Genomic DNA, 439,644 nt, shown 5'->3' with positions numbered 1-439,644 from the left:
GTAAGGGTCAGGGTTAGGGTCAGGGTAAGGGTTAGGGTCAAGGTCAGGGTTAGGGTCAGGGTTAAGGTTAGGGTCAGGGTCAGGGTTAAGGTTAGGGTTAGGGTCAGGGTCAGGGTTAGGGTCAAGGTCAGGGTTAAGGTTAGGGTCAGGGTAAGGGTCAGGGTTAGGGTCAGGGTAAGGGTTAGGGTCAAGGTCAAGGTCAGGGTCAGGGTTAGGGTCAGGGTTAGGGTTAGGGTCAGGGTCAAGGTCAGGGTTAGGGTCAGGGTCAGGGTCAGGGTTAAGGTTAAGGTTAGGGTTAGGGTCAGGGTCAGGGTTAAGGTTAAGGTTAGGGTTAGCCATGAGGCTATATGGCCGTGCTGCGGCTCCTGAAACTGCTGGGCTATTTGACCATTTGATTGATAAATGACACAAAATGGTGTTTTAGACCAGGAAACGTTTGAATTAAGATGAAAAGGTTTAAAGTCCTTCAGTGGAACATATTTTAATCTCTTTGGTTTTAGCGTCTCCAGCTTCACCAACAGAGAAATACAGGAACATTTTCTCTGTGAGTCTTTCTTCATGAGAGCAGATCAGAGACATGTCCTCAGTGTTAGAGAAAGACAGTTTCCCTTTGTCATAATCCAGTCGGACTCTGATCTTCTGAGGGCTTCGCTTTAGCTTCAGAGTTTTACAAACAACATCAATGTATTTTCCACTGTAAAGAGCTAAACACCAGAGTCCATTTTCTGGAGTAGCTTTTCTCTCTCTCTTCCTGTCGAAAGACTCTTTGGTCACACCAATGGTCCATCCCGGATGGTCCCCGACCTCCACGTCCCACTGGTGTGAGCTGGAGCTGAAGCCCTCACAGCCCAGGACATCTGCATATTTAGTGAATCTCTCTGAATTTAAAGGGACCTGTTGATGTTCAGTTTCTCCATGTCTCACTCCCCTCAGATCCTCAGACAGATAGAACCATCTGTCTGCAGTGTTTGGGTCCAGAAGGACCGGACTGTAGTGGACCAGGGCCCTCATCTTGTCCCAGGCCTTGAAGCCCATGTTGCCCAGGACTTTGGCCTGGTTTATCAGGAGTCCTGGTCCCAGCTCTGGGCCGGGCTGTGAGAGCAGAGTCTGGGTGGTTTTGTGAGTGTGTCTTTACTCTCTGATAAAGTCCATGCTCTGTCTCTTCAGCTGCTCCTCCACAGTGAGGATGTTCTGCTCCAGAGTGGACAGTTTCTCCCTGATCTTCTGCAGCTGTGGTTCTATGGTCTGGGCCTGTCTGCTCTGCTCCTCTCTCAGCGCTCTGAGCACAGACTCCTCCTCCTGCTGGAGGAACCGGTGCAGCCGCTCAAACTTCGCCCTGATCTGTCGCTCACATTCCTTCACCTGTGTCTGTGCGTGAAGGTTTATTTCCTCATACTGTCGCTGTAAGGCTGAGGCCTGCTCTCTCCTCTGGGCCAAAGGCTGGAGCTGTGAGTGGAGCTGCTCCTTCAGTTCACTCACGGCTGAGTCCACAGACACCACCTTATGTCCAGAGTGAAGAGAGAACTCACACACAGGACACAGAGGGCGACACTCGTCCAGGCAGAACAGAGGGCTCTGCTCTGGGTGTGAGCTGCAGAACTTCTCCCTCTCTCCTGCTGGAGCCGGCTCCTTCTTTGAAAAGGAAAGACTCAGTTGTTTCAGAGCAAAGTTCACTAATGGAAACTCTCACACACACGGGGCAGTTCTTGGTCTTGTTCTTGTCCCAGTAGTGGTGCAGACAGCTGGAGCAGAAGCTGTGGTTACAGCCCAGAGACACTGGTTCTTTAAAGGTCCAGACACACAGGACAGGTCAGGAAGTCCTCCACTGCAGAGATCTGCTCCATTTCAACAAAAGTCACAAGACTCACAGGTCTGTGTCCTCTGTGTGCGACGCCCTGCTGCAGACTGACTCAACTCTTTCACTTTCCTCTGAAAGAGTCGTTCACACCTGAGTGAGAGTCTGAGCAGCAGCAGCAGCAGCAGCAGCAGCAGCAGCAGCAGCAGCAGCAGCAGCAGCAGCAGGGGGCGCTGTTGTGACGTTCATTGGCTGTAACATCTGTTAATTATCCATTTTACACAGATAATTTAATAAATTATGAATTTATTACATCCTGAACAAATTTTCTGCCACTAGATGTCACCAAGAACACCTCCTCCAGTTTAGAAACATGTGAAGAGAGTTTTCCTGAGTTTGAGATCAGAGATAATCCACAGTTTACCTGAACACCAGATTTAGATCCAGATTTAGGAGGTTCTTACTGTGTTCTCACTCGCACCACATTAATTTACCTGGGACTACACCGGGAACTAAAACTGGATCACACTATGACTAAGCATGAGGAAAGACTTTGTTAAGGCTGTAAACGGTGTAGTTATTATAAAGCTCTATCCCTTATGCTTCTAGCTCTAAGTAGCACCTCCAAACGTCTCAGATCTAAAGCTGCACTTTATTGACCCGTTTGTTCAGCTTCTTCCTTTTCCCCCCAGTTTTTTCCCGTTCCTTTCACAAATTTTCAGAACTTCTTGAGCATACGTTGCATTATACAGGTCATCGTTCCCGCGCTGCAATCTTCTGATTCCATCTTTTCGGCCACAGACCATTTGACAAGCTCCGTTCTGTCAACCCCGTCCAGATCCCAGGTTTCCTTCTTCAGGCCGCTGTTTCTAAGTCTTGTCCTCACTTTTAAGCCCCTTCAAATGCACTTTCAGCAGTTCTTTTTTTGAACCATATTCAGGAACCATTGGCACATCCTCAAATCTGATCCGGAACTTCCTTCAAATATCCATCCTTGTTTGTCAACAGAAGGGGCAAAAATCTGAGAGATCACCTCGTTCGTACCAATGTCACCCCTGCAGCGACACCCACTCAAACACTTCTGTCTCCCCTCCAAAATGGAAACTATAGATGTGGAAACTGTGCACAGTGCAACACTGTAAAAACTTCCAACATCCTCACTCCGGGAAAAAGTTCTTCATTAAGAGCATTATAACATGTGCATCCACACATGTTGTGTATCTTTTACAATGTCCCTGCGGCCTGGACTATGTCGGCAAAACCAAAAGGAAACTAAAACAGTGAATCAGCGAACACAAAAACGCCATCAGGTGCAATGACAGGGATTATCCCGTGGCGGTTCATTTTAACGACCGTCAACACAACGTTTGCACACTTTGCGGTATTGAACATGTTCCTCTGTCCCCAAGAGGAGGGGACATGACCTACTATTAAAACAACGGGAAGCGTATTGGATTCATACCCTGCAGACACTTGGTCCTAAGGAGTTGAATGATGAGTTCAATCTCAACATTTTCCTGTAACGGCTCTGAAGATGATATACAATACACATATATTTTTTAATTCAACTCACAGGGTTATTTCCATAGACCTGTTTGCTTTATTCAATACATCTATGTATACTTTTATTCTGCTTTTAATTTTGTACTGTATTAGTCACTATTCTTAACGTATGTGGAATTCATTATTAGGTGTCACTATTTGTCCTTTTTTGGGTACTGACAATGTCTTTTACGGTATATTTGATGATGCTTGCGCTTGCTCTGATGCGTTCTAAACATCTGCTTTGGTGTCTGTAAGTGGCCACTCCTATTTAAACCTCTGCCCCAGCCTCAGTCACCCATTTGCCTGACGAAGGCCCAGTTCCTGAAACGTTGCCTCTCTATCTGTAAATACATTTCACCTTGCAAGTAAGACAGTGTGCAGGATTTATTTCTAGCAGCTTCTTTTTTAAAATATGATCCTTCAATGTCAAAGTGTGTTTGTACAAGCTGCAATTCTCTAGTTTGAGATTTCACACTTTCTGAATCTCTTCCTCAGGCTTTTTAAGTATTTGTAATTCTTTCTCAAGTTACAGTAGTTGCTTATTTACAGCCTCAGTATCTGCTCCTTCTTTATTGACTCTCACACGTGGCTTTGAGTTTGAACATTTCCCGCTGCAGCTCGTCAATTCCCTGTCATTCGCAGTCTTCATAAACTCAATCCTTCTGATCTTTTCCTCGTGTTTAGAGCCTTTAACCTTTAGATCGTTGTACTCTTTGGTCATTTCCCTAAAATGATCATTCAGTGCCGTGTGTTCTGTTTCTATAAGTGTTTGGTGACATGCGGTGGCTTTACTGCCTCTAATTTCTTCTTCCAATGAGACTCTTTGGCGAGTTTCTGGATCATGTTGGACCTTTTGTCTCTCTTGGACTGCAGTTGAACAAAGCGCTCATCCGTGTCTTCTCGAGGCAGTTCTGATTTTAGAGGTGCAAAATCCTCTTTCTTGTTCTGGGCTCTCACTGTTTTTATCTCGTCTTCCAGTCTTCTGTTTTCTTCAGCGTCTCTGGATTTCCAGTTTTCCTCCATAACTCAATAAACCCTCTAGAATCGCAAAATTTTCACACATTTTTCATTAGAATGTCGTCAATATAGTAAAACAACAGTTTAGAACATGCTTTGAGCCACGATTGGTTCATGCCCACGTACGTCACGTGTCAAGAAGAGTTCGATTGCGGCGGGTCGGAGACTGTTTCTACGGGAAACATCACAAATGTTGGGTGAAAACTGTCGGTTTTAGCTACTGAACGTCTCTTGGGGCAGTCAGCAAAAATATGGCAAAGACATTCATCAAAGTGAGCACTAAAAGCTCAAAATCAAACTAAAACTTGATTGATATTTACTACAACACTATTACCACACGGGGAACGTTTCACACACGTGTTTCAGGTGTTAGAAGATTTCTTAGAGTCCATTATGTTTGGCCTCTTTCACCAAAGCTAATCATTTATTAGCATTTTCTACATAACTCAAGAAAACAAAGCCACGTTTGTGTTTTAAAAATGCAGCTGGACTTTTGTACCGAGTCAAGGTCAGAACCACAGTAAAGGTCAGGGATGTTGATATTTGAGCCGTTTGTGCTCATTTCTTTTGGCGTCTTACGTTTGTTTACGTTAGGCATCAGAACCAAAATGGCCGCCGGTGGCACAGGTCACATGTCTGTCAGAAACCAATACCAATGTGTATTATTTACACTTGAGAAATTGGTTAAAAATGTCTTCTGTTTTGTGAGTTATTTTATACCTTTTTTCAACACTTGTTTTATTAAAGTTATTTCTAATCCATGGGTTTCAACTTCCTGTTATAACCAACATTTTGAGTATTTTTTTTTATATAATTCTCTGTATTTTTCCATGATTAAGACTTTTATAAACAGACAGAAACCGTGTGACTCAATGTTCTTTTTATTGTTTAAAGTGCGAACACAAAACCATGTCCTGAAGTCTCTAAAGCAATTTTTCACAACAAAGATTTTCACAAACAGAAAAGTCTGTGTCGTTTCTCAGATATGATTTGTGACGGAGCAAAAACCAGGGCTGGACCTTTTCACCGGCCGTGGCGGGCGGACGGGACATTCAGCGCTTCTGCCTGACGCAAAGTGACGTGTTTGTGCCTCGTTTTTGTTCAGTTTGAGAGGGAAATATTTAAAAAAAACGGATCGAATTGAAACTGTCGCTTTGGACATGAGCGAAACAGAACATGGAGATTATCGTCTTTAACTAAAATCTGTGAAAGAGTTTGTGTTAAGAGCTGATTAAGAACAGAAACGAGACAAACGTGAGCTCTTTCAAACCAGGACGGAAGTCATATTTTGTCACGTTTCGTTTCGCGGCTCGTTCCAAAGACAAAACTGAGACCTTCCCTCGTTGGCGCCGTCGCTAACGCCGAGCCCTGGACTTGCCCCGCCCCCCCAAAGACACACGCATAATTTGCATATTGTTACGGTGAATAACGCCACATTAACAGTATCGACCGCTTGGACGGACGGCGCACGACGAACTGAGACGGGTCAAAGCAGAACCGCTCCACACGACGGAGGACGAGATGGAGAGAGGTATTTATTCAATCCATGAGTGAAAGGAAAGCGCCGCACGCTCCCACCGTCGCCACCCGGTGTCGGCCAAAGGGAATCCACGTTTTATTCGTCCATGTGCGTGCGGCGTGTGTGGCTCCGGCCCTCGTTCGCAGCGGACTCTTCACCGCCGGGTGTTTTGTCGCCGCGATATTCCTGCAGGTTCTCCTCGAACGTTTTTAAGCTGCGAATAAAAAGCATCCGCTGTTTAAGGGACGTCGAGATCGTCGGGTTCATCGATAATCGTGATTATTCAGGTCTCAACATCATCGAACGGACTAAAAAAAAGCAATAATCGGGACCGTTTTAGAAGCGTTTTTGAACAAATAGAGGCCAAACAAAATGCCTTAAATGTAAAGTACTTTTTTTATCTGGCAGTTTTTGTCACATTTTGTACGTTTTGTCAGAAAAAGTGACATTTGGTAAAACCGGTCACAGCTCTCATTTGGTCTCAGAAATCGTGAATAATCGATAAATCGTGATGATTTTCAGTGATGCAATAATCGTGAGACTAAAATGTGACATTGTGACATCACTAATACTTTTACTTTGCGGTTGTTTTTGTTTCAGGATTCTGTTTCCAGCTGTTTATCGGCGTAAGATAAATGATCTGCCAGTGACGTAAGACTTTTTAAAGTATTTCTGCTTTGTTTTGTTCTAGTTTTTTACTCGACTGCCGGAGGATTCGCCGCAAATAAGACGAAAAAAAAAGAAATGGAGCTTGTTCTAGAAAAGACGACCGTGAGTGAGATGGACTTATATGACCTCTGACCTCTACGGAGACGATCCAGGAATTCCACTTTGACCCTGTGAGTGCGGAAGCGTCTGACAATCGGTCCCGTTTCACAGCGAAGCGACTTAAAGGCCCAGATGCCCGTGCGCTCGCGCCTTGTCTCGCCGACGCCAGGCGAACATGCTCCTCGTCTACCGCTTTACTCGTCCTTTTTCTCGTCCTTTCGCTTCACGACTGACCACTAGGGTTTTTAAAGGTCTGGTCAGTTCGCTCGGCGCTCACAGCGATCTTTCCTCATCCTTTTCACTTTCGGTTCTCTCCCAGATGAACTATTCCCGACTTCTCACACAAACTAACGCTCAGCCGGACGATTGAGCCACTGACGTCATGGTAAAGTGGGGATGGATTCATTTGACTGATTTGTTGTAAAAAAAAAGAATAAAATCATACAAATAATACACTTTTGACATAGTATTCACAAGCATCGTTTTCTCTAAATAATACACGACAGTGACAGTAATTAGAGAAAGTTTAAGGTGGAAACGTGGCTCTGGTGCTCGGGTTTGTCGTCTCTTTCATCTCGGACGCAACAGTTGCACCTGCACCGGTCCACCAGCAGGCGGACGCTCACGAGCCGCATCTGCGCAGAGACGCATCTCCATGGAGACGCTGTGCAAATACTACGCTCTCGGCTTGAGACGTCGCTCGACCGTCGCACACACGTAAAAAGGACTGGAATATTCAAGTTTAGTGCAAAAATTCAGATTGATCAGTTTTGGTTTGACTCTTGTAACGTGCGTTGCCTAGCGACACTTTTGACAGGTTGTAATTTGTACAAGATTAAAAGTCAATGCAATTTGGGAGTTTTGAAGCAACACCACAAAACTTGCTCATGTTTTGTACGGCACAAAAAGCCGACGATATCAAAGGGAAAAGTCTAGAAAAGAAAGTTTAGATTGTGCAGTGTAATAACCAGGATGGACACGCCCCCTGGTGCTTCTGGGGCTAACGCTAACTCTGAGGCTAATGGAAGATAGCTAACATATGGTGTTGCTTCAAACATGGATGATTAAATGACATTTTCACAATAAAAGCTTCACTGGGAGAATGAGTTGCTTCTGCAGGAAACAGCCATGAGTGCTTAGCACCAGCGACACACACACACACACACACACCCATACAGACACACACAGAACACACACTCACACGCACACACACACACAAACACACTCACGCACACACACACACAGGCTCACCTACGCACACACACACACACACACACACACTCATACAGACACACACAGGACACACACACACACACAGGACACACACACACACACACACAGCATACAGGACCTGAACTTAAAGTGCTCCACATGTTTCTTATGAAAATAGATTTAGTTGTTACCCGCACAAGCTCCGCCTCCATGTCCAGTCATAAAGTGCAGGATGGGCCTGTGCTGACCAGGCTCACATGTAAACACAGCTCAAAGGGACATGTCTTTCAATGTCAATATTGATATATATATATATATATATATATATATATATATATATATATATATATATATCTTTTTTTATTGTGGTTTTATTTACGATGCATATTTTAGATAGAAATCTTTGTCTTGTACTTCAGAACTCATCAGAGCCCAGTTTAGAGTTTAGAAGAATACGAGCTCCATTAGAGCTGAAATCATGATTTCAATTTGATCTCAATTCATGTAACATCCCTCATTCCTCCATTAAAGGGGTTGGTGTAATCCCCCATTCCTCCATTAAAGGGGTTGGTGTAATCCCCCATTCCTCCATTAAAGGGGTTGGTGTAATCCCCCATTCCTCCATTAAAGGGGTTGGTGTAATCCCCCATTCCTCCATTAAAGGGGTTGGTGTAATCCCCCATTCCTCCATTAAAGGGGTTGGTGTAATCCCCCATTCCTCCATTAAAGGGGTTGGTGTAATCCCCATTCCTCCATTAAAGGGGTGGGTGTAATCCCCCACTCCTCCATTAAAGGGGTCAGTGTAATCCCCCATTCCTCCATTAAAGGGGTGGGTGTAATCACCCACTCCTCCATTAAAGGGTGACTAAAGCCGCCTTCAGAGAGCTCCAAACAAACTCTGAGGTGGACTTCTGGGCTCTGATGTTTCTCCGTGTGAATAGTTTGTTTATGACTGGAACAGAAGCACTAAAAGGCACTTTATGACCTCATGTTTGACTCCAAACGTAACACAGCCTCTTGTTCTCCAACAAAAACGTCACTCGTACAAATTCTATATCTTTTTTTTACCTTTGAAAGTAAAACTAAATATGATTCACAACATCAACATTGAAATAAAACTGTCCAAACGAGTACTAAATGCTACTATTGAAAACCATTTTGGGAAAAAACTTGTTGAAACCGTTCCTCGTCCACGATGAGTTTGTGAGGATAAAGTGCTGGTCGATCACAGGTGTAGCTCCACATGCGGGCGGGGTCCGGGTGGGGTCCGGGTGGGGGTCCGGGTGGGGGTCCGTCCTGAGCGGAGGTTCCCTGAAGAGGCCACTCTGCACTCCAAAAAACACATTTACCCTTTAGTTTGTGCTGGGGTTGAATCTGTTTGGGTGCTGATGGTCCGGGCGGTTTAAGGGATCAAAGTGGGATGGAGACCCCAAAACAGGCTTTTTGTACAGGCCAATTCTTTTCTTTTTCATCAGCTTTAGAACATTTAAACAAATAGCTTTAAAACTCCCTGAACAGACTGAACTTTTATGCAACTATAAGTATATTTGCAAAAGTTCTCAACCCAGCATCAAGTATTTAAGTTGTGCTTCCACTTGACGAGGGATCGATTAACGACGTTCGAAAGGTCGAAAGGTTAAACGGCTGCACTGTATGTTATGTAAAGCAATATTACAATATTGGCTATTTTTTGTTATTAAAATGGAAAAATACATATTCTATTCTTGCGTTTCCTTGTTTTGGTCGAGTCTTCTTAAGCTTTTATTTTGAAGTCATTTTCGTTCTAATTTAACTGACTTTTTGTGTCAAAAGTACTTAAATGTCACAATAATAATAAATATTGGATATTGCTGTTTTTCTCTTTTGTGCTACTTTAGGAAAACACGGCGTTTGGTTCATGTTGTGCTGGTGGAACTGGTGGTCTTTTTTGTGTTGACGGGGCTGGGGCCTTGGTTGGGGTCTTGGTTGGGGTCTTGGTTGGGGTCTTGGTTGGGGCATTGGTTGGGGTCTTGGTGGTTGGGGCCTTGGTTGGGATCTTGGCTGGGGTCTTGGTTGGGGTCTTAGCAGGGGTCTTGGTTGGGGTCTTGGTTGGGGTCTTGGCTGGGGTCTTGGGATCTTGGCTGGGATCTTGGATGGGGTCTTGGCTGGAGCCTAAGCTGGGGTCTTAGTTAGGGTCTTGTTTGGGGTCTTGATTGGGATCTTGGCTGGGGTCTCGGCTGGGGTCTTGGTTGGGGTCTTGCCTTGGGTCTTGGTTGGGGTCTTAGCTGGGCTGTGGGCTGGACCGGGAGTCTTGGCTGGGTTGCAGGCTGGACCGGGGGTCTTAATTGGGGGTCTTAGCTGGGTTGCGGGCTGAGGGCGGGCCAGGCCAGGGTCACATTCAGCTGCTGGTTGTGCTGGATGAGCGAGGTGTGCCGGTAGTGCAGGACCAGCTCTTTGAGGGTGGGATACATGTTGAAGGGCTCAGCGAAGCCGAAGCCGCTGGACGTCTGGTAGATCACACAGTGCTTTACGTCGCCGTCCGCTCTGCAGGAGATGAGTAACATTAACATCATATACGTATTTACCATACAGATTTTTCACTTAAACCACTAATTTACTTACAGCCCAGGTTTAATGACAACAGAGTGGAACAAAAAAACTTTAATCCCTGTAATTTTATTGTTTCTAACGATTTTTGATCTTTTCCCCGCCTTCCTTTCTTGTGTTTTCTCTGCACATCATATTTTCTGCCTAGTGTTAAAGTTCTTAAAATGGGCTTGCTTTGTGCTCTTTGGTACAATTTTTAGTATGTTTAAAAGAGCGATGGACAGATACGTCGAGCTGCTCACACTGTACGATGGACAAGAGCGCATGGAGGGCTGTGAACCACCGCCTTTCAACCGTGTTTCAACTCGCATAAATCAGTGCGGCTCTTTTAACTGAAGCACTGCAGAGGAAGGAACTGCCAGATGAACTTGTCCCAGTCCTAGTTCACTTCTTCAGCCCCTCACACCCGTGTTTACTGCCGTCTGCAGCTGTATTTTACTTATATGACAGATAACATGTCTGAAATCCCTGTGACCCCACGATCAGAAGTCTTGAGCAGCCCAAAGCTTCAGATGTTAACAAGGATAAATAACAAATACAAATCCATAAAACCCTTCAAACGACAGCGGTGAGGAAGCGTGGCACTCACACCACAGAGCAGGCGAAGGAGCCCTTTTGACTCTGGCTGTCCCGGATCAGGAAGGTGCCGTCTCGTTTCCCTCTGAGCAGCTCCTCGGCCTCTTTCCTCCTCATGCCGCCCACGTACCAGCTGCTCTCCTCTGGGTCGGGCTCGTCTGCCAGCGTGTACGGGCTGCAAAAGAGCAAAGGGGTTCATGCAAGGACAATTTAAGACAATCTCAGAAACATGCTATAGAAACCTCGGTCAACCATGAAAGAACGGAACAAATACTCCCAGATTTAATTCACAAGCGTCAAACAGGATTTATTAACGAACGACAAAACCCAGGACAATATGAAACGGTATTTACGTGCAATTCATCATCATCCATCTTCATCATCATCATCCATCATCATCATTCATCATCATTCATCATCATCATCATCATCCATCATCTTCCATCATCATCATCCATCATCATCATCCATCATCCTCATCCATCATCATCTCCATCATCATCATCCATCATCATCTCCATCATCCTCCATTATCATCCATCATCATCATCTTCTTCCATCATCATCATCATCATCTCCATCATTCATCATCATCATCCATCATCTATCATCATCATCTTCCATCATCATCATCATCATCATCCATCATCTATCATCATCATCATTCATCTTCTTCCATCATCCATCATCATCATTCATCATCTTCTTCCATCATCATCATCTTCCATCATCATCATCATCATCATCATCATCATCTCCATCATTCAGCATCATCATCCATCATCATCCATCATCTCCATCATCTATCATCATCATCATCCTCCATTATCATCCATCATCATCATCATCATCATCATCATCCATCATCATCATCCATCATCATCCATCATCATCGTTCATCATCATCATCATCCATGATCGTTCATCATCCATCATCCATCATCATCGTTCATCATCCATCATCCATCATCATCGTTCATCATCCATCATCATTGTTCATCATCATCATCGTTTATCATCATCATCATCGTTCATCATCCATCATCATCGTTCATCATCCATCATCATTGTTCATCATCATCGTTTATCATCATCATCATCGTTCATCATCCATCATCATCGTTCATCATCCATCATCATTGTTTATCATCATCATCATCATCCATCGAACATATTCAAAAAGACAACGTAATCATAAAAATACTGGGGCTCTAACAGACACTGGAAAGAGGGGTGATACAAGGATGTGCTTGGTCCCCCCTCCTTTTTGCTTTTTACTTTCTGTTTGCTTTGTGACAATTGGCCAAATATATTAGACAACCAAAAACAACTCACGGTGTTACAGTTGATGGGATGGGACTTAACGAAGGCGATGAGGCAGGTGGACATTGGAAGTACTCAAAAGTAATACTTACTCCTCTTCATCGCTCTGGACGCCGAGCCACTCGTTGATCTGACTTTGTTTGGTGCCTTGTTGGGTCAGCCATCTGTAACGTGAACACAACGGCTTTTAGAGTTGCGAAAAATGCTTCCTTTACAATGCAAATCTATTCTATCTCCATTATGTTAGTCTATACATGTATTTGTTACGTATGTTCTACAGCTGCCGGTTCATCTCAGGTTAAACCACCACCTGTCACTCTAATGGTTTTTAAATGGTACAAAGAAATGTGCACTATAAATACAACAAGCTCATAAGCTGTCGGTCTAATCTACTGTAGATACCTGTTAGCATTACAATATGTCATCATTTTAGCTCCCTTATTTAATCTTTATCCCACATTTTTCTTTTCTTTCGTTGCCCGTAGTTTTACAGCTCGTTCAACTTAGTGACGCTCTAAATATTTAACTAACTTTACTGAAGCTGTTGAAGACAATAAACACAGGATATTTTCTTCTTTTTTTTTAAACCCTGAGATGTTTATGTCTAAAGAGAAAATAATGTTTTTGATAAGAGTAAATGTGGGCGTGGCATGTGGTCACACGTTGAGTCAAGACAACTACTGAATCAATTTTTTATTATTATTGAGACTCTTTATATCAAGTATATACAATATCTCAATATTTTGGTTATTGTTCCATCCCTAATACCATATTTTCCGGACTATAAGTCGCAGCAGCCAAAAAATGCATAATAGAGAAGACAAAAAGTTCAATTTTTGGGGGTAAATCAATAGATCCATTGAATTCTTCTTCCTCTGTGTCACTTCTAAACAACTCCACAAACTCCAGAGGTAGAGGAAGTGCTGATTCTTCTCTGTAGCTTAGAGCCTAGAGCACCATCTTGTGGTTGCTAGTGTGAAAATAACAAATAATATCACACAAGTCGCTCTGGAATATAAGTCGCACCCCGGGCAAACTATGAAAAAAGGTGGGACTTATAGTCCGGATAATAAGATACTAAACAAAAGCATCATCCGTCTTCTTTGGAGGATACTCACAGCAGATACTGATCCCTGATTTTCCTGAGCTGGACCAAGTCCGGTCTGAGGCTGTTAATTTTCCGGTCGACCTCTGAATACGCCCGAGCCTTCGTCTGGAGCTCATCTTCCAGTCTCTTCTTACTGCTGTGGATCTCCTCCACCTTCAGCTGGAGTCCCTCCGAGTCGCTCTGGACTCTGGAAACACAAGTGCATCTGGAAGCGTCTCTCGGGCCGATTCTGAGCCGTTAACACAGACGCGACGGAGACTTACGGCTCGGAGCTGCTCAGCGACAGGAACATATCGATGTACTCTTTGCTGTAGCGCTCGTGAGTCTCGCACTCCTCCTCGAAGATCCGGATGATTTCTGTGAACGCCTCAATGGCCGTCCTCTTGCTCTGCAGCTCCTGGAACGTCCGGACAGAGCGCTCAATGAGACGACCCAGTATCAGACGCGTTTGCAATGGCTGTCTGGGACTTTGCTAAGTGCTAATGAAGACGTCACTACAATTTGAATAATCATGATCTGCAAAAAGCAAAGGCTGCAAATATCCTTGTGTCTCCATGGGGTCTAGTTCTGTTTAAAAGCTGCTAATCCTGTAGTTTAGACTCCTACAAACTGCATGGGATTATTTTTGTGTTAGTTTAACGGTTCATAATTGTGTCTTCTCTCAGATGTTTTCAAGCCAATCTTGTCCTTAATCATTTTTCCTTAAGACTTTACTGTTTTTTTGCCTTGGACGCCTCGGTAGAACTGTTACGATCCGTGCTGGTGGTGGTCCCGTGGTCTTACCTGAGATGTCTGGTTGAACTCCTTCAGCAGATTGTCGTACTCTTTGCTCTTCTGTTGATATCGATCCTGAAACATCCTCAGCTGTTCTCCGACTTCGTTTATGTCGACTTCCATCTGAACCTGCAGAGCAAACACACGACATGGTCTTCCAGCTCAGATCCTTCAGGACGGGACAGCTTCAAATGATTATGTTTGTTGTGGATCCAGAAGATTCCAGAAGTAAAATGTGTGGTTAAATTTTCAAGGCAAGGTGGTTTCTAATGTCCATGACACATTTATATGGCCCAACAAATATATATTTAAAACTTTAAACATGGAAATGTCCCTCAAGCCTCTGGCCCAGGACCCGAGTTTGGAACTGAATGTGAACGTTTTGAAAGAAAATGTCTATGAGAAAATGAATGAGAATATTACTTCTGGAACAAGGAAAGTGGGCGGGACTGTCAGATCTGACGATTGACCTTATTCCTCCCAATGGCACTTCCAGTCCAGAGGAAACACTGTTGGTCTAAATAGAGAACAATGGAAAACTGTCTGGCTAAAACATGCTCTAAAGTAGATCGATTTGCGTAAAATGACCCACAAGTCAACACTGCACCGATTCCCTGGACGGCCCGAAAACGGCTTTTTAGTTGGCGGCCCTGTGTTCACTAATACAACCGGAAGGAGGCGCCGCCCCGACGAGCTCCTGGAATAAGATGAATAGACACAACACAGGGGCCTTCCCAATCTCTGACCCTCTTCCCCTCCTGCCCTCTTCCCCTCCTGCCCTCTGACCCTCCTGTCCTCTGACCCTCCTGTCCTCTTACCCTCCTGCCCTCCTCCCCTCTTACCGTCCCCCCCTCCTCCCCTCCTGCCCTCTGACCCACCTGCTGGTATCTGGACACGGGGTAAAGCAGTCGAGTGTCCAGTTTGGAGTTGTACTGGGCCAGGGACTTGTGGTGGTAGTAGTGGATCAGGTTCATGACCGAGGAGAAGCCCAGAGGCTCAGAGAAGCCGTACTTTCCCTCATGTTGACAGATCTTTATCAGTCGGTTGGTGCCGTCTTTTCTGAAAGGCAAAGCACGTGATTTGTAGAGCGCAATGTGAAAAGTCACTTAAAAGTACTTCAGAACCAGAAAGAAGCCTTAAAACAATGTGCTCGTACTTCCTGGTTCAGACACAGATCTATACTTCTGCACGGGTCTGACAGGACACAGTAGTGTATTAACGTAACGTATGAACAAAAGGGTCCCAAGACTTCCAGAGAGCCCACCCAGTCATCTACTCTCTGTGCCCCATCAAAGTGCCACTAAACATTTCTATAGTGGATATATACACATCCCTGGCCTTAGTCGAAAGAGATTCATTTGTATCATCTGGACTTTTTTTTTTTTTTTTTAAACCATACGTTTCGACACTCGAATCAAGACCGGGAACTCAGATATTTACCCTACTCTGAGTAGGCCCTGCCCATCCGGACGGGACCCCCTGATAAAAAGGTGTTATTGGTTGCACCAGAAACTAAACCTCTTTGTTTACTATCAGTCCTTTAATGGGCCATAAGCATCCTATTGTCCCTGGCTCTCTCTCTCTCCTCCCTGTTTAACTGATTAGCATCAGAATGCTCTGGGCGTCGACCTCTCCAGGGATTCTGAATTCCATTATAAACAACAGGACGGTTACATCTTAACGTGTGGCATGAACGTGCTCATTCTTGACCTGAGCGTTAGCGTGTTGTGTGAACGTGCTCATTCTTTACCTGCGCGTTAGCGTGTTGTGTGAACTTGCTCATTCTTTACCTGAGCGTTAGCGTGTGGCGTGAACGTGCTCATTCTTTACCTGAGCGTTAGCGTGTGGCGTGAACGTACTCATTCTTTACCTGAGTGTTAGCGTGTGGCATGAACATGCTCATTCTTTACCTGAGCGTTAGCGTGTGAAAGTGCTCATTCTTTACCTGAGCGTTAGCGTGTTGTATGAACATGCTCATTCTTTACCTGAGCGTGTGGTGTGAACGTGCTCATTCTTTACCTGAGCGTTAGCGTGTTGTGTGAATGTGCTCATTCTTTACCTGAGCGTTAGCGTGTGGTGTTCATTCTTTACCTGAGCGTTAGCGTGTTGTGTGAACGTGCTCGTTCTTTACCTGAGCGTTAGCGTGTGACGTGAACGTGCTCATTCTTTACCTGAGCGTTAGCGTGTTGTGTGAACGTGCTCATTCTTTAACTGAGCGTTAGCGTGTTGTGTGAACGTGCTCATTCTTTACCTGAGCGTTAGCGCGTTGTGTGAACGTGCTCATTCTTTACCTGAGCGTTAGCGTGTTGTGTGAACGTGCTCATTCTTCACCTGAGCATTAGCATGTTGTGTGAACGTGCTCATTCTTTACCTGAGCGTGTGGCGTGAACGTGCTCATTCTTTACTTGACCGTTACCGTGTGGTGTGAACGTGCTCATTCTTTAGCAAAGCGTTAGCGTGCTGTGTGAACGTGCTCATTCTTTACCTGAGCATTAGCATGTTGTGTGAACGTGCTCATTCTTTACCTGAGCGTGTGGTGTGAACGTGCTCATTCTTTACCTTAGCGGTAGCGTGTTGTGTGAACGTGCTCATTCTTTACCTGAGCGTGTTGTGTGAACGTGCTCATTCTTTACCTGAGCGTTAGCGTGTTGTGTGAACGTGCTCATTCTTTACCTGAGCGTTAGCGTGTTGTGTGAACGTGCTCATTCTTTACCTGAGCCTTAGCGTGTGACGTGAACGTGCTCATTCTTTACCTGAGCGTTAGCGTGTTGTGTGAACGTGCTCATTCTTTACCTGAGGGTTAGCGTGTGCTGTGAACATGCTCATTCTTTACCTAAGCGTTAGCGTGTTGTGTGAACGTGCTCATTCTTTACCTGAGCCTTAGCGTGTGACGTGAACGTGCTCATTCTTTACCTGAGCGTTAGCGTGTTGTGTGAACGTGCTCATTCTTTACCTGAGGGTTAGCGTGTGCTGTGAACGTGCTCATTCTTTACCTGAGCGTTAGCGTGTTGTGTGAACGTGCTCATTCTTTACCCGAGCATTAGCTTGTTGTGTGAACGTGCTCATTCTTTACCTGAGCATTAGCGTGTTGTGTGAACGTGCTCATTCTTTACCTGAGAGTTAGCATGTTGTGTGAACGTGCTCATTCTTTACCTGAGCGTGTGACGTGAACGTGCTCATTCTTTAGCAAAGCGTTAGCGTGCTGTGTGAACGTGCTCATTCTTTACCTGAGCGGTAGCGTGTTGTGTGAACGTGCTCGTTCTTTACCTGAGCGTGTTGTGTGAACGTGCTCATTCTTTACCTGAGCGTTAGCGTGTTGTGTGAACGTGCTCATTCTTTACCTGAGCGTTAGCGTGTTGTGTGAACGTGCTCATTCTTTACCTGAGCGTTAGCTTGTTGTTTGAACGTGCTCATTCTTTACCTGAGCGTTAGCGTGTTGTGTGAACGTGCTCATTCTTTACCTGAGCGTTAGCGTGTTGTTTGAACGTGCTCATTCTTTACCTGAGGGTTAGCGTGTTGTGTGAACGTGCTCATTCTTTACCTGAGCAGTAGCGTGTTGTGTGAACGTGCTCATTCTTTACCTGAGCGTTAGCGTGTTGTGTGAACGTGCTCATTCTTTACCTGAGCGTTAGCGTGTTGTGTGAACGTGCTCATTCTTTACCTGAGCGTTAGTGTGTGGCGAGAACGTGCTCATTCTTTACCTGAGCGTTAGCGTGTTGTGTGAACGTGCTCATTCTTTACCTGAGCGTTAGCTTGTTGTTTGAACGTGCTCATTCTTTACCTGAGCGTTAGCTTGTTGTGTGAACGTGCTCATTCTTTACCTGAGCGTTAGCGTGTTGTGTGAACGTGCTCATTCTTTACCTGAGCGTTAGCGTGTTGTGTGAACGTGCTCATTCTTTACCTGAGTGTTAGCGTGTTGTTTGAACGTGCTCATTCTTTACCTGAGGGTTAGCGTGTTGTGTGAACGTGCTCATTCTTTACCTGAGCAGTAGCGTGTTGTGTGAACGTGCTCATTCTTTACCTGAGCGTTAGCGTGTTGTGTGAACGTGCTCATTCTTTACCTGAGCGTTAGCGTGTTGTGTGAACGTGCTCATTCTTTACCTGAGCGTTAGCGTGTTGCGTGAACGTGCTCATTCTTTACCTGAGCGTTAGCGTGTGGCGTGAACGTACTCATTCTTTACCTGAGTGTTAGCGTGTGGCATGAACATGCTCATTCTTTACCTGAGCGATAGCGTGTGACGTGAACGTGCTCATTCTTTACCTGAGCGTTAGCGTGTTGTGTGAACGTGCTCATTCTTTACCTGAGCGTTAGCGTGTTGTGTGAACGTGCTCATTCTTTACCTGAGTGTTAGTGTGTGGCGTGAACGTGCTCATTCTTTACTTGAGCGTTAGCGTGTTGTGTGAATGTGCTCATTCTTTACCTGAGCATTAGCGTGTGGTGTTCATTCTTTACCTGAGCGTTAGCGTGTTGTGTGAATGTGCTCATTCTTTACCTGGGCGTTAGCGTGTTGTGTGAACGTGCTCATTCTTTACCTGAGCGTTAGCATGTTGTGTGAACGTGCTCATTCTTTACCTGAGCGTGTGACGTGAACGTGCTCATTCTTTAGCAAAGCGTTAGCGTGCTGTGTGAACGTGCTCATTCTTTACCTAAGCGGTAGCGTGTTGTGTGAACGTGCTCATTCTTTACCTGAGCGTGTTGTGTGAACGTGCTCATTCTTTACCTGAGCGTTAGCGTGTTGTGTGAACGTGCTCATTCTTTACCCGAGCGTTAGCGTGTTGTGTGAACGTGCTCATTCTTTACCTGAGCCTTAGCGTGTTGTGTGAACGTGCTCATTCTTTACCTGAGCGTTAGCGTGTTGTGTGAACGTGCTCATTCTTTACCTGAGCGTTAGCTTGTTGTTTGAACGTGCTCATTCTTTACCTGAGCGTTAGCTTGTTGTGTGAACGTGCTCATTCTTTACCTGAGCGTTAGCGTGTTGTGTGAACGTGCTCATTCTTTACCTGAGCGTTAGCGTGTTGTGTGAACGTGCTCATTCTTTACCTGAGCCTTAGCGTGTGACGTGAACGTGCTCATTCTTTACCTGAGCATTAGCGTGTTGTGTGAACGTGCTCATTCTTTACCTGAGCAGTAGCGTGTTGTGTGAACGTGCTCATTCTTTACCTGAGCGTTAGCGTGTTGTGTGAACGTGCTCATTCTTTACCTGAGCGTTAGCGTGTTGTGTGAACGTGCTCATTCTTTACCTGAGCCTTAGCGTGTGACGTGAACGTGCTCATTCTTTACCTGAGCATTAGCGTGTTGTGTGAACGTGCTCATTCTTTACCTGAGCGTTAGTGTTGTGTGAACGTGCTCATTCTTTACCTGAGCGTTAGCGTGTTGTGTGAACGTGCTCATTCTTTACCTGAGCCTTAGCGTGTGACCTGAACGTGCTCATTCTTTACCTGAGCGTTAGCGTGTTGTGTGAACATGCTCATTCTTTACCTGAGCGTGTTGTGTGAACGTGCTCATTCTTTACCTGAGCGTTAGCGTGTTGTGTGAACGTGCTCATTCTTTACCTGAGCGTTAGCGTGTTGTGTGAACGTGCTCATTCTTTACCTGAGCCTTAGCGTGTTGTGTGAACGTGCTCATTCTTTACCTGAGCGTTAGCTTGTTGTGTGAACGTGCTCATTCTTTACCTGAGCGTTAGCGTGTTGTGTGAACGTGCTCATTCTTTACCTGAGCGTTAGCGTGTTGTGTGAACGTGCTCATTCTTTACCTGAGCGTTAGCGTGTTGTTTGAACGTGCTCATTCTTTACCTGAGGGTTAGCGTGTTGTGTGAACGTGCTCATTCTTTACCTGAGCAGTAGCGTGTTGTGTGAACGTGCTCATTCTTTACCTGAGCGTTAACGTGTTGTGTGAATGTGCTCATTCTTTACCTGAGCGTTAGCGTGTTGTGTGAACGTGCTCATTCTTTACCTGAGCGTTAGCGTGCTGTGTGAACGTGCTCATTCTTTACCTGAGCAGTAGCGTGTTGTGTGAACGTGCTCATTCTTTACCTGAGCGTTAGCGTGTTGTGTGAACGTGCTCATTCTTTACCTGAGCAGTAGCGTGTTGTGTGAACGTGCTCATTCTTTACCTGAGCGTTAGTGTTGTGTGAACGTGCTCATTCTTTACCTGAGCGTTAGCGTGTTGTGTGAACGTGCTCATTCTTTACCTGAGCCTTAGCGTGTGACGTGAACGTGCTCATTCTTTACCTGAGCGTTAGCGTGTTGTGTGAACATGCTCATTCTTTACCTGAGTGTGTGGTGTGAACGTGCTCATTCTTTACCAGAGCAGTAGCGTGTTGTGTGAATGTGCTCATTCTTTACCTGAGCGTTAGCGTGTTGTGTGAACGTGCTCATTCTTTACCTGAGCAGTAGCGTGTTGTGTGAACGTGCTCGTTCTTTACCTGAGCGTTAGCGTGTTGTGTGAACGTGCTCATTCTTTACCTAAGCGTTAGCGTGTTGTGTGAACGTGCTCATTCTTTACCTGAGCAGTAGCGTGTTGTGTGAACGTGCTCATTCTTTACCTGAGCGTTAGCGTGTTGTGTGAATGTGCTCATTCTTTACCTGAGCGTTAGCGTGTTGTGTGAACATGCTCGTTCTTTACCTGAGCGTTAGCGTGTTGTGTGAACGTGCTCATTCTTTACCTGAGCGTTAGCGTGTTGTTTGAACGTGCTCATTCTTTACCTGAGCGTTAGCGTGTTGTGTGAACGTTCTCATTCTTTACCTGAGCGTTAGCGTGTTGTGTGAACGTGCTCATTCTTTACCTGAGCGTTAGCGTGTTGTGTGAACGTGCTCATTCTTTACCTGAGCGTTAGCGTGTTGTGTGAACGGGCTCATTCTTTACCTGAGCGTTAGCGTGTCGTGTGAACGTGCTCATTCTTTACCTGAGCGTTAGCGTGTCGTGTGAACGTGCTCATTCTTTACCTGAGCGTTAGCGTGTCGTGTGAACGTGCTCATTCTTTACCTGAGCAGTAGCGTGTTGTGTGAACGTGCTCATTCTTTACCTGAGCAGTAGCTTGTTGTGTGAACGTGCTCATTCTTTACCTGAGCAGTAGCGTGTTGTGTGAACGTGCTCATTCTTTACCTGAGCGTTAGCGTGTTGTGTGAACGTGCTCGTTCTTTACCTGAGCAGTAGCGTGTTGTGTGAACGTGCTCATTCTTTACCTGAGCGTTAGCGTGTTGTGTGAATGTGCTCATTATTTACCTGAACGTTAGCGTGTTGTGTGAACGTGCTCATTCTTTACCTGAGCGTTAGCGTGTTGTGTGAACGTGCTCGTTCTTTAAATGAGCGTTAGCGTGTTGTGTGAACGTGCTCATTCTTTACCTGAGCGTTAGCGTGTTGTGTGAACGTGCTCATTCTTTACCCGAGCGTTAGCGTGTTGTGTGAACGTGCTCATTCTTTACCTGAGCGTTAGCGTGTTGTGTGAACGTGCTCATTCTTTACCTGAGCGTTAGCGTGTCGTGTGAACGTGCTCATTCTTTACCTGAGCAGTAGCGTGTTGTGTGAACGTGCTCATTCTTTACCTGAGCGTTAGCGTGTTGTGTGAACGTGCTCATTCTTTACCTGAGCGTTAGCGTGTTGTGTGAACGTGCTCGTTCTTTACCTGAGCAGTAGCGTGTTGTGTGAACGTGCTCATTCTTTACCTGAGCGTTAGCGTGTTGTGTGAACGTGCTCATTCTTTACCTGAGCAGTAGCGTGTTGTGTGAACGTGCTCATTCTTTACCTGAGCGTTAGCGTGTCGTGTGAACGTGCTCGTTCTTTACCTGAGCGTTAGCGTGTTGTGTGAACGTGCTCGTTCTTTACCTGAGCGTTAGCGTGTCGTGTGAACGTGCTCATTCTTTACCTGAGCGTTAGCGTGTCGTGTGAACGTGCTCATTCTTTACCTGAGCGTTAGCGTGTTGTGTGAACGTGCTCATTCTTTACCTGAGCGTTAGCGTGTTGTGTGAACGTGCTCATTCTTTACCTGAGCAGTAGCGTGTTGTGTGAACGTGCTCATTCTTTACCTGAGCGTTAGCGTGTCGTGTGAACGTGCTCGTTCTTTACCTGAGCGTTAGCGTGTTGTGTGAACGTGCTCGTTCTTTACCTGAGCGTTAGCGTGTCGTGTGAACGTGCTCATTCTTTACCTGAGCGTTAGCGTGTCGTGTGAACGTGCTCGTTCTTTACCTGAGCGTTAGCGTGTATTCCCCTCGAGCGCCACTCGAAGCGTCCCGGACAAGGAAGGTGCCGTCGGGCGTGTTCCGCATGATGTCGTTGACCTCCTCCCTGAAAGGACAGTGTCGGGGAAAGAGTTTTAACCGTCAGGACGCGTGGTTACTGTTGCTAGGCGATGATGTACCTGGAGACGTTGCCCCAGTACCAGTCCGCCTCCGACAGCTCAGAGCGGCACGTGCACAGGTTACACGCTTCCATCGCGTCTAGAGTCTCGCTCGGCTCGAGATCTGACGCCAAAAACAACCACAAACATCAGATTTAAGAGTGTAAAGGCCACAGTTATTTGTGTTATACAATGTTCTCTGCACAAAACTGAGACCGACGAGGAATTGTTGTATTAGTTTAGCAGTTTGGCCCCAATCCATTTTAAAATACATTCATGAACATTATGAAAAGTTTTTGTAAAGTTGAGTTATTTAGACAAAAAATCATCATGTTTAAAAAAAAATCAGTTTTATAGAGGAGTGACATTTTTCTGACTAAATTATTTTTTTTTCATAATTAAAAGAAATTAGACCATTTTGGAAGCAAAATGAAGTCCTTTTTGCTCCGCCTTAAATTATATAAAATAAACCTACATGTGAAGTGCTTTTTTATCTTGAAAGAACATTTAGTATTTTATTGTCGATTCTCACAATAATCGTCAGAGTTATGAATCGCTCTTACCTCCGTCTTTGGCGTCCAAGGCCGTCGTGGCACCGTTTAGATAAACTGAGGAGAGGTCGGCCGGAGCCCCACGGTCACTTTGGTCCATGCCACACTCCGACTCTGCAACAACAACCGCCACCAGTGAACACGCCTGCTCTGCCCTCTCCTCACACTGCCCTCTCCTCACACTGCCCTCTCCTCACACTGCCCTCTCCTCACACTGCCCGCTCCTCACACTGCCCTCTCCTCACACTGCCCTCTCCTCACACTGCCCTCTCCTCACACTGCCCTCTCCTCACACTGCCCGCTCCTCACACTGCCCTCTCCTCTCACTGCCCGCTCCTCACACTGCCCGCTCCTTACACTGCCCTCTCCTCACACTGCCCTCTCCTCACACTGCCCTGGGCTCCTTACACTGCCCTCCCCTTACACTGCCCTCTCCTTACACTGCCCTCTCCTCTCACTGCCCTCTCCTCTCACTGCCCTCTCCTCACACTGCCCGATCCTCACACTGCCCTCTCCTCTCACTGCCCTCTCCTCTCACTGCCCTCTCCTCACACTGCCCGATCCTCACACTGCCCTCTCCTCACACTGCCCTCTCCTCTCACTGCCCTCTCCTCACACTGCCCGCTCCTCGCACTGCCCTGGGCTCCTTACACTGCCTTCTCCTCACACTGCCCTCTCCTCACACTGCCCGATCCTCACACTGCCCGATCCTCACACTGCCCTCTCCTCACACTGCCCTCTCCTCACACTGCCCTCTCCTCGCACTGCCCGATCCTCACACTGCCCGATCCTCACACTGCCCGATCCTCACACTGCCCGATCCTCACACTGCCCGATCCTCACACTGCCCTCTCCTCACACTGCCCGCTCCTCACACTGCCCTCTCCTCACACTGCCCGCTCCTAACACTGCCCTCTCCTCACACTGCCCTCTCCTCGCACTGCCCTCTCCTCACACTGCCCTCTCCTCACACTGCCCTGGGCTCCTTACACTGCCCTCTCCTCACACTGCCCTCTCCTCGCACTGCCCTCTCCTCACACTGCCCTGGGCTCCTTACACTGCCCTCTCCTTACACTGCCCTCTCCTCACACTGCCCTCTCCTCACACTGCCCTCTCCTCTCACTGCCCTCTCCTCACACTGCCCTGGGCTCCTTACACTGCCTTCTCCTTACACTGCCCTCTCCTCACACTGCCCTCTCCTCTCACTGCCCTGGGCTCCTTACACTGCCCTCTCCTTACACTGCCCTCTCCTCACACTGCCCGCTCCTCACACTGCCCTCTCCTCTCACTGCCCTCTCCTCACACTGCCCTGGGCTCCTTACACTGCCCTCTCCTTACACTGCCCTCTCCTCACACTGCCCTCTCCTCTCACTGCCCGATCCTCACACTGCCCTCTCCTCACACTGCCCTGGGCTCCTTACACTGCCCTCTCCTTACACTGCCCTCTCCTCACACTGCCCTCTCCTCTCACTGCCCTCTCCTCACACTGCCCGCTCCTCGCACTGCCCTGGGCTCTTTACACTGCCCTCTCTTCTCACTGCCCGCTCCTTACATTGCCCTCTTCTCTCACTGCCCTCTCCTCGCTCTGCCGCTGTGGGCACCGATCTGGAGGAATATCTTACTGTGCCGAGTGTGGCCGTATGTGCCCAGACAGGCCTGCTGACAGGTGGCACAGTCTGGGTGCCTGAAATACCAGGAGGGGCTCTGGTCAGCACCCAGAGAACTGCTCCGACCTCGCCTTGCCTCGCCTCGCTTCGCCCACAGAACGACAGCTGCCCTGCCAAAGCCCGTGGCCCGCGAACCTGCCACGCTAACGAGGTGTGCCAGTGTACACACGGGATGGTCTTCACTTGAGGCAAAGGACACAAACATTCACAGATTTGTCTTCTCCTTCGAGACTCAAAATCAAACTTTTCTCATCCCAATTTAGCTGTTCAGTCCAATCCACCTGTCAATCACCCCTATCCACCTGTCAATCACTCGCATCTGAACTCTGAGATGAGATTATGACATGTCACACACGAGCTCTGGGTGCATTGAGTCGTTCAGTTTCAACATTCATCGGCCAAAAACATCAAGCTTATAACTTAACACCTATTCAACAAGGCCCTGTGTGGCTGCTCCGTGTGCCGGGCCCTGTGTGGCTGCCCTGTGTGCCAGGCCCTGTGTGGCTGCCCTGTGTGCCAGGCCCTGTGTGGCTGCTCCGTGTGCCGGGCCCTGTGTGGCTGCCCTGTGTGCCAGGCCCTGTGTGGCTGCTCCGTGTGCCGGGCCCTGTGTGGCTGCCCTGTGTGCCGGGCCCGGTGTGGCTGCTCTGAGAATGTGCCGGTGTAAACGATCCCTGGAGCTCTTGTAATGGCATGTTTGTAGATGCACTACATTCCTGCTGCGGACAGCGCTGCACGTCGCTGGAGCGAGGGTAACGGAGTGTAACGTTAGACGGCCTGCTGCCTCTGAACGCTCTGAACGCTAAAACTCTGTCTAAACCTGCCTCAGTTTTTAAATCTGATTAGATGATCCATAACAGCAGCTGTTTGTTCAGTCATTTCCACAGAACTTACGCGGGATCGCTCGTCACCGGGTCAGAATGTTGAATGAAGATTGGACTGTTTCCAATCAAAACACATGAAAATGTGCTAATTTTATGAAGAATGCTGCGGTTATTATGGCAAACATATTTAAATCCACTCTGTGGTTCTAAAACGTTCCTCACCAAGTACCATTTCTGGTCAAACCACATGACAACATCACAACTGCAGACGTCCAGAGGGACAACCTGAAGCGGGACAACCACGGGACAACCTGAAGCAAGACAACCTGAAGCGGGACAACCAAGGGACAACCTGAAGCAAGACAACCTGAAGCGGGACAACCAAGGGACAACCTGAAGCAAGACTACCTGAAGCGGGACAACCAATGGACAACCTGAAGCGGGACAACCTGAAGCGGGACAACCTGAAGCAGGACAACCAAGGGACAACCTGAAGTGGAACAACCTGAAGCTGGACAAGCAAGGGACAACCTGAAGCGGGACAACCAAGGGACAAACTGAAGCGGGACAACCTGAAGCAAGACAACCTGAAGCGGAGAGAAATGTGGATCAAATAGTCTCTAAGAAGCACCAAAACTACAGAGGGATCTCACCAGACGTTGGAGAATCACTGATGTTGCCATTTCAATTGTTCCAAATGCTGCAAATACTCACAATATACTTTCACAACTGTTTTACTAAGAGGACACGTTCAAGTTCTGTCCCACTCTTTGCTCTTTGCTGGGCCTGTTTATCTACGTCTGTAAAGTGACGTTAGCGCTGAAGCGAGCAGAAGCATCCTGAGCGAGAGCGACTTTTCTGTGAGAACGTCTGCCTCCAGTTTCAATGACAGGGTGCTAAACCAATCAGAATCGCACAAAACAGACGGTTTCGACGATGAGGATCTCTGCTTTTCATCGCTTTTCATCGTACCATGTTCCTTTGGCCACACACAAAGGTCTCACCTGGCTCTGCTGGTGAACTCTCAGGCCCGGCCCTCGTGCTGGCCCTCGTGCTGGCCCTCGAGCCGGCCCCCGTGCTGGCCTTCGTGTCCCTCTGCAAGTGCTGCGAGGACATCCCGACAGGCCCGGCTGGATTATCTGCCGTGTGCTCATCGGCCGCGTCCTGGTCCCTGAGATGGAGCGACGCTAGCTTCGACGTTAGGCCGTCCTCCAGACGCTCGGACTGGGATTCGGCCATTTTACAGAACTGAAATGTCTTGGTCCCCGGATGAGTTGAGGTGAAGAAGCGACAGAAGGCTCACTGTTTTGTAACGAGTCACATATTATCAACTTTGAGTCAGATTCATGTTCGAGGCGGAGCGGGTGCCGGTTCAGGGCTGCCCCGTGTTGTGGAGGTAGAGCATGTCCGTCACTGCGGTCGGCTGGTGGGGCAAGAGCGAGCGGTGCAAAGACATCTCCGGCGAGTCCGACCCTGATCAGTGAAGAGGCCCGCCCCTGGACCCGACTCGGACGGCCCGCGACGGCGAGGGGAGACGGGTCAAGCGCAGGGAAAGACCGGAGAAAAGGCTCGTGCCGATGACCCGTCGAGAGCAGGCCCGATGCATGACGGAGGGTTTATTCCTTAGAGAAACGCGCTTCTCTTCATTTTCAAGAACCTAAAGGACAAGGCGGAGTTTGTATTAATTCTACAATAAGACTAAATGTGTAGAAATTAGCGACGCAGATGATTTAAGCGGATTTTGTGTCGACATAAAACAGAATATTCATGAAAATCAACGAGTTACAAAGACTGTTGTGTCATCCGCATAATCAAATAAATATATGAATGGCTTAATTAACTGAAAAATTCAATAAAAAATACAATAAGAATCACAATAAAAATGGCATGAAGTCAAGGCTCGTGAAATGGCGTCTGTGAATGAAAATGAAAGTACGCAGCAAATAAAATCGTTCGTTTCAATCTATCGTCCGGCACCGCATACAATGTTTTATAAAACACTTAAAATGCGTATAAGATATGCATTTTAAATATATTATACAAATAAACACTTGCATTTTAAAAAAAAGTTTTAGAAAATTGGAAAAAGCATCTAACCTTATGACGTAAATATTTGCGTAATTTGTAAATTTTTTAGTCAAGTTAAATTTTATCGTTTAAAATTACACATTTTGAAACAAGTCACCTTTTCTACACTTTAAAAACACCCAAAACTTGTCCGGACAGTCGGTCGGTTTGCAGTTCGTGAACAGTAATTATCTGCTCGTGCTGGAAACTTCAAAAGCTTCGACTTTCCATAAACACGTCCATAATGGCTCGTTAATTGAGAATCGCGATTTTCCGATTTACAAAAAAATCCCAACAACTGACATTTAAGTCGCGTTCGTGTTCGCGAGTGTCAAGAGGAAACTGCGGCTCTCCAGAAGTCGGGAAATGGCGTCTGCGTCGAAAAAGGTAAGATTGTACGCAGCAATCAAATCTGCCCGAAACCTATCGGCCAACGAGTCATCGCGTTGAAGAAAGCCGAAGAGGCGTCGTATGTGAAGTCCACGTTTGATAAATATAAATATAAAGCCATTAGTCGACAGAAAACACAGATTGTGCTGCCAAAATAAAGCTGAAAAGTCGAATGTTTACTTCTAAAGCTCTACGCATCGTTTTTTCCATCGTCCAGAAGACCAACTCGTCCCAATCCTAGCATATCATCTGCTCGCCTCGGGAACTCAACCTAAAAGTATTTGGTTCTCCTCCAGCGGCAGACGGCCCCCACGAATCGGGCGGCTTTCGTACGCCATGTCGTCCCCCCCCCCGCCTTTCGAGCTCGCCATCGTCCAGACCCTAAGCCGAGTGAAGAAACCACGCCGAGGGTTTACACGACGCGCTGCAAACTTCTGGCGCAGCCCGTGCCCCCATAGTGACGCAGCTCGGATCCCCCCTTCCCTGAGAACCCGCTGCGGGACGGCCCGGGCACCTACCTGGGCCGCGGCGTGGCGGAGGAGCGTTCCCGTCGACCTCCGCGACGCTCGGCAGCGACGTCGGGGCAAAACGACACACGTGGCTCAGCGCAAACCAACCACCGTCCTGGGTCATCACGCCATCGCCCGTCCCTCCACCCCCCCCGCTCGCGTCCTATCATGGGCAGCGGCTCGTCAGACCGCCGTCGCCAGCTCCAAACGGCGCCCTCTCTCCCCTCATGTCCGTCCCATCACAGTCCCACGTTCAAGGCTCCGGATCATTCTCTTTATCCAGAACGATCAGCTCCGGGAACGACATACTTCCACCGACGCATTCCCCATGTGCATTGACTTCTTTTCCCTAGTGTTGTTTCTTTTTTTTAGTTCAAAAAAGAAAAAAAAAAACTCTTTCAACAATTAAGAAAAAGATCTGCTCGTAAATTAGCTCGGAAATCGTGCAGCGGCGTCTCCAAAAAAAGCCACAAATGAGTGAATGAGTCTGTGGAAAGTGCACTTGACAGTTTGAGAGCGATGCTGAGCGCGGACTGGAGCGAGTGGGTGGGAAAAAGCCCAGCCTAGATAAATAAATAAAGCAGGGATGCCACTGTTGCTATCCAGAGGAAGAGGGGCTCAGGGCTCTGCTGGGATCCGATTGGCCGGGCTGTTGCCATGTGCGCGGGACTCGGCGGGAGACGCGGCGAACAAATCAAGGAAAGCTTCTAATATTAGACTGTATGTATCCAGGCAGTGGGAGCCCGTGACCTCTCCACTCGCGCCGCGTCACGTCCCACTTCACACATCAGCGTGACGAGGTCGCTGGAGTGGAAGGAAGCACTTAAAAAAAAAAAAAAACAGGGAAGAAAGAGAGAGGTTACGCACGAGCGGTCAAAGAAGAGGCACGCGAGCCACCGACGCGAGCGAGCAGGCGGCCGAGCACAGGCTGCCCCCCCCGCACAGCTCAGAGCTCCTGGTTACCTCACAGCGAGAAGGTCCTGGTTCCCTCACAGCGAGAAGGTCCTGTTTCCCTCACAGCGAGTAGGTCTTGTTTCCCTTACAGCGAGAAGGTCCTGTTTCCCTCACAGCGAGAAGGTCCTGGTCCTGTTTCCCTTACAGCAAGTAGGTCTTGTTTCCCTCACAGCGAGTAGGTCTTGTTTCCCTCACAGCGAGAAGGTCTTGTTTCCCTCACAGCGAGAAGGTCTTGTTTCCCTCACAGCGAGTAGGTCTTGTTTCCCTCACAGCGAGTAGGTCTTGTTTCCCTCACAGCGAGAAGGTCCTGGTCCTGTTTCCCTCACAGCGAGAAGGTCCTGTTTCCCTCACAGCGAGAAGGTCCTGGTTCCCTCACAGTGAGAAGGTCTTGGTCCTGTTTCCCTCACAGTGAGAAGGTCCTGGTCCCCTCACAGCTAGTAGCGAGAAGCTCCTGGCCTCGGTATAGACACATTTATTTTATTTATTTTATTTATTTTATTTATTTTATTTATTTTATTTATTTTATTTATTTTATTTATTTTATTTATTTTATTTTATTATTCACAGAACACATTGTCTTAGATATAAACTGACTAAATGCAAAGTGTTTATTTTGTGTTTTCAGGGTAAACTTTATTTTCTCTTTTCCAGCACAAAAGATGAGAAAAATGCTCCGACGTTGCGTTTCATCTTCATAAAAAGCTAAATTTGTTGAAGTTTGTGACGTGTATTGAGTGGTAAAAGTCGTTAATAATCTATATTAAGTCAACATTTCTAAAAACAATTGTAAATGTCTTTAAATCGTGTGATGAAGTCACTTATTAATAAAAGCACCTGGACTTTTCATATTGTGTGATATTCTGAGGTTGATCCCAGTTCCACTTTTGCCTCAGGATTTGAGATGTTTTGTCCACAATCCATTAAAGGTGGTGAGTTGGATCCGCTGGCGGAGGAGGAAGCCGGACAGACTTGGCAGACCCAAGGGCATTGTGAGGGTCTGTTGGGAACGTCTTGTGGAGCCCTCTGTCAGTAGGGTATTCAACTCGCACCTCCGGGAGAGCTTCTCCCATGTCCCGGGGGAGGCTGGGGACATTGAGTCCGATTGGACCATGTTCTCCGCCTCCATTGTTGATGCGGCTGCTCGGAGCTGTGGTCGCAAGGTCTCCGGTGCCTGTCGTGGCGGCAACCCCCGAACCCGGTGGTGGACACCGGAAGTAAGGGATGCCGTCAGACTGAAGAAGGAGTCCTATCAGGCCACTCTGGCTTGTAGGTCTCTTGAGGTCATCGACAGGTATCGGCAGGCCAAGCGAGCCGCGGTGCTGTCGCAGAGGCAAAAACCCGGGCCTGGGAGGAGTTCGGGGAAACCATGGAGGAGGACTATCGGTCGGCACCAAAGAAATTCTGGCAAACCGTCCGGCGCCTCAGGAGGGGGAAGCAGTGCCTCACCAACACCGTTTACGGTGCGGGTGGAGGCCTGCTGACCTCGACTGGGGATGTCGTCGGACGGTGGAAGGAATACTTTGAGGATCTCCTTAATCCCTCAGTCACGTCTTCCGAAGAGGAAGTAGAGACCGGGGACTCAGAGGCTGACTCATCCATCACCTAAGCTGAAGTCACTGAGGTTGTTTGCAAACTCCTCGGTGGCAGGGCTCCGGGGGTGGATGAGATCCGCCCTGAGTACCTAAAGTCTCTGGATGTTGTAGGACTGTCCTGGCTGACACGTCACTGCAACATCACGTGGCGGTCGGGGATCGTGCCTCTGGACTGGCAGACCGGGGTGGTGGTCCCTCTGTTCAAGAAGGGGGACCGGAGGGTGTGTTCCAACTACAGAGGGATCACACTCCTCAGCCTCCCCGGTAAGGTCTATTCCAAGGTACTGGAGAGGAGAATCCGACCGATAGTCAAACCTCGGATTCAGGAGGAGCAGAGTGGTTTTCATCCCGGTCGTGGAACACTGGACCAGCTCTATACCCTCCATCGGGTGCTCGAGGGTTCATGGGAGTTTGCCCAACCAGTCCACATGTGCTTTGAGGATCTGGAGAAGGCTTTCAACCGTGTCCCTCGGGGTGTCCTTTGGGGGGTGCTCCGGGAGTACGGGGTCCGGGGCCCTTTGCATGAGCTGTGTTCGCCTCACCGGCAGTAAGTCAGACCTGTTCCCAGTGCATGTTGGACTCCACCAGGGCTGCCTTTTGTCACCGGTTCTGTACATAATTTTTATGGACAGAATTTCTAGGGGCAGTCAGGGGTCGGAGGGTGTCCGGTTTGGGGACCACAGGATCTCATCTCTGCTGTTTGCAGACGATGTTGTCTTGATGGCTCCATCAGACCTGCAACATGCACTGGGACGGTTTGCAGCCGAGTGTGAAGCGGCTGGGATGAGAATCTTGCACCTCCAAATCCGAGGCCATGGTTCTCGACCGGAAAAAGGTGCCTTGCCCTCTCCAGGTGGGTGGGGAGTCCTTGCCCCAAGTGGAGGAGTTCAAGTATCTCGGGGTCTTGTTCACGAGTGAGGGAAGGATGGAGCGTGAGATTGACAGGCGGATCGGTGCAGCGGCTGCAGTGATGCAGTCGCTGCATCGGACCGTTGTGGTAAAGAGGAAGCTGAGCCGAAAGGCAAAGCTCTCAATTTACCGGTCACTCTACGTTCTGACCTCACCTATGGTCATGAGCTTTGGGTAATGACCGAAAGAACAAGATTGCGGATACAAGCGGTCGAAATGAGTTTCCTCCGCCGTGTGGCTGGGCGCTCCCTTAGAGATAGGGTGAGGAACTCGGCCACACGGGGGGAGCTCGAAATAGAGCCGCTGCTCCTCCACGTCAAGAGGAGCCAGCTGAGGTGGCACGGGCATCTGTTCCGGAGCCTCCTGGGCGCCTCCCTTGGGAGGTGTTTCAGGCATGTCCCACCGGGAAGAGGCCCCGGGGAAGACCCAGGACACGCTCGAGACTATGTCTCTCGGCTGGCCTGGGAACGCCTCGGGATCCCCCCGGAGGAGTTGGAGGAAGTGTCTGGGGTGGAGGAAGTCTGGGAGTCCCTGCTCAGACTGCTGCCCTCGCGACCCGGCCCCGGATAAAGCGGCAGAAAATGGATGAATGGATGGATGGATCTATTAAAGGATCTGTATAGATTCATTTATTGTCACGACGTTTTTACCTGGTTTAACTCTAATATCTCTGGACTTACCTCTAGTTTGTATTTCATGAGGATAAAACATTAGATATGAAGTTTTCTCAAAATAAAAAAGTGAAATTTCTCGTTCTCAAAGTTGTGTCGACTCAAATATGACCTTTTGTGGAGCGTTTGTAAAACATTTTTTCTCGCACTAGTGTTGATGGTTCAAAGAAATATGACACAAACTGGACAAAATGAGACTAAACCTCTTGAACAGTTTTAAGATGAATGTAATTAATCACCATTGTAGTATTTATAAGAACACACTGACGATTGTAAGAATTTATTTTATTACACATTTAATTCCAGTAGCTCCAGGTGACCACAGCGCCCCCTGCTGACTGCAGGTGACCACAGCGCCCCCTGCTGACCCCAGGTGACCACATGTCATGGAATTAGACATACACCGATGCTATTCCGTAACACATCGAGAACACAATTCAACCTAGAATATGAAACGACACAGAAACATCAGACATTTGTGTGGCATGCATGGGAGAAAACGCGGGGACTGTGTCAGCCAGGCCGTTGTAAGGAGCCTGGCTGACCCTCCTGCGTCTCACCCTGTTTTTTCCCATGCTGGTTGGTTTTATTAGATATTCTGGAATAGGCGGGTCACATTTCTCATTGGTCAGCCTCACATCAAGGCACTTGGTATTTTTCCGTAGAGATCAAGCCTTGGGTAAACATTACCCAGACTCCTCTGGGTTATCACCCCCCCCTAGGGTAAACATCCTTTGGCCCATCTATACGACCCCTTCACAAACAAATGCTGTCACACACCCGTTCTTCTCTTAGACTAATGATGCAGATAAAATATCACTATTATGCAGATAAAATACATCACAGAAATATAATCATATATTCACATTTTATCACATTTCCCTCCTGTTTATCAAAGCATTAGTCTTCTGTCTCATAAGCCAAACACATTACTCTTTTCAGTTTTCAACATGTCTTTCATATTGGTGTTAAAATGACACTTTTACACTTAAAAAATTATGCACATTTCTCAAACATTGAACACACTTCTTTTCTCTCGGCCCACAACATTTCTACTGCATTACTGTCCTAAATTTTGAGTCAGATTGGTCAATCTCTGTAATTTGACAAACAGACAATTTATCTTGTCTATAATTTGTGCGGTGTGATGGGAAATATAGAAGTACAAGCGGAAAGCCCTTTAAACCCACTGCTCTCTGGTCAGTCACTTTGACTCGTCAGGGACCTCTCTGGACACCCCAATAGAATCAAATACGTAGTATCAGGTGCTACTGGGACCAGACTGTCCACTAACCTCTCGACCTTGACCCTGCGGTATGGTTCTGGGTGATGCTGATCTTTGTTATGACCATGGCTGGCCACAAAAGGGATACATAGGCACAACGTCCCACAAGTGTCCCCACATCACCATACGTCCTCTCTTGGTTTCTTAAGAGACCTCCTCCCGCTGCTCGCTTCGGTCACACCTATGACACATATGAACTGGTACATTTCCCATCTCAATTCATAATCTCATTAACATTACATGTAGTTATGTTGTAGCAGATAAAAAAGAACTCTCTTAGGTAGCGCAAACAACAGTGGCTGTATAATATGCCATTGTGTTTCTTCAGCTTCTGTCATGTCAATTATACATTGTACATTATTACACATCATGCATTTCATAACCTTTCAAGTTGATCACTTATTTTCTTCCCTCTATTCCAGGTCTGTGTATGTTGATCGATTGTCCCGATTGTCCCGATTGTCCTGATTGTCCCGATTGTCCCGATTGTCCCGTGCATAATACAGGTGTTCAGCACCCATATTACCGTCATCGCTGTGATGATGATAACTGTTGATTCTTTTTCCACAGAGTATGGTACTCTGCGCACCGTAGCCTCTGTCTCTCGTCCATTGTAGCAGAGTATCGTACTCTACCGTAGACTCTGGACAAAACTCATACAAACGAAGTCCTGCGTCTGCGATGTTATGGATCTGGTGCTGTGTTGTCCAGACTTTTCTCTCACTTTCCCATGAGAGCACCCATGTTCTCGTCCCTCCAATGGTGAGGACGACACGGTGTTGCTCCGTCCACTTGGCTCCATCCACTGTAAACACCACATCTCCAACACGTTCTGCTGTGGTGATAAACAAAGTCTTTTCGACAGTTCAGTGTATTTCAAACAGTTTTCTTGTTTACAATTTTTTTTTTTTTTTTTTGTAATTATTGATTCGGAATATTTGTTTACACGTACATCCCCCCTTTTGATAAATGGCCTTGCCCATTTGTCAAACTTCTACATTTAAACAAAATTCAATAATCCAGATAGTTTACAACGATGTAATCAAGGAAGAGATGGAATTGCGTCTGTCTCTCCACTCCGCAATGTCACCTCTTGACCTTTCACAGTTCAGTGGTCACATCCCTGGCTGAGCCCCCCCTTCCACGGCGCTGGGGTCCCACCCTGTGTGTCTGTAATCCGACACTGCCTCTGCGATCTGTAACTTGTAAATCTGTTTTACCACCATTTGTTTCAAACTCTAAATGTTTCAAACTCTAAATGTTTCAAACTCTAAATGTTTCAAACTCTAAATGTCTCAAACTCTAAATGTCTCAAACTCTAAATGTTTGGTCTCCACGTGTGCGCGCGTATGTATGTGTGTGTGTGTGTGTGTAATACAAATACATCAAACAATAATAATTGTCTCAATAATTCCCCGTTGAGCTGGCCATAAGGGTCAGTTCACAACTTAGAATATTAACATCAAATTTCACATCTCCTCTGTGGGTGTGGCCTGAATAAGGTCACACATCTAATGTAATATGTGCTAATCTTCTATATGTGCTTCAGGTGAGTTTCAAACTCAATCTCTCACACCTGCTCATGTTGTGCTTTACAACATTGTGTATTAGTTTGTTCTAACAAGTCTATATGTGTATTAAAAATCAAAATGATCCTAAACCTTCCCCTTGGTTATAAGGCACATCATTTTGTATCAACCCTTTTTTCCCCTTGTCTCTCTCTCTGTCTTCCTCTTGTAACGGAGGAAACACCCATTTCCAAATTTCTAAACCTGCTTTTTCTTTCTCTCTTTTCACTTACTCTTTACCCTCACTTGTAACCTGCTTTTACTTTCTAATTGCTTCTGATATAACTATCAGACACTGCATCCCCTGGGATTCCCCTGTTATCCTTCATAATGTCCCTGTCATTCTGCTTCTAAACTCATGTATTGATTACCCATCCCCCTGTTTAGTTTTCACTATCTTCAGGTAATCTGCGGGTCTCATAAAATGTATTCTTCTCCTGCATTACGCTGCTCTACACTCCTCCAGAGTCTTTGCCAGTCAATAGCCCCTTATCTCTGACTATCTTTATGACCCATATCCTCCCATGTCCCCCCACTTCTGCATCAATTGCCTTAGTTAATGACACACAGTCATGTCTTTCCTGGGAGGGCATTTGACGTCACTATTTAACTTATTCCCTCACTTACGTCTACATGCAATACGAGGTTTCCTCATGATAATACAAATAAATAAGTTACTGATATAACTTTTACTATCACTTTACTTACTACTCATTCTACTCCTATGTCCAAAAACATCAGTAGTCACTCATTTGCCCACATTATCACTTCCAGGCCTGTGCCTGCATTTGATTCTAAATTTAAAAACACTTCTGTCTTTTCGTCCTGTACTTTCATCTAGTCATGCATTAAGTCCAAAAAGATAATTTCCGTCAAGTCCAAAAATAAAACAAAACAAAACAAAACGTAGGTTTGTTCTGTGCACTCAAAAAACACGACTTTTGTCTTCTATGTCGGGGACAGGAAGTGTCCTGTCTGTGATCACATTCCCCAAAAAATTGGCCATCTATAAAAATCTGAATTCATCTTCATCTCTTATCAAGCTTAATACAATCTTTATAATGGATTGTTTTCAATCAAACAAAAACCCTTAAAATTTGTTGAAATACTAAAATTTAAAACCAGCTGAGTTTAGTTTTACTTATTTCATCAGTTCAGAGCGTCCTCTGAACTGCTTTCCCTTCTCCTGCCTTGTTGACCCCCTTATCTCCCCCTCTCTGCCACGTCATCTGAGCACACCGGAAGTCTCCCTCCAAAATCCTCTTATGACTTTTCCTTTGTCTTTTTACAGTTTGGGGTGATAATTCTGGCATTATGTGGTCTCGGTCGTCTGAGAGAAATGCCACTTGCTTTACAGTCACGGTCAATGTCAAGCTTCTAGAGAAAATTCCTTATTAGATTCCTCCGGACATAAACGTGGTGTTTAAGATTCACCCGTGACTGCAAATTTTAGATCTCTCAGAATAACGCCTTGTGACCCTTGTATGATTAATTGTGATTCTCACACTCGTTAGTTAATCACTATTAATCCTCATTCACACATTCACACTTCTCTCTTACTTACTTCGCTCGTGCACAGCGCTTACATTCACACATATTTCCTCAGTAATATTAAACTGGGTATTTCCTCAGTAATACCTAGACTGGGTATTTCCTCAGTAATACCTAAACTGCGTATTTCCTCAGTAATATGAAACTGGGTATTTCCTCAGTAATATGAAACTGGGTATTTCCTCAGTAATACCTAACTGCCTTGCTTTATGTGAGAAACTTATCTCGTCCATAAGCCTACAATATTTTTCCAGTAAATATCAAACTAATGCATAAAAACGTTTTATGGCTAACTCTTTTTCACACACAAAATTTTTGTCTGACCTTCTTCGTCGCCTGTGTTCTCCTGCTGCTTCGAAACGACGTGCTCTCCTCGCGGAGACTGAGGTGCGATGGGCGGCCACGGGAAAAGTGGACTTCCTTTAGCTGTGCACAGACTTCACCGATTCACCCGTCAATCTCCGCGAAGGGCAGCTGGTCGTCCGGCTCGATAGGACCAGAAAATGTCATGGAATTAGACATACACCAGATGCTATTCCGTAACACATCGAGAACACAATTCAACCTAGAATATGAAACGACACAGAAACATCAGACATTTGTGTGGCATGCATGAGAGAAAACGCGGGGACTGTGTCAGCCAGGCCGTTGTAAGGAGCCTGGCTGACTCTCCTGCGTCTCACCCTGTTTTTTCCCATGCTGGTTGGTTTTATTAGATATTCTGGAATAGGCGGGTCACATTTCTCATTGGTCAGCCTCACATCAAGGCACTTGGTATTTTTCCGTAGAGATCAAGCCTTGGGTAAACATTACCCAGACTCCTCTGGGTTATCACCCCCCCCTAGGGTAAACATCCTTTGGCCCATCTTTACAACCCCTTCACAAACAAATGCTGTCACACACTCGTTCTTCTCTTAGACTAATGATGCAGATAAAATATCACTATTATGCAGATAAAATACATCACAGAAATATAATCATATATTCACATTTTATCACACCACAGCGCCCCCTGCTGACTGCAGGTGACCACAGCGCCCCCTGCTGGCTCCAGGTGACCACAGCGCCCCCTGCTGACTGCAGGTGACCACAGCGCCCCCTGCTGACCCCAGGTGACCATAGCGCCCCCTGCTGGCTCCAGGTGACCACAGCGCCCCCTGCTGGCCTCAATTGACCGCGCCCCCTGCTGGCCCCAGGTGACCACAGCGCCCCCTGCTGACCCCAGGTGACCACAGCGCCCCCTGCTGGCCTCAGGTGACCGCGCCCCCTGCTGGCCCCAGGTGACCACAGCGCCCCCTGCTGACCCCAGGTGACCGCGCCCCCTGCTGGCCCCAAGTGACCACAGCGCCCCCTGCTGGCTCCAGGTGACCACAGCGCCCCCTGCTGGACTCAGGTGACCGCGCCCCCTGCTGGCCCCAGGTGACCACAGCGCCCCCTGCTGGCTCCAGGTGACCGCGCCCCCTGCTGGCCCCAAGTGACCACAGCGCCCCCTGCTGGCTCCAGGTGACCACAGCGCCCCCTGCTGGACTCAGGTGACCGCGCCCCCTGCTGGCCCCAGGTGACCACAGCGCCCCCTGCTGGCTCCAGGTGACCACAGCGCCCCCTGCTGGACTCAGGTGACCGCGCCCCCTGCTGACCCCAGGTGACCACAGCGCCCCCTGCTGGCTCCAGGTGACCACAGCGCCCCCTGCTGGCCCCAGGTGACCACAGCGCCCCCTGCTGGCTCCAGGTGACCACAGCGCCCCCTGCTGGACTCAGGTGACCGCGCCCCCTGCTGACCCCAGGTGACCACAGCGCCCCCTGCTGGCTCCAGGTGACCACAGCGCCCCCTGCTGGACTCAGGTGACCGCGCCCCCTGCTGGCCTCAGGTGACTGCGCCCCCTGCTGGCCCCAGGTGACCACAGCACCCCCTGCTGGCCCCAGGTGACCACAGCGCCCCCTGCTGGCCTCAGGTGACCGCGCCCCCTGCTGGCCCCAGGTGACCACAGCGCCCCCTGCTGGCCCCAGGTGACCACAGCGCCCCCTGTCGGCTCCTGGACTGTGGACACACTCTTTATCGGTCAAGTTCCTCGCTTTACGCAAACAAAAACACAAAATCACCAAACTCTGAAGAGCTAGACGATTTTAAAAAAAACTGTAAATGTGTTCATTTTGGAGTGTTATTTTTGAAGTGAATTAAGGAAGAACACAAAAGTAAAAGTACCGAGCCGGTTCACTGAGACTTTCTTACTGGTGAAGTTCACAATGTGGACCTGAAACAAACCAGAAGAAACATTTAGATACTTGGACGACTGCAGCTAAATGTGTCGCTAGTTCATCACGTTAAACTTCCACAGATCTGTGTCTGTTATTCAGTGACTTACTTTTCCAAAGAACGGCTCGGGATGATGAGAAAAGAGCAACATCTCCTCGTGGTTTTCATGAAATATGGTTTGAGATGTCTGTGAGGAAAGAAAACATCTGTCAAATTCAACACTTTAAGCTCCTCACACCTGTACTTATCTGTCCCAACCAATCACAGCCTGCTATCTTCATGCTTGGTATTGTGTCCTCGCCCGCCACCGTCTCCTTGTTCCCTTTGGTGAGGAACTGCATGGCTTTGGCCGCTCTCAGTGGCGTCTCTCTCCACATCTTCTCCCAGCTCCTTCAGGATGCTGCTGTAGGCCTCCTCTATGCAGCCGGTACTGTTGTTCTCCTGTTTGTGCTCGGATCAACTCATGTCTGCGACTGGAGACCGGAGCTGCTGCCGTCGCTTGATCTAAATCCACCTTGAATAATCGTGACGTGGACACGCCCCGAAGCGACGAGTAGTGGGTTCAGTAGTGATTTGTGTTCCGCCTCGGTCATCACACTAATCCATTCTCTGTACTCTGCAGCACACGGTCAGAGGAGCACCATTTGACTGGTCTTGTGACACTTAGGGGAAATATTTGAGATGCAATCAAGATGCCTGAGTTAAACTGATCACGTAAGAACCCAAATATATCTTCTGAGGACACAACACAACACAACCAAACAGAAACTTAGTCCAAAAATGAGGTCAAATATATTCTAATGAGGATCACCTGGTCTTTAGCCTTAGCATATTTCACTTTGAACAATACATAATGTAATCAGGACCATCCATCAACTTCTTCTGCTTATCCAGGACCGGGTCATGGGGGCAGCAGTCTAAGCAGGGGCGCCCACACTTCCCTCAGCCCAGACACCCTGGGGCGTTTCCAGGCAACACAGAGTCATAGTCCCTGCAGCCTGTCCTGGGTCTTCCCACTTCCCAGTGGGACATACCCAGAACACCTCCCCAGAGAGGTGCTCAGGAGGCACTGTCAGTCATGTCTGCATGAATGTGACGCAAACAAAGAATGGTCAAAAACGACAATGGAAATGTGCAGAGACTGGTCAACTCTGTGGTCAACTCTGTGGTCAACTCTGTGGTCAGAACTGAAGAGGAACGTCCGCGTAAAGTTGTGACTGCACGACGAGTTCAGCTTCACGCGTCACTCACAATCCATTCACAAAGCTTTCCAAACGGACGACAGACACTTGACTGACCTTGTGACTCCTCCAGGACAAAGAGACAAAGCTGTCATATGATACAATACAGTCGGGGCTAGCTCGGGGCTAGCTCGGGGCTAGCTCGGGTCAGTGCTTCTGTCTAATTCTATCGCTAAGTCAGTCTAAAGTTAATAGAAACAGTTTGATCAGGCAGTGAAGCTCTGACACGTTGAACAAATCCAGGACTTTTATTATAAGGTTTATAAGGAGTTATTATAACCAAGAACTCAAACAAAATACCGACCATTGTAACCCCAACAGTAAATCAGAGCTTTCAAAGGGAATAATATCCAAGTTATATAAATGCATTAATAATTTGCACAGCCAATCGACTAAATATAATATATTAAAGTTAAATGGGAAAGAGCAGATAATTTTGTTTTGACGGACAAAGAATTTCACAATGGTGGACCAGAATTCGGTTGGAAGTTGTCCTGTTTCTTATAACACCATCTCAAAGTGCCACTAAATGCTAAATGTTGTAGAAATGTGGGCCTCAGAACTCCTGCCATGGACACAATAAATGGATACCTTTGGCACATACGTCTGGCAGCAGGAAAAAGGCCATCGCAAGGAAATGGACGACAAAAACTCAAGAACTGGATAGAATAAATAACAGACATATTTGGATTTGATCTGAAAATGGACATTTGACCGACTAAATTGAACGTTTATTTTGAACTTCGTGCCGTAATATTCTTTGGATGTCTTATTTCTTACTTTATTTTCATTGATTTAATTTACAACAATATATCATCATCAAAGGAGACTTGTGTTTATAAAGGGGCGTGTTTTTGTCTCAATGCTAATAACGCTAACGCTAACTTTTCTGTTGAGCACGGATCCATTAAAATATCTGGATCTGCTGCTTAAACCTGTCGTGAGTTGGACTAAACGTGCGACATGCACCAACAAGCGCTGCCATTGGCTCAAAACGGTGGCCATGTTTGATGGGCGGGGCTTGCTGTTGACCCATATGATTTTTTTACAAACTGAGATATTCTTCACATAAAACAATCAGACAGCCTTTACTTTAAATGTAATTGGTTGTTTATTTTTTGCTTTGCGTTTTAATAAGTTAGCATTAGCTGTGAGAAACTGTTAGCTTAGCCCACCGCTGCCCATTGAAAGCCCATTGAATGCCACGCTCTCTAAACCTGGGAACTCTGCTGCTTTGGGCTCGGGAGGAGAGACTTTGGACTTCCTGACTTTACATGGAAACATATCCAAGAGGTGAACTGCCACTCATGAAACATATTGACCGTTATATTGCGTTTGTGTGAAATCACAACATTCTGGAACTAATACATTTTAAGTTGAGACAGGTCAGAATTGTCAGGTAGAATTTGCCGTTCGGCCTTCAGACGACGTGGTTTGTGGTTCATATCTGGAGCCGTTATGATCTGTTCCAGTGAGCAACAGTAAAGAATGTGTCATCTGCATCAAAATGACAACTGACATTTGACAGGTCAATGCAAAGATCATTCATTCATTCATTAATGCATTCATTTTCTAGCGCTTGTTCCCTTTCGGGTCACGGGTGACTGGAGCCTATCCCAGTGACTGTGGGCCTTAGGCGGGGTACACCCTGGACAGTGGCCAGCTCGTCGCAGGGAAAATCATTCATATAACTAGAAAATATAATAGGGCCTAAGATGGAGCCCTGAGGTACTCCTTTGGGCACATTCCTGTCCCTGCCAATTTGTGATAAATTTGATAGATTTGGAAAGTTGGTTTAAGGCTTAGTCCAATGAGCCAAAGGATTTCAATCAAAAGCTGAAAACGTTCTACAGCTTTCTACTGGAAAATGGAACGGTATCGAGCCCTAACTTCAACCTGTGACTGAGCAGTTTGTCTTTTGGCCCATTTACTTAGGATTACATGACCTCACAGTGTTCTATAAATAGGACAGCCAAGGATCTGATGCAGATTTCTGTCGTAGATTTCCTGATTTTGGGCCCAGGAGACGTCACAAGACCAGTCAAATGGTGCTCCTCCGACCGTGTGCTGCAGAGTACAGAGAATGGATTAGTGTGATGACCGAGGCGGAACACACATTACTACTGAACCCACTACTCGCCGCTTCGGGGCGTGTCCACGTCACGATTATTCAAGGTGGATTTAGTGGCGGATTAAAGGAGGCGAGATCAAGCGACAGCAGCAGCTCCGGTCTCCAGTCGCAGACATGAGTCGATCCGAGCACAAGTACTTGGACGTGTTCCCTGACGGCCCGAGCGCCGACAAACAGGAGAACAACAGTACCGGCTGCATAGAGGAGGCCTACAGCAGCATCCTGAAGGAGCTGGGAGAAGATGTGGAGAGAGACGGACTGCTGAAGACGCCACTGAGAGCGGCCAAAGCCATGCAGTTCCTCACCAAAGGGTACAAGGAGACGGTGGCGGGTGAGGCTTCTGTCTTGCTTCAGATTTGTCTTCATGGGGCGTTCATGCAGCAGCTTGACGGTCTGATCTTCTCGCAGACATCTTAAACAACGCCTTATTCGACGAAAACCACGAGGAGATGGTGCTGGTCAAAGACATCGAGCTCTTTTCCCTCTGTGAACATCACCTGGTGCCTTTCTTCGGAAAAGTAAGTTCTGCACAAACATTATTCGCGTACATGAGTGACGTGTTTGCTCTTTTTCTCAGGTGCACATCGCGTACCTCCCCAATAAAAAAGTGGTCGGCCTCAGTAAGCTCGCCAGGTTCGTGAAAGACGTTTTATCTTTAGCAAAAATCGCTTAACTCATGGAATGTCTCACTCTTTCAGAATCGTTGAAGTCTTCAGTCGGCGGCTTCAAGGTAAAATTCACAAGTCTCAGACCTTGATGAGGGCGTGAACAGTTTAACTCTGAACTCTGAACCCCACAGTCCAGGAGCGTCTCACCAGTCAGATCGCCGAGGCCATCACCGAGGCCCTGGAGCCAGCAGGGGTCGCTGTGGTCATCGAGGCAGCGTCAGTATTCACAGGTCTATGATGACGATGAGAAGAATGTTTGTATGTAATGATAAAGGGGCGGGGTCTGTCGCAGGCACATGTGCATGGTGATGAGGGGAGTGCAGAAGATCAACGCCAACACCATCACCAGCGTCATGTTGGGCAAGTTCCACGACGACCCCAAACTCAGGAGCGAGGTCCTCACCTTCACAAAGAAATAAAAGCATCGGCATCTCTTTGTTTTTGTGTGAAATATTGAACGCTCTGAACCTTCGTGTGACTCTGGATCATCAGCAGTTTGACATGTGTTTGTGTGGAAATAAAAATGTAAGAAATATACTGTGGAGTCCCATTTGATGTTCACACAGAGGAGAAACTAGGGCCACACTTTGGGAACCTTTTAGCTCCTATTTTGGGTCAGGAATGGGAACCTTTTAGCTTCTGCTTTGGGTCAGGACTGGGGACCTTTAACTCCTCCTTTGGGTCAGGACTGGGGACCTTTTAGCTCCTGCTTTGGGTCAGGACTGGGGACCTTTTAGCTCCTGCTTTGGGTCAGGACTGGGGACCTTTTAGCTCCTGCTTTGGGTCAGGACTGGGGACCTTTTAGCTCCTGCTTTGTGTCAGGACTGGGGACCCTTTAGCTCCTGCTTTGGGTCAGGACTGGGGACCTTTTAGCTCCTGCTTTGGGTCAGGACTGGGGACCTTTTAGCTCCTACTTTGGGTCAGGACTGGGGACCTTTTAGCTCCTACTTTGGGTCAGGACTGGGGACCTTTTAGCTCCTGCTTTGGGTCAGGACTGGGGACCTTTTAGCTCCTACTTTGGGTCAGGACTGGGGACCTTTTAGCTCCTGCTTTGGGTCAGGACTGGGGACCTTTTAGCTCCTACTTTGGGTCAGGACTGGGGACCTTTTAGCTCCTGCTTTGGGTCAGGACTGGGGACCTTTTAGCTTCTGCTTTGGCGCAGTTTGCTTCAGTTTGGCCTCTTTTCTTCATTTACACTTTATACTTTTTATTGTTTTATGTTGCGCGTTGTTTTTGTGTTTGATTTATTTGTAACGGGGCAACACACAAATGGAAAGACTGTAGTCGACGTGGCTGATCTCCATCTTCAGGGCATTCGGCAGGTTCATGTTGAAGTGTCTACAGGACAAAGGTCACACGAAGGTCGCAGAGGTCGCACAGAGGTCACACATCCAGTACACATCCCCTCAATACTAAAAAGTGACTAAACGTCGCAGCTTTGACAAAGACGATCACACTTCTGATTCTTTATGTGACTTTGGCCCATCATTAATTATACGTTTTAATTGTCTTATTGCAACATTAAACAGAGACACGTACAGTAAATAAGTTTATTATCGTATATACATTTCATATATTCATTAGAACACGTTGCATAGAGAGTTAGTGCAGACGTTCACAGACGTTAATGACGCGGTTGACATGTTTTTTTCTGGAGAAACGATGTGTTGTAATGGAAGTTACTGCCCCCTGTGGGCGGTTCAGCGACGCTGCACTAAATGTGACGTGATCTTGTTTTAGTGTCGACGTCGGGTCCAAAAACCCGTGACAGTGATAATAGAGTGCAAAGACAAAGAGCGTCTCGTTTCTGTCACAGACGAAACGAGACGTGAGATGAAAAGAACCGTAAACCCTTTCAAAATAAAAGTCAGACATAATAATAACAATAATAATACACAAGGCGCGTTAAGGCTTTCCATAAATACATGTGTTTAGTGAGATTCCAGTGGATCCAGTGGAGCTCAGTCAGATCCAAGACCTGCGAGCGCTGGACCGGGCCAGGACCTCTGAGCGCTGAACCGGGCCGGGCAAGGACCTGTGAGCGCTGGAGGTCATTCAGAACCGGGCCAGGACCTGTGAGCGCTGGACCGGGCCGGGCAAGGACCTGTGAGCGCTGGAGGTCATTCAGAACCGGGCCAGGACCTGTGAGCGCTGGACCGGGCCAGGACCTGTGAGCGCTGGAGGTCATTCAGAACCAGGCCAGGACCTGTGAGCGCTGGACCGGGCCGGGCAAGGACCTGTGAGCGCTGGAGGTCATTCAGAACCGGGCCAGGACCTGTGAGCGCTGGACCGGGCCAGGACCTGTGAGCGCTGGAGGTCAGTCAGAACCGGGCCAGGACCTGTGAGCGCTGTTCGGACTCCGCGGGGCCTTGGGACTTCCCTGAAACAGAAGCGTTTGAGTCAACGTCATTATGACACTTTTAAGAGTGTTTTTTTTTTTTTGGAACTTCCTATAATCTGTCCTTTCCTCCTGTTCCACTGCGTTGTAACAACAAAATTTCCCCTTGGATATTAAAGGATTATCTTATCTTATCTTTAAGGCGAAACAATCTGCTCCTGAAGGTGATTCTGAACACTTCAGCTATAGATGCTTTTATTTCACCCACAAAGAAATAAAAAAGAAACAAAAAGTATTTCGGATGCAATTTAAATGGAAACAAAAAGATAAAATAAAGAACTGCCTTTTTATTTCTCAGATCTAAGTGTGCAGTCAAATATGACCAACAGAGGGCAGCAGTGCAACATGATCCAGAGCACAACAACCTTGACTAGTGTTTGATTAGACCTGGTTTAGTTCTCTTTTAGAACTGGAAAAACAGTGAACAATGTGTGTGTGTGTTGTGTTGTGTACTCACTGCAGCTTGGCTCTTGGTGTAGTTCATGTGAGCGTAGAGCAGCACCGCCGTGTCGTTGTGACAGGCCTCAAGTGCAATGGACAAGGCGTTACTCCCGTCCCACACACACACACACACACACACACACACACACACACACACACACACACACACACACACACACACACACACACACACACACACACACACACACACACACACACACACACACACACACACACACACACACACACACACACACACACACACACACACACACACACACACACACACACACACACACACACACACACACACACACACACACACACACACACACACACACACACACACACACACACACACACACACACACACACACACACACACACACACACACACGAATGTCACATATGAACTGATAAAGTGCTAAAGGTCAGGTTGAGTTAAATAAAAAGCACAGACTTCAGAGCGGAGCTAAAGAAAACACTGGAACATTTCTCTTTTTGTTTCCACGAGTATTTCAGTATTTCAAGTACGACAATTTACAAAAAAACATACATTGCACGGATACATTTTACCGAAAGATTTTGAGTTCAAGTCCCAGGTTTGAACAAACAACACTAAGAACAAGAACAAAACGTAAAAAATGTATTCAATCGCTTCTGTCCGTGTTTTAACCGGACCACAAACATTTCCACTTTATTTTACCTGTTAATAATTCTAAAATATATTAAATACTTCACTTTTATAATCTAAAAGTATTTCGTATACTCTTACTCAAGTATATTTTGTGTCATACATTGACTTAAATAATCTTTTTACTTTTGTTTAAGGAAACTTATCACTGTTGATTTAGTTTTTCCTTCTTTCCTTCCTGCACCAGTGCAGAGGAGAAGTGAAGCTCTAACTGAGCATGTGCAGAGAAGTGAAGCTCTAACTGAGCATGTGCAGAGGAGAAGTGAAGCGCTAACTGAGCATGTGCAGAGGAGAAGAGAAGCTCTAACTGAGCATGTGCAGAGGAGAAGCTCTAACTTGCCTCCAGTTCTACTGTAAGAAACCTTGGAGTCTTATTTGACCAGGAGCTCTCATTTAAAGCTCATATAAATCAAGCTTGTAAAACAGCCTATTTCCATTTGCGCAACATCGCCAAAATCAGAAGAATCCTGCCTAAAAGTGATGCCGAAAAACTTATCCATGCATTTGTAACGACTAGATTAGACTACTGTAACTCCCTGCTTGCAGCGTGTCCTAAAAGCTCCATAAAAAGCTTTCAACTGGTTCAAAATGCAGCAGCAAGATTACTAACAGGAACAAAAAGAAGAGAGCACATTACGCCAGTGCTGAAGTCTCTTCACTGGCTCCCCGTCCAGTTTAGAATCAAATTCAAAATTCTACTCTTGACCTACAAAGCCATAAATGACATGGCCCCATCCTACCTCAAAGATGCTATAGAACCATATCATCCAAACAGAGCTCTTCGCTCTCAGAATGCCGGCCTTCTGGTGGTGCCAAGAGTCTCTAAAAGTACTGTAGGAGGTAGAGCGTTTAGCTACCAAGCTCCTGTCTTATGGAATCAGCTCCCGACCCATGTTAAATATGCTGACACAGTCTCTTCATTTAAGTCCAGGCTTAAAACGTTCCTCTTCGAAATCGCTTATGGTCAGAGTAGTTAGGAACAGAAAGATAAACCCACAGCTTTAGCTACGCTGCCCTACGAGTAACTATGCTGGGGGAAGTATGACAGCTTGAGCACTATCCTCTTCTTCTTCTGACTACTTATGCTATCAAACAATATTTATTTTTTGATTCCACTTGCAAACTGTTCACCGCCTTCTTTTCTTTCTCTCACTCCTGAGGACCTGTGGACCCAGATGCCCCTCCCCTGGTGAAGTGGTCCCTGCCCTGTGTGGACGGTCCCTCATCTGCCTGAAGAGTGGGTCCAGCTCGCCTCAGTTGGTCCCTCATCTGCCTGAAGAGTGGGTCCAGCTCCAGTCTCCTCGTGTCCGTCTGTCCGTCTGTGAGAGTCGGATCTCTCCTTCCATGGAACTCCGCCAGGTTTCTACGCTTTTTTCCCAAAGAGGTTTTTTTTGTAGTTTTTCCTGGCCGAGAAGGAGAGTCTAAGGACAGAGGACCCTGGGACATCGTCCCTCGCCACCACAGACATTGTTGATTCATTTCTCCCTGTGGCCCTCAGAGGCAACTGTTGTTGTGATTTTGGGCCTTACAAAAATAAATTGATTTGATTTGATAACTGAGCATGTGCAGAGGAGAAGCTCTAACTGAGCATGTGCAGAGGAGAAGCTATAACTGAGCATGTGCAGAGGAGAAGCTCTAACTGAGCATGTGCAGAGGAGAAGAGAAGCCCTAACTGAGCACGTGCAGAGAAGAGAAGCCCTAACTGAGCATGTGCAGAGAAGTGAAGCGCTAACTGAGCATGTGCAGAGGAGAAGAGAAGCCCTAACTGAGCATGTGCAGAGGAGAAGAGAAGCTCTAACTGAGCATGTGCAGAGAAGTGAAGCTCTAACTGAGCATGTGCAGAGGAGAATAGAAGCCCTAACTGAGCATGTGCAGAGAAGTGAAGCTCTAACTGAGCATGTGCAGAGGAGAAGAGAAGCTCCAACTGAGCATGTTCTTGCTTCCTGAGGATATTTGGGTCACACTGAGACTCTTAGACAGTTTAGAGCCCTCGTGTGTCAGAGCAGATGTAAAACTGCTCTGGAGGCGGGGCCAGAAGCCGGGGCCAGGCGGCAGATGTAAAACTGCTCTGGACCTCAGGCCGGAGCAGAGCGTCCTGAAACTGGATTAATGTAAAGTCCAGATAAACCAGGAGATGTCATTAGTGTAACATCCTGGAACGGGAAATGGGGCACAGGGCGGGGGACACAGGGCACGGGACACGGGACACAGGGCGGGGGACACGGGACACAGGGCGGGGGACACGGGGCACAGGGCAGTGGACACAGGGCACGGGACACAGGGCGGGGGGCACGGGACACAGGGCGGGGGGCACGGGACACAGGGCGGGGGGCACGGGACACAGGGCAGGGGACACGGGACAGAGGGCGGGGGGCACGGGACACAGGGCGGGGGGCACGGGACACAGGGCGGGGGGCATGGGACACAGGGCGGGGGGCACAGGGCACGGGACACAGGGCAGGGGACACGGGACAGAGGGCGGGGGACACGGGACAGAGGGCGGGGGGCACGGGACACAGGGCGGGGGGCACGGAACACAGGGCGGGGGGCACGGGACACAGGGCGGGGGGCACGGGACACAGGGCGGGGGGCATGGGACACAGGGCGGGGGGCATGGGACACAGGGTGGGGGGCACAGGGCACGGGGCATGGGACACAGGGCGGGGGGCACGGGACACAGGGCGGGGGGCACGGGACAGGGGACACTCAGATTAAGTATGTAATTTAGATAAAAGGAAAAACTATTGTGAACTCGAGTATTTGCAGAGTCAAACCTAAAAATCGTTTTCTCCTTTTTAAACAAACATAATTCACATTTCAGTGTTAAACGTGTTTAAAGGACGTTTGCACAAAAAAATTAAAATTAATCGAATTGAGTCGTATTTATCTTGATTTTAGTATATTTAGACTTTCTTAAAATGTGATTTGCCAATAGAAAAAGCATTATCTTTCTTATTATAAAGACATTTGGTGCTTGTTCCATTGACAACGTCACTTTAAGGTCGTCATAAAACGCCCCAAAACAAGATAAATACTTGTTTCGAGCCTTTTTGAGCACGTTCTCTTATGGGAGCCTCTCACATGGTCCACAAGGGCGACGTCGCAGCCGGGCGTGTCCAGCAGCAGCTTCACGATCTCCGAGCGGCCGTGTTCGCAGGCGCACATCAGGGCCGTGGAGCCCTCGTCGTCCTGGATGTTCACGTCGGCGCCGCACTCCAGCAGGGCGCGCACCATCTCCAGCCGCCCGTGACTCACCGCCAGCATCAGCGCCGTCTGCCCCGCCTGGACCCGGCCCAAACGCACAGAATCAGAACCCTAGAAAGTGCTCTGAGACAGGGGCGTTCAGACGACAAAACTGCACCAGACTTTTAACATGCAAGTCCAGAATTGTCTTTGTTTCGCATCTGATTCAGCTGCTGTTAAAAGTGGGACTGAATATGAACATGTGCAGTTTATTGTGGGCCTTTGCTGCGGTTTAATGTGGGCCAGAGACATATTGCTTAGTGGGCCAGATTTAGCCCGCGGGCCGCCAATTGCATAGCCCTGGTCTATTATTATGACTATTTTTTTCTATTGTTTTTTAATCAACTTAAAAAGAGGCAGAAACATCCAGTGCATCCAGTTTAGGCTTTTATTTGTTTAGCTTTTTATGTCTTAAACTGTTTTGCGATTTCTGTCATGTCTCAGTGATTCTATTGCATTTTTTCCTGTCGTGAAGCACTTTGAATCGTTCTCAAATAAACATAAATGCGCTGTTCATCGAAAGTACAACCGAAATTATATATATATATATATATATATATATATATATATATACACATATTTGTCCTCCTGAGTACCACCCGGTCTAAACCAGGACTACTCCAGGTCTAAACTGGGCTAACACTCCTCTCTTTACCCTCCTCAGGTTTAAGTGGTTCTTTGAGTCGCTTTATTGGGGTCTTGGGCCTTTTATTGCACTTCACAACGTCACATGTCGCATTGGAGTCTGAACACCACATAGCTGCGTACTAGCACCACAGGTTTGAGACAACCTTTCAAACCTGTTCCGTACATGAAACACAACGACTCTGACCTGGCTGGCTTTGGCGTTGACGTTGCCCTGGCTGAAGAGCTTCTGCACCACCTTTATGTCCTCGTCCTCCTTCACCGTGGACAGCGCAGCGAGCATGATGGCCGTGTAACCCGCTTTGTTCTGCTTGTCCACGCTGCACAGACCTGCAAAGAGCGACACAGAGCGGGTCAGGACCACCGCAGAGGGGGAACCACACCACGGCACCACAAGTCAAAGAAATGAAGCAAAACTGTTCCTGTTCACGCTAGCTTTAGCCACGCCCCTCACATGCAGAGAAGTCAAAGAAATGAAGCAAAACTGTTAGCTAGCTTTGAGCATGGAAACACACATTTAGCACGATTACCCGTGTCCAGCAGCAGCGCCACCACGTCGAAGTTGGAGTGCGACACGCTGTAGTGCAGCGCCGTGTTGCCGTTTCCGTCCGTCATGTTGACCACGTGCTCCAGCAGAGCGGACGACACCTCGGAGAAGGCCATGAGGTAATCGGACACTCGCGAGGGCGGAGACGTCTTCGCGCTGGACACGCGGAACCACTCGAGCTGCACGGTGTGGGCGCCGGCGAGCTGCAAATGGAATGGCAATGTGAGGCGGCAAAACTCGGACAAAAGTAACAGAATGTCACCACGTGTCTTCCCGTGCCGCCCCCGTGTCGCCCTGTGTCGCCCCCTTGTTGCCCTGTGTCGCCCGTGGTGTCACCCCCGTGTCGCCCTGTGCCGCCTCCGTGTCGCCCTGTGCCGCCCCCTTGTTGCCCTGTGTCGCCCGTGGTGTCACCCCCGTGTCGCCCTGTGCCGCCTCCGTGTCGCCCTGTGCCGCCCCCTTGTTGCCCTGTGTCGCCCGTGATGTCACCCCCGTGTCGCCCTGTGCCGCCCCCGTGTCGCCCTGTGTCACCCCCGTGTTGCCCCGTGCCGCCCCCGTGTCGCCTCTGTGTCGTCCGGTGCCGCCCCCGTGTTGCCCCGTGCCGCCCCCGTGTCGCCTCTGTGTCGTCCGGTGCCGCCCCCGTGTTGCCCCGTGTCACCTCCCTGTCGCCCGGTGCCGCCCCGTGTCGCCCCCCTTGTCGACCCTGTGTCGCCCCGTGTCCCCCCGTGCCGCCCGGTTCGGCCCCCGTGTTGCCCCGTGTCGCCTCCCTGCCGCCCGGTGCCGCACCGTGTCGCCCCCTTGTCGCCCCCTGTCGCTCAGTGTCACCCTGTGTCGCCCCGTGCCGCCCCCTTGTCACCCCGTGTCACCCCTTGCCGCCTCCGTGTCGCCTCCATGTCCCCCCGTGTTGCCCCCGTGTCGCCCGGTGCGGCCCCGTGTCGCCTCCCTGCCGCCCGGTGCCGCCCTGTGTCTCCCCCGTTGCCCTGTGTCGCCTCCGTGTCGCCCTGTGTCGCCCCGTGTCGCCCCCTTGTCGCCCCGTGTCACCCCTTGTCGCCCCGTGTCACCCCTTGTCGCCCCGTGTCGCCTCCGTGTCGCCCCGTGTCGCCTCCATGTCGTCCTGTGTCGCCTCCGTGTCGTCCTGTGTCGCCTCCGTGTCGTCCCGTGTCGCCTCCGTGTTGACCCGTGAAGCTCCAGCCGTGATCTCACCACGTCTTTGCTCTGCAGATCGCGGTCGTGGTCGTTCAGATGGTTCTTCAGGATGAGGCAGGCTTCAAGCATCTTTGAGCTCAGTTCAAACCTGACAGAAAGCACAGTTTGACTTTCCTCAACAACTCAACGCGATTTACTGAGTCTTTCTGCAGAATCTGTGGCTTAAAGTTCTGCTGTTTTTCTAATTATGTCTTAGTTTGGAGGTAAAGAACCTGTGGCAAATATTTATCACAGTTTTACTTCCGTCAATTTGCAGTTTGTAAAGTTAAATGTTAAAAAATAAGTGTTTAAAATGACAGTGATGTCATCAGTGTGCGACACAGAGTCAGTTTGAACTATGGTTGGACTAAATAAAAGGTGTTTTATGCTATTATTGTGTGTCAGATCAGAACTGTTGTGTCATTTATGTGGAGTTTGGCTCTTGTTTACAGTCTGGTTGCTATGGTAACAGCTGTGGAATCACCTCTATGTCATATCTGTGCTCACGTCCAACCAGGAAGTACAATTATAAACATGTTTTTTTCTCTAAATGGTTAAACTGGGACAAACGGGCAAAATGTTTAGTAAAATCTGAAATATAATCGTGTTCAGTGCGTTTTAGTGAAAAGTGTGTGTCATTTGGACTTTAATGTTCTTTAAATCAAACACTAGATTCACTTTTTTGGAATAAAGATTGAACTGAAATGATTACAGTGGCCTCTAAAACGTTCAGAGTGACCACGCACTTCTCCTTGACGTCCAGGCTGTGGGCGGCGGCTCGCAGCGCTTCCTCGTCGGTGTCGCTCTCGTCCAGGTTCACGTTTCGCTCGTCCTCCGACGTCTCCACCTCCAGCACAGCCTCGTCCTCCTCGCTGTCGCTGTCGTCGCCGCTCTCCTCGCTGTCCTCACTGTCGCCGGACGAGCTGCCGCCATCTTCCTCCAACTCCTCCTCGTCTTCACTCGACGTGGATTCATATCTGACACAGAACATTGACACGGTTTGTGGGGGGGGGGGGGGGGGGGGTTGGTGTTAAAGTGGAATGTAATGACTGATGTATTTCAGCTCTTTATTATATTACTGTCCCATAGACCTACTGGCGTTACACTACTTTGTGTTACTTTTGCTGTGGATAGTTGTATGTAGTATGTAGTTGTGTTCCAACTACAGAGGGATCACACTCCTCAGCCTCCTGGAAGGTCTATTCCAGGTACTGGAGAGGAGAATCCGACCAATAGTCGAACCTCGGATTCAGGAGGAGCAGAGTGGTTTTCGTCCCGGTCGTGGAACACTGGACCAGCTCTATACCCTCCATCGGGTGCTCGAGGGCTCATGGGAGTTTGCACAGTCCACATGTGCTTTGTGGATCGGGAGAAGGCTTTCGACCGTGTCCCTCGGGGTGTCCTTTGGAGGGTGATCCGGGAGTACGGGGTCCGGCGCTGTCAAGGGTCGGAGGTTGTGGTTAGGGGTCAGAAGTTGTGTTTAGGGGTCGGAGGGTGTCCGGTTTGGGGACCACAGGATCTCATCTCTGCTGTTTGCAGACGATGTTGTCCTGATGGCTCCATCAAACCCGGACCTGCAACATGCACTGGGACGGTTTGAGCAGAGTGTGAAGCGGCTGGGATGAGAATCAGCACCTCCAAATCTGAGGCCATGGTTCTCAACCGGAAAAAGGTGGCTTGCCCTCTCCAGGTGGGTGGGGTGTCCTTGCCCCAAGTGGAGGAGTTCAAGTATCTCGGGGTCTTGTTCACGAGTGAGGGAAGGATGGAGCGTGAGATTGACAGCTGGATCGGTGCAGCGGCTGCAGTGATGCAGTCGCTGCATCGGACCGTTGTGGTAAAGAGGGAGCTGAGCCGAAAGGCAAAGCTCTCTATTTACCGGTCACTCTACGTTCTACCCTCACCTATGGTCATGAGCTTTGGGTAATGACCTAAAGAACAAGATCGCGGATACAAGCGGTCGAAATGAGTTCCCTCCGCCGGGTGGCTGGGCGCTCCCTTAGAGATAGGGTGAGGAGCTCGGCCACACGGGGGGAGCACGGAGTAGAGCCGCTGCTCCTGCAGCTGAGGTGGCTCGGGCATCTGTTCCGGAGCCTCCTGGGCGTCTCCCTGGGGAGGTGTTTCGGGCATGTCCCACCGGGAAGAGGCCCCGGGGAAGACCCAGGACACGCTGGAGGGACTATGTCTCTCGGCTGGCCTGGGAACGCCTCGGGATCCCCCCGGAGGAGTTGCAGGAAGTGTCTGGGGAGGAGGAAGTCTGGTAGTCCCTGCTTAGACTGCTGCCCCAGCGACCTGGCCCCAGATAAAGCGGAAGAAAATGGATGGATGGATAGTTGTATTTCCAAGTTTTATTGTAATGTACATGCATTTTTCTTTCATTGTGGAACTGTTGCCTACTAGTACAAAACTGTCCATATTTCATCTGTTTAAAGGAATAAAGAAAGAGTTTAAGAAATTGAGGCTAGGCTCTTTATACGTATAGTTTGACCCTACAGCGCCCCCTCCTGCATCCTCACCCACAGTTTGAGAAACATTGCTCTTTTTATAGCGTTAACTTTGGCAGCTCCTCGTGACAAATGTAACTTATTCATGAAGAAACATCACACGGTCCTCACCCTCCGTTTAAGATCCCCACAAACTGCAGGCTCTTCTTTCCGGTGCTGCGACTTTCGGAGCTGTTCCCATCGTTCCTCTTCATGATGGACTTCAGCAAACCTGTGCAGCCAGAGCACATTGTGGACCCTCATCACTGTCAGAACCATCACTGTAGAAGTCGACTCAAGTGTTGTTTAACTCTAATGCTGTGATCGTAGAAAAAGATTCAGTCATTCTCAATCTGCGAATCAGGACCAGGAACTCTGAATGAAAAGGTGTTATTGGTTTCACCAGAAACTAAACCATACAAAAATAGCATCTTTAATGCTTTCAAACCATCTTTTTTTCCCTGCTTAGAATTTTCACCTCACTGTCTTGAAGACATTAAGAAGAACCCATCCCTGGAAAGGTCGACGCCCAGGGCATTTGGATGCTAATCAGTTAAACAGGGAGGAGAGAGAGAGTGTGCCAGGGACAATAGGAGGCTGATAGCCTCCTATTGCCCACTCAGAGTAGGATAAATATCTGAGTTCCCGGTGTTGATTCGCAGATTCAGAATGACTCCTGGAGTCATGGAACACTCCTGGACGAATGAGGTATTACACTGTGAGTTGTATTGCATGTGTGTGTATCATGTTGTTTCCTGATTACTCACCGGACTTGGGTGTTTTCTTCTCCTGCTCTCCTTTTTCACTCTCATCTGAGCTCACATCTTCTTCTGCGTTCACCTTCTCCTTTGCCTGCGTCTCCAGCTCCTCACACTGACAGCTCACGTTCACCACCTCCACCCTGACCTTCTCCATCTGCGTCTCCAGCTCCTCGCACTGACAGCTCGCGCTCACCACCTCCACCCTAGCCTTCTGCTCCACCTCCGTCTGCGTCTCCTGCTCGCTCTGACCCAAACGTTCTCCCACGTTCGCGTCCTTTACTTCCGTCACACACGACACCCCAGCCTCCTTCACCTCCGCCGCCGTGGTTCCCGTTTGAGCGCTCGTAGTCTCCGGTGTCGCTAAAACACCTTTATCGTATGTGACTTTCGACGTGCTTTCCTCAATCTTTGCCGTAAAGTGCTCCAGCTCTCTCCCAGCATCGATCAGTCTGTCTTCCAATGCCGAAATGGACTCCTGCTGGAATTTGATGGTGTCTTGTAGCGTGTCTATTTCTCGCTGGGCTTCGGACGTCACCCCGAGCATGCTCTCCATCACCCACGCGTCCTGGTCTTTCGTCTCCGCCGCGGCCTGGACTCCCCGCGCTTTCGTCGGACGCGCCTCTGTCTCTGTTCCGCGCTCGCTCACCGCCACCGCCGCGCTCACTGCTGCATCTTTGACGCCTTGACTGTAATAGAAAACCGCGACGTGCATTGGCTTTTCCTCGCCGACCCCCAACGATCTCGTCTCCACAGCTTTGACGTCTGCATCTTTGGCCGTTCGCCGCTGGTCCGTCATCTTCTGCAGCTCGTCAGCTCTCGATGCGTCTGCGTGCGGTTGGATGTTCTTTGGAGGTTCTTCTGAAGTTTGGGCGGAGGACTGAGTTAGCGCCTGATGTTGCTGCTGCTTGGTCACCTCCAAGGCTGTGCTTTTCTCTTGGAGCTGCAGCAGAAGCGTGTCCTTCTCAGCGCGGAGCCGGGCCACCTCCCTCTCCAGCGCCGGGACTCCCTTCACGCGCTCCTCCATCTCTTTTAGCTGTTTGAGGGCAGTGGCCATCTGCTCGCGGACGGTCTGCAGCTGGCTAGGAGGAACCGAAGCGCCTCCTGCGGGGACCAGGATCAGGATTAAAACATGATTCTGTTTAAGGGTTCTATCTTTAGTCTGACTCACAGGCTAATAATAGTTTGGATTTTAAGTTGATAAAATGGACAACAATTTGGTACTCGAAAGGTACTTTAAGGCAAGTAACTCAGAGCTTAACTTGGAGACTTAAGTTCCAATGGAACTTAAGTCCAAGACTTAAGTTTCCAATGAAAACTATATGGAATTGAAAGGTCTTGTGGCCTAATGACTTGGGGCTTGAGGCAAAAGGACTTTAAACTTCAATGAGACTTGTAAACCAAGGACTTGGTCCCATCTTTGCCAATAAACAATAAATCCTTGATAGTTAAAACTAGTTAATTTCCTTTAATAGGATCTAAATGAATATATTAAAAGCTACCGGTCTTAGGTCAAAAACATATAGTACAAGAGAGCTCAAACCGTGTGTCGTGAGTACCTGCAGGGGTGCTGCGTCCTGAGGTCTGAGGGCTGGGTTTGGTCCAGCTACTGGGTACAGCCTGAGGCCCCGTCTGAGACCCAGTCTGAGGCAGTGGAGGGACAGTGTGTTTGTGAGGAGCTCCATTGTGATGGCTCTGCTCCTGCTGCAGTCTCAGGCTCGTCTCCAGAAGAGTGCGCTCCACTCGAGGGTTCCTCTGGGGCGGCGGTGGAGGAACCTGGTCCAGGAGGGAAATGTGAGGTTAGTTTATACACATTAACATTACATGAGCCCTAGTCACACAATGCCAGATTTGCTGTATCTGTATTCTATCACCATAGCACGGGGCTGCATCATTTAAATATGAACACTGAAATATTGAATAAAAACAGAACTTAATCAACTGTTTTTAGAAAAATAAGACATTTCGACTCTCATCCAAGATTCATCTGTGAATTGAGTCCGGGAACTCAGGTTTTTTGTCCCACTCTGAGTAAGCCCCGTCCAATGGGTGGGACCTTCTGATAAAGGGAGTTTTTTGTTTCCTTGAGACTACCCTCTTTGTTTACCATCAGCCCTGTAATGGGCCATCTAAACTGACTGCCGCTCCCTCCTCACAGAGTACCTGATTAGCATCAGAATTCCCAGGGCGTCTCCCGTTCCAAGGTTTCAACACACTATTATATACGACTGGGAGGTTAAATATTAAACCTCCATGTCTGCTTAAGAAGTTTTCTCGTTTTTAACAAAGATTGCTTCTTTATCTCCTCTTGCAACGGCAATCTGTTAAAAAAGAGAATCCTTCCTTAAACCGTAATGAAGGTTTAAGATTTATCCACCCAGTGGTATATAATAGTCTCTTGAAACCCTGTAAGTAAGGGCTTAGTGGGGCTTACTCAGGGTAGGATATATAGCCGAGTTCCCTGACTCAATCAACAGAATGACCTTAGGATGAGAATCAAAACGTTTTGTTTGTCCAGATGATACAACTGTGGCCCTGGTGTACCTTGGTCCCTGCAGACAGCGGTGGGATGGTGATGAGTCCGATGGGCGACAGCGACAGAGTCTCACACGGGGCAGAGCCCAGTCGGTGTCGTGGAGGGGGAGGAGGAGGAACTCGCCCGTCCTCGCTGCTGGAGGTCAGGGACTCTGTGGAGGTCCAGCCGCTGGTCCGGCCGGCCCCGCTCGGACTCATCTGGGACAGACGAAGCCCTCGGCCCGAGCGTCGGCCCAACGCTGGAGCTCGCCGCGCGCCATGACCGCTCTCGATCTCCTCCACGTACTTGAGGAAGTCCAGGTCCAGCTGGAACCCGTACGGAGTCTGGACCGAGTACGAAGCCTGCTCCGGCTCATCCTGAGCAGGGAAGTGGAAAGCCGAACCCAGGTCTGGACAGAGCAGTGACCACATGAACAGAGCAGTGACCACATAACCAGAGCAGTGACCACATGACCAGAGCAGTGACCACATGACCAGAGCAGTGACCACATGAACAAACAGAGCAGTGACCACATGACCAGAGCAGTGACCACATGACCAGAGCAGTGACCACATGTACAGAGCAGTGACCACATGACCAGAGCAGTGACCACATGTACAGAGCAGTGACCACATGTACAGAGCAGTGACCACATGAACAGAGCGGTGACCACATGAACAGTGCAGTGACCACATGAACAGTGCAGTGACCACATGAATGAACAGAGCAGTGACCACATGTACAGAGCAGTGACCACATGTACAGAGCAGTGACCACATGAACAGAGCAGTGACCACATGAATGAACAGAGCAGTGACCACATGAACAAACAGAGCAGTGACCACATGAACAAACAGTGCAGTGACCACATGACCAGAGCAGTGACCACATGACCAGAGCAGTGACCACATGTACAGAGCAGTGACCACATGAATGAACAGAGCAGTGACCACATGAACAGAGCAGTGACCACCAGACCAGAGCAGTGACCACATGTACAGAGCAGTGACCACATGACCAGAGCAGTGACCACATGACCAGAGCAGTGACCACACGAATGAACAGTGCAGTGACCACATGAACAGTGCAGTGACCACATGAACAGTGCAGTGACCACATGAACAGAGCAGTGACCACATGGACAGAGCAGTGACCACATGGACAGAGCAGTGACCACATGAACAGTGCAGTGACCACATGAACAGAGCAGTGACCACATGAACAGTGCAGTGACCACATGAACAGTGCAGTGACCACATGAACAGTGCAGTGACCACATGAACAGAGCAGTGACCACATGAACAGTTCAGTGACCACATGTACAGAGCAGTGACCACATGAATGAACAGAGCAGTGACCACATGAACAGAGCAGTGACCACATGAACAGTGCAGTGACCACCAGACCAGAGCAGTGACCACATGTACAGAGCAGTGACCACATGACCAGAGCAGTGACCACACGAATGAACAGAGCAGTGACCACATGAACAAACAGTGCAGTGACCACATGACCAGAGCAGTGACCACATGGACAGAGCAGTGACCACATGGACAGAGCAGTGACCACATGAACAGAGCAGTGACCACATGAACAGTGCAGTGACCACATGAACAGAGCAGTGACCACATGAACTGTTCAGTGACCACATGAACAGTGCAGTGACCACATGAACAGAGCAGTGACCACATGAACAGAGCAGTGACCACATGAACAGTGCAGTGACCACATGAACAGTGCAGTGACCACATGAACAGTGCAGTGACCACATGAACAGAGCAGTGACCACATGAACAGTTCAGTGACCACATGAACAGTGCAGTGACCACATGAACAGAGCAGTGACCACATGAACAGTGCAGTGACCACATGAACAGAGCAGTGACCACATGAACAGTTCAGTGACCACATGAACAGTTCAGTGACCACATGAACAGTGCAGTGACCACATGAACAGAGCAGTGACCACATGAACAGTGCAGTGACCACATGAACAGAGCAGTGACCACATGGACAGAGCAGTGACCACATGGACAGTGCAGTGACCACATGAACAGAGATCACATTTAAACCCGTAGGGGGCGCTCTACCTGGCAGTTTGGGGTTGACCTGCACCGACTGCGTCATCTTCAGATTTCACCAACAAAGCTCCAGAGAAACACCTGAAACACACAACACTTCAGTTACCGGGGGTAACGCCTCGTTGAGAGCATTAGAACATGTGCCTTCGTTTCCCTTGGCAACACACAAACTCTGACTTTTCTTTTCCAGCCAATCCAAACTCACTCCTTTTATTAGAACATGACATTTAATCACATTTAACACTCTGAGCGCTCTGAGAAGACTCTGTTCATGCTCATGGTGTGTTACTGCTGTTGTGGGCGTCGACCCAAGTTTCTCGTGTTTCCTTTGTTTTCATTGGTCAAAAAGTGAAAAAAGCAAATCTCATTGACGAACTGGACACAGACTGACCGTGTTTAAAAGTGTCTGACCCTTGTGACTCTCACGGACACGTTCTCAAAGGTCAGACACGAATCACGAGGAACTCTTCATTTGAGCTAATTCTCTAAATCAGACTCACACTTGAGCCACAGATGAAGGCCACGCGACACCAAAGTTATTCTGCCCCGTCCAAGGGTCAACACTCAGAACTGACAAGGACTGAAGGGGCTATGGGGGGTAAAGGTTATGGGGGGTATGGGGGGCATGGAGGCACCACTGAGCATGTCTGCTTAGGGCACCCAAATGCCTAGCAACGGCCCTGAGCTAACGAGATATGAGAAACTGCAAAAGGACTACACAGTCTTTTCTCAGGTTGAGCCGGAGCTGGCGTCATGTTCTGAGTTTCACAGTTTCCTCTTGTGAAACTTTAGGCTCATGATGAGGCTCATGATGAGGCTCATGCTGAGGCTCATGATGAGGCTCATGCTGAGGCTCATGATGAGGCTCATGATGAGGCTCATGCTGAGGCTCATGCTGAGGCTCATGCTGAGGCTCATGATGAGGCTCATGATGAGGCTCATGATGAGGCTCATGCTGAGGCTCATGCTGAGGCTCATGTACGAGGCTCAGAGGCTCATGCTGAGGCTCATGCTGAGGCTCATGATGAGGCTCATGATGAGGCTCATGCTGAGGCTCATGATGAGGCTCATGATGAGGCTCATGATGAGGCTCATGATGAGGCTCATGATGAGGCTCATGCTGAGGCTCATGCTGAGGCTCATGATGAGGCTCATGATGAGGCTCATGATGAGGCTCATGATGAGGCTCATGCTGAGGCTCATGATTAGGCTCATGATGAGGCTCATGCTGAGGCTCATGTACGAGGCTCAGAGGCTCATGCTGAGGCTCATGTACGAGGCTCAGAGGCTCATGCTGAGGCTCATGTACGAGGCTCAGAGGCTCATGCTGAGGCTCCTGACGAGGCTCAGAGGCTCCTGACGAGGTTCATGACGAGGCTCATGATGAGGCTCATGATGAGGCTCATCACGAGGCTCATGATGAGGCTTATGCACAAAGCTCAGAGGCTCATGCTGAGGCTCATGCTGAGGCTCATGCTGAGGCTCATGCTGAGGCTCATGCTGAGGCTCATGCTGAGGCTCGTGCTGAGGCTCATGCTGAGGCTCGTGATGAGGCTCGTGATGAGGCTCATGCTGAGGCTCATGAGGCTCAGAGGCCCATGATGAGGCACATGCACAAGGCTCAGAGGCTCATGCTGAGGCTCGTGACGAGGCCCATGACGAGGCTCGTGATGAGTCTCGTGACGAGGCTCGTGACGAGTCTCGTGACGAGGCTCGTGCTGAGGCTCGTGACGAGGCTCGTGACGAGGCTCGTGCTGAGGCTTGTGATGAGTCTCGTGCTGAGGCTCGTGACAAGGCTGATGTACGACACTGATCATGAGCAGTGCATTGTTCCGCCTCCTGCACTCACACTGACCAAACGCATGCGTGTTGAACCAGGAAGTATCATTATAAATCCACCAACATGGGATAAAACATGTACAGCATGTTGGATGTCGTTTGTTCGTGTGTTGCCGTAGAGACCGGCGTTTGCACAGAAGCTTCTGGACATGGGAATCCTGTGTGTTTACACCTCCAGCCTGATGACCTCTGAGTGTTATTGTGTGCACTGCCTGAGGACGCCGCCCCCTTCAGGAAGCGTGCCCCTCCTGCACTTATCCCTCTTAAACCAGGGCACATAAAGTCCTCAGACAGGGCCATAAACCCGGGCACATAAAGTCCTCAGACAGGGCCATAAACCCGGGCACATAAAGTCCTCAGACAGGGCCATAAACCCGGGCACATAAAGTCCTCAGACAGGGCCATAAACCCGGGCACATAAAGTCCTCAGACAGGGCCATAAACCCGGGCACATAAAGTCCTCAGACAGGGCCATAAACCCGGGCATATAAACCCGGGGCAGACTTCCTGTTCCTCCAATAATACATTTTGGTCTTCAGTTTCCATATTTCAAACTTTATTTGGGTGATTTTTTATTTAAAACATGTACGATAGAAATAATTGTTTGAATATTCTAAATAATACTGTTTTGTCAGGATTTGATTCTTTATTTGGATTTGTTTGTGCCTCGAATAAAAACGTAATGTATCTTGTGTTATACTTTAGCCTCTGAGCCGTGTACTTCCTGTATTTGTCAGAGGGCGGCGTACTAAACCCAACTCTACAGTGTCAAAACACCAGATTTTGTGCTTTAATTTAGTTTTGTCCTTCAAATTAGATTATTACTGAATTATAACTCAGAAGTTAGTCAGTTTCCCCAAAGACTTTTTTACTCATGGATTATAGTTTTGTTCTTCAAACAGATTAAGATTATTTTGAAGTAACGTTTCTCTACCACGTCTGAAAGTGTCTGAAAGTGTGCCTTTAATGCCCTCACATGCCCTCTGGTGCCCTCTCATGCCCTCTAGTGCCCTCTCATGCCCTCTCATGCCCTCTAGTGCCCTCAGATGCCCTCTGATGCCCTGTCATGCCCTCTGGTGCCCTCTGGTGCCCTCTCATGACCTCTGGTGCCCTCTCATGACCTCCGGTGCCCTCTCATGACCTCCGGTGCCCTCTCATGACCTCCGGTGCCCTCTCATGACCTCCGGTGCCCCCTGCTGACCTGTGTGCGACGGTGAGAGGCTCATGCAGCTGTTCAGTTCTTGCTCCATGCGCCCCCCTGTGGAGCACAAACAAACAAACACTTAAAAGTCTTCACCTTATTGTTCCTCGCCCACTTTCCCTCCGGACCCGCCCACTTTCCCTCCGGACCCGCCCACTTTTCCTCCGGACCTGCTCACTTTTCCTCCGCACCTGCCCACCTTCCCTTCGGACCCGCCCACCAGAGGAGCCCGGGACAGACAGACAGAGAAACCCCGGTCAGAGGAGCCCGGGACAGACAGAGGAGCCCCGGGACAGACAGAGGAGTCCGGGACAGACGGACAGAGAAACCCGGGTCAGAGGAGCCCGGGACAGACAGAGGAGCCCCGGGACAGACAGAGGAGTCCGGGACAGACGGACAGAGAAACCCGGGTCAGAGGAGCCCGGGACAGACAGGGGAGCCCCGGGACAGACAGAGGAGCCCCGGGACAGACAGAGGAGCCCCGGGACAGACAGAGGAGTCCGGGACAGACGGACAGAAAAACCCGGGTCAGAGGAGCAGACAGGGGAGCCCCGGGACAGACAGAGGAGCCCGGCCCGGGACAGACAGAGGAGCCCGGCCCGGGACAGACAGAGGAGCCCGGGACAGACAGAGGAGCCCGGGACAGACAGAGGAGCCCGGGACAGACAGAGGAGGAAAGCCCCAGCTGAGCGCGGCGTGAGCCTGAAGGCCTCATTCCTCTAGCGTGTCCCAACATGGTCCCGAAAGGGCGCCCCCCGCCACGCGACCCACAAGCCCCTCCGCCCTCTCCGTCCCCTCCACCCCTCAGTCAGAGGAGCTGCAGTCAGTCCAAATGTTTCTTATTTTGTAACTCATCAAAAGAGACACAGTAATTATGATGGGCCGCCGAGATGGGCCCCCGAGATGGGCCGCCGAGATGGGCCCCCGAGATGGGCCCCCGAGATGGGCCCCCGAGATGGGCCCCCGAGATGGGCCCCCGAGATGGGCCCCCGAGATGGGCCCCCGAGATGGGCCAGCAAAAAGACGTTCAGACACAAGATTCATGTCCTGGAGCCGATCCCTCACACAATAACGTGATGCAGAAAAATATCTGCATCATAAAAGTTCTTCAGTGACGACAGTGTTTGAGCGGTAAAGGAGTCGCACACAAAGGCCCCGCCCAACGTCACAGAATAAAGGCCCCGCCCAACGTCACACAACATTAACTGTATTCATGACGTCTGAACTGCACTTGACCCAAGGATTTGTCACTTTCTCCAAACAGAACGTCCGTAACTACAACAACGACAAACTAAACCGGGTCAAAGCGGGACTAGGACAGGCCTGAACAGGTCCGGACCAGGTCTGGACCCGGAGCAAATCCACCAAACGGAAGCTTTTGTTTGTGCCGTTTAATCTTTAATGGAAACGTAAAGGCCCAGGAGCATCGGTTTTAAAATTAACTTTTCATCAAGAACCATTTCTTCCCCGTGGATGTTTTTTTGAGAAAAAGCTTGTTTAGAACATGAAAAGAACTGCAAACTTAAACGTTGTGTATTAGATCGAACATAGTTAACGGAAAAACGGACCCTTAAATTCAGTGAAATGGAGCAAACACATGCAATAACCTGACTATCGCCAGCAGAGGGAGCATGGAGCGAGGTGATTAAAGGGACGAAGCCGTAAAACGTGTCTTTACTGGTTTAAAAAGGTGACTTCAGACAAACTGGTGTTAGTCACGGGCTCTGGCATCCCAAAGTTCTACTCACAACATTTGGAATTTAAAAAACGCTCACAGCTCCTACCGAACGCACACAGCACCAAACGAACGCTCACAGCTCCAAAAGAACGCTCACAGCTCCAAACGAACGCTCACAGCTCCAACTGAACGCACACAGCTCCAAACGAACGCTCACAGCTCCAAACGAACGCTCACAGCTCCAAACGAATGCTCACAGCTCCAAACGAACGCTCACAGCTCCAACTGAACGCTCACGGCTCCAAACGAACGCTCACAGCTCCAACTGAACGCTCACGGCTCCAAACAAACGCTCACAGCTCCAACTGAACGCACACAGCTCCAAACGAACGCTCACAGCTCCAAACGAATGCTCACAGCTCCAAACGAACGCTCACAGCTCCAACTGAACGCTCACGGCTCCAAACGAACGCTCACAGCTCCAACTGAACGCTCACGGCTCCAAACGAACGCTCACAGCTCCAACCTAACGCTCACCACTCACGGCTCCAACCGAACACTCACGGCTCCAACTGAACGCTCACGGCTCCTACCGAACGCACACAGCTCCAAACGAACGCTCACAGCTCCAACTGAACGCTCACGGCTCCAAACGAACGCTCACAGCTCCAACTGAACGCTCACGGCTCCAAACGAACGCTCACAGCTCCAACTGAACGCTCACGGCTCCAAACGAACGCTCACAGCTCCAACTGAACGCACACAGCTCCAAACGAACGCTCACAGCTCCAACTGAACGCTCACGGCTCCAAACGAACGCTCACAGCTCCAACTGAACGCTCACGGCTCCAAACGAACGCTCACAGCTCCAACCTAACGCTCACCACTCACGGCTCCAACCGAACACTCACGGCTCCTACCGAACGCACCCAGCTCCAAACGAACGCTCACAGCTCCAACTGAACGCTCACGGCTCCAAACGAACGCTCACAGCTCCAACTGAACGCTCACGGCTCCAAACGAACGCTCACAGCTCCAACTGAACGCTCACGGCTCCAAACGAACGCTCACAGCTCCAACCTAACGCTCACCACTCATGGCTCCAACCGAACACTCACGGCTCCAACTGAACGCTCACGGCTCCTACCGAACGCACACAGCTCCAACTGAACGCTCACGGCTCCAACTGAACGCTCACGGCTCCAAACGAACGCTCACAGCTCCAACTGAACGCTCACGGCTCCAACCGAACACTCGGAGCTACAATCAAACGCTCACGGCTCCTACCGAACGCACACAGCTCCAACTGAACGCTCACGGCTCCAACCGAACACTCGGAGCTACAATCAAACGCTCACAGCTCCAACCGAACGCCTCTGGACGATCTGGAGTTGCTCAAACATGAATCTAGGACAAACATGTGATTTCAGCCGTAAACTGCAGTGACATCATTCATATTTTCATAATGACACAAAAAATGAACAACATGAAAATATAAATTTGATGCCGTCCTTATGACTTCCCCAGATGTTCCTGAGACACATTATGTGGCTCTGCGCCCGCTCTGGGTCAAACGCAGCGCTGCTTCAGTCATACATAAACTGTTCAGAGTTTCACACAGAAAAGCAAGTCAGAATTTACCCTTCAACTGTCAAAATGCAGATGTTTGACCTGGTTTATGGTCATTATCCACATGATTCAACAACAACAACAACAAATACAGCCGCAAGCGGCGATGATCGGCCCTCGCCACGTCGCCACCACACCACCGCTAACGCGCCCCAATTTTCCTTTTATTACATTTATTACCCATTGCTGAATCTGTGACGCTATCGCGTCTACTTCCCTTTGCTTTACATATAAAGGGAAAAGTTTGTAGCTCCGTCGCACAAAGTCCGTGGCTCTTAAAATGAAAAGGTGGATAACTTTCGACGGCCCATTCCTGAAGATGAGTCTCACCAAATTTTAGGTTAATTGGGCTAACGCCCTTGGCGGAGTTCGTAGAAGTATAAAATATTATTTACTTCTCTTGTCAAAATCTATCCCTGCGCCAAATTTCATGATTCTACAATCAGATTTCTTTTGGGTCATTTCCTATCTCTCAATGCATTTTTTGTACATTTGGGGGAGCTGACGCGCCAATTTTTAAAATTTTAGAAAAAGGAGAGCCAGAATGTAGAAAGGCACAACTTTCAGAGGTGTGCACATTTTCGTGACTTTTCATCAATGTTCACAAGGTGAAAAATAGGGGGGTTGGTCACGAGAAGAAGAAAGAATAATATTCCGATGTGAAAACAATGTTTCACATTTTTCTAATAATAAACTATACATTTTCGGAAAGCGCGAGAGCTTTCCCACCTCATGGTGTGGGTCCCTGGTCACTGACGGGTACTTCCGTTAATTTTGAGTGGGCTCCGCCCACTCTGTGTTTTCGGCCCTCTATACAGTAATAATGTTCAATTTTTGCATTACATGCTTATATGCATGGAACAATATGACGGAAAGTTTAGTGTGCACTTTTGCACAGGCTTTGCTCGTTTAAAAAATGGTAATGTTCCATTTTCCTACAACTAATGAGTATGCACGAGACGTGCATGAGTGGAGGAGTGTGTTAGTGAGTTTTTGGAAGTGGGCGAGCGCTTCGCGCGCGATTTCGCACGGGTTTACGGAACTAAAAGGCCTCTCGCTAGCTTGTGGCGCTCGGGCCTAATAAAAACTTTCAGCAATTAAATTAACTTTAGTGAAATATTTCACGATAATGTCAAAAACGCAGTGACATCAGAGGTGGGCGATTTCTTCTTCGTCTTCTCGTTTTTGAGAGATTTCACTGGGCGTTTCTGTCTGTTTTAGGAGGACCATTTATTTATTTTAATTTCAGACAATACATTGGACATTCTAATGCGGCAGATCTACAAAACCACGGATGTGATGTCGTACTGTTTTTCACAGCTCAAAAAACAATCCGAGTCAACTTTATCCGTAGAGCACCTTCGTAGAGCAGAAAACAACGTGCTTAACAAACAAACGCTCGTAAAACAACAGAATAAAGACACATTTCAATACTTAAGTCAACGTTACAAACTGTGTTCAGAAGAGAAAAGGGGCGAGTTTGAGGTCCATAGTTTTGACCCGACCCATGTTTTTCGCTCTTCGTTCATGGATCGGTGAGAGCGAGTGTCGGACAGAGATTGAGCGACATTTGAAAACATTTAAATGTTGACATTTTAAGATCCTAAAGCGAGAGCCAGTGCGAAGAGTTTAAAATCGTGACAAAATGCTCTGTGCCAGTTCTAAGTCGAGCAGCAGCGTTTTGGACGAGCTGCGGTCGGCAGATGTGGCATTATTGTCATTTCAAAGAACTTGAAGTCATAAGGAAAAAACGTTGCGGTTCCAATCCCTGACGTTTGCGATGTCTGGATTCGCCGCTTGGTCGTTCGAAAACCTGCCAATCTCCCATAGGGTCCTGAAAGCGTTATGACATAGCATCAGAATGTCGAGGGCCCATTGTGCAACAGAAGCTCCTCCCCCTTCCTCGTTTGTCAGCGCCGGCATTTCCAGAGAAAAGCCAAACATCCTGCGAGCGTTCCCGTCGCTCCCGGGACGTGTCGGCGCTGCCTTCCTGTCTGCGCCCGGGACGAACGGCACGCGCTAAATTACAGGGAAGACGCATTCCTCTGCCATCGCCCTGAGAGACGAGCGGCCCCGTAAACACAACACGTCATTACACGAAGTCGCAGCTGAGGGCCCCGGTTCAACAACGCAACAAACACAACACATCATTACACGGAGTCGCAGCTGAGGGCCCCGGTTCAACAACGCAACAAACACGAGAAGGAGATGAGGTGCATCTGAAACGCCCGCTCTAAACCTGTGCAGCGCTCAACACGACCAAAGGGTTTAGAGCCATCTTCGCCATCTTCGAGAGACAAGGTTTATCACGACCAAAGGGTTTAGAGCCATCTTCGAGAGACAAGGTTTCGACTGACTCTGGTCCCAGTGAAAACCATGAACCCAGAGAAAGTGAGGAAGTCAAACCTTCTTTTTAGAGCACTTTTCACGGAGCGATACAAAACAAGAACATTTACAATCGAGGGTCGAGACGTAGAGCCAGCGGTCACTAAACGCTCGTCCCCACAGAGTCCAGAGGGCCGTGGGCGGGGCATCCCAGCCTGAAAGGACAGGCCCCCCTGGGTTTTAAAGAGGGTCTTTTGGACCATCAAGAGGCCCTAACCCGAGGGCCCGGCTAGAAGTGTCACTGACGTCCGGAGCAGGCTGTTCGTTTAGAGCTCTCGACGTTCAAACTATTAGTTTGAAATCCATACAAAATCTAATATGAATCCAGTGAAATTAAGATCAGACTGCAGTGACGTGTGTTGCAGGAATTAAAGTGAGTATTTGTTTAAACAAGTAAAAAGAGGATGATAAAAGCCCAAACGAGACGAAACAAAAGAAGGACAATCATTTCAAGAACAGGATTTGATCTACTTAACGTTAAGTAATGTTCTGTAACTTTTAAAAACTGTTTTATCACATCCAAAGACAAAGGTTTGTTTAGAAAGACGATCACACAAGAACGTCAGTAACGACAGAAATATTCTCATCTGCTGCAAAAAGAGTTTCTGTTATTAATCTGCAAACACATTTTTAACAGGTTTTGCAAAAGAATTTTAAACTTCTCCCACTCTGTTTCTTCAAAAGAACAATTGATGACTTACAACTGTTTTTTTCAGCTTAAAAATGATACGAAACATGCTTAAAACTATTCACAATTCGACCAATAGGAAACATCCACATCAGCAAAAGAAGCGGCCCCAGAATTGACCCTTGAGGAAGACCACAGGACGAGATTGACATTTCTGACACAATGTTTTTGATAGAAACAAATCAAGTAATAAAATCAAATGTTCTAAAGGATTGTAGTCATTTGTAACACGCTTTAGTATTTCGGGTTTTACAGCTTAAATTATGTGTGAACAAACATTAATGTTAAAGTAATCAGTCCTGATTTAGTTTAGTTCTGTGCTTTTATAAGACTGTTTTTTGTGCTTTTATAAGACTGTTTTGCGCTTTTATAAGACTGTTTTGTGCTTTTATAACTGTTTTGCGCTTTTACAAGACTGTTTTGCGCTTTTACAAGACTGTTTTGTGCTTTTATAACTGTTTTGTGCTTTTATAAGACTGTTTTGTGCTTTTATAAGACTGTTTTGTGCTTTTATAACTGTTTTGTGCTTTTATAAGACTGTTTTGCGCTTTTATAACTGTTTTGTGCTTTTATAAGACTGTTTTGTGCTTTTATAACTGTTTTGTGCTTTTATAACTGTTTTGTGCTTTTATAACTGTTTTGCGCTTTTACAAGACTGTTTTGCGCTTTTACAAGACTGTTTTGCGCTTTTACAAGACTGTTTTGTGCTTTTATAACTGTTTTGTGCTTTTATAACTGTTTTGTGCTTTTATAACTGTTTTGCGCTTTTACAAGACTGTTTTGCGCTTTTACAAGACTGTTTTGCGCTTTTATAAGACTGTTTTGTGCTTTTATAACTGTTTTGCGCTTTTACAAGACTGTTTTGCGCTTTTATAAGACTGTTTTGTGCTTTTATAAGACTGTTTTGTGCTTTTATAAGACTGTTTTGTGCTTTTATAACTGTTTTGTGCTTTTATAACTGTTTTGCGCTTTTACAAGACTGTTTTGCGCTTTTACAAGACTGTTTTGCGCTTTTACAAGACTGTTTTGCGCTTTTATAAGACTGTTTTGCGCTTTTATAAGACTGTTTTGCGCTTTTATAACTGTTTTGCGCTTTTACAAGACTGTTTTGCGCTTTTACAAGACTGTTTTGCGCTTTTATAAGACTGTTTTGTGCTTTTATAACTGTTTTGCGCTTTTACAAGACTGTTTTGCGCTTTTACAAGACTGTTTTGCGCTTTTACAAGACTGTTTTGCGCTTTTATAAGACTGTTTTGTGCTTTTATAAGACTGTTTTGTGCTTTTATAAGACTGTTTTGTGCTTTTATAAGACTGTTTTGTGCTTTTATAACTGTTTTGTGCTTTTATAACTGTTTTGCGCTTTTACAAGACTGTTTTGCGCTTTTACAAGACTGTTTTGCGCTTTTATAAGACTGTTTTGTGCTTTTATAACTGTTTTGCGCTTTTACAAGACTGTTTTGCGCTTTTATAAGACTGTTTTGTGCTTTTATAAGACTGTTTTGTGCTTTTAAAACTGTTTTGTGCTTTTATAACTGTTTTGTGCTTTTATAACTGTTTTGCGCTTTTACAAGACTGTTTTGCGCTTTTACAAGACTGTTTTGCGCTTTTACAAGACTGTTTTGCGCTTTTATAAGACTGTTTTGCGCTTTTATAAGACTGTTTTGCGCTTTTATAACTGTTTTGCGCTTTTACAAGACTGTTTTGCGCTTTTACAAGACTGTTTTGCGCTTTTATAAGACTGTTTTGTGCTTTTATAACTGTTTTGCGCTTTTACAAGACTGTTTTGCGCTTTTACAAGACTGTTTTGCGCTTTTACAAGACTGTTTTGCGCTTTTATAAGACTGTTTTGTGCTTTTATAAGACTGTTTTGTGCTTTTATAAGACTGTTTTGTGCTTTTATAAGACTGTTTTGTGCTTTTATAACTGTTTTGTGCTTTTATAACTGTTTTGCGCTTTTACAAGACTGTTTTGCGCTTTTACAAGACTGTTTTGTGCTTTTACAAGACTGTTTTGTGCTTTTATAACTGTTTTGTGCTTTTATAAGACTGTTTTGCGCTTTTACAAGACTGTTTTGCGCTTTTACAAGACTGTTTTGCGCTTTTACAAGACTGTTTTGCGCTTTTATAAGACTGTTTTGTGCTTTTATAAGACTGTTTTGTGCTTTTATAAGACTGTTTTGCGCTTTTACAAGACTGTTTTGTGCTTTTATAAGACTGTTTTGTGCTTTTATAACTGTTTTGCGCTTTTACAAGACTGTTTTGCGCTTTTACAAGACTGTTTTGCGCTTTTACAAGACTGTTTTGTGCTTTTATAAGACTGTTTTGCGCTTTTATAAGACTGTTTTGCGCTTTTATAACTGTTTTGCGCTTTTACAAGACTGTTTTGCGCTTTTACAAGACTGTTTTGTGCTTTTATAACTGTTTTGTGCTTTTATAACTGTTTTGTGCTTTTATAACTGTTTTGCGCTTTTATAACTGTTTTGCGCTTTTACAAGACTGTTTTGCGCTTTTATAACTGTTTTGCGCTTTTATAAGACTGTTTTGTGCTTTTATAAGACTGTTTTGTGCTTTTATAAGACTGTTTTGTGCTTTTATAAGACTGTTTTGTGCTTTTATAAGACTGTTTTGTGCTTTTATAAGACTGTTTTGCGCTTTTACAAGACTGTTTTGTGCTTTTATAAGACTGTTTTGCGCTTTTACAAGACTGTTTTGCGCTTTTATAAGACTGTTTTGCGCTTTTATAAGACTGTTTTGCGCTTTTATAACTGTTTTGCGCTTTTACAAGACTGTTTTGCGCTTTTATAAGACTGTTTTGCGCTTTTACAAGACTGTTTTGCGCTTTTACAAGACTGTTTTGCGCTTTTACAAGACTGTTTTGCGCTTTTACAAGACTGTTTTGCGCTTTTACAAGACTGTTTTGCGCTTTTACAAGACTGTTTTGCGCTTTTACAAGACTGTTTTGCGCTTTTACAAGACTGTTTTGCGCTTTTATAAGACTGTTTTGCGCTTTTATAAGACTGTTTTGCGCTTTTATAAGACTGTTTTGCGCTTTTATAAGACTGTTTTGCGCTTTTATAAGACTGTTCTGCGCTTTTATAAGACTGTTTTGTGCTTTTATAAGACTGTTTTGTGCTTTTATAAGACTGTTTTGTGCTTTTATAAGACTGTTTTGTGCTTTTATAAGACTGTTTTGTGCTTTTATAAGACTGTTTTGTGCTTTTATAAGACTGTTTTGTGCTTTTATAAGACTGTTTTGTGCTTTTATAAGACTGTTTTGTGCTTTTATAAGACTGTTTTGTGCTTTTATAAGACTGTTTTGTGCTTTTATAAGACTGTTCTGTGCTTTTATAAGACTGTTCTGTGCTTTTATAAGACTGTTCTGTGCTTTTATAAGACTGTTCTGTGCTTTTATAAGACTGTTCTGTGCTTTTATAAGACTGTTCTGTGCAGTTCTGTTGGTTCTGTTCCGTGAGAAGTCGCTCAGTCTCAGCGCTTCTTCTGCCAGTGGGAAAACGGGCAACACGGGACACAACGGAGGCTTTGGACTGGAGCGTGACCAAAAACAACACTTTCATCATCACAACACTTTATACTGCATTATATATGATTATTCTCTTCACTTTATCATTGGTAATGTTGGATTTCATGAAGCCGAGCGCATACTAGAGGACTTGTGATCTATTTGAACATTTGATGAAGTGTTTTACTGTTGTTTGGTCGGTAATTGTGATGTTTCTTGCCACAAAAACATGATTATGTAACAAGAAGGCTGCATGTAGAGAGAAGAACGTAAGAAAAGAATAATTGAGGTAAAGTGGTACAAAAGTGTTGTAAAAGCACCGTGTGGATTTTTGAATTGGGTTTTTCGGCCCAAACTAAATGTGCTAATAGTGCAAATATTGGCCCGATCAAATTCACATAAAGAAGATCAAACGAAACTGTGGCACGTGATGTTCAAACCTAATAAGATGTTATTTTAAGTCTTGATACAATAAATGACCTTCAGGATGTGGCTCTGATGGAACACGTTTCATCTGTATCTGAACCATCACAGTTGTCTACCTTTACGTGTACCTTTAATGTGACCACATGTACTTTTGGTCACATGGGCCGGCAGAGTTTTGGGACAGATTCGAGCAGGGACAGAGTCTGAGCTGAGTTCGTTTATTAGCATCCAGCGTGTCCGAGGTGGAACCAAATGTGATTCATGTGAACCAACTACAGCGAGCGACTGTAAATCACAACATGGATCTGAAACGACTGTCCCACTGGACCATGGCTCTCGTCCGTCCCACTGGACCGGACTTGGCCCACCGGACCGGGCTTGGCCCTCGTCCGTGGCCCTCGTCCGTCCCTCCGGACCGGACTTGGCCCTCGTCCGTGGCCCTCGTCCGTCCCACCGGACCGGGCTTGGCCGTCCCACCGGACCGGGCTTGGCCCTGGTCCGTGGCCCTCGTCCGTCCCACCGGACCGGGCTTGGCCCTGGTCCGTGGCCCTCGTCCGTCCCACCGGACCGGGCTTGGCCCTGGTCCGTGGCCCTCGTCCGTCCCACCGGACCGGGCTTGGCCCTCGTCCGTGGCCCTCGTCCGTCCCACCGGACCGGGCTTGGCCCTCGTCCGTGGCCCTGGTCCGTCCCACCGGACCGGGCTTGGCCCTCGTCCGTGGCCCTCGTCCGTCCCACCGGACCGGGCTTGGCCCTCGTCCGTGGCCCTCGTCCGTCCCACCGGACCGGGCTTGGCCCTCGTCCGTGGCCCTCGTCCGTCCCACCGGACCGGGCTTGGCCCTCGTCCGTGGCCCTCGTCCGTCCCACCGGACCGGGCTTGGCCCTCGTCCGTGGCCCTCGTCCGTCCCACCGGACCGGGCTTGGCCCTCGTCCGTGGCCCTCGTCCGTCCCACCGGACCGGGCTTGGCCCTCGTCCGTGGCCCTCGTCCGTCCCACCGGACTTGGCCCTCGTCCGTCCCACCGGACTTGGCCCTCGTCCGTCCCACCGGACTTGGCCCTCGTCCGTCCCACCGGACTTGGCCCTCGTCCGTCCCACCGGACTTGGCCCTCGTCCGTCCCACCGGACTTGGCCCTCGTCCGTCCCACCGGACTTGGCCCTCGTCCGTCCCACCGGACTTGGCCCTCGTCCGTCCCACCGGACTTGGCCCTCGTTTGTCCCACCGGACTTGGCCCTCGTCCGTCCCACCGGACCATGGGACGTGGTGGGACAAACGAGGGCCAAAACAAATCGGGACACAACAAATCGTATATCAAGACAGTAAAAATATAGTAAAAACCCAGATAAATGACTTAATTCAAGCACATTTTAACACCAGATCTAACTTCACATACATGTTTCCATGGTAACTCCTTTCTCCTGATTCTGTTCCATAAAAATCTACTTGACTAAATAAATAGCCAAAATAATACAAATGTGGGTCGACTCAAACATGAACGGCTGAAAGTTCAACTCCGAGTCTGTGAAGAGGAAGAAGCTTTAATCCTGATGCCCCGAATTTAAACCTGTCGAGTGGAAAGTCCAGACGACGCACAAACATGTTTTTCTTCAAACACACGAGAAGTCGACTCATGGAACCAGAAACACACAGCTGACCTCATCCTCTGCTGCTGCTGCTGCCACCCTTTCCCCACCGACAGAGAGGAGGGGGAGAGAGGAGGAGGAGAGAGGAAGGAGGAGGAAAAAGGAGGAGGGAGGAGAGAGGAAAGAGGAGGAGGAGGAGAAGGGGAGAGGAGAGAGGAAAAGAGGAGGGGAGAAGAGGAGACACAGCTGACCTCATCCTCTGCTGCCGTCACACTTTCCAAGGCCAGAATCTCTTAAATATTAAATATTTCCATAAAGAGAAATCAACAATCTTGAGAACGACTAAACTCTTTTCTCCACGATATAAAAGATCTCAAAGAGAATCACAATCACAAAATCCTGACCCGACAAACTGGACAAGTTATTATAACAAGACATTAAACAGTCATGACCTTTAATACCTCTGACTGAGATGTTTATCAATGTCATGAGTCATGACCTTTAATACCTCTGACTGAGATGTTTATCAATGTCATGAGTCATGACCTTTATAACCTCTGAGATGTTTATCAAGGTTATGACCTTTATAACCTGACTGAGATGTTTATCAAGGTCATGACCTTTATAACCTCTGACTGAGATGTTTATCAAGGTCATGACCTTTATAACCTCTGACTGAGATGTTTATCAAGGTCATGACCTTTATAACCTCTGACTGAAATGTTTATCAAGGTCATGACCTTTATAACCTCTGACTGAGATGTTTATCAAGGTCATGACCTTTATAACCTCTGACTGAAATGTTTATCAAGGTCATGACCTTTATAACCTCTGACTGAGATGTTTATCAATGTCATGAGTCATGACCTTTATAACCTCTGAGATGTTTATCAAGGTTATGACCTTTATAACCTGACTGAGATGTTTATCAAGGTCATGACCTTTATAACCTCTGACTGAGATGTTTATCAAGGTCATGACCTTTATAACCTCTGACTGAGATGTTTATCAAGGTCATGACCTTTATAACCTCTGACTGAAATGTTTATCAAGGTCATGACCTTTATAACCTCTGACTGAGATGTTTATCAAGGTCATGACCTTTAATACCTTTGACTGAGATGTTTATCAAGGTCATGACCTTTAATACCTCTGACTGAGATGTTTATCAAGGATTATGAAGCAGAACTTTAAAGGAGAATAATATCTAAAATATATCAATGCAGTTCTAATCTGAACAAATACTAAATATATTAAAAACAAATGTGAAAGAGAAGCTCATCTTATTTTGACAAATGAAGAGTGGGAAAAATGTGTCCATCTCAGAGGAGTACCCCACATCCACATGTTGTTTTGGAGAAGTGTGTCCATCTCAGTGGAGTACCCCACATCCACATGTTGTTTTGGTGAAGTGCGTCCATCTCAGAGGAGTACCCCACATCCACATGTTGTTTTGGTGAAGTGCGTCCATCTCAGAGGAGTACCCCACATCCACATGTTGTTTTGGAGAAGTGTGTCCATCTCAGTGGAGTACCCCACATCCACATGTTGTTTTGGTGAAGTGCGTCCATCTCAGAGGAGTACCCCACATCCACATGTTTTTTTGGTGAAGTGCGTCCATCTCAGAGGAGTACCCCACATCCACATGTTGTTTTGGTGAAGTGCGTCCATCTCAGAGGAGTACCCCACATCCACATGTTTTTTTGGTGAAGTGCGTCCATCTCAGAGGAGTACCCCACATCCACATGTTTTTTTGGTGAAGTGCGTCCATCTCAGAGGAGCACCCCACATCCACATGTTGTTTTGGTGAAGTGCGTCCATCTCAGAGGAGCACCCCACATCCACATGTTGTTTTGGTGAAGTGCGTCCATCTCAGAGGAGTACCCCACATCCACATGTTTTTTTGGTGAAGTGCGTCCATCTCAGAGGAGTACCCCACATCCACATGTTGTTTTGGTGAAGTGCGTCCATCTCAGAGGAGTACCCCACATCCACATGTTTTTTTGGTGAAGTGCGTCCATCTCAGAGGAGTACCCCACATCCACATGTTGTTTTGGTGAAGTGCGTCCATCTCAGAGGAGCACCCCACATCCACATGTTGTTTTGGTGAAGTGCGTCCATCTCAGAGGAGTACCCCACATCCACATGTTGTTTTGGTGAAGTGCGTCCATCTCAGAGGAGTACCCCACATCCACATGTTGTTTTGGTGAAGTGCGTCCATCTCAGAGGAGTACCCCACATCCACATGTTGTTTTGGTGAAGTGCGTCCATCTCAGAGGAGTACCCCACATCCACATGTTGTTTTGGTGAAGTGCGTCCATCTCAGAGGAGTACCCCACATCCACATGTTGTTTTGGTGAAGTGCGTCCATCTCAGAGGAGTACCCCACATCCACATGTTGTTTTGGTGAAGTGCGTCCATCTCAGAGGAGGAGCTCAAAGTCACATGTTTTTATGGTGAAACGTGTCATATTTTTCTTAACTCAAAGGTCTCATTATTCACAGAGAAACAGCGCCACCAGGAGGCAAACCACTGTCACGTGTTCTGGGACTGTCCTGTCACTCAAACATGAAGTTCATAAAGCTCTGCGACTGTTACGGACATTTACCCCTGAACTTCAGAACTATGAACTTCAGAACTATGAACTTTAGAACTATGAACTTTAGAACTATGAACTTTAGAACTATGAACTTGGGCCTCAGAACTCCTGCCATGGACACAACACATGGATACTTTAGAATGTACTTTAGAACGTACTTTAGAACGTACTTTAGAACGTACTTTAGAACGTACTTTAGAATGTACTTTTGGAATTAACTGTTGACAGCGGGAAAAAAGGTACTGACAAGGAAGTGGACGCCCCAAATTCGTCTTGCTCTCTTCTTCTGTTTCTCAGTTTTCTTGTGATGGTATGTTTAAAAAAATCGAGGGAGAGAGAGAGAGGAGAGACAACTGGACGACAGAGAAGAGGAGAAAGAGGAGAAAGAGGAGAAAGAGGAGGAAGAGGAGGAAGAGAAAGCGGAGGAAGAGGAGAAAGAGGATAAAGCGGAGCAAGAGGAGAAAGAGGGGGAAGAGGAGAAAGAGGAGAAAGAGGAGAAAGAGGAGAAAGAGGAGGAAGAGGAGGAAGAGGAGGAAGAGGAGGAAGAGGGGAAAGAGGAGGAAGAGGGGAAAGAGGGGGAAGAGGAGAAAGAGGAGAAAGCGGAGGAAGAGGAGAAAGAGGGGGAAGAGGAGAAAGAGGAGGAAGAGGAGAGGAAGGAAAGGGTTGCAGGGGGAGAATGTGGAGGAGAGAGAGCGATGTGAATGAGTGATCTGCATGAGAAAAGACACAATCGGAAGCGTCTTTACAGGACGAGCTCGAGTGGCATTCCTGTGTCTCTGGAGGCCCTTGTATCGTCACGGCAACACACAAGCCTGATTTGTGATAAACTGTAAGTATTCATCATCATTTTAACATTTGGTTTATAGTTTCCCCCGATGTTGATCTAAAACGATCTAAAAGTAGAAACAGGTCCGCGACATTTTAAAACACGGTCAAAACATCGGCCAAAATCGTGTTCATTAATGTTTCACTCTCATTCAGCCCCGCCCACAACTTTCAGCTCCGCCCACCACCTTCAGCTCCGCCCACATGGACAGGCCACGCCTCATTATAGAGCCCAGAAACTATGGAAACAGTTGATTATTTTACAGTCCACACAATGATCAACACGCTAAATATGGAGTTAGCATGATTAGCATCTTTAGCCATAGCTAATGGAGTCTGGGCCAAAGTTCAGGGGTCACAAGGTCAAAGCCGAAGAATCACATCCTCAGACTGTGCTTGTTAATTGATATAGATATAAATTAATAATAATGTACTTTTTTTTTTATATCTTGGTAAAGCCGTACAAATGAACAGCATAAACATAAATGATAAAGGACCATGTGACACACACCATGTGACACGCTAATGAAGCTCCAATATCGACATCAGCTCCAAACGGTTAAACTAAAATGAGCCACTGCGACAAAACCACTCCAGCTTTGAGTTTCACATGATTCTGTTTTTACAACATTTGATAAGATTCTCTCGCATCAGAAAGAATCCAAACCAAACAGAGAAACTCCGGATCTGAAGTCACAGTGTGTGTTCAGTCTCACAGCTTTCACACAACACACACTCCAGAAAACACCACAGCTTTCACACAACCACACAGACTCGAGTATTTCTCTGTATTTCCCGCTCGTTCCTGGTGATCCGCCGCTGCAGCGTTTGGACTTGAACATGCCTTTATCCTCGGGGGGGCTTGACCCCGGCTTTGACCCCGGCGTCCTGTGCTTTGGCTGAGATAAATCTGCTGTTTCCTAAAGGGAAGTCCCTCCCCCTCGAGCGGCCCGGGCCCCGTCCTTGAGTGGCCCGGGCCCCCGTCCTGCCGCAGAACTCCCATTGTCCCGCCGTTTCCTGGAGCTCTAACAAACACAGCAAAGGAACATCACGAGAAGCATCACACGGTGAGCAGAGATAAGGGCTTATCTGTGCGGCGGGCGCTCAGGCGTGTGACCCGTGGGACTCACAGTTAAAGGGTCCTGTGCTTCTAAATGGAGGGGAACGATACAGAGGGAATTTACATTTACAAGGATCAGCAAACTTGAATTGTTTACTATGAAGAATAACTGCACTTTGCTCGTTGTAATTGTTCGCTGGACTCAACAGACTCTAAGACAAATAGAAAATAAAAAGCCGAAGGTCATAAAAGGGATAAAAATGTTTTTATTTTCCTCAATATTACACTCCGCCCTCTCCCTCCAGACTCCGCCCTCTCCCTCCAGACTCCGCCCTCTCCCGCCAGACTCCACCCTCTCCACCCTCTCGCTCCAGACTCCACCCTCTCGCTCCAGACTCCACCCTCTCGCTCCAGACTCCACCCTCTCGCTCCAGACTCCACCCTCTCCACCCTCTCTCGCTCCAGACTCCGCCCTCTCCCTCCAGACTCCGCCCTCTCCCTCCAGACTCCGCCCTCTTCCTCCAGACTCCGCCCTCTTCCTCCAGACTCCGCCCTCTTCCTCCAGACTCCGCCCTCTTCCTCCAGACTCCGCCCTCTCCCTCCAGACTCCGCCCTCTCCCTCCAGACTCCGCCCTCTCCACCCTCTCCCTCCAGACTCCACCCTCTCCACCCTCTCCCTCCTCTCCCTCCAGACTCCACCCTCTCCACCCTCTCGCTCCAGACTCCACCCTCTCGCTCCAGACTCCACCCTCTCCACCCTCTCGCTCCAGACTCCACCCTCTCGCTCCAGACTCCACCCTCTCTCGCTCCAGACTCCACCCTCTCGCTCCAGACTCCACCCTCTCGCTCCAGACTCCCCCCTCTCCACCCTCTCGCTCCAGACTCCCCCCTCTCCACCCTCTCGCTCCAGACTCCCCCCTCTCCACCCTCTCTCGCTCCAGACTCCACCCTCTCTCACTCCAGACTCCACCCTCTCGCTCCAGACTCCACCCTCTCCTTCCTTCTCCGCCCTCTCCTTCCAGGCTCCGCCCTCTTGCTCCGGCACATTCTTCACACTCCTTGAGGAGACAAAGCCGCTCTCTCTTCAGTGGCTCCATGTTTTCCATGTCGTGAGTCACTGAAGAGAGAGTTCTTTGTTCCTCATCCGACTTCTGCTGCTCGGGCCCAAAACACGCTCAAAACGCGTTCAAAACTCGCTCAAAACATGATCTAAACGTTCAAAATGTGACCAACAATTCAATCGAGTCCAGAAGGTCACAGTCCTTCAGTCGCATACAAATACGGACGCTTCAAATGTGGAAACTCGCTCAACTTCCCAGTCGGCTCTGTGGATGGCGGTCGCCGTTGAGCACCGAAGAAGAGTAAAACTACTACAACAACAGCAGCTACAGATGAAGAATGAGGTCTAAAACGTGGAACTACAGTCGGTGGCAGTAATGTAACACTTGGATACAACCGCCATAAAACACCAAAGAAGAAGAAATAATCCTGAAATAATAATCAACACTGAGATGAAATCAGGGCAGATTAATCAATGTGTCTGCAACAGCTTCAATATTAATATACCAGAGTTAGCACAAAAGCTACTTTCTGATGCTCTGTCCGTTTGTGCCGCCGTTTGGCTAAACTCTTTGTACGCCGCAGTCTCCTCTCGCGCGCCGCAGTCTCCTCTCGCGCGCCGCAGTCTCCTCTCGCGCGCCGCAGTCTCCTCTCGCGCGCCGCAGTCTCCTCTCGCGCGCCGCAGTCTCCTCTCGCGCGCCGCAGTCTCCTCTCGTGCTTCTTTCTTGTCTAGAGAGTTTTCAGTTTCCTTGGACTCAGACTGGAGGGGCTTCGAGGGACTTTCATTTGTCTGGGACCCTGGTAAGACATAAATCCCGCTAAACCCGAGGAGCTCATCTCTGACTTCAGACAAAGTCTCTGCAGAGAATTATCCACAATGAAAACGTTGAAGTTGCTGCTTAAAACAAATGTCTGGCAAAGTTTTTTTGACAAATATAACGTCTAATAAAATGCATTTGGTCATCGTTTTATGTCTTTTGAGGAAGTTGAACTCTTTCTTCTCTTTGTCTTTTCCATTATGTGTCATTTTTATAAATCCTTTTTGGACCGTTCTCCCGCTCTGTCTTAATTAACCGCCTTAGTCCCAAACAAAAATCACAGAAAAGCGACAGAGACTTGACGCCATTGTGCTTCTCGCGCTGGTGTTGTCGTCTCTCATCAGACGCTTTATCGATCTCAAAGCTCCTTCTGGGTCAGAACTGTTCCACTGTCGAATGTTTGGTTGTGTTTTTGCGTTTATCGCTCTCAAACTAATTGGCTCTGGAGGGATTAATAAAATCGCCTGAATCCGAATAATGAAATTACATAAATAGCACCAAATGTTGTTGTTTGGCTGCTAGGGCGCTTCCTTCACCTCGTTTGACACGGCTCTGAAATAGATTTTGCTTTTGAAACACAGAGAAGAACGCGAGATTGTGTTTTTGTAAAAGGAATCTTGAGTTGTACTTTTGAGCCTAATTTGAACACGTAATTCGATTGTTCGCTCTGTTCCTCTGAGGAGGAGGGGCTTAAAGTTGATCAGACACACGTTTCACGCTGGGGCAGCCGCTGGTTTCATCTCAAACAAACTCGACAAACTCAACAAACTCAAATTTACAAACGGATTTGACAGTTTTAGTCATCGCGTTCTGTTCAAAGTTCACATTTTGAGTGAGAATTGACCAAAAAATACTGAAAAATGTCTTTTAAACTACAGGATACAGCGCTCTACCGACACAAAACTCTGGCTTTTTGAGACTCTTACACTCGGCCCATCGACAAACGTACAATATTCCATCAAACAAATAAACGGTGAATAAATAAAGTATAAAACATGGCCACAAACTCCAGGAACGACCTCCAGACCTGACGTGAGCAACGCCAGAGCAGCGATCGCACATCAACACGTGTTTCGACGCCGTTAGCGATTAGCATACGCGCTAAACGGCGAGTAATAAGCGTTTCCCCCGCGGTGGCGGCTCTGCAGACGGTGAAACAGGAGCTGAGCAGCAGCTGTGGCCCACATCTGCCTCCTCCTCCTCCTCATCACACCTCAGCACCTCACAGCGTAATGACAGGACGCGCGCTACGCTAGCTTTGTGTAGCTAAGGCTCCACATAGTCGTTAGCATCAGTGGAAACACGGCCCTTTAGCACGAGATCAAGTCAGAGTTTGAACTGAGGAAGAGTTTCTGTCACTTTTAGTCACCTTTTGTTGCTACTGGTCACATTTTGTCGCTGTCAGTTGTGTTTTTGTCACTATAAGTCACTTTTTGTCATGTTTTTCCAGCCTTTTGATGAGTTTTTGATGCCTTTTATTCAATTTTTGTTGCTTTTGGTTCCATTTTTGTTGCTTTTTGATGCATTATTGTTATTTTTGTTGTTTGGTGATAAATTATTCTTTTGACTTTCTGCTTTTTGCCACTTGTTTTGGCCTGAGTCTGAGTTCTCTCTGGTCCAATCATCTGGCTGTGCTGTAGAGCTCCTCCCCCTGAGCACCTGGAGCCCAAGAGCCAGACGCTTTAGGAGCCAGAACCTCTCAGGGATCCACTTTGGATCAAAGAAACGGTCCAGACCAGAGACAAGACTGAGACACTTTAGGGCTGAATAAAACCAGAGTGAACCAGTGGAAACATGGCGATGGTGAACATCTAATTCACATTATTTCCCACGTTTTACTGAAGCTCAATCACACCGAGCGAGCAGACCTCCGACTCCTCCTCCGACTCCTCCTCCGACTCCGATAACAAGATAAACACCACAAACATCGACTCAAACAAAACATCTGCGACGCAAAAGCTGGAAATATGATTTTAATTCACGGCTTGTGACTTCAGCCAAAATCTCATTATCGTTTGTTTCTGGCTTTGGCAAAAGATAAGAGACGTCGTGAGAGAAACAGATTCAAATGTCATTATGGAACAGATCAAGAAACAGAAATGTGTGCGGAAGTCCAAGGTCGCACGTATAAAAGTTTACATCAACCTCAATATTGAGTTTGTATCTGCTTGTGTTGAGGCGTCCTTTATCTCCCCCTGTCATTAGCACACAAGCTAGCTTTAGCTGTCCAAAACGGAAATTGCAAAACAACAAAAATGAAACGCAAACGCACAAACACGGCACAGACCTGTAAACAACAACAGATCTACAAACAAACACAGACCTGTAAACAACAAACACAGGTATGTAAACAACAAACACACAAACACATAACTGTAAACAACAAACACACAAACACAGCTCTGTAAACAAAAAACAAACAAACACAGACTTAAACATGTGACTTGTGGTCGATCACTGCGTTTCAATTTAATACTGGTTCTCATGACATTAATCTGATTGGACGCTGCACGACCAATCAGACGACTCTATTGGATTGAACATGTTTGTGCTTCAAATGTCAGACTTGTTGTTTGGAGTGTATGAAATCATGAGGAGCTCGATCACAGGATTGAGACCCGCCTCCTACAGCGAGTCAACATTTATGACACTTATCGACCACTGAGCCTGAACGTGGATCGGAACACACCCTGAACCCGCCCTGAACGTGGCCTGAACACGGCCTGAACGTGGACCTGAACACCCCCTGAACCCGCCCTGAACGCGCCCTGAACGCGCCCTGAACGCGCCCTGAACGCGCCCTGAACGCGCCCTGAACGCGGCCTGGACGCGGGCCTGAACACGGCCTGAACACGGCCTGAACATGGACCTGAACACAGCCTGAACACAGCCTGAACACGGCCTGAACCCGCCCTGAACACGGCCTGAACCCGCCCTGAACGCGGGCCTGAACACGGCCTGAACACGGCCTGAACACGGCCTGAACACGGCCTGAACACGGCCTGAACACGGCCTGAACACGGCCTGAACACGGCCTGAACACGGCCTGAACATGGACCTGAACACAGCCTGAACATGGACCTGAACACAGCCTGAACATGGACCTGAACACAGCCTGAACATGGACCTGAACACAGCCTGAACATGGACCTGAACACAGCCTGAACATGGACCTGAACACAGCCTGAACATGGACCTGAACACAGCCTGAACATGGACCTGAACACAGCCTGAACATGGACCTGAACACGCCCTGAACACAGAGGCAGACACTCTAACCCGGTTTATGGAGGAAATAGCTCCACAAATAAACGTCTGGAGCTGCAACAAAAGCTGCTCAGAATAAAATTTGTCTGGAACATTTCCACATCTGAAGTCTCTGGACAAACAACATTCATTTTTTTAATGCCTTCTGTAACGTCATGATGTTCACTCTGCCTGGAATGTTCCATAGTCTAGCATTAAACTTGTCTGTCTAGGTAAGGTCTCCATGGCGACGAGCAGGTAAGGTCGAGCATGTAAGGTCTCCATGGCGACGAGCAGGTAAGGTCTCCATGGCGACGAGCAGGTAACACAGTGATATTTGCTCTCACAGGTCGATGATGTCACACTTTGACCTCGAGCCTTGAACTAAAATAAACCCTCGTCATCGAGCTAAAAGTGTCGCCCAGCAAACGCTGTCCTGAGACACCAGGTCACCCAGAGCACCCAGAGCACCCGACCAGGAGCACCCGACCCAGAGCACCCGGAGCACCCAGAGCACCCGACCAGGACCTCCAGAGCACCCGACCAGGAGTACCCGACCCAGAGCACCCGACCAGGAGCACCCGGAGCACACGGAGCACCCAGAGCACCCGACCAGGACCTCCAGAGCACCCGGAGCACCCAACCAGGAGTACCCGACCCAGAGCACCCAGAGCACCCGACCAGGAGCACCCGAGCGAGAGCACCCAGCGCACCCAAAGCACCCGACCCAGAGCACCTAGAGCACATAGAGCACCTAGAGCACCCAGAGCACCCAGAGGACCCGACCCAGAGCACCCAGAGCACCCGACCCGGAGCCCCCGACCAGGAGCACCCGACTCGGAGTCCAGACGAAAACTGTCAGAGGCTATTTTAGAGTGTGAAAGACACACCTCAGGGTTAAGTGTCAGAGAGAGAAACAAACAGAGCAGCTCCTCTGGAGAGAGAACACCAGAGAAAGAACACCAGAGAGAGAGAGAGAGAACACCAGAGTGAGAACACCAGAGTGAGAACACCAGAGTGAGAACACCAGAGTGAGAACACCAGAGTGAGAACATCAGAGTGAAAACAATAGAGAAACATTGACGTACATATTTTTGCTCGTATGACTTTATGTAAATACTGTTTATGTTGTTCAGCTTTGGTCAGTTTGAAACATGATGCATAAATAGTATAAATAAAGTTAATTTGACAAATACATTGACAGGGTGACGATTGCAACAGCTGGACAGCACGTCATTTTCTACGTCATACTGAGCGCGGCATAATGAGCTACGAATATTATAATTCTTTAGACGATGGCGGCAGAAAAAGGTACATGACAAAGCTGTCATTCCTTGGTCTGATACCAGCGGAATGTACCTACAGAATGCCGCAGGGTTTGTGGAAGGACAGCCCGACTGACTGGCCTGATGTGGATTGGCCCAGTATCTACGACTATTTGATTGAAAGCCCGGGAATTTTCACCCGGCAATCTAAGTTTCTGACTATCCAATACGCAAACATTGCATCCAAAAACAACGCAGTATTTTGGCATTTTGGTGAATATAGTAGCCGTGCGGTTGTAAAGTACTATGCCGCGCTCAGTATGATGTAGAAAATGACATGCTGTCCAGCTGTTGCAAGCGTCACCCGGTCAAAATAGCGGCGGGTACATGTTCCCGGATGTACTGGTAATTTGCCGGAAGTGAGAACGCATGTATTGCAAAACATCTGAGCAAAACAAACTTCTGCTTGAGAACAGACACGTCAGTGTTTGCAAATGAAACGCCTGAATGCCATTAGCCGTTAGCATTCCAGGAGCTAGCACTAATGCGTTTTCAATGGGGGAGGTAGCGTAGCGTTAGCCTCAGAGTTAGCCTCAGAGTTAGCCTCAGAGTTAGCCTCAGAGTTAGCCTCAGAGTTAGCCTCAGAGTTAGCCTCAGAGTTAGCCTCAGAGTTAGCCTCAGAGTTAGCCTCAGAGTTAGCCTCCAAACATCACAAATGATGAAACTGGGCTGTTTTAGCGACATTTGTGTTTTGAGTAGATCTTTGTAATCTGGACAGTGACGGGCAGCGTAGCGTGGTGGCTGAGTGGTTAGGTTGGACCACATTTTACATCAGCTCAGGACTAAACATCAATCTGTTTTCTTTATGTATTAGTTTATTTGAACTGGGAGAATGTGCATGAACACTTCTGTAAACGTGCCGGTGTTTGCTATAGTTTATCTGATCTGCATCACGTGAATTGCATGTAAATGACGAATAAAGAACTTAACAATGCACCATAAAAACGGACATAATGACAAGAATATTTTAGGTTTTTTAATAAGTGAGTCATAGAAAGTGGAGGTTGAAGTCAGATATTGATAGTTATTACTCATTAATGAACATATAAACAACAAACATGTCCGCAAACGACAGAATTATAGTTTTATGTATGTGGCGCCTTGTTAAATACATGCACTAGACTAGAGTGTTTCCATGAGTACCAGGCTGTTTTGTTTGTGTCTTGTTAAAAGAGCGCCTCACTTTTCCGGTCTGAGTACTGCTCGTCTCCACGGAGATTTTCTTAATTTGCCAGGAATGTTCCACAGCAAGGCATTCAAATCGAGTCCGTACGCGACTGAAACACTGAAAAGCTCAAAAAGGAACGTTGTGGCCTAAAGCACGGCTCCTTAATTATGGCAACAATTACAATCACTATTTATTTGATATATTTGATTTGATTTGATTTGTTTATTTGATTTATTTGATTTGATTTATTTATTTGATTTGATTTATTTGATTTATTTGATTCATTTGATTTGATTCATTTAATTCGATTGATTTGATTGATTTGATTGATTTATTTGATTTATTTATTTATTTATCTATTCTTTATTTTATTTCATTTATATATTTAGATGTTTGCTTGAACACAAAACAACAGCATAAACACAGACAACGCTCTTACAGACACAAGGTCACATGACTCACATCCTCCCCTTTTCACTAAACCACGAGGCTTGGTCCAGTTGCCTTAGAAACGCGGAGCTCCACTTCCTGCTCCGTTCATTCTTATGGTGAATTATCGGAGTGTAAAATAAACGAACAATGAAGTCACATGTTCAGAGCTTTACGTATGTGTTTATAAAAGTGCTAAGCTAATGCTAACATACAATTATGTCATAAATAATGTTTAAATAACTGCACAAACTTAACTATATTAACGAGCGTTTGGATTGGATCATTATAGAAATGATTGAAATGAAAATAACTGCACTTGAGGGTTCTCTCAGGGACAAACACTTTAAAGTCTTCAGAACTGTAAGACGACAGAGCAGACGACAGTCACGACACAGGGTCAAAGAGAGAGAAGGGGTCAGAGGTCACGTCACACCTCGTCCACAAGAACCACACAAGAAGAACCACAAAAGAAGAACTACACCAGAAACACACTAGAACAACCAGAACCACAGCACCTGAGGACACGCCCTCTGTTCTGACCCCTCTGACTAGAGGTTGAACTGAGGTACTGCTCCGTGCTTGACAGCTTCACTCAGACTGAGAGATTCTTCTTCTTTTCAAGATCGTTTGAAATGTTGAAACATAAACAAACAGAACAAATGACTTCAAACCCTAAATTCCATAAAACATCTCCATCTGCAAATGAAAAACTGTGTCATCTTCAGCCTCGGAGCCTGTGATTGGTCAGAACTGGACACGCGCTTTTGACACTGGGCCATTGAAACCAAAACCACAAATCGAAACGCTCAAGAGTTTGTCCTGATCCTGAGAGTCTAGAGTTCTGCTGCTGTAACCATGACGACTACAACAAACAGAACAAGTCACAAGCTCCTCTGCCATGTCATGTATGATCTAGTACACAGTAACAGTAAGAGTACTCCCTGCTTAAAATCTTCACCTCACCGTCTTCAAACGAGTGATTAGAGGCTTCAAGATGGAGATGCACGGCGCTCAGTAAGAGTACTAGTAGTTCATAGAGTAACAGAGTAACAGCGTCTTTGGGTCACTGAAAAGCGCTATATAAATAAAAGTTATTATTATTATTATTATTAGATACAACTATTACACGTTTATTAAAGACAGAACTGAGACTTTTAAACACAATATTAACCAAATAAAGAGTAAAATACAGAGACCGACGGGTTCTAGACAAAGAGTCACAAAAGAGTCACGAGCCACGAGAGAGCCACGGAGAGTCACAGAGAGTCACAGAGAGTCACAGAGAGCCACAGAGAGCCACAGAGAGCCATGAGAGAGCCATGAGAGAGCCACAGAGAGCCACAGAGAGCCACGAGAGAGCCACGGAGAGTCACAGAGAGTCACAGAGAGTCACAGAGAGTCACAGAGAGCCACAGAGAGTCACAGAGAGTCACAGAGAGCCACAGAGAGCCACAGAGAGCCACAGAGAGCCATGAGAGAGCCACAGAGAGCCACGAGAGAGCCACGAGAGAGCCACGAGAGAGCCACGAGAGTCACGAGAGTCACGAGAGAGCCATGAGAGAGCCACAGAGAGCCACGAGAGTCACGAGAGTCACGAGAGAGCCACGAGAGTCACGAGAGTCACGAGAGAGTCACCAGAGAGTCACGAGAGAGTCACGAGAGAGCCACGAGAGTCACGAGAGAGTCACCAGAGAGTCACGAGAGACACGAGAGAGTCACGAGAGAGCCACAGAGAGCCACGAGGAGACACGAGAGCGCCACGAGAGAGACACGGAGACACGAGAGTCACGAGAGAGCCACGCATAGCCACAAGAGTCACGAGAGCCACGGAGAGTCACGAGCCACAGAGAGTCACGAGAGAGCCATGGAGAGTTACAGAGAGCAACAAGAGTCACGAGAGCCACGGAGAGCAACGAGAGCCACTGAGAGTTACGAGAGCCACACAAGAGCCACAGAGAGCTACGGAGAGCCACGAGAGTCATGGAGAGCCACGGAGAGTCACGAGCCACAGAGAGTCACGAGAGAGCCATGGAGAGTTACAGAGAGCAACAAGAGTCACGAGAGCCACGGAGAGCAACGAGAGCCACTGAGAGTTACGAGAGCCACACAAGAGCCACGGAGAGCTACGGAGAGCCACGAGAGTCATGGAGAGTCACGAGAGCCACACAAGAGCCACGGAGAGCCACAAGAGTCACGAGAGCCACGCATAGCAACGAGAGTCACGGAGAGCCACAGAGAGTCACGTCAGCCGCGCTGCTCACAGAAAGCTCCCCGGTCACCGTTTACTTTCCCCTCAGAAGTCGTCACGCTCGCGTCGTTAATTTGCACGGTAAAAACGGCCACGCACGAGTCCACCCGTGTAAACACCGTGAGAACGCGTCACGGATCCACGCAAACGAGTGATCTGCGGGACGGGGGCGCGATCCGCGGGACGGGGGCGCAAGAGCTGACCAGAACCGCGGCTCGGAAAGTCCAGGACAAGACGTCACGCGCGAGTTCAGCAATGCGTGCAATGGGACCCCGGCGCGCGCGTGGAAAGAGCCCGTAGTGCGTAAAAGTTGTGCGTAAAGGTGGCGCAGGAGCACTTACCTCGTTCCTCCGCGTCCTCTCGCGCCGCTATGGACGTGACCCGCTCCAAGGCGCAGTTTGGGAAGTCTGGGAGGAAGAGGAAGAGGAAGAGGGTGGGAGAGGGAAAAGGGGAGGGAGAGAGGGGGGGGGGGGGAGTGAGGGAGAGGAAGAGGGTGGGAGAGGGAGGGGGGAGAGAGGGAGAGGAGGAGTAAAAGCACTTCCGGTGTGCTTTTCAGAACAAAGAGCGCAAAAGAAGGCGCATTAAAAGTGTTACTAAAGCATTATTCTACATTTACTTTCTCAGAACATTTGACTTCTTGGAGTATCGCTATAATTAAGTTATGATAGTTAAGATAAGTCTCTCCAAATCTGGTTTAGACACTTTTGATTTTGGCAATGTTTTTTAGATGGTAAAAAGCTGCTGATGTTATTGATTTGACGTGTTAAAGTTCAAGTCTGAGTCTATTATTACCCCCAGATTTCTAACTTGGTTTGTAGGCTTTAGAGCGAGACTCTGGAGGTGACCGCTAACACTTTCTCTTTGTTTCTGTGGAACAAAGACGATGATTTCAGTCTTGTCTGAGTTCAGCTGGAGAAAGTTGTTTTGCATCCACACACTGATCTGTTGGAGGCAGTGACAGAGTGAATCCACTGGTCCATATTCACCTGCCGACAGTGAAACATAGATCTGACTCGTCTGCATAATTGTGATAGGACACATTTTCACTGCGTATCAGCTGACCTAACGGCAGCATGTAGAGGTTGAACAGAAGGGGTCCCAGGACTGACCCTTGGGGCACACCACAGGTCAGGGGCATGTGGTCTGAGACACAAAGTACTTCCTGTCTTCCAGATAGGACCTTAACCAGTTTAGGGCGGGGCCACTGATGCCCACCCAGTCCTCCTAGTCTCCGTAAGAGGATCCCATGATCGACAGTGTCAAAAGCAGCACTCAGATCTAACAGAATTAAGACTGAGTCTTTGCCCGTGTCAGTGTTCAGGCGGATGTCATTTGTCACCTTGACAAGAACAGTCTCAGTGTGATGAGGTCTAAAACCTGACTGAAACACATCAAATTAGTTGTTTATTAAGAGGAAATCTGTGAGCTGTTGGTAAACAACCTTTTCAAAGACTTTGCCCCAAAATGGCAGATTAGAGATGGGCCGGTAATGACTCAGTACTGCAGCATCAAGACTGCTCTTCTTTAGGAGAGGCTTTATGACCACTCCCCCTGACCCCTGACCACTACTCTTCTTTAGGAGAGGCTTTATGACCACAAAATGGTGTGAGTCGTCACTGCTTCTGAATGTGAACGAGACTAAAGATGTGGTTGTTGATTTTAGGAAAAGCACACTCAGTTATGTAGCGGTCACAGCCAATGGTCAGACTGTGGAGCTGGTGACCCAGTATAAGTACCTGGACACAATCATTGACTCTAGTCTTTGATGAACTGTGATGCCGTGTGAAGAAGAGACACCAGCGCCTGCACCGTCCAAACTCATATGTCTTTATTTTATTCTGCTTTCCTTGAGTCCATCTCAGCCTTCTGCGTGTCATCTTGGTTTAGAAATGTGTCAGTGAAGAACAAAAATGCATTTTCTCAGATTGTGAAATGGGCTGGCAGCTGATTCGGACAGCCCCAACCAAGTATGGAGTCTATATATACCAGAGAAGCTCCAGTATAATGCAGGACCAGAGTTTTAAAACTCAAAGCCACATGTGAGAGTCAATACAGAAGGAGCAGATATTGAGGCTGTAAATAAGAAACTGCTGAAACTTGAGAAATAATTACAAATACTTCAAAAACCTGAGGAAGAGATTCAGAAGGTGACATCTCAAACTTGTACAAACACACTTTGACATTGAAGGATCATATTTGACATGCAGCTAGAAGCATAAGGGATAGAGCTTTATAATAACTACACCGTTTACAGCCTTAACAAAGTCTTTCCTCATTCTTAGTCATAGTGTGATCCAGTTTTAGTTCCCGGTGTAGTCCCAGGTAAATTAATGTGGTGCGAGTGAGAACACAGCAAGAACCTACTAAATCTGGACTTTACTATCTTCAAGAGCTATTTGGAGGTGTTCAGGTAAACTGTGGATTATCTCTGAACATCTCAAACTCAGGACAACTCTCTTCACACGTTTCTAAAATGGAGGAGGTGTTCTTGGTGACATCTAGTGGCAGAAAATGTGGATGCGACTTAATAGTTCAGCATGTAATAAATTCACCTTTTATTAAATGATCTGTGTAAAATGGATAAATGACAGATGTTACAGCCAGTGAACAGCACAACAGCGCCCCCTGCTGCTGCTGCTGCTGCTGCTGCTGCTGCTGCTGCTGCTGCTGCTGCTGCTGCTGCTGCTGCTCAGACTCTCACTCAGGTGTGAACGACTTTCAGAGGAAAGTGAAAGAGTTGAGTCAGTCTGCAGCAGGGCGTCGCACACAGAGGACACAGACCTGTGAGTCTTGTGACTTTTGTTGAAATGGAGCAGATCTCTGCAGTGGAGGACTTCCTGACCTGTCCTGTGTGTCTGGAGATCTTTAAAGAGCCAGTGTCTCTGGGCTGTAACCACAGCTTCTGCTCCAGCTGTCTGCACCACTAATGGGACGAGAACAAGACCAAGAACTGCCCCGTGTGTCGCAGAAAATCCTCTAAAGACTTTATAGATGTGAACTTTGCTCTAAAACAACTGATTCTTTCCTTTCAAAGAAGGCTCCAGCAGGAGAGAGTGAGAAGTTCTGCAGCTCACACCCAGAGCAGAGCCCTCTGTTCTGCCTGGACGAGTGTCGCCCTCTGTGTCCTGTGTGTGAGCCCTCTCTTCACTCTGGACATAAGGTGGTGTCTGTGGACTCAGCCGTGAGTGAACTGAAGGAGCAGCTCCACTCACAGCTCCAGCCTTTGGCCCAGAGGAGAGAGCAGGCCTCAGCCTTACAGCGACAGTATGAGGAAATAAACCTTCACGCACAGACACAGGTGAAGCAATGTGAGCGACAGATCAGGGCGGAGTTTGAGCGGCTGCACCGGTTCCTCCAGCAGGAGGAGGAGTCTGTGCTCAGAGCGCTGAGAGAGGAGCAGAGCAGACAGGCCCAGACCATAGAACCACAGCTGCAGAAGATCAGGGAGAAACTGTCCACTCTAGAACAGAACATCCTCACTGTGGAGGAGCAGCTGAAGAGACAGAGCATGGACTTTATCAGAGAGTACAGACACACTCACAAAACCACCCAGACTCTGCTCTCACAGCCCGGCCCAGAGCTGGGACCAGGACTCCTGATAAACCAGGCCAAAGTACAGTGGAAAATACATTCATGTTGTTTGTAAAACTCTGAATCTAAAGCGAAGCCCTCAGAAGATCGGAGTCCGACTGGATTATGACAAAGGGAAACTGTCTTTCTCTGACGCTGAGGACATGTCTCTGATCTGTTCTCATGAAGAAAGATTCACAGAGAAAATGTTCCCATTGTTCTCTGTTTATAAAGCTGGAGACGCTAAAACCAAAGAGATTAAAATATGTTCCACTGAAGAACTTTAAACCTTTTCATCTTAATTCAAACGTTTCCTGGTCTAAAACACCATTTTGTGTCATTTATCAATCACATATTTTACATAATGTCTTGTATCTTTTTAAATTGTCAATCATAAAATACCAATAAAATATGTCCCCAAAATTTCAACTGTTGTTAAGTGGATAACACCAAACAAGCTAAAGCTAAACTGCAAACAGTAAGAATCATAAAGTGATAAAACTGTTGCCAATAAAACAATAACTTTGGAGAATCTTTCAGACATTTTCAAAAAAGCGATTCCAGCAGCTTCGGTCATTTACAGGAGCTTCACTCACAGAAGCTTCGGTCACTCACAGAAGCTTCGGTCACTCACAGGAGCTTCACTCACAGAAGCTTCGGTCACTCACAGGAGCTTCACTCACAGAAGCTTCGGTCACTCACAGGAGTTTCACTCACAGAAGCTTCGGTCACTCACAGAAGCTTCGGTCACTCACAGGAGCTTCACTCGCAGAAGCTTCGGTCACTCACAGGAGCTTCACTCACAGAAGCTTCGGTCACTCACAGAAGCTTCGGTCACTCACAGGAGCTTCACTCACAGAAGCTTCGGTCACTCACAGGAGCTTCACTCACAGAAGCTTCGGTCACTCACAGAAGCTTCGGTCACTCACAGGAGCTTCACTCGCAGAAGCTTCGGTCACTCACAGGAGCTTCACTCACAGAAGCTTCGGTCACTCACAGAAGCTTCGGTCACTCACAGGAGCTTCACTCACAGAAGCTTCGGTCACTCACAGAAGCTTCGGTCACTCACAGGAGCTTCACTCACAGAAGCTTCGGTCACTCACAGGAGCTTCACTCGCAGAAGCTTCGGTCACTCACAGGAGCTTCACTCACAGAAGCTTCGGTCACTCACAGGAGCTTCACTCACAGAAGCTTCGGTCACTCACAGAAGCTTCGGTCACTCACAGGAGCTTCACTCACAGAAGCTTCGGTCACTCACAGAAGCTTCGGTCACTCACAGGAGCTTCACTCACAGAAGCTTCGGTCACTCACAGGAGCTTCACTCACAGAAGCTTCGGTCACTCACAGGAGGCTGGATGCTGTCCCCTGCTGCTCAAATCCAGGCAGCGCAGCTTTCTTTGTGTATTTCAAGCGTCGATGTAAAGTTTACACGACTGTTAGAGATTTCAAACTCCCCATTCGCCCCTGAAACTATAAATACTGGACATGTTTGAGCCGATGAAAGTCCAGCCCACAAAAAGACCCCAAGGGAGACGGTTCCGGCGTGAAACGAACTTGATTAAAGCTGGAGAAGCTCATTTTCAAACAGCGAAAGTCGTTTGTATTCACATCCTTCTCACGTGGAGCAGAGTGGACCGCCCCTGCTCAGCCAATCAGCTTTCACCTCGAAGAACCTCCTCAAACGTGACCAAGAACACAGGACTTTAAAGTTCCAGTTCACCGACCTCGTAAAAACATTGAATAAATAAAATTAATTGAAATCCAGAGGTGGAAAAACTGCGCTTAAGTTTGGCATGATCTTAAAAACACTGGTGCTTGTGTTTACTGTCAGTCTCAAAGCCATTTCCTGTTTTATTCTGCGCAAAAGAATAACAACCTATTTGTGGCGGAGAAACGGAGCAAACGTGGAGAAAAAACAGAAGAAAAACTCCAACCGACACAAATAAACTGTTGCCAGAGCGACAGGAAATGGAGAAGACGCATCACGAGAAGAGATCGTGTTTCGTTTTCTGCGAGTCGAGGTTCACGACAAAGCACGGGTTACGCCAGAGCGAGCCGGATCTGTGTTTCAGTTTGAACAACCTGCTTCGTCTGGACATTTCCTCCACCAGGACGTCCTCGAGTGACGGTGCTGGAGTCTCTTCACATGGCCCCTTCCTACCTCAAAGATGTTCACTCTCAAAATGCTGGCACTCTGGTGGTGCAAAGAGTCTCTAAAAGCACAGTAGGAGGTAGAGCCTTCTGGTGGTCCCAAGAGTCTCTAAAAGCACAGTAGGAGGTAGAGCCTTCTGGTGGTCCCAAGAGTCTCTAAAAGCACAGTAGGAGGTAGAGCCTTCTGGTGGTCCCAAGAGTCTCTAAAAGCACAGTAGGAGGTAGAGCCTTCTGGTGGTCCCAAGAGTCTCTAAAAGCACAGTAGGAGGTAGAGCCTTCTGGTGGTCCCAAGAGTCTCTAAAAGCACAGTAGGAGGTAGAGCCTGGAATCAGCTCCTGTCCATGTTAAAGAGGCCGACACAGTCTCTTCATTTAAGACCAGGCTTAAAACGTTCCTCTTTAAATGGTTTATGGTCAGGCCAGTTAGGAACAGAAATATAAAGCTACAGTTTCAGCTCCGCTGCCCTAGGAGCAACTCTGGGGGAAGTATGGCAGCTTGAGCTCTATCCCCTGATAAACACTTATTCTATCAAACTATATTTCATATTTAATTTCACTTGTGTCTGTTCATTGTCTTTTCTTCTTCTTCTTCTCTCACTTCCTGTCGGGAGTGAAACAGACACATCGATGACCTGTGGATCCAGATAATCCTCTCCTGGAGAAACAGTCTCTACTCCATATGAACGGTTCTTCATCTGCCTGAAGAACTGGTTCTCATCCTGAAGAGCTGGTTCTCCTCCTGAAGAACTGGTTCTCCTCCTGACAAACTGATTCTCCTCCTGAAGAACTGGTTCTCCTCCTAAATAACTGGTTCTCCTCCTGAAGAACTGATTCTCCTCCTGAAGAACTGGTTCTCCTCCTGAAGAACTGGTTCTCCTCCTGAAGAACTGGTTCTCCTCCTGAAAAGCTGGTTCTCCTCCTGAAGAGCTGGTTCTCCTCCTGAAGAACTGGTTCTCATCCTGAAGAGCTGGTTCTCCTCCTGAAGAACTGGTTCTCCTCCTGAAGAACTGGTTCTCCTCCTGAAGAACTGGTTCTCCTCCTAAATAACTGGTTCTCCTCCTGAAGAACTGATTCTCATCCTGAAGAACTGATTCTCCTCCTGAAGAACTGGTTCTCCTCCTGAAGAACTGGTTCTCCTCCTGAGTGGCTCCAGCTCCACTGTCTCTCTCTTGTCTGTGAGAGTCAGATCTTTTCTTCATGTGGAACTCCTCCAGGTTTATACTTTTGACTCTGAAGTGAATTGTATTATGATGATTACTTTTTAAGATGATTTTTTCAGGTTCATGATTATTTTCACTTTTCACAAAAACAAACTCGGTCAAATTGAAAAGAAGAATTCAGTTGAACATCTTTATTTAAGCCTCAGCTCAGAACAGAAATGATCCTTTGATACTTCATTAAACTTCAGCCGCTCGGGTTCTTTCGCCTGTCGTGTTCTTTAGACTTTGTTTGGTCCAAATCGTCCTCGTCGTGTATTTAAAGACGACATCGCAGCTGTGCACGTCTGACACTTCCTGTTTTCACCCTCGACGTTAACGGCCTTTTCTTTCCCAAAAACTCTGGAGACTTCGTTCTGCTTCGTCTGCTCCTTACAGAAGAGAGAAGAGAACAGAAGGAGAACAGAAGAAGAACAGCAGCAGAAGAAGAAGAAGAACAGCAGAAGAAGAAGAAGAAGATCAGAAAAAGAACAGAAGAAGAACAGCAGCAGAACAGAAGTGAACAGAAGTGAACAGAAGAGAACAGAGGAAGAACAGCAGCAGCAACAGAAGAAGCAGAAGAAGGAGGTAAGAGACAGACACACATAAACCTGGAGTAATCAGATAACACACAGATCAGATCATCAGCTTTACGTTTGTTCTGAGTTTAGAGCCGTGTTTTGTACTTTTCTCATCAACCGTTGGAAGCCTAAATTTCACTCGTTCATCTTTGTTTTGCAGAAGAATAATTCTGCGTCTACATTTCTCGCTCTGATATACTTTTACATCCATAAAGTCATAATGTCTTTAGAACATGAGCAGTTCTGAACTTTTCATCATGTGGTCTGATTTCTCCTGAAACAAAATTAATGTCTCAAAGAGGCTTAAGTTCTGCTCAGAGGAACATCAAAGTCCATGTCCATGCTCATGCTCATGTCCATGCTCATGCTCATGCTCATGCTCATGTCCATGCTCATGCTCATGCTCATGCTCATGCTCATGTCCATGCTCATGCTCATGCTCATGCTCATGCTCATGCTCATGCTCATGCTCATGCTCATGCTCATGTCCATGCTCATGCTCATGTCCATGCTCATGCTCATGCTCATGCTCATGTCCATGCTCATGCTCATGTCCATGCTCATGCTCATGCTCATGCTCATGTCCATGCTCATGCTCATGCTCATGCTCATGCTCATGCTCATGTCCATGCTCATGCCCATGCTCATGCTCATGCTCATGCTCATGTCCATGCTCATGCTCATGCTCATGTCCATGCTCATGCTCATGCTCATGCTCATGTCCATGCTCATGCTCATGTCCATGCTCATGTCCATGCTCATGCTCATGTCCATGCTCATGCTCATGCTCATGCTCATGTCCATGCTCATGCTCATGCTCATGCTCATGCTCATGTCCATGCTCATGCTCATGTCCATGCTCATGCTCATGCTCATGCTCATGTCCATGCTCATGCTCATGTCCATGCTCATGCTCATGTCCATGCTCATGCTCATGTCCATGCTCATGCTCATGTCCATGCTCATGCTCATGCTCATGCTCATGCTCATGCTCATGCTCAAGCTCATGCTCATGCTCATGCTCATGCTCATGCTCATGCTCATGCTCATGCTCATGTCCATGCTCATGCTCATGCTCATGCTCATGCTCATGCTCATGCTCATGCTCAAGCTCATGCTCATGCTCATGCTCATGCTCATGCTCATGTCCATGCTCATGCTCATGCTCATGCTCATGCTCATGCTCATGCTCATGCTCAAGCTCATGCATGTTTTGACTCTTCTTTTCTCGAAGCTGAAGTTATTTTAACTAAAAATGAGATTTAGGGATTTATGATAAAGTAAAAGACTTTTAAGACTTTTATAAGGTCTATTATATTTTAGGGTCATTTTATTTATTTGTGTGTGTTACTGACAAAATGGAACAAAAGGGAAAAACTAATAAATTTGATGACAAAAAGGGGGGGGGGGGAATGAAGGGAAAAAAATGAACAAAATGGGAATAAAATGTTTTAACAAAAAAGGAACGAACTGGAAAAAAAAAAAAAAAACATTTGGGGGGGGGAAATGGGGGAAATTGGGTAAAACTTTTTTGTTTTATTAAAATATGGAACAGAATGAAAAATAAAATAATAATAAAGAAAAGAAAAGTAAAAAGAAAAGAAATGGAACAAAATGGAATTAAAATATTAGATATTTGTCCAGATAAAGTGTGTTTTTAAAATTTTGCCACTTCAACTGAACTTGTAAAGACGCTCATCTTCTCCTTTCATGTCATATTTCCTCACTTTACTCTTTTAATAAGCAATAGTTGAGTTTGTATTTATCTAAAAGTCATGACGAAAATGATGAAAATTTGTCCAAAAAAATAGACACAAACGTCGAGATCTAAGTATGAATAACATAATTTTACCATTTATTTCACCACAAAATGGAGTGAGAAAAAGAAAAACTTCTCACATTCATCCTCATGTTTGGTTTGTTCCTCCAGAAGTTCGTGACCTTTACCCTTTCGGGCAGCGCCCCTGAAATGGACGCTACGCTGACCTCGTTCTATTTACTTTGGTGAGAATTCACTTTTATTTCTCTTTCATTTTAATGATTAAACGTGTTTTATTTGAACTCTTTCGTCTCAGGTGCGTTTGTTTGCGGATGGGCGGGTGTGTGGTGGTGTTCAGAGAAGAGGCGGAGCTGGTCGTCCAGGAGACGACGAGAAACAACACCAAAAGTGAGTTCTGCGTCTGTAGTGCCAGCGGCGGCCACAGGGGGCAGCACTTTGACCTTGTTTAAACTCACTGAAATATGTTAAATCATAAATGTGAGTTACAGCGATTGTGATTGATTCAAACTGTAAAAGCTGCTTAAGATTTAAAACTGACTGTTTTTAACGTAAACTAAAGTGAGTTCAACATGTTTTGGACTTATTGTTCCAGGGTTTTTAAGGCAGAAATTCACCTCAAAAATTTACTTTAAATCAGCCCAAAGTGTTTGAGTTTAGAGTTTTAGAGTCCTGGTTTAGTCCTGGTTTAGTCCTGGTTTAGACCTGGTTTAGACCTGGTTTAGTTCTGGTTTAGTCCTGGTTTAGTCCTGGTTTAGACCTGGTTTAGTCCTGGTTTAGTCCTGGTTTAGACCTGGTTTAGACCTGGTTTAGTCCTGGTTTAGTTCTGGTTTAGTCCTGGTTTAGTCCTGGTTTAGACCTGGTTTAGACCTGGTTTAGTCCTGGTTTAGTCCTGGTTTAGACCTGGTTTAGACCTGGTTTAGTCCTGGTTTAGTCCTGGTTTAGACCTGGTTTAGTCCTGGTTTAGTCCTGGTTTAGACCTGGTTTAGACCTGGTTTAGTCCTGGTTTAGTCCTGGTTTAGACCTGGTTTAGACCTGGTTTAGTCCTGGTTTAGTCCTGGTTTAGACCTGGTTTAGTCCTGGTTTAGTCCTGGTTTAGACCTGGTTTAGACCTGGTTCAGACCTTCTCTTCTTTCCTCAGCTCCTCAGGTCCAGATCTTCTCTCTGGACTGTCCGTCCTCTTCTTCTTGCCTCTGGCTCCTCTGCGTGCTGGACTTCCTCTCGTCTCCTCCAGGGGGCGTTCTCTGGTGGATAAACGAGACCTCGGTGGAGGCCTCGGGCTCCTGGACTTCCTGGACTCAGGACAGAGAAGGGCTCTACAGCGCCTCCTCTCTGTGGGAGGCGGCTCAGTGGACTCACGGCGCCTCCTACTGGTGTGGCATTGAACAGCACGGACAGATCTATAAAAGCAGACTGTGTCCACACTGACTGTGGCAGAGTGGTTAGCTTCACACTGACTCTGTGGCAGAGTGGTTAGCTTCACACTGACTCTGTGGCAGAGTGGTTAGCTTCACACTGAGTGTGGTAGAGTGGTTAGCTTCACACTGACTCTGTGGCAGAGTGGTTAACTTCACACTGAGTGTGGCAGAGTGGTTAGCTTCACACTGACTCTGGCAGAGTGGTTAGCTTCACACTGACTGTGGCAGAGTGGTTAGCTTCACACTGACTGTGGCAGAATGGTTAGCTTCACACTGACTCTGGCAGAGTGGTTAGCTTCACACTGAGTGTGGCAGAATGGTTAGCACATTTAAAGTCATGTTCCTTTGGCGTCTCATGTTTTAGAACCTAAAATAATGAATGAAACGGTCAAACGGGTTCTTTCATCATAATAAAGTGTGTTTTACTCTGAAGTTTGTAAACGTCTGACATCGTCCACTTTTACGACTTGTTTGGATTATGATGATGTTCTCGACATAAATACTGCAGAACCTGCAGAACATCTCTGAGCTTTGGACTTCACAACAGGATGTGTCAGGTTCTGGCTGGAGGTCTTCTTTGGTCCACCTGTTCGGAGCTGTAATTATTACATTCATTTTCAGTATTCGATTTATGGTTCATTTGCCTCGGCGCTGAGCTGGCCCGGCCCAGGGTGAACCCGCCTAAGGCCCATAGTCTGTCACGGGCTCCGGTCACCCGCGACCCCTAAACACAGGCAGAACATTTATGAATGTGTGATTTACGGTTTTCACCTTTTCTGGATGAAAAAGTTACATTTTAAAACTTGTGTATTATCATTGTCGGGACACGTTGCTTAAATGGCTGGCTTTTATTTCATTTTCCCCTGACGAGGGAACGACTTTAGGACAAAAACATTACAACCTTTACACGTTCCGAGATTTTCAAAATAAAATGCAGAGGATGAATTGTGTTTCTATGTCTTTATTAACCTCTATGACACGTTCAGTGCAGACAAACTGTACACTTTACACAAACTCCTCTTCCTCAGGTAAAACACTGTTAATGCTCCTTCAAAATAAAAGCACTGGACTCAAGGACGACATGTACGGAAGCCTGTTTATGACAAATAAAGCCTTTTTAGGTGATTGATAAATGTCTTTAAACTGGAGCGGGTCAAGCGCCTCGCCCAAGTACAGTGTAATGAAGAAGGGATTGAACCGACAACCTCATGGCCAGTGGGCAAATGCTCTACCGACTGAACTGCTGCTGCTGCAAAAACAAAATCATATCTATATTTTTACATGTTTTCTGTAGATTTTTTAATTGATGACAGTTTTAGTTATGCCAGATGCCCTCCCTGTCACACACACCTGGACGCTGGCTGAATGTCTTGCTCAACGACACAACCAAAATATGATTCACTCCTGACAATAATAACTAGATCAAACAGACAAATGCGATGAGAAGTCGCATTTGTCTGCTTTTTATTTTGGAAAGTCGGGATTTTGACGTAGTTAGCCTTTTTTAACCTTAGCATTATTTGTTTTAGCCATTTAAACCATTTCTACTCTCGCTAGCTAAAGTGGCATGTAATGAAATAAAATATATTTGTCTCGGCAAAAATGTCTTGAATCTGTGTTGTCTGCATCTGATTAGAACATGTTTTATTCTCAGCAGAGTGTGAAGTGCACTGTTAGCATGCTAATGTTTGTTAGCGTGCTAATGTTTGTTAGCTTCACTGTCACGGCGGAACTGGCGCCTCCAGAGAACGATGTAAAGCACTTATAAACGCATCGTGCTGCCCAGTGAGGAACGCGCGGAGCTGCAAAGACTTCAAAATAAACAGTTTTTCACATTTTTAAAACTTTAATCAGCGTCATTAAATCAACTCTAAAGCCCGAAATGTAACGTTTAGTCAAAGAACTCAAACGTTACACACAAACTGACGGATTTGTTGTGTTTTCCCGACTTCCTGTGCGTTTTTAAAGTGCAAATAACTCGTGAACGCAGCATGAATATGAATGACGTGTTGTTTTGTTTCATCATAAAACGCAACACATACTTTTATACATATTTGTGGCATGAACAGGCTTCCGTAGGGTCACATTTTCTTCCATAAACGTCGCTTCTGTTTCTGGTTTTAAACATAAATTAATGAAACTACACAAAGGCCTAAGACTAAACTATAAAACAGCATAAACAGAAAAAAATAAAATAAAACGTATTTAAGTGACATCTACGCATTTTTTTTACAGTTAATTTTACAAAAATATCGGATCAAAAACGTTTTCAAAACTCACACTTTCACTGTCGATCTAAGTGCATTTGATGTGGGAAGGAAAAGTCTAAAAGTTTAAAACGACATACAAACAATATCACGGGAAGTATGAACAGTAGATTTCAAAATAAGATGTAAAAGAACGTTCATTTCAAAATAAGACAAAGCGATGCATTTAAAGGGTCTGTGTCTATTACATCGACATTATATTTCCTACACATTTCAACAGAAGCAATAAGGAAGCGCGGGGGACAGTTTCATCCAATAGGAGGCATCGCTGCGTGAGAACTGCGTGGACTCAACACAAACGGTTGTTTCTCTTTCACGGTTCAACGTCAGGAGGAAAAACAAGTGGTTCGTGGTAGAAAAGGTTTCAAATGTTTCATCTGAGAATCTGAGGGAGGAGCAGCTTTTCTTCCCTCCTGAGCTCTGATTGGTCCTGCTTAAAGGGGCGGAGTTATAGCTGAAACTTTGGGTCGTGAAAAGATTATGTGGGACTTTATAACATCTAATTTTGTTCCCTGGGGTTGCATTTAGCTTCAGTCGCACTAGTTTGATGATGTTTAGTAAGTCCTCTCCCTTTAAGCCTCAAAAAACAATTGGTTACACATTTCCCACTTTTGTGACATCACAGGTGGAACTCCCAGATCTCCCGCAGTGTTTCTAACTCCGTAACTCGAATATCTTGACCTGGCTCGTTCGGACCATTTCTGCCACAGATCGCATTCATTACAACTGCGCGCCGACGTTAGCACGCTATCTCTATTTATCTCCCTGTTGTAATTCCCTCCGCAGCCACCAGACGGAGCTCTAACTCGATACCCGGCTGATGTGAAGTCACGAGCAAATATACTAACGATACTCAAACATGAGTAATATTTGCGCTTTAAGGCGTGTTGAGGTCTGGCCGCCTCCCCCTTCCCCTCCCCCTCAGCGCTGAACAGGAACTCCCAGAACACATCACTCCTCTGGTTCTGATCTAAATATAGAATTGATTTTAAACTTTGTGTTCTCACTTTTCGGACAGTATGTTTCTGATCTTCTGGGCCATGACTTCTCCTCCTGCCCCTCCTTCTGTCCTTCCTCCAGCTCCGCCTCCTGCTCCTCCTCCTGCTCCGCCTCCTGCTCCGCCTCCTCCGGACCTCAGACCTGTCCTTTCAGACTCTTTTAAGAAGCAGCTGAAGACACTTTTATTAACAAACGCTTTTAGTTGTTGCTTAGTTCATTTTGCCTGTTTAATTATTATGATCATGATCATGATCATGATTATGATTATGATTATGATTATTATTATCATTATCATTATCATTATCATTATCATTATCATTATCATTATTATATTTTCGTTTTTATAAAAGCGTTATACAGATCAAATATACTTACTACTGACTTGATAAAGTTTCTCATTTCCATTTGACTTGTTTGGGTTCTGCTGAGGTCTTACAAGCCTGTTGTAGACTGAGGGGAGGTTGTGTCTCCTCCTTTTCAAACCATCTCTTTCCTCTGCATAAAGTTGAGCCTCGCCATCTTCAAACGCGGCTTCTAGCTGACGATTCGCGCGTCTCGACTTCACAAACTGCCTTACGACATTTGAAACCTTCTCATCCATGGACCAAAATGTTATCTAGTCCACGTGTTTTTCTACGATAAAGAGTGTTCCTTCTTAAACATGTTCTTCGCTCGCTGTTCAAAACCAGGTTCAGGCCCTTCAAACATCGGAAGCGACGGTTTTAACGCCCGCCGAAGAACAGTCCGGCGCGTTTGTCCTTCACGTACAAAACACAGATCAATAATCGCACTCAGATCTTTCAAACAGGAAGCGGCGTAAAGTCTTAAACTCATGAATTATTCACGTCATAAAAACGTTAGGCATTCGCTAGTCTAGAAGGTCTTAAGAGTGAATAAATGTCCGAGCTTGAAAATGTCCAAACTGGTTCTCAAATCCGTTTGCAATCGTCCCGTAGACGTTAAGGTCGATGTGTTAAGAGCTTTTGTTCACAGAAGAATCAACGTTTTTAGGTTTTTGGAGAAATACTGAAGCGTTTTTCAGGGATTGCAGCTTGTCCAAACAGCCCAAGACGTTCCTACATTGTTAGATTTTTTTATAGGTAGTACATAGTAAATATTCAAATTCCAGAGTACATATTTTGTCCTTGAAAGCAGCAGTGACAATGGGTCCAGTGGAAGAATGTCATGTCCGTCAACACAATTCGTCCTCGAAATGTCTTGTTTTCCACAGAATTGTATCGAGACGTGACGCTGTGGGATCGTGTTAAAAAGCTCCAGAAAAAAAGAGAAATCAAAGTTACATCTACTGTCAGCATAGACGTCCAACTGTTCGAGACATTCTGTACGACACCGACGACGACACGACTCTGATCTGACCATTCCACGCGCAAAAAGTTCGACGTTCTCGGGTTTTACGCTTCTGAACCCTGGACAAAAAACGGTTGTATTCTGTTTGTAATGTATTCTTCCTCGGCAACGCCTCCAGGTTTGAACCGGTCGAACTTTAGCGGATTATTAAAGAATCTAAAACTTCATGGAGGTTTTTAACATAGAATCATGAAGTGGTCGGATGCCTGAAGGTGCACGGTGTAACTTTGAACCCAATAAAGGCATAACTATGGTGACGCAAGGCTTCTAGATACAGAATATATCCTGAAAGAGCTTATTCTTTTATGACATTTTGATTTGAAAACGCTAAGGCTAATGCTAATCTTTGTTTTAATACCTCTTCTCGTTTGTGTTTTAGAGTCCGTTTAGTCCAGACAACGATTACGACCATCGAAATACAACTGTTAAATTATTTGTCAAAGTCAACGAGTCACGATCGGCTGCTCAGATGTCGTCGCGTCGCCTCAAATGTTCCGCAATAAACGCCACTGAACTCTCCGTCCAGACGAGCAAGTTACACAAAAGAAAACGCCTGTGACGGAATAAAAGTACGACGGACGCGAAAAGTTACACGATGCACCTTAAAGTCAACCAATGTCCAGCGATCAAAACGCCAACGTCCAACTTGAAACAGAATGATGTTACGAGTTATTTCGCGTTCCCTGATTCCACCAGTTTAAGTGCTGCTAAAATGTGAAGTGTTTTCGTTTAGTTGTCCAAAAGTCCGCTTAAATCCCGAGCGGCGTTGACGTTTAAGACGAGGACGTGATGTTGGCGGACGCGCTTTCCTTCGGCGAGTACTCTCCATCGTCCTTGTTCGGGCGGGACGAGTTGTCCGACTTGCTGCGGCTGAACTCGGCGACGGGCCCGGACCGGAGGCGGGGCCTGATCCACGCCGTGCAGCAGAGGAGCGTCTTGAGGAAGGCGCGGCGCATCTCGTTGCTCGTCAGCGTGTAGATGAGCGGGTTCATGGCGGAGTTGAGCACGGCCAGTGCCAGGAACCACTCGGCCTTGTACAGGATCGGGCAGGTGAGCGTCTCGCACGCCACGTCGAGCAGGAGCAGGATGAACAGCGGCGCCCAGCACGCGATGAAGCCGCTCAGGACGATGATGACGGTCTTCAGGAGCGCCATGGACTTCTCCGAGCTCTTGCTGTTGGCGCCCGCGCTCCCCCGGGCGCCGTTCGTGACCTTCCGGAAGACGAGCTTGCGGCTTCGGGCGCGGACCAGGGCGTAGATCCGAGCGTACAGCACGACGATCGCCATCAGGATTATGCTGAACACCGTCGTGCAAAATAAGATGTAGGTTTTGTGGTAGAGCGGTAAAACGGTGGAGCAGTTGGCCATGCTCTCGATGCAGTTCCAGCCCATGATCGGTAGCCCGCCGAGAATGGCGGCGATCATCCACACCGTGCTGATCAGCAAGAAGACTCTGAACGTGTTACCGTTGTTGTGCAGCTTCATCTTGAGCATGGTCAGGTGGCGCTCAATGGCAATCGCCAGCAGACTAAAGACGGATGCGGCCAACGCCACGAACATGCTCCCCTCGCGGAAGAACCACTGCGTTGGCGTCAGCTTGTACGTGTTGGCGCCCGACAGCAGGATGTTGGCGGTGTAGACGACGCCGGCGAGCAGGTCGGACAGCGCCAGGTTCCCGATGAAGTAGTACATGGGCTTGTGGAACTTCTTCGTCCGCCAAATGGTGATGAGGACCAAGAGGTTCTCGAGGATGATGAAGCAGCAGACGATGATGAAGACCACGGAGTCCGCCTTGAGGCCGGAGTCCCGCTGCGTCTTGCGGAACTTGCCGGTGTAGTTGTAGTGGGTGGCGATAAGGTCAGCCATTTCGGAGCGTTACGGAAGCGGTTTCCAAAATTACAGCAGGTTAAAAAATGTATTCCATAGAACCAAGTGAGCTAACGATGATGCTACATTGCTTTTAACGTCCGTTTTCCAAGTCGTTAATGACGTGTAGTGGACAAAAAGCAATTGGCCAATCAATAGACGGTTCAAATTATATCGTAAGAGTAACGCAATCCATAATCTTTACATTTCCGTTGAAAAAAATGTTTTTTACCAGCGCTACAATGTCAAATCAACTATAAAAGTCATTCAAAACTGTTAATCCAATATGATAAATGGGTCAGAAAATGTGAATTCCATGTGCTGCAGAGATGTCAAATGTCCAATCCACAATAAATAGCCGCAAATATTCCAGAAAAATCCAAAATTATCCTCAGTTTGTCCAAAAAGTAGCTCCAGGCGTTCAGATTCTGCTCACGATGATGAGGAAGTATTCCAGGTCGATGAAGAGCTGAACGTGGTGAAAGAGTCTGAGAACGTAGCGAGCCATCTCCTGCAGCGGCGATAACATCCACCAGAGGGCGCCGTCTGCTGAGGCTGAACACAGAGTCTGGACTGAAACCAGGACTGGAGCCAGGGCGAGAGAGAGGGAGAGAGGGAGAGAGAGAGAGAGCAGGGGTCAGTGCGTCCGTCTGAAAGGACAGAGAGACGGACAATTAAAGGATTATCAAGTTACGACGAGCATAAAGTCCAACATGAAACATTCAGTTTACAATTTACAATTTACAATCTAGAGAGCTCTAAACGTTTCAGTTTAGTCCTGCTTTTGACCTGGTTTAGATCTGGTTTAGTCCCATTTAGTCCTGGTTTAGACCTGGTTTAGTCCTGGTTTAGTCATAGTTTGGACCTGGTTTAGTCCTGGTTTAGACCTGGTTTAGTCCTGGTTTAGTCATAGTTTAGACCTGGTTTAGTCCTGGTTTAGACCTGGTTTAGTCCTGTTTAGACCTGGTTTAGACCTGGTTTAGTCCTAGTTTAGACCTGATTTAGTCCTGGTTTAGACCTGGTTTAGTCCTAGTTTAGTCCTGGTTTAGTCCTAGTTTAGTCCTGGTTTAGTCCTGGTTTAGTCCTGGTTGAGTTCTGGTTTAGACCTGGTTTAGTCCTAGTTTAGTCCTGGTTTAGTCCTAGTTTAGTCCTGGTTTAGTCCTGGTTTAGTCCTGGTTTAGTCCTGGTTGAGTTCTGGTTTAGACCTGGTTTAGTCCTGGTTTAGACCTGGTTTAGTCATAGTTTAGTTTTAGTTGTAGTTTAGTCGTAGTTTACTCATAGTGTAGTCGTAGGTTAGTAGTGGTATAATAACCCGGGTTAGTCCTGCTGCTTAGACTATTGCCAATGCAGCTCACAGACCATCCTTTCTTTTTTTCTTTCATCCTTTTACCCTAAAACCACCAGGGCCCCAAAGCCACCAGGGGCCATAGAGTCACCATGGGCCCTAAACACATGTTGACAAATGTTTCATCGCAGTAGAAAGCATGAACATGAATCAGAACATGTAAAAATACAGACTCACAGTTCTGTTTCTGATGTTGGTAATACAAACACACTTGGTGGAGATTACACTGTGTGCCATGTCTAGGCTTAGGGCCCCTGAAGGACCAACAATGTCCATCCTCTGACCTGAAGGACCGGCACTGTCCACTCTCTGACCTCACTAAACTGTCCACTCAGCCCTCTATTGACTTTGTCTTTGGTTCGATTCACGGCCCCAAATGACAAACGTTTGGACACGTCTGAGGCCAACAGGGTTTAATGCTACTGAAATCCCTCTTAAGTCCTGTTTAGTCCTGGTTTAGTCCTGGTTTAGACCAGGTTTAGTCCTGGTTTAGTCCTGGTTTAGTCCTGGTTTAGACCAGGTTTAGACCAGGTTTAGTCCTGGTTTAGGATCTCTCAGTGCCTCTAGAGGTGAATCATGGTACTACATGTAACTGAAGTACTTCTTTCAAACAGAAGGTTGTTTTCTTGTGGCGACATCAAACGCAACAGTAAAAGTCTAAATGTTTTCAGTCTCTCTCTCTTTCTCCCCCTTTTCTCTCTCTGTGGTTTTTCTGTTAAAATGACTTCAAGCTTCACCTCAGGTTTGATCTGCCTCAAATTAAACGCACAACGAACATCATGAACACCTCTAATTAAACTCATTACAGCATTTTTCTCTTTAACAGTGTTTTTAGTCTCCGCCCTTCAGATCAAACCTTATTCTGCTCCGGGAATCGAACCCGGGACCTTCTGGCCGAGGCACAAACCTTAGACTCTGAACCGGGACAAAGGGGCCTCTTTTACTGCACATTTTAACTGCGATCAAGAACATTGCAGTTTTTTCAGTACTGCTCGGTTATTCGGGCCAATTTACAGGAAGTCTGAGGGCCACATTTAGCCCCCGGGCCATCGTTTGGACACTCCTGCTCCATCAACCAAACTAAAGCTCTGTCACAAAATAATATCATAAACTAGCACATAATGAAAATAATAGTCAGAGATATATTACATTTTGTTGCACCGCTAGGGGGCGCTGTCCTGGAGTGTTTACGTCACAAAGTCATAAACCTGAAGAAGACAAACAAATACAACTAAAGAAGTTAAAATACTCACGAATGAAACAAAAGTCCCGGATGATCTTTATCTTTTCTATGTAAATCCCGCTCACATTCCCGGTGAGCGGCGCGTGCGTCCCGTGGCCCCCCGTGGCCCCCGGTGGCCCCCGGTCCCAAACACTTCGGGACTAATTGGGATGCCGCTCGCCTCTGCGTTTGAGCGCGCGGTCCCGTTCCCACGGTACAAAGAAACAAAAAAAGAGAAAAACTATTCACAAGAACTTTCTCCCGCGGGTCAAACTCTCACGCGCGGGCCACGTCAAAGCGCGTCAAACGGAGCCGCTCCCGACGCGTAACGGCGCAAACACCGGGCACCCCAAAAATCCGTGTGAAAATGTGTTGTTTTTTTTTTTGGCAGTTTAGACGCGTGCGTGAAAAAGAGCGCGCGTCAAACTCAAACTGGACGCGTCAAAAGTCAAATGTTCCTTGCAAAAAAAATTAAATAAATGCATAAATTAACGAGTGAATGTTTGAAGTGGATGTGAAGCGGGAGAAGGTCCGATGAGCCTCAAAAATGTGTCCAAAAAACGTGAGCGCGACTCTAACAAAGTGCGCGCAGAGAAGAAGAACTGTAAAGAAAAGTGTTGAAGATGAAAGAAGAGAAAAATAAATGAGAATATGTGATGAGAGAGAGAGAGGGAGAGAGAGAGAGAGAGAGTGGGGAGAGAGAGAGAGAGAGAGAGAGAGAGAGTGGGGAGAGAGAGAGAGAGAGAGAGAGGGAGCGCGCGCCCCTGAGCCTTTCGGGATGCGACTCTTCTCAAACTGCACGAAAACACGACAAACCCGCAGAGATCTAAGGTCAGGAAAAGCTCTAATCTGTCCCCGACACGCGGACAGCGCCGCAGAGGGAGAGAACGTGACAGAGAACCACAGTTTGAATTAGTTTAAATGAGTAAAACGTGTTTTACCTTGAGCGAGAGCGGAGGAGCGACGGTCCCGCGGCGGAGTGAGGTGGATTGGCCCCAGCGCATGCGCACTGACAGGCGTCCCGTTACGTTCCATTGTCAGGATTCACTCAGGGCTTTAGCTGGGACCAGTTTAAGACCTGGACCTGGTCTAGTCCTGGTTTAGTCCCCGGTTTAGACCTGGTCTAGTCCTGGTTTAGTCCCCGGTTTAGACCTGGTCTAGTCCTGGTTTAGTCCCCGGTTTAGACCTGGTCTAGTCCTGGTTTAGTCCCCGGTTTAGACCTGGTTTAGTCTTGGTTTAGTCCTGGTCTAGTCCTGGTCTAGTCTTGGTCTAGTTCTGGTTTAGTCCTGGTCTAGACCTGGTCTAGTCCTGGTCTAGTCCTGGTCTTGTCCTGGTTTAGTCCTGGTCTAGTCCTGGTCTTGTCCTGGTTTAGTCTTGGTCCAGTCTTGGTCCAGTCCTGGTGCTAGTTACCATCATAAACATCACTTTACCTGATTAAACGTCCTGCGGTTTGACCCGTTTCCCACGAGAATCTTATCATTCACCCAGTTTGACGCTAGGCCGGCGTCCCACACTGCGTCTCACACTGCGAGCATGTCCTAAAAAGTGTCTTCAAAGTTTCAATGGCAGTTCAGGAGACCAGCAGGCGGCGCTGTGTGACGCTGCTCCACAAAAGTTACACAGTGCACTTTTGTTATTCCTCTTCATTATGTTCAGATTTGATTCATCGAAGCCCTGCGTTAAAGAGAGATTCTGCGCCAGGTCGAGGCTGCGACGCAAACGGCACATGTGCAGAGCCTCAAACCGCCGTGCTTTGTGTTTGTTTGTGCGTTTCCCGTGAGACCAGTGTGCACACAGGTTATGAGATGTGTAACGTCGCCGCCATAAAACCATCTCCGACGCAAACAAATGCAGCGCGGTGAGAGACAATCAGGTTTCACCGCCGCCCGCTCGCTTTATGACTCCTGTTTTTACTGTTTTATCACGACAAAACGAAACAAAGAGTCTACAAATGTTCAAACCCTGAACTACAACTGTGTGTGAGGTCATGACGAGGGAAGGTCGTTAGCACGCGGGGAACGTCTTTTATTGACGTCCTTCGTTTTTATTTAATTTTGAGAGAGATTTAAACAAACGTCGTCAAGAGAGATCTTTGTACCAGGAGCAGCGTAATAAAGTACATACAACGTTAACACACGGGGAACGTCGTTAGCACATGGGGAAAGTCGTTAGCACACGGGGGAACGTCATTAGCACACGAGGGAACAAAAACGGTTTCTAAACAATTTAGGCACTCAGGGAATTTTAAATTTTGCAGAATTAATTGTATTTCCTTAGTTGACATAAATAATCTTCAAATAATTAAGTTCAGTGTATTAATTAAATGAATTATTAATTGTATTATGTTCATTTCAAGAATTGTTTTAATCTGCAATGGTTATTTGTGAGCACATACTGCGATGTTTGAGCACGGGAGGGCATCTGACACAGCACATTAGGCCCGGATCACTCAGATAAAGGCCTTCTTTTGTCTGCGTGCCGCTCATTATTAGATAAATATTAGTTTCTTCCTGGTTTAATCCCAGTGGGAACCTGACAGCTGAAGCCCCGCCCCCGTGACCCCCCCCCCACCCATCCCGGGCCGTGACCTCTCACCCGGCGTTTGGACCAATCCGCAACGAGGTCAGAATGAGCAGGTGCGGCTCGTCCCATGAGCTTTGACGTGTTTGACTTTTATTTGTTTTCATTTAATTTCGAAATATTATTACTCAAGTAATTATAATATTACTTGAGTAATATTTGTATTACAGTAACTCTTACTTGAGTAAAGGCAAGTTTATTTGTACAGCACATTTCATACACAAGGCAATTCAAAGCACTTCTCACAGCAGGAAAAATGCAATAAAATCACAAAGAAATTACAGAAACAGAAATACAATAAAAATTAACTAATTAAAAACAATTTAAGTCATAAAAGAGAAGAGTGCAAAGAAAAATCCTTTCAGTCATATGCGCAGCTAAACAAAATTGTTTTTAGCTTAGATTTTAACATCGTCAGAGTAGAAGCCTGTCTCACATCTTCAGGAAGACTGTTCCAGATTTTAGCTGCATAAAACTGAAACGCAGATTCCCCATGTTTTGTCCTGACTCTGGCACCAGCAGGAGGCCGGTCCCTGAGGTCCTCAGAGTCCGAGATGGTTCATATGGCACTAACATGCCCAAGATGTACTTTGGTGCTAGGCCATGGAGAGACTTGTACACAAGCAGAGCTGCTTTAAAGTCTATTCTCTGAGCCACAGGGAGCCAGTGCAGAGACCTGAGAACAGGACTAATGTGATCATACTTCCTGGTTCTAGTCAGGACCCGAGCAGCAGCGTTCTGGATGTACTGCAGCTGTTTTACAACTCGTTTGGAGAGGCCAGTGAGCAGGCCGTTACAGTAGTCTAATCTACTGGAGACAAACGCATGGATAAGTCTCTCTAAATCTGGTTTTGACACTATATTTTAGATTTTGGCAATGTTTTTTAGATGGTAAAATGCTGCCGATGTTATTGATTTGACGTGGCTGTTAAAGTTCAAGTCTGAGTCCATTATTACCCCCAGATTTCTAACTTGGTTTGTAGGTTTTAGAGCGAGACTCTGGAGGTGACCGCTAACACTTTCTCTTTGTTTCTGTGGGACAAAAACGATGATTTCAGTCTTTTCTGAGTTCAGCGGGAGAAAGTTGTTTTGCATCCACACACTGATCTGTTGGAAGCAGTGACAGAGTGAATCCACTGGTCCATATTCACCTGCCGACAGTGAAACATAGATCTGACTCGTCTGCATAATTGTGATAGGACGTATCAACTGACCTAACGGCAACACGTAGCGGTTGAACAAAAGGGGACCCAGGTCTGACACCATGGGGCACTCCACAGGTCAGGGTCATGTGGTCTGAGACACAGCTACCAATTTCAACAAAGTACTTCCTGTCTTCCAGATTGGACCTTAACCAGTTTAGGTCGTGGCCAGTGATGCCCACCCAGTCCTCTAGTCTCTGTAAGAGGATCCCGTGATCGACAGTGTCAAAAGCAGCACTCAGATCTAACAGAATTAAGACTGAGTCTTTGCCCGTGTCAGTGTTCAGGCGGATGTCATTTGTCACCTTGACAAGAGCAGTCTCAGTGCTGTGATGAGGTCTAAAACCTGACTGAAACACATCAAATGAGTTGTTTATTAAGAGGAAATCTGTGAGCTGTTGGTAAACAACCTTTTGAAAGACTTTGCCCCTAAATGGCAGATTAGAGATGGGCCGGTAATGACTCAGTACTGCAGCATCAAGACTGCTCTTCTTTAGGAGAGGCTTTATGACCGCAGTTTTCAAAGACATTGGGAATGTTCCAGATTGAAGCGACATGTTAACTATGTGAGTGAGTGGTGCAACAAACTGTTCAGCACAGATTTTAGAAATCTGGAGGCTCACACATCGAGGCAGCATGTAGATAACTCAGACTGGTGATGATCTCCTGGACAGTTTTGTCAGTTACTGGTGCAAAGTGAGTCAGCTCTATGTGTCGAGGTGGTTTTAGGGTAATTTTTTGCATTGTGGGATTTATATCATTTTTAATGCCCTGAACTTTGTCAATAAAGAATAATGCAAACTTATTACACTTGGATGTGGAAATGAGTTCTAACGGCAGCTGAGCTGGAGGGTTTGTTCATCTGTTACTGTGGCAAACAGGATACGCCAGTTGTTACAGCAGCTTCAGATTATTTCAGAAAAACATCTTTCCCTAGTTCTACATAAAATTTGGTTGTACATGTTCAGCTTCTCTTTGTAAATCTCTTTTTGAATCTGGAGCTTTGACTTGCGCAATTTCTGTTCAGAGTAAAAGTGACACAAACATGTCATCTTCATAAAGCTCTGAACATTTGTGTTATCTTCTTCCTTCAGAGATTTACTTTTTGTCATTTTGTGTCTTTCCTTTGAAACACCAGATTTTTTTTGTTATAAACACGTAAACACGTTAAACATGTTATAAACACGCCATAAGCACGTCATAAACACGTTTAAAACATGTTAGAAACACGTTATAAACATGTCATAAACATGTTATAAACAAGCCATAAACACGTAAACACGTTAAACATGTTTTAAACATGTTACAAACACGTCAAAAACACTTCATAAACATGGTATTAACACGTCATAAACATGGTATAAATACGTTATAAACACGTCATAAACACACCATAAACACGTTATAAACACGTCATAAATACGTCATCAACACGTTAACGCGTTGAACATGTTATAAACACGTTAAACATCTTATAAACACGTCAAACACATCATAAACATCTTATAAACATGTCAAAAACATGTCATAAACACGTAAACACGTCATAAACATGATATAAACACGCCATGAACACGTAAACACGTTAAACATGTTATAAACATGTTATAAACATGTTGTAAACACCTCATAAACATGTTATAAACACCTCCTAAACACGTAAACATGTAAACACATTGTAAACACTTTAAACATAAACACGTTAAACATGTTATAAACATGTTGTAAACACCTCATAAACATGTTATAAACACGTCATAAACACCTAAACATGTAAACACATTGTAAACATTTTAAACATAAACACGTTAAACATGTTATAAACACGTTATAAACATGTTATAAACATGTTATAAACACGTTATAATCACGTTATAATCACGTTATAAACCTGATGTTTGGTCCAATCAGTTTCTCTTAAAGTGACATATTTGATCTTTCTCTACTTTACTTTTTAACTCTTACTTGAGTCGTTTCTTGGAATACTTTGTACTTTTACTTTAGTATTATTAGTTTGAAGTACCTTTACTCTTACTTCAGTACATTTTTGGCTTCTCTGCCTCTTCTGGGCCGTTGATTTGGGGCCCCGGGGGTCCCCGGCGCCGGGGTCTCTACAAGAGGTCCAGACTCGACCACTGGAGGATTATAAGTATTCTATTATTGTTAGTGATGTTTGACTAGACGGTGGCGCCACAGGCAGAAGAGAGACGTCTGAGTCGTCGGAACAAACGTTTCACCAAGATTTGAATTAAAAAAAAAAAAACACACTTTTCCCTCATTGGAGCGTTTGGTGAAGTTTATTATTTCACATCCTGGTTTTTGCAGATATTATTGGATTTCTGGAGTCAGATTACTGTCACGTAAACAGTCCCATCTGATGTGAGTAATCTGATTTCCGATGGTTCACGCCTGAGCAGCTTTTGGACTCAGACTGATTCAGATGGGAGTCTGGCGCGCGACCTCACGTTCTGTTTTTGGGGGCTGTTTCCACGATAACGCAGAGGTCGTGACCCCATCAGCTGATCACACGACACAAATGGAGGCACTCAAATTTAACGTGTCACAAACGTCTGAGCGATAAATTACCAGGTCACATGGTACAGCACCAGCAGGAGGCCGGTCCATGTTTAGTCCTGACTCTGGCACCAGTAGGAGGCCGGTCCATGTTTAGTCCTGACTCTGGCACCAGCAGGAGGCCGGTCCATGTTTAGTCCTGACTCTGGTACCAGCAGGAGGCCGGTGCATGTTTAGTCCTCACTCTGGCACCAGCAGGAGGCCGGTCCATGTTTAGTCCTGACTCTGGCACCAGCAGGAGGCCGATCCATGTTTAGTCCTGACTCTGGTACCAGCAGGAGGCCGGTGCATGTTTAGTCCTCACTCTGGCACCAGCAGGAGGCCGGTCCATGTTTAGTCCTGACTCTGGCACCAGCAGGAGGCCGATCCATGTTTAGTCCTGACTCTGGCACCAGCAGGACGCCGGTGGCACCAGCAGGAGGCCGGGCTCCTCTGTAACCTTCAGCTTCTGGTACAGTTTGTGTGTAAACAGAGCTCATATCTCTACGTTTGACTTTACTGTAAAGTCTGAGCCGATTATTCTCAGATTATGTTGTATTTATGAAAAACAGTGCATTCTTCACGAAACATGGACGAGCGTCACAAACAACGGCGTTCAAATGTTCTGCTCATCGTCATGACAACAGCACCATGACTGTTATGATCTGTCTCCCGCCACTGCGTTAGAGCTAAAGTCACGACAGAACCAATGACAGGGCAGCGTGGCGTTTAGAGGCTTTTTGTACAGAAATGTCTAAATTTAGATTAGGGCCTTTTTGTACAGAAATATCTAAGTTTAGAGCCTTTATGTACAGAAATGTCTAAGTTAAGAGCCTCCTTTTGTACAGAAATATCTATGTTAAGAGCCTTTTTGTACAGAAATATTTAAGTTTAGAGCCTATTGGTTTTTAGATTCTGGTGAAAGTTAGAGTCAGTGTTATGGATTTTAAACGTGACAAAAACAAGAGTGCGGGAACATAGAGCCCTAAACGAATAGAAATCTCTAAGAAACGCAGAAGGTGAAGTGGTGAAAGTCAAAGGTCGGACATTCATATGTTCATGTCTGTGTTTTGGACCAACTCAGCTCTAAAAAGCTCTAAACCTTAAGTCAAATGTGTGTAAGTCTGGCTGCTGAACACAAGAGTTTACAGGAAGTGAGGAGGAAGAGAGAGTAACCACTTCCTGTTGGTCACATTCTTCATCATTCACTAATATCCTGAAAACTGAATGTTCTTCTGAGGTCAAAATGGAATAAACGTCAACAGCAGAACGAGGAGGTCAATGTTTAATCCTTCTGTGGAGGGTCTGAGGACAGGGGACAGGGGGACATGGGGACATCAGCGTCCTGCACCAGGGCAATCAGAGCAAGCAGTGATTGACTGATACAATATAAAATGACCGTGTGTCACAAATATATTTACATTGTTCTGAAATATATCCACATAAGCCAGTTTTCCCCTCACTTCTGCTGCTGGAGCCTCTACAGGCCGCTCAGCAGTACTGCAGGAAGCTTGGCTCTTCTTCTCCTGCAGCTGCTCAGTCTGTGGGCGTGTTCAGAGGAGAAGCCCTCAACTGAGCATGTGCAGAGGAGAAGTGAAGATCTAACTGAGCATATGCAGAGGAGAAGATAAGGAAAATGCTGTGGTGATTTTAACTGATTTAAAGTTCATGGAGAGTAGGAACTAGGGACTGGGCTGGTACTTTGTTAGTTCCTGCAGGTGCTTCACCGTGAGACCAGTTCATTTATATTTTCTTTGTTGTTTTGATCATTTTCTGGCTTAAACAGTTTTGAAGCAAAAGATAAATCATTTGAACTAAAAAATACAATTCATAGTTAGTCATTTGTAACTGAATAATTGTGTTTTTATTGTTTATTGTTGTTATTGTGACGCATGACGCCTTATGACGTATTGTCATACGTCATAATGACGTGAAGCTTATGACGTATTGTCATACGTCATAAGGCGCTGGTACAGCTGGCAGCCCGGTGTAAACGCTCTCTCTTCTTTCTCACACTTATTGTGCTTTATCTCCTATATTTTGTAAATATAGTTAGTATATTTTTTCTATTTTACTGCACGATAGGGACATGCGCTGGAATAGTTTTTTTATTCAACTGTTTTTGACTTTTTTCGGCTGGATTTGAGCGTTTTTCGTTGTGTTGTTGTGACGTGAGCTAGCTCCGAGCGAGCCCACCAGCCCCCCCCCATGCCCTCCGCCCGCCGCTAAAGTACGGCGTGTCGTCGGTACACGTTTATATACACGTTTATATGAAAGAGTAACTTCACGAACGATCGGGACACGCACTGGAATCGCTTTAAATTAACTTGTTTTGACTTTATTCGGCTGGATTGAGTGTTTTCGTCGTGTCGTTGCGATGTGTCTTGGCTCTGAGTCCCCCGGCTCCGGCCCCGCCCCCCGGCCGGCGCCGTACCGCGTTTACACAAAGGAGGAACTAATGAAACTGTGGAGAACAGTCGTCTTACCCGGAGATTGTCACGTTATCCCGGCGGACATCCTAAGGAAAACGCAACGAAGCAGACGGGCTGGACGTAAACTCCGAGAGAAGAGAGGAGAAAACAGGAAGTCGGTTCCCGCCGTAGTCATGGGTAACGTGAGGTCCCTTCAAAATAAAATGACGGAAATAGCGAGCCTCATTCGGTCCCAGAGGATTTATAGGGACAGCAGCGTCTTGATTTTCACAGAGACCTGGTTAACAGCAGAAATGCCAGACTCTATTGTAGGTTTGGACAATTTTCATCTGCTGCGGGCGGACAGAACGAGAGAATGCGGAAAGAAAAGAGGAGGAGGTCTGGCTGTGTATGTGAACACGAGCTGGTCCAAACCCGAACACTGCACAGTGAGGGAGCAGCTATGTAACAAGGATATTGAACTATTGGCTATTGGCATGAGGCCATATTATCTGCCCCGGGAGTTCTCACATGTGATTTTGATCGCAGTATATGTGGCCCCGTCTGCCAATGCTGAAAATGCTTGTGAAGCACTGCTCTCCTGCACTTGTAGGCTGCAAACACAGCATCCACAGGCTCTCTTCCTCATCTCTGGTGACTTTAACCACGCTTCTCCCTCTTCTGTTCTACCAACATACACCCAGTATGTTACCTGCCCCACCAGAGAGAATAGAACATTGGACTTGTTTTTTGCCAACACCAAGGAGGCTTATTCCTCTTCCCCCCTCCCTCCCCTGGGCAGCTCGGACCACAACCTTGTACATCTGAGGCCTGTGTATGAACCCATCGTGCGCAGGCAGCCTGTGGTGTCCCGTGAGGTGAGGATGTGGTCTGCTGAGAGCGAGGAGGCTCTGAGGGACTGCTTCAGCACCACTGTCTGGACTGAGCTCTATGGCCCACATGGGAAGGACATCAACACCATCACAGAGTGCATCACGGACTACATCAACTTCTGTTTTGAAAACATTGTTCCCTCCCGGACGGTGCGGTGTTTTCCAAACAACAAGCCATGGATTAACCGTGAACTGACGGCTCTGTTGAAGGAGAAGAAGAGAGCCTTCAGGTCAGGGAACAAGGAGGAGCTGAGGACTGTGCAGAAGGAGCTGAGGAGGCAGGCTGAGGCCGGCTACAAGAGGAGGATGGAGGAGCAGCTGCAGCAAAAGAACATTCAGGGAGTGTGGAGGAGCCTGAAAACCATCTCGGGCTTCAAAATCCCCCCTGCCCAGACAGAGGGGGATCTACAGTGGGTGAATGATTTAAATGCTCACTTCTTGAGGTTTGATCGGTCACCCGCCCCTCCCCCTGCACAGCTGCATGCTCCCTCTTCCACAGCTGGACAATGCCCTGCATCTGTTCCTCTTCGCTTATCTGCCCCGGACCATCAGCTCCCCACTTCGCCTGGACTCACCCATCCCCCCAGCACACGGTCCCCCTGCCAACCACTGACTGTCACAGCAGCACAGGTGAGGAGTGAGCTGAAGAGGATTAAAGTGAGGAAGGTAGCAGGACCTGATGGCATCAGCCCCAGGCTCCTTAAGTCCTGCGCAGATGAACTGAGTGGAGTTATGGAGCATGTCTTCAACATGAGCCTGAAGCTGAGGGTGGTACCACAGGTCTGAAAGACCTCCTGTCTGGTACCTGTGCCTAAGACACCGCGCCCCAAAGACCTCAACAGCTTCAGCCCAGTGGCTCTCACGTCCCACCTGATGAAGACACTGGAGCGGCTGGTCCTGGACCACCTCCGCTCCACCGTGAGCTCAGCCATGGACCCGCTGCAGTTTGCATATCGGTCTGGCATCGGAGTGGAGGACGCTGTCATCTCCCTGCTGCACCGCTCTCTCTCTCATCTGGAAAAGCCTGGCAGCTCTGTGAGGATTCTGTTCTTCGATCTTTCCAGCGCCTTCAACACCATCCAGCCGCTGCTCCTGAGGGACAAGCTGGAGACGGCTGGTGTGGAGTATGACCTGGCAGAGTGGATCCTGGACTACCTCACAGACCGACCCCAGTTTGTGAGAGCCCGGAACTGTGTGTCTGACACTCGGACCTGCAGTGTGGGGGCGCCCCAGGGCACTGTCCTCGCGCCCTTTCTCTTCACCCTTTACACTGCAGACTTCAGACATGACACGGACAGCTGTGTCCTGCAGAAGTTCTCTGATGACTTTGCCATCATCGGACTCATCACGGACGACGATGATGCGGAGTACAGAGGACTGGCGCAGGACTTTGTGGACTGGTGTCAGCGGAACCACCTCCTCATCAACGCGGGGAAGACCAAGGAGATGGTGGTGGATTTCCGCAGACGCCACCCCACTGCCCCCTCGCCAGTGAACATCCAGGGACGGGACATTGAGAGAGTGGACTCATACAAGTACCTGGGTGTTCATCTGAACCACAAACTGGACTGGACTCATGACACAGACGCACTGTACAGGAAGAGCCATAGTCGGCTCTACCTCCTGAAGAGACTCAGGTCTTTTGGAGTGACAGGGCCACTCCTGAAGACCTTCTACAACTCTGTGGTGGCATCAGCTCCTGTACGGTGTGGCCTGCTGGAGCAGCAGCATCACAGAGAGGGAGAGGAAGAGGCTGGACAGAGTCATCAAGAAGTCCAGCTCCGTCCTGGGCTGTGCTCTGGACTCGGTGCAGGAGGTGGGGGACAGGAGGGTCCTGGCTAGATTCACATCTATGCTGGACCATGAGTGTCGCCCCCTGCAGGACACTCTGTCCGCTCTGGAGAGCAGCTTCAGTGAGAGACTGATCCACCCTCGCTGTGTGAAGGAAAGGTTCCGTAGGTCTTTCCTTCCTGCTGCTGTCAGACTTTATAACAAAAACTGTTAGTACTGAACACTCGCAATACTGACCTAACCTAATACTGATGTGCAATTCCGTCATATGTGCAATTACTGTGAAATTCATGTGCAATCTATGTGCCGTCGTGACACATATTCATGTGCAATTACTGTCGTGATCACATGCAATGGTATTTATGTATTTATTTATTTATTTGTCTATGTGAGTTTTTATTTATTTATAGGAGATCTTCTACTGAAAGTGTTTTTCAGACTTCCTATAAGTGATCTGTTCTTTTCTTCTGTATCTACTTCTGTATCTACCTGCGTCGCACCAATAAAATTTCCCCATGTGGGACAATAAAGGAATATCATATCTTATCTTATCTTATCTTATCTTATTGTTTAGACCTGGTTTAGTCCTGGTTTAGACCTGGTTTAGTCCTGGTTTAGACCTGGTTTAGTCCTGGTTTAGACCTGGTTTAGAGCTGGTTTAGTCCTGGTTTAGTCCTGGTTTAGACCTGGTTTAGTCCTGGTTTAGACCTGGTTTAGAACTGGTTTAGTCCTGGTTAAGTCCTGGTCTTTTCAGATGTTTGTGGCTCTGTTTCTCTCTGTGTCGTTGTCATGGAGACGCTCAGTTATGTGCAGCTCGAGCAAAGGGAGGGCTTTTGTTCAACTCTCTCTCTAACTCTCTCGCTCTCTCTAACTTTCTCTCTCTCTCTCTCCCTCTAACTCTCTCTCTCTCTAATTCTCTCTCCCTCTAACTCTCTCTCTCTCTCTCTCTCTCTCTCTCCTTCTAACTCTCTCTCTCTCCCTCTAACTCTCTCTCTCCCTCTAACTCTCTCTCTCTCTAATTCTCTCTCCCTCTAACTCTCTCTCTCTCTAACTCTCTCTCCCTCTAACTCTCTCTCTCTCTCTCTCTCTCTCTCTCTAACTCTCTCTCTAACTCTCTCTCCTTCTAACTCTCTCTCTCTCCCTCTAACTCTCTCTCTCCCTCTAACTCTCTCTCTCTCTAATTCTCTCTCCCTCTAACTCTCTCTCCCTCTAACTCTCTCTCTCCCTCTAACTCTCTCTCCCTCTAACTCTCTCTCTCTCTCCCTCTAACTCTCTCTCTCTCTAACTCTCTCTCTAACTCTCTCTCCCTCTAACTCTCTCTCTCTCTCCCTCTAACTCTCTCTCTCTCTCTCTCTAACTCTCTCTCTAACTCTCTCTCCCTCTAACTCTCTCTATCCCTCTAACTCTCTCTCTCTCTAACTCTCTCTCCCTCTAACTCTCTCTCTCCCTCTAACTCTCTCTCCCTCTAACTCTCTCTCCCTCTAACTCTCTCTCCCTCTAACTCTCTCTCTCTCTCCCTCTAACTCTCTCTCTCTCTCTAACTCTCTCTCTAACTCTCTCTCCCTCTAACTCTCTCTATCCCTCTAACTCTCTCTCTCTCTAACTCTCTCTCCCTCTAACTCTCTCTCTCCCTCTAACTCTCTCTCCCTCTAACTCTCTCTCTAACTCTCTCTCCCTCTAACTCTCTCTCTCTCTCCCTCTAACTCTCTCTCTCTCTCTAACTCTCTCTCTAACTCTCTCTCCCTCTAACTCTCTCTATCCCTCTAACTCTCTCTCTCTCTAACTCTCTCTCCCTCTAACTCTCTCTCTCCCTCTAACTCTCTCTCCCTCTAACTCTCTCTCCCTCTAACTCTCTCTCTCTCTCCCTCTAACTCTCACTCCCTCTCTCTCTCTCTAATACTCTCTCTCCCTCTAACTCTCTCTCTCTCTAACTGTCTCTCTTGCTAATGCTCTCTCTCCCTCTAACTTTCTCTCTCTCTCTTTAACTCTCTCTCTAACTCTCTCTCTCTCTCTAACACTCTCCCTCTAACTCTCTCTCTAACACTCTCCCTCTCTCCCTCTAACTCTCTCTCTAATGCTCTCTCTTCCTCTAACTCTTTCTCTCTCCCTCTAACTCTCTCTCTCTCTTTCTCTAACTCTCTCTTTCGCTCTGTGAAATGTAACTAATACTTGTACTTGTAATACTTTGTGTACTTCCATGTATACTCAGTACATGTGTAGGTCACGTGACTCTTACAGGCAGTGTCTGTGGAGAGTGGAGGTTCAGGACATTTGGGGTACAGTGAGGGGGGGTGAATGAGGGGCCTTTGTGCAGTAATTGGAGATGACCCCCCACCCCCCTCCCTCATCAGACAGTCACATGACACAAGGAGTTCAGCCAATCAAGAGACCTGGATCCGACCGCACATGTGCAGCAGCTTAACCACTGCACCACAGACTGTATTACAGTCAAAGGTCGGTTTCAATAAGAGGCACATTCTACACGTTTCAGCTAAACTAGGTCTAAACTAGGACTAAAATAGAACTAAACAAGGACTAAACCGGGACTAAACCGGGACTAAACTAGGACTAAACAAGGACTGAACCGGGACTAAACTAGGACTAAACTTGGACAGAACCGGGACTTAACCGGGACTAAACTGGGAATGAACCTGGACTAAACTAGGACTAAACTAGGACTGAACCGGGACTAAACTAAGACTAAACTAGGACTAAATTAGGGCTAAACTATGACTAAACCAGGACTAAACCAGGTCTAAACCAGGACTAAACTAGGACAAAACCGGGACTTAACTAGGACTGAACTGGGACTGAACCGGGACTAAACTAGGACTAAACTGGGACTGAACCGGGACTGAACCGGGACTAAACCGGGACTGAACCGGGACTAAACTGGGACTAAACCGGGACTAAATTAGGACTAAGCCGGGACTAAATTAGGACTAAACTAGGTCTAAACCAGGTCTAAACCAGGACTAAACTAGGACTAAACTAGGACTGAACCGGGACTGAACCGGGACTGAACCGGGACTAAACTAGGACTAAATTAGGAGTAAACTGGGACTAAACTAGGACTAAACTAGGACTAAACTAAGACTAAATCAGGATTAAACCAGGTCTAAACCAGGACTAAACCAGGTCTAAACCAGGAATAAAACCAGGTCTAAACCAGGCCTAAACCAGGTCTAAACCTGGACTAAACTAGTACTAAAACAGGTCTAAACAGGGTCTAAATCAGGTCTAAACCAGGACTAAACTAGGACTAAACCGGGACTAAACCAGGACTAAACTAGGACTGAACAGGGACTAAACTAGGACCAAACCAGGTCTAAACCAGGACTAAACCATGACTAAATAAGGACTAAACCAGGTCTAAACCAGGACTAAACAAGACTAAAGTAGGACTAAACCAGGTCTATACAGGATCTAAACCAGGTCGAAACTAGGACTAAACCAGGATTAAACCAGGATTAAACCAGGTCTAAACCAGGACTAAACTAGGACTAAAACAGGTCTAAACAGGGACTAAACCAGGACTAAACCAGGGCTAAACCAGGTCTAAACTAGGACTAAACTAGGACTAAAACAGGTCCAAACAGGGTCTAAATCAGGACTAAACCAGGGCTAAACCAGGTCTAAACTAGGACTAAACTAGGACTAAAACAGGTCCAAACAGGGTCTAAATCAGGACTAAACCAGGGCTAAACAAGGTCTAAACTAGGACTAAACCAGGTCTAAACAGGGTCTAAACCAGGACTAATCGGGCACTCTAAACCCCGTTCCTCCCCCAAACTCGCAGGTATTGTTCAGGATCGATGGTTTCAGGACCACCTCAAAGAAAAGACGCTTCTGCGCTTTTATCAATGACATCGATGATCCCCCTGACTCCGCCCACTTTTGCCCCTTAACACCCAAATTTGGTCGACATATTTAGAGGTCAAGATGAGGACCAGGAAGGTCAGAAGAAAGGAAAGACCAGGACTAGACCAGGACTAAACCAGGACTAAACCAGGTCTAAACCAGGTCTAAACCAGGACTAAACCATGACTAAACCAGGACTAAACCAGGTCTAAACCAGGACTACACCAGGACTAAACCAGGACTCAAAATTATCTCTGAAGTTGTGGTGAAACAGTTAAAGTTGACGGTGATTCTTTCTCTGGATGAATGAAGCTCAACAATTAAACAAAAGAGCGAGTCCCGCCCCCTTCTTCTGCCCCAAAGTGTCACCACAAAGTCCAGAGAGAGCGAGAGAGAGAGAGAGAGAGAGAGAGAAGAGGATTACGCAACAAGAAGAGAATCTGACAATTAACAATTCTGTATTCAACCAGCAACTTCCTATTCAGAGAGAGAGGAAGAGAGAGAGGGAGGAGAGAGAGGAGAGGGAGAGAGAGGAGAGGGAGAGAGAGGAGAGAGAGAGAGAGGAGAGAGAGTAGAGGGAGGGAGAGAGAGAGGAGAGAGAGTAGAGGGAGAGAGAGAGAGGAGAGAGAGGAGAGAGAGAGAGAGAGGGAGAGAGAGAGAGAGAGAGGAGAGAGAGAGGGAGGGAGAGAGAGGAGAGAGAGAGGGAGGGAGAGAAAGGGAGAGGAGAGGGAGAGAGGAGAGAGAGAGAGAGAGAGAGAGGAGAGAGAGTAGAGGGAGAGAGAGGAGAGAGAGAGAGGGAGAGGAGAGGGAGAGAGAGGAGAGAGAGTAGAGGGAGAGAGAGGGAGGGAGAGAGAGGGGAGAGAGGGAGGGAGAGAGGAGAGGGAGAGAGAGGAGAGGGAGAGAGAGGAGAGAGAGAGAGGGAGAGGAGAGAGAGGAGAGAGAGGGAGGGAGAGAGAGGGAGGGAGAGAGAGAGGGGAGAGAGCGGGAGAGAGAGAGAGGGGAGAGAGAGAGGGAGGGAGAGAGAGGGAGAGAGAGAGGGAGGGAGAGAGAGGAGAGAGAGAGAGGGAGGGAGAGAGAGGGGCGAGAGAGAGGGAGGGAGAGAGAGGGAGAGGAGAGGGAGAGGAGAGGGAGAGAGAGGAGAGAGAGAGAGGGAGGGAGAGAGAGGGAGAGAGAGGGGCGAGAGAGAGGGAGGGAGAGAGAGGGAGAGGAGAGGGAGAGGGAGCGAGAGGAGAGAGAGAGGGAGGGAGAGCGAGAGAGAGGAGAGAGAGAGGGAGGGAGAGAGAGAGAAAGAAAAGACAAAGAGAGAGATAAAAGAGAAGAGTGGGAAAGAAAGATGTGGACGTGGAGTAACAGAGTTGTTTCTGAGGGAAACAGACCAAACCTGCAGGAAGTTTAAAGCTTCACTGCGTCACTTTCCCTCACACTGTCCCAGAGCAGCGCTGCCCCCGGTGTAGACGCTGAGGACGACACGTGTTTCTAGTTTAGGAACGTGTAAAAATCATCAGAAACATGAAATGTAAAGTGTATTTTGACTTTAAAACTTATTATGTTCTCATCGTCTCCAGAAGCTTCACATTTACACCATAAAGGAGGCTGGGAGGGCATCTGACACACCTAACGCACCGTCTAATGACTTCCTGTTGAAATATTAATATCAGATATGAATATAAATATGTGAAATGCTCCAGTGAGTTTCCTGCTACATTCAAACAAGAGCCAATCTTTTGTATTGATTTGACAATAATGTTTAAATCCCAAAATGGCAGCACAACCTGAACCTGATCATCAACACAAAAACTGAACGTGATCAATAATGAGATAATAATAATACTTAGATTTGACATTAGGCCAGGACAATGTCGCGTCACATTTAAATAAAGCTTTAACATAAATATATCACAATGTTTCATGTTTTAAAACGTGTTATAGAGCTGAAATTAACAGTTATTTCATTGTTCAACAGTCAAACTCTTATTTCCATTGTGCACTGAGATGATTTTATACATTTCTAACCAAATAAAAGTTGTAACTATGGCGACTGAAGGCGTCTAGATGGAGAATATTTATGAATAAAGTGAATTATTACGTTTAATTTATTTAATAATGTCACTTTCTTTTTTATAAAAGGCATTTTTGATGTGTTTAGTCCACACAAACATTACTATTACCATTTTTTAAAGTCGACTAGTCACGATTAGTCGATTAATCGTTGCATTCCTGGTGAGTGAGCACGTTACAGGCATTTTTTTTGTTCAAAAGTTAAATAAAATCGTAAAGGTCTTTATTATAACTAAAAGGTCAAAGCCGAATTACATAAGACACATACAAATTTCGTGTAAATGAGAGTAAAACCGTAAGGCATGAAAAAGATGTCTGTAATTATGTACATTAATATTATATTTCTGATATTTTCAACGTAGTTCCATCTGCCTGACGTATCTCGGTCTATTCTGTTGCAAACATAAACACTTCACGACAGTCGTATTCCGTTCTGCACCGCAAACCGCGAACTACACGTGAGAATTTCCTCCGCTTTTCAAACTGTGGCAAGTCTGCTTTGATCTGGACGTGACCCGTTTCACTTTTACCGTGTGTTTCCGTGCGTAACCGTGCCGCTCTCCCCCGTCCCCGGCTCTCCCCGGTCCTCCCCGGCTCTCCCCGGTCGGACATGGTGCTGTACTTGATCGGTCTGGGGCTCGGGGACGCCCAGGACATCACGGTGAAAGGCCTCGCTGCGGTGAAGCGCTGCTCCCGGGTTTATCTGGAGGTTTATACGTCCATCCTGACGGTGGGAAAGGACAAGCTGGTGAGAACCGGGACTAAACCAGGACCAAACCAGGACCAAACCAGGTCTAAACCAGTACTAAACCAGGTCTAAACTAGGACTAAACTAGGACTAAACCAAGACTAAACCAGGTCTAACATACGTGACACTTTGTCTTTCTGGTTCAGGAGGAGTTTTATGGTAAAGAGCTGATCCTGGCTGACCGGGACCTGGTGGAGAACGGGTCAGAGGAGATCCTCAGGGACGCAGACTCCACAGATGTAGCCTTCTTAGTGGTGGGGGACCCTTTTGGGTGAGTCCACTGTATAATCAGTGATTTACGGGACTGGGACATGTACAGGGGCTGGGACTTAATGGTCAAAGACATTTTGTGTAAATGAGAATAAAATGTTGGACATAGTGTAAATATTCTGCTCTGTCCTCTCCGTCTTCTCTGTCCTCCGTCTTCTCTGTCCTCCGTCCTCTCTGTCTGCTCTGTCCTCTGTCTGCTCTCTGTCATCACGAGGGCTTTAGTGGAGTTCACCTCCGACTGTGAAGTTTAATGTTGAGGAAAAATGTAATACGATTTCTACCTCGACAGAGCAACGACTCACAGCGACCTTGCGCTGAGAGCAGTGCATGCTGGGATACCATACAGAGTCATTCACAACGCCTCCATCATGAACGCCATCGGCTCCTGTGGACTTCAGGTAAAAGACACCACCACTAGATCTTTCTGTAAACGTACGATATCATTCAAAAACACGAGGCGGGGCAGATTTGTGCTGCAGCTTTTAATGGAGTGTGAACTATGCTAAATGTGTAAGTTCCATCCCCACCAGCCAGTGTTCTCCCCAGGATTTTTTTAAGGGGATGGTAAATATGCCTCATACGGGGTTGCATTTTCCTCCAAGGATGGTTTAATGTACCTTCATAATTTCCAAAGGTACATGCATTGCGCCATAAACATACTATTACATGGTGTATAGACCTAAACATACTATAACATGGTGTATAGGCCTAAACATACTATTACAGGGTGTATAAGCTTAAACATACTATTACACGGTGTATAAGCCTAAACATACTATTACACGGTGTATAAGCCTAAACATACTATTACATGATGTATAAGCCTAAACATACTATTACATGATGTATAAGCCTAAACATGCTATTACGCGGTGTATAGGCCTAAACATACTATTACATGGTGTATAAGCCTAAACATACTATTACATGGTGTATAGGCCTAAACATACTATTACATGGTGTATAAGCCTAAACATACTATTACATGGTGTATAGGCCTAAACATACTATTACATGGTGTATAGACCTAAACATACTATAACATGGTGTATAGACCTAAACATACTATTACATGGTGTATAGGCCTAAACATACTATTACATGGTGTATAAGCTTAAACATACTATTACATGGTGTATAGGCTGGCCGCAGTGTCTTGAGTTCAAATCTCGGCACGGACAACTTGCTGCATGTCCTCCCTTCTCTTTCATTCCCATTTCATGATCAGCTTTCCTGTCTAATAAAGTCTACTGGCCAAAAAAGTGAAGAAAACAAAGCACGAGTTTTAACAAACGGCAGCAGATTGAGCCGGTCGTTAGCGCCTGTAATGAGTCGTGGTAGTTTATTTTTCCATTTTCAACCCAAATCTTATTGTATTACGAAATAATCACAAGTGCAAAGAAAATATACACATGATAAAGGTAAGTCAGTGTTCTCGCTGGGCTGAGGTTGGAGGATGGCGGTGGAAAGCGCCGTAGGCGGCACTCGCAAAAAGTACTTAAAAAATTTGCCCACGGCGCTCGATATGGAAAGCCAATATGATCACACTCCGCCACTTAGGAGCGGCATATCGCGGCATATTTTCCGGCGCTTTTACAAAATAAAGCGGTGCTTTTAGCCCCGTCTGACGTTACGCTGTGCGCAGTAATTTGCGCCAGACGGCGCTCCTAAGCAGCGGAGTGTGATCATATTGGCTTTCCATACGTGCGAGCGCCGTGGTGCTTTTCGCTCGCGGCGCCTGCGGTTATCTTAATACCTGGTGGTATCTTTTGAGCATGGCGGTGGCCAACCGCAGCATGGCGGCCCGCCATGCCAAAACCCTTCAGCGAGAACACTGTAATTTCTAAATTTTTGAACATTATAGTAATATTTTATGACCTTGTATCATTCCCCTCGTGAATATTCGGACGACGCAGAGGGTCAGAGGGGCTAGTTAGCATTATTAACATGTGTAGCTCCGGGACATTGACTGAATAATGGTTATGTTAAACATGCTGTGGACTCGGGCTGGAGTTCATCTGCCTCTGGGACGTTTCTCTTGCGCAGAGCGACACTGAACGCAGAGCGACACTGAACGCAGAGCGACACTGAACGCAGAGCGACACTGAACGCAGAGCGACACTGAACGCAGAGCGACACTGAACGCAGAGCGACACTGAACGCAGAGCGACACTGAACGCACCGCGACACTGAACGCACCGCGACACTGAACGCACCGCGACACTGAACGCACCGCGACACTGAACGCATCGCCGCACTCAGACCTCATCAATAACAGTGTCAGAGCACAGCCAATCACAGCACTCACAGCTCATTAGCATAAACACACAGAGATGCAGTTAATGTGCTAATGAGGGGGTGGGGCATGCAAATGAGACCCCATTGGGAGCTGTAAGACCAGCATGCACTGCTCCAGGCGACGCCCCTCCCCCAAAAAAAGCAAACATGTAATTAAAGCTAATTTTGGACTCAATTAAAATTTTTCGGACAAATATTGAGGTTTGATTTGTTATTTATTTTTAAAATACACATTTACTTCACATTTTTGGCTCTTTAACAGAAAAGGCTTTTTACTCGTCATTTATAATAACTTGCGTATAGTTATGTGGGTATATTCAGTACATATCATTTTAAAACGGTCGTGTCATAACTTTAATCATTATCATTAATCACAATTGAGGCAGGGCAGTATTGACAAAAATATATCTTTGCTTTTTCACAACTTTATTGAGATATTATGTCAATCCAACAGAAAAAATAAATAAATAAAACATGTCTTTAAATGTATTAGTTGAGTTTTAATTATTTAATTTGACAAATGTGAAATGTCTGTCAAATTATTACCAAAAATGCAGGAGCATCACCTTATACTCTTATTTGAATAACATAACTTTTTTTTTAACCCAAAAATGTTTGGCGCCAAATCTGAGTCTCATTTCCTGGTGTCGCGGACAGCTGAGTAGTTCTCCCACATGTTCCCTGCGTGCTACTGCACACCTGCAGCCTCGTTCCCATAGCAGCCCGTTTCCATGGCTGCACATGCGTGGTTGGTTCAGTGTACAGTACAAAAATGACCAGAGTAAGACTGGGTTCGAGCTCAGAAGAAACGGAAATCTGAGGGGGGGGCTGGTGCGTGCTTCTGCACGGGGGTGAGTGTGCGCATGCGCACTTTTTAAAAAGGGACTGACAGTCACTTGAGTTCTCAAATCGGTGAAAAATCCTCTTCCTTTTTAATATTCAAGTTTTCATATATTTGATTTCTTCCCCACTTGGCATGGGACGATATTGGAATGTTGTATTGTACTATCATGGCCGATTAACAATAATTTACCTGACGGTCTAAACATGTAATGGATATTAATAATTATAATTAAAATGTTATGAATTATATGTTCCTTGTGTAAACGACTATTATAGAACTGGACTTTGTTTTAAGTGAAAACCACAACGATCTAGAAGAGAACAACATGGATCAGGAGCTCTTGAACAATCTGCGGGTAAAATGAGGATTATCACAAATAATTATTGTCCACTCTTTTTATTTTGCCAGAAACAATATTTATGATCCCATCCTATTACCCACATCTAATCACAGTTAATTCTCCCATGCTAGTCAAAAGTAGAAATACAAAAGTATAAATAATGCTAAGCCGGGACTAAACCAGGACTAAATCACATCCATGACTAAAGTCGGTGTAATCCCTCATTCGTCCAGGAGAGTTCCATTGTAGAAAAGCTTCAGTTGTATCATCTGAAAAACTAGATGTTGCGAGTCTCATCCAAGAGTCATTCTCAATCTGTGGATCGAGTCTTGAGAACTCTATTTATCCTTTTATCATAATATTTACCCTACTCTGAGTAGGCCCCGCCCACCACAGCCTCCTCGAGGACACGGCCTCATATGAACGTCTGAAGACCCCTCAGTGGCTACAAGAAGAAGGTGATGAACTGTTTACAGAAGCTTGAAGAAGGAGGAGGTCCTCACTTTCACTGACTGTTTTGGTCCAGAGAATTTTCCACTTAGACCTGCATCGACTCATCACACAATGTGGCCAAGCATTTAACAACCGTCTTAGCATCATAGAACATCATGTGGAAAACGCACAGAAGATTGTGGACAAATGAAACACCCACTACAGCACCACCTGCAGGTGAACAGGACATTACAGCACAGAGCCCAAGAGATGCCACCAGCTCAGAGGGCAAGAGGCGCCCACCGGCTTAGAGGACAAGCCCACCGGCTCAGAGGGCAAGAGGCGCCCACCGGCTCAGAGGGCAAGAGGCGCCCACCGGCTCAGAGGGCAAGAGGCGCCCACCGGCTCAGAGGGCAAGAGGCGCCCACCGGCTCAGAGGGCAAGAGGCGCCCACCAGCTCTCTCCCTTATGTCTTGGGACTGTCACACAGGAAAATCACACCGAATTTTTAGACATGAAATCCCTGTTAATTTTAAACCAGGAAACAGTTTAAAAACCTGTCACCTATTTCGCCCTGTGCACAATGGTTGGACCCAAATGGCACTGCTTATTAAAAGAGGATCTTACAGCCCACATGTGAGTGTGATGCATCCTTAGAAAGCTTAGGCCTTCTAGTTTCTGCAGATGTGCACAACACTGTCAGGGCTTCAGAACTCACACTACAGAAGCCCAAACATAAACAAAACATCCTTTTTTTAGTCTTGCCTGAATGTTGTCAATTTGTAATGGTCCTAAGCAAGACATACCTCATTGTGTGCTTATGCTGTTCACTGCACATGCTGTTTATCTTGTTGACAACAACTGTGTAAAGTTTCAGATCTCTAGGAACAGGCATTTTGGTGCTGTTGACCTTTTTGTATCAAAAAGAATATTCAGTTATCCAAATATGTGCCAACTGTGCCAAACTGTTTTATTACAATTTTAGCTCCTCTATGATCATAAAACATACATTTTGATGTTTTGTAGGCCACTAATACCTATTATAAATGCTAAAAACAATGTATGTGAAAATGTGTAAATATGAGTTTACCCATGAATTTCCCATATCGAGGTGAAAAAAAAAAAAAAAAATTATTTTATTTTTGTATTGGTATAATAATACATATATCTAACAAAATGCGCATCCAAAAGGCTAATAAAATCAGAAAAAGTGGTGCGTAAAATCTAGTCGCCTCCTGCCGAAAAATCTAGGCTCTGACTGTCTTTACGCACGTGAATAGAGACGATTCTGTGTGAAGAAGCCCTAAGTCCCACCCACCATTCGAAAGGTATTTTTATTGGCTAGAATAATATGTCAATCAAATTCTTCTACGTCACCGTGAGCATGCGCATTCTCAACGTAAACAGAAGCCTCGTGCGTCGGAGGCGGCGTTTTTTTTTTGCGGAGGCTGTTAAAAACAAACCCGTGGATGGTCTCATTCTGTAGCCAACAGTAAGAAGAAAAGATCGATGCCAAACACCATCTTATAAGTCAAACAGGTCATTTGTTATGGATGGAGAAATGCGTGAATATTTTCAGAGAAGAAAACTTTGTTTACTTGACAATATCTCAAAATCGGATAACTTCAGGAAAAGTGGGATATTGTTTTTCTATGGTTCCTTAAGGACATACTGAGTTCAAGAATGTACAGATTGAAAGCCGATTCGTCCGTCAAACAGCAAACAGGTAGGACATGCGTTTGTAAAAGTTGAGACTTTCTCCCAAACTATTGGCAATTGCTTCTTGGGGCGTATTATTCAATGTAAATCAATGACATATTCGTTTTGTTGAGAAAATAACTTTTAAAATGATTTATAACTTGCTGGTATTGACCACGGAAATAAAAGTGATGATGTAAGAGAAATTTTCTAATTTGGAAACTGCGCCCCGGCGCACAGGTGGATGGTAACCGGTTAAGACACAAACTGGTTCATCCTAAGGACAAGATGCAACACAAAAACAGCGCAATGTATATCTTATCGAATGCAAGAACATTGAGAGCACCACATAGTGAGACTAAAGAGCCACTGCACAAGAGGCTTTATCAGCACATAAGACACTGGAGTTCAGGACCACAGAGCGCCGTGCATCTTCATCTTAAAGACACAAACCACTCTATCAAAGACAGTGAGGAGAAGATTCTGAGCAGGACAAAAGATGCTTTGAAAGAGTTAAAGAGGCCAATAAATGTCTCCTTACACAGTTCAGAGTAGGATTGATATCTTCTCAGGCTAGACCCGCAGATTGAGAATGACTCTTGGATGAAAGATACAACAGAATCTTTTTATACAGTGTCGAGGACTAACACTGTTTTATCAAGTTTATGGATTTGTTTGGCACAATTAAGCCTGGATTGAACACTTAAATTGTAACTTTGTGTTGGCAGAATGGATTCAGGCTCTAGAACTTCTTTTTTTGTGTGTTTCTTTCTGTCTCAGCTCTATAACTTCGGGGAGACGGTTTCCTTTGTGTTTTGGACCGAGACGTGGAAACCAGAAAGTTACTTCGACAAAATCTGCAAAAACCGAGCCATGGGTCTCCACACACTCTGTCTGCTGGGTGAGTCGGATGCCTTCACCTCCTCCTGCGTGTCAGATATCGATATTGTGATATATTTACTGTATGGTGACGGTTTCTTGGCAACACACATAAATACAGAGATGTGTATTCAGACAACATACAGTCATGGTGCATTTAGGGATGCGTACCGCTACGACGGACCGGATCTGGACTTTTAAAAACGTTTCGGTTCAGGTCCAAAAAAAAACAAACCCCGGTAATTCGGTTCTGGACTCATAAAAAATATATAGCACTCACATTCTATATCCTTTTCGTTCTAGAATCTAAACCATCTTAAACCTTCCATTGATCGCAAAATTTGCGCTGGAAAAGACGTAAACACTTCATGCATCGCTGTCAATGGCGCACCCGGACCCTAATTAGCGACGCACGCGTCTTCCCCGAAGTTGAAGCCGGCGAAATAAGTTTAAAGATGCGAGAGACAGCGCGGAACCGTGTGTCCACATATGAACATTGAAGTGACAGCTGTAAGATCGCTGGCTTTATTTGAACTGTTTTAAGCTGGGGCTGCCACGTGCGATGTTGTGATTGTTAATGTAGTGCGTGCGTCGCCGCGTGTTAAAGGGGCGGGGTCAGCGTGGTCTTTTCTGGGTCTTTGTTCTGGGTGTAAATATGAATGCAATAACTTAAGTGTTATGTTGTGGTGTGATGTATTTGGTAATAAGTAAATACTAAGTCAAAGTAATATTGCTTAATTGCTGCATTCATTAATTGGAGTTTATATTTTGTAATATTATTTTGTATTTGTATACAGTTGTTAAATATGGTCTGGTGTTTAATGCTGCTAAAATGATGTATTATTTTGATTTGTTGTGTAAAATATTTTCATATTCTATTTTTGATACTGCTAAGTTGATTGCTTTATAGTTGTTCTAGTTGACTTTTATGCTAGTTTTTGTAACTGTTATTTTACACTGTGACTTAATTATTGACACTGGTGTATTGTCTGTTTGAAGGTCTTTACCTGACTTTTGATGCTAATGGATCTGCAAAATTAAAGAGTGGAAATGTGTCTAAAGGCAAAACATTGTATCAGATGAAACAGCTGCTTTGACCCAGACTGACTCTGTCAACAATACTCAACATGCTCTTGTTCAAAAGTTGTTCCTCAAGTAAAACCCTAACCCTAACCCTAACCCAACATGAACGTGTGTTAACTGTTAAGCTATAGTTTAGCTGCTAGCTTGTAGCTTGTGATTTGTAAGTTGTAACTTCTGTTAATAAACAGTGAATAAACCACACAAGTTGAGTTCATTTCAATCTGCAGTTAAGCCTTGTGTTTGATAGTCGTCCTTGTTCATGTGTCTTCAACTTAATTTAGCCAAGTAGCTTGTGTTATGCTGTTATAACATTATCCAAATATGGCATGGTTTAGGTCCGGACTCATTAGGTCCGGACCTGAACCTAAACCTCTGGATTCGAATCCGGACTTGAACCTGAACCTGGGTTTAGGTATGCATCCCTAGGTGCATTTCTGAGGTAAATGAAACTGCTGAATCTGCTGAGCTGAAAGGACAATGTAGTAAACGTTATCACTGGTTTATCAGGATGTCGTGTTTGAGCTGGTCAGGGAGAATGGAGTTGAAACATCTGTAAATGTAATTAGTAACACGTTTCTTTATGTCAGAGGGAAGTGTGGATAAATGAGAGGTGTTACAAACAGTGAACATTGCTGCTGCTGCCGCCGCCGCCGCTGCTGCTGCTCAGACTCTCACTCAGATGTGAAGGACTCTTTCAGAGGAAAGTAAAAGAGTTGTCATTCTGCAGCAGGGCGTCGCATACATAGGTCTCTGCAGTGGAAGACTTCCTGACCTGTCCTGTGTGTCTGGAGACCTTTTAAAGAACCAGTGTCTCTGGGCTGTGGTGAACTTTGCTCTGAAAGAACTGATTCTTTCCTTTTCAAAGAAGGAGCCGGCTCCAGCAGGAGAGAGGGAGAAGTTCTGCAGCTCACACCCAGAGCAGAGCCCTCTGTTCTGCCTGGACGAGTGTCGCCCTCTGTGTCCTGTGTGTGAGTTCTCTCTTCACTCTGGACATAAGGTGGTGTCTGTGGACTCAGCCGTGAATGAACTGAAGGAGCAGCTCCACTCACAGCTCCAGCCTTTGGCCCAGAGGAGAGAGCAGGCCTCAGCCTTACAGCGACAGTATGAGGAAATAAACCTTCACGCACAGACACAGGTGAAGCAATGTGAGCGACAGATCCGGGTGGAGTTTGAGCGGCTGCACCGGTTCCTCCAGCAGGAGGAGGAGTCTGTGCTCAGAGCGCTGAGAGAGGAGCAGAGCAGACAGGCCCAGACCATAGAACCAGAGCTGCAGAAGATCAGGGAGAAACTGTCCACTCTGGAGCAGAACATCCTCACTGTGGAGGAGCAGCTGAAGAGACAGAGCATGGACTTTATCAGAGAGTACAGACACACTCACAAAACCACCCAGACTCTGCTCTCACAGCCCGGCCCAGAGCTGGGACCAGGACTCCTGATAAACCAGGCCAAAGTCCTGGGCAACATGGGCTTCAAGGCCTGGGGCAAGATGAGGGCCCTGGTCCACTACAGTCCGGTCCTTCTGGACCCAAACACTGCAAACAGATGGTTCTATCTGTCTGAGGATCTGAGGGGAGTGAGATGTGGAGAAACTGAACATCAACAGGTCCCTTTTAAATCTAGAGAGAATTACTTACTATGCAAATGTCCTGGGCTGTGAGGGCTTCAGCTCCGGCTCACACCAGTGGGACGTGGAGGTCGGGGACCATCCGGGATGGATCATTGGTGTGGCCAAAGAGTCTGTCGACAGGAAGGGAGAGAGAGGAGCTGATCCAAAATATGGACTCTGGTGTTTACAGCTCAAAGGTGGAAAATACACTGATCTTGTTTGTAAAACTCTGAAGCTAAAGCGAAGCCCTCAGAAGATCAGAGTCCGACTGGATTATGACAAAGGGAAACTGTCTTTCTCTGACGCTGAGGACATGTCTCTGATCTGCTCTCATGAAGAAAGATTCACAGAGAAAATGTTCCTGTATTTCTCTGTTGGTGAAGCTGGAGACGCTAAAACCAAAGAGATTAAAATATGTTCCACTGAAGGACTTTAAACTGACTCTTTAGTTTTTCTAACTTTTTTACAATGTTAAAATCAATTCTATTCAATTATTTTTATATCTATATAAACCTAGACTAAACCTAGACTAAACCGAAACTAAACCTGGACTAAAACATTATGATTAAATCTGTTCTGGGGTTTAATACTTTTCCTTTTCTGTACATTTTCTTCTTTTGAGACACTTTTCTGGATAAATGATAAATCTGAGCCAGAGCAGATGAAACACGTGTAAGAAAAAATAGTTAATGCACATGACACACCATGACCACGCCTCCACTCGAGCAGCTGAGTGGACCCACGGGACCATCACTGTACCCACGGGACCATCACTGGACCCTCGGGACCATCACTGGACTCACAGGACCATCACTGGACCTTCAGGATCATCACTGGACCCTCAGGATCATCACTGGACCCTCAGGACCATCACTGGACCCTCAGGACCATCACTGGACCTTCAGGATCATCACTGGACCCTCAGGATCATCACTGGACCCTCAGGACCATCACTGGACCTTCAGGACCATCACTGGACCCTCAGGACCATCACTGGACTCACAGGACCATCACTGGACCCTCAGGACCATCACTGGACCTTCAGGACCATCACTGGACTCACAGGACCATCACTGGACTCACAGGACCATCACTGGACCCTCGGGACCATCACTGGACTCACGGGACCATCACAGGACATTAGACTCGTTAGTGTCAGGGAGGAGCTTTGTGTCTTTATCACTTTTAGAAGAGTTATTTTAATCCATTAATTTAATCTATATTCTTCTGATCAATCTTTAGTAGTTATTATATAATTGAATCAATTCTATCTTATTCTTTTGATTAATCACTAGATCTTAACTTAAGACTGTGAAAGAGTTTTTAATTGCGTGACACAAAACAATGTATGATGTAATCGTCCAGATGAGTTATTTGAGCCTATTATACTATTATATATTATTATATATTATAATGATTATATGAAATCACTTGTTTTATCTCTAATATTTAATAAAGATTGATTCAACCATTGATTTATTGATTATTCACGATTATTGACACCAACAGAGAACTCATAAGTCACTTTCATTGAACTGCTTTAGTCCTGCTTTAGTCCTGGTTTAGTCCTGGTCCTGGTTTAGACCCGGTTTAGACACGGTTCAGACCCGGTTTAGACCTGGTTTGGACCTGGTTTAGTCCTGGATTTTTCCTGGATTTTTCCTGGTTTAGACCCGGTTTAGTCTTGGTTTAAAGCTTTGGTGACAGTGAAACTTAAAACAATGAATAATGATTGTAAATTATTTAAAACATAACTTATATAATATATTATTAACTAACTTTAACCTAATATAAACTGCTAAATTAAATGAAAAGGGGATTCTGAACCTGAGTGGGACTTTCCTGGTTAAATCTTATTAAAGATTCCTGTTCCTGAAGTCTGGTCCTTAATGTCCTTTACCCTGCACCGTTCTGTTCACTGCTGTCTCTTAAACATGAGGTCACTCAGTCCTTATCCTAACCCTGAAGACCACTTAGTCCTTATCCTAACCCTGAAGACCACTAAGTCCTTATCCTAACCCTGAAGACCACTAAGTCCTTATCCTAACCCTGAAGACCACTTAGTCCTTATCCTAACCCTGAAGACCACTAAGTCCTTATCCTAACCCTGAAGACCACTAAGTCCTTATCCTAACCCTGAAGACCACTAAGTCCTTATCCTAACCCTGAAGACCACTAAGTCCTTAACCCTGAAGACCACTAAGTCCTTAACCCTGAAGACCATTAAGTCCTTAACCCTGAAGACCATTAAGTCCTTAACCCTGAAGACCACTAAGTCCTTAACCCTGAAGACCATTAAGTCCTTAACCCTGAAGACCACTAAGTCCTTATCCTAACCCTGAAGACCACTAAGTCCTTATCCTGACCCTGGAGACCAATAAATCCTTTATCATCTCTTTATTCTGTTCAATAATACTGATATTTCCTTGGCAGACTCTGGGGATTTTACTGCTCTGAGACGTTTCACCGTAACATGCCAGAACACACAGCCGTCTTATTTAAGGACGGTTTAAATGACAGATCCAGTCCATGTGCTGGACCTTCTCATCTCAAAGTCCATGTGCTGGACCTTCTCATCTCCACTGGTTTCATTCCCTTTCTTTCTGGCATGAATGATATTGGAGTCAGACCATAAAACACTTTAGTTCACACTGCAGCCACTTTATACTATGTACATCACCTTTTACTCTTGTGCTCCAACGAGTGATTCTTCCGGAACATGTACTGAGCTCTTCATGTCACGATCCTTTCATGGTTTACATCCTGTAGAACCAGCTGTGAGATCAAACTTATTCTTCTATTGTCAACTTATCCTGGACCAAGTACGTGACCAAGTACGTTAAAAAAAGCAGAAGAACTAAAAGAGATCCGTGGTTGAGGAAAGAAACACGTGCCCAAAAGTGTATAAAAAGTCTGAACGTTTTTGGAATGCAAATGAATCTAAAATGCACTAAATGCTCTAAAATGGCACATGTTTTCAGCAGACAAAGAGCAATCATGACCCTAGAGTTCTGTTTCAGGTCGTCGACTCTGTTGTTAGGGGTCTGCCATCTTGTCCCCTCGATACTGACCCAGAACCTTTGCAGAATTGTCTTGACCATTTTGTAAATAAAATAGATTTGGTCAGATTTGCAAATATCACTCTCTACACTTTCCATCACCGACTCCCAGACAGACTCCTTTACTCCGTTACTTTCAGGACTGTCCTTTCCTGGAGCTTCACATGATTCTGCCAAAACTCCTAAAGGAAATATTTGCCATTGTTGGAAGAAGCCTATAACATATTTCCACTCTCTCATCTGGACATCTTCCTGACTGCTTTAAATTGGCCCCTCCTTAAACAATTGCTTCACAACTTATAGATTTTATGAATGTTAATTGTGTTTTTAATTGCTTTCAATCCGGGTTCAGAGCTAAACATAGTACAGAGACCGCCCTTGTTAAAGTTGCATGAAGATAAGTTTGTTATCTTTAAGTTCGGGAGTAGGACCACGCCCCTTCCTACACCCCTTCCCGCAGTTACACTACTTAATCATCCAGATCACATACGCCTGTGTTCGTGATTTTCATGCCCCTCCCTCCCACCCTCTTTTAAACCGTTCCAATTATTCTAATTTATCTCCTAGATGGGGGTATTGAGGCCCGGGAGCCTTCAGCCCTCGTCGCAAGTAGCCCCTAACCGGCATCAACTTCGTACATTCGTGCTGTTCATGTTTCTCCCCTGCCAATAAACACCTTGCATCGTATCTGGGGTTGTGGTCCTTGCTAGTGAATGATGCTTTAGTAATGTCGGCTGACTCTGGTGAATCATCTGTTTGAGTTCTTCTTGATCTTAGAGCTGCTTTTGATGCCGTTGACCATCACATTCTCCTTGATTGTCTTAAAAACGTGGTCGTTATCAAAGCTGCAGCTCTTTTACTTCTTAAATCACTCTTTTTATGTGACTTTTAATAATGGACACTCTTCACTTTCCAACCTTAAGTATGGGGACCCCCAAGGCCCAGTTTTAGGACCACGTTTATTTGTATTTATATGACTCCACTTGGTCAACTCATCCAATCCCATAATGTGTCTTATCAACACATCCCCCTCACTCTTAAGTCGCTGCACTACCTGTCATACTCACAAGCAATTAAGGCCATATTCATGTGCATATAACTGATGTAAATAAGAGTGTTTACTTACCATTAGTATTAGTATTATTTAGTCCTATGCTAGCTATTTTTACTTTATTTTATGTTATTATTATCTTTTTCTATCTTCAATTTTTTCCCCTCCATTCCCTATTAAGATAGGAGAGGAGTTTTGTTAAGAGTTTTTTGTTTTGTTCATAAGAGTTCTTCTGTTAAGAGTGTTTTTTGAAACTTTGTATAATCTGTCCTTTCCCCCTGTATCTACTGCGCTGTAACAACGAAATTTCCCCATGTGTGGACAATAAAGGATTATCTTATCTTATCTTATTTTACCTAGAACATCCCCTCACTCTTAAGTCGCTGCACTACCTAGAACAGGGGTGGGCAAACTACGGCCCGCGGGCCACATCCGGCCCGCCGGGCCTTTCAAGCTTGTCCAAGTAATAGTAAAAAAAAAAATCTTTATTTTTTGCCCTCAGGCATCTGTCTGCACTTGTATCCTTAATGAATATGACGTGAAATGAATTAAATAATAGATTCAATAGCCTATATTTGACAGAAAAGTTATATTTTATTTGATATTTAATTTTTGGGATTTTATTTTTTTTTCTCCACACCAATGATCGCTGGCCGGCCCTCCGCTACTTGCCTGAATTCGGATATGGCCCTTGGAGGAAAATAATTTCCCACCCCTGACCTTGAACATCACCCCCACGCTCAAGTCTCTGCACTACCTAGAACATCACCCTCACTCTTAAGTCTCTGCACTACCTAGAACATCACCCTCACTCTTAAGTCTCTGCACTACCTAGAACATCACCCTCACTCTTAAGTCTCTGCACTACCTAGAACATCACCCTCACTCTTAAGTCTCTGCACTACCTAGAACATCACCCTCACTCTTAAGTCTCTGCACTACCTAGAACATCACCCTCACTCTTAAGTCTCTGCACTACCTAGAACATCACCCTCACTCTTAAGTCTCTGCACTACCTAGAACATCACCCTCACTCTTAAGTCTCTGCACTACCTAGAACATCACCCTCACTCTTAAGTCTCTGCACTACCTAGAACATCACCCTCACTCTTAAGTCTCTGCACTACCTAGAACATCACCCTCACTCTTAAGTCTCTGCACTACCTAGAACATCACCCTCACTCTTAAGTCTCTGCACTACCTAGAACATCACCCTCACTCTTAAGTCTCTGCACTACCTAGAACATCACCCTCACTCTTAAGTCTCTGCACTACCTAGATCATCACCCTCACTCTTAAGTCTCTGCACTACCTAGAACATTTCAAGTTGATTTAAAATGTTGATACTCGCTTTTAAAGTTCTTCATGGGCCGGTACCATGTTGTTTATCTGACCTTCTCCCCTTATGTCCCCTCTTCACCCCTTATGTCCCCTCCTCACCCCTTATGTCCCCTCTTCACCCTTTTTGTCCCCTCCTCACCCCTTATGTCCCCATCTTCACCCCTTTTGTCCCACTCAACGGGTCACTAAAGGAGATCGCACCTTTTCTGTACGTGCCCCTCCCCCTTGAACTCCCTCCCCCTTGAACTCCCTCCCCCTTGAACCCCCTCCCCCTTGGCATTAGACAGATTAAACATTTGAAAACATCTCTATTTAAAAAATCTTTTATCATTGTACAATAGTTTAGAATTGTATTGAATTGAATTGAAAATAGTCCTGGTTTTGTCCTCTTTAGTCCCGGGTTGTGAGGGTCTGTTCTGGGGTCTCTGGGGACCTGGTTTATGGTCTGGGCTCGCCTGGGTCTCTGGGGACCTGGTTTACGGTCTGGTCTCGCCTGGGTCTCTGGGTCTATAGAGGCTCATTTTAAGTGACCAGGGAGTGATTGATGGAGGTCTGAGCGCTGCAGAAACAGACGCAGCAGGAGACAGTAAACGCACCACAGCGAGGCGTTCAGGGACAAAGGAAACGAGAGGAAAGAAGAGTCCAAACAATGAGTGGAGGAGATGTTCTGTTCTGGTTTAGTCCTGGTTTGGTCCTAGTTAATCCTGGTTTAGTCCTGGTTTAAATCTAGAACTGTATATTGGGGATGGACAATATATCGGTTCCAGTATTGTTACTTGTCTACATCTACCGATTTATTTGATTTTTTTGTGATATTGATTGGATTTGGAGGTGCTGATTCTCATCCCAGACGCTTCACACTCGGCTGCAAACCGTCCCAGTGCATGCTGCAGGTCCAGGTTTGATGGAGCCATCAGGACAACATCGACTGCAAACAGCAGAGATGAGATCCTGTGGTCCCCAAACCGGACACCCTCCGACCCCTGACCACACCCTCTGACCTCTGACTAGAAATTCTGTCCATAAAAACTATGAACAGAACCGGTGACAAAACGCAGCCCTGAGGAGTCCCTCATGCACTGGGAACAGGTCTGACTTACTGCAGTGAACACAGCTCCTGCTCCGGTCATACAGGGACCGGACAGGCCTGAGCAAAGGGCCCCGGACCCCGTACTCCCGGAGCACCCCCCAAAGGACACCCCGAGGGACACGGTCGAAAGCCTTCTCCAGAACGACAGACGTTTACATTGGAGTATCCATTGTAAACGTCTGTCGTTTTTGTCCTCCTGGTTTTTTACTTGGTTTGGTCCTGGTTTGGACTTGGTTTGTTCCTGGTTTAGACTTGGATTGGTCCTGGTTTAGACTTGGTTTAGTCCCTGGTTTAGACTTGGGTTGGTCCTGGTTTGGACTTGGGTTGGTCCTGGTTTAGACATGGGTTGGTCCTGGTTTAGACTTGGTGTAGTCCCTGGTTTAGACTTGGTTTAGTCCCTGGTTTAGACTTGGTTTAGTCCCTGGTTTAGACTTGGTTTAATCCTGGTTTAGACTTGGTTTAGTCCCTGGTTTAGACTTGGTTTGGTCCTGGTTTAAACTTGGGTTGGTCCTGGTTTGGAATTGGGTTGGTCCTGGTTTAGACTTGGTTTAGTCCTGGTTTAGACTTGGTTGAGTTCTGGATGGGCCATTTCGAAGAAGAAAAAAATAAATTAAAAAATAAAGAAAGACAAACAATAACTGCTCCATGGAGAAGAGAAGGTGGTGAAGAAAGGTTCCTCATTGCACCTTTTCTTCTGACGTGTTTCCTTGTGTTTTCAGACATAAAGGTGAAGGAGCAGACGGTGGAGAACATGATGAGGTGAGGCTCTTCCTGTCGGTGCGTGATGTCATCATGATGTCACTGTGAGGTCAGAGGTCAAACACATTTAAACTGGAGCCAAAATGACATCAAGAACCGAAGAAACATGAACCCTAAACCTCAGAAACATGAACCCTAAACCTCAGAAACATGAACCCTAAACATCAGAAACATGAACCCTAAACATCAGAAACATGAACCCTAAACCTCAGAAACATGAACCCTAAACATCAGAAACATGAACCCTAAACCTCAGAAACATGAACCCTAAACATCAGAAACATGAACCCTAAACATCAGAAACATGAACCCTAAACCTCAGAAACATGAACCCTAAACATCAGAAACATGAACCCTAAACCTCAGAAACATGAACCCTAAACCTCAGAAACATGAACCCTAAACTTAGAAACATGAACCCTAAACCTCAGAAACATGAACCCTAAACTTAGAAACATGAACCCTAAACCTCAGAAACATGAATCCTAAAAATCAGAAACATGAACCCTAAACATCAGAAACATGAACCCTAAACCTCAGAAACATGAACCCTAAACATCAGAAACATGAACCCTAAACCTGAGAAACATGAACCCTAAACATCAGAAACATGAATCCTAAACCTCAGAAACATGAACCCTAAACATCAGAAACATGAACCCAAAACCTCAGAAACATGAACCCTAAACATCAGAAACATGAACCCTAAACATCAGAAACATGAACCCTAAACCTGAGAAACATGAACCCTAAACCTCAGAAACATGAACCCTAAACCTCAGAAACATGAACCCTAAACATCAGAAACATGAACCCTAAACCTCAGAAACATGAACCCTAAACATCAGAAACATGAACCCTAAACATCAGAAACATGAACCCTAAACATCAGAAACATGAACCCTAAACCTCAGAAACATGAACCCTAAACCTCAGAAACATGAACCCTAAACATCAGAAACATGAACCCTAAACCTCAGAAACATGAACCCTAAACATCAGAAACATGAACCCTAAACATTAGAAACATGAACCCTAAACATCAGAAACATGAACCTCAAACATCAGAAACATGAACCCTAAACCTCAGAAACATGAACCCTAAACCTCAGAAACATGAACCCTAAACCTCAGAAACATGAACCCTAAACTTAGAAACATGAACCTCAAACATCAGAAACATGAACCCTAAACCTGAGAAACATGAACCCTAAACCTCAGAAACATGAACCCTAAACTTAGAAATATGAACCCTAAACCTGAGAAACATGAACCCTAAACCTGAGAAACATGAACCCTAAACATCAGAAACATGAACCCTAAACCTCAGAAACATGAACCCTAAACTTAGAAACATGAACCCTAAACCTCAGAAACATGAACCCTAAACTTAGAAACATGAACCCTAAACATCAGAAACATGAACCTCAAACATCAGAAACATGAACCCTAAACCTCAGAAACATGAACCCTAAACTTAGAAACATGAACCCTAAACCTCAGAAACATGAACCCTAAACTTAGAAACATGAACCCTAAACCTCAGAAACATGAATCCTAAAAATCAGAAACATGAACCCTAAACATCAGAAACATGAACCCTAAACCTCAGAAACATGAACCCTAAACATCAGAAACATGAACCCTAAACATCAGAAACATGAATCCTAAACCTCAGAAACATGAACCCTAAACATCAGAAACATGAACCCAAAACCTCAGAAACATGAACCCTAAACATCAGAAACATGAACCCTAAACATCAGAAACATGAACCCTAAACATCAGAAACATGAACCCTAAACCTCAGAAACATGAACCCTAAACTTAGAAACATGAACCCTAAACATCAGAAACATGAACCTCAAACATCAGAAACATGAACCCTAAACCTCAGAAACATGAACCCTAAACCTCAGAAACATGAACCCTAAACATCAGAAACATGAATCCTAAACATCAGAAACATGAACCCTAAACCTCAGAAACATGAACCCTAAACTTAGAAACATGAACCCTAAACATCAGAAACATGAATCCTAAACCTCAGAAACATGAACCCTAAACCTCAGAAACATGAACCCTAAACATCAGAAACATGAACCCTAAACATCAGAAACATGAACCCTAAACCTCAGAAACATGAACCCTAAACATCAGAAACATGAACCCTAAACATCAGAAACATGAACCCTAAACCTCAGAAACATGAACCCTAAACCTCAGAAACATGAACCCTAAACCTCAGAAACATGAACCCTAAACCTCAGAAACATGAACCCTAAACTTAGAAATATGAACCCTAAACCTGAGAAACATGAACCCTAAACCTGAGAAACATGAACCCTAAACATCAGAAACATGAACCCTAAACCTCAGAAACATGAACCCTAAACTTAGAAACATGAACCCTAAACCTCAGAAACATGAACCCTAAACCTCAGAAACATGAACCTCAAACATCAGAAACATGAACCCTAAACCTCAAACATGAACCCTAAACCTCAGAAACATGAACCCTAAACCTCAGAAACATGAACCCTAAACATCAGAAACATGAACCCTAAATCTCAGAAACATGAACCCTAAACATCAGAAACATGAACCCTAAACATTAGAAACATGAACCCTAAACATCAGAAACATGAACCTCAAACATCAGAAACATGAACCCTAAACCTCAGAAACATGAACCCTAAACCTCAGAAACATGAACCCTAAACTTAGAAACATGAACCTCAAACATCAGAAACATGAACCCTAAACCTGAGAAACATGAACCCTAAACCTCAGAAACATGAACCCTAAACTTAGAAATATGAACCCTAAACCTGAGAAACATGAACCCTAAACCTGAGAAACATGAACCCTAAACATCAGAAACATGAACCCTAAACCTCAGAAACATGAACCTCAAACATCAGAAACATGAACCCTAAACCTCAGAAACATGAACCCTAAACCTCAGAAACATGAACCCTAAACTTAGAAACATGAACCCTAAACATCAGAAACATGAACCTCAAACATCAGAAACATGAACCCTAAACCTCAGAAACATGAACCCTAAACTTAGAAACATGAACCCTAAACCTCAGAAACATGAACCCTAAACTTAGAAACATGAACCCTAAACCTCAGAAACATGAATCCTAAAAATCAGAAACATGAACCCTAAACATCAGAAACATGAACCCTAAACCTCAGAAACATGAACCCTAAACATCAGAAACATGAACCCTAAACCTGAGAAACATGAACCCTAAACATCAGAAACATGAATCCTAAACCTCAGAAACATGAACCCTAAACATCAGAAACATGAACCCAAAACCTCAGAAACATGAACCCTAAACATCAGAAACATGAACCCTAAACATCAGAAACATGAACCCTAAACCTGAGAAACATGAACCCTAAACCTCAGAAACATGAACCCTAAACCTCAGAAACATGAACCCTAAACATCAGAAACATGAACCCTAAACCTCAGAAACATGAACCCTAAACATCAGAAACATGAACCCTAAACATCAGAAACATGAACCCTAAACATCAGAAACATGAACCCTAAACCTCAGAAACATGAACCCTAAACCTCAGAAACATGAACCCTAAACATCAGAAACATGAACCCTAAACCTCAGAAACATGAACCCTAAACATCAGAAACATGAACCCTAAACATTAGAAACATGAACCCTAAACATCAGAAACATGAACCTCAAACATCAGAAACATGAACCCTAAACCTCAGAAACATGAACCCTAAACCTCAGAAACATGAACCCTAAACCTCAGAAACATGAACCCTAAACTTAGAAACATGAACCTCAAACATCAGAAACATGAACCCTAAACCTGAGAAACATGAACCCTAAACCTCAGAAACATGAACCCTAAACTTAGAAATATGAACCCTAAACCTGAGAAACATGAACCCTAAACCTGAGAAACATGAACCCTAAACATCAGAAACATGAACCCTAAACCTCAGAAACATGAACCCTAAACTTAGAAACATGAACCCTAAACCTCAGAAACATGAACCCTAAACCTCAGAAACATGAACCCTAAACTTAGAAACATGAACCCTAAACATCAGAAACATGAACCCTAAACCTCAGAAACATGAACCCTAAACTTAGAAACATGAACCCTAAACCTCAGAAACATGAACCCTAAACTTAGAAACATGAACCCTAAACCTCAGAAACATGAATCCTAAAAATAAGAAACATGAACCCTAAACATCAGAAACATGAACCCTAAACCTCAGAAACATGAACCCTAAACATCAGAAACATGAACCCTAAACATCAGAAACATGAATCCTAAACCTCAGAAACATGAACCCTAAACATCAGAAACATGAACCCAAAACCTCAGAAACATGAACCCTAAACATCAGAAACATGAACCCTAAACATCAGAAACATGAACCCTAAACATCAGAAACATGAACCCTAAACATCAGAAACATGAACCCTAAACATCAGAAACATGAACCCTAAACCTCAGAAACATGAACCCTAAACTTAGAAACATGAACCCTAAACATCAGAAACATGAACCCTAAACCTCAGAAACATGAACCCTAAACCTCAGAAACATGAACCCTAAACTTAGAAACATGAACCCTAAACCTCAGAAACATGAACCCTAAACATCAGAAACATGAATCCTAAACCTCAGAAACATGAACCCTAAACCTCAGAAACATGAACCCTAAACATCAGAAACATGAACCCTAAACCTCAGAAACATGAACCCTAAACCTCAGAAACATGAACCCTAAACATCAGAAACATGAACCCTAAACATCAGAAACATGAACCCTAAACCTCAGAAACACGAACCCTAAACATCAGAAACATGAACCCTAAACCTGAGAAACATGAACCCTAAACATCAGAAACATGAACCCTAAACCTCAGAAACATGAACCCTAAACTTAGAAACATGAACCCTAAACCTCAGAAACATGAACCCTAAACCTCAGAAACATGAACCCTAAACTTAGAAACATGAACCCTAAACATCAGAAACATGAACCTCAAACATCAGAAACATGAACCCTAAACCTCAGAAACATGAACCCTAAACTTAGAAACATGAACCCTAAACCTCAGAAACATGAACCCTAAACTTAGAAACATGAACCCTAAACCTCAGAAACATGAATCCTAAAAATCAGAAACATGAACCCTAAACATCAGAAACATGAACCCTAAACCTCAGAAACATGAACCCTAAACCTCAGAAACATGAACCCTAAACATCAGAAACATGAATCCTAAACCTCAGAAACATGAACCCTAAACATCAGAAACATGAACCCAAAACCTCAGAAACATGAACCCTAAACATCAGAAACATGAACCCTAAACATCAGAAACATGAACCCTAAACATCAGAAACATGAACCCTAAACCTCAGAAACATGAACCCTAAACTTAGAAACATGAACCCTAAACATCAGAAACATGAACCTCAAACATCAGAAACATGAACCCTAAACCTCAGAAACATGAACCCTAAACCTCAGAAACATGAACCCTAAACATCAGAAACATGAATCCTAAACATCAGAAACATGAACCCTAAACCTCAGAAACATGAACCCTAAACTTAGAAACATGAACCCTAAACATCAGAAACATGAATCCTAAACCTCAGAAACATGAACCCTAAACCTCAGAAACATGAACCCTAAACATCAGAAACATGAACCCTAAACATCAGAAACATGAACCCTAAACCTCAGAAACATGAACCCTAAACATCAGAAACATGAACCCTAAACATCAGAAACATGAACCCTAAACCTCAGAAACATGAACCCTAAACCTCAGAAACATGAACCCTAAACCTCAGAAACATGAACCCTAAACCTCAGAAACATGAACCCTAAACTTAGAAATATGAACCCTAAACCTGAGAAACATGAACCCTAAACCTGAGAAACATGAACCCTAAACATCAGAAACATGAACCCTAAACCTCAGAAACATGAACCCTAAACTTAGAAACATGAACCCTAAACCTCAGAAACATGAACCCTAAACCTCAGAAACATGAACCTCAAACATCAGAAACATGAACCCTAAACCTCAGAAACATGAACCCTAAACCTCAGAAACATGAACCCTAAACCTCAGAAACATGAACCCTAAACATCAGAAACATGAACCCTAAATCTCAGAAACATGAACCCTAAACATCAGAAACATGAACCCTAAACATTAGAAACATGAACCCTAAACATCAGAAACATGAACCTCAAACATCAGAAACATGAACCCTAAACCTCAGAAACATGAACCCTAAACCTCAGAAACATGAACCCTAAACTTAGAAACATGAACCTCAAACATCAGAAACATGAACCCTAAACCTGAGAAACATGAACCCTAAACCTCAGAAACATGAACCCTAAACTTAGAAATATGAACCCTAAACCTGAGAAACATGAACCCTAAACCTGAGAAACATGAACCCTAAACATCAGAAACATGAACCCTAAACCTCAGAAACATGAACCTCAAACATCAGAAACATGAACCCTAAACCTCAGAAACATGAACCCTAAACCTCAGAAACATGAACCCTAAACTTAGAAACATGAACCCTAAACATCAGAAACATGAACCTCAAACATCAGAAACATGAACCCTAAACCTCAGAAACATGAACCCTAAACTTAGAAACATGAACCCTAAACCTCAGAAACATGAATCCTAAAAATCAGAAACATGAACCCTAAACATCAGAAACATGAACCCTAAACCTCAGAAACATGAACCCTAAACATCAGAAACATGAACCCTAAACCTGAGAAACATGAACCCTAAACATCAGAAACATGAATCCTAAACCTCAGAAACATGAACCCTAAACATCAGAAACATGAACCCAAAACCTCAGAAACATGAACCCTAAACATCAGAAACATGAACCCTAAACATCAGAAACATGAACCCTAAACCTGAGAAACATGAACCCTAAACCTCAGAAACATGAACCCTAAACCTCAGAAACATGAACCCTAAACATCAGAAACATGAACCCTAAACCTCAGAAACATGAACCCTAAACATCAGAAACATGAACCCTAAACATCAGAAACATGAACCCTAAACATCAGAAACATGAACCCTAAACCTCAGAAACATGAACCCTAAACCTCAGAAACATGAACCCTAAACATCAGAAACATGAACCCTAAACCTCAGAAACATGAACCCTAAACATCAGAAACATGAACCCTAAACATTAGAAACATGAACCCTAAACATCAGAAACATGAACCTCAAACATCAGAAACATGAACCCTAAACCTCAGAAACATGAACCCTAAACCTCAGAAACATGAACCCTAAACCTCAGAAACATGAACCCTAAACTTAGAAACATGAACCTCAAACATCAGAAACATGAACCCTAAACCTGAGAAACATGAACCCTAAACCTCAGAAACATGAACCCTAAACTTAGAAATATGAACCCTAAACCTGAGAAACATGAACCCTAAACCTGAGAAACATGAACCCTAAACATCAGAAACATGAACCCTAAACCTCAGAAACATGAACCCTAAACTTAGAAACATGAACCCTAAACCTCAGAAACATGAACCCTAAACCTCAGAAACATGAACCCTAAACTTAGAAACATGAACCCTAAACATCAGAAACATGAACCCTAAACCTCAGAAACATGAACCCTAAACTTAGAAACATGAACCCTAAACCTCAGAAACATGAACCCTAAACTTAGAAACATGAACCCTAAACCTCAGAAACATGAATCCTAAAAATCAGAAACATGAACCCTAAACATCAGAAACATGAACCCTAAACCTCAGAAACATGAACCCTAAACATCAGAAACATGAACCCTAAACATCAGAAACATGAATCCTAAACCTCAGAAACATGAACCCTAAACATCAGAAACATGAACCCAAAACATCAGAAACATGAACCCTAAACATCAGAAACATGAACCCTAAACATCAGAAACATGAACCCTAAACATCAGAAACATGAACCCTAAACATCAGAAACATGAACCCTAAACCTCAGAAACATGAACCCTAAACTTAGAAACATGAACCCTAAACATCAGAAACATGAACCTCAAACATCAGAAACATGAACCCTAAACCTCAGAAACATGAACCCTAAACCTCAGAAACATGAACCCTAAACTTAGAAACATGAACCCTAAACATCAGAAACATGAACCCTAAACATCAGAAACATGAATCCTAAACCTAAGAAACATGAACCCTAAACCTCAGAAACATGAACCCTAAACATCAGAAACATGAACCCTAAACCTCAGAAACATGAACCCTAAACCTCAGAAACATGAACCCTAAACATTGGAAACATGAACCCTAAACATCAGAAACATGAACCCTAAACCTCAGAAACATGAACCCTAAACCTCAGAAACATGAACCCTAAACCTCAGAAATATGAACCCTAAACTTAGAAATATGAACCCTAAACCTGAGAAACATGAACCCTAAACCTGAGAAACATGAACCCTAAACATCAGAAACATGAACCCTAAACCTCAGAAACATGAACCCTAAACTTAGAAACATGAACCCTAAACCTCAGAAACATGAACCCTAAACCTCAGAAACATGAACCTCAAACATCAGAAACATGAACCCTAAACCTCAGAAACATGAACCCTAAACCTCAGAAACATGAACCCTAAACATCAGAAACATGAACCCTAAACATCAGAAACATGAACCCTAAACCTCAGAAACATGAACCCTAAACTTAGAAACATGAACCCTAAACCTGAGAAACATGAACCCTAAACATCAGAAACATGAACCCTAAACCTCAGAAACATGAACCCTAAACCTCAGAAACATGAACCCTAAACCTCAGAAACATGAACCCTAAACATCAGAAACATGAACCCTAAACCTCAGAAACATGAACCCTAAACATCAGAAACATGAACCCTAAACATCAGAAACATGAACCCTAAACATCAGAAACATGAACCCTAAACCTGAGAAACATGAACCCTAAACATCAGAAACATGAACCCTAAACCTCAGAAACATGAACCCTAAACCTCAGAAACATGAACCCTAAACATCAGAAACATGAACCCTAAACATCAGAAACATGAACCCTAAACCTCAGAAACATGAACCCTAAACCTCAGAAACATGAACCCTAAACCTCAGAAACATGAACCCTAAACATCAGAAACATGAACCCTAAACATCAGAAACATGAACCCTAAACCTCAGAAACATGAACCCTAAACCTCAGAAACATGAACCCTAAACATCAGAAACATGAACCCTAAACCTCAGAAACATGAACCCTAAACATCAGAAACATGAACCCTAAACCTCAGAAACATGAACCCTAAACTGAGAAACATGAACCCTAAACATCAGAAACATGAACCTCAAACATCAGAAACATGAACCCTAAACCTCAGAAACATGAACCCTAAACCTCAGAAACATGAACCCTAAACATCAGAAACATGAACCCTAAACCTCAGAAACATGAACCCTAAACTTAGAAACATGAACCCTAAACATCAGAAACATGAACCCTAAACATCAGAAACATGAATCCTAAACCTCAGAAACATGAACCCTAAACCTCAGAAACATGAACCCTAAACCTCGGAAACATGAACCCTAAACATTGGAAACATGAACCCTAAACATCAGAAACATGAACCCTAAACCTCAGAAACATGAACCCTAAACCTCAGAAACATGAACCCTAAACCTCAGAAATATGAACCCTAAACTTAGAAATATGAACCCTAAACCTGAGAAACATGAACCCTAAACCTGAGAAACATGAACCCTAAACATCAGAAACATGAACCCTAAACCTCAGAAACATGAACCCTAAACTTAGAAACATGAACCCTAAACCTCAGAAACATGAACCCTAAACCTCAGAAACATGAACCTCAAACATCAGAAACATGAACCCTAAACCTCAGAAACATGAACCCTAAACCTCAGAAACATGAACCCTAAACATCAGAAACATGAACCCTAAACATCAGAAACATGAACCCTAAACCTCAGAAACATGAACCCTAAACTTAGAAACATGAACCCTAAACCTGAGAAACATGAACCCTAAACATCAGAAACATGAACCCTAAACCTCAGAAACATGAACCCTAAACCTCAGAAACATGAACCCTAAACCTCAGAAACATGAACCCTAAACATCAGAAACATGAACCCTAAACCTCAGAAACATGAACCCTAAACATCAGAAACATGAACCCTAAACATCAGAAACATGAACCCTAAACATCAGAAACATGAACCCTAAACCTGAGAAACATGAACCCTAAACATCAGAAACATGAACCCTAAACCTCAGAAACATGAACCCTAAACCTCAGAAACATGAACCCTAAACATCAGAAACATGAACCCTAAACATCAGAAACATGAACCCTAAACCTCAGAAACATGAACCCTAAACCTCAGAAACATGAACCCTAAACCTCAGAAACATGAACCCTAAACATCAGAAACATGAACCCTAAACATCAGAAACATGAACCCTAAACCTCAGAAACATGAACCCTAAACCTCAGAAACATGAACCCTAAACATCAGAAACATGAACCCTAAACCTCAGAAACATGAACCCTAAACATCAGAAACATGAACCCTAAACCTCAGAAACATGAACCCTAAACTGAGAAACATGAACCCTAAACATCAGAAACATGAACCTCAAACATCAGAAACATGAACCCTAAACCTCAGAAACATGAACCCTAAACCTCAGAAACATGAACCCTAAACATCAGAAACATGAACCCTAAACCTCAGAAACATGAACCCTAAACTTAGAAACATGAACCCTAAACATCAGAAACATGAACCCTAAACATCAGAAACATGAATCCTAAACCTCAGAAACATGAACCCTAAACATCAGAAACATGAACCCTAAACATCAGAAACATGAACCCTAAACATCAGAAACATGAACCCTAAACCTCAGAAACATGAACCCTAAACATCAGAAACATGAACCCTAAACATCAGAAACATGAACCCTAAACCTCAGAAACATGAACCCTAAACCTCAGAAACATGAACCCTAAACCTCAGAAACATGAACCCTAAACATCAGAAACATGAACCCTAAACATCAGAAACATGAACCCTAAACCTCAGAAACATGAACCCTAAACATCAGAAACATGAACCCTAAACATCAGAAACATGAACCCAAAACCTCAGAAACATGAACCCTAAACATCAGAAACATGAACCCTAAACCTCAGAAACATGAACCCTAAACATCAGAAACATGAACCCTAAACCTCAGAAACATGAACCCTAAACTTAGAAACATGAACCCTAAACATCAGAAACATGAACCTCAAACATCAGAAACATGAACCCTAAACCTCAGAAACATGAACCCTAAACCTCAGAAACATGAACCCTAAACATCAGAAACATGAACCCTAAACCTCAGAAACATGAACCCTAAACTTAGAAACATGAACCCTAAACCTGAGAAGCATGAACCCTAAACATCAGAAACATGAACCCTAAACATCAGAAACATGAACCCTAAACCTCAGAAACATGAACCCTAAACATCAGAAACATGAACCCTAAACATCAGAAACATGAACCCTAAACCTGAGAAACATGAACCGTAAACCTCAGAAACATGAACCCTAAACCTCAGAAACATGAACCCTAAACCTCAGAAACATGAACCCTAAACATCAGAAACATGAACCCTAAACCTCAGAAACATGAACCCTAAACATCAGAAACATGAACCCTAAACATCAGAAACATGAACCCTAAACATCAGAAACATGAACCCTAAACCTCAGAAACATGAACCCTAAACATCAGAAACATGAACCCTAAACATTAGAAACATGAACCCTAAACATCAGAAACATGAACCTCAAACATCAGAAACATGAACCCTAAACCTCAGAAACATGAACCCTAAACCTCAGAAACATGAACCCTAAACCTCAGAAACATGAACCCTAAACTTAGAAACATGAACCCTAAACCTCAGAAACATGAACCCTAAACCTCAGAAACATGAACCCTAAACTTAGAAACATGAACCCTAAACATCAGAAACATGAACCCTAAACCTCAGAAACATGAACCCTAAACTTAGAAACATGAACCCTAAACCTCAGAAACATGAACCCTAAACTTAGAAACATGAACCCTAAACCTCAGAAACATGAATCCTAAAAATCAGAAACATGAACCCTAAACATCAGAAACATGAACCCTAAACCTCAGAAACATGAACCCTAAACATCAGAAACATGAACCCTAAACATCAGAAACATGAATCCTAAACCTCAGAAACATGAACCCTAAACATCAGAAACATGAACCCAAAACCTCAGAAACATGAACCCTAAACATCAGAAACATGAACCCTAAACATCAGAAACATGAACCCTAAACATCAGAAACATGAACCCTAAACATCAGAAACATGAACCCTAAACATCAGAAACATGAACCCTAAACCTCAGAAACATGAACCCTAAACTTAGAAACATGAACCCTAAACATCAGAAACATGAACCTCAAACATCAGAAACATGAACCCTAAACCTCAGAAACATGAACCCTAAACTTAGAAACATGAACCCTAAACATCAGAAACATGAACCTCAAACATCAGAAACATGAACCCTAAACCTCAGAAACATGAACCCTAAACCTCAGAAACATGAACCCTAAACTTAGAAACATGAACCCTAAACATCAGAAACATGAACCCTAAACATCAGAAACATGAATCCTAAACCTCAGAAACATGAACCCTAAACCTCAGAAACATGAACCCTAAACATCAGAAACATGAACCCTAAACCTCAGAAACATAAACCCTAAACCTCAGAAACATGAACCCTAAACATCAGAAACATGAACCCTAAACATCAGAAACATGAACCCTAAACCTCAGAAACATGAACCCTAAACCTCAGAAACATGAACCCTAAACCTCAGAAATATGAACCCTAAACTTAGAAATATGAACCCTAAACCTGAGAAACATGAACCCTAAACCTGAGAAACATGAACCCTAAACATCAGAAACATGAACCCTAAACCTCAGAAACATGAACCCTAAACTTAGAAACATGAACCCTAAACCTCAGAAACATGAACCCTAAACCTCAGAAACATGAACCTCAAACATCAGAAACATGAACCCTAAACCTCAGAAACATGAACCCTAAACCTCAGAAACATGAACCCTAAACATCAGAAACATGAACCCTAAACATCAGAAACATGAACCCTAAACCTCAGAAACATGAACCCTAAACTTAGAAACATGAACCCTAAACCTGAGAAACATGAACCCTAAACATCAGAAACATGAACCCTAAACCTCAGAAACATGAACCCTAAACCTCAGAAACATGAACCCTAAACCTCAGAAACATGAACCCTAAACATCAGAAACATGAACCCTAAACCTCAGAAACATGAACCCTAAACATCAGAAACATGAACCCTAAACATCAGAAACATGAACCCTAAACCTGAGAAACATGAACCCTAAACATCAGAAACATGAACCCTAAACCTCAGAAACATGAACCCTAAACCTCAGAAACATGAACCCTAAACATCAGAAACATGAACCCTAAACATCAGAAACATGAACCCTAAACCTCAGAAACATGAACCCTAAACATCAGAAACATGAACCCTAAACCTCAGAAACATGAACCCTAAACATCAGAAACATGAACCCTAAACATCAGAAACATGAACCCTAAACCTCAGAAACATGAACCCTAAACATCAGAAACATGAACCCTAAACATCAGAAACATGAATCCTAAACCTCAGAAACATGAACCCAAAACCTCAGAAACATGAACCCTAAACATCAGAAACATGAACCCTAAACATCAGAAACATGAACCCTAAACCTCAGAAACATGAACCCTAAACCTCAGAAACATGAACCCTAAACATCAGAAACATGAACCCTAAACCTCAGAAACATGAACCCTAAACTTAGAAACATGAACCCTAAACATCAGAAACATGAACCTCAAACATCAGAAACATGAACCCTAAACCTCAGAAACATGAACCCTAAACCTCAGAAACATGAACCCTAAACATCAGAAACATGAACCCTAAACCTCAGAAACATGAACCCTAAACATCAGAAACATGAACCCTAAACCTCAGAAACATGAACCCTAAACTGAGAAACATGAACCCTAAACATCAGAAACATGAACCTCAAACATCAGAAACATGAACCCTAAACCTCAGAAACATGAACCCTAAACCTCAGAAACATGAACCCTAAACATCAGAAACATGAACCCTAAACCTCAGAAACATGAACCCTAAACTTAGAAACATGAACCCTAAACATCAGAAACATGAACCCTAAACATCAGAAACATGAATCCTAAACCTCAGAAACATGAACCCTAAACATCAGAAACATGAACCCTAAACATCAGAAACATGAACCCTAAACATCAGAAACATGAACCCTAAACCTCAGAAACATGAACCCTAAACCTCAGAAACATGAACCCTAAACCTCAGAAACATGAACCCTAAACCTCAGAAACATGAACCCTAAACATCAGAAACATGAACCCTAAACCTCAGAAACATGAACCCTAAACATCAGAAACATGAACCCTAAACATCAGAAACATGAACCCTAAACCTCAGAAACATGAACCCTAAACATCAGAAACATGAACCCTAAACATCAGAAACATGAACCCTAAACCTCAGAAACATGAACCCTAAACATCAGAAACATGAACCCAAAACCTCAGAAACATGAACCCTAAACATCAGAAACATGAACCCTAAACCTCAGAAACATGAACCCTAAATATCAGAAACATGAACCCTAAACCTCAGAAACATGAACCCTAAACTTAGAAACATGAACCCTAAACATCAGAAACATGAACCTCAAACATCAGAAACATGAACCCTAAACCTCAGAAACATGAACCCTAAACCTCAGAAACATGAACCCTAAACATCAGAAACATGAACCCTAAACCTCAGAAACATGAACCCTAAACTTAGAAACATGAACCCTAAACCTGAGAAGCATGAACCCTAAACATCAGAAACATGAACCCTAAACATCAGAAACATGAACCCTAAACCTCAGAAACATGAACCCTAAACATCAGAAACATGAACCCTAAACATCAGAAACATGAACCCTAAACCTGAGAAACATGAACCGTAAACCTCAGAAACATGAACCCTAAACCTCAGAAACATGAACCCTAAACCTCAGAAACATGAACCCTAAACCTCAGAAACATGAACCCTAAACATCAGAAACATGAACCCTAAACATCAGAAACATGAACCCTAAACATCAGAAACATGAACCCTAAACCTCAGAAACATGAACCCTAAACATCAGAAACATGAACCCTAAACATTAGAAACATGAACCCTAAACATCAGAAACATGAACCTCAAACATCAGAAACATGAACCCTAAACCTCAGAAACATGAACCCTAAACCTCAGAAACATGAACCCTAAACCTCAGAAACATGAACCCTAAACTTAGAAACATGAACCTCAAACATCAGAAACATGAACCCTAAACCTGAGAAACATGAACCCTAAACCTCAGAAACATGAACCCTAAAATTAGAAATATGAACCCTAAACCTGAGAAACATGAACCCTAAACCTGAGAAACATGAACCCTAAACATCAGAAACATGAACCCTAAACCTCAGAAACATGAACCTCAAACATCAGAAACATGAACCCTAAACCTCAGAAACATGAACCCTAAACCTCAGAAACATGAACCCTAAACTTAGAAACATGAACCCTAAACATCAGAAACATGAACCTCAAACATCAGAAACATGAAACCTAAACCTCAGAAACATGAACCCTAAACTTAGAAACATGAACCCTAAACCTCAGAAACATGAACCCTAAACTTAGAAACATGAACCCTAAACCTCAGAAACATGAATCCTAAAAATCAGAAACATGAACCCTAAACATCAGAAACATGAACCCTAAACCTCAGAAACATGAACCCTAAACATCAGAAACATGAACCCTAAACCTGAGAAACATGAACCCTAAACATCAGAAACATGAATCCTAAACCTCAGAAACATGAACCCTAAACATCAGAAACATGAACCCAAAACCTCAGAAACATGAACCCTAAACATCAGAAACATGAACCCTAAACATCAGAAACATGAACCCTAAACCTCAGAAACATGAACCCTAAACCTCAGAAACATGAACCCTAAACCTCAGAAACATGAACCCTAAACCTCAGAAACATGAACCCTAAACATCAGAAACATGAACCCTAAACATCAGAAACATGAACCCTAAACATCAGAAACATGAACCCTAAACCTCAGAAACATGAACCCTAAACCTCAGAAACATGAACCCTAAACATCAGAAACATGAACCCTAAACCTCAGAAACATGAACCCTAAACATCAGAAACATGAACCCTAAACATTAGAAACATGAACCCTAAACATCAGAAACATGAACCTCAAACATCAGAAACATGAACCCTAAACCTCAGAAACATGAACCCTAAACCTCAGAAACATGAACCCTAAACCTCAGAAACATGAACCCTAAACTTAGAAACATGAACCTCAAACATCAGAAACATGAACCCTAAACCTGAGAAACATGAACCCTAAACCTCAGAAACATGAACCCTAAACTTAGAAATATGAACCCTAAACCTGAGAAACATGAACCCTAAACCTGAGAAACATGAACCCTAAACATCAGAAACATGAACCCTAAACCTCAGAAACATGAACCCTAAACTTAGAAACATGAACCCTAAACCTCAGAAACATGAACCCTAAACCTCAGAAACATGAACCCTAAACTTAGAAACATGAACCCTAAACATCAGAAACATGAACCTCAAACATCAGAAACATGAACCCTAAACATCAGAAACATGAACCCTAAACCTCAGAAACATGAACCCTAAACCTCAGAAACATGAACCCTAAACCTCAGAAACATGAACCCTAAACCTCAGAAACATGAACCCTAAACCTCAGAAACATGAACCCTAAACCTCAGAAACATGAACCCTAAACCTCAGAAACATGAACCCTAAACATCAGAAACATGAACCCTAAACATCAGAAACATGAACCCTAAACATCAGAAACATGAACCCTAAACCTCAGAAACATGAACCCTAAACCTCAGAAACATGAACCCTAAACATCAGAAACATGAACCTCAAACATCAGAAACATGAACCCTAAACCTCAGAAACATGAACCCTAAACCTCAGAAACATGAACCCTAAACCTCAGAAACATGAACCCTAAACTTAGAAACATGAACCTCAAACATCAGAAACATGAACCCTAAACCTGAGAAACATGAACCCTAAACCTCAGAAACATGAACCCTAAACTTAGAAATATGAACCCTAAACCTGAGAAACATGAACCCTAAACCTGAGAAACATGAACCCTAAACATCAGAAACATGAACCCTAAACCTCAGAAACATGAACCCTAAACTTAGAAACATGAACCCTAAACCTCAGAAACATGAACCCTAAACCTCAGAAACATGAACCCTAAACTTAGAAACATGAACCCTAAACATCAGAAACATGAACCTCAAACATCAGAAACATGAACCCTAAACCTCAGAAACATGAACCCTAAACTTAGAAACATGAACCCTAAACCTCAGAAACATGAACCCTAAACTTAGAAACATGAACCCTAAACCTCAGAAACATGAATCCTAAAAATCAGAAACATGAACCCTAAACATCAGAAACATGAACCCTAAACCTCAGAAACATGAACCCTAAACATCAGAAACATGAACCCTAAACATCAGAAACATGAATCCTAAACCTCAGAAACATGAACCCTAAACATCAGAAACATGAACCCAAAACCTCAGAAACATGAAGCCTAAACATCAGAAACATGAACCCTAAACATCAGAAACATGAACCCTAAACATCAGAAACATGAACCCTAAACCTCAGAAACATGAACCCTAAACATCAGAAACATGAACCCTAAACCTCAGAAACATGAACCCTAAACTTAGAAACATGAACCTCAAACCTCAGAAACATGAACCCTAAACCTCAGAAACATGAACCCTAAACATCAGAAACATGAACCCTAAACATCAGAAACATGAATCCTAAACATCAGAAACATGAACCCTAAACCTCAGAAACATGAACCCTAAACTTAGAAACATGAACCCTAAACATCAGAAACATGAACCCTAAACATCAGAAACATGAATCCTAAACCTCAGAAACATGAACCCTAAACCTCAGAAACATGAACCCTAAACATCAGAAACATGAACCCTAAACCTCAGAAACATGAACCCTAAACATCAGAAACATGAACCCTAAACATCAGAAACATGAACCCTAAACCTCAGAAACATGAACCCTAAACCTGAGAAACATGAACCCTAAACCTCAGAAACATGAACCCTAAACTTAGAAATATGAACCCTAAACCTGAGAAACATGAACCCTAAACCTGAGAAACATGAACCCTAAACATCAGAAACATGAACCCTAAACATCAGAAACATGAACCCTAAACTTAGAAACATGAACCCTAAACCTCAGAAACATGAACCCTAAACCTCAGAAACATGAACCCTAAACTTAGAAACATGAACCCTAAACATCAGAAACATGAACCCTAAACCTCAGAAACATGAACCCTAAACTTAGAAACATGAACCCTAAACCTCAGAAACATGAACCCTAAACTTAGAAACATGAACCCTAAACCTCTGAAACATGAACCCTAAAAATCAGAAACATGAACCCTAAACATCAGAAACATGAACCCTAAACCTCAGAAACATGAACCCTAAACATCAGAAACATGAACCCTAAACATCAGAAACATGAACCCTAAACATCAGAAACATGAATCCTAAACCTCAGAAACATGAACCCTAAACATCAGAAACATGAACCCAAAACCTCAGAAACATGAACCCTAAACATCAGAAACATGAACCCTAAACATCAGAAACATGAACCCTTAACCTCAGAAACATGAACCCTAAACATCAGAAACATGAACCCTAAACCTCAGAAACATGAACCCTAAACTTAGAAACATGAACCCTAAACATCAGAAACATGAACCTCAAACATCAGAAACATGAACCCTAAACCTCAGAAACATGAACCCTAAACATCAGAAACATGAACCCTAAACATCAGAAACATGAACCCTAAACTTAGAAACATGAACCCTAAACATCAGAAACATGAACCCTAAACATCAGAAACATGAACCCTAAACCTGAGAAACATGAACCCTAAACATCAGAAACATGAACCCTAAACATCATAAACATGAACCCTAAACATCAGAAACATGAATCCTAAACCTCAGAAACATGAACCCTAAACATCAGAAACATGAACCCTAAACATCAGAAACATGAACCCTAAACATCAGAAACATGAACCCTAAACATCAGAAACATGAACCCTAAACATCAGAAACATGAACCCTAAACCTCAGAAACATGAACCCTAAACATCAGAAACATGAACCCTAAACCTCAGAAACATGAACCCTAAACTTAGAAACATGAACCCTAAACCTGAGAAACATGAACCCTAAACATCAGAAACATGAACCCTAAACATCAGAAACATGAACCCTAAACCTCAGAAACATGAACCCTAAAAATCAGAAACATGAACCCTAAACATCAGAAACATGAACCCTAAACCTCAAAAACATGAACCCTAAACATCAGAAACATGAACCCTAAACATCAGAAACATGAACCCTAAACATCAGAAACATGAATCCTAAACCTCAGAAACATGAACCCTAAACATCAGAAACATGAACCCAAAACCTCAGAAACATGAACCCTAAACCTCAGAAACATGAACCCTAAACATCAGAAACATGAACCCTAAACCTCAGAAACATGAACCCTAAACTTAGAAACATGAACCTCAAACATCAGAAACATGAACCCTAAACCTCAGAAACATGAACCCTAAACCTCAGAAACATGAACCCTAAACATCAGAAACATGAATCCTAAACATCAGAAACATGAACCCTAAACCTCAGAAACATGAACCCTAAACTTAGAAACATGAACCCTAAACATCAGAAACATGAATCCTAAACCTCAGAAACATGAACCCTAAACCTCAGAAACATGAACCCTAAACATCAGAAACATGAACCCTAAACATCAGAAACATGAACCCTAAACATCAGAAACATGAACCCTAAACCTCAGAAACATGAACCCTAAACCTCAGAAACATGAACCCTAAACTTAGAAATATGAACCCTAAACCTGAGAAACATGAACCCTAAACCTGAGAAACATGAACCCTAAACATCAGAAACATGAACCCTAAACTTAGAAACATGAACCCTAAACCTCAGAAACATGAACCCTAAACTTAGAAACATGAACCCTAAACATCATAAACATGAACCCTAAACCTCAGAAACATGAACCCTAAACTTAGAAACATGAACCCTAAACCTCAGAAACATGAACCCTAAACTTAGAAACATGAACCCTAAACCTCAGAAACATGAACCCTAAACTTAGAAACATGAACCCTAAACCTCAGAAACATGAACCCTAAAAATCAGAAACATGAACCCTAAACATCAGAAACATGAACCCTAAACCTCAGAAACATGAACCCTAAACATCAGAAACATGAACCCTAAACATCAGAAACATGAATCCTAAACCTCAGAAACATGAACCCTAAACATCAGAAACATGAACCCTAAACATCAGAAACATGAACCCTAAACATCAGAAACATGAACCCTTAACCTCAGAAACATGAACCCTAAACATCAGAAACATGAACCCTAAACCTCAGAAACATGAACCCTAAACTTAGAAACATGAACCCTAAACATCAGAAACATGAACCTCAAACATCAGAAACATGAACCCTAAACCTCAGAAACATGAACCCTAAACCTCACAAACATGAACCCTAAACATCAGAAACATGAACCCTAAACATCAGAAACATGAACCCTAAACTTAGAAACATGAACCCTAAACATCAGAAACATGAACCCTAAACATCAGAAACATGAACCCTAAACCTGAGAAACATGAACCCTAAACATCAGAAACATGAACCCTAAACATCATAAACATGAACCCTAAACATCAGAAACATGAACCCTAAACCTCAGAAACATGAACCCTAAACATCAGAAACATGAACCCTAAACCTCAGAAACATGAACCCTAAACTTAGAAACATGAACCCTAAACCTGAGAAACATGAACCCTAAACATCAGAAACATGAACCCTAAACATCAGAAACATGAACCCTAAACATCAGAAACATGAACCCTAAACATCAGAAACATGAACCCTAAACCTGAGAAACATGAACCCTAAACATCAGAAACATGAACCCTAAACCTCAGAAACATGAACCCTAAACATCAGAAACATGAACCCTAAACATCAGAAACATGAACCCTAAACATCAGAAACATGAACCCTAAACCTCAGAAACATGAACCCTAAACCTCAGAAACATGAACCCTAAACTTAGAAATATGAACCCTAAACCTGAGAAACATGAACCCTAAACCTGAGAAACATGAACCCTAAACATCAGAAACATGAACCCTAAACTTAGAAACATGAACCCTAAACCTCAGAAACATGAACCCTAAACTTAGAAACATGAACCCTAAACATCATAAACATGAACCCTAAACCTCAGAAACATGAACCCTAAACTTAGAAACATGAACCCTAAACCTCAGAAACATGAACCCTAAACTTAGAAACATGAACCCTAAACCTCAGAAACATGAACCCTAAACTTAGAAACATGAACCCTAAACCTCAGAAACATGAACCCTAAAAATCAGAAACATGAACCCTAAACATCAGAAACATGAACCCTAAACCTCAGAAACATGAACCCTAAACATCAGAAACATGAACCCTAAACATCAGAAACATGAATCCTAAACCTCAGAAACATGAACCCTAAACATCAGAAACATGAACCCTAAACATCAGAAACATGAACCCTAAACATCAGAAACATGAACCCTTAACCTCAGAAACATGAACCCTAAACATCAGAAACATGAACCCTAAACCTCAGAAACATGAACCCTAAACTTAGAAACATGAACCCTAAACATCAGAAACATGAACCTCAAACATCAGAAACATGAACCCTAAACCTCAGAAACATGAACCCTAAACCTCACAAACATGAACCCTAAACATCAGAAACATGAACCCTAAACATCAGAAACATGAACCCTAAACTTAGAAACATGAACCCTAAACATCAGAAACATGAACCCTAAACATCAGAAACATGAACCCTAAACCTGAGAAACATGAACCCTAAACATCAGAAACATGAACCCTAAACATCATAAACATGAACCCTAAACATCAGAAACATGAACCCTAAACCTCAGAAACATGAACCCTAAACATCAGAAACATGAACCCTAAACCTCAGAAACATGAACCCTAAACTTAGAAACATGAACCCTAAACCTGAGAAACATGAACCCTAAACATCAGAAACATGAACCCTAAACATCAGAAACATGAACCCTAAACATCAGAAACATGAACCCTAAACATCAGAAACATGAACCCTAAACCTGAGAAACATGAACCCTAAACATCAGAAACATGAACCCTAAACCTCAGAAACATGAACCCTAAACCTCAGAAACATGAACCCTAAACCTCAGAAACATGAACCCTAAACATCAGAAACATGAACCCTAAACCTCAGAAACATGAACCCTAAACCTCAGAAACACGAACCCTAAACCTCAGAAACATGAACTCTAAACCTCAGAAACATGAACCCTAAACATCAGAAACATGAACCCTAAACATCAGAAACATGAACCCTAAACATCAGAAACATGAACCCTAAACATCAGAAACATGAACCCTAAACATCAGAAACATGAACCCTAAACCTCAGAAACATGAACCCTAAACCTCAGAAACATGAACCCTAAACATCAGAAACATGAACCCTAAACATCAGAAACATGAACCCAAAACCTCAGAAACATGAACCCTAAACATCAGAAACATGAACCCTAAACATCAGAAACATGAACCCTAAACCTCAGAAACATGAACCCTAAACATCAGAAACATGAACCCTAAACCTCAGAAACATGAACCCTAAACCTCAGAAACATGAACCCTAAACATCAGAAACATGAACCCTAAACATCAGAAACATGAACCCTAAACCTCAGAAACATGAACCCTAAACTTAGAAACATGAACCCTAAACCTGAGAAACATGAACCCTAAACATCAGAAACATGAACCCTAAACCTCAGAAACATGAACCCTAAACATCAGAAACATGAACCCTAAACATCAGAAACATGAACCCTAAACCTGAGAAACATGAACCGTAAACCTCAGAAACATGAACCCTAAACCTCAGAAACATGAACCCTAAACCTCAGAAACATGAACCCTAAACATCAGAAACATGAACCCTAAACCTCAGAAACATGAACCCTAAACATCAGAAACATGAACCCTAAACATCAGAAACATGAACCCTAAACATCAGAAACATGAACCCTAAACCTCAGAAACATGAACCCTAAACATCAGAAACATGAACCCTAAACATTAGAAACATGAACCCTAAACATCAGAAACATGAACCTCAAACATCAGAAACATGAACCCTAAACCTCAGAAACATGAACCCTAAACCTCAGAAACATGAACCCTAAACCTCAGAAACATGAACCCTAAACTTAGAAACATGAACCTCAAACATCAGAAACATGAACCCTAAACCTGAGAAACATGAACCCTAAACATCAGAAACATGAACCCTAAACCTGAGAAACATGAACCCTAAACCTGAGAAACATGAACCCTAAACATCAGAAACATGAACCCTAAACCTCAGAAACATGAACCTCAAACATCAGAAACATGAACCCTAAACCTCAGAAACATGAACCCTAAACCTCAGAAACATGAACTCTAAACTTAGAAACATGAACCCTAAACATCAGAAACATGAACCTCAAACATCAGAAACATGAACCCTAAACCTCAGAAACATGAACCCTAAACTTAGAAACATGAACCCTAAACCTCAGAAACATGAACCCTAAACTTAGAAACATGAACCCTAAACCTCAGAAACATGAATCCTAAAAATCAGAAACATGAACCCTAAACATCAGAAACATGAACCCTAAACCTCAGAAACATGAACCCTAAACCTCAGAAACATGAACCCTAAACCTGAGAAACATGAACCCTAAACATCAGAAACATGAATCCTAAACCTCAGAAACATGAACCCTAAACATCAGAAACATGAACCCAAAACCTCAGAAACATGAACCCTAAACATCAGAAACATGAACCGTAAACATCAGAAACATGAACCCTAAACCTCAGAAACATGAACCCTAAACCTCAGAAACATGAACCCTAAACCTCAGAAACATGAACCCTAAACCTCAGAAACATGAACCCTAAACATCAGAAACATGAACCCTAAACCTCAGAAACATGAACCCTAAACATCAGAAACATGAACCCTAAACATCAGAAACATGAACCCTAAACATCAGAAACGTGAACCCTAAACCTCAGAAACATGAACCCTAAACATCAGAAACATGAACCCTAAACCTCAGAAACATGAACCCTAAACCTCAGAAACATGAACCCTAAACATTAGAAACATGGACCCTAAACATCAGAAACATGAACCTCAAACATCAGAAACATGAACCCTAAACCTCAGAAACATGAACCCTAAACCTCAGAAACATGAACCCTAAACTTAGAAACATGAACCTCAAACATCAGAAACATGAACCCTAAACCTGAGAAACATGAACCCTAAACCTTAGAAATATGAACCCTAAACCTGAGAAACATGAACCCTAAACCTGAGAAACATGAACCCTAAACATCAGAAACATGAACCCTAAACCTCAGAAACATGAACCCTAAACTTAGAAACATGAACCCTAAACCTCAGAAACATGAACCCTAAACCTCAGAAACATGAACCCTAAACCTAGAAACATGAACCCTAAACATCAGAAACATGAACCTCAAACATCAGAAACATGAACCCTAAACCTCAGAAACATGAACCCTAAACTTAGAAACATGAACCCTAAACCTCAGAAACATGAACCCTAAACCTCAGAAACATGAATCCTAAAAATCAGAAACATGAACCCTAAACATCAGAAACATGAACCCTAAACCTCAGAAACATGAACCCTAAACATCAGAAACATGAACCCTAAACATCAGAAACATGAATCCTAAACCTCAGAAACATGAACCCTAAACCTCAGAAACATGAACCCTAAACCTCAGAAACATGAACCCTAAACCTCAGAAACATGAACCCTAAACCTAGAAACATGAACCCTAAACATCAGAAACATGAACCTCAAACATCAGAAACATGAACCCTAAACCTCAGAAACATGAACCCTAAACTTAGAAACATGAACCCTAAACCTCAGAAACATGAACCCTAAACCTCAGAAACATGAATCCTAAAAATCAGAAACATGAACCCTAAACATCAGAAACATGAACCCTAAACCTCAGAAACATGAACCCTAAACATCAGAAACATGAACCTCAGAAACATGAACCCTAAACCTCAGAAACATGAATCCTAAACATCAGAAACATGAACCCTAAACCTCAGAAACATGAACCCTAAACTTAGAAACATGAACCCTAAACATCAGAAACATGAACCCTAAACATCAGAAACATGAATCCTAAACCTCAGAAACATGAACCCTAAACCTCAGAAACATGAACCCTAAACATCAGAAACATGAACCCTAAACCTCAGAAACATGAACCCTAAACATCAGAAACATGAACCCTAAACATCAGAAACATGAACCCTAAACCTCAGAAACATGAACCCTAAACATCAGAAACATGAACCCTAAACATTAGAAACATGAACCCTAAACATCAGAAACATGAACCCTAAACCTCAGAAACATGAACCCTAAACATCAGAAACATGAACCCTAAACATCAGAAACATGAACCCTAAACCTCAGAAACATGAACCCTAAACATCAGAAACATGAACCCTAAACCTCAGAAACATGAACCCTAAACCTCAGAAACATGAACCCTAAACATCAGAAACATGAACCCTAAACATCAGAAACATGAACCCTAAACCTCAGAAACATGAACCCTAAACTTAGAAACATGAACCCTAAACCTGAGAAACATGAACCCTAAACATCAGAAACATGAACCCTAAACCTCAGAAACATGAACCCTAAACATCAGAAACATGAACCCTAAACATCAGAAACATGAACCCTAAACCTGAGAAACATGAACCGTAAACCTCAGAAACATGAACCCTAAACCTCAGAAACATGAACCCTAAACCTCAGAAACATGAACCCTAAACATCAGAAACATGAACCCTAAACCTCAGAAACATGAACCCTAAACATCAGAAACATGAACCCTAAACATCAGAAACATGAACCCTAAACATCAGAAACATGAACCCTAAACCTCAGAAACATGAACCCTAAACATCAGAAACATGAACCCTAAACATTAGAAACATGAACCCTAAACATCAGAAACATGAACCTCAAACATCAGAAACATGAACCCTAAACCTCAGAAACATGAACCCTAAACCTCAGAAACATGAACCCTAAACCTCAGAAACATGAACCCTAAACTTAGAAACATGAACCTCAAACATCAGAAACATGAACCCTAAACCTGAGAAACATGAACCCTAAACCTCAGAAACATGAACCCTAAACCTGAGAAACATGAACCCTAAACCTGAGAAACATGAACCCTAAACATCAGAAACATGAACCCTAAACCTCAGAAACATGAACCTCAAACATCAGAAACATGAACCCTAAACCTCAGAAACATGAACCCTAAACCTCAGAAACATGAACTCTAAACTTAGAAACATGAACCCTAAACATCAGAAACATGAACCTCAAACATCAGAAACATGAACCCTAAACCTCAGAAACATGAACCCTAAACTTAGAAACATGAACCCTAAACCTCAGAAACATGAACCCTAAACTTAGAAACATGAACCCTAAACCTCAGAAACATGAATCCTAAAAATCAGAAACATGAACCCTAAACATCAGAAACATGAACCCTAAACATCAGAAACATGAATCCTAAACCTCAGAAACATGAACCCTAAACATCAGAAACATGAACCCAAAACCTCAGAAACATGAACCCTAAACATCAGAAACATGAACCCTAAACCTGAGAAACATGAACCCTAAACCTCAGAAACATGAACCCTAAACCTCAGAAACATGAACCCTAAACCTCAGAAACATGAACCCTAAACATCAGAAACATGAACCCTAAACCTCAGAAACATGAACCCTAAACATCAGAAACATGAACCCTAAACATCAGAAACATGAACCCTAAACATCAGAAACATGAACCCTAAACCTCAGAAACATGAACCCTAAACATCAGAAACATGAACCCTAAACCTCAGAAACATGAACCCTAAACATCAGAAACATGAACCCTAAACATTAGAAACATGAACCCTAAACATCAGAAACATGAACCTCAAACATCAGAAACATGAACCCTAAACCTCAGAAACATGAACCCTAAACCTCAGAAACATGAACCCTAAACCTCAGAAACATGAACCCTAAACTTAGAAACATGAACCTCAAACATCAGAAGCATGAACCCTAAACCTGAGAAACATGAACCCTAAACCTCAGAAACATGAACCCTAAACTTAGAAATATGAACCCTAAACCTGAGAAACATGAACCCTAAACCTGAGAAACATGAACCCTAAACATCAGAAACATGAACCCTAAACCTCAGAAACATGAACCCTAAACCTCAGAAACATGAACCCTAAACCTCAGAAACATGAACCCTAAACCTAGAAACATGAACCCTAAACATCAGAAACATGAACCTCAAACATCAGAAACATGAACCCTAAACCTCAGAAACATGAACCCTAAACTTAGAAACATGAACCCTAAACCTCAGAAACATGAACCCTAAACCTCAGAAACATGAATCCTAAACATCAGAAACATGAACCCTAAACATCAGAAACATGAACCCTAAACCTCAGAAACATGAACCCTAAACATCAGAAACATGAACCCTAAACATCAGAAACATGAACCCTAAACATCAGAAACATGAATCCTAAACCTCAGAAACATGAACCCTAAACCTCAGAAACATGAACCCTAAACCTAGAAACATGAACCCTAAACATCAGAAACATGAACCTCAAACATCAGAAACATGAACCCTAAACCTCAGAAACATGAACCCTAAACTTAGAAACATGAACCCTAAACCTCAGAAACATGAACCCTAAACCTCAGAAACATGAATCCTAAAAATCAGAAACATGAACCCTAAACATCAGAAACATGAACCCTAAACCTCAGAAACATGAACCCTAAACCTCAGAAACATGAACCCTAAACATCAGAAACATGAACCCTAAACATCAGAAACATGAATCCTAAACCTCAGAAACATGAACCCTAAACATCAGAAACATGAACCCAAAACCTCAGAAACATGAACCCTAAACATCAGAAACATGAACCCTAAACATCAGAAACATGAACCCTAAACATCAGAAACATGAACCCTAAACATCAGAAACATGAACCCTAAACCTCAGAAACATGAACCCTAAACTTAGAAACATGAACCCTAAACATCAGAAACATGAACCTCAAACATCAGAAACATGAACCCTAAACCTCAGAAACATGAACCCTAAACCTCAGAAACATGAACCCTAAACATCAGAAACATGAACCCTAAACATCAGAAACATGAACCCTAAACCTCAGAAACATGAACCCTAAACTTAGAAACATGAACCCTAAACATCAGAAACATGAACCCTAAACATCAGAAACATGAATCCTAAACCTCAGAAACATGAACCCTAAACCTCAGAAACATGAACCCTAAACATCAGAAACATGAACCCTAAACCTCAGAAACATGAACCCTAAACATCAGAAACAGGAACCCTAAACATCAGAAACATGAACCCTAAACCTCAGAAACATGAACCCTAAACATCAGAAACATGAACCCTAAACATCAGAAACATGAACCCTAAACATCAGAAACATGAACCTCAAACATCAGAAACATGAACCCTAAACCTCAGAAACATGAACCCTAAACCTCAGAAACATGAACCCTAAACCTCAGAAACATGAACCCTAAACTTAGAAACATGAACCTCAAACATCAGAAACATGAACCCTAAACCTGAGAAACATGAACCCTAAACCTCAGAAACATGAACCCTAAACTTAGAAATATGAACCCTAAACCTGAGAAACATGAACCCTAAACCTGAGAAACATGAACCTTAAACATCAGAAACATGAACCCTAAACCTCAGAAACATGAACCTCAAACATCAGAAACATGAACCCTAAACCTCAGAAACATGAACCCTAAACCTCAGAAACATGAACCCTAAACTTAGAAACATGAACCCTAAACATCAGAAACATGAACCTCAAACATCAGAAACATGAACCCTAAACCTCAGAAACATGAACCCTAAACTTAGAAACATGAACCCTAAACCTCAGAAACATGAACCCTAAACTTAGAAACATGAACCCTAAACATCAGAAACATGAACCCTAAACATCAGAAACATGAACCCTAAACCTCAGAAACATGAACCCTAAACATCAGAAACATGAACCCTAAACCTGAGAAACATGAACCCTAAACATCAGAAACATGAACCCTAAACCTCAGAAACATGAACCCTAAACATCAGAAACATGAACCCAAAACCTCAGAAACATGAACCCTAAACATCAGAAACATGAACCCTAAACATCAGAAACATGAACCCTAAACCTCAGAAACATGAACCCTAAACCTCAGAAACATGAACCCTAAACATCAGAAACATGAACCCTAAACATCAGAAACATGAACCCTAAACATCAGAAACATGAACCCTAAACATCAGAAACATGAACCCTAAACCTCAGAAACATGAACCCTAAACCTCAGAAACATGAACCCTAAACATCAGAAACATGAACCCTAAACCTCAGAAACATGAACCCTAAACATCAGAAACATGAACCCTAAACATCAGAAACATGAACCCTAAACATCAGAAACATGAACCTCAAACCTCAGAAACATGAACCCTAAACCTCAGAAACATGAACCCTAAACCTCAGAAACATGAACCCTAAACTTAGAAACATGAACCTCAAACATCAGAAACATGAACCCTAAACCTGAGAAACATGAACCCTAAACCTCAGAAACATGAACCCTAAACTTAGAAATATGAACCCTAAACCTGAGAAACATGAACCCTAAACCTGAGAAACATGAACCCTAAACCTGAGAAACATGAACCCTAAACATCAGAAACATGAACCCTAAACCTCAGAAACATGAACCCTAAACTTAGAAACATGAACCCTAAACCTCAGAAACATGAACCCTAAACCTCAGAAACATGAACCCTAAACATCAGAAACATGAACCTCAAACATCAGAAACATGAACCCTAAACTTAGAAACATGAACCCTAAACCTCAGAAACATGAATCCTAAAAATCAGAAACATGAACCCTAAACCTCAGAAACATGAACCCTAAACATCAGAAACATGAACCCTAAACATCAGAAACATGAACCCTAAACATCAGAAACATGAATCCTAAACCTCAGAAACATGAATCCTAAAACCTCAGAAACATGAACCCTAAACATCAGAAACATGAACCCTAAACATCAGAAACATGAACCCTAAACCTCAGAAACATGAACCCTAAACCTCAGAAACATGAACCCTAAACCTCAGAAACATGAACCCTAAACCTCAGAAACATGAACCCTAAACCTCAGAAACATGAACCCTAAACCTCAGAAACATGAACCCTAAACATCAGAAACATGAACCCTAAACATCAGAAACATGAACCCTAAACATCAGAAACATGAATCCTAAACCTCAGAAACATGAACCCTAAACCTCAGAAACATGAACCCTAAACCTAGAAACATGAACCCTAAACATCAGAAACATGAACCTCAAACATCAGAAACATGAACCCTAAACCTCAGAAACATGAACCCTAAACTTAGAAACATGAACCCTAAACCTCAGAAACATGAACCCTAAACCTCAGAAACATGAATCCTAAAAATCAGAAACATGAACCCTAAACATCAGAAACATGAACCCTAAACCTCAGAAACATGAACCCTAAACCTCAGAAACATGAACCCTAAACATCAGAAACATGAACCCTAAACATCAGAAACATGAATCCTAAACCTCAGAAACATGAACCCTAAACATCAGAAACATGAACCCAAAACCTCAGAAACATGAACCCTAAACATCAGAAACATGAACCCTAAACATCAGAAACATGAACCCTAAACATCAGAAACATGAACCCTAAACATCAGAAACATGAACCCTAAACCTCAGAAACATGAACCCTAAACTTAGAAACATGAACCCTAAACATCAGAAACATGAACCTCAAACATCAGAAACATGAACCCTAAACCTCAGAAACATGAACCCTAAACCTCAGAAACATGAACCCTAAACATCAGAAACATGAACCCTAAACATCAGAAACATGAACCCTAAACCTCAGAAACATGAACCCTAAACTTAGAAACATGAACCCTAAACATCAGAAACATGAACCCTAAACATCAGAAACATGAATCCTAAACCTCAGAAACATGAACCCTAAACCTCAGAAACATGAACCCTAAACATCAGAAACATGAACCCTAAACCTCAGAAACATGAACCCTAAACATCAGAAACAGGAACCCTAAACATCAGAAACATGAACCCTAAACCTCAGAAACATGAACCCTAAACATCAGAAACATGAACCCTAAACATCAGAAACATGAACCCTAAACATCAGAAACATGAACCTCAAACATCAGAAACATGAACCCTAAACCTCAGAAACATGAACCCTAAACCTCAGAAACATGAACCCTAAACCTCAGAAACATGAACCCTAAACTTAGAAACATGAACCTCAAACATCAGAAACATGAACCCTAAACCTGAGAAACATGAACCCTAAACCTCAGAAACATGAACCCTAAACTTAGAAATATGAACCCTAAACCTGAGAAACATGAACCCTAAACCTGAGAAACATGAACCTTAAACATCAGAAACATGAACCCTAAACCTCAGAAACATGAACCTCAAACATCAGAAACATGAACCCTAAACCTCAGAAACATGAACCCTAAACCTCAGAAACATGAACCCTAAACTTAGAAACATGAACCCTAAACATCAGAAACATGAACCTCAAACATCAGAAACATGAACCCTAAACCTCAGAAACATGAACCCTAAACTTAGAAACATGAACCCTAAACCTCAGAAACATGAACCCTAAACTTAGAAACATGAACCCTAAACATCAGAAACATGAACCCTAAACATCAGAAACATGAACCCTAAACCTCAGAAACATGAACCCTAAACATCAGAAACATGAACCCTAAACCTGAGAAACATGAACCCTAAACATCAGAAACATGAACCCTAAACCTCAGAAACATGAACCCTAAACATCAGAAACATGAACCCAAAACCTCAGAAACATGAACCCTAAACATCAGAAACATGAACCCTAAACATCAGAAACATGAACCCTAAACCTCAGAAACATGAACCCTAAACCTCAGAAACATGAACCCTAAACATCAGAAACATGAACCCTAAACATCAGAAACATGAACCCTAAACATCAGAAACATGAACCCTAAACATCAGAAACATGAACCCTAAACCTCAGAAACATGAACCCTAAACCTCAGAAACATGAACCCTAAACATCAGAAACATGAACCCTAAACCTCAGAAACATGAACCCTAAACATCAGAAACATGAACCCTAAACATCAGAAACATGAACCCTAAACATCAGAAACATGAACCTCAAACCTCAGAAACATGAACCCTAAACCTCAGAAACATGAACCCTAAACCTCAGAAACATGAACCCTAAACTTAGAAACATGAACCTCAAACATCAGAAACATGAACCCTAAACCTGAGAAACATGAACCCTAAACCTCAGAAACATGAACCCTAAACTTAGAAATATGAACCCTAAACCTGAGAAACATGAACCCTAAACCTGAGAAACATGAACCCTAAACCTGAGAAACATGAACCCTAAACATCAGAAACATGAACCCTAAACCTCAGAAACATGAACCCTAAACTTAGAAACATGAACCCTAAACCTCAGAAACATGAACCCTAAACCTCAGAAACATGAACCCTAAACATCAGAAACATGAACCTCAAACATCAGAAACATGAACCCTAAACTTAGAAACATGAACCCTAAACCTCAGAAACATGAATCCTAAAAATTAGAAACATGAACCCTAAACCTCAGAAACATGAACCCTAAACATCAGAAACATGAACCCTAAACATCAGAAACATGAACCCTAAACATCAGAAACATGAATCCTAAACCTCAGAAACATGAATCCTAAAAATCAGAAACATGAACCCTAAACCTCAGAAACATGAACCCTAAACATCAGAAACATGAACCCTAAACATCAGAAACATGAACCCTAAACCTCAGAAACATGAACCCTAAACCTCAGAAACATGAACCCTAAACCTCAGAAACATGAACCCTAAACCTCAGAAACATGAACCCTAAACCTCAGAAACATGAACCCTAAACCTAGAAACATGAACCCTAAACATCAGAAACATGAACCTCAAACATCAGAAACATGAACCCTAAACCTCAGAAACATGAACCCTAAACTTAGAAACATGAACCCTAAACCTCAGAAACATGAACCCTAAACCTCAGAAACATGAATCCTAAAAATCAGAAACATGAACCCTAAACATCAGAAACATGAACCCTAAACCTCAGAAACATGAACCCTAAACATCAGAAACATGAACCCTAAACATCAGAAACATGAACCCTAAACATCAGAAACATGAATCCTAAACCTCAGAAACATGAACCCTAAACATCAGAAACATGAACCCAAAACCTCAGAAACATGAACCCTAAACATCAGAAACATGAACCCTAAACATCAGAAACATGAACCCTAAACATCAGAAACATGAACCCTAAACATCAGAAACATGAACCCTAAACCTCAGAAACATGAACCCTAAACTTAGAAACATGAACCCTAAACATCAGAAACATGAACCTCAAACATCAGAAACATGAACCCTAAACCTCAGAAACATGAACCCTAAACCTCAGAAACATGAACCCTAAACATCAGAAACATGAATCCTAAACATCAGAAACATGAACCCTAAACCTCAGAAACATGAACCCTAAACTTAGAAACATGAACCCTAAACATCAGAAACATGAACCCTAAACATCAGAAACATGAATCCTAAACCTCAGAAACATGAACCCTAAACCTCAGAAACATGAACCCTAAACATCAGAAACATGAACCCTAAACCTCAGAAACATGAACCCTAAACATCAGAAACAGGAACCCTAAACATCAGAAACATGAACCCTAAACCTCAGAAACATGAACCCTAAACATCAGAAACATGAACCCTAAACATCAGAAACATGAACCCTAAACATCAGAAACATGAACCTCAAACATCAGAAACATGAACCCTAAACCTCAGAAACATGAACCCTAAACCTCAGAAACATGAACCCTAAACCTCAGAAACATGAACCCTAAACTTAGAAACATGAACCTCAAACATCAGAAACATGAACCCTAAACCTGAGAAACATGAACCCTAAACCTCAGAAACATGAACCCTAAACTTAGAAATATGAACCCTAAACCTGAGAAACATGAACCCTAAACCTGAGAAACATGAACCTTAAACATCAGAAACATGAACCCTAAACCTCAGAAACATGAACCTCAAACATCAGAAACATGAACCCTAAACCTCAGAAACATGAACCCTAAACCTCAGAAACATGAACCCTAAACTTAGAAACATGAACCCTAAACATCAGAAACATGAACCTCAAACATCAGAAACATGAACCCTAAACCTCAGAAACATGAACCCTAAACTTAGAAACATGAACCCTAAACCTCAGAAACATGAACCCTAAACTTAGAAACATGAACCCTAAACCTCAGAAACATGAACCCTAAACATCAGAAACATGAACCCTAAACATCAGAAACATGAACCCTAAACCTCAGAAACATGAACCCTAAACATCAGAAACATGAACCCTAAACCTGAGAAACATGAACCCTAAACATCAGAAACATGAATCCTAAACCTCAGAAACATGAACCCTAAACATCAGAAACATGAACCCAAAACCTCAGAAACATGAACCCTAAACATCAGAAACATGAACCCTAAACATCAGAAACATGAACCCTAAACCTCAGAAACATGAACCCTAAACCTCAGAAACATGAACCCTAAACATCAGAAACATGAACCCTAAACATCAGAAACATGAACCCTAAACATCAGAAACATGAACCCTAAACATCAGAAACATGAACCCTAAACCTCAGAAACATGAACCCTAAACCTCAGAAACATGAACCCTAAACATCAGAAACATGAACCCTAAACCTCAGAAACATGAACCCTAAACATCAGAAACATGAACCCTAAACATCAGAAACATGAACCCTAAACATCAGAAACATGAACCTCAAACCTCAGAAACATGAACCCTAAACCTCAGAAACATGAACCCTAAACCTCAGAAACATGAACCCTAAACTTAGAAACATGAACCTCAAACATCAGAAACATGAACCCTAAACCTGAGAAACATGAACCCTAAACCTCAGAAACATGAACCCTAAACTTAGAAATATGAACCCTAAACCTGAGAAACATGAACCCTAAACCTGAGAAACATGAACCCTAAACCTGAGAAACATGAACCCTAAACATCAGAAACATGAACCCTAAACCTCAGAAACATGAACCCTAAACTTAGAAACATGAACCCTAAACCTCAGAAACATGAACCCTAAACCTCAGAAACATGAACCCTAAACATCAGAAACATGAACCTCAAACATCAGAAACATGAACCCTAAACTTAGAAACATGAACCCTAAACCTCAGAAACATGAATCCTAAAAATCAGAAACATGAACCCTAAACCTCAGAAACATGAACCCTAAACATCAGAAACATGAACCCTAAACATCAGAAACATGAACCCTAAACATCAGAAACATGAATCCTAAACCTCAGAAACATGAATCCTAAAAATCAGAAACATGAACCCTAAACCTCAGAAACATGAACCCTAAACATCAGAAACATGAACCCTAAACATCAGAAACATGAACCCTAAACCTCAGAAACATGAACCCTAAACCTCAGAAACATGAACCCTAAACCTCAGAAACATGAACCCTAAACCTCAGAAACATGAACCCTAAACCTCAGAAACATGAACCCTAAACCTAGAAACATGAACCCTAAACATCAGAAACATGAACCTCAAACATCAGAAACATGAACCCTAAACCTCAGAAACATGAACCCTAAACTTAGAAACATGAACCCTAAACCTCAGAAACATGAACCCTAAACCTCAGAAACATGAATCCTAAAAATCAGAAACATGAACCCTAAACATCAGAAACATGAACCCTAAACCTCAGAAACATGAACCCTAAACATCAGAAACATGAACCCTAAACATCAGAAACATGAACCCCTAAACATCAGAAACATGAATCCTAAACCTCAGAAACATGAACCCTAAACATCAGAAACATGAACCCAAAACCTCAGAAACATGAACCCTAAACATCAGAAACATGAACCCTAAACATCAGAAACATGAACCCTAAACATCAGAAACATGAACCCTAAACATCAGAAACATGAACCCTAAACCTCAGAAACATGAACCCTAAACTTAGAAACATGAACCCTAAACATCAGAAACATGAACCTCAAACATCAGAAACATGAACCCTAAACCTCAGAAACATGAACCCTAAACCTCAGAAACATGAACCCTAAACATCAGAAACATGAATCCTAAACATCAGAAACATGAACCCTAAACCTCAGAAACATGAACCCTAAACTTAGAAACATGAACCCTAAACATCAGAAACATGAACCCTAAACATCAGAAACATGAATCCTAAACCTCAGAAACATGAACCCTAAACCTCAGAAACATGAACCCTAAACATCAGAAACATGAACCCTAAACCTCAGAAACATGAACCCTAAACATCAGAAACAGGAACCCTAAACATCAGAAACATGAACCCTAAACCTCAGAAACATGAACCCTAAACATCAGAAACATGAACCCTAAACATTAGAAACATGAACCCTAAACATCAGAAACATGAACCTCAAACATCAGAAACATGAACCCTAAACCTCAGAAACATGAACCCTAAACCTCAGAAACATGAACCCTAAACCTCAGAAACATGAACCCTAAACCTCAGAAACATGAACCCTAAACCTCAGAAACATGAACCCTAAACCTCAGAAACATGAACCCTAAACCTCAGAAACATGAACCCTAAACCTAGAAACATGAACCCTAAACATCAGAAACATGAACCTCAAACATCAGAAACATGAACCCTAAACCTCAGAAACATGAACCCTAAACTTAGAAACATGAACCCTAAACCTCAGAAACATGAACCCTAAACCTCAGAAACATGAATCCTAAAAATCAGAAACATGAACCCTAAACATCAGAAACATGAACCCTAAACCTCAGAAACATGAACCCTAAACATCAGAAACATGAACCCTAAACATCAGAAACATGAACCCTAAACATCAGAAACATGAATCCTAAACCTCAGAAACATGAACCCTAAACATCAGAAACATGAACCCAAAACCTCAGAAACATGAACCCTAAACATCAGAAACATGAACCCTAAACATCAGAAACATGAACCCTAAACATCAGAAACATGAACCCTAAACATCAGAAACATGAACCCTAAACCTCAGAAACATGAACCCTAAACTTAGAAACATGAACCCTAAACATCAGAAACATGAACCTCAAACATCAGAAACATGAACCCTAAACCTCAGAAACATGAACCCTAAACCTCAGAAACATGAACCCTAAACATCAGAAACATGAATCCTAAACATCAGAAACATGAACCCTAAACCTCAGAAACATGAACCCTAAACTTAGAAACATGAACCCTAAACATCAGAAACATGAACCCTAAACATCAGAAACATGAATCCTAAACCTCAGAAACATGAACCCTAAACCTCAGAAACATGAACCCTAAACATCAGAAACATGAACCCTAAACCTCAGAAACATGAACCCTAAACATCAGAAACAGGAACCCTAAACATCAGAAACATGAACCCTAAACCTCAGAAACATGAACCCTAAACATCAGAAACATGAACCCTAAACATTAGAAACATGAACCCTAAACATCAGAAACTTGAACCTCAAACATCAGAAACATGAACCCTAAACCTCAGAAACATGAACCCTAAACCTCAGAAACATGAACCCTAAACCTCAGAAACATGAACCCTAAACTTAGAAACATGAACCTCAAACATCAGAAACATGAACCCTAAACCTGAGAAACATGAACCCTAAACCTCAGAAACATGAACCCTAAACTTAGAAATATGAACCCTAAACCTGAGAAACATGAACCCTAAACCTGAGAAACATGAACCTTAAACATCAGAAACATGAACCCTAAACCTCAGAAACATGAACCTCAAACATCAGAAACATGAACCCTAAACCTCAGAAACATGAACCCTAAACCTCAGAAACATGAACCCTAAACTTAGAAACATGAACCCTAAACATCAGAAACATGAACCTCAAACATCAGAAACATGAACCCTAAACTTAGAAACATGAACCCTAAACCTCAGAAACATGAATCCTAAAAATCAGAAACATGAACCCTAAACCTCAGAAACATGAACCCTAAACTTAGAAACATGAACCCTAAACCTCAGAAACATGAATCCTAAAAATCAGAAACATGAACCCTAAACATCAGAAACATGAACCCTAAACCTCAGAAACATGAACCCTAAACATCAGAAACATGAACCCTAAACCTGAGAAACATGAACCCTAAACATCAGAAACATGAACCCTAAACCTCAGAAACATGAACCCTAAACATCAGAAACATGAACCCAAAACCTCAGAAACATGAACCCTAAACATCAGAAACATGAACCCTAAACATCAGAAACATGAACCCTAAACCTCAGAAACATGAACCCTAAACCTCAGAAACATGAACCCTAAACATCAGAAACATGAACCCTAAACATCAGAAACATGAACCCTAAACCTCAGAAACATGAACCCTAAACATCAGAAACATGAACCCTAAACCTCAGAAACATGAACCCTAAACATCAGAAACATGAACCCTAAACATCAGAAACATGAACCCTAAACATCAGAAACATGAACCCCAAACCTCAGAAACATGAACCCTAAACCTCAGAAACATGAACCCTAAACCTCAGAAACATGAACCCTAAACTTAGAAACATGAACCTCAAACATCAGAAACATGAACCCTAAACCTGAGAAACATGAACCCTAAACCTCAGAAACATGAACCCTAAACTTAGAAATATGAACCCTAAACCTGAGAAACATGAACCCTAAACCTGAGAAACATGAACCCTAAACCTGAGAAACATGAACCCTAAACATCAGAAACATGAACCCTAAACCTCAGAAACATGAACCCTAAACTTAGAAACATGAACCCTAAACCTCAGAAACATGAACCCTAAACCTCAGAAACATGAACCCTAAACTTAGAAACATGAACCCTAAACATCAGAAACATGAACCTCAAACATCAGAAACATGAACCCTAAACTTAGAAACATGAACCCTAAACCTCAGAAACATGAATCCTAAAAATCAGAAACATGAACCCTAAACCTCAGAAACATGAACCCTAAACATCAGAAACATGAACCCTAAACATCAGAAACATGAACCCTAAACATCAGAAACATGAATCCTAAACCTCAGAAACATGAACCCTAAACATCAGAAACATGAACCCAAAACCTCAGAAACATGAACCCTAAACATCAGAAACATGAACCCTAAACATCAGAAACATGAACCCTAAACATCAGAAACATGAACCCTAAACCTCAGAAACATGAACCCTAAACTTAGAAACATGAACCCTAAACATCAGAAACATGAACCTCAAACATCAGAAACATGAACCCTAAACCTCAGAAACATGAACCCTAAACATCAGAAACATGAACCTCAAACATCAGAAACATGAACCCTAAACCTCAGAAACATGAACCCTAAACCTCAGAAACATGAACCCTAAACCTCAGAAACATGAACCCTAAACTTAGAAACATGAACCTCAAACATCAGAAACATGAACCCTAAACCTGAGAAACATGAACCCTAAACCTCAGAAACATGAACCCTAAACTTAGAAATATGAACCCTAAACCTGAGAAACATGAACCCTAAACATCAGAAACATGAACCCTAAACCTCAGAAACATGAACCCTAAACTTAGAAACATGAACTCTAAACCTCAGAAACATGAACCCTAAACCTCAGAAACATGAACCCTAAACCTAGAAACATGAACCCTAAACCTCAGAAACATGAACCCTAAACCTCAGAAACATGAATCCTAAAAATCAGAAACATGAACCCTAAACATCAGAAACATGAACCCTAAACATCAGAAACATGAACCCTAAACATCAGAAACATGAACCCTAAACATCAGAAACATGAACCCTAAACATCAGAAACATGAATCCTAAACCTCAGAAACATGAACCCTAAACATCAGAAACATGAACCCAAAACCTCAGAAACATGAACCCTAAACATCAGAAACATGAACCCTAAACATCAGAAACATGAACCCTAAACATCAGAAACATGAACCCTAAACCTCAGAAACATGAACCCTAAACATCAGAAACATGAACCCTAAACCTCAGAAACATGAACCCTAAACTTAGAAACATGAACCCTAAACATCAGAAACATGAACCTCAAACCTCAGAAACATGAACCCTAAACCTCAGAAACATGAACCCTAAACCTCAGAAACATGAACCCTAAACCTCAGAAACATGAACCCTAAACCTGAGAAACATGAACCCTAAACCTGAGAAACATGAACCCTAAACATCAGAAACATGAACCCTAAACCTCAGAAACATGAACCCTAAACTTAGAAACATGAACCCTAAACCTCAGAAACATGAACCCTAAACCTCAGAAACATGAACCCTAAACATCAGAAACATGAACCTCAAACATCAGAAACATGAACCCTAAACTTAGAAACATGAACCCTAAACCTCAGAAACATGAATCCTAAAAATCAGAAACATGAACCCTAAACCTCAGAAACATGAACCCTAAACATCAGAAACATGAACCCTAAACATCAGAAACATGAACCCTAAACATCAGAAACATGAATCCTAAACCTCAGAAACATGAATCCTAAAAATCAGAAACATGAACCCTAAACCTCAGAAACATGAACCCTAAACATCAGAAACATGAACCCTAAACATCAGAAACATGAACCCTAAACCTCAGAAACATGAACCCTAAACCTCAGAAACATGAACCCTAAACCTCAGAAACATGAACCCTAAACCTCAGAAACATGAACCCTAAACCTAGAAACATGAACCCTAAACATCAGAAACATGAACCTCAAACATCAGAAACATGAACCCTAAACCTCAGAAACATGAACCCTAAACTTAGAAACATGAACCCTAAACCTCAGAAACATGAACCCTAAACCTCAGAAACATGAATCCTAAAAATCAGAAACATGAACCCTAAACATCAGAAACATGAACCCTAAACCTCAGAAACATGAACCCTAAACATCAGAAACATGAACCCTAAACATCAGAAACATGAACCCCTAAACATCAGAAACATGAATCCTAAACCTCAGAAACATGAACCCTAAACATCAGAAACATGAACCCAAAACCTCAGAAACATGAACCCTAAACATCAGAAACATGAACCCTAAACATCAGAAACATGAACCCTAAACATCAGAAACATGAACCCTAAACATCAGAAACATGAACCCTAAACCTCAGAAACATGAACCCTAAACTTAGAAACATGAACCCTAAACATCAGAAACATGAACCTCAAACATCAGAAACATGAACCCTAAACCTCAGAAACATGAACCCTAAACCTCAGAAACATGAACCCTAAACATCAGAAACATGAATCCTAAACATCAGAAACATGAACCCTAAACCTCAGAAACATGAACCCTAAACTTAGAAACATGAACCCTAAACATCAGAAACATGAACCCTAAACATCAGAAACATGAATCCTAAACCTCAGAAACATGAACCCTAAACCTCAGAAACATGAACCCTAAACATCAGAAACATGAACCCTAAACCTCAGAAACATGAACCCTAAACATCAGAAACAGGAACCCTAAACATCAGAAACATGAACCCTAAACCTCAGAAACATGAACCCTAAACATCAGAAACATGAACCCTAAACATTAGAAACATGAACCCTAAACATCAGAAACATGAACCTCAAACATCAGAAACATGAACCCTAAACCTCAGAAACATGAACCCTAAACCTCAGAAACATGAACCCTAAACCTCAGAAACATGAACCCTAAACCTCAGAAACATGAACCCTAAACCTCAGAAACATGAACCCTAAACCTCAGAAACATGAACCCTAAACCTCAGAAACATGAACCCTAAACCTAGAAACATGAACCCTAAACATCAGAAACATGAACCTCAAACATCAGAAACATGAACCCTAAACCTCAGAAACATGAACCCTAAACTTAGAAACATGAACCCTAAACCTCAGAAACATGAACCCTAAACCTCAGAAACATGAATCCTAAAAATCAGAAACATGAACCCTAAACATCAGAAACATGAACCCTAAACCTCAGAAACATGAACCCTAAACATCAGAAACATGAACCCTAAACATCAGAAACATGAACCCTAAACATCAGAAACATGAATCCTAAACCTCAGAAACATGAACCCTAAACATCAGAAACATGAACCCAAAACCTCAGAAACATGAACCCTAAACATCAGAAACATGAACCCTAAACATCAGAAACATGAACCCTAAACATCAGAAACATGAACCCTAAACATCAGAAACATGAACCCTAAACCTCAGAAACATGAACCCTAAACTTAGAAACATGAACCCTAAACATCAGAAACATGAACCTCAAACATCAGAAACATGAACCCTAAACCTCAGAAACATGAACCCTAAACCTCAGAAACATGAACCCTAAACATCAGAAACATGAATCCTAAACATCAGAAACATGAACCCTAAACCTCAGAAACATGAACCCTAAACTTAGAAACATGAACCCTAAACATCAGAAACATGAACCCTAAACATCAGAAACATGAATCCTAAACCTCAGAAACATGAACCCTAAACCTCAGAAACATGAACCCTAAACATCAGAAACATGAACCCTAAACCTCAGAAACATGAACCCTAAACATCAGAAACAGGAACCCTAAACATCAGAAACATGAACCCTAAACCTCAGAAACATGAACCCTAAACATCAGAAACATGAACCCTAAACATTAGAAACATGAACCCTAAACATCAGAAACTTGAACCTCAAACATCAGAAACATGAACCCTAAACCTCAGAAACATGAACCCTAAACCTCAGAAACATGAACCCTAAACCTCAGAAACATGAACCCTAAACTTAGAAACATGAACCTCAAACATCAGAAACATGAACCCTAAACCTGAGAAACATGAACCCTAAACCTCAGAAACATGAACCCTAAACTTAGAAATATGAACCCTAAACCTGAGAAACATGAACCCTAAACCTGAGAAACATGAACCTTAAACATCAGAAACATGAACCCTAAACCTCAGAAACATGAACCTCAAACATCAGAAACATGAACCCTAAACCTCAGAAACATGAACCCTAAACCTCAGAAACATGAACCCTAAACTTAGAAACATGAACCCTAAACATCAGAAACATGAACCTCAAACATCAGAAACATGAACCCTAAACTTAGAAACATGAACCCTAAACCTCAGAAACATGAATCCTAAAAATCAGAAACATGAACCCTAAACCTCAGAAACATGAACCCTAAACTTAGAAACATGAACCCTAAACCTCAGAAACATGAATCCTAAAAATCAGAAACATGAACCCTAAACATCAGAAACATGAACCCTAAACCTCAGAAACATGAACCCTAAACATCAGAAACATGAACCCTAAACCTGAGAAACATGAACCCTAAACATCAGAAACATGAACCCTAAACCTCAGAAACATGAACCCTAAACATCAGAAACATGAACCCAAAACCTCAGAAACATGAACCCTAAACATCAGAAACATGAACCCTAAACATCAGAAACATGAACCCTAAACCTCAGAAACATGAACCCTAAACCTCAGAAACATGAACCCTAAACATCAGAAACATGAACCCTAAACATCAGAAACATGAACCCTAAACCTCAGAAACATGAACCCTAAACATCAGAAACATGAACCCTAAACCTCAGAAACATGAACCCTAAACATCAGAAACATGAACCCTAAACATCAGAAACATGAACCCTAAACATCAGAAACATGAACCCCAAACCTCAGAAACATGAACCCTAAACCTCAGAAACATGAACCCTAAACCTCAGAAACATGAACCCTAAACTTAGAAACATGAACCTCAAACATCAGAAACATGAACCCTAAACCTGAGAAACATGAACCCTAAACCTCAGAAACATGAACCCTAAACTTAGAAATATGAACCCTAAACCTGAGAAACATGAACCCTAAACCTGAGAAACATGAACCCTAAACCTGAGAAACATGAACCCTAAACATCAGAAACATGAACCCTAAACCTCAGAAACATGAACCCTAAACTTAGAAACATGAACCCTAAACCTCAGAAACATGAACCCTAAACCTCAGAAACATGAACCCTAAACTTAGAAACATGAACCCTAAACATCAGAAACATGAACCTCAAACATCAGAAACATGAACCCTAAACTTAGAAACATGAACCCTAAACCTCAGAAACATGAATCCTAAAAATCAGAAACATGAACCCTAAACCTCAGAAACATGAACCCTAAACATCAGAAACATGAACCCTAAACATCAGAAACATGAACCCTAAACATCAGAAACATGAATCCTAAACCTCAGAAACATGAACCCTAAACATCAGAAACATGAACCCAAAACCTCAGAAACATGAACCCTAAACATCAGAAACATGAACCCTAAACATCAGAAACATGAACCCTAAACATCAGAAACATGAACCCTAAACCTCAGAAACATGAACCCTAAACTTAGAAACATGAACCCTAAACATCAGAAACATGAACCTCAAACATCAGAAACATGAACCCTAAACCTCAGAAACATGAACCCTAAACATCAGAAACATGAACCTCAAACATCAGAAACATGAACCCTAAACCTCAGAAACATGAACCCTAAACCTCAGAAACATGAACCCTAAACTTAGAAACATGAACCTCAAACATCAGAAACATGAACCCTAAACCTGAGAAACATGAACCCTAAACCTCAGAAACATGAACCCTAAACTTAGAAATATGAACCCTAAACCTGAGAAACATGAACCCTAAACATCAGAAACATGAACCCTAAACCTCAGAAACATGAACCCTAAACTTAGAAACATGAACTCTAAACCTCAGAAACATGAACCCTAAACCTCAGAAACATGAACCCTAAACCTAGAAACATGAACCCTAAACATCAGAAACATGAACCCCAAACATCAGAAACATGAACCCTAAACCTCAGAAACATGAACCCTAAACTTAGAAACATGAACCCTAAACCTCAGAAACATGAACCCTAAACCTCAGAAACATGAATCCTAAAAATCAGAAACATGAACCCTAAACATCAGAAACATGAACCCTAAACATCAGAAACATGAACCCTAAACATCAGAAACATGAACCCTAAACATCAGAAACATGAACCCTAAACATCAGAAACATGAATCCTAAACCTCAGAAACATGAACCCTAAACATCAGAAACATGAACCCAAAACCTCAGAAACATGAACCCTAAACATCAGAAACATGAACCCTAAACATCAGAAACATGAACCCTAAACATCAGAAACATGAACCCTAAACCTCAGAAACATGAACCCTAAACATCAGAAACATGAACCCTAAACCTCAGAAACATGAACCCTAAACTTAGAAACATGAACCCTAAACATCAGAAACATGAACCTCAAACCTCAGAAACATGAACCCTAAACCTCAGAAACATGAACCCTAAACCTCAGAAACATGAACCCTAAACATCAGAAACATGAATCCTAAACATCAGAAACATGAACCCTAAACCTCAGAAACATGAACCCTAAACTTAGAAACATGAACCCTAAACATCAGAAACATGAACCCTAAACATCAGAAACATGAATCCTAAACCTCAGAAACATGAACCCTAAACCTCAGAAACATGAACCCTAAACATCAGAAACATGAACCCTAAACCTCAGAAACATGAACCCTAAACATCAGAAACATGAACCCTAAACATCAGAAACATGAACCCTAAACCTCAGAAACATGAACCCTAAACATCAGAAACATGAACCCTAAACATTAGAAACATGAACCCTAAACATCAGAAACATGAACCTCAAACATCAGAAACATGAACCCTAAACCTCAGAAACATGAACCCTAAACCTCAGAAACATGAACCCTAAACCTCAGAAACATGAACCCTAAACCTCAGAAACATGAACCTCAAACATCAGAAACATGAACCCTAAACCTGAGAAACATGAACCCTAAACCTCAGAAACATGAACCCTAAACTTAGAAATATGAACCCTAAACCTGAGAAACATGAACCTCAAACATCAGAAACATGAACCCTAAACCTCAGAAACATGAACCCTAAACCTCAGAAACATGAACCCTAAACATCAGAAACATGAACCTCAAACATCAGAAACATGAACCCTAAACCTCAGAAACATGAACCCTAAACCTCAGAAACATGAACCCTAAACTTAGAAACATGAACCCTAAACCTCAGAAACATGAATCCTAAAAATCAGAAACATGAACCCTAAACATCAGAAACATGAACCCTAAACCTCAGAAACATGAACCCTAAACATCAGAAACATGAACCCTAAACCTGAGAAACATGAACCCTAAACATCAGAAACATGAATCCTAAACCTCAGAAACATGAACCCTAAACATCAGAAACATGAACCCAAAACCTCAGAAACATGAACCCTAAACATCAGAAACATGAACCCTAAACCTGAGAAACATGAACCCTAAACCTCAGAAACATGAACCCTAAACATCAGAAACATGAACCCTAAACCTCAGAAACATGAACCCTAAACATCAGAAACATGAACCCTAAACATCAGAAACATGAACCCTAAACATCAGAAACATGAACCCTAAACATCAGAAACATGAACCCTAAACCTCAGAAACATGAACCCTAAACCTCAGAAACATGAACCCTAAACATCAGAAACATGAACCCTAAACATCAGAAACATGAACCCTAAACATCAGAAACATGAACCCTAAACATCAGAAACATGAACCCTAAACCTCAGAAACATGAACCCTAAACCTCAGAAACATGAACCCTAAACCTCAGAAACATGAACCCTAAACTTAGAAACATGAACCTCAAACATCAGAAACATGAACCCTAAACCTGAGAAACATGAACCCTAAACCTCAGAAACATGAACCCTAAACTTAGAAATATGAACCCTAAACCTGAGAAACATGAACCCTAAACCTGAGAAACATGAACCCTAAACCTGAGAAACATGAACCCTAAACATCAGAAACATGAACCCTAAACCTCAGAAACATGAACCCTAAACTTAGAAACATGAACCCTAAACCTCAGAAACATGAACCCTAAACCTCAGAAACATGAACCCTAAACTTAGAAACATGAACCCTAAACATCAGAAACATGAACCTCAAACATCAGAAACATGAACCCTAAACTTAGAAACATGAACCCTAAACCTCAGAAACATGAATCCTAAAAATCAGAAACATGAACCCTAAACCTCAGAAACATGAACCCTAAACATCAGAAACATGAACCCTAAACATCAGAAACATGAACCCTAAACATCAGAAACATGAATCCTAAACCTCAGAAACATGAACCCTAAACATCAGAAACATGAACCCAAAACCTCAGAAACATGAACCCTAAACCTCAGAAACATGAACCCTAAACATCAGAAACATGAACCCTAAACATCAGAAACATGAACCCTAAACCTCAGAAACATGAACCCTAAACTTAGAAACATGAACCCTAAACATCAGAAACATGAACCTCAAACATCAGAAACATGAACCCTAAACCTCAGAAACATGAACCCTAAACCTCAGAAACATGAACCCTAAACATCAGAAACATGAATCCTAAACATCAGAAACATGAACCCTAAACCTCAGAAACATGAACCCTAAACTTAGAAACATGAACCCTAAACATCAGAAACATGAACCCTAAACATCAGAAACATGAATCCTAAACCTCAGAAACATGAACCCTAAACCTCAGAAACATGAACCCTAAACCTCAGAAACATGAACCCTAAACATCAGAAACATGAACCCTAAACATCAGAAAAATGAACCCTAAACCTCAGAAACATGAACCCTAAACCTCAGAAACATGAACCCTAAACCTCAGAAACACGAACCCTAAACCTCAGAAACATGAACCCTAAACTTAGAAATATGAACCCTAAACCTCAGAAACATGAACCCTAAACCTGAGAAACATGAACCCTAAACATCAGAAACATGAACCCTAAACCTCAGAAACATGAACCCTAAACTTAGAAACATGAACCCTAAACCTCAGAAACATGAACCCTAAACTTAGAAACATGAACCCTAAACATCAGAAACATGAACCCTAAACCTCAGAAACATGAACCCTAAACTTAGAAACATGAACCCTAAACCTCAGAAACATGAACCCTAAACTTAGAAACATGAACCCTAAACCTCAGAAACATGAATCCTAAAAATCAGAAACATGAACCCTAAACATCAGAAACATGAACCCAAAACCTCAGAAACATGAACCCTAAACATCAGAAACATGAACCCTAAACATCAGAAACATGAACCCTTAACCTCAGAAACATGAACCCTAAACCTCAGAAACATGAACCCTAAACATCAGAAACATGAACCCTAAACATCAGAAACATGAACCCTAAACATCAGAAACATGAATCCTAAACCTCAGAAACATGAACCCTAAACATCAGAAACATGAACCCAAAACCTCAGAAACATGAACCCTAAACATCAGAAACATGAACCCTAAACATCAGAAACATGAACCCTAAACATCAGAAACATGAACCCTAAACATCAGAAACATGAACCCTAAACATCAGAAACATGAACCCTAAACCTCAGAAACATGAACCCTAAACATCAGAAACATGAACCCTAAACCTGAGAAACATGAACCCTAAACATCAGAAACATGAACCCTAAACCTCAGAAACATGAACCCTAAACCTCAGAAACATGAACCCTAAACCTCAGAAACATGAACCCTAAACATCAGAAACATGAACCCTAAACCTCAGAAACATGAACCCTAAACATCAGAAACATGAACCCTAAACCTCAGAAACATGAACCCTAAACATCAGAAACATGAACCCTAAACATCAGAAACATGAACCCTAAACATCAGAAACATGAACCCTAAACATCAGAAACATGAACCCTAAACCTCAGAAACATGAACCCTAAACATCAGAAACATGAACCCTAAACATCAGAAACATGAACCCTAAACATCAGAAACATGAACCCTAAACCTCAGAAACATGAACCCTAAACCTCAGAAACATGAACCCTAAACCTCAGAAACATGAACCCTAAACATTAGAAACATGAACCCTAAACATCAGAAACATGAACCTCAAACATCAGAAACATGAACCCTAAACCTGAGAAACATGAACCCTAAACATCAGAAACATGAACCCTAAACATCAGAAACATGAACCCTAAACCTCAGAAACATGAACCCTAAACTTAGAAACATGAACCCTAAACCTCAGAAACATGAACACTAAACCTCAGAAACATGAACCCTAAACTTAGAAACATGAACCCTAAACTTAGAAACATGAACCCTAAACCTCAGAAACATGAACACTAAACCTCAGAAACATGAACCCTAAACTTAGAAACATGAACCCTAAACATCAGAAACATGAACCTCAAACATCAGAAACATGAACCCTAAACCTCAGAAACATGAACCCTAAACTTAGAAACATGAACCCTAAACCTCAGAAACATGAATCCTAAAAATCAGAAACATGAACCCTAAACCTCAGAAACATGAACCCTAAACATCAGAAACATGAACCCTAAACCTCAGAAACATGAACCCTAAACATCAGAAACATGAACCCTAAACATCAGAAACATGAACCCTAAACCTCAGAAACATGAACCCTAAACATCAGAAACATGAATCCTAAACATCAGAAACATGAACCCTAAACATCAGAAACATGAACCCTAAACCTCATAAACATGAACCCTAAACCTCATAAACATGAACCCTAAACCTCAGAAACATGAACCCTAAACATCAGAAACATGAACCCTAAACTTAGAAACATGAACCCTAAACCTGAGAAACATGAACCCTAAACATCAGAAACATGAACCCTAAACATCAGAAACATGAACCCTAAACCTCAGAAACATGAACCCTAAACATCAGAAACATGAACCCTAAACCTCAGAAACATGAACCCTAAACATCAGAAACATGAACCCTAAACCTCAGAAACATGAACCCTAAACATCAGAAACATGAACCCTAAACATCAGAAACATGAACCCTAAACCTGAGAAACATGAACCCTAAACATCAGAAACATGAACCCTAAACCTCAGAAACATGAACCCTAAACATCAGAAACATGAACCCTAAACCTCAGAAACATGAACCCTAAACTTAGAAACATGAACCCTAAACCTCAGAAACATGAACACTAAACCTCAGAAACATGAACCCTAAACTTAGAAACATGAACCCTAAACATCAGAAACATGAACCCTAAACCTGAGAAACATGAACCCTAAACCTCAGAAACATGAACCCTAAACTTAGAAATATGAACCCTAAACCTGAGAAACATGAACCCTAAACCTGAGAAACATGAACCCTAAACATCAGAAACATGAACCCTAAACCTCAGAAACATGAACCCTAAACTTAGAAACATGAACCCTAAACCTCAGAAACATGAACACTAAACCTCAGAAACATGAACCCTAAACTTAGAAACATGAACCCTAAACATCAGAAACATGAACCTCAAACATCAGAAACATGAACCCTAAACCTCAGAAACATGAACCCTAAACTTAGAAACATGAACCCTAAACCTCAGAAACATGAATCCTAAAAATCAGAAACATGAACCCTAAACCTCAGAAACATGAACCCTAAACATCAGAAACATGAACCCTAAACCTCAGAAACATGAACCCTAAACATCAGAAACATGAACCCTAAACATCAGAAACATGAACCCTAAACCTCAGAAACATGAACCCTAAACATCAGAAACATGAACCCTAAACCTCAGAAACATGAACCCTAAACTTAGAAACATGAACCCTAAACCTCAGAAACATGAACACTAAACCTCAGAAACATGAACCCTAAACTTAGAAACATGAACCCTAAACATCAGAAACATGAACCTCAAACATCAGAAACATGAACCCTAAACCTGAGAAACATGAACCCTAAACCTCAGAAACATGAACCCTAAACTTAGAAATATGAACCCTAAACCTGAGAAACATGAACCCTAAACCTGAGAAACATGAACCCTAAACATCAGAAACATGAACCCTAAACCTCAGAAACATGAACCCTAAACTTAGAAACATGAACCCTAAACCTCAGAAACATGAACACTAAACCTCAGAAACATGAACCCTAAACTTAGAAACATGAACCTCAAACATCAGAAACATGAACCCTAAACCTCAGAAACATGAACCCTAAACTTAGAAACATGAACCCTAAACCTCAGAAACATGAATCCTAAAAATCAGAAACATGAACCCTAAACCTCAGAAACATGAACCCTAAACATCAGAAACATGAACCCTAAACCTCAGAAACATGAACCCTAAACATCAGAAACATGAACCCTAAACATCAGAAACATGAACCCTAAACCTCAGAAACATGAACCCTAAACATCAGAAACATGAATCCTAAACATCAGAAACATGAACCCTAAACATCAGAAACATGAACCCTAAACCTCATAAACATGAACCCTAAACCTCATAAACATGAACCCTAAACCTCAGAAACATGAACCCTAAACCTCAGAAACATGAACCCTAAACTTAGAAACATGAACCCTAAACCTGAGAAACATGAACCCTAAACATCAGAAACATGAACCCTAAACATCAGAAACATGAACCCTAAACCTCAGAAACATGAACCCTAAACATCAGAAACATGAACCCTAAACCTCAGAAACATGAACCCTAAACATCAGAAACATGAACCCTAAACCTCAGAAACATGAACCCTAAACCTCAGAAACATGAACCCTAAACATCAGAAACATGAACCCTAAACCTGAGAAACATGAACCCTAAACATCAGAAACATGAACCCTAAACCTCAGAAACATGAACCCTAAACCTCAGAAACATGAACCCTAAACCTGAGAAACATGAACCCTAAACATCAGAAACATGAACCCTAAACCTCAGAAACATGAACCCTAAACATCAGAAACATGAACCCTAAACATCAGAAACATGAACCCTAAACATCAGAAACATGAACCCTAAACATCAGAAACATGAACCCTAAACATCAGAAACATGAACCCTAAACATCAGAAACATGAACCCTAAACATCAGAAACATGAACCCTAAACCTCAGAAACATGAACCCTAAACATCAGAAACATGAACCCTAAACCTCAGAAACATGAACCCTAAACATCAGAAACATGAACCCTAAACATCAGAAACATGAACCCTAAACCTCAGAAACATGAACCCTAAACTTAGAAACATGAACCCTAAACATCAGAAACATGAATCCTAAACCTCAGAAACATGAACCCTAAACTTAGAAACATGAACCCTAAACATCAGAAACATGAACCTCAAACATCAGAAACATGAACCCTAAACCTCAGAAACATGAACCCTAAACCTCAGAAACATGAACCCTAAACATCAGAAACATGAACCCTAAACATCAGAAACATGAACCCTAAACCTCAGAAACATGAACCCTAAACTTAGAAACATGAACCCTAAACATCAGAAACATGAACCCTAAACATCAGAAACATGAATCCTAAACCTCAGAAACATGAACCCTAAACCTCAGAAACATGAACCCTAAACATCAGAAACATGAACCCTAAACATCAGAAACATGAACCCTAAACCTCAGAAACATGAACCCAAACATCAGAAACATGAACCCTAAACATCAGAAACATGAACCCTAAACATCAGAAACATGAACCCTAAACATCAGAAACATGAACCCTAAACCTCAGAAACATGAACCCTAAACCTCAGAAACATGAACCCTAAACATCAGAAACATGAACCCTAAACCTCAGAAACATGAACCCTAAACATCAGAAACATGAACCCTAAACCTCAGAAACATGAACCCTAAACATCAGAAACATGAACCCTAAACCTCAGAAACATGAACCCTAAACATCAGAAACATGAACCCTAAACATCAGAAACATGAACCCTAAACCTCAGAAACATGAACCCTAAACCTGAGAAACATGAACCCTAAACATCAGAAACATGAACCCTAAACATCAGAAACATGAACCCTAAACCTCAGAAACATGAACCCTAAACATCAGAAACATGAACCCTAAACATCAGAAACATGAATCCTAAACCTCAGAAACATGATCCCTAAACTTAGAAACATGAACCCTAAACATCAGAAACATGAACCTCAAACATCAGAAACATGAACCCTAAACCTCAGAAACATGAACCCTAAACATCAGAAACATGAACCCTAAACATCAGAAACATGAACCCTAAACCTCAGAAACATGAACCCTAAACTTAGAAACATGAACCCTAAACATCAGAAACATGAACCCTAAACATCAGAAACATGAATCCTAAACCTCAGAAACATGAACCCTAAACCTCAGAAACATGAACCCTAAACATCAGAAACATGAACCCTAAACCTCAGAAACATGAACCCTAAACATCAGAAACATGAACCCTAAACATCAGAAACATGAACCCTAAACCTCAGAAACATGAACCCTAAACCTCAGAAACATGAACCCTAAACCTCAGAAACATGAACCCTAAACATCAGAAACATGAACCCTAAACCTCAGAAACATGAACCCTAAACATCAGAAACATGAACCCTAAACATCAGAAACATGAACCCTAAACCTCAGAAACATGAACCCTAAACATCAGAAACATGAATCCTAAACCTCAGAAACATGAACCCTAAACATCAGAAACATGAACCCAAAACCTCAGAAACATGAACCCTAAACATCAGAAACATGAACCCTAAACATCAGAAACATGAACCCTAAACATCAGAAACATGAACCCTAAACCTCAGAAACATGAACCCTAAACCTCAGAAACATGAACCCTAAACATCAGAAACATGAACCCTAAACCTCAGAAACATGAACCCTAAACTTAGAAACATGAACCCTAAACTTAGAAACATGAACCCTAAACATCAGAAACATGAACCTCAAACATCAGAAACATGAACCCTAAACCTCAGAAACATGAACCCTAAACATCAGAAACATGAACCCTAAACATCAGAAACATGAACCCTAAACCTCAGAAACATGAACCCTAAACATCAGAAACATGAACCCTAAACCTGAGAAACATGAACCCTAAACCTCAGAAACATGAACCCTAAACCTCAGAAACATGAACCCTAAACATCAGAAACATGAACCCTAAACCTCAGAAACATGAACCCTAAACATCAGAAACATGAACCCTAAACATCAGAAACATGAACCCTAAACCTCAGAAACATGAACCCTAAACCTCAGAAACATGAACCCTAAACCTCAGAAACATGAACCCTAAACATCAGAAACATGAACCTCAAACATCAGAAACATGAACCCTAAACCTCAGAAACATGAACCCTAAACCTCAGAAACATGAACCCTAAACCTCAGAAACATGAACCCTAAACTTAGAAACATGAACCTCAAACATCAGAAACATGAACCCTAAACCTCAGAAACATGAACCCTAAACCTCAGAAACATGAACCCTAAACTTAGAAATATGAACCCTAAACCTGAGAAACATGAACCCTAAACCTGAGAAACATGAACCCTAAACATCAGAAACATGAACCCTAAACCTCAGAAACATGAACCCTAAACTTAGAAACATGAACCCTAAACATCAGAAACATGAACCTCAAACATCAGAAACATGAACCCTAAACCTCAGAAACATGAACCCTAAACTTAGAAACATGAACCCTAAATCTCAGAAACATGAACCCTAAACTTAGAAACATGAACCCTAAACCTCAGAAACATGAATCCTAAAAATCAGAAACATGAACCCTAAACATCAGAAACATGAACCCTAAACCTCAGAAACATGAACCCTAAACATCAGAAACATGAACCCTAAACATCAGAAACATGAACCCTAAACATCAGAAACATGAATCCTAAACCTCAGAAACATGAACCCTAAACATCAGAAACATGAACCCAAAACCTCAGAAACATGAACCCTAAACATCAGAAACATGAACCCTAAACATCAGAAACATGAACCCTAAACCTCAGAAACATGAACCCTAAACTTAGAAACATGAACCCTAAACATCAGAAACATGAATCCTAAACCTCAGAAACATGAACCCTAAACCTCAGAAACATGAACCCTAAACATCAGAAACATGAACCCTAAACATCAGAAACATGAACCCTAAACCTCAGAAACATGAACCCTAAACATCAGAAACATGAACCCTAAACCTCAGAAACATGAACCCTAAACATCAGAAACATGAACCCTAAACCTCAGAAACATGAACCCTAAACATCAGAAACATGAACCCTAAACATCAGAAACATGAACCCTAAACCTCAGAAACATGAACCCTAAACATCAGAAACATGAACCCTAAACATCAGAAACATGAATCCTAAACCTCAGAAACATGAACCCTAAACATCAGAAACATGAACCCAAAACCTCAGAAACATGAACCCTAAACATCAGAAACATGAACCCTAAACCTCAGAAACATGAACCCTAAACATCAGAAACATGAACCCTAAACCTCAGAAACATGAACCCTAAACTTAGAAACATGAACCCTAAACATCAGAAACATGAACCCTAAACCTCAGAAACATGAACCCTAAACATCAGAAACATGAACCCTAAACATCAGAAACATGAACCCTAAACCTCAGAAACATGAACCCTAAACCTCAGAAACATGAACCCTAAACCTGAGAAACATGAACCCTAAACCTGAGAAACATGAACCCTAAACCTCAGAAACATGAACCCTAAACATCAGAAACATGAACCCTAAACCTCAGAAACATGAACCCTAAACATCAGAAACATGAACCCTAAACCTCAGAAACATGAACCCTAAACATCAGAAACATGAACCCTAAACATCAGAAACATGAACCCTAAACATCAGAAACATGAACCCTAAACCTCAGAAACATGAACCCTAAACATCAGAAACATGAACCTCCAACATCAGAAACATGAACCCTAAACCTGAGAAACATGAACCCTAAACCTCAGAAACATGAACCCTAAACTTAGAAATATGAACCCTAAACCTGAGAAACATGAACCCTAAACCTCAGAAACATGAACCCTAAACCTCAGAAACATGAACCCTAAACATCAGAAACATGAACCCTAAACATCAGAAACATGAACCCTAAACATCAGAAACATGAACCCTAAACCTCAGAAACATGAACCCTAAACTTAGAAACATGAACCCTAAACATCAGAAACATGAACCCTAAACATCAGAAACATGAATCCTAAACCTCAGAAACATGAACCCTAAACTTAGAAACATGAACCCTAAACATCAGAAACATGAACCTCAAACATCAGAAACATGAACCCTAAACCTCAGAAACATGAACCCTAAACCTCAGAAACATGAACCCTAAACATCAGAAACATGAACCCTAAACATCAGAAACATGAACCCTAAACCTCAGAAACATGAACCCTAAACTTAGAAACATGAACCCTAAACATCAGAAACATGAACCCTAAACATCAGAAACATGAATCCTAAACCTCAGAAACATGAACCCTAAACCTCAGAAACATGAACCCTAAACATCAGAAACATGAACCCTAAACCTCAGAAACATGAACCCTAAACATCAGAAACATGAACCCTAAACATCAGAAACATGAACCCTAAACCTCAGAAACATGAACCCTAAACCTCAGAAACATGAACCCTAAACCTCAGAAACATGAACCCTAAACATCAGAAACATGAACCCTAAACCTCAGAAACATGAACCCTAAACATCAGAAACATGAACCCTAAACATCAGAAACATGAACCCTAAACCTCAGAAACATGAACCCTAAACATCAGAAACATGAATCCTAAACCTCAGAAACATGAACCCTAAACATCAGAAACATGAACCCAAAACCTCAGAAACACTAACCCTAAACATCAGAAACATGAACCCTAAACATCAGAAACATGAACCCTAAACATCAGAAACATGAACCCTAAACCTCAGAAACATGAACCCTAAACCTCAGAAACATGAACCCTAAACATCAGAAACATGAACCCTAAACCTCAGAAACATGAACCCTAAACTTAGAAACATGAACCCTAAACATCAGAAACATGAACCTCAAACATCAGAAACATGAACCCTAAACCTCAGAAACATGAACCCTAAACATCAGAAACATGAACCCTAAACATCAGAAACATGAACCCTAAACCTCAGAAACATGAACCCTAAACTTAGAAACATGAACCCTAAACCTCAGAAACATGAACCCTAAACATCAGAAACATGAACCCTAAACCTGAGAAACATGAACCCTAAACCTCAGAAACATGAACCCTAAACCTCAGAAACATGAACCCTAAACATCAGAAACATGAACCCTAAACCTCAGAAACATGAACCCTAAACATCAGAAACATGAACCCTAAACCTCAGAAACATGAACCCTAAACTTAGAAATATGAACCCTAAACCTGAGAAACATGAACGCTAAACCTCAGAAACATGAACCCTAAACATCAGAAACATGAACCCTAAACCTCAGAAACATGAACCCTAAACTTAGAAACATGAACCCTAAACCTCAGAAACATGAACCCTAAACTTAGAAACATGAACCCTAAACATCAGAAACATGAACCTCAAACATCAGAAACATGAACCCTAAACATCAGAAACATGAACCCTAAACTTAGAAACATGAACCCTAAATCTCAGAAACATGAACCCTAAACTTAGAAACATGAACCCTAAACCTCAGAAACATGAATCCTAAAAATCAGAAACATGAACCCTAAACATCAGAAACATGAACCCTAAACCTCAGAAACATGAACCCTAAACATCAGAAACATGAACCCTAAACATCAGAAACATGAACCCTAAACATCAGAAACATGAATCCTAAACCTCAGAAACATGAACCCTAAACATCAGAAACATGAACCCAAAACCTCAGAAACATGAACCCTAAACATCAGAAACATGAACCCTAAACATCAGAAACATGAACCCTAAACCTCAGAAACATGAACCCTAAACTTAGAAACATGAACCCTAAACATCAGAAACATGAATCCTAAACCTCAGAAACATGAACCCTAAACATCAGAAACATGAACCCTAAACATCAGAAACATGAACCCTAAACCTCAGAAACATGAACCCTAAACATCAGAAACATGAACCCTAAACATCAGAAACATGAACCCTAAACCTCAGAAACATGAACCCTAAACATCAGAAACATGAACCCTAAACCTCAGAAACATGAACCCTAAACATCAGAAACATGAACCCTAAACCTCAGAAACATGAACCCTAAACATCAGAAACATGAACCCTAAACATCAGAAACATGAACCCTAAACCTCAGAAACATGAACCCTAAACATCAGAAACATGAACCCTAAACATCAGAAACATGAACCCTAAACATCAGAAACATGAATCCTAAACCTCAGAAACATGAACCCTAAACATCAGAAACATGAACCCAACACCTCAGAAACATGAACCCTAAACATCAGAAACATGAACCCTAAACATCAGAAACATGAACCCTAAACCTCAGAAACATGAACCCTAAACATCAGAAACATGAACCCTAAACCTCAGAAACATGAACCCTAAACTTAGAAACATGAACCCTAAACATCAGAAACATGAACCTCAAACATCAGAAACATGAACCCTAAACCTCAGAAACATGAACCCTAAACATCAGAAACATGAACCCTAAACCTCAGAAACATGAACCCAACACCTCAGAAACATGAACCCTAAACATCAGAAACATGAACCCTAAACATCAGAAACATGAACCCTAAACCTCAGAAACATGAACCCTAAACATCAGAAACATGAACCCTAAACCTCAGAAACATGAACCCTAAACTTAGAAACATGAACCCTAAACATCAGAAACATGAACCTCAAACATCAGAAACATGAACCCTAAACCTCAGAAACATGAACCCTAAACATCAGAAACATGAACCCTAAACCTCAGAAACATGAACCCTAAACCTTAGAAACATGAACCCTAAACCTGAGAAACATGAACCCTAAACATCAGAAACATGAACCCTAAACCTCAGAAACATGAACCCTAAACATCAGAAACATGAACCCTAAACCTCAGAAACATGAACCCTAAACCTCAGAAACATGAACCCTAAACATCAGAAACATGAACCCTAAACCTCAGAAACATGAACCCTAAACATCAGAAACATGAACCCTAAACATCAGAAACATGAACCCTAAACATCAGAAACATGAACCCTAAACCTCAGAAACATGAACCCTAAACATCAGAAACATGAACCTCCAACATCAGAAACATGAACCCTAAACCTGAGAAACATGAACCCTAAACCTCAGAAACATGAACCCTAAACTTAGAAATATGAACCCTAAACCTGAGAAACATGAACCCTAAACCTGAGAAACATGAACCCTAAACATCAGAAACATGAACCCTAAACCTCAGAAACATGAACCCTAAACTTAGAAACTTGAACCCTAAACCTCAGAAACATGAACCCTAAACCTCAGAAACATGAACCCTAAACTTAGAAACATGAACCCTAAACATCAGAAACATGAACCTCAAACATCAGAAACATGAACCCTAAACCTCAGAAACATGAACCCTAAACTTAGAAACATGAACCCTAAATCTCAGAAACATGAACCCTAAACTTAGAAACATGAACCCTAAACCTCAGAAACATGAATCCTAAAAATCAGAAACATGAACCCTAAACATCAGAAACATGAACCCTAAACATCAGAAACATGAATCCTAAACCTCAGAAACATGAACCCTAAACATCAGAAACATGAACCCAAAACCTCAGAAACATGAACCCTAAACATCAGAAACATGAACCCTAAACATCAGAAACATGAACCCTAAACATCAGAAACATGAACCCTAAACATCAGAAACATGAACCCTAAACCTCAGAAACATGAACCCTAAACTTAGAAACATGAACCCTAAACATCAGAAACATGAACCTCAAACATCAGAAACATGAACCCTAAACATCAGAAACATGAACCCTAAACATCAGAAACATGAAACCTAAACCTCAGAAACATGAACCCTAAACTTAGAAACATGAACCCTAAACCTGAGAAACATGAACCCTAAACATCAGAAACATGAACCCTAAACCTCCGAAACATGAACCCTAAACATCAGAAACATGAACCTCCAACATCAGAAACATGAACCCTAAACCTCAGAAACATGAACCCTAAACTTAGAAACATGAACCCTAAACCTGAGAAACATGAACCCTAAACCTGAGAAACATGAACCCTAAACATCAGAAACATGAACCCTAAACCTCAGAAACATGAACCCTAAACTTAGAAACTTGAACCCTAAACCTCAGAAACATGAACCCTAAACCTCAGAAACATGAACCCTAAACTTAGAAACATGAACCCTAAACATCAGAAACATGAACCTCAAACATCAGAAACATGAACCCTAAACCTCAGAAACATGAACCCTAAACTTAGAAACATGAACCCTAAATCTCAGAAACATGAACCCTAAACTTAGAAACATGAACCCTAAACCTCAGAAACATGAATCCTAAAAATCAGAAACATGAACCCTAAACATCAGAAACATGAACCCTAAACATCAGAAACATGAATCCTAAACCTCAGAAACATGAACCCTAAACATCAGAAACATGAACCCAAAACCTCAGAAACATGAACCCTAAACATCAGAAACATGAACCCTAAACATCAGAAACATGAACCCTAAACATCAGAAACATGAACCCTAAACATCAGAAACATGAACCCTAAACATCAGAAACATGAACCCTAAACCTCAGAAACATGAACCCTAAACTTAGAAACATGAACCCTAAACATCAGAAACATGAACCTCAAACATCAGAAACATGAACCCTAAACCTCAGAAACATGAACCCTGAACATCAGAAACATGAACCCTAAACATCAGAAACATGAAACCTAAACCTCAGAAACATGAACCCTAAACTTAGAAACATGAACCCTAAACCTGAGAAACATGAACCCTAAACATCAAAAACATGAACCCTAAACATCAGAAACATGAACCCTAAACCTCCGAAACATGAACCCTAAACATCAGAAACATGAACCCTAAACATCAGAAACATGAACCCTAAACCTGAGAAACATGAACCCTAAACCTCAGAAACATGAACCCTAAACCTCAGAAACATGAACCCTAAACCTCAGAAACATGAACCCTAAACCTCAGAAACATGAACCCTAAACCTCAGAAACATGAACCCTAAACATCAGAAACATGAACCCTAAACATTAGAAACATGAACCCTAAACATCAGAAACATGAACCTCAAACATCAGAAACATGAACCCTAAACCTCAGAAACATGAACCCTAAACCTCAGAAACATGAACCCTAAACCTCAGAAACATGAACCCTAAACTTAGAAACATGAACCTCAAACATCAGAAACATGAACCCTAAACCTCAGAAACATGAACCCTAAACTTAGAAATATGAACCCTAAACCTGAGAAACATGAACCCTAAACATCAGAAACATGAACCCTAAACATCAGAAACATGAACCCTAAACATCAGAAACATGAACCCTAAACCTCAGAAACATGAACCCTAAACCTCAGAAACATGAACCCTAAACTTAGAAACATGAACCCTAAACATCAGAAACATGAACCCTAAACCTCAGAAACATGAACCCTAAACTTAGAAACATGAACCCTAAACCTCAGAAACATGAACCCTAAACTTAGAAACATGAACCCTAAACCTCAGAAACATGAATCCTAAAAATCAGAAACATGAACCCTAAACATCAGAAACATGAACCCTAAACCTCAGAAACATGAACCCTAAACATCAGAAACATGAACCCTAAACCTCAGAAACATGAACCCTAAACCTCAGAAACATGAACCCTAAACCTCAGAAACATGAACCCTAAACATCAGAAACATGAACCCAAAACCTCAGAAACATGAATCCTAAACATCAGAAACATGAACCCTAAACATCAGAAACATGAACCCTAAACCTCATAAACATGAACCCTAAACCTCAGAAACATGAACCCTAAACCTCAGAAACATGAACCCTAAACATCAGAAACATGAACCCTAAACCTCAGAAACATGAACCCTAAACATCAGAAACATGAACCTCAAACATCAGAAACATGAACCCTAAACCTCAGAAACATGAACCCTAAACATCAGAAACATGAACCCTAAACATCAGAAACATGAACCCTAAACCTCATAAACATGAACCCTAAACCTCAGAAACATGAACCCTAAACCTCAGAAACATGAACCCTAAACATCAGAAACATGAACCCTAAACCTCAGAAACATGAACCCTAAACATCAGAAACATGAACCTCAAACATCAGAAACATGAACCCTAAACCTCAGAAACATGAACCCTAAACCTCAGAAACATGAACCCTAAACTTAGAAACATGAACCTCAAACATCAGAAACATGAACCCTAAACCTGAGAAACATGAACCCTAAACTTAGAAATATGAACCCTAAACCTGAGAAACATGAACCCTAAACCTGAGAAACATGAACCCTAAACATCAGAAACATGAACCCTAAACTTAGAAACATGAACCCTAAACCTCAGAAACATGAACCCTAAACTTAGAAACATGAACCCTAAACATCAGAAACATGAACCTCAAACATCAGAAACATGAACCCTAAACATCAGAAACATGAAACCTAAACCTCAGAAACATGAACCCTAAACTTAGAAACATGAACCCTAAACCTGAGAAACATGAACCCTAAACATCAGAAACATGAACCCTAAACATCAGAAACATGAACCCTAAACCTCCGAAACATGAACCCTAAACATCAGAAACATGAACCCTAAACATCAGAAACATGAACCCTAAACCTGAGAAACATGAACCCTAAACCTCAGAAACATGAACCCTAAACCTCAGAAACATAACCCTAAACCTCAGAAACATGAACCCTAAACATCAGAAACATGAACCCTAAACCTCAGAAACATGAACCCTAAACATCAGAAACATGAACCCTAAACCTCAGAAACATGAACTCTAAACCTCAGAAACATGAACCCTAAACATCAGAAACATGAACCCTAAACCTCAGAAACATGAATCCTAAACCTCAGAAACATGAACCCTAAACATCAGAAACATGAACCCAAAACCTCAGAAACATGAACCCTAAACATCAGAAACATGAACCCTAAACATCAGAAACATGAACCCTAAACATCAGAAACATGAACCCTAAACATCAGAAACATGAACCCTAAACATCAGAAACATGAACCCTAAACTTAGAAACATGAACCCTAAACATCAGAAACATGAACCTCAAACATCAGAAACATGAACCCTAAACCTCAGAAACATGAACCCTAAACTTAGAAACATGAACCCTAAACCTGAGAAACATGAACCCTAAACATCAAAAACATGAACCCTAAACATCAGAAACATGAACCCTAAACCTCCGAAACATGAACCCTAAACATCAGAAACATGAACCCTAAACATCAGAAACATGAACCCTAAACCTGAGAAACATGAACCCTAAACCTCAGAAACATGAACCCTAAACCTCAGAAACATGAACCCTAAACCTCAGAAACATGAACCCTAAACCTCAGAAACATGAACCCTAAACATCAGAAACATGAACCCTAAACATTAGAAACATGAACCCTAAACATCAGAAACATGAACCTCAAACATCAGAAACATGAACCCTAAACCTCAGAAACATGAACCCTAAACCTCAGAAACATGAACCCTAAACCTCAGAAACATGAACCCTAAACCTCAGAAACATGAACCCTAAACCTCAGAAACATGAACCCTAAACCTCAGAAACATGAACCCTAAACTTAGAAACATGAACCCTAAACATCAGAAACATGAACCCTAAACCTCAGAAACATGAACCCTAAACCTCAGAAACATGAACCCTAAACCTCAGAAACATGAACCCTAAACTTAGAAACATGAACCTCAAACATCAGAAACATGAACCCTAAACCTCAGAAACATGAACCCTAAACTTAGAAATATGAACCCTAAACCTGAGAAACATGAACCCTAAACATCAGAAACATGAACCCTAAACATCAGAAACATGAACCCTAAACATCAGAAACATGAACCCTAAACCTCAGAAACATGAACCCTAAACCTCAGAAACATGAACCCTAAACTTAGAAACATGAACCCTAAACATCAGAAACATGAACCCTAAACCTCAGAAACATGAACCCTAAACTTAGAAACATGAACCCTAAACCTCAGAAACATGAACCCTAAACTTAGAAACATGAACCCTAAACCTCAGAAACATGAATCCTAAAAATCAGAAACATGAACCCTAAACATCAGAAACATGAACCCTAAACCTCAGAAACATGAACCCTAAACATCAGAAACATGAACCCTAAACCTCAGAAACATGAACCCTAAACCTCAGAAACATGAACCCTAAACCTCAGAAACATGAACCCTAAACATCAGAAACATGAACCCAAAACCTCAGAAACATGAATCCTAAACATCAGAAACATGAACCCTAAACATCAGAAACATGAACCCTAAACCTCATAAACATGAACCCTAAACCTCAGAAACATGAACCCTAAACCTCAGAAACATGAACCCTAAACATCAGAAACATGAACCCTAAACCTCAGAAACATGAACCCTAAACATCAGAAACATGAACCTCAAACATCAGAAACATGAACCCTAAACCTCAGAAACATGAACCCTAAACATCAGAAACATGAACCCTAAACATCAGAAACATGAACCCTAAACCTCATAAACATGAACCCTAAACCTCAGAAACATGAACCCTAAACCTCAGAAACATGAACCCTAAACATCAGAAACATGAACCCTAAACCTCAGAAACATGAACCCTAAACATCAGAAACATGAACCTCAAACATCAGAAACATGAACCCTAAACCTCAGAAACATGAACCCTAAACCTCAGAAACATGAACCCTAAACTTAGAAACATGAACCTCAAACATCAGAAACATGAACCCTAAACCTGAGAAACATGAACCCTAAACTTAGAAATATGAACCCTAAACCTGAGAAACATGAACCCTAAACCTGAGAAACATGAACCCTAAACATCAGAAACATGAACCCTAAACTTAGAAACATGAACCCTAAACCTCAGAAACATGAACCCTAAACTTAGAAACATGAACCCTAAACATCAGAAACATGAACCTCAAACATCAGAAACATGAACCCTAAACATCAGAAACATGAAACCTAAACCTCAGAAACATGAACCCTAAACTTAGAAACATGAACCCTAAACCTGAGAAACATGAACCCTAAACATCAGAAACATGAACCCTAAACATCAGAAACATGAACCCTAAACCTCCGAAACATGAACCCTAAATATCAGAAACATGAACCCTAAACATCAGAAACATGAACCCTAAACCTGAGAAACATGAACCCTAAACCTCAGAAACATGAACCCTAAACCTCAGAAACATAACCCTAAACCTCAGAAACATGAACCCTAAACATCAGAAACATGAACCCTAAACCTCAGAAACATGAACCCTAAACATCAGAAACATGAACCCTAAACCTCAGAAACATGAACTCTAAACCTCAGAAACATGAACCCTAAACATCAGAAACATGAACCCTAAACCTCAGAAACATGAATCCTAAACCTCAGAAACATGAACCCTAAACATCAGAAACATGAACCCAAAACCTCAGAAACATGAACCCTAAACATCAGAAACATGAACCCTAAACATCAGAAACATGAACCCTAAACATCAGAAACATGAACCCTAAACATCAGAAACATGAACCCTAAACATCAGAAACATGAACCCTAAACTTAGAAACATGAACCCTAAACATCAGAAACATGAACCTCAAACATCAGAAACATGAACCCTAAACCTCAGAAACATGAACCCTAAACTTAGAAACATGAACCCTAAACCTGAGAAACATGAACCCTAAACATCAAAAACATGAACCCTAAACATCAGAAACATGAACCCTAAACCTCCGAAACATGACCCTAAACATCAGAAACATGAACCCTAAACATCAGAAACATGAACCCTAAACCTGAGAAACATGAACCCTAAACCTCAGAAACATGAACCCTAAACCTCAGAAACATGAACCCTAAACCTCAGAAACATGAACCCTAAACCTCAGAAACATGAACCCTAAACCTCAGAAACATGAACCCTAAACATCAGAAACATGAACCCTAAACATTAGAAACATGAACCCTAAACATCAGAAACATGAACCTCAAACATCAGAAACATGAACCCTAAACCTCAGAAACATGAACCCTAAACCTCAGAAACATGAACCCTAAACTTAGAAACATGAACCTCAAACATCAGAAACATGAACCCTAAACCTCAGAAACATGAACCCTAAACTTAGAAATATGAACCCTAAACCTGAGAAACATGAACCCTAAACCTGAGAAACATGAACCCTAAACATCAGAAACATGAACCCTAAACATCAGAAACATGAACCCTAAACATCAGAAACATGAACCCTAAACCTCAGAAACATGAACCCTAAACCTCAGAAACATGAACCCTAAACTTAGAAACATGAACCCTAAACATCAGAAACATGAACCCTAAACCTCAGAAACATGAACCCTAAACTTAGAAACATGAACCCTAAACCTCAGAAACATGAACCCTAAACTTAGAAACATGAATCCTAAAAATCAGAAACATGAACCCTAAACATCAGAAACATGAACCCTAAACCTCAGAAACATGAACCCTAAACATCAGAAACATGAACCCTAAACCTCAGAAACATGAACCCTAAACCTCAGAAACATGAACCCTAAACCTCAGAAACATGAACCCTAAACATCAGAAACATGAACCCAAAACCTCAGAAACATGAATCCTAAACATCAGAAACATGAACCCTAAACATCAGAAACATGAACCCTAAACCTCATAAACATGAACCCTAAACCTCAGAAACATGAACCCTAAACCTCAGAAACATGAACCCTAAACATCAGAAACATGAACCCTAAACCTCAGAAACATGAACCCTAAACATCAGAAACATGAACCTCAAACATCAGAAACATGAACCCTAAACCTCAGAAACATGAACCCTAAACCTCATAAACATGAACCCTAAACCTCAGAAACATGAACCCTAAACCTCAGAAACATGAACCCTAAACATCAGAAACATGAACCCTAAACCTCAGAAACATGAACCCTAAACATCAGAAACATGAACCTCAAACATCAGAAACATGAACCCTAAACCTCAGAAACATGAACCCTAAACCTCAGAAACATGAACCCTAAACTTAGAAACATGAACCTCAAACATCAGAAACATGAACCCTAAACCTGAGAAACATGAACCCTAAACTTAGAAATATGAACCCTAAACCTGAGAAACATGAACCCTAAACCTGAGAAACATGAACCCTAAACATCAGAAACATGAACCCTAAACTTAGAAACATGAACCCTAAACCTCAGAAACATGAACCCTAAACTTAGAAACATGAACCCTAAACATCAGAAACATGAACCTCAAACATCAGAAACATGAACCCTAAACATCAGAAACATGAAACCTAAACCTCAGAAACATGAACCCTAAACTTAGAAACATGAACCCTAAACCTGAGAAACATGAACCCTAAACATCAGAAACATGAACCCTAAACATCAGAAACATGAACCCTAAACCTCCGAAACATGAACCCTAAACATCAGAAACATGAACCCTAAACATCAGAAACATGAACCCTAAACCTGAGAAACATGAACCCTAAACCTCAGAAACATGAACCCTAAACCTCAGAAACATAACCCTAAACCTCAGAAACATGAACCCTAAACATCAGAAACATGAACCCTAAACCTCAGAAACATGAACCCTAAACATCAGAAACATGAACCCTAAACCTCAGAAACATGAACTCTAAACCTCAGAAACATGAACCCTAAACATCAGAAACATGAACCCTAAACATCAGAAACATGAACCCTAAACCTCAGAAACATGAACCCTAAACATCAGAAACATGAACCCTAAACATCAGAAACATGAACCCTAAACATCAGAAACATGAACCCTAAACCTCAGAAACATGAACCCTAAACCTCAGAAACATGAACCCTAAACATCAGAAACATGAACCCTAAACATTAGAAACATGAACCCTAAACATCAGAAACATGAACCTCAAACATCAGAAACATGAACCCTAAACCTCAGAAACATGAACCCTAAACTTAGAAACATGAACCTCAAACATCAGAAACATGAACCCTAAACCTGAGAAACATGAACCCTAAACCTCAGAAACATGAACCCTAAACTTAGAAATATGAACCCTAAACCTGAGAAACATGAACCCTAAACATCAGAAACATGAACCCTAAACATCAGAAACATGAACCCTAAACCTCAGAAACATGAACCCTAAACCTCAGAAACATGAACCCTAAACTTAGAAACATGAACCCTAAACCTCAGAAACATGAACCCTAAATCTCAGAAACATGAACCCTAAACTTAGAAACATGAACCCTAAACATCAGAAACATGAACCTCAAACATCAGAAACATGAACCCTAAACTTGGAAACATGAACCCTAAACCTCAGAAACATGAACCCTAAACTTAGAAACATGAAATCTAAACCTCAGAAACATGAATCCTAAAAATCAGAAACATGAACCCTAAACATCAGAAACATGAACCCTAAACCTCAGAAACATGAACCCTAAACATCAGAAACATGAACCCTAAACCTCAGAAACATGAACCCTAAACATCAGAAACATGAACCCTAAACATCAGAAACATGAACCCTAAACCTCAGAAACATGAACCCTAAACATCAGAAACATGAACCCAAAACCTCAGAAACATGAATCCTAAACATCAGAAACATGAACCCTAAACATCAGAAACATGAACCCTAAACATCAGAAACATGAACCCTAAACATCAGAAACATGAACCCTAAACATCAGAAACATGAACCCTAAACCTGAGAAACATGAACCCTAAACATCAGAAACATGAACCCTAAACATCAGAAACATGAACCCTAAACATCAGAAACATGAACCCTAAACCTCAGAAACATGAACCCTAAACCTCAGAAACATGAACCCTAAACTTAGAAACATGAACCCTAAACATCAGAAACATGAACCCTAAACCTCAGAAACATGAACCCTAAACTTAGAAACATGAACCCTAAACCTCAGAAACATGAACCCTAAACTTAGAAACATGAACCCTAAACCTCAGAAACATGAATCCTAAAAATCAGAAACATGAACCCTAAACATCAGAAACATGAACCCTAAACCTCAGAAACATGAACCCTAAACATCAGAAACATGAACCCTAAACCTCAGAAACATGAACCCTAAACCTCAGAAACATGAACCCTAAACCTCAGAAACATGAACCCTAAACATCAGAAACATGAACCCAAAACCTCATAAACATGAACCCTAAACCTCAGAAACATGAACCCTAAACCTCAGAAACATGAACCCTAAACATCAGAAACATGAACCCTAAACCTCAGAAACATGAACCCTAAACATCAGAAACATGAACCTCAAACATCAGAAACATGAACCCTAAACCTCAGAAACATGAACCCTAAACATCAGAAACATGAACCCTAAACATCAGAAACATGAACCCTAAACCTCATAAACATGAACCCTAAACCTCAGAAACATGAACCCTAAACCTCAGAAACATGAACCCTAAACATCAGAAACATGAACCCTAAACATCAGAAACATGAACCTCAAACATCAGAAACATGAACCCTAAACCTCAGAAACATGAACCCTAAACCTCAGAAACATGAACCCTAAACTTAGAAACATGAACCTCAAACATCAGAAACATGAACCCTAAACCTGAGAAACATGAACCCTAAACTTAGAAATATGAACCCTAAACCTGAGAAACATGAACCCTAAACCTGAGAAACATGAACCCTAAACATCAGAAACATGAACCCTAAACTTAGAAACATGAACCCTAAACCTCAGAAACATGAACCCTAAACTTAGAAACATGAACCCTAAACATCAGAAACATGAACCTCAAACATCAGAAACATGAACCCTAAACATCAGAAACATGAACCCTAAACCTCAGAAACATGAACCCTAAACCTCAGAAACATAACCCTAAACCTCAGAAACATGAACCCTAAACCTCAGAAACATGAACCCTAAACCTCAGAAACATGAACCCTAAACTTAGAAACATGAACCCTAAACATCAGAAACATGAACCCTAAACCTCAGAAACATGAACCCTAAACTTAGAAACATGAACCCTAAACCTCAGAAACATGAACCCTAAACTTAGAAACATGAACCCTAAACCTCAGAAACATGAATCCTAAAAATCAGAAACATGAACCCTAAACATCAGAAACATGAACCCTAAACCTCAGAAACATGAACCCTAAACATCAGAAACATGAACCCTAAACCTCAGAAACATGAACCCTAAACCTCAGAAACATGAACCCTAAACCTCAGAAACATGAACCCTAAACATCAGAAACATGAACCCAAAACCTCAGAAACATGAATCCTAAACATCAGAAACATGAACCCTAAACATCAGAAACATGAACCCTAAACCTCATAAACATGAACCCTAAACCTCAGAAACATGAACCCTAAACCTCAGAAACATGAACCCTAAACATCAGAAACATGAACCCTAAACCTCAGAAACATGAACCCTAAACATCAGAAACATGAACCTCAAACATCAGAAACATGAACCCTAAACCTCAGAAACATGAACCCTAAACATCAGAAACATGAACCCTAAACATCAGAAACATGAACCCTAAACCTCATAAACATGAACCTAACCTCATAACATGAACCCTAACCTCAGAAACATGAACCCTAAACCTCAGAAACATGAACCCTAAACATCAGAAACATGAACCCTAAACCTCAGAAACATGAACCCTAAACATCAGAAACATGAACCTCAAACATCAGAAACATGAACCCTAAACCTCAGAAACATGAACCCTAAACCTCAGAAACATGAACCCTAAACTTAGAAACATGAACCTCAAACATCAGAAACATGAACCCTAAACCTGAGAAACATGAACCCTAAACTTAGAAATATGAACCCTAAACCTGAGAAACATGAACCCTAAACCTGAGAAACATGAACCCTAAACATCAGAAACATGAACCCTAAACTTAGAAACATGAACCCTAAACCTCAGAAACATGAACCCTAAACTTAGAAACATGAACCCTAAACATCAGAAACATGAACCTCAAACATCAGAAACATGAACCCTAAACATCAGAAACATGAAACCTAAACCTCAGAAACATGAACCCTAAACTTAGAAACATGAACCCTAAACCTGAGAAACATGAACCCTAAACATCAGAAACATGAACCCTAAACATCAGAAACATGAACCCTAAACCTCCGAAACATGAACCCTAAATATCAGAAACATGAACCCTAAACATCAGAAACATGAACCCTAAACCTGAGAAACATGAACCCTAAACCTCAGAAACATGAACCCTAAACCTCAGAAACATAACCCTAAACCTCAGAAACATGAACCCTAAACATCAGAAACATGAACCCTAAACCTCAGAAACATGAACCCTAAACATCAGAAACATGAACCCTAAACCTCAGAAACATGAACTCTAAACCTCAGAAACATGAACCCTAAACATCAGAAACATGAACCCTAAACCTCAGAAACATGAATCCTAAACCTCAGAAACATGAACCCTAAACATCAGAAACATGAACCCAAAACCTCAGAAACATGAACCCTAAACATCAGAAACATGAACCCTAAACATCAGAAACATGAACCCTAAACATCAGAAACATGAACCCTAAACATCAGAAACATGAACCCTAAACATCAGAAACATGAACCCTAAACTTAGAAACATGAACCCTAAACATCAGAAACATGAACCTCAAACATCAGAAACATGAACCCTAAACCTCAGAAACATGAACCCTAAACTTAGAAACATGAACCCTAAACCTGAGAAACATGAACCCTAAACATCAAAAACATGAACCCTAAACATCAGAAACATGAACCCTAAACCTCCGAAACATGAACCCTAAACATCAGAAACATGAACCCTAAACATCAGAAACATGAACCCTAAACCTGAGAAACATGAACCCTAAACCTCAGAAACATGAACCCTAAACCTCAGAAACATGAACCCTAAACCTCAGAAACATGAACCCTAAACCTCAGAAACATGAACCCTAAACCTCAGAAACATGAACCCTAAACATCAGAAACATGAACCCTAAACATTAGAAACATGAACCCTAAACATCAGAAACATGAACCTCAAACATCAGAAACATGAACCCTAAACCTCAGAAACATGAACCCTAAACCTCAGAAACATGAACCCTAAACTTAGAAACATGAACCTCAAACATCAGAAACATGAACCCTAAACCTCAGAAACATGAACCCTAAACTTAGAAATATGAACCCTAAACCTGAGAAACATGAACCCTAAACCTGAGAAACATGAACCCTAAACATCAGAAACATGAACCCTAAACATCAGAAACATGAACCCTAAACATCAGAAACATGAACCCTAAACCTCAGAAACATGAACCCTAAACCTCAGAAACATGAACCCTAAACTTAGAAACATGAACCCTAAACATCAGAAACATGAACCCTAAACCTCAGAAACATGAACCCTAAACTTAGAAACATGAACCCTAAACCTCAGAAACATGAACCCTAAACTTAGAAACATGAATCCTAAAAATCAGAAACATGAACCCTAAACATCAGAAACATGAACCCTAAACCTCAGAAACATGAACCCTAAACCTCAGAAACATGAACCCTAAACCTCAGAAACATGAACCCTAAACCTCAGAAACATGAACCCTAAACATCAGAAACATGAACCCAAAACCTCAGAAACATGAATCCTAAACATCAGAAACATGAACCCTAAACATCAGAAACATGAACCCTAAACCTCATAAACATGAACCCTAAACCTCAGAAACATGAACCCTAAACCTCAGAAACATGAACCCTAAACATCAGAAACATGAACCCTAAACCTCAGAAACATGAACCCTAAACATCAGAAACATGAACCTCAAACATCAGAAACATGAACCCTAAACCTCAGAAACATGAACCCTAAACCTCATAAACATGAACCCTAAACCTCAGAAACATGAACCCTAAACCTCAGAAACATGAACCCTAAACATCAGAAACATGAACCCTAAACCTCAGAAACATGAACCCTAAACATCAGAAACATGAACCTCAAACATCAGAAACATGAACCCTAAACCTCAGAAACATGAATGAACCCTAAACTTAGAAACATGAACCTCAAACATCAGAAACATGAACCCTAAACCTGAGAAACATGAACCCTAAACTTAGAAATATGAACCCTAAACCTGAGAAACATGAACCCTAAACCTGAGAAACATGAACCCTAAACATCAGAAACATGAACCCTAAACTTAGAAACATGAACCCTAAACCTCAGAAACATGAACCCTAAACTTAGAAACATGAACCCTAAACATCAGAAACATGAACCTCAAACATCAGAAACATGAACCCTAAACATCAGAAACATGAAACCTAAACCTCAGAAACATGAACCCTAAACTTAGAAACATGAACCCTAAACCTGAGAAACATGAACCCTAAACATCAGAAACATGAACCCTAAACATCAGAAACATGAACCCTAAACCTCCGAAACATGAACCCTAAACATCAGAAACATGAACCCTAAACATCAGAAACATGAACCCTAAACCTGAGAAACATGAACCCTAAACCTCAGAAACATGAACCCTAAACCTCAGAAACATAACCCTAAACCTCAGAAACATGAACCCTAAACATCAGAAACATGAACCCTAAACCTCAGAAACATGAACCCTAAACATCAGAAACATGAACCCTAAACCTCAGAAACATGAACTCTAAACCTCAGAAACATGAACCCTAAACATCAGAAACATGAACCCTAAACATCAGAAACATGAACCCTAAACCTCAGAAACATGAACCCTAAACATCAGAAACATGAACCCTAAACATCAGAAACATGAACCCTAAACATCAGAAACATGAACCCTAAACCTCAGAAACATGAACCCTAAACCTCAGAAACATGAACCCTAAACATCAGAAACATGAACCCTAAACATTAGAAACATGAACCCTAAACATCAGAAACATGAACCTCAAACATCAGAAACATGAACCCTAAACCTCAGAAACATGAACCCTAAACTTAGAAACATGAACCTCAAACATCAGAAACATGAACCCTAAACCTGAGAAACATGAACCCTAAACCTCAGAAACATGAACCCTAAACTTAGAAATATGAACCCTAAACCTGAGAAACATGAACCCTAAACATCAGAAACATGAACCCTAAACATCAGAAACATGAACCCTAAACCTCAGAAACATGAACCCTAAACCTCAGAAACATGAACCCTAAACTTAGAAACATGAACCCTAAACCTCAGAAACATGAACCCTAAATCTCAGAAACATGAACCCTAAACTTAGAAACATGAACCCTAAACATCAGAAACATGAACCTCAAACATCAGAAACATGAACCCTAAACTTGGAAACATGAACCCTAAACCTCAGAAACATGAACCCTAAACTTAGAAACATGAACCCTAAACCTCAGAAACATGAATCCTAAAAATCAGAAACATGAACCCTAAACATCAGAAACATGAACCCTAAACCTCAGAAACATGAACCCTAAACATCAGAAACATGAACCCTAAACCTCAGAAACATGAACCCTAAACATCAGAAACATGAACCCTAAACATCAGAAACATGAACCCTAAACCTCAGAAACATGAACCCTAAACATCAGAAACATGAACCCAAAACCTCAGAAACATGAATCCTAAACATCAGAAACATGAACCCTAAACATCAGAAACATGAACCCTAAACATCAGAAACATGAACCCTAAACATCAGAAACATGAACCCTAAACATCAGAAACATGAACCCTAAACCTGAGAAACATGAACCCTAAACATCAGAAACATGAACCCTAAACATCAGAAACATGAACCCTAAACATCAGAAACATGAACCCTAAACCTCAGAAACATGAACCCTAAACCTCAGAAACATGAACCCTAAACTTAGAAACATGAACCCTAAACCTCAGAAACATGAACCCTAAACTTAGAAACATGAACCCTAAACCTCAGAAACATGAACCCTAAACTTAGAAACATGAACCCTAAACCTCAGAAACATGAATCCTAAAAATCAGAAACATGAACCCTAAACCTCAGAAACATGAACCCTAAACATCAGAAACATGAACCCTAAACCTCAGAAACATGAACCCTAAACCTCAGAAACATGAACCCTAAACCTCAGAAACATGAACCCTAAACATCAGAAACATGAACCCAAAACCTCATAAACATGAACCCTAAACCTCAGAAACATGAACCCTAAACCTCAGAAACATGAACCCTAAACATCAGAAACATGAACCCTAAACCTCAGAAACATGAACCCTAAACATCAGAAACATGAACCTCAAACATCAGAAACATGAACCCTAAACCTCAGAAACATGAACCCTAAACATCAGAAACATGAACCCTAAACCTCATAAACATGAACCCTAAACCTCAGAAACATGAACCCTAAACCTCAGAAACATGAACCCTAAACATCAGAAACATGAACCCTAAACATCAGAAACATGAACCTCAAACATCAGAAACATGAACCCTAAACCTCAGAAACATGAACCCTAAACCTCAGAAACATGAACCCTAAACTTAGAAACATGAACCTCAAACATCAGAAACATGAACCCTAAACCTGAGAAACATGAACCCTAAACTTAGAAATATGAACCCTAAACCTGAGAAACATGAACCCTAAACCTGAGAAACATGAACCCTAAACATCAGAAACATGAACCCTAAACTTAGAAACATGAACCCTAAACCTCAGAAACATGAACCCTAAACTTAGAAACATGAACCCTAAACATCAGAAACATGAACCTCAAACATCAGAAACATGAACCCTAAACATCAGAAACATGAACCCTAAACCTCAGAAACATGAACCCTAAACCTCAGAAACATGAACCCTAAACCTCAGAAACATAACCCTAAACCTCAGAAACATGAACCCTAAACATCAGAAACATGAACCCTAAACCTCAGAAACATGAACCCTAAACATCAGAAACATGAACCCTAAACCTCAGAAACATGAACTCTAAACCTCAGAAACATGAACCCTAAACATCAGAAACATGAACCCTAAACATCAGAAACATGAATCCTAAACCTCAGAAACATGAACCCTAAACATCAGAAACATGAACCCAAAACCTCAGAAACATGAACCCTAAACCTCAGAAACATGAACCCTAAACATCAGAAACATGAACCCTAAACATCAGAAACATGAACCCTAAACATCAGAAACATGAACCCTAAACATCAGAAACATGAACCCTAAACCTCAGAAACATGAACCCTAAACTTAGAAACATGAACCCTAAACATCAGAAACATGAACCTCAAACATCAGAAACATGAACCCTAAACCTCAGAAACATGAACCCTAAACATCAGAAACATGAAACCTAAACCTCAGAAACATGAACCCTAAACTTAGAAACATGAACCCTAAACCTGAGAAACATGAACCCTAAACATCAAAAACATGAACCCTAAACATCAGAAACATGAACCCTAAACCTCCGAAACATGAACCCTAAACATCAGAAACATGAACCCTAAACATCAGAAACATGAACCCTAAACCTGAGAAACATGAACCCTAAACCTCAGAAACATGAACCCTAAACCTCAGAAACATGAACCCTAAACCTCAGAAACATGAACCCTAAACCTCAGAAACATGAACCCTAAACATCAGAAACATGAACCCTAAACATTAGAAACATGAACCCTAAACATCAGAAACATGAACCTCAAACATCAGAAACATGAACCCTAAACCTCAGAAACATGAACCCTAAACCTCAGAAACATGAACCCTAAACCTCAGAAACATGAACCCTAAACCTCAGAAACATGAACCCTAAACTTAGAAACATGAACCCTAAACCTCAGAAACATGAACCCTAAACCTCAGAAACATGAACCCTAAACTTAGAAATATGAACCCTAAACCTGAGAAACATGAACCCTAAACCTGAGAAACATGAACCCTAAACATCAGAAACATGAACCCTAAACATCAGAAACATGAACCCTAAACATCAGAAACATGAACCCTAAACCTCAGAAACATGAACCCTAAACCTCAGAAACATGAACCCTAAACTTAGAAACATGAACCCTAAACATCAGAAACATGAACCCTAAACCTCAGAAACATGAACCCTAAACTTAGAAACATGAACCCTAAACCTCAGAAACATGAACCCTAAACTTAGAAACATGAACCCTAAACCTCAGAAACATGAATCCTAAAAATCAGAAACATGAACCCTAAACATCAGAAACATGAACCCTAAACCTCAGAAACATGAACCCTAAACATCAGAAACATGAACCCTAAACCTCAGAAACATGAACCCTAAACCTCAGAAACATGAACCCTAAACCTCAGAAACATGAACCCTAAACATCAGAAACATGAACCCAAAACCTCAGAAACATGAATCCAAAACCTCAGAAACATGAATCCTAAACATCAGAAACATGAACCCTAAACATTAGAAACATGAACCCTAAACCTCATAAACATGAACCCTAAACCTCAGAAACATGAACCCTAAACCTCAGAAACATGAACCCTAAACATCAGAAACATGAACCCTAAACATCAGAAACATGAACCTCAAACATCAGAAACATGAACCCTAAACCTCAGAAACATGAACCCTAAACATCAGAAACATGAACCCTAAACATCAGAAACATGAACCCTAAACCTCATAAACATGAACCCTAAACCTCAGAAACATGAACCCTAAACCTCAGAAACATGAACCCTAAACATCAGAAACATGAACCCTAAACCTCAGAAACATGAACCCTAAACATCAGAAACATGAACCTCAAACATCAGAAACATGAACCCTAAACCTCAGAAACATGAACCCTAAACCTCAGAAACATGAACCCTAAACTTAGAAACATGAACCTCAAACATCAGAAACATGAACCCTAAACCTGAGAAACATGAACCCTAAACTTAGAAATATGAACCCTAAACCTGAGAAACATGAACCCTAAACCTGAGAAACATGAACCCTAAACATCAGAAACATGAACCCTAAACTTAGAAACATGAACCCTAAACCTCAGAAACATGAACCCTAAACTTAGAAACATGAACCCTAAACATCAGAAACATGAACCTCAAACATCAGAAACATGAACCCTAAACATCAGAAACATGAAACCTAAACCTCAGAAACATGAACCCTAAACTTAGAAACATGAACCCTAAACCTGAGAAACATGAACCCTAAACATCAGAAACATGAACCCTAAACATCAGAAACATGAACCCTAAACCTCCGAAACATGAACCCTAAACATCAGAAACATGAACCCTAAACATCAGAAACATGAACCCTAAACCTGAGAAACATGAACCCTAAACCTCAGAAACATGAACCCTAAACCTCAGAAACATAACCCTAAACCTCAGAAACATGAACCCTAAACATCAGAAACATGAACCCTAAACCTCAGAAACATGAACCCTAAACATCAGAAACATGAACCCTAAACCTCAGAAACATGAACTCTAAACCTCAGAAACATGAACCCTAAACATCAGAAACATGAACCCTAAACATCAGAAACATGAACCCTAAACCTCAGAAACATGAACCCTAAACATCAGAAACATGAACCCTAAACATCAGAAACATGAACCCTAAACATCAGAAACATGAACCCTAAACCTCAGAAACATGAACCCTAAACCTCAGAAACATGAACCCTAAACCTCAGAAACATGAACCCTAAACATTAGAAACATGAACCCTAAACATCAGAAACATGAACCTCAAACATCAGAAACATGAACCCTAAACCTCAGAAACATGAACCTCAAACATCAGAAACATGAACCCTAAACCTGAGAAACATGAACCCTAAACCTCAGAAACATGAACCCTAAACTTAGAAATATGAACCCTAAACCTGAGAAACATGAACCCTAAACATCAGAAACATGAACCCTAAACATCAGAAACATGAACCCTAAACCTCAGAAACATGAACCCTAAACCTCAGAAACATGAACCCTAAACTTAGAAACATGAACCCTAAACCTCAGAAACATGAACCCTAAATCTCAGAAACATGAACCCTAAACTTAGAAACATGAACCCTAAACATCAGAAACATGAACCTCAAACATCAGAAACATGAACCCTAAACTTGGAAACATGAACCCTAAACCTCAGAAACATGAACCCTAAACTTAGAAACATGAACCCTAAACCTCAGAAACATGAATCCTAAAAATCAGAAACATGAACCCTAAACATCAGAAACATGAACCCTAAACCTCAGAAACATGAACCCTAAACATCAGAAACATGAACCCTAAACCTCAGAAACATGAACCCTAAACATCAGAAACATGAACCCTAAACATCAGAAACATGAACCCTAAACCTCAGAAACATGAACCCTAAACATCAGAAACATGAACCCAAAACCTCAGAAACATGAATCCTAAACATCAGAAACATGAACCCTAAACATCAGAAACATGAACCCTAAACATCAGAAACATGAACCCTAAACATCAGAAACATGAACCCTAAACCTCAGAAACATGAACCCTAAACATCAGAAACATGAACCCTAAACCTGAGAAACATGAACCCTAAACCTGAGAAACATGAACCCTAAACATCAGAAACATGAACCCTAAACATCAGAAACATGAACCCTAAACATCAGAAACATGAACCCTAAACCTCAGAAACATGAACCCTAAACCTCAGAAACATGAACCCTAAACTTAGAAACATGAACCCTAAACATCAGAAACATGAACCCTAAACCTCAGAAACATGAACCCTAAACTTAGAAACATGAACCCTAAACCTCAGAAACATGAACCCTAAACTTAGAAACATGAACCCTAAACCTCAGAAACATGAATCCTAAAAATCAGAAACATGAACCCTAAACATCAGAAACATGAACCCTAAACCTCAGAAACATGAACCCTAAACATCAGAAACATGAACCCTAAACCTCAGAAACATGAACCCTAAACCTCAGAAACATGAACCCTAAACCTCAGAAACATGAACCCTAAACATCAGAAACATGAACCCAAAACCTCAGAAACATGAATCCTAAACATCAGAAACATGAACCCTAAACATCAGAAACATGAACCCTAAACCTCATAAACATGAACCCTAAACCTCAGAAACATGAACCCTAAACATCAGAAACATGAACCCTAAACCTCAGAAACATGAACCCTAAACATCAGAAACATGAACCTCAAACATCAGAAACATGAACCCTAAACCTCAGAAACATGAACCCTAAACATCAGAAACATGAACCCTAAACATCAGAAACATGAACCCTAAACCTCATAAACATGAACCCTAAACCTCAGAAACATGAACCCTAAACCTCAGAAACATGAACCCTAAACATCAGAAACATGAACCCTAAACCTCAGAAACATGAACCCTAAACATCAGAAACATGAACCTCAAACATCAGAAACATGAACCCTAAACCTCAGAAACATGAACCCTAAACCTCAGAAACATGAACCCTAAACCTCAGAAACATGAACCCTAAACTTAGAAACATGAACCTCAAACATCAGAAACATGAACCCTAAACCTGAGAAACATGAACCCTAAACTTAGAAACATGAACCCTAAACCTGAGAAACATGAACCCTAAACATCAGAAACATGAACCCTAAACCTCAGAAACATGAACCCTAAACTTAGAAACATGAACCCTAAACCTCAGAAACATGAACCCTAAACTTAGAAACATGAACCCTAAACATCAGAAACATGAACCTCAAACATCAGAAACATGAACCCTAAACATCAGAAACATGAAACCTAAACCTCAGAAACATGAACCCTAAACTTAGAAACATGAACCCTAAACCTGAGAAACATGAACCCTAAACATCAGAAACATGAACCCTAAACATCAGAAACATGAACCCTAAACCTCCGAAACATGAACCCTAAACATCAGAAACATGAACCCTAAACATCAGAAACATGAACCCTAAACCTGAGAAACATGAACCCTAAACCTCAGAAACATGAACCCTAAACCTCAGAAACATAACCCTAAACCTCAGAAACATGAACCCTAAACATCAGAAACATGAACCCTAAACCTCAGAAACATGAACCCTAAACATCAGAAACATGAACCCTAAACCTCAGAAACATGAACCCTAAACATCAGAAACATGAACCCTAAACCTCAGAAACATGAACTCTAAACCTCAGAAACATGAACCCTAAACATCAGAAACATGAACCCTAAACATCAGAAACATGAACCCTAAACCTCAGAAACATGAACCCTAAACATCAGAAACATGAACCCTAAACATCAGAAACATGAACCCTAAACATCAGAAACATGAACCCTAAACCTCAGAAACATGAACCCTAAACCTCAGAAACATGAACCCTAAACATCAGAAACATGAACCCTAAACATTAGAAACATGAACCCTAAACATCAGAAACATGAACCTCAAACATCAGAAACATGAACCCTAAACCTCAGAAACATGAACCTCAAACATCAGAAACATGAACCCTAAACCTGAGAAACATGAACCCTAAACCTCAGAAACATGAACCCTAAACTTAGAAATATGAACCCTAAACCTGAGAAACATGAACCCTAAACATCAGAAACATGAACCCTAAACATCAGAAACATGAACCCTAAACCTCAGAAACATGAACCCTAAACCTCAGAAACATGAACCCTAAACTTAGAAACATGAACCCTAAACCTCAGAAACATGAACCCTAAATCTCAGAAACATGAACCCTAAACTTAGAAACATGAACCCTAAACATCAGAAACATGAACCTCAAACATCAGAAACATGAACCCTAAACTTGGAAACATGAACCCTAAACCTCAGAAACATGAACCCTAAACTTAGAAACATGAACCCTAAACCTCAGAAACATGAATCCTAAAAATCAGAAACATGAACCCTAAACATCAGAAACATGAACCCTAAACCTCAGAAACATGAACCCTAAACATCAGAAACATGAACCCTAAACCTCAGAAACATGAACCCTAAACATCAGAAACATGAACCCTAAACATCAGAAACATGAACCCTAAACCTCAGAAACATGAACCCTAAACATCAGAAACATGAACCCAAAACCTCAGAAACATGAATCCTAAACATCAGAAACATGAACCCTAAACATCAGAAACATGAACCCTAAACATCAGAAACATGAACCCTAAACATCAGAAACATGAACCCTAAACCTCAGAAACATGAACCCTAAACATCAGAAACATGAACCCTAAACCTGAGAAACATGAACCCTAAACCTGAGAAACATGAACCCTAAACATCAGAAACATGAACCCTAAACATCAGAAACATGAACCCTAAACATCAGAAACATGAACCCTAAACCTCAGAAACATGAACCCTAAACCTCAGAAACATGAACCCTAAACTTAGAAACATGAACCCTAAACATCAGAAACATGAACCCTAAACCTCAGAAACATGAACCCTAAACTTAGAAACATGAACCCTAAACCTCAGAAACATGAACCCTAAACTTAGAAACATGAACCCTAAACCTCAGAAACATGAATCCTAAAAATCAGAAACATGAACCCTAAACATCAGAAACATGAACCCTAAACCTCAGAAACATGAACCCTAAACATCAGAAACATGAACCCTAAACCTCAGAAACATGAACCCTAAACCTCAGAAACATGAACCCTAAACCTCAGAAACATGAACCCTAAACATCAGAAACATGAACCCAAAACCTCAGAAACATGAATCCTAAACATCAGAAACATGAACCCTAAACATCAGAAACATGAACCCTAAACCTCATAAACATGAACCCTAAACCTCAGAAACATGAACCCTAAACATCAGAAACATGAACCCTAAACCTCAGAAACATGAACCCTAAACATCAGAAACATGAACCTCAAACATCAGAAACATGAACCCTAAACCTCAGAAACATGAACCCTAAACATCAGAAACATGAACCCTAAACATCAGAAACATGAACCCTAAACCTCATAAACATGAACCCTAAACCTCAGAAACATGAACCCTAAACCTCAGAAACATGAACCCTAAACATCAGAAACATGAACCCTAAACCTCAGAAACATGAACCCTAAACATCAGAAACATGAACCTCAAACATCAGAAACATGAACCCTAAACCTCAGAAACATGAACCCTAAACCTCAGAAACATGAACCCTAAACCTCAGAAACATGAACCCTAAACTTAGAAACATGAACCTCAAACATCAGAAACATGAACCCTAAACCTGAGAAACATGAACCCTAAACTTAGAAACATGAACCCTAAACCTGAGAAACATGAACCCTAAACATCAGAAACATGAACCCTAAACCTCAGAAACATGAACCCTAAACTTAGAAACATGAACCCTAAACCTCAGAAACATGAACCCTAAACTTAGAAACATGAACCCTAAACATCAGAAACATGAACCTCAAACATCAGAAACATGAACCCTAAACATCAGAAACATGAAACCTAAACCTCAGAAACATGAACCCTAAACTTAGAAACATGAACCCTAAACCTGAGAAACATGAACCCTAAACATCAGAAACATGAACCCTAAACATCAGAAACATGAACCCTAAACCTCCGAAACATGAACCCTAAACATCAGAAACATGAACCCTAAACATCAGAAACATGAACCCTAAACCTGAGAAACATGAACCCTAAACCTCAGAAACATGAACCCTAAACCTCAGAAACATAACCCTAAACCTCAGAAACATGAACCCTAAACATCAGAAACATGAACCCTAAACCTCAGAAACATGAACCCTAAACATCAGAAACATGAACCCTAAACCTCAGAAACATGAACTCTAAACCTCAGAAACATGAACCCTAAACATCAGAAACATGAACCCTAAACATCAGAAACATGAACCCTAAACCTCAGAAACATGAACCCTAAACATCAGAAACATGAACCCTAAACATCAGAAACATGAACCCTAAACATCAGAAACATGAACCCTAAACCTCAGAAACATGAACCCTAAACCTCAGAAACATGAACCCTAAACATCAGAAACATGAACCCTAAACATTAGAAACATGAACCCTAAACATCAGAAACATGAACCTCAAACATCAGAAACATGAACCCTAAACCTCAGAAACATGAACCTCAGAAACATGAACCCTAAACCTCAGAAACATGAATCCTAAACTTAGAAACATGAACCTCAAACATCAGAAACATGAACCCTAAACCTGAGAAACATGAACCCTAAACCTCAGAAACATGAATCCTAAAAATCAGAAACATGAACCCTAAACATCAGAAACATGAACCCTAAACCTCAGAAACATGAACCCTAAACATCAGAAACATGAACCCTAAACCTCAGAAACATGAACCCTAAACATCAGAAACATGAACCCTAAACATCAGAAACATGAACCCTAAACCTCAGAAACATGAACCCTAAACATCAGAAACATGAACCCAAAACCTCAGAAACATGAATCCTAAACATCAGAAACATGAACCCTAAACATCAGAAACATGAACCCTAAACATCAGAAACATGAACCCTAAACCTCAGAAACATGAACCCTAAACATCAGAAACATGAACCCTAAACCTCAGAAACATGAACCCTAAACCTCAGAAACATGAACCCTAAACATCAGAAACATGAACCCTAAACATCAGAAACATGAACCCTAAACATCAGAAACATGAACCCTAAACCTGAGAAACATGAACCCTAAACATCAGAAACATGAACCCTAAACATCAGAAACATGAACCCTAAACCTCAGAAACATGAACCCTAAACCTGAGAAACATGAACCCAAAACATCAGAAACATGAACCCTAAACCTCAGAAACATGAACCCTAAACCTCAGAAACATGAACCCTAAACATCAGAAACATGAACCCTAAACATCAGAAACATGAACCCTAAACATCAGAAACATGAACCCTAAACCTGAGAAACATGAACCCTAAACATCAGAAACATGAACCCTAAACATCAGAAACATGAACCCTAAACCTCAGAAACATGAACCCTAAACCTGAGAAACATGAACCCAAAACATCAGAAACATGAACCCTAAACCTCAGAAACATGAACCCTAAACATCAGAAACATGAACCCTAAACCTCAGAAACATGAACCCTAAACATCAGAAACATGAACCCTAAACATCAGAAACATGAACCCTAAACATCAGAAACATGAACCCTAAACATCAGAAACATGAACCCTAAACATCAGAAACATGAATCCTAAACCTCAGAAACATGAACCCTAAACATCAGAAACATGAACCCTAAACCTCAGAAACATGAACCCTAAACATCAGAAACATGAACCCTAAACATCAGAAACATGAACCCTAAACCTCAGAAACATGAACCCAAAACCTCAGAAACATGAATCCTAAACATCAGAAACATGAACCCTAAACATCAGAAACATGAACCCTAAACCTCATAAACATGAACCCTAAACCTCAGAAACATGAACCCTAAACATCAGAAACATGAACCCTAAACCTCAGAAACATGAACCCTAAACATCAGAAACATGAACCTCAAACATCAGAAACATGAACCCTAAACCTCAGAAACATGAACCCTAAACATCAGAAACATGAACCCTAAACATCAGAAACATGAACCCTAAACCTCATAAACATGAACCCTAAACCTCAGAAACATGAACCCTAAACCTCAGAAACATGAACCCTAAACATCAGAAACATGAACCCTAAACCTCAGAAACATGAACCCTAAACATCAGAAACATGAACCTCAAACATCAGAAACATGAACCCTAAACCTCAGAAACATGAACCCTAAACCTCAGAAACATGAACCCTAAACTTAGAAACATGAACCTCAAACATCAGAACCATGAACCCTAAACCTGAGAAACATGAACCCTAAACTTAGAAATATGAACCCTAAACCTGAGAAACATGAACCCTAAACATCAGAAACATGAACCCTAAACCTCAGAAACATGAACCCTAAACTTAGAAACATGAACCCTAAACCTCAGAAACATGAACCCTAAACTTAGAAACATGAACCCTAAACATCAGAAACATGAACCTCAAACATCAGAAACATGAACCCTAAACCTCAGAAACATGAACCCTAAACTTAGAAACATGAACCCTAAACCTGAGAAACATGAACCCTAAACATCAGAAACATGAACCCTAAACATCAGAAACATGAACCCTAAACATCAGAAACATGAACCCTAAACCTGAGAAACATGAACCCTAAACCTCAGAAACATGAACCCTAAACCTCAGAAACATAACCCTAAACCTCAGAAACATGAACCCTAAACCTCAGAAACATGAACCCTAAACATCAGAAACATGAACCCTAAACCTCAGAAACATGAACTCTAAACCTCAGAAACATGAACCCTAAACATCAGAAACATGAACCCTAAACATCAGAAACATGAACCCTAAACCTCAGAAACATGAACCCTAAACATCAGAAACATGAACCCTAAACATCAGAAACATGAACCCTAAACATCAGAAACATGAACCCTAAACCTCAGAAACATGAACCCTAAACCTCAGAAACATGAACCCTAAACATCAGAAACATGAACCCTAAACATTAGAAACATGAACCCTAAACATCAGAAACATGAACCTCAAACATCAGAAACATGAACCCTAAACCTCAGAAACATGAACCCTAAACCTCAGAAACATGAACCCTAAACCTCAGAAACATGAACCCTAAACTTAGAAACATGAACCTCAAACATCAGAAACATGAACCCTAAACCTGAGAAACATGAACCCTAAACCTCAGAAACATGAATCCTAAAAATCAGAAACATGAACCCTAAACATCAGAAACATGAACCCTAAACCTCAGAAACATGAACCCTAAACATCAGAAACATGAACCCTAAACCTCAGAAACATGAACCCTAAACATCAGAAACATGAACCCTAAACATCAGAAACATGAACCCTAAACCTCAGAAACATGAACCCTAAACATCAGAAACATGAACCCAAAACCTCAGAAACATGAATCCTAAACATCAGAAACATGAACCCTAAACATCAGAAACATGAACCCTAAAAATCAGAAACATGAACCCTAAACCTCAGAAACATGAACCCTAAAAATCAGAAACATGAACCCTAAACTTAGAAACATGAACCCTAAACCTGAGAAACATGAACCCTAAACATCAGAAACATGAACCCTAAACATCAGAAACATGAACCCTAAACCTCAGAAACATGAACCCTAAACCTCAGAAACATGAACCCTAAACCTGAGAAACATGAACCCTAAACATCAGAAACATGAACCCTAAACCTCAGAAACATGAACCCTAAACTTAGAAACATGAACCCTAAACCTCAGAAACATGAACCCTAAACTTAGAAACATGAACCCTAAACATCAGAAACATGAACCTCAAACATCAGAAACATGAAACCTAAACCTCAGAAACATGAACCCTAAACCTGAGAAACATGAACCCTAAACATCAGAAACATGAACCCTAAACATCAGAAACATGAACCCTAAACCTCCGAAACATGAACCCTAAACATCAGAAACATGAACCCTAAACATCAGAAACATGAACCCTAAACCTGAGAAACATGAACCCTAAACCTCAGAAACATGAACCCTAAACCTCAGAAACATAACCCTAAACATCAGAAACATGAACCCTAAACATCAGAAACATGAACCCTAAACCTCAGAAACATGAACCCTAAACATCAGAAACATGAACCCTAAACCTCAGAAACATGAACTCTAAACCTCAGAAACATGAACCCTAAACATCAGAAACATGAACCCTAAACATCAGAAACATGAACCCTAAACCTCAGAAACATGAACCCTAAACATCAGAAACATGAACCCTAAACATCAGAAACATGAACCCTAAACATCAGAAACATGAACCCTAAACCTCAGAAACATGAACCCTAAACCTCAGAAACATGAACCCTAAACATCAGAAACATGAACCCTAAACATTAGAAACATGAACCCTAAACATCAGAAACATGAACCTCAAACATCAGAAACATGAACCCTAAACCTCAGAAACATGAACCCTAAACCTCAGAAACATGAACCCTAAACCTCAGAAACATGAACCCTAAACTTAGAAACATGAACCTCAAACATCAGAAACATGAACCCTAAACCTGAGAAACATGAACCCTAAACCTCAGAAACATGAATCCTAAAAATCAGAAACATGAACCCTAAACATCAGAAACATGAACCCTAAACCTCAGAAACATGAACCCTAAACATCAGAAACATGAACCCTAAACCTCAGAAACATGAACCCTAAACATCAGAAACATGAACCCTAAACATCAGAAACATGAACCCTAAACCTCAGAAACATGAACCCTAAACATCAGAAACATGAACCCAAAACCTCAGAAACATGAATCCTAAACATCAGAAACATGAACCCTAAACATCAGAAACATGAACCCTAAACATCAGAAACATGAACCCTAAACATCAGAAACATGAACCCTAAACCTCAGAAACATGAACCCTAAACATCAGAAACATGAACCCTAAACTTAGAAACATGAACCCTAAACCTGAGAAACATGAACCCTAAACATCAGAAACATGAACCCTAAACATCAGAAACATGAACCCTAAACCTCAGAAACATGAACCCTAAACATCAGAAACATGAACCCTAAACCTGAGAAACATGAACCCTAAACATCAGAAACATGAACCCTAAACCTCAGAAACATGAACCCTAAACCTGAGAAACATGAACCCTAAACATCAGAAACATGAACCCTAAACCTCAGAAACATGAACCCTAAACATCAGAAACATGAACCCTAAACCTCAGAAACATGAACCCTAAACATCAGAAACATGAACCCTAAACATCAGAAACATGAACCCTAAACATCAGAAACATGAACCCTAAACATCAGAAACATGAACCCTAAACATCAGAAACATGAACCCTAAACCTCAGAAACATGAACCCTAAACATCAGAAACATGAACCCTAAACATCAGAAACATGAACCCTAAACCTCAGAAACATGAACCCAAAACCTCAGAAACATGAATCCTAAACATCAGAAACATGAACCCTAAACATCAGAAACATGAACCCTAAACCTCATAAACATGAACCCTAAACCTCAGAAACATGAACCCTAAACATCAGAAACATGAACCCTAAACCTCAGAAACATGAACCCTAAACATCAGAAACATGAACCTCAAACATCAGAAACATGAACCCTAAACCTCAGAAACATGAACCCTAAACATCAGAAACATGAACCCTAAACATCAGAAACATGAACCCTAAACCTCATAAACATGAACCCTAAACCTCAGAAACATGAACCCTAAACCTCAGAAACATGAACCCTAAACATCAGAAACATGAACCCTAAACCTCAGAAACATGAACCCTAAACATCAGAAACATGAACCTCAAACATCAGAAACATGAACCCTAAACCTCAGAAACATGAACCCTAAACCTCAGAAACATGAACCCTAAACCTCAGAAACATGAACCCTAAACTTAGAAACATGAACCTCAAACATCAGAAACATGAACCCTAAACCTGAGAAACATGAACCCTAAACTTAGAAATATGAACCCTAAACCTGAGAAACATGAACCCTAAACCTGAGAAACATGAACCCTAAACATCAGAAACATGAACCCTAAACCTCAGAAACATGAACCCTAAACTTAGAAACATGAACCCTAAACCTCAGAAACATGAACCCTAAACTTAGAAACATGAACCCTAAACATCAGAAACATGAACCTCAAACATCAGAAACATGAACCCTAAACCTCAGAAACATGAACCCTAAACTTAGAAACATGAACCCTAAACCTGAGAAACATGAACCCTAAACATCAGAAACATGAACCCTAAACATCAGAAACATGAACCCTAAACCTGAGAAACATGAACCCTAAACCTCAGAAACATGAACCCTAAACCTCAGAAACATAACCCTAAACCTCAGAAACATGAACCCTAAACCTCAGAAACATGAACCCTAAACATCAGAAACATGAACTCTAAACCTCAGAAACATGAACCCTAAACATCAGAAACATGAACCCTAAACCTCAGAAACATGAACCCTAAACATCAGAAACATGAACCCTAAACATCAGAAACATGAACCCTAAACATCAGAAACATGAACCCTAAACCTCAGAAACATGAACCCTAAACCTCAGAAACATGAACCCTAAACCTCAGAAACATGAACCCTAAACATCAGAAACATGAACCTCAAACATCAGAAACATGAACCCTAAACCTCAGAAACATGAACCCTAAACCTCAGAAACATGAACCCTAAACCTCAGAAACATGAACCCTAAACTTAGAAACATGAACCCTAAACCTGAGAAACATGAACCCTAAACCTCAGAAACATGAATCCTAAAAATCAGAAACATGAACCCTAAACATCAGAAACATGAACCCTAAACCTCAGAAACATGAACCCTAAACATCAGAAACATGAACCCTAAACCTCAGAAACATGAACCCTAAACATCAGAAACATGAACCCTAAACATCAGAAACATGAACCCTAAACCTCAGAAACATGAACCCTAAACATCAGAAACATGAACCCAAAACCTCAGAAACATGAATCCTAAACATCAGAAACATGAACCCTAAACATCAGAAACATGAACCCTAAACATCAGAAACATGAACCCTAAACCTCAGAAACATGAACCCTAAACATCAGAAACATGAACCCTAAACTTAGAAACATGAACCCTAAACCTGAGAAACATGAACCCTAAACATCAGAAACATGAACCCTAAACATCAGAAACATGAACCCTAAACCTCAGAAACATGAACCCTAAACCTCAGAAACATGAACCCTAAACATCAGAAACATGAACCCTAAACATCAGAAACATGAACCCTAAACCTGAGAAACATGAACCCTAAACATCAGAAACATGAACCCTAAACCTCAGAAACATGAACCCTAAACCTGAGAAACATGAACCCTAAACATCAGAAACATGAACCCTAAACCTCAGAAACATGAACCCTAAACATCAGAAACATGAACCCTAAACCTCAGAAACATGAACCCTAAACATCAGAAACATGAACCCTAAACATCAGAAACATGAACCCTAAACATCAGAAACATGAACCCTAAACATCAGAAACATGAATCCTAAACCTCAGAAACATGAACCCTAAACATCAGAAACATGAACCCTAAACCTCAGAAACATGAACCCTAAACATCAGAAACATGAACCCTAAACATCAGAAACATGAACCCTAAACCTCAGAAACATGAACCCTAAACTTAGAAACATGAACCCTGAACATCAGAAACATGAACCCTAAACATCAGAAACATGAATCCTAAACCTCAGAAACATGAACCCTAAACTTAGAAACATGAACCCTAAACATCAGAAACATGAACCTCAAACATCAGAAACATGAACCCTAAACCTCAGAAACATGAACCCTAAACCTCAGAAACATGAACCCTAAACATCAGAAACATGAACCCTAAACATCAGAAACATGAACCCTAAACTTAGAAACATGAACCCTAAACCTCAGAAACATGAACCCTAAACATCAGAAACATGAACCCTAAACCTCAGAAACATGAACCCTAAACATCAGAAACATGAACCCTAAACATCAGAAACATGAACCCTAAACCTCAGAAACATGAACCCTAAACCTCAGAAACATGAATCCTAAAAATCAGAAACATGAACCCAAAACCTCAGAAACATGAATCCTAAACATCAGAAACATGAACCCTAAACATCAGAAACATGAACCCTAAACCTCAGAAACATGAACCCTAAACATCAGAAACATGAACCCTAAACCTCAGAAACATGAACCCTAAACATCAGAAACATGAACCCTAAACATCAGAAACATGAACCCTAAACCTCAGAAACATGAACCCTAAACCTCAGAAACATGAATCCTAAAAATCAGAAACATGAACCCAAAACCTCAGAAACATGAATCCTAAACATCAGAAACATGAACCCTAAACATCAGAAACATGAACCCTAAACATCAGAAACATGAACCCTAAACCTCAGAAACATGAACCCTAAACATCAGAAACATGAACCCTAAACTTAGAAACATGAACCCTAAACATCAGAAACATGAACCCTAAACATCAGAAACATGAACCCTAAACCTCAGAAACATGAACCCTAAACCTCAGAAACATGAACCCTAAACATCAGAAACATGAACCCTAAACATCAGAAACATGAACCCTAAACCTGAGAAACATGAACCCTAAACATCAGAAACATGAACCCTAAACCTCAGAAACATGAACCCTAAACCTGAGAAACATGAACCCTAAACATCAGAAACATGAACCCTAAACCTCAGAAACATGAACCCTAAACATCAGAAACATGAACCCTAAACCTCAGAAACATGAACCCTAAACATCAGAAACATGAACCCTAAACATCAGAAACATGAACCCTAAACATCAGAAACATGAACCCTAAACATCAGAAACATGAATCCTAAACCTCAGAAACATGAACCCTAAACATCAGAAACATGAACCCTAAACCTCAGAAACATGAACCCTAAACATCAGAAACATGAACCCTAAACATCAGAAACATGAACCCTAAACCTCAGAAACATGAACCCTAAACTTAGAAACATGAACCCTGAACATCAGAAACATGAACCCTAAACATCAGAAACATGAATCCTAAACCTCAGAAACATGAACCCTAAACTTAGAAACATGAACCCTAAACATCAGAAACATGAACCTCAAACATCAGAAACATGAACCCTAAACCTCAGAAACATGAACCCTAAACCTCAGAAACATGAACCCTAAACATCAGAAACATGAACCCTAAACATCAGAAACATGAACCCTAAACTTAGAAACATGAACCCTAAACCTCAGAAACATGAACCCTAAACATCAGAAACATGAACCCTAAACCTCAGAAACATGAACCCTAAACATCAGAAACATGAACCCTAAACATCAGAAACATGAACCCTAAACCTCAGAAACATGAACCCTAAACCTCAGAAACATGAATCCTAAAAATCAGAAACATGAACCCTAAACATCAGAAACATGAACCCTAAACATCAGAAACATGAATCCTAAACCTCAGAAACATGAACCCTAAACATCAGAAACATGAACCCAAAACCTCAGAAACATGAACCCTAAACATCAGAAACATGAACCCTAAACATCAGAAACATGAACCCTAAACATCAGAAACATGAACCCTAAACATCAGAAACATGAACCCTAAACATCAGAAACATGAACCCTAAACCTCAGAAACATGAACCCTAAACTTAGAAACATGAACCCTAAACATCAGAAACATGAACCTCAAACATCAGAAACATGAACCCTAAACCTCAGAAACATGAACCCTAAACATCAGAAACATGAACCCTAAACATCAGAAACATGAAACCTAAACCTCAGAAACATGAACCCTAAACTTAGAAACATGAACCCTAAACCTGAGAAACATGAACCCTAAACATCAAAAACATGAACCCTAAACCTCCGAAACATGAACCCTAAACATCAGAAACATGAACCCTAAACATCAGAAACATGAACCCTAAACCTCAGAAACATGAACCCTAAACATCAGAAACATGAACCCTAAACCTCAGAAACATGAACTCTAAACCTCAGAAACATGAACCCTAAACATCAGAAACATGAACCCTAAACCTCAGAAACATGAACCCTAAACATCAGAAACATGAACCCTAAACATCAGAAACATGAACCCTAAACATCAGAAACATGAACCCTAAACCTCAGAAACATGAACCCTAAACTTAGAAACATGAACCTCAAACATCAGAAACATGAACCCTAAACCTGAGAAACATGAACCCTAAACCTCAGAAACATGAACCCTAAACTTAGAAATATGAACCCTAAACCTGAGAAACATGAACCCTAAACATCAGAAACATGAACCCTAAACATCAGAAACATGAACCCTAAACCTCAGAAACATGAACCCTAAACCTCAGAAACATGAACCCTAAACTTAGAAACATGAACCCTAAACCTCAGAAACATGAACCCTAAATCTCAGAAACATGAACCCTAAACTTAGAAACATGAACCCTAAACATCAGAAACATGAACCTCAAACATCAGAAACATGAACCCTAAACTTAGAAACATGAACCCTAAACCTCAGAAACATGAACCCTAAACTTAGAAACATGAACCCTAAACCTCAGAAACATGAATCCTAAAAATCAGAAACATGAACCCTAAACATCAGAAACATGAACCCTAAACATCAGAAACATGAACCCTAAACCTCAGAAACATGAACCCTAAACATCAGAAACATGAACCCTAAACATCAGAAACATGAACCCTAAACCTCAGAAACATGAACCCTAAACATCAGAAACATGAACCCAAAACCTCAGAAACATGAATCCTAAACATCAGAAACATGAACCCTAAACATCAGAAACATGAACCCTAAACATCAGAAACATGAACCCTAAACATCAGAAACATGAACCCTAAACCTCAGAAACATGAACCCTAACATCAGAAACATGAACCCTAAACTTAGAAACATGAACCCTAAACATCAGAAACATGAACCTCAAACATCAGAAACATGAACCCTAAACTTAGAAACATGAACCCTAAACCTCAGAAACATGAACCCTAAACTTAGAAACATGAACCCTAAACCTCAGAAACATGAATCCTAAAAATCAGAAACATGAACCCTAAACATCAGAAACATGAACCCTAAACCTCAGAAACATGAACCCTAAACATCAGAAACATGAACCCTAAACCTCAGAAACATGAACCCTAAACATCAGAAACATGAACCCTAAACATCAGAAACATGAACCCTAAACCTCAGAAACATGAACCCTAAACATCAGAAACATGAACCCTAAACCTCAGAAACATGAACCCTAAACATCAGAAACATGAACCCTAAACTTAGAAACATGAACCCTAAACCTGAGAAACATGAACCCTGAACATCAGAAACATGAACCCTAAACATCAGAAACATGAACCCTAAACATCAGAAACATGAACCCTAAACCTCAGAAACATGAACCCTAAACCTCAGAAACATGAACCCTAAACTTAGAAACATGAACCCTAAACATCAGAAACATGAACCCTAAACCTCAGAAACATGAACCCTAAACTTAGAAACATGAACCCTAAACCTCAGAAACATGAACCCTAAACTTAGAAACATGAACCCTAAACCTCAGAAACATGAATCCTAAAAATCAGAAACATGAACCCTAAACATCAGAAACATGAACCCTAAACCTCAGAAACATGAACCCTAAACATCAGAAACATGAACCCTAAACCTCAGAAACATGAACCCTAAACCTCAGAAACATGAACCCTAAACCTCAGAAACATGAACCCTAAACCTCAGAAACATAACCCTAAACCTCAGAAACATGAACCCTAAACCTCAGAAACATGAACCCTAAACATCAGAAACATGAACCCTAAACCTCAGAAACATGAACTCTAAACCTCAGAAACATGAACCCTAAACATCAGAAACATGAACCCTAAACATCAGAAACATGAACCCTAAACCTCAGAAACATGAACCCTAAACATCAGAAACATGAACCCTAAACATCAGAAACATGAACCCTAAACATCAGAAACATGAACCCTAAACCTCAGAAACATGAACCCTAAACCTCAGAAACATGAACCCTAAACATTAGAAACATGAACCCTAAACATCAGAAACATGAACCTCAAACATCAGAAACATGAACCCTAAACCTCAGAAACATGAACCCTAAACCTCAGAAACATGAACCCTAAACCTGAGAAACATGAACCCTAAACCTCAGAAACATGAATCCTAAAAATCAGAAACATGAACCCTAAACATCAGAAACATGAACCCTAAACCTCAGAAACATGAACCCTAAACATCAGAAACATGAACCCTAAACCTCAGAAACATGAACCCTAAACATCAGAAACATGAACCCTAAACATCAGAAACATGAACCCTAAACCTCAGAAACATGAACCCTAAACATCAGAAACATGAACCCAAAACCTCAGAAACATGAATCCTAAACATCAGAAACATGAACCCTAAACATCAGAAACATGAACCCTAAACATCAGAAACATGAACCCTAAACCTCAGAAACATGAACCCTAAACATCAGAAACATGAACCCTAAACTTAGAAACATGAACCCTAAACCTGAGAAACATGAACCCTAAACATCAGAAACATGAACCCTAAACATCAGAAACATGAACCCTAAACCTCAGAAACATGAACCCTAAACCTCAGAAACATGAACCCTAAACATCAGAAACATGAACCCTAAACCTGAGAAACATGAACCCTAAACATCAGAAACATGAACCCTAAACCTCAGAAACATGAACCCTAAACCTGAGAAACATGAACCCTAAACATCAGAAACATGAACCCTAAACCTCAGAAACATGAACCCTAAACATCAGAAACATGAACCCTAAACCTCAGAAACATGAACCCTAAACATCAGAAACATGAACCCTAAACATCAGAAACATGAACCCTAAACATCAGAAACATGAATCCTAAACCTCAGAAACATGAACCCTAAACATCAGAAACATGAACCCTAAACCTCAGAAACATGAACCCTAAACATCAGAAACATGAACCCTAAACATCAGAAACATGAACCCTAAACCTCAGAAACATGAACCCTAAACTTAGAAACATGAACCCTGAACATCAGAAACATGAACCCTAAACATCAGAAACATGAATCCTAAACCTCAGAAACATGAACCCTAAACTTAGAAACATGAACCCTAAACATCAGAAACATGAACCTCAAACATCAGAAACATGAACCCTAAACCTCAGAAACATGAACCCTAAACCTCAGAAACATGAACCCTAAACATCAGAAACATGAACCCTAAACTTAGAAACATGAACCCTAAACCTGAGAAACATGAACCCTAAACATCAGAAACATGAACCCTAAACATCAGAAACATGAACCCTAAACCTCAGAAACATGAACCCTAAACCTCAGAAACATGAACCCTAAACATCAGAAACATGAACCCTAAACCTGAGAAACATGAACCCTAAACATCAGAAACATGAACCCTAAACCTCAGAAACATGAACCCTAAACCTGAGAAACATGAACCCTAAACATCAGAAACATGAACCCTAAACATCAGAAACATGAACCCTAAACCTCAGAAACATGAACCCTAAACATCAGAAACATGAACCCTAAACATCAGAAACATGAACCCTAAACATCAGAAACATGAATCCTAAACCTCAGAAACATGAACCCTAAACATCAGAAACATGAACCCTAAACCTCAGAAACATGAACCCTAAACATCAGAAACATGAACCCTAAACATCAGAAACATGAACCCTAAACCTCAGAAACATGAACCCTAAACTTAGAAACATGAACCCTGAACATCAGAAACATGAATCCTAAACCTCAGAAACATGAACCCTAAACTTAGAAACATGAACCCTAAACATCAGAAACATGAACCTCAAACATCAGAAACATGAACCTCAAACCTCAGAAACATGAACCCTAAACCTCAGAAACATGAACCCTAAACTTAGAAACATGAACCCTAAACCTGAGAAACATGAACCCTAAACATCAAAAACATGAACCCTAAACCTCCGAAACATGAACCCTAAACATCAGAAACATGAACCCTAAACATCAGAAACATGAACCCTAAACCTCAGAAACATGAACCCTAAACATCAGAAACATGAACCCTAAACCTCAGAAACATGAACTCTAAACCTCAGAAACATGAACTCTAAACATCAGAAACATGAACCCTAAACCTCAGAAACATGAACCCTAAACATCAGAAACATGAACCCTAAACATCAGAAACATGAACCCTAAACATCAGAAACATGAACCCTAAACCTCAGAAACATGAACCCTAAACTTAGAAACATGAACCTCAAACATCAGAAACATGAACCCTAAACCTGAGAAACATGAACCCTAAACCTCAGAAACATGAACCCTAAACTTAGAAACATGAACCCTAAACCTGAGAAACATGAACCCTAAACATCAGAAACATGAACCCTAAACATCAGAAACATGAACCCTAAACCTCAGAAACATGAACCCTAAACTTAGAAACATGAACCCTAAACCTCAGAAACATGAACCCTAAATCTCAGAAACATGAACCCTAAACTTAGAAACATGAACCCTAAACATCAGAAACATGAACCTCAAACATCAGAAACATGAACCCTAAACTTAGAAACATGAACCCTAAACTTAGAAACATGAACCCTAAACCTCAGAAACATGAATCCTAAAAATCAGAAACATGAACCCTAAACATCAGAAACATGAACCCTAAACCTCAGAAACATGAACCCTAAACATCAGAAACATGAACCCTAAACCTCAGAAACATGAACCCTAAACATCAGAAACATGAACCCTAAACATCAGAAACATGAACCCTAAACCTCAGAAACATGAACCCTAAACATCAGAAACATGAACCCAAAACCTCAGAAACATGAATCCTAAACATCAGAAACATGAACCCTAAACATCAGAAACATGAACCCTAAACATCAGAAACATGAACCCTAAACATCAGAAACATGAACCCTAAACCTCAGAAACATGAACCCTAAACATCAGAAACATGAACCCTAAACTTAGAAACATGAACCCTAAACCTGAGAAACATGAACCCTGAACATCAGAAACATGAACCCTAAACATCAGAAACATGAACCCTAAACATCAGAAACATGAACCCTAAACCTCAGAAACATGAACCCTAAACCTCAGAAACATGAACCCTAAACTTAGAAACATGAACCCTAAACATCAGAAACATGAACCCTAAACCTCAGAAACATGAACCCTAAACTTAGAAACATGAACCCTAAACCTCAGAAACATGAACCCTAAACTTAGAAACATGAACCCTAAACCTCAGAAACATGAATCCTAAAAATCAGAAACATGAACCCTAAACATCAGAAACATGAACCCTAAACCTCAGAAACATGAACCCTAAACATCAGAAACATGAACCCTAAACCTCAGAAACATGAACCCTAAACCTCAGAAACATGAACCCTAAACCTCAGAAACATGAACCCTAAACATCAGAAACATGAACCCAAAACCTCAGAAACATGAACCCTAAACATCAGAAACATGAACCCTAAACCTCATAAACATGAACCCTAAACCTCAGAAACATGAACCCTAAACATCAGAAACATGAACCCTAAACCTCAGAAACATGAACCCTAAACATCAGAAACATGAACCTCAAACATCAGAAACATGAACCCTAAACCTCAGAAACATGAACCCTAAACATCAGAAACATGAACCCTAAACATCAGAAACATGAACCCTAAACCTCATAAACATGAACCCTAAACCTCAGAAACATGAACCCTAAACCTCAGAAACATGAACCCTAAACATCAGAAACATGAACCTCAAACATCAGAAACATGAACCCTAAACCTCAGAAACATGAACCCTAAACCTCAGAAACATGAACCCTAAACCTCAGAAACATGAACCCTAAACTTAGAAACATGAACCTCAAACATCAGAAACATGAACCCTAAACCTGAGAAACATGAACCCTAAACTTAGAAATATGAACCCTAAACCTGAGAAACATGAACCCTAAACCTGAGAAACATGAACCCTAAACATCAGAAACATGAACCCTAAACCTCAGAAACATGAACCCTAAACTTAGAAACATGAACCCTAAACCTCAGAAACATGAACCCTAAACTTAGAAACATGAACCCTAAACATCAGAAACATGAACCTCAAACATCAGAAACATGAACCCTAAACATCAGAAACATGAAACCTAAACCTCAGAAACATGAACCCTAAACTTAGAAACATGAACCCTAAACCTGAGAAACATGAACCCTAAACATCAGAAACATGAACCCTAAACATCAGAAACATGAACCCTAAACCTCCGAAACATGAACCCTAAACATCAGAAACATGAACCCTAAACATCAGAAACATGAACCCTAAACCTGAGAAACATGAACCCTAAACCTCAGAAACATAACCCTAAACCTCAGAAACATGAACCCTAAACCTCAGAAACATAACCCTAAACCTCAGAAACATGAACCCTAAACATCAGAAACATGAACCCTAAACCTCAGAAACATGAACCCTAAACATCAGAAACATGAACCCTAAACCTCAGAAACATGAACTCTAAACCTCAGAAACATGAACCCTAAACATCAGAAACATGAACCCTAAACATCAGAAACATGAACCCTAAACCTCAGAAACATGAACCCTAAACATCAGAAACATGAACCCTAAACATCAGAAACATGAACCCTAAACATCAGAAACATGAACCCTAAACCTCAGAAACATGAACCCTAAACCTCAGAAACATGAACCCTAAACATCAGAAACATGAACCCTAAACATTAGAAACATGAACCCTAAACATCAGAAACATGAACCTCAAACATCAGAAACATGAACCCTAAACATCAGAAACATGAACCCTAAACATCAGAAACATGAACCCTAAACATCAGAAACATGAACCCTAAACCTCAGAAACATGAACCCTAAACATCAGAAACATGAACCCAAAACCTCAGAAACATGAATCCTAAACATCAGAAACATGAACCCTAAACATCAGAAACATGAACCCTAAACATCAGAAACATGAACCCTAAACATCAGAAACATGAACCCTAAACCTCAGAAACATGAACCCTAAACATCAGAAACATGAACCCTAAACTTAGAAACGTGAACCCTAAACCTGAGAAACATGAACCCTGAACATCAGAAACATGAACCCTAAACATCAGAAACATGAACCCTAAACCTCAGAAACATGAACCCTAAACATCAGAAACATGAACCCTAAACATCAGAAACATGAACCCTAAACCTCAGAAACATGAACCCTAAACTTAGAAACATGAACCCTAAACCTCAGAAACATGAACCCTAAACTTAGAAACATGAACCCTAAACCTCAGAAACATGAATCCTAAAAATCAGAAACATGAACCCTAAACATCAGAAACATGAACCCTAAACCTCAGAAACATGAACCCTAAACATCAGAAACATGAACCCTAAACCTCAGAAACATGAACCCTAAACCTCAGAAACATGAACCCTAAACATCAGAAACATGAACCCAAAACCTCAGAAACATGAACCCTAAACATCAGAAACATGAACCCTAAACCTCATAAACATGAACCCTAAACCTCAGAAACATGAACCCTAAACATCAGAAACATGAACCTCAAACATCAGAAACATGAACCCTAAACCTCAGAAACATGAACCCTAAACATCAGAAACATGAACCCTAAACATCAGAAACATGAACCCTAAACCTCATAAACATGAACCCTAAACCTCAGAAACATGAACCCTAAACCTCAGAAACATGAACCCTAAACATCAGAAACATGAACCTCAAACATCAGAAACATGAACCCTAAACCTCAGAAACATGAACCCTAAACCTCAGAAACATGAACCCTAAACCTCAGAAACATGAACCCTAAACTTAGAAACATGAACCTCAAACATCAGAAACATGAACCCTAAACCTGAGAAACATGAACCCTAAACTTAGAAATATGAACCCTAAACCTGAGAAACATGAACCCTAAACCTGAGAAACATGAACCCTAAACATCAGAAACATGAACCCTAAACCTCAGAAACATGAACCCTAAACTTAGAAACATGAACCCTAAACCTCAGAAACATGAACCCTAAACTTAGAAACATGAACCCTAAACATCAGAAACATGAACCTCAAACATCAGAAACATGAACCCTAAACATCAGAAACATGAAACCTAAACCTCAGAAACATGAACCCTAAACTTAGAAACATGAACCCTAAACCTGAGAAACATGAACCCTAAACATCAGAAACATGAACCCTAAACATCAGAAACATGAACCCTAAACCTCCGAAACATGAACCCTAAACATCAGAAACATGAACCCTAAACATCAGAAACATGAACCCTAAACCTGAGAAACATGAACCCTAAACCTCAGAAACATGAACCCTAAACCTCAGAAACATAACCCTAAACCTCAGAAACATGAACCCTAAACCTCAGAAACATGAACCCTAAACATCAGAAACATGAACCCTAAACCTCAGAAACATGAACCCTAAACATCAGAAACATGAACCCTAAACCTCAGAAACATGAACTCTAAACCTCAGAAACATGAACCCTAAACATCAGAAACATGAACCCTAAACCTCAGAAACATGAACCCTAAACATCAGAAACATGAACCCTAAACATCAGAAACATGAACCCTAAACATCAGAAACATGAACCCTAAACCTCAGAAACATGAACCCTAAACCTCAGAAACATGAACCCTAAACATCAGAAACATGAACCCTAAACATTAGAAACATGAACCCTAAACATCAGAAACATGAACCTCAAACATCAGAAACATGAACCCTAAACCTCAGAAACATGAACCCTAAACCTCAGAAACATGAACCCTAAACCTCAGAAACATGAACCCTAAACTTAGAAACATGAACCTCAAACATCAGAAACATGAACCCTAAACCTGAGAAACATGAACCCTAAACCTCAGAAACATGAATCCTAAAAATCAGAAACATGAACCCTAAACATCAGAAACATGAACCCTAAACCTCAGAAACATGAACCCTAAACATCAGAAACATGAACCCTAAACCTCAGAAACATGAACCCTAAACATCAGAAACATGAACCCTAAACATCAGAAACATGAACCCTAAACCTCAGAAACATGAACCCTAAACATCAGAAACATGAACCCAAAACCTCAGAAACATGAATCCTAAACATCAGAAACATGAACCCTAAACATCAGAAACATGAACCCTAAACATCAGAAACATGAACCCTAAACCTCAGAAACATGAACCCTAAACATCAGAAACATGAACCCTAAACTTAGAAACATGAACCCTAAACCTGAGAAACATGAACCCTAAACATCAGAAACATGAACCCTAAACATCAGAAACATGAACCCTAAACCTCAGAAACATGAACCCTAAACCTCAGAAACATGAACCCTAAACATCAGAAACATGAACCCTAAACCTCAGAAACATGAACCCTAAACATCAGAAACATGAACCCTAAACATCAGAAACATGAACCCTAAACCTGAGAAACATGAACCCTAAACATCAGAAACATGAACCCTAAACCTCAGAAACATGAACCCTAAACCTGAGAAACATGAACCCTAAACATCAGAAACATGAACCCTAAACCTCAGAAACATGAACCCTAAACATCAGAAACATGAACCCTAAACATCAGAAACATGAACCCTAAACATCAGAAACATGAACCCTAAACATCAGAAACATGAATCCTAAACCTCAGAAACATGAACCCTAAACATCAGAAACATGAACCCTAAACCTCAGAAACATGAACCCTAAACATCAGAAACATGAACCCTAAACATCAGAAACATGAACCCTAAACCTCAGAAACATGAACCCTAAACTTAGAAACATGAACCCTAAACCTCAGAAACATGAACCCTAAACATCAGAAACATGAACCCAAAACCTCAGAAACATGAATCCTAAACATCAGAAACATGAACCCTAAACATCAGAAACATGAACCCTAAACATCAGAAACATGAACCCTAAACATCAGAAACATGAACCCTAAACCTCAGAAACATGAACCCTAAACATCAGAAACATGAACCCTAAACTTAGAAACATGAACCCTAAACCTGAGAAACATGAACCCTAAACATCAGAAACATGAACCCTAAACATCAGAAACATGAACCCTAAACCTCAGAAACATGAACCCTAAACCTCAGAAACATGAACCCTAAACATCAGAAACATGAACCCTAAACCTCAGAAACATGAACCCTAAACATCAGAAACATGAACCCTAAACATCAGAAACATGAACCCTAAACCTGAGAAACATGAACCCTAAACATCAGAAACATGAACCCTAAACCTCAGAAACATGAACCCTAAACCTGAGAAACATGAACCCTAAACCTGAGAAACATGAACCCTAAACATCAGAAACATGAACCCTAAACCTCAGAAACATGAACCCTAAACATCAGAAACATGAACCCTAAACATCAGAAACATGAACCCTAAACCTCAGAAACATGAACCCTAAACATCAGAAACATGAACCCTAAACCTCAGAAACATGAACCCTAAACATCAGAAACATGAACCCTAAACATCAGAAACATGAACCCTAAACCTCAGAAACATGAACCCTAAACTTAGAAACATGAACCCTAAACATCAGAAACATGAACCCTAAACATCAGAAACATGAACCCTAAACCTCAGAAACATGAACCCTAAACTTAGAAACATGAACCCTAAACATCAGAAACATGAACCTCAAACATCAGAAACATGAACCCTAAACCTCAGAAACATGAACCCTAAACCTCAGAAACATGAACCCTAAACATCAGAAACATGAACCCTAAACATCAGAAACATGAACCCTAAACTTAGAAACATGAACCCTAAACATCAGAAACATGAACCCTAAACCTCAGAAACATGAACCCTAAACATCAGAAACATGAACCCTAAACCTCAGAAACATGAACCCTAAACATCAGAAACATGAACCCTAAACATCAGAAACATGAACCCTAAACCTCAGAAACATGAACCCTAAACATCAGAAACATGAACCCTAAACATCAGAAACATGAACCCTAAACATCAGAAACATGAATCCTAAACCTCAGAAACATGAACCCTAAACATCAGAAACATGAACCCAAAACCTCAGAAACATGAACCCTAAACATCAGAAACATGAACCCTAAACATCAGAAACATGAACCCTAAACCTCAGAAACATGAACCCTAAACATCAGAAACATGAACCCTAAACCTCAGAAACATGAACCCTAAACTTAGAAACATGAACCCTAAACATCAGAAACATGAACCTCAAACATCAGAAACATGAACCCTAAACCTCAGAAACATGAACCCTAAACATCAGAAACATGAACCCTAAACATCAGAAACATGAACCCTAAACTTAGAAACATGAACCCTAAACCTGAGAAACATGAACCCTAAACATCAGAAACATGAACCCTAAACCTCAGAAACATGAACCCTAAACATCAGAAACATGAACCCTAAACATCAGAAACATGAACCCTAAACCTGAGAAACATGAACCCTAAACCTCAGAAACATGAACCCTAAACCTCAGAAACATGAACCCTAAACCTCAGAAACATGAACCCTAAACCTCAGAAACATGAACCCTAAACCTCAGAAACATGAACCCTAAACATCAGAAACATGAACCCTAAACATCAGAAACATGAACCCTAAACATCAGAAACATGAACCCTAAACCTCAGAAACATGAACCCTAAACCTCAGAAACATGAACCTCAAACATCAGAAACATGAACCTCAAACATCAGAAACATGAACCTCAAACATCAGAAACATGAACCCTAAACCTCAGAAACATGAACCCTAAACCTCAGAAACATGAACCCTAAACTTAGAAACATAAACCTCAAACATCAGAAACATGAACCCTAAACCTGAGAAACATGAACCCTAAACCTCAGAAACATGAACCCTAAACTTAGAAATATGAACCCTAAACCTGAGAAACATGAACCCTAAACCTGAGAAACATGAACCCTAAACCTCAGAAACATGAACCCTAAACCTCAGAAACATGAACCCTAAACATCAGAAACATGAACCCAAAACCTCAGAAACATGAATCCTAAACATCAGAAACATGAACCCTAAACATCAGAAACATGAACCCTAAACATCAGAAACATGAACCCTAAACATCAGAAACATGAACCCTAAACCTCAGAAACATGAACCCTAAACTTAGAAACATGAACCCTAAACATCAGAAACATGAACCCTAAACATCAGAAACATGAACCCTAAACCTCAGAAACATGAACCCTAAACCTCAGAAACATGAACCCTAAACATCAGAAACATGAACCCTAAACCTCAGAAACATGAACCCTAAACATCAGAAACATGAACCCTAAACATCAGAAACATGAACCCTAAACCTGAGAAACATGAACCCTAAACCTCAGAAACATGAACCCTAAACATCAGAAACATGAACCCTAAACATCAGAAACATGAACCCTAAACCTCAGAAACATGAACCCTAAACCTCAGAAACATGAACCCTAAACTTAGAAACATGAACCTCAAACATCAGAAACATGAACCCTAAACCTGAGAAACATGAACCCTAAACTTAGAAATATGAACCCTAAACCTGAGAAACATGAACCCTAAACCTGAGAAACATGAACCCTAAACATCAGAAACATGAACCCTAAACCTCAGAAACATGAACCCTAAACTTAGAAACATGAACCCTAAACCTCAGAAACATGAACCCTAAACTTAGAAACATGAACCCTAAACATCAGAAACATGAACCTCAAACATCAGAAACATGAACCCTAAACATCAGAAACATGAAACCTAAACCTCAGAAACATGAACCCTAAACTTAGAAACATGAACCCTAAACCTGAGAAACATGAACCCTAAACATCAGAAACATGAACCCTAAACATCAGAAACATGAACCCTAAACCTCCGAAACATGAACCCTAAACATCAGAAACATGAACCCTAAACATCAGAAACATGAACCCTAAACCTGAGAAACATGAACCCTAAACCTCAGAAACATAACCCTAAACCTCAGAAACATGAACCCTAAACCTCAGAAACATAACCCTAAACCTCAGAAACATGAACCCTAAACATCAGAAACATGAACCCTAAACCTCAGAAACATGAACCCTAAACATCAGAAACATGAACCCTAAACCTCAGAAACATGAACTCTAAACCTCAGAAACATGAACCCTAAACATCAGAAACATGAACCCTAAACATCAGAAACATGAACCCTAAACCTCAGAAACATGAACCCTAAACATCAGAAACATGAACCCTAAACATCAGAAACATGAACCCTAAACATCAGAAACATGAACCCTAAACCTCAGAAACATGAACCCTAAACCTCAGAAACATGAACCCTAAACATCAGAAACATGAACCCTAAACATTAGAAACATGAACCCTAAACATCAGAAACATGAACCTCAAACATCAGAAACATGAACCCTAAACATCAGAAACATGAACCCTAAACATCAGAAACATGAACCCTAAACATCAGAAACATGAACCCTAAACCTCAGAAACATGAACCCTAAACATCAGAAACATGAACCCAAAACCTCAGAAACATGAATCCTAAACATCAGAAACATGAACCCTAAACATCAGAAACATGAACCCTAAACATCAGAAACATGAACCCTAAACATCAGAAACATGAACCCTAAACCTCAGAAACATGAACCCTAAACATCAGAAACATGAACCCTAAACTTAGAAACATGAACCCTAAACCTGAGAAACATGAACCCTGAACATCAGAAACATGAACCCTAAACATCAGAAACATGAACCCTAAACCTCAGAAACATGAACCCTAAACATCAGAAACATGAACCCTAAACATCAGAAACATGAACCCTAAACCTCAGAAACATGAACCCTAAACTTAGAAACATGAACCCTAAACCTCAGAAACATGAACCCTAAACTTAGAAACATGAACCCTAAACCTCAGAAACATGAATCCTAAAAATCAGAAACATGAACCCTAAACATCAGAAACATGAACCCTAAACCTCAGAAACATGAACCCTAAACATCAGAAACATGAACCCTAAACCTCAGAAACATGAACCCTAAACCTCAGAAACATGAACCCTAAACATCAGAAACATGAACCCAAAACCTCAGAAACATGAACCCTAAACATCAGAAACATGAACCCTAAACCTCATAAACATGAACCCTAAACCTCAGAAACATGAACCCTAAACATCAGAAACATGAACCTCAAACATCAGAAACATGAACCCTAAACCTCAGAAACATGAACCCTAAACATCAGAAACATGAACCCTAAACATCAGAAACATGAACCCTAAACCTCATAAACATGAACCCTAAACCTCAGAAACATGAACCCTAAACCTCAGAAACATGAACCCTAAACATCAGAAACATGAACCTCAAACATCAGAAACATGAACCCTAAACCTCAGAAACATGAACCCTAAACCTCAGAAACATGAACCCTAAACCTCAGAAACATGAACCCTAAACTTAGAAACATGAACCTCAAACATCAGAAACATGAACCCTAAACCTGAGAAACATGAACCCTAAACTTAGAAATATGAACCCTAAACCTGAGAAACATGAACCCTAAACCTGAGAAACATGAACCCTAAACATCAGAAACATGAACCCTAAACCTCAGAAACATGAACCCTAAACTTAGAAACATGAACCCTAAACCTCAGAAACATGAACCCTAAACTTAGAAACATGAACCCTAAACATCAGAAACATGAACCTCAAACATCAGAAACATGAACCCTAAACATCAGAAACATGAAACCTAAACCTCAGAAACATGAACCCTAAACTTAGAAACATGAACCCTAAACCTGAGAAACATGAACCCTAAACATCAGAAACATGAACCCTAAACATCAGAAACATGAACCCTAAACCTCCGAAACATGAACCCTAAACATCAGAAACATGAACCCTAAACATCAGAAACATGAACCCTAAACCTGAGAAACATGAACCCTAAACCTCAGAAACATGAACCCTAAACCTCAGAAACATAACCCTAAACCTCAGAAACATGAACCCTAAACCTCAGAAACATGAACCCTAAACATCAGAAACATGAACCCTAAACCTCAGAAACATGAACCCTAAACATCAGAAACATGAACCCTAAACCTCAGAAACATGAACTCTAAACCTCAGAAACATGAACCCTAAACATCAGAAACATGAACCCTAAACCTCAGAAACATGAACCCTAAACATCAGAAACATGAACCCTAAACATCAGAAACATGAACCCTAAACATCAGAAACATGAACCCTAAACCTCAGAAACATGAACCCTAAACCTCAGAAACATGAACCCTAAACATCAGAAACATGAACCCTAAACATTAGAAACATGAACCCTAAACATCAGAAACATGAACCTCAAACATCAGAAACATGAACCCTAAACCTCAGAAACATGAACCCTAAACCTCAGAAACATGAACCCTAAACCTCAGAAACATGAACCCTAAACTTAGAAACATGAACCTCAAACATCAGAAACATGAACCCTAAACCTGAGAAACATGAACCCTAAACCTCAGAAACATGAATCCTAAAAATCAGAAACATGAACCCTAAACATCAGAAACATGAACCCTAAACCTCAGAAACATGAACCCTAAACATCAGAAACATGAACCCTAAACCTCAGAAACATGAACCCTAAACATCAGAAACATGAACCCTAAACATCAGAAACATGAACCCTAAACCTCAGAAACATGAACCCTAAACATCAGAAACATGAACCCAAAACCTCAGAAACATGAATCCTAAACATCAGAAACATGAACCCTAAACATCAGAAACATGAACCCTAAACATCAGAAACATGAACCCTAAACCTCAGAAACATGAACCCTAAACATCAGAAACATGAACCCTAAACTTAGAAACATGAACCCTAAACCTGAGAAACATGAACCCTAAACATCAGAAACATGAACCCTAAACATCAGAAACATGAACCCTAAACCTCAGAAACATGAACCCTAAACCTCAGAAACATGAACCCTAAACATCAGAAACATGAACCCTAAACCTCAGAAACATGAACCCTAAACATCAGAAACATGAACCCTAAACATCAGAAACATGAACCCTAAACCTGAGAAACATGAACCCTAAACATCAGAAACATGAACCCTAAACCTCAGAAACATGAACCCTAAACCTGAGAAACATGAACCCTAAACATCAGAAACATGAACCCTAAACCTCAGAAACATGAACCCTAAACATCAGAAACATGAACCCTAAACATCAGAAACATGAACCCTAAACATCAGAAACATGAACCCTAAACATCAGAAACATGAATCCTAAACCTCAGAAACATGAACCCTAAACATCAGAAACATGAACCCTAAACCTCAGAAACATGAACCCTAAACATCAGAAACATGAACCCTAAACATCAGAAACATGAACCCTAAACCTCAGAAACATGAACCCTAAACTTAGAAACATGAACCCTAAACCTCAGAAACATGAACCCTAAACATCAGAAACATGAACCCAAAACCTCAGAAACATGAATCCTAAACATCAGAAACATGAACCCTAAACATCAGAAACATGAACCCTAAACATCAGAAACATGAACCCTAAACATCAGAAACATGAACCCTAAACCTCAGAAACATGAACCCTAAACATCAGAAACATGAACCCTAAACTTAGAAACATGAACCCTAAACCTGAGAAACATGAACCCTAAACATCAGAAACATGAACCCTAAACATCAGAAACATGAACCCTAAACCTCAGAAACATGAACCCTAAACCTCAGAAACATGAACCCTAAACATCAGAAACATGAACCCTAAACCTCAGAAACATGAACCCTAAACATCAGAAACATGAACCCTAAACATCAGAAACATGAACCCTAAACCTGAGAAACATGAACCCTAAACATCAGAAACATGAACCCTAAACCTCAGAAACATGAACCCTAAACCTGAGAAACATGAACCCTAAACCTGAGAAACATGAACCCTAAACATCAGAAACATGAACCCTAAACCTCAGAAACATGAACCCTAAACATCAGAAACATGAACCCTAAACATCAGAAACATGAACCCTAAACCTCAGAAACATGAACCCTAAACATCAGAAACATGAACCCTAAACCTCAGAAACATGAACCCTAAACATCAGAAACATGAACCCTAAACATCAGAAACATGAACCCTAAACCTCAGAAACATGAACCCTAAACTTAGAAACATGAACCCTAAACATCAGAAACATGAACCCTAAACATCAGAAACATGAACCCTAAACCTCAGAAACATGAACCCTAAACTTAGAAACATGAACCCTAAACATCAGAAACATGAACCTCAAACATCAGAAACATGAACCCTAAACCTCAGAAACATGAACCCTAAACCTCAGAAACATGAACCCTAAACATCAGAAACATGAACCCTAAACATCAGAAACATGAACCCTAAACTTAGAAACATGAACCCTAAACATCAGAAACATGAACCCTAAACCTCAGAAACATGAACCCTAAACATCAGAAACATGAACCCTAAACCTCAGAAACATGAACCCTAAACATCAGAAACATGAACCCTAAACATCAGAAACATGAACCCTAAACCTCAGAAACATGAACCCTAAACATCAGAAACATGAACCCTAAACATCAGAAACATGAACCCTAAACATCAGAAACATGAATCCTAAACCTCAGAAACATGAACCCTAAACATCAGAAACATGAACCCAAAACCTCAGAAACATGAACCCTAAACATCAGAAACATGAACCCTAAACATCAGAAACATGAACCCTAAACCTCAGAAACATGAACCCTAAACATCAGAAACATGAACCCTAAACCTCAGAAACATGAACCCTAAACTTAGAAACATGAACCCTAAACATCAGAAACATGAACCTCAAACATCAGAAACATGAACCCTAAACCTCAGAAACATGAACCCTAAACATCAGAAACATGAACCCTAAACATCAGAAACATGAACCCTAAACTTAGAAACATGAACCCTAAACCTGAGAAACATGAACCCTAAACATCAGAAACATGAACCCTAAACCTCAGAAACATGAACCCTAAACATCAGAAACATGAACCCTAAACATCAGAAACATGAACCCTAAACCTGAGAAACATGAACCCTAAACCTCAGAAACATGAACCCTAAACCTCAGAAACATGAACCCTAAACCTCAGAAACATGAACCCTAAACCTCAGAAACATGAACCCTAAACCTCAGAAACATGAACCCTAAACATCAGAAACATGAACCCTAAACATCAGAAACATGAACCCTAAACATCAGAAACATGAACCCTAAACCTCAGAAACATGAACCCTAAACCTCAGAAACATGAACCTCAAACATCAGAAACATGAACCTCAAACATCAGAAACATGAACCTCAAACATCAGAAACATGAACCCTAAACCTCAGAAACATGAACCCTAAACCTCAGAAACATGAACCCTAAACTTAGAAACATAAACCTCAAACATCAGAAACATGAACCCTAAACCTGAGAAACATGAACCCTAAACCTCAGAAACATGAACCCTAAACTTAGAAATATGAACCCTAAACCTGAGAAACATGAACCCTAAACCTGAGAAACATGAACCCTAAACCTCAGAAACATGAACCCTAAACCTCAGAAACATGAACCCTAAACATCAGAAACATGAACCCAAAACCTCAGAAACATGAATCCTAAACATCAGAAACATGAACCCTAAACATCAGAAACATGAACCCTAAACATCAGAAACATGAACCCTAAACATCAGAAACATGAACCCTAAACCTCAGAAACATGAACCCTAAACTTAGAAACATGAACCCTAAACATCAGAAACATGAACCCTAAACATCAGAAACATGAACCCTAAACCTCAGAAACATGAACCCTAAACCTCAGAAACATGAACCCTAAACATCAGAAACATGAACCCTAAACCTCAGAAACATGAACCCTAAACATCAGAAACATGAACCCTAAACATCAGAAACATGAACCCTAAACCTGAGAAACATGAACCCTAAACCTCAGAAACATGAACCCTAAACCTGAGAAACATGAACCCTAAACATCAGAAACATGAACCCTAAACCTGAGAAACATGAACCCTAAACCTCAGAAACATGAACCCTAAACATCAGAAACATGAACCCTAAACATCAGAAACATGAACCCTAAACATCAGAAACATGAACCCTAAACCTCAGAAACATGAACCCTAAACATCAGAAACATGAACCCTAAACATCAGAAACATGAACCCTAAACCTCAGAAACATGAACCCTAAACTTAGAAACATGAACCCTAAACATCAGAAACATGAACCCTAAACATCAGAAACATGAATCCTAAACCTCAGAAACATGAACCCTAAACTTAGAAACATGAACCCTAAACATCAGAAACATGAACCTCAAACCTCAGAAACATGAACCCTAAACCTCAGAAACATGAACCCTAAACATCAGAAACATGAACCCTAAACATCAGAAACATGAACCCTAAACTTAGAAACATGAACCCTAAACATCAGAAACATGAACCCTAAACCTCAGAAACATGAACCCTAAACATCAGAAACATGAACCCTAAACCTCAGAAACATGAACCCTAAACATCAGAAACATGAACCCTAAACATCAGAAACATGAACCCTAAACCTCAGAAACATGAACCCTAAACATCAGAAACATGAACCCTAAACATCAGAAACATGAACCCTAAACATCAGAAACATGAATCCTAAACCTCAGAAACATGAACCCTAAACATCAGAAACATGAACCCAAAACCTCAGAAACATGAACCCTAAACATCAGAAACATGAACCCTAAACATCAGAAACATGAACCCTAAACCTCAGAAACATGAACCCTAAACATCAGAAACATGAACCCTAAACCTCAGAAACATGAACCCTAAACTTAGAAACATGAACCTCAAACATCAGAAACATGAACCCTAAACCTCAGAAACATGAACCCTAAACATCAGAAACATGAACCCTAAACCTCAGAAACATGAACCCTAAACTTAGAAACATGAACCCTAAACCTGAGAAACATGAACCCTAAACATCAGAAACATGAACCCTAAACCTCAGAAACATGAACCCTAAACATCAGAAACATGAACCCTAAACATCAGAAACATGAACCCTAAACCTGAGAAACATGAACCCTAAACCTCAGAAACATGAACCCTAAACCTCAGAAACATGAACCCTAAACCTCAGAAACATGAACCCTAAACCTCAGAAACATGAACCCTAAACCTCAGAAACATGAACCCTAAACCTCAGAAACATGAACCCTAAACATCAGAAACATGAACCCTAAACATCAGAAACATGAACCCTAAACCTCAGAAACATGAACCCTAAACATCAGAAACATGAACCCTAAACCTCAGAAACATGAACCTCAAACATCAGAAACATGAACCTCAAACATCAGAAACATGAACCCTAAACCTCAGAAACATGAACCCTAAACCTCAGAAACATGAACCCTAAACCTCAGAAACATGAACCCTAAACTTAGAAACATAAACCTCAAACATCAGAAACATGAACCCTAAACCTGAGAAACATGAACCCTAAACCTCAGAAACATGAACCCTAAACTTAGAAATATGAACCCTAAACCTGAGAAACATGAACCCTAAACCTGAGAAACATGAACCCTAAACCTCAGAAACATGAACCCTAAACTTAGAAACATGAACCCTAAACCTCAGAAACATGAACCCTAAACTTAGAAACATGAACCCTAAACATCAGAAACATGAACCCTAAACCTCAGAAACATGAACCCTAAACTTAGAAACATGAACCCTAAACCTCAGAAACATGAATCCTAAAAATCAGAAACATGAACCCTAAACATCAGAAACATGAACCCTAAACATCAGAAACATGAACCCTAAACATCAGAAACATGAACCCTAAACATCAGAAACATGAACCCTAAACATCAGAAACATGAATCCTAAACCTCAGAAACATGAACCCTAAACATCAAAAACATGAACCCTAAACATCAGAAACATGAACCCTAAACCTCAGAAACATGAACCCTAAACATCAGAAACATGAACCCTAAACATCAGAAACATGAACCCTAAACATCAGAAACATGAATCCTAAACCTCAGAAACATGAACCCTAAACATCAGAAACATGAACCCAAAACCTCAGAAACATGAACCCTAAACATCAGAAACATGAACCCTAAACATCAGAAACATGAACCCTAAACATCAGAAACATGAACCCTAAACCTCAGAAACATGAACCCTAAACATCAGAAACATGAACCCTAAACCTCAGAAACATGAACCCTAAACTTAGAAACATGAACCCTAAACATCAGAAACATGAACCTCAAACATCAGAAACATGAACCCTAAACATCAGAAACATGAACCCTAAACATCAGAAACATGAACCCTAAACCTCAGAAACATGAACCCTAAACTTAGAAACATGAACCCTAAACTGAGAAACATGAACCCTAAACATCAGAAACATGAACCCTAAACATCAGAAACATGAACCCTAAACATCAGAAACATGAACCCTAAACATCAGAAACATGAACCCTAAACCTGAGAAACATGAACCCTAAACCTCAGAAACATGAACCCTAAACATCAGAAACATGAACCCTAAACATCAGAAACATGAACCCTAAACCTCAGAAACATGAACCCTAAACATCAGAAACATGAACCCTAAACATCAGAAACATGAACCCTAAACCTCAGAAACATGAACCCTAAACATCAGAAACATGAACCTCAAACATCAGAAACATGAACCCTAAACCTCAGAAACATGAACCCTAAACCTCAGAAACATGAACCCTAAACCTAGAAACATGAACCTCAAACATCAGAAACATGAACCTAAAACCTGAGAAACATGAACCCTAAACCTGAGAAACATGAACCCTAAACTTAGAAATATGAACCCTAAACATCAGAAACATGAACCCTAAACCTCAGAAACATGAACCCTAAACATCAGAAACATGAACCCTAAACATCAGAAACATGAACCCTAAACATCAGAAACATGAATCCTAAACCTCAGAAACATGAACCCTAAACATCAGAAACATGAACCCAAAACCTCAGAAACATGAACCCTAAACATCAGAAACATGAACCCTAAACCTCAGAAACATGAACCCTAAACCTCAGAAACATGAACCCTAAACTTAGAAACATGAACCCTAAACATCAGAAACATGAACCCTAAACATCAGAAACATGAATCCTAAACCTCAGAAACATGAACCCTAAACCTCAGAAACATGAACCCTAAACATCAGAAACATGAACCCTAAACCTCAGAAACATGAACCCTAAACATCAGAAACATGAACCCTAAACATCAGAAACATGAACCCTAAACCTCAGAAACATGAACCCTAAACCTCAGAAACATGAACCCTAAACATCAGAAACATGAACCCTAAACCTCAGAAACATGAACCCTAAACATCAGAAACATGAACCCTAAACCTCAGAAACATGAACCCTAAACATCAGAAACATGAACCCTAAACCTCAGAAACATGAACCCTAAACATCAGAAACATGAACCCTAAACATCAGAAACATGAATCCTAAACCTCAGAAACATGAACCCTAAACATCAGAAACATGAACCCTAAACCTCAGAAACATGAACCCTAAACATCAGAAACATGAACCCTAAACATCAGAAACATGAACCCTAAACATCAGAAACATGAACCCTAAACCTCAGAAACATGAACCCTAAACATCAGAAACATGAACCCTAAACCTCAGAAACATGAACCCTAAACTTAGAAACATGAACCCTAAACATCAGAAACATGAACCTCAAACATCAGAAACATGAACCCTAAACATCAGAAACATGAACCCTAAACCTCAGAAACATGAACCCTAAACTTAGAAACATGAACCCTAAACCTGAGAAACATGAACCCTAAACATCAGAAACATGAACCCTAAACATCAGAAACATGAACCCTAAACCTCAGAAACATGAACCCTAAACATCAGAAACATGAACCCTAAACATCAGAAACATGAACCCTAAACCTGAGAAACATGAACCCTAAACATCAGAAACATGAACCTCAAACATCAGAAACATGAACCTCAAACATCAGAAACATGAACCCTAAACCTCAGAAACATGAACCCTAAACCTCAGAAACATGAACCCTAAACCTCAGAAACATGAACCCTAAACATCAGAAACATGAACCCTAAACCTGAGAAACATGAACCCTAAACCTCAGAAACATGAACCCTAAACCTCAGAAACATGAACCCTAAACCTGAGAAACATGAACCCTAAACCTGAGAAACATGAACCCTAAACATCAGAAACATGAACCCTAAACCTCAGAAACATGAACCCTAAACTTAGAAACATGAACCCTAAACCTCAGAAACATGAACTCTAAACCTCAGAAACATGAACCCTAAACCTCAGAAACATGAACCCTAAACTTAGAAACATGAACCCTAAACATCAAAAACATGAACCCTAAACATCAGAAACATGAACCCTAAATCTCAGAAACGTGAACCCTAAACTTAGAAACATGAACCCTAAACCTCAGAAACATGAATCCTAAAAATCAGAAACATGAACCCTAAACCTCAGAAACATGAACCCTAAACATCAGAAACATGAACCCTAAACATCAGAAACATGAATCCTAAACCTCAGAAACATGAACCCTAAACATCAGAAACATGAACCCAAAACCTCAGAAACATGAACCCTAAACATCAGAAACATGAACCCTAAACCTCAGAAACATGAACCCTAAACATCAGAAACATGAACCCTAAACATCAGAAACATGAACCCTAAACCTGAGAAACATGAACCCTAAACCTCAGAAACATGAACCCTAAACCTCAGAAACATGAACCCTAAACATCAGAAACATGAACCCTAAACATCAGAAACATGAACCCTAAACATCAGAAACATGAACCCTAAACCTCAGAAACATGAACCCTAAACATCAGAAACATGAACCCTAAACATCAGAAACATGAACCTCAAACATCAGAAACATGAACCCTAAACCTCAGAAACATGAACCCTAAACCTCAGAAACATGAACCCTAAACCTCAGAAACATGAACCCTAAACTTAGAAACATGAACCTCAAACATCAGAAACATGAACCCTAAACCTCAGAAACATGAACCCTAAACCTCAGAAACATGAACCCTAAACCTGAGAAACATGAACCCTAAACCTGAGAAACATGAACCCTAAACATCAGAAACATGAACCCTAAACCTCAGAAACATGAACCCTAAACTTAGAAACATGAACCCTAAACCTCAGAAACATGAACCCTAAACCTCAGAAACATGAACCCTAAACTTAGAAACATGAACCCTAAACATCAGAAACATGAACCCTAAACCTCAGAAACATGAACCCTAAACATCAGAAACATGAACCCTAAACCTCAAAAACATGAATCCTAAAAATCAGAAACATGAACCCTAAACATCAGAAACATGAACCCTAAACCTCAGAAACATGAACCCTAAACTTAGAAACATGAACCCTAAACATCAGAAACATGAACCTCAAACATCAGAAACATGAACCCTAAACCTCAGAAACATGAACCCTAAACATCAGAAACATGAACCCTAAACATCAGAAACATGAAACCTAAACCTCAGAAACATGAACCCTAAACTTAAAAACATGAACCCTAAACCTGAGAAACATGAACCCTAAACATCAGAAACATGAACCCTAAACATCAGAAACATGAACCTCAAACATCAGAAACATGAACCCTAAACCTCAGAAACATGAACCCTAAACTTAGAAACATGAACCCTAAATCTCAGAAACATGAACCGTAAACTTAGAAACATGAACCCTAAACCTCAGAAACATGAATCCTAAAAATCAGAAACATGAACCCTAAACATCAGAAACATGAACCCTAAACCTCAGAAACATGAACCCTAAACATCAGAAACATGAACCCTAAACCTCAGAAACATGAACCCTAAACATCAGAAACATGAACCCAAAACCTCAGAAACATGAACCCTAAACATCAGAAACATGAACCCTAAACATCAGAAACATGAACCCTAAACATCAGAAACATGAACCCTAAACCTCAGAAACATGAACCCTAAACATCAGAAACATGAACCCTAAACCTCAGAAACATGAACCCTAAACTTAGAAACATGAACCCTAAACATCAGAAACATGAACCTCAAACATCAGAAACATGAACCCTAAACCTCAGAAACATGAACCCTAAACCTCAGAAACATGAACCCTAAACATCAGAAACATGAACCCTAAACATCAGAAACATGAAACCTAAACCTCAGAAACATGAACCCTAAACTTAGAAACATGAACCCTAAACCTGAGAAACATGAACCCTAAACATCAGAAACATGAACCCTAAACATCAGAAACATGAACCCTAAACCTCCGAAACATGAACCCTAAACATCAGAAACATGAACCCTAAACCTGAGAAACATGAACCCTAAACCTCAGAAACATGAACCCTAAACCTCAGAAACATGAACCCTAAACCTCAGAAACATGAACCCTAAACCTCAGAAACATGAACCCTAAACATCAGAAACATGAACCCTAAACCTCAGAAACATGAACCCTAAACCTCAGAAACATGAACCCTAAACATCAGAAACATGAACCCTAAACCTCAGAAACATGAACCCTAAACTTAGAAACATGAACCCTAAATCTCAGAAACATGAACCCTAAACATCAGAAACATGAACCCTAAACATCAGAAACATGAACCCTAAACCTCAGAAACATGAACCCTAAACATCAGAAACATGAACCCTAAACATCAGAAACATGAACCCTAAACATCAGAAACATGAATCCTAAACCTCAGAAACATGAACCCTAAACATCAGAAACATGAACCCAAAACCTCAGAAACATGAACCCTAAACCTCAGAAACATGAACCCTAAACATCAGAAACATGAACCCTAAACATCAGAAACATGAACCCTAAACCTCAGAAACATGAACCCTAAACATCAGAAACATGAACCCTAAACCTCAGAAACATGAACCCTAAACTTAGAAACATGAACCCTAAACATCAGAAACATGAACCTCAAACATCAGAAACATGAACCCTAAACATCAGAAACATGAATCCTAAACCTCAGAAACATGAACCCTAAACATCAGAAACATGAACCCAAAACCTCAAAAACATGAACCCTAAACATCAGAAACATGAACCCTAAACATCAGAAACATGAACCCTAAACATCAGAAACATGAACCCTAAACCTCAGAAACATGAACCCTAAACATCAGAAACATGAACCCTAAACCTCAGAAACATGAACCCTAAACTTAGAAACATGAACCCTAAACATCAGAAACATGAACCTCAAACATCAGAAACATGAACCCTAAACCTCAGAAACATGAACCCTAAACCTCAGAAACATGAACCCTAAACATCAGAAACATGAACCCTAAACATCAGAAACATGAATCCTAAACCTCAGAAACATGAACCCTAAACATCAGAAACATGAACCCAAAACCTCAGAAACATGAACCCTAAACATCAGAAACATGAACCCTAAACATCAGAAACATGAACCCTAAACATCAGAAACATGAACCCTAAACCTCAGAAACATGAACCCTAAACATCAGAAACATGAACCCTAAACCTCAGAAACATGAACCCTAAACTTAGAAACATGAACCCTAAACATCAGAAACATGAACCTCAAACATCAGAAACATGAACCCTAAACCTCAGAAACATGAACCCTAAACCTCAGAAACATAAACCCTAAACATCAGAAACATGAACCCTAAACATCAGAAACATGAACCCTAAACATCAGAAACATGAACCCTAAACATCAGAAACATGAACCCTAAACATCAGAAACATGAACCCTAAACATCAGAAACATGAACCCTAAACCTCAGAAACATGAACCCTAAACATCAGAAACATGAACCCTAAACATCAGAAACATGAACCCTAAACCTGAGAAACATGAACCCTAAACATCAGAAACATGAACCCTAAACCTCAGAAACATGAACCCTAAACCTCAGAAACATGAACCCTAAACCTCAGAAACATGAACCCTAAACATCAGAAACATGAACCCTAAACATCAGAAACATGAACCCTAAACCTCAGAAACATGAACCCTAAACCTCAGAAACATGAACCCTAAACCTCAGAAACATGAACCCTAAACCTCAGAAACATGAACCCTAAACATCAGAAACATGAACCCTAAACCTCAGAAACATGAACCCTAAACCTCAGAAACATGAACCCTAAACCTCAGAAACATGAACCCTAAACATCAGAAACATGAACCCTAAACCTCAGAAACATGAACCCTAAACCTCAGAAACATGAACCTAAACATCAGAAACATGAACCCTAAACATCAGAAACATGAACCCTAAACCTCAGAAACATGAACCCTAAACATCAGAAACATGAACCCAAAACCTCAGAAACATGAACCCTAAACATCAGAAACATGAACCCTAAACATCAGAAACATGAACCCTAAACATCAGAAACATGAACCCTAAACATCAGAAACATGAACCCTAAACCTCAGAAACATGAACCCTAAACCTCAGAAACATGAACCCTAAACTTAGAAACATGAACCCTAAACATCAGAAACATGAACCCTAAACCTCAGAAACATGAACCCTAAACTTAGAAACATGAACCCTAAACATCAGAAACATGAACCTCAAACATCAGAAACATGAACCCTAAACCTCAGAAACATGAACCCTAAACCTCAGAAACATGAACCCTAAACATCAGAAACATGAACCCTAAACCTCAGAAACATGAACCCTAAACCTGAGAAACATGAACCCTAAACCTCAGAAACATGAACCCCAAACCTCAGAAACATGAACCCCAAACCTCAGAAACATGAACCCTAAACATCAGAAACATGAACCCTAAACCTGAGAAACATGAACCCTAAACCTCAGAAACATGAACCCTAAACCTCAGAAACATGAACCCTAAACCTCAGAAACATGAACCCTAAACCTCAGAAACATGAACCCTAAACTTAGAAACATGAACCCTAAACCTCAGAAACATGAACCCTAAACCTCAGAAACATGAACCCTAAACCTCAGAAACATGAACCCTAAACATCAGAAACATGAACCCTAAACATCAGAAACATGAGCCCTAAACATCAGAAACATGAACCCTAAACCTCAGAAACATGAACCCTAAACATGAGAAACATGAACCCTAAACATCAGAAAACATGAACCCTAAACATCAGAAACATGAACCCTAAACCTCAGAAACATGAACCCTAAACATCAGAAACATGAATCCTAAACCTCAGAAACATGAACCCTAAACATCAGAAACATGAATCCTAAACCTCAGAAACATGAACCCTAAACCTCAGAAACATGAACCCTAAACTTAGAAACATGAACCCTAAACCTCAGAAACATGAACCCTAAACCTCAGAAACATGAACCCTAAACTTAGAAACATGAACCCTAAACATCAGAAACATGAACCCTAAACATCAGAAACATGAACCCTAAACCTCAGAAACATGAACCCTAAACATCAGAAACATGAACCCTAAACCTCAGAAACATGAATCCTAAAAATCAGAAACATGAACCCTAAACATCAGAAACATGAACCCTAAACCTCAGAAACATGAACCCTAAACTTAGAAACATGAACCCTAAACATCAGAAATATGAACCTCAAACATCAGAAACATGAACCCTAAACCTCAGAAACATGAACCCTAAACCTCAGAAACATGAACCCTAAACATCAGAAACATGAACCCTAAACATCAGAAACATGAAACCTAAACCTCAGAAACATGAACCCTAAACTTAGAAACATGAACCCTAAACCTGAGAAACATGAACCCTAAACATCAGAAACATGAACCCTAAACATCAGAAACATGAACCCTAAACATCAGAAACATGAACCTCAAACATCAGAAACATGAACCCTAAACCTCAGAAACATGAACCCTAAACTTAGAAACATGAACCCTAAATCTCAGAAACATGAACCGTAAACTTAGAAACATGAACCCTAAACCTCAGAAACATGAATCCTAAAAATCAGAAACATGAACCCTAAACATCAGAAACATGAACCCTAAACCTCAGAAACATGAACCCTAAACATCAGAAACATGAATCCTAAACCTCAGAAACATGAACCCTAAACATCAGAAACATGAACCCAAAACCTCAGAAACATGAACCCTAAACATCAGAAACATGAACCCTAAACATCAGAAACATGAACCCTAAACATCAGAAACATGAACCCTAAACCTCAGAAACATGAACCCTAAACATCAGAAACATGAACCCTAAACCTCAGAAACATGAACCCTAAACTTAGAAACATGAACCCTAAACATCAGAAACATGAACCTCAAACATCAGAAACATGAACCCTAAACCTCAGAAACATGAACCCTAAACCTCAGAAACATGAACCCTAAACATCAGAAACATGAAACCTAAACCTCAGAAACATGAACCCTAAACTTAGAAACATGAACCCTAAACCTGAGAAACATGAACCCTAAACATCAGAAACATGAACCCTAAACATCAGAAACATGAACCCTAAACCTCCGAAACATGAACCCTAAACATCAGAAACATGAACCCTAAACCTCAGAAACATGAACCCTAAACCTCAGAAACATGAACCCTAAACATCAGAAACATGAACCCTAAACCTCAGAAACATGAACCCTAAACCTCAGAAACATGAACCCTAAACCTCAGAAACATGAACCCTAAACATCAGAAACATGAACCCTAAACCTCAGAAACATGAACCCTAAACCTCAGAAACATGAACCCTAAACATCAGAAACATGAACCCTAAACCTCAGAAACATGAACCCTAAACTTAGAAACATGAACCCTAAATCTCAGAAACATGAACCCTAAACTTAGAAACATGAACCCTAAACCTCAGAAACATGAACCCTAAACATCAGAAACATGAACCCTAAACCTCAGAAACATGAACCCTAAACATCAGAAACATGAACCCTAAACATCAGAAACATGAACCCTAAACATCAGAAACATGAATCCTAAACCTCAGAAACATGAACCCTAAACATCAGAAACATGAACCCAAAACCTCAGAAACATGAACCCTAAACATCAGAAACATGAACCCTAAAGATCAGAAACATGAACCCTAAACATCAGAAACATGAACCCTAAACCTCAGAAACATGAACCCTAAACATCAGAAACATGAACCCTAAACTTAGAAATATGAACCCTAAACCTGAGAAACATGAACCCTAAACCTGAGAAACATGAACCCTAAACCTCAGAAACATGAACCCTAAACCTCAGAAACATGAACCCTAAACATCAGAAACATGAACCCAAAACCTCAGAAACATGAATCCTAAACATCAGAAACATGAACCCTAAACATCAGAAACATGAACCCTAAACATCAGAAACATGAACCCTAAACATCAGAAACATGAACCCTAAACCTCAGAAACATGAACCCTAAACTTAGAAACATGAACCCTAAACATCAGAAACATGAACCCTAAACCTCAGAAACATGAACCCTAAACCTCAGAAACATGAACCCTAAACATCAGAAACATGAACCCTAAACCTCAGAAACATGAACCCTAAACATCAGAAACATGAACCCTAAACATCAGAAACATGAACCCTAAACCTGAGAAACATGAACCCTAAACCTCAGAAACATGAACCCTAAACCTGAGAAACATGAACCCTAAACATCAGAAACATGAACCCTAAACCTGAGAAACATGAACCCTAAACCTCAGAAACATGAACCCTAAACATCAGAAACATGAACCCTAAACATCAGAAACATGAACCCTAAACATCAGAAACATGAACCCTAAACCTCAGAAACATGAACCCTAAACATCAGAAACATGAACCCTAAACATCAGAAACATGAACCCTAAACCTCAGAAACATGAACCCTAAACTTAGAAACATGAACCCTAAACATCAGAAACATGAACCCTAAACATCAGAAACATGAATCCTAAACCTCAGAAACATGAACCCTAAACTTAGAAACATGAACCCTAAACATCAGAAACATGAACCTCAAACCTCAGAAACATGAACCCTAAACCTCAGAAACATGAACCCTAAACATCAGAAACATGAACCCTAAACATCAGAAACATGAACCCTAAACTTAGAAACATGAACCCTAAACATCAGAAACATGAACCCTAAACCTCAGAAACATGAACCCTAAACATCAGAAACATGAACCCTAAACCTCAGAAACATGAACCCTAAACATCAGAAACATGAACCCTAAACATCAGAAACATGAACCCTAAACATCAGAAACATGAACCCTAAACATCAGAAACATGAACCCTAAACCTCAGAAACATGAACCCTAAACTTAGAAACATGAACCCTAAACCTCAGAAACATGAATCCTAAAAATCAGAAACATGAACCCTAAACATCAGAAACATGAACCCTAAACATCAGAAACATGAACCCTAAACATCAGAAACATGAACCCTAAACATCAGAAACATGAACCCTAAACATCAGAAACATGAATCCTAAACCTCAGAAACATGAACCCTAAACATCAAAAACATGAACCCTAAACATCAGAAACATGAACCCTAAACCTCAGAAACATGAACCCTAAACATCAGAAACATGAACCCTAAACATCAGAAACATGAACCCTAAACATCAGAAACATGAATCCTAAACCTCAGAAACATGAACCCTAAACATCAGAAACATGAACCCAAAACCTCAGAAACATGAACCCTAAACATCAGAAACATGAACCCTAAACATCAGAAACATGAACCCTAAACATCAGAAACATGAACCCTAAACCTCAGAAACATGAACCCTAAACATCAGAAACATGAACCCTAAACCTCAGAAACATGAACCCTAAACTTAGAAACATGAACCCTAAACATCAGAAACATGAACCTCAAACATCAGAAACATGAACCCTAAACATCAGAAACATGAACCCTAAACATCAGAAACATGAACCCTAAACATCAGAAACATGAACCCTAAACCTCAGAAACATGAACCCTAAACTTAGAAACATGAACCCTAAACTGAGAAACATGAACCCTAAACATCAGAAACATGAACCCTAAACATCAGAAACATGAACCCTAAACATCAGAAACATGAACCCTAAACATCAGAAACATGAACCCTAAACCTGAGAAACATGAACCCTAAACCTCAGAAACATGAACCCTAAACATCAGAAACATGAACCCTAAACATCAGAAACATGAACCCTAAACCTCAGAAACATGAACCCTAAACATCAGAAACATGAACCCTAAACATCAGAAACATGAACCCTAAACATCAGAAACATGAACCCTAAACATCAGAAACATGAACCTCAAACATCAGAAACATGAACCCTAAACCTCAGAAACATGAACCCTAAACCTCAGAAACATGAACCCTAAACCTAGAAACATGAACCTCAAACATCAGAAACATGAACCTAAAACCTGAGAAACATGAACCCTAAACCTGAGAAACATGAACCCTAAACTTAGAAATATGAACCCTAAACATCAGAAACATGAACCCTAAACCTCAGAAACATGAACCCTAAACATCAGAAACATGAACCCTAAACATCAGAAACATGAACCCTAAACATCAGAAACATGAATCCTAAACCTCAGAAACATGAACCCTAAACATCAGAAACATGAACCCAAAACCTCAGAAACATGAACCCTAAACATCAGAAACATGAACCCTAAACCTCAGAAACATGAACCCTAAACCTCAGAAACATGAACCCTAAACTTAGAAACATGAACCCTAAACATCAGAAACATGAACCCTAAACATCAGAAACATGAATCCTAAACCTCAGAAACATGAACCCTAAACCTCAGAAACATGAACCCTAAACATCAGAAACATGAACCCTAAACCTCAGAAACATGAACCCTAAACATCAGAAACATGAACCCTAAACATCAGAAACATGAACCCTAAACCTCAGAAACATGAACCCTAAACCTCAGAAACATGAACCCTAAACATCAGAAACATGAACCCTAAACCTCAGAAACATGAACCCTAATCATCAGAAACATGAACCCTAAACCTCAGAAACATGAACCCTAAACATCAGAAACATGAACCCTAAACCTCAGAAACATGAACCCTAAACATCAGAAACATGAACCCTAAACATCAGAAACATGAATCCTAAACCTCAGAAACATGAACCCTAAACATCAGAAACATGAACCCTAAACCTCAGAAACATGAACCCTAAACATCAGAAACATGAACCCTAAACATCAGAAACATGAACCCTAAACATCAGAAACATGAACCCTAAACCTCAGAAACATGAACCCTAAACATCAGAAACATGAACCCTAAACCTCAGAAACATGAACCCTAAACTTAGAAACATGAACCCTAAACATCAGAAACATGAACCTCAAACATCAGAAACATGAACCCTAAACATCAGAAACATGAACCCTAAACCTCAGAAACATGAACCCTAAACTTAGAAACATGAACCCTAAACCTGAGAAACATGAACCCTAAACATCAGAAACATGAACCCTAAACATCAGAAACATGAACCCTAAACCTCAGAAACATGAACCCTAAACATCAGAAACATGAACCCTAAACATCAGAAACATGAACCCTAAACCTGAGAAACATGAACCCTAAACATCAGAAACATGAACCTCAAACATCAGAAACATGAACCTCAAACATCAGAAACATGAACCCTAAACCTCAGAAACATGAACCCTAAACCTCAGAAACATGAACCCTAAACCTCAGAAACATGAACCCTAAACATCAGAAACATGAACCCTAAACCTGAGAAACATGAACCCTAAACCTCAGAAACATGAACCCTAAACCTCAGAAACATGAACCCTAAACCTGAGAAACATGAACCCTAAACCTGAGAAACATGAACCCTAAACATCAGAAACATGAACCCTAAACCTCAGAAACATGAACCCTAAACTTAGAAACATGAACCCTAAACCTCAGAAACATGAACTCTAAACCTCAGAAACATGAACCCTAAACCTCAGAAACATGAACCCTAAACTTAGAAACATGAACCCTAAACATCAGAAACATGAACCCTAAACATCAGAAACATGAACCCTAAATCTCAGAAACGTGAACCCTAAACTTAGAAACGTGAACCCTAAACCTCAGAAACATGAATCCTAAAAATCAGAAACATGAACCCTAAACCTCAGAAACATGAACCCTAAACATCAGAAACATGAACCCTAAACATCAGAAACATGAATCCTAAACCTCAGAAACATGAACCCTAAACATCAGAAACATGAACCCAAAACCTCAGAAACATGAACCCTAAACATCAGAAACATGAACCCTAAACCTCAGAAACATGAACCCTAAACATCAGAAACATGAACCCTAAACATCAGAAACATGAACCCTAAACCTGAGAAACATGAACCCTAAACCTCAGAAACATGAACCCTAAACCTCAGAAACATGAACCCTAAACATCAGAAACATGAACCCTAAACATCAGAAACATGAACCCTAAACATCAGAAACATGAACCCTAAACCTCAGAAACATGAACCCTAAACATCAGAAACATGAACCCTAAACATCAGAAACATGAACCTCAAACATCAGAAACATGAACCCTAAACCTCAGAAACATGAACCCTAAACCTCAGAAACATGAACCCTAAACCTCAGAAACATGAACCCTAAACTTAGAAACATGAACCTCAAACATCAGAAACATGAACCCTAAACCTCAGAAACATGAACCCTAAACCTCAGAAACATGAACCCTAAACCTGAGAAACATGAACCCTAAACCTGAGAAACATGAACCCTAAACATCAGAAACATGAACCCTAAACCTCAGAAACATGAACCCTAAACTTAGAAACATGAACCCTAAACCTCAGAAACATGAACCCTAAACCTCAGAAACATGAACCCTAAACTTAGAAACATGAACCCTAAACATCAGAAACATGAACCCTAAACCTCAGAAACATGAACCCTAAACATCAGAAACATGAACCCTAAACCTCAAAAACATGAATCCTAAAAATCAGAAACATGAACCCTAAACATCAGAAACATGAACCCTAAACCTCAGAAACATGAACCCTAAACTTAGAAACATGAACCCTAAACATCAGAAACATGAACCTCAAACATCAGAAACATGAACCCTAAACCTCAGAAACATGAACCCTAAACCTCAGAAACATGAACCCTAAACATCAGAAACATGAACCCTAAACATCAGAAACATGAAACCTAAACCTCAGAAACATGAACCCTAAACTTAAAAACATGAACCCTAAACCTGAGAAACATGAACCCTAAACATCAGAAACATGAACCCTAAACATCAGAAACATGAACCTCAAACATCAGAAACATGAACCCTAAACCTCAGAAACATGAACCCTAAACTTAGAAACATGAACCCTAAATCTCAGAAACATGAACCGTAAACTTAGAAACATGAACCCTAAACCTCAGAAACATGAATCCTAAAAATCAGAAACATGAACCCTAAACATCAGAAACATGAACCCTAAACCTCAGAAACATGAACCCTAAACATCAGAAACATGAACCCTAAACCTCAGAAACATGAACCCTAAACATCAGAAACATGAACCCAAAACCTCAGAAACATGAACCCTAAACATCAGAAACATGAACCCTAAACATCAGAAACATGAACCCTAAACATCAGAAACATGAACCCTAAACCTCAGAAACATGAACCCTAAACATCAGAAACATGAACCCTAAACCTCAGAAACATGAACCCTAAACTTAGAAACATGAACCCTAAACATCAGAAACATGAACCTCAAACATCAGAAACATGAACCCTAAACCTCAGAAACATGAACCCTAAACCTCAGAAACATGAACCCTAAACATCAGAAACATGAACCCTAAACATCAGAAACATGAAACCTAAACCTCAGAAACATGAACCCTAAACTTAGAAACATGAACCCTAAACCTGAGAAACATGAACCCTAAACATCAGAAACATGAACCCTAAACATCAGAAACATGAACCCTAAACCTCCGAAACATGAACCCTAAACATCAGAAACATGAACCCTAAACCTGAGAAACATGAACCCTAAACCTCAGAAACATGAACCCTAAACCTCAGAAACATGAACCCTAAACATCAGAAACATGAACCCTAAACCTCAGAAACATGAACCCTAAACATCAGAAACATGAACCCTAAACCTCAGAAACATGAACCCTAAACCTCAGAAACATGAACCCTAAACATCAGAAACATGAACCCTAAACCTCAGAAACATGAACCCTAAACTTAGAAACATGAACCCTAAATCTCAGAAACATGAACCCTAAACATCAGAAACATGAACCCTAAACCTCAGAAACATGAACCCTAAACATCAGAAACATGAACCCTAAACCTCAGAAACATGAACCCTAAACATCAGAAACATGAACCCTAAACATCAGAAACATGAACCCTAAACATCAGAAACATGAATCCTAAACCTCAGAAACATGAACCCTAAACATCAGAAACATGAACCCAAAACCTCAGAAACATGAACCCTAAACCTCAGAAACATGAACCCTAAACATCAGAAACATGAACCCTAAACATCAGAAACATGAACCCTAAACCTCAGAAACATGAACCCTAAACATCAGAAACATGAACCCTAAACCTCAGAAACATGAACCCTAAACTTAGAAACATGAACCCTAAACATCAGAAACATGAACCTCAAACATCAGAAACATGAACCCTAAACATCAGAAACATGAATCCTAAACCTCAGAAACATGAACCCTAAACATCAGAAACATGAACCCAAAACCTCAGAAACATGAACCCTAAACATCAGAAACATGAACCCTAAACATCAGAAACATGAACCCTAAACATCAGAAACATGAACCCTAAACCTCAGAAACATGAACCCTAAACATCAGAAACATGAACCCTAAACCTCAGAAACATGAACCCTAAACTTAGAAACATGAACCCTAAACATCAGAAACATGAACCTCAAACATCAGAAACATGAACCCTAAACCTCAGAAACATGAACCCTAAACCTCAGAAACATGAACCCTAAACATCAGAAACATGAACCCTAAACATCAGAAACATGAATCCTAAACCTCAGAAACATGAACCCTAAACATCAGAAACATGAACCCAAAACCTCAGAAACATGAACCCTAAACATCAGAAACATGAACCCTAAACATCAGAAACATGAACCCTAAACATCAGAAACATGAACCCTAAACCTCAGAAACATGAACCCTAAACATCAGAAACATGAACCCTAAACCTCAGAAACATGAACCCTAAACTTAGAAACATGAACCCTAAACATCAGAAACATGAACCTCAAACATCAGAAACATGAACCCTAAACCTCAGAAACATGAACCCTAAACCTCAGAAACATAAACCCTAAACATCAGAAACATGAACCCTAAACATCAGAAACATGAACCCTAAACATCAGAAACATGAACCCTAAACCTCAGAAACATGAACCCTAAACATCAGAAACATGAACCCTAAACATCAGAAACATGAACCCTAAACATCAGAAACATGAACCCTAAACCTCAGAAACATGAACCCTAAACATCAGAAACATGAACCCTAAACATCAGAAACATGAACCCTAAACCTGAGAAACATGAACCCTAAACATCAGAAACATGAACCCTAAACCTCAGAAACATGAACCCTAAACCTCAGAAACATGAACCCTAAACCTCAGAAACATGAAGCCTAAACATCAGAAACATGAACCCTAAACATCAGAAACATGAACCCTAAACCTCAGAAACATGAACCCTAAACCTCAGAAACATGAACCCTAAACCTCAGAAACATGAACCCTAAACCTCAGAAACATGAACCCTAAACCTCAGAAACATGAACCCTAAACATCAGAAACATGAACCCTAAACCTCAGAAACATGAACCCTAAACCTCAGAAACATGAACCCTAAACCTCAGAAACATGAACCCTAAACATCAGAAACATGAACCCTAAACCTCAGAAACATGAACCCTAAACCTCAGAAACATGAACCTAAACATCAGAAACATGAACCCTAAACATCAGAAACATGAACCCTAAACCTCAGAAACATGAACCCTAAACATCAGAAACATGAACCCAAAACCTCAGAAACATGAACCCTAAACATCAGAAACATGAACCCTAAACATCAGAAACATGAACCCTAAACATCAGAAACATGAACCCTAAACCTCAGAAACATGAACCCTAAACCTCAGAAACATGAACCCTAAACTTAGAAACATGAACCCTAAACATCAGAAACATGAACCCTAAACATCAGAAACATGAACCCTAAACCTCAGAAACATGAACCCTAAACTTAGAAACATGAACCCTAAACATCAGAAACATGAACCTCAAACATCAGAAACATGAACCCTAAACCTCAGAAACATGAACCCTAAACCTCAGAAACATGAACCCTAAACATCAGAAACATGAACCCTAAACCTCAGAAACATGAACCCTAAACCTGAGAAACATGAACCCTAAACCTCAGAAACATGAACCCCAAACCTCAGAAACATGAACCCCAAACCTCAGAAACATGAACCCTAAACATCAGAAACATGAACCCTAAACCTGAGAAACATGAACCCTAAACCTCAGAAACATGAACCCTAAACCTCAGAAACATGAACCCTAAACCTCAGAAACATGAACCCTAAACCTCAGAAACATGAACCCTAAACTTAGAAACATGAACCCTAAACCTCAGAAACATGAACCCTAAACCTCAGAAACATGAACCCTAAACATCAGAAACATGAACCCTAAACATCAGAAACATGAGCCCTAAACATCAGAAACATGAACCCTAAACCTCAGAAACATGAACCCTAAACATGAGAAACATGAACCCTAAACATCAGAAAACATGAACCCTAAACATCAGAAACATGAACCCTAAACATCAGAAACATGAACCCTAAACCTGAGAAACATGAACCCTAAACCTCAGAAACATGAACCCTAAACCTCAGAAACATGAACCCTAAACATCAGAAACATGAACCCTAAACATCAGAAACATGAACCCTAAACATCAGAAACATGAACCCTAAACCTCAGAAACATGAACCCTAAACATCAGAAACATGAACCCTAAACATCAGAAACATGAACCTCAAACATCAGAAACATGAACCCTAAACCTCAGAAACATGAACCCTAAACCTCAGAAACATGAACCCTAAACCTCAGAAACATGAACCCTAAACTTAGAAACATGAACCTCAAACATCAGAAACATGAACCCTAAACCTCAGAAACATGAACCCTAAACCTCAGAAACATGAACCCTAAACCTGAGAAACATGAACCCTAAACATCAGAAACATGAACCCTAAACCTCAGAAACATGAACCCTAAACTTAGAAACATGAACCCTAAACCTCAGAAACATGAACCCTAAACCTCAGAAACATGAACCCTAAACTTAGAAACATGAACCCTAAACATCAGAAACATGAACCCTAAACCTCAGAAACATGAACCCTAAACATCAGAAACATGAACCCTAAACCTCAAAAACATGAATCCTAAAAATCAGAAACATGAACCCTAAACATCAGAAACATGAACCCTAAACCTCAGAAACATGAACCCTAAACTTAGAAACATGAACCCTAAACATCAGAAACATGAACCTCAAACATCAGAAACATGAACCCTAAACCTCAGAAACATGAACCCTAAACCTCAGAAACATGAACCCTAAACATCAGAAACATGAACCCTAAACATCAGAAACATGAAACCTAAACCTCAGAAACATGAACCCTAAACTTAAAAACATGAACCCTAAACCTGAGAAACATGAACCCTAAACATCAGAAACATGAACCCTAAACATCAGAAACATGAACCTCAAACATCAGAAACATGAACCCTAAACCTCAGAAACATGAACCCTAAACTTAGAAACATGAACCCTAAATCTCAGAAACATGAACCGTAAACTTAGAAACATGAACCCTAAACCTCAGAAACATGAATCCTAAAAATCAGAAACATGAACCCTAAACATCAGAAACATGAACCCTAAACCTCAGAAACATGAACCCTAAACATCAGAAACATGAACCCTAAACCTCAGAAACATGAACCCTAAACATCAGAAACATGAACCCAAAACCTCAGAAACATGAACCCTAAACATCAGAAACATGAACCCTAAACATCAGAAACATGAACCCTAAACATCAGAAACATGAACCCTAAACCTCAGAAACATGAACCCTAAACATCAGAAACATGAACCCTAAACCTCAGAAACATGAACCCTAAACTTAGAAACATGAACCCTAAACATCAGAAACATGAACCTCAAACATCAGAAACATGAACCCTAAACCTCAGAAACATGAACCCTAAACCTCAGAAACATGAACCCTAAACATCAGAAACATGAACCCTAAACATCAGAAACATGAAACCTAAACCTCAGAAACATGAACCCTAAACTTAGAAACATGAACCCTAAACCTGAGAAACATGAACCCTAAACATCAGAAACATGAACCCTAAACATCAGAAACATGAACCCTAAACCTCCGAAACATGAACCCTAAACATCAGAAACATGAACCCTAAACCTGAGAAACATGAACCCTAAACCTCAGAAACATGAACCCTAAACCTCAGAAACATGAACCCTAAACCTCAGAAACATGAACCCTAAACCTCAGAAACATGAACCCTAAACATCAGAAACATGAACCCTAAACCTCAGAAACATGAACCCTAAACCTCAGAAACATGAACCCTAAACATCAGAAACATGAACCCTAAACCTCAGAAACATGAACCCTAAACTTAGAAACATGAACCCTAAATCTCAGAAACATGAACCCTAAACATCAGAAACATGAACCCTAAACCTCAGAAACATGAACCCTAAACATCAGAAACATGAACCCTAAACCTCAGAAACATGAACCCTAAACATCAGAAACATGAACCCTAAACATCAGAAACATGAACCCTAAACATCAGAAACATGAATCCTAAACCTCAGAAACATGAACCCTAAACATCAGAAACATGAACCCAAAACCTCAGAAACATGAACCCTAAACCTCAGAAACATGAACCCTAAACATCAGAAACATGAACCCTAAACATCAGAAACATGAACCCTAAACCTCAGAAACATGAACCCTAAACATCAGAAACATGAACCCTAAACCTCAGAAACATGAACCCTAAACTTAGAAACATGAACCCTAAACATCAGAAACATGAACCTCAAACATCAGAAACATGAACCCTAAACATCAGAAACATGAATCCTAAACCTCAGAAACATGAACCCTAAACATCAGAAACATGAACCCAAAACCTCAGAAACATGAACCCTAAACATCAGAAACATGAACCCTAAACATCAGAAACATGAACCCTAAACATCAGAAACATGAACCCTAAACCTCAGAAACATGAACCCTAAACATCAGAAACATGAACCCTAAACCTCAGAAACATGAACCCTAAACTTAGAAACATGAACCCTAAACATCAGAAACATGAACCTCAAACATCAGAAACATGAACCCTAAACCTCAGAAACATGAACCCTAAACCTCAGAAACATGAACCCTAAACATCAGAAACATGAACCCTAAACATCAGAAACATGAATCCTAAACCTCAGAAACATGAACCCTAAACATCAGAAACATGAACCCAAAACCTCAGAAACATGAACCCTAAACATCAGAAACATGAACCCTAAACATCAGAAACATGAACCCTAAACATCAGAAACATGAACCCTAAACCTCAGAAACATGAACCCTAAACATCAGAAACATGAACCCTAAACCTCAGAAACATGAACCCTAAACTTAGAAACATGAACCCTAAACATCAGAAACATGAACCTCAAACATCAGAAACATGAACCCTAAACCTCAGAAACATGAACCCTAAACCTCAGAAACATAAACCCTAAACATCAGAAACATGAACCCTAAACATCAGAAACATGAACCCTAAACATCAGAAACATGAACCCTAAACCTCAGAAACATGAACCCTAAACATCAGAAACATGAACCCTAAACATCAGAAACATGAACCCTAAACATCAGAAACATGAACCCTAAACCTCAGAAACATGAACCCTAAACATCAGAAACATGAACCCTAAACATCAGAAACATGAACCCTAAACCTGAGAAACATGAACCCTAAACATCAGAAACATGAACCCTAAACCTCAGAAACATGAACCCTAAACCTCAGAAACATGAACCCTAAACCTCAGAAACATGAAGCCTAAACATCAGAAACATGAACCCTAAACATCAGAAACATGAACCCTAAACCTCAGAAACATGAACCCTAAACCTCAGAAACATGAACCCTAAACCTCAGAAACATGAACCCTAAACCTCAGAAACATGAACCCTAAACCTCAGAAACATGAACCCTAAACATCAGAAACATGAACCCTAAACCTCAGAAACATGAACCCTAAACCTCAGAAACATGAACCCTAAACCTCAGAAACATGAACCCTAAACATCAGAAACATGAACCCTAAACCTCAGAAACATGAACCCTAAACCTCAGAAACATGAACCTAAACATCAGAAACATGAACCCTAAACATCAGAAACATGAACCCTAAACCTCAGAAACATGAACCCTAAACATCAGAAACATGAACCCAAAACCTCAGAAACATGAACCCTAAACATCAGAAACATGAACCCTAAACATCAGAAACATGAACCCTAAACATCAGAAACATGAACCCTAAACATCAGAAACATGAACCCTAAACCTCAGAAACATGAACCCTAAACCTCAGAAACATGAACCCTAAACTTAGAAACATGAACCCTAAACATCAGAAACATGAACCCTAAACATCAGAAACATGAACCCTAAACCTCAGAAACATGAACCCTAAACTTAGAAACATGAACCCTAAACATCAGAAACATGAACCTCAAACATCAGAAACATGAACCCTAAACCTCAGAAACATGAACCCTAAACCTCAGAAACATGAACCCTAAACATCAGAAACATGAACCCTAAACCTCAGAAACATGAACCCTAAACCTGAGAAACATGAACCCTAAACCTCAGAAACATGAACCCCAAACCTCAGAAACATGAACCCCAAACCTCAGAAACATGAACCCTAAACATCAGAAACATGAACCCTAAACCTGAGAAACATGAACCCTAAACCTCAGAAACATGAACCCTAAACCTCAGAAACATGAACCCTAAACCTCAGAAACATGAACCCTAAACCTCAGAAACATGAACCCTAAACTTAGAAACATGAACCCTAAACCTCAGAAACATGAACCCTAAACCTCAGAAACATGAACCCTAAACATCAGAAACATGAACCCTAAACATCAGAAACATGAGCCCTAAACATCAGAAACATGAACCCTAAACCTCAGAAACATGAACCCTAAACATGAGAAACATGAACCCTAAACATCAGAAAACATGAACCCTAAACATCAGAAACATGAACCCTAAACCTCAGAAACATGAACCCTAAACATCAGAAACATGAATCCTAAACCTCAGAAACATGAACCCTAAACATCAGAAACATGAATCCTAAACCTCAGAAACATGAACCCTAAACCTCAGAAACATGAACCCTAAACTTAGAAACATGAACCCTAAACCTCAGAAACATGAACCCTAAACCTCAGAAACATGAACCCTAAACTTAGAAACATGAACCCTAAACATCAGAAACATGAACCCTAAACATCAGAAACATGAACCCTAAACCTCAGAAACATGAACCCTAAACATCAGAAACATGAACCCTAAACCTCAGAAACATGAATCCTAAAAATCAGAAACATGAACCCTAAACATCAGAAACATGAACCCTAAACCTCAGAAACATGAACCCTAAACTTAGAAACATGAACCCTAAACATCAGAAATATGAACCTCAAACATCAGAAACATGAACCCTAAACCTCAGAAACATGAACCCTAAACCTCAGAAACATGAACCCTAAACATCAGAAACATGAACCCTAAACATCAGAAACATGAAACCTAAACCTCAGAAACATGAACCCTAAACTTAGAAACATGAACCCTAAACCTGAGAAACATGAACCCTAAACATCAGAAACATGAACCCTAAACATCAGAAACATGAACCCTAAACATCAGAAACATGAACCTCAAACATCAGAAACATGAACCCTAAACCTCAGAAACATGAACCCTAAACTTAGAAACATGAACCCTAAATCTCAGAAACATGAACCGTAAACTTAGAAACATGAACCCTAAACCTCAGAAACATGAATCCTAAAAATCAGAAACATGAACCCTAAACATCAGAAACATGAACCCTAAACCTCAGAAACATGAACCCTAAACATCAGAAACATGAATCCTAAACCTCAGAAACATGAACCCTAAACATCAGAAACATGAACCCAAAACCTCAGAAACATGAACCCTAAACATCAGAAACATGAACCCTAAACATCAGAAACATGAACCCTAAACATCAGAAACATGAACCCTAAACCTCAGAAACATGAACCCTAAACATCAGAAACATGAACCCTAAACCTCAGAAACATGAACCCTAAACTTAGAAACATGAACCCTAAACATCAGAAACATGAACCTCAAACATCAGAAACATGAACCCTAAACCTCAGAAACATGAACCCTAAACCTCAGAAACATGAACCCTAAACATCAGAAACATGAAACCTAAACCTCAGAAACATGAACCCTAAACTTAGAAACATGAACCCTAAACCTGAGAAACATGAACCCTAAACATCAGAAACATGAACCCTAAACATCAGAAACATGAACCCTAAACCTCCGAAACATGAACCCTAAACATCAGAAACATGAACCCTAAACCTCAGAAACATGAACCCTAAACCTCAGAAACATGAACCCTAAACATCAGAAACATGAACCCTAAACCTCAGAAACATGAACCCTAAACCTCAGAAACATGAACCCTAAACCTCAGAAACATGAACCCTAAACATCAGAAACATGAACCCTAAACCTCAGAAACATGAACCCTAAACCTCAGAAACATGAACCCTAAACATCAGAAACATGAACCCTAAACCTCAGAAACATGAACCCTAAACTTAGAAACATGAACCCTAAATCTCAGAAACATGAACCCTAAACTTAGAAACATGAACCCTAAACCTCAGAAACATGAACCCTAAACATCAGAAACATGAACCCTAAACCTCAGAAACATGAACCCTAAACATCAGAAACATGAACCCTAAACATCAGAAACATGAATCCTAAACCTCAGAAACATGAACCCTAAACATCAGAAACATGAACCCAAAACCTCAGAAACATGAACCCTAAACATCAGAAACATGAACCCTAAACATCAGAAACATGAACCCTAAACCTCAGAAACATGAACCCTAAACATCAGAAACATGAACCCTAAACTTAGAAACATGAACCCTAAACATCAGAAACATGAACCTCAAACATCAGAAACATGAACCCTAAACATCAGAAACATGAACCCTAAACCTCAGAAACATGAACCCTAAACATCAGAAACATGAACCCAAAACCTCAGAAACATGAACCCTAAACATCAGAAACATGAACCCTAAACCTCAGAAACATGAACCCTAAACATCAGAAACATGAACCCTAAACCTCAGAAACATGAACCCTAAACTTAGAAACATGAACCCTAAACATCAGAAACATGAACCTCAAACATCAGAAACATGAACCCTAAACCTCAGAAACATGAACCCTAAACCTCAGAAACATGAACCCTAAACCTCAGAAACATGAACCCTAAACATCAGAAACATGAACCCTAAACATCAGAAACATGAATCCTAAACCTCAGAAACATGAACCCTAAACATCAGAAACATGAACCCAAAACCTCAGAAACATGAACCCTAAACATCAGAAACATGAACCCTAAACATCAGAAACATGAACCCTAAACATCAGAAACATGAACCCTAAACCTCAGAAACATGAACCCTAAACATCAGAAACATGAACCCTAAACCTCAGAAACATGAACCCTAAACTTAGAAACATGAACCCTAAACATCAGAAACATGAACCTCAAACATCAGAAACATGAACCCTAAACCTCAGAAACATGAACCCTAAACATCATAAACATGAACCCTAAACCTCAGAAACATGAACCCTAAACTTAGAAACATGAACCCTAAACATCAGAAACATGAACCTCAAACATCAGAAACATGAACCCTAAACCTCAGAAACATAAACCCTAAACATCAGAAACATGAACCCTAAACATCAGAAACATGAACCCTAAACATCAGAAACATGAACCCTAAACCTCAGAAACATGAACCCTAAACTTAGAAACATGAACCCTAAACATCAGAAACATGAACCCTAAACATCAGAAACATGAACCCTAAACCTCAGAAACATGAACCCTAAACATCAGAAACATGAACCCTAAACATCAGAAACATGAACCCTAAACCTCAGAAACATGAACCCTAAACCTCAGAAACATGAACCCTAAACCTCAGAAACATGAACCCTAAACATCAGAAACATGAACCCTAAACCTCAGAAACATGAACCCTAAACCTCAGAAACATGAGCCCTAAACCTCAGAAACATGAACCCTAAACCTCAGAAACATGAACCCTAAACATCAGAAACATGAACCCTAAACCTCAGAAACATGAACCCTAAACATCAGAAACATGAACCCTAAACCTCAGAAACATGAACCCTAAACATCAGAAACATGAACCCTAAACATCAGAAACATGAACCCTAAACCTCAGAAACATGAACCTAAACATCAGAAACATGAACCCTAAACATCAGAAACATGAACCCTAAACCTCAGAAACATGAACCCTAAACATCAGAAACATGAACCCAAAACCTCAGAAACATGAACCCTAAACATCAGAAACATGAACCCTAAACATCAGAAACATGAACCCTAAACATCAGAAACATGAACCCTAAACATCAGAAACATGAACCCTAAACCTCAGAAACATGAACCCTAAACCTCAGAAACATGAACCCTAAACTTAGAAACATGAACCCTAAACATCAGAAACATGAACCCTAAACATCAGAAACATGAACCCTAAACCTCAGAAACATGAACCCTAAACTTAGAAACATGAACCCTAAACATCAGAAACATGAACCTCAAACATCAGAAACATGAACCCTAAACCTCAGAAACATGAACCCTAAACCTCAGAAACATGAACCCTAAACATCAGAAACATGAACCCTAAACCTCAGAAACATGAACCCTAAACCTGAGAAACATGAACCCTAAACCTCAGAAACATGAACCCCAAACCTCAGAAACATGAACCCCAAACCTCAGAAACATGAACCCTAAACATCAGAAACATGAACCCTAAACCTGAGAAACATGAACCCTAAACCTCAGAAACATGAACCCTAAACCTCAGAAACATGAACCCTAAACCTCAGAAACATGAACCCTAAACCTCAGAAACATGAACCCTAAACTTAGAAACATGAACCCTAAACCTCAGAAACATGAACCCTAAACCTCAGAAACATGAACCCTAAACCTCAGAAACATGAACCCTAAACATCAGAAACATGAACCCTAAACATCAGAAACATGAGCCCTAAACATCAGAAACATGAACCCTAAACCTCAGAAACATGAACCCTAAACATGAGAAACATGAACCCTAAACATCAGAAAACATGAACCCTAAACATCAGAAACATGAACCCTAAACCTCAGAAACATGAACCCTAAACATCAGAAACATGAATCCTAAACCTCAGAAACATGAACCCTAAACATCAGAAACATGAATCCTAAACCTCAGAAACATGAACCCTAAACATCAGAAACATGAATCCTAAACCTCAGAAACATGAACCCTAAACATGAGAAACATGAACCCTAAACATCAGAAACATGAACCCTAAACATCAGAAACATGAACCCTAAACCTCAGAAACATGAACCCTAAACCTCAGAAACATGAACCCTAAACCTCAGAAACATGAACCCTAAACCTCAGAAACATGAACCCTAAACCTCAGAAACATGAACCCTAAACTTCAGAAACATGAACCCTAAACCTCAGAAACATGAACCCTAAACATCAGAAACATGAACCCTAAACATCAGAAACATGAACCCTAAACCTCAGAAACATGAACCCTAAACATCAGAAACATGAACCCTAAACATCAGAAACATGAACCCTAAACATGAGAAACATGAACCCTAAACCTAAGAAACATGAACCCTAAACATCAGAAACATGAACCCTAAACATCAGAAACATGAACCCTAAACCTCAGAAACATGAACCTCAAACCTCAGAAACATGAAACCTAAACATCAGAAACATGAACCCTAAACATCAGAAACATGAACCTCAAACCTCAGAAACATGAACCCTAAACATCAGAAACATGAACCCTAAACATCAGAAACATGAACCCTAAACATCAGAAACATGAACCCTAAACTTAGAAACATGAACCCTAAACATCAGAAACATGAACCTCAAACCTCAGAAACATGAACCCTAAACATCAGAAACATGAACCCTAAACATCAGAAACATGAAACATGAACCCTAAACATCAGAAACATGAACCCTAAACATCAGAAACATGAACCCTAAACATCAGAAACATGAACCCTAAACTTAGAAACATGAACCCTAAACATCAGAAACATGAACCCTAAACATCAGAAACATGAACCCTAAACTTAGAAACATGAACCCTAAACATCAGAAACATGAACCTCAAACCTCAGAAACATGAACCCTAAACATCAGAAACATGAACCCTAAACTTAGAAACATGAACCCTAAACTTAGAAACATGAACCTCAGAAACATGAACCTGGTGTTTGACAGAGGGAGACAGATCTACGAACCTCCTCGTTTCATGACGGTGTCTCAGGCGGCGGAGCAACTGCTGCAGATCATCAGGAGAAGAAGGGAGGCCGGAGAGGAACTGGGTGAGGAACGGAGGAAGAGGAGGAGCTGAACATTGAAACTCATAAATTTTTAATCAAATAAATATGAAATAATGAAACCCAAGACTTCTAGAGAATATTCATGAATAAAGTGTTTTATTCCTGAAGTCCAATTTTTTATCAAAGGTTTTTCTTTTTAGAGTTTGTTTAGTCCAGATAATTCCACTTTCTAAACATAAACATATTTTTTATCAAAAGTTTTTCTAAAATCTTTTTAGTTGTAATTTTCAATTTGAAAAAAAAAATTGATGAAGAGTTCAGAGTTTAGTCTGAATTTAGAGGTGAAATTGTTTGTTGTAAAAGTGGCTCTGGAGCTCTAATGTGGAGCAAGACTCCACCAAACATCTTTTAACTGGACTTTAACTGGACTTTCAGGACTTTTAACTGGACTCTCTGGACTGTCCTGCAGGTGTGACGGAGGACACGGTCTGTGTGGGCGTGGCTCGACTCGGATCAGACGACCAGGCCATTAGCTCCGCCCCTCTGCGCGAGCTGGCCTCATGTGATCTGGGCGCGCCGCTCCATTCGCTGGTGGTGACCGGGAGGCTCCACCCACTGGAGCTGGACATGCTCAAAGTGAACGCCCAGCAGGGGGCGCTGGACGGGGTCAAGATGGCCGACAGCTCCACCTTTATCTCATAAACCAAACCTGCTCTGACGTCACAAACACCATTTATTTATCTTTCACTTTGTCTCAACTGCGTGTCAGGATTTGTGTCAGCGCTCCATCTACTGGAGGCAGAGGGAATTACCACGGGAAATAAACAACATGCTAATGTGAGCTAACGGCTGAAATGAAGGTGATTTCTGGACTTAAAACACGTTTACAAAAAAAACGTTTTTTTATAACATTCGGTTTTGACGTCTTCACAAAACTCTGTCCTTGTCCAAATATATTCAGACGAGAAAGTCCAAGTCCTGACGAGAACGTGTCGTCCTCCTAACACTAGGTGGCGATATGCGTCGTTTCAGCGGACTAATACAACTCCCATTATAGTCACATTTAAACAACTGTCATTCACATTTTCGAACAACAGTAAGATGGAAAGTGGTACAGCTTGTTCATCTTGTATGTAATGTCCGTGTTAGTTATTGTGCAGATAAAGTGCACGCTAACCCTGGTGTTTTGTCCTTTCTTGTAAGCGACTGGCTTCATTGTATGGTTGTTCCGGGGTCATAGGTCAGCGGGGTCAGTGTGATTAAGGCATGCCACGAAATTGAACACAACCGCATAATCTGGGTGTCTCGATCTAAGATTTTGAATGCCGATTTTTATCTGAGTGAGGTGTTTACATGCACACAAAGATGTCTGATTGTATCGGATTAAAGCAACAATTTGGTTTTTTCGTTTGCATGTAAACGTACTGACTGAGGAGACGTCCAGATCTCCACCTCAGTGTTTGAAGTGTCAGATACAGCTCTCTGATTGGTCCGGGGAACAGAATGTTTTACAGCAGGTTTTCAGTGTAAAGACGTTTACTGTGAAGCAGAGGAAAGTACAAGCCTTTAGTTTTAATGATCAGGTTATACATTAAATGTATGCAAGTATGTATGTATATGTGTACATGTATATGGATCAATAAAATGATTCTTGATGATAATTAAATAATAACAGCTAAATGTTTATTTGTTATTTATTTGAAGTCTAAATTCCAAAAGACATTGATAAGAAATGTTTCTTGTCTATTGAGATGAGGATTAAAATTTTACCTCAAATACAGTAAAAGTGTGTTGCTCAAAAGCTCGCGGTGAAAAGAGCATGTCATTGTCTGCTGGATTCGAACCTGCGCGAGGAAAACCCCAATGAATTTCTAGTCCATTGCCTTAACCACTCGGCCACGACAACTGATGGAGAATGGGGGAGGGGCAGAGAAGCGGGAGACACAGGAAGTAGGTTTGTGATTGGACAAACAGAGTTTGACCTGAGCCACGTCAGAACAATTGCTCAAGGTTTGTGTTTCTGAAGTTTGAATCCTGCCGACAACGCCACTTTTCACCACTAGACCATCAGGAGTGACATCACAGCAAGTGTTACACAAGTCAAAGGGATGTTGCATCGCAAATATTAGTTGAAAAAAGTAACATCATATGAAACCATGAGGTCATCTGGGTCCAGTTGGAGATTTTTCACTTTATCCACAAAGTTGTGCGTGTTTTCCACATGATGTTCCGAATTCCCCACAAGTGGAGCCAATATAGTTGTTAAATGCTTGGCTGAGAGTCGAAACGTCTATTTTTTCTAACTGAGTCCAGATGACTGCAACTGAAGCTTTTTCTTCAATGGAACATGCCTTGACGAATGAGGGATTACACCGACACTTTTCATTATAACTTTATTAAATTGTCTGACAATAAAAGGTTTTGAGGGAAGACAATGATGTCACTAATCTCTATTCACTTTATTTACATTCTGAGTGAAACCATGCTGTCTAACAAGGCGCTGAAGGCATTACTGAGAGAGTTATCACTCACGTTCACATGGATATTAAAGTCTCCAGCTATTACTATTTTATCCCTGGCTAACTCTTAATTATGATATAAAGTCAGAAAACTCTGAATAGGGACCAGGAGGTCGGTAGATGACTATGAAAAAAACTTTTGGTTTCTCATATTTGGACACGTGATTAACACATGAGGCTTTAAATGAGTAAAATACATTGTTAGTTTTAGGACTTGTGAGTCGCTTGAGTGTGAGATCACTGCCACACCACCACCTCTGTGCTCCAGGAGGTCTGACAGTTAACATGGGTGGGTGGGATTAACATGGGTGGGTGGGGTGGACTCATTTAGTCTGACATAATCGTCTTGTTGAAGCCACGTTTCAGTTAGAGCTGAAGATCTATGTTATAATCACTAATTAATGAAAGCGATTTGGAGGACATTTTTTCTAATGTTTAGCAGTCCACATTTTATATGCTTATTTATTTGTGTAATTTGTAAGTGTAATTTTTCTTAAGTTATTTGGTCTGAGCCTGAAATAGTTTTTCTGAGATGTGACTTTTTGTCATTATTTGCGCAAGGGACACACACAGTCTCTATCTGCCTCAGAACATTTCACATGTGACAGAGGAGCGTCTTACACTGCTGCTCTGCGCCCAGGGCTCATCCCTGGGTGGTCACTTTAGGCAACTAAGATTCTGAACCAATACGGATGTAGCCTCCGAAGTCGGATGGATGTCATCCCTTCGTATGAGCCCAGGCTTTCCCCAAAACGCACTCCAGTTGTCAACAAAGACTACGTTGTTTTGAGGGCACCAACTAGATAACCAGCTGTTGAATGCTGAAAGACGGCTGTACAGTTCAGCATTGATGCGATTGGGCAGGGGACCAGAAAATATTACAGTATTTGACATCGACTTTGCCAAATCACACACCTCAACTACTTGTAATTTGAGTGCCTCTGATTGTCTCCGCCAGGCGTTGTTACCGCCTGCGTGAATCACGACTCGACGGAACCTCTGTCTACTCTGCTTTAAGAGCCTAAGGTTTCTTTCGATGTCACCCATTCAGGCCCCAGGTAACACCTAAAGCTAGCAGCAGCTGGTAGCACCTGACGCTAGCAGCAGCTTCACGTCTCTAACTATGGAACTTCTGATTACAAGAGTGTCATGAGTCCATTCAGCGGGCATGTGATCGCTGAGGGGAGAAAACCTATTGTAGACGTGAAGCACACGGTGCACTTCAGTTCAGCGTTTAGCGCCTCGTTCCCTCCAGACGGTCACAAATTGGTCCCTATTTTGTTCCTGGTCTAGTCCCGTCTGCACGGGAGACGCTGAGGGGCTAGTCTTAGCCTTGCTAGTGCTGCTAATGCTAATGCTGCGCTCTACAACCTGGCTGTAGCTAGACTTTAGCTCCTCTAAACAGCGGATCCACGCTTCTAACTCCGTAACCCTGGCAACCAAAGCTACCACTGCACTGCACTTCACACACCTGTTGTCAGATAAAGAGCCAGGGTTCTGACTCGACATATGCCAACTCGAGCAGGTAAAGGCAGAGGAAGCTACCCTAGGCTAGGCAAGCTCAGACTGAAGCTAGAGAGCGAGGGGGGTTTTAAGTTTACGAAATACTGAACAAAGTGAGCTGTATGAGGCTCCGGATTGTTTATGGAGCAATCAAACTTTCACTGTTGTGTATATGAGGCTAAAATAGTGTGTATAATTTGTGGATTAACGATAGAAAGTAGCGAACAAACAACTCTGAAAATGCGATACACTCACCGGAACTCTCTATTATGGAACTGGACTTTGTTATAAATGAAAACCACCATGATCTAGAAGAGAACCACGTGAATCTGGAGCTCATGAACAATCCGGGGGTAAAATGAGGATTATCACAATTATACAAAATGTACCACGAATAATTATTGTCCACTCTTTTCATTTTCCAGAAACAATATTATTTATATACTTATTTGATCAATTAATTTTTCCATGCTAGTTAAAAGTATGAATACAAAAGTATTAATACTAAACCTGGTCTGATTCAGGTCTAAACCGGGTCCAAACCAGGTCTAAACCAGGACTGAATCACGTCCATGACTAAAGTCGGTGTAATCCCTCATTCGTCCAGGAGAGTTCCATTGTAGAAAAGCTTCAGTTGTATCATCTGAAAAACTAGATGTTGCGAGTCTCATCCAAGAGTCATTCTCAATCTGTGGATCGAGTCTTGAGAACTCTATTTATCCTTTTATCATAATATTTACCCTACTCTGAGTAGGCCCCGCACACCACAGCCTCCTCGAGGACACGGCCTCATATGAACGTCTGAAGACCCCTCAGTGGCTACAAGAAGAAGGTGATGAACTGTTTACAGAAGCTTGAAGAAGGAGGAGGTCCTCACTTTCACTGACTGTTTTGGTCCAGAGAATGTTCCACTTAGACCTGCATCGACTCATCACACAATGTGGCCAAGCATTTAAAGGCGCAATGGACGATTTTTCAGCGATTTGAGAACGCAGGCGGAAGTGCGCATGCGCACTCCCCCGTGCGGACTGATACAACACACACGTCCGTTTGTTTATTAGCGCAACGGAGCTCATCGCATCTCTCGTCTCTCGTAGATTTCTGTCCACTTCTGCGTCAGCTCGAACTGTCTTTCTCCGTCTTCTATTTTGTCCCGTACACTGAGGGAACTATATTATGATAGATCCATGCGCTTAGGCACGCGGAAACGTGGGCACGAACCGCACGCGGCTGCACCTGAGCGGTAGGTGCGTTTTATGATTGATACGTGGCAGGACAAATGATTTATCCACGACACGAGGAAATATGATAAAAAAATTTGCTGAAAAAAATCGTCCATTCCACCTTTAACAACCGTCTTGGCAACATAGAACATCATGTGGAAAACGCACAGAAAATTGTGGACAAATGAAACGAGAGTTACGTATGTAACTAAGGTTCTATGAATTCCGGATGACCGCCAGAGGACGGTGCTTAGCACCTGGATATCTACATGTGCGCAGCACACAGGTCGAGATTAATACCAACAAAGTCACGTGGTGGACGTGACATGGGTGACGTCAGAACCAGCCCATATATATACCTGACGCACCCAGCGCTCTTTTCTTTCGAAATGCACTCACAAAAACTCTGAGTGACAGGAAACTCTGGCGGTCATCCGGAATTCATAGAACCTTAGTTACATACGTAACTCTCGTTCTATTTCATTCCTCCTGACCGCCAGAGGACGGTGCTTAGCACCTGGATGACTCATACCAACAAGGTCACGAAGAGTCTGCTCTTACCAGGATTAGTTGCCGATTGCAGAAGCGGACAACACCACTGGAGCCACTGGATGAGGAGCCGCCACATTCACTCTGTAGAAGCGGGCGAAGGTACAGGAGGAAGCCCACGTAGCTGCAGCACAGATGTCATTCAGTGGGACACCCTTCAGCGCAGCCCAAGAGGTGGACACTCCTCTGGTAGATTGGCAAGTAACTTTGGGAGGCTGAAGAGCCCTAGATCGATACGTCTGAAGGGTGGCGTCCACAACCCAATGTGAAAGCCTCTGTTTGGAGACAGCAGAGCCTTTTTTGCGACCCCCATAACAAACAAACAGGGCATCCGTCTTGCGAAGCCCAGCAGTCACATTAATATAATACCGCAGCATACGGACAGGACACAAAGGACTAACATCAGAGTCCCCAAGTTCAGACTCTGGAGCATAAACAGCCAGCGAAAGTGGCTGATTAACGTGAAAAGCAGAGACTCTCTTTGGTAAAAAAGATGGGTTAGGCCACAAGGTAACACCAGACATATCCGAATTCCAGCGAATGCAATTGTCAGCGATTGACAAAGCATGGAGCTCCCCAATACGCTTTGCAGAGGAGATTGCAAGCAGAAACGCTGCCTTCACTGACACACAAGGCTTCAAGGGGCGCAAGAACTGCCGCCACACACCTGGTGAATGTACGGGGCGCCAGAGAGAGACCGAAGGGGAGCACTCTGAACTGGTACGCTTGAACTTCGAAAGCAAAGAGACGGTCTGTGGTGTGGTGCCACAGGTACATGGAAATAAGCGTCTTTTAAGTCGACACTTGTGAACCAATCCCCTTCCCTGACCGACTGCAGGACATCCGTGGTACGGAGCATGTGAAAACGTAGCACCTTGACATAATGATTTAGGCGCCTAAGATCGAGAATCGGACGAAAACCTCCATCCTTTTTTGGAACTAGAAAATAAATTCAATAGAACCCCTTTAACTGTTCTGAACTCTGAACAACTTCTATGGCACCTTTCCGCAAAAGTTCCTGAATCTCCTGTCGGAGGGCCATGGACCTCACTGGGTCGGAAACAACGGTTCTTTTTACCCCCACGAACTTTGGGGGACACCGTCTGAACTGAATTTTGTAGCCCTCGAACAGGGTTGAAATCACCCACGGGTCTGTAACTAAGGCCTCCCAACGACCGCGGCGGCTTTCGGAAAAACTGCTGGGGGCCAGATGTAGAGTGTCAAACTCTACTGTTGTGGCCTGGGGGGGCGGTCCCGGCGAACCTGGCGGTCATTTCTTGGGGCCCTGCCCCTTGGTGGCCGAAACGTGGGCTGGAGTGAGGGTCGACTGGCCTCACCGTGGCCATCAAAAACACGTCCAGATCCTGGTAAGGTTGAGACTCTTGCCGCTGGGCGAAAAGAGCTGGCACCTCTGGGCTGGGGTCTGGGGCCACGATGCAGTTTAGCAAAGTGTCTGCGAGATTCATTTGCCTCAACAGCCCGCTCCAAGGTCTGCTGGGCAGCGGGTCCAAACACATGACCTGGCACAACAGGTGCGAAGTGTACCCCTGCAAGACTCTGACAGGGGGGACTGGGCTAGCCACACCTGGCGTCTAGCAATGGTCAGAGTGGACATCAGCCTTCCAAGCTCTCTCGACATGTAAGCAAACGCCTGAAGTGAAGCATCACTCAGGCTCTGCGTAGCATTGTCAACTACAGCCTCTTTCAGAGACTGAGAAAGGGCAATGGCTAGATGAGGAAGGGAGTTACCCAGGCGACCAATCCGAGCCGCCGCATCATAACTTTTAGTAATGAGGTCATCCGTAACTCTGCACTGAGGACGTGGGCAACGGGCTTCCGGTCGAGCAGCATCCGCAAGCGCTACAACCAGGCCCGCAATAGTGCCATCAACGGAGGGCATGCGATCCAATCCGTACTTAGCTGCATCTTGCATAGCACTCAAACTCCTGCATTCCCTTGGGAAATGAGTAAACGACTTGGGATCTGCCCAACATCGTTGAAGCTCCTCAAAGAGGCCGGAACGCTGAATACAGGCTTCTGGGAGACTTTGAAAAAGGCACTTGTAGGGACAGCCGTCACAGGTGTATCTACTCCAAGTCTCGATAAGGCCAACTGAATAGCCTCGTGAACAGAGGAAAACTCAGGCTCTGTCTCCAAGGGCTCCAGGTCTGAGGAGCGGGAGCTCACAACAGAGGGGTTAGGAGAGTGACAGCCTTCTACCCGATCCCCCAGAAAATCTGCACCATCTGCTCTGAACAAAGTATCTGAAGCAGCAATGGATATAGCGTCCTCCTGAGGGTGGTCAGCACTGGAGTCTGTCTGGTCTTCCTCATCATCCAGAATGGGGCTAGGCACAGTGGGAGGACCACTAGGTTTTAGACTGAGGAGCAAAGACTCAATCTGAGCAAATTCCGAAGCCAGAAGAAGTGTCCACTTTGGCAGACAACGCCTGATCAGGATGACTTCTCTTGGCCTCAGGGGCCTCCATGCGGGGACGCTTGCGGCGTTTATGGTCCATAACAGGACTAGAGGCAAGAGTCAGTTTGGGCATAGTACTCTCAACCGCTGCCACTCTAGCGGTCCTGTCTGCCAGTGGAATAGAGATACAATTGAAACAGGCATCTTCTGTGAGAGCCTGTTTCAGATGTCCAATCCCCAGACAATGTGGACATAGGGCATGGCCATCTTCTGGGCTTAGAGGAGCCAAGCAACTGTTGCAACTATGCAACAGGGATGACATCATGTTGTGAGCTTTCCGGAGCGAATAACACTCACAAGTCACTGGCTCATGTACCGCGCTTAATTAGAAGGCGCGGGTGAACACGCACAGGCTACCGTCGCCACAAACTGAGGCAGTAGCAACGGACTAGTGAGCGGGAGAAACACTCACGAGTCCCAGACTTGTCACAGGAGCGGAGAGCACTCACTGAACACCGGTTGAGATTGAGAATATTCAGTAACCACGGTGCCGTTGGAGCGAAAAAACGCTCACGAGGCACCGGGTCACGCAGGTGTAAAAAATACAATACAACCGAAGTATAGCTAGCAACAAGACAAGCTAATAAACGGTCAAGCCACAGGAGCGGAGTCACTCACGGGGCGCAGGTTATCACGAGCTCACACGCGGCTTTAAAAGTAAAAAAAAACAAAAAAACAAAAAAAACACTCACAAAATGGCGGTGCCGCAGGAGCGAAAAACACTCACGAGGCACTGGTGTACTAGCCTAGCAGGCTCTGAATAGATGCGCTAATGTATCAAAGTCCGCAGACTGTCGGATAATTAGCTGAGAAAAGCTGGCCGCCAAGCATATGAGGGCTAACCAGCCAGTAATAGTCGGTGTCAACACACAGCTTATCAATATTCAGACAGAAAACGGCAAAAAATACTCACTGCAGGTGATGATAACAGTCAACAAATGTGATACCCTCTCGCAGCCTCCGGAGGACGCAACGCGCAGCTCCAATATGTGAGGCTCCAAGCGAGAACGGGCTGAAAATCCAAAGCAATATTCCAAGAAGGAACTTCGACCTATCGCTGATGCGAGAAATGTAGAAAGAAAAGAGCGCTGGGTGCGTCAGGTATATATAAGGGCTGGTTCTGACGTCACCCATGTCACGTCCACCACGTGACTTTGTTGGTATTAATCTCGACCTGTGTGCTGCGCACATGTAGATATCCAGGTGCTAAGCACCGTCCTCCGGTGGTCAGGAGGAATGCAATAGAACACCCACTACAGCACCACCTGCAGGTGATCAGGACATTTCTGCCCAGAGCCCAAGAGGCGCCCACCGGCCCAGATATGTCCACCGGCCCAGAGGGCAAGAAAAATCACACAGGATTTTTAGACAACACAAAATCTCTGTTTTGAAAAGAGCGCCACATAGTGAGACTAAAGAGCCACTGCACAAGAGGCTTTATCAGCACATAAGACACTGGAGTTCAGGACCACAGAGCGCCGTGCATCTTCATCTTAAAGACACAAACCACTCGATCAAAGACAGTGAGGAGAAGATTCTGAGCAGGACAAAAGATGCTTTGAAAGAGTTAAAGAGGCCAGTAAATGTCTCCTTACACAGTTCAGAGTAGGATTGATATCTTCTCAGGCTAGACCCGCAGATTGAGAATGACTCTTGGATGAAAGATACAACAGAATCTTTTTATACAGTGTCGAGGACTAACACTGTTTTATCAAGTTTATGGATTTGTTTGGCACAATTAAGCCTGGATTGAACATCTTTTCTTTGAGTTTCTTTCTGTCTCAGCTCTATAACTTCGGGGAGCGATTTCCTTTGTGTTTTGGACCGAGACGTTACTTCGAAAAAATCTGCAAAAACCGAGCCATGGGTCTCCACACACTCTGCCTGCTGGGTGAGTCGGATGCCCTCACCTCCTCCTGCGTGTCAGATATCGATATTGTGATATATTTACTGTATGGTGACGGTTTCTTGGCAACACACATAAATACAGAGATGTGTATTCAGACAACATACAGTCATGGTGCATTTCTAAGGTAAATGAACCTGCTGAGCTGAAAGGACAATATGGTGAATGTTATCACTGGTTTATCAGGATGTGTGTTTGTGTCAGATGCCCTCCCGTCCTCCTGTCGTGTTTGAGCTGGTCAGGGAGAATGTTGAGCTGAAACATCTGTGTAAATATAATTAGTAACACATTTCTTTATGTCAGATTCAAGTGTGGATAAATGACAGGTGTTACAAATAATGAACAGCTCAACAGCGCCCCCTGCTGCTGCTGCTCAGACTCTCACTGAGAGAGGAGCAGAGCAGACAGGCCCAGACCATAGAACCACAGCTGCAGAAGATCAGGGAGAAACTGTCCACTCTGGAGCAGAACATCCTCACTGTGGAGGAGCAGCTGAAGAGACAGAGCATGGACTTTATCAGAGAGTACAGACACACTCACGAAACCACCCAGACTCTGCTCTCACAGCCCGGCCCAGAGCTGGGACCAGGACTCCTGATAAACCAGGCCAAAGTCCTGGGCAACATGGGCTTCAAGGCCTGGGACAAGATGAGGGCCCTGGTCCACTACAGTCCGGTCCTTCTGGACCCAAACACTGCAGAGAGATGGTTCTATCTGTCTGAGGATCTGAGGGGAGTGAGATATGGAGAAACTGAACATCAACAGGTCCCTTTAAAGCCAAAGAGATTCACTGAATATGCAAATGTCCTGGCCTGTGAGGGCTTCAGCTCCGGCTCACACCAGTGGGACGTGGAGGTTGGGGACCATCCAAGATGGACCATTGGTGTGACCAAAGAGTCTGTCGACAGGAAGAGAGAGAGAGGAGCTGATCCAGAAAATGGACTCTGGTGTTTAAAGCTCAAAGGTGGAAAATACTATGACGTTGTTTGTAAAACTCTGATACTAAAGCGAAGCCCTCAGAGGATCAGAGTCCGACTGGATTATGACAAAGGGAAACTGTCTTTCTCTGACGCTGAGGACATGTCTCTGATCTGCTCTCATGAAGAAAGATTCACAGAGAAAATGTTCCCGTATTTCTCTGTTGGTGAAGCTGGAGACGCTAAAACCAAAGAGATTAAAATATGTTCCACTGAAGGACATTAAAATACTATACTATCAAAATTGTTACCATTTTGGTATAAATTATATTCAATTATTTTTATATTTATATAAACCTGGTTCAAGGGTTTAATGCTTTTCCTTTTCTGGTACATTTTCTTCTTTTGAGACACTTTTCTGGATAAATGATAAATCTGAGCCAGAGCAGAAGAAACACGTGTAAGAATCTCATGTTCAGGTTAATGCACATGACACACCATGACGACGCCTCCACCCAAGAGCAGCTGAGGTCAGACTGGACCATGACCACGCCTCCACCCAAGAGCAGCTGAGGTCAGACTGGACCATGACCACGCCTCCACCCAAGAGCAGCTGAGGTCAGACTGGACCATGACCACGCCTCCACCCAAGAGCAGCTGAGGTCAGACTGGACCATGACCACGCCTCCACCCAAGAGCAGCTGAGGTCAGACTGGACCATGACCACGCCTCCACCCAAGAGCAGCTGAGGTCAGACTGGACCATGACCACGCCTCCACCCAAGAGCAGCTGAGGTCAGACTGGACCATGACCACGCCTCCACCCAAGAGCAGCTGAGGTCAGACTGGACCATGACCACGCCTCCACCCAAGAGCAGCTGAGGTCCGACTGGACCATGACCACGCCTCCACCCAAGAGCAGCTGAGGTCAGACTGGACCATGACCACGCCTCCACCCAAGAGCAGCTGAGGTCAGACTGGACCATGACCACGCCTCCACCCAAGAGCAGCTGAGGTCAGACTGGACCATGACCACGCCTCCACCCAAGAGCAGCTGAGGTCAGACTGGACCATGACCACGCCTCCACCCAAGAGCAGCTGAGGTCAGACTGGACCATGACCACGCCTCCACCCAAGAGCAGCTGAGGTCAGACTGGACCATGACCACGCCTCCACCCAAGAGCAGCTGAGGTCAGACTGGACCATGACCACGCCTCCACCCAAGAGCAGCTGAGGTCAGACTGGACCATGACCACGTCTCCACCCAAGAGCAGCTGAGGTCAGACTGGACCATGACCACGCCTCCACCCAAGAGCAGCTGAGGTCAGACTGGACCATGACCACGCCTCCACCCAAGAGCAGCTGAGGTCAGACTGGACCATGACCACGCCTCCACCCAAGAGCAGCTGAGGTCCGACTGGACCATGACCACGCCTCCACCCAAGAGCAGCTGAGGTCAGACTGGACCATGACCACGCCTCCACCCAAGAGCAGCTGAGGTCCGACTGGACCATGACCACGCCTCCACCCAAGAGCAGCTGAGGTCAGACTGGACCATGACCACGCCTCCACCCAAGAGCAGCTGAGGTCAGACTGGACCATGACCACGCCTCCACCCAAGAGCAGCTGAGGTCAGACTGGACCATGACCACGCCTCCACCCAAGAGCAGCTGAGGTCAGACTGGACCATGACCACGCCTCCACCCAAGAGCAGCTGAGGTCAGACTGGACCATGACCACGCCTCCACCCAAGAGCAGCTGAGGTCAGACTGGACCATGACCACGCCTCCACCCAAGAGCAGCTGAGGTCAGACTGGACCATGACCACGCCTCCACCCAAGAGCAGCTGAGGTCAGACTGGACCATGACCACGCCTCCACCCAAGAGCAGCTGAGGTCAGACTGGACCATGACCACGCCTCCACCCAAGAGCAGCTGAGGTCAGACTGGACCATGACCACGCCTCCACCCAAGAGCAGCTGAGGTCAGACTGGACCATGACCACGTCTCCACCCAAGAGCAGCTGAGGTCAGACTGGACCATGACCACGCCTCCACCCAAGAGCAGCTGAGGTCAGACTGGACCATGACCACGCCTCCACCCAAGAGCAGCTGAGGTCAGACTGGACCATGACCACGCCTCCACCCAAGAGCAGCTGAGGTCAGACTGGACCATGACCACGCCTCCACCCAAGAGCAGCTGAGGTCAGACTGGACCATGACCACGCCTCCACCCAAGAGCAGCTGAGGTCAGACTGGACCATGACCACGCCTCCACCCAAGAGCAGCTGAGGTCAGACTGGACCATGACCACGCCTCCACCCAAGAGCAGCTGAGGTCAGACTGGACCATGACCACGCCTCCACCCAAGAGCAGCTGAGGTCAGACTGGACCATGACCACGTCTCCACCCAAGAGCAGCTGAGGTCAGACTGGACCATGACCACGCCTCCACCCAAGAGCAGCTGAGGTCAGACTGGACCATGACCACGCCTCCACCCAAGAGCAGCTGAGGTCAGACTGGACCATGACCACGCCTCCACCCAAGAGCAGCTGAGGTCAGACTGGACCATGACCACGCCTCCACCCAAGAGCAGCTGAGGTCCGACTGGACCATGACCACGCCTCCACCCAAGAGCAGCTGAGGTCAGACTGGACCATGACCACGCCTCCACCCAAGAGCAGCTGAGGTCCGACTGGACCATGACCACGCCTCCACCCAAGAGCAGCTGAGGTCAGACTGGACCATGACCACGCCTCCACCCAAGAGCAGCTGAGGTCAGACTGGACCATGACCACGCCTCCACCCAAGAGCAGCTGAGGTCAGACTGGACCATGACCACGCCTCCACCCAAGAGCAGCTGAGGTCAGACTGGACCATGACCACGCCTCCACCCAAGAGCAGCTGAGGTCAGACTGGACCATGACCACGCCTCCACCCAAGAGCAGCTGAGGTCAGACTGGACCATGACCACGCCTCCACCCAAGAGCAGCTGAGGTCAGACTGGACCATGACCACGCCTCCACCCAAGAGCAGCTGAGGTCAGACTGGACCATGACCACGTCTCCACCCAAGAGCAGCTGAGGTCAGACTGGACCATGACCACGCCTCCACCCAAGAGCAGCTGAGGTCAGACTGGACCATGACCACGCCTCCACCCAAGAGCAGCTGAGGTCAGACTGGACCATGACCACGCCTCCACCCAAGAGCAGCTGAGGTCAGACTGGACCATGACCACGCCTCCACCCAAGAGCAGCTGAGGTCAGACTGGACCATGACCACGCCTCCACCCAAGAGCAGCTGAGGTCAGACTGGACCATGACCACGCCTCCACCCAAGAGCAGCTGAGGTCCGACTGGACCATGACCACGCCTCCACCCAAGAGCAGCTGAGGTCAGACTGGACCATGACCACGCCTCCACCCAAGAGCAGCTGAGGTCCGACTGGACCATGACCACGCCTCCACCCAAGAGCAGCTGAGGTCAGACTGGACCATGACCACGCCTCCACCCAAGAGCAGCTGAGGTCAGACTGGACCATGACCACGCCTCCACCCAAGAGCAGCTGAGGTCAGACTGGACCATGACCACGCCTCCACCCAAGAGCAGCTGAGGTCAGACTGGACCATGACCACGCCTCCACCCAAGAGCAGCTGAGGTCAGACTGGACCATGACCACGCCTCCACCCAAGAGCAGCTGAGGTCAGACTGGACCATGACCACGCCTCCACCCAAGAGCAGCTGAGGTCAGACTGGACCATGACCACGCCTCCACCCAAGAGCAGCTGAGGTCAGACTGGACCATGACCACGCCTCCACCCAAGAGCAGCTGAGGTCAGACTGGACCATGACCACGCCTCCACCCAAGAGCAGCTGAGGTCCGACTGGACCATGACCACGCCTCCACCCAAGAGCAGCTGAGGTCAGACTGGACCATGACCACGCCTCCACCCAAGAGCAGCTGAGGTCCGACTGGACCATGACCACGCCTCCACCCAAGAGCAGCTGAGGTCAGACTGGACCATGACCACGCCTCCACCCAAGAGCAGCTGAGGTCAGACTGGACCATGACCACGCCTCCACCCAAGATGACCCGGTTTAGCTTTTCACAAACCTACTTCCTGTGTCTCCCGCTTCTCTGCCCCTTCCAAGCCCCCGGAAGCCAAGATGGCCGCCATTGAAACCTATGGAGCTGCTCATTGGCGCATGGTTCCAAAAAAGTTTTTTAGTTCCGCATTACTTCCTAAATACTGGTATATCTCCTCCCACTTTTGTGACGTCATCGCCGTGAGGCTTTGGCGTCGGGAGCGCGCACGTCACAGCAGCGTGAAAGACTGAGAACAGTCAACATGGACTTTTGGAATAATTCGGCTTGAAATATTCTGTTTACGTAACGTATAATGATGAATTGTTATATCCATCTATAAATATACATGTATCATGTTGTAAAGGTCTGATATTTAAGAGAATTATAAAGAAGTGTTAAGATAAAAAGTCTGGTTTAATGACAATGAATTACATTTAGCGGTCGAATAACGTCCTCATCATTTTCTGTGGTTTTTGGTTTGAGTATTTATTTTGTTATTAACTTTTCAGTTATTTATTTACATAATATAATTTGGCCAATATGCATTTTTTTTAATCAGATGAGAAGAAATATAAAATATAATCATCGATTCTGTTACATAATTGAGTTAAGAAGTATTTAATTATATTCAGTTTCCTTTTGTGTCGTTTTTTTTATCATGTCAATCCTTAATAAATACAAAACACATTTGTTTATTAATGTATTTAATAAGAATAATGAACATGAATGAACTTGTTCAATAAATGCAAATCTGATTATATCTACAAATGATAAATTGATTTTAGCCAGTTTTAGTTGAGTTTTAAAGCTACAATGAGTTTTAAAGCTACAATGTGGGAGTCCCTTGTGTACTGTTCATTATTATTATCATCATTAATAGAATCAGAAAATGTATTGCCATTGTCAAAGAAAAGAATTCACAAACAGTGGAACTTGCTTTGGTGATTCAGTGCAACATAAAAATATTAACAATGATAAAACAACCTGTATAAGTCAAATAGAACAAACTGAATAAGATAAGATATTCCTTTATTGTCCACACATGGGGAAATGTCGTTGCAACGCAGTAGATACAGAGGAAAAGGACAGATAACTTATAGGAATTTTAAAAAACACTCTTAATAGATCGATCTTAATAGAAGAACTCTTATAAACAAACTCCTCTAGACAGAACCTCTCATTTCTTAATAAGGAATGGAGGGGGAAAATAAAGATAAAATAAAAACAGCGTAAGACAAAATAATACTAATAATAATGGTAAAATAAACACTCTTTTTACATCAGTTATATGCACATGAATGTGACATTATTGTGTTAAAATACTGAATATCTCAGTATTTAACAAGACTTTGTTTCCATGGCTACGCAGTCTTCTGTACTTCAGTAACTGCACCGTTCAGCTCCATCGTATGACAGAGACAAACAGAACATGTCACAGCTTTAGATTATACAAGTCATATAACACACACTTCATATGTATTAGATTTATACAAGTCATAGAACATACACTTCACATGTTTGTCCTGAAGCTGTTTTACAGACACATGTGACACATCAGTGGCTCTTTTGAAGAACAATTATCATTTAGTTTTTTTGGTCATAACAAAACAGACATTTTATAAATTCAAAGTACTGATTCTACACTGTTTACTTTTAGTCGAGGCAGAAGTTATTATTAAAATACCTTTTGCTTTGGAGTCGTCAGGAGTTTACTTGAGATGACTCTGTGTCTGCAGTGATTAGGTCTGCAGTGACCTGTAGTGACCTGTAGTGACCTGTAGTGACCTGTAGTGACCTGTAGTGACCTGTAGAGCTCTGGACAGCACAGACAGACTAAACTCACTGGTCAGCACTGAAGATGAGAAAGATACTCATTAGAACATTGATATATTCTGCACATTTAACAGAGAAAAGCTGGAATATGTTATTGACAGATTTACATTTCGCTCAACAAACAACAAAAGTTCCTCTTTTCACATTAATTTTTAAAGCTAGAACCAAAAGTAATTTATTTATGCATAAGTTTAAACCTTAGAAGTTAGAACATAACTGACATGTTTGCTAAATCTCTACATATTCCATGGAAGTAAATCCATGACATTCCTATAGAAAACAAGCGTGTGCTTTGCTGTTTAAACACAGCACACGTCATTATGAAATATGTAATAAAACCTCAAATGTCGTCTCAGCCCCTGTAAGTACAGCACTGTCACTTTTAAAAACCTTTACATTTATATATGTAAGATATGACCCATTTCAGCAGGTTATATTTGAATTATTGGTTGTTTTTTATAGTACATAATACAAACATCACTTTATTTCCCTTCTTTCTCTAGTTTTCCTTGATCTGTGCTTAACCTCTTGTCTAATAGAACATTTAGTAAGAGAAATAATGAGTTATTTATTTGCAGAAGCACGAGCCATCACGACGTGTTGTTGCATCTTTGTGTAGCTAAACTTTAGCTTACGTTAGCTCGTGTTAACTCGTGTTAGCTCGTGTTAGCTCGTGTTAACTCGTGTTAACTGTGTAATCGTTGTTTTACACTTCACATGGAACGATGTGTGAAACGTGAGGAATGACATACAAACACAACTTACGTGCATCGTGGTCTCGTCTTGTGTTTAGTTTCCGTCACGTGTTCTCCCAAGGCTCGTTCATGAGGGTTACGTGCGCGCTCGGTGCGCGTACACCGTTCACCGGAAGGTTAAAAATGTATTTTTTAAGTATTTTAGAAACAGTTGAAGAGTGAAATTCCTTCTATTTTATTATATTTTTAGACTAAAAACAATTTAGCATGTTTGGTAATTTTAGAGGCCGAACTCCTGAAATGGTCCGACCAAAAGGCTGCATTCTGCGAAGTGGCCACTACTCAATTTGGAGCCAGAGGCAGAGGGGGCGTACCCTATCCAGATATTATAATAGATCCATGGCCCCTTCCCATTCTCCATCAGTTGTCGTGGCCGAGTGGTTAAGGCGATGGACTAGAAATTCATTGGGGTTTTCCTCGCGCAGGTTCAAATCCAGCAGACAATGACATGCTCTTTTCACCGCGAGCTTTTGAGCAACACACTTTTACTGTATTTGAGGTAAAATTTTAATCCTCGTCTCAATAGACAAGAAACATTTCTTATCAATGTCTTTTGGAATTTAGACTTCAAATAAATAACAAATAAACATTTAGCTGTTATTATTTAATTATCATCAAGAATCATTTTATTGATCCATATACATGTACACATATACATACATACTTGCATACATTTAATGTATAACCTGATCATTAAAACTAAAGGCTTGTACTTTCCTCTGCTTCACAGTAAACGTCTTTACACTGAAAACCTGCTGTAAAACATTCTGTTCCCCGGACCAATCAGAGAGCTGTATCTGACACTTCAAACACTGAGGTGGAGATCTGGACGTCTCCTCTGTGTTTCTGAGTCCAGAAATCACCTTCATTTCAGCCGTTAGCTCACATTAGCATGTTGTTTATTTCCCGTGGTAATTCCCTCTGCCTCCAGTAGATGGAGCGCTGACACAAATCCTGACACGCAGTTGAGACAAAGTGAAAGATAAATAAATGGTGTTTGTGAAGAGCAGGTTTGGTTCATGAGATGAAGGTGCAGCTGTCGGCTATCTTGACCCCGTCCAGCGCCCCCTGCTGGGCGTTCACTTTGAGCATGTCCAGCTCCAGTGGGTGAAGCCTCACCACCAGCGAATGGAGCGGCGCGCCCAGGTCACATGAGCTAATGGCCTGGTCGTCTGATCAGTAGAGCCACGCCCACACAGACCGTGTCCTCCGTCACACCTGCAGGACAGTCCAGAAAGTCCAGTCAAAAGTCCAGAAAGTCCAGTTAAAAGTCCAGAAAGTCCAGAAGGCGGAAAATAATTCCATTTTGAAAAGAATTCAAAAACTTTACATGAAATAGTCTCATTTTCGTGACAGTTGAAGATGTAACGCGGTAAACAAACAAACAAACAAACAAAGTTTCATGATTGCTCTTTAATAACGGCTGAATGGACGATAACATAAGAACCCTGCTTGTCATTTGGTCACATGGTTTTGGCACAGTACAAATAAAATTAAAATTAAAACTGGTCCCGGAATAAAAAATAAACCGTTGAACTTGGATTGTCTCTGAATGAAAGGCACTTTTGGACCCAGAATGCACTGCACCGGGTCAGGCTGAAGGGGGCGGAGTCCAGAGGAAGCCACATCTCGCTCTGATGATGCGTATACTTCAGAATAAAACACTTTGAGATGAAGAGGAAAACGAGAATGGAAGTCAAAGAAACGAGCCCGAAACGACGGAAACACTTTAGAGACAAAGACAAAATAAACGGCACAAGAATCACAAAAGAAAATATAAATTAATTAAAATAATGCGATTTACATGAAAAGTGTTTTAATTTAAAAAAAAAAAAAAAAAAAAAAAAAAAAACTTACCCAGGCCTAAACCAGGTCTAAACCAGGACTAAACTAGGTCTGAACTAGATCTAAATTAGGCCTAAACCAGGCCTAAACCAGGACTAAACCAGGTCTAACCCAGGACTAAACCAGGACTAAACCAGGACTAAACCAGGACTAAACCAGGACTAAACCAGGACTAAACCAGGTCTAAACCAGGACTAAACCAGGACCAAACCAGGCAGTGAAGTTTGTGTTCTTGGGTACTTCACCGATTTCTTTTCTTTTTGCTCAAAAGCTCACGTTAAGGTGAAGAAAAATATGGGAATGTATATATATTTGATATATTTGAATAAAAATACACAATAAATCACAAATAATCTTAAAATAAAATACACTTTTGTCATCGACTTCCATTCCCATTTTCAGATTTTCCTACAAATGTAAAAAACCCAGTCTTGGTTCTTGCGTAAAACCGAGATATAACCGGGAGAAGGAGGAGGAGCCTCAGAGTTCACAGTTTAAGTCCCTCCCTCCCGATCACATGACCCCCCATGAGTTCGACCCCGCCCGAGGTCAAAGGTCAGGCTTTGGTCCAGCAGAAGGAGGAGGAGGCGGAGCATCACATGGCGGCGACGTCGATCTGAACGTAGAGCTGCCGGACGCCGGCCTGAAGACAGAGAGGGGGTTTTAACATTCATGTGCACGCCCGAGTATTTGACAGACTTTATAGAGAGCTCTCACCGACGTCACAAAACCACGCGATACGCATCTGTTGCCGCCCCCTTGTCATACGTTGCCGCCCCCTTGTCATCCGTTGCCGCCCCCTTGTCATCCGTTGCCACCCCTTGGCCGTCACTTGTTGCGTTCCTTTGCACTGATAGAGCGCGGAAAGTGATCTCAAACGAACATTATGGAGCCCCCAGAGCTTTCAGAGTCCACAAACTCCTTGGATGAGCTACACAGAGTTCAATATTTAGAAAAGCTGCGATCAATCAATTCTGATCCATATGTTATGCCTAGCCTCTCCTTGAACCGACACCTTAACGTGGTGGAGGGGTTTGAGTGCCCGAATGATCCCGGGAGCTATGTTGTCGGGGGCTTCATGCCCCTGGTAGGGTCTCCCAAGGCAAACAGGTCCTAGGTGACGGGTCAGACAAAGATCGGTTCAGAAGCCTCTTATGATGACTACAAGAACAAGGCAGTTTACGTCGCCCGGATCGGCGTCACCGGGGCCCCATCCTGGAGCCAGGCCTGGGATGGGAGCTCCATGGCGAGCGCCTGGTGGCCGGGTCTTACCCCACGGGGCCCGGCCGGGCACAGCCCGAAAGAGCGACGTGGGGCCGCCCTCCCGTGGGCCCACCACCCGCAGGAGGATCCATAGGGGGCCGGTGCAGAGAGATCTGGGCGGCAGTCGACGGCAGGGGCCTCGGCGACCAGATCTCCAGACGCAGAGACTAACTCTGGGGACATGGAATGTCACCTCGCTGGGGGGAAAGAGCCTGAGCTTGTGCGGGAGGTTGAGCGATACCGACTAGATATAGTCGGCCTCACCTCCACGCACAGTTTGGGCTCTGGAACCCATCTCCTCGAGAGGGGCTGGACGCTCCACTTCTCTGGTGTTGCCCGCGGGGAGAGGGGGCGGGCTGGTGTGGGCTTGCTTATAGCTCCTCAGCTCAGCCGCCACGTGTTGGAGTTTACCCTGGTGAACGAGAGGGTCGCGTCCCTCCGCCTTCGGGTGAGGGACAGGTCTCTCACTGTTGTGGCGGCCTACGGGCCGAACAGCAGTGCAGAGTACCCGGCCTTCTTGGAGTCCTTGGGAGGGGTACTGGACAGTGCACCGACCGGGGACTCCGTTGTTCTACTGGGGGACTTCAACGCCCACGTGGGCAATGACAGTGACACCTGGAGAGGGGTGATCGGGAAGAACGGCTTCCCCGATCTGAACCCGAGCGGTGTTCAGTTATTGGACTTCTGTGCTAGCCACGGATTGTCCATAACGAACACCATGTTCAAGCACAAGGGTGTTCATCAGTGCACATGGCACCAGGACACCCTAGGCCGTAGGTCAATGATCGACTTTGTTGTCGTGTCATCAGACCTCCGGCCACGTGTCTTGGACACTCGGGTGAAGAGAGGGGCAGAGTTGTCAACCGATCACCACCTGGTGGTGAGTTGGATCCGCTGGCGGAGGAGGAAGCCGGACAGACTTGGCAGACCCAAGCGCATTGTGAGGGTCTGTTGGGAACGTCTAGTGGAGCCCTCTGTCAGTAGGGTATTCAACTCGCACCTCCGGGAGAGCTTCTCCCATGTCCCGGGGGAGGCTGGGGACATTGAGTCCGAGTGGATCATGTTCTCCGCCTCCATTGTTGATGCGGCTGCTCGGAGCTGTGGTCGCAAGGTCTCCGGTGCCTGTCGTGGCGGCAACCCCCGAACCCGGTGGTGGACACGGGAAGTAAGGGATGAAGAAGGAGGCCTATCAGGCCACTCTGGCTTGTAGGTCTCCGGAGGTCATCGACGGGTATCGGCAGGCCAAGCGAGCCGCGGCTCGTGCTGTCGCAGAGGCAAAAACCCGGGCCTGGGAGGAGTTCGGGGAGGCCATGGAGGAGGACTATCGGTCGGCACCAAAGAAATTCTGGCAAACCGTCCGGCGCCTCAGGAGGGGGAAGCAGTGTCTCACCAACACCGTTTACGGTGCGGGTGGAGGCCTGCTGACCTCGACTGGGGATGTCGTCGGACGGTGGAAGGAATACTTTGAGGATCTCCTTAATCCCTCAGTCACGTCTTCCGAAGAGGAAGTAGAGACCGGGGACTCGGAGGCTGGCTCATCCATCACCCAAGCTGAAGTCACTGAGGTTGTTCGCAAACTCCTCGGTGGCAGGGCTCCGGGGGTGGATGAGATCCGCCCTGAGTACCTAAAGTATCTGGATGTTGTAGGACTGTCTTGGTTGACACGTCTCTGCAACATCGCGTGGCGTTCGGGGATCGTGCCTCTGGACTGGCAGACCGGGGTGGTGGTCCCTCTGTTCAAGAAGGGGGACCGGAGGGTGTGTTCCAACTACAGAGGGATCACACTCCTCAGCCTCCCAGGTAAGGTCTATTCCAAGTTACTGGAGAGGAGAATCCGACCGATAGTCAAACCTCGGATTCAGGAGGAGCAGAGTGGTTTTCGTCCCGGTCGTGGAACACTGGACCAGCTCTATACCCTCCATCGGGTGCTCGAGGGTTCATGGGAGTTTGCCCAACCAGTCCACATGTGCTTTGTGGATCTGGAGAAGGCTTTCGACCGTGTCCCTCTGGGTGTCCTTTGGGGGGGGGGCTCCGGGAGTACGGGGTCCGGGGCCCTTTGCTCAGGGCTGTCCGGTCCCTGTATGACCGGAGCAGGAGCTGTGTTCGCCTCACCGGCAGTAAGTCAGACCTGTTCCCAGTGCATGTTGGACTCCGCCAGGGCTGCCCTTTGTCACCGGTTCTGTTCATAATTTTTATGGACAGAATTTCTAGGCGCAGTCAGGGGTCGGAGGGTGTCCGGTTTGGGGACCACAGGATCTCATCTCTGCTGTTTGCAGACGATGTTGTCCTGATGGCTCCATCAAACCCGGACCTGCAACATGCACTGGGACGGTTTGCAGCCGAGTGTGAAGCGGCTGGGATGAGAATCAGCACCTCCAAATCTGAGGCCATGGTTCTCGACCGGAAAAAGGTGGCTTGCCCTCTCCAGGTGGGTGGGGTGTCTTTGCCCCAAGTGGAGGAGTTCAAGTATCTCGGGGTCTTGTTCACGAGTGAGGGAAGGATGGAGCGTGAGATCGACAGGCGGATCGGGGCAGCGGCTGCAGTGATGCAGTCGCTGCATCGGACCGTTGTGGTAAAGAGGGAGCTGAGCCGAAAGGCAAAGCTCTCTATTTACTGGTCGGTCTACGTTCTACCCTCACCTATGGTCATGAGCTTTGGGTAGTGACCGAAAGAACAAGATCGCGGATACAAGCGGTCGAAATGAGTTTCCTCCGCCGTGTGGCTGGGCGCTCCCTTAGAGATAAGGTGAGGAGCTCGGCCACACGGGGGGAGCTCGGAGTAGAGCCGCTGCTCCTCCACGTCGAGAGGAGCCAGCTGAGGTGGCTCGGGCATCTGTTCCGGATGCCTCCTGGGCGCCTCCCTCGGGAGGTGTTTCAGGCATGTCCCACCGGGAAGAGCCAGGACACGCTGGAGAGACTATGTCTCTCGGCTGGCCTGGGAACGCCTCGGGATCCCCCCGGAGGAGTTAGAGGAAGTGTCTGGGGAGTAGGAAGTCTAGGAGTCCCTGCTCAGACTGCTGCCCCCGCGACCCGGCCCCAGATAAAGCGGCAGAAGATGGATGGATGGATGGATGTTATGCCTAAATCACGACTCTTCCAGATTTCTCCAAGCACACTGGTCCCATGGTTCACAAGTCACAATTTTGATCAAACGCTTTACGGCTGAATAAAACTGAAGTTATTCTACAGCGTTTATGCTCCGGAGCTCCAGCGCAGGCTGCATGCCCGGGTTTCGGTCACCTGCCCCGGGCTGAACAGCTGTCAGCTCCGCTGTGTGAGTGACAACCGATAAAACTTCAGATTAACTTCAGATCTACTTTGAGCCTAAATAAAACTGTTAAGTTAATTCTACAGCGTGCGCAGAACAGATATGTCTATAGATCTATCCACACACACACACACACACACGGCGCGTGGGGGGCGGCCGTGTGAATGAAAAGGATATAGTACGTGAGTGCTAGATTTGGTATGAGTCCAGAACCGAATCACCAGGGTTTTGTTTTTTTTGGGGCCTGAACCGAAACGTTTTTTTTAGTCTGGTCCGGTCCGTCGTACCGGTACGCATCCCTACTTACGAGTCAAAAGACACATGTGCATCATTATTTGGACGATATTTCTGTGTAAATATCTCATGTCACAGTAACACTCCCTCGATGAGTACGAGCTCAGGAGCAGATGATCCTGATGTGAAGACGCAGGTAAATCCGCCACACAGAGTCATCAAGGACAGAGGGGACAGTAGAGACGGCTGTGATTTGTTCTAAAGCAGGTCTAAAACAGGACTAAAGCGGACCGCGGGTGCTCCGCGTGCACCACGAGACCCCCGGTTTAAAGATGAATCACTACTGCGTTTATGTATGTGTAAATATCTCATGTTACAATGTGGGCACCTGCGGTTTATGACAGGTGCGGCGCTGTTAGTTTATGAATAATATCATCCAGAAATGGTCTTGAAGTGGTACATTTTGGAGCAGTTGATGAGCATACAGTCACAGCAAGAAGCAAACAAAGCATCAACCTGAACAAAGTGTCCAACCACTGGAGAAGTGGAGGCGTGCAAAAACGTAACATTAAAGTCACAATGTTTGCATATTCTAGTGACATTTATTTAGATTTTTATTCATGGATATTAATCATTCCATGCTGTTACTACTAGATCATTTATGGGTAGAATAAATGCTAATAAGACACAGAAGATGCTGGTCTTGGTTGGCTCAACCTACATATGTGAGCAGACATTCAGTGTCATGAACATTAACAAAGCCCGTCACAGATACAACTTAAAGGTTGAATGGACGATCTTTTTTGGCCCAAATCTGAGTCTTATTTCCTCGTGGCGTGGAGTGCGGATTAGTCCTGCCACGTATCAATCATAAAACGCACCTACCGCTCACCTGCAGCCGCGTGAAGCTCGTCCCGTTTCCGCGTGTCTAAGCGCATGGATCTATCATAATATAGTTCCCTCAGTGTACGGGGCAAAATGAAGACGGAGAAAGACAGTTCGAGCTGACGCAGAAGTGGACGGAAATCTACGAGAGATGTGATGCGCTCCGTTGCGCTAATAAACAAACGCACGTGTGTGTTGTATCAGTCCACACGGGGGAGTGGCATGCACACTTCCGCCTGCTTTCTCAAATCGCCGAAAAATCGTCCATTGCGCCTTTAACTGATCAACACCAAAGGATCTATCCTGAGAATTGCCACAACAAAACTTTGTGACACAACAGACTTTGATGCACTGGCTAAACAGGGAGATCAACAACACTGTTCCCACTGAAATAGAAGGTCAGTTTTCCTGCTGTGTTTATTCAACTGAAATGTAATTAAATTAATCATTATTTAATGCATTTGGAAAACAATTTGTACATTAAGCCATGCATGTGTTTGCTTTGTTACAAGTTACAGGTCAAATCTTGCGTGTAATTTATAGTAATTCATTCGTTCACACAAACACCATATTTTCCTGGCCCGGCCCCTAGGTCAAATTTTAGAACCCAATGTGGCCCTCGAGTCAAAAAGTTTGCCCACCCCTGATCTAGAGGGTCTAAAGGGTCTAGGCCCTAGACCAGGCATGTCCAAACTAGGGGCCGGGGGCCAAATGCGGCCCTCAGACCAATTTTTGTTGGTCCTCTGGCTTCCTGCTATGATGTCCCAAACAACAAAAAGTAGTACTTTTTGTTGTGAAATTGGGAAAATTCAGGCATATTGATGTTATACCAACCTAATATTAATTTTCTATCCCTAATTAAAGGTTAGGAGGCTCATCGCAATTACGTCAAATGCAAAATTTCGAATGATTCACTTTGTCATTAAATAAATTCAACATAGTCAATTAGTTTGTGGCCCTCTGCCCCGTTTAAGTGTCAAAATGCGGCCCTTGGTGAAAAAAGTTTGGACACCACTACCTTAGACCCTCTAGACAAGGGGTGTCAAACATCATTTCTAATGTATATTTATAAAAAAATAAAAACATTGATAGATTAATAGAACCATGGTTACATCTGTAACTTCCGTTTTATCGCTAAAACTACACGTCCCACAATGCCGCTGGTGGCTGCCCCTCACCCGCGCGGCTCTGCACTGCCGTGTGTACTGCCGAGGGAGAAGTGCAAAGATAAGGACGCGTATGTGCACTTTACAGCACCTACGCACCTCAGAGCAGAAGTCTGAGCGAGGACTGAGACGTGTGGCTTTAGGAAACACGTGGAGGAAAGAAAGGAGACGGTTTTGTGAGTGTAATAAAGTATGAACATGACTGTGTCCACACTAATGTCACTGAACACAAACACAATGACCTCATTTAAGTCACTACATGAATCATTTGTCACTAAGATCAGCTTAAACTATGAAAACAGCTCATATTGAGTTTGAGCAGAAACATGTCTGTGATATGAACATTTCACATCAGAAATCACATCAAAAGTCCATGTTCCTGTTCCTGCTGCTGCTGCTGCTGCATGAATATGGACTCAGTCTTTCACCTGCTGCAAAACTAGTGCAAAAAGTCTCCACAACTATTACTAGGCTGTAAAAAAGCTATTTATTTCTTATATTTTTTATTGTTTTATTCTGTACATAATATTTAGCCCACGATTTGACAAAAGAGTTTGGATTGATGGAACACTGTGGCTCATAAGTTAACCTCCTTACTTAAACGCTCCACGTGTGTTTGTATTTAGTGGTGTGTCAGTTCAGGTGTTCAGTTCAACTACAGGTAACTACAGAGATGTGGAAATGTTAGTACATTTAAAAGGTTTTTTAGATCTTAAGTTTATTTTGTTATAAAGTCAAATACAATATTTTTCAGGTCCAAATACCTATGACTAAATGTTTATCTCTGTAGATCAACTCTGAAGTTGTAATGCACATAAACTGAAGCACAGTGTTGGTGAAATGACACTTGTTTTTCTTGATACATTTCAGTTAATGAGAACAAACCTTTTGTAATTTCTTTTAAATCGATTTAGTAATTGCTTCAAAAACAGCGCAGGCTATATAAAGCTATTTATTTTGTATATTTTTTATTGTTTTACGTTATGTTCGGCCCGCGACCCAAAATGAGTTTGACACCCCTGGTCTAGAGGGTCTAGAGCAGGGGTCCCCAACCACCGGGCCGAGGACCGGTACCGGTCCGCACAAAAAAAATATCTTTCAGCGACAGCATCTTCTCCGACGTAACTTTGGCCTGTTCCTCATGACACGCTAAGAAGCTTGTGTGTGGATGTATAATGAAAAGCCTTATAGGAAATTGCAAATGAAATCCATTAAATATAATGGCAAGTATATTATATCTATGCTCTTGTCCTGCGTGAGAACATTTCTCATACGTGCATTATACGCAATACGTCATCGCGAATGCGTCGCATTAAACGCGCTGCCCAAAAGTAGACCCACTCTGGATGAAAATCAAGCCAGAATATCCTGACATCTAAGAGCACTAAAACCCTTACTACCATTTCCAACATCCTCTGTGTGAAGAGGGCTTTTCTGCAGTTACGGCAACAAGACAAAACTAGAAACACACTGCGGGTGTCATTGTCTCCATCACTCCTAGATGGGACCATCTCATTGCACAGAAACAAGCGCAGAGCTCCCACTGATTCAGCCTGTGGTGAGTTGTAATTTCTATGCACTAATTTTTGCCATATTTATCTGATGAGCTTCCTCCAGTCAGAAGAACAGTGAGAACACGTGTAACTGTACGTTATGTTACTCCAATTTGGATCTTTTGGAATAGAACACTTAATAATGTACAAACGCGTGAGAACATTATGTTTGAGAACATTTCGTCTTCCGAGCTGAATCGAATGGAAGCCTAAGCCCCGCCCACTTCCGCGCAAGTTAACCTGACCAGACATAACCTGGCACACCGGTCCGTGAAAATAAAACCTACATTATTCCGGTTCGTGGTGCAAAAAAGGTTGGGGACCCCTGGTCTAGAGGGTCTAGAGGGTCTAGATTTCACTGAGACTTCATTAACTTCAAAGGTCTTTTCTGATGCTCAGACTTGGACAGACACTTTTCCATCTCAGAGTTTATGGCTGTGGCTCATTTGTGTTTCTAGGCGAGCTGCAGACGGTAGCCACGGCGACAAAAGCTCCAGTGATCACATTAAAAGGTCTTAAAAGCATCTTCAGACGTGGCATCAGTCAGACCAGAGCGGCGTGTGGAGGGGAAACATCACGGCTCAGACTGACCAATCCAGACGTGTCTCAGACGGATGGAACGTACTTCGTGCTGATTGGTCGAAGCGTCACAACAGCAGAAGTTCAGACAAGCCCAGCCCCTTTCTCCTCCACAAATGTACAAAGTCCTGTTCTGTGCACGCTTTCTCTGTCGACGCCGCCATGTTTGTTTTGACTTCCGCCCAAACCACAACGCTGCTCTGTGATTGGTTCCCACCTGTGAGCCCTAAATGCCATGTGATTGGCTCGTTAAACCAGGGGGGTCTCGCCTGCGCGTTTGCGCACGCCTCACCTGCGCTGTTGTGCGTTGGTTGTGTGCCGTGCGTCTCACCTGCGCATTGTGTGCCGTGCGTCTCACCTGCGCATTGTGTGCCGTGCGTCTCACCTGCGCATTGTGTGCCGTGCGTCTCACCTGCGCATTGTGTGTCGTGCGTCTCACGCGTCTCACACCTGTTGTGCGCCTCACACACCTGTTGTGCGCCTCACACACCTGTTGTGCGCCTCACACACCTGTTGTGCGCCTCACACACCTGTTGTGCGCCTCACACACCTGTTGTGCGCCTCACACACCTGTTGTGCGCCTCACACACCTGTTGTGCGCCTCACACACCTGTTGTGCGCCTCACACACCTGTTGTGCGCCTCACACACCTGTTGTGCGCCTCACACACCTGTTGTGCGCCTCACACACCTGTTGTGCGTCTCACCTGTTGTGCGTCTCACCTGTTGTGCGTCTCACCTGTTGTGCGTCTCACCTGTTGTGCGTCTCACCTGTTGTGCGTCTCACATGTTGTGCGTCTCACATGTTGTGCGTCTCACATGTTGTGCGTCTCACATGTTGTGCGTCTCACCTGTTGTGCGTCTCACACGTTGTGCGTCTCACACGTTGTGCGTCTCACACGTTGTGCGTCTCACCTGTGTGAATATGTTGTGTGCTTGGCTCTGTATCCATCTGGTGTCGGCGTCTGGGGCAACGAGCAGTTTGATGGTCCCGATGTAAACGTCTGTGCAGAGAGTCCAGAAGTGCGGGTCCTGGAGGTTGTACACGCCCTGGAGCTGCTGCACCTGGAGAGGAAGGGTCAGAGGTCAGAGCGAACAGGAACGGACATTTTTTGCCCTCTTTGTCCAGGTGGAATTAAGCAAAAAGATGACTCTTACTTATTCTCGTGCTAAAGCGTTGTGTTTCCACTGATGCCAACTTATATGTGAAGCCTTAGCGACACAAAGCTAGCGTAGCACGTTAGCAACAGCCGTTTCCTGTTTATGGCCGCTCGGCACTCGCTTTGTCAAGAGCCAAATTCTGATATTTCCAGGTCATAATGCGTCTGACATGATCCAAAGCCAAAGCATGACATAAAGAGGTTCAAATGCGACGTAGAGGCTTTATCAACGCCCCTCACATGCAGAGAAGTCAAAGAAATTAGGCAAAACTGTTCCTGTGCACGCTAGCTTTAGCCACGCCCCTCACACACACACTGGAATGACTAAACGTCTTTTTGTGACTCAGATCGACCTCAGGAGTAAAAAGTATGATTCTTATGATTAAGAAAACGTTATTTGGGCGACTTTGGGATCGTTCGTAGCAGATTCGTCTTAGAGCTTGAGCTTTCATGTGGTTGGAGAAGTATAAAGTGTATAAAGTATAAACGGAGTAGAACTGTACTCACTCTTTGATAACACTCTGGCAGGGCGTGGTCTAAAGAGGGAGGAGTTCTCTGCATCAGGATTCCAATGGACTCTCTCAGCAGCGGCACCACACTACGGGAAGAGGGAGGACAAAAGAGTTAAAAACATAACACACAGACGAGTGAGGGGACAGGCGAGGGGACGGGCGAGGGCACGGGCGAGGGCACGGGCGAGGGGACGGGCGAGGGGACGGGCGAGGGGACGGGCGAGGGGACGGGTGAGGGGACGGGCGAGTGTGATTAAAACTAGTTATTGCCCTTGACACAATGACACAGCTGTGTAATCGTAATAAAACCTTTTGAAAATGTAAAATATCATGAACAAAAACATGAGCCTGGTTCGGTTCAGTCCCGGTTTATATGTCTCATTTGTAAAGTCTAGTTGATTCTAAACTCTGTCTTTCGCTCCGCTTTACTCTCTTTTCTCAGTTCTTTGTCCTTTGGCTGATTCTGCACCAGAATTCCTCTGGTTTTGGCAGATCATGTGACCACTGACCGCTCTCTCCTCGTTCTTTACATCTTTTCCAGCTCGTATCGTGTGGTTCCTCTCCTCCCCCTCTCTTCTTTCACCCGTCTTTACAAACTCTTGTGGTTCTTCTTCTCACTAACCCACATCCCCTTTCCTTCACTTTCTCTCTCCCCTCTCCCTCTTTGTCCTCCTCCCTTTCTCTCCCTCCATTCTTCTCTTTCCATCCACTTCCCAGTCCTCTTCTCACTGACCGCACATCTGTCTTCCCTCGCCTTCTTTCTTTCCATCACCTCTTGTGGTCCCTCTCTCTCTCTCTTCTCTGACCACATCTCCTCTGCTTCTTTCGCTGACCGATACAAAACTCGGTCCATCACAGTGCATTAGCCCAAAGCATTCTGGGAAGCCTTGTGTTTGGTCTAAAGCGTTCCACGTCGAGCTGTGGTTTTCTCAAGAATCCAGTTTGAACTCGAGAGGAATTCAGACGTGAGAGAAGCTTCCAGAAAGAGGTCAGAATATTAGAGGAAACGCAGCGGTCATCAAACTGTGGTGACCGCTTCACCCAGACGTTTGAGCCTGTGAAGAGGAGGAGTCAAAGGTCTTCATCTGGACACCTTTAGTTCAGTTCAGTCTCTGGTCTTGGGTCCAATGTGGCCCCCCGAGAGGTTCTGGCTCCCAAAGTGGCCCCCGAGAGCTTGGCTCCCAAAGTTGCCCCCCCGAGAGATTCTGGCTCCCAAAGTGGCCCCCCGAGAGGTTCTGGCACCCAAAGCGGCCCGCAGAGAGGTTCTAGCTCCCAAAGTGGCCCCCCGAGAGGTTCTGGCACCCAAAGCGGCCCGCAGAGAGGTTCTAGCTCCCAAAGTGGCCCCAGAGAGGTTCTGGCACCCAAAGCGGCCCGCAGAGAGGTTGTGGCTCCCAAAGCGGCCCGCAGAGAGGTTCTAGCTCCCAAAGTGGCCCCAGAGAGGTTCTGGCTCCCAAAGTGGCCCCTGAGAGGTTTTGGCTCCCAAAGTGGTCCCCGAGAGGTTCTGGCTCCCAAAGTGGCCCCTGAGAGATTCTGGCACCCAAAGCGGCCCGTAGAGAGGTTCTGGCTCCCAAAGTGGCCCCTGAGAGGATCTAGCTCCCAAAGTGGCCCCTGAGAGGTTCTGGCTCCCAAAGTGGCCCCCGAGAGGTTCTGGCTCCCAAAGCGGCCCGCAGAGAGGTTCTAGCTCCCAAAGTGGCCCCTGAGAGGTTCTGGCTCCCAAAGTGGCCCCTGAGAGGTTCTGGCTCCCAAAGTGGCCCCTGAGAGGTTCTGGCTCCCAAAGTGGCCCCTGAGAGGTTCTGGCTCCCAAAGTGGCCCCTGAGAGGTACTAGCTCCCAAAGTGGCCCCTGAGAGGTACTAGCTCCCAAAGCGGTCTGGCTCTTGGGCTCCAGGTGGACATTAGCTCAGGGGGAGGAGCAGAGCGCAGCCAGATGATTGGACGAGAGAGAACGCAGACTCAGGCCAAAACAAGAGGCAAAAAGCAAACCAAAGAATCATGTGTCTCCCAACAACAACAAAAACGTGACAAAAAAGCATCAAAAGGCAACAAAAACATGACTAAGGGTGACTTAAAGTGACTAATCGTGACTACGAGCAACAAAAACTCATCTGACAGCAACAAACGCGACAATTAGCAACAAAGGGGATCAAAAGTTACAAAAAAGAACCTGAAACTCAACTAGAGGTAATAAAACGCAACTTAAAAGGCAGTATGGACGATTTTTAGGCGATTTGAGAACGCAGGCGGAAGTGTGCATGCGCACTCCCCCGTGCGGACTGATACAACACACAAGTGCGTTTGTTTATTAGCGCAACGGAGCGCATCGCATCGCTCGTCTCCCGTTGATTTCTGTCCACTTCTGCGTCAGCTCGAACTGTCTTTCTCCGTCTTCATTTTGCCCCGTACACTGAGGGAACTATATTATGATAGATCCATGCGCTTAGACACGCGGAAACGTGGGGACGAGCCACACGCGGCTGCAGGTGAGCGGTAGGTGCGTTTTATGATTGATACGTGGCAGGACAAATGATTTATCCACGCCACGAGGAAATATGATAAAAAAATTTGCTGAAATAAATCGTCCATACCACCTTTAAAGTAACAAAAACGTGACTAAAAGTGACAAACACTTCTTCAGTTCAAACTCTGTCTTGATGTCGTGCTAAAGCGCCGTGTTTCCACTGATGCTAACTTACATGTGGAGCCATAGCAACACAAAGCTAGCGTAGCGCGCAAGCAACAGTCGTTTCCCGTTTATGGCCGCACAGCACTCGCTTTGTCAAGAGCCACAATCTGATATTTCCAGGTCATAATGCGTCTGACATGATCCAAAGCATGACAAAGAGCGGTTCAAACGCGGCGTAGAGGCTTTAGCCACGCCCCTCACATGCAGAGAAGTCAAAGAAATGAGGCAAAACTGTTCCTGTTCACGGTAGCTTTAGCCACGCCCCTCACATTTAAATAAAGCAGGGTCTGAGGGCAGGGGGCGCTCTCTGCTCCTTTAGCGTCAGTGAGCGTTGGTTAATCAGCTTCTTTATATTGGAAACGTAGCAATGTTGAAATGAATTTTTGTCGCACAAAGCATCACCGTGACAACGCTTGGTCGTTTGGTTTAAGTGGGACGCTCCGGGTCAGATGGAGCTCTCCGACCAGAACATCTGCACAGACCACGGGCCAATGTCGTGGCGTTCACATGTGGCTCCGCTCCGGGTGATTGACAGCTGAAATGACAGCCTGTAGAAAAGCGGAGGGGGCAGGGCTTGGACCGCACGACCGCGGCGAGTCACGCAGCTGTGATTTCCAAAAAGCACGCGCATGATTCACTGCCGCCTGTGCCAAGAGTCCAGAATCCTAAACCAACACCGCTGCAGAGTCCTGGCGCCCTCTGCTGGCAACTTGTAACTCTCTACATTTATGACTTTAAAACGCACACAAGATTTTATATCAAAGATTGCGGATAAAAAAAACAAAAAAAAACACTTTAAACATAAATATTCTCGCTCAAGTCACAAAGTTTACCTTTATTTGGTTAAAATGTGTTTAAAAAGTCTCAATGTTCAACAGAATTAAGAGTCAAACAATAAAATAATTGTTAGTTGCAGCTGTTTGTGTTTATTCTTTTGTTTCGAGCGTGTCTTTAAATAAAGCTTTATTGACTGAAAAGGGGAAACGGACACGGGGAGAACATGCAAACGCCACACGCCCGTCTTTATCGTGTCAAACGCTCGGAGCACATCCTGTTAAACGGACACGGGGAGAACATGCCCCCTGTACCTGACGCCGATGAGCAGCGAGATGAGCATGGAGCAGATCGGGTCGGCGATCATCAGGTCATATTTCTGCATCAAGATGGCGGAGATGATGACGCCGACGCTGCCCAGAGTGTCAGCGATGATGTGAAGCAGGACGCCTGGACACAAGACACGAGAGAAGAGCTGAGACACGCCCTGATGAAGAGCTGAGACACGCCCAGATGAAGAGCTGAGACACGCCCTGATGAAGAGCTGAGACACCCCTGATGAAGAGCTGAGACACGCCCTTAATGTTGTCATTGTCCAGAGCTATATAACAAATATGTAGATCAAACTATAATAACTTTACTTTTATTGCCCACTAGAGGGCATCTGTCATTTGTTTCACAAACTCAAACTTTCCACTTTTACACTTTACAAGTGTAAAAAATAAAACCAGCATCACACATTAAATCAGAGCTTATTCATTATTAACATGATAGTTTTAATGAAATGTGGTTTTGTAATAATCTGTGTACTTGTACTTGAGCCAAAGATCGTGTGATTCTATTCAATAAAGTTATTTTTCTGCATAACCTTTATACGACCCTTTGTACACCTGCCAACATGCCGTCCTGACTTCTGCTTCACTGGTGAGGCTTGTGCACATGGAGCGTGAGCTCCCTCTAGTGGTCACGTGTGATAGTGTCTGTGAATGCTGTGCATGAGAGTTCTGAGGTTTGTTCTGACCTTGTAGAATCTGTTTACTGGAGCCTTTTCCCGGGGTCAGAGGTTCATCTGGAAAAGAAAAGGGAAAACTCAATCACAACGACAAATACATGTCTTTTATAACGAGATTCACAGAGAACATTTGAAACTAAAGAGTCACATGTTTGTCGAGGTTTAAGACCTCAGGAGTCACAGGAGGTTTAGAGCTCTTAGAGGAAACAAAGAGGTCCCGCCCAGTGGGCCACCTGGTTTACAGTAACTGTGGTTGTACACCTGGTTTACAGTAACTGTGGTTGGTCACCTGGTTTACAGTAACTGTGGTTGGCCACCTGGTTTACAGTAACTGTGGTTGGCCACCTGGTTTACAGTAACTGTGGTTGGCCACCTGGTTTACAGTAACTGTGGTTGGTCACCTGGTTTACAGTAACTGTGGTTGGTCACCTGGTTTACAGTAACTGTGGTTGGTCACCTGGTTTACAGTAACTGTGGTTGATCACCTGGTTTACAGTAACTGTGGTTGGTCACCTGGTTTACAGTAACTGGTTGGTCACCTGGTTTACAGTAACTGTGGTTGGTCACCTGGTTTATAGTAACTGTGGTTGGTCACCTGGTTTATAGTAACTGTGGTTGGCCACCTGGTTTATAGTAACTGTGGTTGGCCACCTGGTTTATAGTAACTGTGGTTGGCCACCTGGTTTATAGTAACTGTGGTTGGCCACCTGGTTTATAGTAACTGTGGTTGGCCACCTGGTTTATAGTAACTGTGGTTGGTCACCTGGTTTACAGTAACTGTGGTTGGTCACCTGGTTTACAGTAACTGTGGTTGGTCACCTGGTTTATAGTAACTGTGGTTGGTCACCTGGTTTATAGTAACTGTGGTTGGCCACCTGGTTTATAGTAAATGGTTGGTCACCTGGTTTATAGTAACTGTAGTTGGTCACCTGGTTTATAGTAAATGGTTGGTCACCTGGTTTATAGTAACTGTAGTTGGTCACCTGGTTTATAGTAACTGTGGTTGGCCACCTGGTTTATAGTAACTGGTTGGCCACCTGGTTTATAGTAACTGTGGTTGGCCACCTGGTTTATAGTAACTGTGGTTGGCCACCTGGTTTATAGTAACTGTGGTTGGTCACCTGGTTTATAGTAACTGTGGTTGGCCACCTGGTTTATAGTAACTGTGGTTGGCCACCTGGTTTATAGTAACTGTGGTTGGCCACCTGGTTTATAGTAACTGTGGTTGGCCACCTGGTTTATAGTAACTGTGGTTGGCGACGGGCCTAAAAGCGCCCCAGAGCCTTGGCACACAGACGTCTTGTTACCATGGCACTGGTGATCGTCATGGCTGTGTCCTCCGTGACTGTGCGAGTGCCCGGGCTTCTCGTGGTGGTCGTCGTGCGAGTGTCCGTGCCCGCCGTGCCCATCGTGCGAGTGTCCGTGCCCGCCATGCCCATCGTGCGAGTGTCCATGCCCGCCGTGCCCACCGTGTGAGTGCTTCTCTGAGCTCAGGCTGCCATTGAACAGAGAGTGACTGTGGCCGTGACCTGGAGACAGAGACAGGAGCGTGAGGGGAGGAGTCTTTGGCGAGCGCGGGCAGAACGTAAAACTCGATCTACGAGCTACGACGGACAAGAGTAACAGATGTTAGAGTCTCGATTCTTGTGAGAGCAAACATCACGATTCAACTATTCTTCACGATTCTTGAGACTGACTAAAACAACAGTGAAATCTTTAATGTTCTGTTGTTCTCGTGGTCCGACATGAGACTGTTCAAGTGTGTGAGCAGATTTGTGAAACTTTAATTCTCTGAAAGACAAAATGAAGTCAAATGTGACAAAAACAGCCAGATAAAAGTTCTGTGACACGTCGCCACTTTTCAACAAATTAAACGTGCTGATGCTTCTTGGCGCACGCAGGCAACACACGCGCGCCGGCGACCCACCTTCTTCTCCGTGCGAGTGGCCGTGCCCGCCGTGCTGGAACACAAACACGCCCACGAGGTTCACCAGGAGCCCGGCGATGGACACGGGCAGCAGCCGATCATGGTGGACGTCCGGCGGCTCCAGCGCTCGCTGAGGAAGAGGATCACGAGAGGCGTCAACGGGACCGAGCCACAGAGCGGGCTAGACATTCGAAAGGTTTGTGTTGAAAAAGTAAATTTAAAGATTCAATGTGAATCTCGTTTTGTCACATTAAAGTGTTTCATCATGTCGTGTTTTCAGACAGAAATTAGGCATTTTCTGTGTGAAAACAGCCAAAATGTCACGTAATTGGGACGTTTAACTGTGAAAAATGGACAGAGCGGATTTAAATTATATAAAATATTAGACAAAAAACATTTACAGAGGGAATTTTTGATTTATTATTTCGTTTTTGAGGAAGAGGAAGAAGAGAGGAAAAGGAGGAGGAAGACGAAGAAGAGAGGATGAGGAAGGAGGAAGAAGAAGAGAGGAAGAGGAGAAGACGAAGGAGAGGAAGAAGAGGAGAATGAGGAAGAAGAGAGGAAGAAGAGAGGAAGGAGGAAGAAGGAGGAAGAGGAAGAAGAAAAGAGGAAGAGGAGGAAGAGGAGAAAGAGGAGAAAGAGGAAGAAGAGGAGGAAGAGAAAGATAAGATAAGATAATCCTTTAAAGAAGAGATGTTTCAGGGTTAAACGTGGAAAGACACTGACCTCGACTCCTTCAGAGAAAATGAAGAAGGCGGTGAAGATGAGGAACAGTCCGTTTACAAATCCGGCCAGAACCTCGGCCCTCACGTAACTGCAACAGAAAGAGAACCAAACATGTCGCTTCAGTCTGCTAGAAACCTGCCAGAAACCTGCCGACCCACGTGTCCCGGAGCGTGCGGGACCCTTCTCTCGGACGTTATACGAAACGTGCAATTTAAACGACAAATATTCTGCATTAGTCGTGTCATTACTGTCCTTTAAACTTGCTCTTTAAAAACTTTAGTTTGGCGTGTTTTAAAAAAAGAGAAGACTGGACGTCGCTGGCTTTTCCCACACGAGGAACTGACACTACAGCTCCGCCTACTGGCAGCAGCGGGAATTACACTTTACACAAACGTGGACGAGGACAAGCAGTTGTTCTGATCGTGACGCGACGGGAGAAAGTCTCAGGACGAGTTTCGAGATGATTCGTGGAGTTAAAAACAGCAGAAGCTTCTCAGAGCCGTATCACAGGTAGAGTATGACATCACACATTGAGCGGATTCAGAACGGAGTGTTTGAATGAAGATAGATGTGGCTTTAGCAGAGTTTGTGACAAGGAACAGTGTGAGAACCGGGTCAGAAGAGAGACATTTAGCGTGATGAGAGTCGTTTAAAGCGTGACTCTCTCTCCTCCGGTCCCGGTTCTGCATGTTCTACCAGTGTCGGTGGCGTTACCCGTAGGAGAAGCTGTCGTTGGACCTCCAGCGCGAGATGACCGAAGCGGCGAGTCCGGCTAGCAGCGCCGTGCAGTCGAAGAACATGTGGAACGAGTCCGAGATCAGACCTAAACTGGAGCCGCCAAAGGAAAGAAACAGAGCGTGAAGAACGGGAAGAACATGCAAACAAACAAACAAGCAAGGAGACAAACTGAAAGAGGTATAGTATATAAGTTTCCAATACATTTTTTTGTACTTTCGCTTAAGTAACTTTGGGAATGTGGCTTACGCAGCACAGACAAAATGTCCCCGGGAAGAAGACAAAAAGAACGAAAAGAAGGGACGACACAAACTGCTCCGACGATTAAGAACCGACATTTGGCAATTGCTGGACTCATTTGAAAACAGGCAGATTCGATAACGGACAAAACAGGACTTTTTCTCTCAACGTTCCGGAACCCCCCTTTTCTTTGAGCTCACTGGCCCCGCCTTTACTCTGAGCTCACTGGCCCCGCCTTTACTCTGAGCTCACTGGCCCCGCCTTTACTCTGAGCTCACTGGCCCCGCCTTTACTCTGAGCTCACTGGCCCCGCCCAGCTCTGTGTTTTGGTTTGTTTTAGGTTTTAAAAAGATAAATAGTTAAAAAAACACACACAAAAAAGTCCCCTCAAAGACGCAGTTCCTTTGTTTTACTCCAAATACAAAGTCAAACAAGATGAAGACGCTGACTCTGTCGCCCTGGTAACAAGAACACACCAAATAAACAAAAACGGTGACAAACAGTCGATAAGGGCCAATGGTTCTCAACCTGGGGGTCGGGAAATGGTTTCAGGGGGCCCCCAGATTACGTGAGAGGAAAACTGATTATTTGCTGGCCAAACAAATAATTCATCCAGGTCCAGATCTTCAAAATAAAGTGTGATAACAACGAGTTCACTGCAGAAACACAACAAACGTGAAGTCTCATGTGATAAGGACGAGTTTACACTCGATAACGACGAGTTTACACGTGATAACGAGCTCACTGCACAGACACAACAAACGTGAAGCACAAAACACACGTTCGGTCGCGTCCTGGGAAACAACGTGATAAATCGAACACTAAAATACTCATAAACCTATTTTGAATGGTTGATTGTTCTGTGGAGAAGGACAGACTCTAAATCTCATGTCCAAAGACCTGAGACGGCAGCGTTACGGCAATAAAGACTAAAATCATAATACACTTTATTTCTAAATATTCTCCATTCAAACTACTATTTCTAGAGTTTTAAAACACTTTTTTAACCAAATAAATGTGTTAATCTGTGACTGAAACTTCTAGACAGAGAATATTATGTTTTATCGATGAAACCGAAATAGCTTTTTTCTTTTTGACATTTTGATTTAATAATGTCACTTTTTTTGTTATAAAAGTATTTCCGTGTGTGTTTTAGAGTCGGTTTAGTCCAGACAAACATAACATTTATCAAAATACAGCTCAGATTATTGGTCAGAATCAAAAACACCTTTTATGTAAATACGCTCCTTATTCTCCTTAATCTGGTACAAAAAACCTCACTAAATAGAAACAATCACATGACAAAGTCGATTAATAAAAGAGTTGTTAGCTGCAGCTCGAGAATATACACGTTTTAATCATAAAATCAGTGAAAATGTCAAAAGTTTCACTAAAACAACTTTCTTTTCTCTAAAATGAGCCACAAAATGTTTCGCTGGCACAAAACTTCATAAAAAAACATCCAAACCGTATAAACTACTTAAATATCACAATATGTTGGACACAGAACGCCAGTAAAACACTTTCTAAACATACAATATCTTTGTCTTTGGTCATGATTTTCAAACACTTAAGTATGTATAATTCACCATAAAAGTGATTTATTCGACTCTCTAACGCTCAGATCTCTCGTAAAGGTGACATCTCAATGACGATAAGGCGTTAAACCAACAGAAATGTGATAAAACACGTCTTTGAACGAGTCGGTCGAGCTTTAAACAAGCGACAAATGTTAAAAGTCTGTCAGATGAAGCACAAAACACCTCACGCTCCGGTTTGAACGTTTAATCTGCTCTTTTTGTAACACTTTCCACCATCAATGATAAACTCTGCCAAAAAACATTCACAAAATAATAGAAGAATCATTATATTTCACATGTTTGCCACTTGTACAACAAAAAAGTGCCTGTTCCAGCACTTACAGAAAGACACGTCGATATAAATATGTTGCAGTGTATAAATATAACAAACTGTACAATATTTCACAGCTAAAGACGGTTTTGGCCATTTCCTCTTTGTTAAATCCACACATTTATAGTTTATGCTGCGGGTTTGTGAATGAGCCGGAGTAAGACATACGTGGCACATCCTCCGCACACACCCCCGGCTCCACAGGCCCCGCTCCTCTCCCGGCTCCACACGCTCCTCTCCCGGCTCCACACGCTCCTCTCCCGGCTCCACACGCTCCTCTCCTGGCTCCACACGCTCCTCTCCCGGCTCCACACGCTCCTCTCCCGGCTCCACACGCCCGCTCTCCCCCGCTATTCCCCGGCTCCACACGCTCGCTCTCCCCAGGCTCTCCCCGTTCTTCCCACGGCTCTCCCCCGCTCTTCCCCCGGCTCTCCCCCGCTCTTCCCCCGGCTCTCCCTCGCTCTCTCCCCCGGCTCCACATGCCGGCTCTCCCCCGCTCTCTCCCCGAGGCTCACCTGTTGCTCCACAGCCCGTAAGCCAGCTCCACGAAGGCGAAGGACAGGTTCAGGCACAGGAAAAAGAACAGATTCCTGGAGGTTTTGTCCGCGAGGATGGACCTGTAGTAAATAAACACGAGAAAACGGCGTAAATAAGAGCACAAAGCACCGGCGTGACAGTATTCCACGTGACATCAACACAAAACACGTTCCGATATATTTATAAATTAATGTCAGCGCGATTTTTAGTGTTTAAGTCATGATTTTCGCCAGGTTTAGTGGAGTTTAGCCGGTTAGCTTCTGTTAGCATTCCATCATCCACTGTAAACAGCTGGCACTTAGCCGCGTTAGCATTTAGCATCACAGGTACCGCACTTTTTCGCGGTTAAAGTTGCGGGGTTTTCGTGCGGGTTTCACCTGAACCATCCCGACACCTTGAGCAGCGGGTTGAACTTGGTGGGTTTGTACTCGTCGTCTTTCACGGAGAGCGGTAACATCTTCTCGGACCGGCCCGGGACGCTGCGTTAGCTCCAGAGGCTAAAGCTAGCGGCAGGAGAGTGCGGGCGGCGCTTCCGGTCCGACGCCGTTTCACGTTAAAACCGGAATGAAAACCGGACGCGCGGGGACGGATGACGCGCGCGCGACACGGCTGCAGGGAAACGACCGAGTTTAAGGAAATATAAAAATAGATAATAAATAGTTTCAGTTACAGTTTGAATTCATTACAAAGAGTTTTGGTCTTCACAGTTTTGAGGTTAATGCAATAGTTTAAGGAGTTTATGTTTAAGAAGATAAAAGGATTTAAATACTTTATTCTTACACATTTAGGTTTCTGGTTTGAGATTTTTGAGTAATGAATATAGTGTTTTTACAGCATTAAGATCAGGTTTAACACATATATATTTTCCTCGAAAGCACAAAAGATGTCGTGCTTTGTATCAAGTTCATATCAAGTTTTCTCTTCACAAACAAAGATATGTCGTTCCAAAATATTAGTGTTTTGGAGATTTCCCGCCTCATGAAAGAAGACAGTGACGTCACACATTTCTCATGCTTCAGATGAACTCGTGAAAAAGTTCCACCAATTAAATGAACCATTTAGAACAATACAAATATTAATACTAATGATGTTGTTTCTTTTTGAGTTATTTTAAACAGGCACACTTCCTTCTTCTACTGCAGTTAAAATATGATTAATGATTAATCCAAAAAATCAACTAATAAAAATGTACTAATCATTTACTAATATAATTGTCATCGTTACTAAAACCATGATGTTTTTATTTTACTATGACAGCGGCACTATTAGAACATATCAAATAAAAACATATACAGTATTTACAGTTTTGTGTCAATTTTCATCAATAATGACACCAGTGGTTCCCAAAGTGATGTCCCACAGGTTGTCTTCATTGTAAAAGCACACAAAAAGTTAAAACTTTGTATCACTAATTGTAATCCGTGTAAAGTACATAGTTTTTTTTAATTATGTGTTTTATACAAATCTTAAAGGAAAAGTACATATTTTGGAGTCAGTGATCATGGTTTCAGGGCCTGAGACGTCAAAAATACAATGGGTGAAACTACATTTTATTTAGTTTCAGCATGTTTTTATCTGGTTATATGGTAATATTTAAGAAATAAATACTATAATTATTATGAATAAATATAAACACAAATAATCATTTGATTACAGTCACCTGATCGAAATGATAAACTGGTTGTAGTAATATTAATAGTTTGTTGCGTTTTAGTTTTGTTATAATGTCATGATAACAGTGCTTTAATGCTGTAAAGAGGGAAGTACAAAGTATGTCCAGCCCCTCGTGTCCAGCAGGTAGCGCTACAGTGCTGTCTCTCCTCTGTAGAACATGATGTCGTTCACCTCCAGGTCAAAGTCTGAGCTGCCCAAGTTTTGAACAGTTTTTATTGATTTATCTCCAAAAACACACATTCAACCCAAACTTTAACCCCAAAGAGCGTCTGAATCGTCCAATCACAGCCGAGCGACCAAAGGGCTCAGACGTCTGTGCAGTTTGCATGTTCTCCTGCGTCTGTCAGACAAGGACCAGGACCAGGACCAGACCAGCACCAGGACCAGACCAGGACCAGGACCAGGACCAGGACCAGGACCAGGACCAGGACCAGGACCAGGACTAGGACTAGGACTAGGACCAGACCAGACCAGGACTCAGAGCTGCTGGTGGAGCTGCTGGTGTTTTATGGGACGTTTAGTGAGAAACTACCATCTGTCACACTTTGTTACAAACGTTCATCTTAAAACAGCAGAAGTCAGACTTTGTTTCCCAAAATATTGACCCAAACTTGACTTTTTCACTTCTGAGGTTCACAGTTTTATATTTAACTGTTTGATTGACACTGCATAAATATGAACTGACCTGTAAGAGGCGCTGCACACACGAGCTTGACTGATTTTAATGTTTGAAGCGTCAGAAAAAAGTGTTTTCTATAAAGCAAAACCAAGTCTTTAGTGTGATGTTATTCATGTGTCAGAACTCTGCTCCACTTTTCTCATTTTACAAACATTTTACACACATTTTACACACATTTCACACACAATTTACACACATTTTACAGACACTTAACACACATTTTTCACACATTTTACACACATTTTACACACATTTCACACACATTTACCACACACTTTACACACACTCTCTACACATTTTCCACACATTTTCACACATTTTACACACATTTTACAGACACTTTATACACATTTTTCACCCATTTTACACATATTTTACACCCATTTTCATACATTTCACACACATTTTCCACACACTTTCCACACATTTTCCACACACTTTCCACACATTTTTCACAGATTTTACACACATTTTACACACATTTTACAAGTTTCACAATAAGAAAATCATAAAAACCTGTCATAGAAACCCTTCTGTTTTGATAAAGAAGATGAAACTGTGGTGTTTGCAGACATGTGTTTTTTTCTGTGTGTGGACTCAGCTAAAAGAGGAGATAACAGGAAGTGTGCGGGTCTTTAAACTCCAGCAGACCCGTGACCTCTGACCCCTGACCCGTGACCTCTGACCCCTGTGTGAGCGGAGGCATTTCCTGAAGACGTGTGGATGAAGATGGACTGTGCTTCACTGTGAGGGAACAAGGTCGTTTGTGGCGATGCCCAATTTGGTCGTGCGCTTCCCGCTTTCCCTGAGCTCTGAGTGGTTTGACCTTTGACCTTTCAGATGCTTAAAGGTTGAATGGACAATTTTTTGGGCCCAAATCTGAGTCTTATTTCCTCGTGGCGTGGACTGCCGATTATTCCTGCCACGTATAAATCATAAAACGCACCTATCGCTCACCTGCAGCCGCATGCGACTCGTCCCCATGAGAGCAGCACATTTCCGCGTGTCTAAGCGCATTGATCTATCATAATATAGTTCCCTCAGTGTACGGGACAAAATGAAGATGGAGAAAGACTGTTCGAGCTGACTCAGAAGAAGACAGAAATCTACGGGAGACGAGAGATGCGATGTGATTCGTCCGCACGGGGAAGTGGCATGCGCACTTCCGCCTGCGTTCTCAAATCGCAGAAAAATCGTCCATTGCGCCTTTAAAGCAACAAAAACGTGACTAAAAGTGACAGAAACACTTCCTCAGTTCAAACTCTGACTTGATCTCGTGCTAAAGCGCCGTGTTTCCACTGATGCTAACTTATATATGGAGCCTTAGCAACACAAAGCTACCGTAGCACGTTAGCAACAGCCGTTTCCTGTTCATGGCCGCACGGCACTTGCTTTGTCAAGAGCCACAAGCTGATATTTCCATGTCATAATGCGTCTGACATTAGCATTAGCATGACATAAAGAGAGGTTCAAACGCAGCATAGAGGCTTTAGCCACGCCCCTCACATGCAGAGAAGTAAAAGAAATGAGGCAAAAATTTTCCTGTGCACGCTTGCTTTAGCTACGCCCCTCACACACGCTAACTTTAGCCATGCCCCTCACACACTGGAATTACTAAACTAATTTTTGTGACTCGCACAGATCGACCTCGTGAGTAAAAGGTGTCATTCAGGTACAATTTATATTGTATTTATTAATAAAACATTTGTTGTGTTTGGGTTTAGATCGTGGAGTAGTTATTGTTTCACAATTGTATTGTTTTTTACTTTAATTGGATCATATTTGAACAGTTTTAAGTTGAAATGCACATTAGTTCATGCAAAAGGCTGTTACGTACCTTTAATAAATTTACTCTGTGATCTTTTCTCAAACTTAAGTGTAGTTGGAGATGTAATCGCTAACTTAGATTCGGGAGCAGGACCACGCCTCAACCTCTTACTTCCCCAGCAACCACACCTCCACTCTTTAACCACGCCTCTTATTACCCAGAAGGCCTATATATGCAAAGGCCAATCCCAGCATCTCTTGTTGTCTTTGCTCTCTCGACAGAGAGACACTCAGTACAGCGCGTTCATTCAAACCAACCATGAGCAATTTCCTCAGATTCTGATCCGTTCCCAATCCGAACAATTCAGTCTGAAACATTCAGTCGGTCAGTTCTCCAGAGGACTCACCCAGCGTGATTCCACAGCTCCAAACACCATCAGCTCCTCCGCACCTGCGTCTCTCACGGACCCCACCTCCGGGACACTCCATGTCACCTCCGGGCGTCCACACAGAACACCGACCTCCACTCCACAGAAACGGCCTGGACCCACGCGCTCTCCTTCTCGCTCTCTGCCCCTCATTTTAACTGGGCGCTATCCGAGCTTCCGGAGCGGGGCACGGCTCCCGCGCCGGTCGGCGCGCTCCGTGCGTCGCTCCGTGTGCTGCGCTCCGTGTGCTGCGCCCTAGCGCGCGTCTCCATTCAGGTGGACACCAGAGACCGTACCGCAGCGGGCGCACCGGGCCGAAGCCGGTGGACATTTCTTTCAGACGCTATGTCAATAAATATACATGTTTTTGTCAGCCTCACTTCCTGGTTCCACGTCCGTCCGGAGGCGCGCAGCCGATGACGTCACCATTGCTCCACGGGCCGCAGCTCGACCTCTCAGCTCCCCCTGGTGGTGGGAGCCAGGTTATACAACTCGATTTAAAGCAAGATTAAACAATGTTCATAGGGACTCGGCAATGTCCCAGCTTGTCTTAACAATGTCGAGTTCAAACGCTCCCTCTTTTCTCAATCTTTCATCAATTCTCATCACCTTTGCTGCAGCTCAACTGCCTCAACATTCTTTCCTCTATCCCTCCTCTGTACCTACATTCTACTGCATGTACCATCAACGTACCATCTTCTCTGCGCTGGCTCTTTACCATCCACTATCATTCTGGCTTAAGCTAATCTTTCTTTCGCCCTCTGTTCATGCTGTTCATCGTTCCTACTCTTCTCACGTGAACTTCTCAAGCTTCCTTTTCTTTTCTCATGCAACCTTCACACCTCGTAGGCTCACACTTTATGCTTCCACTAAATTACTTTCATGTCACATTCAGCTGTCTGGCTTCGCCGCCACGTGTTAGCCACAGGTATCTTCAAGATTCTGTTTCTAGCATTCCGACAGGTTCTCATCTTCTCATTCGCATATTACCTTAAGTCAAATTTTTCCCAGCTCTTGCTTTTCATGCTACCTCATCTTACCATGTTTGCCTTGCAGCTCAACTCGCATCTCTCATCTCTCAGCTCAACGCACAGCTCACAGCTCAATAGCTCAACTCACAGCTACAGCTCAATAGCTCAACTCACAGCTACAGCTCAATAGCTCAACTCACAGCTACAGCTCAATAGCTCAACTCACAGCTACAGCTCAATAGCTCAACTTACAGCTCACAGCTCAATAGCTCAACTTACAGCTACAGCTCAATAAGCTCAACTCACAGCTACAGCTCACAGCTCAATAAGCTCAACTCACAGCTACAGCTCAATAGCTCAACTCACAGCTACGGCTCAATAGCTCAACTTACAGCTACGGCTCACAGCTCAACTTACAGCTACGGCTCACAGCTCAACTTACAGCTACGGCTCACAGCTCAACTTACAGCTACGGCTCACAGCTCAACTTACAGCTACGGCTCACAGCTCAACTTACAGCTACAGCTCAACAACTCAGTTACAGCTCCGAGCTACTACTCTCAGCTACAGCCCTCAGCCAACCCACATGTCACAACTTACAGCTCACAGTTACAATTACAACTACAGCTCACTCAGAACCCGCCGGTAGCCACGCTCGCCCCAGAGCATCCACGCTCGCCCCAGAGCATCCACGCTCGCCCCAGAGCATCCACGCTCGCCCCAGAGCATCCTCGCTCGCCCCAGAGCAGCCATTCATCCCTCCCTTCATCACTCATCCCGCTCTATTCCCCCCCTCCCCTTCCCCATTCATCCAAACCATTCGACCCCTTCTCCATTCATCCCACATCCCACTCAAGCTTTTCCGCGTCCTCAGAGCCCCGCCCGCAGCCACACGCTCGCGCAGAGCCCCGCCCGCAGCCACACGCTCGCTCAGAGCCCCGCTGCAGCCACACGCTCGCTCAGAGCCCCGCCGGCAACATGTTCACTCCAAGCACGAATCTCACCAGCAGCCACGCTCGCCCCGACCCACGGCAGCGTCCTCATGCTCGCCCCAATCCACGTATTCATTTCCCAGAGCCGCTCTCTGAGCCACCGGGCACAGGGACGCCTACCACAGAGCCACCGGGATACGCCCCTCTGGCTCTCAACAGTCTCTCCTTCGACCCTCTTCTCGCACAGAGTCCGTTCTCCACTCGATCTTTCGACTCTTCATTCATCCCTCCCTTAATCACTCATCCCGCTCTATTCCCCCCCTCCCCTTCCCCATTCATCCAAACCATTCGACCCCTTCCCCATTCATCCCACATCCCACTCAAGCTTTTCTGCGTCCTCACCAGGGTCTCATCGGGCACCGGGATGCAGCCTCTCTCCGGAACAGTTTCTAGAACAGTCACCGGGCACCGGGATGCTCATCCATCTCACATTCCCTCCTTCTTTTCAGAAGAAACATCTCTCAACGTGCACCTCATCCACCTAGCATCGGTTGGTGCATTGGAGACCGCTCGGAGCTCTCCGGCCCCTTCCAACCCATTCCAGCTGCCGTGCGCATTGGACGGTCCTCAGGCGCTTAGTCTCCCTTAGCAGGCATTCACATAATCCCAGAATTATACCCCACTATCGTTCTGGACATTTTGGGGGTTTGATCAGTCGGAAGGCTTATTCAACACCTCTAGTAGATCAATAAGGGACATCTTACTATGCGCAACTCATAATACTCTATTCCCCTCTATTAATCCGTCTCCTGCATTGCTCATACTCAAGTCACCGTAATTGACCAACTCCTACTCTCGATTCACTGTCCCAAATCTGACGCTCTACGATCGCTTCAATTCCTACTCCTCAATACTACTACCCACATATCTTTCATTCCTCTCATTCTCAATCTCATTCATCTCAATTAAGTTCCCTCATTCATCGCTCATATTGACTTCTTTGATACCCGCAGCTCGTCAACTCCTATATCCATGCAAACGTTTCGCTCTCCACTCCGGAGCAAGGAGACTCCACCATAAATCCAGTTCTATAGATTGCTTGTCCAATTCTATCACTCTTGCATCTTATTCTCCATCTACTTCCGTCGACGTCCACAAACGCTAAAACACTATTCAAATGTACCAGAATTAACCATTGTCTCAGTAACGGACGAACTGCTTTCGATTTCATCCAGCTACTCTTCAAGAGTGCTTGGCTTTCCAGCTCCTCTTCCCCCATGCCACTCGTAACATTATTTTCAGCCAGGCTTACGTCAAGATCCAGATCAACTTCCTTCATTTTAAATAATTTTGGGGGTTCTGAATCGGCTGGGCTGATTACCCGAGACAGAGCCCCCATCCTGAGTCTCTACCCAGCCATCTCATTGATCTCTCTCTCATCTCATCGAGCTCTCTCATCGAGCTCCCTCATCGAGCCCTCTCATCGAGCCCTCTCATCGAGCCCTCTCATCGATCCCTCTCATCGAGCCCTCTCATCGATCCCTCTCATCGATCTCTCTCATCGATCTCTCTCATATCGATCTCTCTCATATCGATCTCTCTCATATCGATCTCTCTCATATCGATCTCTCATCGACCCATCATGACTTATCAATAAACATTCTTTCGTATTTCATTGTTGTGGTGTGGTCCTTGCTAGTGAAGTGTAGTTGGAGATGTAATCGCCAACTTAGATTCGGGAGCAGGACCACGCCTCAACCTCTTACTTCCCCAGCAACCACACCTCCACTCTTTAACCACGCCTCTTATTACCCAGAAGGCCTATATATGCAAAGGCCAATCCCAGCATCACTTGTTGTCTCTGCTCTCTCGACCCCACCCTCCCACACCATGTCTCTATCATCGACACCTTAACACATAACCATCCATGGAGGGGGGGTTCTGAATCGGCTGGGCTGATTACCCGAGACAGAGCCCCCATCCTGAGTCTCTACCCAGCCATCTCATTGATCTCTCTCTCATCTCATCGAGCTCTCTCATCGAGCTCCCTCATCGAGCTCTCTCATCGATCTCTCTCATCAATCTCTCTCATATCGATCTCTCTCATATCGATCTCTCTCATATCGATCTCTCTCATATCGATCTCTCATCGACCCATCATGACTTATCAATAAACATTCTTTCGTATTTCATTGTTGTGGCGTGGTCCTTGCTAGTGAAGAGTGTTTTAGTCGATAACCTTTGTATCGTCGGCGTTTTCCTCGTAGATCTCTGAAGCGTTGGAAGGTGCAGCTGGCTCATCACGTTTGTGTGAACGAGTTTGTTTGTCCAGGCAGCTTCTCACCCCCGCTGCAGTTTCCATGGAGACGCACTCCAGAGTCTCAAAATAAAAGACCCGAAAAGAGGGAAAATAAAAGAGACGTCTCACTCAGACAGAACTGGAGCCAAAAGGACGACGTTAGTCCTGGTTTAGTCCTGGTTTAGACCTGGTTTGGACCGGGTTTAGTCCTGGTTTAGTCCTGGTTTAGTCCTGGTTTAGACCTGATTTAGACCTGGTTTAGACCTGGTTTAGACCTGATTTAGACCTGATTTAGATCTGGTTTAGTCCTGGTTTAGACCTGATTTAGACCTGGTTTAGACCTGGTGTAGTCCTAGTTTAGACCTGGTTTAGTCCTGGTTTAGACCTGATTTAGACCTGGTTTAGTCCTGGTTTAGACATGATTTAGACCTGGTTTAGTCCTGTTTAGACCTGTTTTAGTCCTGGTTTAGTCTTGGTTTAGTCCTGGTTTAACCTGTAGATTTGCAGATGACGGGGAAACTAAACATGAGGCTTTTAAAGACTTAACGTTTATCGCACAATCTGACACGAAAAGCAAAGTTAATATGAAGATTAACATAATTTGACTCTAGGACAAAATCTGGAATCAACAAAGTCAGAACTAAGAATAAACAGGGCAAAACCAAACATCAAAGAATGTGTGAATGCTGTATTCTTATTTTATTTTATATATATTTCTGGTGATGAGAAAAGAAGCAACAGAAGAGTTCATGAAGAGGAAAATCAAATTATAATTATTATATACTTGTAAGTATTAAAAATATTCATGTACAAATAAACATGAGTTTGAAACTAGTTTTATTCTTTCTTAAAGTCTATTTCCAAGTGGAACAAATACAGGTTCCAGGACTAAACCAAAACTAACCCAGAACTAACCCAGAACTAAACCAGGACTAAACCAGAACTAACCCAGAACTAAACCAGAACTAAACCAGAACTAACCCAGGACTAACCCGGGACTAACTCTGGACTAAAGCTGGACTAACTCTGAACTAACCCTGGACTAACCCTGGACTTACTTTGGACTAACTCTGGACTAACCCTGGACTTACTTTGGACTAACCCTGGACTAACCCTGGACTTACTTTGGACTAACTCTGGACTAATGCTGGACTAACCCTGGACTAACCCTGGACTAACCCTGGACTAACTCTAGACTAACCATGGACTAACCCTGGACTAACTCTGGACTAACCCTGGACTAACTCTAGACTAACCATGGACTAACCCTGGACTAACTCTGGACTAACCCTGCACTAACCCTGGACTAACTCTGGACTAACCCTGGACTAACGCTGGACTAACCCTGGACTAACCCTGGACTAACTCTGGACTAACTCTGGACTAACTCTGGACTAACCCTGGACTAACGCTGGACTAACTCTGGACTAACGCTGGACTAACGCTGGACTAACCCTGGACTAACCCTGGACTAACGCTGGACTAACGCTGGACTAACGCTGGACTAACTCTGGACTAACCCTGGACTAACTCTGGACTAACTCTGGACTAACCCTGGACTAACGCTGGACTAACCCTGGACTAACCCTGGACTAACTCTGGACTAACCCTGGACTAACGCTGGACTAACCCTGGACTAACCCTGGACTAACCCTGGACTAATCCTGGACTAACTCTGGACTAACCCTGGACTAACTCTGGACTAACCCTGGACTAACCCTGGACTAACGCTGAACTAACCCTGGACTAACCCTGGACTAACTCTGGACTAACCCTGAACTAACCCTGGACTAACCCTGGACTAACTCTGGACTAACCCTGAACTAACCCTGGACTAACCCTGGACTAACCCTGGACTAACTCTGGACTAACCCTGAACTAACCCTGGACTAACTCTGGACTAACTCTGGACTAACCCTGGACTAACGCTGGACTAACGCTGGACTAACGCTGGACTAACGCTGGACTAACTCTGGACTAACCCTGGACTAACTCTGGACTAACTCTGGACTAACTCTGGACTAACCCTGGACTAACTCTGGACTAACTCTGGACTAACCCTGGACTAACCCTGGACTAACTCTGGACTAACGCTGGACTAACCCTGGACTAACTCTGGACTAACCCTGGACTAACTCTGGACTAACCCTGGACTAACTCTGGACTAACCCTGGACTAACTCTGGACTAACCCTGGACTAACCCTGGACTAACCCTGGACTAACTCTGGACTAACCCTGGACTAACTCTGGACTAACCCTGGACTAACTCTGGACTAACCCTGGACTAACGCTGGACTAACGCTGGACTAACCCTGGACTAACTCTGGACTAACCCTGGACTAACGCTGGACTAACGCTGGACTAACTCTGGACTAACCCTGGACTAACGCTGGACTAACTCTGGACTAACGCTGGACTAACGCTGGACTAACCCTGGACTAACTCTGGACTAACCCTGGACTAACTCTGGACTAACTCTGGACTAACTCTGGACTAACTCTGGACTAACCCTGGACTAACCCTGGACTAACGCTGGACTAACCCTGGACTAACTCTGGACTAACCCTGGACTAACCCTGGACTAACGCTGGACTAACGCTGGACTAACTCTGGACTAACCCTGAACTAACGCTGGACTAACTCTGGACTAACCCATTTCTTGATTGTCGTTGATTAGACGATAAATCACAGAGGAAATAAAACCTTGGCTTAAATGTGACGGACCTTGGGTGTTGTTGTTGTAGTTGTGTTGTTGTTGTTGTTGTTGTGGTGGTGGTTATGGTTGTGGCTTTTGTGATATTGTTGTTGTGTTGTTGTTCTGGTGGTGTTGTGGTGTTTTTGTGGCTTTTGTGGACTAACTCTGGACTAACGCTGGACTAACGCTGGACTAACTCCTGACTAACTCTGGACTAACCCTGGACTAACCCTGGACTAACCCTGGACTAACTCTGGACTAACGCTGGACTAACCCTGGACTAACTCCTGACTAACCCTGGACTAACCCTGGACTAACTCTGGACTAACCCTGGACTAACCCTGGACTAACCCTGGACTAACCCTGGACTAACTCTGGACTAACCCTGGACTAACCCTGGACTAACCCTGGACTAACCCTGGACTAACTCTGGACTAACGCTGGACTAACCCTGGACTAACTCCTGACTAACTCTGGACTAACCCTGGACTAACTCTGGACTAACGCTGGACTAACCCTGGACTAACTCCTGACTAACTCTGGACTAACCCTGGACTAACTCCTGACTAACTCTGGACTAACCCTGGACTAACTCTGGACTAACCCTGGACTAACCCTGGACTAACCCTGGACTAACCCTGGACTAACTCTGGACTAACGCTGGACTAACCCTGGACTAACCCTGGACTAACTCTGGACTAACGCTGGACTAACCCTGGACTAACCCTGGACTAACTCTGGACTAACGCTGGACTAACGCTGGACTAACGCTGGACTAACGCTGGACCAGAGAAACCCTTTCCTTTGGACAGATGGCCCTTTTCTCTTTAAGTTTGACATGAGCGTGTCGTTACCGTGGAAACTAATTTAAGAGAAACTGAAGAGTTAAACAAGACGCATGCAAATTAGGAAATTAATCTCTTTAATAAAAAGATTTTACAAGAATTTACAGCAGCACATTTCACAAAATAAAATGAAACGTAGAACGGATGCTTTCAAACCTTTGCACACGGACTATTGTCACAGCCAAACGTTGGGCCAAATATCGGCCCGTTAAGAATTTGAATAACATGAAATTCGGTACATTTCTTGATTGTCGTTGATTAGACGATAAATCACAGAGGAAATAAAACCTTGGCTTAAACGTGATGGACCTTGGGTGTTGTTGTTGTAGTTGTGTTGTTGTTGTGGTGGTTATGGTTGTGGCTTTTGTGATATTGTTGTTGTGTTGTTGTTCTGGTGGTGTTGTGGTGTTTTTGTGGCTTTTGTGGTGTTGTTGTTTTTGTGATGTTGTTGTTCTGGCTGTTGTGTTGTTTTTGTTTTTGTTGTGGTGTTGTTGTTGTGGTTGTTGTGTTGTTGTGACTGTTGTGTTGTTGTTGTGTTGTTGTTGTTGTTGTAGTAGTTGTTTTTGTGGCTGTTGTTGTTGTGACTGTTGTGCTGTGGTGGTGGTTGTTGTTGGAGTTGTTGTAGTGGTTGTTGTTGTTGTTGTTGTGTTGTTGTTGTTGTTGTTGTTGTTGTTGTTGTTGTTGTTGTAAATCATTAAACCCTCTCCTTCAGCTGCCTGTTTATGAGCGACATTTTGAGGACTTTAAACCATTCTCAACTATTTTGTTAAAAGTGTTATATTATATGTTATTATATATTTTTTCAAATTTCAGGATATGACAAAAAACTACATTGTATTATTAACGTAACGTAAAACATAAAAAGTTAGTTAGAGAGTAAATAAGAGATAATCAAGGCACAGGCTGTTATTTACATTTAGAGCACAGTCACTTCAATAAAGACGCAGTAAAAGCACATTTTATTACTTGATTAGCGATTAAGCTAAGTAGTGTATCGCTAGCCACATTAGCTTCACATTTCACAGTTTGTAGCGACACACGCATTTAATGCCTGGTCATTTAAGACTGCACAGAACAGGTTTTCACACAAAAGTGCAAGATAAACTATTCGCTCAAACCGGGACGTTAGCAACATTCATGCTTCAGTTACAGCAGATTCTGATTGACATTATCAACACGTTAGCCGCTCTTTAGCTTTGTTAGCTCGGATTGCATCTTAGACTGAAGCATTTAGCGTTTTCATCTTTAGCTAACGTTTAAAAGCTTGCGCACAGTGGAAGTAGAGATTATTTTTGGCTGGACGCTAATTTGAAACTTGAGCTAACTTTAGCCGCATGTAGCGTCATGTTAGCATTGTTCATAGCATCACCACAGTATTTATGTCACACCACTCATATTTTAGCCACGTTCAAAAGCGAAACAGTTCCTTCTTTTACCGTCTACCTGTCTGACCTCCTCATCCCCCACCGCCCCTCCCGAGCTCTCCGATCCTCCTCCTCTCTCACCCTGGCTGCACCAACATCCCGACTCAAAACTTTTGGCGACAGTGCATTCTCCCGAACAGCACCCCGACTCTGGAACTCCCTCCCCCAACCTGTCCGCCACTCTCCCTCACTCACAACATTCAAATCCCGCCTAAAAACATACCTCTTCACCCAAGCCTATGACCTCCCCTACCCCTAGCCTCCTCTACCCCATTGCCTACTCTTCTACCCCCTGTTACATCCTCATCTTTTTCTCTCTACTTCTTCTGTCTTGTTCATTTTATCTGTATATTAATGTGTATTGTACGTGTTGTCCCCCCCTGTCTGTAAATACCCCCCCTTTTTTATTATGTTCAGCGTCTTTGGGTCACTGAAAAGCGCTATATAAATAAAAGTTATTATTATTATTATTATTATTATTTTACGCATTCAAGTCGTGGCACAGCGGGTTGAGCGTTCTGCCCACCCAGAGGATCAGCGGTTTGAATCTCCTCGTTTCCTTTGGGCAAAACATTTCACCTCTTTGCCAACAAGAAGAGTCAATATGCAAACAACTTGACTGCAGGTTTGTATGTGATTTGTCAGTGGATTGTCTGAATGTTTGGATCTCGGCAGCGCCCCCTGGAGTTGCTGGCATGATCCGTAGCGCCCCCTGGAGTCGCTGGCATGATCTGTAGCGCCCCCTGGAGTCGATGGCGTGATCCGTACCTTGGTGAACTCTGCGTTTGTCGGGTTTCCTCCCTCATGTGGAGCTGGACTCGGGGTAGGAGCGGGTCAGTTGGTAGGAGCCCTTTTTCCGTGCTCGCCGGACGTATTCCAGGAACAGAGCGGCCGAAGTGAGTCCGACAGCGACGCAGAGCGAGCAGACGAGGATCGGGCTGAAGCTTGGAGACGGGAAGATGCAGGTGGTGGTGCGCTCTGAGCGGAAGAAGAGCCACAAAACAGAAGAAGCAGTCAGATAACACGCTTAAAGAGGCTGTAGCCGGTGTTTATCCTCTGTGAACCAGAGTACTGGGGGTTTTGGTGGTAGTAATGGTTGTTTTGGACGTAGTAATAGTTGTTTTGGTCGTACTAATAGTTGTGTTGGTCGTAGTAATAGTCGTTTCAGTTGTAGTAATAGTAGTAATAGTTGTTTTGGTTGTAGTAATAGTCGTTTTGGTCGTAGCAATAGTAGTAATAGTTGTTTTGGTCGTAGTAATAGTCGTTTCAGTTGTAGTAATAGTAGTAATAGTTGTTTTGGTCGTAATAATAGTCATTTTGGTCATAGTAATAGTCGTTTTGGTCGTAGAAATAGTAGAAATAGTCGTTTCGGTCGTAGTAATAGTTGTTTTGGTCGTAGAAATAGTCGTTTCAGTTGTAGTAATAGTACTAATAGTTGTTTTGGTCGTAGTAATAGTCGTTTTGGTCGTAGTAATAGTAGTAATAGTAGTTTTGGTCGTAGTAATAGTAGTTTTGGTCATAGTAATAGCCGTTTTGGTCGTTACCTCTGACGACGATGGAGAAGACGTGCACCTCGAAGCCCAGCTCGTTGCTCACGTTGACCTGGTACTGACCCGAGTCCTGCTCCGACACGTTAAACAATAGGAAGGTGCCGTCAGGTGAGTGTCGCTGCGTCCCATTGGTTAGTTTGGTCAGGTACACGGAAGGGGGCGGAGCACAGACGGACGAGCAGCAGACGGTGATGTTCTCCCCCTCAAAGACCACAGACGAGGGAAGAACCAGGACTGAGGTGATCCTGGGAGGAGCTGGAGACAAGAGAGAGGGTTAGACCTGAGACAAGGGACCAGGGACCAGGGACCAGAGACCAGGGATCAGAGACCAGGGATCAGAGACCAGGGACCAAGAACCAAGGACCAGAGACCAGGGACGACGGACCAGGGACCTGCGACAAGGGACCAGGGACCAGAGACCAGAGACCGGAGACCGGAGACCGGAGACCGGAGACCAGAGACCAGAGACCAGAGACCAGGGACCAGGGACCAGGGACCAGGGACCAGGGACCAGGGACCAGGGACGAGAGACCATGGACCAGGGACCAGAGACCAGAGACCAGAGACCAGAGACCAGAGACCATGGACCAGGGACCAGGGACGAGAGACCAGGGACGAGAGACCATGGACCAGGGACCAGAGACCAGAGACCAGAGACCAGATACCAAAGACCAGAGACCATGGACCAGGGACGAGAGACCATGGACCAGGGACCAGGGACCAGAAACCAGAAACCAGAGACCAGAGACCAGAGACCAGAGACCAGAGACCAGAGACCAGATACCAAAGACCAGAGACCATGGACCAGGGACGAGAGACCATGGACCAGGGACCAGGGACCAGAAACCAGAAACCAGAAACCAGAGACCAGAGACCAGAGACCAGAGACCAGAGACCAGATACCAAAGACCAGAGACCATGGACCAGGGACGAGAGACCATGGACCAGGGACCAGGGACCAGAGACCAGAGACCAGAGACCAGAGACCAGAGACCAGAGACCAGAGACCAGAGACCAGAGACAAGGGATCAGAGAGAGTGAGGTAGAATTCATTTTCAGGATTTGAGACGATTTAACCCTTCAGAGAGTGAATTTAACCTGAGTTTAGTTCCACATGTGACAGAGGGAACGAGTCTAAAAATGTCTTAAGACTTATTAAGACACAATCAAGCCTCTGTTTTCATCTGTTTCTTCAGAGCTGTGAGAAGGGCAAGGATGAGGCAGAGAAACAACTGCAGATACATCACAATCTGAGTCAGTAATGGAAAATCACAACATCATTATCCTGACACTTTTACAATACGAGCGCACACATAGATCTGTTCTGATGTTAACCAGAGCAGCTCCTTCACAATAAAACGTGGTACTTCAGATAAACGTGTCTCCGAGCAGTCACTCCTCCGTGATACTTGCTGCTGTACTTGTACTTGTACTTGTACTTGTACTTGTACTTGTACTTGTGTAACCCACTGGAGTACTTGACCCGCCTCTGCTGTGATCACAGGACGTTTGAACCAGAGAATTAAACTCGAGTCAAATGTTTATTCTGTCGAAATTAATGTTTTGAGTCCAAATGTTTCTCTTCAGTTTCAATTCAATTTTTAATCACTTTTGAATCAGAGAGAACTGCTGATGTTTCCATAGCAACCAGGACTAAACAAGGACTAAACCAGGTCTAAACCAGGTATAAACCAGGCCTGAACCAGGTCTAAACCAGATCTAAACTAGGATTAAACCAGGACTAAACCGGGTCTAAACTGGGACTAAACCAGGACTAAACCAGGTCTAAACCAGGTCCAAACCAAGACTAAACCAGGACCAAAGCAGGACTAAACCAGGACTAAACCAGGACTAAACCAGGTCTAAACCAGGTCTAAACCAGGTCTACTCCAGGTCTAAACCAGGATTAAACCAGGTTTAAACAAGGTCTAAACCAGGACTAAACCAGGTTTAAACCAGGACTATTATTTCATCACTTTGACTCTAAATTAATAAGCTGTTCTCAGTAAATGAATTAGTTACTTAAAAATGGACAAACAGCCCAAACATCTTTGTCATGAGTCACTTTTCACTCTTGAGTTTTACAGATAAAGAATGAAACACTTTGTCCCAGACTTGGACCAAAACAAAGACTTAAAATTGTCTCGTTGTTTTGATTCAATTCACATTTGAGCTTTTGCAGAAGTTCCTCGGGAGGTTTGAGTCATGACCTCCATGTTTTTTAGGTCAGAGCGACTTCAGACCAGAGAAACTGAACCAGGTTCATGGACAATCCCTGAGGGCCCCAATAAACCAGAACGGGACAAGTTTAAGACCAGTGGGAAATGAAAGACTTAAAAATAAACCTCACAGAGCGAAAGAAATGAGTGTCAGGTTTAAAGACTAAACCAGGTCCAAACCAGGTCTAAACCAGGACTAAACCGGGACTAAACCAGGTCTAAACCAGGACAAAACCGGGACTAAACCAGGACTAAACCAGGACTCAACAAGGTCTAAACCAGGTCTAAATCAGGACTAAACCAGGTCTAAACCAGGTCTAAACCAGGACTAAACCTGGACTAAACCAGGTCTAAATCAGGACTAAACCAGGTTGAAACAAGGTCTAAATCAGGACTAAACCAGGTCGAAACCAGGTCTAAATCAGGACTAAACCAGGTCGAAACCAGGTCTAAATCAGGACTAAACCAGGTCGAAACCAGTTCTAAACCAGGACTAAACCTGGACTAAACCAGGTCTAAACCAGGACTAAACCAGATCTAAACCAGGTCTAAACCAGGACTAAATCAGGACTAAACCAGGTCTAAACCAGGACTAAACCAGGATAAAACCAGGATTAAACCGGGACTAAACCGGGACTAAACCAGGACTCAACAAGGTCTAAACCAGGTCTAAATCAGGACTAAACCAGGTCTAAACCAGGTCTAAACCAGGACTAAACCTGGACTAAACCAGGTCTAAATCAGGACTAAACCAGGTCGAAACCAGGTCTAAATCAGGACTAAACCAGGTCGAAACCAGGTCTAAATCAGGACTAAACCAGGTCGAAACCAGGTCTAAACCAGGACTAAACCTGGACTAAACCAGGTCTAAACCAGGACTAAACCAGGTCGAAACCAGGTCTAAATCAGGACTAAACCAGATCTAAACCAGGTCTAAACCAGGACTAAATCAGGACTAAACCAGGTCTAAACCAGGACTAAACCAGGTCTAAACCAGGACTAAACCAGGTCTGAACCAGGACTAAACCAGGTCTGAACCAGGACTAAACCAGGTCTGAACCAGGACCGAAAAGACAACTCCATCATGTTCAAATATGATTAAAAAAAAAAACAATTAAATTAACAACACTCCATGATCTAAACCCAAACACAACAAATGTTTTATTAATAAATAACTCCGACTGAATTATAATTTTTAATCTTGAGGTTGATCTGAGCGAAAAGACGTTTTGTAATTCCAGTGTGTGTATGTGTGTGTGTGTGTGTGAGGGGCGTGGCTTAAGCTAGCGTGCGCGGGAACAGTTTTGTCTCATTTCTTTGACATCTCTTTACCTCTCACAGTGACGTTGTGTCCGTCCCCCGCCGCTCCGTGCTGATTGGTGGATTCACACTGGTAATGGGCGGAGTCTTGCAGCTGAGCGGACGATAAGCTGAAGGACAGGAAGTGGGCGGAGTCCTCTCGGTGAAGCTCCTCCCCGTTCCTGCTCAGGACCAGAGTTGGGGGCGGGGCTCCGTCTGACTGACAGGCGAGGGTGAAGCCCCGCCCCTCCAGCACTGGCTCCGGGTCTGCCGAAAGGGAGACGTTTGTGGGCGGGGCTACGGGAGGAGGAAGGAGGAGTCAGACCGAATAAAGCACTTAAAGGACAAATATTCTGTATAATTTCTGTTGTTTTTGGACATTAAACTTTCTCGTGAGTAAATTTTGTTTGTCATCTTATGTTTTTGGCTTTTCCCAAGTGAGGAACAGACGCGAGGGCTCCATCTACTGGCAACAGAGCGAATTAAGAATTTAAAACATAGAAAACGTCGGGGAGTTTTCCCAGACTTCCACCGACACGATCGTGATGAGATGGAAGAAACTGGAGACGATTCCAAAACAGCAGAAGATTCTCAGAAGAGTCACAGGTAGAATATGACATCACAGGTAGAATATGACATCACACATCGATGAGATTCAGAACGGAGCGTTTCTGAGACTCGGCGGGGAGAGGACTTTATCAAACTGTGAAAGAAGCTGAACGTGATGAGGAACAGTCACTAAACCAGGACTAAACCAGGACTAAACCAGGACTAAACCAGGACTAAACCAGGACTAAACCAGGACCAGATCTCACTCACAGTGTATGTGTAAGTTTGTGGAGGTGGTTCTGCTCCTCCAGACTTCACCGTCCTCCATCAGCATTTCGGCCCGACAGCTCAGGCCCTGCTGGTTCTGCTGGCTCTGGAGAAGGTTCTGCTGGTTCTGGAGGAGGTTCTGGCTATGGAGGAGGCTCCGGAGCCGGGTCTGGTCCAGTCGTAGCTCCGAGGTGATGTTTTGAAGCGTCTCCGAGTGAGGAAACCTGCCCTCGGTCTGAACGGACTCGTTACCCACCAGCCACTGCAGCCGGAGCCGGGCCGCGGGGGAAACGCCGGACACGGAGCAGAAGAAGACGGCCTCGCGACCCAACACCACGGGACGGGGAGAGGAGAGGATCGGGTCGGACGGGAACGCTGCAGAGAAGGTCAGAGTGTTACCATCCCACAGAACAGGCTCGTGTGGAACCATGAGGTCAGAGTGTCACCATCCCACAGAACAGGCTCGTGTGGAACCATGAGGTCAGAGTGTCACCATCCCACAGAACAGGCTCGTGTGGAACCATGAGGTCAGAGTGTCACCATCCCACAGAACAGGCTCGTGTGGAACCATGAGGTCAGAGTGTCACCATCCCACAGAACAGGCTCGTGTGGAACCATGAGGTCAGAGTGTCACCATCCCACAGAACAGCCTTGTGTGGAACCATGAGGTCAGAGTGTCACCATCCCACAGAACAGGCTCGTGTGGAACCATGAGGTCAGAGTGTCACCATCCCACAGAACAGGCTCGTGTGGAACCATGAGGTCAGAGTGTCACCATCCCACAGAACAGGCTCGTGTGGAACCATGAGGTCAGAGTGTCACCATCCCACAGAACAGGCTCGTGTGGAACCATGAGGTCAGAGTGTCACCATCCCACAGAACAGCCTCGTGTGGAACCATGAGGTCAGAGTGTCACCATCCCACAGAACAGGCTCGTGTGGAACCATGAGGTCAGAGTGTCACCATCCCACAGAACAGGCTCATGTGGAACCATGAGGTCAGAGTGTCACCATCCCACAGAACAGGCTCGTGTGGAACCATGAGGTCAGAGTGTCACCATCCCACAGAACAGGCTTGTGTGGAGTCGACACAGACAGGTTTAAAGTCCATCTGAAGGTTCTGCTGTTTTTATAATTCTGACTTAGTTTGGGGGATAGAACCTGTGGTAAATATTCTGTTCAAATGTTAGTTTAAAATGACAGGAAGTGGAGTTGAATCCCTCTGTGATGTCATCAGAGTGCGACACAGAGACAGTTTAAACCAGACATGCCCAAACTACGGCCCGGAGGCCAAATGCGGCCCTCAGACCAATTTTTGTTGGCCCTCCTGCTAAGTTGGTCCAAACAACAAAAAGTAGTACTTTTTAATTTAAAATTGAAAAAATTCCAGCATTCTGATGTTATACCAACCTAATATTAATGTTCCAAGTCTTGTTAGGCTCGGAAGGCCCTCTGCTCCATATAAGTTTCAAATTGCGGCCCTCGGTGAACAAAGTTTTGACACCGCTGGTTTAAACCATGGTTGGACTAAATAAAGGTGTTTTATAGTCTTATTGAGTGTCGGATCAGAACTGTTGTGTCATTTATGTGGAGTTTGGCTCTTGTTTACAGTCTGGTTGCTAGGTAACAGCTGTGGAATCACCTCTATGTCATATATGTGCTCGTGTCCAACCAGGAACTACAATGAAAAACTTTACACAAACTGGGACAAACAAAATTGCGTGAATTCTTCCAGGTTCTTTTATTTAGTCCTTTTTGAAGCTTTTTCTGATGATCAATTATTTACCTGAAAGTGCCACAACAACAACATGTAACGCTGCACAATCCACAGATCTGCAGCTTCTAAACGCAAACGCATCCAAACAGAAGGCTCTAAAGACACGGCTGGTGCTCAACAGCGTGTTTGTGCTTCAGACTGGAACATGTCTTCAGAGTCAACTACGTACCGTATTTTCTGGACTATAAGTCGCACCTTTTTTCATAGTTTTGGCCGCGGTGCGACTTAAAGGCGGTATGGACGATTTTTCGTCGATTTGAGAACGCAGGCGGAAGTGCGCATGCGCACTCCCCCGTGCGGACTGATACAACACACACGTGCGTTTGTTTATTAGCGCAACGGAGCGCATCGCATCGCTCGTCTCCCGTAGATTTCTGTCCACTTCTGCGTCAGCTCGAACTGTCTTTCTCCGTCTTCATTTTGCCCCGTACACTGAGGGAACTATATTATGATAGATCCATGCGCTTAGGCACGCGGAAACGTGGGGACGAGCCTGACGCGGCTGCAGGTGAGCGGTAGGTGCGTTTTATGATTGATACGTGGCAGGACAAATGATTTATCCACGCCACGAGGAAATATGATAAAAGATTTGCTGAAAAAAATCGTCCATACCACCTTTAAACTCCAGAGCGACTTATATGTGATATTAATTGTTATTTTCAAATTGATATCCACAAGAGGGCCCTCTAGGCTCTAAGCAACACAGAAGAAGAATGGGCGCTTCCTCTACCTCCGGAGTTTGTGGAGTTGTTTAGAAGTTGTTTAGAAGTGACACAGAGGAAGAAGAATTCAATGGATTTAGTGATTTGGGGTAATACTGATGCTTTGGTAAACTTGTTAGCATGCTCTTTATGCTATAGTTATCTGAATAACTGTTAATATGTTACGTTAACATACCAGACACTTACCACAGTTCGTTGTCTGTGCGTCATGTAGCTGAAGGTGTTAGCGTTAGCATACGTACACCTATTCACCATGTTCTCTAATCTGTTATTATTTTAAACTGCATTTCAAAATTAAATGTCTGTTCTTGGTCTTGGATTGTATAAAGTAAATATCCCCCAAAGATGCGACTTATTCTCCAGTGCGACTTATCTATGTTTTTTTCTTCACTGTTATGCATTTTTTGGCTGGTGCGACTTATACCTTGGAAAATACGGTAAATACGATCATAAATGTCTTGTCTTTGCGATCGTTTTGGGCTCTGACGTTTCTAGTGCAACAAAAGAATCAAGGCCAACAATGGAAACAAGTGAAGCTGCTCTGAATATTTAAGAGAGTTAAAAAACCAACGTGTCCTTTTTAGTTTTACTGCTGTGAAGCTGGCGAAAACTGAAAACCTGACGGGCGAAATCGGGCTCGATATCGGGCCAGAAACCCTTCGGTGCAAAAGGATTTAGAGCAGAATCCATCGTCTGCTGTTTGTTTGGAGGTCAAAAGTCCAGAGGATAGTTAGAGGTCAAACAGAAAAAAAACAGAATCCAAGGACTAAACAGACGAGAGAGAAAAGACCCTTTAAAGTTTGTATCCAGGGGGTTTAGTCAAGGAAAATCAGACATTATCACGACAGTTTTTCATTTCAGCTGCAGATATTTACCACAAATGATACTTTAGTGAAGCTCAAATACACGTTTCAAGGATCGTTTGTGTTGGAAAAGCAAACGACTTAAAACCGTTGGCGTTTAAGTCGTTGAAAAGACATTGTGAAAGTGCGACTCTTCTGATGACGTGGCGTTTAAAGGGTCGATTAGAGGGAGAATAAAAGGGAGCGCGGAGGAAGTGAGGCGGCGGAGGAGAAGGTGAAAGGTGATGTCACTTCCTGTTTGAAATGAAGGAAAAGCTCACGAGGACAAACGTTTATCTGCGAGAAACAAGCGACAAAGCGAAAGAGAAAGAGTCTTAAAATAGAACAGACCCTTTAAACCGCTAAACTGTGTGTGTGTGTGTGTGTGTGTGTGTGTCGTGTGTGTGTGTGTGTTATGTGTGTGTGTGTGTGTGTGTTATGTGTGTGTGTGTGTGTGTCTTGTGTGTGTGTGTGTTATGTGTTATGCGTGTGTGTGTCTTGTGTGTGTGTGTGTCTTGTGTGTGTGTGTGTGTGTGTTATGTGTGTGTGTGTGTGTGTGTGTGTGTCTTGTGTGTGTGTGTGTGTGTTATGTGTGTGTGTGTGTCTTGTGTGTGTGTGTGTGTGTGTGTGTCTTGTGTGTGTTATGTGTGTGTGTGTGTCTTGTGTGTGTGTGTCTGTGTGTGTGTGTGTGTGTCTGTGTGTGTGTGTGTGTCTGGGTGTGTGTGTCTGTGTGTCTTGTGTGTCTGTTTGTGTGTGTGTCTTTTGTGTGTGTGTGTCTTTTGTGTGTGTGTGTGTTTGTGTCTGTGTGTGTGTGTGTGTGTCTTGTGTGAGTATGTGTATGTGTGTGTGTGTGTGTGTCTTGTGTGTGTGTGTGTGTGTGTGTGTGTGTGTACTCACAGTACACCTGCACTTGTGTGTGTCCTCTGCGGGTCACCCTCTCACACTGGGCTTCACAGTTGTAGACTCCTGAGTCCTGCAGGTCCAGGTCCTGAAGGACGAGTCTGGAGCTGCTCCGGTCTCTGGTCCCGTGGAGGACAGAGTCAGGGGCGGAGCCGGTCTTAGTCCAGGTCAGGACGGGGATCCGGGAGCAGCCCTGGGTCTCACAGGTCAGGACCAGAGAGGACCCCGAGTCTGCGGCCGTGACCTGCTGCTGGACGCTGACCTGCAGAGGATGAGCTGAGACAAACAAATACCTGAAAACAGTTTCTGGAGTAAAATAACACATTAAAGGTGTGATTAGAGCTTTTACCTCTCACCGAGACGTTTCGCCCGTCCCGCGCAGCTCCGAGCTGATTGGTGGATTCACACTGGTAATGGGCGGAGTCTTGCAGTTGAGCAGTCGGTAGGCTGAAGGACAGGAAGTGGGCGGCATCCTCTCTGCGAAGCTCCGCCCCATTCCTGCTCAGGACCAGAGTTGGGGGCGGGGCTCCGTCTGACTGACAGGTGAGCGTGAAGCCCCGCCCCTCAAGCGCCGGCTCCGGGCTTGCCGACAGGGAGACGCTTGTGGGCGGGGCTACGGGTGGGAAAGACCAATGAGAGAGAGGAGAGAAGTAAAGAGAGGGATTCACGTCAGGAAATGTGATGAATTATAGTTTTAAAATGACTTAAAAACATCAAAGTCAGTTAAAGTTCTTCTGTTTCACCAATTATGTCTTAGTTTGGTGGAAGGGCATCTGTGGTAAAAAAAAAAATGTCATAGTTTTACTTGCGTTAAGTTGCATTTTCTGAAGAAATGTTGAAAAATAAGTGTTTAAAATGACAGGAAGTGGAGCTGAATCCCTCTGTGATGTCATCAGTGTGTGACACAGAGACAGTTTAAACCATGGTTTGACTAAATAAAGGTGTTTTATGGTCTTATTGTGTCAGATCAGAACTGTTGTGTCGTTTATGTGGAGTTTGGCTCTTGTTTATAGTCTGGTTGCTAGGTAACAGCTGTGGAATCACCTCTACCTGTGTCATATCTATGCTCAAGTCCAACCAGGAAGTACAACTATAAACTTTACACAAACTGGGGAAAAATGTACAAAATGTTTAATAAAATCTTAAATATAATTGTGTTCACTGAGTTTTAGTGAAATGTGTGTTTTAACGCACAACGATTCGCAAAAAGACGTTCAGTAATTCCAGTGTGTGTGAGGGGCGTGGCTAAAGCTAGCGTGCACAGGAACAGTTTTGCCTCATTTCTTTGATTTTTCTGCATGTGAGGGGCGTGGCTAAAGCTAGAGTGTGTGAGGGGCGTGGCGTTTGAACCTCTCTTTATGTCTTGCTTTGGCTTTGGATCATGTTAGACGCTTTATGACCTGGAAATATCAGCTTGTGGCTCTTGACAAAGCGAGTGCCGTGCGGCCATAAACAGGAAACGGCTGTTGCTAACGTGCTACGGTAGCTTTGTGTTGCTAAGGCTCGACATATAAGTTAGCATCATTGGAAACAAGGCGCTTTAGCGCGAGATCAAGTCAGAGTTTGGACTTGTTTCGGTCACTTTTAGTAGCACTTTGTCACTTTTTGTTCCTTTAACTTGCATTTTGTTGCTTCTAGTAAAGTTCTTGTCGCAGTTAATCACTTTTGGTTGCATTTTGTCGCATATTATGTGCTTTTTTGACACTCTCATAATTTTTTTTCATTTTTGGTCACTTTTTGTTGCTAATAGTCCCTCAGTCACGCTTTGTTGGTGTTGATCGTGTTTTTGTCACTTGCAGTTGCGATTTGTCACTTTTAAGTCAAATTTGTGTCTCTTCATGTTACGTTTTTGTTGCCGTCACATTTGTCACTTTTAGTCGTTCCTTTTATTGTTTGGTGAGAAATGATTCTTTTGGTTGCATTTTGTTGCATATTATGTGCTTTTTTGACATGCTCATGCATGTTTTTGTCACTTTTGTTCACCTTTTGTTGCCAATAGTCCCCCATGTTGTTGGTGTCAGTTGTGTTTTTGTCACATTTAAGTCAAATTTGTGTCTCTTTTTGTTACGTTATTGTTGCAAACTGTCACATATTTGTTGTTGTAAGTCGTTGTTCTTTTGATTGTTTGGTGCGAAAAGATTCTTTTGCGTTTCAGCTTTTCGCCGTCTTGTTTCGGAGTCTGCGTTCTCTCTGGCCCGATCATCTGATACTCACACACGAGTTGGACTTGGACTCTGGTCTCTCTGGTCCTCTGGTCTGGACTGAGCTGGGGTAAGTCCATCCAGGCCCTGCAGGTGAACTCCAGGTCCTGGTCCCCGGAGCCTCGTCTTTGGGGAGTGAAGTCCAGCCTGGATCGGACCACCGTAGACCCAGAGTCCGCCTTGGTCCGGTTCAGGAGCTGGTCTCCCTCGGTCCAGTCCAGGGTCAGCAGCTCGGGAGGGTACATGTCCTGGACCTCACAGACCAGGGAGGACTGGACTGAGACCGGGACTGAGACTGGACCAGAGACCCGAGGAGCTGAGGGCAGCGCTGAGAGAGAGACAACAAACAATCAATGTGTGAAACGTCTTTTTCTGTTCTGCAAAACACAAATATACCTAGAAATAAGTCTCATTGAGTCTTAAGTCTGTCAAATATGTCCCAAATATTATTTTAAAAGACAAATCAGGGGCTTTTTACATGATATAATTGTAGGTGTAACGCTTCACGCCCTTCATGTTTCTGTCAACAGAATAAAGACTTGTCTCTTTGGCTCAATGATAATCTTTACTTTACTGTTGATTAAAAAACATCCAACTGCCAAAGACAATCACTCATTTGTATTGTATTCTGTGACAGTTCAGTAGGTGCACACATGATATAAACATACACATTATATTACAACGTTTTAAACAGTAAAATCTACAATAAAATGTAAATGTAAATACAATTACAAAATGACTGTATTGCTCGAATGTCTTCAGCTGAAACAAATTTAAAGAAACTGGATGTAGAACAAGCCCAAGCCCTGAAATCTAGAGAATAAAGTCTAAAGTCTAAGATGTACAACTACAGTGGGTGGCGGTAATGTAACACTTGGAAACAACCGCCATAAAACACCAAAGAATGCAACTCAGTGTGAAAATATTAAGACATAAAACAGTTCTGACTGAACCATGCAACAGAAAATATACAAAACCATTTAAATGCTTAAAATAGTTCAAAGCTTTTTAAAGTCATTTGGACAGTTGGGCCTTTAAGGGTTTATCACTACGATCACACAGGAAACGGCTAACTCCACTCACTTGGACCTTCACAATAAAAGTAACAGAAATTCATTTTTTACATTTGATTAGTTGAAATATACACAATAATGAAGCACAATAGACCATGTTTTAGACCAAGAAAAGTTTGTTAAAAGAACAAAAACAAACATCAGTTCTGATAAAGAGTCTTTTAAAGTCCTTCACTGGAACATATTTTAATCTCTTTGGTTTTAGCGTCTCCAGCTTTATAAACAGAGAACAATGGGAACATTTTCTCTGTGAATCTTTCTTTATGAGAGCAGATTAGAAACATGTCCTCAGCGTCAGAGAAAGACAGTTTCCCTTTGTCATAATCCAGTTGGACTCTGATCTTCTGAGGGCTTCGCTTTAGATTCAGAGTTTTACAAACAACATTATAGTATTTTCCATTGTCAAGAAATAAACACCAGAGTCCATTTTCTGGAGTAGCTTTTCTCTTTCTCTTCCTGTCAACAGACTCTTTGGTCACACCAATGGTCCATCCCGGATGGTCCCCGACCTCCACGTCCCACTGGTGTGAGCCGGAGCTGAAGCCCTCACAGCCCAGGACTGTGGGATAGTTAGTGAATCTCTCTGGATTTAAAGGGATCTGTTGTTGTTCAGTGTCTCCATGTCTCACTCCCCTCAGATCCTCAGACAGATAGAACCATCTCTCTGCAGTGTTTGGGTCCAGAAGGACCGGACTGTAGTGGACCAGGGCCCTCATCTTGTCCCAGGCCTTGAAGCCCATGTTGCCCAGGACTTTGGCCTGGTTTATCAGGAGTCCTGGTCCCAGCTCTGGGCCGGGCTGTGAGAGCAGAGTCTGGGTGGTTTCGTGAGTGTGTCTGTACTCTCTGATAAAGTCCATGCTCTGTCTCTTCAGCTGCTCCTCCACAGTGAGGATGTTCTGCTCCAGAGTGGACAGTTTCTCCCTGATCTTCTGCAGCTGTGGTTCTATGGTCTGGGCCTGTCTGCTCTGCTCCTCTCTCAGCGCTCTGAGCACAAACTCCTCCTCCTGCTGGAGGAACCGGTGCAGCCGCTCAAACTCCGCCCTGATCTGTCGCTCACATTCCTTCACCTGTGTCTGCGCGTGAAGGTTTATTTCCTCATACTGTCGCTGTAAGGCTGAGGCCTGCTCTCTCCTCTGGGCCAAAGGCTGGAGCTGTGAGTGGAGCTGCTCCTTCAGTTCACTCACGGCTGAGTCCACAGACACCACTTTATGTCCAGAGTGAAGAGAGAACTCACACACAGGACACAGAAGGCGACACTCATCCAGGCAGAACAGAGGGCTCTGCTCTAGGTGTGAGCTGCAGAACTTCTCCCTCTCTCCTGCTGGAGCCGGCTCCTTCTTTGAAAAGGAAAGACTCAGTTCTTTCAGAGCGAAGTTCACTAATGGAAACTCTCACACACACGGGGCAGTTCTTGGTCTTGTTCTTGTCCCAGTAGTGGTGCAGACAGCTGGAGCAGAAGCTGTGGTTACAGCCCAGAGACACTGGTTCTTTAAAGGTCTCCAGACACACAGGACAGGTCAGGAAGTCCTCCACTGCAGAGATCTGCTCCATTTCAACAAAAGTCACAAGACTCACAGGTCTGTGTCCTCTGTGTGCGACGCCCTGCTGCAGACTGACTCAACTCTTTCACTTTCATCTGAAAGAGTCGTTCACACCTGAGTGAGAGTCTGAGCAGCAGCAGAGGGCGCTGTTGTGACATTTTAGAAAACGCAAGTCACTCAAAGTCCTTAGGCTCAAGTTCTTAGTCAAGTCAAGTATTTGAGGTCCATTAGTCAAGTAAGTCTTAAGTCATTAAAACTTTGACTCAAGTCTTCCACTTTCCAGTCGTTGAGATGTCGAGAGTGAAGTGTGACACTGAGTCCTGCAACATTTACTTTCATTTTTCCAGATTATTATTTAAAGGTTTTTTGTTTGGTTAAGGTAATATTATTCTACCCGTCTTGTTTTTTTTTTTAAGTTTCTAAGCTAATACTTTTGAAAAGTTTGATCCACTGTCATAATATCCTTGTTTGGTAAAGAGCCATCCATCCATTCATTTTCTGCCGCTTATCCGGGGCCGGGTCGCGGGGCAGCAGTCTGAGCAGGGACTCCCAGACTTCCTACTCCCCAGACACTTCCTCCCACTCCTCCGGGGGGATCCCGAGGCGTTCCCAGGCCAGCCGAGAGACATAGTCTCTCCAGCGTGTCCTGGGTCTTCACCGGGGCCTCTTCCCGGTGGGACATGCCTGAAACACCTCCCGAGGGAGGCGCCCAGGAGGCACCCGGAACAGATGCCCGAGCCACCTCTCGACGTGGAGGAGCAGCGGCTCTACTCCGAGCTCCCCCCGTGTGGCCGAGCTCCTCACCCTATCTCTAAGGGAGCGCCAAGCCACACGGCGGAGGAAACTCATTTCGACCGCTTGTACCCGCGATCTTGTTCTTTCGGTCACTACCCAAAGCTCATGACCATAGGTGAGGGCAGAACGTAGACCGACCGGTAAATTGAGAGCTTTGCCTTTCGGCTCAGCTCCCTCTTTACCACAACGGTCCGATGCAGCGACTGCATCACTGCAGCCGCTGCACCGATCCGCCTGTCGATCTCACGCTCCATCCTTCCCTCACTCGTGAACAAGACCCCGAGATACTTGAACTCCTCCACTTGGGGCAAGGACTCCCCACCCACCTGGAGAGGGCAAGCCACCTTTTTCCGGTCGAGAACCATGGCCTCTGATTTGGAGGTGCTGATTCTCATCCCAGCCGCTTCACACTCGGCTGCAAACCGTCCCAGTGCATGTTGCAGGTCTGATGGAGCATCAGGACAACATCACCTGCAAATGGCAGAGATGGAATCCTGTGGTCCCCAAACCGGACACCCTCTGACCTCTGACTGTGCCTAGAAATTCTGTCCATAAAAATAATGAACAGAACCGGTGACAAAGGGCAGCCCTGAGGAGTCCCACATGCACTGGGAACAGGTCTGACTTACTGCCGGCAATGCGTACACAGCTCCTGCTCCGGTCATACAGGGACCGGACTGCCCTGAGCAAAGGGCCCCGGACCCCGTACTCCCGGAGCACCCCCCAAAGGACACCCGAGGGACACGGTCGAAAGCCTTCTCCAGATCCACAAAGCACATGTGGACTGGTTGGGCAAACTCCCATGAACCCTCGAGCACCCGATGGAGGGTATAGAGCTGGTCCAGTGCTCCACGACCAGGACGAAAACCACTCTGCTCCTCCTGAATCCGAGGTTTAACTATCGGTCGGATTCTCCTATCCAATACCTTGGAATAGACCTTACCCGGGAGGCTGAGGAGTGTGATACCTCTGTAGTTGGAACTCACCCTCCGGTCCCCCTTCTTGAACAGAGGGACCACCACCCCGGTCTGCCAGTCCAGAGGCACGGTCCCCGACCGCCACGCGATGTTGCAGAGACGTGTCAGCCAAGACAGTCCTACAACATCCAGATACTTTAGGTACTCAGGGCGGATCTCATCCACCACCGGAGCCCTGCCACCGAGGAGTTTGCGAAAAACCTCAGTGACTTAAGCTTGGGTGATGGATGAGCCAGCCTCTGAGTCCCCGGTCTCTACTTCCTCTTCGGAAGACGTGACTGAGGGATTTAAGGAGATCCTCAAAGTATTCCTTCCACCGTCCGACGACATCCCCAGTCGAGGTCAGCAGGCCTCCACCCGCACCGTAAACGGTGTTGGTGAGACACTGCTTCCCCCTCCTGAGGCGCCGGACGGTTTGCCAGAATTTCTTTGGTGCCGACCGATAGTCCTCCTCCATGGCCTCCCCGAACTCATCCCAGGCCCGGGTTTTTGCCTCTGCGACAGCACGAGCCGCGGCTCGCTTGGCCTGCCGATACCTGTCGATGACCTCCGGAGACCCACAAGCCAGAGTGGCCTGATAGGCCTCCTTCTTCATCCCTTACTTCCGGTGTCCACCACCGGGTTCGGGGGTTGCCGCCACGACAGGCACGGAGACCTTGCGACCACAGCTCCGAGCAGCCGCCTCAACAATGGAGGCGGAGAACATGGTCCACTCGGACTCAATGTCCTCAACCTCCCCCGGGACATGGGAGAAGCTCTCCCGGAGGTGCGATTTGAATACCCTACTGACAGAGGGCTCCACAAGACGTTCCCAACAGACCCTCACAATGTGCTTGGGTCTGCCAAGTCTGTCCGGCTTCCTCCTCCGCCAGCGAATCCAACTCACCACCAGGTGGTGATCGATTGACAACTCTGCCCCTCTCTTCACCCGAGTGTCCAAGACACGCGGCCGGCGATCAGATGACACAACAACAAAGTCGATCATTGACCTCCGGCCTAAGGTGTCCTGGTGCCATGTGCACTGATGAACACCCTTGTGCTTGAACATGGTGTTCGTTATGGACAATCCGTGGCTAGCACAGAAGTCCAATAACTGAACACTGCTCGGGTTCAGATCGGGGAAGCCGTTCTTCCCGATCACCCCTCCCCAGGTGTCACTGTCAATGCCCACGTGGGCGTTGAAGTCCCCCAGTAGAACAACGGAGTCCCCGGTCGGTGCACTGTCCAGTACTCCTCCCAAGGACTCCAAGAAGGTCGGGTACTGCTGTTCGGCCCGTAGGCCTCCACAACCTGTCCCCCACCCGAAGGCGGAGGGACGCGACCCTCTCGTTCACTGGGGTAAACTCCAACACGTGGCGGCTGAGCTGAGGGGCTATAAGCAAGCCCACACCAGCCCGCCGCCTCTCCCCGCTGGCAACACCAGAGAAGTGCAGCGTCCAGCCCCTTTCGAGGAGATGGGTTCCAGAGCCCAAACTGTGCGTGGAGGTGAGGCCGACTATATCTAGTCGGTATCGCTCAACCTGCCGCACAAGCTCAGGTTCTTTCCCCCCCAGCGAGGTGACATTCCATGTCCCCAGAGTTAGTCTCTGTGTCTGGAGATCTGGTCGCCGAGGCCCCTGCCGTCGACTGCCGCCCAGATCTCTCTGCACCGGCCCCTTATGGATCCTCCTGCGGGTGGTGGGCCCACGGGAGGGCGGCCCCACGTCGCTCCTTCGGGCTGTGCCCGGCCGGGCCCCGTCGGGTAAGACCATGATGGGGCCCCAGTGACGCCGATCCGGGCGACGTAAACAGCCTTGTTTTTGTTGTCATCATAAGAGGCTTCTGGTAAAGAGCATTTAATTATTTTTTTTTTTCAATGTTTAGAACACATTTCACCTCTCAAATTCTTAATTTCCTGAAGCATTTGAGGGGTCATATTTTCAGCATGTTTGGCCTTCAAAACCATTTTAGTTTAACCTGCAAATCAGACTTTTTTCTACCTTTATTTCTTTTTGGCCGAGGCAACAGCCTTAATTTTGCCACTCAGAACTGCCTTAGCGGCATCCCAGAGAATGGGTGGAGGGATTTCACTTTCGTCCTTTATCTCTACATAAGTACCATCAGTCTATGTTTAATTTTTTTTTTGTTCCAAAACCCCACTAATGTAAATAGAGGCACAATCACTTAGATCAGTGGTAGTGGGAGTCAACCCAAAAGCGGTTTTGTATTTTAAGTTAATTGTTAATTCTCCGGACACAGAGACTAACTCTGGGGACATGGAATGTCACCTCGCTGGGGGAGAAGGAGCCTGAGCTTGTGCGGGAGGTTGAGCAGTATCGACTAGATATATTCGGACTCACCTCCAAACGCAGTTTGGGCTCTAGAACAATCTCCTCGAGAGGGGCTGGACGCTGCACTTCTCTGGTGTTGTCCGCAGGGAGAAGCAGGGCTGGTGTGGGCTTATAGCCCCTCAGCTCAGCCGCCACGTGTTGGAGTTCACCCCGGTGGACGAGAGGGTTGCGGGTGGGGGACAGGTGGGGGATAGGTCTCTCACTGTTGTGTCGGCCTACGGGCCGAACAGCAGTGCAGAGTACCCGGCCTTCTTGGAGTCCTTGGGAGGGGTACTGGACAGTGCACCAACCGGGGTGCCGGGGACTCCGTTGTTCAACTGGGGGACTTCAATGCCCACGTGGGCAATGACAGTGACACCTGGAGAGGGGTGATCGGGAAGAACGGCTTCCCCGATCTGAACCTGAGCGGTATTCAGTTTTTGGACTTCTGTGGCACGGATTGTTCATAACGAACACCATGTTCAAGCACAAGGGTGTCCATCAGTGCACATGGCACCAGGACACAGGCCCGAGAACAATGATCGACTTTGTTGTCGTGTCATCTGACCTCCGACCGCGTGTCTTGGACTCTTGGGTGAAGAAAGGGGCAGAGTTGTCAACTGATCACCACCTGGTGGTGAGTTGGATCCGCAGGCGGAGGAGGAAGCCTTGGCAGACCTAAGCGCATTGTGAGGGTCTGTTAGGAACGTCTTGCGGAGCCCTCTGTCAATAGGGGATTCAACTCTCACCTCCGGGTGAGCATCTCCCATATTCCTTGGGAGTCTGGGGACATTGAGTCCGAGTGGACCATGTTCTCCGCCTCCATTGTTGATGCGGCTGCTTGAAGCTGTGGTCGCAAGGTCTCTGTTGCCTGTCGTGGTGGCAACCCCCGAACCCGGTGGTGGACACCGGAAGTAAGGGATGTCGTCAGGCTGAAGAAGGAAGCCTATCAGGCCAATCTGGCTTGCAGGTCTCCTGAGGTCATCGACAGGTATTGGATGGCCAAGCGGGCCACAGATTCTGCTCTCGCAGAGGCAAATACCCGGGCCCCAAAGAAATTCTGGCAAACCGTCCGGCGCCTCAGGAGGGGGAAGCAGTGTTTCACCAACACCATTTACGGTGCGGGTGAAGACCTGCTGACCTCGACTGTCGGACGGTGGAAGGAATACTTTGAGGATCTCCTTAATCCCAGCGTCACGTCTTCAGAAGAGGAAGCAGAGACTGGGGACACAGAGGCTGGCTCGTCCATCACCCAAGCTGAAGTCACTGAGGTTGTTGGAAAACTCCTCGGTGGCAGGGGGTGGATGAGAGTACGCCCTGAGTACCTAAAGTCTCTGGATGTTATAGGACTGTCTTGGCTGACACGTCTCTGCAACATCGCATGGCGGTCGGGGACAGTGCCTCTGAACTGGCAGACCGGGGTGGTGGTCCCCAACTACAGATGGATCACACTCCTCAGCCTCCCCGGTAAGGTCTATTCCAGGTACTGGAGAGGAGAATCCGACCGATAGTCAAACCTCAGATTCAGGAGGAGCAGAGTGGTTTTTGTCCTGGTCGTGGAATACTGGACCAGCTCTAGACCCTCCATCGGGTGCTCGAGGGTTCATGGGAGTTTGCCCAACCAGTCCACATGTGCTTTGTGGATCTGGAGAAGTCTTTCAACCGTGTCCCTCGGGGTGTCCTTTGGGGGGTGCTCCGGGAGTACGGGGTCCGTGGCCCTTTGCTCAGGCCTGTCCGGTGCCTGACCGAAGCAGGAGCTGTGATCGCATTGCCGGTAGTAAGTCAGACTTGTTCCCAGTGCATGCTGGACTCCGCCAGGGCTGCCCTTTGTCACCGGTTTGTCATAGTTTTTATGGACAGAATTTCTAGGCGCAGTCAGGAGTTGGATGGTGTGGTCAGGGGTTGGAGGATGTCCGGTTTGGGGACCACAGGATCTCATCTCTGCTGTTTGCAGACGATGTTGTCCTGATGGCTCCATCAAACCCGGACCTGCAACATGCACTGGGACGGTTTGAGCCGAGTGTGAAGCGGCTGGGATGAGAATCAGCACCTCCAAATCCGAGGCCATGGTTCTCAACTGGAAAAAGGTGCCTTGCCCTCTCCAGGTGGGTGGGGTGTCCTTGCCCCAAGTGGAGGAGTTCAAGTATCTCGGGGTCTTGTTCACGAGTGAGGGAAGGATGGAGCGTGAGATCGACAGGCGGATCGGTGCAGCGGCTGCAGTGATGCAGTCGCTGCATCGGACTGTTGTGGTAAAGAAGTAGCTGATTTGAAAGGCAAAGCTCTCAATTTACCGGTCACTCTATGTTCTGACCTCACCTATGGTCATGAGTTTTGAGTAATGACCCAAAGGACAAGATCGCGGATACAAGCGGTCGAAATTGGTTTCCTCGGCCGGGTGGCTGGGCGCTCCCTTAGCGATAGGGTGAGGATCTCGGCCACACGGGGGGAGCTCGGAGTAGAGCCGCTGCTCCTCCACGTTGAGAGGAGCCAGCTGAGGTGGCTCGGGCATCTGTTCCGGAGCCTCTTGGGCACCTTCCTGGGGAGGTGTTTCGGGCATGTCCCACCGGGAAGAGACCCCGGGAAAGACCCAGGACACGCTGGAGGGACTATGTCTCTCGGCTGGCCTGGGAACGCCTCGGGATCCCCCCGGAGGAGTTGGAGGAATTGTCTGAGGAGAGGAAGTCTGGGAGTCCCTGCTTAGACGGCTGCCCCCGCAACCCGGCCCGGATAAAGCGGTAGAAGATGGATGGAAGTTAATTGTCTGGTGTACAAGTGGCCGTTGATAAAAGCTGAAGCCCACAGCGCTGTGAGCTCGAAGGAGGGAGGAGAGGAGGAGACAGGTAGTGCCTTAGGGTAATTTCACCTGTTCACACAGTTTTTGTCCTTCTCAAAGCAGTTTGTTGCCAAAAAGGAATATTTTCTCAAAGTCTCAAGCTCCTCCCCTGAAGAGCTTCAAGTGAGATGATAAAAAGCTTAAACTTCTGTTAATTACCCCGTTTAGTTATTTTCTAAATGTAGGCCACTGTATAATAATAACGTTTCTTATAACACATTTTGCTAAAGGGAGATCTTTGGGCTTTGCTCAGTCTAAAAGAAGCTTGTGAGTTAAAAAGTTTGGAGACCACGAAGATCAGGGGTGTCCAAACCTTTATCACAAACAACCCCAAAATGTCGAATTTGTCAAATACCAAAGTGATTTATTTGAAATTTTGCATTTGACATAGTTTTGATGAGCCTCCACACCTTTAATATGACTTGGAACATTAATATTAGGTTGGTATAACATAAAAATGCTTGATTTATTCCAATTTTAAAGTAAAAAGTACTACTTTTTGTTGATTGGAGCAAGTTAGCAGGAAGCCGGAGGGCTAACAAAAATTGATCTGAGGGCCGCACTTGGCCCCTGGACCGTAGTTTGGACATGCCTGACTTAGATCTATTGTGTCTCTATCTACATGTGTGATTTTTGAAATCTTCTTCATCCATTCCTTTTCATCCGCTTCATCCAGGGCCGGGTCACGGAGGCAGCATTCCGAGCAGGGAGGCCCCGATTTCCCTTTAGTTCTCTCCTTCCAGCTCCTTCGGAGGCATCACAGAGACATAGTCCCTCCAGCGTGTCCTGGGTCTTCCCTGGGGCCTCCTCCCGGTGGGAAATGCCCAGAACACCTCCCCAGGGAGGCGCCCAGGAGGCTCTGGAACAGATGCCAGAGCCACCTCAGCTGAAGGAGCAGCGGCTCTACTCCAAGCTCCTCCCGTGTGACTGAGCTCCTCCCCTTATCTCTAAGTGACCAGCCCCCCTGAGGAGGAAACTCATTTCGACCGCTTGTATCCTCAATCTTGTCCTTTCGATGAGGGTAGAACGTAGACTGAGCAGTAAATCGAGAGCTTTGTTTTTCGCCTTAGCTCCTTCTTCACCAAAACTCACTTCAATCACTGCAGACGCTGCATCGATCCACCAGGCTGCCAATCGCCCGTAGGTCTTTTCCAGCCCTGTGGGGGTCTACAGTTTAGTCTCTGGGGGTTTTCTGACTGCTCTTTGGTCTTGCTCATGGCAGTAGTTTGAGTCTGATTGTGGGGTGGACAGGGGTCTTTCTGCAGCTAACGAGCTCAAACAAGAGCTGCTCGTTTAGATGAATAAGTGGAGCAGAGGTGGTCTTTCTAAAGGCAGACTAACAGCTCTGTGAGAGACAGAGTTCTTGATTGGTGTTCAAATACATGACATATAAATAATAAATTATTCAAAAATCATACAATGTCTCGTAGTAGAAATACACTGACTCTGAACATAGACCTCCATCATTTGGGAGAAGAGGGAGAACGTGCAAAATCACAGGGTTTTCATATGAATCATGTTTTCTGTTACATTTATTTGAGTAAGAAATGTTACTTCTCAGAGCAGTTTGTAGAATCCATATTGCTCTAGTTTCTCTTCTCGCCGTGAGTGACAAAAGATTTATGCCAACAATAATCAATTAAAACATTTCTGTTTGTTTGGTACGATCCATCTCTCCTGACAAGGTTAAAGGCAGTATGGACGATTTTTAGGCGATTTGAGAACGCAGGCGGAAGTGCGCACTTCCCCGTGCGGACTGATACAACACACACGTGCGTTTGTTTATTAGCGCAACGGAGCGCATCACATCGCTCGTCTCCCGTAGATTTCTGTCCACTTCTGCGTCAGCTCGAACTGTCTTTCTCCGTCTTCATTTTGCCCCGTACACTGAGGGAACTATATTATGATAGATCCATGCGCTTAGGCACGCGGAAACGTGGGGACGAGCCTGACGCGGCTGCAGGTGAGCGGTAGGTGCGTTTTATGATTGATACATGGCAGGACAAATGATTTATCCACGCCACGAGGAAATATGATAAAAAAATTTGCTGAAAAAAATCGTCCATACCACCTTTCAAAAAATACATAAAACTTTGATTACAACTAAAATAAACTAAAATAAAACTAGATTTTGTGCATCATTTAATTATTAATGCCTTATAAATAGTTAACGAAGGAACCTTATTTTAAAGTTTTACTCAAACATCTAAAAAGAAGGAAAAGCTTAACACATGATTCAAGTGTTTGAAGACTCACCGAACACTTGCACTTTGCTGACGATCTGCCTCGTGTCTCGTCCGCAGCTGGCTTTGCACAGCAGCGCCCCCTCGTGTTCGCGCCGCACCGGGTCAAAGGTCACGGCGCAGTGCGTGGCGTTAGAGTCGATGCTAGCGGTCAGCGGGCGGTCGTCGAGGGGCGACCACGTGATGCTGGGAGAACCGGAGCAGCCCTGAACGTGGCACACGAGCTGAGAGCGCGAGCCGAGGGAGAAGAGAGGAGCGCTGGGAAGAACGGATACTCTGAGGAGCGCCTGAAGGCACCACGGAGGAGAGACGAGGAGGAAGAGGAGGCCTGAGGAGGAGAAGAGGAAGAGGAGGATGAGAGGGAGAAGAGGAAGGGGAGGAGGAGGAGGAGAAGAGACGAGGAGGAAGAGGAGCCCTGAGGAGGGGAAGAAGAAGAGGCCTGAGGAGGAGAGGAGGAGGAGGAGGGATGAGGAGGAGAAGAGGAAGGGGAGGAGGAGGAGGAGGAGGAGAAGAGATGAGGAGGAAGAGGAGCCCTGAGGAGGGGAAGAAGAAGAGGAGGGATGAGGAGGAGAAGAGAGGAGCACTGGTTAGAACGGATACTCTGAGGAGCGCCTGAACGCACTACGGAGGAGAGACGAGGAGGAAGAGGAGGCCTGAGGAGGAGAAGAGGAAGAGGAGGGATGAGGAGGAGAAGAAGAGAAGAGGAGGGATGAGGAGGAAAGACAAGGCGGAAGAGGAGGAGCCACAATGGGAGAGCCCATGGCACAGCCGTGAATCCGTCTGTAAAATTGTCCCCGGAACTTTGAGAAGAAGACTCTGAGCTCCTTTTCAGACATTGCCCAAAACTTTGGTTTCACTTCGTGGATGACACTTTTGTAACTATCAAGAGCTGAAGACCCTAAGGCATTCGGATGCTAATCAGTTAAACAGGAGGAGAGAGAGTGAACCAGGGACAATAGGAGGCTGATGGCCCGGTGGGCGGGGCCTACTCAGAGTAGGATAAATATCTGAGTTTCCGGTCTTGATTCGCAAATTGAGAATGACTCAAAACATTTTGTTTTTTCCTAAAAACAACTGAATCTTTTTCTACGATGAGTTCTAACGACACAATCGATTTTTATAATTCCCCCCAAATTTGAAACAACAACAAACTTAAATTTACAGTTTATTGAGCGCCTGGTCCTCCCCCACCTCAAGTCCTTCACCTCCTCCCTGTTGGACCCCCTGCAATTCGCCTACAGAGCCATCAGGTCTGTGGACGACACCATCAACCTGGCTCTCCACTTCACCCTGCAGCATCTGGACTCCCCGGGAACCTACGCCAGGATCCTGTTTGTAGACTTCAGCTAGGCTTTCAACACCATCCTCCTGCTCTGCTCCAGGATAAGCTCTCCCAGCTCAACGTACCCGACTCCACCTGCAGGTGGATCACCAACTCCATCTCGGACGGGGATGAGTGTGTCTCCAGGAGGGAGGTGGAATGGCTGGTGTCCTGGTGCAGCGGTAACAACCTGGAGCTCAACGCTCTCCATCAAAGACTCCCCCATCTCCACTGTGGACTCCCTCCGCTTCTTCTGCACCACCATCACCCGGGACCTCAAGTGGGGGCCCACCATCAGCTCCTCATCAAGAAGGCTCAGCAGAGGATGTACTTCCTGTGCAGCTGAGGAAAGCCAAGCTGCAGCGGAGATGATGGTGCAGTTCTACACGGCCATCATTGAGTCCATCCTCATCTCCTCCATCACCTCCTCCATCACCTCCTCCATCACCTCCTCCATCACCGTGTGGTACGCTGGAGCCACAGCCAGGGACAAACAGAGACTAAAGCACCCTCTGCTGAGAAGGTGATCGGTTGGGGACCACACCCCTCAGGCAGGAGGCCACACCCCTCAGGCAAGAGGCCACTCCCCTCAGGCAGGAGGCCACTCCCCTCAGGCAGGAGGCCACTCCCCTCAGGCAGGAGGCCACACCCCTCAGGCAGGAGGCCACACCCCTCAGGCAGGAGGCCACACCCCTCAGGCAGGAGGCCACTCCCCTCAGGCAGGAGGCCACACCCCTCAGGCAAGAGGCCACTCCCCTCAGGCAGGAGGCCACACCCCTCAGGCAGGAGGCCACTCCCCTCAGGCAGGAGGCCACTCCCCTCAGGCCGTTGGACTCATGAACACTTCTTAAACACTGTCACTTTAACCATCATTTAATCACTCTGTTCACTTCTGCACTACATATGTAACTCAACTGTACATTTATCCTATAGTAGATTTAAATGGTTTGTCTTTAATGCCCTTTTTTATTTCATATATGTTATGTTTTTTCATTGTTTTATGTTGCACCGAATCACTAAACCAGGACTAAACCAGGTCTATACCAGGACTATGCCAGGTCTATGCCAGGTCTATGCCAGGTCTATGCCAGGTCTATACCAGGACTAAACCAGGACTAAGCCAGGACTATACCAGGTCTATGCCAGGACTATGCCAGGTCCATACCAGGTCTAAACCAGGACTAAACCAGGTCTAAACCAGGTCTAAACCAGGTCTAAACCAGGACTAAACCAGGTCTATACCAGGACTAAACCAGGACTAAGCCAGGACTATACCAGGTCTATACCAGGACTACACCAGGTCTATACCAGGACTATACCAGGTCTATACCAGGACTATACCAGGTCTATACCAGGACTAAACCAGGTCTATACCAGGACTAAACCAGGTCTAAACCAGGACTAAACCAGGACTAAACCAGGACTAAACCAGGTCTAAACCAGGTCTAAACCAGGACTAAACCAGGACTAAACCAGGTCTAAACCAGGTCTAAACCAGGACTAAACCAGGTCTAAACCAGGTCTAAACCAGGTCTAAACCAGGTCTAAACCAGGACTAAACCAGGTCTAAACCAGGTCTAAACCAGGTCTAAACCAGGACTAAACCAGGTCTAAACCAGGTCTAAACCAGGACTAAACCAGGACTATGTCGCACATAAACAGAGGCGCTTCTTTTCTCACATAAACACGTCTCACCTGGAATCAGCCTGAAAAACCGCGACATCTTCGTTTCTTGAAAAATTCAGACAAAAAAGAAACAGAAATCCGGTCTTCAGCTCGCGCACGCGCCTCCGGTCTGTTGGACGTGCCGCACGCGCGTGTCTCCGGCTCCGTGTGTCTGAGTAGCGCTCGCGCTCCGGGGCTCGGGGTTTAAAGCGGGAACAGCGGCGCCCCCTGGTGGACGGGATGGTTTTTGTTTCGGTTTGACAGTTTTTATGAAATATAAACGTCACGCGGGGGTTTACGCTTCACGGGGGTGTCGGGACAGAAAGCTCCTCCTTTAAGTTGGAAAACTTCTGTTTAAATGAAACAGAAATAATATATAATATATCAAATAATAATAATACATGTTTAGAGTCCACGTTCTGCAGTATTCAGGCTTTTTAAGACGAGACAACAGGAAAAACATGGTCAATTTTCTCTCAACATCTGGAAACAACTGACATTTCTGATCTGTTTAATTCTTCTATTGAATCCACTTGAGCCATAGATTTCTCTGGGACATGCTCCTCCCACAAAGACGTAAAGACTTAAAGCAGCTGCTACATCAAACTTGGACATTTGTGGCCCCAGGGGCCAGATGTGGCCCTAGGCCTGTTTTAATTCGGCCCCCTCAAGATTTTAGTTTCTATTCTTTAACCGTCTATGCAACATGTGTCTGCACTTGTGTCCTTAATAGAGGTCACATGAAATAAATTAAATAATCGATTCAATATATTTTACAAAAAGTGCTTATAATGATAAGAATTTGTAACACCAATTAACGCACTCCGGCCCTCCACCACTTCCCTCCAATATGGCCCTCAGAGGAAAGATAATTGCCCACCCCTGGTCCAGAGGGTCCAGACCAAACTGTACAAGAGTCTGAGCCTCATTTATCACACCCTCAAGTCTCATAAATGAGGCCAGTTTTCCATCAGATCAAGTTTAGTCACAAACAAAATAATAAATCCAAAATCCCCCGCTTTGAAAAACAACAAAATCAAACAAGAAATTTAAAGCTGGTACCGTTTGATTTTTATGTCCAAATATGTATAACTTTTATACAGAAAATGTATTTTTACATGAAAACATTTGTTCTTCCTTTTATACAAATAAACGTTTCAAATAACTTTTACATTTGTTCCTTTTCCCTGCAGCTTCCAGCAGAGGGCGCTGGAGTGAAGTCTTATCTCTTCATTGCTACATGCTTCATGAGTGTGTTTTTTCTGTTTTAAAAGGAGACGTGAGCAAAGACAAATATCCAGAGCGAGGATTTAAAAACGCTGAAGGACATTTTCCCCTCGTTTTGTAAAAATAATGACTTTAATGAGAACTGTGTGGTTCCTCACGATCGCGGCTCCTTTAACACGTCGACCGTTCACAAACACAAGGTTTAAAGGGGCTTTCAGATGTTCCAGAGTACGGCATTGAACTGAAACACTGAAATATTGACCAACATGTGAATATGTTGTGACGCATCGTGAGAATACTTTGACAAACTTGACGGAAATGCGTTCAAACGAGTCTTAAATGTGTTAGTTTAGTGTAAAATGAAGCCTAACGCTGTCGGACTTTGGTCGATTAATCGGTCGACTGACATTTCAAACATGATATACATACATTTTATTCAGTTTTCATTATAAAAATGTCGTTTAAGGCAATAGTCGAAGTTTTCAAGTGAACGACACAATCAAAAACACAGCATTGTGACGAGGGGGGGTCGTCGCCCGGGAAAAGTTTGCATGAAACGGCTGCAATTTCCTGCATTTTTGTGGAATTTGGAGGTATTTTTAAACTCTTTTTACCGTGATGATGAACAGTAACAAGCTCTAATGTGACGATCAAGAACCCAGCAAAGCAACGGGTCAAGAAAAGGACCAACATCAGGCAATTTTTTATCATTTTCCTTGTGTTTTCTGCATCTAGAAAACATTTTACAGATTTAATCTAGAGTTTGCGGAAGATTTGGGAGTGAATTGAGAGTGTAATCTTCATTTTTAGATAAATAAAAGTGTTTTTTCGGTGTGTTTTTGGCTAAACTGTGCCGTTGTATTCTTGCGAGATCAGTTTGGGTCAGATCGTGGAAATAATGGAAATTTTTGAGAGGTTTTGACAGTTTCGCAACACGACTGAAACCCAAAACACGCACAAAAGTACAGAAATCTCACTTTAACCCGTTATTTGGGCGTTTACAGCGTGTACATTTCCATCTCTCTGGTCTGGTGGCTTTGCGTTCTCGTTCCCGTGGTGACAGATAAGTGGAAAACTCGACTGCGTTTTCGCTCATTCGACACAAAATGGCGTATTACATAATTTGAATCATTTTCACAAACGGCAGAAAAACGTCGCTCTAGAACAATAGGATAAATCTAAAACGTGTGCAAAACCAACCAAGCGTAAAACAGTGATTCTAACAAGGTTAAAAACAATGTCAGTCTAAAAATATATAACCGTATTATTATTTTTACAAACATTTAAAATATTAAGACAAAGGCGTTTCATACATTCGCGTCCCCTGAGTTTGGAGATACTTCAAAGTGTTTTCTAGTACTGCGTCCAGCGTATCGATCAGAGTACTGCGTCCAGCGTGTCGATCAGAGTACTGCGTCCAGCGTGTCGATCAGAGTACTGCGTCCAGCGTGTCGATCAGAGTACTGCGTCCAGCGTGTCGATCAGAGTACTGCGTCCAGCGTGTCGATCAGAGTACTGCGTCCAGCGTGTCGATCAGAGTACTGCGTCCAGCGTGTCGATCAGAGTACTGCGTCCAGCGTGTCGATCAGAGTACTGCGTCCAGCATGTCAGAGTACTCCGTCCGATCCTTCAGTTTTTTACAAAATAAAACTCTAAAAGACAAAAATACAACTTTTCTCTGTCACAAAATAAAAATCTTTTCAGGTCCGTTTCTCTAAATATAATTATTTCGCGGTCAAAGTTATTTACACTTGTGTCAGTCCTGAGCGAGAAGGGGGCGGGGCTGAGGCAGCAGCAGCAAAGGACTCTGGGAAATGGAGTTCAGGCTGTGTCTTTAGTACTGGATGAACTCCGACTGAAGAGACTGAAACAGAAAAGATTAAAACGTCAGAATTAAATGAAAATAAACAGAGATTTTTATGGCGGCAAAACGTCTCGGAAACAGCTAAATAAAATATGTAAAAGGGACAAAAGTCAGATTCAACGTAGTCTTTTCTCTTTCCGTTCATAGAAAAGATTCAAGATCTGACCCGTAACCTCCTGATCGAAAGTATCAAAGTATTGGAGTATCTAGTATATAAGAGTTCACCCCGGTGGACAAGAGGGTCGCGTCCCTTCACCTACAGGTGGGGGACAGGTTCCGTCTCTCACTCTCACTGTTGTGTCGGCCTATGGGTCGAACAGCAGTGCAGAGTACCCGGCCTTCTTGGAGTCCTTGGGAGTGGTTCTGGACAGTGCACCGACCGGGGACTCCGTTGCCCTCTCCATGTGGGTGGGGGAGTCCTTGTCCTCTCCAGATGGGTGGGGGGGGTCCTTGCCCTCTCCAGGTGGGTGGGGAGTCCTTGCCCCAAGTGGAGGAGTTCAAGTATATCGGGGTCTTGTTCACGAGTGAGGGAAGGATGGAGCGTGAGATCGACAGGCGGATCGGTGCAGCGGCTGCAGCGATGCAGTCGCTACATTTGACTGTTGCTCCTCCTTGGCGCCTCCCTGGGGAGGTGTTCTGGGCATGTCCCACCGGAAAGAGGCCCCGTGGAAGACCCAGGACACTTTGGAGGGACTGTCTCTCAGCTGGCCTGGGAACGCCTCGAGAGGAGGAGGAGCTGGAGGAAGTGTCTGGGGAGGAGGAAGTCTGGGAGTCCCTACTTAGACTGCTGCCCCCGCGACCCGGCCCCAGATAAGAGGAAGAAGATGGATGGATAATTACAGAGAGCAAATAAAGATCTTTACAATAAGGTCTATTTTTTGGACGATAGATTGATCTAAAAGTACTGAATTTTGCTTCTAAAATTGTCATGAATATTTCGGACCTGAATAATCATAATTATCTTAACATCACAGAACAAAACAAACGGGATTCGACCCGGATTTTAATGTGTTTGAATCCCGCTGAAGCTTCTGTCACAGGTTCACGTGTTTGAATCCCGCTGAAGCTTCTGTCACAGGTTCACGTGTTTGAATCCCGCTGAAGCTTCTGGCACAGGTTCACGTGTTTGAATCCCGCTGAAGCTTCTGGCACAGGTTCACGTGTTTGAATCCCGCTGAAGCTTCTGGCACAGGTTCAGGTGTTTGAATCCCGCTGAAGCTTCTGTCACAGGTTCATGTGTTTGAATCCCGCTGAAGCTTCTGGCACAGGTTCACGTGTTTGAATCCCGCTGAAGCTTCTGGCACAGGTTCAGGTGTTTGAATCCCGCTGAAGCTTCTGTCACAGGTTCATGTGTTTGAATCCCGCTGAAGCTTCTGGCACAGGTTCACGTATTTGAATCCCGCTGAAGCTTCTGGCACAGGTTCACGTATTTGAATCCCGCTGAAGCTTCTGGCACAGGTTCAGGTGTTTGAATCCCGCATTTGAAGAGTCTGTAGTTAAATGATGTTAATGTTGTTATAGAGGTCACACGCTTCAGTCCCAAAAGCATCAGAGAAAGTAGAAAGTACTATTTGTATTAGAACATAAGAAGTATCGGACCGACACACCAGTGACATCATGTTTAGAAATTAAACTATTCGCTCAAACTAACAAAACTGGCCCAAAATCTGCCTGTTATCTAATGAAATTTCAAAAGGTTCAATGAAATGAAACTGAACAAAAACATTTTTGCAGTTTCTGCAATTTTTGCAGAACTTGACAGAACGAAGCCTAATCTACGACGTCAGCTGGTGTGTCGGTGATGTCACAGGACAAAGCACCAATCAGAGGGCAGAGATGAGAGCACAGATTCAAACGGTCCAATCAGAGCTGCTGCTGGAGCGAGGACACTTACGGGGATGGAGCGGCTGAGGTAGCGCCCGCTCTTCAGCCCGCTGTACCCGCCGGGCGCTCTGTATGGCCCCGCCCACTCCCGGCTCTTCCCCGCCGCCGTGCCAACAGCGGCAGACGAGGGCGGGCCCATGTACAGAGCCCCGCCCCCTCCCGCCGGCCCGCTTCCTGGTCCGGCGCCGCTGTTGTTGTTGTTGACTTCGGGGCGGTTTCCGTAGAGCCGGGACATGGGGGTGGAGCTAACGGAGGAGGAGGCGGAGACGGGGAGTGATGCGTACAGGTCGCTCAGTGAACTGGCCAATCGCGAGCTGAGGGCGGAGCTACAGAAGAGGGGAGGGACGGAGTCACAACAGACAGAGACAAGACACTTTAAAAACAACAAAAACAGACTGGAAACTAAAATGTGTGAACGAGGGAGAAAGTGGTAAAAGTACTAAAGTTACTATGAAGTATCGATACTAAAAATTAGTATTGAAAATTACCTTTCTCAGTGCTAGTTGAACATAAAGATTATGATTATTCTGTGTTTAAAATTACTTTTATTGTCAAGAGACTTATACAACAACCTGACTGTAATATCTCTATAATAAAACGTGGTTCAAGTCTTGGCACAAAAACAGATTATTCATAATTTCCCCCGCCCCAGCCCATTTTGGGCTTAAACAGTGAGTTTGAATCCAGATAGAACGGTTTTCAGTGCTTTATAGACAATATTTATGATTTGTCTATTTTTAACCAGGAAAGTCCCGCTGAGATTCAGAATCGGTTTATCATATGCATAGCCTTTTGTAGGGGAGGAGCCTGTGGTATGGGAGGGGCCTGTTGTATATGTTTTTAGTGGGAGAGGAAACTGAAGCAGACATAGGGAGAACATGCAAACTTGGCACAGATGCCGGGAGTTGAACCCAAGATCTTTTCGCTGTGGTATAGCACTCAATGGTTCCCAAAGTGGGGTCTGGGGGTAAATACTGCTGCTGTTATTACTACATTAATACTGCTACTGCTGCTGCTGTTATTACTACATTAATACTGCTGCTGCTGTTATTACTACATTAATACTGCTACTGCTGCTGCTGTTATTACTACATTAATACTGCTACTGCTGCTGCTGTTATTACTACATTAATACTGCTGCTGCTGTTATTACTACATTAATACTGCTGCTGCTGTTATTACTAAATTAATACTGCTACTGCTGTTATTACTACATTAATACTGCTGCTATTGTTATTACTACATTAATACTGCTGCTGCTGCTGTTGTTATTACTACATTTATACTGCTGTTATTACTACATTAATACTGCTGCTGTTATTACTACATTAATACTGCTGCTGTTATTATTACTACATTAATACTGCTGTTATTATTACTACATTTATACTGCTGTTATTACTACATTAATACTGCTGTTATTACTACATTAATACTGCTGCTATTGTTATTACTACATTAATACTGCTGCTGTTGTTATTACTACATTTATACTGCAGTTATTACTACATTTATACTGCTGTTATTACTACATTAATACTGCTGTTATTACTACATTAATACTGCTGCTGTTATTATAACTACATTAATACTGCTGCTGTTATTACTACATTAATACTGCTGTTGTAGCCGACTAAACACTAGAGACAAAAACAGACACAAAACGTATCAAACTGAAGACACACACAGAGGAGAAAAGCTCTGTTAGGTCAAAGTGTCAGAGGTTAAAGTTCAAAGAGGAAGTGAAGGGGACATAAACAGGAAGTGCTTAGACCTGCGCAGGTTTGACGCGGCTCCAGACGAACTCCTCCCAATGCGTTTGGCCGCCGCTGAAGCAGAGGATGATGGGAACTTTGAAGACTTGAGCGTAGACGTGGAGCCCTGACCCATTCCCATCGATGACCTGTCCAGACACACGAGGTCAGAAAGTCCACTACAGTTCTTCATGTTCAGTTTAAACGTAGTTATGTGAACGTTTTACTATTTCAGAGCGTAAACCCTTTTAGCTCGTCATCAAACTTTGACGATTTACTTTACTTCGCTTTAATTAAGGATGTGCCGAATCTGGTAATGACAGCGCCTTTGTAGCAAAATATCAAAACTAATCATCCATCCATCCATTTTCTACCGCTTGTTCCCTTTCGGGGTCGCGGGTGACTGGAGCCTATCCCAGTGACTTCGGGCCTTAGGCGGGGTACACCCTGGACAGTGGCCAACTTGTCGCAAAACTAATCAGTTCAAGCTAAATGTGTTGCTAACTGAGCTAATGTGTGGCTAAATGTGTCGCTAAATGTGTGGCTATATGTGTGGCTGTATGTGTGGCTGTATGTGTGGCTGTATGTGTGGCTGTATGTGTGGCTGTATGTGTGGCTGTATGTGTGGCTAAATGTGTGGCTAAATGTGTGGCTAAATGTGTGGCTGTATGTGTGGCTGTATGTGTGGCTGTATGTGTGGCTGTATGTGTGGCTGTATGTGTGGCTGTATGTGTGGCTGTATGTGTGGCTGTATGTGTGGCTGTATGTGTGGCTGTATGTGTGGCTAAATGTGTGGCTAAATGTGTGGCTAAATGTGTGGCTGTATGTGTGGCTGTATGTGTGGCTGTATGTGTGGCTGTATGTGTGGCTGTATGTGTGGCTGTATGTGTGGCTAAATGTGTGGCTAAATGTGTGGCTAAATGTGTGGCTATCTGAGCCAATGTGTCACTATCTGAGCTAATGTGTCGCTAAATGTGTCGCTAAAAGTGTCGCTGCAGTTGTACCTGAGCGGATGCGACGAGCTCCGGCTGTGAACTTTCACCTCGTCAACTCTGAAACACACAACAGGCTTCTGAGCAGAGCCACGCCCGGCGAGACTGCAACGAGTCAGGAGGTTTAGAGTCAGAGCGTGACGATTCAGGAGGTTTAGAGTCAGAGCATGATGATTCAAGAGGTTTAGAGTCAGAGCGCGATGATTCAGGAGGTTTAGAGTCAGAGCGTGATGATTCAAGAGGTTTAGAGTCAGAGCGCGATGATTCAGGAGGTTCAGAGTCAGAGCGTGATGATTCAAGAGGTTTAGAGTCAGAGCGCGACGATTCAAGAGGTTTAGAGTCAGAGCGCAGATAAACAAAACCAGGAGAAAACAGAAACAAACTAAAAACAAAACCAGGAGAATATGTCATTACCTGAGAGCGCCTGTTGTGGCCAGACGAGCGGGTCGTCTGCTCTTTAGCGCCCTCAGCTTGTCTCCCTGAGTCACTGCACTCTCCATATCACTCTGAGGAAAACAGCAAAATAATATTACAATACACAAAAAAATTAAAAAAATAAAAAAAACACAATATACTGTATTTTCTGGTCTACAAGTTGCACCTTTTTTCATAGTTTTGGCCGGGGTGCGACTTATACTTATATTCATACTTATACTCCGGAGTGACTTAAATGTCTCTATTATGCATTTTTTAGCTGGTGTGATTTATAGTCGGGAAAATACGGTATTACAATCGGTAGATGGGATTATTGGCGTGTGTTTACAGTGAGTGTACATTACATTATGAGTGTAAATCCATTCAAACAGACTCTTCTGTGCTCACGGCGTAAACACAGTGCGTACTCAGTGCTCTTACCTCCAGTATTTTCTCGGGCCCCAGCGTCCTGTTCAGGTTGACGTTGCCGTTGTGCTGAGAGTTGGTCGGGTTCAGCGTCAACTCGTCCAGACTCGAGATGACGTGAGACACGCCCCTGTCCTCCATCTTGGATTTGTGAGCGCGCAGCGTGTCGCCCATGAGCCAGAGAGACGCCTGCTTCCTGTGAAGAGAGGTCACCTAGGTCACCTGACTGCGGGGAGAGAGGTCACCTGACTGCGGGGAGAGAGGTCACCTAGAGGTCACCTGACACACACCACTCTCACGTCTGCTGGAAACTGCTTAGTCTCTGTCTCAAAAGGGACTGAACTCAGGGGCAAATCTAAAACTGCGAACGCTTCTGGATTTTTGTGCCTCTCAATGAAAACAGAGGAAACAGGTCATTTATCTGAGCACAAGTTCAGACCGGGCACATTCGAGTGAGGAGAGTGAGGCGAGGCATTCACGGCTCAGTCACAGTTTGAGTCAGAACTTTATCGTTTGTGAAAATAATGAGGCCTGAGCTGGTTGTAAGGAGCCAATCAGAGAAGTCGATTTGAGATTCTGGACTTTATTTGGTCATCTCTTTTAATGGTCATCTCGCCGTGGGCTAAAAGGGTCATCTCGCCGTAGGCTAAAAGGGTCATCTCGCCGTGGGCTAAAAGGGTCATCTCGCCGTGGGCTAAAAGGGTCATCTCGCCGTGGGCTAAAAGGGTCATCTCGCCGTGGACTAAAAGGGTCATCTCGCCGTGGACTAAAAGGGTCATCTCGCCGTGGACTAAAAGGGTCATCTCGCCGTGGACTAAAAGGGTCATCTCGCCGTGGACTAAAAGGGTCATCTCGCCGTGGACTAAAAGGGTCATCTCGCCGTGGACTAAAAGGATCATCTCGCCGTGGACTAAAAGGGTCATCTCGCCGTGGACTAAAAGGGTCATCTCGCCGTGGACTAAAAGGGTCATCTCGCCGTGGACTAAAAGGGTCATCTCGCCGTGGACTAAAAGGGTCATCTCGCCGTGGACTAAAAGGATCATCTCGCCGTGGACTAAAAGGGTCATCTCGCCGTGGACTAAAAGGGTCATCTCGCCGTGGACTAAAAGGATCATCTCGCCGTGGACTAAAAGGGTCATCTCGCCGTGGACTAAAAGGATCATCTCGTCGTGGACTAAAAGGATCATCTCGCCGTGGACTAAAAGGATCATCTCGCCGTGGACTAAAAGGGTCATCTCACAGTGGACTTAAGGGTCATCTCAAACCGTCTGGACTAAATGAACTAATAATAATAATAATAATAATAATAATAATAATAATAATAATAATAATAATAATAATAATAATAATAACTTTTATTTATATAGCGCTTTTCAGGGACCCAAAGACGCTGCTGAGCAGAAGAAACTCACTCGTCCAGGTAGTTCTGCTGAGGCCCGATGACGGAGCCTGGTCTGCAGATCCTGATCCAGGCGATGGCTTCTCCCGCCGTGAAACGGTAATGTTTCATCAGGTAACAGCCAATCAGAGTGCCCGTCCTGCCCAGACCAGCTACAAACCAGGAAATACAGAGAGAAACGGCCAATTAGAGCAGAGTAACACCAGGTAACAGCCAATCAGAGCAGACAAACATCAGGTAACAGCCAATCAGAGCAGAGTAACACAAGGTAACAGCCAATCGGAGCAGGCAAACACCAGGTAACAGCCAATCAGAGCAGGCAAACACCAGGTAACAGCCAATCAGAGCAGACAAACATCAGGTAGCAGCCAATCAGAGCAGACAAACATCAGGTAACAGCCAATCAGAGTAGGCAAACACCAGGTAACAGCCAATCAGAGCAGTTGTTTCCCAGCTTTTATCTAGTGCACTCCGACTCGTGTTAAAGTTATGGGTGGAACGAAAGAATGAAACATGATAATTTAACATAACTTATAATGAAAAAAAATTCAATTCATTGACATACATTTCCTCCAACTTATTTAGGGCCGTAAACTTTTAATAATTTATTCAATTAATCCATCAAAAGCGCCAAAGAGGACATACATATATATACACACATATACATATATATATATACACACATATATATATATATATGTATGTGTGTAATACACACACACACACACACACACACACACACACACACACACACACACACACACACACACACACACACACACACACACACACACACACACACACACACACACACACACACACACACACACACACACACACACACACACACACACACACACACACACACACACACACACACACACACACACACACACACACACACACACACACACACACACACACACACACACACACACACACACACACACACACACACACACACACACACACACACACACACACACACACACACACACACACACACACACACACACACACACACACACACACACACACACACACACACACACACACACACACACACACACACACACACACACACACACACACACACACACACACACACACACACACACACACACACACACACACACACACACACACACACACACACACACACACACACACACACACACACACACACACACACACACACACTAGTTTAGTCATGGTTCAATCCTAGGTCAGTCCTGGTTCAGTCCTAGTTTAGACCTGGTTCAGTCCTGGTTCAGTCCTAGTTTAGACCTGGTTCAGTCCTAGGTCAGTCCTGGTTCAGTCCTAGTTTAGACCTGGTTCAGTCCAGTCTATTTTCTTTCTGGGGACATTTGTTAGGAGGCATTTGTGTGGAAACTTCAGTGCCACTGTATTTTGTCGATGAATTCCTAACTTGCACTGCCCTCTGCTGGAAAACTACATTATTTTCTCAAGCCTAGTCCTGCTTTAGTCCCATTTTTAGTCTCATTTTAGTCCCGATTTAGCCATGATTTAGCCCTGTTTTAGCCATGATTTAGCCCTGTTTTAGCCATGATTTAGCCCTGCTTTAGCCATGATTTAGCTCTGCTTTAGCCATGATTTAACCCCGCCATAGCCATAATTTTTTCCCTTAGTTGGCCATGATTTAGTCCTGCTTTAGCCATGATTTAGTCCTGCTTTAGCCATGATTTATCCCTTTGTTAGCCATGATTTATCCCTTTGTTAGCCATGATTTAGCCCTGCTTTAGCCATAATTTAGCCCTGCTTTAGCCATAATTTAGCCCTGCTTTAGCCATAATTTAGCCCTGCTTTAGCCATAATTTAGCCCTGCTTTAGCCATAATTTAGCCCCGTTTCCCTCACCTTTGCAGTGCACGGCCACAGCTCCGCCCGTGCCCTCGCACACGTGCAGAAACCTCCTCATGATGGTGTCGCTCGGCGTGCTTCCGTCCACAAAGAACAGGTCGTAGTGCTCGAAGCCGGCGTCCGTGAACCTTTGGGCTTCGTAGATCTTTTTGTTCAGACGGATCACGGCTGTCACGTTGTGCTTGCGGAAGTACGGGAAGTAGGCCTCGGGCGCGTGCAGCGGGTAACCTGCAGGGGGCGCAAGGATCACCATCCTCTTTTTACCGGCTCGGAAGAATGTATAAAGAATGCTTCTGGTAAAAGTAAGTGAGACTGACCGTTCTCTACTTTAGTCTTGGGGTGCGGGCCGCTGAAGGCCAGGAACTTCCCCGGGACGATCCAGTTCAAGTCGCCATTTTCCACTCGCTGCGACAGAACAAAGAACAGGTTTGATGAGAGAGAGCGGGGCTGTGGGCGACGGAAAACGGGTCCATTATCGATCGATCAGTGGCATCGAGAGGAGCTCAAAATCACATGTTTCTCTGGAATTGTGCTGGACATTTGTTGTTTTTGACATTTCCCTCTGAACTTTAGAACTATGAACTTGGGCCTCAAAACTCCTGCCAAGGACACATTAAATGGATACTTTTAGAACGTACTTTTGGCAGCAAGAAAAAAGGTCATTACAAAGAAATGGACGACACAAACATCACCAACGATCAAGGACGGGACTGAGATAGGAACAGACATCAGACAAATTTGACTTAAATTGAAAATGTTTGAGGGACTTTGGACCAAATGGGACTTTTATGTTGGAAAAGTTGTGCCGTAATTTTATTTATGTTTTGTCATTCTGTTTGTGTTAATGTTATTATTCATTATGATTATGATGATTACTATTATTTTTTGGTCTTTCTCTCCAAACGTGTTCCTTGTGCTGGGTTAAATAAGAAAGGGGGCATGGCAAAAGCTCTCTAAACTATTACGTATCTCTGTGTCCGACCCAAACTGCATTGGAGCTTATGAGTTTAAAAAAGCTTTAGAGATCTAATTATTCATACGTTAAAAATAACAAATTTGATTTGACAAATTCCGTGCACTTTTAATTGTTTGGCCGATCAAGCGTCTCGGTCGATCAACATTTTTATTGATGCACTAATTGTTTTGGGGATTTTAGAAGGACAGCGGCGGAAAGAAGGACGATGAGTGAGTTTTGGAAGTGAATCATGAGCCTTTTTATACAAGAATACAAGGTTTACTGGTGGTTTGAGATCTTCTGCAGCCCAGAGTCTCGTACCTCGTAGTGCTCGTACTCGTCCACGTCGAACCTCTCAAAGTCGAAGAACCCGTGCTGCAGCGCCTGGAACGAGACAAGGAAAGATCACACTCAAAAAGGAACCCAACGTAGTGTTTCGGGTGGACGTGACTGGAGCGTCTGGTCACGGTAAAGTGCTCACCTTGCGGACGCCCTGCAGACAGTCCAACACCGTCAGGTTGAAGGTGCAATTCCCAAACGAGGCGTCTCTGAAACGACAAAGGGTTTGTGTTGAACAATAAAGCAATAATAATGCAGCGTCTTCTTAGTTTACATTATTATTATTGAACAGGAACTTTCATCAGAATGTTTTAAGATTGAAAAATTTGATATTTATGAGCCCAGAAACCATATATTTCACTAAAACATGGCTGTGATACAAACTGCACCTAGTTTTTCTTACATTTGTGTGACGACTGTTGCTACGTGTGCGAACTTAACGAGGACCAAAGCTCGTCTAATTTATGCGTTATTCGTGATTAGACGGATAAATATGTACAGGGTCTAAAGCAGGACTATAGCGGGTCTAAAGCAGGACTATAGAGAGTCTAAAGCAGGACTATAGCGAGTCTAAAGCAGGACTATAGCGAGTCTAAAGCAGGACTATAGCGAGTCTAAAGCAGGACTATAGCGAGTCTAAAGCAGGACTATAGCGAGTCTAAAGCAGGACTATAGCGAGTCTAAAGCAGGACTATAGCGAGTCTAAAGCAGGACTATAGCGAGTCTAAAGCAGGACTATAGCGGGTCTAAAGCAGGACTATAGCGAGTCTAAAGCAGGACTATACTGGGTCTAAAGCAAGACTATACTAGGTCTAAAGCAGGACTATAGCGGGTCTAAAGCAGGACTATAGCGGGTCTAAAGCAGGACTATACTGGGTCTAAAGCAGGACTATAGCGGGTCTAAAGCAGGACTATAGCGAGTCTAAAGCAGGACTATAGCGGGTCTAAAGCAAGACTATACTGGGTCTAAAGCAGGACTATAGCGGGTCTAAAGCAGGACTATAGCGAGTCTAAAGCAGGACTATAGCGAGTCTAAAGCAGGACTATAGCGAGTCTAAAGCAGGACTATAGCGAGTCTAAAGCAGGACTATAGCGAGTCTAAAGCAGGACTATAGCGGGTCTAAAGCAGGACTATAGCGGGTCTAAAGCAGGACTATAGCGGGTCTAAAGCAGGACTATACTGGGTCTAAAGCAGGACTATAGCGGGTCTAAAGCAGGACTATAGCGAGTCTAAAGCAGGACTATACTGGGTCTAAAGCAAGACTATACTGGGTCTAAAGCAAGACTATACTGGGTCTAAAGCAAGACTATACTGGGTCTAAAGCAAGACTATACTGGGTCTAAAGCAAGACTATACTGGGTCTAAAGCAAGACTATACTGGGTCTAAAGCAGGACTATAGCGGGTCTAAAGCAGGACTATAGCGGGTCTAAAGCAGGACTATAGCGGGTCTAAAGCAGGACTATAGCGGGTCTAAAGCAGGACTATAGCGGGTCTAAAGCAGGACTATAGCGGGTCTAAAGCAGGACTATAGCGGGTCTAAAGCAGGACTATAGCGGGTCTAAAGCAGGACTATAGCGGGTCTAAAGCAGGACTATAGCGGGTCTAAAGCAGGACTATAGCGGGTCTAAAGCAGGACTATAGCGGGTCTGTACAGGACTGTCCTGCCTCTCGCTCCTTTATCTCACAAACAGAAACAGAATCTTTCACGTGGAGAGTGCTTTTGACAGTGAGAGCTCTTTGTCAAACACAGATGAGGCTTGAACCTGAAGGAGACTTGACCAGAACATACCACAAATAACACCAGAAGCAGGCCAGAACTCTGTGTAGACATCTAAACAACTCTTTGAAAAACTCTGAGTTCTTCTTCATGAGGAAGTTCTTCACATAGTTCCTCCTTGAACCCGGCCCTGGTCTCACGTCTGTCATAATCCAGAACAGTCCGTCTCATGTTAATTTACACCGAGCTGTGACTGAAGCTTCACTTGGAGCAGCCACGCCACATACTGCATCTGCTCCTGAACCAGGACCAAGGACTGAACCGGGACCGAGGACCAGATCAGGACCAGACTGGGACTAACAACACTGAGACTAATGAACATGTGACATAAAAACCACATGAACGTCTCAAAGTGTGAAATCTGTGGAATCTGCAGCGTTTCTACAGTTACACAACATAAAATATATATATTATACATTAGTGTACCAGCGCCAGGACCAGAGGACCAGGACCAGAGGACCAAAGGACCAGGACCCTGAGTCCCGGTTCATTATATAAAAACGAATTACCAAGCATATAATTAAAGATGGTGTTAAAACAGTTTAAACCGTTCTTTAAAAGAGGTTTAAAAAGAGTACATTTCCAGCAGAAGAGAGCGTGTGCGTGTGTGTATGTGTGTGTAGTGTAGTGTGTGTGTGTGTGTGTGCCTGTGTCCCGAGGTCAGTGTGTCTCATGTTTAATCCAGAGCTCTCGTTAGAGGCTCAGAGTTACATAAGAGCAGGAAACGGAGACAAACGGTCCAGTGTTCTCAGGACAGTCCAGAGCTCAGACTGACCACAAACTGACCACAAACACAAACATTGTATGATTTACAGGAGCAGGACAAACTGGAGTCGATACAAACTTAGAGCAACAAAGAAATATGGATGTGTTTGTTACAGGTTTAGAGATCTTTTCAAACACATTCACATTGTCCTGTGCATCTGTTAATGTGCAGTTTCCTTTTGCTGTTTTACTATTTATTTAAGGTTTCACACAATAGAATAAAGTGTCCTAAAGCGGCTGTGACTGAAATAAACTCATCTAAGTGACTAAGGACAGAGCAGAGTTTAAATGTGGCTGTGTTTTTCTATAAAGCGCGACTTATATGATAAATATTGAATCCCTAAAGTGAGTTCCAGTCTGTGCATTGTCTTCACTCATAATGAGAATGAACCTGACTCTGAAGAGCAGGTGCAGTTCTGAGTCTCCCCTGAAGGGGAGGTAAGGGTCTCCCCTGATGGGGAGGAGTCTCACCTGAAGGGGAGATAAGAGCCTCACCTCCCCTCCCCTGAAGGGGAGGTAAGAGCCTCACCTCCCCTCCCCCAGTCTCCCCTGAAGGGGAGGAGTCCCACCTGAAGGGGAGGTAAGAGCCTCACCTCCCCTCCCCTGAAGGGGAGGTAAGAGCCTCACCTCCCCTCCCCTGAAGGGGAGGTAAGAGCCTCACCTCCCCTCCCCCAGTCTCCCCTGAAGGGGAGGAGTCTCACCTGAAGGGGAGGTAGGAGGCGTTGGAGCCGGAGATCAGAGCTCTGTATGCTTCCTCAGGAGTCTTCTTTAAGTAAATCACCTGAAGAAACATGATTATTATTAGTCTTTCTTTTGACGTGAAGGACAAACACATGATCCAGAAGAAAAGAAGCTTCAGATCAGAAGGTCAGGCACATCACACTCTATAGTACACACTCTACAGTACACACTCTACAGTACACACTCTACAGTACACACGCTATCAGGCTTTTAGCTAGGATTTGAAAACACCCCGTCCAACCAGGGGCTTAAAAAATTTATGTGTTTCAGGACCTTTTTTCAACGCTTTTACTAAATAAAGCGGCGCTTTTAACGCGGAGGCGATCTATAGCTGCGCCCGCACGCCTCTCGTATCATATTGACTTTCCATACTCTCGCGCCGCCTGCGCCTCTCGGCCGTGCAGATCACTCTGCCACTTAGGAGCGGTGGTATTTGGCCGTGGAGGTTCGGCATTTTCCAGACCACGGTTCGGCAGCCAATCAGAGCCAAGCACACAAACTTTGTCGACCAATCAGCGCGCAGCATGCAAATTTTCACTTGTAAACGCTCAACTGTCATGGCGCGGACCGCAGTGGATTATCGTCAAACGCTTCCCGGCCCGATTTAAAAACTTTTCTAAAATGTATTAATAAAAATTACACCGTCCTTTACCTCGAAAATGTCCATCCACATGTCGAGATACCCCGTCCAAAAGACGGGAAGACGGCCCTCTAGCTAAAAGCCTGCACTCTATAGTACACACTGTACACACTATGTACAAACTGTACACACTCTATGTACAAACTGTGCACACACTATGTACAAACATGTCAAACTGATTCAGAAAAGGAACAAACACTTTCGTGTCACTTTCGGAGGTCGTGTCATAACCATGTAACTGTAACGAGGGTGAAACGGGCTGATGAGGAGCTCTAATATTCAGATATTTATAATACTGAATATAGTGTGTACTTGTACTGTGGGGTTTGTAAATGTCTGCATGATTGTGAAGGATGAATAAAGTATCCCGACATGGCATTAAAGCATGTTTAAAGCATGTTTGTGTTGTTTATGCCGTGTTTGTGTCACATGACGAGGGTCACACGCTGACCCTTCAGCTGAAGCTGACCGCTTCAGGGTCCAGAAGATCAACATGTACTTTATTTGTTCAAATAAGTAAGACATTGTTACAGGTCAATGGCCTATGTAAATAAAATGTGAGGTTTTTAAGCCTTTCCCTTTGGGACCTTTCCCACTCCTTTGGGATCTTTTCCCCCCCCTTGGGATCTTTTCCGCCCCCTTGGGATCTTTTCCGCCCCCTTGGGATCTTTTCCGCCCCCTTGGGATCTTTTCCGCCCCCTTGGGATCTTTTCCGCCCCCCTCTAACCCTAACACAAAGCACTATGACGTGAAACATGTTTGAGTCTGACGTGTGGAAAAGCAGGTGAATCATTCATGTTCTCACAGCAGGAGGCGCTCTCATTAAAACTTAAACCTGTTTGTGTCCAGCTCACACACCAGACTGACCATCACAGGCTGACCATCACAGGCTGACCATCACAGGCTGACCATCACAGGCTGACCATTAACAACCCAGACCATAAAACACACCAGAGTCCAGACTGACCGTTCCTTCAGAGACCATGGGACTTAACAGCACAGTGTTACAAGCTCATGACTAAATAGTTGTGCACGGGGGTCAGATGGGCTTGCACGAGGTCACATTGTCATGTACGGGGGTCAGTACTCACGGCGTATCCTCCGATGAGCACGGCGGCATTGGATCTCTTCCTCTGGTCGAAGCTCGTGTAGTGGACGATCCTTTTCCGTGTCAGAGTATACGACTGAAAACACAAAGTATACGACTCAAAACACAAAGTACACGACTGAAAACACAAAGTACACGACTGAAAACACAAAGTACACGTTTGTCTTCCGGAAAACGTCTTTGAATGTAGTAACAGACAGCAGGGGGCGACGGAGGACACTTCAAACACCCCGAAAACACACATTTAACCATCGCAGGAACTTAAGACGTTTAATGAGGTGAAATGTGCTGCTTTAAGGGTACGTGTTCTCGTAAAAGCCTCAGTGTCTCACATGTGGATGGGTTACATGGGTCTTTGCCGCTCCTCACCTTTGTAAATATTCTGAATGAATCGTTAAAGTGAATGTGGCGCGTCCAGTCCGACCGTCGCCATGGAAACGCACACAACACAGAGAGAGGGAGAGAAAGGAGGAGCAGAGAGGCTGAAACTTTGAATGGGACTATTAAATCTATATTTAGCCTGTGACTAGAGAGGCTGAACCTGTTCTGACGGAGGCGAAAGGGACCGGGACTCACGAGGCGGCTCATGTACGAGTCCGCTAATAAGAGACGTATCGGCCAGGGATCGGTATCGGACGATATTCACGCCATTGAGCGATATCGGTGTCAGCCAAACGCCCCGATATCAGTCGCTCCGGTAATGGAAGAGAACCGACTGTCAACTTTAATCCAGTCTTTAATCTGACAGAGCAGACTGTGGCAGACGTTACCATGACAACAGCCCGAAACAGTTAAACGTGTTCCGTCGGTCTTAGTTTGCCTCATTGAAGTTAAAAAAGTTTCACAAACGTTTATTTTTGATGAAGGCGCATCAAACCTGGGCCTGTCGCAGTCATAGTCGGTTCGCTGAGGTTTATAATAGTTAAATGTTAATTGCTGTCCCCCATGTCCACCCCGTCCACCCCGCCCACCCTGTCCACCCAGTCACTCTCTCCCCCCGTCAACCCAGTCACCCCTGTCCCCTTGCCCACCCTATCCCCCTGTCCAGCCTGTCACCTTGCTGTCCCCTGTCCACCCTGTCCTCTTGCCCACCCTGCCACCCCCGTCACCCTGTCCACCCTCTTCCCCCGTCACCCTGTCCACCCTCTTCCCCCCGACACCCTGTCCACCCTCTTCCCCCCGAAGAGCCACCCTGTCGAGGGTGGCTCTTCCCCCCGTCACCCTGTCCATCCTCTTCCCCCTGTCCATCCTCTTCCCCCGTCACCCTGTCCACCCCCCGTCACCCTGTCCACCCCCCGTCACCCTGTCCACCCCCCCGTCACCCTGTCCACCCCCCGTCACCCTGTCCACCCCCCGTCACACTGTCCACCCCCGTCACACTGTCCACCCCCGTCACCCGTCAGATTTATCACTTTTACAATCGTTTCCTTGTGAATTCTTCAGCCGTTGAAGTCTTGTGACGTTCGTTTTTCGGCTCAAACCAGTCCAACCATTCGTTCCGAGTCTTTGATTACGTAACCTTCCTCGCCCTGACGCTCCGCCCCCGTCTCCGCCCTCATCTGACCCGTTGCATTGTGGACATTCCTGTTTGGGGTGCAGCCACGCCCTGTTTACACTGCGTCAGTCACACGTGTTTTCAGTCGCACCTTGAGCTTCTTGTTGAGTTTGCAGCAGTATCTGTAAAGCATGGCCAGATTCAGGGGCCCGAAGTCTGCGTAGAAGCTGCAACGACACAAACCACACCATCAACACACCATCAACGACACGAGCGCACACCATCAACGACACAAGCGACACCATCAACATACAGACGACACAAACCACACCTCAGCATCAAAACACAAACGCGTCAGAATTATTTAAGCACTTGAGTCTCGTTGTCCGGACTAGGTGTGTGTGTGTGTCTGTCTGTGTGTCTGTAGCTCGTGACATTCAGCAGATTCTTCTGTTTAGGACAGAAAAAACAAACACGAGGAACGATCTCACGGCATCAGTTTTCTCACATGACACGAACTGAAACAGCTTTATGTCGTCAGCGCGAACTGTAACTAAAACTAAAACTACTGCAACTAAAACTACTACTACAACTACTACTACAATTGTCAGGTGTTAAGATAACCGTGCACCGCGGCACCGTAGTACTTTTCGCTCACGGCACCCACGGCACTCAATATGGAAAGCCAATACGATCAAACTCCGCCACTTAGGAGCGGCGTATGGCATAAATTACGGCGCTGGTTAAGGCGTACGGCGCTAAAAGCGCCGCTTTATTTTGTAAAAGTGTCGGAAAATATGCCGCTCCTAAGTGGTGGAGTGTGATCATATTGGCTTTCCATATCGAGCAAAATTTTTAAGTACTTTTTTCGAGCGTCGCCTACGGCCGCTGTCCTCCAACCTCAGCCCAGCGAGAACACTGCACCACCACAACTGCAACTACTGCAACTATGACACCAACTATGACTACAACTACTACACAAACTCCTGTCCCGCTCCTGTCCAGCCCCAGTCCCGTTCCGCTCCCGCCCCTGTCCCACTCCTGTCCCAGACTCACTTCTCGTAGACGAACTCGTCGTCGGTGCAGAAATAGTGGGTGTTGGCCGTGCTCTTGGGTTTACTCCTCAACGTGGCGAAATACAAACGCTCTGAAAAAGAAAACAGGTTCAGAAATTAAACAGCCAGATGCCCTACCATCCTCAGATACTCATATAAATGTAGATTCAAGCGGCGACGAGTGCATTAACGTTACAGCTCGAGATCGAAGGTCAAAAAACTTGGCAAACGCCCAACGAGGTATGAACAGGTAAAGAAAAGAGTGGGAAATACATTTGACCCTTTATCCAACCAGGAAGACAGCTGTTGCCATAGCGATCTCTGATTCAAAACACCCTTAAAAGGAGTGTTACAGGGTTAAAACAAAAACCAATCCGTGCAAAAGCTGGATCGAGGCGCAGCGGTCGCTAAGGCTGTATTTTTGTTGTCATTGAGTGGTACTTTAGTAGTAGTAGAAATAGTAGCAGCAGCAGTAGTAGTAATAGTAGAAGTAATAGTAGTAATAGTAGCAGCAGCAGTAGTAGTAATAGTAGCAGCAGCAGTAGTAGTAATAGTAGTAGCAATAGTAGTAGTAGTAAAAGTAGTAATAAGAGTAGTAATAATAGTAGTAATAATATTAGTAGTAGCAGTAATAATAATAGTAGTAGCAGTAATAGTAATAATAGTAGCAGTAATAGTAATAATAGTTGCAGTAGTAGTACAAAAAAGAAGAATACAGTTTAGAGATTCCAAAATGTATCAATAAAATCATTCAATCAATTATAAAGCGCTGCTGTAATCGCTTATGATCCAAAACGTTCTGGGGGAAAATGCTTCATTTCCACCGTTTATTTACTCGCACTTCCGGTTATATAGGCACGCCCACAAACAATCTGAAGTTTAACTCTTCACAAAGACTCTATAGTGCGAGGGGAAAGCTCTATAGTGCGAGGGGAAAGCTCTAGAGTGCGAGGGGAAAGCTCTAGAGTGCGAGGGGAAAGCTCTAGAGTGCGTGGAGAAAGCTCTAAAGTGCAAGGGGAAAGCTCTATAGTGCGAGGGGAAAGCTCTAAAGCTCTAAACTCTCGCGGCGGGCCACGGTCGAGTCTGGACCCTAAAACGAGCCGCCCGGAGCCGCGCCTTCCCCCCGGTGCGTGTCCTGCGCGTGTCCCAGGGAAGAGGCGCTCAGGACTGAGGCGCTCTCTCCCCCCCGGGACTGAGGCGCTCTCTCCCCCCCGGGACTGAGGCGCTCTCTCCCCCCCGGGACTGAGGCGCTCTCTCCCCCCCGGGACTGAGGCGCTCTCTCCCCCCCGGGACTGAGGCGCTCTCTCTCCCGGACTTTACCTCGGATAAACTCCGCGGCTCCCGTCAGCTCCGAGTCTTCCGCGGTCCTGAAGAGCGCGGCCAGGATCGGGGTGTGCCGCACGCCCTCTGCGCTCATGGCTCCGTCCGCCCCCGCTCTCCTCGCGCTCCTCTCGTGCGTCTTTGATCCGAGTTCGACCCCCCGGCGGCGGCGGCTTCTTTACTTTAGCCGTTAGCTCAAAGTTAGCTCAAAGTTAGCAGCGCGGCTAACTTCGACCGGAGGCGCCGCTTTAAAAGTTGACAAAGTTCAGCTTCGGCCGCGCATTGCTCGGTCCCGCGGCTCCCCGGGGCCCCGTGCGTCACTCGTCGTCACTTTCCCGGTTGAGTTGCGTCGGTTTCGGGGCTTGAGTCGCTCGCGTGTCTCATGTTTAGCTCCGTGACTCGGGGACGCGACTGAAACTCCGGATTGAGCTGATCCGCCTTAAGACACGTTACCGTGACAACCGCGGCGAGGGTGGGACGTGCGCGGTGGCGGCCAATCGGGAGGCGAGACTGCGGGGGAAGCGGCCAATCAGAGGGTCGAGTCCCGGCGTCCCGCTTTAGAGCGCCGCGTGAGGACTTTAAAGAGCAAAATATGAGAGATTTTCAGGGTTTTCTGATCATAACTCCGTGAAATACGATGACACTTGAAGGATTTATCCAAATTTTACGTAGGTCGAATGGCAGTTTGTGGAAACACAGTTGTAAAAGTACAAAAATACTGAGAGTGGCGCAGATTTCTAAACCAAAATCAAAGTCCACAACACAGAAAAACCACCCAAAACAATTTAGACTCAAGGAAGGCATTCTTATTAAACTTTAAACATTGATTCAGCAAAAAGGAATATTTGTATTATGAATTTGTTTTTTATATTGCAAGATTTATTGTAAAATCTTGAATAAACTTCTGGTAAATCTGTTTTAGTGACATGGGTAGTCTAACATGTCCTTGTGAGTGTTATTTAGATGGATGCAGTGGTTTTACGACTCAAATGTTCATGTTTAAATAATCCTGTCAGAACAACAGTTATTATATTGTGTTTAATGATCCTCTTGATCTTAATCACATGATCCGTTCACATGTTGAGCGAGAAGTCGATACAGTAATTCATGTGATTTTAAGTCTGCATAATTTGAGCTTTTGCCTATTGTGCTGTTTTAAGGTCAAAGGGTGAAACCGGAGCGGCCCGACACGAGGAGAACAAGCAAACTCAGAGCTGAATCTGCTCTGAAGACTTTCCAGACGTGTCTTTATGTCTGATGCTGATTCTGAAGATCACGTTTCAGTTTCCAGCGTTTGAAAGAAGTGGACGGCAACACGAGGACAAAGAGACAAGTCCAAGGCCAAGAGGAACCGGACCAGGACCGAGTCAGGACCGGGACAGAGTCAGGACCGGGACAGAGTCAGGACCGAGTCAGGACCGAGTCAGGACCGAGTCAGGACCGAGTCAGGACCAGGACCGGGACCAAGTCAGGACCGAGTCAGGACCGGGACAGGACCGAGTCAGGACCAGGACCGGGACAGAGTCAGGACCAGGACAGGACAGAGTCAGGACCGGGACCAAGTCAGGACCGAGTCAGGACCAGGACCGGGACCGAGTCAGGACCGAGTCAGGACCAGGACAGAGTCAGGACCGAGTCAGGACCGGGACAGAGTCCGCAGCAGGACTGAGTCAGGACCGGGACAAAGTCAGGACCGAGTCAGGACCCGGACAGAGTCAGGACCGGGACGAGTCAGGACCGGGACAGAGTCAGGACCGGGACCGAGTCAGGACCGAGTCAAGACCAGGACAGAGTCAGGACCGGGACAGAGTCAGGACCGGGACCGAGTCAGAATCGGGACCGAGTCAGGACCGGGACCGAGTCAGGACCGAGTCAGGACCGAGTCAAGACCAGGACAGAGTCAGGACCGGGACAGAGTCAGGACCGGGACCGAGTCAGGACCGGGACCGAGTCAGGACCGAGTCAGGACCGGGACAGAGTCAGGACCGGGACCGAGTCAGGACCAGGACTGGGACCAAGTCAGGACCTAAACCAAGTCGGAAACGGGGCCGGGACTTTGTCAGGGTCGGGACCGAGTCAGGACCGAGTCAGGACCGGGGTCATTTGTTTCCATGGTTATAGGGAAACGTCGATGGTTTTATTTGATGGTCTGTTTTATGACCCAGAGCCGTCTTTGCTCAGGTTCAGAACCATTTCAGCTCGAGGAAGATCATATTTGAAACTGTAGAAGCAGCTGCCATGTTTATTTATAACTGGAAAATAATATAATAGTAATAAAATATAAAAGTAAAATATATATGGGCTAAACTCTGAGCTACAACATCAGAACTACTCCAAGTTTAATCAACCAAACCAGCAGCAGACGGAGAACGATTTAATTATTTCACTTCTGCTTTAAAACAACAACAAAGTCAGTCCAGTGAGGCCCATTTGGTCCAGGTTCATTTGGTTCATTTGGTTCATTTTTCTGATAATTTTTTCTTTACTGTTCTTTTTTCAGATCAGGAAAAGTAAAAAAAAAAAAATTATTTCAATATTTGCATTTCGTGCATCATCAACTTCAAATATTGTTACATTTTTTTCTATTTATTATTGATCTATGTAACATTTTTTAGTAATTTTGTTCAATTTTGCTTTGTTTTCTCTCTGGTATAATCTAAAAGACAGACTGATGTTTTGAAAGACCAGAATGTCAGAACTAAACCAGGTTTAACTCACCTGCGATGAGGGAAATCCAGACTCTGTTCAGAGCCGGTCCTGATCCCTGTAGACCTGGGTCGGTTCCTGGTCTGAGTCCCGGGTTCAGTCCCGGGTTCAGTCCCTGGTTTGATCCTGGTCTTGGTCCCGAGTTCAGTCCTTGGTTAGGTCCTTGGTTCAATCCTGGCCTTGGTCCCGGGTTCAGTCCCGGGTTCAGTCCCTGGTTGGGTCCCTGGTTGGATCCTGGTCTTGGTCCCTGGTTCAGTCCCGGGTTCAGTCCCTGGTTGGATCCTGGTCTTGGTCCCGGGTTCAGTCCCTGGTTGGGTCCCTGGTTGGACCCTGGTCTTGGTCCCGGGTTCAGTCCCGGGTTCAGTCCCTGGTTCAGTCCCGGGTTCAGTCCCTGGTTGGGTCCCTGGTTGGATCCTGGTCTTGGTCCCTGGTTCAGTCCCGGGTTCACTCCCTGGTTCGATCCTGGTCTCGGTCCCTGGTTCAGTCCCTGGTTGGGTCCCTGGTTCAATCCTGGTCTTGGGCCGGTCCCAGGAGGCTGCAGGATCCGAGGGTTGTCCTGGTCCTCCATGCCTCTGCTCCGGCGCGGGACGTCGGTGCTGGACGAGGACCGTGAGAGGATTTGAAACGGATCCGGGTGAGATCGTGTGTCGGAGTCCCAGGTCTGGTCTCTGGTCTCGGTCCACTGCGTCCCGGAGGTGTTCTTTACAGCGGCTCGAGTTTCAACACAAAGATCCAGGACTAAAGGAGGTTAAAGTTCTCTTCAGAGCCGAGGATGAGCAGCTTTGGGCCCGAGGCGGGAAAGAAAGACCACAAGAGTTTTACAAATGAACAATAAAACCACTAAAACCAAACAAAACTACTGTATTTTCCGGATTATTATTATTATTATTATTTCCTTAGTTTGTCCGTGGTGCGACTTATACTCCAGAGCAACTTGTATGTGATATTATTTGTTATTTTCATGCTGACAACCACAAGAGGGCGCTCTAGGCTCTAAGCGGCGCAGAGGAAGAATTTGCACTTTGGGGAGTTGTTTAGAAGTGACACAGAGGAAGAAGAATTCAATGGATTTAGTGATTTGGGGTAAAACTGATGCTTTGGTAAACTTGTTAGCATGTTCTTTATGCTATAGTTATCTGAATAACTGTTAATATGTTACGTTAACATACCAGACACTTACAGTTCTGTCTGTGCGTCATGTAGCTGAAGGTGTTAGCGTTAGCATATCTCAGAATCAGAATAACAGCAAAATTCACAAACATATGAACTTGTCCTGTTGATTCGGTGCAACACAAACAACAAAACATTGAACAATGAATAATATAATATAAAATATAACATAATAAAATATAAAATTATGTAGTGCAATAAGAAGTGAACAGTGCAGTGAGTGCAAGGTGCTAAGGCAGTGTTCATGAGTCCAACAGCAGAGGGAAAGAAACTGTTCTTGTGACGGGAGGTTCTGGTCCTGATGGACCGTAGCCCCCTGCCTGAGGGGAGTGGCCTCCTGCCTAAGGGGAGTGGCCTCCTGCTTGAGGGGCGTGGCTCAAATAGTCCGTGTCCAGGGTGAGAAGGGTCGGCTGTGATCCGACTTGCACGTCCCAGAGCCCGGGAGACGTACAGGTCCTGCAGAGATGGAAGTCTGCAGCCGATCACCTTCTCAGCAGAGCGCACAATGCACTGTAGTCTCTGTTTGTCCCTGGCTGTGGCTCCAGCGTACCACAGGGTGATGGAGGAGGTGAGGATGGCCGTGACAATGACAGGAGCCATCATTGAGATGGCCGTGTAGAACTGCACCATCATCTCCGCTGCAGCTTTGCTTTCCTCAGCTGGCGCAGGAAGTACATCCTCTGCTGGACCTTCTTGATGAGGGAGCTGATGGTCGGCTCCCACTTGAGGTCCCGGGTGATGGTGGGCTCCCACTTGAGATCCTGGGTGATGGTGGGCTCCCACTTGAGGTCCTGGGTGATGGTGGGCTCCCTCTTGAGGTCCTGGGTGATGGTGGTGCAGAAGAAGTGGAGGGAGTCCACAGTGGTGATGGGGGAGTCTGTGATGGTGAGGGGGGGCTGAGGGGCTATGACTTTCCTGAAGTCCACGACCATCTCCACTGTTTTCTGGGCGTTGAGCTCCAAGTTGTTACCGCTGCTTCAGGACACCAGCCGGTCCACCTCCCTCCTGTAGACAGACTCATCTCTCGACCGAGATGAGCCCGATGAGGGTGGTGTCATCCGCAAACTTGAATAGTTTAACAGAGTCGTGGCTGGAGGTGCAGCAGTTTGTGTACAGGGAGAAGAGCAGGGGAGAAAGTACACAGCCCTGTGGAGCTCCTGTGCTGATAGTCCCAGTGTCTGAGACATTCTTCCCCAGCCGCACGCACTGCGTCCGATCCGTCAGGAAGTCAGGGCTCCCCCTGCAGGTGGAGTCAGGCACGTTGAGCTGGAAGAGCTTATCCTGGAGCAGAGCAGGAGGATGGCGTTGAATGCCGAGCTTAAGTCCACAAACAGGATCCTGGCGTAGGTTCCTGGAGAGTCCAGATGCTGCAGGGTGAAGTGGAGAGCCAGGTTGATTGCGTCGTCCACAGACCTGTTGGCTCTGTAGGCGAACTGCAGGGGGTCCAGCAGGGGGTCCAGCAGGGGTCCAACAGGGGGTCCAGCAGGGGGTCCAGCAGGGAGGAGGTGAGGGACTTGAGGTGGGGGAGGACCAGGCGCTCAAATGACTTCATGACTACAGACGTCAGCACCACGGGTCTGTAGTCATTAAGTCCAGTGATCCGGGGCTTCTTGGGGACAGGGACAATGATGGACGACTTGAAGCAGGCTGGGACATGGCATGACTCCAGGAGGTGTTAAGAATGCCAGTGAAGGCAGGAGCCAGCTCGCCTGCACAGTGTCGTAAGGTGGCCAGGGTGACACCGTCTGGTCCTGCAGCTTTTTGTGGGTTGGATTTACGAAATAGTCTGTTTACATCCTGTTCCTGAACTGTAAGAGGGGTGGGGGAGGTGGGGGGACTGGAGTTGGGATGGCAGAGGTGGCCACAGTGGGGGGGGGGTTCGAATCTACAGTAGAAGGAATTGAGTTGTTGGGCCAGTTTTCTTTCATCTACAGTAGGTGGGGCTCTGGGCTTATAGTTTGTGAGAAGCCGGGTCCCACTCCACACAGAGGCGGGGCCACTCCACATAGAGGCGGGGCCACTCCACACAGAGGCGGGGTTGTTGTTTGAGAACTGCTGCTTCAGACGTGTATTGTACTGGCATCTAGCTCTCGACACCTCCCTGCTAAATCCGTACTCTGCCTCTTTGTAGCGCCCTCTGCCACCGGCCCTGTGCGCTGCCTCCTTCTGCCTCAACTGCCTCAGTTTTGGTGTGAAGCTATTCACCATGTTCTCTAAACTGTTATTATTTTAAATTGCATTTCAAGATGAAATGTCTGTTCTTGGTCTTGGATTTTATCAAATAAATTTCTCCCAAAAATGCGACTTATATATGTTTTTTGGCTGGTGCGACTTATAGTTCGGTAACATACAAACTTTCACCTGGAAACAACAAAAGTATCTCAACCGAAAGATGTTTCATTCTCCCATTGAATCCAATGTATGACATCACACTAAGAAATTACCCAGAAGCCACTTGGCCAATAATCATCAAACGTCACCATTTTCCCTCCAGTGTGTGTCATTATTTCTCACACAGCATTTTGTGTCTAAAAACACTATTAGTTTAATTATGTAAATAAATTTCTAAAAAATGATACAGGTTACTTTGCGATCTACTGTGTCTCTTTCTGTGTACGTCGTGGGCTGTTTGAAAGTGGTAGAAAAGCAAAAGGAAACTTTAGCCGATCAAATCCCAAGAAAACTATGACGAAAACTATGAGAAAATCCACAATAAAACGAATGCGTGATTTGCTTCATCGCTGTGTGTTTACGCCATGGATCTGTTTACGCTATGGAGCAACACTGTTTACGCCATGGAGCTACACTGTTTACGCCATGGAGCTACACTGTTTACGCTATGGAGCTACACTGTTTACGCCATGGAGCTACACTGTTTACGCTATGGAGCTACACTGTTTACGCCATGGAGCTATACTGTTTACGCTATGGAGCTACACTGTTTAAGCCATGGAGCTACACTGTTTAAGCCATGGAGCTACACTGTTTACGCTATGGAGCTACACTGTTTACGCTATGGAGCTACACTGTTTATACCGTTTCCCTGGAGACGCAGCGCAGCAGGATGTGATCGTGGCGGCGTCAGGGAAAGTGATGAAAGTGTTTTCAAATGTTGGTCCAAAGTGAGTCAGAATGAGCTGCTCTGTTTTCTGGCTGTGAATAAAAACTATGTTCATGATGAAGTGAAAGAGGCTGATTTCATATCAATCGGAGAACTTGTGCTCCGTTACCATGACTACAAACACACCAAACAGGAGGAGAGTTTATTACCTGGATAAGGCCAACGCTAAACTTTTATTCATAAATAGATGTTTTGGTTATTAGAAAACTTATGAAAGAATGTTATAAATGTCTTTAAGAACAACATTTACATTGACTGTATAAATATATATTTTAAATACACATTTACAACTGAATGAATGAAGTAAACACACTTTATTTCCACTTTTGGTCATGATAATACAATGACTTAGAGGCAGAAGATACATTTGACATAAAGTTTACATTTTACACTTATAGACTACAAGTATAGTATTTAACTATAACTGTCACTTATAGACTATAAGTGTAGTATATAACTATAACTGTCACTTATAGTCTATAAGTATAGTATATAACTATAACTGTCTCTTATAGTCTATAAGTATAGTATATAAATATAACTGTCACTTATAGACTATAAGTATAGTATAAAACTATAACTGTCTCTTATAGTCTATAAGTATAGTATATAACTATAACTGTCACCTATAGTCTATAAGTATAGTATATAACTGTCTCTTATAGTCTATAAGTATAGTATATAACTATAACTGTCACTCATAGACTATAAGTATAGTATATAACTATAACTGTCTCTTATAGTCTATAAGTATAGTATATAACTATAACTGTCTCTTATAGTCTATAAGTATAGTATATAACTATAACTGTCTCTTATAGACTATAAGTATAGTATATAACTATAACTGTCTCTTATAGTCTATAAGTATAGTATATAACTATAACTGTCACTTATAGTCTATAAGTATAGTATATAACTATAACTGTCACTTATAGTCTATAAGTATAGTATATAACTATAACTGTCTCTTATAGTCTATAAGTATAGTATATAACTGTCTCTTATAGTCTATAAGTATAGTATATAACTATAACTGTCTCTTATAGTCTATAAATATAGTATATAACTATAACTGTCACTTATAGTCTATAAGTATAGTATATAACTATAACTGTCACTTATAGACTATAAGTATAGTATATAACTATAACTGTCTCTTATAGTCTATAAGTATAGTATATAACTATAACTGTCTCTTATAGTCTATAAGTATAGTATATAACTGTTTCTTATAGTCTATAAGTATAGTATATAACTATAACTGTCTCTTATAGTCTATAAATATAGTATATAACTATAACTGTCACTTATAGTCTATAAGTATAGTATATAACTATAACTGTCTCTTATAGTCTATAAGTATAGTATATAACTATAACTGTCTCTTATAGACTATAAGTATAGTATATAACTATAACTGTCTCTTATAGTCTATAAGTATAGTATATAAATATAACTGTCACTTATAGACTATAAGTATAGTATAAAACTATAACTGTCTCTTATAGTCTATAAGTATAGTATATAACTATAACTGTCACCTATAGTCTGTAAGTATAGTATATAACTGTCTCTTATAGTCTATAAGTATAGTATATAACTATAACTGTCACTTATAGACTATAAGTATAGTATATAACTATAACTGTCTCTTATAGTCTATAAGTATAGTATATAAATATAACTGTCACTTATAGACTATAAGTATAGTATAAAACTATAACTGTCTCTTATAGTCTATAAGTATAGTATATAACTATAACTGTCACCTATAGTCTGTAAGTATAGTATATAACTGTCTCTTATAGACTATAAGTATAGTATATAACTATAACTGTCACTTATAGACTATAAGTATAGTATATAACTATAACTGTCTCTTATAGTCTATAAGTATAGTATATAACTATAACTGTCACTTATAGTCTATAAGTATAGTATATAACTATAACTGTCACTTATAGTCTATAAGTATAGTATACAACTATAACTGTCTCTTATAGTCTATAAGTATAGTATATAACTATAACTGTCACTTATAGACTATAAGAATAGTATATAATTATAACTGTCTCTTATAGTCTATAAGTATAGTATATAACTATAACTGTCACTTATAGACTATAAGTATAGTATACAACTATAACTGTCTCTTATAGTCTATAAGTATAGTATATAACTATAACTGTCACTTATAGACTATAAGAATAGTATATAATTATAACTGTCTCTTATAGTCTATAAGTATAGTATATAACTATAACTGTCACTTATAGACTATAAGTATAGTATATAACTATAACTGTCACTTATAGACTATAAGAATAGTATATAATTATAACTGTCTCTTATAGTCTATAAGTATAGTATATAACTATAACTGTCACTTATAGACTATAAGTATAGTATATAACTATAACTGTGTCTTATAGTCTATAAGTATAGTATATAACTGTCTCTTATAGTCTATAAGTATAGTATATAACTATAACTGTCTCTTATAGTCTATAAGTATAGTATATAACTATAACTGTCACTTATAGACTATAAGTATAGTATATAACTATAACTGTCACTCATAGTCTATAAGTATAGTATATAACTATAACTGTCTCTTATAGTCTATAAGTATAGTATATAACTATAACTATAACTGTCTCTTATAGTCTATAAGTATAGTTTATAACTATAACTGTCACTTAGAGTCTATAAGTATAGTTTATAACTATAACTGTCACTTAGAGACTATAAGTATAGTATATAATTATAACTGTCTCTTATAGTCTATAAGTATAGTATATAACTATAACTGTCTCTTATAGTCTATAAGTATAGTATATAACTATAACTATAACTGTCTCTTATAGTCTATAAGTATAGTTTATAACTATAACTGTCACTTAGAGTCTATAAGTATAGTTTATAACTATAACTGTCACTTAGAGACTATAAGTATAGTATATAACTATAACTGTCTCTTATAGTCTATAAATATAGTATACAACTATAACTGTCACTTATAGACTATAAGAATAGTACAAAATTATAACTATAACTTATAGTCTATAAGTATAGTATATAACTATAACTGTCTCTTATAGTCTATAAGTATAGTATATAACTATAACTGTCTCTTATAGTCCATAAGTATAGTATATAAATATAACTGTCACTTATAATCTATAAGTATAGTATATAACTATAACAGTCACTTATAGTCTATAAGTATAGTATATAACTATAACTGTCTCTTATAGTCTATAAGTATAGTATATAACTATAACTGTCACTTACAGTCTATAAGTATAGTATATAACTATAACTGTCACTTGTAGTCTATAAGTATAGTATATAACTATAACTGTCTCTTATAGTCTATAAGTATAGTATATAACTATAACTGTCACTTATAGACTATAAGTATAGTATATAACTATAACTGTCTCTTATAGTCTATAAGTATAGTTTATAACTATAACTGTCTCTTATAGTCTATAAGTATAGTATATAACTATAACTGTCTCTTATAGTCTATAAGTATAGTATATAACTATAACTGTCACTTATAGACTATAAGTATAGTATATAACTATAACTGTCTCTTATAGTCTATAAGTATAGTATATAACTATAACTGTCACTTATAGTCTATAAGTATAGTATATAACTATAACTGTCACTTATAAACTATAAGTATAGTGTATAACTATAACTGTCTCTTATAGTCTATAAGTATGGTATATAACTATAACTGTCACTTATAGTCTATAAGTATAGTATATAACTATAACTGTCACTTATAGTCTATAAGTATAGTATATAACTATAACTGTCACTTATAGACTATAAGAATAGTATATAATTATAACTGTCTCTTATAGTCTATAAGTATAGTATATAACTATAACTGTCACTTATAGACTATAAGTATAGTATATAACTATAACTGTCTCTTATAGTCTATAAGTATAGTATATAACTGTCTCTTATAGTCTATAAGTATAGTATATAACTATAACTGTCACTTATAGACTATAAGTATAGTATATAACTATAACTGTCTCTTATAGTCTATAAGAATAGTATATAATTATAACTGTCTCTTATAGTCTATCAGTATAGTATATAACTATAACTGTCACTTATAGTCTATAAGTATACTATATAACTATAACTGTCACCTATAGTCTATAAGTATAGTATATAACTATAACTGTCACTTATAAACTATAAGTATAGTATATAACTATAACTCTCACTCATAGACTATAAGAATAGTATATAACTATAACTGTCACTTATAGTCTATAAGTATAGTATATAACTATAACTGTCACTTATAGTCTATAAGTATAGTATATAACTATAACTGTCACCTATAGTCTATAAGTATAGTATATAACTATAACTGTCACCTATAGTCTATAAGTATAGTATATAACTATAACTGTCACTTATAGACTATAAGTATAGTATATAACTATAACTGTCTCTTATAGTCTATAAGTATAGTATATAACTATAACTGTCACTTATAGACTATAAGTATAGTATATAACTATAACTGTCTCTTAAAGTCTATAAGTATAGTATATAACTATAACTGTCTCTTATAGTCTATAAGTATAGTATATAACTGTCTCCTATAGTCTATAAGTATAGTATATAACTGTCTCTTATAGTCTATAAGTATAGTATATAACTATAACTGTCACTTATAGACTATAAGTATAGTATAAAACTATAACTGTCTCTTATAGTCTATAAGAATAGTATATAATTATAACTGTCTCTTATAGTCTATAAGTATAGTATATAACTATAACTGTCACTTATAGTCTATAAGTATAGTATATAACTATAACTGTCACCTATAGTCTATAAGTATAGTATATAACTATAACTGTCACTTATAAACTATAAGTATAGTATATAACTATAACTGTCACTCATAGTCTATAAGAATAGTATATAACTATAACTGTCACCTATAGTCTATAAGTATAGTATATAACTATAACTGTCACCTATAGTCTATAAGTATAGTATATAACTATAACTGTCACTTATAGACTATAAGTATAGTATATAACTATAACTGTCTCTTATAGTCTATAAGAATAGTATATAACTATAACTGTCACTTATAGTCTATAAGTATAGTATATAAATATAACTGTCTCTTATAGTCTATAAGTATAGTATAAAACTATAACTGTCACTTATAGACTATAAGTATAGTATATAACTATAACTGTCTCTTATAGTCTATAAGTATAGTATATAACTATAACTGTCACTTATAGACTATAAGTATAGTATATAACTATAACTGTCTCTTAAAGTCTATAAGTATAGTATATAACTATAACTGTCTCTTATAGTCTATAAGTATAGTATATAACTATAACTGTCACTTATAGACTATAAGTATAGTATATAACTGTCTCTTATAGTCTATAAGTATAGTATATAACTATAACTGTCTCTTATAGTCTATAAATATAGTATATAACTATAACTGTCACTTATAGTCTATAAGTATAGTATATAACTATAACTGTCACTTATAGACTATAAGTATAGTATATAACTATAACTGTCACTTATAGTCTATAAGTATAGTATATAACTATAACTGTCACTTATAGTCTATAAGTATAGTATATAACTATAACTGTCTCTTATAGACTATAAGTATAGTATATAACTATAACTGTCTCTTATAGTCTATAAGTATAGTATATAAATATAACTGTCACTTATAGACTATAAGTATAGTATAAAACTATAACTGTCTCTTATAGTCTATAAGTATAGTATATAACTATAACTGTCACCTATAGTCTGTAAGTATAGTATATAACTGTCTCTTATAGTCTATAAGTATAGTATATAACTATAACTGTCACTTATAGACTATAAGTATAGTATATAACTATAACTGTCTCTTATAGTCTATAAGTATAGTATATAAATATAACTGTCACTTATAGACTATAAGTATAGTATAAAACTATAACTGTCTCTTATAGTCTATAAGTATAGTATATAACTATAACTGTCACCTATAGTCTGTAAGTATAGTATATAACTGTCTCTTATAGACTATAAGTATAGTATATAACTATAACTGTCACTTATAGACTATAAGTATAGTATATAACTATAACTGTCTCTTATAGTCTATAAGTATAGTATATAACTATAACTGTCACTTATAGTCTATAAGTATAGTATATAACTATAACTGTCACTTATAGTCTATAAGTATAGTATACAACTATAACTGTCTCTTATAGTCTATAAGTATAGTATATAACTATAACTGTCACTTATAGACTATAAGAATAGTATATAATTATAACTGTCTCTTATAGTCTATAAGTATAGTATATAACTATAACTGTCACTTATAGACTATAAGTATAGTATATAACTATAACTGTCTCTTATAGTCTATAAGTATAGTATATAACTATAACTGTGTCTTATAGTCTATAAGTATAGTATATAACTGTCTCTTATAGTCTATAAGTATAGTATATAACTATAACTGTCTCTTATAGTCTATAAGTATAGTATATAACTATAACTGTCACTTATAGACTATAAGTATAGTATATAACTATAACTGTCACTTATAGTCTATAAGTATAGTATATAACTATAACTGTCTCTTATAGTCTATAAGTATAGTATATAACTATAACTATAACTGTCTCTTATAGTCTATAAGTATAGTTTATAACTATAACTGTCACTTAGAGTCTATAAGTATAGTTTATAACTATAACTGTCACTTAGAGACTATAAGTATAGTATATAATTATAACTGTCTCTTATAGTCTATAAGTATAGTATATAACTATAACTGTCTCTTATAGTCTATAAGTATAGTATATAACTATAACTATAACTGTCTCTTATAGTCTATAAGTATAGTTTATAACTATAACTGTCACTTAGAGTCTATAAGTATAGTTTATAACTATAACTGTCACTTAGAGACTATAAGTATAGTATATAACTATAACTGTCTCTTATAGTCTATAAATATAGTATACAACTATAACTGTCACTTATAGACTATAAGAATAGTACAAAATTATAACTATAACTTATAGTCTATAAGTATAGTATATAACTATAACTGTCTCTTATAGTCTATAAGTATAGTATATAACTATAACTGTCTCTTATAGTCCATAAGTATAGTATATAAATATAACTGTCACTTATAATCTATAAGTATAGTATATAACTATAACAGTCACTTATAGTCTATAAGTATAGTATATAACTATAACTGTCTCTTATAGTCTATAAGTATAGTATATAACTATAACTGTCACTTACAGTCTATAAGTATAGTATATAACTATAACTGTCACTTGTAGTCTATAAGTATAGTATATAACTATAACTGTCTCTTATAGTCTATAAGTATAGTTTATAACTATAACTGTCTCTTATAGTCTATAAGTATAGTATATAACTATAACTGTCTCTTATAGTCTATAAGTATAGTATATAACTATAACTGTCACTTATAGACTATAAGTATAGTATATAACTATAACTGTCTCTTATAGTCTATAAGTATAGTATATAACTATAACTGTCACTTATAGTCTATAAGTATAGTATATAACTATAACTGTCACTTATAAACTATAAGTATAGTGTATAACTATAACCGTCTCTTATAGTCTATAAGTATGGTATATAACTATAATTGTCACTTATAGTCTATAAGTATAGTATATAACTATAACTGTCACTTATAGTCTATAAGTATAGTATATAACTATAACTGTCACTTATAGACTATAAGAATAGTATATAATTATAACTGTCTCTTATAGTCTATAAGTATAGTATATAACTATAACTGTCACTTATAGACTATAAGTATAGTATATAACTATAACTGTCTCTTATAGTCTATAAGTATAGTATATAACTGTCTCTTATAGTCTATAAGTATAGTATATAACTATAACTGTCACTTATAGACTATAAGAATAGTATATAATTATAACTGTCTCTTATAGTCTATCAGTATAGTATATAACTATAACTGTCACTTATAGTCTATAAGTATAGTATATAACTATAACTGTCACCTATAGTCTATAAGTATAGTATATAACTATAACTGTCACTTATAAACTATAAGTATAGTATATAACTATAACTGTCACTCATAGACTATAAGAATAGTATATAACTATAACTGTCACTTATAGTCTATAAGTATAGTATATAACTATAACTGTCACTTATAGTCTATAAGTATAGTATATAACTATAACTGTCACCTATAGTCTATAAGTATAGTATATAACTATAACTGTCACCTATAGTCTATAAGTATAGTATATAACTATAACTGTCACTTATAGACTATAAGTATAGTATATAACTATAACTGTCTCTTATAGTCTATAAGTATAGTATATAACTATAACTGTCACTTATAGACTATAAGTATAGTATATAACTATAACTGTCTCTTAAAGTCTATAAGTATAGTATATAACTATAACTGTCTCTTATAGTCTATAAGTATAGTATATAACTGTCTCCTATAGTCTATAAGTATAGTATATAACTGTCTCTTATAGTCTATAAGTATAGTATATAACTATAACTGTCACTTATAGACTATAAGTATAGTATAAAACTATAACTGTCTCTTATAGTCTATAAGAATAGTATATAATTATAACTGTCTCTTATAGTCTATAAGTATAGTATATAACTATAACTGTCACTTATAGTCTATAAGTATAGTATATAACTATAACTGTCACCTATAGTCTATAAGTATAGTATATAACTATAACTGTCACTTATAAACTATAAGTATAGTATATAACTATAACTGTCACTCATAGTCTATAAGAATAGTATATAACTATAACTGTCACCTATAGTCTATAAGTATAGTATATAACTATAACTGTTACCTATAGTCTATAAGTATAGTATATAACTATAACTGTCACTTATAGACTATAAGTATAGTATATAACTATAACTGTCTCTTATAGTCTATAAGAATAGTATATAACTATAACTGTCACTTATAGTCTATAAGTATAGTATATAACTATAACTGTCACTTATAGTCTATAAGTATAGTATATAACTATAACTGTCACCTATAGTCTATAAGTATAGTATATAACTATAACTGTCACCTATAGTCTATAAGTATAGTATATAACTATAACTGTCACCTATAGTCTATAAGTATAGTATATAACTATAACTGTCAGTTGTATAGACTATAAGAATAGTATATAATTATAACTGTCTCTTATAGTCTATAAGTATAGTATATAACTATAACTGTCTCTTATAGTCTATAAGTATAGTATATAACTATAACTGTCACTTATAGTCTATAAGTATAGTATATAACTATAACTGTCACTTATAGACTATAAGAATAGTACATAACTATAACTATAACTTATAGTGCAGAGTAATATTACTACATGGAGAGGAAATAAAACAGCTCATTAAACAGCTTCTGTAGCATTAGTTATTCTGAACTACATGTGTAACATTTACATTTTTATATTTAATCATCACAGACATTATTGAAAGATGGAAAATTCACTTTTGGACATTAAAAAAACAACAACAGAAACACGGTAATGTCAAATAGTGCCCCCTATAGTTTACATCATGAGCCGCCACTGGAACTGAGCGCTTGGTGTTGAGCAGAAGCAGGTCACGAGGACAAAGTAACACTATAAGTATAGTATAAAACTATAACTGTCACTTATAGACTATAAGTATAGTTTATAACTATAACTGTCTCTTATAGTCTATAAGTATAGTATATAACTATAACTGTCTCTTATAGTCTATAAATATAGTATACAACTATAACTGTCACTTATAGACTATAAGAATAGTAAAAATTATAACTATAACTTATAGTCTATAAGTATAGTATATAACTATAACTGTCTCTTATAGTCTATAAGTATAGTATATAACTATAACTGTCTCTTATAGTCCATAAGTATAGTATATAAATATAACTGTCACTTATAATCTATAAGTATAGTATATAACTATAACAGTCACTTATAGTCTATAAGTATAGTATATAACTATAACTGTCACTTACAGTCTATAAGTATAGTATATAACTATAACTGTCACTTGTAGTCTATAAGTATAGTATATAACTATAACTGTCTCTTATAGTCTATAAGTATAGTTTATAACTATAACTGTCTCTTATAGTCTATAAGTATAGTATATAACTATAACTGTCTCTTATAGTCTATAAGTATAGTATATAACTATAACTGTCACTTATAGACTATAAGTATAGTATATAACTATAACTGTCTCTTATAGTCTATAAGTATAGTATATAACTATAACTGTCACTTATAGTCTATAAGTATAGTATATAACTATAACTGTCACTTATAAACTATAAGTATAGTGTATAACTATAACTGTCTCTTATAGTCTATAAGTATGGTATATAACTATAACTGTCACTTATAGTCTATAAGTATAGTATATAACTATAACTGTCACTTATAGTCTATAAGTATAGTATATAACTATAACTGTCACTTATAGACTATAAGAATAGTATATAATTATAACTGTCTCTTATAGTCTATGAGTATAGTATATAACTATAACTGTCACTTATAGACTATAAGTATAGTATATAACTATAACTGTCTCTTATAGTCTATAAGTATAGTATATAACTGTCTCTTATAGTCTATAAGTATAGTATATAACTATAACTGTCACTTATAGACTATAAGAATAGTATATAATTATAACTGTCTCTTATAGTCTATCAGTATAGTATATAACTATAACTGTCACTTATAGTCTATAAGTATAGTATATAACTATAACTGTCACCTATAGTCTATAAGTATAGTATATAACTATAACTGTCACTTATAAACTATAAGTATAGTATATAACTATAACTGTCACTCATAGACTATAAGAATAGTATATAACTATAACTGTCACTTATAGTCTATAAGTATAGTATATAACTATAACTGTCACTTATAGTCTATAAGTATAGTATATAACTATAACTGTCACCTATAGTCTATAAGTATAGTATATAACTATAACTGTCACCTATAGTCTATAAGTATAGTATATAACTATAACTGTCACTTATAGACTATAAGTATAGTATATAACTATAACTGTCTCTTATAGTCTATAAGTATAGTATATAACTATAACTGTCACTTATAGACTATAAGTATAGTATATAACTATAACTGTCTCTTAAAGTCTATAAGTATAGTATATAACTATAACTGTCTCTTATAGTCTATAAGTATAGTATATAACTGTCTCCTATAGTCTATAAGTATAGTATATAACTGTCTCTTATAGTCTATAAGTATAGTATATAACTATAACTGTCACTTATAGACTATAAGTATAGTATAAAACTATAACTGTCTCTTATAGTCTATAAGAATAGTATATAATTATAACTGTCTCTTATAGTCTATAAGTATAGTATATAACTATAACTGTCACTTATAGTCTATAAGTATAGTATATAACTATAACTGTCACCTATAGTCTATAAGTATAGTATATAACTATAACTGTCACTTATAAACTATAAGTATAGTATATAACTATAACTGTCACTCATAGTCTATAAGAATAGTATATAACTATAACTGTCACCTATAGTCTATAAGTATAGTATATAACTATAACTGTTACCTATAGTCTATAAGTATAGTATATAACTATAACTGTCACTTATAGACTATAAGTATAGTATATAACTATAACTGTCTCTTATAGTCTATAAGAATAGTATATAACTATAACTGTCACTTATAGTCTATAAGTATAGTATATAACTATAACTGTCACCTATAGTCTATAAGTATAGTATATAACTATAACTGTCACCTATAGTCTATAAGTATAGTATATAACTATAACTGTCAGTTGTATAGACTATAAGAATAGTATATAATTATAACTGTCTCTTATAGTCTATAAGTATAGTATATAACTATAACTGTCTCTTATAGTCTATAAGTATAGTATATAACTATAACTGTCACTTATAGTCTATAAGTATAGTATATAACTATAACTGTCACTTATAGACTATAAGAATAGTACATAACTATAACTATAACTTATAGTGCAGAGTAATATTACTACATGGAGAGGAAATAAAACAGCTCATTAAACAGTTTCTGTAGCATTAGTTATTCTGAACTACATGTGTAACATTTACATTTTTATATTTAATCATCACAGACATTATTGAAAGATGGAAAATTCACTTTTGGACATTAAAAAAACAACAACAGAAACACGGTAATGTCAAATAGTGCCCCCTATAGTTTACATCATGAGCCGCCACTGGAACTGAGCGCTTGGTGTTGAGCAGAAGCAGGTCACGAGGACAAAGTAACACTATAAGTATAGTATAAAACTATAACTGTCACTTATAGACTATAAGTATAGTATATAACTATAACTGTCTCTTATAGTCTATAAGTATAGTATATAACTATAACTGTCTCTTATAGTCTATAAATATAGTATACAACTATAACTGTCACTTATAGACTATAAGAATAGTACAAAATTATAACTATAAATTATAGTCTATAAGTATAGTATATAACTATAACTGTCTCTTATAGTCTATAAGTATAGTATATAACTATAACTGTCTCTTATAGTCCATAAGTATAGTATATAAATATAACTGTCACTTATAATCTATAAGTATAGTATATAACTATAACAGTCACTTATAGTCTATAAGTATAGTATATAACTATAACTGTCTCTTATAGTCTATAAGTATAGTATATAACTATAACTGTCACTTACAGTCTATAAGTATAGTATATAACTATAACTGTCACTTGTAGTCTATAAGTATAGTATATAACTATAACTGTCTCTTATAGTCTATAAGTATAGTTTATAACTATAACTGTCTCTTATAGTCTATAAGTATAGTATATAACTATAACTGTCTCTTATAGTCTATAAGTATAGTATATAACTATAACTGTCACTTATAGACTATAAGTATAGTATATAACTATAACTGTCTCTTATAGTCTATAAGTATAGTATATAACTATAACTGTCACTTATAGTCTATAAGTATAGTATATAACTATAACTGTCACTTATAAACTATAAGTATAGTGTATAACTATAACTGTCTCTTATAGTCTATAAGTATGGTATATAACTATAACTGTCACTTATAGTCTATAAGTATAGTATATAACTATAACTGTCACTTATAGTCTATAAGTATAGTATATAACTATAACTGTCACTTATAGACTATAAGTATAGTATATAACTATAACTGTCTCTTATAGTCTATAAGTATAGTATATAACTGTCTCTTATAGTCTATAAGTATAGTATATAACTATAACTGTCACTTATAGACTATAAGTATAGTATATAACTATAACTGTCTCTTATAGTCTATAAGTATAGTATATAACTGTCTCTTATAGTCTATAAGTATAGTATATAACTATAACTGTCACTTATAGACTATAAGAATAGTATATAACTATAACTGTCTCTTATAGTCTATAAGTATAGTATATAACTGTCACTTATAGTCTATAAGTATAGTATATAACTATAACTGTCACTTATAGACTATAAGAATAGTATATAATTATAACTGTCTCTTATAGTCTATAAGTATAGTATATAACTATAACTGTCTCTTATAGTCTATAAGTATAGTATATAACTATAACTGTCACTTATAGACTATAAGTATAGTATATAACTATAACTGTCTCTTATAGTCTATAAGTATAGTATATAACTATAACTGTCACTCATAGACTATAAGTATAGTATATAACTATAACTGTCTCTTATAGTCTATAAGTATAGTATATAACTATAACTGTCACTTATAGTCTATAAGTATAGTATATAACTATAACTATCACTTATAGACTATAAGAATAGTATATAATTATAACTGTCTCTAATAGTCTATAAGTATAGTATATAACTATAACTGTCACTTATAGTCTATAAGTATAGTATACAACTATAACTGTCTCTTATAGACTATAAGTATAGTATATAACTATAACTGTCACTTATAGACTATAAGTATAGTATATAATTATAACTGTCTCTTATAGTCTATAAGTATAGTATATAACTATAACTGTCTCTTATAGTCTATAAGTATAGTATATAACTATAACTGTCACTTATAGTCTATAAGTATAGTATATAACTATAACTGTCACTTATAGACTATAAGAATAGTACATAACTATAACTATAACTTATAGTGCAGAGTAATATTACTACATGGAGAGGAAATAAAACAGCTCATTAAACAGCTTCTGTAGCATTAGTTATTCTGAACTACATGTGTAACATTTACATTTTTATATTTAATCATCACAGACATTATTGAAAGATGGAAAATTCACTTTTGGACATTAAAAAAACAACAACAGAAACACGGTAATGTCAAATAGTGCCCCCTATAGTTTACATCATGAGCCGCCACTGGAACTGAGCGCTTGGTGTTGAGCAGAAGCAGGTCACGAGGACAAAGTAACACAGAGCATTTTACACTTTAAAACCACGTCACGGAAACAGGTCAAATGTCTGTGGAGAATCTGCAGATGTCGTGCTATGGTCAGATCAATAAAGATGGAGACTGGACCACTCCAGGTAAAAATGATCAGGGTCTAAACATTTGTGGATTTGACTTTCTGCTGCTGCTGTTGCTGCTGCTGCTGCTGCTGCTGCTGCTGCTCAGACTCTCACTCAGGCGTGAAGGACTCTTTCAGAGGAAAGTGAAAGAGTTGAGTCAGTCTGCAGCAGGGCGTCGCACACAGAGGACACAGACCTGTGAGTCTTGTGACTTTTGTTGAAATGGAGCAGATATCTGCAGAGGAGGACTTCCTGACCTGTCCTGTGTGTCTGGAGATCTTTAAAGAGCCAGTGTCTCTGGGCTGTAACCACAGCTTCTTCTCCAGCTGTCTGCACCACTACTGGGACAAGAACAAGACCAAGAAGTGCCCCGTGTGTCACAGGAAATCATCTAAAGACTTTCTAGATGTGAACTTTGCTCTGAAACAACTGATTCTTTCCTTTTCAAAGAAGGAGCCGGCTCCAGCAGGAGAGAGGGAGAAGTTCTGCAGCTCACACCCAGAGCAGAGCCCTCTGTTCTGCCTGGACGAGTGTCGCCCTCTGTGTCCTGTGTGTGAGTTCTCTCTTCACTCTGGACATAAGGTGGTGTCTGTGGACTCAGCCGTGAGTGAACTGAAGGAGCAGCTCCACTCACAGCTCCAGCCTTTGGCCCAGAGGAGAGAGCAGGCCTCAGCCTTACAGCGACAGTATGAGGAAATAAACCTTCACACGCAGACACAGGTGAAGGAATGTGAGCGACAGATCAGGGCGGAGTTTGACGGCTGCACCGGTTCCTCCAGCAGGAGGAGGAGTCTGTGCTCAGAGCGCTGAGAGAGGAGCAGAGCAGACAGGCCCAGACCATAGAACCACAGCTGCAGAAGATCAGGGAGAAACTGTCCACTCTGGAGCAGAACATTCTCACTGTGGAGGAGCAGCTGAAGAGACAGAGCATGGACTTTATCAGAGAGTACAGACACACTCACAAAACCACCCAGACTCTGCTCTCACAGCCCGGCCCAGAGCTGGGACCAGGACTCCTGATAAACCAGGCCAAAGTCCTGGGCAACATGGGCTTCAAGGCCTGGGGCAAGATGAGGGCCCTGGTCCACCACAGTCCGGTCCTTCTGGACCCAAACACTGCAAACAGATGGTTCTATCTGTCTGAGGATCTGAGGGGAGTGAGACGTGGAGAAACTGAACATCAACAGGTCCCTTTAAATCCAGAGAGATTCACTAACTATTCCATTGTCCTGGGCTGTGAGGGCTTCAGCTCCGGCTCACACCAGTGGGACGTGGAGGTCGGGGACCATCCAAGATGGACCATTGGTGTGGCCAAAGAGTCTGTTGACAGGAAGGGAGAGAGAGGAGCTGATCCAGAAAATAGATGTTTAGCCCTTGTCGATGAAGAATACTTTGATGTTGTTGTTGATAAAACTCTGAATCTAAAGCGAAGCCCTCAGAAGATCAGAGTCCGACTGGATTATGACAAAGGGAAACTGTCTTTCTCTGACGCTGAGGACATGTCTCTGATCTGCTCTCATGAAGAAAGATTCACAGAGAAAATGTTCCCGTTGTTCTCTGTTGGTGAAGCTGGAGACGCTAAAACCAAAGAACTTAAAATATGTACGCTGAAAGACGTTAAACGGTCTAAAACTTAATAATTGACGTTGTTGTTTGCTCATCCAGAATGTTCTGGGAGCACCGTTTTGTCTCATTTTAATATAATATCATGTTTTTCAAACTTTTCCTCGCTTATTCATTAATAAATATTTTTAGAAAGACACAAACACACTAGAACAGAAGAGAAACTGACCAGAGAGCTAAAATAAAATACAAAAAAACAACTAAACATTCAAAAACAAAATCATTGCGTATTTAAATAAAAATAACAATCCCATTTAGTCTAAAGTCTTTAAAATTTGTCAATTTCCACTTTAAGTCCGTATTTCATTTTTCCTGGGGTTCCCAGGATGTCCCAGGCCATGCTTAGTTTTGGTTTTTCACACTAGGGCACTGTTTATCAAAGAACAATAACAGCTGTAAATTTACTTAATGCAAATGTTACCCACTCTCTTTCCTGGGGCCTTTGTTTGTTGTTTGCCTTTGTTTTCTTGTATCTGCGCCCTTTGCCTTTCTGCCTGTGAGACCTGCCTGCAAGAAATGTAAATGTTTCTATTGAAGTAGGTCATGTGATAACCTGTTTGTTTGTAATCTATAAGATGAACATGAATCCCTTGGTGGGGACCAGATCAGGGTAGGTCCAGACAGACGTGCGGACAAATCGGTTCTGCACGAGAGTGACCGAAGAATCAACACGAGGGAGAGATTAATTCTGATTGTACGTGGGAAAATAGACATTTTTGTTTATTAATTTGGATACCCCCCAAATATAATTGAAAAGCACTGTACTTTAGGTACATCAAATGTCTTGTAAAATTCATTACTTATTCAGTTAAAATGCATGCTATATCGTGATGGTGCCACCAGGAGGCGTTCACACATGTTTTGAGTAAAGGTGAGCGCTCGTGAGTAAGAGAGAGCGGATGGGGAGATGACGCTGGATGTAAACATGTAACACGTTATTAATAAACGGAGAAGCACTGAAAATCTAAGTTTCCTCCTCTTCTTCTATAAGTGCAACATGTACAACAGAATTCAACATTCACTTTTGAGAAAATACATCTCTTTTCTATTGTTTATCGTTAAAAGAGAATTTCCACAACAAGCACCAGTCCGAGGGAAATTGACAGTCATCTTTAGCCTCTTCCATGTTCCAACAGTTGATCTTTTTTTACCAAATTGCTTGACAATTGCCCGTAGCTCTTTCCAACCTTGTGGGGGTCTACAGTTCAGTCTCTGGGGTCTTCTGACAGCTCTTTGGTCTCGCCCATGGCAGTGGGCGGAGTCTGACAGATTGTGGGCTGGACAGGGGTCTTTATGTACCTAACAAACTTAAACAGAAGCTGCTAATTTAGATGAATAAGTGGAGCAGAGGTGGACTTTTTAAAGGCAGACTAATGGGTCTTTGAGAGACAGAATTATTTCTGATTGGCAGGTGTTCAAATACTTATTTACAGCAATAACATACAATTAAATGATCTAAAAATCATACAATGTGATTTCCAGATATGTTTTTATATTTTGTTTCTCACAGTGGAAATGCACTTACGATGAGCCCTACATAGTTTCTAAGAGGGAGAACTTGCAAAATTGAAGGGGGATCAAATACTTATTTTCCTCGCTGTAAGTCTCAATTTCCTTTGTCATCATTTTTGCAAATTGTGGGTCACCGAGTAGACGAGCATTAAATCTCCAAAGGAGTTTTTTTTGTTTCTGTTCCAGATCTACAGTGATGTAAACAGGAGCATCATCACTTAAGGGGCATACAGAACGCGGCATCAAATTCGCACCCGACGCAAAAGTTGGACGCCTGTACGTTTGAAGCAGGCGTCCAACGCACATGCTCAGTTGTCAGAGTTAAGCTCAACACATTCCAAAAACCTCTCCTTGAACCGACACCTTAACGTGGTGGAGGGGTTTGAGTGTGAGTATGTTGTCGGGGGCTTCAAGCTCCTGGTAGGGTCTCCCAAGGCAAACAGGTCCTAGGTGACGGGTCAGACGAAGATCGGTTCAGAAGCCCTTTATGATGAGTTCACAAACAAAGCCGATTACGTCGCCCGGATCGGCGTCATCGGGGCCCCATTCTGGAGCCAGGCCTGGGATGGGTGCTCGATGGCGAGCGCCTGGTGGTCTTACCCCACGGGGCCCGGCTGGGCACAGCCCGAAGGAGCGACGTGGGGCCGCCCTCCCGTGGGCCCACCACCCGCAGGAGGATCCATAAGGGGCCGGTGCAGAGAGATCTGGGCGGCAGTCGACGGCAGGAGCCTCGGCGACCAGATCTCCAGACACAGAGACTAACTCTGGGGACATGGAATGTCACCTCGCTGGGGGGAAAAGAGCTTGAGCTTGTGCGGGAGGTTGAGCGATACCGACTAGATATAGTCGGCCTCACCTCCACGCACAGTTTGGGCTCTGGAACGCATCTCCTCGAGAGGGGCTCGACGCTCCACTTCTCTGGTGTTGCCCGCGGGGAGAGGCGGCGGGCTGGTGTGGGCTTGCTTATAGCCCCTCAGCTCAGCCGCCACGTGTTGGAGTTCACCCCAGTGAACGAGAGGGTCGCGTCCCTCCACCTTCGGGTGGGGGACAGGTCTCTCACTGTTGTGGCGGCCTAAGGGCCGAACAGCAGTGCAGAGTACCCGGCCTTCTTGGAGTCCTTGGGAGGGGTACTGGACAGTGCACCGACCGGGGACTCCGTTGTTCTACTGGGGGACTTCAACACCCACGTGGGCAATGACAGTGACACCTGGGGAGGGGTGATCGGGAAGAACGGCTTCCCCGATCTGAACCCGAGCGGTGTTCAGTTATTGGACTTCTGTGCTAGCCACGGATTGTCCATAACGAACACCATGTTCGAGCACAAGGGTGTCCATCAGTGCACATGGCACCAGGACACCCTAGGCCGGAGGTCAATGATCGACTTTGTTGTCGTGTCATCTGACCTCCGGCCGCGTGTCTTGGACACTCGGGTGAAGAGAGGGGCAGAGTTGTCAACCGATCACCACCTGGTGGTGAGTTGGATCCGCTGGCGGAGGAGGAAGCCGGACAGACTTGGCAGGCCCAAGCGCATTGTGAGGGTCTGTTGGGAATGTCTTGTGGAGCCCTCTGTCAGTAGGGTATTCAACTCGCACCTCCGGGAGAGCTTCTCCCATGTCCCGGGGGAGTCTGGGGACATTGAGTCCGAGTGGACCATGTTCTCCGCCTCCATTGTTGATGCGGCTGCTCGGAGCTGTGGTCGCAAGGTCTCCGGTGCCTGTCGTGGCGGCAACCCCCGAACCCGGTGCTGGACACCGGAAGTAAGGGATGCCGTCAGACTGAAGAAGGAGGCCTATCAGGCCACTCTGGCTTGTGGGTCTCCGGAGGTCATCGACAGGTATTGGCAGGCCAAGCGAGCCGCGGCTCGTGCTGTCGCAGAGGCAAAAACCCGGGCCTGGGAGGAGTTCGGGGAGGCCATGGAGAAGGACTATCGGTCGGCACCATAGAAATTCTGGCAAACCGTCCGGCGCCTCAGGAGGGGGAAGCAGTGCCTCACCAACAACGTTTACGGTGCGGGTGGAGGCCTGCTGACCTCGACTGGGGATGTCGTCGGACGGTGGAAGGAATACTTTGAGGATCTCCTTAATCCCTCAGTCACGTCTTCCGAAGAGGAAGTAGAGACCGGGGACTCATCCATCACCTAAGCTGAAGTCACTGAGGTTGTTCGCAAACTCCTCGGTGGCAGGGCTCCGGGGGTGGATGAGATCCGCCCTGAGTACCTAAAGTATCTGGATGTTGTAGGACTGTCTTGGTTGACACGTCTCTGCAACATCACGTGGCGGTCGGGGACCGTGCCTCTGGACTGGCAGACCGGGGTGGTGGTCCCTCTGTTCAAGAAGGGGGACCGGAAGGTGTGTTCCAACTACAGAGGGATCACACTCCTCAGCCTCCCGGGTAAGGTCTATTCCAAGGTACTGGAGAGGAGAATCCGACCGATAGTCAAACCTCGGATTCAGGAGGAGCAGAGTGGTTTTCGTCCCGGTCGTGGAACACTGCACCAGCTCTATACCCTCCATCGGGTGCTCGAGGGTTCATGGGAGTTTGCCCAACCAGTCCACATGTGCTTTGTGGATCTGGAGAAGGCTTTCGACCGTGTCCCTCGGGGTGTCCTTTGGGGGGAGCTCCGGGAGTACGGGGTCCGGGGCCCTTTGCTCAGGGCTGTCCGGTCCCTGTATGACCGGAGCAGGAGCTGTGTTCGCATTGCCGGCAGTAAGTCAGACCTGTTCCCAGTGCATGTTGGACTCCGCCAGGGCTGCCCTTTGTCACCGGTTCTGTTCATAATTTTTATGGACAGAATTTCTAGGCGCAGTCAGGGGTCGGAGGGTGTCCGGTTTGGGGACCACAGGATCTCATCTCTGCTGTTTGCAGACGATGTTGTCCTGATGGCTCCATCAAACCCGGACTTGTAACATGCACTGGGACGGTTTGCAGCGGAGTGTGAAGCATCTGGGATGAGAATCAGCACCTCCAAATCCGAGGCCATGGTTCTCGACCGGAAAAAGGTGGCTTGCCCTCTTCAGGTGGGTGGGGAGTCCTTGCCCCAAGTGGAAGAGTTCAAGTATCTCGGGGTCTTGTTCGCGAGTGAGGGAAGGATGGAGCGTGAGATCGACAGGCGGATCGGTGCAGCGGCTGCAGTGATGCAGTCGCTGCATCGGACCGTTGTGGTAAAGAGGGAGCTGAGCTGAAAGGCAAAGCTCTCAATTTACCGGTCGGTCTACGTTCTGACCTCACCTATGGTCATGAGCTTTGGGTAGTGACCGAAAGAACAAGATCGCGGATACAAGCGGTCGAAATGAGTTTCCTCCACCGTATGGCTGGGCGCTCCCTTAGAGATAGGATGAGGAGCTCGGCCACACAGGGGGAGCTCGGAGTAGAGCCGCTGCTCCTCCACGTCAAGAGGAGCCAGCTGAGGTGGCTCGGGCATCTGTTCCGGATGCCTCCTGGGCGCCTCCTTTGGGAGGTGTTTCAGGCATGTCCCACCGGGAAGAGGCCCCGGGGAAGACCCAGGACACGCTGGAGAGACTATGTCTCTCGGCTGGCCTGGGAACGCCTCGGGATCCCCCCGGAGGAGTTAGAGGAAGTGTCCGTGGAGAAGGAAGTCTGGGAGTCCCTGCTCAGACTGCTGCCCCGGAGACCCGGCCCCGGATAAAGCGGCAGAAAATGGATTGATGGACATTCCAAAAATAAGAGGACACAGGAGGCAGTATTATACTCTCGAGGAGAGCATGATTAGTTCTTGTCCAAACATTAACATCATATATCTTCTCATGGCAAGGTAAAACAGCATGTATCTTTTGCCCAAACTTGATTTAATGTCTAAACAGATGGATCCTCTCTGACCATCTTTCACTGCAAAGATTAGAAGAGAAACACTTATATGTGGTTATACTTTCATGGTTATATATTGATACAAATGATAAGACCTATGCTTTATTCACATTTTATTCCATCATTTCCCTCCTGTTTATCATTTGATCAATCCTGTGAATACCACTTCTTTTGATTTTCAACGTCACATTCATTAGCACTTACCCTGAGAGGGTGATTTGTTGTCTGTCATTTACAATACATTTTCTTCTTCTGCATTGTCTGTTATTAGTTTGTTATGTTTCACTTCTCATGCCTGACCTAGGGAGCAATACTGTTCTGATTATCACGTGTTACGTGTCTGGGTGGGACCGAGGTAGACGTTGTTGTGTACTCTTTTTGGTAAACTTGATAGTTTGTTCCTAAAAGAAGAGAAAGATCGCATCTATGAAGCGTACACGAACTTTGACCGGATGAGGAAAAGCGGAAACGTGTCCATGGTGGACTATATTATTGATTTCGAACAACGATATTCGCATATGCGCAATTACAACATGGAGCTTCCCGATGCAGTTTTGGCTTTTAAGCTGCTAGACACCGCGTGCTTGGATACGACGGACAGACAGTTGGCTCCGCTGAAGTCCGCTTTGAAGAGAATATTTAGCGGGAAAATGATTGCCACTACAGAGGGAATTAGTCAATAATCTGTGTTTGCAACGGAGCAGCGACGTCAAAACAGATCCTGGCAACAGGGCGCCAGAGCGAAAACTCCACTGCCCGGTACTAACCCGCTGGACAAGTTCGGACGGCGGTCATAGTGTGCTGTATGCCAAAGTACGTTTCATTGGGCAAAAAATTGTCCACACAAAGGTGAGAGTGTTCAAATAATTGAAGAAAAGACAAACGTGGAAGAGTGTAACATTACACTGTATACAAAAGAATCGCCAACAGATGCAGAAATATTCATGACTGAATGTTTTGGCTCCGCTATAATAGACACTGCTTGCACTAGGACAGTGTGTGGACAACAGTGGCTGGACGACTACATTAATGTGTCAGGAAAGAAAAACATAAAGTCTATGATAAAAACTGAAACACAAAGTCATAGGCCCTTCAAGTTTGGAGATGGAAAAGTGGTGCACTCTGTCAAAAATGTTACGATACCATCTAAGATTGGCACCACAAAGTGTAATATAGAAACCGAAGTTGTCACTGTTAACATCCCCCTGCTTTTGAGCAAGACATCTCTAAAAAGGGCAGGAACAGTTCTGGACATGGAAAATGACAGTGCTTTGATGTTCAATCAACCTATCAAACTGGACTTTACAAGCTCGGGACATTACTGGGTGAACATAATCGACAGTGAAGATAAATGTTTTGTTAATGCTGATCAGATATTAACAACTACTGAGGAAGAAGTGCTGACAAGCACAGACAAAATGGACACAAGGTTTTAGAGAAACTTCATAAGCAGTTTGGGCGTGCTTCTGCTGACAAACTGCAAAGGCTTTTAAGTAGTTCTGGAAATAAAGACACAGAATGCATTGGCTTACTACAAAAGGTTGTAAGTCAGTGTGAAACAAGTCAAAAGTACTGTAAGACCAAACCCAAACCTGCGGCTGGCCTACCACTGGCTTTAAAGTATATTGAGACTGTAGCTGTAGATCTGCACGAGCTTGAGCCAGGGGTGTGGTACATATCATTGACCAGTTCACTCGATTTAGTGCAGGAAGTATCCTGACCACCAAGAGATCCTCTGAGATCATTAAACATTTTATTCATGATTGGATCAGTGTGCACGGCCCACCACGAAAGTTGTTCAGTGACAATGGTGGGGAGTTTAATAATGAAGAAGTGAGAGACATGGCTGAAAACTTTAATATTGAAGTAAAGACCACACCAGCATACAGCCCCTGGAGTAATGGGCTGTTAGAACGCCACAACCAAACTTTAACAGAGATCATACTCAAAGTGAAAACTACTACTAGATGTGACTGGAGCACTGCCATGGACTGGGCTCTTATGGCAAAGAACTGTATGCAAAGTGTCCATGGTTACAGCCCACATCAGCTTGTGTTTGGGCAGAATCCTAAGCTACCTTCGGTGTTGATTGACAAACCACCTGCTCTAGAGGGCACCACTAAAAGTGAGTGGGTTGCCAAACACATTACAGCTCTGCACACTGCAAGGAAGGCCTTTACAGAAGCAGAATGCTCCGAACGAATACGGAGAGCGCTAAAGAAACAGATATGTCACTACGATGAGAGGTATGAACAGGTGTTTTACAAACGTGTGGACTGTCCAGAGTGGAAAGGGCCTGCGGTGGTCATTGGGCGGGACGGTGCTGTTGTTTTTGTTAGACACGGTGGCACCTGTGTCAGAGTTCACCGACTTAGGCTGAGGAAAGCCAATCAGGAACCTCAGACCAGCTGTGATAAAGAAAACAATGAGGACAAACAACACTCATATGACATAAATGAGGATACCGAAGAGACAAATACAGAAAACAATGACAATGATCCTCCACCCGCTCATGAATATGCTGGGGCAGAGAGACGGGGTGCTGGAAACATAAAGACTGGTCAAATTGTGACATTCAGAAACACAGTTCAATGTTGGTCGTGAAGCACAGGATAGCTTTTTTATGTGGGTATGGAGTTGGTTTCTTTGGGTAAAAAGGTACAAAAACACCAAGAGACATACATTCAACATTTACATGCCATACCTCTCACACCCTCACAGGCAGCAGAGACAGGCTCACCCCTCACTGAAGCAGAACAAGAGCAGCTCAGATCTAAGATAGGGCAACTTCTGTGGGTTGCCAGACAGAGCAGACCTGATGCCATGTTTGATGCAAGTAACTTAGCATCAAATCTTAAACAGGCTACTGTACAGACTATTAATGAAGCAAACAGAGTTGTGTGCAAACTGAAGGCTAAGTCTGTTGAGTTGAATTTCTAGCATCTTGGTAAAGACAGGAACTTAAAATTGGTTACTTTCACTGATGCATCTTTTGGTAATCTGTCAGATGGAGGAACTCAAGGTGGGCACTTTATTGTTTTGATGGGTGACAATATATATTTTCTCCTATCTCATGGCAGTCAAAGAGAATCAAGAGAATTGTTAGAAGTACACTTGCAGGTGAAACTCTAGCAATGTCAGAGGGAATCAACAATGCAATTTTTCTTTCAACATTGTTCTCTGAACTTAATGCAGGTAGCGCTGATCATCCTGTACCAATAATCTCAAAAGTGTCACTGATAACTTTTCTCTTGTTGATGCACTGAAGTCTACCAAGTTTGTCACAGAAAAATGACTGCGCTTAGAAATCAGTTCTATCAAAGAACTAATTCAAACTAAAAAGGTTCTTCAAGTGTTGTGGTCTGAAACTAAAGAGCAGCTTGCAGACTAGACTGCCTTACAAAAAGGGAGCTTCCTCGGCCATGCTTTTTAAGGCTCTCCATGAAGGATATTGAACTGTTAAATGACTGTTCAACAACAACACTTACACTCATGTTATGTTGTGTTGCAGTGTGTTGTCGTTTTTTTTTTTTATAAAGAGAGTGAGTTTGTTAGTTTGTTAAGTTTCACTTCTCATGCCTGACAGCTAGGGGGAAATACTGTTCTGATTACCTGTGTTACGTGTCTGGGTGGGACCGAGGTAGACGTAGTTGTGTTGGCTATTAACGTGAACGCAGTGTTCGCTAAATAAATGAACCAAACCTAAAGTGTTGTTATCATTTGGACTAACAACTGTAATGTCCCATATCAGGGAAAAAGTCTTGTCCTAAGTCATCATCTGCATTGTTTGCCTTAAATAGCAACTGTCTAATTTCTTCGGGCCGTTCCTCAATGGCTGTAACGACTAAACGACCTCATGCATGAAATGCAACAGCAGCCACAGACTACCAAAAAGGCGGTGAAAATAGCCAATGAAGTGAGCAAAGATATCACGAGAGCTTTATATCTCCCGAACATGTCTGCCTAGCCATCCACATGCTTATCTCCACTCCAGATTGTTCTTTCATACGCTCTGCCAAAGTCCGTAGACAATGCAGCGTTTTGGTCAGGGTCCCATCAGGGGCTGTGTTATTAGGGATTAGAGTCTAGTTAAGTAATATCCTATTGGTTTAAGATTAACACCGTGTCTTTGTCCTATTAAGACCATCATGAAACCATTTTTTTTATCCACCATTAGCTCAAAATTCTTTTTGTAATCCAGTAAAGCCAAAAGTAGTACTAGATATTAGCATTTGTTTTAGATCTGTGAAAGCTTGCTCTGCTTCTTCTATCCGAGTGATGTTATCAGTCGTCTTCAGTTCTTTACCATATATAATATTATTCAGAGGCTGAACTATTTCTGCATAGCATGGTATCCAAATTCCGCTCACATATTTTGTCGGACAGGTGTCTGTTTAGTTTATCTCCAACTGTATCATCCCGATCATCACTTACATATTTTTTCAAGACGATATGGCCTCCAGATAGTACGGTTATGCGAAACCACACGCTGAGCGCTCTGAGCGCTGGCCACTGTGGTGTCGCCATTTTAAATACCCATGATGCATCGCACATGCACGCATAGCGTCAGTTCAATGATTTCCAAAATGAATGACTCTAAATTAGAAATCAATAATCAATAATCTAAGTGTGCTGGATCCGTAAACCAAGTAATACAATAACCTGGGATAGAGAAAAATGCAATACTTATTTCAACTACGGAACATTTTTTTGCTTCTGGTCAGAGGCTATTTAACAGAGTGTATGGGTCAGGGACATTTGGAGCTCGCTGTATTACTGCTTTATTTACTTGTTGTAAATCCTGGATCATTCTCCAGCCGACGGAAGGTGGCGCCTTTTTAACTGGGAAGATTGGCGTATCTCATAGTGAATCTCCGCATGGAATTAGAACTCCTACTTTTAATAATTCTGCTATTACTGGTCCTTCTCTTGCGTCTAATTTTAGTGAATATTATCTTTGACACGGTCTCCAATAAGTTTTAAGCCTTATTTTTTACTTCTTTCACTTTCTCTTGTTCTCTTCCTCCTTTGTGAGATAAATCTGTCTTACTGTGCTGTCCACTTCAAAGATTTATGGCACATTCCTAAAGAAAGGATTTTAGGAGCAGCCCCAATCCGGCCCGTCTGCTGTTTGTTCATTTTCTTTTATTTATTAGGCCCGAGCCCCAGCAGGGCGGAGGGCCTATTGCTCCCGCAACGCTGCCGAAGGCAGTGTTGCAACTGTCTGACCAAACATGCGGGCGCAGCCCGCATGTTTGGTACCCCGTCGCCCCTGGCAAGTACAGTGAACTAGCCCATGCCGAAGGCATGGATCATGCATACTTACTCCTGCTATGACAGAAATAGTCAACAATTAGTGAATGGGCGTAGCCCATTCACTAATTGTTGACAACAGCAGCGCGTACGGGACGATGCCTCCTGGCATCGTCCCGTAGGCGAGAATCCATGCCGCAGGCATGGGCCATGCTTGTATCTGCTCAAATCAATGGAAGTCTATGGGGAGTGGGCGGGGCATCCCGACGGAATAGGGAGTGACGAGCGCGTAAGCGCTCGTAATGATGATTCCACCCCATGGCGGCATCGGGAAGGCTTAGAGCTTTCAAACGATGTATAATTTGTTGTTATAGTGGAAACGGCTATATTGTTTTTGCTAAAAATATTATTATTAGGCCCGAGCGCCACAAGCTGGCGAGAGGCCTATTAATCTTGTAAGGCCGTGCGAAGCACGGCTGCGAAAGTGCGCACGTAGTGCGCACGAAATCGAGCGCGAAGCGCTCGCCCACTTCCAAACACTCACTAACGCACTCCTTCACTCATGCACGCCCCGTGCATACTAATTAGTAGTAGGAAAATGGAACATTACCGTTGTAAACGGGCGAAGCCCGTGCAAAAGTGCGCACTAAACGAGCACTTTACATTGAGATGACGACCGCTTCGCGGTCGTCATCCCCATATAAAGCACTCATTTGCGCTAAGTAGCTCACGAATACGTTCCCCATCTCTTGCATGTTCCGTGCATATAAGCATGTAATGCAAAAATTGAACATTATTACTGTATAGAGGGCCAAAAACACAAAGTGGGCGGAGCCCACTCAAAATTAACGAAAGTACCCGTCAGTGACCAGGGACCCACACCATGAGGTAGGAAAGCGCGAGCGCTTTCCGAAAATGTATAGTTTATGATATTTGAAAAATGGGAAACATTGTTTTCGCATCGGAATATTATTCTTTCTTTCTTCTTCTTCTTCTCGGGACCAACCCCCCTATTTTTCACCCAGTGAACATTGACGAAAAGTCACAAAAATGTTCACACCTCTAAAAATCGTGCCTCTCTACATTCTGGCTATTTCCCTTTTCTAAAATAAAAAAAATTGGCGCGTCAGCGCCCCCAAATGTACCAAAAATGCATTGAGAGATGGGAAATGACCCAAAAAAAATCTGATCGTAGAATCATGAAATTTGGCGCAGAGGTAGATGGTGACAAGAGAAGTAAAAAATATTATTACGGCAACGCCGTCCGCCCAACCAAATGTCGGCCATATTGCTTCAAAAATGGCTAAACATGACTTCGGAGTTTTTCCAAACGTCGTACTTTTACGAACTCCTCCCAGGGCGTTAGCCCTAAAAAGCTGAAATTTGGTAAAAATGCTACTGAGGAGTGGGACATCAAAAGTTATCCAAATTACATTGATACCTCTCACGGTCTCTGTGCGGCGAAGCCGCAAACTGTAGCTAGAATTTCAGAAATCTCCCATATTTAAAATTTCTGCCGTTTGCGCGGATAAAGTCCGAATTGCGTCAAATTAGAATCAGTTGTTAAACTCTTTGCCCTAAACCTACTTGAAGTGAAATAAATTCATTTGGCGCCACAGCGCCCCCTACAGATTTTATATGGAGGTTAAATGTTTAGTTTTGCGAAATTATATGAAATTTGACACACAACTCAATTTTAGCATCCCCATCAAAAAAGTCAATGAGACCCATGTCATAATTGTTATGGCGTTGCCATAACGATCACCGAAACCTTCCATGTTATTCCAATGGGGAAATCGCCAGAACATGTTTACACTTTAGACTTTCACAAACTCCTCCCAGGGCGTCAGCCCTATTAACCTGAAATTTGGTGAGACTCATCTTCAGGACCATCAAAAGTTATCCACATTTTCATTCAAAGAGTCACGGTGTCTGTGCGGCAAAGCCGCACATTTTGCCAAGAATTCAAAATAAAATAGCTTTTTGATGGTAAAACAAAGGGGAGAAGATGTGACAGCGTCACAGATTCAGCAGTAGGCGTAATAAAAGGACAATTGGGGCGCGTTAGCGCCCCCTCCTCTTGCGGTGTGGCGGCGGTGTGGCGGCGGCGTGGCGGCGGTGTGGCGAGGGCCGATCATTGCCGCTTGCGGCTATATTTTTTATTATTTTTCTTGTTCTTCTGCTTTTTGAGCTCTAATTTGACCCCCTGAACATGCTCAAAAACTCACCAAACTCTACCCAAAATTCAAAATCGGCGAAAAATTTAGTTTTTTCCGGGCCATTTTTTTTTTTGTAAAAAAATGGCGCGACAGCGCCACCGACAAAAGTCAAAATACATTGCGCCTATGGGAGACGCCCCGAGGTAAACTTTGTCGTAGAGCTACGAAATTCGGAACACGCATTCCTCTTGTGAGGACAAAAAACAAATATTATTGTGGCCACGCCCCCAGAATTACCCTATGCCCGCCATCTTCCTTGAAAATGAAAACACGCTGTGTTAGCCATTTTGTTCACGTCAAACTTTGACGAACTCCTCCTAGGGCGTTTTGCCCACCGACTTCAAAATCGGCGGACGTCCTCTGGACAAGTGGGGCATCTAAAGTTATCCAATTTTTTGAGATACCTTTTACGGTCTGTGTGCGGCGCAGCCGCAAAGTTGGACAACTTATTTTGGGATATTGCAGATCTAAAAATTGTTCCCATTTGATCAAAACAAGTCCGATTAGGACCAAATTTGAATCAGTTGTTCAACTTTCTAGTTTGGACCAGTTTATGCTGACAAAATTGAAATGGGCGCGATAGCGCCCCCTACAGAGTGACCTTTAAATTAACATTGAAGGTCAAAAATTAGTTTTACCAAAATTTTCTAAACTTTACCCAAAATTCTATTTTGGCGTCGCGATCAAAAAAGCCAATCAGACAAATGCCTTAATTTTTACGGCGTAGTCGTAGCGATGACATAAACCTCCCATGTTATCCCTATGGGAAAACCGCTAAATCTCTCGAATATCCACATTTTTATGTTTTACACTTTAATGAACTCCTCCTAGTGCGTTTTGCCCACCGACCTCAAAATCGGTGTACGTCCTCTAGACAAGTGGGGCATCTAAAGTTATCCAAATTTTAAGGATAGCTTTTACGGTCTCTGTGCGACGGAGCCGCAAACTTTTCCCTGAATTCTGACTATTTGGCCTTCAGAGTGGCCTATAAACAATAAAGTTTTTCCAAATGACATTATATTTTGCACAAAATTCTAATTTGCAATCCTGATCATAAAAGTATGAGAGCCAAAGTCATATTTTGTACGGCGTAACCGTAACGATGACAGAAACATCCCATGATATCCTTATGGGAAATTCGCGAAATTGCTCAAATCACCACATTTTTACGCTTCACACTTTAACGAACTCCTCCTAGGGCGATTGTCCGATCAAGTTCATATTTGGGGAAAATCATCTACACAAGCGGGGCATCAAAAGTTATCCATATTTTGATTCTAAGTGCTACGGTCTCTGTGTGGCTGACCCGCAAATATATGTCACAAATGGGAAAACAGCGGAATCTCTAAAATGACCACATTTTTACGCTTCACACTTTAACGAACTCCTCCTAGGGCGATTGTCCGATCAAGTTCATATTTGGGGAAAATCATCTACACAAGCGGGGCATCAAAAGTTATCCATATTTTGATTCTAAGTGCTACGGTCTCTGTGTGGCTGACCCGCAAATATACGTCACAAATGGGAAAACAGCAAAATCTCTCAAATTACCATATTTTTATGTTTTACACTTTAACAAACTCCTCCTAGTGCGTTTTGCCCACCGACCTCAAAATCGGTGTACGTCCTTTAGACAAGTGGGGCATCTAAAGTTATCCAAATTTTAAGGATAACTTTTACGGTCTCTGTGCGACGGAGCCACAAACTTTACCCAGAATTTGGACTATTTGGCCTTCAGAGTGGCCTATAAACAATAAAGTTTTTCCAAATAACATGACATTTTGCACTAAATTCTAATTTGCCATCCTGATCATAAAAGTATGACAGCCAAAGTCATATTTTGTACGGCGTAACCGTAGCGATGACAGAAACATCCCATGATATCCTTATGGGAAAATCGTTGAATTGCTCAAATCACCACATTTTTACGCTTCAAACTTTAACAAACTCCTCCGTGGGCAATAGCTCGATCAAGCTTTACTTTGGGAAATATCATCTACACAAGCGGGGCATCAAAAGTTATCCATATTTATATTCCAAGTGCTACGGTCTCTGTGCGGCGGCGCAGCAAATTTGACTGACACTTGTGTTCATTTGCACTGGATTGGCCATGTCCAATGTGTCGCCGTCTGTCAAGTTCTTTTTTAATTCAACACAATAAGGGCGCCATCTTTATCAAGTCGAAAGCGCAGAGTCGGAAGGCCGGCGGCCCGCGAGGGCCGTTGGATGCCGCTTGCGGCTTTAATTTTCTTTTCTTTTCCTTTTTTTTTTTTTTTACTGATAACCAATTATCCAATAGCAGATTTAATTTGTTTCTCTTTTTGATTTATATAGGTTGTTTTATTTGCACCAAATCACCAAGACAGGTTCCTATGTTGTGAATTCTGTTCTTTGACAATGGCAATACACCTTTTTCTGATTCTAATTCTGAATTAGGATTTCCATTGCACTTTTTAACGTTTCTTTCATTTTTAGTCTCAGATTTTTCACTTCCTGCAGCTTTTTCCTTTGCACAATTAACCCATGAAGTTCTTATTCTTTTCCTGAATTTTAGTTGTAATCTCTTTACAAAATTTAAGACTGTACTTTCATATTTCCTTTGAATTACCTTTTGACTCCCCATTTACTTTGCTGACCCATTTTTTGAACAACAGGTTCCCATTTTACCGCATATTTAATTTTCTAGAAATGCTTTGAATTGGTTGCAACAATGATGCGGAAACTAATAATCTATATAAATATCCTTTTAATATAATCAGATTTATCATTTATATCATTCCTGTCCAGATTAACTTTCTTAGTTGTCATTATTAAGTAATTGCATACATATTTTCTATTAACTTCTCTACAACTTTTTAGACTCTTAATTCCTTCCAAGCCTTAATGAGATGGTCTCTCTATTAACCTATCTTTCTACTTAATTTAAAACATTTTATATAAATTCTTGGTTACAGAGTGTGGTTGGAATTCAAGGAGAATGACTCATGGGCCATAGTGTGTTTCCTACGTGGCAAGCTTCTAGGTCAAACCTATTGTCTCATCCAGCCACGTACTGGGGGCTCTATCCCAGAAATACAGAAGGTTTTAGAGTCTTAATTCCTTCCACCTAAAGCCTTAATGAGATGGTCTCTCAATCTACTTCAACAAACGACAAGTTTGTGTTAACACCGTTTGGTTTCCATTCATCCTGCTGCTTCAAAAGAGTTCACTCCAATCACACTTAAATTCACACATACACAACTAACCTTTATTTTCAATTCAATGGTACTTTGCACACTTAATTTTCTCTTTTCCCAATGTTTTAAACATTTAATCGCTGTTTAGCATGCATATTTTGCATCTCCCTCCAATTTTTGGCCTAATTTTGAACAACAACTATTACAATTACCCATTCTAATATTCTACTTAGTTATTCATTTTCCCTACAGTCCTATTTCTGTTCCTATCCTGAGATTGGGCAACACGGTGGGATTTTACCGGAAATTTAAGAGTTCGCCCACTCAAGGTTTGATTGACCTATTCTCTCTGCAGTTCCTTTTTTCCTCTACTACATAACAAACTACATAACAAATATAACAAATCTAACAAATCTAAGAAGCAGATTTTATATATATATATATATATATATATATATATATATATATATATATAGCTATAACTAGCAGGATACTTTTTCTGCTAGTGCTATTTCTGTAGTCACATCATACAGATTGGAAAACAAAATGCGAGTCAGGCTGCCCAATCTGAGAAATTTGATTCATATTCCCTGTTCCCTGATTCATATTCTGAAACTTGCTGTGCTAAATGTCAGATCGTAATGTAACAAATCACTCTTAATTAATCATTTTATTTCTTCTTATTGTAAGATGATTTAGTAACTATTTGTGGGGCGGAAGGATATGGCTCACGGGTGGTCACGTGGGGAGAGAGGAAAAAGAGAGAGTTTGGTCTCGAGATGTGAACGTGTTGAATGTAAAGTTAGGAGCTGAAATAAAAGCTGTCCTGAGGAGCTGTCCTTCTGGTATTATTTCTACACCTACGACAAACGAACACACGCACAAGAAGGCGTGTTAGATTATAATTTCGATTTTATGTTTTTAACTGAAACATGGCTTGACAAAAAACACAGGGAATGTAGTTCTAATAGAATCTGCTCCATCCAACTTTAAGTTTGAATCTGAAACACAAGAGAACAAAAAAGGGGGTGGAGTCTGTGCAATCTTTAGGGATTAAATAATTACCCACAGGTTGTCTTTAGGGGTGTTTTCATCATTTGAGTATGTATCCTTTAAAATGGAGCTAAACAGTCTCCATCCATTCTCTTCATTGTTTTATACAGTCCTCCCCAGCACTGCCAAAGTTGTATTGATGATTTTACTGAGATGTTTCAGTCGTATGCACAGACTTTGATGGTTTGGTCATTACAGGTGGTTTCAATGTGCATGTGGATGATATTTGCGACAGAAACGCTTAAGAGCTTGATGCTGTCCTTGAAACCTTCAGTCTTACTCAGCATGTGAGTGGCCCCACCCACAGCAGAGTGGTCCCACCCACAGCAGAGTGGCCCCGTGGCCCCACCCACAGCAGAGTGGCCCCACCCACAGCAGAGGGTACACTCTAGATCTCACAATTACAAAGGGGGTTGATATTTCAAATGTCAATGTGGTCGATGCTGCTCTGTCTGATCGTTTCTGTGTCTTCTTTGACATGTCTGTTTTTCCCAAACCACCGGCTGATCCTGCAGCTGTTCAGAGGCTGGTCCTGCAGCTGTTCAGAGAAGACACATAAATGATGGCACAGGTCCACTGTTTATGGAAATGATAAACTTTGAAAATGTCTCATGTTCTAATGTAAATTACTTGTTGAACTCTGTTACATCTAGTGTTTTGAATGTTCTGGACACCATTGCCCCTATGAAGGCTAAAATGGTTCAAAATAAGCAGAAGTCGCCATGGAGAAATGATGATTCAGTCAGGGCACAGAAAAGGGAGTGCCGCCGGGCCGAAAGGAAATGACACAAGTCAAAGCTCCAAGTTCAGAAAGAGATTAACAGAGATAAGTTGTACTTGTACAACCTAATCTTATGTAGAACTAGGGAAAGATATTTTTCTGAAATAATCTGAAGCTGCAGTAACAACTGGCGTGTCCTGTTTGCCACAGTAACAGATGAACAAACCCTCCAGCTCAGCTGCCGTTAGAACTCATTTCCAAATCCAAGTGTAATAAGTTTGCATTATTCTTTAATGACAAAGTTCAGGGCATTAAAAATGCTATAAATCCCACAATGCAAAAAATTACTCTAAAACCACCTAGACACATAGAGCTGACTCACTTTGTACCTGTAACTGACAAAACTGTCCAGGAGATCATCACCAGTCTGAGTTCATCTACATGCTGCCTCGATGTGTGAGCCTCCAGATTTCTAAAGTCTGTGCTGAACAGTTTGTTAGCACCACTCACTCACATAGTTAACAGGTCCCTTCAATCTGGAACATTCCCAATGTCTTTGAAAACTGTGGTCATAAAGAAGAGCAGGGGTCAGGGGGAGGGGTCAGGGGGAGTGGTCATAAAGCCTCTCCTAAAGAAGAGCAGTCTTGATGCCGCAGTACTGAATCATTACCGGCCCATCTCTAATCTGCCATTTTGGGGCAAAGTCCTTGAAAAGGTTGTTTACCAACAGCTCACAGATTTCCTCTTAAGAAACAACTCAATTGATGTTTTTCAGTCAGGTTTTAGACCTGATCACACTGAGACTGCTCTTGTCAAGGTGACAAATGACATCCAGCTGAATGCTGACAAATCATGGGACCCTCTTACAGAGACTAGAGGACTGGGTGGGCATCACTGGCCCCGCCCTAAACTGGTTAAGGTCCTATCTGGAAGACAGGAAGTACTTTGTGTCTCAGACCACATGGCCCTGACCTGTGGAGTGCCCCAAGAGTTAGTCGTGGGACCCATTCTGTTCTACTAATGTTGCCGTTAGGTCAGCTGATACGCAGTGAAAATGTGTCCTATCACAATGATGCAGACGAGTCAGATCTATGTTTCACTGTCGGCAGGTGAATATGGACCAGTGGATTCACTCTGTCACTGCATCCAACAGATCAGTGTGTGGATGCAAAACAACTTTCTCCAGCTGAACTCAGACAAGACTGAAATCATCGTTTTTGGCCCACAAAAACAAAGAGAAAGTGTTAGCGGTCACCTCCAGAGTCTCGCTCTAAAACCTACAAATCAAGTTAGAAATCTGGGTGTAATAATGGACTCAGACTTGAACTTTAACAGCCACATCAAATCAAAAATACAGTGTCTAAACCAGACTTGAAGAGACTTCTCCATGCGTTTGTCTCCAGTAGATTAGACTACTGTAACGGCCTGCTCACTGGTCTATCCAAAGGAGCTGTAAAACAGCTGCAGTTCATCCAGAACGCTGCTGCTCGAGTCCTGACTAGAACCAGGAAGTATCATCTCATTAGTCCTGTTCTCAGGTCTCTGCACTGGCTCCTGTGGCTCAGAGAAGAGACTTTAAAGCAGCTCTGCTTGTGAACAAGTCTCTCCATGGCTTAGCACCAAAGTACATCTTGGGCATGTTAGTGCCATATGAACCATCTCGGACTCTGAGGACCTCAGGGACCGGCCTCCTGCTGGTGCCAGAGTCAGAATCGCCCCCGACGCAGAATTTGAGCGCCTGTACATTTGTAAGACAAACGCACCGGACGCGCGTTCCCGACGCCCTGGACTCATGTCTGTAAAATACACTCCGAGTCGTCCTTGCTCACATGCGCAGTGGAGGAGTTGTGCTGTGTTGCTTTTCTTGTGATGTAAATGGAGTTTTATGTTGGACCATGGCTTTGGTTTATTAACTTTACAAAGTCTAAAAGCGGAGGCGGTGGGCCCCGCATTCACTTCAGAGCTGAGCAGAGTTTAGTCAATATCATTATTTGTTCCAAGAGCTGCGTCTTAAGGATTTTTTTTTTATCTTGCAGGGTTTGTTTTGGGTCTTTTACCGGGTCGTGCGTAGCACGTCATCTCTGATTGGCGGCTGCGGCGCATCTGCTGCAGAAACCTGAACAAATCTGAACATGTCGCGCCGGCCGCTTTGGCCACCTTGGGCGCCTCATACGCGCGCTCAATGCTTCGAGAGCGTAAGAAAACGCACCAATCGCGCCGCAAAAACGAAGAAATCGCGCCGCGGGAAACTACGGGCTCGACACGCATTTACATAGACTTTGAATGTAAACTGGACGCTTCGGCCGCCGCGGTGTGGGGGCCCCTTCAACATGGGGAATCTGTGTTTCAGTTTTATGCAGCTAAAATCTGGAACAGTCTTCCTGAAGATGTGAGACAGGCTTCTACTCTGACGATGTTCAAATCCAAGCTAAAAACTATTTTGTTTAGCTGTGCATATGACTGAAAGGATTTTTCTTTGCACTCTTTATTTCTTAAACTGCTTTGTGATTTCTGTCATTTCTTTGTGATTTTAATGCATTTTTTCCTGTTGTGTGAAGCACTTTGAATTGCCTTCTGTATGAAATTTGCTCTACAAATAAACTTGCTGTAAGAGCCATATTGAGGCCTTGTACATGTTTGCACCACCAGCCACTGTGTGGCGCTGTAGCTTGTTGGGTCTTGTCTGCGTGTGGGCAGGTGTTCCTATTCAAGGCCTAATTATCCTGGCCTCAGGGCTACAGGGTGGAAGCTTCCAGTTTTTGTGATGTCTGATGAAATGGAGCAGATCTCTGCAGTGGAGGACTTCCTGACTTGTCCTGTGTGTCTGGAGACCTTTAAAGAGCCAGTGTCTCTGGGCTGCAACCACAGCTTCTGCTCCAGCTGTCTGCACCACTACTGGGATGAGAACAAGACCAAGAACTGCCCCGTGTGTCACAGGAAATCCTCTTAAGACTTTATACAAGCGAACTTTGCTCTGAAACAACTGAGTCTTTCCTTTTCAAAGAAGGAGCCGGCTCCAGCAGGAGAGAGGGAGAAGTTCTGCAGCTCACACCCAGAGCAGAACTCACACACAGGACACCGAGTGTCGCCCTCTGTGTCCTGTGTGTGAGCCCTCTCTTCACTCTGGACATAAGGTGGTGTCTGTGGACTCAGCCGTGAGTGAACTGAAGGAGAAGCTCCACTCACAGCTCCAGCCTTTGGCCCAGAGGAGAGAGCAGGCCTCAGCCTTACAGCAACAGTATGAGGAAATAAACCTTCACACGCAGACACAGGTGAAGGAATGTGAGCGACAGATCAGGGCGGAGTTTGAGCGGCTGCACCGGTTCCTCCAGCAGGAGGAGTCGTCTGTGCTCAGAGCGCTGAGAGAGGAGCAGAGCAGACAGGCCCAGACCATAGAACCACAGCTGCAGAAGATCAGGGAGAAACTGTCCACTCTGGAGCAGAACATCCTCACTGTGGAGGAGCAGCTGAAGAGACAGAGCATGGACTTTATCAGAGAGTACAGACACACTCACGAAACCACCCAGACTCTGCTCTCACAGCCCGGCCCAGAGCTGGGACCAGGACTCCTGATAAACCAGGCCAAAGTCCTGGGCAACATGGGCTTCAAGGCCTGGGACAAGATGAGGGCCCTGGTCCACTACAGTCCGGTTCTTCTGGACCCAAACACTGCAAACAGATGGTTCTGTCTGAGGATCTGAGGGGAGTGAGATATGGAGAAACTGAACATCAACAGGTCCCTTTTAAATCCAAAGAGATTCACTGAATATGCAAATGTCCTGGGCTGTGAGGGCTTCAGCTCCGGCTCACACCAGTGGGACGTGGAGGTCGGGGACCATCCGGGATGGACCATTGGTGTGGCTAAAGAGTCTGTTGACAGGAAGAGAGAGAGAGAGAAGCTACTCCAAAAAATGGATTCTGGTGTTTTGGTCTTGTCAATGGAAAATACACTGATGTTGTTGTTGGCAAACCTCTGAATCTAAAGCGAAGCCCTCAGAAGATCAGAGTCCGACTGGATTGTGACAAAGGGAAACTGTCTTTCTCTAACACTGAGGACATGTCTCTGATCTGCTCTCATGAAGAAATATTCACAGAGAAAATGTTCCCGTATTTCTCTTGGTGAAGCTGGAGACGCTAAAACCAAAGAGATTAAAATATGTTCCACTGAAGGACTTTAAACTGACTAAAACGTAATCATTTACATTATTTGCTCCTCTAGAATGTTCTGGGAGCACCATTTAATCTTTAAAGTGTAGAAGAAATTATGTAAATAAACAGTTTTTGTCACTAATTTTAGAATGTAATAAAGTTGAAATATTTTGTTATCTGAATAAATATTTTCTTTTTTCTGCTGTTGAACGCTTGACATTTGTGTTTGATCCAGAGGTGGAAAGTAACAAAGTTGTGAGTACAAAGTGAAAGTACTGTATTTTTTTTATTTTTTTAGTTATCTTTAGTTTACTTAAATACATTTTACAGTGAACACTTTTTACTTTTACTTCTCTACATATAGAAGCAAGTAGTTGTACTTTCTACTGCACTACATTTTTGAACAGGACTGAAAAGTATAAAGTACTTTGTATTTGGTTCTTTTTCAGCACATTCAGTGTCGTCCGTCTAAAGGTTTTGGGTTCAAGTTCTGTTAAGTTAACACAAATATACAGAAAAAACAGATTAAAAATAAATGGACGGATTGAAAATAGTTCTGCTTTATAAACTTTTACTTTGTGTGATACTTTGAAAAAACTGCAGTACTTCTTCCTCTGCTGATCCATGTTAAACTGCTCCCATAGGGCAGGACTCAGGGCAGGATAAACTCCAGCTTCCACACTAATATCAGCGTGTGAGAAGTACAAACGCCTGACCACTGCTGCGGTCACTTAAAGAGCCTAGAAGTCCTGTCTCAGACCA

General features: G+C 43.1%; 9 protein-coding genes, 2 non-coding genes and 5 pseudogenes across 15 annotated transcripts; 7 read left to right on the top strand and 9 right to left on the bottom strand.

Moving 5' to 3' along the window:
* Positions 1–434: 434 nt before the first annotated feature.
* Positions 435–1,920, bottom strand: LOC140353614 (zinc-binding protein A33-like; annotated as a pseudogene).
* A 7,090-nt stretch (positions 1,921–9,010) lies between these two features.
* Positions 9,011–27,251, bottom strand: LOC140353613 (phosphatidylinositol 3-kinase regulatory subunit gamma-like). The gene is made up of 12 exons (XM_072438260.1): positions 26,603–27,251; positions 23,123–23,224; positions 22,581–22,683; positions 22,409–22,507; positions 15,102–15,282; positions 14,233–14,352; positions 13,713–13,846; positions 13,460–13,636; positions 12,434–12,505; positions 11,032–11,193; positions 10,169–10,379; positions 9,011–10,125 (listed from the first exon to the last, which is right to left on the bottom strand). The coding sequence occupies exons 1-11, from the start codon at positions 26,835–26,837 to the stop codon at positions 10,190–10,192; spliced, it is 1,575 nt and encodes a 524-aa protein (XP_072294361.1). The 5' UTR covers positions 26,838–27,251; the 3' UTR covers positions 9,011–10,125; positions 10,169–10,189.
* Positions 27,252–42,643: 15,392 nt separating this feature from the next.
* On the top strand, positions 42,644–43,894 carry LOC140353619 (GTP cyclohydrolase 1-like). Its single transcript, XM_072438265.1, has 6 exons — positions 42,644–43,051; positions 43,129–43,238; positions 43,298–43,353; positions 43,419–43,450; positions 43,520–43,604; positions 43,681–43,894. Exons 1-6 carry the CDS (start codon positions 42,835–42,837, stop codon positions 43,805–43,807), a joined length of 627 nt encoding a protein of 208 aa, XP_072294366.1. The 5' UTR covers positions 42,644–42,834; the 3' UTR covers positions 43,808–43,894.
* A 1,030-nt stretch (positions 43,895–44,924) lies between these two features.
* On the bottom strand, positions 44,925–90,520 carry kank3 (KN motif and ankyrin repeat domains 3). 3 transcript variants are annotated; one of them, XM_072438256.1, is made up of 14 exons: positions 90,438–90,520; positions 63,413–63,469; positions 60,382–60,453; positions 58,321–58,700; positions 57,336–57,552; positions 55,786–56,880; positions 55,151–55,250; positions 53,285–53,515; positions 52,557–52,647; positions 51,340–51,559; positions 50,997–51,139; positions 50,003–50,203; positions 46,244–46,342; positions 44,925–45,768 (listed from the first exon to the last, which is right to left on the bottom strand). In XM_072438256.1, the coding sequence occupies exons 3-14, from the start codon at positions 60,416–60,418 to the stop codon at positions 45,706–45,708; spliced, it is 2,877 nt and encodes a 958-aa protein (XP_072294357.1). In that variant the 5' UTR covers positions 60,419–60,453; positions 63,413–63,469; positions 90,438–90,520; the 3' UTR covers positions 44,925–45,705. The 3 variants fall into 3 exon arrangements, with proteins under 3 accessions (XP_072294357.1, XP_072294355.1, XP_072294356.1); XM_072438255.1 differs by lacking the exons at positions 44,925–45,768; positions 46,244–46,342 and having other exon boundaries at positions 49,897–50,203; positions 55,786–55,861; positions 55,925–56,880; XM_072438254.1 differs by lacking the exons at positions 44,925–45,768; positions 46,244–46,342; positions 63,413–63,469 and having other exon boundaries at positions 49,894–50,203; positions 90,438–90,456.
* A 2,258-nt stretch (positions 90,521–92,778) lies between these two features.
* On the top strand, positions 92,779–93,934 carry LOC140353617 (E3 ubiquitin-protein ligase TRIM35-like; annotated as a pseudogene).
* A 12,259-nt stretch (positions 93,935–106,193) lies between these two features.
* Positions 106,194–107,393, bottom strand: s1pr1 (sphingosine-1-phosphate receptor 1). Its single transcript, XM_072438261.1, has one exon. It carries the CDS (start codon positions 107,285–107,287, stop codon positions 106,196–106,198), a length of 1,092 nt encoding a protein of 363 aa, XP_072294362.1. The 5' UTR covers positions 107,288–107,393; the 3' UTR covers positions 106,194–106,195.
* Positions 107,394–127,662: 20,269 nt separating this feature from the next.
* On the top strand, positions 127,663–291,582 carry dph5 (diphthamide biosynthesis 5). Its single transcript, XM_072438263.1, has 7 exons — positions 127,663–127,951; positions 128,098–128,222; positions 128,511–128,619; positions 134,614–134,734; positions 144,662–144,701; positions 289,936–290,039; positions 290,467–291,582. Exons 1-7 carry the CDS (start codon positions 127,814–127,816, stop codon positions 290,697–290,699), a joined length of 870 nt encoding a protein of 289 aa, XP_072294364.1. The 5' UTR covers positions 127,663–127,813; the 3' UTR covers positions 290,700–291,582.
* A 238-nt stretch (positions 291,583–291,820) lies between these two features.
* trnas-aga (transfer RNA serine (anticodon AGA)) lies at positions 291,821–291,903 on the bottom strand. Its single transcript has one exon. It is a non-coding gene; the product is annotated as a tRNA-Ser (tRNA).
* A 5,620-nt stretch (positions 291,904–297,523) lies between these two features.
* LOC140353450 (zinc-binding protein A33-like) lies at positions 297,524–301,392 on the top strand. The gene is made up of 3 exons (XM_072438025.1): positions 297,524–297,703; positions 300,055–300,160; positions 300,522–301,392. Exons 1-3 carry the CDS (start codon positions 297,524–297,526, stop codon positions 301,376–301,378), a joined length of 1,143 nt encoding a protein of 380 aa, XP_072294126.1. The 3' UTR covers positions 301,379–301,392.
* A 6,734-nt stretch (positions 301,393–308,126) lies between these two features.
* On the top strand, positions 308,127–308,209 carry trnas-aga (transfer RNA serine (anticodon AGA)). Its single transcript has one exon. It is a non-coding gene; the product is annotated as a tRNA-Ser (tRNA).
* A 1,695-nt stretch (positions 308,210–309,904) lies between these two features.
* Positions 309,905–331,311, bottom strand: slc30a7 (solute carrier family 30 member 7). Its single transcript, XM_072439055.1, has 11 exons — positions 331,147–331,311; positions 330,748–330,849; positions 328,061–328,174; positions 327,347–327,434; positions 326,621–326,750; positions 326,001–326,222; positions 324,703–324,750; positions 323,996–324,131; positions 320,222–320,312; positions 319,470–319,619; positions 309,905–310,251 (listed from the first exon to the last, which is right to left on the bottom strand). Exons 1-11 carry the CDS (start codon positions 331,224–331,226, stop codon positions 310,204–310,206), a joined length of 1,209 nt encoding a protein of 402 aa, XP_072295156.1. The 5' UTR covers positions 331,227–331,311; the 3' UTR covers positions 309,905–310,203.
* A 13,586-nt stretch (positions 331,312–344,897) lies between these two features.
* On the bottom strand, positions 344,898–371,624 carry vcam1b (vascular cell adhesion molecule 1b). The gene is made up of 9 exons (XM_072438024.1): positions 371,597–371,624; positions 368,594–368,908; positions 356,823–357,137; positions 354,958–355,221; positions 354,606–354,884; positions 350,372–350,743; positions 349,586–349,849; positions 346,029–346,289; positions 344,898–345,462 (listed from the first exon to the last, which is right to left on the bottom strand). Exons 1-9 carry the CDS (start codon positions 371,622–371,624, stop codon positions 345,287–345,289), a joined length of 2,274 nt encoding a protein of 757 aa, XP_072294125.1. The 3' UTR covers positions 344,898–345,286.
* On the bottom strand, positions 358,037–359,557 carry LOC140353830 (zinc-binding protein A33-like; annotated as a pseudogene).
* A 1,017-nt stretch (positions 371,625–372,641) lies between the features above and the next one.
* cdc14ab (cell division cycle 14Ab) lies at positions 372,642–393,960 on the bottom strand. 3 transcript variants are annotated; one of them, XM_072438757.1, is made up of 16 exons: positions 393,604–393,958; positions 392,285–392,375; positions 391,380–391,455; positions 389,717–389,809; positions 387,946–388,025; positions 384,843–384,909; positions 384,683–384,745; positions 383,724–383,811; positions 383,404–383,634; positions 381,540–381,678; positions 380,143–380,323; positions 379,702–379,793; positions 379,300–379,392; positions 378,316–378,444; positions 376,552–376,867; positions 372,647–374,657 (listed from the first exon to the last, which is right to left on the bottom strand). In XM_072438757.1, the coding sequence occupies exons 1-16, from the start codon at positions 393,698–393,700 to the stop codon at positions 374,628–374,630; spliced, it is 1,866 nt and encodes a 621-aa protein (XP_072294858.1). In that variant the 5' UTR covers positions 393,701–393,958; the 3' UTR covers positions 372,647–374,627. The 3 variants fall into 3 exon arrangements, with proteins under 3 accessions (XP_072294860.1, XP_072294858.1, XP_072294859.1); XM_072438758.1 differs by having other exon boundaries at positions 379,300–379,347; positions 393,604–393,955; XM_072438759.1 differs by lacking the exon at positions 376,552–376,867 and having other exon boundaries at positions 372,642–374,657; positions 393,604–393,960.
* Positions 393,961–415,483: 21,523 nt separating this feature from the next.
* LOC140353448 (E3 ubiquitin-protein ligase TRIM39-like) lies at positions 415,484–422,994 on the top strand (annotated as a pseudogene).
* A 14,515-nt stretch (positions 422,995–437,509) lies between these two features.
* On the top strand, positions 437,510–438,911 carry LOC140354065 (zinc-binding protein A33-like; annotated as a pseudogene).
* The last annotated feature ends 733 nt before the right edge of the window (positions 438,912–439,644 follow it).

The sequence above is a fragment of the Eucyclogobius newberryi genome, unplaced genomic scaffold (genome assembly GCF_026437365.1).
Source record: "Eucyclogobius newberryi isolate DKJ021-1_F unplaced genomic scaffold, fEucNew1.0.hap1 SCAF_9, whole genome shotgun sequence".
Taxonomy (NCBI): domain Eukaryota; kingdom Metazoa; phylum Chordata; class Actinopteri; order Gobiiformes; family Gobiidae; genus Eucyclogobius; species Eucyclogobius newberryi.
The sequence above is the reverse complement of the archived record's forward strand: the minus strand, read 5'-3'. Positions and strand labels throughout refer to the sequence as shown.

Bases quoted from the DNA above. Each gene is read 5' to 3' on its own strand.
- LOC140353613 (XM_072438260.1), bottom strand. From the start codon at position 26,837: ATGGCCGAATCCCAGTCCGAGCGTCTGGAGGACGGCCTAACGTCGAAG. The intron at 23,225-26,602 runs GTGAGACCTTTG...TTGTTGTTGCAG, and splicing joins GAGTTCACCAGCAGAGCCAG to AGTCGGAGTGTGGCATGGAC. The intron at 22,684-23,122 runs GTAAGAGCGATT...TTTTGGCGTCAG, and splicing joins CTTGGACGCCAAAGACGGAG to ATCTCGAGCCGAGCGAGACT.
- LOC140353619 (XM_072438265.1), top strand. From the start codon at position 42,835: ATGAGTCGATCCGAGCACAAGTACTTGGACGTGTTCCCTGACGGCCCG. The intron at 43,052-43,128 runs GTGAGGCTTCTG...ATCTTCTCGCAG, and splicing joins GTACAAGGAGACGGTGGCGG to ACATCTTAAACAACGCCTTA. The intron at 43,605-43,680 runs GTCAGTATTCAC...GGTCTGTCGCAG, and splicing joins GCTGTGGTCATCGAGGCAGC to GCACATGTGCATGGTGATGA.
- kank3 (XM_072438256.1), bottom strand. From the start codon at position 60,418: ATGACGCAGTCGGTGCAGGTCAACCCCAAACTGCCAG. The intron at 58,701-60,381 runs GTAGAGCGCCCC...TGCTCTGTCCAG, and splicing joins GGTCAACCCCAAACTGCCAG to ACCTGGGTTCGGCTTTCCAC. The intron at 53,516-55,150 runs GTGAGGACCGTG...GTTCTGTGTCAG, and splicing joins GTGGGGATCTTAAACGGAGG to ATATGAATCCACGTCGAGTG.
- s1pr1 (XM_072438261.1), bottom strand. From the start codon at position 107,287: ATGGCTGACCTTATCGCCACCCACTACAACTACACCGGCAAGTTCCGC.
- dph5 (XM_072438263.1), top strand. From the start codon at position 127,814: ATGGTGCTGTACTTGATCGGTCTGGGGCTCGGGGACGCCCAGGACATC. The intron at 127,952-128,097 runs GTGAGAACCGGG...TTTCTGGTTCAG, and splicing joins CGGTGGGAAAGGACAAGCTG to GAGGAGTTTTATGGTAAAGA. The intron at 134,735-144,661 runs GTGAGTCGGATG...TTGTGTTTTCAG, and splicing joins CCACACACTCTGTCTGCTGG to ACATAAAGGTGAAGGAGCAG.
- LOC140353450 (XM_072438025.1), top strand. From the start codon at position 297,524: ATGAGGAAGGGAGTTACCCAGGCGACCAATCCGAGCCGCCGCATCATA. The intron at 297,704-300,054 runs GTACTTAGCTGC...TTTCTGTCTCAG, and splicing joins GAGGGCATGCGATCCAATCC to CTCTATAACTTCGGGGAGCG. The intron at 300,161-300,521 runs GTGAGTCGGATG...AATAATGAACAG, and splicing joins CCACACACTCTGCCTGCTGG to CTCAACAGCGCCCCCTGCTG.
- slc30a7 (XM_072439055.1), bottom strand. From the start codon at position 331,226: ATGTTACCGCTCTCCGTGAAAGACGACGAGTACAAACCCACCAAGTTC. The intron at 324,751-326,000 runs GTAACAAGACGT...TTTCTTTTCCAG, and splicing joins TGACGATCACCAGTGCCATG to ATGAACCTCTGACCCCGGGA. The intron at 324,132-324,702 runs GTCAGAACAAAC...TCTTGTGTCCAG, and splicing joins CAGTAAACAGATTCTACAAG to GCGTCCTGCTTCACATCATC.
- vcam1b (XM_072438024.1), bottom strand. From the start codon at position 371,624: ATGTCGCGGTTTTTCAGGCTGATTCCAG. The intron at 354,885-354,957 runs GTAAAAGCTCTA...TGTTTGTCTCAG, and splicing joins GCGAAACGTCTCGGTGAGAG to CTCATCCTCTGCAGGTCAGC. The intron at 346,290-349,585 runs GTAAAGAGATGT...TCTTGTCTCCAG, and splicing joins ACACAACGTCACTGTGAGAG to CTCCTCCCAGGATCACCTCA.
- cdc14ab (XM_072438757.1), bottom strand. From the start codon at position 393,700: ATGAGCGCAGAGGGCGTGCGGCACACCCCGATCCTGGCCGCGCTCTTC. The intron at 389,810-391,379 runs GTGCGACTGAAA...TTGTGTTTTCAG, and splicing joins AACTCAACAAGAAGCTCAAG to TCGTATACTCTGACACGGAA. The intron at 378,445-379,299 runs GTACAACTGCAG...GTGTCTGGACAG, and splicing joins AGCTCGTCGCATCCGCTCAG to GTCATCGATGGGAATGGGTC.